The sequence below is a fragment of the Larimichthys crocea genome, chromosome XXIII, assembly GCF_000972845.2.
Source record: "Larimichthys crocea isolate SSNF chromosome XXIII, L_crocea_2.0, whole genome shotgun sequence".
In the NCBI taxonomy this organism is placed as follows: Eukaryota; Metazoa; Chordata; class Actinopteri; family Sciaenidae; genus Larimichthys; species Larimichthys crocea.
In genome coordinates this window covers 12467590-12910202 of record NC_040033.1, presented here as the reverse complement: position 1 = coordinate 12910202, position 442613 = coordinate 12467590, and the positions used below count along the sequence as shown (strand labels likewise).

General features: G+C 41.0%; 20 protein-coding genes, 2 long non-coding RNA genes and 1 other non-coding gene across 35 annotated transcripts; 9 read left to right on the top strand and 14 right to left on the bottom strand.

The window, feature by feature from the left end:
* Window positions 1–9914: 9914 nt before the first annotated feature.
* Window positions 9915–49261, bottom strand: mllt10 (MLLT10 histone lysine methyltransferase DOT1L cofactor). Of its 5 annotated transcripts, none has more exons than XM_027274051.1 (21): window positions 48823–49261; window positions 45646–45725; window positions 43122–43176; window positions 40717–40826; window positions 40505–40608; window positions 40036–40129; window positions 36866–36955; window positions 31754–31849; window positions 31099–31438; window positions 30087–30296; window positions 29061–29585; window positions 23597–23757; window positions 19586–19703; window positions 16892–16970; window positions 15445–15632; window positions 14155–14322; window positions 13744–13799; window positions 13265–13566; window positions 13002–13025; window positions 12689–12776; window positions 9915–12445 (listed from the first exon to the last, which is right to left on the bottom strand). In XM_027274051.1, exons 1-21 carry the CDS (start codon window positions 48983–48985, stop codon window positions 12161–12163), a joined length of 3336 nt encoding a protein of 1111 aa, XP_027129852.1. In that variant the 5' UTR covers window positions 48986–49261; the 3' UTR covers window positions 9915–12160. The 5 variants fall into 5 exon arrangements, with proteins under 5 accessions (XP_027129852.1, XP_019124027.2, XP_027129853.1 ...); XM_019268482.2 differs by having other exon boundaries at window positions 14173–14322; window positions 48823–48985; XM_027274052.1 differs by lacking the exon at window positions 13002–13025 and having other exon boundaries at window positions 48823–48985.
* An 8634-nt stretch (window positions 49262–57895) lies between these two features.
* Window positions 57896–62144, top strand: skida1 (SKI/DACH domain containing 1). Its single transcript, XM_010735163.3, has one exon. It carries the CDS (start codon window positions 58631–58633, stop codon window positions 61154–61156), a length of 2526 nt encoding a protein of 841 aa, XP_010733465.2. The 5' UTR covers window positions 57896–58630; the 3' UTR covers window positions 61157–62144.
* Window positions 62145–75999: 13855 nt separating this feature from the next.
* pkd1l1 (polycystin 1 like 1, transient receptor potential channel interacting) lies at window positions 76000–105456 on the top strand. Its single transcript, XM_027274418.1, has 55 exons — window positions 76000–76054; window positions 76293–76465; window positions 77968–78129; window positions 78228–78538; window positions 79331–79417; window positions 79886–81077; window positions 81499–81649; window positions 81860–82099; window positions 82587–82719; window positions 82814–83017; window positions 83105–83286; window positions 83401–83604; window positions 83776–83939; window positions 84021–84248; window positions 84348–84410; window positions 84605–84820; window positions 85478–85549; window positions 85619–85798; window positions 85898–85975; window positions 86198–86340; window positions 86847–86967; window positions 87069–87201; window positions 87468–87660; window positions 87750–87806; window positions 87914–88291; window positions 88387–88644; window positions 88722–88835; window positions 88912–89063; window positions 89159–89259; window positions 89963–90161; window positions 90285–90368; window positions 90507–90714; window positions 97949–98055; window positions 98182–98281; window positions 98367–98495; window positions 98599–98772; window positions 98860–99046; window positions 99133–99227; window positions 99307–99743; window positions 99920–100004; window positions 100108–100272; window positions 100356–100474; window positions 100549–100659; window positions 100761–100869; window positions 101068–101133; window positions 101708–101880; window positions 101993–102227; window positions 102390–102494; window positions 102714–102854; window positions 103181–103315; window positions 103409–103624; window positions 103721–103882; window positions 104147–104314; window positions 104402–104499; window positions 104589–105456. Exons 1-55 carry the CDS (start codon window positions 76029–76031, stop codon window positions 104941–104943), a joined length of 9879 nt encoding a protein of 3292 aa, XP_027130219.1. The 5' UTR covers window positions 76000–76028; the 3' UTR covers window positions 104944–105456.
* Window positions 90863–93290, bottom strand: LOC109140758 (heavy metal-binding protein HIP). The gene is made up of 7 exons (XM_019268444.2): window positions 92939–93290; window positions 92661–92723; window positions 92470–92532; window positions 92302–92343; window positions 92154–92216; window positions 91937–92065; window positions 90863–91274 (listed from the first exon to the last, which is right to left on the bottom strand). The coding sequence occupies exons 1-7, from the start codon at window positions 93237–93239 to the stop codon at window positions 90991–90993; spliced, it is 945 nt and encodes a 314-aa protein (XP_019123989.2). The 5' UTR covers window positions 93240–93290; the 3' UTR covers window positions 90863–90990.
* On the bottom strand, window positions 95182–97119 carry LOC109142085 (heavy metal-binding protein HIP). Its single transcript, XM_019274554.1, has 6 exons — window positions 96817–97119; window positions 96506–96568; window positions 96381–96422; window positions 96233–96295; window positions 95788–95916; window positions 95182–95480 (listed from the first exon to the last, which is right to left on the bottom strand). Exons 1-6 carry the CDS (start codon window positions 97094–97096, stop codon window positions 95197–95199), a joined length of 861 nt encoding a protein of 286 aa, XP_019130099.1. The 5' UTR covers window positions 97097–97119; the 3' UTR covers window positions 95182–95196.
* A 299-nt stretch (window positions 105457–105755) lies between the features above and the next one.
* pdia4 (protein disulfide isomerase family A, member 4) lies at window positions 105756–109685 on the top strand. The gene is made up of 10 exons (XM_019268488.2): window positions 105756–106039; window positions 106350–106521; window positions 106601–106806; window positions 106884–107022; window positions 107147–107352; window positions 107484–107642; window positions 107853–108004; window positions 108184–108340; window positions 108586–108819; window positions 109014–109685. Exons 1-10 carry the CDS (start codon window positions 105964–105966, stop codon window positions 109427–109429), a joined length of 1917 nt encoding a protein of 638 aa, XP_019124033.2. The 5' UTR covers window positions 105756–105963; the 3' UTR covers window positions 109430–109685.
* Window positions 109686–109752: 67 nt separating this feature from the next.
* Window positions 109753–118801, bottom strand: si:ch211-217a12.1 (alanine aminotransferase 2-like). Its single transcript, XM_010735165.3, has 12 exons — window positions 118686–118801; window positions 118408–118590; window positions 114447–114536; window positions 114201–114309; window positions 113928–114061; window positions 113167–113410; window positions 112987–113066; window positions 112444–112580; window positions 112142–112316; window positions 110738–110893; window positions 110533–110645; window positions 109753–110379 (listed from the first exon to the last, which is right to left on the bottom strand). The coding sequence occupies exons 2-12, from the start codon at window positions 118552–118554 to the stop codon at window positions 110289–110291; spliced, it is 1476 nt and encodes a 491-aa protein (XP_010733467.3). The 5' UTR covers window positions 118555–118590; window positions 118686–118801; the 3' UTR covers window positions 109753–110288.
* A 3676-nt stretch (window positions 118802–122477) lies between these two features.
* ppp1r16a (protein phosphatase 1, regulatory subunit 16A) lies at window positions 122478–136990 on the bottom strand. 3 transcript variants are annotated; one of them, XM_027274397.1, is made up of 12 exons: window positions 136857–136990; window positions 128395–128938; window positions 127812–128266; window positions 127290–127360; window positions 126334–126479; window positions 125871–125974; window positions 125526–125650; window positions 125159–125284; window positions 124998–125073; window positions 124646–124775; window positions 124378–124540; window positions 122478–124299 (listed from the first exon to the last, which is right to left on the bottom strand). In XM_027274397.1, exons 3-12 carry the CDS (start codon window positions 128056–128058, stop codon window positions 123781–123783), a joined length of 1707 nt encoding a protein of 568 aa, XP_027130198.1. In that variant the 5' UTR covers window positions 128059–128266; window positions 128395–128938; window positions 136857–136990; the 3' UTR covers window positions 122478–123780. The 3 variants fall into 3 exon arrangements, with proteins under 3 accessions (XP_027130198.1, XP_010733469.1, XP_027130199.1); XM_010735167.3 differs by having other exon boundaries at window positions 127812–128938; XM_027274398.1 differs by lacking the exon at window positions 136857–136990 and adding an exon at window positions 133920–134184 and having other exon boundaries at window positions 127812–128938.
* A 3036-nt stretch (window positions 136991–140026) lies between these two features.
* On the top strand, window positions 140027–145641 carry foxh1 (forkhead box H1). The gene is made up of 4 exons (XM_019274556.2): window positions 140027–140172; window positions 141917–142506; window positions 143159–143263; window positions 143571–145641. The coding sequence occupies exons 2-4, from the start codon at window positions 142036–142038 to the stop codon at window positions 144543–144545; spliced, it is 1551 nt and encodes a 516-aa protein (XP_019130101.2). The 5' UTR covers window positions 140027–140172; window positions 141917–142035; the 3' UTR covers window positions 144546–145641.
* Window positions 145642–147350: 1709 nt separating this feature from the next.
* Window positions 147351–160855, bottom strand: oplah (5-oxoprolinase, ATP-hydrolysing). The gene is made up of 28 exons (XM_019274549.2): window positions 160694–160855; window positions 158519–158717; window positions 158101–158292; window positions 157714–157828; window positions 157054–157177; window positions 156338–156533; window positions 156035–156200; window positions 155575–155713; window positions 154828–154895; window positions 154147–154322; window positions 153913–154038; window positions 153680–153792; window positions 153063–153233; window positions 152767–152904; window positions 152348–152486; window positions 152001–152113; window positions 151741–151892; window positions 151475–151635; window positions 151285–151386; window positions 151009–151183; window positions 150203–150387; window positions 149983–150129; window positions 149733–149867; window positions 149209–149358; window positions 148930–149087; window positions 148674–148834; window positions 148483–148580; window positions 147351–148095 (listed from the first exon to the last, which is right to left on the bottom strand). Exons 2-28 carry the CDS (start codon window positions 158687–158689, stop codon window positions 147943–147945), a joined length of 3924 nt encoding a protein of 1307 aa, XP_019130094.1. The 5' UTR covers window positions 158690–158717; window positions 160694–160855; the 3' UTR covers window positions 147351–147942.
* Window positions 160856–162076: 1221 nt separating this feature from the next.
* Window positions 162077–173419, bottom strand: shrprbck1r (sharpin and rbck1 related). Its single transcript, XM_010735172.3, has 14 exons — window positions 172681–173419; window positions 171805–171979; window positions 171023–171100; window positions 170706–170847; window positions 170467–170557; window positions 170018–170339; window positions 168551–168651; window positions 168259–168429; window positions 166084–166244; window positions 165752–165863; window positions 165043–165222; window positions 164707–164805; window positions 164324–164467; window positions 162077–164040 (listed from the first exon to the last, which is right to left on the bottom strand). The coding sequence occupies exons 1-14, from the start codon at window positions 172954–172956 to the stop codon at window positions 163960–163962; spliced, it is 2133 nt and encodes a 710-aa protein (XP_010733474.2). The 5' UTR covers window positions 172957–173419; the 3' UTR covers window positions 162077–163959.
* A 2293-nt stretch (window positions 173420–175712) lies between these two features.
* Window positions 175713–175785, bottom strand: trnar-ccg (transfer RNA arginine (anticodon CCG)). The gene has a single exon. It is a non-coding gene; the product is annotated as a tRNA-Arg (tRNA).
* A 2575-nt stretch (window positions 175786–178360) lies between these two features.
* prlh2 (prolactin releasing hormone 2) lies at window positions 178361–180244 on the top strand. Its single transcript, XM_010735173.3, has 3 exons — window positions 178361–178511; window positions 179013–179196; window positions 179839–180244. Exons 2-3 carry the CDS (start codon window positions 179034–179036, stop codon window positions 180042–180044), a joined length of 369 nt encoding a protein of 122 aa, XP_010733475.1. The 5' UTR covers window positions 178361–178511; window positions 179013–179033; the 3' UTR covers window positions 180045–180244.
* Window positions 180245–182068: 1824 nt separating this feature from the next.
* On the bottom strand, window positions 182069–290345 carry myripb (myosin VIIA and Rab interacting protein b). 4 transcript variants are annotated; one of them, XM_027274401.1, is made up of 17 exons: window positions 290190–290345; window positions 277894–278099; window positions 236097–236318; window positions 207460–207596; window positions 196658–196744; window positions 195181–195278; window positions 194875–194955; window positions 194069–194230; window positions 192049–192217; window positions 190853–191379; window positions 190224–190373; window positions 189165–189956; window positions 184850–185041; window positions 184585–184746; window positions 184324–184419; window positions 183940–184000; window positions 182069–183014 (listed from the first exon to the last, which is right to left on the bottom strand). In XM_027274401.1, the coding sequence occupies exons 2-17, from the start codon at window positions 278001–278003 to the stop codon at window positions 182971–182973; spliced, it is 3090 nt and encodes a 1029-aa protein (XP_027130202.1). In that variant the 5' UTR covers window positions 278004–278099; window positions 290190–290345; the 3' UTR covers window positions 182069–182970. The 4 variants fall into 4 exon arrangements, with proteins under 4 accessions (XP_027130202.1, XP_019130087.1, XP_019130088.1 ...); XM_019274542.2 differs by lacking the exon at window positions 290190–290345 and adding an exon at window positions 286709–287392; XM_019274543.2 differs by lacking the exon at window positions 290190–290345 and adding an exon at window positions 286709–287391 and having other exon boundaries at window positions 184850–185038.
* Window positions 290346–306186: 15841 nt separating this feature from the next.
* On the bottom strand, window positions 306187–309087 carry LOC113744528 (uncharacterized). The gene is made up of 2 exons (XR_003461609.1): window positions 308366–309087; window positions 306187–307461 (listed from the first exon to the last, which is right to left on the bottom strand). It is a non-coding gene; the product is annotated as an uncharacterized LOC113744528 (long non-coding RNA).
* Window positions 309088–312118: 3031 nt separating this feature from the next.
* LOC113744527 (uncharacterized) lies at window positions 312119–313784 on the top strand. Its single transcript, XR_003461608.1, has 2 exons — window positions 312119–312296; window positions 313620–313784. It is a non-coding gene; the product is annotated as an uncharacterized LOC113744527 (long non-coding RNA).
* Window positions 313785–319192: 5408 nt separating this feature from the next.
* On the top strand, window positions 319193–321675 carry ndufb4 (NADH:ubiquinone oxidoreductase subunit B4). The gene is made up of 3 exons (XM_010756478.3): window positions 319193–319421; window positions 320570–320713; window positions 321522–321675. The coding sequence occupies exons 1-3, from the start codon at window positions 319245–319247 to the stop codon at window positions 321582–321584; spliced, it is 384 nt and encodes a 127-aa protein (XP_010754780.1). The 5' UTR covers window positions 319193–319244; the 3' UTR covers window positions 321585–321675.
* A 520-nt stretch (window positions 321676–322195) lies between these two features.
* hgd (homogentisate 1,2-dioxygenase) lies at window positions 322196–330280 on the bottom strand. Of its 2 annotated transcripts, XM_019274544.2 has the most exons (15): window positions 330148–330280; window positions 328790–328861; window positions 328507–328595; window positions 328288–328393; window positions 327236–327295; window positions 327056–327147; window positions 326902–326936; window positions 326695–326774; window positions 326318–326417; window positions 325341–325465; window positions 323477–323581; window positions 323200–323326; window positions 322620–322801; window positions 322367–322517; window positions 322196–322324 (listed from the first exon to the last, which is right to left on the bottom strand). In XM_019274544.2, exons 1-14 carry the CDS (start codon window positions 330160–330162, stop codon window positions 322374–322376), a joined length of 1332 nt encoding a protein of 443 aa, XP_019130089.2. In that variant the 5' UTR covers window positions 330163–330280; the 3' UTR covers window positions 322196–322324; window positions 322367–322373. The 2 variants fall into 2 exon arrangements, with proteins under 2 accessions (XP_019130089.2, XP_010754782.3); XM_010756480.3 differs by having other exon boundaries at window positions 322196–322517.
* Window positions 330281–343144: 12864 nt separating this feature from the next.
* On the top strand, window positions 343145–349040 carry arxa (aristaless related homeobox a). Its single transcript, XM_019274546.2, has 5 exons — window positions 343145–343644; window positions 343910–344471; window positions 345894–345939; window positions 347639–347970; window positions 348526–349040. Exons 1-5 carry the CDS (start codon window positions 343455–343457, stop codon window positions 348785–348787), a joined length of 1392 nt encoding a protein of 463 aa, XP_019130091.1. The 5' UTR covers window positions 343145–343454; the 3' UTR covers window positions 348788–349040.
* A 5827-nt stretch (window positions 349041–354867) lies between these two features.
* Window positions 354868–406958, bottom strand: pola1 (polymerase (DNA directed), alpha 1). The gene is made up of 37 exons (XM_019274565.2): window positions 406780–406958; window positions 406227–406354; window positions 405669–405765; window positions 405514–405591; window positions 405302–405417; window positions 405114–405176; window positions 404729–404830; window positions 404440–404593; window positions 404189–404351; window positions 403931–404100; window positions 403721–403833; window positions 403397–403510; window positions 403229–403303; window positions 403000–403138; window positions 402707–402861; window positions 402509–402593; window positions 402324–402385; window positions 402011–402100; window positions 401774–401890; window positions 401513–401688; window positions 401237–401366; window positions 400757–400876; window positions 400594–400678; window positions 400390–400514; window positions 400091–400240; window positions 399732–399854; window positions 386493–386525; window positions 385761–385853; window positions 385468–385673; window positions 385217–385349; window positions 384717–384848; window positions 384443–384617; window positions 383606–383787; window positions 379918–380049; window positions 370416–370532; window positions 363493–363589; window positions 354868–355936 (listed from the first exon to the last, which is right to left on the bottom strand). Exons 1-37 carry the CDS (start codon window positions 406826–406828, stop codon window positions 355800–355802), a joined length of 4416 nt encoding a protein of 1471 aa, XP_019130110.2. The 5' UTR covers window positions 406829–406958; the 3' UTR covers window positions 354868–355799.
* A 1461-nt stretch (window positions 406959–408419) lies between these two features.
* On the top strand, window positions 408420–420848 carry pcyt1ba (phosphate cytidylyltransferase 1B, choline a). 2 transcript variants are annotated; one of them, XM_019274558.2, is made up of 9 exons: window positions 408420–408831; window positions 413098–413197; window positions 415649–415765; window positions 415877–416028; window positions 416233–416311; window positions 416396–416538; window positions 417204–417392; window positions 417541–418288; window positions 419166–420848. In XM_019274558.2, exons 1-8 carry the CDS (start codon window positions 408751–408753, stop codon window positions 417763–417765), a joined length of 1086 nt encoding a protein of 361 aa, XP_019130103.1. In that variant the 5' UTR covers window positions 408420–408750; the 3' UTR covers window positions 417766–418288; window positions 419166–420848. The 2 variants fall into 2 exon arrangements, with proteins under 2 accessions (XP_019130103.1, XP_019130104.1); XM_019274559.2 differs by lacking the exon at window positions 408420–408831 and adding an exon at window positions 410015–410199.
* Window positions 419429–427405, bottom strand: pdk3a (pyruvate dehydrogenase kinase, isozyme 3a). Of its 2 annotated transcripts, XM_019274557.2 has the most exons (12): window positions 426990–427405; window positions 425250–425391; window positions 425058–425129; window positions 423904–424088; window positions 423722–423811; window positions 423361–423438; window positions 423112–423188; window positions 422873–422974; window positions 422662–422769; window positions 422406–422519; window positions 422100–422220; window positions 419429–420040 (listed from the first exon to the last, which is right to left on the bottom strand). In XM_019274557.2, exons 1-12 carry the CDS (start codon window positions 427090–427092, stop codon window positions 420015–420017), a joined length of 1218 nt encoding a protein of 405 aa, XP_019130102.1. In that variant the 5' UTR covers window positions 427093–427405; the 3' UTR covers window positions 419429–420014. The 2 variants fall into 2 exon arrangements, with proteins under 2 accessions (XP_019130102.1, XP_010731868.1); XM_010733566.3 differs by having other exon boundaries at window positions 419429–422220.
* Window positions 427406–430688: 3283 nt separating this feature from the next.
* Window positions 430689–438750, bottom strand: slc51a (solute carrier family 51 member A). The gene is made up of 8 exons (XM_019274545.2): window positions 438496–438750; window positions 435306–435457; window positions 434229–434302; window positions 433800–433958; window positions 432525–432636; window positions 431629–431775; window positions 431286–431391; window positions 430689–431083 (listed from the first exon to the last, which is right to left on the bottom strand). Exons 1-8 carry the CDS (start codon window positions 438569–438571, stop codon window positions 430935–430937), a joined length of 975 nt encoding a protein of 324 aa, XP_019130090.1. The 5' UTR covers window positions 438572–438750; the 3' UTR covers window positions 430689–430934.
* Between the last annotated feature and the right edge of the window lie 3863 nt (window positions 438751–442613).

Sequence of the window (442613 nt, the reverse complement as noted above, 5' to 3'; positions counted from 1 at the left end):
AAGGTAAGTTGATTCCAATACAAATAGACAAATGTAACAGGTAGATTAGATATTATATATTATTATTACATGTTTCTCTCTGTCTCTCTCTCCTCTCTCCACACACACACACACACACACACACACACACACCACACACACACACACACACACCACACACACACTGTAATAGGTTTAGAGGTTTGTTTTTTTTCGCTGCACTCTTTCTCTCAAACATCACAGCACACATATCTTCATCATCCTCATCAAGTCATATTTTTATTTATTTCTTTGATCAACACCATATGTCCTTCACAGCCAGCAAACTCGGTTTGGAGTTTGTTTTTGTTTTTTATCTTCAAATATTTACTTGATAGTGCTTATATTGAAATACTTCATAACTACCTGGATTTTATTTCTCTGTATTATTTGATATATAACAGAATTGTCCTCTGGTTTATTCATCTGCTTGTGTCTAATGGTGTATTTTAGGATGTTTTAGTGTAAATGGTAATTGTAAAACAGTTTATATATCTAAACTGCAAGTACTCATGTGGTAAACAAAGTACTTTTATGCAGTTATGTGTCTGTATCTGTGTTCATGGTCCGAGGCAGGAAGTGTTGTATTGTACAATTGTTAGCCCTCAGAGATCATTTTTAATGTTTGCTAAATAAACAAAACTGATGTTTCTGGATTCCAAATTAAATAATGATGTGCTTTTGTTGTGTTAAATTTCTGTATTTTGCCGTTTGGTCACATTCAGGCGCTGCTTGTGTTGTTGTTGCATCCAGAAGCTCAAATGTGTCATTGAACTGACTGGAAGCAGAGCAAAAGAGGAAGGATGGTATATAGGTGTGTGTTGTGTGTGGTTGTGTGTGTGTGTGTGTGTTGTGTGTGTGTGTGTGTGTGTGTGGTGTGTGTCAGGGGGTGACAGAGGGGTGTCACTTAGCAGAAGATACAAGCTATCTGTGAATGAAGAGGGATGAGGCTGAATCCTGCTGCTTCCTTTGCCACCATATCCTACAGGAGAGAGACCTGTGGGGGGCACACACACACACACACACACACAACACACACACACACACACACACACACACACACACACACACACACACACACACACACACCACACTCTGGGAATCTCCTCACTTGTTCCCCTTACACCCTTGTACCCTTCCTCCTCCTCTTCCTCCTTCCCCGGCCCTAAACACCTCTGTTTGCCGGATCTGGTTCCACGGCACCGGATCAGGGCCCCTAGCAGCTGACTGCAGGTTCCTGGCTTGGATTAAGCCTCCTAATGGCAGCCACTCGTGATGATTTACACTGCATTACTGTACACACCAGCGGCTGCCTCCCCTGCTAATGGTTTATTACACCGGAGCCTCTCTCAGCTTTTGGCTCTTTGCTCTCTCTCTTTGAGGCTGGGGTCTAATTAAATAATTTAACTGAATACCAAACATAGGCCAAAAACCTGTGTAGGAAAACTTCATGGCACTGGTTAACTTGTTTTATGGTTTCGGTTTAGTTTCTAGACTGACGCTCTGAGTTTATCCAGTATGAGTAAGATATCTCTATCCATAAATATATATGAATATGGGAAAAATCAGTGTCCTATGACAAAAAATCTCCAAACCATCATGAGCCCTTCAGGATCACAGGGCTTACACAGCACTGCTCTCAGCTTCTGACAATGCTTTTTTTTCTTCTCAAATTCAAAATCACCAAAGCTGAAGATTTTTTTGTTTGTTTTTATTGGACGTGATGCATCCTGGATCCTGTATTTTGTGGACTGGTAAGAAACACTTTGAAGTGTGGCTTAATTATGGGTCATAGTGGAAGTATGTGGTGCCTTTTACACAGATGTACAGAAATGATTTTAAAAAAACAAACATATTTTTCTGTTCCTCTGGTTTTATTGAAGTCTAAGTGTGTTCTTTTAGGTCGTGTAAATAAAAGTCAAAATCTGTATTTGAGGAAAAACTAAACATGTTGTCATCATTCAACCTACTTGCAAACTTACGTTGTTTTTACCTAAATTGTGATTGTGATTTTGTGTGCGTACTATAAATTTCTACAGTCAAATCATTTCAAGCTGTGTCATTGGGTTTCATGGATGCAATCAAGACAAAAAAAATAAAATCCAATCAAATCAAGGTTTTCCTCTCTTGGTTTTCACCCTGCTTCGAGCTGTCTTGATTGCAGTTTTTGTTCTGCAGCTTTGTGTCCTGAAAAATTCCAAATGCTTCATTTTGAGGCAGGAGTATAAATACTACAATGCGGGGACAAAAGCTTAAAGAGTCTGCTCAGTTACATGCAGGTACCCATGTTGCTGCATTCCTCTGTGACAGCAGCTGAAGCCACAGATATCTGCCCAGCATTTGTCTAATCATCCAGGGCTTAACCCTCCTGCTGGCCTGCTATCTGCCTGGTGTGTGTGAGTGTGTCCTGAACACCAGGGCTTAGTAATGTTTTGACTTGTGATCAGGCACCTGGTCGGGCAGCACACAGGGGTCCTCTATCAGCTGGTAAACCCCCCTACCCCCAGGGAGGGTTTTCTGGGGGAGTGTGATCGATGATGGACACAGCAGCTCGCCCTGTGTGTGTGTGTGTGTGGTGTGTTTGTGTGGCAGGGTGGTGCTGATTACAGGGAGTGTAGGGGAGGCAGCAGCTCTGATGATGGAGCCTTATAAAGAGATGGTCCTCGGTGTGGTGAGTGGTGGTGGTGGAGGGGGGGTATGCTATTAACAGCCTGGCTGTGATTGACAGGGCTGATAGTGAGTGGAGGGGGTGGGTGTGGGGGGGCAGGTGAGGGATATTTGGTAGTGGGAGGGTTGTGTGAGCAAGTGCTGAGAAAAAGGGAAGAGAAAAGGGGGGGTTGTGTTTGGTGAGCAGTTAGATTGTGTGTGTGTGTGTGTGTGTGTGTGTGTGTGGTGTGTGTAGAGAGAGAGAAAGAGGGGGGCTTTAAACTCCTGAAGGGGGTGAGGCGGGGGGCGGTTGTATTTTTGGGGAGCAGGGGTGCAGGAGGAAAGTGAGCTTTTAATTACCAGGCAGAAGCAGATGTAGCGAAATGGTACCCCCACCTCTTCACACACACCACACACACACACTGGTTGTTTCTTGGCAGCTGGAAGCCACAGCTTCGGGGGTGTGTGTGAATTGGTTAGGACAGGAGCCTGAAGCACATTGTTTAAATTTAAAGATGTTCAGCTTCTATGGGCACTCGTTAGCTGGATGATTTTCATTTTCCTCCCCTTGTTACTGAATAAAAACATAGGCTGCTGCCATCTCCTCCATAATTTGCAAAAGTAATAGCCATGAAATATAAACCAGGTAAGCCATTTCACTTTCCCACATGTCATTTAATATTGTCAGTAAATTTGAAACAAAATAAATCTGATATTTCAATTTACAGCTTTTTTTTTTGCCGTCATGATCATTATTATAGTGATCAGTAAACAAAACAAAACACAGAAATGTATATATATAACTATTTATTTGAGTACTTATTTATTTGGTTGGATTGTTACTATGTATTATGAGGTATATTTTATTAGTGTATGTGTACCGTTCATTTTGTGTATTGATGTTAAATGTTTTTTTTTAGATTTTTTTTTAAGATGCCTTTTAAATGTCTGTCCAGATGAAAATGAGCTTTCTTAGTCCATTTTGATCATTTGCAACATCTTTTTCTGTTGATCAATGAGAACTGTCCCAAACAGGACTATAAAATAAACTGAAAAACTAAATTAATCAATTTAGAATGCAAGTATGCTAAAACGGCACATTTATGGATTTTAATCATACTCGGAGGGCATTATAGTGTGACTAATCAGTCCACGCAGACTGGTAAGTAATAAAACCCTTTTAAAATAAAAATGACATTTTCTAAAAAAAAGTTAAATGTTAGAGTGTGATTAAAAACCTTTGTGGTCAGTATGTTCAATATTAATATGTGCAATCACCTTACAATTGGTGGAAAATATTCACTGTGGGTTTGTACATTTTCGACACAAAACAAAAAGCTCCGTTTACTATTTATCCATATGTTTTTTATTTGGTTTTTTTGAAATACAATGTCAAATTTCCCCCCCATTATGTTCCATTGTAAAAACATTGATCCAAACAAATGTGGCCACAGATGAAACACGGTGCCCCCAAGTATAAAATGACTTCTCATCAAGAAAAATGGTGCAAAACTTAAAAAAGAAACACAATGTCCTGAACATATAAAAATAAATTAATACTTTGTGTGGTCCAGTCACTGTCAACCTTTTTGTCTGGTCCTAAAGATTCACACACACACAAACTGAGGCTTCATTGGCTTTCCTTCACACCAGCACGGCCAATCACATCACTTATGTACACCAACGGCCAATGAGAAAGGTCTATGTACACTTAACGAGGTTAAAAACTGTGCCACTCAACACCCCACTGACACACTTCCTCCCCCCTACAAACAGCATTACAGCCACCCCCCCCCTCCTCCCAGTCAGCCAACTATCAAGTAGCTTCTAGCTTTCAAACACAACACAGAATAGAAGTCATTAAAAGGGTTTACGCAAGACTCGACTGATGAGAAAAACAAAAAAACACAAACAAAAGACCAAACAAAACTTTACACAGTAGTACAAAATGATGTTAAATTGCAACACCAGCAGGCTTTTAAAATATATCATCTTATGCCCATTAACACAACAAAAACTCCCAATAAATAAAAAGCACAATACAAAGTTGGCTTTGATATTAGAGAATTGCAGCAGAATAACATTTCCTGGTTTCATTAAAGAGACGACCGTCCATTCCAAGTCTTTTTGTAATCTGTTGCCTTAGCACGCAGCTTAATTACCAAGTTACGTTGTGAACAACTGAGTTGAGTGGACAGGGACACAGGTAAAAAGGAAAAAGAAATCCCGCCTTCCCCCCTCCTTGGCCTCAGGCACTTGGGTTTGGACCCTGATTGGCCAGTCCTGACTGTTGTGGGTTTTTAAGCGGCCGCTGTTGTCGGCCTTTAGGTCCTGATAGCTGGTCCTGCTTGAGAGGTAGGTGCAGCAGGGGGCTCAATCAGGAAGATGAAATGTAATGACTTCCACTTGTTGACGACCAACTGCATAATTTCTCTTTGTGAGTTCTGTGCACTTGGATTAATGCATCCCTCTGAATAGTCAACTTCCTTTTTTCCTCCTCCTCCTCCTCGTTACATTTCACTTCCCTGAGTGAGCCCCCTGTATCTGGCCCAGAAAGAGACAGTCAAAAGCAAGGCTTCTGCGGTGACTGTACGAGGCTTGGCTCACTGACATTAATGGATCTACACAAACGGAGTGAAAGAGACACGGGGAGAGAGGCGACAGCGAGAACATGTGGGATATTTTCACAAGCCTCTCACCCAGTATTCCCCTCGGGACCGCTGCGAGACAGATGTCAAACATACATCTGCTACTGTAAGTCCGTGGTAGTTTTCTTTTTTTTTCCTATTTTTTTTTTATAAACATGTATTTCTGTTATTTTTCTCTTTACTGTTTGCAGTTTCTGTGTGTGTGCAAGCTTGTGTGCCGAGTGCACAACTCTAAAAGCTGGAAGCCCCTGAGAGAGTGAGACAGCAGAGAGACCAGACCGAAGATGGGGATGCGAGTGTTGGGGAAATGTGGAAAGAAGAGGGAAATGATGCAAAACAAAACACGTGACCATGACAAACGGGGGAAAAAAAAAGTGAAGAAAAACGCAGGAATGGTGAGATTAAGAGAAAATAGGTGAGACACCTAATTAAGGAAAAGCCGACCTGTTAGACAACTCACCTGCTGAGAAAGAGAACGGACACCACTGTGCTTAATTACGGACACTAACACACTAAGCCAATACCAGTGATATAAATGAAATCATCATCTCAACAGTAACAAAATAAGAACCTGAAGCAGCCCTAAAGCTAGAATGGTGTGTGTGTGTGTGTGTAAGACAGGCAGCACTGTGGGGCATCACCTTGGCAGAGGTATTAAATCTTTTTCATCCTCTCCACAGGCTGTAGGGAAGAACCAGGAGACAGATTTACTCACAAAGACACACACACACACACACACACACACACACACACACACACACACACACACACTGTAAAAGGTTTAGAGGTTTGTTTTTTTCGCTGCACTCTTTCTCTCAAACATCACAGCACACACATCTTCATCATCCTCATCAAGTCATATTTTTATTTCATTTCTTTGATCAACACCCATATGTCCTTCGCAGCCAGCAAACTCGGTTTGGAGTTTTTTTTATTTTTTTTTTATCTGCTAATATTTACTTGACTAGTGTCTTAACTACCTGGATTTTTATTTTCTCTGTAATTATTTGATATATAACAGTAATTGTCTCTCTGGTTTATTCATCTGCTTGTGTCTAATGGTGTATTTTAGGATGTTTTAGTGTAAATGGTAATTGTAAAACAGTTTTATATCTAAACTGCAAGTACTCATGTGGTAAACAAAGTACTTTTATGCAGTTATGTGTCTGTATCTGTATTCATGGTCTGAGGACAGGAAGTGTTGTATTGTACAGATTGTTAGCCCTCAGAGATACATTTTTAAATGTTAAGCTAAATAAACAAAACTGATGTTTCTGGAATCTCAAATTAAATAATGAATGGTGCTTTTGTTGTGTTAAATTTACTGTATTTTGCACAGTTTGGTCTACTATTCAGGCGCTGCTTGTGTTGTTGTTGCATCCAGAAGCTCTAAATGTGTCATTGAACTGACTGGGAAGCAGAGCAAAAGAGGGAAGGATGTGTATATAGGTGTGTGTGTGTGTGTGTGTGTGTGTGTGTGTGTGTCAGGGGGTGACAGAGGGGTGTCACTTAGCAGAAGAATACAAGCTATCTGTGAATGAAGAGGGATGAGGCTGAATCCTGCTGCTTCTCTTTGCCACCATTATCCTACAGGAGAGAGACCTGTGGGGGGCACACACACACACACACACACACACACACACACACACACTCTGGGAATCTCCTCAGCTGTTCCCCTTACACTCTCCTTGTACCCTTCCTCCTCCTCTTCCTCCTTCCCCGGCCCTAAACACCTCTGTTTGCCGGATCTGGTTCCACTCGGCACCGGATCAGGGCCCCTAGCAGCTGACTGCAGGTTTCTGGCTTGGATTAAGCCTCCTAATGGCAGCCACTCTGTGATGATTTACACTGCATTACTGTACACACCAGCGGCTGCCTCCCCCTGCTAATGGTTTATTACACCGGAGCCTCTCTCAGCTTTATTGCTCTTTGCTCTCTCTCTTTGAGGCTGAGGTCTAATTAAATAATTTAACTGAATTACCAAACATATGCCAAAACCTGTGTAGGAATTACTCATGGCACTTGGTTAACTTGTTTTATGGTTTCAGTTTAGTTTCTAGACTGACGCTCTGAGTTTATCCAGTATGAGTAAGATATCTCTATCCATAAATATGAATATGGGAAAAATCAGTGTCCTATGACAAAAAATCTCCAAATCATCATGAGCCCTTCAGGATCACAGGGCTTACACAGCACTGCTCTCAGCTCTGTGACAATGCTTTTTTTTCTTCTTCAAATTCAAAATCACCAAAGTTGAAGATTTTTTTGTTTTTTATTGGACAGCGATGTATCCTGGATCCTGTAGTTGTGTGGACTGGTAAGAAACACTTTGAAGTGTGGCTTTAATTATTGGGTCATAGTGGAAGTAGTGGTTGGTGCCTTTTACACAAATGTACAGAAATTATTTAAAAAAAAACAAACATATTTTTCTGTTCCTCTTGGTTTTATTGAAGTCTAAGTCTGTTCTTTTAGGTCGATGTAAAATAAAGTCAAAATCTGTATTTGAGGAAAAAACTAAACATTTGTATTCATTCATTCAACCTACTTGCATAACTTACGTTGTTTTACCTAAATTGTGATTGTGATTTGTGTGCGTACTATAAATTTCTACAGTCAAATCATTTCAAGCTGTGTCATTTGGGTTTCATGGATGCAATCAAGACAAAACAAATAAAATCCAGAATCAAATCAAGGTTTTCCTCTCTTTGGTTTCACTCTGCTTCGAGCTGTCTTGATTGCAGTTTTGTTCTGCAGCTTTGTTGTCTCTGAAAAATTCCAAATGCTTCATTTTGAGGCAGGAGTATAAATACTACAATGAGGGGACAAAAGCTTAAAGAGTCTGCTCAGTTACATGCAGGTACCCATGTTGCTGCATTCCTCTGTGACAGCAGCTCAGCTCGCTTCTGAAGCTACAGATATCTGCCCAGCATTTGTCTAATCATCCAGGGCTTAACCCTCCTGCTGGCCTGCTATCTGCCCTGTGTGTGTGTGAGTGTGTCCTGAACACCAGGGCTTAGTAATGTTTTGACTTTGTGATCAGGCACCTGGTCGGGCAGCACACAGGGGTCCTCTATCAGCTGGTAAACCCCCCCTACCCCCAGGGAGGGTTTCTGGGGGAGTGTGATCGATGATGGACACAGCAGCTCTGCCCTGTGTGTGTGTGTGTGTGTGTGTGTGTTTGTGTGGCAGGGTGGTGCTGCTATTACAGGGAGTGTAGGGGAGGCAGCAGCTCTGATGATGGAGCCTTATAAAAGAGATGGTCCTCGGTGGTGGTAGTGGTGGTGGAGGGGGGGTATGCTATTTAAACAGCCTGGCTGTGATTGACAGGGCTGATAGTGAGTGGAGGGGGTGGGTGGGGGGTGCACGGTGAGGGATATTTGGTAGTGGGAGGGGTGTGTGAGCAAGTGCTTGAGAAAAGGGAAGAGAAAAGGGGGGGTTGTGTTGGTGAATGCAGGTTAGATTGTGTGTGTGTGTGTGTGTGTAGAGAGAGAGAAAGAGGGGGGGCTTTAAACTCCTGAAGGGGGTGAGGCGGGGGGCGGTTGTATTTTTGGGGGAGCAGGGGTGCAGGAGGAAAGTGAGCTTTTAATTACCAGGGCAGAAGCAGATGTAGCAGAATGGTACCCCCACCTCTTCACACACACACACACACACACACTGGTTGTTTCTTGGCAGCTGGAAGTCATCAGCTTCGGGGGGTGTGTGTGCATATTTGTTAGGACAGGAGCCTTGAAGCACATTGTTTAAATTTAAAGATGTTCAGCTTCTATTGGCACTTCTTAGCTGGATGATTATTCATTTTCCTCCCCCTTGTTACTGAATAAATCACATCATGCTGCTGCCATCTCCTCCATAATTTGCAAAGTAATTAATGCCATGAAATATAAACCAGGTAAGCCATTTCACTTTCACCATGTCATTTAATATTGTCAGTAAATTTGAAACAAAATAAATCTGATATTTTACAATTTACAGCTTTTTTTTGCCGTCATGATTTTATATGTGATCAGTAAAACAAAACAAAAACAGAAATATGTATATATAGCTATTTATTTAGAGTACTTATTTATTTGGTCTGGATTGTTACTATGTATTATGAGGTATATTTTATTAGTGTATGTGTACCGATTCTATTTTGTGTATTGATTTTAAATGTTTTTTTTTTATATTTTATTTTTAAAGATGCCTTTTAAATGTCTGTCCAGATGAAAATGAGCTTTCTTAGGCTCATTTTGGATCATTTGCAACTATCTTTTCCTGTTGATCAATGAGAACTGTCCCAAACAGACTATTAAAATAAACATGAAAAACTAAAATGAATCAATTTAGAATGCAAGTATGCTAAAACGGCACATTTAATGGATTTTAATATACTGAGGGCATTAGTAGTGACTAATCCAGTCCACGCAGACTGGTGAGTAATAAAACCATTTTAAAATAAAAATGTACATTTTTCTAAAATAAAAGTTAAATGTTTAGAGTGTGATTAAAAACCTTTGTGTGTCAGTATGTTCAATATTAATATTGTGCAATGCACCTTTACAATTGGTGGAAAATATTCACTGTGGGTTTGTACATTTTCGACACAAAGACCAAAAGCTCCTGTTTACTTTATCCATAGTGTTTCTTTATTTTGGTGTTTTTGAAATACAATGTCAAATTTCCCCCCCAGTTATGTTCCACTTGTAAAAAATTGATCCAAACAAATGTGCGCACAGATGAAAACACGGTGCCCCCAAGTATAAAATGACTTCTCATCAAGAAAAATGGTGCAAAACTTAAAAAAGAAACACAATGTCCCTGAACATATAAAAATAAATTAATACTTTGTGTGTCCAGTCACTGTCAACCTTTTTGTCTGGTCCTAAAGATTCACACACACACAAACTGAGGCTTCATTGGCTTTCCTTCACACCAGCACGGCCAATCACAATCACTTATGTACACCAACGGCCAATGAGAAAGGTCTATGTACACTTAACGAGGTAAAAACTGTGCCACTCAACACCCCACTGACACACTTCCTCCCCCCTACAAACAGCTATATACAGCCACCCCCCCCTCCTCCCCAGTCAGCCAACTATCAAGTAGCTTCTAGCTTTCAAACACAACACAGAATAGAAGTCATTAAAAGGGTTTACAGCAAGACTCGACTGTATGAGAAAAACAAAACAAAACAAAACAAAAGACAAACAAAACTTTACACAGTAGTACAAAATGATGTTAAATTGCAACACCAGCAGGCTTTTAAAATATATCATCTTATGCCCATTAACACAAACAAACTCCCAATAAATAAAAAGCACAATACAAAGTTGGCTTTGATATTAGAGAATTGCAGCAGAATAACATTTCCTGGTTTTATTAAAGAGACGACGCGTCCATTACCAAGTCTTTTTGTAATCTGTTGCCTTAGCAACGCAGCTTAATTACCAGTAGCGTTGTGAACAACTGAGTTGAGTGACAGGGACACAGGTAAAAAGGAAAAAGAAATCCCGCCTCCCCCCCCCCTTGGCCTCAGGCACTTGGGTTTGGACCCTGATTGGCCAGTCCTGACTGTTGTGGGTTTTTAAGCGGCCGCTGCTGTTGGCCTTTTAGGTCCTGATAGGCTGGTCCTGCTTGAGAGGTAGGTGCAGCAGGGGGCTCAATCAGGAAGATGAAATGTAATGACTTCCACTTGTTGACGACCAACTGCATAATTTCTCTTTGTGAGTCTGTGCACTGTGGATTAATGCATCCCTCTGAATAGTCAACTTCCTTTTTTCCCTCCTCCTCCTCCTTGTTACATTTCACTTCCCTGAGTGAGCCCCCTGTATCTGGCCCAGAGAAGAGACAGTCAAAAGCAAGGCTTCTGCGGTGACTGTACGAGGCTTGGCTCACTGACATTAATGGATCTACACAAACGGAGTGAAAGAGACACGGGGAGAGAGGCGACAGCGAGAACATGTGGGATATTTTCACAAGCCTCTCACCCAGTATTCCCCTCGGGACCGCTGCGAGACAGATGTCAAACATACATCTGCTACTGTTAAGTCCTGTGGTAGTTTCTTTTTTTTCCTATTTTTTTTTTATAAACATGTATTTCTGTTATTTTTCTCTTTTACTGTTTGCAGTTTCTGTGTGTGTGCAAGCTTGTGTGCCGAGTGCACAACTCTAAAAGCTGAAGCCCCTGAGAGAGTGAGACAGCAGAGAGACCAGACCGAAGATGGGGATGCGAGTGTTGGGGAAATGTGGAAAGAAGAGAGGAAATGATGCAAAAAAAACAAACACGTGACACAATGACAAGACAGAGGGGGAAAAAAAGTGAAGAAGAAGCAGCAGAATGGTGAGATTAGAGAAGAAAATAGTGAGACACTAATTAAAGGAAAAGCCGACCTGTTAGACAACTCACCTGCTGAGAGAAGAGAACGGACACACTGTGCTTAATTACTGACACTAACACACTAAGCCAATACCAGTGATATTAAATGAAAATCATCATCTCAACAGTAACAAAATAAGAACCTGAAGCAGCCCTAAAGCTAGAATGAAAAAAAAAAACTGGATGGAAAAAAAAATTGTACAAATCAACACAAAATGTCGTGTTAAGACTAAAAATAAAAATAAACCTGGAAAAGTCAACTAGAGTGAGTTAGTGACTGCAAATGAATGCCATCACTCGCCACAGTGTGTGCTAATGTATTAGAAGAGACAACTGGTAAGAATAATCTACCAGGAGCACGGATTTCTCTGCTGCCAATGTTCTCCTCGCTGAACTACAAAGTTGACCAACAGGCAGATCTCCAGAAAACTCTGCATATTTATTTATTTAAAAAAAAAAAAATCAACAACAACAAAAAGAGCATCTGCCGTCATGTCTTCTCCTGCCCTGCGACGCCCACGGCCTTCTCAGCTAGCCGCGGCTTCTGTGCCCCCGAGGCGTGTGTGTCAGCATGTGCGTGCTGCAGCGCCAGGAAGGGGTTGGCGGTGATGGCGCCTTGGCCCTGGCTCTGGGCGCCGGGCAGCAGGTTGTTGATGGGCAGCTGAGCGGAGGAGAGAGGGATAGAGGGAATCTGGGCAGAGGAGGAGAGGGACTGCAGCTGCTGAAGGTCCTGCTGCTGCTGCATCAGTTGGTAGAGCAGCACCTGCTGGTGCTCCTGGGGGAGAGAAGAAGGGAGGGGAGGGGAGGAAGCAAAGATGGGGATGGGGGGAAAAGAGGAAAAAGAGGGATGAAGTGAAAATTACGGACAAGAAATGAAGGGAAAAGAGTTGGATGGGAAAGAGAACAACAATGAGTAGAGTTGATAAGCTTGGTGATTTAGGCGATTATTAATAGCTCAATGTCTTTGTGTGTGTTTAACTGTGTGATAGTGGTGTGCGTATGTGTGTGTGTGCCGTACCGCTGAAGGCTGTGAGGACAGCAGCTGCTGGAGCTGATGCTGCTGCAGGAGTCTTTGCTGCTCAGACAGCAGGCCGAAACGTGCAGCGCTGACGAGACAAAACACAACACGAGGTCAGACAAAACACAGTATACACTCTGTCCTCGCACAACTCATGCAACTCCTCTTAAATATCCTAATGAATGTCACGAGAAATATAGCTAAAAGGGGATGGGACTGCACATAACTACACAACACAAATTCACAGGCTTGAGACATATGGAGGAGACGAGGGCTACAGGTTGTTGTGATGCTGAACAGACCTTTGTCTCACCTGTTCTTACTAGCTGCTGAGCTGCTAGAATCCGAGACGCAAGCAAGAGAGGGAAAAAACAGGAGAGGATGCAATAAAGTTCTTATTCAAACACCACGACACAAGGCTTGATGATCCCTGGAGTCTCTTTATCCGCTGACAGTTAACTGATTTATTGTAGTCGGTGATATGACTCCACATGAAGCGGTTTTATGATGTATAACATGCCCATGAAACACCAGTTTTGAGGAGATACAAACAGATTTCGGAATGATCAGACGTACCTATTATTAACAGGTAATGTGACGCCCGTAGCTGCTCCTGTAGTGTGTGTGTGAGGGCTGGCGGTGCCGCCCGGCGTCTGGATCACCCCGTTCAGCGCCCCGACAATTCCCCCCATGCCCAGGGCGCTCCCTGCGCCCAGAGCTCCCATCAGCCCTGCCACACCGCCAAGCCCGGCTGGGGTGGTTCCCACGGCAGCGATGCCGTTCAGCTGAGGCTGGGGCGGGCTCTGGGAGACGGAGGGAGGGGTGGAGAGAGACGAGGTGGAGCCGCTACTGCTGTGGCCACCACATGACGCACTGTCCTGAGAGAAAGAGAAACATGTATTTCCTTCATTCTTCCGATGATACACTTAAAAACAAATATATAATACTGATGGTGTAAATGTAATAATGTGTAAAACCGTGACTTTTGATGACCATCTGATGCCTGTTTCACTAAACCATAGCTAGTTATTACTTTAATTTTTGTTTGTTCTTACCTGAGCTGCCATAGGTAAAGATGAATCAGTGGCTCCCAAATGAGCTCCTTTCACATCTGAAACACAAATTAATGCATTATTTTTATTATTAATTTCACTGATTATGCTGCTGATCTGTTCCAAGGTCCAAGGTCCAAGATGTCCTGTTTTGTTAGATATTGAATTTAAAATAAAATAAAACACAAAAAAGAAATACGTCATCACATCCGAAAAGCTGTAATGAGAAGATATTGTTTCAGCTTTAATATCTGTTTATATTTATAGTTTGTGAGCTTGTATGTAAGCAACACAAAGTGTGAATACATGTTCATTATCCTGCTTTTCCGTCACATTCTCACTTATTGGCAATAAAACACATTAAAGAATGAATAGAATGAATAATAAAATGATTACTTATGAGTTATTCAGTACATTTGTGTGTGTGTGTACCAGAGGAGGCCGTGCTGGGGGTGAAAGGCACTGATAGCTGAGCGCTGAGTAGCTGCAGTCTCTCTTTCTTCATGGTCAGAGTTTTAATCTGCTCCTCCAGCCTCCTGTTCTCCTCCTGCAGCTGGTGGAGGGACTTTAACATGCCCACCACTGAAAGAGATATGGGGACAAAACTGATTGATTGATCAGAGTATTTGAGTGAAGTGAGTACTTTCTGCTTCCTGATAAAAAACAAAACAATAAGACAATAAAAATAATCGCAGCATCAACACAAGCATTTCAAACTTAAACTTCAGGATACTCTGACTTTCTGAAAGGCCACTCCTTCCTCAAGGCAACACTCCATGCAACTCAGTGACTGATTAGACAGATATACTCCACGGGGAGGTCAGAGGTCAAGATCAGCTACAGAACAGTGACCCTGGTGACTGTGCCGACTCAGCATAGAGCTCAAGGACAACTGAGCCTCCGAGGAGGCGGAGGAGGAGGACGACGACACAGAAACTTAAACCTGACTTGTGCACATGAAGGATGACCTTTCTAACAACTGGGCCGCCTTCCCGTTTTCATTTTCACTTTATAGATCCCCGAAGGGATGTTCAGACAGGCAGATAACAGCCAGAGATGGACAGATGCTACAATAACAGATAAAGTGAGAAAGCGACTGAAGAGAGGGAGCGAGAGACCAAGTAAATGGCAACAGTTGGGAGGCAAGAGGGTGATGGATCAATTGATAGGAAGTGAGGAATTGAGCAAACACAGAAAAGGTGGAAATAATGATTAGCCATAGTGTGTAGGGGCGGGTATCAAACGCAATACTAATTAATAATGCTGGCAGAAATGTGTGACAAGTACAAGAAAGCTCGAACCAAATGTCTTGTATGATTTAGAATCTTGTGGTCTTGATCAGACTGTTCCTGATTTAAAAGCAAAATGTTGCTTATTCTAGACATTTTAAGGCAACCTGTACAGCCTCTTATATTTTGGTTCACTGACAACATTATAATACATTTAGAAAATACACTGATCAGACTTTGTCATGGATAGAAGTCTCTGACGTATCCCTGGTGTTTCTACAGCCTTCATCATTCAATGATCATCTGACTCATTTGAAAACAGGGACCAAAAAACCCCCCCAAAAAAACACGTAAGCAGGCAAGTGGTCAACTTTTGTGAGATATCAGAACATATGAGTCAGGTATTGATACTTGAATAAAAAACTATATGTCAGCGCCTTCAGGTGTGTTTTAATGTGTGTGTGTGTCCTCTCACCGTCTCCCTGTGCTCCCTGCTGCAGCAGGAAGCTCTGCCCCTCGTTCCACTGCCTCTCCAGGAGCTGCTCTATGCTGGTGGCCACCGGGGGCATCGTGTCCCCTCCGCCTCCCCCCGCCCCTAGCAACCCCGGCCCCGGCAACGACCCCGAGGAGTCATAGCGGATCTGCAAGCCACCAATGGGAGAGCTGAATGAAGGGAGAGAGAGACAGAGAGAGAGACAGAGAGAGAGAGAGACAGAGAGAGAGAGAGAGAGAGCATGGATAGAAGAGGAGAGATAGAGAGGTCAATGGGGAGATTAACGACCCAACATAAACGTCAGACAAACATAGACACTGCTGGCTATAAAACTACATCAATTTGTTGTTACAGTGGCCTCTAATGAAAAGGGGCCAGGCTTTCTGTCTGTGTGTGTGAGAGGGAGAAAAAGAGGACATGCAAGAGAGAGAGAGGGAGAGACAGAAAGAGGGAAGTGGACTGTCTTGATGCGATAAATCTTGGGTGTGTGTGGGTGTGTGTGTGTGTGCTGAGACAATCTGTTGAGTGCGAAAGACGGGAAATGAGAGACAGCAGGAGAGAGTGGAAAGGACAGAAAGTGAGCTGCTTAATGTGGGGGAAAAAACGGACATGAACGGCAACATTTTCCCACTTTTGAGTCAGACCGCAAACGTAAACACACTGATTTGGAGTGTCAAAGTCACAGCAATATCTAAAATATGCCTACCACATTGATATTAAGAGATTAAATTACTTACAAAATCCTCAAGGTGATTAAAATGATGTCAAATGTGCTACTACATTTTCTCTGTCACTGTGTAAATTAAATACCAGCCTGTCAAACACTGGACGTGAATTATTACAGGTGCAGTGTAAAAAAAAAAAAAAAAAAAAAACCTAAAATGCTAAAAAATTGTGACCAACCTCATCAAGTGAAATTATCCATCCCACAAAGAAGTAGAAACAAACAAAAATGCATTTGTATCATCAACATTCCCATCCTGAAAGCTCCATGCAAATGTTCCCAAATGAAGGAGATGCGGCAAAATCATCAGACTGTCTTCTTCCATGTGTGATTAAACCAAGGTGGGAGGGGGGGGAGAAAAAAAAATCTAACTGGAGTTGAAGGATGGTTACCACCTTCAAAAACACAAGTTATCGTTGGCTGAGCGAGAGCGAGAATTGCCTGTAGGGGTAAGAGCGAAAGGGAGAGTGTGTGCATGTGTGTGTGTGAGGCGTGAGAGAGAGGGGGAGAGAGAGAGAGAGAGAGAGAGAGAGAGAGAGAGAGAGAGAGAGAGAGAGAGAGGAGACGAGGGGCCAGCGGAGGGGAAAGCAGCGAGGGGGGATGGGTGAAGGAGGGGAGGGAGGTGGAGGGGGGAGGCAGTGAGGAATGTAAATGGGGAGGCATCTGTGTGTGTGTGTGTGTGTGTGTTAGAGAGTGTATACTCACCGTGGGGTGGTCTTGGGAGAAGCTCTTATGGAGAAGCCCTGAGCTCCGACGCCGCTGCTGCCGTCTACCACCTCCTGATCTACACACACAAAAAAGAAAGAAAGAAAGAAAAAAAAAAAAATCAATCGCACATCTAAGACCAAGTCCGCACTGAGCCAGCTAAAGTTGAAAACACTTCGTGTGAATACGTCCACAGCAGAATTTTCGGTCCATTTTCCACGAGATCTCTTGTCCACAAATGGCTAAATCTCTTCTTCGCTCTATTTTTGTGGGTGAACAACAAAACTGTGCATCACAGCCAACATCTGGCGAGGAGTGAGACCAACAGCCTGGTTATTCTGCCGAGTCTGTACTGGTTTCACCTCTGTTCTGTGGCCTCCTGCTCTCTGGGATCACCTATTCTGTGATTTCACACTGCCACACTCGTCATTTATCTTCATCACTTTTGTCTTGCTGGCAAATAAGAGCAGAAGAACATTTGATTGTGAGTTCAAATATAATCCGTCATACCTAATATTGTAATATAAGCTTGATAACTTTTACTAATTGTATGAAAATTCATTATAAACTTATAAACCTCTAACCACAAGTCACTATGTAGGATCTCATACTGCACCTTTTTTTGGCAAACAAAAGAAATATGTATTAATTCATGCAGGATTATGCAGTGACTGTTATTATTTTTTATACACATAGCAGCAGCAGAGTCTGTGGGACCCCAAACAAAGAGAAACTAAAGCCAGCGTCTACAAAACTTCACTGCCACTGAGCCGCAAAACTTGCATTTACAAATTTATCTGACGTGGTGTGGCCACATCGTAGTACTTGTAGGTCTGCAACCTACAAAACTTTGTCCGCCTTTGTATCTCTTTCACACGAGCCTTCATTCAAACTGTGTGTGTGTGTTTGTGTGTGTGTGTGTGTGTGTGTGTCTCTCTCTCTCTCTCTCTCTCTCTACCTTCTGTGAGAGTCTCTACCTCCTCCCTCTGGGCCCCTGGCCAGACGCTTCTTTTCATTTTCCTCAGTGAGAGTAATGAATCACACATGCACACACATGCATACGCACACTTTTGCATTTACACACACTCACACAAACTCCCCTCTACTTAAGACAGTCAATCCCAGCTTTTACCCCCACCAGGTCACCACTCTAGTCCCCCGCTCGCCTTCTTTTTCAAGTCCTTTTTGCTGTCGTAACCCTTTCCGTCCTGGCACCTCCCTCCAGACACTCAAAAGCAAAGAGACGCGGCTGCCAAAGTAAACAGGCTGCATGCATACAAACACGTGCACACCTTGCATGTTTGTGCTCACATGACCCTTACTAGTGCACAAACAGAGCTTCACGCTTGTGTAGCTGTACACGAGTGTGTGCATAACATTACGCTAGGGAAATATTGCAAGGAAATGTTCAGAAGGAGTATAACAATCGTTTCCATCACTGATTCATCTATTCGTCAATCGACTGACAATAAAATCTGCAGGTAGTCTTACAATCATTTCAAGCAAAAATGCCCAAAATTCTCTGTTTTGAGCTTCTTCCTGTTTTATAATCACCGAAAACTGAAGTACCTTTTGCTTTTGGACTGTTGTTTGGTTAATCAATTGTTTAGGGAAGTTTAGCAGATTAACTGATGATGATATTTACATTAAAGATAATCAAGAAACTAATATACAATGATATATAGAGCTGGAAGCTGGAATCAACAAATGTCTGACATAAATATAATATCAAATAAATACACTGCTTTTTCTGTTAATTCACACACACACACACACACACTGAACTTCTACTTAAATAATAAATATCAATATTTATCAAATATAAAATTATATATTTTTCGGAATAAGTTGCCATTATAGTGTAACAAATAGTTTCCAATGTGACAAAACTTTTTTTTTCTTCAGGAATTGCACAAAGCATGCTTGTGTCTACACACACAACCTGCCTAGTCTCTATCTGTGCACACACACACACACACACACAGACACACACACACACACACACACACACACACACACACACACACAGCCCTGTGGCCCCCTGTCATTCAGCCTGATTAGTGAGTTGACCTGCAGGTCAGTGTGGATCTGGCTCTGATGACTGCTGACCGGCAGCAGGAACTACCTACCTTCCTTCTCCTCCTCCTCCTCCTCCTCCCTGCTCTTAACTCTCTCCTCCTCTCTTGCTTCTCCGCTCTGGTCAACCAGATGTCTTCTATCAGGAAGTGGCTACTCTGATTACTAAAGCCACGTCTTACTCTTTCATCAGCTCTTCTGCTCTGGACAGCCAACAAACCACCTCTTTTCTGCTGCAGGAGCTCCCTGAGGGCGGCTACCGGCCCTCTCTGCTACCCATCGCTACCTCAACACAAGCCTCCTCTTTCTCTTACGCTGGCCACAGCTTAGCGGACAGTTCTATGTTTTACATGTAAATTATAAAGGTGAAAACTGGTGTGCTGTATATATTTGTGTGTGCGTGACAGAGAGAGAGAGGGGTGTCATGGTGTGTAACTAGAGCTGAGTGGGAGGAGCTTGAAAATATCACGAGTGCTGACCCTTGACCTCTCTGTGGGACAGAGGGGGCTGACTGTGACCCATCCATGATCTCCCTTTCTTTCTCTCTCGTGCACACGCGCAAACACAAACACACTTTTGTCACGTGCTCGCACACACACACTAGGTATGTTGCCGTACCTGCTGGCGAGGCCTCGGACTGGGCGATACGTGCCGCCATGGCTGAGTTGGGGTTCAGTCTGTTACCAAACATGTGGGAGGGAGCGAGGTTGAAGACGGACCCTGGCAGACCGCTCACCTGTAGACAAGACAGAAACAGATGAAAATGAGCCACAAAATGCCTGATGAGATTTTTTTTAGTTGGTATTTTTGCCTTTATTGGTTTGCTGATATCATAGAAAGAGACAGGAAACAAGGGGAGCAAGAGAGGACTATGAATGCAACAATACAACGAGTCCAGCCAGTGGAGTTTCATGGTATGCATCTTAACTCGGCTATCAGGGTTTTAAATTTTGAGAAAGTAACGTGTTCTTCTATGAAGAAATAAAACTCTGTATTTTAAAGAACAAAAACCTAAAAGTTACATTTTAATAAATTTCAACACTACGAGTCATGATGATTTTTTCACGAATTATTCATTCTGTCTAACTTTTTTCTTGATTTTTCAATTAACAGTCAATTGTATAAAATATCAAAAACAGTCAACATGTCTAATATAATTTCCCAGAGCCCAAAAGTCAAATTAATTGAATTTACAATGACACTGAACAACTAATTGATCAAAACTGTTGATTCACTTTCTGTTTTGTTTCTTCTTCTAAAAAAACAAACAAAAAAAAAAACAATAGAATTTTTATATTATATAATTTTTGTAGCAAAGCAATGTCATCAGTTGTATTTAAATCACGTTACATTGTACAGTGCCATCCAGCTACAGCCCACTTTGCATTGCATTTTTTTTTTGGAGGTCTGTACGTTATTATTACACATTTAATGAGTCAAATCTGAGAATCAATCCAATCGATCTGGTTTGAGAATTTAAATTCTCTGGTCTATTGATTCTGCTTCGTCACAAAGCATATGTGTATTATGTCACGCCTTTTCATGCCAAGCTGATTTCAATGGAGAGAAAAAAAAAATATATATATAAAATATATAATATGAACGCTTTACTATTTTCTTTTCATGCTCAAAAAACAAAAGATATATTATGGATCCACAGCTCATTATTCCGTTACACACACATACACACAGAGCTCAGAGTGCCTCGACACCCCGACAGTACGTTGACATGCTGACAAAGTGTTTCTGATGCATAGAGTTTAATCCAATTAAGGCATTTCCCAAATAAGGACCGTGGAGGGAAGGGTGGGGCGGGGTGGGGTTAGAAGGAGGCGAGCAAAAAAAAAAGAACAAAATGGCTGACTGTTTTGGTCGCTGAAGAGTAAAAGAAAAACCTGCGACCAACGCACGTGACTGCAGAAAACTTATTTAAGTCACTGGAAGATGCTCCTCTGCAGTTTGTTTGGAAGTTTCAGGAATGCTTTCATTTCTGGTTAAGCTGGAAAGCATGAAGAGATTTTCAAAGTTACTAAAGAGTTATTAATTGATTTTTTTTTGTTAATTGATTAGATGGATTGGTTTAAGAGCTTAAAGAGAGTTCTGTTCAGTACAAGAAAAAATGTTTTAGGTAAACGAGCAGAAAAAAAAAATAAAGCTGATGTGTGTTCATGCAAATCCTGCATTTCTATCCCATCCATTAATTGTAAAGTCATTCGTAGCCATGTACTGAAATTTAGGGTGCACCCTGGGGGAAAAAACTAGAAAGCCATAATCGTCTATTACAAATTCATGGAAGTCGTTTGTCTAAAATAATCAAATCTGGAAATACATCTTGGAAATTCCCACCACTATTAAATGTTAAATTCGAAGCAAGAACCTGTACCCTCTCGTCTATTTTTCCCCCACCTCACTGAAATGACTTTCTTTCCAGACCCCCCTCTCCCTTTCCTCCTCCTCCTCCTCCCCTCAGTGCATAATCCTGCCCCTTTCCCATCAACATTCATTTTTCATTTTCATTCATTTTTCATTCAAAGTCTCTCTCGCACTCTCTTTCTCTGTCCTGGGCTGATAGCCAATAACAGTAGGCCAGGAGTCTGCTAGTGGACTGAAAATAGCAAATGGTCTCTGTCATTCACTCACCGACACACACACACACACACACTAACACTCACACAGTGAGGGAAGCCTGTTGTTGGCGTCCTTCTATAGTTGCGTAATTTCGGCAGCCTCGATTCAGAGTGTGTGCGCACGTGCTTGTGTGTGTGTGTGTGTCCCAGAAGCCGAGAGCCGTGCAAACCAACACACAAGTTTTCTTTTTTTTTTTAACAATCTGGAACGTCTGAAGGAAATTAAGTAGAAAAAAAAACAAACAAAGAAAACATTTCTTTCTCTATTTAAGTCTTCCTCACTCTGGCTTCCCTCTTTCTCCCTTTTTCTGTCTGTCTTTCACACACGCAGAAACACACACACGTGGAAACACACACAACTACAGCCCAAACTCATCTATACATGCTGCAAACAGGCGTGATATCCTGTGCTTCCCTGGGCCTCTCGTCCTCTATAATGTGTGCTGAACAGAGAGGAGCGGGGCAAGATGAAGGCCAGGCCAGCGACTCCCCCCCCCCATATATACACACACACACACACACTGCCCTGATCGCTCCCTCCCTCCATCTATCCCTCCATCCCTACTGTGGTGCTTGTCAGATGTCATTACATCACAGGACAACGGAGGGAGAAAAAGAGAAATGGATGGGGACAGAGAGAAGGACGAGGTCGAGGGTGAGAGAAAGTGTGTGTGAGAAAAAGAGAAAGAGAGGTGGTAAGTGGACACGGGAGAAAAATGGAGTTGGGTGGACAGAGACAGAGCGTGGTCTTTGGGGAGGTTTGAAAAGACGGGCACTGGGGTCAGTGATTGAAGATGAGTTTTTTTCTTTTTCTTTTTGGGAAACAGTGATTACTGACCTGATCAAAATGAGAGTCAATGCGTTCACTTTTCAATACGTGTATTTAACCAATGGGACGCAGCAGAAACTTTGAAGAAAAGCACAAAAATAGCTGGATTATGTCCGTATAATAATCAATTTTGATCCGGATAAATGTGCTAAACTGTTGCTTCAACATTCAGGGTTTAAATGGGGATACATTTAAAATAATAAAAAATAAATAAAAAATAAAAACAGATGGTTAAAATATCCAAACATTTTAAATAATTCCAAGATAGGAGGGACTTTCTTAAAATATGCAGCCTGGAATCTGAATCCACTTTCTGTCCTAATGCATAGTGAATGACCGCTTTTCCCAGCTTTGCCCGGAGGTGTATTTTTTCTCCTTTTTCTCCACATTAAGAGATGGAAATCATAATAGTGCGTTTGAATAAAAATAACACATGCCGAGTTGCTTCTTCCAAAAAATTCATTATATTGGACCCTGAATTTCTACTTTTTTTTTCACAAAGGAAAATCATGATTTTTTTTTCAGTATGTCCCTGTGTGTAATCTTTCTGATTACATCCATACACATTCTAGTACATTTACTATAGTAAAAATGCATCAGTGAATATTATAATACAGACTTTGTTCACCGAGGTCAATAGTTATTGTATTATGCTGAAGAGTCACTCATGTTTCAATGGAATGTTCAGTGACGAATACATTTAAAAAAAATATAATAACAACTTATTTGCTCTGAATAAACCAGAAAGACCCTCCACAGGTGCACCAAATAGAATCCGCTATAGAATAACCGAGCTGAGAAAATACAAGCCACACAAGGTCAGGACACACACACATTTCACACATAATTAACATGCAGTGGATTAATAATAGTGCTGAGAGATTGGGTGCGGAAGACGTTTAATTAGCGTGCTTTGGTTTATTTGTCTTCCCACAGTTTATCTGCACTTCAGCTCTACGGATGCGAGAGATGTGGGGGAATTGACAGATGTAGAGGGTGCTGAATGAAGAGAGAGGTGGGTGTGTGTTGGTGAAAGAAAGAAAGTAAGAAAGAAAGAAAGAAAGAAAGAAAGAAAGAAAGAAAGAAGGGCGTTTAATGAGCGTGTATTTTCATGTATGTGAGAGCGACGAGGGCATCGAGAGTTTCTGGCACAGGTTGCGTGCTCGGACTCACGTGTGTGGCGGCTGTGCTGGTTAGCGGTGCGGTGGCAGTGAATGGAGAGGGGGGCGCTAGTGAAGGCGTGGGCTGCTGTTGCTGTGACAACTCAGAGTTGGCCCCACCCACAGCGACAGCTCCTGTCCCCGACGATGACCCATCTGCACCAGAGAAAACACCTGTAGAGAAATCAGAGATGTCAAACGTTAATATTGTTACAGTCCTCTAAAAAATAATACAAAAACGCTATTGACGATTTTAGAGGAATGCTGATGATTATTACAGTGTGGAAAGCACAAATACAAATAATAAAATAAATGTTGTTCTCTCTATGAGTTCTGATTAATACAACCTGTGCTTTTCCTACTAGGACAAGTCAAAAAGTCACTGACATTGCAGCAGCTTTTCTTAAGATTATTATGTTTGGTAAATGCATTACATTTGCTACTGCTTCATCTAATATCCTTGTCAAGTTTAAGACATTTTAACTGAATAATGTGTGTTTTTTTTGTCCTTTTCACAATGATGTAACAGAAAAGCAAATAGCCAAAGAACAGAAATAGACAAATCGCTATACTAGAGCATGAATCATTTACAGAGATGATGAAACATCTAAAATTGAGTTTTAAACAAGGTGCAGCTCTGCTGACTTTAACCAATTTAATGCATGATTAATAAAATCAACAAATGTAATGCATGATTAAGTATGCAGGCTTGTCTCAGTGGTTGGTTTCTCTATGATCGTAAAAAGAAAAACCCTCCATCAATAACAATAAAGTTCAAACGTACAGAAACACACTGAGCTGGTGACTCAAAGTGTCAAAAATGTGACAACAAATCATTCACGTTAAGCTTTTATAAACTGTAACGGGAGGAGGATTAATCAGCACGTTTTCTCTCTTTATATGCATCATCACTTTCTTTGCGTTAATTCAGACAAAACACATTTTATTCAGCTTAATAAAAATCCATTTTCACACATCCATATGCATCGCTCTGTTCTCTTATCTCTTTGCTCTCTCTCTCCCTCTCTCCATCTCTCCCTCCACCCTCCTCTCACACACCCCAGCGCTCGCCCACTAACCAGGGATAAGCCCTGCCCCTGCCCCCCTTTGACCCCAGCAGAGGAGGGGGAGGGAGGGTTGGAGGGCCCCTCAGCCCCACAAAAGCCTGAATGGCTCAGGGCAGCGCACATTCACTGGGGGAACAAGAGATCTTTGTGCCAGGAGGGGAGGGGTGGAGGGAGAGAGAGAGAGAGGGAGAGAGGGAGCGAGATAGGAAGACTACATGGGCCTACATACTATTTATAACGCTTTGTAATATGCACCAGAAAAATTGATACCCAAAGCAGGGCTGCCATGACTCAGGGGGCATGAGCTCCTGCAAGATTCTTAGCAGCTGGATTAGAGGCCAAACCAACAGTTTACCAGAGTTTAGCTCATGCCACTGATGCAAAGAGTCGCGCACACAAAGAGGTGGTGTACAAACAGCCAGCAAGAGAAGAGAAATACAGGTTCATTCAAATTCATATTGACTTTATGATGTAAGAATACATGCTATATTTGAAAATGTCTCAAAATGTAATGCTGTTCATGAATCAGTCTGTGTATGCTGTATTTTAACGCTCCACGCACAATGCTTGAATTAAAACCAAATATGATGTCACATTTTCATCTACACTGCTAAATTAGACAACCAAACTGAACAGCTGCTTTAGCTTTTAATAAGCACACAGGAAATGATAGTCGATGTTGAAATGTTAAGGCTATTGATAAACAGATGTTTACTTTTTAAAATTGTTTTATACTTCTGTCATTCATTTTTTCAAATAATGTCATTTTTAGATGATGATCCTCAGATCTTAATTAAAAAACAGGAGTATGCGCACTTTGCATTAATAAAACTAATTTCAAATTAATTTAAAAAAAAAGAAAAATGTATATACACACACACAGAGCAGAACATGTTACATTTCATAATTACTGACCTTTTATTGTATGTGTTTCCCACTGTGGTGAGAACATTTCTATATAATATGACAAAGACTTTTATTTACGCGGGCAGATTCATATTTGATTACTGACTGAATTCAAACTTCCACTAGGATAACAAAAAACACAAAGACCAAAAACGTTTCCACACTAACACACACACCTGAGCTTGTAAAACTTATACCCTATCTGTGAGATCAATAACATTAAGTCCCTGAAGCACAACTGCTTCCATCGTCCGACCTTCCTGCTCCTTCTCCCTTCCTGCTCAGTACGTCTGTAAGCTTCAAAAATATCCACCTTGATTAGTTCAAGCTGGTATTATCTCCATAGGAAATCTATGTTGTCTATTTAGGGAGGGTTAAGTCCAATCTGAAAACCAAGTCATGGTATCATGCAATGTTATTTAACAGCTGAATCTGTGCTCTGACTAAGAATTTGCTACAAATTCAGGGTAGACATTTACATGTAAGTAGCATGGTGATGCTGAAAACTGGTGTCCTGTTGCTGTTTGTTAAAAAAGAAAAAAAACACAGCACAGACAGTCATTTAACCATGGTTTAAAAATGGAATGTGGAGACAAACACCGAACACCATCATGGCAACAGAAAGACATTTGTTATTCTGAGAATTTTCCACCACCAAAGACAAACAGAAATGTATTCAAACATCACGGCCATGTGTAGAAGGAGCAGAGCCACATCGAGGGCAGTCAGTGTGTGTGTGTGTGTGTGTGTGTGTGCATGTATCACAAAACATATGTAGGTTTGCCATAAAGTGATAAAGCCACATCAGTTGCAAAAACAACAGTTTGGCCAGACACCAAAATTCAAGTTAGTTCAACGGTAGAGAAAAAAATAAATTCAGGATTTAAATGAAGGAGCAACTATAAATATATATATTTTTTTTTTTACCTCATTCGGCATAATTTACTGATGACGAACACACATTTTCTAATGTACATCGGAGAACTCCCTGTTTGATTTTTTTTTTTTAACGCATTGTGTGTTAGAGGTTTTCTGCATAATACACGTGCGTGTGTGTGTGTGTGTGTGTGTTGCTTTTCTTCAGCTTCAATTAAACAGTCCCTGAAAATATTAAGCTTGCTCAACCAGAAAATATTCTAATTCTAAATCTAAAAATTAAATTGCATTAAGAACAAAAAAAAAATTCAAAGTGACCAAAAATCTTATATATATTTATCTCCAAATAATTTCTTCTGATGCAGAATTATATTTTACTGACATTTCATCTAGACACTTTAATAAGGCAATTAATAAGGATGTAAGGGAGAGATCTTACCAACCAGCTTAATTTGGTATTTAAATGAAATCCTGTTCACTGAATGTTTCCCTGGTTTTCACAACTTCCCCTCACATGTTTTGCAGTGCGACCAAGCTGCTGATAATTATGTTTTCACTGGGATAAGGAAAAAGCTGCTGAACAAATCTAAAAACACAAAATAAAAACCTCACATAAAAAAAAAAAGAAAATCAACACATGAATCAACAGAAAAAAGCATCTTAAGTTGTCTGGTCTTTTTTCTCATTCTTATATATCTGCACACCCCCACCGGCTTGAATAAATTCATCCAAACATCTTTCCTCCCCCACCGTGCTCTACCAGCTCATCCGTCCCATCAGTGACCCCCCTGCCGTCAAACATTAACCTAGCCAAAATTTAACCCCCTGCCTCTCCCCACCCTCCAACACATATCTATCAGGCTAACTATCTATCCATCAGCATGCTGGAGTCAGTAGACAGGATGGGGGAAATAAACGCCAAGGTCCTCCCCATTACTGCCCTGCATTAACCCTCAGCTAAATATTTACAGTAGTAAGAAGAACACGACTCTCAGACACACACACACACACACACACACACACATATAATGCACAGCCATACATAACCACCGCTGTTTCATTTCCCGTATGTTCTTTCACCAGCTGTGGTCAGAAACGCTGCCACTGCTGCAGGGAAAAGCACAAGCACCAAAAACTGAGATGGACGTGGAATCACAAACAAAATTATCCTCGACCACCACTGCTGCAAAAAATTATATTCAGAAGGCAAACAGCAGTCCTCCGGTTTAACTCACCGTCTCATGCTCAAAGCTACAAAAATATATAATATTCTCTAAAAGCATGACTGAATATAAATTTTTATGGACAGGCACAACTTGTACTTTAGCTATTAACAATAGATCTGACGGTTTGGCATGATGCAATCATTTTCTTAAAATGACTGTATTTAATGTTGTTTTAATAAAATGTAACGCGTTTCCTCTCAGCAACATAAAAATCTGTCAAATTACAATTAAGCCTATTAAACTGTGATACTATTATAATGATAAATACATTCATGAGATGGCTACACTCTGAAATAATATCTGCCAGAAGTTTAATTTAATACCTAGATTTCAAAATGTGTACCCCAGATCGAGACCACACCAAGCAACAAATGTTTTAATCAGAGTCGGTGTATTGGTGCGCTGCTTTTTCATACTTCAAGAATGGCAAAAAAAAAAAAAAAAAAAAAAAGAGTAAATATTACTACTTATTCATTGTACTCCAATCCATTCAACATGGCAATAAGCAGTTTATTATTTCTCATCTATATTTATCAGTGATTTTAAAGGTTGTGATCAAACATATGATCAGTATCTTGATCATCTGTTTTCTCTGTTTGCATTTTGACTTGCAAACACACCCACACACACCCATCAGCTGTACAAAGCATCAACAGGTGAGACGAGGATTTATGATGCAGGTAAGAGAGCAGCTGAGAGGCAGGAGAGAGAAACAAAAGGGTGATAATTCTGGAAGAAAGGGGAGACGTGGGATGTGTGAGCTGTACTGAGCCATTTCCATCTGCAGAGGGAAACACTAAAGCATAAAGACAGTTGCCAAGCAACAGAACACGATGAGAAAACAAAAAAACATACAGACCACTTCCACGTGTGTGAGCAAATAACACATAGACCTGCGCCCTGACGTACACACATGGACACAAGGAAAGCGATCGCAGAGGTGCGTCAGATCCATTCTATTTGTAATTGGTGATGTTAATGCTTCGCTGCACAGAGGCACAAACATTTTCTGTTTAAATCATCAGCATTTAGTTAGCGAGTGGTAAGAAAAGTCAGGAGCTGGACGTGAAGAACAAAAAAAAAAAAAAAAAAACACTTCAACAATGCCACTTCCTTTTTATTCATTTTGATGGCACTATGGTGAGCACGATGGGACACACCTTCTTTGTCTAACGGGACCTTATCATTTGTTAAACCTTGAACTAAACCAGCCTGTTGCCTCATTTTTGCTGCATTAACAATTGAATAATTTCTGGCTATTTGCTACAGTGGAAATGTGACGGTAATTCCAGAAATCCGAGACAGGACCCGAGAGAGTACGTCTCATTGGGAAAACTGAGCGTTCAACAGCTCTCGTGATTGTGTAACATTGTTGTGTTTTAATTTGCTATGTCGTTCTCACCTGGTCCAGTGGTTGCGGAGCCGCTGTTGCTTTGCAGACTCCCATTCCTGAGGAGTGCCGGGGACTTCTGATTCCCACCGCTGACACCCAGAACGCCCAACCCCCTTTCTCCTCCTCCTCCTCCTACTCCTCCACCACCACCACCACCTCCTCCTCCTCCTCCTCCCCCCACTCCAACTCCTAATCCACTGCTGGAAACTAAGCCTGGCCGGCCTGAGAGCGTCGAGGATGAAGAGGAGGACGGGGAGGCGGTGGAGGAGGCGGTGTTGGCCGTGGAGGAGGTGGGGAGAGTCAGGGAGGGAGCTGGCTCTGAAGGCTTCACATCCGTAGTGAAGCAAGGTCCAAATCTGTTTCGCCAGTTGCCCTTCTTTTTCTTCTTCACCCCATCTTCCCCTCCTCCTGCCGCTGCCGCAATCCCCGGGCCAGAGCTGGTGGGTTGGGGCCGTTTGTAGCCAGCGGACCCACCGAGGCTTGTCGTCTCGCTAGTTGTGTGACTGTGGGAATTCTCATACAGCTTCCCGCCCACTGAAATGATAAGAAAGCAGGACTGAATATTTAAGCATAAAGCCTGCGGTCTCTTGGCATTATGTTGGCCTGAGATCCATCGAAGAATTTAGTTTAAGAGGAAAGCACATCCTGCGTAATCAGTTCTCTTGTAAATTAGGGCCGCGACTAATGACTTCTTTCATTATTAATGAATCACCTACTCAATTAATCTATGAGTCGTTTGGTCTATAAAATGTGAGACTTTGAAAAAGGCTGACAACAATTTTGCAGAACATATGCTGACCTACCTGAATATGCAAAACTAAAAAATATTCTGTTTATTATCATAGAGGACTAAGAAAGCAAGCAAATGTTTATGTCAAACTCCTCATTTCCAGTTTGTTAGTTTGTTTTTTTCCCTTATATTTCATCTGGCAACTGTGTCATTAGTGTAATACTGAGGTCAAACCCAAACAACAAGCACAGGACTGTGTAAAATATATTTTAATGAAACTAAAAATGACCGTTGTCATTTGGTACCTGCAGAGGCCGTCGTAGCGGACATCAGAGAACCAAACAGTGTCGTAGTTCCCTCGGATGCTCCGCCCTCCGAACTAGGCTTCACAAGGCAGCTGCTGAAAGATGGCGGAGAGGAGAATGTAGTTCCACCCCCAGTACGATCGGAGAAGCTTAGGAAGTCGGAGGAGGAAGGAGCAGAGGGCGGTTTGCTGGCACTGGTCAACAGGAGGCCTGGGGGGAAGAAGAAATACAGGTGGAAAACAGAGACAATGAGAGAAAGACAGAAGTGGAGATAGACAGGAAAGACAAGTGAGATGAGGAAACAAGAGTGTGACTTAGAATTAGAGCAGGAGAAAATATCATTACAGCTGGAAAAGTTTCCAAATGACTTTCCCTTCCATCATAATGGGAGCAGCAGAAACAAGATAACCAAAATAAGCATTTTATCTGCTCTCCCGCTCACTATCTGCCGTACAGTCAGGCCTCCCTCATCATGTAGTCCTCCCATGTAGCAGACGGACTGCCTTGAAGGTGCACAAATGAATGGATACACTGAAATACACTATTTCCCTGCTGGACACGCACAAACAAACACACACCTGACAAGGGCTTCAAGGTTGTGATAGTACAAAACACAGGAGCTCAGTGTGAGCACCGACTCCTTTCAGGGTCCTGACCTCCCCACGTTTCTTTTTTTTCTGTGCGCGTCTGTTGGTCTTTCCTCAGACAGGGCCCCCGAGTACAGGAGCCAGAGGCCAGCCGAGACCAAACACAGTTATCACGGCCACACACAAAAGTCTGGCAAAAACCCAGAAAATGACACAGCACGCGTAAAAACACACAAAGCACACTCTTATTTGGGTTTTTTAATAGCATTGCTGTAATTGCAATTGTACCGCACTTGCAATTTTTTGGTGGGTGGGCAGAGCAGGAGCAGATGATTTGTCATGGCGTTTCCATTTTTCTAACTGTGGGGTTAATTCCCAGTTGCGGGTAAATTTACATACAGAACCATTTGCAGCCATCAATTCACCTTGGTGGAAAGGCCCAGTGGAAGCAGAGGCAGATGTGGAGGAGGTTGCCATAGTGACCACGGCGGAGGGGAGGGGTTTCCCTGAGGAGGTGAGAGACTTGCGGCCGCCCCTCTGTCCCACCGCATGACTTCCGCCGCTGTTCTTCTTGTTCTTTACCTCGGAGGCGGCCTTCCCAGTGTCTGCAGCCAAGCCGTCTTTGGAACTTCCGCCGGAGTGAGTGGACGACACTTCTTGAAAGTTGGCGGTGGTGAAACGGGCGGTGCCGTCATCCAGACGCTTCTGGGACGGCGCCGGCAGTGAGGTGACACCTCCCCCTGAGCTGCTGCTGTTGTTGTAGGTCTGGAAGAGGAAGGTAATAAGGGGAGGATGTACAATGAAAAATTATGGTTGAACGGAAAGGGAGGACAGGAACCACGAGAAGCACCGGAACAGGGAGAGAAAATTATCAAAACAACGTCGGTAGAGAAAGGGAGGACCAAAAATGGGAGAGAAAGGTCAGTGGGAGATCAGGATGTGTAAGCGATACAGACAAAGAGCAACAAAGGTTAATCAAGGTAAACTAAAAAAGAAATCGGCCACTCCTGTTGTAATATTTAACTAGCCCAGTCACAGTTCACCAAAACAAAAGAGTGAGGAGTGGAACAGTGTCCTCACCTTGTCTGGGACCATGATGTTTGGAAGGACGAGGGAGGGCGACATGTCCATTGTCTTCTTGTGTTTCGGTTTATGCCTGTCCCGCTCCTTGTGTTTCTGAGCATGGAGAATAGGGAAAAAAAGCAGAAACAGATGGGTGAGGCTGCTCAAGACATGACACAGGAAGGAGAGAAATAAAGACAGACACAGAGAGAAAAACAGACCTCCTACAGCCATTATTATATAGGACACTCCATTTCAGGAAAATACTGAATATGGAGACATACTGGACCACCGCAAGTGCTCTGTGGAAGATTAAAGCCAACGAGATGCCAAAGAATAAAACAAACTAAAAGAGTTATTAGGATATAAGCACAGAAGAGGGAGAATATGTGTGGCTGACAGAAACAGAGAGCATTGCATTTCAAAGGCTCAGTCTGAGATGAAAGCTTGGAGATCCACAAACACAAAGAGAGCGACGGAAGAGAGATAAAAAAAAAAAAGAGGGGGGCAGGAGGCAACAGGAATTCAGCATGCTGCAGTTTAGGGCAGAGTGTGTGTAAGTGCCTCACGCCAAAGCGCACAAGATCTTATCGTTTCATCCAATCATATCCTGCTTCTTGGACGATCACAGCTCAATTTACACCCTTGCTATCGCACGCACTGCCACCCTCCTCTCGCACCCCTGATGTGGCGACTGGGTGCCAGCGCATTTACACCTCTCATGCACTCCCCGCACCCTGACACCTTCCTGTGCGCGCTTACTAGTAAGACAGGTGCACGTACGCTCGCACTCACTCACATGGATACACATCCACACATCGACGAACTCTCGGTGAAAATATGCAGCAATCCTGAGAGACGACATGGGACTCGACATGCTTGTAATGTTCAGTGTCATGACAACTCTGAAACACCAGAAACCGCCCCTTCCCCCCATCTTCTACCCCCAGGGTCTCGTTGAGGAGTGATTGCATGGAGGATGGTGACAGTTTAGCCAGACTTCCTCTATGACTGGCAGTTAACAGACATCATCAGCCAAATCAGGAGATAGCAGCTCCACTGTAACCTCTCCGCGTGTTCGCTTCCGTTAATGCTAACGATCTGGGGTCTGTTTGTGGGTGTATTTCTGGGTATAACTCAGAACTAAGACTGGCAATTGTCTTCAGTTACATCTAAGTATATATACATACACATATACATACATAAGTATATATACATAATTATATCTATCTATCTATCTATCTATCTATCTATCTATCTATCTATAGATATAGATATATATATGAAAGCAGCAAAGGTTTTCTCTCTTTGCCTGATCAATCAGTTACACAATTATCACGATTACTGTTGGTTAATTTTTTGTAGGGCTGTCCCCAAATCACGATGTTCAGTTTACAGCGTGTTGTTGCTGCATTTGCGCAGATGCAGATCAAAGGTGCCGGGATTCCAATGACAGAACGTGAGTCGACTCGGGGTCTTCTCGTCTGATGAATCATCGACTTTTAAAAAGGAGCAGCCTTAAGTTCGACTTATCAGCTAACTGTTTAGGACTGCTGTAGACAATAGTGCCTACCTTGCAAAATGGCTACACAAATCAGATAATGAAAGAGACACACAGGATAAGACTGAATTACTTTACTAAGTGAGAAGGGCAAACTTTAACATGATACTGGAGAAAAGGAGAGTGAGACAGAGACAGAGTAAAGTCTTTGGGATTCCCTTGTTGTTTTTCATTAACATTCCAGAGGAAGGTGTTGATGGACAGAGGCTGAGCTGAGAGGGTCGGATAACACACACACACACACACACACACACACACACACACACACACACACACACACACACACACACAACTGGGCGTGGGAAACAAAACACACACACAATGTAACCCTGACACACCCTTATCAATCAGGTCAATTGATTATACAGGCAGTGACAAAGCCTTTCAACGTGTCCTTTCCCCTCTTTCTCTGTTGCTGACCATTAGCAGCCTGATCATTTGACATGTCCGAGTGCTCTTTGAGACTGTGTGGGGTAAATGTAAGTGGTGGCAGAAGATGAGGGCCGCCTCTATTTATCTGCAAACTGTTTTTAGAGACAAATACTAACTTCTTTCATCTTTTGGTACACATAAATATCTTGATTTTTTCATTTGATCACTAAAACTAAATGTATTAAATTTAAATTATTTTCATTATTATTCCATCTGCAATTGGTTTATCTATTGATTCAGCCAAGTCCAAAAAGTATTATCGAACAAAACATTTGAGAGGCTCAAAGATGATAACATTTTTAGCCTAACTATAACTTTAAAAAACTGTTAATCATTTCATGACAAAATTATATGAAACTTATTTTTAAATGGCACAATGTTTCCTAATCTTCATAGACAAGAAATATAAACTATTGAAACCTAGATTTATTATCTAACAAATAAAAAAAAGGTATCAATGAGCCTGTTAATATAATATAAGATGCATTCTTAAATGCTTTACAAGTCAACAAACTGCCCTCAGGAGGAAGATGAGAGGGTGCAGACACAGAGGAGTGCGGAGAGGCGAGGGAAGACGGGGGTGGGGGGGTGAAAACGGAGGAACAGGAAGTAAGGGGGAAAATAATCCACCCTGGCCTGGCAGGAATTCCCCTGTGCTGTTTCCTGCAGGATTTCTGACCAGCCATTGTGTGTGTGTGTGTGTGTGTGTGTGTGTGTGTGCATTTCCTGCAGGCCTTTTCTAAGCGGCCAGTGTGGGGGATCTTTTAAACCCTGCTGTAGTTTGACTGCAGGGTCTAACATGAGGTGTGTATACATCTGAGCCTCCCGACCGCATAATAAATGCATGTGTGGAAACACACACACACCTCAGCCTACTGATCTCTGACCCTGGAATGGAGGGAGAGAGGGAGAGAGGGAGAGAGAGAGAGAGAGAGAGAGAGGTAGAGGGAGAGAGAGAGACAGAGACAGAGACAGAGAGAGAGAGAGAGAGAGAGAGAGACAGAGATGGGGGTACTCTAACTGATGCAAATAAGGTAGTATTAACAAAAGCCAGGGCAAACACACGCGCACACACACACACACACTCTGAAGCTGGCATTGTTTCACACTAGACAGATAAAATATCACGCAACATGCTAAATGTTCAATTTTGATTCCACTAAGTACTTTCTTAATGAACAATATGAAAAATCCATTATCTTCATTCATGCTTTAAAAAAACAAAACAATGAACTACAACTGAAAAAGGTGGAATTCAAAGGATCTTTTTGGCGCTGCATCATTAAAAAAATCTCTGCTGATCTGTCTGCATAAACACAGGTTTGAAAATAAACGCAACATCTCATTACAACGTGAGCATTTCATTCAGCGGCAGTGGGGTAATTATTTGTTACAGCATTCAGGTGACAAAGAAAAGCTTAATGGAGGAGCTGACTTCCTCTGATTTCAGAACGGTGGAGCTGACTGCACGGCTGAGAGACACTTTCAAAATGCATCCATTCATCCTGACTTCCTCAATCTTCATATTCAGAAATAAACACTACTTTCATTGTTTATTATCAGAACTGTTATTTTTAACCTCATAATAATAAACAAATAAAATCATTGAGCAGAAAACAGTCAGCTAATATGCCGGCAGTGTAGAATTATGACGTTTTCACAGTTGGTTTGTATTGTCCATTTAAAGCATCCCTCACAAATTTAAATGGTCTTACCAGTGCACTTTGAATGCACTGTGCTGATGCATTACGTAGGAAAGAATAAATATCAGGGACAGATACAGAGTATTTTTAGATCACTGAGCAAATGACTTGACTGATCACTTGATCATTTAATACAATCTTATTTTTGTCAGATAGATACTGTTGTGTTATGATTCATATTTATTAAACAACTGAGTCCTTTCCTTGTTTCTGACTTAGTTTGGACCCAGTGTCCATTCACCAAAATATTTCCACACAGACATATATGCCCGCCTCACAAGTCTGAGTCTGTTAGATACTTGTCCTTGCTTGTTCTATCTAATGAGCCTCCTTCGTTTGCTGCAATGCACTGTGCTTTGCTATAAGAGCTTAATAAAGCAGGCTTCACACAGCAACCTCAATATTTGGATTCTGTAAACTCGAGACTCAGAGAAAAGAGTGAGGATGGACACATTTTTAAAGTGCTGTCCAATGTTTGGTGGGGAGAAACAATGACAGTGAACAGAAAACTCTACACTCCCTCTCAACAGATCAATTGTAAATTCAGTACATTATAGTGGGTTCAATATGTCTACCTACCCAGTATACCACCTATACTTCATGGCTACTTTAACATGCTGCTTTACGGGAACTATAGGTTTAATTCGACTTCAACTGTCGCTGTCCTCTGTTCTGACAAGGACTCGGTGAACATGACAAAAAACAAAAAGTGGAACAGATGACTGGACATCTCCTGTAAATTCAGATTTTTGCAGCCTGTGATTACACGTTCTGCTAACAGCTATGACTGATTAAGTCACACTAATGTAGCATTCATTAGAGGCTGCAATCTCTTGTGTGTGTGCGTGTGTGTGTGTAAGTGAATGTGGGCTGCATTCATACTAGCATCAAATCTAAAAAGAACTTTTCTGACATTAAAAGGTCTTGTTTAGTAAAACTGAAGGACACGTTGCTGTGTTTTGAGCTCCCAACTACAAAGATAGTGCACTCAAAGCAATAACAATTAAAATATTAATTAAAATGCAGTGATGTTCAAGAGCTAAGATAGACATTTGTTGGTGATTTGGTTAACTGACAACATTTAATATATAATCAGCACAAAGAGAAACATGTCAAGAAGATTTTTGGAAACATGAGTTTTCAACAGTTTAAAAAAAAACACACACCTCCTTATCCCGTTTAATTGTTAATTTAAAACAAAAATGTCTTTTGAGAGTCTTACTAACATATTCACAGACTCCATTAATGCTCATTATAGAGTCATTATAACCCCATTATAGGAGTCACTGAAAATTATTGGCGATCAATGGTTTTACTGCGTATTTGCCTGTCTCTGCACAGTGTGAGCATGTAACAGTGCGGGCGTATGTTTCTGATGGAGTCACAGTCGTGGGTTGAAGGCATAGAGAGGGTAAGATCTGAGGGCTGTCTTACCTTCTTGTCCTCGTCTGGGGGTCTATCCATACACTGAGTGGAAGAGTCACTTAAGCTTTGAGACCTACTACCACGGCCCCTGCTCCTTCGCTAAAAAGGTAAAGAGGAACTCCAAGTTACTGGATGAAGTCCAAAGGAGAAAAAAAAGGCTAAAATGAGACTAAAAAAAAAAAGATATAAAAAATAAAGAAAACTTATACTAAAAAAAAAGGCTGACTGAACTCAAAGATAACTCAAAACTCAAAAACAGGCAAAAACATTGTCACGAGAATTGGTTAAAAGAGTAAGCTTACTGGTCACTATTAGAAAAAAAAATGCATGTTGGCAGCAGGAATTTAAAACAAAAATGCATTTTACCTCAGGATTGAGGGCATCAGTAAAAACCCACATCACCATAAGTTTTATTGTTGTTTTAAAGCTCCTTTGCCAAAACTAGAATCTAAGGAGGCATCATGGGACACTTATGAGGGGTCTTGGTTATCGATCTCAGCCCAAGCCAGCTTGCTCTTGCCCATAGTATCCGTTGCTATGGTGATAAACAACTACATCCTCAAATTACAGACATGTTACCTCCAGGCATAGATCAAGGCTCGTATTTATCCAGTCTCTATTCAAAAGTACACATCTATGACCAGAGACTCTTCTTCTCTCTCTCAGAGGCAACCTGGTGCACCACAATCCTCTTCTGGCCCTCACATGCAGCTCATTGTCTGAGTCACATGGCAATCTCTTCCCTTTAAAAGTCTAAATCTGGATAACACGTACTTGTGGTTCACTGGAGTTCAGAATTTATTGCTCGTACTGAACAACATTAAAAACTTCTTCCTAAACACTAGCTTATCGTTCAACCTTCGAGCCTAAAACAGGAAAATGTTGCTCCAAATTGCCAAATAAGAAGGAGAATTAACTTGTACAACTCAATCTTGCCTATTGTTTGCTTTTTCATGATAGATTTTCAGCTTTGTTGCACTTTCAGTTCAATGAATACAACTTCAAGATTAGCTGCTTTGGAAGATAATTGTAAAGGTAAAGCTGATGCATCAATGAATGCCTTTACACCCAAAAAATGCGGGGCAATTATTTATGCGCAGTCTTGATGACATATCAAGCCAAGGAGAAATTTCATTGTAGTCCAGACTAAACAAGGATAATCCAAGTTTGAAATTAGATTTGGCTACTGACTGAGTCCAGTCAAATATCATATGATGCTAACATGCCGTAAACATCCATGAAGTGGTATTTTATGAAACCCACTCTGCTAACAACATTGCTTTCTTCATCATTGATTCCCTCTCGTACATTCCTGTCATCCATACAATCCCAGCTTAATGACATTATGCCCCAGCATCCAAAGCCATTCATACACGATCAATATAACAGCACGAGTCTTTCCATCAGCGTTTGTTAACGTTATGAAATGTCATCTGTCTGTGTGTGTGTGTGTGTGTGTGTGTGTGTGTGTGTGTGTGTGTGAAGACACTACAAAGCCTGTCCTGTGTTTCTGTCCTACCACTGTTCCAGAAATCCTAATAACCAAGTCATGCTCCCGTTTTTCATATTTGCGTCCCTTCTAACACAAAGACTGTACATGCATGTGCACACTTTGCGATAGGTTAACTATTGGAGAGGTGGAACGACATCTGGAACACAACAGGACGTCTCTTCAGTGAATGTATGCGCTGAAAACACATTTCCTCTGCATATCCAGTTGTTGGATGTGTGTGTTGATAAGCCTATCCTTTTCATTCTCCCCCTTGTCTGATTGAATTCTGGTCGATAATGGCTGGCTATTCACCATCAGTCTTGCATTACTCTTGTTGCATAGACAGAGAAAAACAGTCAAAAGATGAAGTAAGACTGCAATCATGGACAAGAGTCCAGTCATCTGTCACTTAGGAAAGTGCTGATTGTATGTCAAAAATGTTTATGTTCTTTTAAATCATATTAATAAAATCTGCTTTTTATTCCTATACGGTACTATTTAGAAAAAGCTTCTCTAACAGCACTAAACTGGAACTGCCTATTTTTATAGGAACCATGTGTCCAATTTAAGCAAAGCAGCACAAAAGCTACTGCTACACCTGGGGACCAAATAACAACTGACAGGACACATCAGTGGAAAACCTACGAAATAAATCACTAAAATACATAAATAATTATTACGTTTTACTATCCTTGTTTGACCTTACAGTGAAAACCAGGCTAAAAAAAAAAGGAACTCATCCAACACCTGCAAACCCATCGATGGGCCACTGTTAGAGAGATTAGAGGGATCAAGAAGGGAAGAGTAGATGGAAAGGGGTAGTTTGAGGGTAAAGGACAGGTGGCAAGCAGTGGGGGGATGGATTCACTGGTCCAGTGAAAGAGGAAGGAAATATAGGGGGAGAAAGATAGATGGAGGCGAAGGGAGCATAGGCCAACAGAGACCGGAAGAGGGACAGGCATGAAAGAAAAACCAATAACGCAGGAAAGGATGAAAAAAAAGATGGGGAGGTGGAGGAGAGCAGTACTGAGGCACAGTACTGAGGCGAAGGGCAAGGATGAGAAGAGCTAAGGGAGGTAGAAACTGAAGAAGATGGGCGAAATGATGTTGGGTCATCTCTCAGTGGCAGCAGAGAAGTGCAAAGTCATTCAGAGGATGTATTTCACACCGTGCTACAGGTAAGCCAACATGTGTGTTTTATGTCTACATAGTCACCCGTGGTTGCAGTTAGTGGCACATAAAACACATAAAACCTGATCCAGATTGTTAAGAGACACGCAACTTACAAGACACACTCATGCATATACATACAATCATATGTAACAAACACTGTGGTTTCATATTTAAATGAAACTGAGATCAATGCTCACTTCTTGGGGAAAGATACTGTGTGAATGAGTCTTGTCATGTATGGTACACAAATGTTACTTTTATACTATCAAATCATACACAAGCTTCCTCTTTGGTACAGTGAATAATTGATCATCTTAAACTTAATACTAAATCAAAATACAAAAATAAATAATTAAATAAAAAAATATAAAATAATCTGTCCTCAGATGTGCAGAAATAAGTTTAGGCTACAAATATATATTTTTTTCCAGTTGAGGAGAATGACACACTGTCTACTGATGTGTGAAGTTTTGATTATTTTGAGTATCAAAAGCAAACATGAGGGGACACTTACCAATTTGCTGTGGTGGTATTTGCAATATCCACAGTACTTGACATTGTCTGCGTCCGATCCTTGCTCCTCACATAACAACCCCGCAAACTGGGCGCTGCGGCACGGTGTGGCGAGAAGGACATTAAAGGGATATGACAAAGAGAAAACTCTTCAACATTTATTCATTATACGTTGTAGTACTATTGCTGTATATGAACCAAACAGAGAAAGACCAGGCTATTCACAGAAAACTCATGTCGGCAGTCTGAAGTCATGTGAAAGAAATTATCCTCCATAAATTATATTTTCCGCTCTAACCAGCGTAATACATAAAATATCTTCATATCCAGGCTATCTCAGAGGTTTTACTATAACAATACTCAACAGTATATCAAATGTGCACATCGTTACTTGAGCTTGAGTGGAAAAACCGAAGAAACAATCTGCTTCTTTGTCTTTATGAGGTTAATGTGACGTGAATGGGTCTCACCATGTGACATGGAAGGCCTGCCTGCAGCCATGTTTGTTGCAGGTCATACAGGCTCCAGTGGCTGCTTTACTCTCTCTGCCCTGGTCCTCGCAAATATAACATGTCTGACACACACACACACACACACACACACACACACACACACACAGAGTTAATTACACTGCATGTGGGATTTTGTGACATATCTAAACGCACAGATTAAGTTTTATTACCTTGTTGTAGCGCTCATGTGGCACAGACTGGAGTACTATGGGCTCCATAGTCGAGACGTTGGCGAATTCTACCTCAGGTATGTAAAGGGCACAAACTACATGGGCCCAGCCTGCAAATACACGCAGAGAACAAATCAGCTTCCGCACACATAAGACAGCAAAAGGCAGTTTGTTACAAACTTTCAGAGGTTTCATGAAGATTTATAAAACATCTGCTTAGCACTTTAAGAGTAATAAAAAAAAAGTGTGCAGAATTTATGTTTTGATATCCACTGGTTTGATTTGTTGGCTGTGAGTTTTATCAATGTGGCAAAACTCCATCCGTCACAGAATTTTATCAGCTCTCGTCTGCACATTCTTCAAAGTTGTAACTCATTGGACAGACTCCACAAAATGTGACGCCTATGCATTGACTATACTACGCTTGTGTTTGGTCCGGTTTATTTGAGTTGGTGGGAACATTGTTGTTTCAACTCTGGCGCCTGGATCAAACAATCAAACAGAGGCAGCCAACGCCAGTCCCCCTTCTCACTTATCATGTCGCACTATGTGATTCATTATCTCCCCTGACTCTATCTGCACAGTGTCAATGTCCAGTACAGCTTTGATGAATGCTCATGTTCAAGTATTTCCTTCTGAGCTCTTTGTGACCATTAGCATTAGCAGAGATGAAATAAACCCTTCAGACTCTTTCCTCTTCAGCCCATGAAACTTTTAGTTTGCCGTCAACGTGAACCCAGAATGACTGGGTCTGGACTCGTAAATATTTTAATTTGCAAACTGGTAGTTAATCTATCCAAGTAGCCGTTTATTGAGCCCTAACACACACACAGCTGCCTGTCAGTGAAGACAAACTGGGGGCGGTGGAATGACAGTGGGGCATGGTGGAGTGGCAGCAGAATTGACGACGGGCTGAGGAGGAGCAGGAGGAGGTCAACGGGAGGTCAAATGGAGGTGGGAGTCTCCTGCCACACTGGAGGTGTCTGTTTTTCCCCATAGCGGAAACAAAAACAGGCTTAAACTTACAGTTGAACCCCTGACCTGCCTTTGACCTGGTTAGCGGGACAGGGGGAGGAGGGCAGAGGGCGGGACGGAGGGGAGGCGGCGGGTGTGAAATGGGGGCATGTTGTTGTTTTGAAGTCCCTCCAAGAATCTGGAAGAGGCCTATAAAACAGGACTATAAAAGTGGCACAGCCTTCCTCCTCAAACTAAGCATTCACACTTTTACTCCCTAAAAAGCCAACAAAGCATCCCTTGGCAAACATCTCTTACTGATGGTTGAGACAATGAGCTTCACTTTTGCCGATAACAAATTTGAAGCACGTTATGAGCTCAGGTGAACAAAAAAAAACAACCAATCTCGATAACGGCTTTATGAGCTTCTGTGGTAAACCACGGCAAAAATCTTGACATCAACACCAGGTACAAAAACAACATGTTGTACTCACTGCATCAGGTAATGAAGCGCATGTGCAGTGGAACCACATCAGTACAATTAAGAAACTTCAGCGCAGCCGTACCCAACTCTGATTTAAAATCTTTATACTGCTGCAAGATATGATCTAATACTTCATGTTTTCATCAAAGCCCCTTAAACATAAGGATGCAACAGAGTGTGTTTGAAACCTTCAGTGTGCAATTCTTTCAACTTTGTGTGGGTTACCATTTTTAAACTAAAAAAAAAAAAAAGAGGCCCTGACAAGCCGCGCCATCTCTTCTTTCTTCTCTGCCTGCTATATGTTAACATGCAGGATCAAAAACCCATTTCAGACTAATACCTTTGCTCTGCTTTATTACAGTCCCACCTGAAATAACAGCAACTACCACACAGATCAACAAGTGAAGAGGAACTGACAAGAGCAGAGAAACGGATGGTGGGGTAAAGAGATGGTGAGAGAAAAATGGGAGGAAAAAGAGAGGGAGAGAGGGGTCATGGGAAGGGTAAAATAAAAGAGAAAGTAGTAAAACGGTGTGTGTTAGTGTTGTCCTGATGCCTCCCTGCAGGCCTGGACACAATCCCACAGCTGTGCCTCTCTCTCTGACGGACTCAAACACACACACACACACACTCACATACACACAGAATATTTACAGTCTCCACCAAGCTGACCTCCCAATGAACCCAGAGAGGAGACTCCTTACAGGCCATGCACTATACCCATCCTGGCCCGCCCCCTCATAAACATACACACACACACTCACACACACTCATAAAACATGGACTGGCAAGGACGGTAGAGAGAGGCAGCACATACAACAAACACCAACATAACTCTCCCAGCACGCTCACACCCCTTAAACTTGCCGGTGACATGCAATTAATGACAAAATACACAAGAGGCTCCCCACAGATGTGTGTGTGTGTCTGTGTGTGTGTATACATATGTAGCTGAGAGGGATTCTACCTCCGTTGTCTGTCCTCTTGAGGGCTCCATCTTTGTGGGGACACAGCTCACATCTCTGCGCATAAAAAAGAAACAGCGGGTCAGAGAACATAATCTATTTAGGGTGAGGTAAACACACAGGTATGACAAATATGCCGGTGCGTGAGATAAACTGGCAAGTGGCCCTGACTGGGGCACAAGGCCAGAAGCTCTCCGAGCGAACGCTCACTATCTATCACCAAAGGTTGTTTTGCACGTGTGTGTGTGTGTGTGTCCTCGTGCAATTGTTGCTGCGGCTCTGATCCTGACAACTGCGCTCTTCCTCAAATCACAAATGAGGTAATGTTGATCATCTTAAAGCCTTAGGTTAAGATAAAGAGCACAGTGTGTGTGATCTGTGACAGGACAGAAAGACTCTCTCTTCCTTTATTGGTGTATAATATAGTTTCTATATGGACTCTATCTGACCTGAGCACTCGCTGACTATCTCATCATCTCTCTTCCATTTTCAGGAAGTTACTTTATTGCACCGATTTGTCATTTCCATGAATGAACTTTGTCCCAGTTATAGTAGCCTGATAACTTTGAACACTCAGTGTAATATTTTATGAATACATTCATATAATTACTATCTCCTTTTACATACACTTGCATGAGTATATTTTCATTATCTTTAAAGGAACGCCTCACCTATATTTTGTATTTGGCAGTTGTACAGGCTGAAATGCTGGACAAACGTTTGGCTGTTTAGCACTTTAACCATCAGCCTCCATGCAAAGACACACCCTGCTAAACAGTTTTGCATTTACATGTACTTCAATAACGTTGTATTGTCGATTTCTTCCTTAAATTTATTCTTAAATGCCATTTAAAAAGAAGAAATCAGGTTCAAAGGTTAGAGGGAAACCTTGTTATCCTGCTAAATTTCTGCTGGAGAAACTTTGCCCTGTGCACACACATGAATCTAGCAAGTATGGAGATCATTCCTAGCACCTGTATCAACAACTAAGTAAGTAAATCTTACCCTGACAAAATCTCGACAGGTCCTCAGAAGTTTGCCGAGGTCATATTAAGTTTAAACTCAACAAGCCATACCAGTTTGTGGCCTTTTTTTTTTTTTTGCACCAAGTTTTACAAAAAAGAACACGTAAAAAATATGGAAGCTCTTTAGCCCAATTCAGTTCAGCCCTGCGTGACATGATTCAGAGATCTGTGGGGAGCAGGTCAGTCCATAGGTCTTGCAGCAATCATTACAAATGTGGTGTTTTCCAGGCCCATGGTCCAGCCTGGCCAGCAACATTTTCATGTGCTCACGTAGACTAGATAGCATGATGTTTGCACGCCATATGGTGAGCAAACTAGCAACACTCAAACAGCATTTATGATAATCTTTTAAAATGTTTCAGTCTGGATTAAAAAACATTTGGTTAAATATGACGAGAACTGGTACAGACTGCAGGCTGACAGGGATGCTAAGGTCAAAGGAAAGCAGGAGATAGTACGTGGCACAAAAAATCCTGCTGGTGCATGTCAGTTGCTCCACGAAAAGTGGAAGTAGCAGGCGAGTCTGTGTAGTCCTCTAATATGATTTCTCTAGTTACAATGTCAAAGTGTGAAAGTTACAAAGCTTCTGCCGAACTGTATTGGAGATGAAACGATAAACATAGTGGGTTAAGCAACAAAAGCAAAGTTTTCAAGACACAATAATGGAAAAATGCTCTCTGATGGCGAAATATAGTACAATACAATTCCTTCTTAGGTTGCTTGCTTTCAAAAAGTGAAAGGACGGCCCCAGAGAGCAAACTTGGTGTTCTGTAACAGAAGCTTCCTGAACTGTTACACTGCGGTAAACCACATATGTCCAGTATGTCATACAGTAAGGCTGGGAAATATGCCAACATTCACTGTTTATTATCTACTGCTGTAATCGCATCATAATCTGTTATTATTTTATATCTTCAATAATAAACACAAGCAAAACAGAGCTACAAAGACACCAAAGTGGATGTGTGTTATTTTCACACATCAACAGCACATTTAGAGATTTAAGAGTTTCTTTTACCAAGCATTTTAAATTAAACTGCAAACCAATGTTAGTGTTTTCTGTTGCCATTAAAGCACAGCTGTGTAGGCTGCAAACAAATACTGGGAATTACAAGCTGTCTTGAACAACAATCCCTCTTCCTTGCTTTTTGTTTCCTCACATAACAACTGAAATATTCAGAATCGGCGGACAACTCACGCTCAGCAGCAAGTCAAAAGAATTATTTGACTAAAAATTAAGTGTTACTGCTTCCTTGAATGGTAATAACCGCTGCTGAAGAGGCCGACCAACAGCGGGAAATTTAACATGAATTGTGTTATTTTAACCGGTTTGTTCCAAGCCACACTGGTGATACAAGAACTCAACTGGCACTATTTTCTTACTGCATTTATAAATCATGGCGCTGGATTAGCATGAGGTCCACCATATTTTCCAGACAGTCCAGTTATTTCAGGAGTTCACGCATAAATGATGAATGGATAGTTGGTTCATGTAACTCACCACGCGGGCTGCTCTCTCCTGAGATTCACATTTTCTGCAGAACCAAGGACCAGTGGGCACCTGCACGATGCCATAGCAGGCTGAAGAGAGAAGGAGGGGGGGGCATGAAAGTGAGTCTTCACAACCACAGCAAAGGACTACATTCATTAACACAGGGATAATGAAACCACATCAAACCTGCCAAGTCTTTACAAATACGACACCATCTCCACGTCCAACTATTTATTTTTTTTTAACCCGTGCCAGAAGGCAAACTACACTGGTTTGAATGAAGAACTGAACAGTGTTTTGATCTGACAGGCTCCTGAACACACTGCCGTTGTTTTCATATCACGCTACTGACAGCTGACACAGTTTGCCAGATCGACAAAATATTTTAAGCCTCAGGGACCATGGCAGAACCACTGGTAATGCATTGTTAATGTCAACACACAGTCATCTGTAAAAATGGTTTGCTTTATGTTTATATTGCCACGCTTGTTGCACCACACATAAAAGGGGGTGCAAGCTTTACCTGACCTCCTCTGCACATTTATTTAAGGAACAGTTGTCAGCTGCAGAAATAGCTGCGCTTTAGGGTGGACATGACATAAAAACATTCATAATGACAGGCAGACTCAGTGCTATGTTGATGCTGCACGAACAGGGACACAAGGCCACGAGGAGTTGCTGTCGATGTCGCTTTACCTACAAAGTTCTATCACTTCTCAATATTTCAACACTGTGTAAGCAAACAATGTGATTTACAAGATGGATGTCAACTTCAAAAACACACTTAGTTCTTTCACTTTGAGTTATATGATGCTTACATGACTCAGACTTAAAGTTGCAGTACAGGTGGTGCTACCCTAAATGTGGCAGCACTGCCCTAAATAGCCTATTCTACCCTACCTCTACACATTTTCAGATTAGGTCTGATCAGACCGGAGTCTATAATCCAACAAAATAAACAGATATAATCCAGATTTCTGAGAACTAAACACACAAAGGTTAACGAGTTCAAATGAAGAAACTGGTGACCAACCTTAGAGACATCAAGTACCAGTAGGGTTAGGATGATCTAATCACTTGCAATTCTTATTTGTTGCCACACTAACCCATCCTACATAGAGGGTGGCAGCGCTTTGTTGTTATTTTCGGAGTTCTCCAAGATTCAGAAGAGCGCTCAAACACACAGGAGACATGTTTTTATTTATCACAAACAACAACTCAACAAACGTTTGAGATTGTGCTTGCATCTGTAACTCCCTCTCTACATTATACACCCAATATATTCATACCGTATATATCCATATGTAACATATGTACATACATATATAAATCGCTGTCTGCATGTTGTTTCTTCTTTAGTGAAACACTGTCTCGTTTCACTGTGCACTGTGTATATGGTTGTAAAGACAATAAACCCCACTTCACTTGACTTGACCTGACTTGTGTGGTACGTACATTCATGTAAGAAAAGTTACAAAGTTACAAGTATACTTGTCAATGCCATGATTTAGAATAAAAACATTGTTTGACTGTGTCACTTTTGGATACTTTTGTCCCACCGTACAACTTGTAATGGAAAACAGAAAAAATAAAACTGACATTTTATATTACATTGTTTCTTATGTGCACATAACATTACATAATATACTATTTAGCGTCTATCTTCCAAAATTACATTAGTGTATAGTGTGTATTATATTATAGGTACATACTTTGAAGTCCCAGTCTCACTGAAGCACTCATTTTTTCCTTTGATATAAATTATTAACAGGCTCTTTTTTTAGATGCATCACTACTATGGATCAAACTGATGTCAGTGATCTGACAATTAAAACATTCTCCATTCAATTGATGTCAGTTAATGGTTATTTAATTCAATTTCATCCAGCAAACATGCTCTGATTTAAAATTAAGCTGTCATAACTGTGGTTTTAGCGGTAGATCTGGACATGGTAACGCATGACAAGTACAGCTTGTCTGTTACCAATAATTCACTAGCAGAGGAAGATGTGGCTTTCAAGCCATGTGGCCCGGGCCCTTACATCAATATGCAGCTCTCTGCAAGGCATTATACATTAAGTAAAGTATACAATTTTCTCCATAACTAGACCACATTCGGGAAAGAGACTGGATGTTTAACAGCAGGTCCGTGTTTTGATGTGCGTTTTATCTGTGGTCTGAAAACATACCGCACCGCATCACAGCTTTCAATATTCACTAAAACTTTTATTACGCACAGATCTTTCTATAAAAGGAATATGGTATATGATGCTTTGAAGTAACAGTCCTGTCTAACTCTCTCTCTAGTTTCTGTATGAGCTTAATCTCAATTGCAATTTCTGCAGAGATAATATAACGCAACCTTAATATGACTTATTAAATACTAAAAGCTTTGGACCAATTGCGTCCCTGATAATAAAACACTAAGTAATCTCATAACTACTACTACCCAGGGTTTGTTTATGCTACTTTAAATCAGCAAAGAGAAACACTTGATGTAACTCTATTTATTAACAATCCAAGTTGTTACAAACAAACTCCTGTTTCGAGTACAAACACACCGAGGAGCATCTGCGTGGGTCTCTGGCATTTCAAATACTTTCCCACTGTCTCCTCCACTGTGTTGGCCAAATGGGACACATGGCCAGCTGTTAAGTTTGTAAACACTGGACGTCATCATCTGAGTCATCCCGGGTGAGCACCTAAACTGTCACTGTGCAAGAGGCTAACATTCAAGCAGCAAAGCATGACTGGTGCCAAATATTGGACTCAAAACACACAAATCAGTGTAATCAGAGTCCCCCTGCATGTCCTAACACCCCGGACTAGTGTCAGCGAGGCGCATCACGCATTTTAAAGTATCCCTCCTCCTCCTCCTCCTCTGTGACCTACTTGACAGCTTCTGACAGGGGATATAAAACATTAGCACGACTCGCTCGTTAGAAACGTGTCCATAAAGCAGCTTTTAGATTAAAACAGTGCGTACAAGCGTCTTTGCGCCCCTTTGCTTGCATGAGTTGAGCCTGACCTCAGCCTGGCCTTGGTGAGGACAGGCGGTAGGAGGTGGTGGAGCAGGAGGAGGAGGAGGAGGAGGAGGAGGAGGAGGCTCCATAACCTTGCAACAAGACAACGCTAACTAGCCTAACAGGCTAACAGGCTAGCCGAGCCGAGCTAGCCGCTGCTTACCTTGGTGCACGGCCACATTGCAGCCGTGCCCGTCGCAGTAGACCAGCGGGTTCTCCGCCCAGCCTCGCTCGTCGGAACAAACACAGCAACCTCCGATCATCTCCTTCATATTACACGTCGAGAACTCGTCGTCCGCCGCCAGACAACACTCGCCGGAGACCATCTACGAAGAAAGCGGACATGCGGAAGAAATACGACGCACACGATAACAAAACAAAAAAACCTCCGCCTGAAGACGCCCCCTCTTTCCCCCAGCTACGCCGCTTTAGGTCCCACTCGATCGAGATGTCATGTTTTTAAACGTGTTTACGTCCCTTTTTTCTCCGAGCTCGTATTTTTTTTTCCACCAAAACATCCACTTCACGGCGCGACGGTGAGGAGAAGAGGGGGTGAAGGGGGGGGTTAGTGCGTAGAGAACAGGAAATGCGTAATGACGCAAAGGCGCGTGTGTATGTATGTGTGTATGTGTGTGTGTGCGTGTGTGCCCTCCTGACAAGGAAGTACCAGACGTGATGTGATTGGATCCCCGAGAGCAGCGGTCCATTTTGGCTCCACATGGCCGAGGTTGGTTTGAAAGTTTTGTAAGCAACTTTACTCGAGTCACTGTCAACATGGAGGTAGGCAACGATGTGGCGTCCGTGCCGTGACAAAGACCTTCCCAAGGTCTGACTATAAGCTGCTGTATAAGCACAATGTGAGTGTTGAACCATGTGTGTGCACAGCAAAAGACTGTTGAGTTTGTAATGCATGGATGCACAGCTGCATTCAGAGGAATCTGAATGTTTGCTGGTCCAGATTAAAAAAAAAATCAGAGGCCTTACTTTTCTGTGTGAGGACCCATGTTTGATTATTTTGTTTACATAACAGAGTTGAAGCGATCAGTCTGTTCACCCATTAATCGACTCAACTATAATTTCACAACAAGTTTTGATAGTTGATTAATCATTTATTTTCTAGGCAAGATACAAACAAACTAGGCTTGTGTGAGGATTTGTCTCTTTGCTCTGCTTTATTTTCATCTCTGGAATTTGGACTAAACAAGCAACATCAAGTCCATCGACTTGGAAACTTCAGGGAACTTTTAATAGGAATTTTATTTTTTGATATTTTATTAAAATATTAAAATAAAACAAGGGCTTTCACTGCATTTAACTGATTTTATAGACTAAACAACTAATTGGCTTAATAAACAATAATGGAAATAATCATTAGTTGAACTCCTGGATAAATGTGTGTGTTCACATCTACAGAAAACCTTTTTTATGGTTTAGCTGCTTCAAGTTGGCTGTACACACATTTCTGGAAAGTTGCTGTTTTTTAATTTTCACTTTACTACTTCTCTATTGGCAGACTGTGCATATGTGTAATTATGCTATAGGGTTAATTAATTTTCAAGCTGTAGGTTAGAATATTTTCCATATGCCATTTATATTTGTACACATTCACACATGCATACCATTTTTTTAATTATTATTATTGTATCTTGCTAAACTTATTCAAAACAACAGCCTTTTACAGCTTTACTGTCAATGTCAACTACAGGTGTTGGTATATTTTATATTTATTTATTCTCTGTTTTTTCCCAACAAAATTATAGTCAATGTGTCATATATTTGAATCATGGTTTATATGTATACATACACCTCTCGAAAATCACCTGCTTGGGTTGAAATGTTTCATTTTCAAGTAATTTGTGCAGTAATTTTATGTTTTTCACACCATTTCAATATGATAATGAATAGAAAAGCTATAGGGTAGAGCCAGCAGACTTGAGACAGACATTTGAAAAGCATGTCATTGTAAAGATGAATACCTTTTTTATCTTTCAAAAAAATAGGAAATGGGCTTTGAGAAATCCTACATCAGGCTGCAGATCAGACCTGTCAATATACAGTTTTGTTTTGACAGCATCCCCATGCTGTTGCTAAGGATGCTTCAGAACACACACACACACACACACACACACACACACACACACACACGCTACTCCAAGCACTCAGCTGCTGCTTGCATCACCGATTCCTCTGAGCGAGCTCCCGCTCTTGGTTTCCAGAGAAACGTAATGACTTGCCAATAATGCGCAAGAGCACACGAGCGTCCTCCGTGTAATATGGTGAGCGAGAGGTCCCTGGGAGTGCCTGCCCATTGTTTGCTTTAATTTCAAATTGCTCAAATGCTCCAGTCGACACTGGGCACTGCACTAAAAGGGGGTGTGGGAGGGATGGGGAGCTGGGGAAAAAGGGGAAAAAAAAGTGAATTGTGTGTGGCAGGGGAAAACCTATTAGAGCTGGAGAGAACAAAGGGAGGCGAAGGAGGGGGCAGCGGTTGTGGAGGGGCCCGTATAGCTACTGAAACACTGAAAATGGCAAATGATTTTTACAACTTGCACTTGATTAAGTCAAAGTCTGCTCAAATCATGTATAATGTTCCTTAGGTTGTCAGAGAAGAGCTGCCTCTGAGACAGAAAATTGCAGCGACACTGTCTGCTTCCGACCACTGCTGGTGACCTCAAAGTACATACAGCACTCAGAGCTTTTATATAATTTCAGGTATTCTGTGATTATAACCAGGCAGTCCTTTTAGTATGTTACAGCTTTGTTGTTCACACTGTACGTCATCAGGTTGGTATTTGTTTGAGCATCTCTGAATGCAATGCAACAGAGTTTCTGCGACAGTCCTTGAATTTTAGCTGTCTTGTCTCAACGGTATTCTCTGGACACAGAAAAGATACATAGTATAATGATAAAGATATATTTAAAATTTAAAACACTAAAGGCACAAATTTTCCACAATGTAAATGTGTCTGGGGTTTCAAAATTGTGCCTATTTTACTTGCACAATATAGTCAAGGTGGGTAAGACACAGCAGAAATAAACATCCTTGAAAAACATTTGATTGCGGTATTTTCTGTGTCATTGATTTTGCAGCTTGCAAGCGTTCAAGAGACCTATATAAAAACAAGTTTTGGAAATAATAGAGCTTCATTGGCTTCCCTGCAGTATGCTCATTCACATCTCCTCTTGTTCTTGTCTCTTTTGGCCTACATTTAATTGTCTGCAGGGTGACTTCACAGCACTTGAGATTTAAAAAGTCAGAGGGCTGTCATGATAGGGGCCTCGGCGTGTTTGCATAGGCTGAGTGAAGTTTTGTGGTCTCACTGTGCAGAATAGGGAACGTGTAAAATGCGCAGGGAGGAAAGGCAACAGTGGGAAAAGCAGCCCCCACACCCACAGACTTGAATGTATGCTGCATCTGAAATGGCATTGTGTTGAGGCATTGTTTACACAAATGTTGGACATACTTAACTGCCTGCCAGTTAGTTCTGCCAGTTTATGTAATGGTTACTGCACTTTATAGATTGGCCACCTAACTCCATTTAACTTGCGTTTTCCTGACATTTACAAATTCTTAGAAAGACCCAGGAGCAAGGAATGTTTGTTAGAAAAATCACGAGTAATAAACTCTGAATTTTATCCTTAAACATTGCATCCCAAACATACGTGTGTGTGGGTGTGTGTGTCTGTGTGTGTGTGTGTGCATTGCAGGGGAACTCCGCAGAAAACTAAAGCAGTGTGAGAGGAATGTTTTCACAGACTGAGCTCATAAGCTTCAACAAATGACTACTGACAGCAAGTATAGGACCTTTATTCTGAAGCATTTGTGTTCTCAAACAGATGCCATGTGCTTGCTCTCAGATCAATTTATTAATGAGCAGTAGGTTTTTTTTAATGGGTGTCATGTCCAATCTTTGACCTGTAGACCTCGCTAAACAAAATAAACAGCCTAACACTGTTTACGTTGAGTTCGGGGAAATTGTGTGTTGTGGGGTGTATTTGATCAGCTTCTACACAATGTGGCCTAGCATATAAATTTAGCGCAACTGTTATTCTTTAAGCCTAGTTAAATAGAAACAATGAAAACAGTGTTTTGCAGACAAAGCGGTGAGCGAGCGGCACACACATGCACAAGTTCTTCATCCCTTCAGTCCATCGCTGTGTTGCATGATCACCGCTTAAACAGTAAGTTTTAGTTAAGATTATTCACCTGCAGCAATACCAGTAAGTGCATCATTAAATTTAATGAAGCCTGATATTAATTTAGGCAGTAATTATAGGCTATATACCAGACTTTATAGATACACAGTATAGTGGTATTTGCTCTATAGTATCAACATTTTTTTTATGGCAGTTTATGGTAAATGTAATATTTGTTGTATTGGCTGTAATGAACATCTCAATCATATCTATGTCATGATTTTTTTTTGTCCACATAAGATAATGTTTTGGGGTTATTTTGGAGGAACTTTAACTTTCTCTCAAATTACTACAGCAAACTAACCAATTATTTGTTTTCATAGTCCTCGGATATCAAATAAAAATCAAATAAATATCAGTTTCTCATCTGCTACTGAGTTCCTGATTCCTGATATGTAAAATAAGTTTCAAAGTGAAATGACCTGAATAGCAAAATTAACCCAAACGCTCCTGAGCCATAATGTTTATTTCCTGGCCACACCACATTCAGACCCATCAGTATTTATCCATGGTGTCCTCTCTCTGGTAGACGAGTAGCACGCAGGGGCCCAGGAAAAAATAGTCCCAACACGGCGGGGTGAAAGGTGAAGAGAGCCCTCCCCCCACCACTGTCCGCACACACTTCAGGCTCGGATTGCATGTAAAATCACATTCTCCCGGGGTGGTTGGGGGGTGGAGAGGAATTCATTGTTTTGGCATGGGGCAGTGGGTTTGTGTCATAAAAAGTCTATGCTCTTACAAGTGCCTGCGCCTCCTTGACCAAGTGTCTCCATAAAACTCAATGCAAAACAAATGACTTTGTGCTGCAGGAGCAACACGTTTAGTTTGATGAGTGTTACAAAAAAAAAAGAGAGAGAGAGATTTTTTTATGGCCAGTCAGCTTATAAAAATGTATGAAAATCACCAGATGAAGCAGTTCAAAGAACTGGTTTCCACATCGATTGTATGGCGTGTGTGTGTGTGTGTGTGTGTGCGTGTACTTTCTTCATATTTTGCAAGCCTGTTAAATTGAAGTCAGCTATGTCCATTTATATTTATGTTCCATAAATGGTGCATTCAAGTTTCAAACAATTTCACTCCTGTTGAAATGTGGGTTTTACTGCACGATACTATGGAGCACTGGTCATGTGCGTTCACTGGTCATGTGCGTATGTGCATGTGCATGTGTGTGTGTGTGTGCAGTGTCCTTACCGTAATCCGTCTATCTCCCCCATTAAGCCGGTCTTCCCCAGTGAAGTAGTGGAAAATAAAAGTAGGCTATAGGTAAAAACAGCAGTCTGGAGTCGCTACGAAGCGATCATCCACCATTTATACTTTAAATTAAAAATAGACGTTTTATGTATTTATGTTTCACTTTCAGATCATTCTCACCCTCTGTCATGAATGTTGTTCCTACAGATTAATTAAAGTCAGTTTTGGTGCTTCCTTTCCACTGCTGTAACTCCAGACAGTAGTCCAATCTGAGGCATTTCCCCTCTATCACCAGCACACAGCGGGCTGTTGTAAGAAGCCTCCACCGTGCTTGAGGTCTCTCTCTCGGCCACTCTGTCTCGTCTCCTCCCCTGCGGTCCCGGCCGACATTCAGGCACAGGAGAGGGTGGAATAAGTGCCCTGTGGCATCTGGTGCATCACAAATCTGCATAACAAAGAGTCAATGTGCTTAATTGGAAATACTCGAATATGTATATATATATTATTACAATATCATATTATTGTTTTAGATTGCCCTTAAATCAGACCTTAGGATACGCTGAGAGCTGTAATTCAAAAACAATTATCATGGAGTCAGCATGGGGCACTTACACGTCTACAGCAGCAATGTATGATGTTTTGGCAAATTCAAACAGATACGCAACTTTAAAAATAAAAATAAAAAATATTTATTTTTTTTAAGTAGGTTTTTAATTTGTTCCTTTTATAAAGTTTGCCATGTTCTGAGAATTGTTTAATATATTTGTAATATTTGTTTTGGATATTTAACAATTGTAACAAACTATTGCTGTCTGGTCTTTAGATCATCATTAAGTTCCTGTGTGTCACGCAAATTAACCGTGTGTGTGTGTGTGTGTGTGTGTGTGTGTGTGTGTGTGTGTTTGGGAGTGATTAGTTAGTTGTTGTAAATCGTCTACATTCACAGTGAGAATCCGTAGCTATACTGTCTGATAGGAGAAAGGGAATAAACGCGTGTTGTGTCAAACTAAAAGCACCGCTTCCTGAAAGTAACAGACCCAGTGGTCAGGACGTGAGATGAACCAAGTTTTGACTTGTCTGTTTCTCCCAGGCCCGGCACGGTGCACCGTGGCTCAGGGATCTGAGTTATTCCCCCGGGGATCCGGACCTCAACAAGCTGCCCCTCCTCTCACTTCACTCTGCTGCATCCGTGCAACCCCGCATGCTCCATGTATTAATGCTGTCATACAGAATCAGCACGTGAAAATCGAGTTTTGCTGTAAACACAGCGAGAACAGCTCAACGCGCAAAGTCATTGGTTGTGTTTAAAAGACGAGAATGCAGGTCAGATGACCCGTGGCTGCATGGGGGTTAAAGTGGAGTTAACTGATTGTCTTATACATACAGTAAATTCGCTGATCGGCCTAGTTGCACAGAGACGCACCAACACACGCACAGTGATCTCTCATGGTGTGTTTCAACTGCAAGCCCTGAGCCCAACCCCTCATGTCCACAAGCAACTTATGCGATGCATTACAGCCTTCTGCAGTTTATCGAGTATAAAATATAACCTACTTCATAAGCAGAAGGAGATTTTCACACTAGAGGCTGCTATAATTATAACTTTTAATTATCTCTATGATTCTGTGCCACAATACGCTGATGCGCTGTAATGTAAGCTCTAAAATTAGAAGCAAAAGACTTAACCCTATAAAAAAGAGGTATATAATATAGGGCCAAAACAATGCACAGCCCCTATGGACAGGCTGACATTTCAAGGTGCAATACTACAACCCTGATACGTGCGCAGCCACGTGTGTGTGTGGTGGCTACAGGTAGCCTACTGCATATAGTGTGTGGATATATAGCCTATATAAATATATATATCCCTGATGATTAATTAATTTTTCCATTAAATCAAATTCACACAGTTTTCCTTATCTGGCACGGTTTGCAAGATCTTGTCCACAACGTTAGAGATTATGATCCAACCATAGTCAGAGGTTTAACAAATAATTATAATAACAACACAAGCCAGCACGCTGTTTGATGTAACACCGAGGTAACATCGGTGCTATTCAGCATACAGTGAATGGTCTGTAAATAAGTAGATAGGCTTAACATTGTGGAGATGTAGAGCATGCCCAGTCTTGGTTTGGCCCCATCGCGGCACAGCGCTGCCCGTGAGGAAGGGGCCACAAGGGATTCACGTGTTTTATGGATAACAAAGACGGAACATAACGCAGGGAGCGTTGAAAAATATGGCTCAGGGGCGAAACACAATAGCGAGTCCAAACAACCTTCTGTAGGCCTACCGGTAATTCAAACAATTAGCCTTTATAATATACTACACAGTCACATTATTTGGACAGCGTAGTGGGTGGTGCTTCAGCCTCTGCTTTCTATGTAGCCTGTGCGCATCGGTGTGTATGTGTGCGTGTGCGTGCGCGTCTTTCAGATTGGGTGTCTTTCTTTGTAAGCGCCTGCGTGCGCACACGCTCTTGTGCGTGCTCTGCGGAAAGTAGCGATGTGTGTTTCTGTTCATATAGATGTTTACGGTGTGCACATCCGCGTAGGCACAATGTGAAAATGTGCACAAAGTATTACGCGTGACACCAGACGCACAAAGAATTCCAAGAAATTAAATATCGAGCCCAACAACGTGTTCAATAATCCCACAGCAGCATTTTATTCTCCCTATTATAAAAAGCTACTTGTTGATAGTGACGTGTTTAAAATATTATTAACATACATTTTAATTGTATTTATATTGTTGCAGTATATTAGATATATTCTATAATTGATGCTCGAAGATGTTCCGTGAAAATGTTTTTAACTGGAGCTCTTAATTGGATTATTTAAGTGGCTGCAGCTTTAACCTACATTGTCTGGAAAACCTTGTGGGAAAACCAACCCTGACTCTGCACTTTTAGTCTGTCCAATCACTGTTCACGTTGTTTTACCAGGGTGAAAAGTAGGCTACAATTTAACAGGGTTTAACCGGTTTAACACGAACTCCACTAAATTCACAGGAATAGAATTTTTAAAGTTTGACGGTGTGTATATGTTTTTATCTGGAGATGTCACAATTGCAGGCGCAAAACAAGGCTGAATAAAATCTGAACAGTTCTACACCATGCTTTGCAGCACGTGTCAAATTATTATACACACACACACACACACACACACACACACATATATATATATACACAGACACACAGACACACACACACGCCCCCCCCTCTCTGTCACACACACACACACACACACACACACACACACACACTGCAAAGGGAAAAGGTATAAAAAAACAAACAAACAAACAAAAAAACATTGGAAATGCCCATGGATTTATTAATGTATAGCCAGACAAATGGATATAGGCCTACGCAGTCCTGAGCAAATATTGTAGAATAAGTAGGTCAGTCTATAGTCAACCACGAGGAAAAAAATCATATGGAGGAAAAGCAAGAGCCAACAAAAGCAGATCAGTTGAGCCTTGGTCAGGGCAGCAGCCTAAACGTGGAAAAGCAGCTCTCCAAGTGTAAAAAGGCAAATGTCTTTGTGTAAAAGCTGCGCCGCGTTAACACACATCAGACCGTCTGAAATAGCCGGCGTGTGGAGTCATTTTACCAGCACACAATCGATTGCATATAGGAATACTAACCGCATGCGTTTTGATGTGGACCGAAAAGGGAACAGCACTATACATTCCAGTCTTATCATGACACTTTGCAGGCTCAGGCTACCTATTCTGCTTGTACCCGCACAGTGAACTGGGCTAAATTTTCCAGCAGCTTTTTTTATTCAGCTATTGAAATATGAACTTGTCATAACTGCATTATTTACTCAAAAAAAAAAAAAAAAAGCGAAGTCTGCGGGCACAATTGTAAACTATTGTAATGGGAGGGTGTGGGAGGGGGGTGGGGATGGAATATCCATTTTTATTGCATCACCTGTCAGCGGCGTCCAATGGGCGTCGACTCTCAGGGCATTAATTGATGAAGGTGTCTCCAGACTGGCGCACCTCCCCTCTCTGTCATTTTATTTGTGGCTCAACCAGCAGCCAGAATAGCAGCTGCATTTTAGCTCTTATTCTGTTTCTCTCTGTCTCGGACTCCCTCTCTCTCTCTCTTTCCTCCCTCCCCTCCACCCTCACAACTCCCTCTCCCTCTCTCTCTCTCTCTCTCTCTCCCCCTCTCTCTCTCTCTCTCTCTCTCTCTCTCTTCTCGCTATTTTATCCCTCTGGCTGAGGCAGTGGTGTACACCTACCCCTCGTCCTGCTGCCGTCCAGAGGGGAGTGGAGCCGGCAGAGGCAGGTAGCAGCAGCCCCGGCTTGGTGGACGCATCCGTCGCATTCCTCCACCATGCCGGACCCGGGCAAGAGGCGACGAGTGGATGCTGTCGGCTCATTCAACCCATTAGACACCGGCAGCTCCATTTAACTCCGCATGTCAAAGTTTGCATGACGCAGCAGTAGTGTGGATGGATTAAAGGTATGAGCAGGATGCCTTGTGCTGGCGACCCCATGCCATTTACTGGTAAATCCATAAGATACTCAGAGTGACTACATGGATTAATACATTGGAGCGAATACATAAAACATGGGAGACCTGGAGTGTGGCTTTGAGGAAATGCAAGGAGTGAGACTGGGATACCTGCTCATCAAAGGCAAGCAAATGTTTGCTTTGTCTCAGGTCTTCACCGACCTGCTGAAGAACATCCCTCGGACCACGGTGCACAAGCGCATGGATCACCTGAAGGTGAAGAAGCACCACTGCGACCTGGAGGAGCTGCGGAAGCTCAAAGCAATAAACTCTATAGCTTTCCATGCCGCTAAATGCACTCTCATATCGCGGGAGGACGTGGAGGCTCTGTATATCTCCTGCAAGACGGAGCGGGTGTTGAAGTCCAACAAAAGGAAAGCGAAAGCGGTGTGTTCCCCCGGGGATGAGGATGCGTCCCCGGGGCTCCTCAGTGCGGACGCAGAGCTGTGGAAGGAAAAAGTTTGGTTTAGTTTGCACGGTGTCCCGGAGACTCTCACACTTCATAATAAAACGGGCAGGAGACGAGAGCTGACTCCTTGCCTTACCGACTCCAAACTACCTCAATTTTACCACAAAACCCACGGACGGGAACACCGTTCGGTGACTAAGTCCAGTCACAAACACTTTAAAAACTATGAAACAGCTAAAATCACAGGGAACCGTGTTACTTTGAGCCAAAGGCACTCGTTTTTCCGGAGCGCGGTGAGCCGGCAGCCGCTGGTGCTTCAGTCCGCCATAGCTGCTCAGTCCAGGCTCTCGCGCTCAGCCGGCGACCTACTTCACAAAAGGAAGAGGAGGCGCGAGGGGGGCGGCGGCAGGGACAGCGCGAGGCACTCGTGGAGCAGGAGCAGACACGCGCACCACCACGTACCACCAGTGCTGCTAGTCCAACCCAAATCATCCAGCAGTCACGGGACGTCTTTTGGTGCTTTCCACCTCGGTCCGGATTTCTATCTTGACCCAAGACCTCACCATCATCACCACCACCAGCACCACCACCATCATCATCACCACCACCACGAGCCGACTTTCCCAGAGAGTTACAGCAGCGACACCGAGTCCAGCACCTACTCAGACCGAGCTTATCCGGATTCAGATTTTGGGTCCGGTTTCTCTACCACCAGCAACTCTGGCAGCTCGGAGGAGGAAGAGGAGGGCGAGGACGAAGATGACACGCAGTCAGAGAGTTCAGAGGTCAGCTCAGACGAGGAGGAGAGCTCCTCTCAGTCCGACTCAAGCTCCGTTTCTAGCCGTGTTTCGGTCCAGAGCATTCGGTTCAGACGGGCCCGGGTCGGTTCTCTCCCCAAAACTCTCAACACTAGTAAAGCACCTTTGGTCCTGCAGCCCACGTTTCACTACAACAACCAGCAAGAGAGACAACACAGGACACTGGGCCATGTTTCCTCTTCTCAGACAGCGGACAGCAGACAGGAGAAACGTCAAAAATGTGAATTTATATGCAGTGAGAGTAGAAAGGACCTGGGACCTGCACAGACACCAAAATTTAACTCTGTGGTGGAGAGCTTTTTCACTGAGTCCAAAAGGGAAAGGGCGTTTGAGGCTGATCCAAACAGGGCTGACCCTGTGGGCGAACCGGACCCTTATTCACCAGGACCCAACCGGAATAAGGCCTCTCACTCCTCACGCAGGACACCGGGTCATTCCACTAAGTGCGCAACGGGACTGAGCGCGCAGTGTGACTACGACGCGCTCCCCAAATGTGCCGACAGAAGGGAGGCTAAAGCCGCCAGCCTGAAACTGCCCACCCCACTGAAAAAAATAAAGACCGAGGCGGAGGAGTCCTCTGTGACCGCCGCTGCCCTCCACTCGGACAGCGGCAGGACAGCCAGGACGCCGCCCTTCAACCTCCACAATGTGAAAGTTAAAGTGGAGGAAAGCTGTGATGAATATGAATACCAGAGCCAGGCCACTGTACTCAAATGTAAAGGAGATAAGGCAGAGAGCAGCAATGGCCAATATCCCAGCGGAGCCATCAAACAAGGGGACTTTTTCAGCAGCGGGATTAAAGCCACAGAGAAGAGCCCTGATGGGGTCCCCAGGTCCCCCTGTGGTCCTCAGGAATGCTGGAGCACCCAGGACACCCCGTGTATTGACGAGGGGGAGCACAGGAACAAAAACTGCAGGGCTCCGGTGCTGGGGAATAAGAAACCACGAGTTTCCAGGTCTCAAACAAAACAAAACGTGCCCCGGGTCAACAAGGCTGCCTCTTCCTCCTCCTCCTCCTCCTCCACCTCTTCTTCTTCTTCTTCTTCGTCTTCTTCTTCTGCTTCTTCTCGTCCCGCGGGTTGCGAGGATGTATCCACGGAGGATTTACCGAGCAGACGCAAACGCAGCAACGCGATCACTGTAGCATCGCCTGCAAAAATGCCTTTCAGCCTGATGGCAAATTTCCCATCCCCGCCGTCGCTGGTTGTTGGCAGCGACGGGGATTTGTGCCCTGCTTACTCCCTGAACTCGCTGAGGGGCCCCGGGCCTCCCCCTCCGTCCCACCCCGTGTGGAAGTGGCAGCCAGGCGGCCAGATTCTCCCTCCCCCACCCGCTCAGAGAACTAGGAAATACTGAGCTGGGGTTTTTTTTAAAGCAAAAAAAAAAAGAAAGAAAGAAAGAAAGAAAGAAAGAAAGAAAGAAAGAAAGAAAGAAAACAAAAGCCCCTACATCGTGTCCTTCTCCGACATAATCGCTGCCCAAGTCTTAACGTGAGCTCACCAAATTGCTCGCAACTTTATCGCTGTTTGATATTAAATTTCCTTCCCCCACCTCTTTTTTTTCTGTGAATGGGTTCACATTCCGCTTTGTTTTGAAGTTTGATCGAGGAAAACCCGTAAGATCCCCCTTTATGGAGCCTCAGAAAACGCCCACAGGACTGTGAGACACCGCTCGTGGATTTATGCTTAAAAACTTGTTATAAATAAGCTATCAGTCCTAAGCAATAGGCCCGTGTTAAGTTCTCAATATTGTGTTTACTTGACTTTATTTTCTGATTAGTTTTCTCGCTTTTCTATGCTTGACCTGTTGGATTGTATGGTGCCAGGGTTTCAGTGGTTTGTGCTTTGTCTGAAAGAGGAAAGGGGTTAAAAAAAAAAAAAAAAAGCCCACAGCTACTCTTAATCTATCTGGCGCTGAGAGCAAGTCTGACTTTGTAAATCACAAAAAAAAAAAAAAAAAAAAGGGTTTCAGGGTTTCCCCATTCTGTGCCACTTGGTATATTTTATATATCAAAGCTGTGTTTTCTTTCTGTCATCCTGGCTGGCCACAATGGTCCATGTGTCCAAGCGTCCAATTTCAGAGAATTATTCAAAACTGGGTTTATTAATGTCTGCCTATACATACTCATGGTTAAGCCTTTTATTAGATTTGACAGGAATTTATTCCTGGTGGTTGTGGGTTTTTTCTTTTTTTTTCTTTCTGGACTCCTTGTGATCTAGTTTTTCAGTCTTGTTTTTATTCCTGCGGAGTATTTCCTGGTTTGCAAATGTGTGAGCGTGCACAGACGCAGGCCCCCAGACACAACACAGGCCTTATGTACAGACAATCAAAAAAAAAAAAAAGACTCAGACCTTCATAGCTTATAGTTATGTCCCACGACAGACTCATATTCACGTCCTCCTCTATAGTCCAACCCCCCCTCCTCCTGGTCCACTTGGACACCGATTTCTTCTGCGCACCACAATTGTGCCAGAGTGCGTTTGGATACGTTAAAAAAGAGATAATAACAACCAAGTCCAGGGGTGGGTATAGGTGGGATGTGAGTCAGGAGTCACAAACAAACAGCACCAAAACAGCGTGGAACACCTTCTAGCTGCACCCTGGCTGGAAACAATGCGACAAAGCACAGGATATGGGCTTAAATGCGTTGCACTTTGATACTGTTGGGGGTCTTGTTTCAGCTTTAGGGTTTTCTGGCTAGCCTGTGAAATGATGTCTGAGAGATGCTGATAGATAGAAGAAAAAAAAAACAGCTAAAGATGAGTTTAATTTGGATGTAGACACAAAGGCCAAACTGCATATATTGGACTGCTATTTGAATGTTTGGGATTCATCCATATGTGAGTGTCCTAACATGCCATTTTCTGTTCTCCATTAATTTAATAATATGCTAATTTCCGTGAAGCCACTGTTGTTCATTATTCTGTTTTTTTTTTTTAGTTGAAGTCTATTGTCTCGATCTGAGCTGGGGAAAAAACAACGCCATTATTTCCTGTTATTGGCTCTGAGACACCCAAAATACAATCAGTTTAAAAAATATATTGCTTAATTTCTCACCATCTTTAATGTAGCCTTTGAATATGGCCGCTCAGTGAATGTAGTCCCCCAGAACCTGTTTTATTTTGCCCCTATATTCAGCAGCAGCTCCTCCAAATGTACACACAGTTTTTAAAAAAAGCAGAAGTAAATCAAAGTGGTTGGAGTTGCACCTATGTAGGTGTTTTTAAAGTAAACGTGTAGATGTTTTTTAATGGCAGTGCAGGACGCGCTCTGCTAATTGGCAGGCTTTTCTGTCTGCGACAAAGAGAGGCCCAGCTTATGGCGAGCCAGATCACAACAAACCCAAAGCCCGTGAATGATGTCAGCCCCCTCACAAGCACACAGCAAAGGGTGCATTCATTCAGAGGATTGTAGAAACTATTTAATGGGTGATTGTAAAAAAAAAAAAGAAAAAAAAAAGTGAGTTTCACTCTGCCTAAATCACTCAGTGTGGATACATGTGGTAGATGTTTAACCATGTGATTATACCACCACTCTGTGCAGCCATGAAGCCCCCCCCCCCCCCAAAAAAAAAAAAAAAAGAAATCACCATGGGCCTTATTTCTGAGGCGACAATTCAAACTTGAACTTATATTCTCAGCCTGTAAACTGGCTATTTTTTGAAGCCATGACACAAGCTGGTATATGAGCAGGCTAGCAGTAAAACGGAGGGGGTGCACAGGGTTTGGGGTTTTTGAGTGGGGTTGGGGTGTGTGCATATGTGTGTGTGTGTGTGTGTGTGAGAGAGAGAGAGAGAGAGAGAGAGAGGGTGGGGTGGGGGAGTTGCTGTGTTGCAAGAGCGAAGCTTTCAACCTTTAATCCGCATGTCAAAAGCATAGGCTGCACGGCATAGGAAGAAGAGGAATAGCCTGCGCCCAAAGAAGTGCGGGTTTGCCCCCCTGACGCACCAGCCTATTCTCACGCAGTATTCACAATGCGCGGCTGAGGGACGGAGATGGTGGTAATGGCCTGTTGGGAGGGCCTTTCCACCGTTAAGACAAATAGCTCTCTGACAGTGACGCTATCAATGTAAACAATTGCATCGTGCAGCAGCTAGAAGCTGCGTGTACTCCACCTCCCCCCCTCCTCCTCCACACCCACACCCACACCCACCCACCCCTCTCCACCTCCCCCCTCCTCCTCCTCCCCCCCACTCCCCCCGGCCCTGCCCATTCACTCATTTACTTCGCTTTTTTGATACAATACTTGAGGTCAGGTTTTTGACATGGAATTTGAAGTCACTGTTGTTTTATATGAAACTGAATATTTATTTTTGTGAATTTTTCTGGGGTTTTTCTTGTATATTGATTTTTTTTTCTTCTTTGTTGTGAATATATAGTATATATATATCTATATATATATAGATGATTACATATATATATATATATAATATATATAAATAATCTCTAGGCACTACGCAACTCGATATGGAAACTTGAACGGTGGATTTCTGAAGCACTTTCCCTTTTTTCTTTTTTTTTTTTTTAATTATGAAGCATTCATTAAACGCGACTGAGTGTAATCGTCAGACTCTTTCTCTTTCTTTTCAGTTGGACCATCATGTGTTGTTTTGGAGGGGGGGTTAAACCGATTTAATGATGGAGAAATTGGCCTAGGATTTGCGTTAGGAGAGGGATATTAAAACAAAGACATGATGTGATTTTTATTTTATTTTTTTTGCGGTTTCCTTTTCCCTTTTTTTTATTATCTTTTATTTTGGGTACACAGCTGCTTTTCATCTTCGTCATATCTTGAATTAGTTTGTCATTTAATGTCTCTTGCCTTTCAATTTTCTCTGTAACACGAGTAATTTCATAAATGTTTAAAGGCGTTTAGGGAAAATTAGACATATCCAGTCTTTAATTAAATACCAGATAAGGTTTGTCCTGAGGCAAAGAGGTGTCAGATTTGAAAGGAAATAGACCCCAAACAGATCTACAGTAGTGCTTATCCACATTGTGAGCACTTTAAACTAACAATAGAACTAATGATGACTGATGGTAAATATTCCCTAAAGATGGCTACACACACACACACACACACACACTATCTTCAGTGTGGTTAAACTCTCATAGTAGTGAGGGAATCCCTTTCCCCGGTGTATTTAAAGAGTGTGTGACGGAAGAAGTGGTAGGCCTGCGGAGCCTGCAATAATAACAAGAGGCAAACCGCAGACATTTACGCATGCAGCATTTCCAACCACTGCACATGAGGTGGTGCAAGCCTACTCGGTTTAATACAAGAAGGGGAGAGAAACCTCAATAAGCATGGCCCAAACGACACTCCTGGACGTTTGAGCAACTTAGAAAGCAAACAATGCTGCAGCTTGCATGTGTTTGCAGGAAGCATGTGTGCCAACGTGTCCAATAAAAGCATCTATTAGGTATTAGTCCTGTAGCAACACTGAAACTAGCTAAACTCGCCCAAAGGTTATTCAGCTTTCACAATATTATGTTCAGCTCAGAGCCGTGCAACTTTTCTAAGAAGCTTTGACCAGACTGGCCCGTCGCTCAATCTGCCATGTTTGACGTGGTGCTTCCCTGATTAATGGGACTCTGCGGTGTATGGTCCAGGCCAAAGCCCCGAGGTTGATAAGGGGAGCCGGGAGTGGCAGCCTGTCTGGCCCCGGCACGGCTGCTGCTGCTGCTGCTGCTGGAACCTGGAGGGGCCCATACAGAGACAAGCCATTATACTGCTGCCGGCGTTTCAGGGTTAAATTCCAGTGCGGATTGGGAACCAGTAGACTGTAACTTCTATAGAATAACAATAGAAAGAATAAGAACAAAACGAGCCTTGAGCACAATTTGGTTTCAATAAAACTAATAATAAAAAGATTTTTTCTAAAGAGCTCAGCTTATTGCACTCAAAAATATATTTGACGCTGACTGCATGTTTGGAAAACGAAGTTGTGCGTAATGCTGACAGACACATGCCGCGTTAGGGTCAGCACTTTGCATTGATCTTTGAGACAATTAAATACAGGGAGACCGATGAAAGCTGTCAGGACGGTTTTTTTGTGTGTGTTGAATCTATCAGCTGTAAAGTATTTGCCCCTTTACGCAAGGTCACTCACAATATTTTGGTGCAAAATATCATAAACAAAACAAATCTGTTGACGTTTTGGAGCCACTTGGGGGGGAGTTTGTGAAATATTAGTGTGTGTGTGTGTGTGTTACAGCAGGGTTTTAACACAGTGTGAATGATAAAACACACTCAACTTGCATAACTGTTGCAGATTGCAAACACACTTTTAAATATTTATTTCTTTCTTGTTTTCCCGAGTGCGTAAGCTGCTGCTGCAGGACTATGTGCGCATCTGTGGATGAATGTGCGACCTAAAATTAAGATAATGCCGAAAGAAACGCTCTTATTTATGGAAATACAAGGGGACAGGTTGAAGCTGATTCATCAGAATAACTCAAATAAATTGTTAAAATAATTCTACAAGAGAAGAATGATTTCTGAGAAAGACTTTTCAGCTCTTCCTGGCACAATGCACCTCACACAGAGTCTGAATACACACTGCAGGACACACTGAACAGCGTGTGTAAGCGCTCAGATGATGGCCTGTAAAAACTCCAAAGAAACTATGAATTCAGTGGTCAGTCGCTGTATTTTTATAGCTACATATATTCTATTTAATTGCATAATTTCAAAATAAAAGCCTACTCCTTTCATGAAGTCAAAGACCACGTGGAGTTGACCGAGTTGAGTGTGACCCCCGTAAGATTTAACAGAGCAGAGCTTCTGTTTAAAGTGTAAAACAAACTTTCCACATGGAGAAAAGTCTGTGTGATCTCCATGCTCTGAGCTGAGGGCCATGTGCCTTTTCCTCTTTAACACCAAATTTATACAAGTTATTGGTCTGAGAAACAATTTGGATTAAAGGCACAATAAAAGCTCGTCTTTTCTCTCCCTGCTCCTGTATGTCTCTTTTCTCCGCAATAATATTTTGACCTTTTTGTGGAAACGAGCTCAAAGCACTTTCACGCTTCAACCGCTGTGAAGGTGCACCGACTTTAAAGAGACTTTAAATGGAGTTTGAGTTACATGAAAGGCCATCATTTAATGTGTACTGACACCAGATGTCGAGCGATTTATTGTATCCAAAGATTTTTTATTTTATTTACAACCTTAATTTCAAAACTCCATCCATTGTTACTCTGATTGTGACTTCCAATCAATCAATAAAAATCCGAGATCTCCATGAATTAAAATGAAGTAGTGCAAAGGTCAGGAGCTCATAGCTTTATAAAATGAATATACAAAGGATCTTTAATGAGGTCGTCTCCATCAAACAACCTCGAAGTTTATGCGTCTGGACTTTAAAATAACTCACATTCTCACATATGCGTAAACATTTCCACCTCATTTCACCGCAGCCTCCATCACCGCGATCGTGGCTCAACGTGACGGTGGGAACAGCGGGGAAACAGCGCTGCCTCTGCTGGGTTTTTACCCGGCATACCCCTGCACAGACACGGGATCAGAGAGAGGGATGGTGGCCCGTGCAGAGAGAGAGAGAAGATGGGAACAACACTGCTGCAGATTTTCCTTTTTATGGACACATCACATTCAAAAGTTAAAGTTTTTTTTGTTGTTTGTTTGTTGGACAGTTTCTCCCTGCGATTTAAACAAATAAAACTTTTTTTTCTTTTTTTTTTAACTTCAGCTGCACACAGGGTTAAACTGCAGCTTAAGCGTTTTCTGATATGGAAGTATTTTGCACAATTTGCTCCTGAAATGTACTTCATAAAACGTGTCTTAGTTGGACTCCTGGTGACACAACAAAATAGCTTTTATTTATTATTTTATTTATGAATACAAATAATATCAAAGCCAGTCATTAGTGAGTGTCTTAGTCGGCTCTCTGACTAAGATATCTTTTGCTCAAGTGACTCCTGCTCTCTGTTTTCCAGCTCTGCGTGCGTAAATTAAATTGAAATGCTCCCGAGTTAATAACTGACCCCCAAAGCGTTAAAAACACGCTCAGAAAAGACACAGGGAGCCCAAAGAGCTGATGCCTGGTGGATTTTCCTGGCCAGGGGGACTGCATGGGGGGAGGAAGGGGAAAACCAGCACCAGAGGGCTTCTGCTCAGTCATGGAGCTCAACTCCATTTGTAAAGGCTTTTCTGCGGACAGGAGAGAGCCAGATGTAGCCTGTTGAAAGGAAAAAACTTTTAACATACAATTCAATCAGTTATCAACAAGACCGGTTCAGTGACGTGTGTTGGGGCTTGTTTGGTCGGTGAGTGTGAGTCACAGGAAAGCTTTTATACCAAATGGCCCAAATGAAGTCTGTGCTCGTTATCCTGCCATGTATCAACATATCTAACTGGGCCGTATTCGTAAAAAACCTATTTGCCATCTGCCTTCTGTTTTCTGTTGTTCCTATATATTGTGTTGATGTAGCCAGTGGCTCCCATCAGAGGTTTATCTATAAATTATTCATCAGTTTAAAGTCCAGGATCATTTAAAGACCTTTACAAAAACTATTTACTCATTTCTTAGATTCAAAAGCAACCAGTACTGGTGAGATTGTGGATATAATTTTATTAGAATTAATAAAACATTTTGTTTATTGAGGGGCGGGAAATTACTTTTTAACAACACAGTCTCAGGTTTATGTGGTTTTCCATATCAGGATTTGTACTGTCAGTTAATGTGTCACAGAAAAATGTAGTTTTCAGCAGGAGACAGTAGAGATGAAGACATGCAGCCAAACTATAACCCTCTCTGTGCACATAAAATGACACTAAATTTAACCCCAAATCTTTAATTTATTTATTTATTTTATATCAAGTTGTTTTGTAGTAACACACATTTTGAATAAGCAAAGTTAAAGTTTGAAATTCCTGTGGTTCATTTCTGAAAAACTGTCTAATCCCATTACATGAATGATTGAACATGTGCCATGTGTGAGCATGTCTCAACAACCGTACGGAGCTTAATATTATTATATATAATAATATTAGATATAATAATTATTGTCATCATAGTTTTTATTACTTTCTTTATTAATAAATGTGTTGATATTATTACATTTCCAAAAATAAAAAAAATATATACATAAAAATCTAATCACTCTTTGTTTGGGAAATATGGATCAGAAGGACAATTCATTCATGAAGAAGTTTTTGTATTTATTAATACATTATTGGCATTTACACTGAACTCCTCCAGCACAACCACACACACACACACACATGCACACACACCTCACAGAGGCTTCTTTATTGCAAGCTCCTTGTTTGCATCAGAGACTCGTTATTTGCGTTTGAAGGTACATCTTTACACTGATTTTTAGATTATTAACACAAAAAAGTCTTCAAGCTTCCTCAATGTTATTTGCTCCAAAACAGTTCATCTCAGTGGTGATACTGCATGGCCACATTTTTTTTAGGTTGACCTAAAAGATTTTTGGAAAACTTTCCATCAAAAGGTGTTCCCATTAAAAAGAGTATAAAAAAAAGTGTTTGCAAAGATTTTAACTTGAGGAATAAATCCACATTTTACAGTCTGTTTCGATAAATTAGCTGTAAAACGTGTGCAGGACTGAAGATGAGATGACAGTTTAAACCTCCTGTGTGTTTCTCCTTTATATCAGCTGATTAAAATGTTCCACAGCCTGAAAAGTAATATCTGGACACTGGTTCTCTTTATCATGTTGAGAACATTACACACTATAGGGGGATTTTGAACACGGCCACAAGCGGTGGTGACCTTTGACCCCTCATACCAGGGAGTTAGGACAAGGAGCCCAGGCTTCATTGAGGATAAAAGCCACCAACACACACATACACACACAAACAGAGAACCTCCTCTAACTGCTGCAACCACACTGACACATCAAAAATGTATTTAATTTGTATTAACACGCTGGAAGGAAAAAATCCTCCTAACATGATTAAAAACACTGACAGAAAATGAGCTGGATTTCCATCAGTGGCCTGCGAGCATTCAGGCCACAGCTTGTTGATTATTGATTAGTATGTCAGTGCTGTGGCCCCCATGCTTAAGTCGACAGATATTCTCACCTACAGCCCTTCTTGTTCAGTTAGGGCTATATGTCAAACGTCAGACGGGTGAAAGAAGCAGCCTATTGCCTTGCTGCAGGGCACGCAGGCCAGAGACACGATGCCTCAAAACCAGATTTGAGCGGATCTTTTCTTCTCCTCTTCAAGTGAAGTTTCTTAAATTGGGTTGTTGAGAAATATAATAGGACACTTTTTCTTTTTTTTTTTTTTAGGGCTGTCTGGGCCTTTGCCAGATAAGGTTTCAGCCAACCTTTTTTTTTTTTTTTTTTTACCCACTTCTTTATATCGGGTATTCAGGATGTGGGACAAAGGGGAAAGCTGGGGATTCAAGACTCATTGTAGCTAATTCCTTATTTAGGCCTAATTTCACTGGCTAGTTAGAAGGTGTATTCAACTCAGAATGAAAAATTAGCCCTTTAAAAATCATTTCTATTAGTGTTCAATAAAGCATTAAAGGGCATATTAAATAATATGATATATGACTGTATCCTGTATAGTATTGCTCAAGTTAAAATCTTTATGATCTCACCTTCATTTCTTCCTTCATTTTGTGTGTTAATTTGTATCAAGACTTACAAAGTGATGCCTCAGTTGTGAGTTTATACTGTTGCATGAGCTTACAGTTTTTGTCTCACTCTTTCAGATACACAGCTAAGCCAACAGTGCCTTATTTTTTTATCCCTATGTGGAACCAACAGTGATATTTTTGACATAAATTGTGGGTGTTTTTTAATTTCCTAATGTTTCTTCAGACCATTGCTCTGTTTTTCTTGCTCCACGATAGTGATTTTAGTTATATAGTATCCCTATAAACCCCTGGTGACCCAGCTCTGATAAGATCTGCATGTAACAGTGAATCCTCGTTAATAATTTGGCCTGATTGAGGCTTGTTTGCGGTGTAATCCGAGCTCCTTCTCCTTCCCCTTTCCCGTGGGGGGTGAAACTGTGACAGAGCTTTTTTAAATAAGGATGTTTATCTCACATGTTTTGGCACAGTGGTGACTCCACAAGTGAATTTTAATATAAAGGTGCTTCTCATGCTTTAACAACATTTCAGGAACGAATAGATGATTATTAACTCGTGTCTTGTAATAGACCCATTAAACCATCAATGTATTGTTTTTATAGGTGATTACTGACCCCGTCTTCCAGCCTAATTAGCTCTTACTTAATTGACTTCAGGTGATTGCTATAGTCAATTATCAATATTTGTATTCTGCTTATTTTTTTCCATCTTTCTGCAGCCACATTCATCCTCCTTTGACCCTCTCTCAGATGTCCTCCCAGAAATGCAGTTTTTCCTTCTGCTTTATCATGACCCTCGAAATTTCTCCTGCGTCGTTGGGCCTCCTTTATGAATCCCTGGTCGAGCAGCTTGTAGATGAATGCGTGAATGCGTTGAAGGACCGGAGAATCAGAGAGTTTTAGGGAGCACGCAAAGCCTGTTGGTGCTGCAGACCAAAGTTTCCCCATCGAGCTCCGAACAGAACAAAAAGAAGAACCAGGTACTTTTTTTTAAAGGAGCATTTGTCCACCTCATGCAGCTGATTGGATAATTAATGTGTGACAAGCGAGTTGGGCCTCTTTAATTAATGAACAGATGGTGATGATTTCTTAATGTTAAGACACTGGACTGGAGTGATATTTTCTTTATGGATCCAAGTCATTTAAAGTTTACAGTTTCCTATTAAGGTGAGATGAAAGCTGTCTTACAGATGACACAAACTCAGCAAACAGCTGCTTGAAATAGAACTATAAATGTCTGTGTGAATAAATGAGAGTGAGCTGAAGCTGTTTTATTTCTGTGAGACAAACCTCATCCCACTCTCCTTTGGTCGAACACATTTTATTCTCCACATCATTTATTTTTTATTTTTTGTATATGTCGATTAATCTTGTTGTCTCCTTTCCTCTGGCTGCCATGACTGCCTAATCTGCTTATCTTGTTTCATTTGTGTTTTGACAACATGACGCAGCGTTTCTCTCTCTCTCTCTCTCTCTCTCTCTCTCTCTCTCTCTCTCTCTTCTTCCAAATACAAAATGTTTGTGTGCATCCATTTTCAAATCATCACAAAGCTGATGGATGAGCAGCTTGTAGAGCTTCACGCACATTGAATCCTCTGTCCACACCTGAAACCTTCTTTACCAAACATTCACAAATGATTTATTTAAAATGAAAAACGTTGCATGTTGCTTCAGAGTCAGTGTGGTTTGATCAGAAGGTTTCATGAGTCCTGCGTTTTTTTCTCTTTTTTTATGAAAACATATTAGGACATGATCAGCAGAAACATTCAAAATGAAAAAGTGTTGGAGCTGCTACACGGATCATTTGTTAATATTGTTGAGCAAGATGGTGTGTGGTGACATCAGAGCTAAATATCTTCCAGATTAATGATCTGAATTATAGTTCACTCAGCAGAAAGTCCTCTCATAAGGAAGCCAAAGAAGCAGGTAAAATATTCCCCCAGGAAATCCAAACAAAATTTGGTAGAAAAGAGAAAGTTGCAACAGCTAATCCAAACAAAATTTGGTAGAAAAGAGAAAGTTGCAACAGCTGTTGGATCCATTTTTAGGAGAGAATCATGAAGGTTTTTCCATAAAAAACCTTTCAGCTGCTTTACTTTACTCAGATGAGGAGAACTTCACTCTGTTTGTGATGCAGTGGATCCAGCCGCTGATCATCATGTGACCAATTTGGTTTTATTTTAACGTGTCCTCACTTTGAAGCGCAAATCTTCATGCGCACAAGTCAAGATGTCGACGAGCTTTTTCTTTTTCTTTTTTATTTCTTCTCATGTGGTTTAATGTCACCTGATAAAGGAGTTCAAATTATGCAAATAAAAAAAAGGTGTGTACACTGAATGAATCAATTGATTTCCCCTCCACTGAGACCCCGCTTTAATAGCAAACCCCTGGTGACAATATCTACTTTCAACATCTCTCCACTTCACAGTCTGCCGGAGTCAGCTGGACTGGTTTCTCCAGCGGACTCTGTGTCCTCGGTAGGGGCGCTTACATAACGCTTCGTCTGTTTATTACGACTCTCCGTTACGCAGCGCCATAACGCTCAGCAGCTCCCCTCTTTAAGATTTCGTTGACTTAATCATTTGTTAATTGCATCACCGCGTGCGCACATTGAACACACGGCGCGCGCTTAACGAATTAAGCAGGTTATTGGAGCTTAGCAGGCCCGGGGTGGGCTTTACGCACTGTCACGACAGCGGCTCTCCATGTTGATGTTTAGGGTTTGGTTGGAAAATGCTTCTCAAAGTGTGATCCGGGGACCTCCAGGGGTGCTTGAATTGGCTCCAAAGAGGGTCCCGCAGCAAATAAAGCGTTATGTATTTGCACCATAAATTAATTCACGCGGAATGATCCCAATTTTACGCGCGCGTGTGCGTCAAATAAAGGATTCAATCCTACAGCTGCTTTGTTTTCCCGCATGCTGATCAATCTATATTAAAATCAACAATAAAACAACCCCACTGTTGAGTTTCTCTGGAAATCAAATAAGATGTTCGTGTTTCCGTGGTCATATGGATGCCTCTGGGTGTTTTTTGTGACGTGAAGACGTCTGTGAGCCCCTGAGCGCAGAGACGAAACGAAATCGGCCAAATATGCGCGTATTCCTTATAAAAAATGAACAGAGAAAATGTGTTTGATTCCCCCCGCTGTGCCTCTCTCTGATACCGACAGCTTGAAGAGATGACGCGGTCTGACAGCGCCTTCTGCTGGCCACGCAGAGGGGTGAGAAATTTCTCTTAAAGGGGATGTCTTCTAACCGGAAGAGTTTTTTAAGGTGGATCGGTGGAGTTAGCTGCACAGCGAGCACCCTTTTTTTTTCCTCTAAAGGGCTCACAGGGCAAACTGGACTCAGGCGAAAACACTTTGACCGGTTCTGTTGTGTGTTTGAACTTTTCAAGCTCATCAGCTCCGAAGAGCTCTGCAAAAATAATCTGTGCGTCTTTAGAGGGAGTTCACGCTGGAGATTACAACCCCTACCTCTGATAAAAAAACGAGTTCAGCATCTCTGCTTCTGAGATCAATTTCACGAATTTGTAAGTTTGAATCAAGTTTTAAAAAAAGAAAAAAAGAAAAAAAGAATTCCTCCTTGAATTAAACCAATAAACAACCATCTGACAACCTCACACACTAATCCACTCTGCTGAAACTCAGCTGTAGGATGTGTCACCCCGTTGCCCTTTTACCTGTCAGAAAAAAAATATATTCCAAGACCCAGAATAAAACCAAACAGTCAGTCAGATTGACATGAGTTCACACTGCAGCTTTATAATGAAATAATGTATCGTTCAGGTCGGCTGGCAGCTTCTGTACAAGGCTGGTCCCTATACAAAAAATGTCTGCTTTGGCACTTTATTCCGTTTGACATAATAAATGAGAGATGTGATGTGTTTCTGGATGCTTTTGGAAACTCCACGTGATGTTTTTTAAAGCTAAAGAAAGACCGTCTGACCCTGGAGTGATCCGAACAGGCTGCTACAACAACAGAATCAAATCAATAATAGGGTTTGCTTCGTGGCTTCATGCAGATTTTAAGACCCACACACGTGGATGTAGAGAAATAATTCATTTCCTTCTTGTGAAACAGTCTGCAGGCCTTTTTTTTTAAAGCACATGGCACGTTGCCAGGTCCCTTTAGGCCGGTTTAGTCCATCTCAGCCTGATGACAGACTAATAGAAATATTTTATTCAGATCTTTAGATTCTAGATTATATTTTTCCACTGCAATCTTCTTGTTTTTCTTTCAAAGAACAGGCAACACTGGATTTTATACCTCTGCAGGTGGCTTTATTTTTTCCTAAAAAAACCTGCTCGTAAAAGCTCTCACCTTGTCAATAATTAGTATTCAGCTTTGTGTGACCTTTTGTAATTGTAATTTAAGCGAATTGGAAAGCATAACAGACAAGGCATTGTGTTCAAATTTGATATTAAGCTTTGAGGAGACGATACAATACAGGGAAATAAACCAAGAAAATGCAGGACAAGAGAAGATCAGTGCACTCTCACCGGCGTTAGAGGAAGTACACACACACTAAGGCCTTGAATGAAAGGCTCTCACACACTCCTTCATTTGCACACAGTGCCTGTGTGTTCTCACCTCCCACACATGCACCTCGTACTGTATGCACAGAGTCTGTGGCCACGCTGCACCTGCTCGTCACTGCTCCGTCGTTCCTCTCTCCGTTCTCATTGTGAAACCTCACCAAAACGCGCTCTGTCCGTCCACCTGAAGCGTTTGCGGCCTCATGAACATGTTTCGTGTTTTCGTCTTCACGCTCGTTTCACTGCATCCGTTTTCCCACCGCTTTTCTGTTGCAGTTTCTGCCCCACATCAGGATAATTCACCTTGGTTCACGGGGTGCGTCAAGGCCGGCAGTAGGCTTTACGCACCCAAAGGTGCCCGTGACCTTGACCCGGTAACCTGCTCTGTCCGCTGCCTGGATGAAGGGTAAGTGCAGGGAAAGCGTAAAAGAGCACGGTGCTCTTCAGCTTGCATATTTGTGTGAAATTAAGGAGAAAATCCACTTCATTATTTAAAATAAAAGTCCTGTTGGGACCAGAATGTTTCAACATGGTGGCACTAATATTAGAGTCAACTCCTATTAAGAATAAAAACATTGTAGTGATTCTGTCAATCTGAAATATTTGAGATAATATAAATAATTCCAAACATCATAGAAGTTTAAAAAAAATAATAATATAATTTGCATGGAGGTTCATTTTTTTCCTGCATTTTTTGTTCTTATGAGAAAAACCTGAAACAAACCCAAAATATAGCCAACATTTGGATTTAAAATTATAACTAAAAACCTCAAACATGAAAATAAAATGTGAGTTCTGGTCTCTGGGCTCAGTCAGAGATATTGCCTGAGATTATGTTAGAAGTATTTTTAAAATTCTTTTCAGTAACATGTAAGTCACAGTGCATTCAAGTCATCCTTTTTCTAAATCAGAAGTGGTTTGTATGAGGTTGTTTCAAGGAGCTCGAGGCAGTATTTTATTAACTTTCAGCATTTGTTGTTGAAGGTACCAGGTTGCAGCGTTGACTTCAGAGGCTTGTTACTGTGGCAACCAGCAACATGGTTTGGTGGCCAGTGAGTGTGTCAACACATCCTCAACTGGAGGGACAATGGATGTCAGAGGAGAAAGTAAAAGGTGAGACAGACTTTTTCTTTTTGTCGTGATCGTGTGTTTCAGTCATAGAAACAAACCTGTGTGTCACTGTCTCTCATTAATGCCAGCAAATGTGTGTAACTGATATGTGCATGTCCCAGTCCCTGAAGCGTGTTGTGTTTAACCTGTGCTGAATACTTTTACTGTGAATCTTTTCTTTTCTTTTCTTTTCTTTTCTTTTCTTTTCTTTTCTTTTCTTTTCTTTTCTTTTCTTTTCTAGTGTCCTTTCCTTGCCCGTTGGTGTTGGACAGGAAAGTGTGGCACTCTACAGGACTGAAGGACCATTTCTGCACAGTGTTCGTCTGTCTACCTCTCCAGACAGAGTGCATGCTGGGAAGACTTTTGTTGTGGAAGTTTCAGGAAACCTGGCTGGACGCCCTGGCCAGCCCTCAGGTCAGCTGCTGTTGTATTTTACACAGGTGTAGTTCTGATCTGTCAAAGTAAAGAGGTTTGTTTTGATTTAGATGGGGTTTTTTTTTCTCTTTTATGTGTAAGTCAAAATGATTTTTCTCTGCATTTGATTTCTGTGAATTATTTTTTCCTGCTGTATATTCCTCATGGGTTTACATCAGGGCTGTCCAAACTTCTTTTAAAGAGGGCCAGATTTGACATTGTGAAGATGTCCTAGGGCCAGTACTAACATTTTAAAAATGAAAAAAATGAGCAATAAGAGTTATATACAAATGCACTGTTCTCTAACAATTTTATTTTCATTGTCACAATTATCATTGTTTTAAAATGGCTGTGTCACCAAATCTAAGCCAATCATCTGTGAACAAATCTAAAAACCAGTTCTGCCTTTCTTTCACATCTGTACAGAAAATAAATTGTATGGCACACGTTAAACTTGCATGAAGTCAATACAAATCTTAACCTCATGTTCATTTTAAACATGACTTATTATGAGTAATACAAAGTCTGTTAACATTTAACATTAAAACGTGTCGCTCTTGATCTTCTCTTTCACAGGATCATTCACAAAGTAGTATTTTGTGTCACATAATACCAGAGGTTAACGTTTAGTGCTTTCAAATGCTTCGTTATGTCAACCAAAAAAGCCAAATCTGCCAGCCATACAGTATCTGACAATCCTAGCAGCCCATAAATGATAAATTACAAAAATGAAGCTTCTGGACGCATGAAATCTGTCCATGGGCCATGATTGGCCCCCGGGCCAGACTTTGGACATACCTGGTTTACATGAAGTACTTGGCTTGAATAAATGGTGCTATATAATTTCATAATAGTATTAATAAGAACATGAATTTATTATCATAAATAATATCAATAATTATGAAAATATTTACAGAGAGAGAGAGTCTATCTATGCGTAGGACTGCTCCAACTTTTAACTTTGAATTTAAGAAAGGCAACATTTATTTATTTAACCTGTTAAAGGTTCAATTATTATACAAAAAAAAAGTACTTTGGCAAAAACAGTCAAAAAGACCTTGTAAAAAATATTTTATTAAACACATATGCATAGAAAGTAGAAATAAGCAACCTAAAGTTGTGTGTTGCATTGAATCATTATTGTTTCCGAACAACTGCAGACACATTGTGTATTGTGGTTAAAATGACCACAAGACTTTATTTCTATGATAATTATTTTATTTTAAAATAATGTAAAATATATAATTATTCACACAAACAATGAAGTAACAGAATAACTGCTACATGTACAAGTATTTTATATTTTTTATCTATCCTGTGCTGTACACTGTTTCATTCACAATGTGCTTGTTATAGTAAGGTTTTATATGAAAGAATATATTTACACACAGAAAAAAATATATCAGGATATTTGATTATTGTTTACATAATTCAAATATTATTTATAACTTATGGTACTTTTACTGTTTTCTGTTTCAAATGAGTTTCTCTGTGATTTTTAGGGATTCTGGGTCTGGCAGTGCAGGACCTCTCTTACGTCACTGTTGAGATTCATGAAACGACCCATAAAGGTCAAAGATCACATCGCGTCAGCGTGTTGGATGACGGCTCCTTTGTTGTGTCATCTGCCTGGACTTTGGAAACTCCAGGAAAATATGAACTCAGTGAGTCAAGATGAGCAAAAAACCTTTAGTTACATGATAAATAATGAATTAAGTAAAAGTGAAAAATATTCTGTCTCTTTTTTCTTTTTTCCATTTAGACGTCAGTGTCTCCAACCCCCTCTCCACACTCTGCTCCATTCTCCACCTCTCCGTCTTGCAGCCCTCTCCACACAGCCTGGTGATCTCTGTGCTTCATGGCCCTCTGGGCGTCCCAGACTGCATCCCTTTCCTGCCAACAGACTCCAACAGTGTGACGGTGGAGGCAGCATATTTGGGCGACCCAGTCACATTGCAGGCAGACATGAGTGATAGTCTGCCAGTAGAGTTTTCTTGGTGGTTTAAAGGGAAAAACATGGAGTGTGTAAAGACAGTTTGCCTTTCCAACTCTCATTGTCTGAACAGTACTGTGGTAAGTAGTGGTTGGTTTCTGGATTTAAGGCTGGAGTCTTTTTAATTGAGCACAATGTTTTTTTAACAGTCCCAAAGATTTGTAGTCTAACCTAAATTAAGCAACTTCAACGATCACAGGATAGTTTTTTTTAGTTTGTTTATGTTTTAGCATTACTATCAATAATTCAGTCTGCCCATGTTTATAGTCTGGCCTGTTGAAAACTGCTTCATAACAAAGAATATCAAAAATGTTAGAACAATTTCAAATATTAAAAAAACAAAAATCAAATGGAGGCTTTTTCAGAATAACCAGGGCTGTTTGAAAATGAAGAAATGTATTTATCATCAATTATATATAATATGCGTTTTGTTAGAATTATGCATGTGTCATTACAAAACTATTCTAGTAATCTATCAGTGAAATTAGAAAACAGCAGCTGTGGTTTTACAACAGAATGGTAGGAGGAAGTAGCTCATTTTGGTTGTAAGAACCAGAGGTACTAATATGAGAAATTAGAGCGTTTAATCATGTAATGCACAAATCTTGTTTAAACAGTGGGTAAGAAGGCCAGTGTTCTATAGGGACTATAGGGAAAGCTGTTTCAGTGTTTATTTTAATTCAGCATTTTGTAAAGACACCAAAATCTCATCTAAGATAACTAAAGAATTCATTAAAAGTCTTTCTGCCTTGCAGCAAAAAAAAGTCATTGTGTTATATGAAAAATTGCAAAAAAAAAAAAAATTAAAATTAAAAATATTTAATTGCAAATCTTCTTCATTAACTCACTGTAATATTTTTTAACACCTTCAGACCTGGACCTTTGAAACAGAGGGAGTTCACATGGTGTCCTTGAATGCCTCGGGTGCCTATGGGTGGACACAGGAGACCATACATGTTGTGAGTACTTTGCTTTTATTCACTGAAAGCATTATTGTCATGTATTATTATTAATTAAAGGATAAGGCTGGTGATTTTTAAAAATTTGTCTTATAGTCAACAAATGCCATGAAAAGCCTAAAAGCTGTCTCTCCATCTTTTACGACTTCCACATGGCTCTCAGCACCAAGCCCACTAGCTCCTAATGAAGATGTGAATCCCTTTTTATTTTGTTAAAAAAAAAAAAGCTCAGTAAATTCCTAAAACAGCTGGGCACTGTAGTTTTTAGCAAATGTTACTCAAACAGGAATAAATGGAGCATTTGTTGGGGACTATTTTAAGCTGTGGATTAATACACGTTTGGTGAGTATTTACAACAGCAGTATCTATATGGTATTGACTCAAAATAAACTACAACGCCCATGTTCATTAAGAAAAACTGAAAACTATGTATAGACTTCTTCCTTTAAACTCATTTGCACTTTGTAGGTGGCTGTGCGTCCTGCTGTCTCTGACCTCAGAGTGAGCGTATCAGAACATCTGCTGACATCCGGCGAGGTTGTTTCTGTGTACGTTGAGCTGTTCACCACCATGAAGCACCTCCTCATCCTCAGCCTCACACTGAACTCTGAGCATGGCAGCACTGACATGAAGGCTAGTTTAAGCAACATCACTGAATGTAATTTCAGTAAGGACAATGGAAACATCAGCACGTCAAACACAGCTAATATTAATAAAGCTGGAGATCATTTAAGTGAAATGACTCACCGGGAGAGCAGCAATGTTCACAACTGTAACAACAGTAACCGTGGCAACATCAGCGATGATCACAATCTCCTTCAAAACCACAATAACAGCTGCTGTCACGATGGCACCCACTTATATCTTCGCTCTGATACCCAACTCCGCATCGGCAACTGCTCCAGCTGCCATTTGCACCTCCAACTTCGCTGCTGCCTCCCTACCACTGCAGGACAGTATCACCTCAGAGTGTCTGTTCTTTCCACTTCAGACCCTTCATCAGTGCTGCTCTCCACCGCCCTACCTCGAGCCTTGATGGTGTACAAGCATATACATGTCCTGAGGCCTTCTGGGAGTTGGAAATCAGCAGTTTCAACCCATACAGAATTCAGCCTGGAGGTTTTCAGCCCCGCCAGCAGGCTGGGGTTGAGAGTGATTTGGACTTTTAGTTTGGATGATGTTATTGTGATGAGCAGGACCACTGAAGAGTGGAACTTAAATGCGTCTCTTACAATAGCAGGCTGCTACAAAGTAACAGTCGAGGCCTTTAACCCAATCAGCAGGGCCTCGTTCTGCACGCAAATCCTCGTTCAAGATCCAGTTGGAGAGTTGGTGTTGAACGTTCCCAGTGTGATCACAACGCATCAAAAACACTCTGTTTTATTTAGCGTCACAGCGGGGTCAAACGTGACCGTGTCTCTGCTAGTGAATGCAACACTGCTGTTCAGAAACAGCAGCTACACTGCAGGAGGAGAAACAGCGATGGTTTTGCTTTTCAACCGCACAGGGGCAGTTGTGGTTGAGCTTCGAGCTGAGAATGGAGTGTCTTCTCAGAGCAAAAGCGTGAGGGTGTGTGTTGAGAGGAACAGGAAGCCACAAGTTAAAGTTAATCTAACGTGGCAACCACCTACCAGCCCTGTTCACAGCCTCGTGAACAATGGTGAGGAAGTATTTTTAACATTCATTCAGACGTATAAAACATTTGAACATTAAACAACATTTTAGAAAAGACGTGTGAATTATTGTTTTTTTTATCTTTAATCAGCATCTAAACATTTTGATCCTTGATTATTACATTTCTTAAATAGATATAATTCTTTCCAGTGCAGATTTAGATCAATGAAGATCTCATGAAAACTATAATTAGCAGGCAGCTTCAACATGATCAAGTCGATGAATGCTCCCACAATGTCTTTGATGGGGCATCATGGCAATATTTTCCATGTCCTTTCCTTCATTGTTTTCAGTTCCACTTTCTTGAAACAAATGGTTTATGTTTGCACTGTCATTTAAAAGCTGAATATAAATATAATGGCATTATAATATCTGTTTTTAATTCCAAACAATGTGGATTTGTGCAGAAAAGCAAGCTTATCCCACAAACACAGATATAACTTTTCTGGTTGTGGCTGAGGTACCCGACCCTGTGGAGTTCCTTTGGCACTTTGGAGACTCAGGATCAGTCAGAACCACCTCAAGGACCGTTACTAGAAGATACCACAAACCTGGCAGGTATGAGACACAGAAAAAAACAAAAACACCTAAAATGTTCAGACCTGGTCTCATTTTTGTATATATAAACATCATATAAACACGGGCCTGCTGTGTTTCAGAGCTTTAAAATCCTTAAATATATATATTTTTAAATCTCCTAATGTTCAGAATAAACGGAGATGCTACACTAAGTAGTCCCTTTCCCCTCTTCTCTTCTTCTCAATGTAGGTATGATGTATTTGTAGTCCTGTCGAGCGGCCGGACCTCCCTTACCTCTGATGTGTTCCCGCTGGTAGTCCAGAGAGCAGTGACGCTCAACCGGCTTCTTCACCAGGCGTCTGTCCTGCTGAACCAAACAGTGACGTTGAGTTGTCGTCTCAACGTGGGGACTGACGTCAGCTTCCTGTGGGACTTTGGAGACGGATCACACAGGCTGGGACAGAGCACAGAACAACACGTTTTCCACAGGTGAATTTCACTGTTAATAATTATTAAATTAACTCTATGGTAGCTCAGGTAAATTAAAATTTGATGTTTATAATAGAGCTAGACTAATCACAATTAGTCACAATTCCACAATAAAACTAATTTGAATGATCCTTGTTATGTGTTAACGTAAAAAGCATCACTATTGGCTAATATAATATTGTCAAATAGTTTTTTATATTGTAGATTCTCAAATATGAACACTGGTCAAAACTCCAGTATCAGTCAAGCTATAGTTTCTAACAGAAAGGGTCCTTCCTTTTTTTTATGTGACATCCTTAAATTTTCTCTCTTAAATCTTTAACAATCCTTCATAAGGGAGTAATATGTTTTATTTTAAATTAAATGTATCTTTTGTTGACATCCTAGTCTTTGTCTTTTCATTGTTCTTAAGTTACATGTTCATCTAAAAATCTGCTTTACTCTGATGTGTATTTTTACCTGTGTGTGTTTTTTTTCCTCTCTGCAGGACAGGAGAGTTCACAGTGACAGTAACTGTGTCTAACCTGGTCAGCTCTGCTACTCTAAGCAGTCACATCTTTGTGGTGGACCGGCCTTGTCAGCCTCCACCAGTCAAAAACATGGGGCCTCTCAAACTACAGGTATATTTTACCAGTAGGACTGTTCCCTCATCATGCATGTAGTATGGTAAAGTAAAGCTAAAAAGATAATTATATTTCCTCTCTTCTCTTCAAGGTGCGAAGATATGAGTCTATCCGTCTGGGGGTGACCTATGAGACTGAGGTTGATTGTGACATTTCAGGAGGTCTTCACTACACCTGGACCTTGTTTGACTCTGCAGGACGTGTCTTCCCTTTACCTCTCATAGACACACACAGACAGAGCCTCGTACTGCCCAGCCACCTCCTGCACTATGACACCTACTCTGCCATAGCCAGGGTAAGAAGCAGATGAAATGTCTTTTAAACTGGGATCTGGTACTTTCATGACTGTAGCTGGACTTCAGTAGCTGTCATTGCTCTGCAGGTTCAGGTCAATGGCAGTGTGGTGTACAGTAACTACAGTGTGAGAGTGCAGGTGATACCAAGCCCTCCTGTGGCCGTCATCCAGGGCGGCACCAACATCTTCATTAACAACAGGAACACCACGGTGGTAACCCTGGATGGACAGAGATCTTATGACCCTGACTCTCCCATGAGCCTACTCAGGTACAGAAACAACTACAATGGATATAAGGTGTATGCTTATTTAACTTTTGGAAAGATTTGACTCAAATGTGCATTCAAACTTAACTGAACTTGTTCCTGATTTTCTCTTTGCAGCTTCACTTGGACGTGTAAACCAGTCAGCTCCATCACAAGCTCCTGTTTCCACCAAGACGTTCCCACTTCATCACCTGTGCTCACATTTCCCGCCAGTTTCCTCAAACACAACTTTGACCAGTTCCAGTTCACGCTCACTATTCACAGCGGTGAGCGTTCAGCTTCATCAGAGATCTTCCTCACATTAACCTCAAATGTGAACAGGTAAGAGAAAAAACACTATTTGCCAGTCATGTGCATTTAAAAGCAGACTAAGGAAGCAAACAAAAGTCTGCAAATTAAATTGAAACTACAGTTGAAATCACCATTACAGAGTCTACTGTACCTTGATACGCCTTGTGACTTTCACTATGTATCTGAATGTCTCAAATCCAGGAAGGTGTCAGTTTACTGCCCTCGGTGCCAGGGAGACGAGGTGAATTGGGATCAGTCTTTCTCTGTCAGTGCCTTGTGTGAAGGCTGTGGTATTCCCCCAAAAGACATTCAGTACACCTGGAGCTTGTACTTGGTGAATGCGTCCTCCAAGCCTGTCATAGATGGTAAAATAATCCATACACTATGACATGTTCAGTCAGTTGTCTTTATTTCATTTGTCTTAATTCTCGTCTCTTCTGTTCTAGTCCCATTTTGTTACACAGTGGATCTCAGTGCTCCATCCAGCATCATGGAGGGTCCTGCCACTTCCCCTCAGACTCCTTTGACTTCCACCCTGCATGCACCTGCTACAGATGCTTCACAGTACACCTCTGCTCCCATCTTTCTGATTGAGAATGCTGCTGAAACCAGAGCCAAAAAACTACATTTGAATGAGATTGACAGCATAACATTATCAAAGTCAACTATGGCTGGTGTGTAATTAAGTTAGATGCAAACAGTAATCTAAATACTTCCCGAATGGCTGTCTCTGTAAAAACAGATCATACTGAAATAGTAATCTCCTCACACAGGTTTAACAGAACCTGAGCCCCTGCCTATGTCTTCTCAAGCCCATATAAGAACAGCAGGATCAGGTAAGCCTAGCTTTTACTGTTTTTAAAATAAACAGAAAATTCTGTAGGCCATGCTTAAAATGTTCGTCTTAAAAGCATTTAAGACATGGACATTAATAGGGGAAATCAACAAGAACTAATAATGTGTGAGGTCACAGTTACAGTAAAATGGATAGTTTATGAATTATTTAACAGCTAATCCTTTTTATGTCCAGGAGAGGAGCCCTTTTATCACCCACTGGGAGAGTTTGACCCTCCAGAGCTTTTGTACTCATCCACTGAATACCAGCCACTTGCCCTTGACAACAGTGGCGTCCTATTTTCAGACCAGAGTGACGTTATCAGTGAATTCCCAGTTGATTTGGACTCCTCTGCTGATTGGGAGTTTTCTTTTCCTGTCCTGGAGAGCGGTGACTTAGGAAGTCGACTAGGTGAGACAAAACTGAGGTGAAATTTGTGAAGCTGTGAGGTTGCTCTGGTCTGGCAGTCACAGGAAATCAAGGAATCATTTTATTTGGTATAATGAAAGATCCTGTACACCCCCAGAGGTCAATTATTTTGGCCAATTAGACCCTCTGCTCAACCTGAAGATATTTGGAGCTGTGCTAAGGTTAACTAACTATGTACCAATAAAATTGATAAAGGTGTAAATTGTCCCACCCTGACAGATGCAACAACAAGTATATAAATACAGTTAATAAAGCAGGTGTATCAGAGCCTTTTTACTAAAAACAGCTTTGACTCAGTGTGTCTAGAAACAATGCTGATAAAGCTAAAGTAAAATAGTAAAGATGCTAAACTTCTGTAGTGCTGAGAGGAGCTGCAGGTTCAGTGATAATTCTCACTACAAAGCACTTTCAGATTTCACAATTTATCTTTTTTTGTTGTTAATTTTAATAATTGATTATAGCAACATTTGTCAAAGTGGCTAATTTGTGACCTGTGACCATTTCAGAGCGAATTATTAGAATAGATAGAATAGATCTATCAACAAATAAATGTCTTTATCTGATTATCAAACAATTTGTACCTTCTTATATTTACACATGATCTGTTCACGGTGTAACTTAAAGCTGATCCTATAACAGATTCAGATTATGATGTTTCCTTGACGAGTGCAGAGGAAGGAGACCCAGGAATTTCAGCAGGAAGACCCACAGGTACAATACATGTCTGCGTTAGTAATCACTAGTGTGGGAGGTTGTGTGTTAACCCATGTATATTCCCAGGTGTGGACGGTGAGAGCTTCAATCCAGGAGATGATCCGCTGTTTGATTCAGCACTTCATGAAGACCAGGGGAGTAATCTGGTAGATTCCAGGCCATCCGTTGTGATCCAGCAGCCAGTCCTGCTCGATTTACCCCGAGATCAGGTGGAAAGAGGCCTTTTTGAGTCATACACTGACACAGGTACTTTATTCAGTGAACTCACCAACACTCATATTTCCTCTCCTTATCCACCCATCTCAGCATTAAGTCATTTTTCGCTCTCTCTTTCCATCTTTCCAGGAATTTTCTCCCCGTTGCTCAGCTTTAGACCCTTTAGTATGAGGTCTGGGAGCAGATACATGTTGGAAGTTACTGCCAGTAGGTTTCCCGACAATAACTCACAATTTATGCCAAAATGTGAAGTGTCATCAGCACCAAACCAATAAAGAATGAATTAAATGATTGACAAATAAACATGAACCTGAACTTTTGAATGCCCTAAACCAGGAACAAAAAGTCCTGAAGATGCAATGCAGTTTTCTGTTTTAGGACTACAACCAAGGGATGGAAGCTAATCTAATTGCTACTTGTTGTACTCAGAATCTCATGATGGTTTTCTGGGCCGTACTCAGCTGTTCTTAAAAACCAACCCTGCTCCAAAAGGCATGACATGCCAGGTACAACCAATGGGAGGAATGGAGTTACACACACACTTCAGCATCTTCTGCAGCTCGGGGAAAGAGGTATCTCCTGTCTCATTCAGTAAACACATGGATGCACAAAAAACTTATAGGAGTAAGCTCTTTTAATGTGTTTTGGTCTTAAAGAATACTCTCAATATCTAGATCATTTAAGGGAGCTTGAAAATGTTCCTAACTCAGAAAAATAAAATGTCAGTAGGTGGTTTTGATATTCAGACAGAGGAGTCCTATTGTCATTCATAGTACTGTAGGGAATGCTTAAAGCTGCAAGAAGACAGAACAGATATTTTTGTTAAAACTGTGAAAAAATGAAAACCTCTTTTTCTTCTTTATTATTTGAGTTTAATCGATCAGATCAGCTAGTTTTGAAATCCTACATCCTCATCTGGACTCTTTTCTTTACTACCTCATGCTTACTAATTACCTTTCCAGTTCACAGGGAAGTTTTAGGTTTTTATAAACAGCAAAACCTTCACCCATCACCTTGATTTCTTCATAGTTTATACTGAATGTTAAAACTGACATATTTATGTGTGTGTGTGCTGAAGGATTTAGTGTATGAGTATAGCATCACTGTAGGAGACAAACCTCGCAGGGTGCTCTATCAGGGGAGAGACTTCCAGTACTACTCCAGCCTTCCTTCTGGTGACCCAGATGATGACTATAAAGGTAAACACACACAGAGACACTGATTCATAACTTTTATACAACACAAGCATACATCACCATGACAACTTATCACATTAACTGAGTGATTCTTGTACCTCTAGTAACTATTCACACAGTGATCAGAAGCAGCACATATGGGACAGCCACTAAACCCTGTCCTGTTACCGTCCGAGTCCAACCAGGCTTCTTTAGAGACAACTCCTCTTCTTCCCGTCTTGATCCTGATCTGGAGCTGTAAGAATCACCATCTCATCACGTCCTCTTACATCAGGATTATGGTTGTTTATTTTCCAGGGTTTTGTTAGAGGTGATTTTGTGGATCAATGTGTAAATTACTTAAATGTATTGTATTTTCATAACTCAGTGCCACCTTCTAATAAGACATCCTGTACTCATATCTTGTAACTAATAACTTTTAAATTGCTATTTTACTTATAGGTGAACTCTTGTTCAACATGTCTGCAGTTGTACATACCTACTTTTTCTCTCTCTCTGTCCAGTTCAGTGTCAGGTCTGAGGAACCTGTCAGCTCTGGTGCAGCTTGGGAACATCGTGGAGGTCCGTAACTACATCAGTCTCATCTCCAGCATCCTGAACAGACTCAGCCTGGACACCGAGGCCAACACACAGGCACAGAGACGCACGCGCAATGTGCTCATTTGCACAGCGTGTGAGCTCAAGAGCAGAGAACAGGTACACGTACAGCATGCACCAGCACAGGTACACATCACACCCCTTTTCCACCTTTTACAGCAGTTCAATAACATGTCATTTGGTAGTAGGAATCCATGGAAGACACCATCTGCATTCTCAAAGATCTTTTGAAAGTTACAAGTCAGGTAGGTAGAGGCTTGTCTCCTTTCATGCACTTTCATTGACAAAGACACTAATAGATGCATGATGAAATGAGAAAAAATGTTTCTCATATTTGTTTGATCCTGTTTAGGTGTCATTAGCGAGTGCAAGACGAGTGACAATTCACGTTCAAGTCATCTCAGAGCATTTTCCAGAGTCCAGTGCTCCAGTCTTGTACAATCTGGACCAAAAGACACTCAACACCCTGGTCGCCCTGCTCTCATACAGCCTGCAAACTGCCGTCACTGGTAATAACCTGGCACTAGAAATGTCCAACAGTGTTGAGATTAAACAGGCATTAGAATCAGGCTCACATGAGGAAAACATCAGAAATGTTATAGCCCCTTCTAATGGCTCCATACCAGACTCATCCAGTGGTGTTTACATCAAAAGAAGAGGATCAATTTCAACAAAGCAGGCGGTGCAGCTTGTCGCTGATATTCTGCAGACTGCTTCAGACCTGATGCTGGTGAGCACGTTCTTCTGCATATCTACTCATGAGCTCATGTGTTACCTCCATTTATCACACTACTATTGATTAAATTTTTTTTTTTCTTTTTTCAGAAGTACATCTTGTTCCATGAGACTCAGGAGCACAGAGTCAGCACGGGTTTTATCACCTTGTACGCTGCATACCAAAACCACACCTCCACAGTCATCAGCGGTGGCTCAACCATCTTCTACATGCCACCCTCTCTGATCCGGATTCTGTTTGTTCATCACAGTAGAAAGACTGAGAGCAGACCACATCGACCATGTGCGCTCAGAATACTAACTGAGCTTACCCACAGCCCTTACACCTGGGCCCACTATCCTGGAGGGGTGAGACTGTCGTAATATGATGACACTTGGTAAACAAACGGAAGACATCACTCTCATTTTCCTCTTCTGATTTCCAGCTTAGTGGACCAGTGGTCGATCTGAGTCTGTACGAGTGCAGCACGAGGAGAAAGATCCCTGTTCGCTCTCTTATTCAGCCAATAAACATTGAGCTGCAACAACCACCAAGAAACGTACGTCGACTTTTCTTCTTGTCTCTTGTTATCACTACAGTAGAGCACAGTTTTGACCATGTCATCTATTCTGCAGAAGAGCCCTGTGCACGAGCACGTCCTCTGGCGCAGCCAGGTCAACTATCACAGCTTCAACATTACCCAGGAGCACTTGCAGCAGGCCATCCAGCTGAGTGTGGTCTTCTCGGCACCGCTCAACAAACCATTTCCCATCATGCTGCTTTTCAGGTAAACTTTTGGTGATTTAGGTTGTTTTTATCGCCACTAGCATCTGCTAGTTAGAGCAACACCATAACAGAACATTCTGACATTTTCTGTTGTAGGATGTTTAAGAGGCCGACTCCCAGCATGCACCATCTGCACAGGATTCATCACTGGGAGAGCAACACCACCCGCTTCACTCTGCCCTCATCCTACCTCAGTGGTAAGAAGTATCTTCTATCTGTTATCAGCTCTGTCCGTACTACCGGTCTTTCCATTTGGTAAATTACATGCATCTATTAAAGTTTCTATCAAGTTAATCAAACGCTACCTTGGCCGAAGCAGTTTTTATACACAATGTTACCAATCCAAATCTGACATGTAGAAATTGTGTTCTTATCATAAAAGTATCAGTCAGTAAATACTACTATTGATAAACAGTGCAGGTTATAGATTTATCATTGTTTATCAAACTGTAAAACTGAAGTAGAAAAAATACAGTGCCAAAGTCAGAACTGTCAGGTACATATTTGAATATCTGTCTTTATTAATTTAATGTGTATCTTCATAGTGACGTACGTAGTTATGTATGCAACATGAGCGATAGCCAAAGCTAGTTTGCAATGATACAAACACACAAAACCTAACAAGAGAATACATACAAAGCATGATGCAATAAACTCCCATTCGTTTATAACACGTTAATAATCAAAATGTAAAAATTTGCTGTGTTTTAGTGGAAGGAGAAACAATAAAATAGGAAAACAGTTATGATCATATCCGATAGATAACAAGTTTTATTCAACAAATGACCACTTTCTACATTATCGTGACAATTTAATCTGTGTAAGAAGTGTCTCAGAATATTTACATGTTTTGAAATTCCTCTAAAAAAACTGGATTGCTAAAACCACGCATATATCTAGCTGCAGGTGTTGGTCATCTGGCTCTGCTCAATGCTGATTTTGGAAAAGTACCCAGACACAAGCACCTGAGTGAACAGGTCAGCTACAGCTTCACAGTGGACAGTAGTTTATGTTTGTCCTGGGATGCCCACCAGGGGGCCTGGACACACTACGGCTGCAGGACACAGCAAGCAGACAAAACTACTGCAGCCAACTGCAGGTAAACCGGCGATTAAGTGGCTCAAGCACACACTCACACACACATGCAAGAAAGAACTGTACACAGTGATGATTCACATGAATTAATCTTTTCTTGTTTGACGATGTTTGCTGTTTGTCTTAGTTGTCACCAGTTGAGGCCTCTGACTGTGGTGCAGAGGCAGATCCCGAGCAGCCATGACACAACCGATCTGGACCCATTCCTAAGGTGACCTCAACCTCTTGAGACTTGGATGTATTTAACCAGAGAAAACCAAATCTTCCTGATACTTTAAACTGTAGTAGTTTGGATATTTTGAAAGAATACTTGGACAGGAATGAAAATTTTACAAATCTGTCCCCTCAGTGTGTCCAGTGATCTGACAGTGCTGGGTGTGCTGGTGCTGTGTGTGTGCCTGTACATCCCGGGGTTGGTGTTGTGTAAGAGAGCTGATGTCATCTCCGAGGCGAATCAGAGAGTCCACTACCTTCCTGACAACTCGCCACGTGACCCATATCTCTATGCCGTTACAATCTACACTGGTCCCTGCTCTGCAGCCTGTATGAGTGCAAAGGTAAGGTTATTTGTCTCCGTTCATAAAACAGTTATATTGCATGCCTCTGATGGGGGGTGCATGGATGGACTCATAGAATACTACAGAAGTAAATATGACATCCTTTTCATTCGGTTCTCTTCATTTATTATGACTAGAATGTAACCCTTTCTTAAATTGTGTAGAGTTTGTCTGATATTGTCAGTAGACCCAAAAATACACAAATACAACAGAGTTACAACAGAGAGAGAGAGCTGAAACATAATGAAATTGACTGTAGGTGTTTTGCAGCTGACTTTACAGAGCAAAAAGTAGAAACCCACTAAAAGTGCTACGATTATAGTCATCGTCATAAATACCGTAGGTTGAGCTGAGAACCAAATAGATCACATCTCCCTTGTCCAGTTTAAGAACAAATGAATTAGACACAGAGACTAACCCTACGTCATCATTTGAATCGAAACACCCAGTAATTCTCTTGTCGTTTTGATACAATTTAAGACCTATTGATTTTAACAAACGTGCATCCCACCCATGGAATATGAAATAGTAGACTCCTCCAAAGGGTGCTGTGAAGACACCTGCAACAAAGGGGAAATTAAGTGAGTTGTCACATCTGTCTTCGTACAACTTTGTAACTTAATTCAGATTCAAAATTGTTTCGTATTGCTTCTGTCAGACTATATGAGCGTGTTTAGGAATTACTGCCAAAAGCTCTTGGTTTGACTTTTTGTTGCCTTCCTAACTGCCTGTATGAAAGACCGACTAATCCTCTTAATGGAATACATTCAGTGAAAACACCAAACAAACCAAAACATTGTGAGAACTGTCAGAGCCTTCACAAAAGGGCCCATTATAATAATAAAAAAACAAGTTAAACTCTGGGGTCCTTATTAATTGCTGTATCAATTGTGTTTGCAATCATGGGTGATTGCTCGGACACCAGAGAGGGTTAATGGGGAAAGATGAGCATTACCAAGAATGTAGCTATACGTCAGTTTAATTACATTTCAATGACGCCAAACATAAACAGTCTGTATATTCTAACTGTATAATATGTGGTGGTTTGCATTATGTTTACACCTCCAGTCCTAGTTTACTAATAGGAAAAAAATTCAAAACGAAAAAAAAAGACCAACTAACAGAGGGACAATTATCAGAAATACACAGTAAAACAAGTCCATCAATTCATGACCAATATACTAATCCAAATTGAGTGTGTGTCAGTGAAAGAGGTGAGTACCTGTAGTTGGGCTGTAGGCCTGGCCGATATTGGTGAAGACTTTATAGAATTTAAGTGTGACGTCAGTGTTGAAGGGTCCCATTTGTCCTGCATCATTGAGACCGACTGAAAACGCCACCTTTGAAAAGTCTGTGTGGATGTGGAAGATTCACATAGAGGAAAATCACTGTTAACTTAATACAATATATTGACTTTTAATAGTGTTCATGTCGCTTACTTGCGTTCAATCTCTTGAGATCCTCCACCTCCTTTTCACTGGAGCTCATTCTGGCCTCTAAAGCTGTGAACACATTTAACATAGTCATAGTAAAATAGGATTATGATATCAGTTTGCACATTTTTCATTGCTAACTTTGTAATCCTACCAGTGTTCTTATTTTCACTTGCTGTTACTCTGCTCAGAAGGTCTGCAAAGAAGGGGAAAAACAATAGGTAGATTAGTTGATCAACAATTTGATGATTGTGTCATTAAATTTGTTTTTTATGGTTAACATTATATGTAATTTTACTTTTTAAAGATTTTTATAGTTTACCTGTGTTCTCTCTCTTGAGCTCCTCCACCTTGCTGTCACTGATGCTCAATCTGGCCTTCAAAACTGCAAAAACATTGAACATTTTCCGCCAAAATATTAATTTTGAACCTTTTATCTTAGTCTCACATTGTATATTTGTATTGCTAATATTCAGTATGATGCCAAATTGACATTTAGATTTTGTAGCTTACCCATATTCTCTCTCTTGAGCGTCTCCACTTCATTTTCACTAGAGCTCATTCTGGTCTTTATAACTGTAAACATAGTTTTATTTAAAAAAAATTAAATTAGGGTTTTCACCAAGAGGTTTTATGTATCTTATTCTGAATCATCTGGTTAGAATCTCAGTATGCACTTTAAACTTCAAAAATGTTTTTACTGGCAGTCTGGTCTGTGTGGCTGATTTTGAAGTGCTATTAATGAGCATTACATGAATCTGTGCAGCAGTTTGTTTTAGGACGTGTCTCACCTGTATTGTCCTGCTCCAGTTTCTCTATCTTGCTCTTGCTGTTCCTCAGCTCCACCTTTTGTTCAATGGCCATGTCTCTCAGCTCCTTCAGCTCGGCCCAGATGTCAGGGGTGATGTTGGTCTGGCTGCTGCTCTGATCAAGGCTTGTTTCGACACCCTGAATCTCAAACTGAACCTCTATGTTCTTGTTCTCTTCATCCGACTGAGTGATATCATTCTCTGTCTCCCCTCCACTCTCACCCTGAGCCCACGTCCAGTGCAGACAGAGCAGCAACACCAGAAACACTGCAGCACTCCTCATCCTGAAATATCACCTGTTTAGAAGACACCATGCAGTCTGACACGTCTCACTCAGCTCTCGTCTTTATATGCATGTAAAACAGGTCACTGAAGAGGTGCCTGAGAATTAAACAGATGTCTGATAACAAATCTAAACATCTTGAACCACTGAGCTGATTTTAAAGCAAAGAACATGCTTTTTTTTTAAACTGCTTAAAAGTAATAAAAATTTCAAAATAACTAAGAAGAATAAAATAGTATAACAAAATAGTAATATTGAACAATTATGAGGACTAAATTGTTTAAATTACATTACATAGAACATTTCTATCCATTTGAATTCCATTATTTTAATATAAATAAACTAACAAACTTAACGTGAAGCAAGTAATAAGATTTGCAGATTTGCATTCATTTTCACTGTTGGGTTTGGGCAAACAAATTGGCTTTATTAAGACTGAATACATAAACCTGGCTACTACTACACTACTGAGTAACGGAAACACATTGAGTTTATTAGTGCTATTACTACTAAACCTATAATGGAATTCAAACGGATGGAAATGGTTTATGAAATGTGCAGATGATATATTAATATTAATAATATAATATTTTATGTGGTCACCTAAGAAGATCCACACAGACAGAAAGTTATTTGATTTTATATCTGTTCATTTACTGAACAGAATAATGTTAAAACATTTTATAATTACCTATGTGTACATTACAGTTGGACTCAGAGAGGAAAAATCAGAAAATCATCAAAAGTGACACGATTACTGGGGTCATCCATAAGACCATAGTTTGGAGGGAGCTTCATATAGATCACATCCCCCTTTTCTAGCTGAAGAACTAATGCATTAGAAAAATAGACATAGGAAATGTCATCATTGTCGTCATTATTCATCATGATACTCTTGTAATTGTAATGGATTCTAACACCCATTCAAGATGAAGGACGGTTGTTAAACATGATGAATCTGAAGTAGTATGCTCCCCTGACTGGCGCTGTGAAGATACCTCTAGTATCACTGTAGCAAAGAAAAAGGGTATTTATTTTCATCTTCAATCACATCTTGTTACGGGTAAAAAAAATATATAACCTTTTTTTATCTGATTTGTGTGTCAGTGCAAAAGGTGAGTACCTGTAATTGGGCTGTTATCACATGTTTAGAAGACACCATGCAGTCTGACACCTCTCGTCTTTATATGCATGTTAAAGAGGTCACTGAAGAGGGCATAAGAATTAAACAGATGCCTGATAACAAAATTAAAAATAACTCCAAGCATCTTTGAATCACTGAACTGATTTTAAACCAAACAACAAACTATTAGAGTGATGTTTTTTTTAAATAACTGCTTAAAAGTAATGAAAATGTCAAAATAATAATAATAAAATAGTATAACAAAATAGTAATATTGAACAGTTATGAGGACTAAATTGTTTAAATGGAATTTCAGTCTAATTGTGCATGGTTTAGTTTCACAGACCCAGGTTAAAGGGCTAGAATTGGGACATGACAGGATTCTTCTGATGTGACGTCTGAATATCCTCAAATTAAAGCTGAGAAGCTGCACTTTGTCTCTGTATCATGTGTTCATTCAATTATTCCATTCAATCTGGAAACAAACAAAACTTGCTTTTTGTTTTGGGTTTACTGGTGTAACAGATTGCTTATTATAAGGCGAACGGATGAACGTATAACCTTACTATCATTTTTTTATTTCATATCTAGTGCATTGCACAACAAAACCAGCCGACCAAAAATGTTCACTGTCCACACAAACATACAGACCTGCAGAGTTGTACTCTGCAGTATAGCTTTTGAAATGTGCAGATGTTTATATATATATATTATGTGTTTATCAAACCAGACAAAAAGAACCACAGACAGAAAGTTATTTGATTTCATATGTTTTTTTTGTTTTTTTTTATAAAAATAGAATAACTATTAACTGTGGGTACATTACAGTTGTACTCAAAGAGGAAAAAGCAGAAAACCATCAAAACAGGTCAGATTATCAGAATAATCTGCAACACCGCTGTTTGAAGGGAGAACTGTATAGATCACATCCCCCTTTTCTAGCTGAAGAACCAATGCATTCGACAAAAAGACATTACCAGTGTCATCATTGTAAACTGAATTCCACATCATTCGCTTGCCATTGTGATAGACATTAATTCTCAACCAAGATAAAGCACGGTTGTCAAACACGGTAAATCTGAAGTAGTATGCTCCTCTCACTGGCGCTGTGAAGATACCTGCATCAGAGGAGAAAATCATTGAGGAGAAGTTTTTCTCAGTCACTGTAAATTGACCTCTCTCTGTTTAATGAGTGATTGTTTCTAGATGCTTTAGAAGGCCTTAATGTTTTTATAAGTAATCTGTAGGAGCTCTTGGCTTGGTTTGATGTCCTTCTTAGATCAATAATCCAAACTAGTATCACTGTAGCAAAACAAAAGGGTATTTGTTTCATACGTTTAACTCATAAAAGTTTACTACAATCTCATCTTTTCCTATGTAAAAATATGCTTTTATGCACATTTGTGTGTCAGGGAAGGTGAATACCTGTAATTGGGCTGTAGGCCTGGCCGATATTGGTGAAGATTTTAGTGAATTTAAGCGTGACGTCTGTGTTGAAAGGTCCAACGTGTCCTTCATTAGTAAGACCAACTGAAAACGCCACCTTTGGACGTTCTGTGTGAATGTGGAAGACACACATAGAAAACATACAGTCTATGCACAAATATAACTGAACATCATCATACATAGATAATAATATTCAGCCATACAGCACAGTGACATTGCAGTCATTTGGATGCTGATAAACAGCAGACTTTAAATTCCAGTAGAATCAGTCACAGCTGAATAACATAATTTCTCCCTAATTTAACAGTAGACATTAATATTAATGTCACTTTGCTGCACTAAATAAGCTCTTTAGTTTATCACTTCCATTGGCACTGCTAACATGATATGATATTTTGACTTTTATAATGTTCATGCAGCTTACCTGTGTTTTCTTTTTTGAGCTCCTCCACCTCCTTTTCACTGGAGCTCATTCTGGCCTCTAAAGCTGTGAACACATTTAACATAGTCATAGTAAAATAGGATTATGATATCAGTTTGCACATTTTTCATTGCTAACTTTGTAATCCTACCAGTGTTCTTATTTTCACTTGCTGTTACTCTGGTCAGAAGGTCTGCAAAGAAGGGAAAAACAATAGGTAGATTATTTAATTAATAACCACATGTAAAACATGTTAATTATGTTTTTGTAGCTTACGTGCATTCTCTCTCTTGAGCTCGTCCATCTCATTTTCACTAGAGCTCATTCTAGCCTCTAAAACTATGAACACAAAACACAAAGTTTTTGATTGTAAATGATTTTTTTTATGGAAACAGTCAAAAACATGAATTAATTTTACATAAAAGTAAACAGAATTAGCAAATATTTACCACTGGCCAAAGAGTCTGGCATGTGTGGTTGATTTTAAAACAATAAATTACTCTTAAATGTAATCAGTGCCCTTATTAACCATTGCATGAATCTGTGCAGCCCTGATATTATTCCGTTTGTTTTAGGACATCTCTCACATGTATTGTCCTGCTCCAGCTTCTCTATCTTGATCCTGTGTTCAATGGCCATGTCTCTCAGCTCCTTCAGCTCGGCCCAGATGTCAGGGGTGATGTTTCTCTGGTTGCTGCTCTGATCAAGGCTTGTTTCGACACCCTGAATCTCAAACTGAACCTCTATGTTCTTGTTCTCTTCATCCGACTGAGTGATATCGTTCTCTGTCTCCCCTCCACTCTCACCCTGAGCCCACGTCCAGTGCAGACAGAGCAGCAACACCAGAAACACTGAAGCACTCCTCATCCTGCGATATCACCTGTTTAGAAGACACCATGCAGTCTGACACGTCTCACTCAGCTCTCGTCTTTATATGCATGTAAAACAGGTCACTGAAGAGGTGCCTGAGAATTAAACAGATGTCTGATAACAAATCTAAACATAACCCCATGTATTGATTTTAAAGGCAAAGACTTTAAATTAAGTTGTTTTTTTTATGTTTAATACCACATTAAATTATATGATAACACTCTCTAGTAAATGTACACAATATTCACAAAATAAATTATGCGTTTATTCATATAGTACTTCATGAACTACCAGGAATGTACACGAATTAACAGTATTTCATGATATTCATGATATCTGGGTTATTAATGATGTCTGAGTGCAAAAAAAGTGACTATTCACAGCAGAGCATGCATATTATGTTTCTGTTCTTAACATTGATGAACAACTATGGTTAATGGTGGCAAAATTGTGAATTCACATGTATTTAATGTTTGTGCCAATGCATACATGATACATACAATCATTAGTCATGTAATCATGATTACAACAGAAGACACTCATAACTGTACCCTGTTATGAGTGTGCCCTGTCCCTTTCAATTGTTTGCCTATGAATATCATCAGTAATCATAATGATTGAAATATCCTAGTTGCATTAATTAATGTATTGTTCCTTTCATGATTACCCTGGTATCCTTACAAGAGTGTTACCAAATAATTTATAATCTATGCGTTCAACATAGCAGCATTCATGGTTCAACTGTTGATAAGTGGAATTTGTTTGTATTGGTGGTTTCCCACACTTGGATTGGAGCCAATTAAGTCCAGCACTAACGTGTCTAGGAAACCGTCTCTACATGTTTACCAGGTTTACATAGTGCTGAATGGTGAAAATGGAATCTCGCAGACAAGAGAACTACAAATGCCAGGATGCACTCTGTTCAGAAGGAACTCTCAAGACACCTTTATAATCAGGTAAAGTCCAGATATCTCCACATACAAGATGAAAATATAAGGGGTATTTCTTACTACAATACTTAGTAGATGTAAGTTTGGTTTTACTTATTCATAAACTCTTATTTCTCTGTTTTCTGTCAACAGTGCAGCAGACAGCCTGGGCCAACTGTGGGGGATCCACATCTGGCATGACAACTCTGGACCCTCTCCAAACTGGTACCTCAAACAAGTGGAGGTATCTGAGGTAAGGTCCCCTCTTTTGTGAGTGTGTACTTTCCTCTGTGCTCAGACGTCCAATCTGACCATCAAGATGGCTTGTTTGTCTAAAGGTGAACAGAGGGCATGTGAAGGGACGTGAGTGGCTCTTTGTCGGTCAGTGCTGGTTGGCTGTGACCAAAGGCGATGGACGGGTGGAGAGAACACTGCGAATCAGCACTCAAGGAATAGGTTTTGCTAAGGTGGACCTCTCACATACATACAAACACTCACAACAACAAAAAACATCTTTGTGTATGTTCTCCCATGTGACCCTGGATATCCACTCCACCTGTATGCTTACAGATGTTGTATCTCAAGCTATCTGACTACTTGGCCGACCGCCATCTCTGGATATCTGTGCACAGCTGCCCCTGCCCTCACTCATTCACACACACTCAAAGACTTAGCGTGAGCTTGCTGCTACTGCTCGGGTACGCATGTGTGAACGCAGTGATCATATCACACATGGAAGATCAGGTAGGTTAATGAACCTTCAAGGTTTGACATCCGGTGGGTGAGAGGGGCAAAACACATTACCCCATAACTCTGCTGTCTCGTTTACAGTTGCCGTTCGAGTTGGGGGTTATTGATGCATCAACTGTTTCCATGACAACTGGAGTATTAAGTGTGGTGGCAGTGTTGCCTGTAGCAGCAATTATATCCTTCCTGTTCCGACTGCGTGAGGTCAAGTTGACGGGGTCAGGAGTCCAACATGCAACAGGCGGGAAGACTGAAAAGGACTTTTTTGAAGGTGTACTTAAATAGAGTGAGACTGGACAATCCCCTCGCCTCCCTTTCTGTTTCTCCTTATTTCATCATTGTTTTATCTCCCCACAGATGCCCTTTCAGTAACTGACAGTACATCTGAGCCATATCTCTCTTGGAGCAGTCTCCAGCAGTGGGCACAGGAAGCCTGGAGGAGAAAATACCAGGTTACACCTTGAGCATCAGTCTTTTTCTGTCTTCTCATAGCATTTTCATCCTTATCTGACCCTTTTTCTTATGTTGCAGGACACAGAGTCGCTGCCAGCTTTCACTACAATTCTGGAAAATAAAAACACAGACAAAGAGCCTGTAATCCTAATAGATGCGGCCATAAGAGAGTCAGAGGCAGTCGAAGCGTTGCCGATCACTGAGGGCAACAATGTTAATCAAGCACCTCAAGGGAAAGAGTCTGACCTTTTAGGTGAAAGCATCACGTTTTATAGAACCCATAAAGCTCTTCTGTCTGATACGAGGGATGGCGATGAAGAACCTCAAGGGAAAAGGAAGGAAGGAGGCCATCAACAGAAAACATGGCCTGGTCACAGCAGTTGTCACCGTGTCATCGACAAGCTGAAAGGGAGCGGATTCAGACCAGTATCCCAGTGGAGTCACTATTTGGCCTGGACACTGTGTCTGTTGTTGTCCCTCCTCTTCCTTATACTCTCTGCAGTGCTGGGAACAAGGTAGTAGTATATGTGACGGTGTTATGATTGTGAGGATGCATGAACAATTAAGTGTGAAGCCAGTTGTTTACTTTATGTTTAATACTGACTTTTGGAAGCATGATTTATATCATGTGTTGTAACCATATATCCCAAAGTCAAAACTATGTATGTGTCTGTGTGTGTGTGTGTTTCAGGTTCAGCAGCAGCAAGGTTCTGCTGTGGATACACTCTTTTTTCTTCTCCCTGATCTCTTGCATCTTCCTCATCCAGCCAGCCGTGGTAAAACTAATATTAGACTTTTTTAAAAATTATATTCATAACCCTAAATTTGAATGACCTCTTTCCACTGTACATAAAAAAACATGTTCTTTTTCTTTCTCAGATAATCACAATGGCAGTGACCGTCTCTTTTTGGTACCGAAAAAGAGCGGACTTTCATAGTTTCTCCAGTATAAGAGAGTTTGAAGCTTCAAATCTGTGGAGCCACAATAGTGGTAATCAACCAGAAAAACAGATTCCTCCAGAAAGATGCACATACCTTGAAAAGGTAGACTCTTTACCATTTTAACTATTTTACTCTGTTTTTATCTGTTCTATTAAAATATTAACTCAATTGTCTCTGACTGACAGTTGCTTGGAGCTCGTCAACGTGCCCGGTACCTCCGTCTTGTGCGCCCGCCGTCCCCAGCAGAGCTGAGAAAAATTCGCAGGAAGGAAAGAAGAGAGACTCTTATCCATAACAGCCTTAGGTGTGTCTTTGTGCACCAGTTTGTATATGATTTTAAAGCTGCAGGAGGACTTACTTCTTTCTCTTGTCATCCAGGGATTTGTCTGTCTGTGGCTGCATGCTTTTCTTGATGCTGTGTATAAATTATGGCAGCTCATTCACTGACCATTACCACCTCAACAAAGCTGTCAGAAAACAGTTTATAAGGTAACATTTGCACACTCTCTCTCTTTGTCCATGTTGTTGTCTGTCTTGTCTTTGTTAAACACACTCCAGGCACTCCAAGATTATATTTTATCTTTTAACAGAGGCCATGATAATGCATTTATGTCCATACAAAAGCATGAGGACTGGTGGAAGTGGGCACAGACCAGTCTGCTTAATATACTGTACAAGAATGCATCAGCTACAACTGAGGTAAGCTACAAAAGCAGTTCACTCAATGAAGGTTTCAAAAATACAATAAAACAGATTGATCTATCCAATACCATTAAATGATAATATGATAAATTTACATATATGGACGTTTTTATGAGCTACTAAAATAAATGTCTTAGTGGATGTAGTGCATTTTCATCTGTTCCCATGATTCAGTAGTTTAATGTCATGCAACAGTCACACATCCTGATTGGAGAGCCAATCCTGTGGAAGACGGAGATGCCCGGCTCATTTAAGGACCAGGTAAGAAACAAAAGGAGACCATTTACATGCAGTATTCCAGTCAGGGTGCATCTTTTTATTTTTTTTGTCCACCAGCCTAATGAATGATGTTCATATTTTACCAGCCAGTTGCACATTTTTCCAGCATTTGGCCGTTGCCTGGTGCTAGTTTGGTGCCCTGATTCCAAATCATATTTAACTTAAACTTACTCATTTTATAACGAGCATGTATTGTCATAATTCTAATAACTGTGATAGTATAATTTAAGATGTTTATTTTACATGTTTGATTGTCAAAATTGAACTTGAAGATGAAACAACTACAAACTACTTTGCACTATTTTCAAGCGAATACATACAGTCACATGGAATTTTAAGTCAGTTGTATTGCTGTGTGTTGCACCAACTCAGCCTGTAGAGGGTGCTGTTTAACTATGTATTAGTGCACTGATAAATGTCAGTATCCATCAAGGTTGAGAATTTATTACATTAAGAGATGATTGAATTCTTGTTCTGTGAAGTTCCCATTGTGTTACAGTTACTAGTGTTTGATTTCTGATTTTATTCTGTCCCTGCACTGTGCACAACTCCTCAGGTCTCTAGTGTGACTCTTGTACCAGAATATCTTCGCTTGTTCTTGTCTCGGAGCAGAACATCCACTCACCCTCAGTCTGATGTTTTTGTTCCTATGGCAACGCCCCCAAGAACATGCGGTCACCTGGGCTGCTACTCAAGACCAAATGCTGCAGTTGGCTTCGGCCACACAAAGTGAGAAACACAAACATTTTTCTGAATTTGGTGTCTGCCAAAATGATTTCCTATAATATCAACTCTCATGTCTGTAACATCTTCACCATCACTCACTTCTGCTCTTCTGCAGGTCTGACGCTGCCTCCAAACTGAGGCTCCTGCATTCAGGTGGCTGGCTGGACAAACAGAGAGTGGCTGTTGAGGTCCACTTCACTTTGTTCAGCCCTGCACCCAACTTGTTCACCAGTGTGACCATGCTTGCTGAGCAGAGCCCCACCGGTGTCCTGCTGCCCTCTGCCAAAGTCCAGTCAGTTAGAGTGTATCACACTCCTGTTGTGTGGGACTATGTTGTTATGGCGTGTCAGGTAAAATGATATGTTACTTTTCGTGTGTAAAAACAACCAGCACATACCAATGAAGGAAAAACTAACTGTAGCTGAGCACACTGTACATATTTGGGTCAGATTTCTCGATCATTTTGATCAAAAAGCTGTAAAGTCCTCATGTTTTTTCCTCTTCCCCCCCAGCTCCTCTTCCTTCTCTTGTCTTTGATGCAACTCTGTAATCAAGTGTACACTCTAGGACAGCAAGGGCTGATGGGATACTGGACGACACCCTGCAACTGGCTGGAAGTGAGTCTACCTCCACCATGCACAAACACACACACACAGGCAAACATACACCAGTGCAAACAAAATCACATTGACCTAGCTGAAAGGGTAAAATAACCTGTTGCTCTTAAACTAACATACCTGTGAAGGTCAAAGCACACATCAGAGAATTAAATGCACCTGATTATGATTCACCGCTGTAGAAATATACCTCACTGTCTCTCTCTTTCTCTTTTGCAGGTCAGTTTGCTGACAGTAACCCTACTATACTACATTTATTACGTCTATCACTCTGTTATTATATTGGAGGTTGTGGAGCTGCTGCAGAGACACAATCACCGAGGACATGTTGATGTCAGCCTCTTGGCCACCTGGGAACAAGTGAGAGAAAAGAAAGAGGCAAATGAAGGCAGAAAAAGGAGAGACAGGAAAACGAATGTTTAATGTTGAGAGAACAGGCCTGTCCTGCCTTCATGTATTACAGTAGAAAATGAAAGAGTCTCACCTTTAAGAGATAATTGTGAGTCATTTATTGGCTTTTAATTTTTAATTAGAGTTTAATAAAATGTGACATTTGACATTACATTGTAGTTATAATGCTTTCTAAGAAGACATCTTTAATAATTACAGAAGGAAAGCCTGACTCTGAGGTTGAGAAGTTATTTAGAGATCAGGGCAACAGAGATTAATGCCTTTTATGTTTGCAGAATATTCGCACTCTCCGTGCTGTTACGCTCTACCTCCTCACCATGAAGTGTGTGACTGTGTTGAGGATGAACAGGACAATGGCCACCTCTGCTACACTCCTTACCCGCTCTCTGACCAGCCTTTTCTGGCCAACGGTAAACTGATTATTTTAAAGCAGTTTTCTAAGACCAATTTATATGAGTATTTCTAACTAAAAGGTCAGGAAAAAAACTGTATTTGTTTCCTAGGTTTCAGGTCTCATCCTGCTGGTGGCGCTGTCCTGCATGGGGAATGTCCTGTTTGTTCAAAGCTCCTGGGCCTTCAGCTCTCTATCCCGCTCCCTTCAGACCCTGCTCTGTCTCTACTGGAGTCCCAGGACTGCTGGAGGCCTCCACTTCTCCTGGCATGATTTTCTTTACCGTGGAGTTCTCTACCTGTCCTCCACTGTGGTGTGGACAGCAGTGGTACACAAATGTTCACTGAATGGATAAGAGACTTTTGTATGCATCTATTTGCACACCGTATTATCTCTGTCTAACAGCCATCTGTCTTCCTTGTAGGTGAAAGGTGTGGTCTCCTCGTTGGTCAGAAGTGTCAAAAGATCTCAAAACCAGAAGAATGTCTTTACTGCGGCAGAATTATTCGCCTACATCAGACGGAGGGTTTCTGAATTCACAGGGCGACGTAGACAAGCATTGATTGAAAATCACGTGGAAGGGAAGGTGAGGAAAACACAACAAACAAAACAACATAATGTCAAGTAAAAAAAAAGTGATAATACATATACATTAATACATTTTATAGACTAAAGTTGCTGTGTAGCATTTTAAATATGGTCAGGATTATTGATAGACTTGATAGGTCTTACTGTGGGTGTTTCTTCAAATTTAAACCACATTTCTTTTTGGAGTCTTACACATCACACTGCCTGATTATATCTGTAGAGTTGTGACTTAAGCCAACACCTTTGCCTTTTGGTGTTTCAGACATATTACTTTGAGGAGTTTGAAAGCTTAGTGGATGAACTATTGTTCAGACTAAACGCCCTCTCAAACAGCCTGCACCACACTCTGCCCCCAAAATCCCATCGTTATATGGAGGAGGACAGTCCTGTCATCTCACCCATACAGGAGCCCTTTAAGATGGACGCAGAGGTGAGTTAGCCTTATGTCAAATATATCCAGAAAAAAGACACACAATATATTATTTTAACATTGTATCCTCTGGTGACTCTGTTACAGGACTTTATAAGAACACAAATAACAGACGAGACAATGGTGAGTGATCGCACAGATGACAGTGGCTGTGGGGAAACTCTATCTGCATCACACCTGCTCAGGTAAAAACTTTGTCTAGCATCTACTTACAGTTACGTCATTCTTAAGCAACATAATTCCTAAATTTTTCTGCGTGACATTGCGTTACCAGGTCCAATCTTGAAGTAGAGATCCTGCCGTTCCTGCAGCAGAGAGGCCAAAGGGGAGTTAATCCCTCCTCAGAAGCTGTTGTGGCATCGGATAATTCACAACAACCTGAAACAAGAGCTGAAGAAAAGCCAAAAGACAGAGAGCCTCAGACTTATTTTAAAGCACAAAACTATCAGCCCCTCCCGGAGTCAGCATCACTCATCAGGGTTTGGACAGAAGATGTTCTGGAGAAGCAAGTTGACCAGTGGACTAAAACAAATGACAGTTGCTGGTTAAGTAAAAGTCAGGCGACGCATACAGAGGTGGTGGTGGAAGTTCTGGTGCACGAGGAGCCTGGGAGTGTAGAGACAGGTTAACAGTTTAAGGAGATGACAGTTGTGGAAACTAGATCTGCATCGTATGTGTCGTATGTACCCAGCATCTTCTTATATTACCTAGATCACATAAACATTTGACATAAAGTGTTTGGTCCTTCATAAAAAGGCTCAGTTACAAAAACTTTATAACTAGTTTTAATAGCTTTATGACTAATTTATAAATACTAATATAAGCCTTTGTAATTTGTAATACATTTTTGATTGCAAGGCTGTTGGTAAAAAGGTCAACAATAGGGGTGGTCGGTAGTGTAGTGGGTTAAGCGCCTGCCCCGTGTGTGGAGGCTACAGTCCTCACCGCAGCCGGCCCCGGTTCAAATCCTGCTTTGGACGGCCATTTACTGCGTGTCAACCCCCTCTCTCTCTGCTTCCTGTCTATCTTTACCTGTCTTATCATAAAAGGCCTAAAAAAGGTCATTTATAAGGCATATAGTTGTCAATAAATGTCTCTTAGTTAAGATTTTATGCATCATTTTACCTCAATGTGCTTGCAACCTGCCAATCAAAAAGGTATTTTAAATGTATTTTTATTCATGCATCAAAGTGGCATGCATCTGTTATGTAAAACATTCTTTATTTTCAATAAAAGTCATTGTGATGGCTGCTTTTTAAGGAAGACATTGCTTTTTATTTGATGGCAAATCACAGATTTACCATAGAGGGGGGGGGGCGAAGACAATAAATACAAGTAACCAATAGCAACCTCCAACGTATAATTCAGTGGCGAATCGTGATTGGACGACCCCCGATGTTGAGGACCAATCAGAACGTGGCAAGTCAGACAAATTCCAGTCGGAGGAGGCGGCGTGCGTGATTTCACGAGTGATTAGTTTGTATGAAGCCACAAGCCCAAAGGTGTCCACGGGGCCACACGTCAGTATTGATCCGGACAGCGAGTCTGTGCAGCGGACAGTGTTTTGATGACATTCATCAGTGTTAATTAGCCAGGTTATTATTAAGGAAGAGGAAGAAAAGAGGCCGCAACGTCTGTTTTGTTGGACAATGAGGAATATTGCTGTGCTGCTGATCGTGCTGCTCGGCGTTGCACATTTTGCAACTGTCGGCAGATGTGAGGATGGTAAGTGTGAGCAGTTTTCACAGCCTGGCTATGTTTACTAGCTGTTCGTCGTGTGTTTCCTGTCTGTTGTTGTCATGCAAACTAGCTGAGCTCACTGTGGATGTGTGCTAGTGCTGTTAGCACGACAGCTAACAGGACAGCTAATGTCAACAGGACGTGCAAATGTTCAGCAAACGTCCAAACTCACGTTGTCCTCTTTGTGTTGAACGTCACATTGTGACAGTAGCCTCAGTTACAAACAGGACATGTGTTGCTTTCATGGGAATACACTCACAGCTTGTGTCCTTTTTTTTTTCTTGTTTCCTGTCAGAGATCTTAGAGGAGGAGGAAGCTTCTGAGGAGGATAGTGATGAGGAGGAGGAGGATGAAGAAGATGACACTGAGGTGAAAGAAGAAAACGGTGTGCTGGTTCTCACCGACAGCAACTATGACACCTTCATTGAGGGCAAAGACACAGTCCTGGTTGAGTTTTATGCACCATGGTACGTCTGGTAGTCCTTACATTTTTGTTTTACTTTTCAAATCCCTGCAAACATTTCAATGTATCTGTTTTTTTTTTAGGTGTGGCCACTGCAAACAATTTGCCCCAGAGTATGAAAAAATCGCCCAGGCTCTTAAGGAGAACGACCCCCCTGTACCTGTGGCCAAAGTGGATGCAACAGTAGCCACCGAGTTGGCGAACAGGTTCGAAGTGTCGGGCTATCCCACCATTAAGATCCTGAAAAATGGGGAGCCTGTGGACTACGATGGAGACAGGACAGAGAAGGGTAGGTAGAGATTTAATTCATAGAAGTTGCCGATCTCTGTTGTGAAAAGAGTTGGCGGTAATATGGTTTTCTTGCAGCTATTGTGGCCCGGTTAAAAGAGGTGGCTCAGCCAGATTGGAAGCCCCCTCCTGAGGCGACGCTGGTGCTGACCAAGGACAACTTTGATGAGACCGTTAACAACGCAGACATCATCCTGGTGGAGTTCTACGCCCCATGGTCAGTCATTTCTAGACGGACACACTCACATCCATTTAGAGTGACAGTTGAGCTGTTAAAACAGGAGCTGTTAGAGCTAATTAAACATTCCTCATTATTCGCCTGTTATCTAACTGACCTTCAGGTGCGGACACTGCAAGAGATTGGCTCCAGAGTACGAGAAGGCAGCCAAGGAGTTGAGCAAGCGCTCTCCTGCCATTGCTCTGGCCAAGGTGGACGCCACTGTGGAGGGTGACATCGCGTCACGTTTTGGAGTCACGGGCTATCCCACCCTCAAGATCTTTAGGAAAGGCAAGGTGTTTGACTACAACGGACCCAGAGAGCAGTATGGTAAGTCACTTACTGTATAATATAACTGATACTCTGGACAGTCACACATGTTTTCCATATATGCTAAGTTATGGAGGCCTGTGTACAAATTTTATCTGTCCGTCACAGTTTCTCTTTCACTTTCCCGCCAGGCATTGTTGAGTACATGGGTGAGCAGTCAGGTCCACCTTCCAAGCAGGTCCAGGCAGTAAAGCAGGTCCAGGAGCACGTCAAGGATGGTGATGATGCTGTCATAGTCGGAGTGTTCTCCAGTGAACAGGACGCAGCCTATGAGATCTACATCGAAGCCTGTAAGTACCAAAGAGCTGGAGATCTGTGCAATAAACGAGTGATACTAAATGAGTAACTGCAGCTGTTGCCTGTGTGCGCTAGATAAAGGAAACCTGAGATGGGTAATCCATCACAGTATCAAAGGTCTAATCTGTGTGTGTGGTGAGAGCATAGACAGTCGACACTCTTGTTCTGCTTCAAGCTCTCATTGCTGTCTGTCGGCCTGGCAGGTAATTCACTGAGGGAAGACTTCACCTTCCGTCACAGCTTCAGCTCTGAAGTGTCCAAACTGCTCAAAGCTTCGCCGGGTCAGATTGTCATCCTTCACCCTGAAAAGTTCCGCTCCAAGTACGAGCCGGCCTCACACACGCTCACAATGAAGGTAGGAGTTGTTTCTTTTTTTTTGACTTGTAATTTGAATTGGTTTCACTGGGCATGAAACTCTGAATCAGACATGACTGTTTCTTTCAGTTCTAGTATCAGTGTAAAAATAGACTAGATTAGCAATAAAGGATGTTGCACAATCCATCTTTCATTTTAACATACGTGTATTTATCACAGGACTCCACGTCGGTGTCAGAAGTGCAGGAGTTCTTCAAAAAACATGTGATTCCTCTGGTGGGTCACAGGAAACCAAGCAACGACGCTAAGCGCTACACCAAAAGACCCCTGGTGGTTGTGTATTATGGAGTTGACTTCAGCTTTGACTACAGGAAAGGTGAGTTTCTCATATTTCTGTCAATGGGTTCAACCTGGTAGAAGTTGTCCTCAGTGTGAGTCTGCTTTTACTCATTCATTGTTATGTCATGCTGTCCTAATGCAGTTTATGGTGCCTGCTAGGAGAATGTAATCATAATGCAGATATAAAAATGGATCTATACGCCAGCAACTGCTCTGAACAACGAACACCACCTGTGGAAGATATATAATGCATTAACAAACCTCTAATCTTTTTTTTTCTAGCTACACAGTTCTGGAGGTCCAAGGTGCTCGAGGTGGCCAAGGACTACCCAGAGTACACGTTTGCCATCGCTGATGAGGAGGACTTTGCAGATGAGCTGAAGAGCCTGGGCCTGAGTGAGAGTGGAGAGGAAGTGAATGTAGCAATTCTGGCAGATGGAGGCAAAAAGTATGCCATGGAGCCAGAGGAGTTTGACTCTGAGGTGCTGTCAGACTTTGTAAAGGCTTTCAAAAAAGGTGAGCGACTTTTTTTCTTTTACTAAATTATGTGAGCACGTATGTTTTGTCTAATAAGTGAGGCACATGCACTTTCCTCAGTAACTTGTACTGTTTGTGTAGTTGTAGTTCAATATTCCACCATGTGATGGCAGCATATGTTGTAGACATATTGTAGCTCCTAAAATAACTGAATTTCTTTGCCCTGCCCTCAGGAAAACTCAAACCCATCGTCAAGTCACAACCAGTGCCAAAGAACAACAAAGGACCAGTTAAGGTCGTGGTAGGAAAGACCTTTGAAGACATTGTCATGGATACCCAGAAAGATGTCCTGATTGAGTTTTATGCTCCCTGGTGCGGCCACTGTAAGAAGATGGAGCCCGATTATTTGGCTCTGGGCAAGAAGTACAAGGGGGAGAAGAATCTGGTGATCGCCAAGATGGACGCCACAGCCAACGACGTGCCAAACGACAGCTACAAAGTGGAAGGCTTCCCCACAATATACTTTGCTCCGAGCAACAGCAAGCAGAGCCCCGTCAAAATGGAAGGTGGAGACAGAACAGTAGAAGGGCTCAGCAAGTTCTTGGAAAAGCACGCCACAAAGCTTTCACAGAAGAGAGACGAACTTTGAAAGATCTCTCTCGAGCGAAGAAGAACTTTTACTCGGGCAGAGTCTTTAGAGGACGCTGGGGAGGCCTCTGGGAACATATTGGAGTTAAACGGTGTTACTGAGTTGCTGTGACGATTACAATCATCGTTTTTAGTTTCTGTTCATTCCAAGAGATTCTGCTTTCTTTTGTTTCTAAAAGCATGTAAGCACTGTTGAAGATTTAAAGTCTTTTTAAATAAAACTCAAAATGATGGCGGCTTTGTGGGCCAGCACTTAACTGTGACTCTTTGTTACTCTAAGTTCAATAGAGGTCAAGCTGGAAAGTGTTAATACAAGAACTGGTGTTGCATACAAATTTTGTGCTTTTAATCACATTTAAGAACACTTTTTAAACATTAGTGATACAAATGGCTCTACAGCCAGTCAGCTTAAAGTAATCACCTAACATGTTATATTGAAACTTCCAACTATTTTGGCTGTTTAAGTCTTGGCAGGAGATCGATGCCCCTCTAGCAGCATCTGAAATAACTCTTTACAGAACACCATGTATACAATCAACTATCACATCTTTTTGAACAATACAAACCTTGCCCCATAATACTTTGGGAAAGTGCATCATGTTTTGCAAATTACATTTTCACGTGTTGTGCATACACGTGAGCAGGAACTGTCTAAACAAGGAAATGTTCAAGGTTCATTGTTACAAAACCCTGAAAACATTTTTAAAAATGTGAACTAGTGTAATTTCAGCCTTGAGGTGGCGACGTTAGGACCTGCTGCCTCCTTTGCACAAAAGGCACTTGAAGATACTGGCACACGGTGAGTTGGTTCTTGAGATGTAGTCGAAAGGTGGCAAGAAGGAGGAGAAGGGGGGGGCTCGTTATGAAAACTCTTGTGTGAACCGCAGGTGGAACGCTGAGATCTTCTGCAGAACAATCTTCAGCTTCTCGGTGGGAGGCAAGATGGTCATCCTGGACAGGTGACAGCAAGAAGGAGGACGTGTTATATAATATAATTGGGCTGATTTTAGCACAGAAAAGTTCAGATTTTCTCTTTCCATCATGAAGTTGAGGGAACAAACAAACCCAGGACATTACAGAGAGCAGCGAGGCTGCCATACTAACCTGAAGTGGAAGGTTCCTTCTCTCTGGCCAAAGCCACTACCTGGCACCAGACAGATACCCTCCTCCTCTAGCAGCCTCATGCAGTAGAGCATGTCTGGTGCTTGACCTTCAGCCTGAAAAGGGATACAAACACATTGGAATATATCCACATAGTAAAATCAGGGTAATACTCATCAGTAAGATAAAGTGTGTGTGTAGTGCAGACCTCTGCCTTGTCGATGGCCTTCTGAGGTAGAGTGATGCGTGGGAAGGTGTACATGGCCCCCTGTACAGGGTTACAGGTGATACCGGGTACCGTGTTGAAGATCTGCTCTGTTATTTTGGCCTTCTCCGCTAAAGCTGCTAACACTGCTGTCCGCTCCTGAAGTGAAAGCAAAAGTTAAAGCTGTCAGGGGTCAGCTGAAAGGTCACATGAATTTAAACCCTCACAAATACACACACACACACACAAAATCTGCATTCATGCACTCCACATTATCTTGTAAAGTCAAGATTTTCTACATTTCTCATTTGGCAGTTGCTTCCAGGTTCCAAGTTTCATAATATCTGTTATCATGTGATTGACATGTCGTCAGGTCAGTGCAATACAACAGGTGTGCAGCTGATTGAGGGATACTGGCTGCTTCAAGTGTAAACTGGTTGCCTTCTCCACAAATTGGGACTATAGGCTTTTTTTTGTAGACGCCTTTTAAACAGGACCAGCTCCGGTGTATCTGCATTTCTTAGTCCTTCTGCCTTCTTGTGGTCAATGCAGGCACGACAACATGCAGCCTACCACTCTGTCTGTAACACTGCTGACACTTTTTACATGCTCGTTCCAGTGTACACCACACCCTCTGATGGTGTAAAGGAGTAGTACATCTTTACCAGATACACAATTACTCGGGATAAGATTTCCTGTTTTGGGCTCACTGGGTTAAAGACCATTTTTACTTGGCTTCTCTTTGACTGATTGGTATGTGAGGTCAGGAGTGCTTGATTGAGATGACAGACTGTAATGAAATCTCTTGCAGTAGATGCCATCAAAACATGCAGCTGCACACTGCAACTACAAACATAACTACAGATCTTTTTGCAGCTGGAGACTCACATTAGTTATGGCCATCAACCTAATGGCTTCCATGGCTGCACAGTGCTTCCACTTAACTGTATGTCAGATGAACCCAGGCTTCAAACATCAAACAAACATGTATAATGCATGCAGTGTAGTCCTCTTTGCAAAGCTCAAACCTTACTTATTGATCAGTCTCTTCCAAACATATCACATTAACCTGATGTGTATAAACAGGAATAAAAAGAGGAACTTTATGTGCAAAGGTGTAGATTGTGAGCTGGACGCAGAGCTTCATGGCACGCTCTGTCTGTACTGGTTAACATGGACACTGAGAGTTAGAAAATTCAAATCGGATTATTCACAACTGACTGAGTGCCAAGTGAGGGAATTGTGTCTCTGAAATTACTATGGAACTTCAGCACACTCAATATACACTTGTGCAAAGACTGTATGGCGTGAGGTTTATGAGTGTTTACATAAGTAAATTCTGTGTTTACCCTCAGAGCATTACCAGGATGTTTGCTACCTGGTGTGCTTTGTGTTTTTTTCTCAGACCTTCATAAACGTGGCGTATGAGGGCTCGTCGGGCTGCGGGGGGTTGACCACCAGGTCCAGGAGGGCCTGTCCGGGGACGGGAGGGCACAGACGCACAGACACCAATTTGATGAGTTGGGCCTTCACCTCAGGGTCCATGTTTATGATCTCCATGTAGCCACCACGGAATCCACACCTGACAAAAACAAACAGAAGAAAGGTGTAAGTCAAACAAAGTATATAGGCGATGGGAGCGTAGTGCAAGGGTCATTTAAAACTAATTCATACAAAGGTACAGTCTGTGTGTTTATCTAGCTACTCACTCGCCCATGTAGCATTTGGAGGTGGAGTGGAAGGAGGCCATCTCCACTGTGTTGGAGTACTCTGGTCCCATCTCAAACAACACCTTCTTAAAGGAGTGAAACTCACAGCCCTCTGCATACACGTTATCCTGGTAGACCTAACATAAATACAAACAGCATAAATACACATAAATACACAAGGCATTACTATCACTTGAAAAATCTAAACACAAAACTCTGTACACAAAAGAATGAACTGAGATGTGCAGTATATCATCGACAGTGAGACTGAAAAAAGATCATTTAATGATGATCTGTATGATCATTTTAAAGGCTGTAGTTAACAGTGGCGCTGTATTGGATGGCATTATAATGAGAGGTGCTTCAAATGTTTCGCCACCCACTGTTTACTGTGGTTCGCATGTAAACACGGATGTGTTTATATCTGAAATAGTGATGTGAAAGAATGTGGTCAGAGTTTGACAAACTTGCTATGACAGTACTGGTTTTTGTCAGATAGAAAAAAAAAACTTCTGAAATGAGGCAATAACATCGGTGCATTACTTCATCAGCCATAAGGAAGAGATGCTCCTCTTTAGCAAATCGGATCACATCTTCAATGCACTGCCTGCTCTGGACCTGACCTATCACACAGGACAACAAGAGTTCATTGAGTTGTTGGTGCAAATAAACAGACAAAATGTACAAAATTCCAGGATCAGAAAGTACTATCACAAGACGTACCGGTGGGGTTTCCGGGGTTGATGATGCAAAGGACCCGGGGACTGCAGTGTTGCCTGGCTTCACTGAGGGATCTTTTAAGCTCTGCAACATCCAGACCCCAACACTTGTCCTCGTCCAGGTAGTAGTTGATCTGCACAGCGCCAAGGTCCGCCAGTGCGGCTGAGTACAGAGGGTACTGGGGGATGGAGATCATCACTCCTGTACGGTCACGACCCTCACCACACACCAGCAACTTCAGCATGGTCTGGGTTTAGAGAGGAGAAGGAGGGGGGAGAAAGGAGGTGGTGTAGAAAAGGATGAGAGGGTAGGAGTAATAGAAATTATTTTTACGTTTAGGTTTACAGTTTAGAGTTGTAGAATGGTTCTTTCAGTGTTAGAAAAGCATTTACAGTATTTAAAAAGGGAGGTAGATCAGATAGATCTACTTTACAACAGCAGAGCAAACAAACACACCTACATGTTGGGCCAACAATGTCACAGATTAACACTGCAGGCACCTGTGGATATCTAGCTTAAGTTATTCAGTAGCCTGTTCATTAGGTTGCATAAAACTGGAGAAATCTATATTGACAGGGACAAAGGTCTGTGCGTGGAGTAAAGTTACAGATGTGCAAAGTACATCTGAGTAAATAATTCACAGAAGTTGAATGAAGAACAGATTTATACCTTCATTATACCAAATGTGTGTCACCTGTGCTTGCCTACATGTCTGTCAGCACTTTTCCGGAAAATGACGTTTAAAAGAAAAAAAAACAACATACCACGATGGCATCACTGGCTCCAGTGGACAGGTAAATGTTGTCAGGGTTGGAGGAGATTCCACCATCTCTCTTCTCTATGTAGCGTGCCACATCCTGACGGATGCACTCGATGCCCTGGCTGGCACTGTAGGCCCCTTTGAACACATGAAAATGAACTTTGATTCAGTACAGTGTACAGACCGTCCAAATAAATTATTAATGAGTAGGCAAATGGAGGTGGATGCTAGAGATGATTGGCATGTGGTTGGTGGAGCGAAGGGGGAGTTGTCTGACCTATACTGTGGCCTCCGCAGGCCTCGAGAATACGTCGTGCCCTTTTCTTGGCGTCCTCTGGAAACTTTGTGTCTTCCAGTAGTTCAGGGTAAGAACACAGAGCCAGGACCTGAGAGTGGCGGACATAGAAACCACATCTCACATTAACAGTTTTAACTATATGAATGTAATGAGTCCAGTTTTTGGAACTATGAAGAGCAACAGAAACACAATTACATAAGGCAGGACTGTACAAAGTAGTCTTACCTGTCTGAGAAATGTGATTGGTTTCTGACCCATGGCGTGGGCGTCACCTATGTTAGCCTTGATTACTTCTGTGAAAGGTTTCTTGACTCCCTGGGGGGAAGATAAAGACGGGGATCTGTAAAAATCTTGCCAGTCGAGTATCTCTTGAGGAACAGGTGCAGAAAATAATGAGAAACTGGGGGGGGGAAGGTGGGGACTGGAGACATTCTGTTCTGACTTTCTTTCACGTGACGACACATGTTTGGACACGTAACAAGGAGTGAGACAAAGAGTTGAGATATGGCCAAATATACTTGAAAGCTCCCTTTTCTGATCCTTTTTTTTTGCTTGCGTCAGGGACACCAACTTTCATTAAAATGAACATGCAAATGCATAATGCATGAAGAACCATATACTCTCAAAGCAATGAAAAAAAAACCAAGCCATAATGAACTGAGAATATTTCTAAGGGTAAAAAGAGAGAAGATTCTGCATGCATGTTTCCTGCAGTCGGTCTACATTGCTAATCTGTGGTTACAAATCTCACACAATCTTCCAACACCTGTGTTTCTTAAAAGGTCAACACGATAAGGAACTCTTTGCGTTAGCAAGGCTTCAAACTAGATGATTAAGAAATACATCACGTGGCCCACTCATCCGTGTTGTTGTGACCACCTGATGGCTCAGCATGTAAATCAAACCAGAGACACTTGTATTCATCTCACACATGCGTCTTCTCTCATTAGGAGCCTTTTGTTTTTACAAAGACCCTGGCACTGGAGAGCCTGGAGCTTGTTAAGCAGGAAGCACTGTCCTGGGCAGGGATGACGCTTGCTGCTGGTGCTCACAAAGACACAAACCTCTCTGTTTCTGAGTGTTTCTGGTCGAGAATTGCTGGTTTAATCCAATCATATGACAAGCTTGAATCTTTCTCATTTTATCTTAACCAACCCACTATTTATCTTCATTGAAGCAGCAAAGCCTTCATGTTCATCTCTGTGGGTCCTAATTGGACCTGATTTGGTGCCTGTTAGTCTGTTTTCTTGTTGCAACATGCTGCACACGTAGCTGTTTTTTAGATGATGTAATGTGACAAAAGATGTCGTCTGTTCATCCTTACAGCAAGGCCTGGAAAGTAAAGGTTTAAATGTATATTGTGATAATAAAATAGTTTTTTTTGGTGGGGGAGGCTTTATGGTTTGTGCTTTTAAAAATCACTAAAGTAATAGTCATGATATTTCAACACATGCTGATGTCACACAAACATGAAAATGTCCAATAAAGTTCAAAGAAGAAAAATGATGTGTTACTACACAGCTCCACCTCTGGTTAGCTGCTTCTCTTACTGTAGAGTCCACAACTAAAGTGCCTGACTCATCCAAACACATCCAAATCTGTGAGGTATAGACACAGCAAAAAATACTACCCTTTTCAAGTAAAATCAAAGTTGCACAAACTCAATGCGTAAAACAGGCCTGGAGCCTTGCCTATTTCTGTTCATTTGTTTTATGAATCGCGTCTGACTCCCTTGGCTTTCACCGAATCTTATTCAAAATATTATTGGGAACTTGTTTCCAGCAGGTAAATGCGATGTAACCTCTTTGAGTTTGAGAATAGTGAGTACAAACAAGTCACGCCTTAACAGACTGAAAACTAATTCCATGGATTAACCAAACATTTCTCATTCTGAATGTGAGTGGATTGTGTAGTGGTAATACACTGTTGTTGCCTTTCATGTCATGGGACAACATAAAAAATCTAAACTAATAATTCAGTTGTCATGATCCAGCATCTTCTACATGATAAAACACCAGGCGAGTGGCTTCCAAGGGCACAGGGAAAACTTTCCGTTGGACTGAGTCAATATTATCATTTCTGTGTCCTTGCACTGAGGCCGACAAGGCTCTTTTGGGTTAGCGTTGAGTCACATATGAGCTTGTCCTAAATCTAAGTAACTGGATGCAGCACGTTTCCCTTTTTAGTGCTCAAGCAACAAAGAGGCTGCTGTTCTCTGGGATAGAGAGGAGCCAGTCAGCTCCCCTCGGCTCAGCTCTGCGCTCTCCTGCTCACTCAGCACCAGGCACTGATTACACAGGCTGGACCAGTGAACCAGGCCAAGAAGCCCTGTGGGGCTTAATAGAGCTTGGCCTGAATTTCATTTAACGTGATATATATACACAATCTGAATCATACCTCTTGTGTTAAGTCACGCGAGTAGCGATTAACTGAAGATCTAATTGATGCATGTGATTTTTGAGATGCTGAATGAAATGAGCGCGGGCGCTGTCATGCCAGATTGGTCTGGGTAAGAATTTATAAAAGTCATTACCACAACAGCGCATGTATACACAAAAACACGGACACGGACATGGACACACTTGCATAAAATCTGCTGAGCGGTCAGTAAAAGACTTCCAGTCACAGATCTGACAGGAAGCACTTCCACAGATGACTGAGTGTTTGCAGCGAACAGGACTGGAAGTCACGTTTCAGTTTGTTGTTTTCACTTGCAGTTTGACAGGTGAGCTTAAACCTTTTCAGCCCATGGCTCGTTTTCTCGGGAAAAACTTTGTCAATAAACAATTATAACAAGCAACTACTGTTGACCTTACACACTATTAGTATGTCCTGTATGTCTGAACTAATGTATGTGTCTAAATTTACCCCTTCTCCCTCTCTCTACTGGAGTCTGGATTTGACCTCAAGTATCTGTGGCATTGCAGAAAATGATTCTAGTTACTCCAACGTTGAGCGTTAAGATTGAGACAAAAAACACAAGTGGACTACCAAGAATTTGAGCACTTTGTAGCGAACCTCACTGCAGATAAAGGCCTCTGACGCTGATGGGCCTCACAGCTGCAGCTTCGTCCAATGAACTCTCCCCCTGTGGGGAGGAAGGGGGTACGCGAACCCAGGGAAACAAAAGAGGAGAGAAAGTACATGCTTGATCTTACGTAATAAGCCTCTAGGATGTATGCATTCTCCACTCTGGACATTGTAGTCACCCCAGGCTAGAAAAGGAGTGAAACGTACTCAAGCAGCAAAAGCTTCCCCCTTCAGCTCGCTACATGTCCCGTGAAGAAGACATAACTGCAGAGAGGGTTGCGTTACAGCTTTTAAGAGAGAGTCCGGCTCAACCTGCTTGCCTTGGAAAAAGAACAATGGATCAGTGATCAGCACAGACCATTGTAATATGAGTTGTTACGCACATCTGTGCAGAGGAAGAACATAACAGCTGTCATGCATGGACTTTTAAAAGCTTGACCTACTGTCTACGTCCGTCTGGTACTGGCCTCCACTCTCAGCCGGTCAGCAAAAAGTGTCCAAGGCAAGCATCTTTTTCATCTGGGCTACCTACTTCTCTCTTTCCCCTTCGTTTCAATCTGTCACCATATCCCGAGGAAACAGAGCAGGGAAATAACTTTTTTTTGTTGTTGCTTGTTTTGCTCAGTGTCCACAGGGGCTGGTGTGTGTAACTTTAGTCCAGCTGTTGCACCACACATTCACAATATGATTTCACAATTTTGGTATTTAGTGGCTGTTTTTAGCCACTAAATACCACAATACTAAAAGATGTCAAATCAAATCAATCATTTTATTTGTATAGCCCAAAGTCACAAAGTACATTTGTCTCGGAGGGCTTTACAATCTGTACAGGGAGTGACACCCTCTGTCCTTAGACCCTCGGTTCAAGTGAGAAAAAACTTGCCCACAAAAAAAACTTTTAACAGGGAAAAAAGGTGGAAGAAACCTCAGGAGGAGGGATCCCTCTCCCAGGACGAATCAACACAAACATACAGTACAATTACAATGACTGATAAAATGACAGTGTGATGTGAAGTGTCATGTGATTTCAACAAATTCCACTCTAACCCTAACAGCTATAACTCCCTTATGAGTGCCACATCAGCACTACTGTGTTATTATCTTAACTTTTTTTTTCCCCCCCCTCATGCATGAACACTTTTTTTTAGAGTTTTACCTCTTTTAGCTCCTTCTCTATCTGCACCGCTCGTTGGACTATGGGACCACGGACCGCGTAGTAGACCTGCTTCACATTCGGGTTCATGTTGTCCAAAGTCAGCACCTTGCCCCGGGACTGGAGCCCGTTCACTGCCTGCTGGGACATGTTTGTATGTTTGTCGTTTCCCGCCGATGTGAATACCTGAAAGATAAAAACATATATATATAAATGAGCACTGTTACTGTGCGTGTTAGTTGTTAGCGGGTCAGCAGGGATAACAGCCCAGCTGGACTTACCCTCTCCCTGCAGCTCCTCTGAGCTCAGACTGACAGTTGCCTCTCGCCGTTCATATTCCCAACCGACCACGTGGCCACGCCTTCGCTGCTCTCCCTCGCGGTTGGCTGGATTTCTTCACGAGCTGACGCCTTCACGTGCCGTCGGAAAAAAAACTTTGCACCTCAAGTTGCACCTTCACGTGCAGCAGTGATGTTAAAGTTTAAAGGTCCAGTGTGCAAGATTTTAAAATGATCCAGTAACAGAGTATGGAAGAAATTTAATGTAATAATTTTTTAAAAATCATTTTATCATTTCTTATTCGATTTTGTTGCATTTTATTGTTTTTACTGTTTTTATTTTGTTTGTTTTTTTACCTATTGTTCTCGTTTTTTATTATCTACTGTAAAGCACTTTGGTACACCGAAAGGACTGTTGTAAAGGGCTGTATAAATAAAGTACATTTACATTTAATATTCATAAGTATGTTTTTGTAGTTTATTTGTTTTATGGATCACCATAACTTCAGGTGGTGGCGGTTGTGGTTTCACTGTATTTTTTACCTGTGCACTTGGTGACAGGAGTTAGACAAAGAAGGTGACATATGATATTTTATTATGATCTTATCATCTTGTATTGTATCCAATGACAGTATAAAGAATGGACAGAGGCTGTGATGTCACCATAGGTTTCCGAAGCCCTGTTGTGAAGCCGAAAATATGCAGCGTACATCATACACCTGGTTGCTCGAATAAGTCATCTGTAACCTCACTTACATGTCCATCAAGCGGCCATGCTGTTAATTAAGCGCAACTTTAAGCCTTAATATCATCTGAACTGGTGAGTAAAAAAAAAAAATCACTGCCCTCACAGTTGTCATGAACGGGGAAATTAGCTATAGAGACAAAACTGTTTTTTGTACCAGGCTGTAAACATGTTTATTTCTGCTGTGAAGTTGGACATTTTAATATGGGGACTTATGGAGATTGACTCACTTCTGCAGCCTGTCTCAAGTGGCCACTTGAGGAACTACAGTTTTTTAGCACTTTAACACTGCCCATGGATGTGAATGTGAGTGTGAATGGCAGACTCTATGTGTTCTCCTACACAACTGAAAGAGGAGGGTGAAGCGAGGGGTATTCAGTTGGTTGCGATCTGCAACATCGCCGCTAAATGGCACTAAATCCTACGCACGGGTCCTTTAAGAGGCAATTTTTAAGGTCATTATGAAAGTGTTTTGCAGTGGTGGAAGAAGTATTTCATTAGCTAAAGTGAAAAGTACCAATGCAAAATTATTATTTTACAAAACATGGTTACAACTTAAAAATACAATTTACACATTCAGTGGACAACATTAGCAGTAATTCAAAGTTACAAGTTTATCAAAAAACACCAGAGATGGTCCAAGTGATACCAGCTTTGAAATGATCTGACACAATGCTTAATTCACTTCTAGCAATAAACATGGATTATTTTACCACTCAGGGGCAATGTAACAAGATATGAACACAACGGTTTACAGAGTTGAGTTATGGCTTGTTAGTTTCTAGTTAATCTCTATAATCAGATATCCACATATGAATGATCTTCAGATCATAACCGACGGGTTCTGAGGCTCGTTGCTCATTAACACATCCAGCAGACATGAAGCAACATGAGCATTTCTTGAAATTGTAGTTAGCTACACTCACTTTAGCTCTGTTTTGGTCTCCTCCAACATCCTGAGGGTTTGCTCAATACTTTACTGTGTTCAACAGCCAACTTTAACTAACGCAGCAAACTCAGCTAACTTTGCCTGCCAGCAAAAGTTGCAGAGTGGCATGAGTTCATCAAACCCAAATGTCGCAGGCTGTTAAACCAAAACACTGTGCTGAAAGATGCTAAAATGCTCATGTTCTGTGGGTTTAGGTAACAGGCAACATCTCTTACATTATACATTCCCATTTTGACTTGTCAGGCATTAATAACAACATTAAAGATGGCTCTGTTCTAGTCAACTGTCCCCTTAAGCAATGATAGTGTGGCAGTGAGCCAGCAGGCACAATTCCAGGACCCTGAACGTGAAAATATTGATGAGAACAACTTTTAATGAATGATGTTATCATCATAGTAATATGTTATCTGGGTCCAACGGCAACTTTTTACCCTGGGACAGGTTTGACATGTTGCTGTTGTAAGCAACTCTTTAATTTTAGAGCTAATCAAGGTGAACTTGTGTGGTAGTTTAATCTCCCACAACACTGCTTGGGTGTGATATGTTGCAAGAAATCGAGGCAAACGTGTTATTTTGCCACGGAGCCTTTAATCTGTCATGCGCCTTGCATTATGAACAATGAGATTTTTGAGACCCCGGAGTGTGAAGGTTAATGCAAATTCTCTTAATTTCCACTCCATTTTTAATATAATTGTTGACAAAAACAGACTTAAGTATAGACCACACCTGTTAGAATGCAAATCTTGTGGCTAAGTCTGTTTCCTCATAGTGTTTTCTGCAGAACTACACTTTGTGGTCAGGGTTAATGGTTACAGAGATGACTGGTTGGGGTTCAGGAAACAGGCCGAGAAACAGTTACGGCATGAAGGTGTGAGGCAGTCAGAGATCAGCAGTTGATCACAAGCCTTCTCTGTTTTTTCTAACCTGTTACATGGTTAAGATTACTTCCAGTCAGAACATATTGTGACGCAGAGTTGGTGTTAGATGACATTACACCAGCCTCTGCCCTTACAAGGATAGTGAATCGTGAATGCATCCAGGAGTTGTATTGCTCTAGAAAATCCAGAGTTAAGATTGGAGAGGGCAGGATAGAAGGGAAGAAGCTGAGTCTTGCTTTGACTGTCTCTTGTTTGGCAAAGAGAAAGACAGCCACATAATTAGCACAGTCTGTTAGTGTGTGAGAAGGACAGAGCGTGAGACAGAGGAAACCCCACCAGATGTATTGGACAGGGCTCAGGAAAGACATTTGATATCCCAAACTAAAACGGTTCATGTACAAGCATGTGATGCCCCAGTGACTTGTGTGTCATGTACTTCATATTTTGGCTGTAGCACACAACACAGTGTGTTCCATTTAGCCTACATCTAAATTTAAAAGACACATCAACATAAAATAATTTATATTACTCCTCTAACGACTAAAATATGTGGATTTGAAGATTTACGGGGTCGATCTTAGTAGCTTGGGAGCCTTGGATCAGAGTTAAAACAGGTCTAGACATAAACAGGTTCCATTTTTAAACACACCCATGCACAGCTGCTCCTAAGGCCACAGACATGTTAAAGACAGTGTTCAAATCTGTTGGTGCATGCATGTACGTGTTTGAGGGCACAGCTTAAATCCTGGTTAGTGCATCTCAAAGAAAACCCACTAAAACAAAGTTTTCAAAGATAAGGCTACATCTTCTAATGCTATAACACATTAAAACGAGGGCTCATACAGTAACGATTTTACAACTAGAGTGTACTGGAGTGTTTAATGTGTGTCATGTGCTGGCTGTGACATTTGAGATGTGCTGAAAGTGAGTGGCAGCATGATGATGTAACAGGAAGAGCAAATCCATTGGGGGTGTGTGTGTAAAATGTGCAAGTGCTCAATTACACCACAAGAGGGAGACATCCTTCATGAATAAAGGTCAGTATCTCGTTTCTTCTAACCATGAGGACCGAAATCTGGCAAACCTACTGTATAAAAAAAGCTCCCCAAAAATGCAAAGTGACCTGATTCATTCTCTTTAACCAATAGCCACAGATACAAAATGGCATAAAACCCAGGATCATGAAATAGGATTACATGCATTAAAAAGAAATACAAAAAATAATTTGTGAAAACATTGTTTTTATGTTTTGTTTTTTCTTAACAGGGCTCAGTAAAAATCACTAACAAAAACTGAAATGTAATACAGAAATTAGAGTGCATTGGACAGCACATCAGGTTGGAGTCATAGATCATTTAATCCCACTGCTCACCAAACTGACATGTGGGACTTTGTGCAAGCATTGCAAACCTATAATCAAATCTGCCACCTAAAGAAGGCACCAACCTTTGACAAATAATCATATGACAAGTTTACTTGGTTTGACAATAAAACTATATATCATCTCTTTGATAAATATCTTGCCTTCACACTTTCATCTTTAAAAAAAAGAGAAATGAAAAATGGTACAAGAATTGTACCATAAGCCATATTCAGTGTCAGAAAGAATAAATAATGTGATTTCATTCAGAGGGTAGAAAAATAGAAATACTGACAGACAAAATAGAAAATCTAGAAGTGATAAAGATGGGCTGAGTAAACTATGCGCTGATATAAATATAGATTAGCTCACATTCTTTGAGAGACAAACACTTAATTTACAAATTGCAACATTACAAATATTGAAATGTAGGCAGCGTCTGTGTGCTGGAAACATTACAAAAGAAAATTTTCAGTCCACGAAAAAAAAAAATATATAAATCAAGCAAGGAAACAGTCCTTGTTTACACCTTTGTGTAAATATGAATTCAGAATAGCTATACTGAAATGATCATGACCAAGCAATCTCCCAACCACAAAAAAAACTCTAATGTTAATCTATGCAAACGTTGATCACGTACCCTTCATAGCACTCAATCATAGCAACACAGCCTCGCTCTTCATTTTACAGAAATCATCTAGAGCTCTCAGTTTAATTTCATTCAGCTTCACACGGATACTTCAACCTTTACATGATTCTAAGGCTTTTTAATGAAATGTCAATCTACAGTAGTTGAGCAGTGTAAGAAGAGATGAGTAAAGTAATGAACAAAGACTGAGTTAAGTAAATATTTGCCTGTGATTGCAACACTGGAATCTGTAGCTCTCCTCTGAGTCACCAAATGGAAACCTGATGCGCAGCCTCTGCAGAGGGAACAGTAGGGAATGTTAGGACCTTTAGAGTAAAGTGTGTATCGTGTTGATCAGGAAAGGGTTAAATAGAAATGTGGTATAGATCAAACCCTCATTGGCATGTGGCCTTAATTTACATTCTTCAATGATTTCAATGTCTGTTTTAAAAGGTTTTTGCCACTTTGGAGTGTAACATGCCCAGCTTCTCTACTCTGTAGGCAGTATGTGTGTGTGTGTGTGTCTTTGTCAGGCTGTCTACATGAGTCCACAGCACGGCTCCTTGTTGTTAGACTGTTCCTCCTCGGGGGCTCGGAGTTTGAGTAGAGGAGGATCTCCGCTGGCTGGGGTGAAGTACACCTGGCTTGAGGAGGTGTTGGGGGTCATTTGGAGGTCTGGCTGTGTCTCAGTGGTTGTCGCAGCAACAGAAGGCTCCTCCTCTACTGGAGGGGGTAGGGGAGGTGCGGGTGCTGGGTACTTATTGAGCTTGGCAGCTGCTCGCTGGCGTTTCAGGTCAGCCAAGGTCTGGTGCGACTTCTCCAGAGTCATATTGTCTGCCCCCCCGCCTTCTGCAGACTCAGACCCTAACTCGGCTTCAGATGCGGGGCTGAGCTGATAGGAGGCACTGCGCTCCATTATACTTCCACCACTCCACAGCTCTCCAGGTACAGAGGAGGCCAGAGAAACAGAGGTCTCTCCGTTACCTAGGCTTGGCATAATTTTCCTGTCGGCAGCCTCCAGCTCCTCTAAACGTGACCTGGCTCCACCACCACTGACCTAAGTTAAAGAACATGTTTAACTGAATATGTGACAACGGTAGTAGTAATAACAAAACACAATGCTGAGATCACTCACCATCTTGGCATGCTGGTCCAGCTCATTGTTCGTTTGTCTGTCCTCGTCGTCGTCCTGTGTCTCAGGCTGTCGACCGCGCTCTTGCCACACCATGGCTTCTTTGTGGTGCTCCCGCCGGTACAAACTGGAGCGCTCGTTCACACTGACACGCCGTACCAGCTTACTGTATAGACAAACGAGAGAGAGTGTACATTAAAGCACTTAACAACTCCAACTCTTTTTCACCACCTCGAGCCCTCTTCATTCTGCCTCTAATGCCCCCTCTCACCCTCTACTGCCGGTACTCGAGGCTCGTCTTTGCAGCGTGCCCTTCTGCCGGTCCTGGCTCTTCATGATGGCATCGTGTTTGTGCTTCAGGTCCATCAGTTTGGCTCTGACCTCTTCATCCATGCACACATCTGAAAGGGCAGCAGCAAGTTTAGACACCAGAAGGTATGAAAAGAAAGATGCCAATAAGAAAGCTTTAATTAAGAGCATTTAATTAGTTCCTCTTCTAATAGAAGCCCTTATTACCCTTGACACAGGGAATCAGTGTTACATCATTAAAGGTAAAAGGTACGGTCGTTTAAAATTATTTTGAGACCTCATTTCTCAGGACTAAAAATAGTTTTTGGTTTTACCCAGAGGTGTCTCCTCCAGGACAGACTTTGTGTTTAAACTGGCTCCATGGGCAACCAACAGTTCCACCATCTGGATCTATTGAATAAACACAAACAATATTGACCAGTCATTTAAGAAAAGTGGAATGTGTGTGTGTTTTTTGTTTGTCTGGAGCACTTACTTGTCCCCAGCAGGAGGCGGCGTGTAGCGGCGTCCAGCCATCAGCGTCCTTCACCTCCAACTGAGCCCTGTGGTCGACCAACAGTTCCGCCACAGACATGTAGCCGTTAGCGGCCGCTATATGGAGCTGGAAGAGATGTTCAACATTGTTTGGTAAAGTGCTGACCCAGGGAGGAAATGGTTTTTAATGTAGTATAGTTTCCAAACTTTCCAAACGCAGAGTTACAGATACTCCTGTCCTGACCTTGCAGAGCTTCATGAATTTCTTGAGTTATTCAAACAGGACTACAAGCAAGTCCAGGTGCCCCAGATTTAACTTTTCTCAAAGAAAAATGGAACTGTGTCCTCAAAATCCTCCTCTGTCTCACCAGTGTTGCTCCATTATTGTCCTGAGCGTTTAAGTCTGCTTCCCTCTGGACCAGAGCCTGAACATCAGCCAGCATGGCCGCCTCTTTAGCCCCGCGACATTGATCTATACGGTCCTGAGTTATCCCTACACAAACACACAGGGACAGAAGCAATGACACCAGTTAGCACACAGTGACATTTTCCCTTCATGCACATTTTTCCCCTCTGTGACCTCTTAAACATTGCTTTGAGCTCTGAGAGAAAGACTAAATTACTTTCAAAGAAATACTATTAAAAGAAACTACAAGAATTTCTGGGAATGTTTCTGTTCAGCAACAGGTTTGATTTGACTTCTGCTTACTGACCCTGTTCAGCCATAACCATCTCCAGCAGCTCGAGGGTGGCCTCATCCTCGCAGAGGTCATAGGGCATGTTGCCATCTGCATTGACAGCCAGTAGGTCAGCCCCACTAGAAGCACACACACACATGCAAAGATAACTCGATTAGTGTACTGCACAGTGACACACCCTGATGTACACAACCACTCAAGAATATTCACACACTTGCAAAGTGTTTTAGAGTCAAGCTGCAGCCGTATTTGCATTGTTTATGTAAAGCAGATACTCTCAGGCTCTCAGTATACTTTGGTCTAGATAATAATAGCCAAGGACAAAGCAACATTCATCCTAAAACAGTTGAGACAAAACTCCACAATATATCAGCTTCTTATTTCTACATTTTGATTTTGATTTACTGTTATGTATAAGTCTGTAGCAGAGAAGATTCATAAATGTGGGGCTGGATCAGAGAAAAATTAGGAAACTCACGACTGAATGAGGAGCTGCACCAGTCCAGTGTGTCCACAGGTGGCAGCAGCATGCAGCGGCGTCCACAGCTCACTGTCACAAGCGTTCACACAGGCACCAGCATCCAGCAGGCACTGCACTATCTCCACAAAGTCATCGATGCAGCACTGAGGGGGCAGATGTGGACATAAATATACACACAAAACAGAATACCAACACCAAACAGGCATAGGAATGGAAGAGAAATGGATAAATATATACAGGATTATTATGGAAACTAATACATGGGCTCATGTAATAGAAAACATTTGAATGCAGGGCCCAGCCCTCTGCTATGCAAACACCAGGTTTTCCAAGAGGAAGACCAGAGTCGACTGCTTTTATAAAGAGTTCTCTGTGCTCACAAGTACCTCTCTCATGAATTTATAGTAGCATGTGTATGTGTTAATCTATGACCCATAGAGCAAAACAGGAAGGGAGAGAAAAGTACCCATTTGAATTGTAAAGATGTGTATGTAGCATATGATGCTTAATCTTATGATGGTTTCTTCTGAATCTGACTAGAACTGTAAGCCTTCGCTCCTCATAACACTCGCCCTCAAACTAAAAACAGAGGGAATGAATCAGTGTGTTCATGTAAACTGACTTAAGATAAGTTACGGTTCGGACAAAATAAAAGACAAACAGTACTTAGAGAGCTGAGAGCTGTGACCGCACACAGCATAAACACACACGCTGCACAAAAGGTGACCTGCTTCATTAAGGGCAGTCACAAAGCGTTGGTGTTAAACGGGGTAGGTAACCTCATCCCTTCTGTTAGAAGGATGCGCTTGTCTAAGCTGCCGAACACGTGGAAGTGGGGGGTTACCTGTGTATGTTAACTGGGGATTGACTCCCTGTCACCGTATCACTAGTTTGGCCGGTCTTTGTCACCGCATTGTTGACTCCCACAACGAGGTGTGTGTGTGTGTGTGTACCTGATGTAGGGCTGTCAGTCCATCCTCGTTGACCAGATCTGGGCTGACGCCACTGTTTAGCAGCTCCCTCACTAGGAGAAGCACGCATAGCATTAAGATTGACCACCCATGGCAGAATTTTCACATAAACAATATGTGAATATGTGAACACTTGGCACATATCTATCGGCCCTAAATAGATATGGTAAATGACACCCATGTGCATGCGTACGTCTTAAAAGTGAAAAGACTTGCCGCTATTATTAGCCTTGATCCTGCACCTGACAATAACGGCATTGAAAACAAAATGCCTTGACCGCTACAATAAACTGTGACGTATCAAGATAAATTATGTATCAATCACCTTTGAATCAGGTGTTTTCCAGCCACCGGATGATAGAAACTTAGGTCTCAGGAAAGGCCAATGGCAAGTCAATACGACACAAAAGAAGCTAAATAAAGAGGTCATCGTATCCCCTGACTTTTAGAGCCTGACAAGATGAGTTGTGTGTGACTTTTCTGTGTGTGTGTGTTTCTACCAACCCTCTTCCAGGTCATTGCGTGCAGCTGCATCGAGCAGCTTGATGGCGTCGGGGAATTTAATTTTGGTGGTGCGCGGCTTCTTCTTATCTGCTTTGGCCCTCGACCCTCGTGCGGAGTCCTTCTCCATCTGCGCCCATGACTTCAGCTGCTGAGCCCGACGTTTCTGGGCATGCTTCAGCCGATCGGTGGCACTCAGACGCCCGACTGTGGCCATCTCAGCCAGCAGCTCGCCGTGATCTGCTGCCATGCCAGTTCAACACAAGGAACTGTCACGGGGGGGCTTCTGCTTCTTTCTCTATTCCAGTCCGTTTCGATTTTCTCTTAGTCCACAGGGATTTAAAAATTTACCATGCACCTCCCTTGTACCACTTCAAGGCCCTTGTAAGGCCAAAGCGGCCTACGTTAGGGCCTGTGGTAGAGCTCAAAGAGATGCAGCAATTTGTCTGTAAAAATATCTTTTCACGAAGAAGAAAAACAAGCAGCAATAATGTCCAAAGATGACGAAACAAAGCAACTTATGTTGTACAATCAGGTGGCAGATATCTCCATGATTTCAGAAGTAAGCAAAATGTAGAATACTTACAATGTCTCTTTCCCATTGTTCAGATGATAACTCTTATCATGCCATGGAAGAAAGGCGTGTCCAAAACATAATCATCCAAGCTGTGGATTGTAAGCAACTGTCAGTCCTCCCATCCATATCAACTGCGGGTAACTTGGCCAATGATCCAAAGAGAGACACAGAGAGAAAAGATGCTACAAAGGCAAAGTCAAACTACTCCCCAGTTGCAAGCTACTAATCCAAAGTGGTGGTGAATGTGTCCAAGACCTGGATCCAGCAGAGGGGTGAGTCTTTGAGAATCCATAGTGAAAATTTGGTGGCAGTGAACAACAAATCCACAAGGTAGGAGGAACTGGGAGGTTTAAGCGATGACAAGAAAAAGGGGCATATGCAGGATTCACACAAGGCCGACTTTAGTTAATGCAGAGAGGATTCAAATATCCCTTGATGGTGGAGACTGGAGACTATTCCAAAGTCAACTTGTTGTTGTTGTTGGTGCACTTTTTGGGCTTTGGTCTTCAGCAGAAGAACGCTGGATAGGAAGGTTTCAATAACTCGTCTGCAACTGTAGGCGTGGAGAGAGAGAGGAGAGTAAAAAAAGGAGGGAGAGAAAATGTGAGTGCTGTGTTACAGTATAATGTACGCACACTACTCTCTTAATCCTGTTATCTTTAACCCCTGAGCTCCTTCCCCCTACTCCCTCCGCTCCCACTCCTCTCCCGAAGGAAACCTGAGACGGTGGGACGCTTTTCATTAATGATTGACACACTCTGCAGCCCGACGCACACACTGTGCTGTCATTGCACACACAGGCCAAGGCTGAGACAGGGGCGATGTAGAAAAGCGGTTAAATAGTTGTATGTGACATGTTTCAGTGCAAGTACTAAGCCTGGCAACCTCGGTCAACGAGATCGGTCTCATTACCTTTCGTTAACTTCCCAGGTGAGTTACGTGGCTCACACACACATACGCTCAGCTCTTTCCAGGCTACTCATTTATTATTTAGGCCTAGGCCAGTGAGCGCTGAGAGGAAGGTCAACTAGAGGCACTCAGTGAGATAGAGAGAGTGACTGACAAGACAGTCGTCCTGGGCCACAGAGCTACTGCAGCAAGCAGCCAGCTACCAGAAAAAGGTGGGAGGTGGGTGGACCACTGCGCTCTATGAACGCAGGGCGATTCTTAATAACCAGGCTGCAGTTACAGGTTTCCTCTTTGGTCTTTATCTCAACGCAGGTGACAGCAACAGGTTCAAAGCTTTAGAATTGCTGTCAAAAATACATTTAATGAGTTTTCCTCCCGAGATTCTTTCTTAAAAAAACATTTTGAACGGACATTTATGCTTAATTTTTAGCTTGTAAATTTGACATGAATTTAAAAAAAAAAAAATAATAATTGTGTTAACTTGTTATGGAAAAGAGCTAATTAAATTATTAGTTTATTGATTCATCTACCAGCTTCTATTAACTAGGATCCAAGTTCAACAAGATGGAATAACTTCAATGTTTGTCAGATTGATAATTGGACCAGTGGCAATACAAACAAGGTAGCAAGTCAGTAAAATGCCACATAAACCATTTACAAGTTGTAAACTAATGACTTTACTATGATCAATCATTTATTAATGCTTTATAGATAAGATATATTGGATTGCCTGGTTGTGAAAAAAGACCCCTGGCTGGTGTTTACTTTATCTGTTTGGTAGTAATGTTGAGTTAATAAATGTTTTGTGATTAGATACACATAAATAAATGTTAATAGGTTGTTAATAAATTGGATTTTAGTCTAGTTACTCTGCAGGTTTTACCAGAAGGCGAGTTACCAATTACAGTGTTTAACTATCTATCAAGTGTCCCACTTCAGGAGGATCAACACCAGCAGCAACATCCTGCAACCCCCAAACACCTTCTTCTTTCTATAACTAATAGCCTAAAGGGGTTTTTAAAAGGTAGTACTATAACATATGACACTCTACACACTCTAGTTTGTAGATATATAAATATCTACCAGTCCATTTCCGTGACGTCTCCTGACCAACTAAAATCTAAGTAGTTCTTGCTTTCAGGATAGGAAGTCATTTGTCATTTGTTCCTTCCTTCTATTTTTAGGATACCTAACCTCTCACCCTTTGTCACAAGCGACAATGTAAGGATTTCCTCAGACTGAGGTAAGAGCTTAGCTCTCGACCATAGGCTGGCAGGGCTACTACACGGATCACTCATTCAAACAATGCACACACGAACATGGACTTGCAATGCACATGACCAAGAATGTTGGGTTCATTTATAATACAACTTTCCTTCACCCTGTCTTCTTCTTATGGGAAAGGATCCACAGCATCCAAAGTCCATTTTTATGTTAAAAGGTCAACATGAAAGAGTTAGCAACCTAACTTGCTTTTCTAACCAGTTAACCGATGAAAAAGGGAACATGTTTTGAGGTATTTTAAGGGGCTTTAAAAAGGAGAAAAGTTTAGAGGAATATGGAAAATTCCTGCAGGAACTTAACAGCTGCATTAGTGGGATAATGCCACTAATACAGCTGCAAGATAAGTGGAACAGAGATCTCAATCTTAAAACTCATTTCTAAAGAATTCATTCTTGTAAGGCTGATTTGATTCATGTTTTGTTATTGCTCACATTGGCCTTTATGTGTAAAGTAAAAATGTGTTTGAATAGATGTCAAATGCATCGGTGAAAATTGTCTTCCAAATAGGCTGAGACATAAACAACAAAAACACAGACTGGCCTCATCTGCATGTTATACTCCAGCAATGCAATCCATCTGTAGCTCTGCGCTTTTTGTTGACTTGTGCAAATCAGAAGCTTCAATAAATATTTATATTTCTGCTTCTTCATTGTGAGTCCATTAAAACGTCACAACTTTGCTGAAATAGGCTTTAAGAAACAAGCAGTGTTAAATGTTCATTCAGCTCCAATCTGATGACAGGAATCTTAAGCATGGACCTTTAGTTTGATTGCACTGACATAGTGTGCCTTGATTTGGATATGTGACATTGATTGATCATGAATTATTACCTTGCATTGTGCAGAAATGGAAAACTTTCAGTTTGAACTCCAGTGTACTATAAGCGCCAATCTTAGATCATGTTATCATGACAATAAAACCAGTTTGATACGTTTCCACCCTCACCCAGAACACTGAGCCTTACCTGACTGCATGACCTGACAGTGCTGAGCCTCTTACACACTGTAAACTTAGCTGCGAGTGCAGGGTCACAACGTGTTGCATCGACATGCAGGCACCCAGCTAATCCACGGCTCTCTGTGAAAGTTATTATATAGCTTTTAAGGAAGTTAACAGCAATGTTACTACTTCTGTGTCATGTTGGACTTAGTATTTCTTTAAAACAAGAAAATGAGGAGAAGCTTTGGTCGTTTTTATTTACATGTAAACTCATTACTAGCTCATGTTGACAGTCACAGGACATTTTAAAGGACAGCAACAACCAACACAGACCTTTTCAATCTGTCAAATATAGTCTAATCCCTCTCAATTTTCACTTGACTGACAAAGAACTCACCAAGAACTCAGCTTCTGGAAATGTGGCTTGAAACAGTAAAAAAAAGAGCAAATATAATATCAAAGAGAAAATAATTAACTAACATAACTATTAGAAAACCTGCTTCAATCAGACAGCCCTTTCTGAAGGAAACTGAAACAGCCAGCAGCAACTTCAAAGCCACCAGACTAGTCTCCTTTGACAAAAATTGTTATTTGACCAGAATATTTCCACATTTAATTCTGTGAATTGAGGATTTATATCGACCAAACCAGAGTTGGTGATTATTGGAACAGCAGAAAGACTAAGTTAAGCTATCCTTAGTTCAGTAATAGAGAGAAACTTGAATTCAGAAGGTGTCAGATTGTAACAATAGAATAGAGAATATTTTTGTTTATTCATCGCACTAAAGCTAGCAAAGTCGTTCAGTTCACAGAATCGATTAAGTAATAAATGTTCAAGCATAACCACATCCCAATATCAGGAAAATTTACAAAAACATAAACGACAATATTCTGATTGTGGATTGAAATAGATTCCTAATTCTTTTCTGGCTTTCCATTGGCTTATTCATGGACCACAATATACAGGCTGAATTATCAAGCTGAGGTAGATTCAACTTGTTGATATGTCAGTACAATAGACAATAGATGATTGATGGGTCCATAAAATCTGATGGGCCTTTGGTCAGGGAAGTAGCAATAGTAATAAGGTTTACTCATTACACAACATAAAGGGATAAAAGCTGACACATATACACATGCAAGGTCACACATAGATTTTCACACTCTTAATACATTTACATGCACAAACAAACACACACACACACACACACACACACACACACACAGATTATCTGTCTTGGCAAAGTGAGCCAGACAACTCAAATCTTGACCAAAGCCAATCAGAGCAGGGTGTCGGGGGAATGGAGCTGAGGCAGAAGCTCAGACAGTATGTTTAGTCTCGCCACCAAAACACGAAAAACACATCTTGTCCTACGAAGAGGTCCAGATAAACACACTCGTTTGTTGTTTGGCAGTCAGGTTCATTCCATCCTACAATCCAGGCTTAGTAATATTATCTGAAAGTCACTGGAAGTACACCAGCTCTGTCTTCACACACTGTACACGTCTGAAACGGGACAACAAGACTATGAACACTTCATTACTTCCACATAGTTTCAGATATGACTGCCCAACAAGTACACGATCTTAATATGTATCCAAGTTTCAAACATTTCTAAATCCTTTTAGTTGTGTGTATAAAGAAGAAACATTTCACAATCTAAGCGTACGTGAGAAATTGTGCAAGACGAGTGAGTCGCGTTGATGCTCCATGGTCAGGATATGTTAAAGCTGGACTGAGGAAGTTCCACAGCACAGACTCGTGTATGTCCTGTTATTAAATGACCATTAAAGATGACTAGTCAGCTACTCAAACACATTCATTATGTAAATATATTAAAATGGAAGTCGGGGTTGATGCGGTCACATGAAGGCATGCTGTGGGTTTGTACGAGTGCACTCCTCTACAAACTGATACTTAACACAAGAGTTTGCATGTGTTCTTATTTTAAATTTTACCCTCTCCTTACCATAGCCTTTCAGTCCAGTATATTCTTAAGAGCCTGAGAGTAGCTTCCTGGACGGTGTAGTTGACGGCCATCATTTGGACACCAACTAAACAAATTAAAAGCCAGAGTGTGCTGAATAACTTCAAGATCCTCGTAGCAGGCGGTTTCTGGTTTGGACCTGCAGCTCAGTCAGTCTCAGCCTGCTGTCTGGTACTAATCAGCCTACTGGACCTCACTCACCAGCAACGAACTAGTAGCAAGAGTGAAAAATGAAGTGGAGCGATGCACTGCATTTCTGAACACGTTTAGCATGACTGACAACACAAAGTCATTTTAAAATGAGTCAGCTAGTTTCACTGACCTACCACATATCTATGAGTGCAAATACAAAGATAACAGACTTTGAGTGAAATGGAAAAAAAAAAGAACATTCTTTTTTTTCTGCAATCTTACCTCATTCATCTTGTCAACACACCAAATGAGACCTCACAGCCTGCTGTAGGTGGATGTTTCTTCATGCTCTGTCCCTTTTAACATAAGCTCCAGCACAAATGGGGAATTTGTTGGTGGCTAAAACTGTGTAAGAGCCTTGTGATTCTCTGAGTCAGGCAGAGCCCAGACAGACAGACAGACGGGGGAAAGACGAGGTGAGATCACCAATATTGTCCGAACCTCGGCACGGCAGCACGGCACACGGAAAACACGGAAACATGACTAAACATTTTGTGCACTTGGAAAATTTGTCCCTGCATCAATCGGACATTTGTACACCTCTGACTTTTTCCCACCTAATGACCTAACAGGAAGGGCTGTCTACAACATAAACTTTCATTTAACAGATGGAATGAATAGACCACTATGAATATTTACACACACACACACCCACATCAAGTGGGTGGTACCTAAGCGTACGAGCTTGTGATTGAATTGGCAAGAACACAACAGATAAATCTGTCTATGCTGGAAACAGACAAACAAATGGCGTGTGCTTCATCATGAAACGACATCGCTCAGCTGTTGCGTTGTGTTTGATGTGACCCGCAGGACCTTCCCGTTCATTGAAACAAACTATGCTGAGTCAAATGCAACTGGATGATTCAGGAACGATCCCTTCTGCTATCTGAACCGGTGCCAAGTTACCTAAACCGCCTGTCTGATATCCATAAAAGGTTGTTGTTTTCTGTTGATGTGCGACTTTAAATGAATTCGAAAAGGAATTGAAGTTGTTGGTGAGATAAAATGAGGCGTTTAAAGATGACACCTTGGGGGGAAACTGCAACGGGCAGAACAAACTATTCATAAATCGAGGAAATAATCTTTAGCCCCGAGTGAGAATGTCCTGCAAAAGAGAGCAGGAGTGGGCACATTGCAGTAAGTCCTGTCATGTGTCATGGTTTGCTCCACATAATCACTCAGCAATCTCAGTAATGCCACTCTGAGTAGCGAGAGTAGGAGAGAGAGAGAGAACAGGAGGCCATGGGAAAAACAGAAAGAGTTTGTGTGATGGAGGGCAATTTAGAAATATCAACCAGATTCGGAGATTTATAGCCAAACGGGCAAAAGAGTCGACAGGATATGAAATGAGAGGGCGAGAGGATGTGGAGGAAAGAATGTGAAGGCGATAGAAGAGAACATGAGGAGGAGGAGGAAGGATGGGGAGGAGACAGAAAGACTAGCCTACTTTAACTCCTCTGACTGCTCCTAAGCAGGACGTAGGGTCATATCATGCAGGCAGAGAAAATTGGGATAGAGGATTATCAAATGGCGCCTACAGTTTGAGATGATGTACATGACATATACGCCTACAGAACCTTTTAGATTTAAACATACACCCATGACGGTTGAAGAAACGCCTCCGTGAGGAAAGAGAGAAAAACGAGGGGGAGTTCATCCCAAAGAGAAGGAATGTAACAGCGAGCCAAACTTCAGCAAATACAGCTAGACCTTTAAAGAGCTGCTTGAGTCATTACACATGTTTGAATTAGCTTATCGTGAAGAAAACAATGTATTAGTTTGACAGGAAAACTTTTTATGATTACCTTATGTCCTTGTCTTTCTATGGTATGTAATAAAGTGCTTGTTCAGCGTAGATAACCTGCTGTTTCCATGACGACAGATGCTAAAACTGGACCTAAATTCAGTCATTGTGACCCCCCCCCTCTCTCCTTTTTATGATTTTGATAGCACGTAACACTGTGTGTCTGCTGACACGGTGCATATCAAGGAGCCTACAAACTTATCTTGGCCTATATATTGTGAAACCTGCCAGTATTCCACTATACATGCACAAGAAAATGATTTCGAAGACGTACTTTGACCCCGCGCGTGGCGGCAGCACGTGTGAGTAAGAGCAGCAAGGCTGGCTCTGACAAGAAGAGGTGACCTGTGAGCTCATGTTAATAAGTCAATAATGTAAAGTAAACTAAAATATATCCTCCAGTCATCATCGGGGAAAACAGACACAAAGACAAAAAATATTTGTTTTACCTAGAAACAAACACAACTTGTTTTTTTCGCCATCAGTTAACACGCAAATAATTTACTTGTACAATTTATTGATCATATATGGCAAACTATTAATCTTCTGTCAAAGCATTACTGATGAACTGAATTAACTATTTCCACTCTATAGAAGCACAGGAACATGAGGAGCTGTACAATCTAATGCAATCCAATTTTTTTTTTTACTTTTTATTGAGTGTGTGGAAATGTAGGTGTTTGTTTTATTCATCTTTACAGTTTATATGAACCACATTACAACATGAATCAAGGCTATGACACTGAACCTATCTGACACTGAACTATGAGCTGCAGCATGTGGCATAAAAGTGTCACAATAAGTAGATTTATGTCAGCTTACAGCAGGATTTTAAACCTCATGTCCTATCTCTGAGCTGCAATATATTCAGCCTAAAGGTCAACCTAAGTGTTGACTACCGTTTCTTCCTTTAACAGCTCGGTGCGGTCGCTGTGACCGGCTTTGAAAACACAAGTGTTTGCTCCTGTCCCCACACCGTGAGCAGCAGATCAGCTAACCCACAGACAGGATCAACAGGTGGCTAAGTCTGACAGGTAGCGGTTCATTTAAGCTTACCTGGCTTCATTCATCCACCCGGGTGTGGATAAAGTTGATAGCAGGGAGTTTATCCTGTGATATTAATGATAAAATAACACTAAACACACGCAGAACAAAGAGAAAGTCGTCTACCTTTGACGGGGCTAACGTTACCTTAGCCTCAGGTTAGCTTTCTTTCGTCGCGGTTTAAGTGAATTAAACGTTACGTCGCTTTTTAACTCGGTGGAGTTAAGCCGAGCAAAGTTGTTTAACACCGACGTAAAGTGATTAAAACAAACAAATAAAATGAAAGAAATAACGTGGCGACATCTTACCTGTTGAGTTAACAGCTCGTAGTGGTCTGCGGCTTGGCTGTGAAACTGAATCAGCCGCTGTCCCCAGCTCCTGCCGCAGACAGCCCTCAGGGGAAATGCTTCACCATAACAACCGGACCTGCGCCCTCTCCTCCCACCGCCATGCAGGCGCCACCAGGGGGCGACAAAGCCTGCGGAGGGCGGTGCAGGTCTCCACTCAGTCAACCACAGCTGCACATAAGATGGAATGAAATATAACAATAAATGTCATGTAATGGTCAAACATAGAGAGATAAAAGCATATACAGGTGGATTTCTTCACTCTCCTTAAACAGATTAGTGGTCAGTTAACAATAAGAATAGGAAAATACATCTATAATTGGGAATAAAAAGAAGATGATATACTTTATTAATCCCTTAATTTTTTCCACTCTATTTTATTTTGACATGCATTATTATTATTTTGATATGCATTTTAACCCAGACACACACATGCAGTACAAGGTACAAGGGCTCATAGACATGCAAATGTGGAGAGAGATGGTGGAGTGATGGGCAGCCCCCCTGAGAAACACCCAGCGAGTGGTTGTGGGGGATCGGTGCCTTGCTCAAGGGCACCTCGGCAGTGGTGGTGGACTGGCACCTCTCCAGCTACCAGTCCACCTTCCATATTTTTGGTCCATGTGGGACTTGAACCGCCACCCTCCGGTTCCCAAGCCAAGTCCCTATGGACTGAGCTACTGCCACCCTCTATACTGAGGTCATTATGTGGGGATTCAAAAACATGTTGAGATATGTACATTTCATATTTCATTGGAAATAGTCCGACTCTAAGGGGATCATAATTACTGACTACGTCAACTTTTGTTTTGAAATTTCAGCCCCAGGTCCCATTAGATCCCATGGTCTAGGTGGTCTTATATAATCATTTACATTTAGAGGGAGGAAAAATAAGTAAAAATCAAAGACATGTCTGAAAATAATAATATATCCAGAAGGTTAACATTTTCCCCACCTAATCAGGCAATATGAATAAATGTAAATATATATATAAAAAATTCAATCTTGATACTGTTCTGATACTGAGGAGTTTGTACCACAGTGTTTGAGCTGAAACATTATTGTTGAAGTTGCCGGACCTTAGGGGTATTGGTTCAGAATAGGGAGTTCAAATATCACAAATATATAACAGAGCCAAACCATGGAGGGCTTTAAATGTAATAAAACTGAATTCTAAAATAAACAGAGAGCGAATGTAATCCAGCCAGACTGCAGAGACATGTTCTCTGTGTCTAGGATTTATGTATCACTGAATCAAGTCAAGATGAAAGAAAATTAAGATGGGGATAAGTTGTTCAACTATGTTTTGTTGGGGTTGACTCTGTCAAGACCAAACAAGACTCTATATGTGCTGACTGAAGTTGAGATATGGATAAAAAACAACAGACATTTGCACTTTGGTGCAAGTGTGGTGCTTATATATCATATATATTCAGTAAAATAATAAAAAACATGGAGATGGAGATAGATTGTGAAAATCTGATCCATAAAAAATTGTCAAATATAATAAATAAAAGTATATGAATATAATAAATGTCCTGCAAACTGACTTATATCCTAATTTTACAGGTAAGTACACATAAGGAAAGAAAGCACACAGGCGTTACAAAAACAAGTAGGTGTGACATGCCATAGTGCAAAGCTGAATGTAAAGGGTGTGTTTGCGTGCATAAATATGTGTTTGTACAGCTCTGTCAGTGACACAGAGTGAACTTCTTTTCACAATAAACTGTTAGCGTGTGTTTGCCCTCTTGGTTATAATCTCAGCACAAGCCTGAACACATGCTCCCTTTAACATCCCCATAATTAAATATCAGTTTAACAAAGTCAACCGACCACACAGTTGGACGATGTTGATGCAGTTGGATTGTTTGACTGGTTTCTTAATCCAAAGGAAGCTTAGGGCAGCATCAGAATCAGCTGCTGATACCTAGAAACAGATAGACAGCGATGACCCCGTGATCTGCTGACCCCTGCAGTGCCCTGAACTGACCAACCAACACAGCAGTGACACTCTGCAGAGACGCAATGTGGAAACAACTCGGGAATTTGAGCTACTGTGACATTTCTTGTCCTCAGACTAAAACACAATTAAATGTTGCAATGTGATATCAAAGAAAAGAACAAAGAAACCCGATGAACCGTACGCTTTAAGAACTGAATGTTCTGATGTTCAGTGGAACAAAATTCTCATAAGCACACCACAAGTAAAACCTATAATAATGATGACAGCTCTGGTAAAAGGTCAGTTCACCCACTTTGCCTTTAGTGGTTTCAAGCTGTCTAGAATGATTTGAGCACATTTCTTTTTTTGGTTTTATTTGCCCAGATTTTTAGACTTATATGTTTTAGATGTCTGTCCATTCAACATTTAAAAAAATCAGTGTCCACAGTATGCTGAATCAAACAGACTTCACAGCTGGAACTTTTTTCTGCTGAAGAAATAGTCATAGCTATTAGTCATCAAGCTAATTCCCATCACAGATAAATTGGAAGTAAATTGATTGCGCTTTTCCCTGAAACCATAAAAAGGAATACCAAGTAAACCAAACACAACACTCTTGCAGTAATGAAGCCATGAGAGCACAAATAAAACCCTCTCACACATTCTCTATCTCTATCTCAGAAAGGATAAACTTCCTCCTCATCATCTCAGTTTCAGGATGCATCTCAGGGCAGCTTAGGAGGGATTTGTCCAGACACAATCAGCCTATGTGAACAGCCCTGTCCTGGATTCCATCCCATTTATACGATTTCCTATTCTTCTCATGCGTGACTCACTAATCCAAGCAAAACCTATTAATTGGCACTCCAGCAGACAGGAAGAGAAAGATTTGCAGTTTGTATTTAAATTGTCATGTTTTGCTCTGAGCACTTCTCTATGTGAATGCATGTAAATAGGGTCCAAACATTAACTACGATGGGTGATGAGTTTGCCTGTACATGTTCAATTTGCCAGCTCTCTAAATGACACAAAAAAATACAGTTTGAACAGAGAAGGCTCTCTACAGCGTGACTTGAAGTTGATTTCTGGACACCTGTCATGTTTATTCTAAGTGTGAATCGAGCCTCTCACTGAGTTTTGGGTGAAACCACTAGAGGGTGACAAACTTTCTGAACTATGAAACAGTGTGTGGCAACCAGAGAAGAAAACCATTGACGCAAATTGCAGCAGGTGAAGGAGGTTTGTTGCTCACCATGGTGGGAAAGCCATCTGACCTGGAAAATAAGTTCAAACATTTTGTATTTTGCTTCAAAAGTTACAAAAGCTGATGTGGTAAGTTTAAAACAAAAATCATACCAGGGTCTCTGTGCAAGAAAACTCAATCAAAGAGTCCTTTTCATTTATGCAATCATTTGATAAGCTGGCTCTACATTTGCTCTCTTAATTGTTAAATTATAGAGTGGTCAGATGCTGTTTGGTGCCATCAAGGGAAAAGTACACTTTAAATTAAAGGTGAATATATTTTGCAGGAAGGCCACACTTGATGTGAGAACCTAGGTTAATTGTCACTTGATTATGAATTAGGCAGCAAAGTTTCATCTGTTTGATATCAGTTAAAGATTCTCACAATGTGAAAATCGACTTGTTTTCTAATCTTTTGTCTTTCTGGTGACAAATCTCGGTGGCACAATCACTTGATTCAACAGAGTTACTTTTCATTATCTTATCAGATGTGATATATCCATTATTGGGATAAAAAAGCTGAATAAATGTCCATAAATAAAACTTTCAGGGTGTGTGGTGTGTAATACGATACAAAAGGGCACTGTAGGTTGTTGATTCTTGGGTTCAGTAAAGTAGTTTTTGTTTGAGAGATATCTTGAGGGTGTTACTATTCGGGAAAACATGATTGCTCCTGTTTAAGGTGCGAATGTCCTACCCAGCAACGACACTTAGCAGCTTGTAAGCGCCAGAAAACCCACAAATGGTGTTGAATAGCCCCTGTATTTCCTCACATGCTAAGCAGCTTCTTTGGGAAGGAACAGTCTCCAGCTTGTCAACGGGGTTCCTTCTAATCCAACTTGTTTTCACTGTCTTGCTGGGTAGAAAGAGTCTGCACATTAGCACTACGTTAACCTCAACAAAAGACGTGCATTCCCGAAACTTATTCTTTCCACAACGAATGACATCCTGCGTAGTTACAGAAAGACCCTACTGTGCGCAAAACAATTCTCTCGACTATTGCGCGCTCTGAGCGCCTCCAAATTATTTATTCTGTATCTTGCAATTACAATTTGTAAATTTTCCCACAAATACAATAGCCCCTTTGGGGGGTTTACATGTGCATGGCATGCTTTCCTTGGAATAAAGCTAACCTGCATCAATTATAGCAACCTGGTTACTCAGTGTTTATCTATCCATCTAAAGGGAATTCCAACAATTTAGACATATTGTTTAATATCCTGATGTTGCCTTTTTAAAACGAATATTTCCAAGATTGTTGCAATTGCCAACTTCTTAATGTTTCAACGTTTGTATATTAGCCATTCCTTTTGTATATTGCTCTCCAAAAACTGTTGATTGCACGAAAGCTTCAATCGAAATTACTTCTCTTCCTTGCACCTCACACCATCCCCCACGAGTTTTGCTTTTTCGCCTCTGCGCCCAAGTGTCACTCTCGACTCTTCATGATTTAATATAGACATATAAACATGTTCTATGTTTAAATTGATATATTAAAGTGAGGATGCTGTGCTTGTCTCTAGAGTTGTTGAAAACAAACAACATGTAAAGTGTACTGCCTTCTCCAAATACGCACTTAATAATTTTGGAACTTAGTGCGTAAATCTTTTAAGCACTGATTCCTGACCAAACTCTGAATCTCTAGTTTTAAGTGTTGATATTATCGTAAGGGTTATTTACAGGTTTACTGTCTTTCTATCGCCCCGCCTTGTACACAGACCCTCCCCAGTCCCCTGGGGTGATCAGTCATTCTGCACTCAGATAACGCGTCATTCTCCCCTCGATTACGCAGCGGGATTTACATGAAACTGTTAATTGTTTGCTCTTCAAATAGAGTCAGCCTGGAGCCAGCAGTCTGCCAGAAGTTAAGGACCGACTCTTTGACCTCCCTCCCCCCTCTCCGTTCTCCTGTCCGAACGTGCGGGCCGATCCCCCCACCCCTGGCTCATCAACATGACAAAGCACTGGCCGGAGCAGGGCCTCTTGGCACTACCCTCTCTGCCCCACCTTGGAGAACATCACGACCATCAACTTGACTTCCACAGTAATGCGCAGCAGAGTATTCCTCCCCGTGGTGTAGCGCGGAGCACTCCAGCCCAACATTGGCCTCACCACCCGGCTCAGATGGTTCCCCAACAGTCTTCGCGTTTGGAGAAGCCCGCAGCGCGCACGGAACACCTCACCAGTGCCACGACATTCATGGATAAATCCGTGCCACCGGGTGCATCATACCCGAATCCTCAAGAAGACCCATTTAAACAGGAAACTATTAACCCGGACTCATGGAACAGTGAACGAGAGAAGAGCACCGGCGGTGGGAAGAAAAAGAACTATCAGCGGTATCCAAAACCACCGTACTCGTACCTCGCTATGATTGCTATGGTCATCCAAAGGTCCCCAGAAAAGAAACTGACGTTATCTGAGGTGAGAATTAATCTCTATTGCTCTTGTGTTTGAGTGCACTGTGCGATGGTGAGGTAATTTGGATCAAGGAGGTACATGGTGTGTTTTACGCACGGCGCATCTTATGATGATCACTTTAGTTCCGCGGTACTTTATTGAGATAAAGAAATTGTGAAATACAAGAATCTATAATATATTTCCTCCAGGAAAGTAGGTTGAACAGTTAATATCAGTTTCAGTTAAATATATAGATAAAACACTGACAGATAATTTACAGTTCATGAAGTGACACAAAACAGCAGTCTCTGGGTGACACTTGAGTGACTATCACCCCTACCATTCTTGGTTTGCTTTGATAAGGTTGGACTGCAGTGAAACCAGACACTGATCTGTATCAGGAAAGTGATAATATACAGTTCATGGTGTAATCACATTTCAGTTACTGATGTTATACTATAAAAGTACTTCCCATCCTTCCTTTTAACTTCAACTTCTTCCTTTCAATTCATAAACATCTTCTAAGTTTGGATGGCATCCACATTAACTTTCATACACTAATATCACTGTGTATTTAAATAGCACTGGCCCACTTCATAACATACCCAAACTGAAATACAGAGAAGACGAGCATCAGGTTCACTCAGACGTGCTGACATTTTTGTTTTATTTCTAGATCCTCAAGGAGATCAGCACTCTCTTCCCATTCTTCAAAGGCAACTACAAGGGCTGGCGGGATTCTGTGCGACATAATCTCTCCTCTTATGACTGCTTTGTGAAGGTATGTATGTCCAAACTGTTAACATTTCCACAATTAGATCACTATTTAGTTTTCAGTAAATCAGTGGATTTGATGGAAAAGTTCAACCTAAATTTAGCATTGCACTGTCATGCTCTCCTGAGTTGGTTTGTTACATTCTTTGACCATTTAAGAAATGCGCTGAAGGCCTTGGACTGAATATTCAAATTGGTTTTAGGCTTTTATTCGTTGTTATTGTGATGGTTAACTGCAAAACTAGGTCAGTCCTGTCTGACTGGGTTGTCAAGCCAAGTGCTCATCTCATTGTCCACCCTCCTTCCACCTCAAGGTGCTAAAGGACCCAGGCAAGCCTCAGGGCAAAGGCAACTTCTGGGCAGTGGAGTTGAGTCGTGTTCCCCTGGAGCTCCTCAAAAGGCAGAACACGGCCGTGTCGCGCCAGGATGAAACAATCTTTGCCCAAGATTTGGCCCCCTACATCTTGCAGGGTCACAAGCCAGAATCGGAGCCACCACCTGCCCCTGTCACCCTCCTCCCTCCTATGCACTCCAGAAACCCCTCACCACCCCAGGAGGATTTGTTCCGACCCAAGCTCGACTCATCCTTCGCCATAGACTCTCTGCTGCACAGCCTGCGGCCACCTAGTGCATCTGGGGATGTGGATGTGTCTACCAGGGACTGCTGGGGCAAGGTGGAACGCCCTCGGTCTTCACCTCCTCCACGACCCCGCTATGCCTCTTCCGCTCGCAGTGCTTCTGCCAGCTCTGCCAGCCCAGCCTCCACCTCGTCCTCCTCCTCCGATGAAGAGTGGAAAGGGATGTCTCTGTCTGGGAAGCGTGTTCCTCCTGATGGTGAAGGTGGATCAGATGGTTATTATGAGGACTACAGACCGCCACTGCACAAGTCAGCCAGACGGGAGACTGTTGCACCTCCATGGGAGCTCCCTACCTCCTACGCCAAATACGCTCCCCCTAATGCTGTTGCCCCACCCAGCATGCGGTTCAACGGAAGTCCTCTAATGCCACTGCATGGTGGGCTTCCCTTTTACAGCTATAGTAGCTCCCCTGTGGCACCTGGTCACTTCTTAGGTCATGCCTATTGGCCTATCCTCCCCAGTGGACGAGTTTCTGTCCAAGCCCCTCCACTCATCATGGACCTGGACAACATGTTGCAATCTGTTCCTCCCAATAAAAGTGTATTTGATGTGTTAGTGCCAACCAGTCAGAACTCTCACACACATCATCAACCACCCAGTCAGTACACCCTGCAGAATGGGCCTCCGCTAAACAGGTACCCTCAGTACTGACTGACTCTGAAATACTGACTCCTTTTACTCATACTGAGCCTCAGAAATGCACAAATACTAAACCACTATGATCCATGGCAGGAGCATCAAGATCCACAAAGGAGATACATTTCTGCTGCAAATTCTTCTAAACTGAGTCAGCTCGTGGAAAGTTGAATGTTTAATTATGTAAAAGTGCTGCTGAACTACAGACAATGTAACTGATGCATTCATGTTTTTAGCAAGATAAGTCAGTGTTTTCTTTTTTATGGTTTCTTTATCTGTTTGTTTCTCCTGTGTGGAGTATTACATGTTTTCACTGAAGAAAATGTACCTCAAACAGCTATACAACTAAACAAGTACCTACCTCAGTCTTTCAATGAAATAGATCGACAGGCTCTTTGCACTGCCAGTCGTGTTTGCACTGTTTTTTTTTTTGTCTACCTATTGTGACTCCTGAATGTATTGTTGGATTTAATCTTTATTTTTATTTTTTTACAGTTTTAGTTCGTCTTTGTCTGTGTTCACAGGCCAATGTATACACACATTTGTGTTGTTTGTTCGGATGATGAAATATAGAGGACAAATCGCTTCCCATAATGTTTCTCCTTTCCCTCCTTCACTCTTAAATTTAAGTCTGGACTGTCTGCATTGGTCCTATGCAGCTACAATAGCATGTTAACCTGATAAATAGTGGTAGTTTACTGATGATTTCTGTGATGGCGTTTTGAGGATTTCACATTACAAAACCAATTTTTAGCTGAGAAAACAGACTACATTTGATGTGTTCTCGGGACACTAGAGACAATCAAACACTATACAACCACCAGTATATAACTCAGGTTTTTTATGATTTCCTGTGGACTTTGCACTGCCGGTTATTTGCACTATTTTGATGTCATGATCTTCTTCCAAAGCAAATTGCTTATAAATGTCTGCCCACCTTGACGCGTGAATGTTTTGTTAGTTCTTTTTTTTTTGCCATTTTCCTGTGGTCTCATTTAAAGGTTTGTACAGTACTGAGCTGAAGTGAAAGCAGCTCAGAAGTTTGAGTATCAAAAGAAGGTTATGGGAGTTCAACAGGTTATGTAATAAAATGCTGTTTATTTTAACTCTACTACTCAGTGTCATATATAGTAGTAAGTAAACAAACTGCATAACAAATATCATCTAACCATTTATATGTTCAGTTTTAGCATGTTTGTTCAGGTCAGACTTATTTAGTTCTTTACAGTCAGGCTGGCATTGTTCCCCTTGGCTAGAGGAGAGGTTGAAGGAGAAGGAGGGACAAGAATTGAATGAGAGATGTACAATATAATGTAAAAACACCTATATAGCCTAGTGTCTCGATCACTATCTTTGCACTGTATTCATTTGATTTCCTAAAATGTAAAGAGGCACTAGTACAATTAGCAATACAACAATATGCAAATACTCCTTTACAAGTAAATGTCTTCAAAATGTTAAATATATGTATAAGTAAATATATCAAAAGTAAAAGACCTAAATCTGCATATTTTACATTTTAATGATTAATATTAATGTATAGCGTTTTACCTGTTTAACATGGAGCTAATTATGACAACTTTATATTTTGTCCCGGTAAAAGTAGTGCAGTAAAGAGTACAATATTTAAATGGTGGAAACATTTGTAGTTAATTTGAGGTATGGCTTTAAAAAAATGACTATCTACAGAGGTCTTTAATAGAAAATGTAAATCTATTCACAGTGTGAATGCCAGTATATTTGCACATTTTTTCTTGCAGAAGTATGTATTTGCCTAGAGATGAATATTTGTACCATTATTTCCCTATTCCCCGAAGCCAGTGGGTGTTTTAGGTACAGCATTACTAATGACATGTTCTAATGTTACATACACAATATTGTGTGAAGTGTTGTCATTTTGTGTTTTCCAAAGATTTTAAATGAAGTAACTGGACATTTTATTTCATAATTAAGGGATTTCTCCTGATTCATCCTTTACACAGAATCTCAAAGATCCTGCAAACCTGAAGCAAGAGATTTCATGTTTCAGGCCACAGCAGGAGGTGAGTCAGTATGATAGATTGTTTTACCACAGGAATTGTGATCTATAAACAAGGAAACTATCTTTGATCCACAGGCCGTGGCCTCTGCATTGGAGTTTCCAGCACACACAAACTCACATTCAGAGCCAGCTGATTTACATCAACAGTTCGGCAGCCGTCAGCCTCCTGCTGCTTCCACTGCTGTGGCCACTATCTCTTTATCAGCTTGCCTACGCATGCCTGCACTCCCTCACCATCCGTCCTCCTCTTCTCGCTCATCATTCCTGACCCAAAGACGGGAGGAGGGGACACCACTTAAACAGGGGACATGTCCCCCCCTCCCCCAAACACACACACACACACTATTCTGGGTTGTATCTCAACACTCCCTCATGAATTTACATGTATGACTGGTGGTCACACCAGGCCTTAATGGGCTGTGTGTGTGTGTGTGTAAACCTGAGCCATGTGCAGAGAGTGTGTGTGTTTTGTGCTTTTGCAAACACATGGAAGCAGCATATCATATAACTTATTTGAAGAGCTCCTCCGCTTCATTTACTAACTGCTTTACATAATGACAAACCATCTCTGAATGAGCCAAAACAATGTTGAGAACAAGCCTTTAGCAGAGCGTTACGAGAAGAAGAAACATTACATTACTAATATGATATACGTTTCCCAGAACTATATCTAGATGTTCTCTAAACCGATTCCTCCTATCCTGTGCTCAGAAAACGATAAGTGAAACTGTTTTCATTTGAAAGACACGACTGATTGGTAAAAATGACAATCTCAGTTAGTAGAAATGGGGTTTATTTGTCTGTGCTGTTACAGGAGTAACCACATCGAGTCTCTGTGTTGTAAGATAAGTGTGTTCCAGTTAAAAACAGATTAGCAGCTGCTTCACATGGCTGTCTTTTTCTTTCACAGTTGACTGGAAATTATTTAAAAGTTGTTTGTTACGAAAATAGAAATTATGTCTTACCTAACGGCAAATCTGTTTTTATCAAAATGTGACTGCAAAAATTGCAAAGGGTTAACTCAGAGAAATGTTAAATTTAACTGTGCAATACATCTTATGTGCCTACCACACAAATCTGACTGATGTCTTAGCCTGAGCGATTAGTATTCAGTCACCTGGCCTGCTAATGTAAGCACAGCCTTACTGTTAGTGTTTCATAAACCATGATCATATGTGAGACTTCTATCAAGGCTTCAAATGTTTCCCCTCTCTAACTTCTTTCTTTATTTCTCATAGTATCATGATGAAAACTGCCCCACTCTGTCTCTCTCTCACTCTGCCTGACTTCCTGTAATTTCCCCACCTCTTTCCTTCTCCTCCTCTTCTGGCTTGCCTGTTAACTCCCTCCCTCTCCTTCTTATTTTTCTTTTCACACTCCCTCTTGTGCCATACGATATTCAAAGACGCTGCCTCGCTCTGGGAAAGTCTCATTCAAGCGCCTGCGCTTAGTTTGAGGTCTCCTGTTTGCATCCTCCTCACTTCCAAAGCCACCTCCTCCAGGGGTGTAGAGGCAGAACATGTCCTGTAGGGGGAGACACACAATGACAAATGGATTCAGATGGCAAATCATCAGTTTATACTGCACCACATTAGAAATATAAAGATATTTTCAGGCTAGTGCACAAACAAATTTTGTGTCTCAAGATGTGTCTCGTTTGTACAAGACATGAAACACTATTTAATAACTGCAAACATATTCGAGCACATCACGGTTTAATATCTGAAGTCAGAAGTCATCTTAAGACGCTTGCTTGCAGTTTTATTTGACAGAATAATTTTGATATAAATAAAATGACATTTGGTTATTAAAATACAATATTTTCATCATGCATAACTTAAATCAGCATATTATTATAATATTCAATACTTGATAGTATTTCTTTCACACACATGCATTATGCATTCTTACCCCAGGCTGAAGGCTGATGCTGGTTTTAGCTCCCAGGTTGAGGACTCGTCCGTCTGCTCTGTGAAGCAGGTTCAGCCCTGCTGCACCGTCCTCACCACCTAACCAGCAGAGAAGACAGAGTAAGAAATGTGTTATCATGTCAAAATCAAATATTATCTGAGCCTTATTTAGTGGGGCGAAAAGAAAATTACCCAGGAGACCATAGGGGCGGGTGGAACGCCTCTCAGTCAGCACAGAGAGAACCACCTTGCTCCTAAATAGAAGTTTTCGGATCACACCATCTCCGCCGGAGTATTTTCCTGCACCTCCTGAGCCGGGCCGCAGAGAAAACTGCTCTAAAATGACGGGATATCTAAACACCAGATGAACAGCAGCAACTTAATATCAAAAACATATAAAAAAAAAACAACAAATTTAGACTTTTTTTCTGACTAAAATATGTCCAACCTCTTCTCCAGGATCTCGGGGTCAGTGATACGGGTGTTGGTCATGTGACTGTGAACTCCACTACGCCCAGTCCAGCCTGGCCCTGCTCCTGCTCCCCCAGCAACTGTCTCATAGTAACCTACCCTCTCGCTGCCAAATGAAATGTTGTTCATGCAGCCCTGATGGACAGTGTAATGACAATAAATCAGAAAAACAAAGCAAACCACATACATGCACACTTTGACAAAAATACTGCTGCTGTTAAAACATTTTGTTATGTACAAATCCAGTTGTTCTCACCTGTGAAGCGCCGCACACCTCAAACGCCTTAAAAATGACATCAACAACCCTCTGGGATGTGAGTACATTTCCTCCAACCACAGCTGCATTTTGGGAAGGCTGAAGGATTGAGCCAGGAGGTATGATGACTTTAATTGGTGCAAGACAGCCCTGAATATGACAAAACGAGACCGCATAATAAGCATTTGAATGTATTTTTTGAGTGCAGGAATCCTCATGTAGAACATGTTATGAAACATGACTAATCTGTCATAGCAGAGGAAAAAATAGGGGAAGAAAGACAGATTTTTTCATGCAGGTGTTAAAAGCATCTGGTTCTGATTCTGACCATGGTTTCCAAAAGCAGCCTGACAGAGCATGCCTGCCAAAAAAACATGTACTCAAACCTTAAACTTTTGTTTTTTAGATATTTTTGGGTCTTTTCAGAGAGTGACAGGCAATCGAACCCTGGGCTGCTGCTGCCACTCTAGCAGGTGAGCTAACCGGTGCACCTTTCTTAATGTCCACCCAGGTCCCTACTCTACCTGATTAAGGGGAATGTCCTGTCCGACCATGCAGCGTAGGCAGTAGATGAGGGCAGAGAGGGTGATGGCGCGTGGAGCATTGCAGTTCCCCCAAACCTCTGTTCCCGTCCCTGTGAAGTCAAACACAGCGCTGCCCTGTCGGGATAAAGGTTTTCATATTTCATTACACTTTCACTGTTCTTCAAGAAATTTCACAGCTCTTCTTGTCAATGCAAGTTCCTTGCATTTACATCTTTCTCCCCGCCTTCACCTCGTTCTCATTAATCTGAACCCGCAGCCTGATTGGTGTCCCATCATCCATGAAGTCCTCCGACTCCACCTCCAGTGAGCCAGTCTGTTGCTGTCGACGACGTGCAAAGTCTCTCAGCATGTCCCTCACTGCCAGCTCTGCATTACTCTGAAACACGAACAGATAACCTGTAGTAGTGCAACACTTAATATTTCATTATTCATATTTCAGCCACAGTTACCTGAATGTATCCCATGTAGGCCTGGACCACAGCTAACCCGTAGCTGTCAATCAACTCCCCAACCAGCTGGCTGCCTCTCTGATTGGCTGCCACCTGAGCCCGCAAGTCTGACAGGTTGTCATGGAGATTACGAGTCCCAGAGCAGTCTGGGTACTGGGCCGGAGCCATCAGAGCTTCAGTTACAGCTGATATGGAGACAGAGGGAGGAGGCAAGAGATGAATCCAGCAGAGAATAAAAACAAAATAAAATTTTACACAGAGTCGAGATTACAGCTGACCATTTCCTAATGTGTACGGTATATTCTATAATATATTCTACAAAAAAATAAAAATCAACTTAGAGAGAATTAAACCTTACATAAGATAAGTGTCAGTCACTCACTTTTTCTTGTTAAAGTATTATTGTTGCACTTTAAACACAGTTGTGAGGACTGGCCATTTTAAAAACTGACATTGATGGTGTGTTCAAAGACATTCTGATATATGAGATGTCTGCTGCCAGTTTTTAATGTGAGAAATAACCAAATTCACATCTAAACTTGCCCCTTCTTACAAGTGCCTTACCACATAATTAACATAAACTACAAGTGACAACCCGTTCATAACGGTGTGTTACTTATCTCAAGTAAGTTGGTATGCTTTGGAAAATGGCAGGCAGTTAGGTATGTTCAGCTATGTGGTTACAATATGCAAAAAATACAATGTAAGCTTCTTTATCTGGACTTGTCAGCAGCTCTGTATTATCTCTGCTGCCTCCATTCATCATTCTCCCAGATTCATTCTTGGTTCACCTCCTCCTCTCTTACCCTCTTCCTGGAAGACGCCACCAGTGACCAGTTTAAAGGAAGTGAAGACGGCCCCCTCCTGCTGAAGGGAAGTGGAGTGGGGGGGCATAGAGCCCGGAGTGATGCCCCCAATGTCGGCATGGTGCCCCCTGCTGGCCACAAAGAACACTGGACTGCTCACCCCCTGCTTAAACACCTGGGGTAAAAAAAGAAAAAAGGGGGAAACAAGGCAAATGAGGTAGAGATGAGGAGAATGGGAGAGGTGTGTATTAAAAAGAAAAGACTGATGCCACTGACCGGAGTGATGACTGTGAGGTCTGGGAGGTGGCTGCCCCCGGCACATGGGTGGTTACTAAGAATCACATCACCTTCTTTCAGCTTGTTCCCCAGTGATCTGATCTGCACAGAAAAAAGAAACAACACCACTGATGTCAGAATAGGGTGTTAATTCTTGTTATTCTTGTTTCAGCAGGAACGTATTCTTCACCTGGTACTGGACGGTCTCTTGCATGGCCCCCAGGTGCACGGGGATGTGGGGTGCATTGGACACTAAACCACCATCTGGTCCAAACACAGCACAGGAGAAGTCGAGACGTTCCTTGATGTTGGTGGAGATGGAGGTTCTTTGGAGAACTCTACCCATCTGTTCTGTAGAGGTAGAGCACACAGAACAAGTTAATAATTTCTGCGCCTCCATCTACTAGTTTCTCCCTAACAACCTTCCACTCTGCCTTCTCTCCTCTGTAGGAGTACCTGCTATGCTCATGAAGCGGTGGGAGAAGATGGAGAGCTGCACAGTGTTGAGCTCTGTGCCCAGGACGCAGTGAGGGTCAGAGCCGACAGTCATACAAACATCGCCCCCTTCTGTCAGACGGGCCTCACAGCACGGCTCTACCAGGATGGTACTGATGGGAGGAAAGAACAGGAAAGAAATTATACATTTATACAAGCACAGATGTTCAAACAGGGTGAATACATATATATACATATTTGAAAATAAAAGATCTGCCTGCCTGTTTTTGTCAATGATGATGGCTGGTCCCTGGATGTTGTGATCATAAGGCAGCTCCTCCCATAGATACACACTGGTGTCCAGGTAACCTTCCTCAAAGTAACACTTGGTCATCTACAGAAAAGAACAGAGAGAAAATGAGCACGTGATAACTCTTCTCAGACCAAAACATTGTACTTTGTTATGTCTTTTTCAATATTTAAATTACAAATAGATGTATATATGTTTTATCTGTTACCTATAAAACATAATATTTGTGAAAGGAAGAGAATTATAGTATGAAAAATATGTATAGGCTTGAACCAGATGATTCTGTTACACAAGAGTTTACATGTAGTGTCTATGTACCGTGACTGGTTTGGCCTGTCCGTGTCCCATCTTTGTTTTATATACTGATTTGATACCAGATTTCCCACAACCCCTCACTCTTATGTCATCAACCATGATGGGTCTGTCTGGGATGGTGAATCCAAACTCCTTCAGATAACTAAAAGAAGGAGGAGATGTTACATAAGAGTTAGAGGAACATTAGAAACCATGAGAAATGTAAACAAATGTCAGCTCCAAAGTGTACTTAGCTTATCTTCTCTGGAAAAATGAAGCATTAACTTGATGGTGTATTTGCTTATACAATATGAACAGAGGGCACAGCGGAGTGAACAGTGCACTGATTTATTTACTCATGAGTAAATACAAATTGCAGCCAATAGCTTAACACATAAATAAACATACTAATTGTGGAGCAAATGGGTAAACAAAGAGCTAACCGCTTGGTGAAGGCACTGCGGAAGTCTCCAGCTAGACAGGACTGGGCGTTGCTGGGGTAACCGGAAGCAGTAACCATGAGAGCGCAGTCGGTGCCCTCGTAACGCAGGTGAAGGAAAACCTCGGTGGTAATCTGAGCACTGAGAAGGACAAGAGACATAAGGCTGCAGCATGCATCATTACCTATTAAAAATGCATGCATTTAGCGAGCATGAGTGGTTCTTTCAGCAGTGAAAAGGTGTGGAGTAACACACCTGAAGGTTAAGCCCAAACCATGTAGTGTTTTGTGTGAGCTGACCTGGCGAACCCGCGTGCACAGAGTGTATCGCGGCAGCGCTTTGAGAGCTGCTCCACCCTCCGATTCAACTCAGTGAAAGAGCCCTGCTCGTACTGTAGCGAACACGGCTCCTGCACCTCCTCCACCACGTCAGCTAGAGCCAAACCATACGCTGACAGCACGCCACTGTATCTGGAACACACAAACACAGTTGTGTTTTCATCACTTCAGAGCACATTACATTGATTTACTCTCATTTCCCTGGCTCTAACTACCACTTGCCTAACCTACCTAACCATACCTCAAGTCTGCTGTGAAATATAATGACTTGGACGTGAGTTCTGTCCCTGCAAGGCAGGAGGGTCCCCACAGTGTGACTGCGTGAACAGATTTATACTTCCACAACATAAATAATACATGTCTGTCCGCACACTCACACAAACACACACTGTACTTAGGATCACTTTTGGGGGAAATTACATATACATTAACTTTTACTAACCATAACCAAAACCACTAATTGCCTACCCGAAATCTTAACCTTAATTTAACCTAACCTAAACAGGGAACCCAGTTTTTATCCCCAATTGTACCCTATTAAATAGTCCCAACATGGAAACACAACCCATCCCCCTTACTTATGTATGAAGACAGTCTTCATCCCCAGGGCTCGGGCAATAGCACAGGCATGTTGGCCACCTGCACCCCCGAAACATGCCAACACATGTTGAGATGTATCATGGCCCTTGGCCTGTGAGGATATGAGGAGGTGGGGGAGGAGTGAGAGAGTGAAACATGATTTTAAACGTCTAACACATTTAACAACCAATCTTTTATCAAGTTGTAACTAATAACGCAAAGCCCAAAATACCTGTGTCAGAGCTCTGATTGGCCGGCACATGGCCTCATTTGCAACACGAATGAATCCCATAGCAACTTCCTCTACGCTCATCTCTGACGTGTTGTTGTGTGAGTGGTTGGCCCCATTTGAGCTAGCCTATGAATGAAAGCATGAATAAAATACTTTGGCTTATAATTGATACTTCCATAATTAAATAGTACAAAAATATGAAAGTCTGCTTAATATTTCAGTAAATATTAGTGCCTGTGATTGGTTAGATGACAAGAAGAGGTTGATCTCCTGGGTCAGATGATGAAAATGCTTCATGGTTTCTTCCAGTGACAGTGGTTCATTCTCCCCGGGCCCAAAGATCTTTGGGAAGAAGGAGGGGAGGAGGCGACCCAGGGCTAAGTTAGCATCGGTTACAGTCAGAGGGCCACCTAAAAAAAATCCCACAGGGAATCAACATTACGTGTCTCCATACTCATGCTGTTCTAAATACACATGCTTTTAAAGCTGCTTTTTCATAAAGACTGTTTCAGTCTCATATATTAACATATTTATGTAATTTTGTGGGAAACGTGAAAGCACTGGAGAGCTAACCACAACTCTCCTACAGGGAAAAGCAACAGTGAAATCAGAATCAAGTTTCCTTCCTTAAACACAAATCATAACTCCAACTGAGAGCTATGAGGCAAGCTTCAGTTCTGTCATCTGAAACTCCCCAACCTCCGTGCAGCTAAACCAGGTTATCAATCAAAAAGAAGGGGGGAAGGGAACACACAGATCCCAGCTGTGTGTGTGTGTCTGAATTTTTTTCTGACAGCACGGAGGGCGTATCAGCTGGATTTATGAGAATGATTTAAAGAGAGAGTGACACTAGTGAAGGTAGGGAAAGTGAAATAAAAATTAGTAATATTGGAGCGGGTACAAACAGTTGGTTACCTTTTCTATAACAGGCTGGTCCTGGATGTGCACCTGCAGACTCTGGCCCAACCACAAACATCCCTGATCTGAGAGGGAAGTAAAGAAAGTAAAGAGGCCATTTAAAGGCAAGAAAAGTAATTCAAACAACTGGATTCTGACAAGCAGAAATAGTATCATGCATGTCTGAGTACATAACCAGGTAGCTGTTATACACAGACTTATGTTAGTGAATTGAAAGGATTAAAATTATCACGTCAAACCTTAAACTTTAAAAACTTTACCCCTTCTGATGAATGTTATTTTTTTGCAATTGAAACTACAAGTGCCTCACTCAGTTAATCATCCATTGGAAAGATACAGACGCATAAATTATATAGTTACTGTTCAAAACTGCAGTTGGAAATATTTACCTTCTCAGAAGAACTTAAGTCATCTATGCAACAATTTCACTTTCAGACACTTTTAGATGATGTCTTTTTGTGTACCCAGAATTGACCACAAACCCTGTTAAAGGGTAACTTTGGTATAATGCTGGTATTTTTCAACTTGGATCTTATTTTCATATGTTTTGTGTCTAAGTGACTAATGGGGACAGATTCTTTTTAAACTGGTCCAATATATAAGATTAGTTTTATTTAGTTTCTGCTGAGTTTAAATGTTGAATGATGAGCTGCAAGGTAAAATGAGTTACCTTTTAATGTACCCTGGTGTGATAGTCAACACCTTATACATTACAAAAGACATACTGGCGACGGACAAACAGACCTGAAAAAGAGTCGTGATCCTCCGCCTGCAGCCACAGTGTTGATGTCCAGCTGAGGTGCTTGCAAGGTTACTCCGGCTGTGGTAGCCTCAAACACGTGCTCGTACTGGCCAGCATACCGACTAACATCAGTGGATGTTCCTGGAGAGAAGACAGAGTCAAGGACACAAGAAAAACTTATACTGAACGATTGGAGAGTTGGAGTTTCTCTGGAATAAACACAAAAAGAGATTTCTAATTTAACTTTTACTTTTACTATCTGTAATTAATCTCTGCACCTAATACCATTTTTAAAAATGTAAATGAAAGTCAGAAATAACAAAATCACTACGTAATAACCAACACAGACACTTAGATACAACTAGGAATTACAAAACAATACCAGGAAGTTCCTCACATAGTCTGTGCACTCAGCAATTGTTCAAGGCACTAACGGTATTCCTCGACATTCCCTCTACTCACCACCCATGTCAAAGCCAATCACAGGTTTTTTCTCCGTCTGGCTGTAAGAGGTGATGGCGTATCCCACCACACCCCCTGCTGGGCCAGATAAAACGGCCCGTGAACCACAGAACTGCTCCATGGGAGTCAGACCACCATCTGACTGCATGAACAGGACGTCCACATCCTGAGGACAAAAATAAGGGATGGAAGAGGTCATTTCAGTGACTAGATGAAACAGGGAACACCTGGAATGTGTGTGATCTGTACGGTGGAGTAGATTAAGCACTTGACTAAATAAATTGTGGTAGTTTGTGTCATCACCTTCAGGCCACCCTTGAACCCAGAGGTAAAGCCTTTTAAATACTGATGAATTTTGGGTGTGAGATAAGCATCAGCGCATACGGTGTAACCCCGAGGCACCGCCCGCACCATGGGCATGACCTCGCTGGACAAAGACACTTGAGTAAAGCCCAGTCGGCGTGCTAGGTCTCCCACAGCTTTCTCATGATCGGACCATCTGAAAGTGAGAGAGACACACAAGGAAAGGAATGAGGTGGGGCTGTAACGCAAAGTAAACATAAAGCTCTTACATAATTTCGCCACTGCTCTGTAGTATACTGCATCAGTTAAAAGCCTTGAAACCACCTACTTCCTAACGGAAAGGAGAATAAGCATGTGCTTTGTGACAAAAATCAACTGCTTTGATCAATTTCTTTATTTTACACTTGAGGTAAGAGGCCTGCAGACTGTTCCTGCAGACTGTGAATATGGGAAGACAAACCTGAACTTCCACCCAGTAAACCATATGGGTTACATATACAATGGAAACAGGTTATTGGATACCTCTGACATGTACAGGGTACATACTACTCCCACAAAGACCCAACAAGTAAGAAATTGCATAACGGAACCAAAAAAAAGACCATAAAAACTAGGTAAGTGAGCAGTAAGTCGTTGGCCTTGGAATGAAAGAAAGGACAAGAAGTCAGATTAGGATCTTGAGCAAATACACTACAAAAACAAGCTGTATTACTGACGTGTACGAGTGCAACAGCAGTACAGCCAGACTGGTGATCCCGCGAGACAGAACTCCTCTGAGGTCTTTTTCCACTCGTTTCAGATCCAGCTCCCTCCACACCTCCAGAGAATCGCCTGTACTGCCTGAGGGACATCAGCACAAACACAGAGATTATCAGGGCTACTTCCAATAATGCAAGGAATTCAGGCAATGCTCTCTTCCAGAGCAGTTGACCGCGTGTTTGTGCCAGTAGACTGAACTTAGAATAATAAAAAAAATACAGGTTGGCTTTCTGTATCCATTGATAAACTATGTGAAAGTGCAGTAAAAGAATGAAAGCTTTAGTGTTCCTGTAGACTGTTTTTGTATTTCAGGTAGCTTTAGTAAGTTGAAATAAAGATTTGAAAACACAAACAATTTTTAACAGTGTATACGCTTGTATAGAGACCAAACTATGAGGCTCTGTGAGACTTTAGCAAGTGTTTTGTCGTAAATTATTGTATGAATGTAAATTTTGACCCGATAAAGGTGCTAGGTGAAAAGTTATCACCAGAGTACATAATTATGTGTACAAAACTTCCCAAGTTGGGATATTTCAGTGGTGGACTGTCAACTACCAAACTACCAAATCTTGAAGCTTTACAACTCTGACAAAACAGAGATCAGTTGTGTTTCACACCTGTCACAATACGTTTGGGATCTTTTCTTGGTAGCTGGCAGCCATCTTGCCTGAGGACGACTCGCTCGTCCACCTCTATTACCTCTTCATACAGCACTTCGGGAACCGCCACCTCCTGTGAGAATGTCATTGAGCTGTATGTTAATGCAACTTAAAATGAGCAAAATACAATTAATTACAGAGTAATCTAGTGTTTATGACAGTTTCATAGATAAGTTACCACTTAAACCACTAATAGTACAACTGGTCAGGGGACAAACTCCAAGACCTGACCCTTGTTTCTCTTACACAAGATAATGGCTAAACCTATTGTTGCAAGGACACTATACACATTCCCAGGCTACTCATGGACTCCACATACATTATACCAAAACAAGTGTTACAAACCAAATCAAACAGCTTTGGCCTGGCCTGTGTGCCAATGTGCAACAAGTCCTTGAAGCCCTGCGTGACCAGGAGTGCAGTCCTTTCTCCCTCTCTTTCCAGAAGGGCGTTGGTTGCCACCGTTGTGCCCATTCTGATCCACCCGATCAGAGAGGTGTCTACAGGCTGGTCACGAGGAAAACCCTGCCCTGTTTCCTGCCAATAAATTCACACAAACATGTATTAATTATATGCTGTTGATACAGATGATGTAGTGATGTAATGAATTATACATGACATTAAATAATAGGACTATGTGCTGTCTAATGATCTGATGATCCACATTTTAGTCAATACACCTCTTATGCCATGTGCTCAAAAATCAACCTCATTATTTAAAAATTCACAAAAGCCAACACATCCATCCATCCAATCATGTTACCTCTTCCAGGACTCTGCGGATCCCCTCTGTTGGAGCATCTTTGTAGTTCTGGGGGTCCCTGGAAAGCAGTTTCAGGACTCTCTCTCGACCATCAGGCAGACGAGCAAAGACATCGGTGAAGGTGCCGCCCCGGTCGATGGCAAAGTCGAATTTCCCCTCAGTCTCAGCCATAGTGAAGAGACAAAAGAGCTACTCCTGACTAAATGCAGTCAAAGAAGGTAAGAGAAAGAGTGAGAGATTAGCTATATCCACCCTGTTACGCTGTACTGATAAGGGAACAGTCAAGATTCCTGTTCATTCACAAAATCAATAAGGTGACACAACTACTTTGAATCCTCCCTCGCTGTCTGCGTTTCTAATCAACCATTACCAAGCTTATGTAAGCCAGTCCTCCTCTCACTGTGTTTTACTCTCTACTGGGCTCCACATCTCCAGGTTTCAACAACACTCACACATTCCTCACTCATCACCAGTACATTTCCTACACTACTGCTGGACCTAAAACACAACACCTCAGCTTATCTTTGTGTAACTATTATCTCCCCTCAATGCTGCATCCTTTGAGACAGCTTGTGGCAATTTATGTAAGTTTCTGCAAGATGTATAAGACATGTCAGACTGTTGAGTTTAGCAGAAGCAGAGCAAGGATTTCTGGCACAACTTCCAAGCTGCATGGAGAAGGGAGAATGTCTGAAAAGGTCAAAAACTCCAGCGATACTTGTAGTATGATACCAACATCAATTTTGCATGGGAGACATTCACAGATTACCAATATGGTTGCTGATAGCTGGACTGAAAATAGGCCTTTTTGATTGGATTGGATTAGATTAGAGTATTTAAGTTAATATTTAAGTTTAAAGAACCGATGCGTAGGATTTAGTTGCATCTAGTGTAATTACTGCATTGCAATCTCCTCACCTCACCCTTGCCTTCGCCTTCCCACGTTAAAGGAGAAACAACTGTGGTTTCTCACTTGAAAGGAACTATCTAGAGTCAGTATTTAGTTTGCCCATTGTGGGCTACTGTAGAAACATGGTGTTTCAACACGGCAGACCCTATGGGAGAGCACTCATTCCCACTGTGGATATAAAAGGCTTATTTTAAAGTACCAAAAGCAAACAGAGTATTATTTTCAGGTGATTATACACAAATTAGGACATAGTTGTGCATATTATATTCCATGTCTGCCATATTCTAAAAATACAATTTTATACACTGGACCTTTAAATATTATTTAGCATGTGAAATAATTTAACAATTCCATTTCACATTTCACCTGCTTCATCTCCTGTGTTATATACAGGGGGAAATGTTTTTGATATGTCTGTGACAGGCCAATATATCAGCTTATCTTTGTCTAACTATTATCTCCCCTCACTGCCACATCCTTTGAGACAGTTTGTGGCAAGTTATGTAAGTTTCTGCAAGATGTACAAGACATGCCAAAGAAGACAGTGTAATATCAGGGTCTTTGAAAAAGAACCTTTTACTGGTAAACACTCACTCTATATATTGCAAGTTTTTACAAATGCAAATGCAGGATGTATCATGAATTCCTATTGCTGGCTATGTTTTAATCAAACTGGTTTTCAGGTTCAAACATCCATTTACATAATCAGCATTAACACAGATGAATAAACTTTTATGCAACTGAAATCCAGCTAACTTGGTGCACCAGTGAATGGAAGTAACTGTGGATTAACATTCCTTAAGTGTTGATTCAGTGAGTAAACTAAGCACAAAGTCATGGTCACTTGACCATTTGAGACACGCATCAGTTAAGCATTACTCAAGTATATGATTTGTACCCTTGTATTTTTTATTTTTACAAGTGTCACCGATGTAATTTCAGAGGACTAGTGCATTACAGTAAAATATGCAAATCTAAAGAGGAAGCACAGACAAACACAATAAAGTCAGATAAGACAAGCAATAAACTCGCAGCGGATCCTGCAGGATCTGTTTGGGTTCTTCCAGAGGCAATAAGCAGTGGCAGTGGGTGACAGCTGCATTGCCTCAATATAATCGAAATCACGTCTAAAACTAGACTTAAATGGGTCATGTTGTTGCGACAACCCATTCACAGTTAGTATGCAAAGGGGAGCATGCACTTGTCGAAGTCACAACCAAGGTAAAGAATAATCGGACGGTGACCGAGCTGACATCTTTACTCACCTGCTGCACCACAAGACGGTAATTCTTAATAATCTAGATAATCCAGTTACTATCAGATCCTCTTGCGTTCACCTCTCGACCGGCGTCGTTACGGCAGGGTGGAAGGAGTCGGAGCTTTGTCAACGTGCTGCTGCCTGAGGTTTAAACCCCGCCCCTCTGAGAGGAGCCAAGTGGGCTCACTATTGAAATGATTTTCCTGAAGGTGAGTGTAGCATGTTCAGTTTTCAAAATGCTTTTTCCTTATGTGTCTGTTGAAGCACTCATGCTCATTTGTTGTTTAATATCAGAGGAGAGCGTATTTTATGGCTGCAGTATCATGGATGGTCGACAGGTGTCGCTGCATGAAGCGGTGCAGAGGAGTCAAGTGTCATCTGAAAACGAGAGTCTGTGTATGAGATGTAAACATGTAACATTGTCAGTTTAAAATCATGTTTTCATATTTTACTGAACATATTATCATCAGATCTGTTTTTATTAACATTATTTAGGCCTCACACAATGACATCAAGTTTGTAAACGAGCAAATGTCTGCTGTTTTCAGCTCAGTAAGCTTAAAAATAAAAATATAATGCAAGGAAGAAGCTATTGACAAATATTTATCAGTAGAATGGAGATTCTCCAATTACCACCAAAATTAGAAATTACTGCATATGAAAAATCCTTCTAATCTTAGTCTGAATCACAGTCCCTTTGAATCAGCTAGTGTAATATTGTTTGGGCTGATACTTATGTTGATGTCATATCTTTGCAAAATACTTGTAATTAAGAAGAGGTTTTTGAGAACATGCAGCTGCACCTTATTGCAGTCCAGAAATAAGGTAAATATCTTTCATATACACCCATTTATGTTTGATAACATGAATTGTAGGCAACATTTCAATTCAGCTTACTTCCTCTCCTGTACATAATTTGATTAGCTTTATAGTGCCAATAAACTAAACTAAAAAAAACAAAACTGCCAGTACACTCTGTTTAATGGCTAGTCTATATAAGGTGTTATTGTTACGCAGTCAAATTTGAATCTCTGAATTATCGTCCATGTCTATAAAGAGACATAATATCTTTTAAACGTCACCACAAGTAATGTGATTAAATGATGATTCTAACCTGAAACACCTGAGAGAAAACTCAGTTATCTCATAACTCTGGCCCTGAGTAGCTTTTCTATCTTACCACCCCCATCTCCTATCTCCAACTTTGTCTTTTTAAAGAATAATATTTGATGACTTAATTAAGATAATGTTACCCTCAGGTTTTCAAAAAGAGCAGGTGGGGCATCTGTTATTTACAAAACCACTCATTGTCACTCAATGAAGACAAAATGGCATATTTGGCAGCTGTCAGATACTCTTAATTCAATAAAAAACACAGACAAACAAGTCAGAGAGTTTGAAGAGTATTTATTGATAATTAAGGCACAAAAGTATATCAGCAACACAGTGCTGATATTTTAACATGAGTAACAGTGAAGACTTATTCCTGGCTTGTCAGTGTGGGACAGTAGTGTAGTCTAGGGCATAGTTTGGTATTTGGAGTTAATCTTTACTTATTTTGTGTAACAGGGAGTGCAGTTTGTGAGGGTATTCACTCTTATCCTGGTCAAGGTCATACAAAATTTATTGGTGAATTATATGTATGTATTAGAATAACAAATTCATGCACAGATGAATTAGAAATTATTCAAAATATCGCCATGGATATAAAGCTTTCACATAGTTTTAAAAGCTGTCAAGCAACACCATATGAATTCCTTCACAGGGATTTGAGCTTATCCACAAAATGTGTTTACATGTGCCGTCTTACAGAAAGTATTGCAGTATTTTAGCATTTAACAGTTTACTATAAATCAATACACTCTGCTGTATATTGAGAATGTCATCATCACAATACTCAGCTGGTCAGCAGTACCTCAGTGACCTCTGTACCCACATCTGTCATAACAGAAACATGCAAGTGCTGAACTCATGCACACAGCCTGGTTCCACTCAAAGGTGGTTAAACAACAGATGAGACTCATAGGAACACATTCTCATTTCAAACCTCTTTGGTGACACAAGACACAAAAAATATAACCATATATAACTCTATACGCTTGTTTGATCTTTCTCTATGCAGAAAAATTGCATATCAAGGACACAAGGATTTTGTCACGTTTCCCAGAAAACATCATAAACACCCTGCTACAGTGTTGGTGCACAAGAATAAGGCCACTTCAGTTTAATGCAATGCATCCTGGTATGTAACTACCAAAACAGAAAACAACACACCTGTATTGCTAAAGTTGCAGTGCTGCAATCATTTATAAAAGCACCACATGCAATAAAAGTTAATACTCTTTCCCTGCATACTTATAACCTCCTCATTACAGTCAGATGATAGTTTCATTTATACTGAACACTGCTGCAGCCTATATGGGATCTATCTTACATCTAGTGCAAAGTGGCACACAACAGCATAGCAGGAGCCAATCAATGCAGTTGTCACTTTTACACCCCGCGCCCATGTTGCAGCAAATGTACTTATGCCCATCTGTACACTCATGGGCCTGTTGGTCTTAAACTGAGTTGTGTGTCAGGCGCATTGCAATCTCGAAACTATGTCAAGACAATAAGTCTACTCTGCTTGTTACACACACAGGGACGTGCAACAGTGCTCTTCATCCTCAGTGTAATGTTATAGCCATGTTCTGTTGAAAGTAAATGTAATTGTTGAATGTGAGTGAGAATATTAATTATGTAACATTCTAAAACCAGGAGACTTTGTTAAGTCAGCTGACTAAAGATGCGCACCAGTCCTGCAGTGTGCAGGGTGGAGGCTTTGGTTTTATGCCAACGTCATACCCGTAACTTTTAGTTGTTTTTTAGATTTGGTTTGGAGTTTTGTAACAATGCTTGCAACACTTTTTTTTTTACTTTGAGATACATTTTTTTCAAAGCATGAAAAACATTATTCAATGCATCATTGAGATTGTGTGCCATTTCACTAACCAAAATGCAGCTGGTAACATCCTATGCCATGCACTTTAGAACATGTGCTATAGGTTGTTTAAACAGAGGCCACAATTTATGTTATTCTGCTTGCTGAGAAAGAATTGAGAATGCCTGCATTTATAACAAGGAGAACGTGTTGCATGTAACATTCCTGCACAATCACTTTTAGCTTAAATATGCTTTTTTTTTTTTTTACCTCTTTGCATATTTTAGAGAACAGTCTATTTAAAGTTGAGTCTTTCATTCCCTTTGACAATCTGACCATTCTTAAGATTCTCAGTGGCAGTTTTGGCATTTAGGATGACATTTCTGACCGTTGACATTGCAGCGGCATCCTCCACTGGTGTCTCCAGGACCCTTGGAAAAGATCAGAATCAGGGTTATAAAATCTTTAAATTAGCTTTCAGATGATGTTTTGGCTGTAGACCATCATTCCCAGGATGATGGTTAGAGACAATAAACAGATTTGTGCTTAAAAAAGGGTGCGTTGCACCTTTTCTGTAAGGATATATGTTCCACAGATGTAGACCACCAACAGGATGTGGCTCATAAATCATAATTTACATATCCTGATGGCGTAGGAAGCTAATAATTACACAAGGAAAGAAATATATCATGAAAGAAAAGATGTATTCCTTACCCTAGGCCCCCAGCGAGGACCCCTGGTTACCCAGCAAATCTCAGTATGGCAAACTGTGCAGCGCAGCCAATCACATCCATCCCTCTTCTGCACAATGATGCCACACTGGGGACAGTGCATTGCTTCGCCTGACTGCACAAGAGTCTGTTTGTCAGACAGAAAATTGGTGTAAATCGGAGAACAAAACTTCAAGAGGGAAGAAGAAAGGATGTGAGATGAGAGGATGTGGTAGGTATCAGTTTCTATTTGATATATCAGCATGGAGAACTCAATACACTGGCTATATTCTTGAAAAGTTCTGCTAATATTGTACATTTAAAAGCAGTTCAAAAACACCAAGGTCACTCTTTGTCCTGCACACACAAGTATTTATTACAGCTCACCTTGAGCAGTTGCGTCGTCCTCCTGGCAGCAGAGTCATTTATAGCACGCGCCGCAAGATCATCCTGGTATTGTTTACAGTTCATTCCCTCATGGATAGACTGAGGGGAAATGAAAAAAGATACAGAGACAGAAAAAACAAAAAACAATTTTAATGTGTGTATTCAACCTTAAGAGAAAGTCTCTGATGCAGGAAGATGGAAACATTTATGTCGTTAAACATGTAGTGTCACTTGCTTCTTTCGAAGGACTTCAAAGGACAAGTCTCATGTATTTTTCACAAAGGTTCCTACAAACTATGGAAGTAAACAATGAAATACAGAGTATATATTGCATACCTTGCAAATCAGGCAGTTATGTTTCCTGCAGACGGGGCAGTGGAAGACATTGACTGTGTCCTCATACACGCACCAGCCCAGACAGTCTGGAGTAGCACAGTGGTAGCTGCCCTCACATCGAGACTCTGCCACTGACAAACCTCTTTGCAGCCAGCGCTCATACTCCTCTGCTGGTACCAACTGAGAAAGTGGATGAAATTATGAAGTAACAGTTAACACTAACAAAGTTATATGACCTGCAATGTAAACACATGCAGCTGGACACAACAGCAATAAAATACTATCAATTCTGAAGATTCTCTATTTTACTTTTTTACTAGATAAAATGCGGTGTATATATAGTTATCATATCAAGGCTCATGTTCTACTTTCTACCCCACTTGTTTTTTAAAAAGAGGCTACACTGTACATTGGATCACAGTTCATTGTTTGACATTTGGCAGCTGGAGAGGTTGGCTAACTGTTGCTTTGTGTCAGCTGAAGCAGCTGAAGGCTGTCATTAGGGAGAGAAGCCAAAGTCTGTGCTGAAAACAAGTAGCAAAATCAGCGGCACTGGCTTCTTGGCAGGCAGTGTGGAAAGGAACATACTGTACAGTGACCTTAATTTGCATATTCCGATGCTTTACGAAGATAATACTTCCTGCAAATACACCAGTTAGAAATGTAGTTTATGGTCAGAACAAATACTGCATTTGTTGGTGTAACTCACAGCTTTGATCTCCCTCTCCTGCAGGGAGCAGGTACAGGAATATGTGTCATCTCTGTAGGGACAGGACACCTCCGGCTCCTCACTCAGCATGATGACTGAACGTAAGCACTCTCTGGGCAGGTGTATACACAAACATGCAGATACTTACAGGTCTGAATCTTGAGAAACATCCAAGATATTTTAATCACTTATTCCTCAACTGTAGAAGCTGTGAACCCCTCTCTGAGCTTCATATCCGCTTCTTTCCTAAAACATTTTCTCTTTTTTATTTTCTATCTTTTATGATCCATCTTCAGTCTATTGTTTATTTTTAACCACCTCCTAGATCTTACCTGCAGAAGCAGTGGAGACACTCCCTCAGCAGGACCCCCTCTCCAGGTTGCAGGTCCACATAGCAGATCCTACAGTCCACAGGTTCTGGGTTAGGCAGCAGGTCCTGACTGTCCATCATCACCAACCGGGCAAAGTTCTCCCTGCGCTCCTCTTCCCTTGCCTGGCACAGGGGGTGGTGTTGTTGGTGGGGGGTTAAAGGAATATTTTCCTCAGTTTTTGTTATAGGGGACAATAAGATTGGTAATGTATAGAAAACACACAAACTGTATAAACATTTTATTTTTATCTGTATATACAATTAACAGTGCAAAATTAACAATCAGGCATTACATTCAATTTAGTGGCAACCTCTGCTCTTTAGGAGTTCATAAAAAAGAAAAAAGAACTTGCTGAAAGTTAACAGTGATAATCGATAATTGATAACCTTCTCACTGTAACTTGACCAGCATTTATTACCAGGGCCTTGTATCACAAAGTGTTTTCAGTTATCACAAAGCTGGCTCAGTGTTAACCAGGGCAGGTCACCACCCCACCAAAGCAGTTTAACTCCAAACCACTGTCCAGCAACTGATGAATAATAAAGAGCAATAGATATTCGTATTGATCAGTTGAATTGTTTTGTCGCTCAGGCTTTCCATGTGTCCCCTCTGGTTTTAAAGCGACACTAATTTACGGTGACGGTGTCAATGCTTTTACACTCCATCACTGCAACTCAGAATAACATGAAGTGACTTTGTGATAATTGGAAATAAAAATAAACCCTCTATTATCTTTTAGAAGAAATATAAACCACAAACATGTAAACATTTCCCTGTATTATCTACTTGTCTTCTCCTCTTTGCTTTGGCAGCAGAAAAACTTTTATAAGTGCATCACATATTCATGATACTTTGTTCATCATCAGACAAGCTGACACATTGGAAAGGATTTTACTTTGCTGAATGCCACGTTCTACTGTCACTACAGTTATCTCACAGTTATTACTGTTAATATTAGCCTTTTAAATTAGCACTTCATTCATGTTATGACTTGTAATCAACAACTTAGCTTCTTTCGCATTAACACGTTTGTTGCTAAAGAGGAAAAACCCAGAGTTACAGAACCAGCTGATAACCAACTTCGTGACACCGGTTATCCAGGACAGCTCAGTGAAGCCTGGTGACACCAAAAGAGCCATGCTACGATGAACTCACTTTGTTTAACAGGGCCCAGAGCCAGATATGTTCAGTATTATGTGTTTATGGGACCAAAAGAAATTCAGCTTTCAGACTTTTTTTGACTCTCAAACATCAATATTGGCCAGTATCAGGTCAGATTCTACTTTTTACCTGCTAAACCAGAAACTTGTACACCAGAACAGAGTTGCCACATTTTTATAAAATGTAAAATCAACTGTTCTCATACAGTTTCTCTATTGTAGGATCATATAAACATGCAAAACACTGGATTTGAGGATAGGTTAGGGGTTATGCCACCACCTGTACTGTTTATTTTGCCAGTACTAGGCTTAAGTAGGCTTAAGTAGGCTTAAGTGGTGTCAGTGCATCTCAAATAAAGTCTTTAACCTACATTCAACTTCAGGGTAACAGAACCATACGCTTTCAATTTTAGCATACAGACGTGCATGATAAACATTGTGCATGATAATTTATGTGATTTAAAAGTTGAGTGTCTGATGAGTCCAACGGAAATAGTGCTATAAATTCAAACTGTCTCTGAATAAAACATAAATAAACACGTGTATGTATATATTTATGTATGTATGCCTGCGTCTGTGTGTGTTCAGTAGTCCTGGTCCAGGTTATACAGGAGTGAGTTGTTTTGAGCCCCAGCACTCCTCAGCATCTCTCTTCTCCCTTTCTCCTTCAAAAAAACAGAGACAAAAGAGAAGAGAGTCAACCTGAGAGAGCCTGCAAATTTGATTTCAAATGTCAACTGAATTAATTTCATACTTCCATTATTTGTCTGTGTATTTTTGCCCAATTTTACAAAATATCAGTTGACTCAGGATTGTTGTTGATTCCTTCTATATAATTATCACCAAATGCTGTGCCAAAATAAGGTTTTACTCTGAGTATACAGAGATGTACATGCAGGTGTATGATTGTATACGTAATGCATGCTGCGAGTGCATCTTATGTCCGGTTGTACAGGTGTGAGTGTGTTAATCATACCTGCTGGTACTGTCTGATAGCCTCCTTCTCCTGTTGGATTCGTCGGAGTTCCAGTGCGTCAGGTCGGTAACCACCCGGGATGACGTAGTTCTCCGGGCGGTTTGTACTGCAAATCTCACAGCCTGGCCGTGTTGGTTTGTTTATGTAAGTGCAAGAAGGGCACGACCAACCCTAAGACAGAAGAAGTGTTTTTATTTTTGCTTTCAATCATTCATCTTTTAAGTATTATGTCTGTTATGTTTTACCACTAAAACACAAAAAAAAACAAAACATGACAGCTCCTGTCTATTACCTGGGTGGAGGCTGTGTTGGTGCTCAGTGCTTCATTAAGTTGGGGCATCTCTAGGTTGATGAGATCTTTGATCTCAGTGATGGTTCCCCTCTCTGACCCACCTGAAACATTTAAGGAGAAAACACAATATGTGTGCCCATTAAACTCGTATGTAAATGCCTTTGTGCTTCCATTTATGTAACCTATTTATGTAATACATGTATTATACGTGCAAACCCTCCCCATAAAAAAAAATCAATCACAAACAGATCTAAAAGAAATAATACTATACTGTCAAATGTGATACACCAGAATGTTACATCTATACAAGAGTTTATTACACCAATTTTAAATTGATCTATTTCATTACTATTCACTGTTATATTCCTGTGTGAACAGTCACAGCACTAAATGTACAGCCGGAAGCAACATCTAGCTGAGGTTATGATTTCTTTACAAAGAGTTTTGGTTGATTTAAATTAATTTTGAAACAGAACGCTGGTCTTATAAAGTCATGCTAGAATAAACATATGGATTGTAACAATACTATACATATTAGGGATGCACCGAAATGAAAATTTTCAGCTGAAACCGAAAAAAAATTTAATGGTTGGCCGAATACCGAAACCGAATATGAAATGCGGTAGTTAAATTTTTCTCTATTTTTTTTACTATTGCATAAATAGCCTAGAATACATTTGTAAAAGAAAGTAAATGTTTATTTAATATCCTTCAAATATTCCAGTAGAATTTCCAGTTAGTATAATTATTATTTCATTTATACTGTTAGAAAGCCCATGTTGTTTTAGTCACTGTTAATTTGTTCTTGAAAGAAATACTATTTAGTTTTATTATATTTCCGATGAATTTCCATTTTTCCCACGTTTTGGAACACATCATAGTCATTCCGACGGTCATGAACGCACCTCGCATGTGTGAAGAGCAGTGTATGATGTATTTCTTGCCTTTTTTTTTCTTATATCCTGCAGATGTATTTCTTACCTGTGTTTTTCCTATATCCTGCATCGTGGAATTTTCGGTGGCCGAATTTTGGCCCACCTTGTATTTTTCAGGGTAAAGGTCTCAATCTAACAGGGTTCTGGTGCTAAGATTATATCTTTTGGTATTGTTAACATATCTGAATTTCCCTACAAAGTATACTGTAATGCAATGCTTCTGTTTTGTCTTGTATAGTTCCTCTAAATAGGTTATGCAAAGGTTATACCAAACCTACTTCTACTTCTTTGTGCTTAATTTTAAAAACACCTTAAACTTTGACACTACAATCATGTCCACATCAATGAATCCCATAAAATTAGCTGTACAGCTGTTTTCAGTAGATCCTTAAAAGGAGTTAGAGTTCATGACTTAAAATATTATAGTACAGTAAACTTATAAATAAACTGGTGGGTCTAGTCTTTTCATTGGTGTTAATGGTGACAGGAAACAAATTACACTAGTAGGGTTAATGTTAATGCTCTCACTCACCAGTACTGCTGCTGGTATAGAGTTTTGGAGGTAGGGTGGTGTAAGGCCTCCGGTCTAGAGAAGAGGGGCCATTTGCAGAGGTAGCAGGGGGGGTAGCAGTAGGGAGGGACAGAGATGGAGAACTGAGAAGGAGGGCACTTTCCTGGTCATGCTGGAGGACTTGTTGGGTTAAGCGTGCATGACGGGCTGACAGGAGGTACAAGAAGGCTGTGTCACCGTCCTGATGAACCCCATACGAGGCCAGAGTGCGCTGGTCGGCGCACAGACACTGCCCAATCACCCAGCGCTGCACCCGTGGGTGAAAGCCATACTCTAGAAACATCTGAGGTGATAGAAAAACAAAGTAAGAAAGAAAAAGAGCCTTTTAAGGCAACTGATCTGTAATTCTGGGTTATAGAAATAAAAGTGACTGAAATGAAGAAGGCAAGAGAAGCATTCTTCAGACTAACCTGCTGTTTCAGTGCTGCAGTAGTCATGTGTGGGTAAACTTTCACAGTGACGCAACAGGATGAAGAAGAATCCTCAACTACAACAGCCAAGCTGTCAGATAAAATGATACACAAGCTATTAGCCGCATAGTTAGCACAAACTTTATATCGCAATCTAAAATATTAAATGATTGACCATCAATCATTTTCAACATTTAAAATGTTGAAATCATAGTTAATAATGATGATGAGGCACCCACCTGATTTCAGTGTCTTCGTAGTCTCTGGCAGAGGGCTGAATCTTGAGCGTTGCGTGTTGTCGGGCAAGTGTGGCAGCAAAGGCAGAAGCAGACTGCATGTCACCTGCTTCTATGGCTCGGGTCAGCTCGATGCAGGTTTCTTCTACAGACGGATACACACACGAACAAGGAAACAAAAAAAACAAGCACACACGCGTGAACATGGCAAGTGAGCGCAGATGATGCTGCCATACCTCTAATAAAATGAGTGAATGTGTTATCACAAAAAACAAACAAATAAGATTTCATATTGGCATGAAGATGTACAGTGTATGCACCTGTTTGTTGCAAGGCCGAGGTGTTGTGAGCATCAACACTGTCCAGGGGGCGCTGTGGACCGTTAACTTGAGGGGCGACTGCCAATGAGAAAAAAAAACAGAAACAGAATAGTTATTTAAATAAAGATGTAGAAAACAAACAGTGACCAACAAGAAGCATTCCACTTTTCCAAAATGTGGAAATCTTTAACTCTTTGTCTAAATTTAATAAGACACTTTTTTTTAGTAATATAGTAAATAACAAAGTGAATATTTCCTCCTGATCTACTGTGCGGTTGTCATCTAAATGTCACAGTGATGCACCATCTCTAATCTTAGCTCTTAATGCTGCTTCATATAAGCTTAAAGTCACAGAGGAGTTTGCAGTTTACGATGCAGGTTTGTGTAAATATCATCGTGATGTCAGCGGACACAAGAGCTGTTTTGTTCTCAGTTTTTAATAATTCCTCAGTAAGTAAGCACAGACCAATCTATTGAAGCAAAAATATGAAGCTTGGTTACAGTGGTTAAGATTTGACGGCAGCGATGTTAACAAGCATCAAGCTGGGTGATGAAAAGCCCTTTTGTTTAAATCAATAAAAAACAGTTTGATGCATCAAGCTGGAGTCCACAACAGAAAAAAAATGAATTCCACCAATTGAGAATAAACAACAGGGCTTTCCAATAACAATTGTACTGTAGTTTGTAAAAGAGCACCCTCTTGCAAAAGTATGAAATATCCCTTTTCACCACATTTTTCTGTGGTTGTATCTAAACAGTATTTGGAAAGAAAGGCGACTGACCTCTGTGGGCCTCTCTCAGTGAAGATAGCACCACCGTAGCCCACTCCTGGGCTTCCTGCTCACAGCGGAAGTTGAAACTGATGCGGTCATGTGGAGGCGCCGCTAAACTCAGCTCGTGGCACTTTGGTGACTTCACTTCATAGTTTACGGTGCCCAGATCAAACTCGGCGATGGTCTGGAGAAAGAGGAAGAGAGAACAAAATGAGAGGAGAAGAGGGCAGGAAGAAATGAGGACGTTATCTCATTCATGATTCATTCAAAGTTTCAGCAGAGAAAAACATTTAATGACCGACACAGCGGTGTGTTTTCATTAGTGTATAATCACTTGAAAATAAAAAAAGTTGTTTTTTTCGTTGTCTTAAAATGAGTCCACCATGTTGAACTATGATTTATTCTTTTCTTTTTTCTTTTTTTTTTTACAGTAGCCCAGAACAGACAAACCAAACACTGATCTACATATAGCCTTTTGCTTTTTATTTGAATGAATTTTTCCTACGTGAGAGTATTCATTTGGTTGCAATCGGCAACTTCACCGCTAGGTGTCACTAAAATCCTACACACTGGACCTTTAAAAACTGCCTATAAGAGGAGAGGAGATATTGAATACCTTTATTATTTCAGTCTACATTATGCTTAGATGTTGCATAATCCTAAATAAATGCGCTGCCACACTGACACACAGTGAACCTTGAGCCAGATGAAAAAACACAACAAAGCTGTCATGCATGTGATTTGTTCTCAGTATCTGATTGCACCTAAAAGGAAACTGGTTACAAAAATAAAGAACATAAAGTTTGTAAAACCACTGCTTCTGGAGGTCCCCACTCAAATTAAGTTTCATTTCATCACATTTCCACAGCAAGAAAACCAACTCACCACACTCCGGCCAGTCCCGCTGCTGTCCTGGAGCGACAGCCGGAATTCCCCGGATTTCCCCGGGTCCATGCTGAGCTGCAGGCGGAGTGACTCATCACCTGCTCCCGGAAGACACAGCGGCCGAATACCCGAATGACAAACGGACACTCGGACCGACATGAGGACGGTCTGGCAGCCGAGTTGTGACTGCGAGGCCGCATAGTGACTGGGGAGGGCGGCCGACTGGTCCGGTGTGTAGCCAGGGGTGTGAGTCCAACCGCCTGAACTCAGCGACATCCTGCCGACAGATTCATGTAGAAAACAAACACAAACACACACGGGGCGTCCAGGTTGTTCACCTCTCTTCCCACGTTGTCAGCTGCTCTTGAGTATCTATTTACTTGGCGGTGTTTTCTTACATTATATCCCGTCGCTGGTTATTTAGCGGCCACTCTCTTGACTACAGGAAGCAAGTGCGCAGAGTCTGTCAACTGTTTGGAGCCACTTCTCAAAGTGTAACATTAGCCCGAGCCCGAGAGGTTTCACTTCTCTCTTCTTCCTTTGTCGCTGTGGCGTCGTTTCAGGCAAAATTTTAGTGTTTCTTTTTGAGCAGTAAGCAGTCACAGTTTTCTTCGGTGTGCCCCGTATCTTTCTAACACCGAGGCTGTTGACAATAGTTTGATACTAGAGTAACGCCGAGTATGTTGTTTGTCCGTATCCTTTCATTTCGTAGTGCGCATGCGTCGCCGTGTGGGCTGACGTATGCTGTTGTAATATTCATGAGCATTAATAAATCATAATCGCACGACAGGGAGTGCTGTTGTACTGAATAACAGCACGGCTGGTGGTGGATATTGCTTTTAGACAACAGTTCTACATTTATTAGTTAACAGAAATATATGACAATGAATTATAATTAGTGTTATGGAATTTTCTATCCTTAGGTAACACGAGGTCACGTGTAGGCCTTGAGGTCCTCGGCAGTATTAATTGTTTGTCTTTGACTAGGTGCCACCATATCTCAACACTGTGGTGGCCAAGGTCGAAGAGACCTATTGCTGCCTTCCTAGACATAATAGATAGCTTGTTGTTGACGTTCCAATCTGCGTAAAACAGACATCTGTGTCTCCAGACTAGAATGTGTTGACAATAACACCTCAGAGGGTAAAGACATTCTCTTTGACTAATTCTGGGCGTATAGTATTTGGGGTGTGATCTTTTGGTTTAAAGTTTATCCACCATCACAAGTTTGTCAGAATGCGACACCGACTCAGGCACTTCTGATGAACTTTGAGAGTGTCTCTAATTCTCCTTGGCCAAGCGTCAATAAATAATACAGCATAAGACATCAGAGGCTCCTGAACACTTTCTTCCTTCCTGACCTCACCATTGACCTTTGACTTCAGCAATTTCTACACAACAATTAGTTTGTGTATTTATTTTATTTTGCTGTACTGTTGCCAAGCAATGCATAAACATTTCCTAGTTTAGTTACTTTGATAACGACCGAAAAACTCCACACAAAAAATACCACCATACACATGATGGACAGTGAATTAACAGTTTTTAAAGTCAGTGTTTAATTGTTTTTTGAGTTGTTGAGACAACAAAAATATAAAGTTTGGATGGAAATACAGTTTATCTTTATGGATTATATTGATTCAACATATGACTTCCTTTTGTTGTCCTCCTATAGTGGTGTGTATATACAGACACGCAAGAAATGGTTAAAATGTTATAATTATTAAAGGGAATGGTGTAACATTTTTTTATTTATTTTTATTCAAACTGCTAACTGTATGACAAGGTTGTGTGACGTCAATTGCTGTTAGATATTGTTTTGATTAATGGTTAATGGATGGTTAATGATTTGATAAATGGTTAATTACCAGCTATTCATATTCGGTTTCAAAAGTAGTATGCAGTACATGGTTTCCCCTAGCTTGGTTAGCCCCTCTGTTGGCTGACTTTTTCTTAATAATCTAATTTTAGTCAACGATGTTCCCGAGTGAGTGTTTCAAGGCTCTGGTTTCAAAAGTCATTTATTTTACATGTGTGTATACACATATTTTACCACACAGGGGCAGCAAAGCATCCCATATAAAAAGATCAGGCTCATATACAGTATCTTCTCTCCACCTTATTATAATAACTCTGCTGAAATATGCATTTTCAAAATTGCAAAGCATTTGACAAGTAGAAAAAAATGTGATGTATTAAGCAGCAGTTAAAAAAATCCTGCATCATTAAAATGCTTACATTTACAGTTCTGCAGTAAAACAGAATATATATATAATACAACACCTTGGATGGGTCGATTCTGCATATTGAGTACTTTTACTTTTAATACTAAAACTATATTATGCTGCTCAATTGTGAAGAAAAAATTTAAGGGCAAAACTTGTGACATACTTTCACATTGTGATGTTGCTACTTTTGTTTAAGTAGGAAAAGTCTTAGGTCCTCCCTCTCTTCTTTAAAAAAAATATTTCATGCCAATTGTATGACATTTTGCGACATTTATTTAAAAATAATCATTTTGACTCATAAGGCATATGTCAGTCTATGCTGTAGCCTACAAATTTAGGCTATTAAACAGTAGTACATCAAATATGGTAGAGTTTAATGCACATACAACAAGACTTGTGAAAACTATGATTTTTCACAAAGTCATCTGTAACACCAACCTAAAAGGCATATTAGGGTAATTCTTTCATTAATATAGTGTAGGCCTTTTTTTCAGCAGATAATCAGACTGGTCACAGTTGCCAAAGCCCAAGTGTCACTAATAATATTAACAACGGCTTCAATGTATTCAGGTGTCCCGTGGTTTCTGATGGCATGCACAATAGTTGCACCCTGCAAAATTGAGTTGGGCAATCATTGATTTCATTTTTTAAACCTGTGATATGTCAATCGCTGTACTGTGAAGAGGGTCTACTACATTGTGAATTCATTTGGGGGATAGAGCAATGTAGCTCCGTTTCACTCAGTATGGTGCTTGTAAATATGCTGAATTTGTATGAATAATCATAAGTTACATGAGACTCACTCGACCCAGGTGGGACTTGAACCCACAATCCCCAGCTCCGGAGGCTGATGCCTTATCCATTAGGCCACTGGGCCACAAATACAAATGATTTACCCTGGAATTTAATGGATCCATCCAAATTCAGAGGCACATTCCTGTTATATTAGTAAGGGTTCAGTGTTTAAGGACACTGGGATTGGGCCTAAATACACAGAGGTACATTTTTTTTGTCATTCTACAACACAGGTTTGCAAAATGAAATGCAAGCTGTAGTTCCCTTATGCTACTATTATCTTATCTCATTATTATCTCAAACTGACAGCACTCTTTCTTTGTTTAAAAATCTAGTATTAAAATCTGTATACCCTAAACAAAGCATTTTCTAAGTACAGTTGCAATCTACATGCCTTTTGTTCAGAATGACATCCTACAACAAGAGGAAATTCCTTCAATGACTTCCAATGACTTCCCAATTGAGGGTCAACCAAACATGGTCAATGAATGTCCCTTCCCACACACTCTGTAGGTCACGAATTACGAGGCAATTAACAAAATATACTGTAGCACGTAAGGGAATGATTTACACCACAAAGCTTAGCTGTTCATGTTGTTAATCATTCTGTAAGCAGGGTTTTCTCAATCAATACCACAATCTTCTGGGGCCTCATGTCCTACAGTATCAAGGAAATATTCTCTTTGAACTCTATAGTAGACTGTGAAGTCATGCCATTTTTTTTATGAATGAAATGTCTCAGTTGCTCTTTAATGCTGCATAGGCAGCATATTATAGCATATTATTCTTGCTTGTATTGTCGTGACCCCTTAACAATTTTATTCACAAAGAAGCAGGTCAGATCACTTCATGCTGTGGCTTGACCGGTGAGCCTCTATGCCTCCATTCACAGAAACACAGGCGAGATGAAGCCATTCAATCAGGTGCTGATTAGACCTCAATGCTATAGTTTGAAGAGGTGGAACCAGACAGTCAGATGCAGGACTGTGTTACAAAAGAACACTTCTTGAGCAGGGACATGACCTAAGCAGTGTATTTTTTAACCAAATGAGGAGATTTAGTGAGTTTAGAGCATATGAATTAAAAATTAAAAATAACCTTACAATAAGCTATATTATATGTCTGTAACTGTTTACATTTATTTGTCTCTAAATTTATTCAGCATCAACAAGGTCATATTTTAGCCCCAAATTAGGGATAAACAGAACCTTTTATGAATGAGTTTTCTGTGAATCTGTGAATGAGCATCTAAAAAGCAACAAATCCCACACTGTTTTCAAATAAGGGCTTCCTATTGTAAATAAAATTAGCTTCATTAGTTAAGGATTTGTCAGTGTTGTGGTGTGATTACACATCCTCAGGCAGTCATCTTCTCATTATTCCAGAGCTTGTGTCCGCATCGTACCATCTGATCTCAGTCCACGACAAGATTATGGCTTCTATAATATGAGGGGGAGAACTGAAGTGGTGCCCACGGGTCGAGCTGTGGCGATCCTTTTACGTCACATGCTGTGTAGAACAATATCAACATGATATTATTTTTGTTGTTTTTGTTAGATGATGATAAGTTTATTTCAGCTGGATCATGAAGATTCAACCACTTAAAATACATGTTGTAAGGACATTTACATGAGAAATCATATTTTATTATCTAAAACCACTGATGTTACCTTTAAGATGTTCAAAATGTACAATACATATTTACATTTATACGCTATGTATAATTATTCTATGGTGTTAAGAAGTTAAAGTCAGGTATAGCTGTTTTAATATAAATAAAACCGGAAACAGTGAAAAACTTCACTATACAATTTAGTATAAAAGTCAAAAAAAGCAGCACATTTTCACATTTATGTGTAAAAATGTTTAAATGACTGATTGATTATCAAAATTATTACTTTTATGTGGATTGACTAACTATTTTAGCTACATCTACGTCACCTGCAGAACTCATTTACTTGTTTTTTTCACACAATTAGTCATTAGGTTTCTCATCTGTCACATAACATCGTGACCTTTACAGAAACCTGTTTAGTCCCCAAGGCGACTTTACACCTGAATACATTTGAGTGCCTGAGGTTTTCCTCACCATAGTCTCTCACATGTGATTATGACATGTGATCACCTTTCAGCACATGCACAGGTGGCGCGTATTCACATGCACCTATAGGATATTTAAAGCTCTCACTCCTTCCTGGATCACTGATTTAAAATATCATCCAGAAGAGTCAGAGTGACGTTTGAAATCTTGGTGTTTGAAGGTAATTATGATTAAGAAAGTTCTAAAAGCTCCAGTGAAAAAACAGTCTGTTCTTTTTGCAATAGTTAATTTTGTCCTGCCTTGTCCCTTGTAATCAACCTGATTGATGAAAGGCTCATCAAAAAACGCCCACCACAGTTCCAGGTCACTGTCTGACAAGTCTCCTTGAGGTGTTGGGTCTCCCCATGTTCACTAATTTAAAGATGTCTACATGTCATTGGCTTCCCTGATGGACTGCTCTGCTACGTGACAGACATCAGGAAAAACTCCAAAACCAACCCTCCTCAAAGGGATGAATGGGGGTTTAAAGAGTGGGAGGAGGAGGGGAGGAGTGGACGAAGAGGAGGAGGAGGAGGAAGAGGAGGAAGAGGAGGGTGGGGGGGGGTGATACATCCTGTAGTCTGGGATCACTCTGTGTGACTGACGTTCTTGATTCATCATCCAACAACCGCATGAGCAGCATGGATATATAAGCTGGAGCACACCTGCTTCACAATAACGACTTGAGACCTCTGCCAACTGACCTCAGCCTGCTACCAAAGTTCAGGGTAAGTAGCTTCTGTTTGCATTATAAATTTTTTTACAGCCTGATAAATGCACTTTATAAAATGCAAAAGGGTGATGATAAGTTCTGTATTTAGGTTAGATTTATGATAGATACTCCTCAAACACCACTGTGCCACATCACTAGTAGGCTGAATAATTATAATATGACATAAATAAACTAGAATGACCTATGATATAACAATAGATTAAAGATTGTTATGAGACCATTCTAAAAGTTTACAATAGTCATAGTTTTTAAATCTTGAATTTTAAAATTGAATTAATCGTACTATTTCTTTATTCAGAACTACTTAATCCTATTTTAGGTTTTTGTTTGTTTTCTTTTTATCTATTATAAATAACTTCCTAGCATGTTCATGTTACAACGTTTTCAGTTTTTCTATAATAAATCAGATTTTCTTTACATCTGACACACTCTGCTTGCAAACTTTCTTTTACTATTTCAGTGCCTTTAAGCTGTGATATTTTACTGTCCTCTGTAGTGCCTTGAGTGACTCCACAGCATGCTGCCTGGGAGAGCGGCTGATGTCCCGCACTGCGTCCTGACGAGCCGCTGGCTGTCTGCAGCTCTGGCGCTGCTCCTCCTCCTCTCCTCCAGCTTCAGCAGAGCTCACAGCACCACGGTGGAGCATGACTTCCACATTGTTCACAATGTCGACAACAGAAGTAAGACTTGGTTTATTCTATTTTTTTTTATTAATTAATGATATTGATATGATTTAATATTTTTATAACCTGTAGAATTTGTTGAAGTAGTTTAGGGAGATTTCAGAGGCTAAAGGTTAAGAGGACAGACAGGTAAAACATTTCTTTTTTGCATATTATGTTCTATCTGTGGTCTTAATACTAAGACCTTCATCTTCTTTTCGTTTTATTTCTATTTCTACTACTAGAATAACACACAGTAAAGGAATCTCGTTTTTATTTGTATTTTGAATATCACAATGAATGAAAACTTACAATTAATACAACAGTATTGTTCTAGAAGTCAGCGTTACTACAATTCATCTGTATGTACATCATAATTATGTAAAAGACCAAACATCTGTGCAGAAATTTACCATCAACAGTCTGAAGACAATAATCTATATAAACACAAAGCACCTGAGAATTAATGTTTAAGTTGGAATCTAACAGGATGGACAAATCTTTAACGTTTTCTTTGAAAATTAGATTTTTGTATTTTGTCTTTTTTTTTTTCCAAGCTCTACAAAATGTTAAAAGCATCAAGAAATAATGAGTAATGCTGTTATTTTCTTCATAATAATTACTATCACTGCCACTGATGTACTCTGATGTGGTGTCCAGGTCCAGAGATAGATCCATTCTGGTACGTGGGACGTGGGGTGAGACCCATCGGCCGCTTCGGGAAGAGGCACAGCAGCATGGAGGCTCTGGGCAGCGGCGGTATTCAGCCTGTCGTCAGGATGTTGGCACTGCTTCTCGACAGCATCAGAAACAAAGAGAACCTGGGGAATGTGCTGGATGGAGAGGACAGGGATTGGTTACCATGACAGCGTGTCCTCTTCCCTTCATCCATAAACTCTTAGTGTCTTCATTTTTTATCATGACTGAGGTTGTATACCTTTTTGTTCTTAAATGTATTTCTCTCTGGTGTCTGTTATGAGGCCTTGGTTGATGAAATCACTCTCCAAATGTATCTGTACATAAAAATGCATTCTATATTGATTAATAAACCAGGATGTTGTGATTATATCTGTTCATCATCATTTCGCCTATAGCCTTTGTGAATTTGCGGGGGCACAAAAACATTTTCTTTCAAACAAGAAAACTTTCAGTTTGCAAATTTTATTAATTTCATAATACATTGTTTTTCTCAGGGTACTGTGGCACATAGAGAATCTGTATTTTTTGCTTGTTAATATTTTCCCCAACATGTCATATGGATTGCAACAAACGATTGCACATAAAAGGTGAATGGCCCGCCTGTGGAGCTGTGCACAGGGAACTTCATTGTAGTCATTCACATTGGATTTAAACAGGAACAAAAGTAGATTTTGTTTTTAGCTCTGTGCGAATCTCATCATTTCTGATTATCTGGGACACAGTATCAGCAGTAAATGAGACTTCCTGTCCTGAATCCAGCCCTACAAGTCATGACAATTATACACAGCCTCTTGCACACAACACTGAAAGATTGGTCAACTATGATTGGGCAATACACACATTATTCTATATCATATCCATCTTTTCACACATATACATATATTAACAAATTCTGTGATGATATAATTTTTTTTTTACATTAGAAAAATACAGGACACTGATGATTGGACCCTTGTGGCTGTGCTTTTCATGGGAAATTTTACATCAATTTCGATAAAACCAGAAACATGCTTTTATACATCGATACCTCTGGAGAACAAGTTTGACAAAAGTACAGGATCAATGTGCAAAAACCAGAGATGCGAAAGGCTGGGATGAAAAGGTCACTAATAGAAAGGGCAGAGCATTCGTACAGAAGATCATCACAACTTTTAGTTCAAGCTGTCCAACTCTGCTCAGTTGCTAACCTGTACTTGACCTAACAACCATATGCATGGCTAACTGAGATTCTAACTAATGTAAGTGGTCACAGAGTAAAGAAAAATAACCCAAATATGAAAGGCAGTATTCTCAAATCGAGTGTTTAAGGAGTACAAATACAGTATGAATTGTACTAGCCGCTCCAAAAATGCCTGTTGTCACCCGTGTTTTTTGTAACATTTACCATTGTCATTACTGGCAGAATATCAAATGGTAAATGCAGGCATACACTGCAAAGCACTTTGAGTCACTACACGTGAGAGAGTCTGATAGGACTGACTGAGGAGGGCTCCTTTGAGGAGAGAATAAAGCCTTCAATTTGCAATAGTACTTATTTCAGTGGTATTGCATAAAAGTGTTCAGTAAAGTACAAAAATAAATTGCTTGTAACAAAATCATGGTTTTATGGCATTTGTTATATATAGCCCATCAGACTTCATTATGTAAAAATCTTTACAAGATTTTCTGAATGCAACAGAAAAGTTCACACATGACCCAGCGAAGGGAAAATACCTTTTTCTTTTTTTTTTGTTCAAATTAAAGGCCACAATGTTACAAAAATAAATGAAGTAAATGACAAAGGAGGAAGAAAATGACTTTGGGTTGAAGAATACTGCATGAGGAAAGCATGCTGTCAGACCAAACCTGAATGTCATAACCTATGCAGACGTGTGTTGAGCCGAGTTTGTCGGACATTCAGACATTACTCAAACCTTACTTTGATTCACTTCAATGTAAAAGCACACGGCTTCCACATTAAGGCTGTAGTGAGTGTGTCTAGCAAGCAGTTTGATCATTTGCTTTTCTAAATTGGAGAGCACTTCCCTGTTGAATCAATCATCAACAGTTGGCATTTATTTAAGAGGACAGTTGGACATTTTCTTGCTGAGTTATATGAGAAAATGAATACCCCTCCAGCAGACAGATAGCTATCTTAGATGAGCTTAGCTTGAAGTAAAAGCTTAAAGTGAAAGGGGTTGTCTTTTTTTTCCAACAAACTACATATTTGCTGGACAGACATGAGAGTGGTATCAGTCTTCATATGTAACTCTTAGCAAAAGAGTCAATGTTTCCACATATATCAAACTATTGTTTAAACTAGTCTTCTGGATGCTGTTTACAAAGAATGGCAGATTTTTTCAAGTGTGCTTTGTGTGCCATCTAACAATTTTAGTGGCAGGAAGGAAGGACAAAAATGTTTTGGTCCTGATAATTTGCTAATTTTTAAACACTATTTTCTGGTTAGTGCATACAATTTTAAAATGGTTAAAATGTCAAAGGTGTTACAATCATTCCCCAAATGAGGATTACCATCTGATAGCAGTGCGTGTGAAAAAGACAATCATTCAAAAAAAAGCTTTGGAGGGGTGGTTAGATTCCTCATGACATTTGGTGAGGAAGGAGACGCGGTATAAAACACGGCTCAGCCTCTTTTTGGGACACTGAATCACAGAAAGTTTCACATGATTTTTCCACGTCTTCATCATACAGTAAATCACAATACTCTTGCAAACAGATAGAAAAATGAAATGGGAGTCATTTTTGTCTGTACAGATATTCTTTTTCAGTTGGGTCATGAGGAGTGTTTGCAGATTTTTAAGGCAGAGACACCGACTGTTGAGTCATCCTTGTTTGATGTTACCTGTGCGGTGATGGGAGGAAATGGAGGATAAAGTGGAAAGGGCCAGTCATGTCTTCTGTGAGGAGTTTGACTGACATGGTACCGTGCCTGGTTGAGGGCTGAGTGTTTCGTGGGTCACACAGGGCAGGTGTTGGCCCCTGCTTTGCCTGGAGCTGGCGGCGAACACTGGGTCAAGGCACTGGATGAGAGGGGCCCCCCGTCCCTGGAGCTCTGAAGCGGCCCTGAGGGACTCGTTGTGCTGCTGACTGTCACTATGGGCGAAACATTTTCACCTGCTGCTCTGGCTCCAACTTTTCTAAAATGTCAAAAAAAAACAAAAAAACACATTAAACAAAACAGCATTTTAAAATCTGCTGCAAAAGCTTAGGTTGTCCAGAAAAAAAGACACTACCAATAATATGTGATTCAGATGACAGCTGACCCAGTCATAGAACGGCTGATAAAAAAAGACACTCTAAGCAGGATTGAATGATATGATTACATGTTTTGGTCACTGATTTTGTGCCATTGTCCTGCCTGCTGTCTGTCTTTGGAGCTGTGCTGAAAAAGCCACCCTGAATCAAGGCTATTGTGTGAATGCTGGCGAAGAAAAAAAAAAGAAACAAAAAAACGAACATAAAGAAAGCCCCCAACGGAAAAAGGCCATTCACTGACATGAAAAGCGACAGACTTCTTGTTGGTTGATAAAACGAGCCTTATCCTCCTGTACTCCTGTGTTTCCATTTGGCTGCTTTACATCTAATGGAGCTTTTCAGTTACTTAGTCCCTTTCTAGCAGATGTATTCATTTTTACATCCATTCAGCAACCAATCTCTTCTTTTAGGACAAAGCGCAAAATGTGTGATGTTAACTAAAGGTGAATTAAAAGTATCTTCTCATCTCTGTCTCACTCCCCATCTCTAGCTGTCTTTGTTTCACACACACACAAACAGAGTACACACACGGTGTATACAAGATAGTATTAAGCAGTGTTTGTGGTTACGAGAGTATGACATATACTGTGCACCGAGTCAGCACAGGTTAGTACACTCACTTTACTTTTGCTTATACTATTGATGACTGATAAGTAGAGGGGTGTACAGGATTTTGAACATCACAACAGTAAATATATTCAACTCTCTATGACTTAAATATGTACAGTATTTACCTTTGGGAATTTAAAGATAATCAATTTTGTATTTATAGTGTCATAAATTGAGCATGAGAAACTAATTTGGTACCTTTCAGTGGAGGGGCTGGAAGCTTCCTCCTTTGATGGCGTGATGAGTCCAGGGTTTGAGGCTGTAATCAGAGTATTCATAAATTACCAAATCTTTCTGATTTGGAGCTGCTATATGTTCTCCTTTTCTTACTTTCAGTATCAGGTCAGTCACTTTAATTACTTAAGTAGTAGTAACACAATAGTTGTGTGCATATTCACAAAACCTCAGTGGGATTTCAGTGATAGATTGATAGCTTTTATTAGCAATGGTTCAGCCAAATACAGTCACAGACAAATGTTTCTTAACGTATCAGTACTTTATGATATAATATTAGCAAACACAACCAGACAAAGACAGTATACATACTGTATGGCTGTGTGGCAGTGTAGTACTTGAAGTTACCTTGGATTTTGGCTTGAACTTGGAGAAGCGATTACAGACAGCCACATTCAACCCAGCTGTTTTCAGAGCTGATATCCTGGCCTCAATGTTTGATACCTTAAAAGGGAGAAACAAACTTAATTAAAAAAAAAAAACAGTCTGATACAACATGTGAAACTCACAGTTCACATTTGGGTTCACATTGGTGAAAAGATTTGTGAGGCTGTTTGGCACAAACACAATTAGTGGAAGACCGCTGCAGAAAAAAAAGCTTTCCAGTACCTGCAGTTCAGACTGCTGAACCTGAGCTGCTGCAGTGGCCACCTGGTCCTCCAGGAAGGCCAGCTCTGTGTCTGTTGTGCCACTGCTAATATTGCGGGCACACTGCTCCAGGTCACCCAGTGCCCCCTCAAGCCCATACACAGCTCCAGCAGTCAGGTACACCTGTACAGAGGAGCGCACATTTAGTTTCCAGTATGATTAAATCACAACATGCGTTTCTTATTGGGTGGAAATCCACAAAGGGCCACCTTGCCCTTTAGCTTACGTTTTCCTCCATCTTGGTCAGCCTCTGGTCCAGCTTGCGGGTCTCAGAGCAGCTGGAGATTGGAGAAGCACTCATGGACTCAGACGGGGTGTAGCTCTCACCTCCTGCCTCACCGATCAGCTCCTCTGTAGCGTTCAAAACCTTCAACACCTCTGTGGTGATGCTGCAGAGAGAGGCCGCAGAGTACTTCTGCTTCATTGGAAGGCACACACGCAAACACATGCAAACACACACACACAGACATACACAGAGTACAGCAGTCAGTCACATCATAAAAGACTTAATGTGAACACTTTAAAGAGGATAAAAATAATATTGAACTTTCATAATTAAAAGTGAAATGGTCATAAAAGTTAAAATGTTCAGACTGAGAAACCTTCAAAGAGATGCTGGAGGCAAAAGACTTAATGCATGAAATCTGTAAACACCACATTAAGGACAAAGCAATGGCTTAATGTAGCATAATGAAGTAAAACGAAAAATATCTTTCATTCAAGAAGCAAGGGAATGTAACAAAATGTAATTATGCAACCAGAGTTTGGGACATTATAAAATCTTTAGATAAGCAAAACACATACTCTAACATGACACATAACACATAACCTAAAAGCTTTCTCCTATTTAGATGCCAGCTGCTCAATCAGAAGGTATAGAAGGTAAAGATGGAGCTGGAGGTGAGAAATGTAGAATGTGTAGAAGGAGACAAGACAAAGCGGGAGGAGTGACTGCTCTTTTATTCTTTTAGGCTTTGATCAGTTAAAAGATGTTGCAGTGAATAGAATATATCTCATTACTTTGCAGCCTGTTATGAGAAGTAGACTGCAGGATGGCAATTACAACATTTGGATGTGCAGCCAGAGAAGCAGGAATTCAATCCTTTCTTCACAGGGACTCCTTTTAAATTGAAGCTTATACCTGAGATTATATGTCCATTACAGGACATGTTGATGAGAAAATCTTTGGACTTTTCAGTTAATTCATTTTGGAATGAGTGGACAGACAAATGAAGGGAACATATTAGTCACTGTGTTTACTGCCAGTCAGTCTTGTTATTAACTTGTTTATCTGAGCATGTTTCCAAATTCAGACTGTCTGGGACAAATTATAAATTCTATCGTGGAGATGTCTAATAAGAAAAAAGCTGAAAGATGAAAACACAGAGCAAGAAAAGGAAACAGCAATGAAATAATTAAAAAAATAGTAATTCAATAATGAATTAGTCACTGGCTGGAGCTTTGATCAGTGGGATCGGAGGCATATTGACCCAGTCAGACAGACAGTGTGACAGTGTGAAAGGCAGAGCTTTAAGGGATGACACAAGAGTAAGGTGGGGATGAAGGAGATGAGGGACAATGGGTTGGCCGAGACAAGACACAACACTGAGTGAAAGATGAGAGGCAGAAAACCAAACCTTTTATCTTAAAAAAAAAAAAATCATCATTCAGTCATCTTTAAAAGAATGAGAAGCAGAGATGGATGGTCCGAGATATTGACTTGGGTTGGTTCGATGAAGAAATGGACGCTTGGTGAGAGTCTGATGTTCTCAACCACTCCAAAGAACCAGACCATCACCATAGAGATCAAACAGTCTGACACACATACACGTCACACTGCTATTGACACTTACAGATACACTTAGTATATATTATATATATATATATAATAATATATATTATATATATATATCTATATAAATGTTTGTTTCATATTAAGATAGAAATATAATGTAAGATAAAATATGAGTGGCTGGAATATAAGTGGAGTTTTGTGGTATAGTAATAAAATTAAAAGCATTGGCAGGTTTAGGAACGTTTGGGATAACCAGATAAATCAAATTTAAAACCACAGTTCTTTAAATATTCTAACATGACAATATTAAATATGAATACACAGCTGCCAAAGAGCCTACAGTCATGGACACGTTATGAGACAAGGGGCTCCTGGACACAGACATGTAAAAGGGCCCTAACCCCTCCTCTATAGGAGCAAGGCATAAAACCAACATATGACGACACTGGAACAATTCTTCTTTCTGTCTCTTTGTAGTTATTTTTTGTCTCTTTAGAGCTGAATCACGTCTCATTTTATATCTTGTTTCGCATCTCTTTGTTGTTGTCTTGTGTCTCTTTATAGTTGTTTTGTGTCTTTTTTGGTTGTTTTGTGTCTCTTTGTTGTTTTACTTTCAAACAAAAAATGTTAAAGTCACATAGACAACAGTGGCCTACATCTGTAAAGAAGTATACATGTCCATATTTGTATTGGGATTTCTTTCTTTGTTATTTTTATTGCCAAATTGCTTTTTCAGTGACTGATGTGCAAGAGATCTGAGTGCATTTGGCTACTGAAAGTTAACACCTAGTGAAGCAATTTTTAAACTAAGGGACAGACATTCATTCACTACGTACTATATAACAGATAGTCACTACAGTGAGCAGTACATTTATATTTTGGACATGAATGAATCATTGTCACTTTGCTTCTGGTGGTGTACAATGAAAGCCATTGCAAGCCACAAATATAGTCATCGTCACGTTTTCCCTTATTTATATCAAACTGAGTTGTCCTGGTGGGTTTCAAAGGAAGCTGTGAAAACCAACAGGAATAGATCACACTTGTACATGTGTCATACACGTTGTAAGAGACTAGCATTACTCACAGGAGCCCTTCTAATGAGTCTGACTAATGACCAGCATCGACCCACACGCCTCTGATGTAACACTAGTACATAAGGTGAGCTCATTAAGTGCATGACTGAGTATGTGTGTGCGAATTCTACATATATTTTACGTATCTATATGACTTTGTGTGGATTTTGACTTTTCTCTGTGGAAATATTACGACATTAATTTTATCCCAATTCTACATGCAGTTCATTAAAATGTAACCATTCATACTAGCGGGTATTCAGTATGTATTATGTACACATTTTCTCACAACACATGCTTTTTGTATTCACTCTAAAAGGAAGCACCAGTAAGCATCATTCAGTCTGTGACTTTGGAGAAGAAAAAGCAAAAAGCTTCTTTTATGTCCTTCATGCAGTGCATTGCTGGGCAACAGTGCACATCAAAAGCTCAGTCAAGATAAATCAAGCAGATTTATTTTGCACACTGACATCTTTGTATATCGTTAGTACATATAGTTGCACATCTCATGGGTTAGACTGACAGAAATGTAACAGGATACGATTTGTCTATTAATACGACGTGACCTTACACCAGACATGTGTGCATACGTTCCTGCTTGTTCCATACATTCTTGTCACTGTGTACTACATTTTCATTGTCACAGTTGGAACTTATAATTTACTTACAACCATCTACAGTAGGATGCTTATACACAATGCATTTCAGTATATATTTGTGTTTGTAATTTACAACAAAGGTGGACTTATTGTCTTCAGCCATACTTAAACATGTAGATGTAAAAAGTTAGCATAGAGGCAGCTTCTCCAGTCAAAAAAATGTAAATGGTTTGGTCCTGTAGCTGTGTCGCATTATGACCTTTTAAGACATTTGTTAATGAAAAAATTATATTTGCAGCTCTTCTGTGATGGATGTCTTCCAGTATGACTCTTGAAAACCAAAAAGCAAAGCAGGGTGTGTTAGGAGGAACATCAAGGTCTGCGGTTTTATTTTTGAGGGACTAACAGAAAAAAATGTTACCCTTGGGTAACAACATTTCTGCTACTACACACTACTTTCGCTGCACTACAAATGCCTGAAGCTTTATTGCCTATGACATTCAACTTAATCGCACTTAAATCCAGCCATCACATATTTTGTGACTGCGCATTTACATGAGACGTAAATGCATTACTGTACGTTTAGTCAGCACAAATGTGTTTGAATGCATGTTTTATCAGAGTTGTATGTCCTCAAGGGTGGCATCCTGCACAATGCATAAGCAGGATTCCTTTGCTTTCTAGCTGATATCTCACCTGATGTAAGAGTGAGGAGAGCAACTGAAGCCTCTGCTGTTGCTCCGAGTCATTGTATTCTTCCTGACGCACACATACACACACACACACACACACACACACACACACACACACACAGAAAGCAACATACAGACCAGCCAAAAAAGAAGAAGGGAAGCACGGAGAAAGAGGGAAAACCCAGGATGAGGGACGGATAAGGATGGCAGTGATTGACACATAATAATAAGAGAGGAAGGTGAGAGGATCAAGAGTTATTGAGAGAAAAAAAAAGATAAATGTAGGCAGACAGACAGACAGACAGTACATCCCTAGCAGGGCAGCTACAAAAGCAGAAAATGAATGGTGGAATCAAATCTACTGTACTAATCTTCTTACCTGGCTGCCTGATAGCGCCCCCTCCTGGGAAAATGGTGTAACAGCAGGTGAAGTTGCACTAGATCCACTTCTCCTTACTCCTCCTTTCTGCTCTGCTTCCTTCTCTGCATCTCTTTTATGTTGTCTCTTACTTTGTCTGTTGGGCTCTCTTTTATCGCTTCTCTTTTGCTCCTGGTCATCTACCTGCTCTTCCAAACTTGCCACTCCTTTCTCCAACCTCCTCTCCCTAACTCTTCCCTCCTCTCTCACCGGCAGACTCTTTATTAGTCTCTCACCTCTTCCCATCTCTTGTCCATTCACTTGTTCCACTGTTTCACTTGGTGTATCTCTTTCCTTACTGCTGGTCCTGTCCCTTAATCTGTCGCTTGCCCTCTGCCTTTCTCTTTCCGTGTCTTTCAACCTCGTCATCTCTCTCTGTCTGTCACTTTCTTTATCCGTCTGTTTGTCCACGGGCCGCTTTGTACACTCCTCTTCAGATGAGCTGCTGTCTTTGCTGTTGGCGCGGCTGACCAGCTGGCTGAGTCTGGATCGTAGCTCCTCTTCCAGAGGGTCTCCAGGCCCTGAGCTACTGGGCGAGTGCTGCTGAGACCCTAGAGCCAGAGTGTGGGGCTGTGGAGGGCTGGGGGCTGCTGAATTTGGGGCCACTGTGTCCAAGTCCCTTGGCTCGGGTGTCATGGCATCTAATTTGAAGGCGTCTGGTGCAGCTGTGGCCACTGGCATAGTGTCAGGTACTGGCTGTTCCTCACTTAAACCCCTCTTCAGCAGGGCATTGAGTAGAAAACCACTGTTCTCCTTGAATGAGGAGACAAGGACAGAAAGACATTTAATACAACTACATCAACTGACTGAGCAAAAGGACTACAGAATCACTGAAGAAGAAGGGAGCCTGAAATATATGAAACACAGATTTATACTTTGCTGCCTCCCAATGGAGAAACGATATTTTACAACCATTACATGTCTCACTGGTGTCATGGGATTTCAAGTCAGTTACTATTACGAATCAACTAGAAAACACAAGCTACTAATAGTAGTACATCTGCAGGTGTGATATTTTACCTGCACTAAAGGGTAGATGGACTGTGTGTGGCTCTGGCCTCCAGGCCTGCTCTGCTCTGTGGACGATTCTCTCTTGCTTTTCCTGCGTCGCCTTGATCTTCTGACCGGGTCACTCTGCCTCTCCTCAGCCTCGCTGCTGTCACCCATCACCTGGGAACAATGGTGGAAAATAAACAAAATGCAGGTTTGAGGTACTTGTTTTACAACATTTTTGTACTTTTTTCCCCCACATCTACACATTTGACAGTTATAGTTACAATTTTACATTTGAATTTTGATCCTTTTCTTGTCATGTTTCAGATGACGATCAGTTATTACCAGTTCCATCCCATAAAAACTTCTCAGATGATTTAATTTAGGTAAATGTTTGTTTCTTAAACAGGTCAAATTATCTATAATTTCATAAAAACAGCAGAGATTAGAGAGACAAGGCCAAAAAAAATCATTCACCATCTACTGACTGCTCATTTATTATATGATTCCTTGGAGGAGCCTGACCCCGGGCTGGGGACCATTGGACAAATGCTACTTACCCAGTGTTGCATTAGTATAAACAATTACATGGGCCAATTTCTGCAGAACAAACCTTATTTTGATATAGTGTATTTTTGCTTCTAAAGACAAATCACCTTGGGGTTAAAGTTCACATCTAGTGCCTCTGAGTGGAGTGGATACGGAGAGAGGTTCTGGTGAGGGTATTGGTGGTAGAGAGGCTGGTGATGAGGGTGCAGGTGTGTGTCAGACGGTCCTTTCTTCCTCAGCAGGTTGTGAGGCGATTTGCGAGGGCATGCAGACAGCACAGATGAGGCCTCTGAGTCTGAGTTGAGAGTCTCTGTGTTGGTGTACTGGCCAGAGGACGGTGATGTAATGGGAAGGTGCTGGGTGTACGTCCATTCTGGGTCGTGCTGCGAGTCCGTGTAGTAAGTCTCATCGGACAGTTTGCGGCGGAACTGTCGCAGCGCTGCACCCCATCCGCCTTCATCGTTCTCCTCAGAGTCGGATCCCATCTCGTCGTAAGCTGAGACGACGCCGGACTCTTTTTCCAACACGCTGAACACTAGGCTCTTCCTCTTGGTTAGCAGGCTGGGTCGAGACAGCTGTGAGCTGTGCAGGGCGATCCAGTTACCGTCTGGGCTCTGGAGCACTGAGGATGCACCTGGAAGAACATGAACAGACAGCTGGAAGTTTGGAAAAACAGACTCCTGTTTTCATTTATACTTTTCAGACTGTGTGACCTAAAATACTTTGCAAGATTGCAAGATTCTCACTTACAGTAAAAATATTATTATAATCATCGATCACAGTAGCAACAGCAGAAGCATGTATTTATCCATATTTTGACAGGTTTTTTTAAAAAGTGTTTGCCAGCATCTTTGGAAATGATTACTGTGGAATTCAAACAACCACAGCCAATATTAACCATCAATTAGACAAGTACACATTTTTATGACCTAGTCATAAAAGGGTAGAGTTTTGGGTGAAGTACTACTTGTATAAATTGTAAGAAAACAGTAAATATAACCCAATCATAATTTACATCATCTCAAAAAAAGCAATAAAGGAGTCAAACTATTTACGCGTTACAGTGCCAGAAGATCATTTATTTGAGCATAAATAAAAAATGGTTACATTTTCACAAATGTATCACCACTGATCAGTGCCGCAGTGCCATATTTTATCCTATTGTGCATTGCATCATAAAGGTATTAGTACAAAAATGCTTTAATCGATTCTATAGAAAATAACACAGGGATCAGAATCAGGAGGAATCAAAAGAAAACTGATTAGCATCATCTTTAAAGGAGTCTGTGAGTGTCATATTTACTGGAGTTGTCCAGGCGGTCGACACTCTTCCAGCTGGGTAGAGACGTGGCCTTGGCCTCTCTCTTCAGAGAAGAGTACTCTTGTAAGCCACTGCCCGCCCCGGCGGCCTCCTCCTCTGGACCCTTCTCTGGCGAGTCGTCACTGGTGAGGGAGAACGCTGAACGCGAGCGCTGCAAGCACACACATTAAAATGCACAAATGTGATTTGTAGCAACAAATGACTAAATTACATATGTGTGTGAAGAGTCCCAGAGGTGACTCTACAGTAACGGTCAGACATCATTGTCCTGCTCAAAGAAACTTCAGTGAAAAATGTTTGACAGGAAATTTAAAGTTGATTAATTCTGGGCCACGGTTCACTTGAGTCTGAGCAGGCCCTTGAGACAGACTTTCAGTCAAAGGAGCTCCAGACAGATTATTACTACTTGGACTGAAGCAGCAGCACAGTGGCCAGGAACAGTCACGTATAATATCCACATATAGTAATTACATAATAGAAAGGAGAGCACTTGGTCCATCTGCCTAGTCTGCTTCCTGTCTGGGCAAAAATCTGTGTGTAAGTGTAAGTCACATTTTCATCAGCAGGTGGAGCTAGAAAGCAACTAATAACGAGCCAGACATCAGTTCATCTATGTGTTTTCTTAGTGTGTGTGTGTTTGTGAGGGAAATCTCTGGACATATGATCATAAAACGTCATATTATATAATGAAATATCTAAAAAATTAAGACATTTTGCCAGTTCTCTTCTTGATTTAGGTTAACGATGAAGTTCTCTGGTTAGATTAGGTTTGGATAAGACAGGAATGTTGTCTTCTGTGCAGACAGTGTTTGTGGATGTAGCTTTAGAGGCTGCTCCAGGAAGAATAAAAGAGGGGGCATATAAACCTCATTCAGAAGCACAAACTCCCAAAGCACTGATGTAGATAAATATATGTTCAAGTAAAGCCTGAAGTGTCTACTAGGGCGCAGAAAAATTAGAGAAGAAACATAAATTCTTACAATGCGTGGGACGCACCATTAAGATTACTCTAAGGATCAGTGTTTGCGTGTGTCTTGGTGAGTGTGTTTGCAGAGAGCTGATAAACAGAGCTCTTCCCGTGGTGAGCTGAGCAGTTGAGGAGGATCCCTTCGAATTTCACAGGACTTTGATCTTCACTGAGTGAAACAGCGGGGAACAGAACGGTGAGGCCCGGGGAGTGCAGCTTTGATGCTTCGCTCACACGGGACGATGACAAATCTACTCGAGTCCCTGCTGACTAGTAGGGCGGATCACTGCCAGGTGTGCATTGCTGATTTGTGTGTGTGTTCCTATGTGTCTGTGTAACCTGTATGTTATCATCAGATTGTGTAGACTCTTAGACTTATGTATCAGTCAGTGTAATCCTAATTAATTAATTCTAATGCCTTGCTTTTGCCTACTTAAGGGGGCAATCAATGTAAAACCACTTCAATGATGTATTATCCAGACACCTATGGGTCTATTTTCCCTTTATCTCAGGGAAAATGGCCAAACTTTGTCTGCCAAGTCCAGACTATCCTCTAAATTAGTTACGATGTGTAAAGGTTAAGAGTGCAAAACTTCAAGTGAGTCAGATCCTTTCAATACAACAGCTGTAAGATCTGCAGAGGACATCAGTCAAAGAGAAGAGACCAAAATACAAATGCTAAATGGGACCACATCGTAACCAGTGCTACTGAAAAGTTCAAGTGATTTTCCGCCAAACACAACATTCCTGTGTTTTTTTAAATCTCACACAGAGACAACGGTTGGTCCACCCAGAGGAACACACACAGGGGATCATTATCCTTGTGTATGTGCTGTGAAATGAAGTGAGAAATGTACAGCTTGTGCACTGGAAAAACTAAAACCACCCTTTCTTTAAACACATGGTGCACAATAGGGGAGCAAATCCTTCTGGTCAAGACTCAGCAGTTTACATCCGCCAACAGGACAGTTTTGTTTTAACCTCGCCGGATATGGTTGGCATTTTTCTAGAGTTTGTGCAGAGGCACAGACTGACCCAGAGGGAGTAGGAGGTCTTGAGGGGGTCCTGTGGTCCTTGTGAGGATGCTTGAGGCTGAGACGGAGATGGGAGTTCACTGGTCTGGATCAGTGACTGAGTCTGAGGCCAGACAAAGTCATACTCTGTTTGCATCTCTGAACGCTTCCTCCTCTGTATGATCTAAAAAGGAGAGTTGTGAGGTATGAAAGCATATAAAGAGCACAGTATAATAATATAAAGTGTAATAATGAAAACACAATCATGCAGCAGCATTTTACGTTTATACTTAGACATGAATAATTTGTTATAATGAAACTTTAAAGCCAGTAATCCAGTTTCAGTTTGAATTTTCATGCAATATTATGCAGCAACATCCTCATAGTGGAGATAAAAAAATCAGTGTTTTAATTTCACCTCCAAATGCCAACACCAACAAATGTTAATTAAGACTGCAAAGCAATCAAACGACTGAAAACTTTGTCTCAACTCACTATATGTATGCAAAGCACTAGACAAGACTGAATCATGGAATGATGACTGAATCATAATTCCAACTAAAATATTATATTCAAAGACTTTCTGCCCTTTACTGTAATGGTGCCATAATCCCAATTTCAAAAGAGAAGAAGAACTTTAGTTTTCTGTGTTCCTGGATCATCTCTCACAATCTCACAATATAATAGTCAGTAAATAAAAGTGTGAAGACAGAGGTATGACCCTGCTTGATGTATTATTTTCATTTTCGTGTCTGCACTTACACATTAATGAGCTATTAAACATTTATAAACAAGCAAAAAGTAAAGACACATTCTCACTCAACCTACTTTTTGTACAATGGTTGTGGCAAGTTCCTCTATGAGCTCCTCTTTGTGGTCCCGCAGATATCGAGCCTCATTCTGCTTCTCCTGTGCACACACACACACACACACACACACACACACACACACACACACACACGGTATATACTGTTTAAAGCGACTGTGAATTACTGGCAGAGGGTCTGTGCAGACAAAAACCATGGCTGCATCCCGCTGATACTGAGACTGAGAGAGAGGCAAGAGCAGAGTAGAGTGAATGGAAAAGAGGGAGACAAAGAGGGAGAAAAGAAGAAGAACTGAAGGACGTCTCACCAAGCTGTCACTGAACTCCTCTGCCTTAGCGATGGCCTCCTCTATAGCCTCCTCAGCAACACGCAGGGCGACTGTGAGCGTCTCTGCCATACTGTGTCCTAATATAACACACAGAAACATTTCTGAGATATTACACTTGCGTAACAAAGACAACCCTTCATCCCCTCTCTTTAACGCCTACTCTAATGGAATGGGGATCACAACCCATTCAACATGTCACAAGATGAATCTGAAGGGTCACAAGATGATTGATATGATGACAGTATGTTTGTGGATTGCTTTCTAATCAGTTTCCAGCAGAACTCTGCTGATTGTACACATCAAAGTCTGCTTATAGGTCTTGGGGGGGTGCTGCAGTGAAAACACTTGTGAAAGAACGTGTATGAAGTCTTTTGTGGCTCCAGAGGGAGCTGCAAAGTGAAGCATCGCTTGGGGCTGAAGACTGAAGTTTCTCTGCTTGAGGCTTGAAGATACATTAGCTGCTACTAGCATAACACACCTGAATCTCCAACCAGACCATTGGCACTTGAGTTGCATTGTGGGAAATGTAGGCACTAGAATTTGGAATAAAAACGATTATATTGCTGCATCAGTCATGTTACATTAAATAAAAACTCCATCATAGATCGATAGAGAACTCTTTTAAGAGCTCACAAGCAGAAAATGTTGGGAACCATTGCTGTTGAATAAGTTAACAAGTAAACAGAAAGTTTTTAAATTTAAATTGATTCCCTGAATAATTATCCAAATAATTTGGGGCAACAAGTAAACAGACAACAGAGAAGAACAATTGCTCCCAACAGACCACAGAAATCCATTTCAACACTACAGTCAAATACTCTCTCTCTCTCACACACACACACACACACACACACACAAACACAAACACACACACCCGCGAGAGCTTTTGTTTGTGGGCTTCTCAAGAGCTGCCATTATCTAAATGGCATATCTTGATCATTACATAAACAACTCGTAATTACAGGCAAACAAATGAAATTAGTGTTATCATTAGGTTGTGGCTATTTGTCATATTTGAGCATGAAGGCGGGTGTGTACAGTAAATGGTCCAAGCATGTGTTGTCTGCTGTGTGTAGGAGGCTATAATTTTATTTGTGTGTGTATTTGTGCAAGACGGCATGTCAGAGATTTTGTGTGGATTTATGTTTGCGTGCATGGATCTGAATATTAATGTGTTTGCAGTTTAATGACGGAAAGATACACACACACACATACACTATACTAAATGGTCTGTATTTGTTAAGACAGCAGTTAACGAGCAATAAAAGTAAAAGCTCAACCTTTTAAGAAAATGGACAAAGGGAACAAATGGTGAAGAAAAAATCAATATGGCTAACACAGCAGGCAAGAAACAACTGTAGAGTGGAAAAGATAACGTTGATTATAATTATGGGTGAAATTAACCATCTACAAAAATTGGCAAAACGCTGCCTGTTGAAATCCCCACATCGCTCACCTTCACTCTGTTTGTAGAAGGCGGAGTCACTGCCACAGACACTGCCATCATTGTCGTTGCCGGTGCTTCCCTCGTGAACGCTGCTTTCTGAAGAGGGACAGAGAAAGACTTCAGATAAAAGCCTTCAAGCTGTCACAGCCTGTCACAGGAATGCAAATATTCTGCTCATATCATACCATATAATAATGTAGCCGCATATTTGTTCACATTAAAACTAGGTTAGACAGCGCACAATGCCACTAAACCTCTTTTTGTACTCCTGTCAACTGTATTCCCAACTCCATTTTGTCATTGTGTCACTTTTATTGTTCTGTTTCTTCTACTTTGCTCTTTCCCTATTGTGGATAAAAAGAAATAAAATGACAGTTGGAAGAAAAAGACTACTTATCTTTTAATTCGCCGCCCACTCATACAAATCACACACTGGCACTTATCACAGCGGTATTCTCAGTGCACATAAGCATCACCACGATGCGTTTTTGATATATGTTTTCTTTATATCTCATTCAGGCCAAGCCTCTTGTGAGTTAGTGCTAAATTTGTGTATCTTCTTCAAACAAACTCCAAAATCTAGAGTTACAGCAAAGGGACGTGCGTGTGACCCAGAATGGAAACTTTTGTGATTACATTGATTTCTTAGACGGGTCTACTTAAATAGCTGTGAAAGCCTAGAGAAGGTGTTGAGGTTACAACATCCCCCCGCCTTCAAAACCACATATTCCCTTAGTGGCCCATTAACTTGTGTTAGACATCCCTCCTGTGGTTCCCATCCCCTTTATTGTGGCTTTTTCATCAGTCCAGCTGTAAAAATGAGTATAAATGGACATGCAGCTTATTAAGAAGACAAACTGTCTGAAAGCACAGAGGAGGGATTGCCAGACTGGAATGAGGGAAGTAAGTCTTCTGACTGACCACAATCGAGGTACATTTCTATTCTCAAACACAAGACAAAACACAAGAGCACACTGGCTCCAGTTCCACCTCTGGTCCTCACTTAAGCTCATTTCCATCCACTAACCCGAGCCAAAACCAAACCAAACCTCCTATTCCAAACCAAGGCTTTGCTCCAAATCTTCTACCCCTTTGCTGCTGACAAAACAGAAGCACAACCAAACTCCATGACTCCCCATCCTTGTGTGTCCTCGCCTCCTAAATTAATCTAGTCAATAGTGTTCTGTTGCTGCTCCTGTAAGACGGGCTGCAGTTTCTGCCTGAATGCTTGCGGTGGTTTGGTGCGAGTCCGCCTTCAAGGAGCCAGAGCCTTTCACCAGTCTGTGCCATGGCTAACTGCAACACCGCCAGGAATACAGCACATCCATTACTCTTCTACGCCGCAATGTTGTCATTGAATGCCATTTGTATCACCGCAAGAGTACATCTTTACTAAAATACACACATTTTGCATAAAACAGCGCTAAAATTATTTCAGAACAGGTTTAATGAGCCCAACATATGAAAGTATGAAGCCTGGCAAACAAACACACATATATCAAAATAGAGAACATTTTCTTCTTTTTTCCCTTGACAGCAGCAGCAGCAGTCACACAGCCAGCTGTCAGATATGTTATACTATTTCAGCTTTACTGCAAGATGAACTGCTGTTTGTCAAAGCACTGCAACATTTTAGCGCAGAGCCTGAAAGCCAGCAATCACAAGCTCTTACGTTACTAGACTGTGACATGCAGTGACATGCTGTAACTCAGCCACAAAAGACAATGTTTGATGTTTCTCTACACATCTGACTACAGGCAACAGCTGCCTTTAACAGTAGCTTCACCTGAAATGTGCATAGCCCCACTTTGAGGAGTGTGTATTTGATTTTGTCCTGCCCCGTGTGTCTCCATTTGCAAGGCCCAGTCCTCCCAGTCACAGCACGATGTAACAAGTCCTCAAACCATTACGCGCTCCATCCGTCCTTCACTGCCAGAGTTGTCTCACTCTGACTGAAGCGGCGTACAACGGAGCTGTACTGTTCTCGCTTGGTTAGAGCTGAATTATAGTTTCTGGCAGTGTGGAAAGGGACAATAGGTGGGGGAAATTACCTGCAGCGGCTCAGGACAATGTAGACACAAAAGAACTGCTGTCAGAGAAAGTGAACCGTCTCGTGAGAATCACACACAGACAGGTGGGCAGCACACACGCTGGGAAACTGATACAGAAATATACAGACTAAGAAAGCTCCCGGGGATTGGGTATCATAATAATTCATCCCACGCCAACACCAGCTCAGCACTGTTTACATACCAGCATACACCTCTGTCACAACAACCTGTCAGCATAACTTTGCCATCTGTGAGATATCAGAAAGTGTTGTCACCACCTGTCAGTCACATGGATGCAGCCTGCAGCAAGCCGCCCTTCGAGTATGTGGAGCGTGTTTAACCTGGACAAGCAAGGAACTGTACTTGTGTGTGTTGCTGTCTACTGGAACTAGACATCATTTTGTTAGCGCCTTCATTAGTTTGTCAGATGGTCACAGGTTACTCACAGTATTGAAGCATTTGCACCTCACTTGAGTATTGTGGTTTTGGCCACCGGGCATTGTTTAGCTCTGTATTGCACTTCATCTACTCATGAGGGAAATATCTGGCTTTATAGCTGATAAATGCTCCACTATGTTCACTTTGTCTGATGTTTGGTGCTGGATAGGTAGTATTTAGCAGGTTTATCAGAGCTCTTTTTCGTTGAAAACAAATGCCTGCATCTGGAAATAACGTTGATGAGAGTGTCGAGAGGGAATGAAAACAGTAAAGTTGTCGGCCGTAAAACCAAAACAATGAGCTGAAAGATGCTATTAAGTTCTATAGAGCTGCAGTGAATGACAGAGTCAGGGTAATATTTCTCTGTGGGGTTTGTCCTCTAATGAAATGCTGTGATTTGATCCTCTGTTAATATAAAAATATAGCAGCTTCCATCACTGGTCAGATGTAATATTTCAGACTCCTGATTTAACATTAAACGACAAATCTGATGCTAATATGACAATAATCATTATACTATACTACATTATACTAGCATTGGTACAACAGAGTGATGCACTTGTCATTAGTTGGCCCTTAGTGGCACTGCCTTATCATTACAGAAGTGATGGATGGTCAGTGTGTGTGTGTGTTTGTGTGTTTCGGTCCACTACTTTCCTCCTCACGTCCAACTTCTGTATTTTCTCCCCATGACCATTGCCTTCACCTTTGTTCACTACTTGCCGTTTCCGCCACTCAAGGGAGTGGAGGAGGAAATCGCTCGATATCGCCATGGTAACCACACAGACGACAACGACGGCCTGCATCTGCAAGGATGTCTGCACACTGTAAGCACTGTGAGTGTGCTGGTGTGTGTTGTATGCCGGAAGAAAAAAAAAGCGGAGACTATATTAGATTGGGAGAAAATGGACAACATGTACATGTTTGTGTTGGGATTTCTTCTTCTTCTTTGCTATTATCACAACCCAGCTGCTTTGTTCTCAAACGACATAAACGACTCATGTCATTTAATTTAAACCAGTTATCAAAAATCTATTGAACCCTTGCAAACATGGGTTGGTCATTTCATGATAAGCTGTGTCTGAATTCACTTAATTTGTTTACTCACTACTTCCTATATAATGGATGGTTAGTTGTAGTATAAGATAAGGCCGATGTACTGTTTCATGCCAAAGAAATCAGAAAATCCTCTGTTGTTTTGGCCACCCAAAAAAGGGAAATTGCACGTTCCATGTGGAGATGAAGCTGAGTGAAACAAACACTGTCATAAAGAGAGAATATGGAGAGACAGAGGGAACAAAAAAAAGAAAGGAGAGTGTATAAATAAATGAGCCAGTAAAGCTCCACTTAGAGCTAACATTCCTGAAGTGCCAGCAGAAGCAGGAGGAGGAGGAAGGAGAGTCCAGACGGTTTCCTTTCAATTACAATGCAGCATCTGGCAGCACACACAGTCTCATAAACAACGTCCTCAGAACAACGGCTGATCTGACAGGATGTCTGCTTACATCACGACAGACAGGGAGGTGGAAAGTAAACAAATCCACACTGGGTTTATTTATTTGGGGGACAAGAGTTTACTACTTACCTTTTGTGGAGAGGGTGCCAATAAAATTTAAATCATTCATGTCAAGTGAAACATTTTAGGATAAAACTATTTTGAAATTATTAATATTATTTATCCTTAATACATTTCATTCATGTGGGGCTTGCAGTCTCAAGATGGGTGTGCAGAATTAATTGGCCCCAAGGTTAACAAGGCCTTTAAAGTTCAAATGATGGAGGTGGAATGCGAAATGAATGAGTCTCCAGTAATTAGCAGGAGCTTTTAGTTTTTAATTTTTACATTTTCATAATGCGACTGTACTGTCACCTGTGGGCCACTGTGCCTGACTTAATAGGAGTCTGATTGGGATAATCCTTCTAATGCATGAACCCGGGCAAGAACAATGCTGCAGAAAAAGACTTAGAAAAATGTTCACCACGCAGACAACAATAGAGGAAAATGTCAATCTCGCATAAACCACTGCATGAAACAAAATCATAAAACAACTATTTTGCAAAAAGTAAAAGATCAGTGTTAGGCTGGCTGATATGGCACCGTTGTTTCTGATTTTAAGCAGATTTTAAGACGTGTGGGATGTCAGCTATGGTATCATTTGTACATTGTAAAATGAATGGCTATTTCCAATTTCTAATGCATTCTGTATGTATTACCCAATGAAATCATGAAGAATGGACAGCGTATGCGTGATATCACCCACAGGTTTCTGAAGAGCTGTTTGAAGCTCAAAAACTGTGGTGCTAGCTGCAGCCATGTTGCTCTAAAAATCAGCAAAGATGTCTTGTGAAGGTAAGTGCCGTTATTATCTGTCAATTAAAGCTTTCACATTGTTAATTATACATAACTTTAAGCCTTAATATTATTTGAACAGGTGGTTTAAAAAAAGACTCAGTACAGTTGTCATGAACGGAGGGATATAGAAACCAAAACTGTTTCTTGTACCAGGCTGTAAACATATTTACTACTGTTGTGAAGTTGGACATTTGGGGCTTATGGAGATTGACTTATTCCATATCCAGCCCCAAGTAGCCAACTGCAGTTTTTGGCACTTTCACATTGGCTTGGCTTCACTTCACAGGCATGGAGATTGCCGCTTGGTATTACCTCATATAAGTCCCCAAAAGACACCATACCCTGTTGTTGCAAAAGTTTAGGCTTTTTTCAGCACTCTGCACACATTTGTTCATGAATACAGTCAAACTGACATGTGTACTTGGTTTTAAGTACAACACAAATAGAGTCAGTTGCATTCTTGACACCAGTGTGGTCCGAGCCCTGTAGTTGTTTGCTTTTTTCGAAAGCAGTGGCTCCGGGCTCCTGTTTAACATTCTGCCCTCCAATCCCTACAGACAGAGCACTGTACTCTGAGTCATCCAGCTTTCAGCTCAACGAACACAGACAATAGAAATGATCCGAAAAGTGGTGATACGGCTGTGAGTGTCTGAAGTACTTGAGCCATATTACAGCAGGTTTATCTTTTAAGGCGCTGTAGAAAGCTTTGAATGAGCACAAATCTCTTTTAAAGAGGACCAGGTGATTCTGGAGGTCCTTGTGTTTTGCTACAATCTTTTACTATTTTGGCAGAAGAGAACAGCAGTAGAACCGAGGTCACTGTTCACATTATCCTGGTACTATAACTCACTTGATTAGCCACGTCTAACCTATTGCACTGTAGTTCAGTGTTGAAGGTTGAGACAGTTTTTGTAAGTCACCCTGCCATTGGACAGAAATGGATCAGCAGCATAGCGCACAATGCCCACTCTGCTTGACAAGTGTAATACTCTTGTGAAATCCTCACTTCCTATTCTACTTTAGTGATTCAGTTATGAAACAATACTTGTCCTACTTATCGTGAAAGCATTTGTATTCATTCAGCTTTGAGCCCAACAGCGTAAAAAGGAAAAAGTCCCCGCAGCTAGAAAAATGTAAATGAATTGGAGCTTCATTATCTGAATCTGACCTTGGTCGGTCCACTCAAAGTGCAACCAAAGAATAAAGCATTTCAGCAACACAGATTTGAAGGCAATCGCATGGAGGGCAAACCTTAATTAACACTGAACAATCATCCCATTTTCAAGGTTGCAGCCTCTGTTGATATCTGTTTACTCTGTAACTTTTGGGTTTGATTTTCCAATGTAACGGCCTGTTAAAGCACTATACTGCTCTTTAGCAGCTCAAATGAAAGCCCGGGGAAAAACTCACATTCTGATCACCATGAAAATACAGTCAAATGATAACCAACAATTGTGAGTGAAATACCCATTTAAACCATGTAAATGGAACCTTTCAACTTTAGAAATTGACACAGAAACACACATGCACATGAAAAACCTGCACACAACACTAAAACACAAGTGAGCCAAAAGCACTTACAGTCAGAAAAAATGCACCGGTGATGTTTTTATACTTAGAAAAATATACTGAAATTGTATTTTGACAAAGTATTTTTGAAACCTGCCATGCCGTGTTATAAGTGAATCACTGCATTCTCTGATGCCATTCAGTGTGGTTGAATCTCAGTCTAATGGTCTTAACATCAGACATATAGTGCAGACACACAGATGTGCACACACACAAAGACATCATTTCTTCCTTTGTTATTGCTCTGAAAAGATGTCTGTACCATAGAAAGCTTCAAAACACTGCACTGCTTCTCCTCTCTCTCTCTCTCTCTCTCTGTTTTTCTCACCAGATAGAGAAAATAGCATGTTTGAAGGTGATAATATGTTTGAACATTTCTCGCGTCAACTTCATCTTATTGGATAGGTGGGAAGCCTCCCACAGACATATGGAGGGACGTGACAGCAAACACAAAGACGGTAGAAAAGTGGGACAACAGTAATCCCCTATTTGAAATGAATGAGATTTCAGTGTAAAAACAAATCCCTGCTTTTGATACTTCATAACAGACTCATCACGTTGCATTTCATGGCAAATTTGATCATAAAACCAGACTAGAGAGGTAGAGAGTGATGTATGAAAATTACTCTGATTGAGATATGTAACCCTGAGCTGTTACAAAAATTACAAGTATTAGGCAGTGTGCTTTTACTGATTCACCATGGTGGAAGCAAATGTAACACCTCTCTCTCTATTTCAGAGAATCGCATAGCCACGGCACAAAGCACAGGAATATAGTGCAAGAGATAAGAAATATGAACAAGAAGAGCTGCACCAGAAATGTCTGCTTGCCACTGCGCTCTGATTAACTGGTTCATTTCATATTCCACCTGGATACATGTAACCATATAAAGAAGAGATGGTCATTCAATAAGTTTACTTAAAACATCCATCTGGCATTACACAGATTGCTTCAGCCAGGGCCCTCATCAGTGTGTAGTTTTGGCACGCTCCTGAAATAAGCTTGCCAGTTTTTGAATACGCGCTCTCTTTAAATAAGTAGTTCACATTCATTCATTATTGTGTCACGAGTTAGATGAGGAGATCGAGAACACTCTCATGTCTGTACAGTAAATATGAAAATATAGCCAACAGAAGTTTAACAAGACTTAATCCTTTTAGCACCAAAGTGTAGAAACTACAACTTGTAGTTTTACAGGCGGGGTCATGCATCAGACTATTTCTTGGCTAGAGATATCCCCTTAGTAAAACTACAACATGTCGTTTTCACACTTTGGTTTACAGACACATGAGCTTGAACACTCTAAACACATGAGATGTAATGTGTTGATTAGTGAGCTTTAGATGTACTGGTAAGCAGATGTTATTATGTAGACACTGACAGTCTTCTCAGTTAAGACTTGCTGGCTGGAGCTTCATGTTTAGCACAGGAACATGAAAGTAGTATCAATCTTGTCATCTAACCCTTAGCATGAAGTGAAAGTATTTTAAGGCAACACTACATGTTGATTTTTTTCTCCACCTTTCTGTTATGCAGACGAGCTTAATCCGCTCAGACAACGTGTGCATGCTCTCCATGTGCTCATCTTAGTCGACGCTGAATCTGAACGGTTTCTTTTCTCTAACCTTTTTTTTTTTTACCACAACGCCACACAGTGTCTCCACCATTTTACTGTGACATTCAATAATTTCAGTTTGTTGACATGTAGCTATTCAGCATTCATGAATGTACGAGTAAACATGCTGTGCACATCTATTTGTTTGATTTCATGCTATACTGGCGTTAAAGCATTAATTACTCATTTAAATAGGTACTCGGGTGAGTGCTTGGCATCTGCCGATGCACTTAATGACGTACTTGGATCAGTTATGAGAAAAAGAAAAAGAGAAATTCAGCTGCTCAAGCAAAAAGTATTATAGATGGATGATTCCATTTAAGTCTTTCTTTCTACTCTGATATGTTATTTGTCATCATCTATATTTAAATGTCTCTAGGGTCCACAGACTACCATGCAGAGCAACACTCTCACTTTCTCCTACACACACACATATGTACACAGAGGATGCTGTGGTATTTGTTAGAGGTCACACAGGAGCATTACCCCCCTTGCGCCGGAGATGATGGACATGAAAGCACAAATCGCTCGCTCTCTTTTCTCTTCCTGTTGGGTTTGAAGGTCACACATTCTCTCTGGGGACATGACAGATGTAAAACAGTCGCATCTCTCTCGCAGACTGTCACGTTCAGCTGCCATTTCACACTCGTACAGAATTGATTTCACAAGCATTGGCCCCTTGGTGATGTATAAGAAAAAATGAAACATTCTTTACTAGCACACGTATAGAGGCAGCCCAGTTTATGAGAAAGTTTTACATTCCTGTGGCTGTTTTTCTATATGCATGGGTAGAGGAGACTCTAGTAGTAGAGTCTCCGGGCTACATAACAAGAGCTCATTTTCTTGGAGCAGAATAGATCAAGCGAGATGGTGTAACATCAGTTTTTTAATGAGCAACATCTTTATCTAACAGAATTTTTTTTTTCAATCTAGCGCTGAACTGAAATCTCATTATACTCTGTTCATTTGAAAGCAGTGATGCCTTGATATACATCACGATAATCTCTTACTGTTATTGACCTGTTAAAACACTTGACACATCTGATTATTTGCTACAAAAGAGGTTTTAAAAGGCATTATCTTTTGGATAAATTAAAACTGAATCATATTTTGTTTTTTCAGATTTTCACATTCCATCTTAATTCAATCAGATATAGACATAAAGGAGGGTGGGTGAAGGATTAAAGACAAGATATTTGCACGCTAACACACACAAATACCAGATCTTTTGCAGCCAACCTAAGATTCTCCTGTGCGAACCAATAACATTTGATCAAAGCTTTAATATCCAGATACACACAGGCAACAAACAAAGAGCCTACACATGCACACATATCACAGTATACATATAATGATAGCAAGTCAGCTAGTCAGTTAGTGGGAGCGGCGATGTGAGTATTTGAGAATTGGAAACGTTATAATCTGTTGGGCTCATGTGAGCTGGAAAACTAGCAGCCAAGTCACATAATCCTTCAATTTCCAACCCAGATGATGTAGGAGAGGAGAGGAGAGGAGAGGAGAGGAGAGGAGAGGAGAGGAGGACACGGAGGGAAGTAGGGAGTGGGGGTAGGAACGATTACAGTAGGTGGTGAAACGTGAAGAGAAAATCAGAAAAACTAGAGGCTTAGACAGAGAATCATCTTGTCCACTCATACACCACAGAAGAAGCTACAATAACAATAAAAATGATTATTGTCCTGGTGGAGCTTAGAGTGGACTCCATCACATTCGTAAAATGAAGTAAATTAACTGTAAAACGTCAGAATGTATTCATTACATTGCAGACTATGACAACAAATAATGCACTGAAACCTCTTGAATACTTAGCTCTCCATGCTATCCCAGCTCTTATTTTGAATCTTTTTCTCATATTCATAACATTTTCTGTAATGTCTGTGAAGTGTGAGCACTTTTCTTCAACGTCTCAGTGTTGTTATTGTGTCTGTGCGTGATGTTTTCATGTTTTTATGCTGCAAAAATACTTGTGGAACAATAAAAACTGAAAAGGAAGTGGGACAGCATGTTATTAGGCTAAATACTTGTAACCTTCCTTCTGACCAACATATTTTGAAAATCCCAATGAGACAAATCTAGCTATTTTATCCTTTAAGATAGTCGTGTTGGCTTTCACAATGGTTAGACATGCTGTCTGCAAAAAAGGAAAATGTAATAATTTTGCAGTAATAACACAAAAAAATGTAACTAACATTGCCAGCTAGTTATACTGCATCTGCATTCCTCTTCTGTGTGGGTAGTAACTTGGTGATGGTATACTGGTATTCATTTTTTTTTATTCACTCAGGCCAACCATATCACTCCAGCTGTAGTCACAAAGTATTCCTAAACATCCTCATCTCAACCCTTATCCAGTTCTGCCTTCTGACCTGATTTATCCCCTCTGTGCTCTCTTCATCCATTTAATCCCATGTACCAGGGTTTGAAATAATGCCTTGTAGTCAGCCACAGAGGCCGACCGATCATGTTACAGCCGGGTCAAAACAATGTTATCTGGAGCGGGGGGAGGATGGATAAAAAGCTGTCCTGGCTACAGTCCTGCACATGAACAATTCTCTCAGGATGGAAAGTGGCCTGAGACACCGCGGGGATTAACTGACAGAATGAGTCCTGCGGGTCAGCCCACCCACCCGTCTGTCACAATCACAAATGACACACCAACACTGCCTCGCAGTTCACATCATATCTACGGGGTGCAACAGCAACAAACATAACAAAGCATGCACAGCTGATTGAAAAAAAAAATAGGATGCAATAGGATGAAGTTACCTGGGAGATCAGAGAACGCGCCTCTCTCTATGATGTGCTTTCTGTACAGAGTCTTCAAAACCTTTGCGCTGCCGAACCTCTTGAAGCGACTCTTCACATTGTTATAATACCATTCAAGTGACTGTGTCCTTAAAATCCTGCAGACAAGGAATAAAGACAGGAGGGAGGAGGAAGGGAAGGAAAGAAAACACAATATTAAGTCAAAAAGAACAGATGGCAAAGAAGTTGGCAGGAATCAGATTTGATTATAATTACATCAGGATTATAACTTTGACTTTGAGCCAAGACTTCCATTAAAATCTGCTTGTTGAGTGTCCTTTAATTGATAAAGTGTAGATAATATGACATTATAGACTTTTTAAATGATTACTTATTAACGAATGAAGGTTTCTTTGTGATAAAATCCAATAAATAGACAGGACTGTGGTTTTGTGTACTTTTGATATTAAGATATGAAAAGCATTTGTTCAGCATTTGTAATATTATCCAGTATCCAGGCCATGTATAGTTGTGTGTATGTGTGCATGACTGCAGAGAATGCCCAGGTTTTCAGACGTGACGTCACATCATTTTCCAGGCTTTTTCCTCATTTTATACTGCTTGAACGCCAACCAATTACATAAGCAGTAATTCATAACACACAGGATTGTGAAAATCCCTCAGAAAAGTACTCCCTTTGCGCCAGTGTTGCGTTGGATTGCATGAAACTCTGCCAACGTTTAATCTTGCAGTCCCTCCTGCTCTTCTTTTTCCTATTTATGCCACTGTCACACACATAGGTGAGGGTAAACAAACACACAAAGACAGATTTACACCCACACACTAATCATTGCCATTTACCACGCATTCCCAACACATTTTTTTAATCATTGATAAAAGATGCTATACAAATAAACTTACCCCCATGTTTACATACATTCTAAGAGTGGTAGCAGAGCATGAATAGCATTACCTATGTGTGTCATTTGTCTTTGTAGGAATATTTTGTGCATAAATGAAGCCACATACAGAAGCCTATGGCTCCATTAATAACTTTATTAGTGTATTAGCAGAATGAGTGGATTTTGATAGTATAGGTGATTTTTTTTTGTGTAAGGTACTGACTTTTCTACACTTGATTCTGATGTTTTTTGTATATAACTACTGACAAAGATGTTTTAACCCACATGGATAATAATCAGGTGAATATGATGTCATTTATCTGGGTCACATGGGTACAAGTATTTGCCCAACAAAGATCATGTTTGGTTGAAACATCACCAATGTATGTCTTAGATAAAGCTGCTTATATTCTATATAATTTTTAGTCAACATACCACAAAAACACCAAAATCAGTAATGAAATGAGACTATTAGCAACTGTTGCCAAAGCCTGTGGATCTTTGCTGAGGATGAGGATATTGTAAAGTATTCGGACTAATGCACCATTCGTTTTGGTCATTTTATGGGAATTTTGATATTATTAAATGCAGCCAGTCGGATCCTTCAAAGGAACTATGATTTGAGTGCAGGTACCGCTTCATTTTTTTATTTTATTTCAGTGACCTTAAAACCCACCCGCCTATGTAACATTTTAAAACATTTTGTACACGTCCAGCAAAAGGTCAAATAAGTTTGCAGTTTCTAATATGAACACTCTACTCACTCCATCTCTCTCATTATGACAGAGCAGGGAGAAAGTGAGAGGGAACACACAGTACATGACAGAGTGTTTTATTGCGCGTGTGCATGTTGATGCTTCCGCTCAATGAAAAGACAGGCCGTTGAAGGAGAGGGTGAAAATAGCCATGCCAATAAAGGGATCCTGAGTGCCCCTGAGGCTGCATGGGCTGCCACATCCATCCTACACACACCCTTCCTTTTTAACCTCCCTCCACTCTTCCCTCCCTCCCTTTTTCTCTGTGGATTTATTATCCTCTGCCTCTATCAGCTGGGCTGCTCAATGGGCCTCAGCTCCTTAATTTCATGCCACAGGTCAACCTAGTCTCTCTAATGGTTGCTGCCGAGCTCCAGTGAAGTGGCCTGGCTCTTTTTTATCTCCCTCTGGGCTGGAGGAAGGAGGCACAGAAATGAATCTGGAGAGGCGGCACGGCATTTAGGTGGTGTCATACGAGACAGAAATACAAATATGTTCCACCTGTACTCTGAAATGTGCTGGGGCTACGGAGGGAGTGACCTTTGAACTGAAGAGGTATATTGCGGAGCAGTCATCTGAGTGGAATCTTAATTCATTTTCAAATAAAGCTGAATGCTTGCATGGTTGCACTCTCAAAATGCTAAAAAAAATAAATAAAAGATTGTCGTCTGAACCAAGCTTGATTTGAGAAGCAGGCATCACATTTCTAGCCAGTGACTGTGGGTTTTGCCTGCTGGTTTTTGATGGATTTCTTGAACTGGCTATATCCAGCTAAGGAAATATTAGGTCCATGAATGGTTAGAAAATGTGGTCTCTGACTGTGCTTCTAGCTGACTTGTTTGATGATGTAAATCTTTAAAAAAGGGCTCTTAACTTGATGGCTATATAGACTAAAAGTTACATGTCAGCACACTAAATAGTCCACGTAGAAGACCTGTAAACTTATATATTATATGTAACTTGTATTGCATTAAAAGGATAGTTAAAATGTAGCTGAATCTGCTCCTTGGTCTTGTGAGTAAAGCTGGGTTACATTATTACTGGAAATATTAGCAGTTTACATCAGAGACGCTTTGGAAAGGCTTTAAAAACCTTGATCAAGGTCAATGCTGAGTATTGCTCTTACTACAGCCAAAAGTACTCATTAACATGTGGCAAAAGCTTGACAGGTCTGCCCTGCCTACAAGTGCTAAGCAATTACACGGTCACTTTTTGTGAGTGGGGATTTACAAAAGTTTAACTAAAGAGCATATTTATAGTGATTACAGCATACGTACAATATGTTTTTTATTTGACATTTTTTATAGAATATTTTGACATGCATGCATACATGTTTTCAGTTGCTCAGTGGTGCAATGCGTTCATTCCCCTGCCTGTCATTCAAAGTGGCACAACAGATGATAAGTGAATGCAAACTTCAGCTCAGGCATCTGCTTCCTTCTACACCAGCTCTTACAAACTTGTTGAAATTAGCCAAGCTTTCCATTTCAGAGGAAAGAGAGAGAGAGAAAGGGATTTAGGACAGTGGGAGAAGCGTCTCAATGAATGAAGCATGACATTGCTTCCCTAGAGTGATCTGATATAAATAAGGGAGGGAGAAGGGAGGAGAGTGGAGTGGATAAGCAGAGGCTTTCAAGCAGAAGCTGCACTACTGTGTGAGCTTCTGCAAATACACATTTCATAATGAGCCTGGGAGATTCCCTGATGCTCGACTGCTGCATGAATAAGTAAGAGGGATTCCTGTGGATGGTCTCCTGACACTGGGCCTACCCTTCCTCTATCATAACTTCACCCATGCTCGGCTGTGTGGATTCTTGGAAACCGATGCCTCCCATCTCAGCTTCTCCTCATTTCTCCAGCCCTTTTGCCCTCTATACTTGAGAAGACTGATTTGCACATCTAAATGAGGTCTAAATAAAATATATAGAAGAATATGTAGAACTGCAATAAAAATGTAACTGGCTTTGCTGAGTTTCCACTTCCTCTGGCAAAGAGAACCATTACCATAATTGACTTTCTGAGCCTTCTAATGAATTGGTTCAGCTTCTGTTGAGGCTGCTGTAGGGATGGAAGCAAAGGAAGAAGAAAGAAGGGTGGGGGTCGACTTTAACAGAACATCAAATAGACTCTAGCCTCTTCTGAAGACTTGCTGAGTGACTGCTCTTGTTAGTAGAAGAAAATAAGATGAAAAATTAGATTGTTCTCAGCTCCAGGGTTAGATCAAAGCGCCCGATGTTTGGGAAGATAAAGCCCTCGAGCTGTGAGGTCTTAATGAGTGAAAAGCTGAGTTCTATTCTATCTAGTACAGTCTTGCTTTCTTTATATGATCTCTATGATTGTGTAAAATAATTAAACCTTTTCCGCACACATAAACAATCTATTTCAATGCGAGAACAATAAGTAATCTTGATGATCTGATCTTATGCCAACATTTATTATTAGACATGAAAAATATCAGCTGAAACAAAAAACAAATCTATGACATCTATCTCCATCATTTCTGATGTTAATTTACTTTACACAGCCCTAATTTTCTCTTACTCTATATTCATGGAGCTGCTAGCACTTAAAATACAATCAGAAAGAAACAAAAACAAAATTCATCTTTATGCAGATGACGTGTTACTGTTTCTACAGGACCCTCAGAATCCTTCACTCTACTACTCTACTCTAACTGGTCAAATATACATCTGCATCACTCATTCAACTGTTCAAAGGCAGAGAAATAAAGAAATACTAACCCTTACTTACCCTTGCCCTCCTTCTACAGGGAGGTCAAAGGTCAGAGCAGCAATGAAGACTTGGTGTCTTGTTCAATGACAGCAGGATGCAAGGTGTGGTGGGGAATAAAAAAAAACTTGTCGCTGACCCTTATCGCTATTCTACAAGAGTCACTGCTCTGTTACACAAACACGTAGACTGCAGCCCAAATATATCCTCAGCTGAAGACTAGCCCATTCAAAAACAAATATAGTACGCATCAGGGAAGGGACTAATATTGATTCATTTCAGTCATGAGGAATAAGAGAAAATCTAACACCAAACAAGAATTAATGGCTTTTCTTCCACATCTTCTGTGAGTGTGTATTTATACACACCAGAGCAGATTTGTGCAAAAGGAAGAAGTGGAAAATACATGCTGTAAATTACAGTTGCAGACCAAGAAAATGTGTGCTTTTAACACCAAGTACAGTGAAAATGTCATCAGAGAGATTTTCCCTGAGCTATGCCATCTCTGTTGCTACACTACACAACTAAAATTTGAGTCTATTAAAATGTATTCAGTCAGGCAAAACAAGCCGAAGGACAAAGGACAGGGTTGTGGGTCAACTGTTAAAAAGCTTGCAGTATGCAATATTCAGGGCACAGTCGTACTAACCTGTCGGAATGATTTAAAGTTTGGAGCAGGGAGGAAAACAACTCTCTCACAGCAGTGGTTCAGTACATAACCTTTCCACAAAGCAGCTGGAATGCTGATCACCTGCATGTGCCTCTGTGATTGACATTCAGATCAGCAAGAAGACGAATATTAAAAAGGAGCTCATCCTGCATATTAAGGTGGTTAGAGATGGATTTGTGTCCATGCACTCTATCATTTTATATCTCATATTTCTGTCTCCTTTTTTTTCTCTTTTGCATATGTGTATTTGTGTAGTATAGACTGATGCACATGTGCACACACCTCAGCTGGAAATATCCTCTGCGAAAAGCACACTATGTGCGTTCAAATACTGGAAAATGGCTGCAGGCTGCAACCAAAGCAACACATTACATGCTGCTAATTAATGAGATGTACAATGTATGAGGATATAAGCAGGATCTATCGAAAACACTGTTTCTATTTTATAGAGCCCACAAGGCTCTCCCATGCAGAGCAGAGAGTTGTTAAATGAACAGATCCCTATGACTGGAAACACATTAGCATGCAGCATGTGTTCCACAGCAGTTTAATTTTGCACACTTTTGATTGTGTCTCTGGGATGCTGCAGCATTTAACCTGGACAACCACTGCAGGATATTCTTCTACATTCACTCCACATACCCTCATCTTTAAAAAGTCTATATTTAGGCGTTTTACTCTGCCATCTCTTCCTCCTACCAGCTTTTTTTTCAAGACCTAAAGCTGTCAACCTTAGTCTTCCCCTCTATCGCTCTGTTTCTCTGTTCCTCTTCATCACCCACCTCTCTCACTTTAGACCTTCACCATCCAGGGTGAATGTGTCGGGAGCTGGTAGAGCCTGTGGCACAGTATGGAAGACTGGAAAAGAGTTATATTGGGACAAAGTGCTATCAGACAGAGCACTGATAGACGGACAAAAGTGAATCATATACAGCTCACACTGTGTGTGTTTCCTAAAGCAGTTGTCTTGATTCTCCAGGAATTAGACTGTCAAACCTACATTATTCACAACCAGTACTGATTCTAATGTAATGTAGAATTGCATAATGACCCTTAGATAGGTGTAAAAACAAACAGAATAATCAATTTTCTTCCATTAGAGAAATCTAATATTCAGAAAGATTCAGGAAATGTTACATAAAACTCACACTCAGAGTCTTCAATAGAAATTCTTCAATACTCTATATACTCTATGCTTTTTTAGGTATCAACCTAACATCTGACGCCTGATATACTATCACTATATCCTGATACAATAATAGATCACGCTTTGTCCACTGTAGATCAGAAGGTGAAAGCAATAAGAGTATTTAAACTGTACCTTTATCATTGTTGTGTAATGTGATAGTCTATTATCATCTTACTTCAGAGCTTTTAAAAGGAACCCCCACCTCATCTCAGATCATTATGTGAAGCATATTGTCCTCAAGTCTTTGAGAGTCAAATAACCAGAAGAAGAATGCTTTCAAGAGTTAATATCCTGTTTAATGCTTACTATCAGTTCATAATGACTTGTAACGTATGTAATTGTAATGTATGACAATAATGAATTTAAAATGACTTTAGGAGTCTGAACCTCAAAATATTCTAGTTAATTGTTTTTTGAGGAATTTGGAGTAGAATATAATTAAAATTTGTGGCGGTGACTTAAACAAAACTAGAGTATTCATACGGTAGTGTAATCCCGCATTTGAGACAATTAGGTTAGAGCATGTACCACTCCTGTAACAGCTGACAGATGTCACGTCATTTACTGCTGTTCAGCTGCACACGTGGGTCATTTTAGGATGGAGAACTGTTCAAAAAATCAGATACGCATTCACTCTGAAATACAGCATTCACCAAATGAAATGACACAGCTGCACAGAGGTTTTCACAGGTAGCAGTATAATTTACATATTTCTCTGTCTGTGGATGTACTATATAGAGCATATGTGAAAGTGAGATAATCTGCTCTCAGCCTCCTACTTCTGCACAACCAAAGCACCGCATGGGATTTTAAGGGGAGCATGCGGAGAGGCAGGGCTTTGCAGCAGCCCCAGCAATGTGGGAAATCTAGTGACAGAATAGACTGCGGTTACGCTTTCCACCACTCAAGTCTTTCTCCATCTGGCTATTCTGTGTGGATAATGAAAACTGCAGCTCCCTGCAGCCTTTATCTGAGCAATTATGTGGAGCCAAAAGCATGATATGATTAGGGGTTGAAAGAGGCAAATGTCTGTAAACAAAATGAATTTCTTAAACGTCTTGTGAGAGAACTACAAAGCTTGTGATGGCAATTAAATCTCAAAAGGTGGCTTGACAGGCTTTTTGTATTTTGTTTTGTTTTTTTTAGGTCACTGTCCGAGTGGGAGGGTTTTTATCCTCTTAATGTCATCAAACACCTCGGCTAGGAAATGAAAATCCACTGGAATAACTGGATTTTAGAGATTACTTTCTTTAAAAAGATTGTTTTAGTGTTAATGCCTATTGCACCACATACAGGGTGGTCAGGGTACTTAAAAGAAGCCAGTCTGTCCTGTAAGATTATCCTATAACTAGACAATCAGCCATCTTAACCGCCTATAAATAAATTAACAATGATGTATCCCGCAGAATGCTCTTTTGCAAGTCTCTGTAAGGCCAGCTTGATAATAATGTCAGCAGTATAGAGGAACACTGTATACGATGTATAAGCAGTCAGAGCAGAATAAGAGAAGGAGGCATTGGGTAAAGGTCATTAACAGATTCAAACCTCAGACATTTCAGTCACTTTGAGAAAAGGGCAAATAGGACAACGAGGGAATAGCATACTGAAGGTGCCAGAGCCCAATGTACTTCTGTGTCAGTCTTAACAGCCTGTTAGAGAGCAGAGAGAACCAACCTGACAACACCAAGCTACATACTCTGCTGTCACCTGTTAGAGACTGAGGAGAGGAGCAACAGAGGGGAAAGAGAGGGCAGATGAGAACAGGGTAAGGGATAGACAGACAAAGGCGGAAGAATGACACAATGAGCGAGTTAAGAAGAAAGGTCATTGCTGTGCTTGGCATTGTGGAGCCCCGGCATATGATGGCATTTGTTCCATGGGATCTATTTTTAGAAGTCTCTTTTCAAAGCCGTAGTCTATGTAATCCATGTGAATTGATCTTGAGTGGAAAACTGGTGAAGGCAGAGAGTCCGTCTTTAGCTGCAGTTGGTCTTTTAAGATTTGTTTGAGTGTGTGTGTACCTGATAAGCCAGAAAGCTGTGAAAGAAGGTTTCTTTCACAGAGGAACATAGTGTATGGGAAGCATTTCACAGAAGGTTACAGAACAGCTCCACACATCAAGGTCTGATACTTGGTGGCAGACTGGCAGGCTCATACTCATACTATGCGGCCGATTTGAATGGAAATGTAAAAGTTTGACTCCGCTTCGTGTTTTGCATGATGATAAACTGTAAAGTGCTTGCAGCCTGAGCAAAGCCCTCCAGATTAAAAAAGGTTTCAGGTTGTGTAGCGCACACGTCCTTAGCTTCAAAGACATTTCCCATTAATGCATCAGTGTCGTTTATAACTTAGCAGAGCTTTAATGTTCTATACACCAGAGAGGCATCGTACAGCTGAATAGAGATCAGATTAACATGAGTATTTGTGATGTTATTAAGTGCAGATTGTTGCATGTCAAAGACTAAAACGCTGCAGTGCTTTGTGTCTGAAATCCAAACACAAATGGGGAATCAAGACTCAGAGACACACATGGCTTTAAAACCCATATCCACAGATCTGATCACTAACACCAGCATGTCTCACAAAGACATTTCATGGATAGTATGAATGGCATTGCCCTTAGGAGACCTCTGTTGTTCTCTGATAAAGATTTGGACATTTAAACAGCCCCAACCAACCTCCTATTATGTTTAAGTGCATATTTTGTCTGTGAGCATGTGGTTGTGTCTGTAAGTATTTTCCTATTCTATTCTGTGACCTTAGGGCCACATCCTCCACTGTCTCGAGTGCATTTCATTGGAGGGAAGGCAGTCAAAAAAACAGGCCAATGAAGTCAACCATTTCATTGCACTCCCACCAATTAGGAAACCAATGAATGGTCTGTTTCCCAAACAAGCCTTTGACTGCCCTCATCCTGGGAGCATTTCCCATCAAGTTAGTCACACAACACCAACCAAAGAACAAATATCACCGCTGGAAGCAGACTCCTCTCACAACTCCTGTCTTTGTCCTCCTTCTTGTTCTCTCACTTCATGTCTGCTGTCTCTCCCTCTCTCCTCCTTCCTCCCCCTGTGACTTGGTATTTACATTGCAAATATTTTGTGTTTACAAATGCATAAGATTATTTTGAATAACTGGAGAACAGCTGAAAAGCAAACACAATTTTCTCCTCATGCACATGCACACAAGTATGTATTTGAATTCAGCAGGAAGTAAGTGAAGCACAAAGATAGATTGACAGATTGTTCTTACAAAAAAAGTCTAAGCCTTTAGGAACAGTGTGTGATTGTGCAGACGGATGGAAGTGCAGATTGCATGATGCTGTATTGATATCAACCATTGGCTCAAACACATTTAAAAGCCTAGTAAAAGTCTTGTTAGTACACTAGTATTAGTTTTATCCTATTTAATATGTGTGTTGTCAGCCGAAGAAAGACAATAATATGCATTTTTAATGGGCTGAGATCGCATAAGCTTGAAAAATTCTTCACTCGGTGAGCAGCATTCATTGGAATGAATGGGGCATCGTGTGGGAACGCTACAGCATATCAAGTTCCTGAAATTAATCCAAGAAAAAGACCAAGCAAACTTTAACCACTTATATGAAATGATTACCAGGACACAAACAGAAGAGAGAGGGAAACAACTTGGAGACGAGAGATAGTTGAGCTCAACTTAATGAGCAATTATGAGCAGAAGTGATGGTTGCTTCATTGTTCTTGGTTTTTTTTATGTGCCTACTTTGTGCTCAGTGTAATAAAATTCATAAATATAAGGAACTGTACAGTAAATAGTGGCTTTAAACACAGCTACAGATTAAAGTGTCACTAAAGAGAAAACACACTAGTTGCATCTCTAAAGCATTTTTAAACCTAATACAGTTCAAACACAACTTGAATGTTGGGGCAACAATTTGATCATTGGGTGTTGTGTGCAATACCACTCAACAGATTAACTTGTCACGTCTTTGGAGTGTGACAGGAAACTCAGACAAAATCCTCGCTGACACGACGGGGAACATGAAGCCTCCACATCGAATGTCCATGTGGAATACAGCCGAGGTTTAGGGGTCTTACCTGGATGTGAATTCTCTCCGCCACCTTCTGTTATTCTTCTTCCCCAAACTAGGAAAGTGGCAGATTCTATTCCAGACTGAGCTCATATTTTTTTTATCGTCAAAGACTTGGTGCTCTGGAACGAAGGCCGGACGAATGGCCTGTAAAACAGTGAGGGACTCCTCCTCCTTCTGCTCTTCCCTTAGATGGATAAGTTCTCTCTGGAGTGCATGAGTGACTGCTTCCTCAGCACTGAGCTTGGTGGTAAGCTTAAGTTTGGTTGAGGCCAATTGCTTCAGCCTTTTTTGTAAGTTTGCAGGTTTTCCAACTCTTGATGGAGGGCATTCTGCTCATCCTGCAACTCCTAGATCAGCTCCCGATCCACTGTTGTTGCTGCAAATGGTCTCTCAGCTTTTGTCTTAAGCTAGTGCTTGTTATTGAGCTGCTCAGCTTCTTTCAGCAGTGACTCTTCCTCCTTAGTCTCTGTCTTCAGCTTGGTCGAGAGCTCATCGACCTTTTCCTTTCGACAGGCTGCTTTCGGCATCCTGGAGCGGAGTCTTCAACACCTCTACCTTGATGTCTAGAGCCTTGTTTTCTGTCTCAAAGACCTCCAGCTGTTTGGCCCACCTGTTAAAGCCCCAGGCAGATTAACCTTCAAGGTGGTTCACTTATACTTTGTGCTACTCTCTGATCAACTTTTGTTGTTGCCATTAAAAAATAAAGACCTGCAGATGTCATAGCATGGAACTGTTGTCTTAATAATCACAGCTCTGAACCCAGTTCTGGTTCATTCAGCATGTTTACATTCAGTTTATAAGGAGCTGCATTTGCCAGATTGTGAGTCAGAGCGTGCATTTAGAATATATTACAGTTTGTGTACTTCCACCAACACACAACAGCAGGCATGCTGGCAACAGGAGAGATACTCAGCAACTTGGCCTCACACAGCAACAAAGTCACTGGTGGTGTGAGTTAATGGTAGTTGCAAGTCCCAAAATCTTACTCTTTCTCAGGACAAAAACAGCAGGTGGTTCATGGTTCAACAGTTCTCTGGATGAACCTTAAACTTATTGAAAGAAACAATACCTAACAAATATTCTGAAACTTTAAGAGATAATTCACAAAAAACAACAAAAAAAAACACATTTATTTATGGATAATCTACAAAACTCTTTTACAGTTTTGACACATTATCAACCTCGCAATTAGCTGGCATAGTTGATATTTATTGTTTGTTCATTCTGCTTCTGCCGATGGTTTTAAAGTTAAATAGAAAGCTTGATGCCTCACGACATCCTGAAAAAAAAAAGGTTGCCTTCTCTCGCCTAGTGTGACAAATTCTATGACGTGTTCCATGACGACCAATCGGAGGTGGAACTGTATTACAGAGGATATGTTTGTTTACATTTTTCTTGCCGACATCACGAAGAACTTGAAAGACGGTGATGACTGCTCAACCACATGTACAGTAGTCTGATGTCTCTCAGCCATGTCACGGCAAGAATTGTGTACTCTGAACCAGCCACTACTGATTTGACCCCTGGCACGGAGGGTTAAGGCAAAGCCACACTTGCATCAGCCTTTAATTGAAGCTCATGCAACATAAAAATTTAAGAATGTGGTTCCTGTTTGACCCAGCTGCTTCACATCACCATTTTCCCAACTTGTGAATTTGCACGGTGGGCCAAAAGAAACAGGGTTGTGTTGATGCATATTGGGTTAGGAAATGGAGGGGTAATTATTGTGGTGTGCCATCACTCTGTTTTGCAAATGACACTAGACTAGACTAGAGATTGCTGCACCACTCACAGAATGTTTACAATTTTTTATCGCTCTGCTCTTTAAAAAAAAAAAAAAAATTATTACCACGTCCATTTTGCGGTGCCAAGTGTGGGGCAGTTTCATTGGACCGAAGGCAAATGTGTCCGTACCCTGAGGTCTAGTATGACACACGCACTGGTACACAGCAAACAACACTCTCCCGACTCAGTCTGGCAGACAGGGCGTGGGAGACGGATGACGATGAATCATTGATGCTTGGCACACAGATCACAAACAAAAACACACAAGCACACCAGATGCACACACACACACACACACACACACACACACACACACATTTATCTCCTCTCTCTTACTCATCCGTCCTTTCCCGTTTAAAGCGTGGTGTTTTTCTCTGTGCCATCACTGATTTTGTGGTGACAGAGACAGATGGAGGGATTGAGAGGGGAATGGCTCTCCAGCAGGAGAGGAGAAATTTCCCTCTGCCTTGTACTTTGGTTTGAAATAACAATATTAGCCACTCTTGGACTTTATTTTGCATTCCTTAACCTCATATATATGTTATTATTATTATATTACCTGGCGAGAGTGATCATAGTGATAACAGCGAGTGTACTATAGTCTTGATTGTAACAAATACATGGAGTGTATCAAGTTTATTTAGGTAAATAACGGTGTGTTTCTAAAAGTCTGCTGTTGAATAGGCTCTGACAGTTAATACTAGTGTTAAAGTCTGAAACTGAAAATATCCACCCATCCATTTACCTTACCCTTATCAGGGTTGTGGGGGGGCAAGAGCCAATACCAGCTAATACTGTGCAAGAGGGTGTACCCTAGACACAAATCTAAGGTACACCCTAGACAAGAATCGCCAGGGCTGACACATACAGACCATAGTGACCGTCCAAACATATTCAGTCACCTGGTAGGTGTGAGGCGGTTTCTAGACGTGTTTCCATCAAAACAAGAATCAGAGTTTAAGTTGGTTTTCTTTGGGTGATGTTACCATTTATTGAAAGATTGCACATGAATACTGGTACAAACCCCAAACTAATCTAAAATGATCTACTTATACACCTGGTGCTCGTCTGTTATTAGTGACACAGACAAACAATCATTCCCTTTGACATTCACACCTATGAGCAATTTAGAGTCACCAGTTAACCGATTAAATCTCATGTCTTTAGACTGTGGGAGGAACCCGGCATACCCAGAGAGGACCCACAAACACATGGGAAGAACATGCAAACTCCAAACAGAAAGGAACCTTCTTGCTGTGAGGCGACAGTGCTAATCACTGCACCACCGTACCGCCCTATACCCGCAATATGTTTGATGAATATGATGGCGATCAGACTGCAGCTGTGTGAGCATGCACAGATGGCTACTGTGTATAATCAGGCTAGAGATCATGTAAGAGGACTGTATATTGGAAAAGGGTGATGGTGTGAAGTAGGGGTGAGGATAACAGATTGCATGTGGAGACGGATGCCATATATACGAAATACAGTGCCATTCATCATCCGATGGCCCCTTTGACAGTCATCTCTACCCTGCATGACTTACTAGTACCACCTTGGAAAGGTGGTACTCTCACTATAGTGTGATTTGACACATTTTGACCTTGAAACTATTTTAGCAGTTGAGTTGGTTTCTAATTTTTCAATCTATGGTGCGTTTTACCTAGTCTTTTAATTACTCGTATAGGCCTCATTAGGATAAAACATCCCTCAGCAGCATCAGAGGAGCCTAAAGCATAAACATCCCAAGGCAAAAAAAATAAAAAAATAGCACAAAAATGCTGGACAATGACAGCAGAGTACAAAAATCACATGTGGTTACATGTTAAGGGGGAGGGGAGGTATGAGTTCAGTGATTAAGCTCATATGGATGACCAGTCTACAACACGCTGCTGTTCCAGCTTCTGCATTGCTGCCGTTCTTATCCCAGCTGGGCTTTGATCATTCGTAAGAACCTTTGCCCCCTCTCTTTCATGTCAGTGTGCACACACAGGCGTACATCGTACTCCAGGCTAGGGCAGTGGACCACTGCATTATTCATACTAATGCCGTCACTCTGAGTAATTGAAGCCATGGAGGTGGGGGAGGTGGAGGGTGGGAAGCCGTAGACACCTACTCTCTCTCTCTCTGCCTCTCAGTAGAAATTGTTTTGATCGTTATCAATGACCTCCGAGTGTGATCGGCACAGACATCAAGGTGATCCTCTCCATCTGAGGGCAAAGTCAATACTGGAAGAGATTGAGGAAGCCAACGTATGGACAGACATGCAGCAGCACTGCCGGCTTCTGGTAATGTCACTTACTGAAAATATAAAGCTCAGCATTCCTGGCTTCATCTGTTAAACGTCATTCAGATATCGGTGACTACTGCATGAATGTTCATTATGGCTTTATTCAGACATAATTCAGCACCTAACGCACAAGAGGAAGCAGTGAAAGTGATACATGAAGGAAAAAGGAGTGTTTTCTGTTCTCTCGCAGGCCGCTGAACTGATGGATTTTAAAACGTATGTTACCGTGAAGCTTTGATTGATGACCATCGTCAGCGCGAGAGAAACTCTGCCCCATTCTCACTACATGCCTAATAGATTTTCTCATCAATTGTATCATTTATTATATAATTCTGCCGCCTGTTTCCTAATGTTCACAAGTGCACGGGGACAGAATAACAACAAGCAAAGATGCAGCCCATAACACAGTCAAGACTTAATTCTTGACTGTTTGTCTACACGCTGTATGTAAAGCATTTTGTTAAATATTCATACCTGACAAAATGTATTTGGCATTGATTGAACTTCAGTCAATCCAGTTAGTGTTTTGTTGTTTAATTTTTCTTTGTGAATGAGATAATTATCCAACATGTAAAACATTATATTATTATTACATTATAACATATTTAGGGTTAGGTTTATGTAACATATTTAGACCCACCTGAAGATATTAAGCTGTGTGTGCTGTGTTTTCTTATTTGTGCTCGTGTTTTATTATCTATTTATTTTTGTGAAGTCAGTTGTAGCTTTGCGTGTTAATGAGTTCTGTATAAATAAAGTAGTAACATCAATAAAATCATGTGTATCATGTGTATATAAGACAGATTCCTGTGTATTGATATTTGAAATTAAAGGTGCCTTGTGGAGTTTTCTATGGAACAGTTTTTTTGTTACTTAAATATGAATAAATAAATGTTTTATGAGGATGTGTCATGTTTGTTGACCTCAAGGATTCACACATTTTAGGAACACTGAATGTAAATAACACTTCACAAGAAAACTCCACGGGGGAATCTTTAAAAAAGTGGCAAAACAGAATGAACTACTGACCGTAAAATAGACGCTTTCTGTTTGCTTCATGTTTATTATGGAGTACAGCTGTGGTTGTTGTGGGACTGCTGCACCACTTAGTGACAGAAAACATCATGCAAATGTAGAAAATGTCAATCTAAATGCTGGGAAGTTAATTGCAAGGAAAGGCATGCTGAAGCGACAACCCACAGGGAGGAATGTAAATGTTGGGAGCCGTTAAATGAGTTACAAGAGGAAACCTGTGTTTAGATGTATGGGCCACAGCAACATACAGGATGCAATTATAGACAATGGTAAGACAAACTAATGAACTCCACTTGACCTGGAAATTAAACTGCTGCCCAAAAGCCGTCTCCTCTATATCATTGTACCATAAAAACAAAGTAAATATATGAAAGCGAAATTCTCTCCGTTTCTTGTGGCATGTGGAAGTGGTGAGGAAAGGGATTAGTGTGCATGACAGGCTTATGAAAATACGTGTTTAGCCTGCACTCAGCCTTAATTCTTCCTTCCTTGTTTGTCCTCTTGTGTCTGTCTTTGTGTTTGTTTCATTCTGTCTTGTTCTGTCTCAGATTCTTGCGCCTGTGGATGTTTGAATATGTTTTTTTGCAGCTGTTACTCTGTCCTGCATGTTGTGTTACATCCGTACTTGTCTGAGAGAGTGTGTGTGTCTAGCAGCGTGATTGTACAAAGCAGAGATTTATCTGTGTGTGTGTGTTTATCTGCCTGCAGGTATTTGAGGTAGTGATACCAGGTGGAAGCCATTACGTCAGTGCGTGTCCTCTGCAGGTAGGCAACCAATCCGATGTTAGAGGGAGGATATCAAACTCACTCACTCACTCCAGAAAAAGTGTTTACTGAACCCATTTTAACCGAGATGTGTACGATGTTGTAAGATGTCGAAGTAAACAGAAACAGAGCGCGGAGATGTGCGTCCTGCGGCTGTTTGGTGGCGTAAAACACAATCAAAGCTGAAGACGAGTGGAGAAGATGTACTGTGTCAGAGAGAGGAGAGCAGAGATACAGAACGAGAGAGCGACAGACGAGTGAGAGACAGGCACAGGAAGATGCTGTATATACAGACACCTTCATTCAAAATGCATGAACAACAATTCAGGCAACCACTACAGAAACTGCAAGGCTTCTACAGCTCACTTCAGCAGGTGAGAATAAATACACAAATGGCATTCACACACACAAATGAAGAGCTGGTTATCGTGCACATTAAAGCGCCCAGCCCACATGAACTTATAAGATACCGCAAACACCGTTGCATATAATATTGCTTAATATAGCTCAGCCAATAAAATCTGCTACACTGCATTGACAAGGTCCAGCAATATATTATATTAAGGTTGAAACAATTAATTTCCATCCTCAATAATCCTTCAATTTGGACTGATGTTTTTTTTTATTGTTCAGTTTATTAAATGTCAGAAATAATGAGAAACACCTATTATAAGATAGCATAGTCAAATGTCTTCAAATTGTTATTTTTTCTTCGGTTCACACTGTTATGAAATGGACAAAAGACGAAAGTACACTGTACACTGCAAATGGTAAAACGCATCTTTTTGGCTCTTTATGACCTCCCAAACGTTTTTAGAAAATGACCACAAGAACAGATAGAGTGTCAGCAGTAAGTTTGTGTATGTAGCTCTCATGCACGATGCACACACACACAGTGCCTGACTTTGTTTGTTTGTGTGTGTGTGTGTGTGTGTGTGTGTGTGTCTGTCTGTCTGTTAAATGGATACATGTGCATGTGTGTATGCTTTGATAATTCTCCCATTGGCATCCCTGATACAGTATGAACGGCTGCTTTGATCACATTTGAATCAAACAGCATCACCCAAGATCCTCTGCTGTTGCTCTGAACAAATAGCCCAAAAGATACAGAGGGAGAGAGGGCGGGAGGGGAAAAGACTCCTATTGTTTTCCAGTTGTTGTTGTTGTTGCTTTGGGCTACTTCACCCACTGTGGTATTTCAACTGCCAACAGCTTAATAACATTGAACTGTCCATATTTGTTATATGGTAAGACAGTCTTTTTTTAGCGAAGTAAATAAAGCAGAAATCTCTAACTTTTTGCATGTTATCGTCTTCTGCAGCAGAGACAGGTCCACAGCAAAGATGGCTGAAGAGGTGAAAGCCTGTCTGCTGTTTATTTGTTATTTTAAAACTGATGCAAGGCTTATGCCTGATTTGAATGCATGAAAAAGGCAACATGGTGTGAAATGCATTTCCTCCTGCTCAGTTTTGACTGTAGATATCATGACAAGCCAATCAGCACTTCTCAGTATGGAGGGTCTCCAATTATGCAAAATAGTGTCTGTATTATTTCTGTATTTACTCCACCAAGCAGATGGTTCTGTGAAGAATTTATGAGTGCTCTGATTAATTAAAGTTGACTAATTAACTGAAAAGATCGCCGCCATGTACGATAAATTGCCACAACAAATGCTAGAAAGCACATTTTTCTGATCAAATATAGCACGGTTAAAGAAAGAAAAATACGTTTCCAAGACATGACCACAGGGGCAAGCAGACGAGCATACAGGGAGCCAGCAAGCACCAACCTGCTACTCCCAGAAGCCCAGGAGGTACAGACTTAATAACATCAGATGATTTTAAACAAATGAGATCAAACAGCACTCCTCGCTCAGGTGGGAAATCATGACTAAACAAGGTGAGCAGAGTGCAGTCATCTCTGCAGCGAAGCACCGTCTAAGCCTCATTTAAAGTGCTGAAAAATGGTAGAGGAGGTGCAATGAGACAGAGGCCTGGAGCGATGCACAACCATCGATATGCAGCAGAGAGAGAGAGAGAGAGAAAGAGAGGGAGAGCAATAAGTGTGTACATGCACACCATCTGAAGTCCCGCCAGAACTCCAGCAGTACAGGGGAAGTGGGATACTGACATTAGCATATTCAGCTAATTGTTATTCATTTACACTGTCTCTATTTCCCAGAACATTAAGTCCACAAAGTCCATGTGTGTGTGTGTGTGATGTGTGTATTATATTTCCCAGCATGCCCTGTGAATATGCTTCAAAGACATCTGCTGCTGAACCAGCCAGCCTCCTGAGGTCTATTCAATGAAAGCGCTCACTATGACATACATTATCTAGTGATAAAATCTGATGTGTTTTCTTTAATATAAAACCAGTTCAAGTAAAAAATGTTAAATAAAACCATAAAACCTCCCACAGGCAAATTTATGGTAAGAGACACAAACTCAAATCAAAGTTTTGTTGTTAGTTATCAAATACTTAACTGATTAATCTCTCAACTACATAAAAACTTTGTTCAATTTTTTTAATCGTTGTCATGGGATGCATTAATTTAAAGACCATAAAATAATTTACAAAAATTATGTGACGTCAAGTACGATCACCCACGAGAAGTATATAACATAGAGGTACAAACCGCCAACTGTTTCACTGATTTTGATGAAACAGGATCTTATTTGATGGAGAAAATGTTTTCTTGGTGATTGCTGCCAGCTATAGCTACTGTTAGCTACTGTTAGCTCAGTTTGTTAGCTAGGCTGCCTAGACTGTGAGTTGAGGGCACTGGGGAAGTGCTGATGGGGAACAATGCCAGTGTCATGCCAGAACTGAAGCTGGGAAAGTGGGCCACATAACCTTGCTTAGCAACCACTATGAACGTAATGGGAGAGCAGAGAGACTGGAGGGTATATTGTCGGAGGCAGCTAAGAAGAAAAAAGAACAGACTGAATGAGCAAGAAGTCACAGGACAAGAGAAAATCATTAAGATAATCATCAACAAATACATGTGTACAGCTCTGATTTAGTGGAATCAACTAATTAAGCCTTAATGATGAGTTGAATGAATTTACAGCTCAGAGTTCATTCAAATCACCAAATTTTCTAAAGAAACATGATCAGCATAATATTTTAGCAGACTTCCCTGCATGTATTGTATGAGACTTAAATCTCCCTTCCTTTTGTTTGACACAATGGAAACCTTCTGTATATCTTAAGTATATATTAGGTTCAATTGTGTTTCTTCTGATATTTAAAAAAACATGATTAAGTTTTGTATCAATTTCAATCATTTTAATCATTTTCTATCCAATTTAATTTCAACATGCAACTGCAGTGAAGTTAAAGTGCAAATTTTATTCATGTGTTTGTGTCACACTAATGGGACAACAATTTTTGAACTTTGGCCAGTACTGAGGGGAAGCGCTGCAGCCTCCAGTTGCAAAATGGGCAACAATAGAATCCTTATGGGCAAACCATCAAAATACATCCATTAGAAGTGCAGAGTTTTACCACTGACCAGCTCGGATACAACTCTTCAGAGATTTTTTTTGTTATTTAACTTAATTGGCTATGTGTCTGCCAAGTCATGCTCAAGTAGATGTCTCATTCTGTCTCATTCATCTTGAGAGAGGTGAGGTTCTTGTTGCAGGAAGTCAACAGTGGAATCATGAATATTTTTCTGCAGTTTTCCATAATGTTGTCAGACTCTAATAATAACAATGTGAGCTGGTGTATGCAATTTCCCGCAAGGATTATGTTGTCTTGGCTTAATTGCACTGGTAAATGGTCTGGCACCATAGTGTAGAACATCTGTTGTTGTTATTATTGTGATAAGTACAATATAAATAAAACCAAATACTACGAGATTGGAAAAATATATCTACTCTTTTACTAATATCTCACGTCTATTAAAGAGGATTATTGGTTTACGGGGGAGGAATGTGCAATGTGTATGAAAACCCAGTCAATATCTCATTTCTTTTATGCTATACAGAGAGTTCAATGTGGCAAGAGATCAGACAGTGTGATCAGCTTGAGGGATGAAGGCACAAGAGAGTGAGAAAATAAGTGAAGGGTGAAGTTAAAAGAGGGGAAGAAAGATTACTATTCATCCGGCATCTTAGAGAGGCTTCTATCTATTTCAGGCCAAATTTAAATAGAAAATGGTGAAGCACAAAAAGCAATAATGATCTCAAAATTTAGTGAAAGACATCTAACTTAATTTTTAAATCAGAAAGCAGAGATCCACTTCATCTGCCAGACATGGAGCTCACATCCTCTCCTGCCATCCTACCAGGATATGAGATACAACTGGCAGCCCTGTGGGGCACCTCCCATGTTGGAGATGTTTTTGATAGATCGCATCTGCAGCAGCCAGACGCTTTAGTTCGGAGCCAATAGTGTGGGGAGGAGAGGATTCAGAGCGAATAGAGATCCAATACAGGCATTAACATTTCTATTTGAGTAAATCAGTGTGCAATGGTTACTGAGCTCCAGGGTCTTTCCTTTGTAAATGTTTGTAGTGGATTAAAAGTCATGACCTTAGATCTAATGATTGAAACATAACTGACTTATCTTCTTTACCAGCAGGAATTCATCAGCTGCAAATAAATCCCCTGAAGTCTCTATTATGTCTTATTGGAGAATATATTTGGCTTGATTTAAAGTTAAACTGAAATTTGTGAGGAAATATAAGGTATTTAATATATAATGATTCTGCAGGACACCATTTTTAGACATATTTGAAGTAACATTGTACATTGTATATGTATAACCCCAGAAATGACATTCGTCCCAAGCAGTACCCTCAAGCAAGCACAGAACTGCAGTTCCTCAAATGGCCAGTTGAGGCTGGCTACATGGCGTGTTAATCTCCATAAGCCCCCATATAAAAATGTTCAACTTCAAAGCAGAAATATGTTTACAAAAAATGGTTTTGGTCTCTGTAGCCAATTTCCCCATTCATGATAACTGCACTGACACTGAATTTCTATGTAACTCACCTGTTCAAAATTATATCACGGCCAAAAGTTATGTACAATTAATAGTGCCACTGCTTTGATTGACAGGTGGGTGCTGTCAGAGGTGGATTGCTTAGACAACAAGGCATCATTCAGCCCGCCTCAGCTCCACACACACTTACCCATTTTTAGATTAACCAGTTGGCGAGTAAGGACTAGTAAGGACTGCCAAGATGGCGACAGGTGGAGCCACCACACTCTGAGCACACTCACACCGGCTCTTGACGTAATATCTGTCATGTCCAAGTTTTATGCTGTCTCTGGTCCATCCTTTCAGAACATTCAACAAGAACCATGTTTGTACTGGAAAAGGCATAAGCTAGTTACGTAGCTTGCTGACATTAAGTCATTGCTATTTTTCTTTCATCGTTTTTCAACACTCACTGAGTCATTGGCAGCTCCTGCTTAGCTCAGTATGGTGTTCATCCCACGTCATAAAAAATACGGTCTGGCTCTCTCGAGTCCAGTTGTGGTGATGGCAAATGACCAAATGACATTTATCTCAGTACCCCAAACAGTTTGTTACTTCATTACACAGAGCAACAGCATCAGACCGCCGGCTGTTTAACGGCCAATTAATGTTATTAAGAAATATTTCCATCCAATTAAATTTCTTGTTTTGTTGTCAAAACAAACACAGAAGATATGATTTCTCAGTAAAAAATAATAATTATAGTTTGACTTATTTACTTATTGACTTAATTATTATTATTGACTTATTTTCTAGTAAGGCTCAAAGCTCAATGAAAATTCGACCCTTGAATGCAACACACCTAAACAAAGTGTTTTAGGTGTTACCATGCATCTTGCTCCACTCTGTAGCAAACCGATCGTGTCTCTAATCCCACTAACCCACAATAAAAACAACAACAAGGGCTTTAGCTTCTGTTCTGATCCACTAGCCAACTTACTGCATAAACCGATTTAGGAATCATGAGACCTCCAATCACCTGCACTGTGAGCCACAAATAACCGCGATCACGTGGAGCGCTCTGGTATGGCAGCCCCATTTCCTCAATCATGAAATGATGAGAATTACCCCAACAAACCTGCAGGTACACATCACAGCATCTACAGACTGTGCTGCAGCTTTACTATAAATGGGTTCACAACTGGACCTGGAGTGGTGCTCAGATCAGAGGTGTGACGGATTCAGTCTCACCCACTTACACAAACACACACACACACACACATGTGGAGGAGGCCTGGGCTCTGGAGGCTGACCAGTGAAGTCAGGGAAACATTAATGACTCAGCAATATATCCAAAATAACACACAACGGTACACAGATGACAGGAATGGACACACCCACAAGAGGAACATCCAAGGTTCCTAATGTGTGTGACTCTCTCTCTGTGCATGTGTGTTTACCTAGCAGTGATTTATCGCCTGCGATGTAAATTACAGAAAAAAATGCTTTCATGGGACGTAAGTGGTCGCACAATGGGTTACAATGTTACTGTGCAGGAATCAGTACACAGTACACAGTGCAGACACACACAGAAAAGTAGAGATCTCTGAGGGCTGAGAAACTTAGCAGTAATTACTTTAAAAGGAAACTCTTGCATAAATTGCATTAGAAACATTCAACGATTTATGATTTAGGCTATGTTCCAATTAATGAGACTGAGGTGAAGCTAAATCGGGATCACCAAGAGATCTAGAGACCAGACTAGAACCTAAATCACCAGGTGTATGTGTGTAAATGCAAAATTCTCCATGCATGTGGCTGCTGGCTTGCCCGACTGTGTGTATAAAGTGCAAATCACCATCAAGAGTTACGATCAACTGACGGCTCCTGCGTCAGCTGGATCAGTTGGACACAAGACAAGGCCATGATGGAGGGAGAGAAGAGGGGGAAGATGGAAAGAGAGAGGGTGATTAGTGGCTCTTCTTCCTGTGCATGCAGCCCATAAAGATGAGGGGTTTGCGAGTTGGTTCAGCTGCACACTACGTTCTTCAGACTGTTTCGACTGATTAAAAGCTTCCTGGTTATTAAGTATAGGCATGTTTAGATATTAGATTTAGACAATTTTATGAGCTGATTGGAATTAAATGATCCAATATGAATCATGAGCTGATTACATGCCTTTAACTAAGGTTGCCTCTTGGGATTTTAAAGTTCCACACTGCAAATTGATAGTGGTACGGTGTGACGAATAAGAGGATAGACTTTTTCTTTTTCATTTGCTGAGGCTTGCAGCCTGCTTTTATTGGAAAGACACACAAGAATAAATCCTACAATCCATTGTTCATCCAGGTGCTGAACAAACCAGACAAACAAGCGGCAACACACAAACAGACACAGACATGTAAATGCCTTATTAAAGCTGAGACGTCTGTGGCGGTGTATACACAATTCATCTGCAGCCCGATGCTGTAGGGCAGACCCTCCCTGTCTGAGACTAGTCTTTCTCACCCTCGCCGATAAAAATACCCCCACAAGGAGGACAGGAAAAGATCACTCTGTGACTCTCTGCCTCTCCCAGCCGCAGGTGCTTGTCTGGCAGTAGCAAGAGAGTTCATGGAGTTTATAGCAATGGTGTCCTTATAAACACACATGACTCTTATTGTTGCGGGATCATTTTGAGACGCCAAAATAAATATTCATGTCTACGCAAATATGCAAAAATGCACCTGAGGTGTCAACATAACAGAAAACAGGCGAAGGGTCAGAGAAGCACTGCAGTCCAAGTTCACTTCCTGCCTCTCAGTACTCTGTATTAACATGCAAATGTGGTAGAAACTCCAGAAAAACAGTACATAACTCACCCTGTTATAGCATGACAAAAACGGAGTTCAGAGTTATGGGATCCATTTTCCATTAAAAGCTGAAAGGATTCAATATTAAACTTGTTGTGGACAACAACAAAACAGCAGCACACAGCAACACGTAGAGTCATTCAAGCACTAAAACGTCTACAGCATTAATCAGTTTAATGAAGTCGAGGGTGAAAAGGGAGAAGAAATAGCTTCAATGTGTCAAAATGTCAGTTATTAAAATAATGGAAAGCCACAAAACTGTCTAAATATGTAATTCTGCAAAAAGATAAACATCTCTTAGCTGCAGATGCAGACTGTTAAATTGAAAGGATATTTTTATATCATGAAAAGGGCAGGATTAACATGATGTTAATCAGCACCTGGATTATCACTTCCTGCTTACCGCGCTGTGATTAACAGCTTGTCTGGTGACATATGAATCCTGATGATATGAAAAACCATCCATTCACTTCTTCTCAGAGGTGACAACAAACCTTCTGTATTCACAGAGAAAGTGACGAGAGCTGCTGTTGTAACTTTGAATGGATGTGAGATCCGTAAATATGTGTGTGTACACCCATGTTCAATAAATTATTACAATACTACTGTGCTTGTACGTGCTTGTTAACTGGAGTTCTCGGGCCCCCGAGCAAATCATCTTCTGCTTGGCCTTTAAAAGAAGGCAGCTCCATCACAAAGACCCAACCAAATAATTAAACGTGGACTGTGTGTTGTTTGTGTGTGTGTGTGTGTGTGTGTGTGTGTGTGTGTGTAGCTGCCTGTCAACTATGTGCTTACACCACCACGACAGCGCCAGAGCTCGCTCAAGATTCACATTTTAAAAATGTCAGAATGTTAATGTTGCACTATAGCTACAGTAGTGTGTGTGTGTGTGGATATAGAGGTGTGTGTACGCTACTCTATGGTACAATGATGTGCTTCCGTGCATGGAGAATTAAGTCGCCCTGATTAAAATATCTTAAAAGGAATTTAATGAAAAAAAAAAAAAGTCATTCAGTTGAATTAAAATGCACAGCAAGGTGTGTGTGTGCTCATGTGTGTTTAAGCCTCTCCTGTTTGTGAATGTGTGCGTGTGTTTGTACATATGCACAGTACGGTGTAGGTCTGCAGCAGATGCCATAATCTCCTCACTGTCATGCTTTAGGATGAGATTATGAAAGCCATGAAGTGGGAAGAACTGTTTGTCACTATAGTGTATTGCTTTTTTGTGTACGCACACACACACACACACACACACACACAAAGTATATATGTCGGTACATCATTCTATTGCCTATGGACCCTATAGAGTTGCACACAGTGCTCCATTTCTGCAGATTAAGCACACAGAGGTGCAGTAGCTCAAATGTAAATGTGGTTAATGGCGACTTCATCAGGTAGAGAGAGGGGGCACATGACAGAGAGAGGGAGTGTTCGAAAATAAAAGAGGACAGAAGCAGAAAATTAGACAGAAAGGAAAAGACAGGGAGAAGCAGGGGAATATGGGAGGAAGAGCTATTTAATAAAAAGAGTGAAAACAAAAGGAGAATTTAATGGCATACCTCCTCTCGGATAATTGGGACAAGCACATCCCTCCTCTGTCAGTCGCTCTCTTAATACCTTTTTCATGTTTCCGCCCTCCCCCCTCTTTCTCTCTCTGTTGACCTTCATCTCTCTTCGTCTCCTGCTCGCCCCTTTAACATTCTCCCCATTGCTTTGGGCGTGGAGCCAAAACAAGCAACAAATACTTTTTAGTTTCCACTAAAAATGTTTTGACTTCTCTCATTAAAACCACTAGTGTGTGGTTGGTATGCATGTGTGAAAGAGTGTATGTGTGTGTGTGTGTGTGTGTGTGTGTGTGTGTGTGTGTGTGTGTGTGTGTGTGTGTGTGTGCCACTTGTGCTCCGTGGGCTGAGGATGCTGTTAATTCTACCAGACTGCAACCGGTCATGCTTGTCCCACTCGCTCAGGAGGGAAAGCTGTGTTTGGTGCATGTGTATGAGAGTGTGCTTGTTTTAAAAGAGCGGGCAGGTGTTATGACGAAGCTGCTGATTCACTTTTTCTTTCTTGTACACCATCTGTCATCAACATGCATGCATCTCGTATCAATTCACAGAAAACTTCAAATCGAGCCATCAATGACTGTGTCCATCTCAACTCCAGCTGCTCATAAACGTAATGAAGCGACGTACTTTCAACATGTTTTCCAGCAGCCATGTGTCTGATTGGATGTACATTCATTCACTGCATTCTTACATGCATCAATGTGCGAGTGGGTGACTTCAGCTTCTGAGCGGGTCCGCATCTGTGACGATTCCAAATCTGCTTTCCTTAGACAGATCACGTTTGCGAGCACTGTGGCCGTGCCACTGTGAATGTTGATGGACAGCCGGCGCATATGGGTGAGACCATTTGGCGGGTCTGTTCACTTATGCAAATTTATTTTGCATTTAGATTCAAATGGTTCAAAAAGAGAGAAAAACCCACTGACCCATTCAGGAAGAGACAATACCGATTAGCTGATTTATTATGAATGGATATATATTTTAAAATTTGTAATTATTGACTTGAGTTGGACTGAAAAAATGGAAATAACATCTATATGGCAAGAAACAAAATGAAACATTACTAATCAGCTTTTCCTTTACACTGTAGTTATTTCTCAACAGAGTCCATTTATTTAGCATAAAATCAATTCCCTTTTTTAAAAATTTTCAATCATCCTCTTCAACAGTAGACTAATAGCTATTTCCAAAATAATGTTAAGGGCTCCTCTAGCCTCAAGCTCAACACTTGTGCAGGCTGTGAATCACTGTTCCGAATGACATGACTCCACCCGCAGAGAGAGTAATTCATGCTAAAACCAGATTTAAACCATTTTAATGCACTAATGAAAAGCGCTTTATTTATATGTAGCTGGTAGACGGCAATGTTGTGACATCAGGCCCATCTGTGACTCAGTCTGAACGTCTAATGAGAACATTACTGAGCCCCGGGCTGAGACGCACACAGAGAAAGATAGGATGGACAGTGTGAGGGTAGAGATGATCGATTCAAACCTTGCCATCTCTTTTGACTACCATCATCGCTTTCCCTCACCCTTCTCCTCCTCTTCCTCCTCCTCCTCCTCATCATCATCTACGCTGTCTCTCCAGCTCCCGCCTCTTCCCTCCTGTCTCATAGGACTCAGGACTCGGGGCAGCGGGTCTAACTCAATACACAGTGCAGCAAAAATCAATGAAAGACAAAAACAGATGGAGGTGGAGGATTGAGGGGAAAAAATAAGGCCAAGTGGAGGGGGGGGCGAACACATTTTCAGACAGCTTTATCGTGTTCTGCAAGCTTGGCAACCTCCACCTTAAAGCACACAAACAGGCAGAAAAACCAGAACGCACCAGAGACACACCTGCATCTCTGTCGTTTTGCTGTCTTTCTTGTGATATTGTGTGAAGTATCTACATCCACCTTTTTTAGGAAGACATCAGCACCAAAAGCAGAATCTCACATGGGAAAATAACATGACAATCTGTCACATACAGCCCGTGAAGAAGACACATTACCGTCACACATATACATGCCATGCATATCCTCTTATCTATATTACCCCAAGCTCACAACTGATTTTGCTCTGAATCCATCACAGTGACTGACTCACACCCTCCAGCATTATAGTATTTCCAACACCCCACCTTTGCTGCCCAGACAGATAGAGCTTAATATTCATCCAATGGTGAGTCGGGGCACTAGAATAACTCCCAAGGCTCTGGACAGACATGCATTCATAAACAGCCTTAACAAACACACACATACACACACAATTCTGTAACACACATGCAAATTCTAATACAACCAGCTTGTAGCGCTTTCCCCTGCCTCCTCTGCCCGTCAAATTGTTCTTGTTCCATAAATCAGAAATGTGTGTTCTCTTCTTCTTGTTTATAAAAACCTTGATTTTTTTCTCTTTTTTTAAATGGGCTGCCAGCAGAGATGCAATCAGGGGACTCAGAAGCAGAAGGAAATAAAAAAAAGACCAAGAAAACACAGATTTCCCATAGAAATTGGATGAGTAGCATGGCAGAAATGAAACATTTCTGACACATATGTGACTGTTCATCTTCTCTGCCTTGTTCTGTCTACATCTTTCTGTGTCTATGTCTTTTTCCAGCAGTGTGCACATAGTCTTTTCACCCCAACACACACATCACTTTGACTACATACCCCTTTTCATTACTGTCTCCTAATGATCTTCTCCCTCCTTTGGTGTACAACTACCATAAATGTTTCCAGGCAGGGGAACAAAAGATGAAAACAGTTCATTTGCATTAGAAATTAATATAGGAGTTGGAAATAAATCAAAGAAAATCCTAAAAACACCGATCCTTACAGCTCTGACTCCGTCAAATTACTGCGTTCCATGCCATTCATTTTTCATTTTTCACTTTTTCCCCCTCACATCTGTCTCCTTCAGTGCCCATATTCCCTCAACTACCCGCCCACCCCTCATAAATACAACCTATTAATTTTTTCTAAACCCCCACCCCCCCACACACACACACACACTTCAGAGTCCTCCAATTCACCAGTTCACATCTCCTCTCACGGCTCTCTCCATTCATTCTTCTGTCATTACTCCAATCTTTCCGCCGCCGGTGTGTATCTGAATGTGTGTGAAAACACTAACCTGCCCTTCTGGCATGCAGAGCAGAGCCAAGCTTTGTCCCTCTTGCTGTAGGTGCAGCAGGTCTTGCAGACGTTATACTGGCAGTCCAGGCACAGGCGCTTGGGGTTGAGCAGGAAGGTGAAGGGCGCACAGCAGCGGATACAGCAGTGCTCGTTGAAGCGGTGCTGCTTGGAGAGGATGGAGCATCTGCTGCCTTCCTCCGCCAGCTCCTGCTTCATCTCACTGAAAACCGAGAGAGAGAGAGAGAGAGAGAGAGAGAGAGAGAGAGAGAGAGAGGACAGAGGGGGGAGGGGGGAGAGAACGAGAGGGTGGTGAGTGTCTGATCGAGAGGTAGAACGTGAAAACAGAGGAGGAGGGCGATGCGGAATAATTGAGGATGCTATGGTAAATGTAAAATTAAAAGAGGGGGGTATGGCAGCGGGGGGGTCATGGTTTTTGGTGGAGACCCCACTCCCTCTTTCTCTCCCTCCCTCCCTCCCTCTGTATCTCTTACACTGATTCTGTGGAATTAACGTGATGGTTGACATTTCAATTTGGGAGGACCTGTCATGCCTTGTTTTCCCACATCAGTCAAAACACAGCTGAGGAGAGAACGGCATGCACATCCTCAAATGGAAAGAAGAAGAAAAAAAAGCATCTCTCTTCACTGAGGCATGGGCGGCACTATGAGGACGTGGATGATGGTAATAAACTGGCATGAATAGCACTAAGTTGAAGGTCCAACTTGCCTGAGAGAAAAGCAGCATCAATGAAAAGCCTCTACAGTCATACTCAAGAGCTGTTTGGGCATCAGTCCAAAACTTGCAGTTTAAAACTACAGCAATGACGGAGCAGTTAAGAGCAGCACAGACTCACTAATCTTAGCGCCTCAGAGAATTGTTAGACTAATGAACTATTAGGATTATAGACTGGTAGACTTGACCAAAGATTGTTTAAAAATCAAATAAAATCCATAGCTGACATTGACATTCTGAAATACATAAACTATTTTCTGTGAATTCATCCATATTTTATGGATTACAGTACATTTAAGTTATAAAGTAAGGTTTTGATATTCAATGACTGATTAAAAGAAGACAAACTAGATAATAGAAGTTTTTAATCAGTGTTTTAAGCAGCAAAGCAACTCTGCCTGCACTTGACTGTTAACATAAATTATGCACATGGGTTTTTCCTCTGTCGGATTTGTGCTGACTGAGCAAAGCACCACAGGCAGAGGCTCCAATAAATTATGTAATGGTTTGCATTTATATCATAAACCTTTGATCATCACTATATACAACGAGGAAGGGGAACTTGAGCAACACACAAATCCATGTTTACATTATCAGCCATCAGTTTTCGATCGGCATGAATGGGGGCTGAGATGCGGAGATCGAGCTGTTGCTGCTGGGAAGGTGTGAAAAGTGCATTGAGCTCAAATGGGCAGCGAGTAAATTATTTAGGCTGCTCTTCTATACACACAGCCGGGTTACAGCACACACTGCTCTCACCGATCCTACAGAGGTAGATGCCACGATTGTGCAAAACAGACACAAAGAATATCCTTTATAGTGAGGCAAGCCAACCCATATGTGTATTTTATGTCTTTTGCATGCATCACTGTGTTCAGGGACAGTAACAACCCCACACATGCAAAAAAAAAAAAAAATGACTTTACGCATCCCAATCTCAACTAAACCACCGTCATACATGGAAAATTAAATGTATAGCTAAACTGAGTGCTGAATGCAGCATATTGTGAATTTCCTGTGTGTGATATGTGTACTGTACTGTATGTGTGTCTGTGGAGCCAGAAGGGGCATTGCAATCTCCTGCTTCCCTAAGTTATTAACGCCGCTCCTCAAGCAGATCCTCTGTTGCCACACTGATTGCTTTTCACATGCATCATTAGATGAGCATATTAACAAGATGAACAAACCATTTCATACACAGTGTCATGTGAGAATGGGTGGGTGGTTGGGGAGCATTGGCAGTAGCATACCAACATACGCATGGGTTTATACCAAGATGATCAAAACAAGGTTTTATATTCTGCATGCACAAGGTCACAGTTGCTGGGAAATGTTGGCCCCCAATCAAATTTGAACAAACCATGCAACATGTCTGAGCTGTAGCATCGGGTGTACAAAACATATAAACACACCCAGAACAGAGCAAGTCTGCAGTGTACATTTATATCTCAATAACTCGTAGAGGCCTGGAAATCATTTCCTTCAGTTCTGATTAAGATCAGCTCCCATTTCTTTCCTCTCCGTGTCAGTGATACAGGTTTAATGAACAGCTCAGTTAAGATGGCTAGCTCCAACCATTTAATTAAATGAGTGGGCGAAATCTACACATATATCCAAGGACAACGGGGAAAGGTTGTCATGCCTGACGTCCCTTTGTACTACCTCACATCTCTGTTAATGAGACATGAAAACCTGTGCTCATCTAGCAGCCATGACTGTAGAGACATGTGGGTCATCCAGGTGCTGGTGAGCTACAATTATCTCATGAGCGATAACAGCACCTCTTTATTAGCTGTGCTTAAGTTCTATTTGGAGTTACAGAAATTTGTAACGTTAACAACCTCATTCAGACAGACAGATTTCAGATACGGATGCTGCTGAAACATTTGGAGGTCTCTGAATTAAGAGTGCAAAAATGCTACTAAATGCTAAGCCAAGGTACTAAAAGGTCCTTATAATAAGATTGTTGTCAATGGATTACGTTAATCCTGCAGTTTTAAGCAATGATGGAGTCCTTGAAATAAAAAAAATTAAAAAAAACATGATCACTGTGCAAACTCCATCCACTGATAAAGATCATGGGAATCAAATCCCAACAGATCAGAAACAGGTACTAAAAGGTAATACTGTTTATTCAACTAAGAAGACTTTTAAAGGACTGGCATAATGCCGACACAGACATTAGCACTTTGTTTATTCTCTGACTGTCATGCTCTATTTGTCTAGCTGGGAAATGTGTCAACACGCAAAAAAAAAAAATCAAGTACTAAAAGAAATACATACTTGTACAATATGTTTGTGAAATGAAAAGAGCTGTACAGTTTGTGCAGGAATCAGTAATTGCCAGGCAGTGTGCAAAGGTTCGCAGTTTGCAGAATATTTTGAATGTGAAAGACAATCAACAAAACTGTGTTACATGTTGCATGTTTACATGTTGATACTTTCGTATGCACATAAATATGTCGGAATTTGAATGATCAGTCTGTCAAAGAGCAATGAAAGTGCATCCAAAATCACTTTGTCTTTACATCCCACATCCTATTTGAGTGTTAGGATATATGCATTATATACAGAACTGCCTTCCAGAACTCACAATGGAAGGAAAAAAGTAATTTCTAGATGATGCGACTCGCACAGTTAATGATTGTGATTAGTCTCATTGTGATTAATTTATAATTAAGTGTCTGAAATCTCAATTTACTGCTCATGATTCAATAAACGACTGAGTGTCTATTATATAGGAAGTCATGAATAAGTGAACAAGGGAGTGATTTGGGACACGGACAGTTTAATTCTAAAGAGGAAAGAAGCAGCAGCAGCACACTCTCTCCATCTCCATCACACACACACACACACCTTTCACACTGCGCTTCATATTTCATTTCACACTGAAGTTAAAACTCATTGTCATTCACACATTCATCTTCAAGTCAAGGCAAAACCACAAATCTTTATTTATTCAACAAGGTCGATCGTTCAATTAAATGCAGCTTAATAATACTAATACATGCATTGTTTATCTGTGAATAAAGTTTGGTGATGGTTAACTTTGAGACTGGAACAAATATATATATCATCAATTAATCTGAATAGTTGCAGATGATTTTTTTGTTAATCAGCTAATGGACTACTTGTTTCAGCTGTAGTCATAGAAGCTACATTTAACCCACTTCAACACCTAATCAATACCAGTGCTCCTCTGGGTAGAACTGCTACACATGCAGCTCCAAAAGGTTTCAAAGAAAGAAATTAAACTTGTATTTTAAATCGAACTGTCCAGAATCAAGTATTGGGACATAAATGTCTGAGGTTTTGACAAAGAGAGAAAGTGAGGATGAGGAAAAATTGTTACTAACTGCTGATCAAATCCAATTTTCTCTCCTCTGTATCTGCTAGACAAAAGCAGCATTTTGAAACATGATAGAAGCTTTGAACATCAGATGTGCACATGTGCAGTACGGTCTGTTTAGTGTATGCCCCCCTCATAGAGTTAAACATGCTTATTGGACAATTAATCATCAAGCCTTGCATTAATGTCATAATGATGTATTGCTTTAGCTGTGGACAAATTAACAACAAAGTTTAGAAGCTGAAAATTTGCAAGAAACCAAATTCACAAACTATTGATTATGCAAATAAGTCACTGCAGCGTATGTGTGGAGGGTACAGTGGGTTTAATAGGGTAACAGAGCGCACACAGCTGAATACCAATTCATTTTGGGCTAGCAGATGGATTTAATGATATGCAGTGCATTTCTGACAGCCTGTCACTACTGCCAAATATTATTTGAACTGAAGACCCATTAACTCGTTTCGCTCTCATCTCTCACTTCCCATCAAAGTCTTCCCTGCTTCTACATTCTCGCTCTTTCTTTCGGCTCGCAATCTATTAACATAGTTATTTTGAGTTGCCTCATTTCTCCCGCTTCCTTCTTTCCATTTCTCTCTTTCAACTGACAAACAGACAGAGTTAGACTCAAGTTTGAAGTTGAATTAATGTCACGGCCAGATTTATAATCAAGATAGCAGTATTTCAAGGTCCAGAGGCAGCCTGGCCACAAAACAACGGCAGTTTTTTTAAATGATGTATCGCCCTCTCAGCAGCTGTTCTCCTGCTCCGTGTGGTGCTTAAAGGTTACACCTCTCAAATCTGATGCACTGCTGACCAACACACAATTGGAAAGCAAAGTGATGGATCAGCCGAGGTGCAAAGTAAACACTGCTGTGTTTAGAATATGTAATCATACAGACCAATTCAACCTTCTGGTTGCCTAACTATAAGCTAGAGGAATAACACCGATTTGATGTATGTGGTTCATGATTTGGTGATTTACTGTAAAATCAACACATTTCTGTTTCTGAGGCACAGGCTCTATCTCCGAAAAAATACGAGCATGAAGTAGGATGAGAATATTCATCACCGTGTAGACAAGGCTGTCACGACAGAAATCAATAGTTTTTTACTATGGTTAAAAAAAAAAAAGATAGATAGAGAAAAGAGTAACGATCATCAGAATCAATAATCATCATAACTGAAAACAAATCTTGAAATTAAACATTTAATTCTGAAGGCTGCATACCTTTAGGTTTTGTGATGCATTGAGTAACCTTAGAAAGTAGTGCTGTCCACCTCCATGCGTGAGCAATGGGAAGTAATTATTGAGGCGCTATTAAAATCTGAAATGACATAAATTGAGCCCTTGAGGGTGCTGTTAAAGTGTCTTGTAGCTGCACATTGATTTTTTAACATGACAGGGATATGTATTAATTTGAGCCATACACCACAATTAAGAAGACAAAAAGAGGAAATGGGATACAGTTTTGTTGAAGTCAGTGTTAGTGTAGCTGAGGAAAGGATCCTGAAGAAAACAAGTATGCCAAAGAATCAGTGCTTTGCTGCAACACCAGCATCTACTGTTCACCATTACACCGGTAGATCATACAACCCTGGAGCGGAGCGATGCTGGAGCACACCTGGGTGATTGGAATGTGTGTGTTTGTTGAGTTCAAGTGTGTTCTTGTGTGTTTTTATTGATCGGGTCGATGTGCATTTTCAAGTGTACAGTAGCTAAATGCACTTGGTAATTGTGAATTGATCGTGAGCTTTCCAAGTGCTTAAGGTGCTTTTAATTGAAAGTGGGCAATTTGAAGTGTGAAGATGTTGCTCTCTTTTCTTTTCTGTGTAGAGCCGCATGTGCATGCATGTGTGTCTGTATGTCAAGTATTCTCTCCTGCTGTTATTCGGCCTGAAGTGTCATATTAAAATACAGCGTTGTGTGTATGTGCCTGTGAATGTGTGTAATGTGTGCACATGCATTTCTATCTTTGTACACACTGTGTGCATTAGAGCTAGAAGAATTCTTATCTGCTCCGGGGGTGAAAAAACCCCCAGTAAGAACGAGAGCAAATTTTGACTCAACTGAAGTGCAAAATTTGCATTTGGACCCCGACTGGGGGAAGCAAAGTTACACTGTTCATCCAACTTGAATGCTAGCTCCAAGCGAGAGCAGAGAGAAGCACTGTAGACAAACTCAACTGTCTTTCTCCTCTGCAATGCAGTGGCAAACTGGCACGTGGGTCATAAATTTCAAGGTAGAGGGTTTCTGGCGTTCGGCTGTTGGGATTGTCGACAAGCTGTTGATTAAGGTGCAAGTGTAGGGAGGCTGGTGAGCTGAGATGAAATCATGGAGCTTGAAGATGGAGCGGGAACATTCATCTTATCTACAAGGATATATCTGGATGGATTTGTCACTTTAAAATGGCGACAAATGATTAAACATTTGTTTAAGGAAGAAAAAGTAACCCGGTGAACTCCCATTCAAGCTGCACAGTACAACTTATTTGACGGTACTCTCATCACTCTCATCCAGGAGAGGTTTGATAAATAGAAGTTGTGGCCAGCTCCAGGAAATGAGTGTATATATATCTCCAACGACAGAGGAGAGTTTTGAGCTGAGATTCACTGGCCAGTCTGTAAAATCAAGGGCTGAGTGACTTGAAATGATGGAGAGATATGAAGCCTGCAGCCTGTCATCTTCCTCCAAACTCTCCCATCAGCTCCTGCAGGTTATTCACTCTAAACACACGGGGGTACCATAATTAGAGCATCAGTGACTGCAAGTCATTAAAATTTATATATCAGCATTTTTTTTTTACTTTTATTAATAAAAATATGTGCGTATGAAATAAGAAATGTTGTTTAGCAGAGATATCTGACCAAAACAGAGTGTCACGACAACTTTAACATAACATCATGAGTATCCAAACATCAGCAAAGCAAAAAGTTTTGTCTGCAAAGACTACATTTACTTGAAACCTCAAAGGCAGTTTGTAATTTAGCAGCTGCTAAATTAATTACACTTTGCCCATGGTCTTTATACTTTTATGTTTTCCACTGTGACCAAAGGGAAAGAAAGTAAAAAATGTCCTGAGAGAGGAATTGGAATTTCCACTGAGTAAAGGAGAATAATAAGGAAACAGGCACAGAATAGCATTATACATTAAAAAGAGGATGAGCACATTTGCACAGGGTTAGCTAATAAACCAGAAAATATAGCACAAGGTGTAATGATGAGAACTGTTGCTGTCTAGAATAAACATCAGTGCTGCATTAACTCTAAATGTTACCGAGGTGTGGAAGAATTAGGGCTGAGCATACTAATGTAATACACTGCAATACTTTAACAAAGCAGAATTCTATTTTATTTCGTTTTCAAAAGTCAGGGTGTCACCAAAATGATTCAAATTCATCCTGAGGGATTTGCACTTTTTGGTTCCTCTCTTTTGAACTCTCTTGGCATTATTATTCATATATTTGGCTGTAATAAAAGAGCTGAAACCTTTTTGTATTTTTTGTGGAATGTGGCTAATGTATACAGCATACATTAATAATAATGTTCATTTTTCAGCTGTGCCTTGGTGTGGTTTACTCATCCACTGCATGAATAAAGAGGAAACACATACTTTCTTTTCTTCCTGTTTTTTGCTTCTCCCACTCTTCTCATTTTTAATATATATGGAAAAACCGGCACACCGGATGTTTTTTAATGCACAATATGTCTTCAGTTTCTTTTAGGTAGTGTGTGAGAAGGTGACCACAGCAGGGATGGCGTGATGCTCCCGCTGCTTCCTCTCTCTTTCACACACATAGAGATACACTCAGATCTCAGAGCAGGAATAAATCCCACAAGTATTCAGTTTCCTAAATGTCAGAACATCACTGTTCTTGCATCAGCAGTTACTAGTGCGATGTGTGTGTGTGTGTGTGTGTGTGTGGTATGATTATATATCCCTAGCTGTTCTGCCAGTCTGGAAACTGGATGTGCTTGTGTTTGCAAAAACTATACTGAATGTGTATAAGAGAACCGTGACATGAGACTAATACCGGAGGTTAGAGTTCCTCCCACAAAACCACTGAATGGAAAAACCCACCCCGCCTCCTGAACGCCCCCTGGTAAGCTTTTCCACAGGGACTCATTCTTGCAGCATCATCAAGCACACATAAGAACCTGCTCCATCCTTTCACATACATCAAATCAAGCCTGCAGGCTTTCCAGCCCGTTGAGCTAAGAGGCATGTTAGTCAACACTATGGGCACATGTGCAGGCACGTAAGCACGAACGGATGAACACAGACATATGAAAGACACATGGGGACGTAGACTGTTCGGTGAGTGATGGTGATGTGGATGCATGTAAGCGTGTAAATACCGTGATGCACGGCAGGAAACACAGAGAAAGACGATCTATAGGTCCGGCTGAGCTGACAAAACAACTACATTATTATTAAATCAATTCAGTTCACTTAATTAACATGATGTAGTGTAACCACAGCCTTCTATGTCACTCACAAGACTATATCAAACTAATTAACAACAATCCTCTCAGATCAGATCTGCAGCTACAATCGACTGCATTAGTACAATCTGGTTTTAATTTTAAAAGTTGGCATCCATGCTCCCCTTTGACTCTCACACTAAGTGCATACATAGAGTAAAAACGTTATTAAATGCATATGCAGATACTTGAAGTGTTAATATTGACATGGCCAGATGCATTTTTAATGTTGAGTTTGCTCACAGCTTTCTGGCAACGTCAAGAGTAATTATTAAAGGCGATATGCGGGAGGAGAATCAATTACACACAGCTTGCAGGCAGATTATCAGACTAACACTACTTTAAGATAATGTCATGCTCACTATTAACTCTTTCATGTCCTTTAAACCCCACTGGTTACACTTCCTCAAGCTTCATCAATTGTCTTATACACTTCCATGTTTTCTCTGTCATCCACCTGTCATGCACCTCTTTTTTTTGTGACTTTTTAATGCCTGTGCAACCATCAATCAAAACCTGTAAGTGCGTAAAATTGTATGTTATACACTTCGAATATGGCTAAGGTACTCACTGCTCTATATGGCAGCACTACTCAATTTCTTTATCCCTCCCCTTACCCCCATCTCCTCTCCTCTCCTCTCTGTGAACCTCATGCTAAAACGAAGCCTCTGGGCGATGTTGAGACTTCTCTTAACTCAACTCCGAACCAAATTTGGATGCCGACGATTATCCAACAGGCCAATAATGAAGCCTCACTTTGGGAAACAATCCAAGTCAAATGTGCGCTCCGCTGATAACGTTTTCCATTCAGCACTGCCGGCCCGTGTGGCAACTATGTGAGTGAGATAAAGAAGAGAGAAAATAACATACGTAGACTGCAAACTAAGCAAGGTGAGGAGATCATTTAGAAGTGAGGGAATTCATTCATTCATTTGGCATTCTGGTATTACTGTTTTGACCCTGCAGTTACTCATTAGTGACGGATTTAGTTCAAAGAGAGGAATAATCTGACCATCCCTTCTGTGCAATGGGCTTAATCGTTTTCCAGGAAATTGAAACTGGAGCCTTGCACAAGATTAGCATGTGTCAAGAGAGAAAATGGATAAACCAGGACTGCAAAGCTCAAATTCAGAATTCTGAAAGACAAGCTAAGGTCAGAATTTTCAAAAAAAAAAAAAAGGCCTACCTTTAGTGAGCGCGCAGGTATATTTTCTTGTGCATTAAATCTGAATTTTCCTACTGACTGTCAACCTCCTTTAATCCTCAATCCCCGGCACTCCCTTCATCAAACACACTACTGAAGCTTCATAATGCCACTTCTCCTTCCTTTCATCCCTTCATCCCATCTCTCCAGCCTCATCTCAGATTAGCAGCTGTAGCCCTTACAAGCCACAATAAGAGGCACAGATTGTTCTTTTTCCTCCGTTGAATAATCTCTACTCACACAGGAAAATACAATCCAACTTGCCAAAGAAAGGCGCTTAACCGAGAGATACCGAGCGAGGAAGGCAAAGTGAGGCAGGGCAGCAGTGGCTCCTGAATGGAAGAGTCAGTCTGTTGTTAGGCTGCCATGAGGGAACAATGGCAGTCTACAGTATGCCGCAAATACGGTACAGTATCTTTCATAGAGAGTGAGGCAGCAGTTACCTTTTAAATGTCAAAATTAGACTAATAGTCAAAATAATGTTTTTTTTAAATCCTCAATCTACATCAGCAGTTTGTGACCCTGTATCTCATTATTCAGTGCTAACATTAGCCACAGCTGTATGATATGCCGTGCATATTAGCTGTGGCGTAGGATTGCCGGGTGTTGCTGTATATTAAGAGGAGGCCTGGGACAGCCGCCAGGGAATGAGTGGCTATTTCTGTGGCAACAAAGACGCAGAGTTACAGAAGAGCATCGTTCACTGAATTCCCCTGTGATTAGAGAGTTGAGCTGGGAAAATAAAGAAGGGATGAACAAGGATAAGACAGACAGAGAGGAATAATTAGGGCTGAACCAAGCAGAAGAGAGGAAGGAGTTATTTTTAGGGAGACGCCAATTCAATTACAGGGGATAGGGGTTTTTTTTTTTGGCTGTGGCTCTGACATAATGGGGCCTCTAGTACTGACCGGGAGTCCACATCCCTTTTAGACTCTGAGGAAACCTGACTGGCAGCCACTACCTACCTGCTGTACCATAGTGTACGTGTATGTGTGTGGGGGTTGTTGAGATAACGCATAGTCTATGTGGATCCATGAAAGATTTGACACTTGTCACATTACACCACACACCCACACTGATGCACACACAGGGACACTAAATCAATTCGCTACACACTCTGGAAACAGCAGGAGAAGTGCACATCGACTCCACATACACAGATATAGAATAAAAATGCACACACACACAATAAAAACAGCTGCAATGTGACTGATGGTTGTGTGACTCCCACCACCGTGCATCATTTTCAGGTCCAGTGAGAGCAGCAATTGTCAGAGGTGATTTGAGGAAAGATGAGGCAGAATATGGTATTGAATGTGGAAGAAAAGCTATTGATTGCAGCCCAAGAAAGGAGAGTATTTGTAACCGCACAGCACTTTTGATCCGAGCACCAGAACGACCGCTAATGACAAAGAGCAGAGAGGCGGCACATTTTATCAGTGCTAAGTGCATTTTGCATGAGTGCCTCAATTCAGCAGTAAATACAGTGATGGTACACTCACAAATGATTTATAAAGACGACACAATGAAAGAAAATCAGAAAGGAAGATTTAAGAGAGAAATAAAGACAAAAAGGAACTAAGAAAATGCTAAAATAATAATAATGGCAGACATGTAGGTATGTTTGTTAACAGATCAGAGTCGATAACACACCAACAGGACTAATGCACTTCCCACGGCTGACAGACATGCATATTGGCTTTATGATAATACAGAGCAGGTGGCAAATCAATAGAGTCAACAAGACAGAGGGGCATGTCAGGCAATATGAACTTTCTGCAGGTCATTCACACCTTCAAAAAATAAAACAAAGCAGTCCATGGATCTGTTTCAGTGGCTCAGTTAAAGATGCACCAAGAGTACTTTCTGAACACACACAAAGAAGCTCATATTTCCAAAATATTAAACTAGAATAAAACTAGAATACACACCCAAACATAAAGTGACAGTCTTTGTTACATTGGTAACTAAACCAGATTCTCAGACTTTAAATGAGCCTGAACTGCGGAGGCATTATTTAATTAATTAACAAAGGAGTGCTTTTTAAAACTTGTATCTCCTCATTGCATAGTCATTATGCATTCCACTGAAATGGCTTTAACCTTGTAACGGAGATTTCTCGTATGGCTGTGAGCTGCAGTGAACTCTCTGATGTTCAAGCGTCCTTAAATAACCCAACAGAATCACAAAATACAATTACCTCTCTCTCTCAACACACACAAACACACAGACCCAAACACATAATACTCTATTTATGATATCTGGACAGCTTTCACCACAGGGAGTCCAGACCTCATTGTGGTCATGTTCTTTCAGGGCACACAGATTCATTTCTAGAGTGGTTATTATAACCTGAGGGCACTCTCGCTTATAAAAAAAAGGGTGTGTAATCTTGCAGTTACACAAAAATTTACACGGAGGCACTCGTGTTCAACCAAACCACGACATATGATCACGTGCATGCGAAATACGCTGCAGCAAACACTCACACCAGTCCAGCTTCTGGGATTTAGAGAAAGAGCTCGAGAGGGACTGCAAAGGGAAAAGGCATTATAGAGAGAAAATCACATAACTATGTCCTTCCCTCGGTCACCTTCGGTTTCTTATAGCAGTTGAGCTAGAGGGAAAGAGATTTATCACAGCTGGACAGGTGTATCTGGCAGAGGTTGAATGACCAGGACTACCTGGGTGATTACTGCTACATCAAATCTGACTTAAATTTGTTTTGCTCCAGCAATTATTGCATTTTTAACTCACTGCTTAACTCCTCAGGCGTAGCCACACCAGGAGGAGTTACAGCAAAAAAAAATATCTGCCCGCTGATATGCGGAGACAGACCCACATGCATTCATGCACATCACATAGTTTGGACACACAGCACACAATCTGCAGTTATGCAAGCCACATAGAATAACAATGATGCTGCATTCAGCCGGGGGCTCATCCATTACAGGATGGTCAGAGCAGTCAGAAAGCTGTTTCTCATGGCATTCAGCTGCAGAGGCAAACTGCTTCACTGAATAAACGCCTGTCAGCTTATAGCACGAGTCATCAGTGATGTGTAGTCAGTGGTTATAATCAAGCTGGAATGAGCATATTACATCAATCTATTTTGTATACCTGGTTTAGATTTGTAATAATATCCATCTCTCTTCTCATTCATTGCCAGTAATGAACTAAACATACTTGAAAAAATGAATGTCTTAATGTTTTCACACATATTGGATTGTTGGCCTTGACTGTGCTGGGTCTTGAACTTGACTACAGCTCTGATTCTAGGAAGTCCCTGACCAGTCATCTCTTCAATAACTCAATTTAACGCAGTAACAAACCCCAGAGACGGTGATGACAAGGACTGACACGGCCCTGACACACCATCCAGTCCCCCTCATTGGTAACCTGACATTGATTCATGGGTCACACTGTAACATATGGCCTTACGGGGCAGAAAGGCAGCTGCTTGTACATAGGAGTCCACCTGAATGTGCGTGTGTGTGTGTGCACTTTACAGCATGGTGGATGAGCTTTAGCAGCAGGTAAACTAAAAACACTGACATTACACAACTGTGCAACAAGCAAGGTGAAAAGAGCACATACAAATGCAAACATGGAACAGGGAGTAAAGTAGCAGTTATGGCGTGTTAGTCAGTCAAATAATCTGCAGCAAGTTTGAGAATGCAAAAAAACAACATTTGTAAAAGTAATAAACTGCAGAGTAATATCTTTACTATACGTGTGATATATTTTAATTGGTGTAATAACATCCCTTTAAAATTACTTTTATTATTACATTGGAGGTTAAAAGTCACCTTTTATGGAATAATAATTCCTGTTTAAAGCAGTAATTGGTTGCCATTACCTTATCTGACTTTTCAGTATATAATTACTGAAATTTTCACCATTGAAAGTAAAATATTGAAGACAATTTACATTCAGCAGCAGCAAGCAAATAACCCAACTACGCAGTCTACCTCTTCCCATAACGATTTCTAATTTCCCTGCACATTCTCACACTCCATTCACACCGATATGGCACGTTTCTCTTGAGCACTCTGTTGAGATCCAACACTGGCAGATCAGAGACTTGGCAGGCAGTCTGCTCTAGTCTGCATGCAAGGGCACGCTGCGTGTTTACTTCACCGTCAGCGAGTGTCAACTTTCACAACCCCAACTCTCAGCTAAACAGACAGCCTCGATGGCAGCCATTTATCTCCCCATCCGATTGCCGTCAGCTGTCTCCCACTGCCAAGGAATATGGGGCTGCCTCCGGAAAAAGGCCACTAACCACCAGGTGATTATCAACCCCAATGTAAATGAACGGTTTCTCTAAAAGAAGGGGGCAAGTTTATAAGGAGCCACGGCACTACAAACTACTGTTTAGATTGCAGGTTTTAGTTGTAACAGATGATGGGACAGCATAATAATGGCAGTGTTAATTCCTGAGAGAAAACATTTTAACATGCACATTAACATTTTGATAATGACTCTGTGAAAATGTCGAGTGTGGTGCTGAACCATGTGAGAATTCAGGAGAGGGCTGGTGAGAACTGTATATTTTTCTCTTATTGTCAGCAAAATTAAAACCAACAATGAGTCAGCCTGTCTGACTTTTACAATTTCCACGCCCTGACTGTGACTCTCAGCCCCCAAGGTCATTCATTTCTACTGAAGACACATCTTCACAAACAGTTCACAAATATACAATATACTTTTACTTTGAAAAAAAGTTGGGTAGTGGAGTTTTCTAGTTATTGAGACAAAAGTAAATTGTACATTTGTTGGGAACTATTTTCTGCTGCACATTTAGTGAGGTATTTACACCAACAGGATAGTAAATGGGATAAATTAAATATAAAATACAGCCCTCATGTTGATTGCAGTAAAGGGACAACACAAACCAGCTTTTAGTCTCTTTTAATTCATTATTAAGTCCAAAGATAAAGGGTCACTATATGGTTTAGACTTAAAGGGCTCAACAACCAGGCAGGCAATGATCTCCAGCAAAGAACCTCAGGCAAACCAGGTGTAAACACCTACATTAACATTAAATGTTAAGAACATATGTAAACTGATAGCTAACATTAGTAAGTTAAGCATCTATCAAGCTAAAGACAAGCTAAAGGTATTATTTTCAGTATAGTTTAAGAAACAAAGAAAAGCTCAAAGTTGAGCAAATCTTACAATAATTAGGTTGCCATAATAACGTTTGAGTTCTGCCCCCTAGTGGTCAGAAACTACCTACTGTTGCTTTAAACACAACACAGCTACACAAGAATGTGGCTGTGTGAAAACACAACAATCAAAGCTAAATGTCAGGTGACAATAGCAATAAGAGACAAAAAAAACAACATACATAGAAAGCAGAAAGCGACTTCAGTGTGTATTGATCCTTGCTTCTAATAATTCGACTGTGTCTGCAGATGACCTTTTAAAGTGGAAACAGAGGGTGGGTCACAATGAAAGCACTGAAAGCTCTGAGGAGGGAACCTTCAGAAGACAGTAACTAACAGTACTAAATGTGATGGATGTCATGATTGTTGTGTGTTGCAGCTTAATTATTCCCACATCCACGGAAAGATTCGGTGGTCTTTATCCCAGCATTTTAACTACAACAAATGTACCTTTAACAGGAGGCATACCAATAGTCACTGTGGTCAAGAAAACTTTCCCACAGCTCTATTTCCTGAGCAGACTGAGGAAGTTTGGCAAGAACGTCAGCACCCTCACAAACTTGTACAGGTGCACCATCGAGAGCTTGCTGACAGGCTGCATCACAGTCTGGCATGGGAACATCACTGGCAACAGACTCCAGGACATATTTCATCAACAAGAAAGCACACAGCATCTTCGAGGACCACGGCCACCCAGCTCCAAGACTGTTCTTCTAGTTACCGTCTGGCAGATGTTACAGTAGCATGGCTGCACGCAGCACCAGTCTGGAGAGCAGTTTTTAACACCAAGCCAATATATATACTGTATAAACACACATATATATGCATCAACCATGACTGCTGCTACTGTACCAGGACTGATACTTTGTGCAATACCCCTGTATACACTTGTCACTTTACTCCTACTCTCAGACCTCAGTTTTCATATATTTAAATAGTGAAGTATGTAAAAAATGTATTCACAGTGATAGTTCTACAATACTCACTTGTCACTTCTGCACACAATGCTATCTCATTTATACAGTGTATCGTACTTATACATTATTAGATAGCACTTATACGAATTTTATTTTATTTTGTTATATTTTATTTATATCACGCCAGTTATTACTTAAAATGCTATTGTATTTCCTTATTCTAGCTTTTTTTTTTTATCTAACAACACACTTCATTGTATTGTTGACCCTGTGTTCACCTACATATGACAAACAAAACTGAAATAAGTGACAGTCTAGATAGAGTGTTTTAATTACAAGTTGATTCTGCTGCCTCTACAACTCACAAACTTTAATCATTAAACTCAGCTGCCGCTTCGTCTCACTCAACATGTGACCTGGATGTGAACTTCTGAGTGGTTCCTAATTTATGGTGACAAATAAATTTCCATTAAAAACAGAGTAGAGTGAAAGCGTGTGTAAGAGTGTGGCTGCCTCACACTACCGACACGTGTGCACATACATGACAAACTGTTCCCTCGAGTGTCTTGTAGATGTTAATGAGGATTAACCTGGCTGGCATAGACACAGAGCGAGAGAATTATGGGCCTTCGCCTAGGGGAAGTTCAAAATGGAGTCAGATACAGTGTATAGATCAGGCTCTGATTTATCTTGCCAGGTATTGCCTCAAAAATGGACACTTCTCTTGAAGAATGACTGCAGATAATTCATGCTCTTATCAGCCATTTAAAACGCAGCCATTTAAAACGCAGCGTACTTAGGAAGAAAAATCAATGCACTATCTTTCCCGCATTCCTATCTTCCTGTAAAATGTGATATCCTACAAACAATTCATAGTTAAAGGAATAGACTGACATTTTTAGAAATAGGATTACTTGCTTTCTTGTCAGGTTTGACGTGAAAATCAATATGACTCTCTGCCCTTTGAGCATAAAGGCAGAGCCATGAGGTGATTAGCATAGTTTAGCAGAGGTAGCTGGTTAGTTTTCCTCTGTTCATGTTTTTTAAAAAAAATCTAATGTGATATTAATTTAGCTTTAGATGTGCTCTTGGGTGTATTTTCCCAGCATCTTAAAAGGACCACAGCCACCCAGCTCGCAGACTGTTCTCCTTGTTATCATCTAGCAGATGTTACAGGAGCATGGCTGCACACACCACCAGACTGAAGAATGTTTTTTGCCATCAGAATTCTTAACTCATAATCTAATAGGACTGCTGTCTCATATACGTAATGAGTTTTATAACTAGGTTCAGGAACAAAGACCACGCCTTGAATTCCCATTTCTGCAGCTAAAGTACTTAAGCACACCTTATCTGTTCGCTTCCTCATTGACAGTTTTCACTTCATCTTTTTTTCTCTCTCACCCTTTTCCCCTTTTCTCCCTTTCATTCAAACGCAGGAACCACTGGGGCTCTAATCGCATAGAGTGATGAAGAGACGACTCCCCCACTGAGAGTCAACTCCACCAGCTGACACCGGCCCATCTGCAAACTCCTCCATTCATCCACGACCCGGATTTATCCTCTCATCCCTTAGGCCTCCATCCCTCGACTCCCATCTACCTACCCTTTATCCCCTCATCCATCAACCCTTACCCTATCATCCCTCATCTGTCCTACAGTACATCATCTTGGTTAACCTTCATTCACAATATGCAAGAAATCTGTTTAAATCTATATCTGTCTTTGTTCATCAACTAACTCAGTCGCACTGGTCTGAACACACTGTATGGGGTGGGATGGGGTCTCATGTGTCCTTAAAAGTATCAGTGTGATGACAGGTGATGAGAGGGCAACACTGCAGCCTCGAGCCATAGAAACACTGCAACAGACAGAGGATGACAGACACAGATGACAGGGGACCATCTACAGTGAGGAAACAGTGAGAGACATGAGGGATGGAGTGAAAGTGAGTTGAAAGAAAGTAGACAGGGAGCGACTAGGAGAGTGATAGAGAGGGTAAACAAAGGAGGAGGAACAGTGGATTGGAGCAAACAAACAGGGATTTCCAGATGAAAGTGGGTAGATGGCAGAGACAAAAACGGATTATCAGTGTGTTTGTGTGTGTGTGCGACACACATGGATGACTCATAGCTGGACTCATGGTGACTGCTACCAGTCAGCACAGAGAAACAGCCCAATTTGAAGTTTTTAGGATTCACAAGTGCATTTCAAAAAAAAAAAAGTGATGTTTTGCTTTTAGGTACATTCACATACACTTTTAGACATATTGCCTTTGTCATAAACAAAACTGCGTACACCTGTTTGTGTATCAGCAGACATGTGTACACTTAGCTGGGATAACATGCAGAGATGAGCATCCATGCACTGCGGCTTAAAGCTGAACAAATCCTTATCTAGACATTAATCCCTATATTAAGACTTTAGGCTTAGCTGCTGCATAATGATACCTTGCATGTCGTTTATAATTTCAGGTTGACAAGAAGACAGAAATTTCAATTTCTATATGAGACAACTGCAAAATTTCATATCCAATATCTCCAGAGTATTATGTCCATTCTTTGAGATAATCATGGTTATAAATTTGGCGTATGTGACGTGGGGCGGGGAGTCTTCATTTGGACGGCTAATGCAATAATGAAAAGGCGGTTCACGCGTCACGTGTGTTGATGCGTTCATACGTGTCAGCCATGCCGATGAATCTTAATCCTAAATCTCCCGACAAATAAAAAACAAACCCAATGTCATTAGCAGGTGCCGCCGTCGTTGTGGCAACAGGAAATGAGTGACATGGTGGCACAAGTGAGAGTCGGCGATGAAGTGAGGGTAATTAAGGAGCACGCCCTTCAAACTACACACATATACACACACTGACAATTTTCTCCCTGCTTCTCTGTTCTTACCCAAACATATTTGGGTTTTTGCCTCATTTCCGATCTGCTCTCTCTCAATATTACTTTCAATCTGTTTTGTGTTTTGTGTGTATAGGCCGGAAACTCCACACAGTGGTGGGCTGTATTACTCTATGAATCACTGCTACATCCTGCTGCTACTGTAGCTACACTTGTGTCCCACACAGTTCGATTCACACACAGCTATGGGCCTAATAGCCCCTGTAACCCTCTCTATGGTGACCTCTCAGCCTTCACACCTCTACACCAAACTGTCAGATATAAATTTATGCCATCTTCTTACCAAACCAAAACAAACCACAAAATAAGACACAATTGGGAGATTATCATAGTTTGTCCCATTAACTCAGCCACAATAGCGGTTTAAGTGATATTTTAGGCTGACTGTGGAGCAGTTTGACAACCCAGTCGTGTAGATCTGCCACCTCAGTGTGATGTTGGCTTTCTCTAAAAGTTGGTTCAGTTCCAATTTCTTCGCCACTGCATTTTTCTTTGGCATCCCACCACTACAGCCTAAACCGATTTAATCTGAATCGACCCACTAGCCTTTTTTCGATTAACTGGGGATGAAGTTAAGGAACATTGACCTTTTGAGAATACACTTTCTTGCTGAGAGTGAGATGAGGATATCAGTGTTTTTCTCATTTCATTTCAGCTTTTGATACTGTCAACCACATGATTTTCCTGGATTGCTTCCCTCGTTGGATCGGTATCTCTGGGTGTGCCCTTGACTTGTTCTGTTCCCACATTTCAAACAGATATTTCACTGTTTACAGTTGCCACTGGTCCTCCACATTCACTAATATCTCATGTGGAGTTCAGCAGGGTTGAGTTTTAAGCCCATTTCTTTTCTGTCTTTAAATGTTGCCATTAGGATTATCTAAAATAATAACGTCTTTTTCTCACTGCTACACAGATGATACTCAGATCTACTTCCCCCTCAATTCCCCAAAAAAAGTGAATGTAACTTCGCTAGAAGACTGTCTCCAACATATGAAACACAGAATTTCCTTCAGTTAAATGAGGACAAGACAGAGATCCTGATCTAGAAAGAGACAATTATGCACAAATATCATCAAGACTAGACTACTGTAACTCTACCTAGGCACCTCTCAGGCTACTATTTCCTGCTTAAAACTAATTCAAAATGCTGGAGACCATGCAGTTACTAACAAAGTCCAAGAAATGAGACCATATCACTTCTATTTTTGCATCCTTAGAATGGCGCCTCAAGCGCTTCAGGATCAATTTCAAAATCCTTTTAATTGTCTATAAATCTCTCCATGGTCTCACGCTACAGACAGGATGTTTCTGTAGCGGCCCCTCGGCTCTGGAATAGCCTCCTGGAGTCTGATGTGCTTTTAAGGTGCTTTTAAGTTGCACTTTTATTCTCTGGCTTTTCATTTCTGTGTAATCTGTATTTAATTAATTAACCTACCATAGCATTAAGGACAGAAAATCGGGAAATAGCTAGCCAGACTAAATATGCATATTTTCCAAAAAGTATTCATGTAAACATTTATATAAAACTCTCATTCACACAGCATACTCAAAAGGGCATAATATGAATTATTTATGTAGGTGTTTACAAGGAACATATCGCACCTCCTTGACATTGTGACAAAGCAATAATAAAGCTGTAATATTATACTGTACAGTAGCTTACTATAGCCTTAGGCTGTAAAAAAGCTAACATAGCTATCAAAATGCAAGTCACTACAGATGGTAGGATATGTGGGGGAGCCAAGGGGCATGTGGTAAACAAAATTTGTGCCACTGCAGCTACCAACAAGTACAAAACAATAAAGTACCTGCAGTTAGCCCAAAGTGGGTCTATAAAATATGACGGTAATATAGGAATAAGATTTCAGAGGACAACACAGACTTCAACAAGTGCTAGGAGAGATAAGGAAGGAGAGAGGTGAAGAGGAAGGGCAGAGAGTCTGAACAAATGTTGTAGTGCCAAGAGTCTATTAGAGTGGAAGGACAATTTTATTATACGTTTTGTCGTTGCACATCACATTACGTCCTCCTACTTTTTGCACAAGCACAACAGTCAAGTCATCTATTCATATAAATATCAGTGTTTAATAGTCAATGCTGCAGTTATCATCGTGTCTTCAGCTGCATTGTGTTTGCTCTCTCATGTTTGAGAGTGTTTGTTATGCCCTTGACTGTTCAGTAAATCACTTGAATGTTCTGTAAACCACTTTTCTTATTAAAATTACTTCATAAATATATCCAACTTAGACTGGGGGTGAGGAGAGAGTGTCGAGCATGTTAGGATAATAAAGTGTCGCTAATATAAAACAGGGCCATAAATTACAATGCAGCCCGGAAATCTGAGCCACTACACCAAGATTACCTTTAGGTGGAGAATGCAACTTTTCTCAGTGTTACCTTGGGAACTGGCTCTATGAAATTATAACTTCAGTCTTCATGTCATGTAGGGACTAACCAGAAACAAGGCTATGATTCATAATTTATTAAATAATGACTCCACTATACAGACCCCTGGGCTCTCATACTCGAAATGAGGAAAACACACAGATTTCACATTGTACTGATTTTTTTATTTGATATTTATCTGTCCTTAAGTAATACCGTTTGTCTATTATTCCTATCTTTTAAAAATAGGTTTTATCCCGGCTTGGTTTTATAGTATCTTTTGAAAAGAAGCTCTACAAATAAGGAGCAGTAGAATTTCTGCACCAGTTTTTCACAGGTCTAAAAGCAAAATAAAGGTGGAAGATCATCTGCAAGCAATAAAAGTGTCACTGCTTCATGCACCCTTTTGATGACTAACTGCACTGATCAGCCTGCAGTTGATGTCTAAAATCCTGCTGAGTAGAGACAAAAAGGCAGTGTTTAACTTTTCCTTCTGACTTGGTCTTTCCTGGTTTCCAGAGTAAACTGACATTTTCAGATACCTTGTGTTCATCCAAAGCTGTGTTTGTACAAAATATTTTAAAAAGCTACTCTACTGTGAAAATGCTGATGTTGTGACTCGCCCTGAAAAGCCAATGCCTTATTGATTTAAATCAATTTCAGGCCTGAGGAGACTACAGAAAAGAAAAAAAAAGAATGTTTTTAGCTGTGAGAAACTAAACACACAGTGTAGGTTTGTCCACTTCTACCATCACTGATAGCAACTTTGCAATACCTGGAAAACAATATTATATAGAGATTTGCCTAATCCTCAAATGAAATGTTTACATTGAAGCAGTAATATTTGGTTACCACTTGGGGGCAGCAAAACAAGTTAGAAATTTTACATTGAATTTGCATCATTACATTTGTTGTGGTGAACATGTTAGCAAACAGTTGCCTTTTAACATATTCAGCAGACAAGAAGCAACATGTGTCGCCTGGGAAAATTTAAATCCAGCATTTACTCTGCTTTTAGCTCTGTTTTTGGTCCCCACCAACTCCTGAGGGACATATCTGGATCTTTAGCTACCAGATGCCACATTATGATATCTGTATGCTGTTTACCACTGAGAAGCTTTTTTTTCCAAAGCAGCTGCCTGCTTAGTTCGAAAATAAGATTGGAGCAATGAGAGTAAACCAAAAGGTTTTAAGTGACTATAAAACTAAAATAATGAGGATAAAGATACAGGAATGTTACATAGAGCTGAGCTAGTAACCAAATTCTAGCCAAAATCACAACATTTACGAGGCAAAAGATGCCTCCCACTTGCATCTGCTATTTATTTTCATGGATATCATTTTTGTTTTCAGTCATTAATCATAAATGGTGTTTCGTGTACATGGCGAGGCTTGCTGGAAGCACTACATTTCTCATAAAATAGCTAAATTTGCCATTAGTGATTCTCAACCACCCACAACGAGACGCTTAACAGACTATAGAGAAGAGATGCATCTGTGCATAAAGAAGGTCACTTAATTACTTTGTTTGCACATTCAAGTGCACATTCTGCAAGTCTGAGTTGCCCAGTTAATCAACAATTCACAGTTCCTAAATGCACCAGGGTGACAGGACAATGTTTGCTTCAACATTAATCTAAACTAAACACTAATGCTGCAGTTTGTCTAGGAATAACAATGCATAAAATAAACACGGAGAATTCTCTCAGTTGGGAGAAAATTAAACAGCTGTATAAGAGAAAATTAGGAACATTCATTGCTCTCATGTAATATTCATCAATGCGGCTGTGCTTAGAGGGAATAAAGGTTGTGTATTTATTCAGGGAGACATTGAAGAGAGAAAATAACAGGGGAGTTCAAATAAAATGTAGTTATTAATATGAACATGAGGCCTAGCATCTTTTTTTTTAATATTAGACAAGGGCAGGTATATGCTGGAAGGCTAATATTACTTATTGTCAACAGAAACCATCAAAGCACATTACTTATTGGAGTGTTTAGCCTGCAGGTCTGAAGAAATACACTTATTAAAGTAGTGCAGCAAAGTCATCTTCCATTTAAAAGGTAACACAGAAAAACACCAAGCTCCTTCAGAGGCATTAATGAAAATCATTTATCATCATATGGAATTGAGGTGAAGTACCACTCCTCCTTAAAAACAATACAAAAACTAGCAGGTACCAAAGGGATCACTGTTCTGGAGCAAACTCCTCCGGTGTGTTCATATTACTTCTGGCCCATAAACAAACACCAGTGAGACCTACATGGAGGGAGCAGATATGGTGCTGAACTAAGCCGCACTCCTGTACTGCTGCATTGCAGTGCAGTGACCCAGACCTCACATGTCACATCACCGCTAACAGCAGTACAGCCAATTTAACTCCACGCACCCACTGAGCACACTTCTAAATCAGTGTTTAATCACTAGAATGACAAGCTCAGCTAATTATTGCCCTCCTCCTCACCCACATCCTCCCGCTCTCCTCCCCTGTCAACTCTTTCTGTGGTGTGCTGCCTGCTCAAGTACTCAGGCGATGACTGGCTATTTCGAGCTACACTGTCGTCTGGAGCTATGTTATACAGCGTCTTCTTTTAGGTCTGCTAATTATTGCGATCGTCCAGCGACGCTCGGAGATACGACTCCCTGCTTATTTGTGCGATTCAAACAGGCTGTCTGCGCTGTGATAGCTTGCTGCAAGAGAAAAAACATGATCAAGTTTGACTGGATGTCTGCTTGAGTTTGTCTGTCTTTACACAGCAATGGGCTTGGAATGCGTTAGCTTTGTAAGAGCATTTCTGATTTGGTATTTCCAAAGTTCACAGACCCAAATTCAAATGATCAAAACCTGCACACAACCTCAAACTCTCTGAAGTTTATTTCATTTTAGGTATGCAACCCTGAAATTGTGTGTGCATGTGTGTGTTTGTGTGTGTATGCATGTGTCTGTCGTCAGGATGCCTCTGGACATGAAAGTAGGGAGGAATAATTTATTTTCACAGGGACAATATCCACCACTAGCTTCTTTGACTTCTTAGTCAAAATCCCCAATAATACACTTTGAAAGGCTAATGAGGCCAAGTTAAGCAAAGCAGAGCACTGGAGGACACTAAAATGTGCAATGACACCTGCCTCCAAAAGAGGGCAATAAAAGCAGCTAAGGACCTATTAAATACTATAGTTGATGGATTATACATGCTATAAACTATAAACGGTCCAGATGATAAACACCTCGAATGACTCTGGACTATTCATCTCAAGGACAAAAAAGCCAAAGAGAAAATAGACAAACTAAGATCTTTTCTCTCATTGCACTTAAAACAGACAACATTTGTTCTTATAATAGTAAATCTTTAGAGCGTTTCCTTTTTCTTTTTTTTTTAGCAACAAAGCAGGGCAGACATAGACTGCATTAGGCCTGTATATGGTAAAGAGAGGGGAAAAAGTCAGTTCTGAGGTTGTGGTTTAAAATGAGACTGGCAGAAGTGTTGTGTGTCACTCAGTCTGGTCTGAGGCCTGTGGTCAGCCAGTGGGACGAACAAAGTGCAGCCATGTGTAGACAGTCCAGCCATGAGTCCTGACAACATGGGCAACAGTGCTCCCTATGGGCCCAGCAGAGAAGGTCATTTTCCAAGACTGCACACAGATGAGAGGGTTTGGAGACAGGGAGTGCATTTTAATGGTGTGCAGGAATTTTACGTTCCTAGTCACTGTTCCTTAATCAAGGAAACTTTATGAAGGAGGGAAAAAAGTTGTACTGTTTGACATAAACTGACCTGCTTTGGTTGAGTAACACACTACAGTGCGGTCTGTAAGTTTTGGGACAGTAATATGCTTCTCATTGTTTTGGCTATTCTCCAGCATGCTGGATTTTAAAAGAAACACTGAGTTTGTAGTGCTGACTTTCAGCTTTAAGGGTGTTCAGGGGTGTTCACAACTATATCGGGTTAGGGTTAGGGAACAGCAGGACGTATATATAATAAAAGAGCTACCACTGCTTCACAGCTCATTGGATGTGGATGTAAACACCCCCAAAATAAATCTGGAAGTCAGCACTTTACACTCAGAGTCATTATTTCCTCTTGAATCCAGTGTCCTGGAGTTGAGAGACAAAACTAAATGGTCTGAATATTTCCAGCACTGTATACTATTACATGTTTTTTTTTTAAGATCACAAAAACACTTTCCAGAACATATTCTTTGCCATTTCATTTTCACAATCCAGCCTGCGGTCGTGCCTAGCAACCCCCTCGAAGAGCAGTGGCAAAGCTCCATTAACATATTTGGGTTAGCATCTCAAAACCTGGCAACCGAGCAGTGCAGCTGTGCAAAAACCCCTCAACACAGAGAACACATCCATAAAGGACAATCAGTTTCCAATAAAAAACAGGGAATCGCCAGGGTCAGTTTGACTCCTGTGCACCCTGAAAAAGAGTCGCACAATGAGAAACACAGGTGGTGCTGCTATATTAATAAACCATCACATTTTCACCGAATAATCTATGTCTTCTCCACTTTAGCTTAAAAAAAGTGGTTAATCCTGCTAAAAATACTTAGCAGGACGTAACCCAGGCTCACTTTATATTTAATTGCAATTAAAGATGAATGTTGGGTTTCCCTAAATGACCAAGAGATGTCTGGATATGTATTCCCCATGTCTCCAGATGTCTTCGACTACACCACTGCTTTCCTTCACTTGACCACAACTGTAATTGCAGATGTAGAGCTGGCAGGGATCCAGCGCTGAAATGAAATGTGTACCAGCAGATGAGAAATGCGTCTAAGGCTTAATCCACCTTTGTTATGATATACTGAGCCACCCCCCCCCCCCCCCCAAAAAATTAAATGTTTATGATGGCTGAACATTACAAGGCCCGTGATTAACTACAGAGGCGAGAGCAGGGATATTGGACTTGTTTCAAAAGAGGGTAGTAGGCCTGTAAAAAATGGAAAATACTGTGAGTCAGGGGAAGGTATTAGCAGGCCTGCCAAAACCACCATCATCAAAGAGAGAAATGGAAAGAGGGAGAAACAGGAAGAGAGATAGAGAAAGCTGCTCTTAGAGAGGCAGAAGAGAGAGAGAGAGAGAAAATACAGTGATCAGGTGACAAAACCAAAAGCGAGCAGCAGCGTACCCACAGCCATGCTTTTATGCAGAGTCATCACAAAAGAAACCCAGCTACACTCTGAGTTTTCTAATCAGCCGGCTTTGACTCAGCGTGTAACTGGAGACAAGTGTGACGCTCCATCGCAGCATGGCGATCTTTCTCCTGACAGGAGTAGATCTGAATTAGAGGACTTTGTTTCAGCAATGCATGGCTGCTTGTTATCGTGTTATTTCGATCTCAATGCCTTCAAAAGAAAAGAAAAAAAAAAGTGCGGTGTTGATGGAGAGGAAGACACATCGGGATGGGTTATGACAGCAGAGGAAGATAGCAGGTGCTTTATCTGGCTGCCATTCAGGACATTATAAAGTTGCATCCCCGAAAATACAATCTCAATCAATTATACTGCAGGAGGTGTGACTCACCTAGATGCAATCAATCACAAGCAAAATGCTGAGAGGTATGATAAAACGGCGGCATCTATATCTAATGCAGTATGCTTTAAGAAAAGGCCTTCCCGTCTGTGCACTTCATCATACAGCCAGAGATTAAAGCTGCGCTATACATCTTCATTTTGATGCTGGGCAGAAGATGAATCCACATATACACACATGCAAACACGCGCACACAGACACACACTAAGTATAAATTTAATCAGCAACTCTTCTTCTCGCATACAGCAGCTGCGGTAACAAACCAGCAGCAGCCTCAGCTAATGGAGCAAAGCTCACAGCATCTGCATCTCCCGTGTCTTATCAAGGACGCATGAAAAACATCCTCGAACAGTTTGTCTACCCTCCTCTCTCCTGTCCGTCCTCTCTCCACCTTCCCCTCTTTCCCTCCCTCTTATCCGTTCTGCCCCTCCTCCTGCCCGTCCTTGCGGTCGCCACATTCTCCTCAACAAATCGCATATCACAGACAGACTTCAGGTTTCAGCTGTGGCTTATCTCCTGTCGTACAGTGGCAGGTTTAGGCAGACAGGCCTGCTACAAGTGTATACATTATATTACATTTTTAAGCAAAGTTATAAATCTGAGCCTGAACACTGACAAAAGGATTTGACAGTGTGGAAAAGTTCTGGCTGGATTAGGCAGGTAGTACTCTCCTGAGATCTAAAAGCAGTGAATATGTTCTGAAGTGATCTCAATAACTGTACAGAAGCCCAGATAAAAGTTACTGAGTGGCTGATAGGGGCTAATAGATTTCTGTTTCCCACTAAAATAACACTCAACAATTCAGTATTGGAATTCTGCGGATGGGATATTAGTGTCACAGGTACAATGCATAGTGTGTATCACTGACATCCATTGAAAGCATTTCCTTCCTCATAAAACGATTGCTTGACAAATGTTTGAAACATTTTAAACATGCATTGTTAATATCCATGTTTACATGTCTTTGCTGCATTTCTTGTCAACACATGTGACTCATGCATTCATCATCAGCTAGCTATAAAACACAGTAGCTAATTTGTCAAGTACACCAGAGGTTTTCCAAACTTTTTCATGCCTATAGCATTAACTTATGGAAAATATGCAGTTCTTCAAATGGCCACTTGAACTTGGCTTCAAAATGAGTCAAACTCCATAAGGCCCCATATTAAAATGGCCAACTTCACAGCAGAAATACAAAACATATTTACAGCTTTGGTATCTATAGCAAATTTCCCCATTCATGACAACTGTACCATGGGAGATTTTTAATTTTTTTTTTTTTATAAAACTCCACGTTCAAATTATATTAAGTCTTAAAGTTATGCATAATTAGGAGGATGGAGCCTTTGACTGGCTTATGCTCCATGTCTTTGCACAGAAACCTGTGGGTGGCATCTAAAGACAGTCTATGAATTTGATTGGCAGGCGAATTACAAAGGGTTTGGCAAATAAGATGTCAATACGTTGCACGACTTCTAGGAAAAAAAATATGTCCCATTTTAAATTAAATGATACATTCTTGTTTAATTACATGAATCTGATTGACTTAATTATATATTTCTATCAGTGCTAAATAAAAATTGTTAATGTCACAGCAATAAATCTGGGCCAAAAGGTTAAAACATGCAATAAACTAAATTCCAACAATCCACCATCGGTAAACATTTGAAAAAGGAGGATCTGTGTCGAGTGTTTGCTCTTTTACCAGCAAAGCAACAGATTTATCAGAACATACGACTCCTGCAGTCATTAAACAGAGGAGGGCGAGCCAACCGCAGCTCCAGCTGTGACTCATAATTTCCAGAAACCAGTCACTCAACCAATGATGGTTCCCCTGGGAAACACTCACTATTTGAAAAACGACCACTGGTGGTCGAGTGGCACCCCCGATGAAACAATAGAGAGTGAGTTGTTTGATTTAATTCAAGTGGGGTGGAGTGCGCTCAGGAAGATTACAGGTATTCGAACAAACAGAAAGTTACTGCAATGATGGTTTAAACCATAAATCTGACTTTGCTCTTGAAATGCAAAGTTAATCTAATCCATGGTTTAAATACGTGTTCATTAATAAGACGTAGATTGACTGACAGGTGACTTAACTGATCACATTATGTCATAAACATCGGCGCCTGCTCCCTTCACCTCAGACCTCGTTATGGTTGTATGGCGGTGATGCAGATTCTTTGGACAACTTATACTGTCATTATTGGGTTGTTTTGATTACAAGTCATGGAAGACGTCCTCATGCACATCTGACGTTTATGTTGTTTAGTGTATGTTGTTGGTGAATCTCTGGTTTACTAAATGTCATTAAGTGCTCCAAGTATGCATCAAATTAATCTTTAAATCTAGATTTCTGCATATTTAGGATAATATTTCTTAAGGTTTTAAGGGATTTTTTACTTTGATTAGAGGGCAACATAGTGGTTAGTGAAGTTTCTAACAATAACACTTCACTTTAGACCTTTAATTTGGATAAACTGGAGGTAGCAATGATCTGGTATGTCCTTCTCTGTATTTATTCTGATTGTGGTCGAAGGTCATGAGAAGTGTAGAGAGAGTTATTTAGTTTTCACAGGGACTGTTTCAGCCGGGCTCCAAGAAAACCGGAGTTACCGTTCATTCCCACAAACATGAACAGACACACACATGTTCGAGAGAGTCGTTAAATACAGAGAGACTCATTAGGTTTCCCGAAATCTGTCAAAAATATCAAACATCTCAGTTTAAAGGGTGCAAGGAATTATGGTAAGAAGAGAGAAGACAGGCAGCTTATTCCTTAGTGCTTACAAGGATATGATGAAATTAATGGTTTCTATTACATTTGCTGTGAAAGAAGATCATTATTTTGTAGTCAATGTACAGTATATACAGTACAACATATCCATTTTAGCAGCATCATCACAGGAACAGATTTCTATGCACTTATGTCAAAGAAGTTTTTATAAAGTGCTTTACAGGATCAAACAAGAATAGTAAAACACACAGAGAGCTAAAAATAAGCACAAGCAAAAGAAATGAGGAATAACAAGATTCATAAAATTAAACTTTTCAGTAGAGAAAAGCCATAAAAACACACCACCACACCAGCATTAAAAGTGGCCTGTATTAAAATCTGTAGCTGTACATAAAAGCAGGACTAAGTCATAAAAGTGCTTTAAGAGGTGATTTAAGTAGAGTCCATAATCCTTATGAGTGTGAGAAAAGAGCAGAAAATAAAGTGGATTTGCTTTAATTGGGAGTGTTTTATGTAGCTCTTTAGTATTGGGTTTTGATGTAAGGGAGAGCTCACACACAGCAGAGCCATATGAGCAAATCAGCCACGTAGGACCATCACCTCCACCTGCCAATACAGAGGGGTGAAGTTACAATACAGACTCTGTACACAAACATGCAGTGCTGCCATGACAATATTGACTGAAGCAAACACATGACACACTTTCCTATTTTATGGGAGGTGTAAAAGAGAGAGTGCAGGAAAGAAACAAGAGTAAACAGGTGGGGAAAAGGTCAAAAATACAAAAGAGAAACAGAGAAAAGTGACAAAGTGTGTGTTGTTTTGAATGATAGCATATAGGAACAGTCCTGAGGGAGGTATTGATCAGGTTCTGCCTATTTCCTCAAAGAGAGAAAGAAGATCCGACCCTCAAAACACAGACAGAGACAAACACAGATCTAGCGGAGGAGAAAATGAGAATCAATGGTCGTCCAAAATAAACCAGAGGGGTATTTAATATGAGGCAAAACACTCCCCTGCCCCACTCTCGACTCCCATCTGTTGCTGCTCTATAGCCACCCATGCTAACCAGCCTCACAATGAGCTCCACAGTCAGTTTAGTAAGTCTCTCTGTTTTATGATAGTAATATCTTATTAGCTCCATCTCGTAAATTAGATCTCTTGAGATTTGAGGTCAAAAATGCAGCAGCAGAGGGAGATTCCCATCTAATTGGGTGGATGGGGCACGCAGGACTGTAGGGAACGCTCAGCACTAATTTAATTTGTATGTTTGTCCCAGTATGAGTGCGCAGTGGATGACGTATTACTAGTACACAACGGTTTTCCAGACGCTCCATGCTGCTCCGTCACTGATGATGTAAACAGATTACCTCTGCTGCCAGCAAGCCTCAGCTGATGTGCTGCTTAGTTTTCGAGAGCCTTCGCAGGGAATAAAGCATTTTCAAGCTAATTGGTCCATGAACTGAGGCATGCTAGTAAGCCCTGATAGTAAGGACACCCATTACATCTTAATCTTTTTAAATCTGCAGCACATTTACAAGCAAATATTTCAAAAGTAGAGCTAATTTGGCTGAGAAGGTCAAATAGTTTCCTAATTAGCATTCACAAAGTGGGAGCTGCAGATTTAAGAAATCATTTTGCTGCAACGGATGACTATTATTATTATTATTATGATCCTTTTAAAAAAAAGGTGGAATTAGTCATACAGGATAAAGATTGATTGTTGAGTCTCGTTCCCAGGACGACAAACACAGACACTTTGGGTTATGGTAAATGAAAAGCAAACAAAGTTCGTGCTTCCAGGTCATCAAATATTACTAACAACACTCATTTGTTTGGGAAGTGAGGACACTGACTGTTTAAGTTTTCAAAGCAAAATTCTTTCCTACTATCACTTGATATATGATTTCAGCTGTTCAACAGTTCAGGGACCGGCATGGTCAGATTTTGGGCTCCATAATCCACTACATAACATTTACATTTAGTCTTTTAGCAGACACTTTTATCCAAAGCGACTTACAAAAAAGGGATACAATCAAAGTACAGTGCGATTAGGTTAGTGCAGCAATAAGTACTGTAACTTTTTTGTTGATTGAAAACCAGGCGCACCACTGGATTCTGGATCATCTGGAGAAGTTTCACAGTGCAGGCTGGGAGGCCCGTCAGGAGGGCGTTACAGTAATCCAGTCGTGAGCTGACCACAGCCTGTATTAGTAGTTGGGTAGCATGTTGACAACACATGTTGTCGGAAGCTGCAGTCGGTCCACATATGAGCTTGAGAAGCGTCAGCAGTGTTTCTGGATGTTGTTGATTTCTGGCTTTTACTTTGCATGGCAGTCTTAATTTGCATTTGTAGATGCAGCACTGTTTTACTGTGTTTACCGATTTTCCAAAGTGCTTCTGAGCACATGTAGTAATGTTTGTTACACATCATGGTTGTTTTTAATGCAGTAACGCCTGAGGGGGTCAAAGGTCGCCGGCATTCAGTGTTGGTTTTCGGTCTTTGCCCCTTAAATGCAGAGTCTTCTCCAGATATTCTGAGTCTTTTAATAATATTATGGATTATACATGGTCAAATGGGTTATTGTGTTAGTGAAACGTTATTCTTAAACTGTGAAAAACCGCATCAGCAAACAATCCAACAAAGTGGTGAACCTCACTGCCATTCTTGCTTGAACAATTAATTTTTCACATTCAGTCATGATACCATCACCTGTTATCTTCTCTTTGTACTGTATTCAGTTGAATATAGGTCAAAAAGGATTTGCAATCTATTTTAAGTTTTGCACTCAAAACTCAAAACTTTTTTGGAATCTATATAAAGTCACATTTTGTCCTCTTCAGCATTATAATTCAGTGTCAGAGTGACATTGACAGAAAACACACCACAGAGAAAGAACAAGACAAGTGGAACAGAGACAGAACATTATCTGAATACAGAGAAGGTTTAAGAACACCACAGTCCACTGGTTTCACAGGAGCAAGAGGAGGATTCATTTTCTGTAATGAGCCAGATTACACCTTGTACAGGGCATACTGTCTGGCTCTGTGCTCGCCTCTCAGACACTCTGTAACCCCACAGAGGATCCTTCTCTCATTCTGGATTCCCACAAAGACGCTTCCTCTCTGACGCTGGGGGTAACCGATTGTGTCCAAGCACTTGAACCTCGCCTTTACTGCCTAACACCCCTGCAAACATCACAAACCCTTGTAATTAACATGGCTGGCGGAAGTTCAATCACTTCAATATCACACAGGAGATAAGGCCTATGGGATAAATCAGCAGCCTTTTGAGGGGTAAATGTCTCTTAGCTCGGACATAATGAAGATCGGACAGGGAAGAGAAAAGTGTGTCGATTATTCAGACAAAGGAAAGTCGCCCTGCTGTCTGGCCGTGCATCACGGACAGCAGCTCATCCAACACTGCCCTCCATCTGAACATGGCTACTGCTAATGAGGATCTACAAAGGTAGGAGGAGAGAGACAGACAGGGGAATTTAGCGGGATACGACCACTGAATGGAAAGTGGAGAGGAAGGAACAGATGCTGAGATAGAACAGATGAGAAAATCGCAAAGGGAAAGGCGGACGATAGATTCAGGAGACAGGGAGCGAGATAACACCATCTTCCTGTTGCAACCAACTATTTTCCTCTGAGTCAAAACAGCACTCGACATTTGGCCAGCAGCAGAAGTAATTGCGGCAGAAGTGGACAAATATAAAAGTAACAGCTCAGGTGATTGCTCTGAGTCTGTCTTAGTCTTTCCGCAGATAACTCCCAAGTCTATCTAGGTGGAAATGTATACGCATTTATCTGGAGGAAGGCAAGGCTGAGCACTGATTCATTTACCTCCATTTGACCCCCAGTGAGCAAAGGCTAAAATTCCACATAGAGACATTCATGCAAGCAAGGTTATTGAGGAGAAACCCATCTACCCAGTCAGCTGGAAAAGCGGCATATGAAAGCAACTGTGCTACAAGTAGCCGCTGTGGATTATTTTTCACTATCTCATCAGCTGATCCAGTGGGCTCAGCAGCTCCAGAGGACGGGCGGCACTGCGTAGCTGCTGATTTGTCACACTCTGGGGAAATCAGAATCTTCCTCCATCAGAAGCTGTAAACCACCGTCTGTTAAAGGACACTTTGCTCAGGAGAGTTTGCTAATGCAAAGGCACACACACAGACTGATGTCCTCAGAGATGGAGACTTTGCTACGCAGGAATTTCAAGCACCAAACTCGATTCCTCAAGGAAAACGGTATTGCTTGACAGATCATCCACATGAACGTGGAGGGAGGCAAGCCTGGTGTGACTGTTAACACACACACACCTCCCACAAACAAGAGTACTATCCTAATTAGTTAAGATTTCATTGGACTTATATAAATATATTAAGCAGCCTTGTTTGTGTTTAGATGTATTTGATTATGTTCGCTGTAAAGTGGAAAATTAATTTGCAACAGCATCCACAAACAATGCTACACTACTGAGATAAATATTTAATTAGGCATATTAGCCTCAGGCCTGAGAGTACTGTTTATACAGTATTAATAAGTATTACTACATTACATTAAATTAGAACATATATAACGTTTATAAAATATATTTAGACTTATACTTAAATAAAATATGTTTGCTGTAAAGACTGCATTATGTTAATACAAATAAGTGCTGCATCTCTGATAAATGGTTTCTGTGTGTGTGTGTGTGTGTGTGTGGGTGTGTGTGTGTGTGTTTGTGTGTGACAGACACAGACTGAACAAAGTATGCGTGACCATGCCCATTTATAATTGCTATGGTCAGAGGGGCTGTATTTCTGTCTGCTAATTAAGTTTAATTATATTAAATATCATCTACTAAGGGCCATATTAAAGACTAATTAGAAATCACAGAGTCTGTGGCTGCTGTACAGATCACCGCAACAGCCTTGAACACATGGTAGCAAATTAAAGCACAAGTAAGCTGATCAGAAGTCAGTAAGGAAACTCACTCTGCCTCCATGTGCTTTCAAACGCTCCTTACAGAACAGTGAGGTAAGTAGACCGTCAGTGTCATTACAATATTTTATTTAAAACATGATAAACATTTCTTATTAGAGGTCATGTACACTTTGACCTTTACAATACTTTGTCCTGTCTCATAGGATAGGATTAAAATACAGATTTCATAAAAGTTAGGCCAAACAAACTGTATGATCAGCTCAGATGAAGAGGGAAAGAAGTAAATACTATGCAGGTATACGCCCAGACACACACACACACACGCACACACACAGTGCTGACAAGATCTGTACGTACACACACAGCACTTCCACATCAGGAACAATTCACATCAACATGACTCAGACAAATAAAGATGGAGGGAAGTGAGGCGATTAGCCACATGGAGCTGTTGTATTATTAAGAGTCTTGTCTCTGTTTGTGCAGTTACACATTACATCTCTGCAGCTTTGGGTTATTTCATGTGAAAGAACGTCACATGTTAACATAGCACTCAACAATGGATTATTGCACAGAATAAACACCTTAGACACCAAGAAGAAAGGAATAATACGTCTGTTTTATACAATGGAGCTCATTCAACCATTCACAAAGCTATGCTGGATTAGTTACATGATTTCAGGATTTTCACAAGTCTGGGAAGCTGCATTAAAAAAAACACACACACACACACACACAAAAAAAACACACACACACACACACATCATCAAACCAAGACAAAAGCTAATGCATAAACCACAAGGAACGTGTAATAAATGTGGACACAAACTGAAATCTAAACCGACACTGTGAGAGAACATGACCTCAGGCATCAAAGTCGATGTCAGAAGGTTGATCTGTCCCCATTTAGCGCCGTTTTAATAGACGAGATGGCAGTGCAGCCCAAAGGGACTGTCCTGCAACGAAGGGCAATATCATCTGACTGCTCGTGCTCTGAAATGCAATTACACCAATTTATCGATCGTCATGAATACAGAGCTATTCGGGCCAAACAAAACCTGACTGGCTTTTATCTTTTGGCTCAAAGGCCTACATTTTTTGAGTTGGCCTCTTTCGATATGGATATCTTAGTGCGTATGTGTGCCAGGAGGATAAACACAGGAGGAAATAGAGGTTGTCCCCATCCCTGACCGAGTGACATCCTCTCCCACCTTCTTTCAAAAAGATCCTAACCTTGTCTGACTCCTGCTCCCACTACCTTCCTGCCTGACGCATTCACCCAAGCTAAAATAAAACACCAGCTGACATAAAGAAAAAGGGAAGAAAGAAGCTAAACCCTTTGGACGCACAAGACAAGTCACAATAAAACAGCTGCCGTTTGATTAAAGCTACAAACTCGAACATTAGCAAGAAGATACAAAGACGTCTGTGGTTACTGCTCCGCCTCACTTGTCTGAACAGAACACTTTACTGACTAATTAAAACTGCTGATGCAAAATATCACCCTCTGACAAGGGGCTGTATTCCTGAGCCAGGAATTACTCCACACAAAAGAAAGAGAGAGAGAGAGAAAGCCCACGATGGAGAGAGAATGACTCGGGAGTGCATCGTCCCACAACTTCACAAATAATTGAGACTTATTCACAGAGTATTGTTCAGCTTTCAAAATAATTTTTGCCCATATTCAACATTCACAAAGAAGCCAAAGTAATGCAGACCATTTCAATAGGAAGGATAAACTTGCCACAGCTGCAACTGAAATGAGTTTCAGAGTAAGCATTACAGGTACAGTAATTGGCCTATCCATACAAGGATTTGCCAGACACACGTGCAAAGTGGATTCTTCCTAACAATGACAGCAAATTACCTCTAAAGAGACAGCCATAGCTGGAGTTCCAGCCATCTTCTCACCACTCACACAGACGCAGTGGTGGATAGCTATTTCTATCTATAATCATTTCTCATTCTGACTCCCATGGGAGTGCTTGTGCTGTTTGTTAAGTCTGTGCTCCCCTGAGTTTCCTGCTGATCCATAATGAGCCTCTCCAGCTGGATGGCCACTGCGATGTTGGAGACCAGAGGTTGAGCTGCTCACCCTCTCTAATTGGCAGAGTCGCACTCCTGCTCTTTAGCAGCAGAGCAACCAGGGTGAATGGTGGAAGTTAGTGTATTTTCATGGCACTATTTCAAAAAACAAACCAAAAAAAAACGTCACATCATGGTTAAAGCCATTAGCAAAAACATATCAAAACAAAGAAAAGAGAACAGATCCATAAAGACAACACAGGCGAGACAGCCAACTGTAAAAACTAATGAACTAAAGGTAAAAAGGTTTTCCAGAGACAGCACAGAAACAGCATCCTATCGTTCCAAGCCAAGCTCACGGGACATCCACTAGACATTGGGTCGCAGAAATAAGATGCTTCAAGTGTAAATATGGCCTAAAAATGTCCTCAGGGGATTTACCATGTTATTTGTCTGACAGAAAATTACCATAATTCTAGAGGTACTTCTAAAGTCCACTGACAGTTATAGGTACTCTGTAAATTACTGCTTCGTAACCAAACAGATTTATGTTTACTGCCACCGTTTCTCATGGAAATGCATCGTGTGCATGTTTGAGGCCTAATAAACATGCTAAATGCATTTCCTTCCTCATAAAACGTGCAGCGCAGAATTGTGGTAGAAACCTAGAAATCGACATTGTTTATGTACATGTTGGCAGTCTTTTTCCTTCCTCTTGTTTGCGCATTGCTACATTTACTGCCACCAACCACATGCACAGGATACTAACACAACAGGAAAAATGTTCTCTTCACAGTGCTACTGCTGGTCAAAAACTTTGTAAGGTATCTTAATGGGGCCAACACTGGGAATGTGCTGCATGTGCCGCTGAAGCATTGTGAACCAGCAGCAAGGATCATTTTATTAAAGGCCCTGCATACCCACACACACACACAGAGCATTTTCACTGGCTGATGTGGGTGGCACTAATGTTTGTTCTTATTGTACCATTTTAAATTATAGGTTTAAGGTCCCTGCTGCAGTCTTTTGAATGCTTCTGTAACAGTGCCAATAATAGAACCCTCCGTTTTTATCTTCATTTAATTTAAGAAATAATAGAAGCCAGGCAGTAATTTATGTTCCGGACTCCTATTGATAGTGAAGTGCAGCAGCATGTCATCAGCATAGAAGTGATAATAAAATGTCAAACTAAGAGACCCAGGGGTAGCATTTATAATAAAGCAAAGAATACACTGTTATACTTCCACAACATTATAAATCTCATCACTAATGGCCCCAGATAAATCAGATATAGCTTTAGCAACCTCAGACACGCACCCTGCTGTGTACGTACCCCGTGATACTGTACTGTCTCCTTATTGTGAGGACAAATAAGACAAAATTTATACTTGGGAAATCAGATTCTGGAAAAGAACGGTTACTAAAAACACACTAAAAACACATTTAAATCTGTATTTTCTTGTTCTCGTGGAATGATATAAGGATCTTTCAGAGTCCATATTTTATTTTATTCCTTGTAAAAGCGTAAAATAATAAACAGGCAAGATAATAATAGAAAGTCCCCCATGCAGTGAAAAAAGCATGAACACGAGACATCGTAAACTAGCTGCAGTTACCCACATTAAAACTTTACTTAAAACAGTGTAGATTGCCCCTAAATAAAGACTTACTGTATCATTTTATTTACATATTTATTACACTTCAGTATTTATGAGAGAGAAGGTAATACTAGTTAAGTGTTTCAACATTTCGTATTATTCAGCACGGGGGAAAATTAAAATGGAACATTTAAAGTGCCAGCTGAGGCTTATAAACTATGCCATGAATCCTTCAACGGGGTAATTTACAACTGTGCAGCGCTGACTTCATTCAAAGAAGAAAAACAAATGTCAGCCATGCATGGAAGAGAAAACCCCACAGGAGAGAGAGCTATCCACTGAAACACTCAGCCACCATCTGCTGTAAGCAAGCTTTCATATTGTTATTCGCATACTGTAAACTGTGAAACATTTTCACATGAAAGGCAGGATTTTCTGTCTTCTACTGTAATCTGACCGGTTGCGGCAACACTGAGAGGTATAAAATGCTATTTTGATCTCTTTTAACTAGCTGCATTGTATGAAACAGAAGTACACAAAGGGCCAATGCACAGGCAACCTTCCTTTAATAAAATAAAGCAGAATAAAATGATGGAGGCAAAACATAATTTAGAAGACAGCCAAACACCAGGGAAGGTAACCAGGGACCGAGAATGACCATGGACGTGTCCTTGTTCTTAAAATGACAGTATTTAATAGTGAACAGAATGGAAAGAAGGGCTGCACCTGTATTTTCATCATTGATTATTCTGCCAACTCATTGTTAAACACAAACTTTGGTCTCTAAAATGTAAAAAAAAGAAAGAAAAATACCTGAATCCAAGGTTTTGTTTGACTAAGAAAACCTGCAACTATTCAGATTTGAGAAGCTGGAGCAGGTACATTTTTTGCTTAAAAAATGACTAAAACATGACTTAAAATTATTTAATTGGCAAAATTGTTGCCAAATAATTTCCTGTTAATTGATTAGCAACATAACATTTAATTAACTATATAATTTTTCACTTTTTACTACTTCACTTTGACAGCTGAGATAAAAAGATGCACTGTTCAAACTACAATGTTAATCAGCTCCTATTAAAATGCTCCTCGCACATTAATGCAGCGTATATAATACAGAACATACTGTTTAATAAGGGGTTTATTATAGGATACTTAATGAACAGTGTTTCTCAAACCTTTACTTCTCGTACCACCTCGTAAAATATTAGGAACTCCAAGAACCACCCTTACAACAGAGAGGGCGGCTGCATTCAGCCGACAGTTTATTCAGGAGGCAGCTTTTTCCTAACAAAAAGATGAAAAGGGATCATCTCTCATCTCTCCGCATTTCTATTCCTAAAATTTCATCACATTTTAGCTCGTAATGACTCATGGATGTACATGTACACTACATGCATAAAAGTGACTACAGTACATAGCAGGCTGATGGTGAATAAAAATATTACAGAAAATGGAATTATATGCCAGTGATCTCATGGTTATTGTAGTACATTATAAGATATTTTGAAAGTACAATATCTTTTTAAATTGATTTATTTCATTTAAAAAAAGTTTAATGAACCACTTGAGCGCGGTACAGGTACCATAATTTCAATCGCTTCAGGGAGGTACAATAATTTGAGTGAATATTTTGACAAGAATACTTGTGTACTTGTGCTCCAGTGCCACATTGGAGGCATAACATTTGACCTGATTACTTTTTTCCATCGCTGTGAGTAAATTACAGGGAGGTAGTGAAGAAACAAACAGTAAATCTGCATGGCAGATGTGTGACTGTGTAACACATCAGCAGTTGAGCTGAAACAAGCTAATTTGGTTAATAACTGCTTTGGTAACTTTGCTTTTAAAACATCTAACAAGTCAATAGGGCTAAAAACACAGAGGCTGATTGCTTTCATGCACAACTGTTGCCTCATAAATATCTACCTGCTACTACATCAACATTAATCCGCTCATATTTCTGTAGTAAACAGCAGCAATAAACAAACTGAGAGCAATAAATTCTTTTTGATCATTCATGACAGCTTGATGGGAGAACATTTTACAGCCGAGTAATTTGGGAATACATCTTTGCTTTGAAACGGATTCTGGGAAAATAATATGAGTTTCAAGCTGTGCAGGCCAACGGCTGCTTTCTGGTTTGTCAAGCAACTTTTGCTATGCTCCTCTGAGTGCAGCTAAGATGTTTAGTGCTTTAAGTAAAGCAGCATAATCACTTATGGCATCCACTCAAGAACACAAACACCACAAGGATCACCATTCAAATCTCAAGAAAGACATCAAATCCCCACCACAAAATAACTGATGCCGCGGCCTGGTAGGTAGTCAAAGGAGCATATTTGTGTTGAAGAAATGATAGGGTACAACCACACTTAAAACATATTTTGGATTTTGTTATGACATGGATACATTGGAGTTTTAATACTAAAACTTCCCCATGTAGTCAACAACACAAAAGCAGACACACTGATTTAACCACATATTTGATGGCCAAACCTCCATGGAAGCCTGTCACAACCAAACTGAATCCCGCTCTGACTGCAGGCTGTCACAGGGAGACAAGGACAGGAGGTGAGGAGGAAGAGGGCCAGCACTTGTCACATAAGTAAGAGGCTGTGACATCGGAGCAGAGCCTTGAGGCCCAGACCGACTGACCCCCACAGACCTGCCAGCCCGCAAGCAGAAAATACAAGACAAGCATCTTCCTCCTTACAGCTCCTGGCAATGCCTAGATAAACCATACTGAGAGAAATCCTGTAAAGAAAGAACTACAGCTGAAAACAAAGCATGAGCAGCTGCATGCTGCCATTTTTCGATCAGATGTCACATTGGATGATAATTATTGCTGGGCTTACTAACATGAATGACGTAGCAAGATAAACACTTATCTGGAGGGCTGTCTGTTGGCCAAATCAATCAATGGAAATTGATTAAATGACTCATCAGTAAGTAAAGCTGACGTAGTTTACCAAAATATGGATCACATTCACTGTGAAGTGTTTTCTGTTATTTTTGGAGCCTAAAATCTGCAACTGATCATTGGCTAAGCTTCAACCTCTGATTTACCAGATGATATTTGTCATCAGTTCATAGATTTTACACAAATGCAAACTTGTTATGTAATGTTATGGTTGCTGTCCTATGATTGGACAATTGCATTTGGGGGTGTTTTTTTGTGTGTTTTTTTAGCAAATAATCAATTATGCCAGTGCAACTCCGATAGCTTTTTTTCTTTATTAGAGATCCAGCGGTGACACCTAGTGGTGAAGTTGCAGGTTAAAACCAACTGAATACCACTCGCCATATCCTTCCCCTTCCAGACGTGTAGGAGAAGCTTTGATAGCTGCAAAAAAAAAAGCGAAAAGGCCCTATCTAAAGCCAGTGGTTGTCTATTTTAGGCTACTTTAGAAACATGGCAGCCCCTGTGGAAGAGGACCCATTCTCTAAGGCTAATTTTAAAGTACCAAAAACATAACGATTCTTATATTCTTGTGGATATACACTAATGAAAACATAGTATTATATTCTATTTCTGCCATATTCTGTCAAAAGACCTGCCAAATTGTTATACACTGGAGCTTTAAGTAATGCAATGGAAGATGACACAGGGGGATTTGAACCCTAGATATTTCCTATACGTGGTAAGTGTCAGCTATGCCAGCTGTCACCACTATATCTGGTCATTTCTGCTCACAGGCGGGAGTCGTCTCTCCTTATCAGCTCCTCTCAAATCACCCTGTGTCGCCTCAAATGTGTAAAAATACCAGAAAGGGTGCTGGCAGGGGAATCCTATCTCACCTCAGCCTCTCCTCCTCCTTCTTTCGCAGCTTCATGTCCCGCTGAACCACTTTCAAGACGTGCTCCGCCTCGTCGTCTGTCAGGCCCGACAGGTCAAGCTTCCGGCCCATTGTTCCTAGCCTTGCCACGCTGAGCTGCTGGTCCAGAAGGGGAGGATGAGGAGAGGCACGGGCAATGCTGCTCTGGCGGGCGAGGCTGGGACAACCCTGGAGGGAAAACAAAGTGAGGAGGAATTAAAAATGTGTTTGTGGAATCAATTCACTACCTCACAAAGCTGACGAAGAAAATGTGTGTGCAAAAGGCGGCTACTTTTGAAGAAAAAGAACATAATGTTGTTCCCCTTGTTTCACTTAAATTGATGTGCGTTATTGAATAGTTGCTTGTTTGATGTAATCATCAAATATAATCTACAATGGTGAATAAAAATAAAGATAACTGTTGGATGAGAAAGTTTTTCCAAACTTCTGACGCCACAGCATGCAGAGATTCACCATGTTGGTCCACTGAATAGGCACAATCTCACCATGCAAATAACACTGCAGCTTTTATGACTTGTGAACAAAACATAGTGGCGCCAGTTGCTTGTCTGCAGCGTGGACTCTGGACCAGAGTGTAGTGGCTGGAAAAAAATTATTTTTACTGTTTCAGGTCATCACTAATTTGATACTTAACTAGCCCTTGGAAGAAATAAAATGTAACCAAAATACTGGAGCTATTTATAATATTTTGCTTATTTTTATGCCATGAAACAGTAACCATCATCTTTAAAACACAATACAAATACATTCAGGGACAGACTTACTGAGGTTTTTGCGCCTGGTTGTGTATTAAACAGACGTACCACGCTGGAGTTCTTTCCTCGTTAAATATGCATTTAAGAGAGGATCACGCAAATACTAGCATGAAACATGTTAACAGAGACTTCCGCTGGATTTGCTGTGGTCAAACTATTTGTGTCAGTTTTGCGGAGAAAATTCTCCAACTCAGAAAAGGAGACATAAACACAGCGCAGATGGGATTTACGAGAGAAATGTGCAATAAATATACATATTGTGTATAAGTGAAACCTGACTATTAGAAACAAAGATCAAGGAATTTGACTATTATTAATGAACATTATATGTATATGTAACAAACACAAATTGTGGACAGGGAATTGTGGTTTGTGTTCATCAAATTTTGATTCAAAATTAACCAACAATTAACAAAATCACTACAGGCAGCAACCAAACTTTTCTTTGTTTTTAGACATTAAAGCGTCAGCAGCTCTCCAGATCACAGACTTGTCCTTTACATTATGTTTCTGTTATGCAATACAAGGTCATCTGAGTTCATAAAGTCATTAAAAATATAATAAATAGGTTGATACACACGGATAGGAAATGGATCAAAATGTACCACTATAAAATAGTTTGATTAGATATTTAGAGCTCTTTTGTAATGTTTTATCTGTTCTAATGCAGTAAGTGTAAACTGACTAGATCAGTTCAACGTCCAAAGAGTTATGACCGATGGCCCCACAATAACCTTAATTCTGTATGGGATCCAAGAGGCGCATATGGTAGCTTTCTCTTATGTTAACATTACACAATGTTTTGAGCCTTTTTTATGTAATTTATTTTCTCACTGTTTCTCATTTACAGTTTTCACTGTGTCTGCTGACAAGAGAGAAAGGGATAAGATAAAAAGACATCTGCATGATGTGTGGCCATTGTTTCATTGGACCAATGTAGTTACATGCACATTTCTATCTATTTTCCATCTGCGTGATGAGATCTCATCTTTTTAATACAACAAAAAGCAAATCAGGCAGGAAGCTGTGAAGAGTCTGCCGACTGTCAACAAAAACAAATGCTGTAATTACAGGATAACTGATGTCTTATTTCTGTACAGAATCATGTAACTGGGAGGTTTGTTTAGCATGTTTATCTTATCCAAACAAGATATTCTTACAAACAGCAGATTAGCAAAATCTTGTGAGGTATTGTGGATCTTTGGGCTGCACTGTAAATAAAATGTAGATAAAATGGATTCACATTTAAAGGTTAGAGACCTGTTTGTGAATGAGCTGATTTTAAAAGAGGCCTGACATCTGTTATTTGAGGGGTGAGACGGACATAAGCAAAGAAGGAAAGAAAAGATGATGGGAGAGCCAAGATCAAGGGCAGGCCCATAAAAATAAAAACAGGGGGATGACAAAGGATGAGATGCAGAGACAGATGGGGAGATGGACAGAAGGAGAAGGTCCATTAACTGCAGTGTCTAAACAAGATAGGAGAGTACTGCCAGTGTGGAGAGCAACGATGACTCAGAAGGCCAGACAATTATGTCCGTTCTATTATTGGGCCAATAGCTTCATCGACAGAGCGTCTCTCCTCTTGCTCAGCATATCACTCATTCCTCCAGTTCAGCTCAGGACCTGTCTCAAGACAGAAGGTTGCTGACCTTTCAAAAAAAGATAGTAATTTATGCTTATGTACAACAAGAAGTCATGTTTTATCTTCTGTTCTGATTGTACGCAATATGTGTTACAGGGAGATTCATTTATTCCAAAGTCACATTTGAATGTTATCAATCACCGCAGGATGCCCTGGAGCTTCTACACAATAAGATAAACTTTAGTTTATTTGTCTAAAATTGAAGCATGGCTGTGATTTCGATGAAAAACTTCAAGGAAAGCATTATTTTTCCATTTAGTTTCATCCTTACAAGATATCTCACTCAGATGCTTTTATGAGTCATTTGTATAAGCAGGAATTTATGAAACCACAAGGGCAAATGTAAACACACAAACTCAATCACACATAAAATGTGAGAAAGCACTTTTGTCACACTCTGAGCTACAGTGGAAAAAGCTGTAAAATCTCAGACGTCTATTATCACACAGTGTAAATACAGACTGCCACAATGGCATTCACAAACGCTCCTCATTCAACCAGTGTGATACAAGACCTTGTCCTCGACCTCGCTGGAAAGGATAGCCAGCCTGACAGAAATCACATTTTAGGCACAAAATTTCAAAATACACACTCACACATACTGACTGATCGTACATGTCACAGTCAATGGGCTATATTATTCATGTTGCTACACCCCTAATGGTTAATGTGCCATAAAGACACACATTCACTACAGAAAGATGTGCAATGTCCCCTGCACCATAAAGACATCTCCCATCCATCCACAATCTAACATTGCTGGTGAGATAGTTTGAGGGTTGCTGTTAGCAAAATATCCTCAATAATTCCTCACATTCTCCTTAGGAGAATAATCAGTAAAATCTAACTTGACTATAAACGAACTTGAAGGTACGGTGTGGTGAAAACACACAAGTAATTTTCTTAGATTCTGCAAAGTTTGAATTTGAGAGTACTCATTTGTGGGACCTAGGAGCAATTTAAAGTAATAGTAGGAACAAGATGTTACCAAAAATGTGGTTGATTTTTACATTTTAATTTGTAAGATATTCTCTCCAGATACTCTTTCTTCCTCCCACAGTCCAAAGACATGTTTGTTTGTCTCTATGGGTCAGCCATGCGATGAACTGCTGACCTGAACAGGGCGTACCCCGCCTCTCGCCCGGCTGGGATAGGCTCCAGCCCCATGCAACCCTGATAAGGATAAGCAGTTACATAAAATGGATGGACTTGTAGTATAAGCAAGAAGGTGCCTTCATTTAATGGTAAGGTAATAGATACCACACCAGTGACTAGCTAGCTCTTTCCACCTGTATCAAATGTGTATGATAAGCTAAGCTAAATACATTTACAAGACAAGTGTGAGAGTGGTATTGATCTTGTCATCTAACTCCAACAAAACAAAAAAGCATATATCCCCAAATATTGAGCTATTACTTGAAATAATTTTCATCATAGGCCATTTTACCCAAATTATTGTTTAGTCTGGTTAGTGATGAACACCATGTTAACACACACATATTACCTGAAGCCTTTAAAGAAACTATTGTCTTAATATAACTCAATATGACACCTAACAATCCAAATTGTACTAATTCCATTGTACCAATCTTACAATGACTAAGACATTTTGTGTATACCTGTATACCACAACTGTGACATTCATAGAAGTAATGGAGGCATTTATCATGGATCTTAAATTCTTCCCTCGGATTCTTTATTTCGGACTGGAATGCACAACAATATCTACCCCAGTTTTGGAGTTTAAACTCTGCAGAAATGCTGAGAAATTAAAAGTGGCTGACTACGTTTTCACAGCACCGCACTGCAAACTTTCATGTTTTGCAAAGAACATTCACAACTTCTCAGCTCTTTATACGTCTAAAATTAGCAGCTGGAAAATCAACAACACCAACTGCAGCTGGCTGATCTAATGTATTTGTCTTCAGTTCCTGCTAGTGACCTAATGTATAGAGGAGATTAATGCACCATTACTGTATGGCCATTATTGTATAGCCACAAGGGAAGGCAATTATTCAGGCCTTCTTTTTATAGTGAGTGGTGTCAAGGACAGGGATGGAGCATCATTTATGTCTCTGAGAGTGTCTGCCTCTGAAGCTTTAGTGACGCACATAGTTGAGGGTAGCAACTGTACACACAGCCAAACCATTTTCACTTGTGACAATTTTCAATGAGACAAACACAACATACACACAAATATGTGCACATTATGTCTTAAATCTACGGAGCAGTGTCACCACCCTGCAGCAACACAAACACACACTCAATAAAAGCAAAGATGAGTTATCGTTCTGTGCACAATGGGAAAGGGTGTAGGCTATTCCATCAGAAAAACCCTCCTTTAGTGACACTGATTCAAGACCGTCTCTGTGGTTCAATGCCCGACCAATTTTGTCAGACAGGTTGTCGGCTAAACTGAACACCATCTTGGTAAGCTGATGTTAAAGTGAGCTGTACACCTTTCAAGGGGTCTTTCTTAAGAACAGCTATTAGATTGTGAAGAACAAGATTCCCTAACAGCCCTAATCTGAGCCGCAGAAGCAGCAATCTTGTTTCCACTACAGAAGCGACACTATGGATCATTACTTCTCAGTACAATTTAACCATATGTGTGCCAGTGTTGTATTACTCAAGACTGATCTTGAGATGACATTAAGTCTTATCTCGGAATCAACAGCCTTGTCTTGGTCTCAGACAAAGAGGACCACAACTGGGAGAATATCACTTCATTGCTTCTCTGATTTATTTGTTAACATCATTACTGTGACTGGATGTAAAACTCACAGATTTAAATGCGACCAATAACTTGACTCAATAGACTGTGAAGCTCCGCATTTTTTACATGCAAAATGTGTGCTTGTCTGAGCACGTACAATTTATCCATTAGATGTTGAAAAACACATTTTCAACATTTTTAAGATTCTCGCTTTCTGCAATATCTACTTATGGCAAGAACAGCATATTTATGCTTCAGGAAAGATTGTGGCTGTGGTGAATACATATGGATAAGGTGTGGTAAATAAAGGTGTGGCAACAAAAAGTTTAGGGAGAGATGGGAGTTCCGTCTGTGATGGGAGGTGATCTCAGGTCTCTGGTCTGCATGAAAGTTAGAAGCACTACAGGCCAACCTCCACCCAAATCTCCATACTCTTACTTTTCCACGTCCCTACATATACAGGACAATATTTCCTGTACTAGAACTGAACATTAGCATTGTACTTAAAAAGATTATAGGAACTTCAGCTTGGTACCAATCAGCCACATGACAGGAAGTCTTGTAAAATGCTCTTTTGCAGCTTTTTATTTTATCAGGTGTAACCTTATGTGAATTCTTATGTGAATTAGCCTTGAAGAGTTCAAACACACAACCAACACTTGTTGCACAATATAAAAATAGATATTTGTTGACTACTGTCACATTTTGATTGACACTACAATAAAGTGAACCAGTGCCATGCTGTCAGCTTACAAGAGCAATACGTTCAGACTGACACACAGAGAGAGTATGGCTTTAGAGGGAAAATAGGTCATAGTCATGCATCTCTCAGGAACATGAACAGGAACCTGCCTTTTCCCATCTTCAATGAAAAGGTGTACACACTGATACTAAACCAAATACAAACACCACATCCTACACAGTGCGGCAAAGCACTTGGCTCTGCTGCCGTCTACCACCTCAGAGAGTCTGCAGAGGATGGGCGAGTTGAGGACAAGGCCCTGTTGGAGCACTAAAAGGGCAGGTGCAGCCAGGCGCTAAATGAACTGCTTGTTTTAGACACTCTCCATTGGATCAGCGTTTCGTCACAGCCAGAGGGAAGGAGATTGAGAACGACTTGACTGAATTGACTATTTGGACTGAGAGTGAATACAGTGAACTGACTTTGCAGATCTGCATTAACAGCTATTCATAGTGGGTAGTATGATTGTATGTGTGTGGTGCGTTTATGATTGGGAAATATGTGCTAGAGACTGTCCCACACTGTGCTGGAAAATATGCAAGAACATCTCGCTTTAACTTGCTTCAAACCCATGGCCTTTCTTCGTCTTGCTGGTCATTTGTCTTCCTATGACCACGTGACAGCAGAAACATAGGCGTTCAAGGTGTTTTTGCAGACCAGGATATGACCAGTATCTGTCAAAGTGACATCAAGAGAGGAGAGCAACAAGAATAGTGAATTACAGGACTGTAATTTAGCTTTTAGGCAAGGGCTTATATTGCATGTCAGCTTAAAATCTCTATTCCTCCTTCTGCTCCACCATTTGACTAGCTATAAAGTAAAAAGCACAGCACATAGTGTGAACTGGCCCTGTCAGCAGTTATGAATTTATGAGAACACCAATCAACCAAGAATTCATTCATACTTAACATCCTTAAGGGAAGAGCGGTGTAAGTGGTTACAAACGCCATAAGCATCTCCAAATGAGTTAGAGCGGTTGATGGAATTGCTTTAAAGAAATCTGCATAATATGCAGAACGATGGCCAATAGCAATATCAACATTGACATCAGTTTTTTATGAGGTAAAACCCTCCTCACCAGTTACAGTAGATAGGAGGAAAGGTACGGACAAAAAAAGTCTTGAAAAAGTCTGTTGCATCAACGATCAGTGATACTGTGGATGGGAACTTTCCTGACTTTAATACACACTAAAACACAGAGAGAGAGTTTAAAAGGTGATTAGGATTATGTCACAGAGTACTTGAAATGTAATATCCTTTGAAAATGGCAACTACATATCCAGGTGTTGGCACCAAGTGTCCCATGTGAATCCAAACACTGAATGTTTGTGAGTCAAGTTATCTTCCGTTTATCGTTTCTACTCCTGACATTTGGGCTTTTTTTCATGAAAGACATGTTTTGTTCATGTGAACATTATAGATCAGATCTTTGGTTATTAGTTATAGTAGTTATTTTATTTGTAACATCTGTGCTTTTCCTGCTATGCCAAGTCAAAATGTCACCTGTGAAAATGGTCTGTTATACTGCTGTTTTGTTTGATATTTTCCTAGTAATATGTATAACTACAAACCAGCAATGAAAAAGTGCCATGGCATTTCTTCAGAAAGTAACAATATCTTGAGACAGAAACAGAAACTGGAAGGCTTAAACTGTTTTACGTCTGCAGATCCTTCCAAGACTAACATATCTGCCAATATTTGTGGAAAACTGCATCCAACCACTTTTTTGGGACCGTGGATAAGTATACTGCCACCACCACCTTAAAAAAAAGCTTAGGTTATGCCAGAAAAATGACACACCAAATCAAGACTCTCACTTCCTGTAAACGCACACACGTCTAACAGGCGGATACATTCAAATCATCAACCAGTGGTTTAGTATGAGGAAGAGCCCTTGATCATTTGTCACTGTTTGACATCGACCTGTGGTGTCACATCCATCACTACCTGGCCAATTACCACTCTACAGTATGCAGAGCAAGGGAGGAGGCTGGCAAGGTGAGAATGCTGCAGCTGATCTGTGAACACACACGCACACACATACATGCGAACACATTTTGACCTGAAGTGTTAGAATCAAAACAGATGCTAATTGAATCTTCCTCTGAGTCAGTGTGCACGTGACAAAGTGATGAGAACGGCTGTGGCACAAACTCTAAGAATGGGTTGTAATCCTGTCTTCGCAATATCAATCTTTCTTTGAATGAATCGCTCAGACTAGCAGACTGATTCATCCAGTATGTGGGTGAATGTATTCCTGGTGTCTCCCTAAAAAAAGCTTCCAAAGATGACCTGGTATTATTGTCAACAGGTGGCAGAAATAAACCCATCTGCACACCCAAATAAAGGTTTCCAGCTTTCATTTGTTTAAATGCAAAACATGACTTTATTTTTATTTTAATAGTATCCCTATAGACAAAAAAAAGATGAGTCACGTTCTACACCTCATGCAGCTTAGTTTTCATTTCAGCACTCTGGAGATGAGGCAAATCCACCTGATTACATCCACCTCACATCCCCGCAAAAAAAATGCCGCACTTTCCTCATTTGAAACCCAGCAGCACCTATCCATGTCATTCATCCGGCCACATTGGCTGCCTGGCTGGCTGACTGACTGACTGTGATGTGAACATTTGTGCGAAATCCGTGTCAGCTTTAGCACCTATGTGTGTGTGTGTGCGCGTTGCCAGTGAATCGGGCAGCTTGCAGCAAACGACAGTTTAGAGGTGATCACAGATCTTTTCGCAGAAACGTGCATTATCATATTTAAAGGTATGCAAGCATGCAGCGAGCGTCTGACACACACACACACACACACACACATCCAAAGCAAGACACCTGCCACCGAGGCTCATGTTTCATGAATCCTCCTGCTAACATTCACCTATTTGCAGTGAGTTGATGTGGAGAATCACTTACACAGGATCAGTGGGTGCCCGATGACCGCCAGTTACAGTCTCTTTCACGTTATCCCAGATACTGACCACAGAAAAAAAAAAGACGCGGAGGGATGCGCCTCTGCAAGTGTAAACTTCCGCGACACCTGTCTGCCTCCTAGATACTTTTTTTTTTTTTTTTTTTTTTTGGCTTGCCTGCCCCTCGGTGAGTCGTCTTATTATTTCGCCCCCAAAGCAGCAGACGCAGGCACCGCTGAATGGGCGATCACGAGGTTTGTATTACACAGAGGGAGGAAGGAGAAGGAGGAGGAGGAGGAGGAGGGAGGTAGGCAGGGAGGGCGCACGGCGAGCGAGGTGAGGGATTGGCACCCAACCTTGAGTCTTCCTGTATTCATGGTGACACAGAGCGAGCGTCGGGATGGAGCTGTAAAAGCTTGCAGGTTGGTAATCAGAGATAGTTGAGTCTTTTTCTGTGCTTGGCTGATCTGATATCTCATCCCATTTTTTTTTTTTTTATTATGCTGGCACCTGGGCATCTTGCGCTCCAATTTGGCACTGCTGCTCCTGAAGGAGGAGGAGGAGGAGGAGGAGGAGGAGGCAGTGTGTTGGCTGGCTGCTCCATTCACAAAGCTAGTCACAGGGCAATTAACCTCAGAGAGAGATGAAAACATCCAACCCACGTACAATGAATTACATAAGCAAATAAGTATACTGTGCATACACACTAAACCCCTCATATTAATATTTGATATCTATCTATCTATCTATCTATCTATCTATCTATCTATCTATCTATCTGTCCTAACTGTATTTTGCAGGATCACTTAAGTGCCTCAAGTCTTCCTGAGTTGTGGTCTGGCAGAGTTTCAGAGCTGAGGACAAAACCTTCCTGTTTGTTCTCTTTATTAGTGCACAGCCTTCTGGGAAAAAAAAAAATGCTGACAGCACTGTAAAAATCTGGGTTGTGGTACTTGCTCAACAAGGCCATTTTTTAGCAAGATAAAAAGCAGACTTAACATTGTAATAATAATATGCTACTTTTTAGAGATTATAAATCAAGCTGGGCTGCTTTATTTAGACCCATTAAGGCTGCATTTTACAAGAGATACTGTCAGAGAAGCTGCTCGTATATATATTCTACACATTAAGGCCTTGTTTTCACCTACGAAAACACCTCCATGACTCACTATGGACTGTTGTGCTGGGAACCTGTGTGCTTCACACACAGTCACACCTTTGATCTACATGCAGTACGTACAGAACCAATCACAATGCTGCTGCTGCAGTATCTGTAATCTCAGGTGTTTGATTCAAATGTACACAGAAACAGCAAATAATCCAGCCCAGAGAGCACATAATTGGACATGGAGGTACATTCAAACACAGGCTGTGTAATTCATACACAGTATAGATTGACATATAGATCTTTCATCATCATTTGTACCTGTCTATAGTTCTCTCGCTTCCCTGTTAACCTTCATCATCTCCTCTTTAAATGCTACATGGCGAGGTCAAGATTCTTCTTTTATGCATTTCTAAACTCCAGTCACTTTCTAAACCGATTCTTCAAATCTTTAACTTGAGCAAATATGACTGCATAGCGGATGTTCAGTGGTGCATTTTAAAACAAGGGTGATTATCATGGTTCACCACTCATTGCTCGGAGATTTAAATAGCATAATGTCTGGCCACTTAAACCGAATGTTTTCTTGCCTTGTTGGCAAGATTTAGCTGGAGCAGGGGGAACAGTCAGATTGAAATACAGTCGCACGGGCTGCTGGTGTGACATGTCCATAAAAGCAAGGTAGAGGAGACATTATATATGTCAAAAGTGACAGTTTTACAATGCATCAGGTGAACTAGAGGCAGAAAAGAGCAGATGTCACCATGACAGGATGGAAAGAGGAGCAACTTTACTGGGTACGGCCACTCCCAGTACAATCCCAGTGTCTTAATCTAGGTCACTAAGTAGCTCTTGTGTACAGTGAGAGGGTCATTGTAAGGTTTTACGTCAGCAATCCTCTGGTCACAAGCACATTTCTGCAATCTTAAGGCAACTGCGGGTCACATTTAGGTTTGAGTAAAGCGTATTACAGGCTTCATGCTACAGATATACTGGTGTTCACGCATTACACTCACTTGCAGCATGACCTTGCATTTACATCTGAAAAAATAAGGTGATAAAAGCATGGTACATTTGTGGCTTATTCACTAAGCGTTTTTATATTTCTTAAAGGCTGCATACAGTAGGTATAGTTAACATTTCAGCCTGGGGGGGTGTAGCTTGTTACAAGAGACTATGTGCATTTGCACCCCTTTAATAATCCTGTCAAGCTTGCAGGTGGGAACAGAGGGAATATTTATGCAGTCGTCCTCAGTAGCAGCAAGCTATGTGAAAATGCAATCAGCAGGTCAGCGTGGCATGCTTTAACATGTACCAACAATGTGTGATAGATTTTGCGAGCAGGGGAGTCATCAAAGCCTGCCAGGGGAGTTATGATTGCTAAAGCGAATTATGTAGAGTAACTAAGGAGAGCAAAGCATGCTGGCCCTTCTATCCATGTCACATGCTGGTGTTACAGTGTTCTTGTGTGCGCACACGTGTTTATTGTCTGCTGTGACATTCAGTATTGTTGTATGTTTGGAGACAGATTATAGCTCCACGGTCTGAAAGTTGGCATTTGAGGTCGCTTTTCTCTGAGGGCTTCACTGCACACTATATGATCTCGTCCTTCAACCAAATGTCAGCCTTCAGAACCCCATATAAATGATCAATGAATCATAACTGTACGTTAGCAGCCAGGATAAGTTGATCCATGGATGTTATGTCTGGGAAACATGTAACAATTTGCTCTATTACTGTAACTTCATACAGGCAGACAACACCAATCACTCAAATGTGTGCCCACTGGATGAAGTAATGACACGGTAAAAGTAAACCTCAACCACCAGGGGGCCTCCGAAGTAAAACCTGCCACTCAGCTGCTCTATCAATTCATAATTAAACATACTAAAAGATGAAATCTACGATTTTGTTATAGTGACCAAAAACAACCCAACCTCTAAAATATGCCTGAAAGTTGGCATATGTTTTTTTGAAAAGTGAGAAGCTAACTGACATCCTGCAAACTATAATTGTGCTGTAAAAATAACATATTTTGGGGCTCCTGTCCAAAATGTGGTGATTTAGGGGATCAATACAGATATTTACTAAACAAATGGTTATTTATGATAGTGTCTGAATATTTTCATTTTCTCATACAGATTTCTTGCGTGATGTGTTGCAAAAAGTGGTGAACTTACAGGAGAAATAAGCATTTGCACTGATTCTGATATCAACATGTTAAATCAGTCAGAGACTTTCTTTTTATCCTACTGTACCAAAAAATGGATCAGACCTGTCAGTGTGACTCTGAATATGTTTAGAGATCATATACCTAGAATACAAACACAGTGATGTCTCAGTGTTGAGGGAAGTATCAGCACGTATCAGATGCACTTACCTAAGAGGACAGGCTTTTGCACCTGCTACACTCAGCATTCACTGGTCACTCTTCAGTGATCCATGATCTATATTGACCTACATAACCCTGCCTGGTAACAGTGTCTTATATCCTGCTCCTGTTGACTTTTCTTCTTCCTGTGATCCTCAAGGGGAAGCTTTTTTAGGCCGGACCACTTCCTCTGTGATAGTAGACGTGTGAGCTCTTTCACAAATTATTTGCCAACGTCCAACAGGATTGTCCACATTAGTAGAATAAATATGATGCTGTCATTCATGCCTTCTTTTACCTTACGCTAACATTGCATCCTTTGTGACTTTTGGTAATCTATTGTACAATTACATATTGTCTTTGGGTGATTCTTGCCCTTTGGGTGACTAAATTGGCAGATTTAGTTATTTTCACGGGCCACTTCATTCACATAATCCAGCCCAAAGTTCAAACATAATTTCACTTCCCTCTTGCTGCCCTAGAAGGCAACATGTGGAAAGTTACAGAATTCACCTTTAATTTAAGACTCAAGTAGATTCAAGAGCGTGACCTTTGAAACATCTTTTTACATTTAACCATGTGTGAATGTTTTACGGTGCATAAATATCTACTGTAATTTGAGAATATGTTCACATGCATGTGTTAAGACAAAAAACATAATTTCCAACAGCAGGGAAAGACTGACCTCTCTTGAGAAGAATTATGTATGATTACCTTGTAAGCTGCAAATGGCTATAAAACAGATGTTAACAGGCCCAATGAGCATTTTCCATGATTTCCCATACAGTGGAAAACAACTGGTAAAATATGTGATTTGTCATAGCTGCTATCAAAGTATTAAAAGCCTGAGTTACCACAGACCCCTGGATGAAGATGGAGTATTGATTTTGGATTAAAGCTCCTGCTTTTAGTCACACAATAACATGTGTTTTAAGTCCTTTGCTGTCTATCTACTGACGCCAAGATGAACAACATATCCCCTCCCTCCCTACTGTCAGATTGTTCAGCCCACAGTCACTCAGCTTATTCCATTTAAACATACATTTTCTTGTGTTTGTCAGCGACGAGGTGGAGGTGAAGCCTCTGCCTACTCAGCATGACTAATTGCCCATAAGTGGCCATTCCAGTGTTGGAAACAAAGCATCACAAATACCAAACAAACACAGTGAGTCACCCCATGCATTGTGCTGGCACAGTGTTTAGTAAGAGGAAGAAAAGGTATTTCCTTTCATAGAGAGCGAGGGGGAAAGAAGCTGGTTTCACATTTTATATTTTTTAACATTTGATGTACAGATTTGTTTTCTGTCTTTTTAAACCTTTGATAAATGTATTTTCAGAAATCTCCAGGATGGATAGGGCTTCAGCAGCGGAAGCGAGTCATGAAGCCATTTCCTCTGTTACTGCTAATAAACAGGAGCTGATTGTCCTCTGGGCTGAGTAATGAGTTAAAGCAGCAGTTGAGGAAAATCACAGTCATAACAGAAGACAACTCCTTTACCTCCTGGATACGCAACACACCGCTGAGGTTGTTAGTATTGGATGGAGCCAGTCTGCTCGGGAGGTGCAAAACATCTCCAGAGCAGATGTTCATTAACACTGATTTGCATTTGAGCACAAACAAGTGACGAAAATGCAATGAACATGGCAGGTCAGGTCATGGAAAGTGAAAAGGGTGGACAACAGAAGGTCAGATATTTCAAGGATTAAAATTTCTAATAGTATGGATGATATTACAACATAAAGCTATATACTTTAAGCTTTCCTTTTAGCCTCCAATAGCTTCTAACTAATTCTTTTCCCTTTCAGTGTTTAGAAACCACAACATATTGACTGTCTGGTCAGTCTCCTTCCAGACTAGATTAGTCACACAGCACAGAAGCCTGCTAACCCCCCTCCTTTCCTGTGTTTATTTCACAAATGTGGATGAATGAGAGTAAATTTGCCAGCCACTCCACTTCCCAGTTTGCTTGCCAATACTTCTCTCCAGCCAAGTTTAGCCGCAGCTGTTTACAAAAGAGGTGTTTTCGTTGCTAGCCACCCAGCTCTGTAAGATATTTGAGTAAAAGGTTTGAGATTTAGCAACACTTGTTAAATAAGAACTTCAGCCCAGACTATGATCATTTCAGCAGCCCATGACTGCACCTGCATATCTGTGCAAATATTTGGATGGAATAGCTCGAAATTATTTTATCTTCTAGTCCAAGGATACATAACCTCCATTTTTCACAAATGCTCAGTTAGCCCAGAGCATACTAGCACCGGTTTAATGATACCACAAACAACATTGCTGTGTAAATGAATGTGTATGTTGCTCCATATCTGGCAGGTGTTGATATATCAAAGTTATGTGTATTAAACAGCTTCTGCTGCCCCCAAGCTGCCAGAAAATAAATGTATAATGCTTATAAACCTTTTACAAAATAAGTTTAATAGCAGATAGTTGTCTTTATTTATACGTGAATGTTTCTACATAATATTTTTATATATGGATAATCAATATGAATGAATAATTCTGATATCACTATTGCTCTCCCACTCTGGGCAGTGAGTTGATTCGTCCCGGATTAACAAGGGCCTTAATATTTATAGATAATAATAAGTTTAGATTTAAGTTTTCAGTATGCAGACAAAAATATGACAAAAGGTCTGTTAGTGGGCTCTCCACAGTCATATGAGTTAATTCCACATCTTAATGGATCCGCTCTCTCCCAATAAAATAGACAAAGCTGTACTCTGCTTATGACATGTATGTAATAATGAATGTATGGCTGCAGCTGGAGAGAGCAGTACAGACACGTTAGACTGAGTCTGTCCACATCTTGTCTCACCCAAATACAGATATGGTCAGCTCTCTCTTCTCGTCAAAGGCTTCAACCCTCAGTGGCATTGTTTGAATCCAACTCCTTGCTGCCATGGTAACCAGAGCGGAGAGAGGATGAGATATAAATGAGAGATAGTGAGAGGGCATGACCCATACTACGACTGACACTCTCTATGATATCCTGTTTAGTATTCTGGCTGAATGTGCAGTGGTCTGTGTGCTATGATAATAACTTGACAAGTTGGGTTTAATTGGCACTTTATATCATTGTCTCCATAAAGAGACAGTACGATATCACTTATAGTATGATCATGTATGGTGCTGCTCATAGACTTGACTTGAACTTATCCATTAAGAGCTTCATAATCCAGGAGGTTCTTACACCAGTTAGATCATGGAAGTTGTTCTCCAATGAATTGTTGTGATTTACTTTTGTTCCTATTCAAATTTTCTTAAATTCCCATATGCTTTTCAAGCAGTGGTTCCCAGAGTGGAGTGAAGGGCAAAATGTGCAAGATTTATTTATATCAGTTGTTTTAAAGCATACCAAAACAGAAGAAATAAGAAGTTACCATTTAAGAGTTTACAGAAAGGATGAATGAAGATGACTGAACCTGAGATGACCAAAGATCATCTCGTTTAAGAATCATATTGGAGAGCTATCAAAATTGCAATGGTACCAAAAGACGTCCCATTAACATGACCTGAATGACAACCTGCATACAGGCAGTGCTGGGTCAAATACATCAGTGAAGGTTGCTGAGATACATCACTATTATTTGTTTAGTTAGTTTAACTCTTATAACTAAATCATTTTTTTTAGTTGAAAAGGCATCATGTGCATGCTTTTCATGTGTGCAGGGGTGGGTATGAGAAAAAAAAATCACTCTTAAGCGCTATTAAGCTATGTTTTTAAAAAGCTTGGGAATGACTGTCACAACAATTTCTTTACACTTATCCTGTGGTCCACAGAGGCTACATGAATTTGGCAGCCATTTTCTTCACCTAGAACAAGAGAAACACACTGATGATCAATATTGTGAAAATAGTGTGTCTGGATTATATCTCTATCAACAGATTTCGTAACTGGAAAGCAAACCATTTACATTTATATGTAATCACACTTGTCAAAACCTCGAAAAATGTTTATTCAAAGCCCTTCGAGAAACATCATTTCAGCAGTGTGCCCTTTTGTTATTACAGATTAATGTTTCAACATCAACATGTTCCTGGCCTGTGGGTTTTATGGAGTGAAATCACCACAATTTTAAAACCACCTAAGATATTTGTGTATACATGTCGACTCAGTTCACAGCCCCCAGCTCTGAAATGTGTTCACAGTGACTTGAGATTTAATGGATTATCTACAGACTGAATGTTTTCTCTTCCAGTGAGCTTTGATGTCTTAATTGATAAGTCATAGCGATCTGTAAAAGACTGCATTTTGAATATTTTATTTGTTTGGTGTGGGAAAATCAGGCCTGTGATTACAGAGTACCATTTTCACTGATATGGGTTGTATATTCAGTGTAGGGCATTAGGATACAGAGGTGAGATTAAAACACAAATACAATTGGTAACTGATGATATAAGATTCAATTTGAATCAAAATGACTTCTCTTCAATGCGAGTATGCTAATGTTCAAGCAGCCAAGGACACATAAATGGAAAGTGAAATGTAAGAGGCCAGACAATGACAAACACACAAATTGCAGCACAGCCGTACTGTTTTTCTTCAGCCTCGTCCTTGGCTTCCTCCACTGTTTCCACATGAGAGGATTGAAAGCTTCGCTGCTTTCACTCCTTTGCACCTTTCATGAAGCTGTTACCAAAGCAGCCACATAGAAAGAAGAAGAGGGCAATGTGCTGTAGAGGAGTATTGATTTGCACTCAGACCTATGAGCCTGTCCAGTTGTACAGAGCAGAAGGAGGAGGCATGAGTATCAGTTTCTTATTTCTCAGCTTGTTATCATCTACACACACTGTTCATGCCTCACTCTTCCTACACACGGGAGTTTTTTTCTTTATCTGTGACACACACATACAATATATGCATGCAATCACACAGAGACATAATTGAACTGTGTTTGGGTTTGCCAGGACAAATTTCACCTTGATTCACGAGGAAAATAATTGACTGTCATGCTATCTGGAAACATATTATGTGCCCTTCAGTGGCGAAGCAAATACACTTACATTGGCTATTATTTGTTTTAGTACTCATATACAAATGTGTGCTTGTATTTATACATACAAATACATATGTACAGATATAAAGGGTAGCTGAAGTTTTCCTTTACAGCAAGATTACTCAGTGACCCAACACAATCCCTTTATATGTGATGTGGGAGAGAATACTCGGCTTTCTCCAAATTAAAAATAGATTTTTAGTTTCTCTTTCTTGTTCAGAGAAAATTAAAAGCAAATTTGCCTGTGGTAGCACAAACTGCTGAGTTGGAACAGTTTTAACTTTATGAAAGTACTTCTGAAATGTACACAGATGAAAAAGCAGTGATAGCTGAGGGAAATAACAGAGACAACTAGAGTTCAGACCACAGACATTATAAAACATGGACATAGTATCCATGATGTCACTCATAGGTTTCTGAAGAGCCATTGTGAAGCTCTTTGTGGTGGCTCTGGTTATCTTCATCTCAAAGCCATGGAGGTTGCTGCTTGGTTCAGACAGAGGCTGAGCTAAACACACACGAGCACACTGGTGCCAGCTCAGGCAGCTCATAGCTAACATACTGTTTGTACATTGGCTGTTTAGGGTTCAGGTCACATTTGCAAGGCAGAAATTCACTTTGCTTTCTAAGCACAAAGTACAATGTGTAGGATTTAGTGGATTCTAAGTGGTTTCATTGCTGACCAGTGAAGGGAATAACAGTGCTATAAATAACGGCGTTACTTTTTTCAGTAACGAGTAATCTAATTGATTACTTTTCCCATCATTATAACACCGTTATCGTTACTGCCAAAAAAACGGCATGTTACTACGATTGTTTTTCATCAGACCAACTAGATCTCTAAGCCGAGTGGCAAAGATTTTTCTTGTTCCTCCCTCCTTGGTCAGGCACGAGACAATCGCATAAATGATGACAACCACTGGGACCACTAGTCCCATTATATCAATAGTTTTCATGAACTAGCCTACTTTCACCAGCCTAATTTCTGCCAAAGAAATAGCCCTTATGACAAATGGTTCACGGTGAGGTTTGTTGATTACACAGTAATAGGGGCAATGTTTCTGGAAACACATGATCCTGTTGAACTTTGTACATGCTTTCAGTCCGACAAACAAAATTCCATTCACCTCCATAGTATTGGGGGTGGAGTTATCTTCAGAGACAGATATCTCAAAACTGGGGCAAATAAAACCAAAATTATCTAAATAGATACCATTAGAGTTACATGAGAAAATGTCTCTCTGTAATTTGGGTGAACCAACCCTTTAACAAATGGGGCAGCCAGAGTCGATGTTTCAATTACATAATCCAAAACATCCATTACTTTATGAGTCATGTCTCGTAATCCAGATGTTGTTTCCGAAGTTACATTTCCTGTTTTCTCTCATTTCTCATCATACTGCGAAACAGCTTTGTTGCTTGCCCTCACACACAGACACAAACACATTTCTAGAAGTATTTATGTGTCACAAATTACCTGTCTTCTCATCTCTGGTCAGAGCACACAGTGTGCTGTGGGGAAAAAAAGGTGCTTTTTTCCCTTTTTGACAAGGTCAGCAGCTGCTAGCTGTAGAGCATCATCCTCGGGCACATTGACAGCTCAAAGCAGAGACGCTGATGAATGACTTCCCACAGGGAGGCAGGAGTGGCAAATACTGAGAGTGGTTTTGCATAGCAGTCTTTTACAGTTAACTCCCTGAAATGCATTAAAAACTTACTTGAAAGTGTAGAGTGGATAACAGGGATTTGGAGTATGAAATAACTCCCTTACTGTGATTACAGTCTTTTTACATGGCCACATTGTGGTTTGTGAGTGGTTAATGTAAACTTGTAACCTTGGTAACTTGATTTCGACATGACTTACAAGAAGTCATCTGATGTTTTGTTAAACTAAAGCTCACACTGTGATTCTCAGAAAGAAAATAAATTGTTTGGTCAGTGGCTGTCATGACATGTCCACTTGTAGACTTGAGTCCATTTTGGATTGGCTGCCAAATAAAGCAGTGTTTCGCTATTTTGAGGTTATTTTTTTACTCTCTACTCTCTACTTGTATCCTGACTAAACATCCCCTCCATCAATTCACATCATTAGCCCGCTGTCTAGCCAATGGTCTCGTTGAACCTCCAGGGAGAAGTTTGCAACAACGGTTGCTACACAGTGTCGAACATATCTCAGAAAAAAATCAGGGAGCCAGGAATGAAGATGAATAACCATTTTTCATTGTCCTTAGTCAAACTGTGAGTCACTGGGAAATCAGAGACATTACAGTCACTTTCACAATCTTGTTCAAGTTTGTTGAATAAAAAGCAACATCTTTTACTAATATGCTAGAGGACAGGAAAGTGGTATATGTGCTCGACTTGGACCGGAAATTAAACTTTAATTTCCACAATTTTCACAGCGGTGCATGTTTAAATCGCAGCCGGAGACAATTCCTCTGTGACCCAGAGCCTGAGGCTTGAAGACTTCATTCTCGTCTCTCTCACTCCTACTCACTCTTTCCATATTGTAATACACCTTCAGACAAGCTGCCTATTCATCTACAACTTTCCCCATCAAAAGATGCATTATTTACAGTATGCTCTGTTTCAAAGGCCATATAAACTCCCACAGAGGTATAAAAACCCACGTGCTTTACAGATAATCTAAAACATACTGTAGAATAAGAGAAAATTAACTCAAAACACAAGGTTTCTTTCTATTTTTCAATTTTTTCTTTCCCAACCGATCATAAGTAGTTTATCAATGTTAAAATACATTATTTTGGTGGTAGCCAGCCCCACCTTTTATGTGAATATAATACACTTTAATAGAAATCAGGGAATTTGGACACTTTTTTTTGGATACTGTCTCTTGAGAGAACTCCAGTCAGATGGCATCTGTATCATTTTTTGAACTTTGACTGAGGATAGTCTTCGTACCACACCCCTTATAAACCCTTCAGGTCAGACAATATTGTTTATATGTGGAGCTATGACTTGATAAAGATAAGAAATTCTTGTTAATCAAAATGCTAACAACGTTTGGGTTTAAATCTGAGAGTAGCACTCATTCATGTCACCTACACACCAGGTCAGGTCCAAAACATTTATTCCCTTTTCACTGTCGATACAGTGGTACAGTACCACAGTACTGAGTTGTAAACTTTAAGATGGATTGACAGTATGGATGTCTGCTGTATATTCCACTGTGAAGTCCATAGAGGAGTCATTACTGTAATTCTCAAAGACTTTCTCAAGTGTTTGGATCAGTGCAGAACCGTATAAACAGCAGAAGTTCAGAATTTCATCTCCACTGAGCCAGCAGACAAATTCACCGCATTTCTTCAAGACATTACAAGAACCAAACCACCAATTTTTCATTTGTTATGTACAGAGGTCTGACAACGCAAGTTTCCTCTCACCCTCCCTCTCTCTCACTCTCTTTCTCTCTCCACTCTCTCTTTGCGCTCCTATTTACGCACACAATTTGGCAGGAGCTCCAGTGCAGGCATAAGTGGAAAATGTCCTTCATAGTCTTTTTAGGGTAGGTTTAGTGGAGTAGGGGGGAGATTTTTTTTTTTTTTTTTTTTAAAGGGGAGGCCACCTCAAGATGTCTGACATGTTTCTGCAGGACCGCAGGCCACTGGCTGGCGCATAGCGCAGGCTTGTGGTGGGCTGTTTGTCTGCGTGAAGCTGGCATGGCCTCCCGTTCCCCTGCATCTGTTCCCCATTAGCAGGGCCGAGCGTATAAAGCAAGGAGCTGACAGGGGCTGGGAACACTCGAGTTCCTGCCTGGATCATGGGGTTTACTATCTGGCTGTGCGTGCTCTGCCTGCAGGCGAGCCTGCTGTCACACGCCCTGGACTGCTCAGGAGCAACACAAGGAGAGCTGTGTGTCAGCGCACAGACCGCAGACGAACAGGTAAGAGACGCACCTCTAATGGATGTGATAGTTAGGGAAGGACAGTGGTAACCAAGGTGTTCATTAGGTATCAGTCATCATATGTGCTGTTGTGACAATACAGGGGTAAGTGTAGCCTGTTTGAGTCTGTTTAAATGCTGTTTGCTGGACCAGACTACATAATAACTAACCCTCCTCTCCAATGAAAGTGAATAGAATCTGAATTATCAGCGTTTTCTCCAGCTACTGAACACTTTATGTAATGCAAGCTGGCAGTGAAAAGTCAGTTTAATATGCATTTTATAGTATAGTAAAGTAGAGAATAGTATGTTTAAAATATTGAAAATTACAGTGAACTTACAAAATAGATATTTATGTCAGTCTCTTTTGTAAAAGTCACATCCAAGTTGAGTTAAAACTAACTCATCACAGCATTTCCTCCATGTGATTGGCATAGATTTAATAAGTTGAATTCAAATTCACCTTATGAATTAGTGTGATTCATAAAAACAGTAGTAATATTTAAGTTTGTACTTTCAGTTCAGGTTGAAATGTTGGATTTAGTTTTTTTAGTTTTTGTCAGACACAGTGTGGTCGGTGTTTATACAGCATCTCAGGTCAGAGGAAGCCAGTAACTCTGCTGGAATGCAAGTTGACTCTGACTCCTTCGAAAGAGGCTGCTGTGACAATAATAGTGGTCAAGTATGTTTCAGGATGGCAGGAGACGTGTACAGTCTAGCCTTGACCTGTGGAGACGTATAATTTTTTTTTTCTTTTTTCTAACAGAAACAAAGTCTCATTGTGATGGTTTTTACAGCCATAATGCCACCGCACCAAAAATACACCCCTCTGTGGAACAAAATCTTTCAGCTCCCTTTTTCGGCTTTTCATGTGGCTAGCGGCTGTTATACTTTAAACTTGTGGTTAGCATTTTTCTGTGGACAGTCCTCGTGTTCTGTCCAAAGTAATCGCCCTCATCTGGACAACGGATTGGACAGCTGCAAGGGGGAGAGAGGAGGATTTTCACCCACACATTAAAGAGTTTTCATTGGGAATTCTGTTCCATCTGAGGGTGTTTGTGCCACATATGTGCTTTTCTGCAGCAGTTATTTGTATTATAATTACAGCATGCGCAATTTTAAGCTTCAAATGTGGTGAGAACTAACTAATGCCCGATGTGGCATCCTTTCAGAGGCTACATTTTGGTTTAATTTACTTGTGTTTTGCCTTTTCCCACCAAGGTCACTTGTGTTTAGAATGGAGTGGAATACATTTAATGAGTAATTTATGGGACTCGGCAGCACATAACAGGAAAGCCAGATGGATTATGGCAGGTTTTGAGGAAGACGGCATTTTGCTTAATATCCTACAAACACACTCACGCACACATAAGAAGTGCTGCCATGTTTGGTAAAGACCTAACTGTTTTGCAAAGGAATGACATCTGTTGTGAAATTTAGTTAGACAGTGCATGGTTTGTCTGGGTCAGTGGACTATTTTCTTATTTGAGGGACTCTTTTACTGACTGGTCACATATTCATAAAAAATAAAAAAACAGTGTACAGTGCACATAGTACTAACAGTACCATGCTTGGTCTGGCTTATACTTGGCAGTATAAGATTATTAATTTCTGCATTTTTTCTTCCTCTTTTCAGTCTGATGATCAGAAACAACAGAGGGCCCTTCCCTTAACTGAAGGACTGGTATGTGCCACCACTTACTCACTTGCTACCCTACTCAAGATTATTGCCTCAGTCTGAATACTTTAGTTTGTGTGAGAGAGGACTCTAGTTCAAAGCAGGTCTGGTTCATGGTGTAAGATAATGTGAAAGATATCATGACACTGGAAAGATTAACTGGAAACAAATCAAAGTGAAATTGATGATGATATGATGTAAATGTGATAAAGTCACATAAGCATTGAAATGACTGAGGGAAACAAACAAACACTAGCAACATTTGCTTCCCTGTATAGTTGAAATCATGTTTAACTATACACCTTTTGTGCCACAGCGAATTCTTGAATATTCGTCAAATCTCATTGCTCCTTAGAAGTGAAAACAATCATCAAAATGTAGGTCAACAGCAATCACTATAAGCACTTTAAACAGTGTCACAAGTGATTGCGAGGCAAATATTGTGTAGCTAATCTAGAGAAAAATAGGAAGTTATTATCCAGGACTGGAAACAGTCTTTTTTATTTCCATGTTTATATAACCATAGGAGGAAAAAGCACTGCTGGAGTCCAGACCCTGCTGTACCAATTTACCACAAAGTCCTAATTGGCAAACTGAACTCTGTTGTTTCTCAAAGTGACAGTCTATTTATCAGGGAAACAAGGGGATCAATAGCAGCGCCTTGTTTATGCGCAGATCAATGGAAAAAGCAGGAAATGGCGTATGGCCACTGACAATGATAATTTTGCTGGAGTTTGACTGCCAATAAAAAAATCCCTGTCCTCAGACTCAGTGTGAGGACAGGGACGGTACAGAGCAGGACAGGACATAAGAGAAAGAGACGTGCAGGAGTTGTTGTTTCACTCTGTGGTTGTGGATGTGGTTGTGACTCTCACCCTTGCAGGCTTTGCTCAGACGTAAGAGACAGTTGGAGCATCGGGGTTCCACCCACCTGAGCCACTCCAGCCTGCCCGGAGCCGTCTCAGTCAAAGGCTTTCCGAATACTCTCATCCAGGTAAACCACACTTGTTAGTCAGGCAGGAGTCATAGTGAGTAAAAGCCAAATGTGGGGGAGGTAGGGACTGGTTTACAGCGGTTTTAGTCATGCTGTATCATCTGTATGTGCTCAAATGCAGAAATGATCCTCAGAAATGTGTTTGCTAACTTAATAGAAAAAGTACCATTTCAGATCTATTGTCATATTATAATAAAATTCAGCTTAGTGGATTCAGATAGTAATATGTGTGTACAGTATGTATCCATTCTTATACTAATTCCTGTGTCTGTGGTTTCTTAGGCTGATAGGTCCAGACGACACTTGGCTCAAGCTGCGAATAAGAAAAAGAACAAGCGTAAATCCCGCGTTGGCTCCTTCTCCCTCCTTAGCAACGACAAGAAAGCCACCCCTCTACAGGTGAGTCTCCATGGCAACCCCTTAGTAGAGGAAACAGCTGGGTCCAGATGTGGACAGTTGTAAGGCCACCTTACTTGGTTTTATTGGATCAGTTTGGTCTACTCACTGGTATAATCTGTTCATCGAAGTGGCCTTTTGGTATCAGGCAATCATTCTGACAATGTCCTTTCAGTTTTGCAATGGAAAATGTTCATCATAAGCTCTTTCAGGATGCTGAAATACGTTGATGTGCTCACAGAAAATGTCAGTTGTTAAGAAACTACACTCTCCTGTATTCACTTGCAGGTGGTTAGGGCAAGGAGACAGGTGAAGACTGAGCCACCCAACAGGAGGAACTCAGGTCGTTCTGGGGCTTTCTCTGTCCTGGTGAGTTATTATATAGTGTTTATTCTTCTAAACACAAATGTACTACTTCTGGTGAATATTTACAATGGTGTGCTCTTTGCTCTCCAGGGAGATCCACAGAACGATGGACAGGAAGAGAGACCCAAAAGAAGCATACAGAAGATCAGTTCTGAGAAATAAAATCTTTCTTGTTTTGGCACAGTACAAATGATTCCACATTTATCCAGAAAAAAAAAAACAGAGACGACTGGTGTGTCATTTGGAAAGAGAACTCCTCTGTTTATTTGGTTTGAGTAATTTTGATGTGTGTCCACAATTGCTGTTTCATCTGTAAGATAGCTTACTTTTATCAGCAAGTCTGCACTTACAGATACTTTGTATACACTATATTAAGTTTCTAATATATTCCTGCATGTTATATAAAATCACGTCACAAAAGATCCCATATTAATATTCTAGTTTGCCATTTTGTAACCTATTTAATCACAGATTCCTTATGAAGATTGGGGGTATATTTTTGCAGAAATATTTCTTGTGTTGTTGTATCAGATTTCAATAAAAGTTTAGTGAAGACATATGATGTAAAAGTCTTTAAACGTTAAGCACTTTATGCTTCACTGGAGCTTTCCCTATAAAATTGGATAATAGTTTTACACTCTGAGCACGATAAAGAAATCGTGGAGTTTTTGACCAGCTCAGTCTTTCAGCCTCTCCCTCTCTTTCCCAGAAGAAAACAATTTCCCCACACAACTGCTTACAACTGATTCAGAAAATTGCATATCATGGGGGTGAAACGCCTCTAGGTCCCCAATTACAGAGGGCAAGTGTTACCGGTACTGTGCATGGTTGGCGAAAATGGCAGCATGATAAACCAACAGGAACCCCTTTTCTACGAAAGGCCTAAAGGGCAAGTAGCCGGCGTGTGTGAGAGAGAAAAAGATATTTAAATGTAGTCCAGACCATCTGTTTCAGGAGTCAAATTTTGTCTATTTAAATATCTGGTGTCATTTTTAATTCATTTGGCCAGAAATAAAAACACAGTATGGTCTGGACCAGATGATTTGCTTTTGAGTGTTTCTGCAGGACACTGACGTAAATGTGTGCACAGAATCTGATCTTTGCATCTGGTCCTATTTACAGCATATCAGATTAAACAAATCACCTGTGTCACAGCTCTGAGGAAAAACAGTGCTGTACAGTGATGAGTGCACGCTGGGTTAAAAATAAAAGCAGAGAAATTATAGCCTAAAATTGTACTCAGGCCCACCCAGAGTGATGCAGCCAGAAAATTCAGAGTATGAGGCAATCTGATGAGGAAAATGAGCCTTTGTAAATGTGTAAGGCAATCTAAGTGAATAGGATGACTCATCTACGCTCATTTACTGATCAAAGCCCTCAGTTCATGACGTAGGTATGCGGCACTCACAGCCTCATTATCATGGTTTTATAGACACAAACAGATAGAAAGCAAGGGGGAAAAAATAACACAACAAAATGTTATTTATAAACCTGACATTTTCCCCGAAGCGAATAATTGATGCTGAATATGCTTCAACAGCTCGCTCATGTGAGAATATTGAGTGCAGTGTAAGGTCCTGAGCTTCTGACACAGTCGTCAGATAACCTGGATTAGCTGGTTGTGAACTGTCTTGGTGTTGTCTTGGTGACAAACCACCACAGGATGCCATTGTGATTTCTCCGAAACAGCAATGCTCTGATAAAGACCGAGATCTTATTGTTTCCATTTAGAGGCAACAAGAGAGCCTCATCTCATCACACAGCCTCATCTCACTTTCCTATCCTCTCACACAAACACACAGCAGGGTATCACTGACTCTGAGTCTGACACAAACAGATCCATCCTAAAAAAAACAAAAAAAAAACATATTACTGTGCACAGACACGTTGTAAATAGAAATCAACCATAAAAACCCATTTCCTCCAGTGATGTAAATGTTAAATTAGAGTTCAGACTTCAATCTGAGTATGTGTCACCGTGTGTGGTCAAAACAAAGGGAATCCGTATAGCCTTTTTTTTCAGTCACTGTGGTTGTGTAATGGTGTGTGGCATTGTTTCCACTCTGGTTTGGGTTTGGTCATCTCCTTTAAGAACAAAGCTGATGATAATCACTACGAACAAAATCATTTGGAAGCCTTCAATCTATAGGATTGTGGTAGGAAATGGTGCAGGCAGAGTGATATGTCAGAATTTCCCATAAAAGCTCAGTCAGGTTTGTAGTTAGTGGCTTACGGTCAACATCCTTTTCAAGCAGTAGAAACCACGGCGTAAGTATTAGTTTCTGTTGACAGGAGTGCCTCATCCCAAACAACATGCAACGTGGGAAATGACAAACATGTTGTATGTTAGCAGTTGCTCGCAACTTTGTGTTTAAGGAAGGTGGTCTGTAGTGTTTTTACAACACTTAACACACACCAGGGTGCAAGGTGCCAGCTGTTCATCCAAAGAATTCATATCCATGATGCTGGGGTTCAGCATCACTTCAACTGGCTTTGGGGAGCCAGGAATCGAACACAGGTCCTCCAATTACTAGATGCCTCATGTACCTGAGCCACAGCTGGACTTGTATGCATCTCTTAAATCAACTGACCTGAAATGCTTTACAATACTCAATACACGCCATGCAAGGTGCAAGCCAAACATTCTTTGTCCATTTAGGAATTCAGTATTTCATGTTCAAGGACACGTCTAACTGATCTAGGGAGGCCGGGAATCGAACCGTCGTTCTCCTATTACTAGAGGCCTGCTGTACCTGAGCAACAGCCTCCCCCTGGTGTTTGAATGCAGAAACTGCGCGTAAGAGAGAGAGAGATGGCAGCAGGCATCTGGTAATTATGATCACAATGTTAAAATAAAGTATTTTTGGTGGAAGCCGACCACATTCAACTATGTACTGTTCACGCAGGAGGCAGAATTATTCCTAAAATGATTATTTATTGTCAGATATATTGCACAGCAGTACTTTCACTTTAAATTAATTTGAACTAATTTAAATTAATTTATTTTATTTTAAAAAAATGTCGATTGCTCCGCTTACCACTAGAGGGAGCTCGCATACCACCAGGGATTCGTGTACCACTGATTTATGAGATTTTGTTTTATTATGATGCAATCGTCCTTAATATAGTCACACACGCAAACACTCACGTATAATACAATAATGAAGGATATTTAGGGTGAATATTTTGCTAAAAATGAACGAGGTTTAAACTATTTAAGTAGTTTAATATTCAAACTGTTTACTGTAATTGTAATTTGTTATAATTCTGATTAAAACAAGCAGTGCATAATAATATCAGTTCAAAGTTATATTTTTAATTAATATTGTGATTATTGTAAAATCACAGAAAAATGACGTCAGGAAAGAGTTCTGTGTGGTGATTGGACAAAATGGGGGATGGCGAGACCGGACGACCAGAAAACATCTTCATAATATATAATTATATAATTCCAGTTTAGAAGGACGTTGTTCAGTCACGTAGATGCAAAACAAGCTGATGTTCTGATACATTTACAGAGTTAAATAAACTCATGTGGCACCCAAAATAAGGCTCATCCTTGAGGGTGTACCACAAACACATGATCTAAATCATGACTGGAAATAGTCTTGGTATCTGGAGCCTTACTACATCAGAACAATAAAACAATCGATTTCATATTCTAGATTATCATTTTTTATTGAAATAAAATGTTCATCACAACAATCATCATTGCAATCAAAGTATAGTGAAGTCTTCGACCCAAGGGCTTTAAGGGCAATCATAATACAATATTAATGTGAAAACTATGATTGGGGTAGATTAGAGCAGGTCTAGACCATACTTTTCATAATATTATCTATAGAGACCCAACAAATCCACCATGAGCAAGCACTTGGCGACAGTGGCGAGGAAAAACTACCTTTTAACAGGTAGAAACCTCGAGCAGAACCAAGCTCATTGGTGGACGGTCATCTGCCGCGACCGGTTGAGTTACAGAGAGAGGGAGAGACGGGGGCGAGGGTGTAGGGGTAAAGGAGAGAGAGAGAGAGAGAGAGAGAGACAGAGCGAGAGAGAGGGAGAGAGGGAGAGAGAGAGAGAGAGAGACATAGATGCATCACAGATGGACATCGCACAGGACCACAGCTGCAGCCACGATCCATGAGAACCTGCAAGACGACAAAGCACAACCCCCCCCCCCCCCCCACACATAACTTCTTCCCCCCTAAGAAGAAGAAGTTAATGTAGTATTATGTATTAATGAGACATGAATGTTTACAGATAAGTATAAGCTCTAACAAAATAGACAGTCTTCAACCTACTCTTCAAAACACTGATGCTGGTGATGGCCTCTATATAAATATACATTTTTTGAACTATGACTGGGAATAGTTTTGGTATCTGGAACCAGGTCAGATGATATTGTATACATGCAGTGATGTGACTTCATGAGGATTATTTTCTATACCCCCCTTGGGGACAATCGGAGAGTCATTTTTTTATCATCATCATACCTGCACATCAGATCAAGTATACAAATATATACACGCACACATACACATGTGTGTGTCTCTCTGATATATTTCCACAGTTAAATAAACTCAACTGGCACCCAAACTAAGGCTCATCCTTGAGGGTGTACCACAAACACACGACCGGACAACTTTACAAGCACCAAAAGACACTTCACAGTCCAACACCAGTCTGTGCTGTTTTACACACGTCAGGAAAATTATGGCCAATCAGAGACCAGTTTATAGTTAAACTTCCCAGCATGCCCTGTGCCTGCCGTCTATATAAATATACATTTTTTGAACCATGACTGGGAATAGTTTAGGTATGTGGAACCAGGTCAGATGATATTGTATACATGCAGTGATGTGACTCCATAAGGATTTTTTTCAATACCCCCCTCGGGGACAATCTGAGAGTCATTTTTTTTCTCATCATCATACCTGCACCAAGCTCCAGTAAACAGTCTTCCAGGTTCACAGTAACAACTTGTTAGCGTTGTAAATTGAAGCCCGTTTGATACATAAATATACCAGATAACACGCACACATAACAATGTGTGTGTCTCTTCTGGATATATTTCCACAGTTAAATAAACTCAACTGGCACCCAAACTAAGCTGCATCTTAGGGTGTACCACAAACACACGACCCGGACAGACCTTTACAAAGCACCCAAAGACACTTCACAGTCCAACACCAGTCTGTGCTGGTTTACACACGTCAGGGAAAATATGGCCAATCAGAGACCAGTTTATGAATTAAACTTCCCAAGCAATGCCCTGAGCCTGGCGTTCTATACAGATTTTTAGATCGCTGACCAAAGTTTCAGGTCAAAGCGCTGTAAACTATTACTATAACTTTGTTTCACCATACATACAGGAAAATGCCTTTGAAAAAAACAATTAACTTAGGCCCTAGAGTTTTCATTACCACAATGTTATATTAACCTAACGAAAACTAAGTAACACCTTGAACTGATTCACAAGCACATGAAATCGTGCCGAAATAACCACGTTACCAATGCCCTACAATGTTGCAATGACTTAATAGCTGCTAACACCAGATGTTCCTGTCATCTTATAATACAGGCTTCATACACATTTATCATATACCACCGCCCAATGTAAGGGTTTAGCCACAGGTTATCTAACATTAATCAGCATTGCTAATTACCAAATCATTTTATATGTTTTTGGTACTGGTTAATTACACCAGATATGTACACGCCGCTCTTTAACCAAAATTATATTTTTTGTGCTGAAATATGATTATTGTTATTGATTATTGTTGATAAAAAAAGGTATCAAGTGTTGTAACATGTCATAAGTTTCTATCCTCATCACACCTGCACATCAGATCAAGTCCAAAACATTTTTCCTATTTTCACAGTCAACAACTTTGTAGCTTGTAAATTTAGCCCTGATATTATACATAAATATACACATATATACACACACACATACACATATGTGTGTCTCTTCTGATATATTTCCACAGTTAAATAAACTCAACTGGCACCCAAACTAAGGCTCATCCTTTGGGGGGTACCACAAACACACGACCGGACAACTTTACAAGCACCAAAAGACACTTCACAGTCCAACACCAGTCTGTGCTGTTTTACACACGTCAGGAAAAATATGGCCAATCAGAGACCAGTTTATGATTAAACTTCCCAGCATGCCCTGAGCCTGGCTTCTATACAGATTTTTGAGATCACTGACCAAAGTTTCAGGTCAAAGCCTGTAACTATTACTATAACTTTGTTTCACTAGTACATCACAGGAAAATAAGAATGCTTAAAGAAATACTTAACTTAAACACCGAAAAATGAGCCCTTTTACATCTGCAGAGGGAGCTGGTCCTCTTCCATGGAGTCCGTAGCCACTAGAGTTTCTCCGCTTGGAAGAAGAAGGGAAGGAGTGGTGATTAGGTTGTGATCTGAAGCCTCACTACCTCACTCACTGTGAAATCAGTCTGCTGACTTCAGTCTTACTAAGTGGACCTATGAGGTCACAGTTCTAAGATCAGAATTTAGAATTCTCACATCAAAGCCGACTCCTCCCTTTTTCTCGTTTTGGTCACCATGGCCACAGTCGCCATGGTGTCTTGATCAAGAACAAGACACTCTGAACTTCATCTGAACAATATAACTAACAAAGTATGGCAAATCCAAAACCGGTTCAATATACCAATATCAGTGAAATTAGTAACAAGTGCATTCAAATTCCATATTTTCTCTTAAACTACAGCATTCATAATCAGGCCTTAGAGTTCTCATTACACATTATGTTATATTAACTCTAAGGAAAAACAAGTAACACACTGAACTGAATTCACAAGCACATGAAATATGTGGAAATAACACGTTACCCTGCCCTACAATGTTGCATGACTACTAGCTAGCTAACACCAGACTGTGCCGTCATATTATATATACAGTGCTTAACACATTTATATATATACCACCGCCCAATGTAAGGTTTATGCCACAGTTACTCTAAATTAACAGCATTGCTAATTACCAAAGTCATTTTATATGTTTTGGTAATGGTTAATACACCAGTATGTACAAGCTCTTTAACCAAAATTATATTTTTCGTGCTGAAATATGATTATTGTTATTGATTACTGTTGATAAAAAAAGGTATCAAGTGTCGTAACATGTCATAAGTTTCTATCCTCATCACACCTGCACATCAGATCAAGTCCAAAACATTTTTCCTATTTCACGGTCAACAACTTGTAGCTTGTAAATTTAGCCCTGATTTTATACATAAATATACACATATATACACGCACACATACACATATGTGTGTCTCTTCTGATATATTTCCACAGTTAAATAAACTCAACTGGCACCCAAACTAAGGCTCATCCTTGAGGGTGTACCACAAACACACGACCGGACAACTTTACAAGCACCAAAAGACACTTCACAGTCCAACACCAGTCTGTGCTGTTTTTACACAGTCAGGAAAATTATGGCCAATCAGAGACCAGTTTATGATTAAACTTCCCAGCATGCCCTGAGCCTGCGTCTATACAGATTTTTGAGATCGCTGACCAAAGTTTCAGGTCAAAGCCTGTAACTATTACTATAACTTTGTTTCACTAGTACATCACAGGAAAATAAGAATGCTTAAAGAAAAACTTAACTTAAACACCGTAAAATGAGCCCTTTTACATCTGCAGAGGGAGCTGGTCCTCTTCCATGGAGTCCGTAGCCACTAGAGTTTCTCCGCTTGGAAGAAGAAGGGAAGGAGTGGTGATTAGGTTGTGATCTGAAGCCTCACTACCTCACTCACTGTGAAATCAGTCTGCTGACTTCAGTCTTACTAAGTGGACCTATGAGGTCACAGTTCTAAGATCAGAATTTAGAATTCTCACATCAAAGCCAGACTTCTGTCCCTTTTTTCTAGTTTTGGTCACCATGGCCACAGTCGCCATGGTGTGTTGATCAAAGACAAGACACTCTGAACTTCATCTGAACAATATAACTAACAAAGTATGGCAAATCCAAACCGGTTCAATATACCATCAGGAAATTAGTAACAAGTGCATTCAAATTCCATATTTTCTCTTAAACTACAGCATCATAATATCAGGCCTTAGAGGTTCATTACAATTAGTTATATTAACTCTAAGGAAAACACACTAGAACTGAATTCACAAGCACATAAAATATGTGGAAATAACAGTTACCTGCCCTCCAATGTTGCTGACCTACTAGCTAGCTAACACCAGACTGTGCCTGTCATATTATATATACAGTGCTTAACACATTATATATATACCACCCCCCACATGTAAGGTTTATGCCACAGTTACTCTAAAATTAACAGCATTGCTAATTACCAAAGTCATTTTATATGTTTTGAGCCTGGGTCTATACAGATTTTTGAGATCGCTGACCACAGTTTACAGGTCAAAGTCTGTACATACTATCAACTTTGATTTCACTAGTACATCACAGGAAAATAAGAATGCTTAAAGAAAAACTCAACTTAAACACGTAAAATGAGCCCGTTTTACATGCTGCAGGGGAGCTGGTCCTCTTCCATGGAGTCCATAGCCACTAGAGTTTCTCCGCTTGGAGAAGACGAGAAGGAGTGGTGATTACGGTTGTGATCTGAAGCCCTACTACCTCACTCACTGTGAAATCAGTTGCTGACTTCAGGTCAGTCTTACTAAGTGGACCTATGATGTCACAGTTCTAAGATCAGAATTTAGAATTCTCACATCAAAGCCAGGCTCCTCCCTATTTTCTAGCTTTGGTCACCATGGCCACAGTCGCCATGGTGTGTTGATCAAAGACAAGACACTCTGAACTTTATCTGAACAATATAACTAACAAAGTATGGCAAATCCAAAACCGGTTCAATATACCAATATCAGTGAAATTAGTAACAAGTGCATTCAAATTCCATATTTTCTCTTAAACTACAGCATTCATAATATCAGGCCTTAGAGTTCTCATTACACAATTATGTTATATTAACTCTAAGGAAAACACACTGAACTGAATTCACAAGCACATGAAATATGTGGAAATAACACGTTACCCTGCCCTACAATGTTGCATGACCTACTAGCTAGCTAACACCAGACTGTGCCTGTCATATTATATATACAGTGCTTAACACATTTATATATATACCACCGCCCAATGTAAGGTTTATGCCACACTTACCCTAAATTAACAGCATTGCTAATTACCAAAGTCATTTTATATGTTTTGGTAATGGTTAATACACCAGTATGTACAAGGTCTTTAACCAAAATTATATTTTTCATGCTGAAATATGATTATTGTTGTTGATTACTGCTGATAAAAAAAGGTATCAAGTGTCGTAACATGTCATAAGTTTCTATACTCATCACACCTGCACATCAGATCAAGTCCAAAACATTTTTCCTATTTCACGGTCAACAACTTGGTAGCTTGTAAATTTAGCCCTGATTTTATACATAAATATACACATATATACACGCACACATACACATGTGTGTGTCTCTTCTGATATATTTCCACAGTTAAATAAACTCAACTGGCACCCAAACTAAGGCTCATCCTGAGGGGGTACCACAAACACACAACCGGACAACTTTACAAAGCACCAAAAGACACTTCACAGTCCAACACCAGTCTGTGCTGTTTTACACACGTCAGGAAAATTATGGCCAATCAGAGACCAGTTTATGATTAAACTTCCCAGCATGCCCTGAGCCTGGCGTCTATACAGATTTTTGAGATCGCTGACCAAAGTTTCAGGTCAAAGCCTGTAACTATTACTATAACTTTGTTTCACTAGTACATCACAGGAAAATAAGAATGCTTAAAGAAAAACTTAACTTAAACACCGTAAAATGAGCCCGTTTACATCTGCAGGGGGAGCTGGTCCTCTTCCATGGAGTCCGTAGCCACTAGAGTTTCTCCGCTTGGAAGAAGAAGAGAAGGAGTGGTGATTAGGTTGTGATCTGAAGCCTCACTACCTCACTCACTGTGAAATCAGTCTGCTGACTTCAGTCTTACTAAGTGGACCTATGAGGTCACAGTTCTAAGATCAGAATTTAGATTCTCACATCAAAGCCAGACTTCTGTCCCTTTTTTCTAGTTTTGGTCACCATGGCCACAGTCGCCATGGTGTGTTGATCAAAGACAAGACACTCTGAACTTCATCTGAACAATATAACTAACAAAGTATGGCAAATCCAAAACCGGTTCAATATACCAATATCAGTGAAATTAGTAACAAGTGCATTCAAATTACATATTTTCTCTTAAACTACAGCATTCATAATATCAGGCCTTAGAGTTCTCATTACACAATTATGTTACATTAACCTAAGGAAAACACACGGAACTGAATTCACAGCAACAGAAAATATGTGGAAATAACATGTTACCCGCGCCTACAATGTTGCATGACCTACTAGCTAGCTAACACCAGACTGTGCCTGTCATATTATATATACAGTGCTTAACACATTTATATATATACCACCGCCCAATGTAAGGTTTATGCCACAGTTACTCTAAATTAACAGCATTGCTAATACCAAAGTCATTTTAATGTTTTGGTAATGGTTAATACACCAGTATGTACAAGCTCTTTAACCAAAATTATATTTTTCGTGCTGAAATATGATAATTGTTGTTGATTACTGCTGATAAAAAAAGGTATCAAGTGTCGTAACATGTCATAAGTTTCTATCCTCATCACACCTGCACATCAGATCAAGTCCAAAACATTTTTCCTATTTCACGGTCAACAACTAGTAGCTGTAAATTTAGCCCTGATTTTATACATAAATATACACATATATACACACACCACATACACATATGTGTGTCTCTCGATATATTCCCACAGTTAAATAAACTAACTGGCACCCAAACCAAGGCTCATCCTTGAGGGGGTACCACAAACACACGACCGGACAACTTTACAAGCACCAAAAGACACTTCACAGTCCAACACCAGTCTGTGCTGTTTTACACACGTCAGGAAAATTATGGCCAATCAGAGACCAGTTTATGATTAAACTTCCCAGCATGCCCTGAGCCTGCCGTCTATACAGACCAAAGTTTCAGGTCAAAGCCTGTAACTATTACTATAACTTTGTTTCACTAGTACATCACAGGAAAATAAGAATGCTTAAAGAAAAACTTAACTTAAACACCGTAAAATGAGCCCTTTTACATCTGCAGAGGGAGCTGGTCCTCTTCCATGGAGTCCGTAGCCACTAGAGTTTCTCCGCTTGGAAGAAGAAGGGAAGGAGTGGTGATTAGGTTGTGATCTGAAGCCTCACTACCTCACTCACTGGAAATACGTCTGCTGACTTCAGTCTTACTAAGTGGACCTATGAGGTCACAGTTCTAAGATCAGAATTTAGAATTCTCACATCAAAGCCAGACTCCTCCCTATTTTCTAGCTTTGGTCACCATGGCAACAGTTGCCATGGTGTGTTGATAAAACACAGGAGACTCTGAACTTCATCTGAACAACATAACTAACAAAGTATGGCAAATCCAAATCTGTTCAATTCAGCTTAGTCTTTATAATATCTTATTTATGGTCTGCTAGAATTGTCAGATACTGTATGGCTGGCAGATCTGGCTTTTTTTTTTTTGGCTGACATAATGAAGCATTGAATTGTGCTAAACGTGAACCTCTAAGGACATAACTGCTGTTGTTGTTTGCACCGGGGATATGAGGGAAATGATATTTCAATTCTCTGTATGTCCTGTACATATGGCAGCATTGACAATAAATGTGACTTGACTTGAACCAACACACCGAACTGAATTCACATCACAACCACATGACATATGTGGAAATAACAGGTTACCCTGCCCTACAATATTGCAGCTTGATTAGGCCTGCATTTTACTCTTTAATGAGCCATTTAGTGTGTCTATAGAATCTAAGTGAGCTGGTGCAGATGGACATACATTTAACCGTATAAAAAAAACTAAACGTCATATATTTTACATTTGAACACAGGAAATGGCATCATTTAATTTTGTTTCATTCGCGCATAGAGATAATCCAAATGAGTACAACTGAAAATTCTGTCTTCTACAATTTGCTGGCTTATATTCTCTGTTAAGCTCCTGGTTTCCTTCAGCATTATCTTATTCAGCAAGTAACCTCTGCCACTCAACGTGCGCATCAACATGCATGAGGAATACTGAGTGGTGCCTGCTCCAGGGCGACTGGTTTGGCTTAGCCAGCTCAAGGAAGGTCTTGCCCCACATTATGTCATCGGTGGGGATTGCTGGTAGAATCCACATACCTCCAGCAGAGACCCTTGGTCAGTTCCTGAATCTCTGTAATCCTATTTCCCACAAAAGAGACTGAAGCCATGCAAGTACAGTTTGTTATGGAATTTTCTATCCATAGGTTACCCAAGGTCATATGTGGGCATGAGGTCCTTGGAAGTACTAGTTGTTTGGTAGGGTTTAAATTATCCACCAGCACGAGTTCGGCAGAATGTGAGACTGACTCAGGCACTTCTGATGTACTTTGAGAGTGTCTCTAATTCTCCTTGATCAAGCGACAATAAATAATACAGCATAAAACATCAGGCTCCTGAGCACTTTCTTCCTTCCTTCCGTCATTTCCATGGCAAGTTTGTTCTATCTAGACAGGTGCTCACATGCCAACAGCAACAGGCCGGATGTTCAGGAGCCCCCACATTCCTGACTGGCCTTAATTCACAGGCAAGAAATGCCAATATTGCCATAAAAATCTGAAAATGGACATAAAAGCTGAGCGCACACACACATGAGCATAGCTGAAAGAAAAATGCAGGATTTTGTCAATACCGTCTCTGGGCAATTCATCTATGTAGCTCTCCTTGAAGATGATGGATGCCTGCTGAGTCACTGCCATGGGCCAATCTTTGCCCTGCTCAGTACATTAAAGCAGAAAATATTGCTGAGTTTGACCTGTGACCCATTACTGAGGTCCACGGAAAAACTGATTTATTAAGAAGGGAATACTCTCAGACAGGGTGAATCAATTTCATAGACATAGATTAGAATAGGATGGCAGAGAGAATTGATTATGAATTGAGAAAGCAGCATTTCTTAAAAATATATCTTGAGGAATAAGGAGCCAACGCATCATACATATATGCAGCTGGTAACTTGGCTAAAGAAATCTCTAAATCAATCACAATTGAAAGGATTCAGAGTAAGAAATAAGGACAGAGGCAGAAACATAAAAGGTGAGCCAGGTTTGGTTTAACCTGAGCCAAGTGGGCTGAAACGTGAGCTCTCTCCCTTTTATTCTCCTTTCTCTTTGGTATGACAGGAAGGTTGTCACAGGCTGTGAAGTGGACAGTGCTGTCAGTGGACAGAGGAGCTGAGAGGGCAGCACAGGGATTTGGGAAAGCAGGAGAGGAATACTTCTTGTAAAGGTTGTGAGAGGCAGACATTTCTCCTCAGATCTGAGGAAGTAGAGAGGAAGGGGTGGGAAGGCTGGAGAATGTAATATGGCCGTGGGTGGTACAAAATGTTGGCTGGAATTAGCCTCCAGCCACCACCTCATTGACTTTGTAACCATTTGTGAAAATAAGGCTCTTAACTAGGCACAATTATGTACTAGACATGAAAACAAGGGTGGAAAGAAACATCACATTCTCCCGTTACATTCCTCAAGGGCAGCGGAGAAATGGAAGTAATGGACAAATTATGAATAAGTACCGAAGAGGAGCATAACACATTAGGTCATTGTCTTTAAGTCTACTTAAACCACTTGAGGGACCTTTGGGGAAGAAGTAATTTTGGCTTGTGGTTGGAAAAGAAACTTACTTCCAACTTCCAAGCCAGACTCGCATGTATAAGTCGTTTTAAAAAGACCAAAAAAGACTTCCAATTGCTGCGAGTGATTGAATCTTGCAAGGTAGCACAGATAGAAATCATCTTTTCATTCCTTATCTACCTCTTACTCTGTGACCGCCTCCACATCTATTTCATAGCCTTATCCCTCTATTATCTCGTCAAAAGCTTTGCACAGTAAGTGCATCAAAATAAACAGTTAGTATCATTGATGTACGATAAAGAACAAAATGACAAATGTTCTGTGGAAAGAAAAAAGTTGCCATTGTGCCAACAGAACAGAAACTTCCCAAAGTTCAGCTATTAATATTTCTTTTCAGGCTGAATTTCTCTACGAACATTATGGAGAGAGATAGGTTTGTTGCCTGGGGAATGTAGTCTCATGTTGAATGCTGAAGTCATAAATGGATGTTTCAAAACTACAGAGTGTGTGGTGCTTTAGAGGTCCTGAGAGGACAATAAATCATTTGGTCATGCGTACTGTAGCTACGCCTGGGACTCTCCGGATCAGAGAGCTCTCTTGGCATCTCTGTAGCACGTACTCCACAACTCCAGTATGAAGTGTGCAAAGAGAAAGAAAAAAAAACTAATGTGTGTGATAAGTTATATCAATATATTGCATCATCTGTTTGTAATGGCACTGTGATATCTGTGAACACGCTCTGTAGTAGTTCAGCCTTTTTTTTTCCATCACCCAGTGAAATAAAAAAGTACAACAACCAGATAAACAAAGTGTATCTGCAAGAATGTAGGAAAGCTCACATGCACTGTGGTAATAGTTGAGATTTTAATCATATCATATACAGGTGAACATTGTTCACCAAAAATATCATATTTGCATGGGAATTGTAGTTCATTTCAGCACACATAGCTTAATTTGAAAATAGAAAAAACTACTCCAAAACTACCCTCTTGGGTGTCCCTGTGGTAGATAACATGATCCAGTGACCTCTATAGTGGACCAATGTGGAGAAAACATAATGCAGTGCGCTCCCTTGGCACCCTTACAGTGAAGAAAATGCGAATAAGTGCCCTGTACTGTGGTCCACTGTGGATGAAAATATGATAAAGTGCCCTCTAGGGTGCCCTTTCAGTAGAGAAAACATGATGCAGCACCATACCCTTACACGCAAGAAAAGCGTTTGGAACAGTTTCAACACAAATGCTTTACAACTTTCTGCATGGTGAGCCCTGTAAGCAATCAGTGCCCCTCAGACAGTCTGCTTCTACCACTTATTTCCAATAATGGATTAGAACACTAGTCTCATTACCATTTAAACTCCATGCTGACACACGGCACTGTTGCTGTTGTTGAGTGCAATTATGAGCCGGAAGGAAAGTCATACTCCGCTGGTTTATCTGTGAGAGAGCAGAAAGTAAATTCCTCTTCCCTGCTGTCACAAACTCTTATTTTGTGGGTTAACTTAGATCTTGACAGTGAAAGTGGACATTCACTCTGTGGTAGTGTAGCCAAAGCTTGTTCGAGACTGCCCTCTTGTGTTTATGGTTTTACAATGCAACATGTTATCGCTTTAATAAAAGAGCAATGATAAATTGACAAATTATTGCTGTTTAATTTTGAGTGGAACCTTATTTGTAGATTTACCCTTTCTACATCCAAGAGTAATGTTCACACTGAAGACACTGAAAATATATAAAATGTCCATAGTTCTAGAAAAACTAGACTAACTAACAGAACAGTGTGTTCTTCTTCCCTTAAACTTTAATTCTATTTATATCATACACTTTAATTATATCTACCTCATGTCTTTTGTGTCTGTGTTGTGTTTGTGATAGGAACGAGATTTTCCCTTTGGCGATCAATAAAGTTATCTATCCATCTATCTGGGGTGTAAAATATTATCTTTACCCACACATACATGACAATGGTCAGTAAATCTAGTGCAGTATGAAGTACATTTCTGAACTGTGGTAGAATAACACTAGATCTTATGTGTTGGCACCTTTAAAGTGAGACTAAACAGCACACATGACACCAGGATAGTTTTTGTGAGACAAGATATTTATTTCAGCAAACTGGCTGCACCCTGATTTGACTTCTTTGGGTGTTTGCAGGTGTTTGGATCACTGGATGGGTTGTCCCTTTGACCCCGCTGAAGGAGGTGTTATACTGGCTTTGTCCCTCTCCAAAGTCACAAGCATGGTCTGCTTTAAAACTGCTTGGTACTTCTCATTCATCCGCTTCACCGCAGGTTCGTAGTTGTCGCACTGCACTTTAAGTTTTCTGATTTCCTCGATGAGTCTGTTTTTTTCTTGGACAACACGCTTATGCTGCAGCCGATGGAAGTCTCTGGCTTTCTGAACCTTTGCCAGTGTCTCACCTGCGGCTGAGGCTGCCAGTCTGTACTCGTCCCGATCCCGGTGCGCGTTTTTCAGCTCGTTTTCCAGACGCTTGTTTTCGGTGTACACGTCCGGTACAACACCGACCCGCTCTATATCCACCAGGCCTTTCTGCGCCATCTCGGTCCACTCAGTCTGAAAACACTCCAGGGTTTCAGTCATGTCCATTTGGGAGAGAAAGCTGCGTAAAAAGTCATCCACAGCCACGGGTTGGTGTGTGACGGGACCCGGTCTGGGAGCGGCAGCACGGGCGACCTCCGCCCGGTCCTGAATAGCTTTTACGGTCGCCTCCAAATCTTCCTCCCCCTCTGTCAAACTCCAGTCATCATCCAGAGACACTTCTTCATACTGAAAGTCATCGTCACTTTCAGTCTGAACGCTCTCGTTGTCGTGTTTTTTCTGAACTGCGCTCATGGTTTCATTTACGCTTCAAGTTTGACGTTGCCATAGCGACTGCTCGTCTGTCAACGCGAGACTTCACGAGTTCACGTCCTCCGTCGTCAAGCAGCCATGGCGGACTACCAAGAGGCGCCCTTGGCCACTCGGCCGAAAACGCTGGACCCTAATGAGTATTTCAACGTCTCGACGGACCAGCGACGTGTCGAGCAGTCCAGGGCAGCGCTGCGAGCGGAACTAAAGAGGCAGTATCAGACGCAGCTCAATAACCCGCACAGGAAAGAGCTCATTGTAAGTAAGCTGCCTGCTAGCCTAGCAATGTCACCCTTGAAAGCTCGGCTCAGGCTAACTGCTAACGTTAGCATGTGGAGTCAACACAAACAAACATTTGACGAGTCGCGTTTTTAATGTGCGTTTTTTTGGTTAACACGTGGGACTGGACGGCGTTCATGTTTAGGACGGAACATTATCTTGCTAAGTCAAGGTGGATGTTGGTCACAGGTGTTCAAAGAGCAGTGTTATTTACTTATTTTGAGCTCTGCTATTGTCCCTTTTTTAATAGTTAGTGGTGTGTCTTGTAAATGTGGTCAAACCATTGAACAAATGCAGCCCAAATGACATTGCTGCTTTTAGTAAAAGTCATAGCTACATAGCTCTCTGCAGCCACACTAAAAAGCCACCTGCAGCCACACTAAACCTTTTGTACAATATGTTTGTGTTGATTTGTCCTGTACACGTGACATCCATTGCACGTCTGTCCGTCCTGGGAGAGGGATCCCTCCTCTGTGGCTCTTCCTGAGGTTTCTTCCACATTTTTTCCCTGTTAAAGGGTTTTTGTGGGCAAGTTTTTCCTCACTCGAACCGAGGGTCTAAGGACAGAGGGTGTCACTCCCTGTACAGATTGTAAAGCCCTCTGAGGCAAATGTACTTTGTGACTTTGGGCTATACAAATAAAATCTGATTTGATTTGATTAAACCTGCAGCCACACTAAACCTGCAGCCACACTAAAAAGCCACCTGCAGCCACACTAAACCTGCAGCCACACTAAACCTGCAGCCACACTAAACCTGCAGCCACACTAAAGCTAAAGCTGCTCCAATCAGTGTTGACAGTCTGCAGCTGTGTGTGCTCGGTGATTGACATTCAATAAATTTTTTCTCTTCAACTCCTAAGTCATGCACATTTAGTATTTAGTTAAGGTGCTTGTTTTGTTTCTTAGTATTATAGTTCTACTACTGCTACTCGTCTCTATTCTGTGGCCTTTTTATACCTAATGAACATAAAGTCTTGGTTGTGAAGCTTTCTGTGACAAATTTACAATTTGACGACTTCTTTGAGTCAGTTTGCCTTAGTCAACAGAAATCATGACAACGTCCTCTAACTTTTGTACTCTCGTCTTGTAAACACTAAATGTAATAGCATACCTATGTCTTTACAGGAAGACCCTGCCCTGACGCGCTGGGTATATGCACGCGCCAACCCCTATACATACTTCAGGCCCACATTCAAGACATCTCTGTTGGGTGCGATGTTTGGAGTCGTGCCTCTCTTCGCCCTCTACTTCATCTTCAAGACAGACAGGGTATGAGACGAGATGCACACACACACAGAGCTCTCTTTGCTTGATTGTCACAGTGTTTAATTACATGACACGGCTCACTTGTAACTCTCTGAGCAAGCACGTTCAGTAACTACGCCATATTTTTTGCAGCTACTTTGACACATATTGATGTCTGTACTCAGACAGTTATTGATCGTTTAGAGAATCATTTAGTCCTAGTTTCAGCCCGCTCAACTTCTTTAGGCGATATAGAGCAAGGCAGTGGTGCTGGAGTTTGATTTCCTTTACTTATCTCACAGCACTAATATTAGTTTTATTTGGTACTGTAATACACTGATGATGCCGTTTAAAACAATATTTTTGCCTAAAATAATCCTAAAATGTGACTCTCGGTCATGACTGGCATCATAGATGTGTGAAATGTAGTTATAGCGTGGAACTCGTTATTCCTCTTGTACGTAGGTGCATAGTTGATCTGGTTTTCTTTCTTTTTCTGTCACAGTTCTATTCACATTAGAAATAAATGCTTCACTTGAAATGCTGCCTGCTTTCATTTTCCTCCTCATTGTCATGGAGATTCACCCTCTAAATCCTCGCCAGTAGAAATTCCAGCGAAAATTCGGTGCAATTGTCACACTGCTGGGCTATCATGTTTGTCTCCCCCTCTCTCTGCCAAGAGGCAAAAAAGCTGCTTGAAAATCACAAAACGCTCACTCATAAAAGATGCAGTTGGGGAAAATGTCCAGAAGGTGAAAAGGGTGAGGTTGATATGACTTTGTTGCCATGGAAACTGTATTAAACCATCATCTGTTTGTCGTCTGTTTTACAGGATAGGAAGGAGGCCCAGATTAAGGCTGGAACCCTCGAGCGCAAGTTCAGTTTGTCATCATGAGCTCCGATGTATAAAGACCTACTTTACGTTCAAGTGATGCCAGTGTGTGTAATTATTATTATCCAAATAAAAAGATATTGTCAAAAACATGTGAGGCATGTGGTTTTGATTGATGAGGCAACAGGATATTAACCAGGAGGCACACAACAAAAGTGAATTTACATTTTGAGTAATAACCTTGCTGTTATCTTCACCAATGATCGACATGCCCTTCAGCAAGTCACCATACAACACAAGACTACATAAACTACAGTTTTTGGCTGGCCAGCAGAAAAACTCGCCAGCTGCCATAAAGAAGACAGGAGTACAGAAGCTGTTAGTCAGATGTCATCACCAAGAAGTGATCTTGCTAAACAGCAAACACAAGTATAAAAGAATAATTACATCAGTGAAATGACTTACATCTTTTCTATGGGAATGTCCGATATTTGCTAACATTAGCTGTCATACTAGACCACTATCAGCAAAACCAGTGAGTATATCAAACTGAGAAAGGCATGAAATCATACTTGTGTTATATCTTCTTTAAAAACAAACTCAGGAAAGTGTCCATTTCACGTATTTAATCCCCAAACTGTAAAGCATATACTCAAAACATAAAATAAGATGAGTAAAAGAGATGAACAGAGTTTTAATTCTCATTGTGCATAAAATAGTTGACTTTATTCCTACTTTTTTTCCTCAGACCGTGTTCCACAAACATTTGATTAATGGTACATGGCTGCATTTAATCAAGTGAAATTGCAATTTTTATCTTTTCTTCATATATTTTGTTTATACTTAGTTTAATTAGTGTTTGCTGGGCTTCCAGTTGGGATCAAAGTGGCTGCGAATGGGTTCCCAGCACTTGTAGTAGCTCTTATCGAGTTTCTGGCACGTTTGCAGGCCCCACTTGGTCACTGCCATACTGAAGGATGACTCAAACATAAAAGCCTGAAGGAAGGAAAAGACATGTAACCAAGTTAGCCAGATATTCCAACTTTTTAGAACGTTGAATCCTTGGTGGCTGCAGTTGATCATGAAACTATTCATTACCATGGTTCCCTCAGCGACCCTCTCAGGTTTAAGCTCAGCAGTGCTGCTCTTCTCGAAGCATTCAGCGTCTGGGCCGTGTGGGGTCATCATGCTGTGGAGACTGGCTCCTCCTGGCTGGAAGCCTTCCTCTTTGGCTTCATAGTGGCCTTTGATCAGGCCCATGAATTCACTCATGCAGTTACCTAAAGCAACGAGCAGGAGGAGCTGTAACACAGCAATCTACTGGGTGCAGTTTGCTGTATGAAGAGCAAGTTATAATGCTAGGTTCCACTAGATGGCGTTATAAGCTCTGCGGTGAAAACAGACAAAAGGTGCTGTGGCGATGCCTCTGTTGAAAAAAGTCATACAGCTGGTGGACTGTTACCACCCACTATCTTGACACTGGTTGGGTAAATGGATGTGTTAGCTTCTGGCTGGCTTGTTTCATCCATGAAAGACTCAAATTTGCTTCAATACATTGAATTTAAATTCAAATATAACCACATCTTAACAACTCGGGGTGTGAAAATTCTTATTGTTCTGCTTTTCTTAGACTCCTCTGCAAAATACAAATGCATGTGTGTGTCCTTGTGTGTCTTACGGTGATAGTATGGTGGACGGAAGGTGTGGTCGGCCACACCCCACCGCGGGGGGAAGATGACAAAGTCAGCAATGGCCACACCTGGTCGTGTGGATTTGGCAGTCAGCACAGTAAATATAGATGGATCCTAGAGGAAGATCACACATAAAACAATACGTGATGTGTGGGGGTTAGAGGGTTTGGTTAGGGGTTATGGTTAGGTGGTTAGTCCCCCAATTGGGGGGCCCTGGGGCTTAAGAGGTTAAACAGGAGTGTGTCTGTGTTTCTAAACTCTCACCGCATGGTCGAAGGCCACACAGTTGATAACCATGAAGTTCTTCAGGTTGTATTTGTATGGTGTGTAGTTCCCGTGCCAAGCCACCACATTGAAAGGAGAGAAATCCTGTGTGCAGAGCACAAAACGAAACAAATAAGACGAGCCTACCCCAGCAGCAAACACAAAAGACTTTAAATTGAGTTTTTCACGGGGAAAAAGGAATAATGCATAATGTCTTTGTAATCTTAAATTCCCAGAGAGAGTACTTCTTGACATAAAGAGAGAAAAAAATGGTCATAATGAAAAGGGCTGATTGTAAAAGGTGTGCTTCTTTCATTCTTTCTCTTTCATTCCCCCCCCTGTTCTTTGTGAAGCGAGGCTCCAGGTATTATGGGGTAATTGGCTTCACAATCAAACTTTCCCAAACTTTGAGCATTTTGATGCTCGCTGCGGCGCAGTTATGGGAGGAGGGAGCAGCAGTAACAGTGGGTGCAGAGATATTTCTTTATCTTGATTGTTAAAACCACAGCAATTTTATATAGTTTCTCTGTTCTGATAATGTCACTGCGAAAAAGACATTCAACGGCAGCTCTAAAATCAATATAGTTCATTACAACTCAAGCTGCCTCCTGAGTGACCTGCGTGCTCCTTTACACACACATGCTCACACACACAAATGAACAGCTAGTGCACAAACCCCACAAACACATATGCATACACACAAACACGTGCTTAAGTAAATTCATACACATGATGCAACTAATAAACGCCATGAATAAAGCTTAACCACACACACATAATTTACAGTGTTTACCATACAAAAAAAAAGGGCCTTTGGGAAACCCAGCGCAGTTAATCGCTTGGACATTCGTCTGCGGTAACTCTACTACATTCGATTAAAATGAAGGGAAAATGGAGGAGAGCAGGCACTTGGACACACATGCAGACAAAACACAAACATATTGGCCCAGTCAAGCAAATAATAAGTTAATTTGAGCAATTTCAGCGCTCTGCGGGGGAACAAAACAGCAGGCCCAGACGGGAGCAGCAGCTTCTTCCCTGAGATGAGGCCCGCGTTCCCCCCACCTTATTTTCTTGCCCCTGTAGCCTCACCTCCAGGCTCTGGGAAGGATGGACACTAGCAAAACGGTGTCAGGTGCGAACATCAGCTTTCACCTTTGACATCCACCACATAACAGGAAGCGGATACTTAAATACAGCCAGCGCAAGAGAAGGAAAAATGTTTGTTTTGCTACCAAAAAAGACAGTATCTTGCCCTTGTGTACTTCCTTTGATGAATAATAACAGTGTGGTTTGACATGGTTTCCACGGTTACAACCCCCAACCCCCACCCTTGACAAACCTCTCCTCCCACCTCCTCCCTGTCTCGGTAAAAAACCTCCTGTCAGACATTATGTGTCGATCCAATTATGCACCCAACAGGACATTTCGGGAGGGGCAGGATCATTCCCGAGTGAAATATGGTGAAATTAATGTTTAACTTGGGAAAGGTTTTTCCTACAAAGCAACGCTTCACAGGTAGACTGTCTGTAACTCCAGAATGCCTTAACTAATTATGGGTGATTAAGACTCATAAGGGAGTTGAGGCAGAAACCTGCTGAATGAGAAACAGCCAACGCTTCGATATTAAATCATCAGGGATGGCAATTCAATCGGCAGGAGCAGCTAATGGATCATATGCTTCACTTGGACAGTTTCCTGTTAGCCATTGTTGCGGTTCAGTGGTGTTTACTGAAGCAAACACAAACCTAAATAGGGTAATAGGGCAAGTATGCCATATGTGTAGGCTCCTGTCTTATAGTATCTGTGTACATGTCAGTGTACTGACACACAAACTGAAAAGTCACCAAAAAAAAAATATCACCTGTTGGCAGGTGAACAGCTTTCCTTGGTACTTGTTGATGATGGTGTAACCTGTGGCCACTTGGCGATCCTCGTACCAAGCAACTGGACACAGAAAATCTCTTGGGTTGGCCAGACCGTTGGCTCCTGTGAAAATGAATATCTGTGTCAAATTTCATGGCAATCCATCCAATAATTTTTGAGATATTTCACCCAAAACCACAATTGGGTTCATCCACTGGGGAGCAGGAGCGCCTATGCAAAATGTTGTGACAATCTAATACATTAGCTTGAGATATTTCAATCTGGACCATAGACAGTATAAAGAATTGATGTTGTAGCTGTGAAGTCACCCACAGGTTTCTGAACAGCTGTTTTGAGGCTCAGAATATGGTGACTCTGGCTGTCGCCATGTTGGCAGTCCTGCCTGTACTGTTTCCCGGCTAATCTAAAGATCGACAAAAAAAAAACGAAAACACATGGATCGTGGTTGACCCTGAGGCAACCCGAATAAAGCCTGGATGCTCAAACAAGCCACGTGTATAGGCACCAACCTGTCAATCAAACCGGCCATGTTGTTAACTCTAAGCCTTAATACAACTTGAATGGATGAGGTAAATAGAAATTCACCCTCATTACAGTTGTCATGAACAGGGAAATTAGCTATAGAGACCAAAACCGTTCTTGTACCTGGCAGTAAGCATGTTTATTTCTGCTGTGAAGTTGGGCATTTTAACATGGAGGCTTATGGAGATTGACTCAATCTGTCGCCAGCCTCAAATGGCCGTGCTGGCTTCATTTCACAGCAACAGAGGTTGCTGCTTGAGCTGGACCAAAGTGATGGACAGAATAACCAATTGACATTGCCGCCTCTAAAGCTTTGCTGCGAGCATGGCTAGAATATAACTAAAGGATGTTGCAGGAAACAGACATAAAGAGGATGATATACTAACATACACTACATGTATGCACACTCACAAACATTGTACACACACACACCTATGGGTCCCAGGTCAGGCAGTTCAAAATTGGTTCCATACACCTCCAGTATGTAGCCTCTGGTTTCTCCAAACACATCCACACTGAAACGCATCCCTTGCTGGAAGACAGAAGAAGTGAAGGCTAATTTAGTCTTGTTTTGAATCACTGATGCTGAAAGGACTTAAAGGTTCATGAACTAACGTGTTTCATAAAACACACGTGCTGCAAATCCTGGTGGTCAGGCTTTCCATAGCTCAAACCTCTTTTTTATCTTTGCGGTCACTTTTGAAAAGTACCAAACTATGTCTTTCTAAATATGGTAAATGGGATGTGAGGGCAGACACAATGGTAGATTTTTGTGTGAAAAACGGGGAGATGAAAAACATAGACCTCACCTGGATGACACAGATCTCGTTCGGCTCAACCATCATTTTCCCAAACTCTGTGGTGATCAAGATCTCACCCTGCTGGGGGACTAGAGAGACAAACAGACAAAGAGAGGCAGAGAAAAGAAAATTTGAGGGAGAATAAGGGCTTGGGATTGAGCTATCATTGTTCTTGTGATAGATGACAGTGAAAATATCAACAGCCCTTTTCCTCACCAATCAGAAAGTCTCCGTCTGAGTTGTTGAAGCACCTGGAACAGGAAAAAACAGAGAGATCTTGGAAATGATCGTCAAAGTGTAACCAAAGATTTTGTCGCTGTTTGATATGTGAAAATGCATCTATTTGTTACGTGATGGGACACATACACACCTGTCAACCATGGAGGTGTTGCAGGCGTATATGTGGATACCGATGCCGCTGCGAGATTTGGCATCTCCAGCGCCACAGACAGTATGCAAACCCTGCAACGTACAGATATACAAAATCCCAATTAGTAAATTTATAATCCTTAATTCAAAATAATAGAGAAAACAAATGAGTTCAACTCACAGCCACAAAGTCCACTTTCTTCTCTGTAGATTTGGGGATGGTGAATGGCATCCATCGCAGCTATGAGAGAATTTAAAGGAATTAATTGGTGCAGAGGTAACTTGTTTTTTATGATCAGATCCTACATGAACACACAATTTTCTGCCTACCTTAGAACAGTTTTGGTTAACCAGTGTAAGAGATGTCGATACTCCTGATTCTCATTGCTTTTCTAACTGGTTTTAAATAGGCAGGGCTCAGTTCACTGTGCAACTAGGGTTTTAGATGCTTATTGCAACCTGTTCGCCTCACTTTCTCCTTTCAAACGTGTAGGAGAAACTATGGTGGCTGCAAAACATGTCACCAGTGTTAAGTTTGTTTCTTCTGGGTTACTATATAACATGGTGGACTCCACAGAAGAGGACACTGGACCGTTAAGCAACATTCCACTATGAATGCAACGATGGTTGTGGGTTTCTAAAGTAACTATCAATCAAATCTGATCAAACAAAAAGCTGGTCTGCAAAAAGCACTTTCACAGGCATGGATGCATGGTTTCCATGTGAGCATGTTCAAACGCCATTGGTGCATCCAGAGTGCATGCGTGTGCCTCATGAAAGAATTTTATGTAAAGCAGGATTTCATTCAACTAACAATGTTTTTATTAGTGTATAATCACCTGAAAAAAAGAATTGTTATGTCTACAGACCCTTCCATGTAATCCACCATGTTGAACCGTGTTTCTACAGTAAAAAGGAATGGACAAATCAAACACTCTAGATTGGTTGGGATTGTGTTTCTCGTGTGTTTCTCAGCCCCCATTAGTTTCTCCTTCATGCTGGGAATGGTAGGGTGCTTTTAGGACCGTTGCAAACAGCAACTACACCACTAGATGCCACTAAATCCTACACGCTGCTCCTTTAATACATAATAAATAAGGACGTCGATTTATTCAAACTCTAACTTTGATTCCTGCTTATTTAATTGTGATGATTTAATGTTAAGGAGAAATTCAAAAGTCTCAGTTATACTTGAAGTTGAACAAAATGAGCAGCAGCGATTCCTTTATATACCTGATTCGGGTCAGGTTCCACTTCGTTCCAGTTCTCTGTTAGATCTCCACAGGGCATCTGGGTAAAAGGCTTATGTTTGACAGAGGGCAAGATGCGGTACAACCAACTGGAGAAAGAAAAAAACCCTTATGACTTATGTCTCAGTTCCATTTGGTCTTATAGTGGTAAGTGAGCTGATTTAAATATCAGAAACAGATCCCTCTTGTGCGACACAAATACCTCCTCTTATTGGTTGTTCGCGGGCAGGTGAAGGCAGAGCCGGAGAGCTGTTCAGCATAGAGCCCATAAGGGCAAACCTGAGGATTGTTCTGTAGAGACATAACACATGATGTAAACACTGTGATGGAGCTGAACATAGAACAGTCACACCTCCTAACCCCCATGGAGTCACATCAAGTATTCAGGCAACTCACTTAAGCAAAACATTTAGCAAAATTAGTGAATAAATTATTGAATGAATGAATGCAAAAATGAGCCCAGTGTGCGTGTGTGTGTGTGTTACCTGTCCCTCAGGTAAAGATCCAGGGCAGCGTGGGTCTTCAGAGGAGAACTCGTTCCCAAAACCGCTCATGTACTGCAAGGGGAAAGACAGACATTGAACAGTCAAGGTAATACAAGTTTAAAAAAAACAAACAAAAAAAAACATGTAAACACCATGCAGCTTCATTGTAATGCAGGATAAATGTGTTCATGCTGGTTATAATTAAATTTGAAGGCTTGTCATTAAGGCCTGTCTTTTTGTTAATTGTTGTCATATTGATTCACATTAGATCTATGATAAAACAAACTGCAGTTATGCCAAATTTCCCCCCTTGCAGTCATCCATTATTTTTTTTTTTGTTATTGTGCTACAGAAACAGACTAATTGCACTAACATCCTCCACAGTACATTTTGGTCAATATTTAAATTAGTATAGGATTATTAGTCTACTATCTGTTTTCATTGGCAGTGATCACCAGAAACAATGTCCTCCCTAACACAAAAAAACACACATACTTGACACAATGTGAAGAAATCTTGCTGAGTCATTCTTAGTCTGCACTTTCACAGGGGTGGATGGTTTCCATGTGTGCGCGTTCATGCGCAATTAGTGCGTCCAAGTGCGTGCGTAAAAATATTTTTGAGGTTGCAGAAAGACTTTTATGTAATGCAGGATTTTTTTTTTCAACTTAGGTGTTTGTTTTGTGTCAGAAACAAATCGAAATCTTAAAGTTTAAAAGTTACAATCAGTTATAATCAGTGATTTAGTCATGCAAGTTCATTTTTATAATCATTTTAGGTGACAGCTTTTGCCAACAAGATGACGCACGTCACCTTGTCTCTAACGCCTTATCCTGAAGAGATTACACTCAGGTAGTGTCAGGAAAACGATAAATAAGGAACACCAGTTAAAGAAATATATCCACAGATAATCAATACTGGACTAAAAGGTTTGGAGCTGTGGATCTAACTTTGCAAAAATACATGAATGTAACATGTTTTTGACAAAATATATAATGAAATATAGATTTCCTAATTAAATGATATTATATCTTGTGAAGTTGCTGAGGCGTCTCTGACCACATCTGGGCAGCTGCTGAATGCAGCACTCTGATTGGTCAGAAGCAACACCGCCCTTCATTCAGCCGGCTCTCTTCTGTTATAGTTAATGATGGTTTGTTGCACAGTTTAACTTTCTTTCTGCGTATTTCTAGTGCGTGATGTAAACGATCTACTCCTGCTCTTTAATCTGTCTCTACGCGTCCATGTAAACTTTGACTCGGTTACACGGATCTGGAACTTTTGTGGACTTTAGACAGAAGTTTATAGCATCTAAACATTTCTGATAATAGCGTTAAATAAAGTAAACGCTGCCTTACCTTTAGTCCTGCCATTGTGCTGTCAGTTACTGTTCAAAGTATTTCAGTGGTTATAATTTAACTTGCAGCTATCCGGACTCTTAACGCATTCTCCTCGGCCAAAATCCACTGCAGAGCTGAGAGGAGAAAGGGGGTTGGATTTATACTCTTTCTCAATATGGGTTTAATTAGGCCTTGACAGGCTCTGTGACGCAACAGCGGGGTCTCACGTTAAAAGAAAAGAGACGGGTCAGATGGCCAAAATGTGCGCAAACAAGGTCCAGTGTCACTGCCAAGACAAACAAGTACCAAGACTGCGTTTAAAAGCTTTGAGTGCAGCACACAGGTAACAAATAGGGCCATTTTAATGCAGTTCATGAGGGGAGGGAAGGATACATGTCGGGTTATGTTTCTATGGTCACAGACAAGTGCAATTCTGACATGACCTTTTAGCCAAATACTGATAAGAGGAGGAAAACTATGGCTACGACATTATCATAAACTAATTATAGCTAGTTGAAACATTGTATTAACTATAACAAAGCAAAGACAAATAAGCAGCCTATAAATAAAAGTGTAACAGACAGCATTAATCTGTTATATTAATCGGTTTCATCGTGGTTGAATTGTAGTGACCTCATATGGGACTGCTTGTGCAAACAGTTTTGTCATGCACATCCTCACGTCCTGCAAAACAAACATTTGGCTGAGTTTTTATTCTGAAAACCAGCAATGGAAGAAGTATATAGATGCTTAATTTCAGCAAAAATATAGATGTAAGACAAGATGATTTTTATTTGATAGATTTCTTTTCTTAGTTTTAGTGAGGGAATTGTCATCGTTTAATTCATAATAACTATTTGTATTCTGTTGCTTCATTTAGAACAGGAACTTTATGGTACACCTTGCCTGTAATGTAAGTGATGGTTAATATTGGAGTGAGAGTGATATGAGGTAGGATCTGGTGTCAATGCAGAGGAAGCTGACCCCATGCTTTGGCTTTACCCACAGTCCTGGCAACTTGTCCTGGGTGTACCACACCTCTCACCCAATGCCTGCGACCCTGATAAGGATGAACAGTTACAGGAAGTGGATGAATATACCGTCGGATACTTTAATCTACAGCAGTGCAGTGTATTATATCAGTTCAAAGTCAGATTTTCTGCATTTTCCAGCTGATCCAAGAGGGTTTTTATATATTTTATTGAGCTTATAAAGTAGGAGAACTGTATCAGCTTTATATATTTTATTGAGCTTATAAAGTAGGAGAACTGTATCAGCCCATAAAAGAACAAAGTAAGAATCCTTCGGTTTATCAGAAATTGATGCATGGGTTTTTCACTGGACATGGCAGGTGTGAACAATTGTAATCTGAAAAGTAACGAGTAACTAAAGCTGTCAGACAAATGCAGTGTAGAAGTATGAAGTTGTATAAAATGGAAATTCTCAAGTAAAGCAACTTGTGCTTTACTTGAGAATTACCTCAAACAGTACTTGAGTAAATGCACTTAGTTACTTAGAAAGTGAAATGTTTATGCTGCAATAGAGGCAAACATGTCACCAGTCTGAATGCTGGAGCTACTAACCATCTCTACAGATTTAATCCTCCACTGGTTCATCAAGTTGCCCTTAATTTTGTCATGCTGAGTTATTGTTTTACTTAAAGTGAGTTATCATCCCCATACAGCTGCATAATTAATGGACTTCTCTTAAAACCCAGCATAAAACACAGGATAACCTCTGCATGCTGCAGCGAGCAATTCATTCTCAATATGAACAACAGCAAAAGGCCTCCAAAAGGCCTATACATTACTTGACGCAAAATTTATTCAGTTCATTTCTCGAAATAGATGGTCAAACGAGGGGTACCTAATGTCCCCCGTGCAGCATGTATCAAAAAGAATCAATTTCGCCTCTCTCATCCATGCCTCGCTTCCTCTCTTGTCTATTTCTTTTCTTTTTGGGAGGTGTTGGGGAAGGGTAAATGATGGCAATTCTCATAGCGAGGCGCAAATAAACTCGCCGCGGCAGAAGTAACTGTTCTCCGGCGAGGCGTGCAGTCAGGCCCGGGCCCCCCGCTGGCATCCAGTCAGGGTGCTGTGCCAAAGATGAGAAAGCCCAATGGCAGGAAAATATCACGTCCCAGTCTCCGGAAATTGATCTGCTCCTTGCATGGAGAAAGAAAATGAGCGATTTTAATTTCATCCCCAAGTCTGATGATAGAATTCTAGAGTATTTGGGTTCAATCCGGATGGTGTCTGTGTGTTTTAAGAGAGCCAGGAATAGCTGGAGACGGGAAAGAGGAGGCTGTTGTTGCCTACTGACAGTTATATCTATGCATGCGTAAGTGGGCCATAAATGCTTTGTTATTAGATGCCTGCTGAACTCAATGGCTTGATGGTAAATAGTACACTCACCTGGCACAGTCTATCCCCAAATGCATAAACAAGCAATATCTCTCTATTCCTCTCTCCTGCACACACACACTGTTATGAACCTATTCTGAGATATGATGACATGTTTAGCCTTTCGTAGCCTTACATGCAAGAGTGCAAACTTTCATATCGCATATCCAATGTATGTGCTACTTTTTAACCCCTTCATTCTTCTGTACTTCCTTAAAGGGTAAGCACCGTTGGGGCATCTGGCCATGGAGATTGATACGGATTTATTGGCCGAGGTTATCAGATATTTGCTTTCAAGACTTCTGCCACTATCCCGATACATTGGGCATGAAAGGTAATTTATTTAATCCAAAAAAATTTTAATGTGTTGGATGTGTTGAATAATCTGAGAAAACTCGGTTTTCCTTCTTGTCTTTGTGAGGATAAACCAACTCATTGCTTGCTTAGCCATTTTGTAAAGAAAGATGGACCTTCTCCTTTCTTCTCTAACACAGTTTTCTTTGTTTTCTTTATTTTAAAAAACAGTGTGTGGGATCTAGTTCCACCTAGTGGTAAGGTTAGAGATTGCAACCAACTGAACGCCTCTCATGTCAGTATTTGATGAACTTGGGAATTAAATCAAGCAGTGAAGAAACTATGGTGGCTGTCAAACTAGCTAAAAGTAGTAGCTAAAAACATATTTAAAACATGACATAATGTTTAAAACCTGTCAGAGTTTGGGTCCTCTGTGATGGCCATCTTGTGCAGAAAGCACACCACACCTCAACAGTAACCCTTTTAAGTGGTGTATGAGTAGGTGGGTTCTTAGATTTGATTAAAAATTGGACGTGTGAAGAAAATTCAGCTAATTAAGATAAATGCTGCATGTTGTACGTATAATTGGTTTGTTTTGAATGTGCAGTATTTTTGTTTATATGCTGAGGAGTCTAATGAGACCTTGTTGGTATGAGCAATTTATGATTACGGTTTACAAATTTATTGTTGACCTTGTCGACTCTCCATTCTAACCTGATTGGTAAGTTTGAATTAAAGAGATGGGCTTGAGAGATGGACAATATATGTGAAGGGAAGCATCCACTGGTTTTTGCTTCCTATGTGGAGAGCAGCACTATAACTTTCAGATGTGAAGAGCAAACAAAGGATTCTCTCAGTTTTTCTTTGTTTCATGTCTATTTTTCCTGCACAACTCTTGGCCGCATGCTGTACCATGCTACCCTGCACCTCACTGATTCTTTAAATACCCCCACACACCCACACAGGTGTTGTCAGTTATTCTGGGTGATTAGCCCTGTTTATTAAAGTAATATTGGACGAATCTGTGCTGAGATTTATGTGAAGTCACCAAACTCTGTGCATTATTAAGAATTATAAAGGTGTAATTTGTCCCGCCCAAATAGGTGGGAAATGTCAGTCAAATACAGTCTGTACATGCCTACACAGTCCTGAGGTCTCATCGGGTAAAATAATCACCTGTGTGGGATTACCACTGATGTGACGGGCCTTTCACATCAACAACAGTATTACATCTTATTAAGTAGATATTGAGGCTATTTTTTTATTTAACCAGGAGAGGTCTCTGTGATTAAAAATCTCTTTTTCAAGGGACTCCTGGCCAAGACAGGCAGCAGGACAAACTAAAAACAAGTTATAAATAAATAAATATAAAATATATAATAAATAAAACAAAACAGACAGTATTACTACATATGACAACACCAAAACACAAAAGTGCGGTATAAGCCATAAATTCAATATTATCAGTTTGAGAAACGACACCCTGATGATTCTGTTTCCAGGTCTTTCAATATGGATTTAAAAGCATTCGAAGAAATCTGATCATGTAGGTTTATAGCTTTAATACATTACAGTCTAAGGGTGTAGGGTATCAAATGCCCTCTTCCCAATTTCTGTACGAACAACATGTAAAAGTCTGATGATCACAACGAGTATTGTCCATCACACTTCTGAGAAATAGGAGTACATAGATAGCGTGGCAGAAACCTAAGAATCTTCTTTTATATGACATGATACCAGTGTGTGTGCCTGCAGGTTGCTAAACCAGGCCATCCTACTGCAGTGTAAGCTTACAGTGGTAAGTCAGGGCATTACAGTTAGTGATTAATCTAAAGGAAGCATGGTGAGCTGTGTCGATCATATACAATGCCCAAGCAGGGGCACGCATTTACAAAAGATCCCCATAATCCAATATCAGTAAAAATGTGGCAGCAACAAGTCTCTTTTTTCACATTAAAATAAAAACACAACCTGTTTCTGAAATAGAAAGTTAATTTAAGGCTCAGTTTTTTCATCAAACACTGAACATGTGGCTTAAAAGTCAGAGAATCATCAATCAGAATCCCTACATATTTATAGGAGTTAACCCTTTCAATAACTTTTCCTTCAAGTGTGACCACTAAAAGGATATTCTGTAGTCTACTCTTGGCATTAGAAAACAACATGAACTTTTTAAACATGAAGTTTTTAAAAGCACTTTGCAAGTGGTCAACGGCTTTAGCATGGGTTGATACACTGCAGTAAATAACCACATCATCGGCATACAAATGAAAATGAGCATCTTTCACGTCTTGACCCAAAATATTTATAAAAATAGTAAAAAGAAGTGGGCCAAGCACAGAGCCCTGTGGTACACCCTTGCAAACAGATAGAACATCAGAGCACCGACCATCAAATTTGACACATTGAGAACTATCCATAAGGTAGCTGGAGAACCAACCAACTTTAATATCCAATAATATCAAATATCAACTGTGTCAAAGGCCTTGGATAAATCAATAAAAAGAGATGCACAATGTTGTTTATTATCAAGTGCCAAGGAAATATAATTTATCATCTTCCATATGTGTCATTCATATGGTTCAGACTCCATTCTTGGAAATGATTGTTAAACCTTAAAGGAAATACTTCTACAGGACCCCGAGCAGTGACAATTTGTGATATTTACTACATGCGCACTAGTTATATATAGATCAAGTGTACTTTTTGATTAAATTAATCAGGCAGTAGCAAGTAGCAACAACTAATTAGTGTGTGCTTACACACTTTCCCGCTCTTGTTTCTCTACAGTAATGAGATTCTTTTCGTTCTCTCTTTGTTCTTTGAGCTGGCGGGGAAAAGCAGCTTTCAGATATACTCCTTTAGACACAAAGCGAAGTAAAAAAAAATCACTTAATACAATTTAGGTGTTGATAGACACAAAAAATGAAATTGAGTCTTTTCTTAGCCTGCTGATATCAGACACACATTTAACCATTCTGCAGAGTTGCTATATCTACATATAATTTGCTCAATATGCCAAGAAAAACTTTACTTTGTGAAGGACACAAGTCACAAGACACAGACATCTGAATTGTTGCCTTCTGGCCTCATCTTGTGTATCACTGGTGGGTAACTGCTGTATTTGGATGTCACATCTAACAAGAAATAGCTCTGATTCTTGTATTTTGTAATTACAGTCCTTTTACATACTATTGCAGCTTAATGTTAAATGACTCCTGACATGAGCCATCCAGTACCCCACACACACACACATCTGACAGCTCCATTTAACGCTGATTAGATTTGCAAGGACATGTAGTATACCCTCTCTGTCTCTCCCTGAGTAGGTTGAGTATCTCCTGAATCCTATCTATCGCAGTAATGTTATGCAAATGGTTTAATATGAAGATAAAAGACTGTTGCAGCGTGTGGCGCTCTCGTGGTTCACAGCCTCGTGTTTCCAGGACGATAGCTCTAACGAGGAGGGCACTATTTGGGAGTCATTAAATGATGGCCTTCCTGACATGCACCCGCTCACCACCACTGCCACCCGCCCCGCGTTGGCCATTAAAGCGGCTCACACCCACACCAAGACACACACTACAGACGCCTTTTAGCGCCAGCTCCCAGTTTCTTACACATCACAGTGTCACAGAATAGAAAATTACACTCTCCTCCCACAGAGAAAATTGCTTTGGAATTGCTTGGTTATAAAGATGTGCTTTAAAGAGAGGGGGGTGCATGCAATAAAAAAAGGACACACACAAACACAATTACTTAAGCACTCTAAGGACAATTCTTACAAGTTAATCAGAGGATTTACCAATTATTGATGTCAAAAGGATTTTGTTGTGTATCTGTTTGTGGCCTCTGTTTATGTCCGCATGTGTTTGTCTTTGCATTCAAGGTATTTAGTATTAATATTTCCTCCGTTGTGTTGTGTATGTGCTGAACATAATGTACACATGAATTGCAATGTTGCTTTCTACGCAGCCACAGATGAGCTATTAAATTAAGACATGGAAATAGCCACAAAACTGTTGGTCTGATGCAAGAAAAACATAAACTAATGCACCGCAGGAGAATGAGGACAACAAGGTGAACAGTGTGTCAGCGTCAAGAGACAAGAGAGGCGTGATGGTGATGAAAGGGAGAAAATACAAAGAGGAAAATAGTAGAGAAGACAGAAAGAAGGAGAGAAAGATACAAGATGGTGCAGCAAAGGAAAGTCAGAGTAGAAGGAGTGAGACGAGTGCATGAGTAACGCCCCTGATGCATGTTAAGACATGACTTGCAGTGATTTCCTATGGAACGAGGCAAAGTAACACCACAGGGATCGAAAACTAAACTTTTAAACTGCAATAAAATGATATTTACACCATGGAAGCATCTAAAAAAACAGCCCAAAAAAGGCTGAGTTGTAAATATAAGCACGATTCCATGTTTGTATTCACCTCTGTGACCTGTTACCCCCTGAGATGAGCTATGGTGGCATGCTGTAGTTAACATAAAATGCCCTGTGAGCAGGTAATGAGACATACTGAGCCACAAATGTCCAGCTATAGGATATTCTGTCACACTGTCTCTGGACCCGATTTGCCAACACACCAGACACCTCATCACAAATAGAATTAGCTCCCTGGACAGAACTAAAATGACAGTCGCTGTATGTTTTTCAGGAACCGTAATGGCATTGGGGTGCCAGTGGTGTTTTCCGTGTAGGAGAACCAAAGGACAGGAGTGTGTATCAGTCCAAACACTTAGCGTGGTGCCAGTTATACTATTCACCCCTCTCTCCGGAGTGTGTGTGGACAAGCAGTGAAGATGCCTCCTTCTAAATCTGTAGTTTAGAGCTTGGTAGTTTTGAGGGGTCATCGGAGATGTGAAGAGGAAAACTTGAGGTGAATGGACGAGTGTTCGACATCACAGAATGAGGAGGGTGTGTTTATATCCGTGTTTTCTTGTCTGAGTGTGTGTGTGACTGATGTTATATCAATCTGGGAATAATTGTGTGTGAGTTTCAATGTATATGTGCACACACACACACGCACACACAGACCAGCACTGTCCCCAGCACCATCATTAGGTCGTAGGCAGTCCCAGTGTTGGGGGGTGTAGCTCGGCTGCTCCTGCGGCCTCTCAGGCCAATTTAGTGGGAGAAAAGCTCTTCGATCCTGGCCTGCAAGTCTGAGGGTCCCCAGCGGGAGGCAGCGCAGCCCTGCAATCTATATTGGATTTATTCCTTTCCCATCTACAGGCCCCTCACACCCCACAGAGAGGAAGTCTCAACTGCACTCTCTCTGTCCCCCTAAGACAATATGTTATGGTACACACACGAGTACACATCATCGTGTAAACACACACAAGCACACACATGCACACTCACCTAGTCTATCTTCAAGGCACACTCCCACACAGCAAGGAAGTTATAGTGGCACACTTTCTGTCCCTGTGGGAGCTGCACCGGGGTCAAGATACTGAGATTTGAGAGACAGACAGAGAGAGAGAGACAGACAGAGAGAATGGTCCAACACAGTGAGTTATCTGTGAGGCTGACCATTGTTTCTCTCTCATGGAAAATATTTTTCAGATTCATAAAAGGCCAGGGTGTAAAGTGCATTTTTATCACATTAAGCAAGAAAAAAAAAGAATTTACATAAAACTCAGACAAGGTCAGGGAGAAACGAGCTTCTTAATTTAGTCTAATCAACTGTCATTTGCATCGCGCCATTTGCGCAAGGTATTGCTACTAACTGAATAAATGGACTTCTTCAGACTCAAGGGGGGGCACTCCGGTTTTGATAAGCTGGCAACATAACTGATTTGCATATATTACTTTGATTATCTCATTACTAGGATGATTCTTGCGGAATTCTTGACACTCGCGCAATCGAATTAAAATTAAGGCACGCAATCAATAAAAGGGCAACGCGCCTGTGAAAACACACGGCACCCCAGGTTTGTATGGTCAACTAGCGACGATGATGACGGTTCTGATGATGGTGATGAGGATGATGATGATGACCTCTTCAGATCACGAAGCTCCTGGACTCCGTAGTAGGTTTATACGAGAGTCTCGGGCTCTTGATTCCTGTGATCAAAGCAGTAATCAGTGGAGACAATGGGGGCCGTGAAATTGCCGCTCTCGTGCGGGTGACCTATCCACCTGCCATGAATCCAAGAGTGGCCCGCAGGCGGCTCATGTCCCCGCAATCGATAATAGAGCTCACATCTTTCCTCCGACTCAAGCCATCTGTGGAATGATGAAATCATGCGTAAAGACGCGCACGCCTCGGATAATATTGCAATGCAGTGCAGCCACAATAACATGGCACATTGTCGGGGACAGACGCGTCAGGGACCATCAATTCAGCTGAGTTCCAAGGTATGATCAGGTATCATCTGTCACAAGAACCTCCAAACCTGGTGTGATGAAGGATCCTAAATATCACATTTAGATTTTGGTTAGATTGCAGCTTTAGAAATCTGAATTTCTCTTAAACTCTCTCAAAACCTCTAATACCACATTATGACAAGTGGCTCATTTGTCACCATACACAGTTTGTCTTTGGATTTGGAGACTCCTTCCCCCCTTTCCTAATAGACTCACACTCAGTCTGCACACTAACCAAAGCAAAGGCACACGTCCACGTTTTAAATTCATGATGTAAATAATTATAGGCCTGGAAATTGATTTCCTTACGACCTTCTCCAGCAAACGAGGCATCCGAAATCCCTCCCCAAAGAAAGCTACTTCTGTTGAAGCATTAAGTCATTAATTATTTTCCTTACATAAGGACAAATTATCGAGTCAGTTGAACGAAATTAGAACCCTTTGTTTCTGATCAGACCGCATTACCGCTGGAAATTACGGATGATGGCTGCGTGCGCGCTCGCCTTTGTTGTTTCGATCATCGCCTGTCGCTCTGAACTCGCGCTAACAAAGTCATTAAATTGACTCCCTCTCGCTCTCATTATGCGGGCTGTTAATAACCGCTAATTAACTTTGCTTACGCGCGCCTTTAAAGACTCCCACCCCTCCCAACACACACTCTCTCCTTCTCCTTCTCCGTCTCCCTCCTTTTACCCCCCCTTCCTTTCCTGCTCGGCCTCTTCAAGCAGAGCAAGTGTCCAATTATGTCAGAGCGCGAGGATGGATGGAGGATGGAGGATGGAGGATGAGTCGTCGTCACCAAGGCCACAAGCCAGTTGGTGCGTGTTAGGGACGTGTTGCATATAGGGACAAACCTGCGGGATAACAGAGGGTCTGTGCGTAAATGTGTGCTCTACAAGTGGATGGGGGGAATATATTATATATATATATACACCCACAAATATATATATGTATGTGTCGTTTATTAAGAAGGACCATGCATACAGATGTGTCTGAGATCAGATAGGCCACGAAGCGTGATGCAGAAAGTGTTAGAGGGGTAGTAGGGAGTGGATAGAAGACTTGGATTGTGCCTTATGGATGCGAAACAGACTTTACATTATAAGAATTGGCTCTTACCTGCTAGAGCAGTTTTCTATTCCATCCAGAAGATGGCGCCAGTTGAATGACCTGCAAGGCAAAAGTACAATCTGCTGGTCCTAGATGATGATGGACTTCATCAGTATCACTGCCAAGGCCTTCACTGGAGATACCTGGACTGAAAGGGAGCAGAGAAAGCCTGCATCACTTAGGAGAAAGTTGTTAAACATGTAACATAGGATGCTTTTGATACACAAATCCTCCATATGACTTCTAAATAAATAAGCAAAGGTGCGTGACACCAGAAATCCACAGAGGTCTGTGGACACACAAAGTGGCACAGCAGCAGCAGCTTTATTCGAAACTGGTGTTTCCCTCTTGGATATCATCAAGTTAGGATGTTATGCAAATACAGGCGGAGGGAGGAGGAGGTGGGTGGTGAGGTGGTGCTGAACGGAAGGCGGCCTCACTCCGCCATCTCTTCACCTGCACGTCAAATAGACGGAAAATTGAAAATGTGAAAATTGCGCTCTGACTATTCCGTCCCCCTCTAATGTATGCGCGTAATTAGTGCATTTAAACAAAGCGCGGATGTCCTGCTGGCTGAAATGGCGGCTGACATCTCTTTTTCCACAGGGTTAATAACAGTGTGCGGATAAATGAATCAAATTGTGGCCCCCAAATTACAGAGCGACTCTAAATACCCGTCTGTATTACGCACGTCTGTTTGTGACCGCGCAGGAAAAGGCATAACATTTTATATTGTTATTACACTCATTACATTGATTTGCGTGCAAATAAACAAGCTCGGAAGTTTGTGACACCACAAAAAGTTGCGGATGGATTGAATGTGACACCTGACAGTGTGCATCTGTTTATAATACTATGAGAGTGCAGCGTGTTTTATGAATGCACGCCACAACACAATGACACAGAGGGAATGTGTGTCACCAAATGCGCAGAAACACGTTGTTTTGTGCTATTTCTGCAGATATATTATATAGCATCTGGCACATTTTTGTGAGGCTGTTCAATAAAAAATAATAGCTGAGGTAGTTGGGTTTACCTGCACTAAATCTAGTACTAAGCGGCCTGCACCATAACTAAACAGATCAATGCGCTCTTATTCCAGTTTCAATCACAAAAAGGTCATAAAGCTATCGCTTAAAAATAGATGAGGAGGTAAAAAAAAAAAAAAAACTTGTGCAATTTTCTGGACATATATTTTATTGTTATTTTTCGTTTGCTGCGATGCTCCAGCCCGGGCAGATACATAACTGAGGGGAGGAAGAGAGAGAGATGGAGAGAAGGAGGGAGAGTAAATTGCAGCTTGCTGAAGTTTTTTGGATTGAATTCTGAAAATGATCCTTTTAACAGTGATGGGCTCTGAGGCGAGGATAAGGGTCATGCCATTCACAGCGGGTTAAATAGACTTTCATTTAAAATTACATTCTCGATCCATCTCTCCATCTCTCCCCCTCTCCACAGCGGAGTCCCTGCGTGCTATCCCGGCTCCCCGTGAGGCAACTCATCACCGTCGCGCCACCCTCACTTTTGAAGTCAATCCACAACTCCAGCGGAGAGCAGGCAATTGGAGAGAGAGAGAGAGAGAGAGAGAGAGAGAGAGAGAGAAACATAGATAGATAGATAGATAGATAGATAGATAGATAGATAGATAGATAGATAGATAGATAGATAGATAGATAGAAATCCTATTTATCACAAGAAAAATTAAGTGCTGCATCCTGAGACAGTTTCAGCCTGAATTCTGATCCTTGTGTTGATATTTCTTTTTCTGTGTGACACAGTCTCTGACATGGCTTTCGCAGGTGCTTGTCTGAGGTTGAGCGCAAACTCCGCGCCAGATTTTTTTATGCATTGGCACAAGGATTCACACTGTTACTGTATGTGGAAGTGTGTCTCTGGAAAAGAAAACGAGTAAGGAGTTGAACATGAAGCTATGGTGATGGGTAGACATTTACACTACCTATAAATACATGAAGCTATGGTGATGGGTAGACATTTACACTACCTATAAATATTTAGAATAAAACACAGGCCTGCTCCATGTTTAATTACATTACACTGCATGTGTTCGTTTTGCCTTTTATTATAATAATCCAAATTATTACAATTATTTAATTATTATTAATCATTTTAAAGCCAATAAGATAAAATAAGTGTTCTCATATGATAGTATATATATATATTATATAAATATACTGGGCCTTAATGGAGGGAACTGAATAAGAATGTAACACTCTGTGGCACAAGTTAACATTTAAAACAGCTAATATTGTATTAATAATGTAATAATAATACAATAACGTTATATGCTGTTCTATTAACCTACATATGCAGGACATGTGGGCTATACGTGTGCAGAATTAAGCACATTTTGACTTGTTATAGCAGGTAAAGCACATGGTGTAATTTATGGTGGCTCTGTTTGATGTGATAGCAAGCTCAATATGAAGATCCTGATCCTTTTTTTATTATTATTTTATTAATTACACCTGTTTTTCCTCTTGTGACATATCAAAATAACTTTAAAAATGTTATTATGTTTGTACTCACTTAACGGTATAAAAAAACACCCGTGCTTAGTAAATCTGAGCCAAAAACATCATCAGTTAATTTCAGCAGAGTGCTGGCTCACTCACACAGTAAATATTTTTGCACCAAACCGGAACAAAAGCGCAAAAAAAACAAACTGCTTTTGCTTTTTTCCAAAATTAACCTGTTGAGTTCGTTCCACAGAGAGAAACTCGCTCCATGTCTGGTTTTGTTGCCTTTCCCCTCAAATTAACTTTAATCGTAAAATATATAAAGCAGCTCCGCGCTGGTCTCTCTCCCCCACATACACACACACGAGCCAATCAGGCGCGCAATAACAGAGCGAGCGAGCGAGGCGAGGCGAGCGAGTGCGCACGGAGCGGAGAAGGGAGCGCACTGCTGTCTGTCATTAGCCGAGAGGGTGACACGGAGGAGTGAAAGAGGAGAGGGAGAAAGAGAGAGAGAGAGAGGGGAGAGAGAGGGAGGAGGTTCAAACAGACACACCGGGCCTGAGAGGAGAGAAGAAGAGAGGACAAGAAGAAGAGAGTGAGAGAGTGAGAGAGAGAGAGTGGGAGACTGACAGGCGTTACCGAAACTAGACGAACTCAAGCGTCGACATGAGCGGTCAGTTTGAGGAAGATATCCACGACCGGGGCGAGAGGAAGAGCACTAAATCCCCGACGCTGCTCTCCTCTTACTGCATAGACAGCATTCTGGGCCGCCGGAGTCCCTGTAAGGTCCGGCTGATAGGGGCGCAAAGTTTGACGGGTCTGCCCAGCAGAGGGGAGCTCGACAAGACGGCTGACAGTAAGTTTTTATTGGAGCTGATATACTTTTTTTAAAATGGAGTTTTATGTGGTGGGTGAACGTGTAACAAATGAGCTGGTTTTTACGCTCAAAGTGTGTAGGCTGGTTAATGCGTCAAGAAGAGTTTTAACGGTGAATAACGTCGTTGAAAACTAAAAAAAACAAGTGTAACGTAACTCTTCACGTGTCTGTAAAAGTATTTATTTATTGCTGAGCTTATTCGATGCCATTTTGTTTGACATTTTCCACTTCGCCTTCCTCCCAGGGCAAACGAAAGACCCCCTTTCCCTCAGCGCTGACATGCACCTGCCACCCAAACTGCGCCGGCTGTACGGACCCGGGGGGAAGTACCTCCACGACCACCCAGAGACGCTGGATAGGGAACGGCTCCTCCTGGAGCAAGCAAGCGAGAGCCTCAAAATCAGCCAGGCGCCGCAGGTGAGCATCAGCCGCAGCAAATCCTACCGGGAGAATGCGTCGTTGAGCCGGGGAGAAGGCGACCAGAGCCCCGGGGAGGGTTCGGAGGACGGCAGTCTGGGACTGGTGGAGCTCGGCCCGTTGAAGTTCGAGGAGGACGCGGGGAAGGAGGAGAGCTGCGGGGACGCGGCCGCTCTGTCACCGAAGGACGAGGAGAGGGAGAGCTTGAACGCCGGGGATGGGGACGTGAGGGACGGGGAGGACAGCGTGTGTCTGTCGGCGGGCAGTGACTCGGAGGAAGGGATGCTGAAACGGAAGCAGAGAAGATACAGGACTACGTTCACCAGTTACCAGCTGGAGGAGCTGGAGAGGGCTTTCCAGAAAACACACTACCCCGACGTCTTCACCAGGTAAGAGCGATTTAAACTGCTGACATGTTTGTTCATTCAAGTCTAGAAAACTTGGCACAAAAATTATGTCTTTCTTAAAAATAAATAATAATAATAATAATAAAATTCTGCATTATGTGCGTTAGCAAATTAAAAAAAAGACCAAAACGAGGCCTACAGTTTTAATTTCCATTCATATAAAACGTTTATAATTAAACCAACTTCCAATAATTGTGTCTTGCAACAATTATATTATCACTAATATTTTTATATAACAGGTGCCATTTTTAAAAATAAAATCCAAAAAAGCCACAAAACGTGCTCCATGTTTATTTATTTATTATTATTATTTTTGAAAAAAATATCTCCATGAGTAAAGGTGATAATTAATTGCATTTATTTATAAATAAACACATCCCCAATTTTTCCAGAAACTGTTCCAGCTATTCCACACGTCTTAAACTGGACACTGGTGCGGATCACACCTCATAAAATACCCCAACACCAAACCCGTGCCTCGCATAAGTGAACACAATAGGGCCTGTGAGTGCTAACAATGGGGACGTTTTGTTACCTGTATCCGCTCCTCTTGATGACAGCGCTGTTATTGTCAGGAGGAATAATTAACGGCTGCAGCTCAGGTTACCTGCTGGACATGATACTGAACACAGAGTGCAAGAAAAAAAAAAAAAGTCAGGGCCTAACCTCAAGCCAAATGACAGGTGTACAACAAAGCAGGATTTATTTTTTATGAGGGTTTTTATGCAGGTCAAATGTGCCTAAAATATATAGAATTATGATTTTTATGTAACAGGGCTTAAACACAAAATACACTCACCTATATATAATAATAATAATAATAATAATAATAATAATAAATCATATTTTTCATTCTCTAATTGATACATGCACATTTATAGATGCTCACACCTCCAGGCACAAAAACCTACATTTTTTATGATTTTTCTTATCATTGAGATTATTTATATTTTCCAATCGATTTACTTTAAGGCGACTCGTGGGTCTAATTTACACTGCGAGCCCATCTTTGTAAGCTTGAAGGCAGCGTCAATTGCTTTGTGGCAAGCTAGTTTAGATGTCATTATTTCAACCATTATGTTGTTACAGTGACAGGCCTGTGCTAGGGGGAAATCTAACAATCACTAGGCCTATTTCTACCCATCCGTGACAGGGAAAATAGAATATGGCTATGGCGTCTTTCTGCAGCCCATGCCAGGGAGGAGAAGAGAAAAAAAAATCAAGCCTATTTTCGCCGTCTATTGTTGACAGTGAACAACAGGAGGGGACAAAACAGCAATTCCACGTCGCTTTCCAAACTGTGGCCTGTAACCTTGAATCTTTTCTCTCTGTCCCTCTTGCCTTCCTCTTTCTTCTTCTCTTCTCCTCTCTTTCTTTTTCTTTTTTCTAATATATTCTTTGCAGAGAAGAGCTCGCAATGCGTCTGGATCTCACCGAGGCCCGTGTTCAAGTAAGTGTCTCTCTTGTGTTTATCTTCTGAGAAAAAAAAAAAAAAGAAAGACTGTAGGCTTGTAAATCAAATAAGACTTAGAGGAGGAGGAGGGGAAGAGAGGAAAAAGAAGAGAGAGAAAAAAAAAGAAAAAAGAAAAAGCAGCGCCCCCCTCTTAATGTTTTATGTCCTTTATAAAATGTCTCCGATGCACGGTGCTGGATAATAACCGGTGATATGCGTCACTGATTGAGGATCAACGATTATGGGGCCAATTTGAGGCAGTAATTTATTACAGTAAAAAAAAAAAAATGTGTTAAATGGCCCCAGTGGCTGCGCGAGGAAGGTCTTTCCTGTTATTGAATGTTATTACACGAGGACTGGGGGGACGTTTTAGTGGCAATTAAGCCGACGATGGCGATTCATAAAAAGCTCACTTAGTGCAACGAGCAAACACTGTCTATATACCCGGGATGAGATGGTGTTTGAATTCCCATCAGAGGAGGAGGAGGAGGAGGAGGAGGAGGGGGTGTGAGTAAAAGGATGTGAGGGAAAGAGAGAGAGAGAGAGAGAGGGGAAGGGAGGGGGGAGGAAGAGGGGAGGGATAATGCTATTTGATTTCCCATTATGTGATTGCAATAGACCTGCATTGATCCGATGCTTTGCACTTGGGAGCGAATGAGAGACCATTAAAGGTGTTTGCTCCCCCCCCCCCCATCCCTCCCTCCCTCCATCCATCCATCTCTCTCCCTCCCTCCCTCCCTCCCCTCGGTCTCCTCTGCACTGAAAAAGCGTGGCTTGCATGTCGAAAGCCCGGGCTCATAACCAGAGAGACAGTTCAAACACACGGTGGAAGCTCCGGGGGAGGTTATGGCCGACGGTAAAACAACAGATGTCTCTTTAGGGGGGGCCGTAGGTGAACAAATCACTTAACGGGCGCCATCAGGAGGTGATAAAAACTCATAAATTCCCGAGGGGCTGTGTAATGCTAAACAGCCCTCTGGGAATAAATGTGTGTGTGTCTGTGTGTGTGTGTGTGTGTGTGTGTGCAGTCCCTGTCGCTCAAGCTCAGCTCGTTCAATCACTTTCCTCATGTTGACATTTTGCTCATTGTGCTTCTGCAAGTGCAAACTGGGCAACAGTGGATGCGTGGGAAAGTTAAATACTCTCTTGGATGGAAGTCACTTGTTCTACATCTTCTTAAGAATTTAATTTAAAGCGCATTAATTGTTATTGGAGCCAGTTCAGCGGTAATTTTCTGGATCTTTTGTTAACACCGCTCTTAATTATCTCTCCCCCCCTACCCACCACCCTGAAAGAGCCCGTCTACACGGACGGGGAGGGTTTAATTAGACAGAAAGTAGATTTAAGGCACCGTGAGCGGCAGGGTTTACCTTGCATGTAATTACCGTTGACTTTCCAGCCTATTGGCCACCACCTGAACTAGACAACTATTAGAGAACACTGACACAACATTCAATAGAGTCTGGTCCTGTTAATTACAATGAAACATTGTTGTGGTGTGAGTAGAACACAGGGAGTTGTAGTTTAAATTATTTATAGCCCAAGAGAGACCAAACAGTTATGTGTGTTACTGGTCTCAAACTGAGCACGAAAAAGCCTCTCTGTGCATTAATCAAAACATGTAACCTTTATTTTTAAAAAAGAAGAAGAAGAAAGAAATATCATATTAATGTGTCATCACCTGTCTGCCCATCAGGTGTGGTTTCAGAACCGCAGAGCCAAGTGGAGGAAGCGTGAGAAGGCCGGGGTGCAGGCTCACCCGTCTGGCCTTCCCTTCCCAGGACCCCTGGCGGCGGGCCACCCTCTCAGCCACTACCTGGAAGGAGGGCCCTTCCCTCATCACCCCCACCCGGCCCTGGAGTCCGCGTGGACAGCTGCCGCAGCTGCAGCCGCCGCCTTCCCCGGTTTGGCCCCACCACCTCACAACGGCTCTGCCCCACCTTTGGCCACCCCGCTCGGTTTGGGTACTTTCTTGGGCACGGCTGCCATGTTTCGTCACCCTGCCTTCATTGGACCCACTTTTGGCAGGTAAAGCCATGCATTATTACACCAGGACACAGCATTCAGTGCACCTGTGGGAATCCTCATTCATCCCTGTATTTTACAGTAAATGACTACAATTTTGCAGTCAAGCACATGTATGGAAAAATGCACAGCAGAGCTTATAATCAGCTCCCAACGCATCAAGCAACTGATGGTGACAGTAATCCTCAGTCGCGCCGCTGTACTGTTTATCTCAGTGTCTGATTATAAATATGTTACACTGTTAACCATTCACAGTGGTGTGTAATCACTCTGTCAAATGCCTTAATAAATGAACCAAACATGTGATCCTGCAAAGACAAGCTGTGAGGAGGGGGTGACACTGCACACTCCATATGCCACAATTAGCTTCTCATTTGCTCCTGTCCTCTCTATTATACAGCACTGTTAACCTCACACTATCCATGTTGTCTGTTATATTAGGGAAGTCAACATGCAATAGATGATATTAATCTATTTAGGAGATGACAAACTGGAGAAGCTGGAGAGAAGATGAATACTTCTGGATGTAACAGCAAAGTTTCACCTGTCTTCCTTCAGGCTCTTCTCCAGTATGGGTCCACTGACCAGTGCTTCCACCGCTGCAGCTCTCCTCCGTCAGCCCGCCCCTCCTGTAGAGAATCCTTCCCACGCGGGACCCGTCCTCCCAGATCCGTCCTCTTCTTCCTCCACCTCCTCTTCCTCGGCAGACCGCAGGGCCTCCAGTATCGCCGCGCTACGCCTCAAGGCCAAGGAACACTCGGCTCAGCTCACCCAGCTTAACATCCTGCCCACCGGAGCCACAGGGAAGGAGGTGTGCTGAACACTCAACACCAGCTCTAGGCCTCCACCACTACCACCACCACCACCCCCCACCCCGGTCCCGGGCTTACACCCTATTCCATGACTCCCCCATTCCCTGTCCCCCCTTTTAAACAAACAAAAAAAACCCATTCATACCTCTGGAGGCTGATGTCCTGATGTCCCCTTGTTCAACCATCCCTGTTACCTCATGTTTCCCCAACAAAATAGCACGACCAAATTCAAAAGAGCACTGGCTAAAAAAAAAAAAAAAAGTTAAAAAAAAAAAAGTGTGTGTGTGTCTGGCAATTAAGGCTACTGTAATGTTGTTTTACACTCCACACACACACAGACCTGAATGACAGTCCTTTAACTTCAGTAATGTAATTTTTCACCTAACCAAGCAAAGCTTAAAATATACTTTTTTCCCCTAAGATTTCTTAATTTATCTTTATACTTCGACAATAAATTAAACTTAAAATCAGGCTCGATATCATTCACATAGATCAGATATGTAGAGTTTAAGTCCTCATAACACAAAGTGCCACATGCGTAGTAAACTAAATAAACCAGTGGAGGAATGTAACAAAGTACATTTACTCAAGTATAAATTTGAGGTACCTGAGGTATTTCCATTTGATTATTACACTTTATACTTTTTAAAGGAAATATCTAGTACATTAATTAGTAATTATTCATATTTTACATATAAAGCATTAGCTTATAAAATATGAAGTACTGTTCTGTTATAAATTAATTAAACTACCCAACACTATGTTAAAACAGCTGCAGTAACATGAGAGCATCACTTACAATAATTCAGTAATACAATATTTAGTAGTGTCACTCACAGGGGCCTTTTTTTTAAAATGATAGTTTAACATAAATAATATTTTGAAATTTTACTACTACTATTTTATTTTAATAAAAGGATCTGTCATCACACACACACACACACACACACACACACACACACACACACACACACACACACACACACAGAAAAGCTGAAGAACTGCAGGGGAACCCAGACTTTAGATTCCTTTTGGATTCCTGTGCTACTTCAAATGTGGACAACTCAAGTGCTCGACATTAAACACCGCTTAATCTGTATGCATTGATGTGGGCTGAGCCAGTCTACGTCTTTAATAAAGCGAGTTGGAGGAGGAATGCCCCCCACCACCCCCGCCCAGAACCAAAGGAAAACTGTCCATAGACCTTCCATAGCCTTTCTCTACAAGCCTGACTCCTCTCCACTTGCTCGCCTGTCCACCAGTCTCACTCAGCAAAAAAAAACAAAAAAAAAAACACCACCTCTCTTTCTTTTTCTAAAGCTCCGAATCAAACCCGGAGTTATCTGAGGTCATTTTCAGCCAGATTTCTGTAAATTTGACACCACCTCTCCTCGCTCTCCACCCATCCTCTTTATCACAGCAGCGGCATTTCCGCTGAGTCTGACTTCAGGACATGCGAGCAAAGCTGAGGTCTGGGGATGTGTCTCTAAAGACCTGACTGTGTGAAAGAAAAAAAAAAATGTACATACTGTGTAAAAAAGGGACAAAAAGAAAAAAAAAGTACCAGAAAAAAAAAAGGATGATTTTCAAAACAAGGTCGTGTATATTTCAGGAGACCGTGTTTTGATCATTTGCACTCGGTGTATTGTTTAATGAATGTCGCCCTGTGTAGAATTTCACCTGTGTTTATGAATTATTATTATTAGGTTTTTAGATAATTATTTATGTCAACACTTTTCCCCAAAGGAACTGAGTGAAGGAACGTTTGTTTTTTTTGTTTTTGTTTTTTTTCTTTTCTTATTAAGTGATTGTAAGTTTCCTGGTTTAATAATGCTAATTTGAATAAATTACATTGGTAAAATGAGTTATCTTTTATTATTTCAAATTCCTTTAGGACTGACATAGGCCTAAAAAAATAAATACCAGGAAAAATAAACAATGTGAAATAGAATATTATAGAACTATTAATAAAAGGTGTTATGAAGAAAACGTGTTTTCTGTCTTAAATTGGAGATTTATTTATTTTATTTTGTTATTTAGCATAACTAATTTGTATATTTACCACTAAATAGCCCACTTGGATTTGTGTGGAACAGCTCATCTGGTGTTTAAAGGATAAAAAAAAAAAAAACGGATTTGATGAGGCGCACAGCTCCACCTGAAGATCTATTTTTACGCGTAATCCAGCGCGCTGCGTGCGTCTATCCTCTTCAGTGGAGTTGACAAAATACTGACCATATATTCATGAGCTTAATCCCCCCCAACATGTGAGACGCGCGACAAAAGGCGAGGGGTTTTCAATTAGATCACCCACTTTATCTGGGGGGGCCCCCGTCACAAAACTTCCTTTAAAACCCTGTAAAGGCGCTAAATTGGTCTTAACATCTGTAATGCCGTGTCGATGGAAGCGAGTCCCCTTTGTCATTAATGAAGTAACAAACCACTTCATCAAACGGCTTTCACACACACACACCTCGCAGAGTTAATTCCCCTAGATCCCCCCCCTCTCCATCCATCCATCCAACACCCACCCCTCTCTCTCCATTGGATCCCACTAGTAATGCAGGACTATTACAGCAATCAATGGTTATTCTCCTCCGTTTGACCCATCTATGGTGCCCGACCAAATCGCGTGAAATTACCCTGCGGATTAATGTAGTCCCCCCTTCTCCCTCTTCTCTTTTTTTTATTTTTATTGTCTGTATCTGTGGAAGAAAACCCTCTTAGTCCCTTCCAGAGGTCTTGTTTTACAGGTCCTGCAGGTCTTTACACCTGTTAATCACTCAATTTAGTCCAAATAAGCAGGAATTAGATCCGATAAGAGAGATTTCTGTGCGTAAATGTACCCAAAACACAATCACCCAAAGTCGTCTATCTGCTTCCTTGGAGCATAATGCAAGAAAACCCAATTTTCTCCTGTGTGTCAAAACCATCATCCACAAGCTCTATGTTTTTTTTTAAATTCCTATTCTTCTGCTAAAGCTCACTGAAGCGTGTGTGTTTTTTTTCCCTGTATGGCCCTATAGAGTTTTGATGAGATTGTCCGGGGGGGTTTTAATCTTATTGTGAATATAACTAATGAATGGCAAACCAATTTGTCCCTAATATCTGGGGAATGCCGGGAGGCGGATGACCTGCTGGGATCGAGGCTTAAACTTTCTTTTGCAGCGCAAAAAGGCGAGAAAATTGAAATGCTGTCACAGTGCAATAGCTCTGGATTTATAAAGTCACACTTGTTGGATGTGTGCTCTTTCATTCAAGACACAGGGCCTGTATTTGGGATTAGACCCATGAGGTTTCTTGTTGCATGAATGATCATGATGAATGTTGATATATATATATATAAAAAGAGGTGGTGAATACAGCTCAATCATGCGGTGTTTTTTTTTTTTTTTTGCAAATTGGCTGCAAAAAAAAAAAATCTACATGATTTGGTAGATTGTGTCAATCCACTGGGCCTTAATGCTCCTGTATTCTCGCAGGTTAAATCCAGGTGTCCAAGAAAAAATGTCCTCCCACTGACTTGTCGTGCCCATTTTCATCACCGCCATTTCCCCCAGCTGCTGGACTTGATTTGGCCCCGTGATTTTGGATTCTCCCGGGGCCTCGTTGCTCCCACCACGTCCCTTTCCCTGAGAGAATAGGCCCAATCACTCCACAGCCTCAGCCGGATCAGTCCTCACTCAGTCCCCGGGAGAGGAGCTCTAAAAGGCGCTTTGATGAACAGCCTATTCTGCCCCCCCACCCCACACACACACACCACCACCACCTCCATCACCATCACCACCTCCCCATCCCCTCTCCTCCTCCACCTCCCACCCCAGGCGGAGAAACGGCCCCGATGAAAAGACCTGAATAGCAGGGCCATGGCACTCCGGCTCCCCTCTCGGATCGCCCCTTAATTCCCCCGTCTCTCTTGCTCTCATCCAATTAGCTCAGTGTATTAAGCGGTTTATCGTCTCATAACCGCCCTTTCAGCTCCAACAAGGGGGACACTTTGCAATAGGACCGGCTCTCCTTTTGACACCCTCTCTGGTGCTTGTATGTTCCACCGCGCTATGAATAACAGGGACAGAATAGGGGACTAATTCCCTCATCAAAGCCTACCTTGTCCATCGCTGGTCAAAACGACAAGCAATAAAGCTTAACACGACAATACAAAGAGACTTGTTCGACCTTATTAGCTTAGCAGGGTCGAATTAATGCAGAGGGACTCAATTTGACTGGTTTTTAGTCCAAACTGGGGGGGAGACAAAATGAGGCTCCCTCTCTCTCACTCTTACTTGAAAAACCTGCAGCAACCTTGCAAGGCAGTGGGAATATAGCAGGCCTGTGCATGTGAGCTTCAGTTGATTAAATCCAGTAGAAAACAAGCAAAGCGACTGTGGGAGAAGTAGTCAGATCTGATGTGATTTAATAAATATGTAAAGTTATGAGCTTGAAATGCACCAAGACACTTTTTTTTCCCTCCTCCCTCTCTCTTTCTCTCTCACACACACACACAGCATGTTCTATCCATTGCATAGTGAATCATGGTTTAAGTGTTCAGCCCACTTAAGGTTGCCTTCACAAGTCACAGTGGTTTGAAGTGATTTGTGAGGCGTGCAGTGTTTATGGAAATGCACACAGGAGGATGGAGTTAAAAAAAAAAAAAAAAAAAAGTCGACTGTATTAAACACAAAAGGAGAATTCTTGGGAGGAAAATGGTGAAAACACTTGATGTGGTGAGTTAGACTGAACTTTCACTGCAGCCGAGGTAATGCATACTGTATTTACAGAGCGTGGACTGTATCGGTGCAATGACACGTTTCGTTCAATTTTGGAATCAATGTATTAAAAAAAACCAAGTCGATATGATGTGCCGATTTCCCACAGAATGCAGCACATCACGACACTGCAATATAAAATATGTTACATGGTTTTAGCCTTATTGGCAACTCCCATAAGAACTCATTGAAAACTCTCTTTGACTTCATTTCTGCTGAATAATCGACTTCTGTTGATTTCCAAACTCACAGATCTTTGTACTCAAAAGGTGATTTTCCGTATTAGACTTTTTGTCAACAAACACCATGAAAAGATCTCAACACTCCTCTGCATGTCTGTGTCCCCAAACCCATTCACACCATCTGAACCTGCAAGTCTCTTCGAAGTAGTTTAGAAAAGATGTGTTCTTCAGACATCGTCCCAAAGGTTTCACATTGAATTCAACATGCTATCATATCCATCCTTCACGGACAGAGGATAGACTCCCCAGAGAGGTCTCTACAGACATCTCAAGGTACATTTTCATGCAGATCTTAGTGTTTAATATGACATTATCTCTTCATTATGAAGGATTTCTTATATTTATGTCTTTTATTATGTTTCCCTTTTTGTTTCTCTGTTTAGTTATTTATTTTCTGTTGGGTTTTTTTATGTGTGGAGAATATTTGGAAAAAATAAATCACAAATATGTAATTTTATTTGTAAAATAAGACTAGGTGATTTTGTTTAATAGTTGGATGATGTAGTTTTTAGGAAATGTTACTCAAACTGGTAATAATGGAGCAATGCTTGCTTGGTGGGAACTGTTGGCTCTAAATATTATAAAGACCTATCCTATATTGAAAGTGTCACAAGATAACTTTTGATTTATATGAGAAAAATTGAAATTTTAAATCTGTTTTCAGCTGCAGGATGATGTATGTTGGATCAAATTAGGAACTTGTCACCCGGTTCAACAGTGTGGCTCATTGATGCGTTTTTAATTTAAGTCTTTGGACAATAATGGAGGCCTATGACACAGAGGGATAAAGTCAGGCTTTGTCTACACAGGCAGAACTTCATCAACTCATTGTTGGTTTTTGTGTTTTTGTGGGATTTGTTGAGTTTAAGAAAAATTCAGAAAATCCTCAGACCTAGTATTTAAATATGGTTTTATTTACCCAACAGACATGAAATGTGTGTTTTTGTCACTTTTACCCATTTTGTTTTCTAATAAACTTCCAAGGCATGTTTGTTGTGTCATATCGTGCAGTGGTGACAGGAAACAGGATATCCGTCCACCCATTTCTGTCACCCTCCCACACTGCAAATAAAACAAGACTAACATCGGATCCATTTATTTTTTTATTGAGGTTTTAGTATCAAAAAAAGGTTATTAACAATATGAAAATAACCCAATATGAATTATTCTGGTCATTACAAACAAAACAAACAAAAAAATCATTACAAAAACCCACCTGAGCAACACAACTCGGATACATAGAAAATTACAGGCATTAAAACACTCTGCAGAGGAGGGAGGGTAGAAGAAGATGAAGAAGAGTGAAAGGGATGAAATGACAGTTAAACAGAGGCGGTGGAGGAGATCAGCTGTTCGATACGGAGACAAAAGAGCGACGGAGCAGCAGAACGTGTGGCCTCCCTCACCCACGTCACTCCCTGCATCCTCCTTACTTCTTTCTTTCATCCTCCTGATCTCACTCACACACACACTCTCTCTCACACACACAGAGGGGACCACACACTCGGGATGAATGGTGGTAATCAGAACAAGTGTCCGATCGCTGCAGGCATCCAGTGGTCTTAGTGGCCGGGGTCACTATCATTGGCTAATTAGCGGCTTTTGGAGTATACTGGCTGCACTGAGGATAAGTCATTTTTCTCCCCTCACACACACACACACACATCTGGGCACACACATACACACACATACACATACAATAGACTGTAATTTAGGTATGATTGCTACTCCCCCTTTACCATACAGAGTCAGGGTGATAGGGTCAAGTCACAAGTGTCTATGTGAAGAAACCAGAGAAGGGAAAAGGTGTGATTGGGTTTTTAAGTCATATAACAAGCCCATTAGGTTCAGGGAGATGATATGGGGTTTTAGGAGGTCGAAGCCTAAACTGACCAATCCTGCTATATTCAGAAACCAGTAACAGAGAAACCAGATGCAGGTGAACGTGCACATTTGACTGAGATGTTGGAGCTTCTCTGCGGCGGCGTCTTTACAGTCGTGTGTGTGTTGTTTTACTTGATGGAGGAGAAGGCCTGGAAGAGTTTAGCCAGGTTAATCTCCGAGTAGCCGCTGGTAGCCAACGCTTTGTCTGGCACTTCCTTCAGCCTCCGATACACTTTTTCTTCTCTGTTCCAAGTCTTTGTACGACCTGGAGTTGAAGGAAGGAAAGAAAAGAAGTGTTAGTGTTGCTAGAGCTCAACGGAAGATCAGCCAGTTCCTCAGCTGCATCAAAGTCAATACTATAGGCGTCTGCGATGTGTGCATATCAAACTGGTGAATGATTCGCTAAAGATGACTCTCACCTCTATCCATCCCTATGATTAGGTTCTGCAGAGTTCTGCTGGAAGAGGAGCGGCTTTGCCGGCTTTGTCTCGTTGCTAATAAACACGGAGAGCGTTTAACTGAAGAGCTAACAGATCCAATGTTATCCTGCCAGTAATACTATCACTTTGAGGGCCGGGAGGGGCATCGCAGAATTGGACTGAGGGGGGTCGATGGCAGCGTGTGCACACACACAGGATCATAAGATCGATAGAAAAGCCCAATGAGAGCATGAAGTCAATATCTTGTTCCTTTTATCCCTTCAGGTGGGCCGTAATAAGACCAGAGAGAAGACAGAGAGCTGCTCTCCTGGGCAGGGTGGCCACCAAAACCAAATCTTTACAATATTATACCAAGCATCAAGTGTAGATGAAGTATCATGAAACCAAGTAATAACACGCTATCAAACCAAAGAGTGTGGCGAGCTGCATCACGAATAATGGTGCGATGACTGGAGCTTGTGGTGAAGAAGCAGGGACGTGGAAACGAGAGAAGTTTTGTCTGCAACTGATCCGATTTGACAAGATTCTTCTAGTTTCTTTCATTGTACATGAATTAAGTTTTTCTTCCGTCAACAGCTCCATGAGCATATACATAAAAAAAACATGGCCAATCAAATTGCTGATCAACGGGCTCTTCTTTTGTAAACGATAGTCAAATTTAAAATGTCAATAGATCAAACATACGAATCGAAAAAAATAAGAAACCCAATGCGTAAAAATCATACAAACGTCTAAATATTTATCCCCAGTTATGTTCAAATATCTGTTAACAGTAATGTTTGTCTCTCTGAATGTTGCTGATGAAGGACAGAATATTTCAACTGAAGTGAGTTAAAGTGATCGTGATAGTGTGCTGAAGGTTTGCTTCCTTGAGAGAATGAATACTATCGTTCTTCTGATTATGGCTGCAACTGGAGTCGCAACAATTAGTCGATCGACAGAACTCTAATCGGCAACTGTTCTGACGATCGATCAATCATTTGAGTCTTTTTTATTTTAAGTTAAAATGAAAATCACTAGTTGTTGCTTCTTAAAATGAGAAGCTGGAACTGAAACTGAAGGGTTCGATGAATAAATAATTGACTGTCAAAATCGGTGCAGATTAATTCTTTTTCCATCGAGGGATTCGATTAATAAACAGTCATTATGGCTTTTAATGAAAGTGTTTTACTATGAGCAAACAAATTAAAAACTTAGTGACACACACACACAGTCACGGTCCATATGGTCAGTTGTCATGTCCTCGCCTATCTCCTGTCTCGTCCTTCCTGCCTGCTGCATTAGTGGCTGCTGGATAAATACCAGTCCACTGACTGCCCAAGGGAACAAAGGTTAGATACACAGAGATATACAGTGAGGCGCTCACACACAAGCACACACACGGTAGTTAAACACTTAAAAAGCGCACTAACTCACAGTCATGGCGACTAAAAAACATCTATGTGACAAACAGTAATCTCACACACACACACACACACAGAAGATGGTGTGGTTGACTTAAACGGCAGCGGCAACGTTTACCAGATAATCCTCATGTTAGCAAGGACAGGGACGGAGGGAGAAAAGGGGAGAGGAGAGGCAGAGAGAGACAAACTAGTCTATTTATCTGGGGAATAGAAGGAGGGTGATGATGCATGATCAAGCGAAAGCAATCATGTCATCATTTCTGAAAGGTAGGAGAAAATAATTCTCCCCCCTCCTCCTCCTCCTCCTGTTCTCTTTCCTCCCCCTTCCTCACTCCTTCCCCAGTTTCCACCTCAATCACTGTGTGGCGAACAGATAAAAGAATGATTTGAGAGTCACCGAGAGGAAAAGAAAGAGGGAGAGACCTTGCTGCAAGTCGGGAGCACAGTGGGGAGTGTAGTTCAAATAAATAGCCTCCCTTAAAGAGCGAGTGTGGAGGCAGAAAGAGAAGAAGAGCGGGGAGATGGCGCTGCTGGGAAGGCCCGGAGGAGCGAAATAACATGAGCGATGGATAGAAATCATACTGTACACACACATGCGTAGCTTTAGATGCTTAAAAACTTTGCCTAATTGATCGCATTAGACATCGCCTCTCTTCCTTACACACACATCCGCGCGGACTACCAACACACACGCGCTCACTGTGAGTGTATCAGGGGTTATCTTTGCTCTAACTAGGTGTTGTCACACACTCGCGCATACTCTGGCGGTGCTGGGCACGAGTAGATCGGGGCTCTGCACGCTCTAACTAGGTGTAAATACAATAACAAGCCTGTAATTAAGTGAGCATGATGAAGTTAATGGAGATCGGCCATTCCGTCGGCCGCCTCCATGAATATTCTATTAGGCTGGTGGCGACGGGCAGCTGGAATAGCAGTTAATTTAATCACCACTCGGAGCACAGGGAAACTTCTTTGTGTGAGTGTAATTGCACAGAATGAATAATTGATTTGACAATCGCACCCGCGGATTTTGCCACCCCGCTTTGTATCGCCGGAGAAAGGGAGGGGAGCGTGGAGGATGAAGAAAGAGAGAGCGCGAGAGAGAGAGAGAGAGAGAGAGAGGGGAAGAAAATGGAAAGAGGATGAGATGGACAGGGAGAGAGGAGGAAAAGAGGAGAAGAAGACAGAGCGGGAGAGGGAAAAGGAGTGGGAGGGTAGAAGAGGCGCAAACGCAGAGTGCTGAGAGGTGGCACGGAAGCTGTCGGTAAATGGATCATTAGAAAAGCGCAGCTCAAGGACAATTTATATTTTATCAATGCGGCAAAATTACATTATTGCTCACACACGCAATCATACTGCCCACACTCAAGACTGAGACCCAGAGGGGAGGGGTGATGGAGGGAAGAGAAAGGCAACAGTTAGACACAGAGAGAGAGAGAGAGAGAGAGAGAGAGAGAGAGAGAGAGAGAGAGAGAGAGGGAGGGAGATTAAAAAAAAGGGAGAGCAGGGGAGATGGAGAGAAGCAAAGTGACATGAAATGATTTGATAGTCATTGATACGGGATGTTCCCGGCCTAGGAACGGACAGCATGTTTCTTTTCCATAGAGTGTGCGCCTCTATGTGTGTATAATCTATTAGAGATCTCCTGCAGAGGACGAAATTACCTCCATGTTTTACTCAGTCGCAGCAATCAGGCACAAAAAATGCAATGTACATGTAGATAAGGCAGACACTGCTTTGCAAAGGTGCACACAGGCGCGCTTGCAGCACTGCGGCGTGCATACACACATTCAAGCTGATCAAATTACATTCAGCTTTGACTCAGAGCTCTTTTGTGTAAAGCTATTTTACTTTAATGTGCTTTATTGTGCGAGTTCAGTACACAAGTAAATATACACATTCAGACTTTTCTGAATGGCTGGACGAGCCACAAATACCCAGGTATCATCTAAACAATGCGGCTGAAGACATAATGTACTACTATAATACTCTATACTGTTACTGGCAAATTCTATAAAAATCAATAAGCAGCCAGCGTCTGTCGTCTTTGAGACTTCCTCTACCTGTTTGTGTTCCTCAGGGCATTTTCAAACCTAAGCAGTCCAGCTGAAGAGGACATATGGTGTGAGTAATTCAGGCAGGTCTGAAGCCAACGGGCCAAAATAAACATCACGAGACCCTTTACAGGAAGTAGTCGTGGTCCAAGTCAAAGACAAATCCTGGATGGGTCTCTTTGTGGTGTAGGAACGTTGATATGACCTCGATCTGACTCAGCTCCATTCTTTCCTACTCCAGATGCAATTCTTTTAAGACAAGACAAATCATCCATATATGGGCACTGCAGATTTTAGCTGACATTAGTCAAAAAAGGATCTTTATAAAGGTTGACAGTTGGTAGTAATATAACTGACCATCTGAGTTGGCTTTGGTGGCATGTAGAATCCAAAAGCTATCTCCTAAAAATTATTTAGCTTCGTATTTGTTTTTTTTTAAAACATTCACCTACATACAGATGTAGATACCTGTTTGGAAAGATGAGCCAAATTGTATCAAGTTGCTAATCGGTCTGCAGAGGAAATCTCAGCCTGGATATCCGCTTTTTTTTTAAAGTTATTTTTAGAAACATTAGTCGTTGCACCCAGAGGCTAAATAGTCTTCAGACGATAGTCAATAGGTTCTGAGACTGAACAAGAGGAAATGATGCGTTTGTTGGGGACTATTTGCAGGTGTGGATTAATACACACTCGGTGAGTTAGAAAGTATTTAAAGCAGCAGGATGGTTTTTGTAAGATTAACTCAAAATAAACTACAGTGTCCAGGTTTATCGTGATTAATGAACATGTCAGCTGGCGCAACAGTGCAGCTCAGTGTGTTTTTAGAAGTTTAGACAATGGTATGTCTTTATTTCTGTATCACAAATCCAATACCACGACCACTGATGGCCAGAATTAACTGCTTATGATCATAAATGGTGGACAAAGTCAGCATAAAGTCTAACCAGCTACTTACATTCACTAAACAGCACCAGGACCACCGGAAAGACACAAAGGTGTAATGATCTACATACAAACATTGCTCATAAATCTCTATAGGTATGCAAGCACACACTCCCACAGGGACAACACTCACAACAGAGAGGAGTAGGGTGTATAGGATTGTATGTCTCTGCCCTGTAATCTGAGCAGTGTGGCCCCTGGGTGTGTAATGCAGTAATATGTGGTATTACTGCCCCAGGACAGAGGGATAACACCATAAACCTATATTTTATAGCAGCATGAGTATGTGTATACATGTATCCTCCTTCATTTCAGGGAAGCAGTGGTGTGAGTGTGTGATCATTTGGTGGAGTCGCTGTTGCTTGACGAGATTAACTGAGTCTGTCAGATTATGAATATTTAGGCAACAGAGTCCGAAATCGGCAATAAATAAACCCTTCTGAATTATTAAATTAATAAACATTTTGTTCAGTTACGGTTGGCTTTGGGAGCTATGATGGATTTAACTGTAACTTTAGATGTGCTACACCACTTTGCAATCACTCTGCAAACAATCACCAATATAACTGAGTCTGCTGTTAAAGAATAATTTGCTTTGCAAAACGTTGAAATGCAGCTTGCATCGGTCCGGTATTGCTAAACATTTTCACTGTGATATCAAGTCAGTGGGCTTCTTGTTGTGAATGTTAAATCTGCAGAGTGCTGGGCGGTGCTGAACACTGGTTGCAGAACAGTACAGGGTGTTTCAGCCGGGATGCAGTCGCATATTCTGTGTTAGAAAACAGATTTTGGGGACGACGTGGGGGAGAGTGGCGGTAACCATCAAGCAGGGAGGGGGATGATTTGATGGACTGGCAACTCAGAGAAACAGGAGAGTGAGTAGCTACTTGAACAAGTAAACACGATGGTGTCTGGACACGGAGTGGTGGTTAAAAACCGCACTGCTGGTGGATGACCCAATACCCCAGAGTGTCCTCTAATCTGTGACTTTTTTTTTTGCTTGTAGCTTAAACAAGTAAAATATTATTACACTACACTATTAATGAGCTTTGGCAATTGATACGTGGAAGAAGTCAAAAAGTGCGTATTAAAAAAAGGTGTAGATGTCAACCTGAGGGTGGGGAACCTCAACAGGTTCCAAGATATGTCAGAGGATCACAAACTGCGTAACAGGATAGCACAAGCAGCACAAAATTATGTTGATACTCCTCTTTAATCTTTGCTGTCTGTATGGAATGGTTGGATAGTTTGACTTCCTTAAGTCTGATGAAGTTTGGGAAGGCTTTTTTTCCACTCTTATGCACTGGGGAGCCAAAATCACCCATTGGGAGAGATTATGTAACCTGAAACAACGTGTCACAAATAGATATAACTTCATATTTAAGTGTGTCAAACCCAAAATGTTGGCCAACAGTGGTTTACGGTATAGTTTACAAAGTGTGTCTGATTTTGAAATAGTAAGCAGACAGACAAAAACATGTGACGCTGGTGTCATTCAACAAAATGTTTGTGTCCGTCACAGGACAAGATGTCAAAACGCTCTACGACTGTGCATCATGTGTTTTACTTTCTACATGTATCTACAGTAAACTGTGAGCACACGTTTATAATGCTTTGCCATCAAGTATTGAATGTACTGTATTGTATTGCGAGGCTGAAACTCGGGAAGAGAAAGCCCGGTGCGGATCAAAAACACTGCAAAGCACGGGAACATAAAGAAAGGAGGAGAGGTGAGAATTGATTGGCAATGATTTCTTGCATCTGGGCAAAGACAGAAAGAAAAGAAAGCAAAAATGGAGGCTATAATCATGTTAGTACTCTTTCCCTCTCCCCCCTCCTCTACACTGGCCCAATCCCTCTATTTCAGCTCCCTCCATCTTCTGAGTGGTCATCTGTTGATTACACGTTATATTTACCTCTGCTGTCTCACTCTTTCGCTGCCTCGCTCGGGTCCTGGCTGGCACACACACTCGCAGCATTCAGGCATACATACATAAATAACATACATACATAAATATTTAATCAAATAAATAAATCACTCGGCCCAGCGGCCCTTTCTAATCAAGTGACATCAATCAGGGAGAACTATGGGTAAAGAGGCCCTGTGGCTGACGCCTACTGAGCGCGCCCAGAGCGCTGGAGTAGCATCTATTTGAGTCCAAGGGGGGAAATATACGCTCCATGTCCCATTATAGGAGAAGGGCTATCCTTTCGTCAGCGCGCCCATTACTCCCCCTATCATTTCCCCAAATCTAAAACCTGTTTTCAATCAACACAGCCAAACGAGTGCCTGTCCAAGAGTGGGAAAGGGGGAGAGAGGGAGAGAGAGAGAGAGAGGGAGAGAGAGAAAGGAGAGAGAGAGAGCAAAGGAGAGAAAGCGGTAGAGATGGACAGTGAGGGTAGGGGTAGAGGGAGAGCGATCGAGGACTCTTTCCTTCTTTCTTCCAGTGATTGGAGCGTTTTGCATTCTGTATGTGTGTGTGATTGAATCCGTCTCCTAAATTAGGGCTGTCGACTCGAGGAGCTGAATGTCCTTAACCCCCCTCCCCATATCCAATGCCCATCCTCCGCTACTTGTGTGCGTGCATGTGTGCGCGCGCGCATGTGTGTCACACATCATTGGTGAATACTGTAAGTGTAGCCTGGGTAAAGGGTTTACGTTGAGCCATTGATTGCTAATGCTATGTTGTATGTGTGTTTGGGAGGAAGCATTGTTAGGACATCAAAATTCAAACTTCAACAGCCGTTCTAGTAAGTTGATTTCTGTTCCAAAAGGCGGTACTGTTGAATAATAAAAACAGTCAAAAGAAAAGGAAAAAAAAAAACATTTTAATTTTAAAAAAAAGCTGACCCGTTTTCACAACCACCGCTGCACAAAACTTTAAAAATGAGTCTTGTGAGCAACCGAAAAACACTTTTGAAAGTTAGGTACACGATCGTAACAAGCACCATAGAGTATGTGTGTGTGCATAGTCTTACTTCTCTCTTCAGGCGGTAGTACTTTGGCGACTGCATACTCCCAATCAAAGATGAACCTGTAGAAGCAGAGCTGGTTGTATAGGGCCTTCTCGGAGTACTGTAGAGCAAACACACAGACCAACGCTGATTAAAACGCTGATGTGTCGACAAAAACACAAAAAGGGAACAAGATCTAAAGTACAATCTGATGAATGTTGTGGCAAAAATGTTGCTTTGTTGGTAAGGTAACACAAGGATAGCTGTAGTGGAGTTTGTAGCCCACTTTGGCCGGACATCATTGGTACCAATCCGGATCCGTAAGTATCCGATTGGTTATAAAATGGCTGAAAACGCCATGATGGCGGTATCAGTATTGGTATCAGGGCATATATATCTCTTGTTTTCTGTCAGCCTGCTAGTGTTGCAAGCGCGGCTTTCCATAATGACAGCTGGCTCTAGACTGCGAGCGTTTTCCTGCATATAAGGGTAGAAATTAGAGTGTTTGAATGTGAAACAATTATGTTATTACCCTGGTGACTGAGTCTGTTCTGACACCCGGGTTGGCATCGTTCAGTCACACCAGACGTGAGCTTTTAGAGTTTGGATCAGGTAGCTCGTGAAACATTTAAAAAAGCTACAGCTGTTCAGTATATCACACCTTTAATCGACATGTAGGTACATGTGAGCGTCGGATCAGACTGTGGAGATACCCGATAATGAAGGATTTGAATTGAGGCCAATGCTTTCAGATTGTAACACTACTATAGACAATCTATAAATCTTCTAATATGTATCATCACAGCCTACACATTACTAGCCTAAAAAAAGTCAAACCTTTGCAGATTTCAGCTTGACAAAGGTAAAAAACTGCTTCCTTTCTTATCTTATTCGATAGAACACTAAGATCTTTGGGTTTTAGCCCATTAGCTGGATGTCTCACATTTTATAAGGGAAACACTGAATTTGTAGATTACTCAGTAATGAAAATAATCTCTAACTCAGGTCTAAACGCATGAACACTCACAAATGTGGAATAATCATAGTAATAGTGATAATTTTTCTGTTTTTCCCATTCCGCTGATGTGTGAACGCATTACTCTCTTCTCTCTATTCAAACTCCCTTTGACCTCAACACATACGGTATGTCACCACCTGCATGAGACACTTAACTCAACAACAAAGCCACTCATCCATTTTATTTCCTGTCTATATAAATGAGTTATTAATCCCCTTTATTTTAGTCTAATGAGACAGGAGAGTCGAGATCATGACACGGCACAAAAAAGCTGCCCAAAACAGACGAATAAATCCTGTTTGCCAGTTTGAGAAACAGGTAGAGTGAGCGTGACTCTACAAATGTGCTCCCCGCTCATTCGAGTCTACCTCCCTGAAAACATCTCCCTTCCTCTGTGTGACACAGTAAAGCAAGAAAACTAATTTGCTTGCTTTGTTAATCTCCACTGCAATTAACTGGAGCCACACAACAGCCTGCCAGAGGGAAAGACAGAGAGAGGGAGAGAGAGAGAGAGAGAGCGAGAGAGAGACGTAGAGGATGAGCAAGACGAGAGGTGGGAGGGAAAGAGAGAAGGGAAAAAAGAGCGAAAGAGAAAGGGTACAGATACAGAAAAAAGTGAGAGATGGAGAGAATCTGAGACAGTGAGGAAGAGAGAGAGAGAAAGAAAAGAGGGGATCAGGCCTGAAATACCCTCCCTCATAATAGTTTGTTGTGATAAGCCATTGTGAGAGAGGCATGCGAACAGCCGAGGCTGTCAATTTGATTAGCCATTATACTGCATGTTTAATTGCAGTTATTGGCTCGTCATTTCCCTGCTACGCTGGAGAGGGCACACTAAGCCCCGACCCCACACTGCCATCAGGTGTGCGCCGAGTGCTTTATTATTACCACAAGGAAGAATCCCTTGACAATTCCTGTGTGTCAGTGTCTGTGTGTGCGAGAGTGAGTGACTGAAGTGTGTTTGTGTGTGCCTATTATACCTGCCAATCGGCAAGGTGCGTAATTGTAATTTCAGTTTTTACTGCTGTGGCATAATCAAGTGGCAAGAGTATCTAATGCAACTAAATGCAAACTATGTGATGTGTGTGTGTGTGTGTGTGTGTGTGTGTGCGTGTGTGCGTGTGTGTGTGTGTGTGTGTGTGTGCGTATATGTGTTTAATGGCTTTCTATGGCTTGCCCACATGGCACGCACAGCTGTTGACCGTTGATGCACTGCCTAGTCAACAACCAAACCATGCACATCCCATAATGGAGCCTCGGTTACGGTTGCCAAGGTTGAACAAGCTCGGACGGCACAAACACGGCACACCACTTCTTCCTCTTGAAAATAAAACACACACACACGGACGGACACACACACACACACTCAAACAATATAATGCTGATTGTGGGCGGGCCAGTCGCTACATACTGATTGACTGACAGGTGTCAGAAAGGCGTGGCTAAAATGTTACAGGGTGGTTATTGAATTTAGGGCCCCTCAACCCCACCTCACTCTCTCTCTCTCTAACACACACACACACACACACACACACACACACACACACACGCACACACACGCACACACACACACACACTGCAACACACACACGCCTACCTCGTCATTCAGCTCGGCGCTTTGTTCCTGCACTGACACCATTTCAATTTGCTCCACAAATCTGCAGCATTTTCAGCCTGACTGCCTAAGGAGCAAACCAGCTGTGAAATTGCCTCTCTCCCGGGAGCGTAGGACCCCCCAGCCCCCACCTCGTACCCCTTGCTCCTTTGCCTCCCTCTTCCCCCGATTGACTCCCCCCCCAGCCACCCAACCACCCCCCCCCCCAAAGACACACACACATCCCGCCACATGTACACATGCACAAACACTGTTCAGTTAAAAGGAAGAGGGGAAAAGTGTCTGTGTGTAAGAGAGAGAAGAAAGAGAGGAGGCAGGATGTATAGAATAAAGGAAGAAAGTGAGAAATAAGAAAAAGACGCTAAATCATACAAATTGATCCAAATCACAGAGCAACAGTCAGAAAATGGCTCGCACAACAAAACGAGCACTCAAGACTTCCCCTGAGACTTAAAAACACCTGTCTCTATCTTTTAGGGGACACACACATTCACACACACAAAGACACATCTGACCTCCAGAGAACTTTTGTGCACTATACTGCCGCTCAAGTACACCAGTGAAGCAGTTAATGAAAAGGTAGTCAGTCAGACAATGTGTGTGTGTGAGGAAAAGACAGCGCAAAAACAAAAACAGAGTTTATAGTGGATGGAAAGCGTGCAGGCTGCTGTGAAACTACAGCCATTCGATGCCACGACACGCGTATGGCTTTGGAAGAAAATATCGCAGCTGCTGTGACACACAACAAGGCCTCGGCGGCGTCACACACTTTTCTCACGTACTCGACAAAACGTGCTGTTGTAAATACTGGGGAGCGCTACACTATCTGAGCCTTCACACAACCGCAGCTGCAGAAAGAGAGAGGGAGTGAGAAAGGGAGGGAGACGGAGAGAAACAAACATACATTTTCCCTCAGCTGTGAGGCCACAAGGCTTTAAAACTCTTGAGCTTTTTAGATGCGATGAGCGTTATTGCCGGTTGTGGTAGTCACGCCGATCAGCTTCACAAGACACCATAATGAGTCAATATATGTAAATCTTTACTAGGCAAACACGGCGGGAAACAAAGGCATTTAACTGGTGCTCTCGCCCGCAAGCCTCCAACGATTCAGCACCGGTAATTTCTCCCCATTGAAAGGCATAATTGCCTGCTATTTGAAGATATTCATGCTCAATTTTTGAAATTAATTTCAATTGGAGGGAAATGTAGAAATGTCAGCTCCAGTGAAAGGGATTTGATTTCAATTATCCTCGCTCAAAGGACTGTGATTTCCAAATACACTTAAGCAAAATTATGACAAGAATTTTTGTTCGGCAAAATTCAGTGTTTAAAGAGCGATTAGGCGATAATGGGGCAGCTTTGAGCCGGCAGTGAATGCAGCCGTCTCCCTCTGAAAGGCACTCAATTATCTCTGATTGCTCCCGCTATAATGTATCAAATAGAGATACCTGCTATTGCCGTAATTTGTGTGAAAATTAACATGCTGCAATTTCCACTAGAGGGAAAAAGGGAGCTCTAATGGGCGCCTGAGCGTACATCAATAAAACGAGGGGAGAAAAAGAGGGAGACAGAAAGGGAGGGTGAGGAGGAGGAGGAGAGAAAGAGCAAGCCGAGGGAAGAGAGAGAATGAGTGTAAGAGCTAAGGAGGGAGAGAAACTGAAAAGAAAGGAGCCGGGGAAGAAAGCATTGAATAAAAAGGGGAGAAGAAAGGGAAAGTCAGGACAGAGATTTGAGACACTGTGAGAAAAAAATAGCCCATTTGAGTTAAGCGCTGTGGACGGAGGGAGAGATGAAGAGCAAGGGAGAGGGAGAGAGAGAAAGAAATTTAATTTACTGAAAATATTACAAATTGCACCTGTGCATAACTCCCCCAAATTACCAACCAATCAAGGCAGAGTGCCTATTACTCTCCCATTACATGGAGATCAGATCACGCTCTGAATCTGTGTCCAGAGAGGGAGGGAGAAAAAAGGAAGAGGCAGAGTGAGAGAGACGGATGGAGGGAGGAGAAGAGAGGAGAGGCAGCACCCACAGCGATGGTAAATGTACCATGATGCAAGCGATAAAAAAGGAGTGCGGAGTCACAAACAAGACGCTTTTTTTTTACAAAAGCTTTGGCACAAACAAGTGTTGTTGGGTTTTTTTTTTCCACACAAAGAAGAAACTCTGATTGTCTTTCTGGCTGGTGCTTATATTAGCTTGATAATCCGTGATGATACTGGCAGATAAAAAAGCATAAAGGGAACATAGCCAGAGTGATGAGTCTGGCCGGATGCACAGAAAACTGACGGAGCATCCAACAACCCCAAAAAACTTTGATTTAAAAAAAAAAAAAAACAGGAGTGGGGGCTGGTGTTCATCTTCTTCTCTGGTTGTTTGAGCTCTGCCGATCTACCAACAGCTCAAACAGCCATGAATGGCCTCTTGAGTACTTTGCATAATTGGCAGCAATTTAATATGTAAGCTGCTGGGCTATTAATCTCTGTGCACTGGCTTGATTCAGATAACAGTGAATGCTGAAAAGTCAGCGTTAGCGCTGATATAAAATCATGTTATACCAAGTCTTTGAGTGTAAAATCTCTCTTGTCTGAGGAGAGGTCAGATATGAGAGTCAGGAACATTTATTATGGTTTAAATGTCTCTCAGATGCAGCTCTTTTTGTACCTGAAGGGTCTATGTCAGTGTGAATATTAAAGACTAGTTATAAATCAATAGAACATTTCAAAACAAGTGTCAATTAATTTAAAAATCATGGGTTAGATTGTAAGTTAAATTTGTGATTTTGAGTTTAACGGCTTAAACATTTAAGCAAATTATTATGTTTAGACCAACGTACAGCTGGTATAATATAAGAAAAGACACAATACAACACTGGGGTCCATTAATAGCTTTAGTAAGCCCTCCATCAGTGCAGCAAGTAAGAAAATCAGTTGGCCTTCAAGAGCCTTTTCGTCCAGACTCCCTACATGACTGATTTTAAAGCTTGTTCTGTGCTTAAATGTCACACAAGATGAATTTACAACACCTTCACTGGATAAACATGTTCTATTTTTTGCAAACTACTTGTTATGCAATGATTTTGTTTAACTGCAACAAGGCAGTGCTGCCTACATTGTGTGCCACGTGTTTGTTTATTCAAGACCAAAGCGGCATATTGACGAGGACAGAGATCCTTCAGACAGATGGAGGCCTCCATCACAGTCCTGCTAAAACACAGGGTATAATGTAGTCAAAGGTTTATAGAAGGACAATCAAATTTGAATGAATTAAATAATACTTTAATGCATTTAATTAATCAGATCAGCAGAGATGCTCTGTGTGTTCACTGAAGCGCCTTCCATCAGTTTAGCTTTCTTCTAAAGGGTCCTGCAGTGTAAATATCAGAAGACTAATGAGTGCAATCTGAAGAGAACATGCATCAGATTTTGCCTTTTTCATATAATTTTTTCAACCAGTTTCAGTTCCTCACCTTGTAAACTTTGCTGATTAAGTTTGCCGTCTTCCTTCAATGCACATAAAAGTTAGTATGAGTACGCTACGAGAGAGCGCAGAGATCAAACGGTGTGATTGAGGAGCAGGTAAAATGAACAGAGGCTACAGGGTTGTTTTTGTTTTTTTAGCGTAGAGAAGGGGTGCATGAGTGAGCACAGAGAGTTAAATGTTTTATTCAGCCTGCAGTTTAAAGTGCCATGGCCCTCAGGCACGCCAATGGCCGCCTAAGTGGCTACAGTGACAGCAGAAATTGGCCTTCTGGTTTACAACCTGTCGCCACAGAGTCAGACACAGCAAAGCAGCCGGGGGGAGCAGATAGGAGAAGGCAAGATTTAAAAAAAAACTGACAAGAGAGAGTTAAGGCGAGGGTTGAGACAGGACTGGTAAGAATGGGAATGAAAAAAAAGATTGAACCATCAACTCAAACTGAGTGTTTCTTTTAAATCCATTGGTCAAGCTAACAAAGCGTTCATAAGTCGGCTAGAAGGACAGATGTTTTTAATGGTTTAACTACCAACCAGCTCTGAGTGACTTACAAACACATGAAGGCAGGCATCACTCACACACACACACACACACAAAAAGGGAGATTACTTTTATCCCTGTGTGTGTACATTTACAATATGTAATGTGATGCTAATGAGTAAAGATGTACAGCACATATGAGAGGGGGAGACTTCAGCTCCATAGCACCATCACCTGGACAAAATGTACACAATTCAACATCTCAACCAGAGGCCAGAGAGAGAGAGAGTGTGTGTGTGTGTGTGTGTGTGTGTGTGTGTGTGTGTGTGTGAATTCGGATATTTGTGGTTGTGTTACCTCAGGTCTGAGAGTCGCCCTGGTGCAGGCAGGGCAGATGGGTCCGTGGCGGGAGAAGGCAATAGGCAAACGTCTGGTCCTGTTCTGGCAGGCCTGGTCCTCACACACCAACCAGCCCTGAGAGAGATCAAACACTTTAGTTACAACAACTGTGACGCTTCTAAACGTTCGTAGAGCTGTAACAGATAATGAGTCGATTAATGAGACATATCTACAGAGAATTAAGTAGCAACTAATTTGCTAACTAAGGATTTGCTGCTTTTATATCTTTGCACCAAATATTTGAGGGTTTGGGATTTAGATAGAATCACTTATAAATCAAAGAATTGAACAGATATATCCTTAATGAAAACAATAAGATGACAGCTGTGTAAACTTCAGGTCATTTACTGTATCAAACTTCTGGTCATAGTTTCATCTTCAGAGCAGCCAAAACCTTTGCAGAACCCAGACTAAACACTGGAAAACTAAATATCAAGCAATAAAGTAAAAATAAAGTTTTAAGGTACTTTGCTAAACTGATTTTTCATTCCATGATTTTCAGAGCTTTTATCAAACTCCCCAAATTCCTATTACTCCGATACTCCTTTGAAATTACTTTAAATTCTAACTTTTCATCCCAGAAAACTTACTTCCTTTTATCAATAATATAGATCATTTCATCATCATCGCCTCAAGAATAACATAATTGTTTATAACACACTACTCATTTGGCGAGACGTGAGGAAATACCAGAATATTCCTCCTGTTTTCTCTTTCCGATCTCCCCTGGCTCTGAATCCAGATTTACCAGCTCAGATTAGGAGTACTGGTCTGATGGAGTGGGCATCTAAGGGCTTATCTAACTTTATGGACCTGTTGGACTCCGACTCTGTTAAACCATTTGAGCAAATCAGGGCTGATTTTAATATTTCTCACAAAGACTTTTATAAGTATCTCCAAATTCGTCACTTTATAGGGTCCCTTCTGAGGACAGGCAAGATTCGCATGGGACTGTCAGAATTGGAAAACACAATAATTTTGGCTGAGTCTCCCAAAAAACTGATAAAGATTTATGTTTCACTACTTTATTTTGAATCTTCAGGTTATGACTCCGTTATGGGAGCGCGACCTAGAGGTGACGTTTAATCCTCTAGACTGGGAAAAGATATGTAGTGGGGTTTTCCCTAAATGTACCTCAATCTCCATACATGGAGAACCTATTACACACCTGTTCGCCTCCAGAGAATGTTCCCTGACATCTCTAACCTTTGTTATAAATGTAAAATACGTACATTTATTCACTTGTTTTGGTCATGCGACTGTATCCAGACTTTCTGGAAAGGGGTACACTCTGTAATTCAGGAGGTCGCTGGTAAACAATTTTTGCTGACTTCTTCTTTCTGTCTCCTCAGTCATACCCCAGACAATTTCTTTGATGCGGACACTAAATCTTTGTTGATAATTCTTTTATTTCTGGCTAAAAAAATGTATTTTGCTGAGGCGGTCAACTCCCCAGGTCCCTACAGTCGACATGCTCAGATTCCTATTGAGAAGTTGACTCATGACCTTAACCACAAATCAGTCATCAATCACAAGTTTTGGAGGATCTGGGAACCGGTGCATTCCTTCTTACAGAAACCATAACTCAATGTTTTTTCGGGAAGGGGAGGCCTGACTGCCTTTTTATTTTATTTTATTTCATTCTATTTATTTCATACACACTATTCACTTGCCTGTCTCCTGTCATCTTGCTGATTTAGTATGTGTATGTAAAGATATATATTACTCACTGCTCACTGTTAGTTTGGGGTGGGACTTTTTTAGTTTTGTATGTTTTGTTGTCTGTTTTGTTTTTCTAATGTTTGTACTCACAAAACTGGAATAAAAAAAAACAATAAAAAGAGTATTTAAAAAAATAAATTCAAATTTTTCTATGCCAAAAGAGAAATATCTGAAAACACACACATGTTGGAGGTGTGTTTCTATCAGACAGATGATCACACTGTAGAAGGGCTCGCATCAGGAGGAAAAAAAAGCATTCATAGCCGCCTTTACTACCTTACGTGATTACTTTATTTACAAAATGTGTCGGTGTTGCCATTTATTTTGTTGATAAAGATGTTCTTTAAAATTGACAAGAAAAAAAAAACAAACAACTTTTGTTGCCTCGAGACACTTTAGAAAACGGTTCCTGGTAATGAGGAAAATCTTGCTGAAAATTGTCGCTCCCATTTAGCCGCTTTTAATTCTGCACAACAGAAGTGACGAGAAAAGTAATCGGAGGGGTTGAAAGACAAAAAAAACAACAAGAGACGACAAAGGCAAAGAAAGAGGCACAAGAACAGAGGTTTACATTTACCCTGCTCTCGTCTCTCTTTATATTTGAATGTATCTTCAGCTGCTGTGCGTCGGGGTCCTGCTCTGTGAGTACTTGTCAGACAGGCAGAGCAGTGGACAGCCAAAATGGCAGTAGTTAGGACCCCCTGGGTTGAGGTAGTGACCCTGGGCAGGTGCTGTGGTCTAACCCTCTCAATCTCCCCGTATTCTTCCAGACCCCTCCACCCCCTCTACTTCTTATGCCCTGTCATTACTAAGAGGGGGGGGGGTTAAAGAAGAGGGGGTTAATGCCCAACTAATGACAGAGCATAAGACCCACCACCATCAACGCCTTTGCTTCTTTCCTGCGTCTATCCATCCTTCCTTCCGTCCTTCCATTCACTCAAAATAAACCCCCTCAAAACCACTGCACCTGTCTTTCTATCCACATCCCCCTCACACAGACAGGCAGCCACTGTTTCTCTGATTGATTTTTATGTTTGGCTTTGTCTAGCCTCTTGTTCAGTTTTGAGCAGCAGCAGCAGCTACAAAGGAAATGGTAAAGATTATTTTCTTTCTTTACAGCCTTACAGTACATAAACCATTTTCTACGGTGCAGAAACCTTCAATAATCCTTAATGGGAAGCACTGACGAGAACAAACTGGTTAGAAAGACGGGTTACCTGAATGTGTTTCCACTGAACTTTAAAGTGCAAAACAAAACGAACACACAAATGTAATTAGTGAAGTTGTTGAAGCCGACATGCGGCGCACAAACAGTGCCGATAAAAAAGGTCAAAAATAAAACCGTCATTAAAATGTTTCTATGACAAAAACACAATCCCGTCTGAACTTCTACATGTTTTCTAACTTTGAATCACTTCGCATGTAATTAAGCTTTGACACTGATCAATGGAAATTCTACTCTCTATAAATGCAGAAAAATTAAAGTACGTTATAAAACAAAACTATTGATTGCACATGTATTTACCCAGTTACACCAATTATGTCTGTGCAGATGGGTTTGCACCACCTTAACACGCAAGGATGCTGCAATTTCTCCTCCATTGTTCTCCGCAAAAACTGCTCAAACTTTGCTGATGCACATGGGGACGAGAGTGGTCTGGACTCAAACTCGACTCCTTGAGAATATTTTAAGCCATTAAATTGTAGATTTGGCTGCATGTTTAGGGTAAATGCTACTTTTCATTTGCAGACTTTGACAGGTTCTTCTCCAGGATCTGTATTTATTTTTGTTGCATTCATGTTAACCCAACCTGTGATGTAGTTTCTCCAAGATACTGATTAACAGAAGATGGACCTTCTCAAATCTCTCGTCACATCTCGATCACATACACATCTCCAGCTAATGTTTTATGTGACTTCTGAAAAACGAATCAGCTACATGTGTTAAAATGAAGTTTAACCTATTATTTTGAAATATGATTTATTCCCAGACGGACCTATATCTCAACCTACACATTAACTTAGACTTGTACCCATAACAGTAAGGCCAAACAAGCAACGCTGACATGCAGCAGAAATCACATTCACAAACTATCGTTCGCTTTCTGTAGGTGAGGGAAACACTTCCAGACCCTTCAACATGCCTGAGGACAATAACATTCATTTGTTAAATCAGCACGTTAGTCCTCTTTGCAATAACATTCATTTGTTAAATCAGCACGTTAGTCCTCTTTGCTTTTGTCTTTCTGACATAATCTGACACAATCCAGATCTCTGACTGCCCGATGTGGTAACAGCAGTCCTGATAAAACAATAAATCTCGACTATTCTTGTATTGTCCAACACCAGGAAATGATGAAACCAACACATTTCCAATAATTTCATAATGAGGAACTACAGAGGCGGTGAAACAAACAAAAAATATGGAAGGCTCTCTCTAGAGTCGTGTTTAGTTTGTCTGTTTTGGGCTACTGTAGAAACAAGGCCATGCAACATGTTGGACCTGTGGCGTCTGTAGATATAAAATGTTTGTTCTAATGTAACAAAAACATAGCTATTCTTATTTTCAGGTGATTATACACCAATAAAAACATAGTTATAGATATTATATTCCATTTCTGACATGTTCTGTACATAGAGCCTCTTAAATCTAACACACTGGACCTTTAAGAACAACCTGCACATCACACTGTAAATGTTTTCTTTCCATATTATGCAACTAAACCAAAAATGTAAGACCGACACGCACACAAACATACACACAGCTGCACACACACAGACAGCCAATCTCCTCTAAATGAAAACCAAACACACACGTTCGCACAAACACACACACATATGTCCCAAATCAATTAGAAAGTCCCAGAGTTCACAGCTTTACCCACAAACCCCAGCACCAAGGGCTAATTATCTAAACACCTCTGCTGCTCCTAAACAAAGAGCAGAGCATCATGGGAAATGAGACCGCTTCAGCATCTCTGATAAAGACATATCCAGGACAATGGTTCATTGAGGTGGGAGATAAGGAGTATCAGAGTGTGTTATTCAACAGGCGGGCCGCTTGATCTCCGTCTTTTTTTGTTTTATTTCTTATGACACAAGCCTCGGCACACACTGCCGTTCCCATGACATACACACACAGAGTATTCATTGTGAGCACAAACATATTAATCGTTTCCCATTCACATGCATTAAAATGAATTAAGACACGCATCAAGGACTCGAGACATGGCAACTGAGACTGGCTGAAAAGAGAACAAGCTGCCCCACAATGCCCTTGTGCCATGACCTGAAGCCCATCCGCAAAACCACACACACGCGCTCGGAAAAATAAAAATAAATTGAGTTTAAGTGCAACAGACCTGTGCGAGTCGCACAGAAAGAAATAAAAACAAGGAGCACATGAGGAGGGAGGCAGGGGGGAAAGAAAAAAAAAATCTAATTGAGGCATTTCTGCGGAGCGGGGGTGGGGGGTGGGGGTGTACAGTCGGACGTGAGAGAATAAAGGCTCATAATTGCATAATTATAGCAGTGGATACCTGACACACTGAATGCAGACGTCAAATGAGTTCCACATAATTTAACCAAACAGAGGCAAGACCAGGCCACGACAGGGCCCACCACGAAATATACCCTCTCTCCCTGCTTCCTCATCTTTGTCTGTTCGCTTATTTTAAACACTCATCTCTTCTTTAAACCTCTTATTCTTACAGTATGGAGTCTGTCATTTGCACACCCTCTTTATTACTGTACACGTCTGCTGAAGCTGCAGGGATACATACAGTGACCTTTTTTTAAATTCTTCTGCTGTCTTGAACTGACCCTTGAACTTCTACTTAGTACGGCTGTTTGGTACCGAAACATTAAGTCGATGAAGTAATTTGTCGACTCGATCTGGAGACAAAAGAATCAATGTGAAGACGTCAACTTTGACTACACAGTATCAGTATATTTCACAATTTATGACATTATGGTGACTAAAGAGTTCATTGATTGATTGATAACCAACAGATTAATTAAATATTACAATTAGTTTCATCTCTAGTCTGAAGTGTAACTGCACCATGTACAGTTTTCTTAGTGGTAATGTTCATTTTCTATAGTAAAGTGTCTCCTACAAGGTGATTCATCATCAGTTGCAGCCCTGGTCTGGAACTTTGTTTTTACATCTTTTCTGAGGCATTGTTAATTTGGGCCGCTACTAATTGTATTAATTATAAATGTAAATTTGATCTATTAAGTGTCAGACAAGCCCAAGGAGACGTCTCCAAATTATCTGTTTTGTGTGACTGAAAATGTCCACTTCACTTTCATACAAGACTTATAATTATATGTCCATGTATCATGTTTTTTTTTAACATAGCAGTGAGTGAAATTTTGGTATTTTTAACTTGAAAAATTACTAATTTACCGGTAGTGGCCAATTAAAGTTGCGTTAATCAACTAATCTAGTAACTGACTAATCGTTTGAGTCCCATTGTTATTGTTAACTCAGTGGAGAAGCCTTTTTGACACGACGCCTGTACCAGAGGAATCCACCTGCCCTGGACACACACACACACACACACACCAGAAAAAGCTCTAACTGTTTTTGAGCTTCAGCAGTCAACACTTCCAGCTTTAAAGTGAATAGATCTAAAATCGGTCTACTTCACACACACACTCACTGTGACACACACACACACTGAATAGAGCTCAAACCCTTCCACTTTGTACCTCCTCCGCTTAATCAAAGCTTCTCTATTCAACAATTTGACCTTTTGTTCAAAACAGGATTATCACCTTCTCTGGTCTTCATTCACCCTTTCTCTCTCTCCCTCCCCCTTTCTTCTCTTGCCCCTCAGCCCGTTTCCAGGGGCGACCCGCATGACGAGGGTAATTGCAATAATTTGTTAAATGCCATGGCAACGGTGGTTAGATGGGAGGGGTTAGGGGGAAAATAAAAAAAAAAGGAAAAAGAAGAATTGGATAGTTCAGGAAACAAGCGAATCTTGTTTTTGGCAAAGACAGCGGGATGAGCGGAGGAAAGGATGACAACAGTGTGTGTGTGTGTGTGTGTGTGTGTGTGTGTGTGTGAGAAAGAGGAGTGAACAAGTGTTTGCCCATTCTCAGGGTGCTGGTTTATTGATAATGGTAGGGATGAGGGTGGGGGGGACAGGAGGTAATTTCGCTAATGATTAATGTCTCTGTGGTCCTAGCTTAGGATACTAACACACATGTATATTGGTGTACACACACACCACACGCAGACACACACACACGCACGCAGACACACACAGAGGTGCAGAGCTTTCACTCGATCTGGCCAGACAAACAGCTCTATTTGAACGCTCCCTCGGCCTGAAAGGAATCCTTAATTACACAATATTACCCCTCTTCATTGCCCCGCTGTGTGTGCTGTGTCCACTGCTGTTCAGCCTCCAGCGGTGTGTGTGTGTGTATATGCTGGTGTGTGTGTGTTGCTGTGTGAGGTGTAAGTATTCAGTGGTAGCAGCTGTTTCACACATCGTGACAAAGGGGTTGAGGGGGCTCACTCCCCACACATTCACCAAACTAATTGATTTCTGTTCAGCACTGTGGGAGAGTAACCCCCCCCCCCCAAACACACACACACACACACACTTTTAGGCCCGATTCAGACCAAATCCAATGCTGTGGAGAAAACGCTGGCTTTCCCGTTGATCTGAACAGGGGTATTGTGTTTTGGCTGCAGCAGTGTGGGCTGTCATAAAAAAAAAGCGGCAGAGAAGCTGAGCCAGTTTCAAATTTTACTGAAACACAATTCAAGACGCTGCCGTGTCCAATCCGATGATCAGACTGGTCAAACTCCTCCACAGTCAGCCTGAAATATCACTGAAATTGGGCAGCCGTCCAGGTGGAGTTCACGGACTAAACTATGATCCAGTTGTGTCCTGGCTAGGGTTTGTTTCACGTACCTAGCTTCGACATCTGTGTCTGGCTTGCAGTCTCGGCTGCAAAATAGTGACACGAAGAAGTTTCCTTTTGGTTTGTGTCTGCTTATTTGGACAAACTGACAGAGGGGGCAGAGATCGAGTGACACAGACAGTGAATGACAGGGGAAGCACTTGCATTCCACTCGTTCAAGACTAATGTGTTAGAGGCTACCAGGAGACAGAGAAGAGGCCTCTACAAAGACAACACAGGCATCCACTTCACCTCACTCTCGGGCTGCTTATCAGGCTCGGAGTACAGTGACAACTTGCACCTAAACAATGTTTTATTTCACTGTAACCACTTAGCCCAAAAGGAATCTACCAGTCACTGGATACAAGTGTGCAAACGTTACAGCAACCTAAACCGCATGGCAACTTTTAAAAGAAACCAAAGTAAAACAAAACCATCAGCAACTACATTCTACAAAGGTTTTTCAAGAATTTGTTTAACAATATAGTAAATACGTGCAAAGAGTTCGTACATTTTGTGCATGAAAGAACCTGAGCGGTCCCAAAATATTGCCAAAAAGTTTTTACATTCAGCTGAGTGTGAAAAGTTGGGTGTCTTGATAAAAGCAAATTGCGAGCAACCAATTAAACGTCCGCTGAAGAGACAAAAAAACATCACATTTGTGTGGAGTAGATTAAAACACAAAACCTACAGGAATGTAATATTTCAAATTGTGTTGCCTGCATTGTTTGGTGCTCATGACATCAATTAATTAAAAATATAATTAATGCTCTCTTCACACAGAAAATGTCACGTATTTATGTAGAGTCAGTATTGATTAGGCCTTTCTGAGATAGATCAGTGTCCAAGACGCAACACCACCTCGGTTAAACAACGCCCTGATAATGAACTTCATGTTGAGACAAACTTGTGATTTGGGATTACCCAATAACAAGATTAAGAGTCTACAGTCATGCTAGCAGCTCTATGAGGCTGGAGGCATGCTCAAGCCAGCATGTACTTTTATGTAACTGCAAAAATGATTTACCCTTTAAAGCTTATAATCCCACATCCTAAGTGTTCTTTGAAGCCCCGTATTATTAGATAAATCTGCTCGATCTTTAAAGTCAAACACGTTTGATTTGTTGTATTTTTAGGACCCAGTCTCCACAAATGTATCATTTAAATTTCACCTTAACATCTGAAAAAGAACTGAATATTAAACTTGGTATTCAAAGTAGGAACGGCCATTTAAGTATTTTTGTGGATCGTGCTCAGTCAAATCTTTCTGCTGTTCTTATGCTTTTACAAGCATAATGTGCACTTTGGTTGAAAATGTCAGCGACGTGCCCTGCTGAGGTTTCCTTCGTCTCTTGGCCAACATCTTTTTGACGGCTTCTCTTACCATTACTGCATCAGCCGCATCGCACGGCGTGTTAAACACAGCGCAACACTATTATATACACTCTTGGAGGTCAATTTTTTTTTTTTTTTACACATTTTGAGTGTTTCATTACATGCAACTCAGTTTCTGTCCACTTGAGCTTGTATTTTGTCAGCTGAAGCAATAATTTAAATTCTTTAGCAAAGTGTTGGCATGCAACACAACCACAGTAGTTAAATAGTGCGTAAAGCTTAACATTTGTGCACCAAAGATTGACATTTAGTTTATATTTCTGGTAAAATGAAGCATGTGTAAAAAAGACAAAGTAAAGTAGAGGAGAGAAGAACAGCTGGCCAGCTGTGCCAGTTACCATGGTGCAGCCCCAGAGGTGGTAAAGAAGTACATGTATGTGTGTGTGTGTGTAAAGCAGAGTTTTATTGGAATACTCACAGAGTAGTACTTCTTGATGTGGCGACGGATGTCGAGCAGCAGTTTGTTGCTGATGTTTACAGCGTGGTCGATGGGCCGGCTTCCGCAGGGGATGTGACAGCATCGCATCAAGCTGGGCTCCAACTTTAATCCCTGAAAAAGATACAACAGATTTATTAGCACACAATCCTCATCAGCTGCAGCTATACCCAAAAATATGAAACGCTGCAGATTGTATCATCTGTATTCTTAAGAGTATAAATCAGAACTGTTGTGTAACTTTCCTGAAACAATCCGACATTAGGACCCAGTCACCCTGTAAACAGTCAGCTGTGAGGAGGTGAGAAGGCAGCCAGGGTTTAAACTTCTCCATAAAGCTTTCTTTTTCAGTTATTGATGTCGAGGTTAACGCCTCATCCTTTGTGTTTATGTACACGGGCTGTACTTTGTTTCACTTTTATTTTTACTTTTCTTACAGCTTCTGTTCAGCCAAGCAGTGAGTCATATAAAATGGTCTATACAGAACATGAATGAGACTTTCACTTCCTGAACGAGGGGAGCCACTTAACTCTATTCTATTAACATTGATAGAAAATAAATAAATAAAAAAAACACAGCAGGCGGCTCTTTAAGGTAAGTTGAAAGCACAATATTGTCTTCAGCAAAGGCAGAAAAAACGACTGAGGTGAATCCCATATTTTGCTAATAAAATATTATTTACATATATTTCACATGATGGAGTCTGTTGTTTTGGGTCTGCAGGTACACTGGCTGTTAGGGGGGAAACATTTACTTGAGTTGCAGTGGAAAAACTACTGTCTCTTGCATAAATATATGTACAGACACATCCCATGTGCATTTTTAACCCTGTAATCAGGACAGTAGTTGCGCTACATAGCAGCTTACCTTTAAAGCTCAAGAAAGAACATGTCACAAGTGTGGAAGGTGGAAGGGCTTAAAGCACCCCTCGGTCGGTTATTGTAGCCTTTAGAGAGCAGGTCAGCGTGACCTCAGTACCCCTGAACTGTCCACTTGACAGCCTGGTACAATTACACTAAATATAACACTTTTAAACACTCGCTCCTTTAAACCTGAACTCCATTTAACTGTCACATTGACAGCAGCAAAAAAAAAAAAAAAAAAAAAAAAGGTTTATGCAGGGAAGTCAATGACACACACAAGTATGCATGTGACACCCACCCACCCAGCCACACACAGGTTTTTTGTTTGCCTACATTGCCTCTTTTTGGAGAGGGAAAAAAAAAAACCCACGGCTCTCTACCGGTTTTTAGTCAATCAACTTTTACTTGACTCCACAAATATGCAGCTACACACATTAACCCTCTCCATCTCAGTCTGTCCTCGTCTTCATGTTTTTTTCCTCCGTCTTTCCGCATCAGCTCTGGATGAAAGCAACCTCTCCTCTTCACTCTCCCCATGATCTCTCCTCCCCTCCTACTCTTTTTTTTTTATCTTGCTTGTTTCATTCCAAACTTCATTTTGAAAACTCCCAAACCAAGTTGTATATATATGGAAAATAAAACATGGCCTTAACTTGCCAGTTATTTTATGACTGAGCAAGTAAATGAAAATATGAGAGAGTAGTCTCCGTCTTGTGAGACCTATTACTCCTCCAACTGTCGTCTCAACCACCTCGTGTCTGCACTTCAAACAAAGCTCTAAAACAATTTAAAAAAAACATTTACAATGTCAACTATCGACCCTGACTGTTTTCATTCATGTCTTAGTCTGATAATGTGCAGCTTTCACAGCCTGTTGATTTAACTGCCCGATGTGGGATACCCAAAGCTCTGTTAAAACCGAACTCAGGGAAATCCCTGAAGCTCCATCCAGCTTTTCTTTCCCCTGCACACTTAATCTTTTCATCCCCTCCCCTCTTTCAGCCGCTACCCCCATCAAACAACTTTCCTCCTCTGTCTGTCCTCCATCATCCATCACCGCCTCCTCCTACCATCTTCTGGCTCTGTGTCAGTGGTGGAGTCAAGGCCCATCTGTCCTCCCCTCTCACTGAGCTGTTAGACCATGTTCACCACCCTAATTAACTTCCTGTCTTATCAGTTTCGCTGTGTGTGCGTGCATACCGGCCTCTGACGCATGCTGGAAAATTAACACCAGTAATTAGATGAATCCTGGTTAGTTTAGTCCAAAGAAATTAACATTTAAATAAACATTTGCTATTGTTAAAGTGTCAAACTGTGAAGCAACAGATTCGCTTCAGCCGAATCTACCACAGCTTTTCTAGCACAGTTTCCTGTGTGAGTGTGTGTTCCTCTAAAAACATACCAAGTGTGTAATGATATCAACCTTTTATGGAGCCTGCGTATGATACTCCTTTTTTTTTTTTTCTAATTTAATGCAAGTTCTCTCAGCCAGCGAAGGACAGAGGGTTGTCAGTTTTATTGGTGTCTTTCAGACAAGTAAAAGCTGCGTGCCCTGCTCCTCATTAGAGGCTGATAACGCACACACATGCACGACCTTGGCCTGACAAATGGTAGGAGATCAGTGTGTATGTGTGTGTGTGTCCGTAGAGCAGCAGGGGTTAAGGAAAGGCTTTTCAAGTTGTGGAGTCCAAACTATGCCAATGAAAACAGAGTCCGTATTGGAGCCAGGCAGCTGTCTAAAAATACAGACAGAGACACAATATGGAGGATGACTAAAGCATGAATCCTTCACAGGAAGTTTGACAGAAATGCCTTCGCAAACACCGTCCAACTCTTTATGTGCATCTCTACCGCGAGACCAGTGAAATCTTCTCTGTTTCATTCGGGTCTTTCTTAGTTTCTCTGTGTGGTTAAATCATCTGTGACTCCACAACTTATTCTTCTGAGTGGTCTGGGTTTAACATACAGTCACGCTGCCAGTGTATTAGGCACACAGAGCTAAAACTAATACAGCCCTGCAATAGTTCCTCCCTTCTTAAAGCTGTAACAAAGTTTTTTTGTTGAACCACAGAGGTGTTGATTCATCAGAGGGTATGCTTAATAACTCTGTGTTGGATTGGATCTCTTTCATTTATCTAAAGAACCCTCAGATCCCGACTCTTGGACAGAAAATCATCCGAAGCCGTTTTGGCAACATTTCCTCTGGGATGATGTAAACTCGGGTGTTAGATTGCACATATTTTTCATTCCTCTTGGAGAAAAAGTGACTAAAAATGTAGATCTCTTTCCAACCGCAAATACGCCCAAGAACTAGTCTGGGTTTTTAGACAAATTAATGACTATGATGACTGAATCTTTTGAAGAATGACAATGAATAAGCTGTAAGTGTGAAATTAATATTGCATTGACATATTTTGGCCAAAGCAACGTTGGAGATTTTTCCATGAGTAATCCACGACATATTTTATAAATCTTGCAGCTGCCTGCTTTGTGTGAATAAGTCATTCGAGCAACATTTTAGGTTGGATACACAACAAAGATCGTGTAATTGAAACGGCGTCATTAGAAAACTGATCGACGTACCAGCTGACAAACTGAACTGTAATGGTCGGATATATTGAGAACAGATATGGACAGCAGACACAGGCACGGTTCTGCTAATACTGCAATGGATGTGTTGACTTCTAGAAGATAATTCTGAAATGTTACACTTTTTCCACGGCCGTAGGAATCCTCTAAAAAAAACAAAAAAACCACAGCAGACGATTATCAGCAGATGATAGCTGACAGCGTGTACGTCTACTCACAGCTCCCTCAAAGACGCTGTCGTAGACGTTGTCGGTGCCACATTGTGGGCAGGTGAAGGTGAACCTCTCGCAGTCTTTGTAGCGCTCTTCGTCTGTCAGCTGGACTGGAGCTCCCAGCGTGCCGTCAGCCTCTTCCTCTCTCTGGTACTGTTGCTGAGCCCGGAACTGACCCGGGTCCAGACCTGGAATGTACAAAAAACAATTCTAGTTTACGCCACAAATCAACTTTTTTTTGTTATTTTGACATGAATTTACAATAATTAAGACATTTTCTTGCATGCAGACAGGGCAGAGCAGGACAAATACTTTGGGAATGTCCATCCATACAACTTAATTTTATGAGGATTAGACAACAATGAAACATCTATTTTGTACTTTTATTAGGCTCTTGTGAAATTAGGTATGACATCTTTTCTAAGTTTGGCTGCCTCAGCTGTCAACAGACTATAAAACAGGAATTAGGACTAATGCTAACACATTCATAAAGAGGGATTAGTACTATCACTCAAAGTAAGCTGTGCACCACAAATACCTTATGGCCGGTGTTTATTTATAAAATCGTACATCTTTAAACTGCAAATGAGAATTCTGATAAGGCATTTTAATCCCAAGTGTCATGCAAGTCAACAACATCAATTAAAAACCTTTCACTCATTTAATTTTAATTGCATGCTGCTTCTTTTTTTTTTTTTTAACCAATTTCTGTAATTTGCCATTTTTCTAAGAAAAAAAGGTAACCTGAAATTCCTTTAACACCAGAGTGCTGTTGGGCCACCCACGCTTAAAAAAAAAAAAAAACAGGCCTCTACATTCTACTACAACATGTCATTAACGTACCCAGCCATGTGGCTATGAGCACGCCATCGATGCCCTCGATGGGGTCACAGATACGGGACACCACGGGGTGGATCTGCTGGGCGAGGTAGTACTGAGTGTCCAGAGTGAGACCCTCCTGCTTCTGGAGCTGCTCTAGGGCATAGGCTCTCTGACTGGCTGCCAGCGTGGAGCCGTCCTAGAAGAAGAGATTAAAATCGTTACGAAATCGCTACAAAACCATGATTGGATGTTGAAATGTAATTATAAAACCAGCGAAGCAGTTTCTCACGCTCACCTTGCAGATGATGTAAGAGACTGTATCTCCAGCTTTGACCCGGTGACCACCTTGGGAGTTGATCCACAAAGCCACATGGACGTGAGGGAGGCTCTTCTTATCTGGATAGTCTTGAGGATCTTTAGTCAGAGCCTGAAGGAAAGAGATAATTAGCAACGATGAACAGATACAATAAACAAAGCTGATTCAAACATTAATCTGGCCACAGATAGTAACAGTAAGTAACAGTTTAAATCAAGTAGAAAATTCATCTTCTAACCTAGCAGACCATTAAAAGAAGACGTGAAAATGTTTGTTTCATGTCCAATTAACATTTAAAGAAAATATGCACCTAGGTGATCTGATGATGATCTTTACTGATCTGAGCGAGGGGCTAAAATATACATTTTCCAGGACAACACAGATTATTTCCAGGATATTTGTTTCCATGGCTGTAAAACTAATCTCTGAACTGCCAGGTTTTCCAGAATGTGTTTACACACACACAGCCATGTCCTTACCTTGTGTATCTCATACTGGCTGAGAGGTATTTCTCCAGCTGCTACTTTCTCTCCCACCTCCACCAGGTGTTTCTGGATGTTCTCAACAATGACGTCACGATTCTGGTCTGACAAGATTTGTCCGATCACATAGCTGCAAAAGTTTGGGACAGCAGAGAGGAGAGGAGTGCTTCACATGTATGACAAAACCCTTGAAATCCCTGATATTTATTCCAATGTAAGGTTGTTAACATGCTGTTTCTTTAACATACTTGCCACATTCCTTGGCCAGGTCACACCAATCTCTGCGGACGATGTCCAAGCCTTTGAGTTCCTGCTTGACACTGTATCGTCCTTCGCCGTGGTTCTCCACCACCAAGGCAGCGTACTTCTTCTTCTTCAGCAGTAAAAGTGACTTGAACACACCGTCGATGTCAATCTCCAGCAGTTTGTAGAGCTTGTTTACTTCTGCCTTCACCTGGGAATAAATAACACGCATATGCAGTAAGTGAAAATGTCAAATATCTTGAAGAAGAGAAACGTATATAACTTCTCTACTTCACACCTTATTGCCAAGTTTGAAGACTTCCTCCAGAGACCTGCTGTTAGTGTTGATCATGATGGAGTCTGTGTCGCCGTAGATGACTTCCAAATTCATCTGAGTCACATGAGAGAAACAAAGAATAGATGTAAGAGCAATTATTAGCTTCAAATGAAAGCAAATGTACCGAAGACTACATGCACTTTTAACTCAAAGGTAAATTAGCCCACGGTTTATCTGGAAAGCTACAGTATATATTCCAGTATTATTATTATTAATATTGTTTCCACCATTGGAGTCATAGTGTTATAACATATTTATAACTATTTTACACATAGAATTGCATCTCTTGAATCTTTATATAATAACAATAATGCATTGCTATTTCTGTCATAGGCTTCAATATCAATGATCTTTTCCTTTTCTATATAATATTTCATCACTGCATATTTTACAGACGTACTGTATACACTCAGTTTGTTAATTTTCTATTTATTGCATTAAAGTTTTCAAATGTTTTGCTTTCTCCATACCCTCGAACATGTTCATTTCCTCAGCATCAATGAAGTCTTATCTCAAATACTTTTGTTTGAACTTGTCATATTCATTCATTGATGGGATGTGATTATAATTACGTTCACCATTATTGAGGTAACTGTGAGCCAATCCTGATACAGACTTGGGTGCAGATTTTAGACCTTCCCTGACTGGATTTGTATCATAATCAGGACAACCAAAAGCTCATTACAGTCTCACCTTCTGAACCATGTCTTTGGTGTGCATCAGAATCTGAAGGGGAGAGCAGAGACAACAGCATGAGTGAGCATTTTAGCACGGTAAACAAACATATCCGTCAGCAACAAACAATGATTAAACATTAAGTTTCTATGTTATTTATTCTGTGTGTGTGTGTGTGTGTGTGTGTGTGTGTGTGTGTGTGTGTGTGTGTGTGTGTGTGTGTGTGTGTGTGTGTGTGTGTATGGACACGGGAGCGGAGCAGGTGACTTGCTTTTAAATGGGGGATAATTGGCTAAGAGGGCAATTATGAGAGCGTGCTGTGACAGGCATCTTTTCAACCCACACACATCCCAGCCGGGCACCACACATACACTCAGACGCACACACACACACACACACACACACACACCTTAATGACTCGTAATGGCCTTTATCACCCGCCGAGTGAGTGACGGACAAATAAGAGAATTCTGTTAACGCACGTTGTCCACTCTGTGTGTGTGAAAGAGAGGGGGGAAGTGATCTGAGCAGCAGAGGGATCCCAACAGGTGGGGGTCCAGAGGAAGGGAGGGCATGGCGGGTGCTCCGGGCGGCTAATCTGGGGGGGTCGGAGGGACGGAACGCAGTGTGACCTGTCACCAGCAATCTGCTCCTCAATCAACCACGGCCGCATATATACACACCGCGACTCACACTGTGCTCCGTGTGGGGACAAGGACGTGGCTATTTCAGAGTGTGAGGAAGGGGCGGGGTCGGGCTGCGGCAGAACGAGGCTGGCAGCGGTGGTGGGGGGGGGCGTGTTCCACTCCCTGAAACCAGAGTGGGACTTAAGCATGCTTTATGGGCTGCTACATACCATTGTACGGCGGGGGGAGTTTCAGTCATTCAGAGAACAGCCTCCTCGATTAGGGACTGCAGTCAAGGTCAAGGTCTCACCACAAACACACACACGCACGCGCACACACACACACAAATCTTGGCCTAAGCGCATACAAACTAAATTGTGCTGCTAAGCTTTCATGCAGACAAAATGATTAGCCCGTCTCCTGCTAGTTTTTGATTGAGTGTACAAGTAAATACATCTTCAGAGCAAAACTGACTGTTCTGCCATAATTTGACGACAAATTTAATGACTTCTGAGATTTCTCCAATACCTCCAAATGTGCAATTTTTGTGGCACAAAAGCCCTCAAGTCACAAATGAAAATGTTTTTTTTTAGTTAAAAAGTGAATCACAGCTTAATTTAGTGAGAGTCAAGCTGATTATTTAACATCCAATTTAAAAACATTTCTGCCACAACTAAAAGTGACTGGAGTCCAAACTAAAGCAGCATACAAACACGGCACCGCACTTTAGTCTGGGCCTGACTGTGCAGAGAGCCTGCAGGCGTATAACTGAATTCAAGGGAGGGTTTTCCTTCTTGTAGGGGATGTGAAGAATTAATTTTCCCAGAGATTTTAGGTAAAGGGTCATCAGACGTATAATGACATTGGTGCCAGCTGCTGTCATTTACACTCATACTTAGAGTACTGCATGTCTGTTAAACTCCACACATGCACACACGGGTTATTCTAAGATACTTTAACTACAGTTGGTTCAGACCGAGCGATCTGATTGGATGAGAATCGCTGTATTGATAATGATATACAGCACAACACAGCTTTGCACCGCAACGAAATAAATAATATTTGACTTTGTCAGAAGAAGATGAAGGGAAGGAAAGAAGCCCGAACACTTCAGTGCAAACCTCCAGGTGTGCTCATATGAAATCAGCCAACCAAACAGAGAAGAGGAAAAATAAAACTAATACCATGAGGCAAACAACACGCACTAAGTTCTCATTCTCAGCCATTTTATTTGCATTTAGCAAACAAATCTTCCATCATAGTATCTGTCGAAATTGCACTTGCATATCATTATACTGGGATATTTCTGGAAATTCAACTCCACTGAGAAATCCTTCATGAATAAATAACCAAATAAGAAATTATATGTGTAGCCAAACCAGCAATTGAACATCTGCCAACTCATGGTACCTCATCATATTGATCCAAAAATCCTGTAAATGAGATTATTGCATTGGCTGCCTTGCAGTGGTCTTAATGTAGGTGAGAGTAAGCCGCACAACATCATCCAGAAAGAAGCTGCAATGTGGCAAATTTAAATACTTTGTAATGTAAACACTGCTTGGAGTGTTTGCCTCACAATTGCTACAATAAAAATATTTTTAAAAAATGAACGCTTCTTTGAGAGCTTTCCAGATTTGTGTTCCTTCAAAGTGTTCCTTCAAATTCACATATGTCAAAGCCGACTTCCTGTGTTGTTTTACTGCCTTGAACACCTGCTAACACAGATGGTAGAGGGAGATTTCTTAATGTTGACAATCCTACATGTGTCATGGTGTGCTGTATATCACCACATCAACAAATCTAATCATTAAAATCCAGCGTTTGTTATAAGCTGTGGAAAGAAACGCTGGACGAGGCGAGAGACGGGAGCGGAGTCTGTACTGATCAGAGAATGACACAGAAAGAAAAGGGCAGGGGATGTGGGAAAGACACAGCAACAGCAAAGTGAGGCGAGGAGGTCGGGGTGGGGGTCGGGGTAAGGGGTGAGCAAGGTGAGAACGTGTTGATGTAATTGATGTGTGGACTAATTTAGACAGGTTTTCCATATGCTGTCACTTCCAGCAGGACAGACTGTTGCGTGGAATGAACCGTGTGAAAGACAAGTCGTTTGACCATGATGCGATGTGTGCAACCGACGTGTTTGTGTGTGTGTGTGTGTGAGTGCTCATCTTTAAACACATACCAACACACACATTCTGCATGGACAAATGCAAACACACAGCCTCAGGGGGTAAAAAAGAGTGTGTATGTCTTCCCTCTGATGACTACGCTCGTCAGCACCGTGCATGCCGCTCATACTGAGGCAAACAACTGAAAAAGCTCGACGTGGACTCGCGTTACATGCTGATATCACAATATTTTCAGTCATACAACGGAGTCTTAGACATCATCAAGATCACTGAAAAGGGCAATTAATGAAGAGCTGCAACAAATAAGTGATTAGTTTATCAACAGAAAACCAATCTGCTGACATTTTGGTTATCCATTTTTAACTTTTTAACAATCAAAAGTGGTTCCAAATAGTCAAACAGTCTTGTTTTCGGACTTGTCTAAGATAAAAAACTGAATATCTTTGATATAATAAACATGAAACATTGAAAACATCACCATGGGCTTTGAGGACGATTGTTTCAGTAAATTTTAAGTTGTCAAGACTTTATATTTCTTTATTTCTGTTAGGTATGGTTAGAAAAGTCCTATTTTAATTAATTAAAAGCGCAGTGTGTAAGATTTAGGAGTGTTTATTGGCAGGAACTGAATCAGTGTGTAAGATTTAGGAGTGTTTATTGGCAGGAACTGAATATAATATGCATTAGTATGTTTTCATTAGTGTAAATAAGTGACTGTTGTGTTGTTAAAATCAGCCCTTTAGATCTACAGTGAGAGCGGGTCCTCTTCCATGGAGTCCACCATGTTGAACCGCCATTTTTCTACAGTAGCACAGAACGGACAAACCAAACACTGATCTAGATACGGCCTTTTGCTTTTTATGCGAGTTTCCTACATGTTTGGAAGGAGAGGGTGAGACGTAGAAGAGCGATCATTTGGTTGCAATCTGCAACTTCGACGCTAGGTGTCACTAAATCCTACACACTGGCCCTTTAATATGTACAACAAGATCAGTGTCGTTTATTAAATCTCTTACAATTTCTTTTTCTCACAGTGTAAAACATCACTCAGTTTTCTGACTCCTGCCTCTTTTACTTCTTCACTCGTTGGTGTTAATACAGTGTAATTAGAGTGAACGCTAAATGAGCAGCTCAGCTGACAAACGCTCCAGCAGAGTGAAGGATCGGGGACAGAAGATTTCGGCGGTTGAAAAGATTGAATTTGTTTCTACAGTCGTAATCCCTATCCCACGTCATCCTTTCCTTTCAGGTCATAAAACACTGTGAGGGCTCAGGTGTCAGACATTGATGCCTGCAGGTTTATGTTCACACCAACTTATTCAGGTGTAGGTAAAGAAGCATTACAAGTAAACATTTTTTACTCAAGCGTATTTTCTGAGCGAGTCATCTACTTATTACTTTGCTACATTTGAATTTATACCTTTGTGACTGGTCTAAATGTGGGGATTTAACGGGAAGCGAGTGTAAGGAGCACCTCTACTGCAGACCCCAAGTTGGCAGCTGCCTGAAGAAAAATAAGCACCAGCTGTTTTTTGACCATGATGCAATGATAATTGAGCAAAACCCAGAAAAAGAGGCAGCTTCCAGCCACAATCCCTGGCCACACTTCTTATAACAAATCAAAATTTGATCTCCACAAGCACACTGACGTAAGTTTCACATACTGAAAGGTGAAAATGTAGTCAGCCAGCTAACGTTACACATGAAAAATTTAAATAGCTAACGTTAATCTGGCACACAACCTAAAAAGATATTATTAAAAGTTAAAAAAGAGATTAGACTGTACCCATCACTGGATTTATCACAAATAAATCAAGAGCAGGAAGCATAGAGTCACATGATCAGACATCCTGCACCATGCCACAAGATAGATTTCATGGTAGTTTGAATTCATGCTAAAAACCACATATATAGGATCATAAAATCCTGTGGTTAGTCTGCTTCCACATCATAAAGAACCACACAAGAGCCTGCTCTGTTTCACACCAGCTGAAATAAAACAAACCAAGTATTAAAACAGGTTTCACAGTGTGAAAGCGTCATTAGAATCGAAATGTTGAAAACGTTCTAAATTATAGGACAGTAACACTTTTCTGTCCAATTGCAGTCCCACTAAACCTCAAAGTCATTTTAGATAAATCTGCCACTCGCAGCGGATGCTGCAGCTTTTTTCAGACCCGCCAGCTTTGGACAGTCCTACATGCGAGTGCTTGGACAGTTCTTGTGACCCCTACAGTATCTCAGCGCTGACTTCCACAGCTTACAGGTGACATTTTCTCTTTGTGCTCCCAATTTTTTAAAAACATAATGTACCCAACTATCTAGCTGGAGACTTGAGGGTGCAGACTTCAGGGCACCTGACCTTGCCAATGTTGCTACAAGATGTAGTTGGGTTAAGTGGTGCTACCGTAGTGTGTAACACTCAAAGCTGCCATGAAGTGACCAGCAAGAGCACTGGTTCACAATGGACAAAAAACAACAAGTCTTGTCCAGCTTACTAGTGCAGCAGAAAAAAAAACAATTGTAGAGCAGATATTAAATTGGAAAAAGTGAAATGGACTGGAGGTTTTTACATTCAACATCAGAACATTTACACTTTTAACATTGTCTTTGCATGTGCACCTGTGTGTCTGCACATGAGCTGTCCCCATTAGCTGCACGTTATTGCACCCTGTCATGCTAATTGATGACTGGTTCGGTCTTGTTGTGATATCCGCCTGTTCCCAGCTGCTGCTCAGCTATTTGTTGGCCTTATCTATTAGGAATTTATCTGTCTCGTTATCATGTCGCTCTCATGTATTCTTCATTTCAATCCACCTGCCTCCTCATCAAAATATCCTTTGTCTTTTGCCAGGCTGTCATTTTAAATAAGAATATGGGTTGTGATGGCCTCCATTGCTTGACTGACAAATGGTTTGTAAATTGTATTATCTTTATTGCTTCCTTTTAGACAGAGTGATTAGTAGACAAATAAGCAAGAAGCCTGCTCATCTAATAGGGCATCCCAGTCCCACCTTCAATCTCCCATTCTGAACCCCTCGACACACACATATATACCTTACACCCCTGCACTGATCAGCAAATCAGAGGCAGCATGTTAAACCTCAGTGTGGCAGAGGAAGAAAAGAAAAAGAGCCTGGGGCACCACTGACGATTGTTTTGAAAAGCACTCAGCTGAAAAGCATTTTGGGATGACAGTCGGCCGACTGAAATAGCACCTGTGGAGGAACGCGCCTCTGACGCGCAACGCGTACACAAGGCGCACGAGTATGCGTGCACACACACACACACGCACAAACACCAGACACAGAAAAGATTTATAGTTTCTCTTCTGCTAGCGTGAGCTCTGATCTGCACACACCTCCACACACACGGAGAATGAAAATCTTTCTTTCACTAAAATGTTTTCACTTGCATGCAAGAATGCATGAGCACCACACAGACACACACACACAGACACACAGACACAGACACAGACACAGACACACACACACACACACACACACACACACACACACACACACACACACACCTGTCCTGGCAGATGCCATAGCTGTGTTCTCATGTCTGCTGCTGGGAGGGTCAATCTGTTGTAAAGCTGCGTCTGATTTAATACAACCGGCCGAGATCACAAACACCGGCGTTCGTCGAAAATAACAATCCTCCTGCTGTCTGGTCAATTAAAATACGGTTCTTTAATAGCTGGAAAGCACACGTCCTGATGTGTCACTTCATGCTTGGCACAGTCAGAGCGGTTCACCAATGAATTCTTAAAATGTTGTCAGGCAAATGACTAATGTGTGTAGATTGTCAAAGATGAGCTTATTAAAATGTGATATTAGCAGGACAGAAGGAAAATATAGCGCCCGTTTGTAATGAGGCATCGCTTCAGTCAGCTCTAATATTTAGAAATATATTTTTAAACTGGGCTTTAAAGCGTCTCTAATAAATATTTCTATGATGAAAATTTGAAAGGGTTCGCTCATTGTGATAAACCTACAGAGCAGCAATCAAATGCATCAGGGGGAAAAAAGCTCTTAAAAAAACAGGATCAAACGACAGACTTGAGCAGACTTTTGTGCATATAAAGGAGGATCAAGAGCCAAATGATAAAGCCTGATTTCCCTCAGGAGTCGGTAGAGACCAAAAAAAACAAAAAACAAAAAAAAAAAAAACACAGAGCTAAAGAGAAGAAATCTCTGATTTACAATCATCAATTGGCCAGAAACATAACTCTCAATGAATGAATGAATGTTTCTCTGTCACTGCTGGATTTGTGAATGAGCAACTGTTTGCTAGTCCACCATGTCAACCTTGAGGACGATGATATGTCCGTGTTGTGTTTACAGCTCGTTTCCAATTAAAATGCATTTTTATTGCAGTTTAAACATAAGTTACAACTTTTTTTTTTTACTTTACTTGCTCAGTAAAAGTACATTTCCAATTTGGAAAACAAAATTTTGATAATATCTTTTGGGCATTACTATAGCTAAAATATTTCAACTGGGAAGACGTGGACTCTGAGCCAACAGAATATAACCGGTAATGCGTTTAATTTTGACAAGAAGAGAGAGATATTGTTGTACAGTCCGTACACTCTGTTAAAACTGTCAAATAGGATCAGCGCTGACTAGACTTACAATTATTAAGACAAGAAAAACATTGAAGTTCTGTGTAAATATGAGTTTCAAATACTTTAAAATATATCATATCATGAAGCAATTTATATACTTTATCTCTAGGCTCTGTGTCTGGACTTTTTTTCTTAGCAATTAATCAAGTTTTTTTTTTTGGTTGTTTTTTTTTTTCTAAACTAGCAGCTCCTCTCACACGAGAGGCTACTGACAACAACTAGGGCAAGAAATTTTAAGGTTTTAATAGACCTGAACATATGTATCACCTACTTGCCCAGTCAGCTAAAACCATGTGCTAATTATCCTCTCATTTACAGCTCTATCGGTAGCCCCGATAAAGACACCATATGCCAGATCAATCCGTAATAAATTATAATCCCTGCCATTAGCCCGGTCTCACATGGCCTCATTAGTAGGTGTTACTAAAGTCTGAAACCTTGTCCCGTCCACTGTCAGCCCTCATAGACAAGCTAATGCAGCCAAAATAGCAGCGCTGCTCCCTTGTGACTATTTGTTAAGTCCACTCCTATCAGGAGTAAAGCCAGCTCTTTAAGAGGACTACGGGACCATGGAAACATGCAGCCCTCATTTCCCCAGACATGCACACATGCATGTGCTGACACACACACACTCGCACACAAGCGTAGGCCGGCTTATGTATTCTTATCTCTAATTCGGGGAAATGTAAAAACGACCCCGGTGATTCTGAGATGGCAGCGGCTACTGAGACTCTGAATGAAAGAAATGAGGGCGACGATATTTACTCGTACATCATCGCAGGCCAGACAGAAACACACGCTGGCACACAAAGATGAGACATGATAGGCCGGTTTAGGTATTCCTGTGTCTAATTCAGGGAAATGATTTGTGATTCTTGAGACAAGAGGAATGATGCAGAACCTGAATGAGGGACACCAGGGGCAACAATATTTACTTAGACTTCATTACGAGCGCACACACCCACGCACACCAGCGCACACAAAGGTTTAACCTAAACCAGACTTTGACCTCTCCACACCGTCGGCTCTGTTACTCAAGCCCTCTTCTATCCTTCACTCCGCATGCCATCCAATAATGTCAACTACGAGCTCCTGTCAGGCTGTTTTTAAACACAAGGACAGAGACTCAATTACAGCAGAATGGCTCTCAGGAGCATTCCTCCATCCTGAGACACACACACACACACACACACACACACACACACACACACCTGCTAATGGTTGTCAGATTTGCTGGCAAAAGGGTCAAAGGTGAAACCAATCTGCGTTCCACAACAATCAGCAGCTTCCACCGGCCTCTGTTGTTAACATCACTCGATTAGGAGGTTGTATACGCTCAAACGCACACGTACAGTTTGTGTTAAGAGAGGAAGGTGAGAAGGTTTACGTGCTTTGGTCATAAAAGTGGCAAAACTAAGAAACGTGGCTCCTCGTTAATTCAGGTTTAAAGAAAGAACGATGACTCCAGGCAAAGCAGCTTTCGTGCTGCCCTCGGCTGTTGACAGACACTTCTTTTTGCTACGCCGGGTAACTTTTCCACCACCAAGGGAAATTAAGACCAACGTTGAGCCAAAAGCTGTGCAGCTTCAAGAGTGTTTTGCACAAAATCCTGCTTTCTTCAGAGTTTAATTTTCTGTTGTTTTTTTTTAGTTGACGTCAGAAATCAACCAGCCAGTGGTCAATAAAAGTCTTCCTGGCATGACAAATGCATTTATCAGCCTATTATAACCACATGCGTGTAAGTTGTGTCCGAGTTTCGTATATCTGTTTCTCTGCACCCAACTGTTCTCTGGCGAACATACAAAAGAACCCAAAATAACACCGAGGGGTTGAGGGGGACATCAATCTGTGGCTGTGTAATCCTAAACCTTCACCTTCCTCTTAATACCCATCATCCCCCCTTTAATACCCACACATACCAGGACAGAGTAGGGCCACAACAAATGGTCCCCCCGACAAAGGGCAGAGTTCGGCCAGTAGCACTTGTGTGCACACACGCATTGACACATGTACATCAACACATACATGCAAGACGCAGATGGATGCGAGACATGCTCAAGGAACCCACACAAGAGTGAGGAGGGGAGCTAAGTGGGGGCTTTCCCCTCTTGACTTGGCAAGTCTGATCAGAAGAGGCACCGCCCAGGGTCTGTCAACCCCCGTCCCCCCCCTGAACTGAACCCTCCCCTCCGGGCTGAGAAACCACTGTGGCCCCCGGCCTGACCCTTCCTGCCGCAAAGGGGGGGTTTAGGCCTCAATTTAAAACGAGAGTGAGAGAAAGATGAGAGCTAAGCCAATCAATAAATACACAGAACACATGCACATTCACTTGTCCAAACGGATAAAGGGAGCACGCTGAGGGGGCGGAGGGTGGATTTACACGCCGGACAGAGTAGTGGTCGGTGTATGTGTTACAATTACAAAAATAAAAAGCCTCCTAAATCATGATATAGAAGTAGAGTGCAAATGTGACGATTAAAATGGGGCAGGGGTGAAAACGGCAATACCCACAAATACACTAGAAACCCTGCTATAAATGCCAGCTGGCCCTTTCTGGCTCACTGCAGTCGGAAACTACCAAGAACTACTTGGCTTACGGTTATTTCACTTTAGGGCTCCGTAACAATTCAATAAAACTGCTTCATTTTGTTTGAACTGCTGCCTGAACCAGAGTGGGACGGCCAATATACTGGGAACTCAGCCTGAGGTTTCACAGAAGCTGGCTATACTTTGACACAATCCAGCTACCAAGAGGGGAAAAAAAAAAAAAGAGACAGGCAGGGGCTGATGGTAGATAATGAATATTTCACATTCACTAATGAATCCCTGTGATGTAAAAACTGTTTTAAATGCAGTTTTAAACAGCAGTGGGTCGCTGAATTAGTCAGAAACAGTTTTATTTAACAGAATATCAAAGTCCAGATGTAGATTTCAAAGTAATAAATGACCCTCGACAACATTATTTACAGTATTATATTCATAGTGGGACTCCCTGGTTGTGTTGATGCCATGCTCTCCCCCAAACACACAACCTGCAGTATAAATAGACGTGTCTTGGATCATGGATACAAAGTAAACAAAACACTAAGATTGAGCAAAAGGGAGGGGGGTCTCCTGCTACCTCAGCGAGTTGAGGTCCACGATGTGTGCTCAGCACATTGTGGGTTCAGCTCGGACCGATGACCTTTTTTAATGCACGTCTCCCCAGTCTGCCATATCACTCCACACTGTATGCAATGTACTAACGCAGTAAAGTCCTAATTAAATACAATCCAATTTGTTTACAGCCCCTTCAGCACGCTGGGTAACTTCAGAGGCCTGGGAAAATGCTGGAGGCAAAGTAGATTATCAGCAGGTATTAAAGAGTGGCTTTAAATGATTTGAAGCCATTTAAGTGTAAATAAAGCAGAAGCAGAATATATGGCAGCACAATAATTATTATTTCTGGACAGAAACTGGTATAGAAAAAGGAAACTGGTGACTGATTGGATTGTGCAAATTGCAGCAGCATGTTTGCGCAATGCAAACTCATTTTGATAAATATCACATTTAAAATATTCTGCACATCGTGAACCTTTGCACAAACTGTATGTATGTATGTATGTATGTAAAAACTTATTTGGAATTCAGATTCTGATTATGGTCCACATTAAAAACACAACTTAAAAACTCTGTATTCACTTTCAATGTCAGCATTTTAAGATTTTAGTTTTTAAATAAGTAAACGTGGTTTGCGTGAATCTCAGGTCTTCAAATCTTGACACTTGATTTGTTCCCAATGCTCTGAATAAAATCCTTTTTTCTTTCTTTTTTTTTTATGTCCACAGTGTTCACTTCTGGTTCAACCACTGAGAGCTCACCACTGCTGAGACACATACACGAGGCTGCGCGCTGGAAAAGTTACAATTATATTTAGAATCACGTCACTATCTCTATCGTTCTGTCTTATTTGGCTCCACGATACTAACTAGCTTGCTGTTTACATATCACCTCATCAGCCAACATCATGAAGCAACCAGCACTCGGCCTACGCCACAGGCAGTCGGCCAACCCCAGCTTAGCTCCAGTTCAAGTTAGTATGTTTGCCTCTTCTTGGCGAATAGAAAGCAATCTTTAGTTACACCTTTACTTTGTAGTGTCACATCATGTATTGTTCCCTAAAATCAACACCATTTCCTCTTAATACTTAAGTTTGCATCATACAGTTAGCTGGTGTAGTAATCTGGCAAGACATCAGTTATGACATATCCACTACATTAAACATACATACATACTTACATATGGCACCTTTAATATCATAAGTAAGTGCCAATATATCCCCGTCAGCATATGTTTCAACTACTGAAATAGGAAGGCTGTGCAGGATAAACAACTGTGGATCCAAATAGAAAATGTTTGTCGTTATTACCTCCTAGATTTTCCTCAATGACAACAATCTGCTTACTTGTGCACCCTACAGCTCTGTGCTAAAATACTTTTGGTTACTTTTGTGTGTGTCAGTGAAAAAACAGCGGGGGATACTGAGATAAACAATTTGAACCCTAACTGCTACAAAACATTTGGATTATGCTACAAGAGCTGTTTGGAGAAAGATATTTTGTTGAAGTTTTAAAAAGATTACTCAAACAAGTCAAACCATGTGTTTTTACTTGCATAGGACGATAAATCTCTTGAATCTCGGGTAGACTTTCTTCTATTATTATCAAATAATTAAATATTCAGCTTAAACACACAAAGTGCAGCAATGTCAGACGGTGTGTGAAATGTAGCCGGCTTCTTGGCATGAACACGGGACGGCTTCCTGTATAAAATGAGGTAAAATGTAATCAACCCATCCACTTCTGGCTGCTGACAAAGATACATGCAGCGAGGCTGGAGGGAAACTCCCACCTGTCCCAGCGAATCAAATGTGCACCTTTTACAATGTAGCTCTGTCAGCCGAACAACGAACGTGACTGGAGGCACAAACGGACTGACAAAATAACACGCAGACACACACACGCACACACTGAGTTACTGCCCTGCCCTCTATTAGGGAGCACAATGAGTGTGTAAGGGGATCTTAATGAAGGACTCCCCTGAGGCAAAGCTTGACGCCTCTGCTGAGGATGTGTACTGTTAGAGCTCATTAAATGAACATGAGTACTAACACCGACATGGTGGGAGAGAGTGTGTGTGTGGTGTTCGGTTACGATACCAGATTTAGCCGTTTATGTCATGCAGTACGCACGCCTCTTTGCACCAATTTTAATCGAGCGTGTACGCCCATGTTGTTGCGTTTGTGTGTGTTTAAAAGAACACAATGAGACTCTACGCGGGGAGAGCGTGAGCTTTGTGCGCGCTCCTGTGACGTTTTGTTACTGGAACATACTTACATGGAGCTATTGATATCACAGACACTACGACAGGTCTCTTATTCTGACAAAACCAACTTGAAGGAATAATTATATTTAGAACAGGGAAGGGCGCGAGACAAGGAGGGAGAGTTTTTGTGGGTGAGAAATGTGAGACGGGAGAAAACCAAACAAGAAACAGAAGATAAGGGGAAAAAAGTCAGAAAGAAAATGGAACAGTGGAAGGAGTGGTGCACGATGACGCGTGGAAAATGATGAGGCAGTGCCCTCTTGTGGATGCAAAAAAAAAGAAAAGTGAACTCCTTTTGTACGTTTGTTGTACTCAGAAGACCAGCAGCTAAATCACAGAGGGACTGCAGGCCATCCTCAATATTTAAGTGTTTTGTGTCTTTGAAAGCACCATCTGCATGCTGAGAATCTCTTAGCTGTTTATTTGAATCCGTATTAGTGCAACTTTTAAAACTTTTAAAAGTCTACACGTTGTTCATGTACACTTTGTTGCATCGACTCACCTCTCGACCCTTGTGTGTGACCAGGGCGGCGAGTGGCTTGGCGTAGAAGCGGCTGTAGCTGAATCCCAGGCAGCCGTACATACTGTTAGCAGTCAGCTTCAGAGCCTTCTGACGGATGTCGTACTGATGGACGCAAGAGAGACTCAAATTAGGCCAGACAGGCCTGAACACTCATAGGTTATGATACTGACAAGTTAGAAGTTATTATAGTGAGTGTAATTATTTGCAATTCGGAAATTCAAGAATAACTTGAAGTGACGTGCAGTGTGTGTGTAGAATCGGTGTGTTTCAGTGTGAATGTCTAAGTATGAGTCAACTTTGTGAGTGTGAGTGTGTGTGGTGTGTGTGTGTGTGTGTACCTGCAGGTAGAGGTCCGGGTTGATGTCTTGGCTTTTCATCAGCTGTTTGACTTGTTTACGCCGCTCGACCAGTTTCCGGATTTCTTTGGGCAGGATTCCCATGTCCAGGTCTGGATCTGGAATCTCAGGAATCTCCTCTAACTCTTCCTCCTGATACCATGGAAACAAAAGTTGTAAGTAAACTCTTCTCCGATGACCAGGATTGTTAAAGCTCTTTACATCTCTGTGGACATTGGAGTGAATCTATAAATCATGTTTGGTGGTAAGAAGAGTGTAAGAATATAAAACAGTGGACACACCTCGTTCTTCTTCTGTGTGTTTTGAGCTTCTCTCTGCACAGTGGTGAAGCAGATGTTGAACTCTTGGATGATTGAGGGATACAGGCTGTTGAAGTCGAGCAGCAGCACAAACTTGTCATAGAAACCTAAAAAGAGAGAGAGGGGGGAGGTTATAGAAATATAAACAAACAAAACAAATACAGACTTTTAAACTAAAACACTTACCAACTTTAGGATCCAGCACCAGACCTCCAGCATACGCTGCCTTCTTCTTCCGCTTGCCTTTTCCTGCATCTTCCTCTCCTTCAGCCTGACACACACACACACATTTGTTACGTGACTGTGCATTAGGGAAAAAAAAGCTCTGCGTGATTGCGCTTGGCTTTACCATTTCCATCAGGGCCTTTTTGAAGGAAGGTTTGTCTGGGACGATGTAGTTTTTGTCGTGGAAGGCATGAAGCAACAGGAACTCATTCCTCTCAGAGCGACCGCCCATCAGAGTACGAGACTGCAGAGGTGAAGCAAGAAGATGTAGGGGGTTGAAGCAGAAGGCAAAAAGTTGTAAATCAGAGGAAGTCTATAATGTCACAGCATTTTACTTTGTTGTTCACCCTGAAACATACAGTACTTGATCTCTTGAATAAAGACTTCTAAGATTTAAGGCTTCAAGCCTTTTCATTTCATTCACAAGAGAAACAAACTTTGCTTTTGTCTGCAGGCTGTTTTGTTTCTGGCCGTAATTTTTAATATTTTAACTGTACAAGTGTAAAAAAAAGCTGCTGCCCGGAATTGAAAAAACATTTTTGTTTCTTTTTTCAGCAAGTTTAAAATATTTTTCTTAAATAACATTGTTTAAAAAAAATGTTACCATGACATTTCCAGCGATGTTGGTGATCTGCAGGGCCAGCGGCAGCACGTTGAGCTCACACATCATCTGGAGGATCAGCTTGGCGTCCGTCCACGTCAGCTCCAACAGGTAGAGCAGGTGAGGAGAGTCACTAACACACAAACACATTTTAGGATGCAGAAAAACACTGTTGGCAAAACATTTACACAGTTTAAAATATTTTTAAAAATAGTTCAAAGGAGTTACAGATAAACTTTTTATTGATTTAATGAACTGGCTCTTTCGGGACATACAAACCTGTACAGATTCTTGATGTTTTCCTGTGAGACTGTGGCTCTCTCCACCTTCAGCACCTGAGTGGCCAGTTCAGTCAGATGGTAACTTTTACAGCGAATCAGCTCTTTGGCCGAGATCTCCACATCGCACACCAGACGGCCACAGGTCGCACTCTTTTCTGCAAAGGAACCACGGCCCTGCAAGGACAGCAACATTTAGTGATGTACAGTATGGTATCGAAACAAAAGACACTTAAACTGCTGAGATATTTCTTCTTCTTACCCCTAGTTTTGGCATATTGGCTCTCCTGAGGCGTCCTATCTTGGACCAGTGGGGAACTTTACACACATTGATCCTCTGCAGAATCACTTCCAGATCAAAACCAAAGATGTCATGACCCTATAGGAAAAATAATAAGCGCACTAATTTTCCCCTGATGAAACGTTGTACCTTCATCTGGGTGCTTAAGATTAATCTGTAATGAATTGCATAGAATCACTCTCAGCATCTTCTACTCACCACCAACACATCAGGGTCGATTTTGTGCATCTTGGCCAGGAAGAAGCCGAGCAGAGTCCGCTCCGTAGCAGCTATCTCCACTTTGCCATTCTAGCAGAGGACGGGAGTCACATATTGAAGAGAATAGTCAGAATAGTATCATAGCATGCTAATCCTAACAAAATTAACTTTTATTTTTATAAACAATACCAAACTGCTTTTCTTTAAAGAACTGTAGAAACAGATTTATTATTTTTAAGCGTGATTGTTTTCAACATATCAACACAGTGTTTGCTCTTTCTCCGCCAACAAGCTGAACTCCGTCTGCACTCACCTTCTTCTTCACAGCGTCTTTGAAGTCGTAGGGGAAGATGCAGTCAGACGGTTTACTGACCACTGCAAAGACAAAAGGAAAAGAACAACGTTTCCTAAATGGCTGCTTCTTTAATCATCATATACATTTCCTTTCTATATTACATTACAACAAAACCTTCAACGATATGAGTAGAAATAACGTACCACAAAAATGGCTCTGGTACGGAGGTTGAGGTGGAGCTTTGTCCATATGGAACTCATAGTGAATGAGTGCTGCCAGGGACACAATCTGCAGAGGAACAGTTATTATTATCATCATCGTCATCATGTCAACCTGCTCTGTATGTACAGATAAATAACAGCATCATCGTCCAATATATTTTCTGCTGGCAGTGCTCTGACCTCGTTGTGGTGTGTCTTGGGGTTCTGGATAGTCTTGAGACTGATGGACATGACAGTGATGGGTGGAGGTGACAGGTCTTTGACCACAGTGACCAGGTCACACCTCAGGGCCAGAGCCTCCACCTTACACCAGCTGACCGGCTGGCTGATGAGCTCTGATGCAGACACAAAGGGGAATTTTCAAAGGAGAAACTTTGCAGCATTTCTTTAATAAAATGATTTGTTCTACTAAATATCATAATCCCTCAAATATAAAATCAAGTTTAACTGAGAATGCAATGTGTTTTCCTTACGTGGTGTCTTGATGTCCAGCCAGCAAGGCCCCTTAATCTTCCTGCTGAGGAGGAAGTGCTCCAGGCTGGAAGTGTTGGTCCCAAAAATGTGGGAAAATGTCACCCCCTTGAGGTCTGAAGGCAGTGATGGGAATTCAGCCTGCAAAAAAACAAAACAATGTCACCACACAGACCAACAGGTTATCAACAGCGATAGTTCTGGACCACCTCACTCTGCGTGTCTACTCACAGAATATCTGACTTCCAGGTACTCGCACTGATTGGGAACGTCAGGAATTTCAAACGCATAGTTCTTCTCCACTTTCTGCAGAGAGAAACACGGAAAACAAGCGACTGTTAGAAACGTGTCAAACTCACGTTCATGCTATGTGGTTACAGAATCGAGGTTAGCGCCGACCTTGGACTTGAACTTCATGATCTTGAACTTCTCGGAGAGCTCGTTAAACTCCTGGTAGACGTCCATCATTCCTACAGGAGTGTCCGACACCTCCCCGGTCTTGGTGTTCACTTTCTGTTCATGAAAACAACCAAACAGTTGAAAGAAATCCTATAAACGTAAGGTTTTCCTTTCTCACGTGTTCATAATACTGCTGAGAGTAGCCATGCCTGTAACATAGTAAACTAAGGGAAGAAAAACTGGCTGTTTCTTAAAATAATGACATCTTAAATATTACCTATCACAACGATGCTGGCAGTTAATGTGACACAGCAGGACACTTACATATTCACGAGGCAGGAAGTACATGGTCCGCTCGATGTTCTTGACGGTGACACAGCAGCTGACGTGAGACTTTGCGGACTCAATCCACACTTTTCCAAACAAGTACACCACACCTAGACCACAGATTAGTTCAAATATCAGGATCTTCGTATTACGAACTTAAATGACAGTATCCACGATGTACACACTCCAGGTGTGAATATGCTTTACCTGGTTGGCTGTAGGGTTCTTCAAAGGCATCCAACCAATAGAAGCGGAAAACCTGCTCCCCGTCTTCTCCCTCCACCAGTGGGAGTTGGCTGGAGTCGACCTGTATCTCTGCTGGAGCCTCGCTGCTTCCACCCTCCTCTTGTCCCCAGGAGGATCCGATCCTGTTGGACCTGGGAAAAAGGACAGACAGCATTTTAAGATTGATTTTAGTTGTATTTCCTACTAAATAGAAGCAAACTAAGCAGATCAAAGACTTACAGTAAGACAGGGTCCTGGGGCTCTGCTTTGGGCTCCGCTTTAACTGCCACCTTTGCTGTTGCTTTAGGTTCAACATCATCCTTCACTACAGGCTTCTCCTCCTCGAGCCCGACCTCCATCGGCTCATCAAAGTCCACTCCATCAAACGCCAGGGCGTCATTTCCTGAGAAACACAATGTCATTACAGGTAAGGTGCTTGAGGAAAGAAGCGAAGGGACAAAGGGTAGCACGGATGTGTCCGTCTTTCTTACCCTCCTCTTCATCCAGCTCCTCCTCTTTGACCTTCTGCTTCTCCACAGGAAGGGGAGCTGTGGAGGGAGGTGGACGGGCTGATGGCCTGGGGGTCGAGTCAGCAGGAGGTGGCCTGATGACTTTGGCCTTTAACCCTGTGGCTGAGGGCGACTCCTGGTGATACAGAAGTGACATGCAACATCTCATTAATGACTTCAAAATGTATAACCTAGCCAGTGATGGTTCACAAATACATCCAACCATGTTTGAAAAAAGTCTCAAGACTATGACAGAAGGTTATGAGGATACCTTTGGCATCTGAGGTTTGATGGAAAAGGGGTTCATGGGTGACCCAAGAGACTTCTTTTTCTTCAGAGTGACCACAGGTGGAGGAGTCAGAACATTCGGTTTCTGGGAAAACCGAGGGAGAGAGATTTTAAAATATCACAAATGAGATGTGGATAATAAAGAGGTGGGGAAGTTGGCTATAAAGAAAAAAATAAGAAGTCACAATATCAGTCTGCTGCATGTAGCACATGCATACATCCATGGTTAGCTGTGAGCTAAAATGTGATCGAGATAGTAAACAGAGGTGAATGTCTGTCATAATGGTTCTACTTTGGACAGCCTATTTTGAGGCGGTATGTGGTGTAAAAAGTTTAAGGAACACTGGTGTAGATGATATGGTACCAACCTCAGAGTGCAGGTCCTGTAAGATATCTCCTAACAGGTCATCTTTGGACAGGTCCACGTCTTTCTGCAAGAGACAAAGTTATGCTTCTGGTCAAAACAAGAGCAAAAAAAGTGAAGAGAAGATCTGCTCAGGAGACACTTAGGGACATTTGTAATGGAAGCAAATCAATGACGGCAGCAGAAACATACCTCAGCAGGTCTTTTCACATTACTGTTCATGAAGAGACTCTTGATGGTGTTGGGCTTGGCCACGACAGATTTCTTCACATTTTTCTTGGAGTCCGCTCCTTTAGCTCCGGCTTTACCTGCAAAATATGTCCACAAAAACAAATTAATTCTTTCAGCCACATTCAAAACACAGATTAATCGTTGCGTAATGTAAAAGCTGCAGGAATGTTTACCTTTGTTGTTTTCGACTACATCGTCGTCCAAATCATCGTCGAAGATTTCTCTCCCGTCCTCCACGTATCCTGTTCCATCTGAGAGAAGAGAAACTTTCACATCAGACCTCCGTCGCACACATTTCACACTGTGGATACAGGAGACTGAGACTCACCGTCATCGATGATCCAGTCGTCCTCTTGTCTGTCTCGTACCATCTTTGAGTACTGCTGCTCGTCCACCTCCTCGTACACACTTGTTAGCTCCTCCACCTGGAAAACATGAACGCCAGTTAATGATATCTATAAATATCAGACTCACTGAAGAATAGACCTTATTGCTTTTCTATCATCAATTCAAAAATAGTGTAAAATGTGCCCAGGATGCCTGATGAATGATTTTTTAAAAAGTGTTGCCAATTAACTAATCCATTGATCATATTTACTCTGAAACAGAACTGATGGAAGACATATCTCATATGTGGAAACATTTTAACCTTTTTGAAAAACAATAATCTAATGTTTAATTCTCTTAAATTTGACCCGTGGAGCTTCTTTATCTGCACAATAAATGTCTTACTGCTTTGCAAATCCAAAGACCAAGTAAGTACAAACTTTGATGGACCATAACAAGTAAGGAAACATTAAGCTGTCACACACTGAACTGAATATAAAGATTACACACACACACACACACACACACACACACACACACAGACACTTCAGTTTCTCACCTCATATTTGATCTTCTCCCCCCTCTTGGCTTTCTTAAGCTGCTCCAGAGCAGACTTCCTCCCCACCTTCTCCCTCTTCTCCCGTCTGGAGCGAGACTTTGCCAGACCGCAGGCATCACCTCCATCGTCTGAGGAGGAGGAGGAGGACACATGGACATGACGACCCAGCAGCAGCAGCGGCAGCGGGTATGAACATGACATGATTTGTAAATGTTTATGTCACATCTGCGGATACATTTAAAGAGCGCATGCGTACTTGAACGCTCTTAACTTGAGCTTGTTGGACGCCTGTTACTAGTTTGTGGCGTTTTGTTGTGGTTAGTTAACTACAGAAGAGTAGCTGGCTGCAGTTAGCTCACGTTACGTTACGTTATCTCTTAACAACACCAGACTCTCACTTGTTAACTCGGCTGTATAACTTGTTTTAATAACAGTATTAATCGTCTACGCGTGCCCTTTGTTGAATGACAGCATACGACAGCTAACGCGTTAGCATCCCCTGCGCGAGGACCTCTAAACTCAGCTAGCGCGCGCCTCGGTACCAAACACTCACCTCCGTCCGGACCGTCCATGTCTTTGTCTGGGTTTGATACCGGAGCCATAACTTCCACCTTGTTTTTGCCTTTTGAACGTTTGCTCGCTGACAGCTGCTCAGCGCGAGGCAGGTCAACACAACAACAGTCCGCGCCAAATCGTCTTCCCGGGGAAAGTCATATGCAGGAAGTGACATCACGGCGCCGTCAGCCAATTAAAACAAACGAAGCGTCGTGTCCGCTCCTGTCCGCACGGCGGCAGTGTTGTCCAATTTAACGGCGACGTGCACCCACAAACAAAAAGTGCGGGATTATTATATCATCATAGGAATGTTAACTTACTCTGTAGATTCATATTTAGCTGCAAATACATAATACAATAAGAAATAATAGGATGAATCAAGTCATTTTTTTTTGTTTTTGCATCTACTTAAGACATATACATATAGATGTATTCTAAAAATATACATACTCTACCAAAAAGCAACGGCAAAAATCATATTAATTCATTAAATGATACAGTTCTTGTTTTGTGGGTATTCAAAATAATGTTTTAGGTAGTCCAAGAATGATTGAATGCAATTTTATTTTTTTTACCATTGTAAATTTTATTAGATATTTTAACCACTGGCTAAGAAAGGCTCTATTCTTGTTGCTGTATTGAGAACACAGGATACAGTTGTATGTTTGGTATGCAAAACACTCAATGAAGATAAGGATGGCAGTAGCTCAGTCCAGGGACTTGGCTTGGGAACAGATTCAACCAGTTCAAGTCCAGCATGGACCACAGTATGGCGAGTGGACTGGTACCTGGAGAGGTGCCAGTTCAACTCCTGGGCACTGCAGAGGTGCCCTTGAGCACCTTATTTGTGTGTGTGTGTGGTTGTATTTATATGTGAAACTTGAGCAAATTCCTTCTTCTTCTTCACCGACTGGCCACTTCATTAGGTACACTTGTACAATCCAGTGTGATCCAACAACTCTGCCATGAATTATACTTTTACAAAGCTTATAATGTTTCAGTTTTTGTTGACAGTCAGAGAGGTATTAATTTAACTATTATGTTTACTATCAGGGTTGTAGTTTGCAGTAATGTTAAACTGGACTGCATTATAATAAAATGTGTTTATAATATTTTGTCCACTCCATGACCTTTCTGAATAATGACACATTTTGTAGGAGTTCTGCAGGATTTGTGCTGGACAATGAAACTGTTTTGTAAAGCAGGTACTTTTTCCACTTATATAATATTATCTGGACAAGCAGGCTACTGTCTAAGGGTTCCATAGTGAGCTTGTGATGTCTGTATTTTCCAGGAAATAACATTACAGCTCTGAAATATGGATTGTCAAGTGACAGTTTCACCCTCTTTTTGTTTAAAAAAAAACATGCATGCCTGTGTATCCCAATGAAGCTCGTTTCTATGGCGACCAGGCAGTACTTTGGAGGGCACAATGGGTTCCTGTCCCAGATTGGGGCCACAGAGACACTACAGTGTATCCAACAATGAAAACACAAAGCGTGGTTTGTCCTTCATCCCCCCAGAGCCTATTTAGGCTTTTGCACCGCACATCACTGTGATAACTCATTTGTTACCCTGCTCCTATAGGCAGTATAGTCTGTCTTTGGCCACACCATCATATTGTGTACAGTATTATCTTATCAACGTTTCATGTCATTTTAAATTTAGGCAAGATTGCACAAGTGAGGTCCTCCCCAGCAGTACAATAGAGAGAGGGTTCATTGACTGGTAACCATGTGGTCTACTGTAAGGTCGAAATGCTAAGTGGACCGTGGCCCACAGTTGTCGCAGCTCATCAGTGGTGAGCAGCTGATCAGACTGGACAGACGGACTGTGGTCGCTCTGCTGCACTCACCCGCGCTATGCTGAAGCAAAGACTAAACTCCTGCCTCAGACTAAAGCAGCAAAGCAGAAAGAAAAGCGAGTGGTAGACACAGCTTTTTTTTTACTGTTTTGGATTTTGGACACCATGGTCAAACAGCGACGCATCAGAGCGCGCTCCTGTTGCGCAGGTGTTGCGCCTCTGTGTTGCAGAAGAGGAGCAGTAAAGGTAAGCATGCATCTCATCTTTACAGTTTTACTACATTTGACATATTTGTTCTATGTGTGTTTTAATAATCCAGCAGGGGAGAGTTTGCCAAGTGAGCTTCAGTAGAGAGAAAGCCGTTTCTGTAGCTTGAAGCAGTGCTAACACCCAATTTTAAGTTGTGTGCCAAAATAAGCAGATCAGACTACTCACAGATGGGTTTGACTGCCAAAACAACAGCTATATATCTTCAACTACTCTGATACTTAAACTAATATTATTAACACTGAAACTTCCTCCAGTAATAATAATATTTCCATATCAGACTGTCAAGACAAAATAATTTACATTCATAGGCTCTCTCAAATCACTTCAACTGTAAACTAATGCAGTGATACTTAGTACCATCTCACTGATGGTGCTATGGACCACTCCACCAATCCTCACCGCTCCTACTGCTGGACTGATGTAGCTCTTCTCTGATTGGTCCTTTTTCTTGGAGCTCTCTCCTCTTTTCCGTCGCTATGGCGAGAGCTCAGCTGCTTAAACGGAGATCGTTTATTTAAAACCACGACTCACTCACAGCAGAGGAGGAAGAAATATGTGGTGCTTTTTCACAACATTTGAATGAATGTACTTACACATATGTCTGCAGATAAAAAACAATTTATTCCCTTGTTTTATTTTTATTCTTATTTGTCTTATTCTTATATCAGCAAAGGTGCTTTATGCTGTTGTGTCCAGATTCATTTCCAAAATGATCATTAACTACATCTCCCTTCATCAGTCAAGTCTGGCAGAATAATCCTGTACAGATCAATAATATTTATTTTCCGCATGTGGCTCATTTCTCCACTGTTTTCCCTGCAGTTGTGTACACATACATGAATAATGACTTACCTCTACAACTATAATTTAGACACACATTAACACCATCCTACAGATGTCTCTTGTTGCTGCACGTCCATCAATGAACATCTGTAACACCGATGCCAGATGTGCCTGCTTTGCCTCCAGTGCTAAGACGCCAAGAGAAAGTAGCAAAAAGCATAAACAAGCCGAACATACATGCAACAACATAACATTAAAGGAAGAGTTAACCCCCCTGGAAATACCTTCAGAGTGATACCTCCTCACTGCCTTCTCCTCTTTGCAGCAAAGGGATCAGAGTGGATGAGGAGGAGGAGGAGGAGGAGGAGAGGGGAGGACAGGCAGGGAGGCAGAGCAGAGAGTGGGCGGGGGGAACAGAGGAAGGAGAAAGAGACTGAGTGGTGAGGAGAGAGGCATCGTCTCACTGATGCTGAGTCACATAACAGGGGGACCACAGCCACATCCCATGAGTCTTTGGGAATCATGGAGGAGCTTGAACACACCTGCCCTCATCCTCGGACGGTAGGGCGTTTTGAGCATATTGTGTGTTTTCTTGTGTGATTTGTGTGCAGATTGTGTGTGTGTGTGTGTGTGTGTGTGATAGGGAGATGGGAGGAAGACAAAGGGTCCTGCTTCCTCCTCTGTTACGAAACACATCCCCTATAGCATGAGGCTGTGGCTCAGAATGCTGAGTGGACATGTTTGAATGAAGGAGGGGGTTCACACAGTGGACAGCATAGCATGAATGTCCTGCTGAGGGGACACTGCGGCACTAAAGACAGAGAGCCTCCTGTCTCTCTTTCTCTTTGGTGTAATTCCTCATCCTGGCATTCATGTTTGTCTCCTCCAAACGGTCCATCTTTGCCTCTTTCTTTCGGCCTTTGCTGCTGTTGTTTTCTCTCGTGCCCTCTCCCGTCCCCGTGTTTCTCTTTTTTCGCCTTTAATCCGTCTTATGCCAGATGTTCTTTGCCTGTGCCAGAGACAGCTTTACTGACCGTTCGTCCTGATAGGCCAGGTCAGTTAGTTGAAGCTTTACCATCTGCTCTGTACTAAATGTTTGTAAGCCACCCCCCTGCTCTCTCCAAGGAATCATGGGTGATGAGGATGCTTCCTCAATGTCTCTGCTGCTTTCTGACCTTTCTAAGGAAAACAGACCAGACAGTTGTGTTCAAAGCCAGTTTAAGAAACATGCAAAGGATGTGCAAGTAGATGAGATATTAAAAATGAATGCCTTCTTTCTATTCTTCTGTAGCTGGAGCTCTTTACTTGCATGCCTTTGTATAAACTCTTACTTTCGACAGTTGCATAACAATTAAAATCCACTTATCCTCATTAAATAGCTAAATCACTGCCCACATCTCTAATTTCGCAGAGATTCGCATAATGAGGTGAAATGGCTATTCATTAATACAGCTGACCACAGGGCATGTTGTGAGATAAGCATCTTTTATATTTAGCAATGCTTTGTGTGTTTTTTCAGTGCAGATAGGTAGAAGTGCAACCTCACAGCTCGCCTCATGTATAAATCAAAATAAAGATCCGGCAGGTTGAGCTACTAGTAAATAAAGCTAAAGGATTAATGTAAGTTTAGGTTATTTTATAGTGACTCATTCTTTTCATTGTTTGGAGTAAAACACATCCCATAAAAATATTAGTTATACGTTTTAACATTTTTTTTTCTTATGACATTATTAAAAGCTAATATTTCAAGTATTATAGTATTCAAGTCACAATTCTTCACTTTGCTACAAACTGAGCGTGCACGTTGTTATTACACCAAACAAGGAAAGATTTCATGTTTTATATGTCTTGTGGGCTCCATGTGAACACATATATATTCATATTGTTGGTCAGAAAATAATTTATAGTTAGACAAATGCACCGTACATAGTGACTTATGTTTGGGATCCCTGTGAAGACCTCTTATAAACACAGCACAGATACAGACAAATGAAAATTCATCATAATTAACTCTGTTTTACAGCTTGAGTTTGTGCTTTTATGCCATCAGTTTAGAATCATGTTTATAAGCAATTCTTATGAAATTAGGGAAAGCGATTAATTATCATGTTGATATAAAAATGCAAAGTTTGGGTTTTTTTAGCTTTTAAAGATGCCCAACAGTCTCTAGGATCCCAAACAGAACATGCTGCACAGCACCTTCTAGATGTTTATGTTTGGATATTAGAGGCCTATTCATACTTAATGATAAGTTACCTGTTCATAGCAAATGCTGTTGTCTATCATGCAGAGATGGATGACACAAGAACTGTCCTAAATGTGAAGAATTAATCCCTTTTAAAGGCATTGACAGTGATATTTGTGTAATATCCAGATTCATGAGAATAATATTTATTGATGATGACACAGTTTTTTTTCTACTGTGAGCGCCACACATTTAATTCTCCTCCTCAAATATCGCAAACCTTTGCAAATAAAACCATCAGGAATGCTAGATACTACTTGAGGGAGCTGTAAAGTAGACAATGTTTGAAACCGAGATTTAGAAAGGTCTCTTTCGTCAGCTTTATTTTCTTAAATTCACCCGTTAATTCTCACTCTCAAAAGCTGCACTGCTGTACTTCTCTGCTCTGCCCCTATCGGTGTCTGTGAAGCATGATGTCATGCCAGGCCCTGGTTTTGTTGTTTACTGTTCCTGGAGGATATGTTGACGTCAGTTGTCGGTCTTGTCCACAGAGACTGAATCTGTTTCCATTTTTTCACCGTCCTCTCACACTCCTACAGCTTTTTGCTCTGTGCCAATTCTATTTTATTGGTGTGAATGAAATTCGGTGAATAATCCCTGCAGTCAACAGATGGCACACAAAGACAAATTTTCAGGCGGGCTCACACTGCAACACTTTAACCTTGATGCAGCTCCGCTTTATGTGTCCTTTTCTTGCTTTCCCTCTTCCTGTCTTTGTTTCCATGCCTCACGGTCTTCTATTCTTTCTTCATCATCTGCTTCATTTACATTTTTATATCTGAGAATGCTTATTGTTTTCTCCCTGTCCTGCTTCTCTTTGAATTTTAGATAACTCCCGAGAGGCCATCCACAGCAAATCAATAGCTCTGACCTTGTTTTCTGCCACATGTTAACACACGCACGCACACACACACACACACACACACACACACACACACACACATAAAGTAATCAATAACACTGAGTGCAGCTCTGTCTCTCAATCTACTGGTCCCAATATGGAGCAGGCGTCGGCTGTGGTCAATAACTTAATGGAGGTTACTGTAACTGGAGTATGGAAAGGGAGACTTATTGTGTGCCACTGAAGGAATGAGTGAATGTGCTTCAGGGTGTGAAGGTGTTTTAGATGTCGTAACAACCCGATACAAGTCTCCTTTGTTCATTCATGTTCCAAAATAAGATATCTGTTCTCTTTCTCCTCCCCTGTGTATCAGACTTTGACAGAGCCTGCCATCTTTGCCAGAGAGACCAGTTGTGATTGCCGCGCCCCTCATGAAAAACTCACCATCGCTCAGGCCCGCAGAGGCACCCCAGGTACAGTCGACATCTTCCTACCTGGTCTCTGACTGACTCCAGCTTCTCCCAGCTGATGTTTGTTTTGACCGTATCCCTCAACTTCCCTCCTCCAATTACATTTGACATTTATACTACTACTATTACTGCTCTACAACTACAGCTAGTGCAACTACTTCTACTACTACTACGGTTTCTACTACTACTATTGTTGCTACAGTATCACTACGACTTCAACCATACTAGGCCTTCAAGTACTACAGTACTACTGATGCTACTGCTACTCTTTCTACTTATACAATATACTACTGCTAGTGAAGCTGCAACTTCTCTACTACGCCTGGAGCTACTACTACTACTACAATTACTACTGTCATAGATAGATCGATTGATCTTGAGAGAAATTCAAGCATCCAGTAGCAACATGAGATACAGTAATTCTACGTTAAAATGAACCCATAAGATAAATCTGAAATTGGAATAAACCTGTGCAAAGAAATTAAACCTTTGCAGAGAATTCAAACCTGTGCTAAGATGTTTTACAAATAGAAAACTATACAAATAGAAATGTTCTTTTATAGAAATAAGAAATAATAAAAATAAAGATAAAACTTCACACAGTTGAATGAGACTGTAGACAATGAATGAAGTCACAGCACTGAGCATAGGTGGAGCAAATTGAGTCAAAAATGTCAGTGACACAATGTCCAGGAATCAGTGTAACAAAGAACGAGATTATCAATTTGCCTATTGTCCTTTGTTTCCTCCCTGCCGTGACTGAGAGGTGTTTTACAGTCGTATGACCAGGGGGACGAAAGAGTTCACTACTGCTATTACTATTGTCATTCTTTCACTAATGTTATTTTACTACTGATGCCAATGCTATTACTACTACTGCACTATACTGCACTGCAAGTACTGCTAGCGCAGCTGCTTCTAATGCTGACATTACCTCTGCAGCCAGTAGTTGCTACTACTACTGCTACTTACAGTGCAGCTAAAAACTACTTCTGCTACTACTAGTACTGATACTATTACTGCTGATGCTACACTAGTGCTACTACTGCAGTTACTATAAGATTCAGGTGCTACGACTATTCAGACTCTACTCCCCACCCACCAGTGATACTACGAATACTAGTGCAGTAGAATTACCTTTCTAAGAATTGACATGTTATGTAACAGGGTACACCAACAGTACCATATTTGGATTGATTTAGTTTGTACAGAGCAAAAAAGACCAGATTAGCAATGGGTCAAGTAGGCAGCCACAGCTCCAGACTATCTAAGTCAACTGATTTGTGTTAATTTATCTGAAATACTTTGGTAATATTTACCACTAAAGCTCCATAAATGACACGGTGTCAAGATGAGGCATTCTTTAGTACATAATCTTGCCTGGTGCTTGTTGTGTGCCTCCATTATTTTAGTTCAGAGTGTTTATATGGCATATCCTAAATGAATGTGTTCAATTCAAAAGAGCCACACACATCATTTTGTGGCCAGGAAGTATGAAAGACAAACCGTACTTTTTTTTTGCAAAGTCAGTAGGAGGAAGAAGGAACTAGGTATTGGTAACAGCTCATACTTGCAGTGGGGTTGTCCAGCAGGTCAATCCAGCCATGCCAATGATGAAAGGGAAACTCAGATTTCACACAATAAAGTCTGTGTACAGGTCTTGTAGAGTTCTGCATATGTGAAAACTTGTGTAAACCCTTTTTATGGTTTCAGGGGAAATCTTGAGACAGCATAGGCTGGGCCTGAAGATTACAAGTTTGAAAGAGAGATGACTTCAGGCATGACACATTCAAATCTTCCATAGAGATATTTATGCAAATTTCCAAACAGACTTTCAGCAGTTAAGTTGCTTGTGGGCAATGTAGGCGCCAGGTTTGACAAGGTTTGGAATGGATGAGTAAAAAAAATATTTCTGGTTTTGCTGCATCAATTTTGAGACTTTATTTTGAACCAGTGCTAAATCAGTGGAACTTTTCTTTTAAAAGTATCTTGGAAAACATGTAATGTTTTTAATTCATTTATTTTTCACAAATCAATACAAACTAGAAGAAGAAGATAGAAGATATACTTTATGGGGAAATTCTTTTTACATTCTATTTTATATGTTACATGCATTTTAACCCAGACACACACATGCAGTACAAGGGCTCATAGACATGCAGTTGGAGAGAGATGGTGGAGTGATGGGCGGCCCCCCTGAAAAGTGCCCAGCGAGCAGTTGGGGGGGTCGGTGCTTTGCTCAAGGGCACCTCGGCAATGCCCAGGAGGTGAACTGGCACCCCTCCAGCTACCAGTCCACCTTCCATATGCTCAGTCCATTGGGACTTCTCTACAGACATATGTAAAATAAAATCTTAGTACAGTTATGTTGCTTTTCAGGCACAACCATTCTCACTCTGGCAGCACTGCAGTAAGTTTGGATTAATCTGTTGTTGTATTGCTGTGTGTTTTCAGTGGACCGGCCGGTCAGAGTCTACGCAGATGGCATCTTTGACCTTTTCCACTCTGGACATGCTCGTGCTCTCATGCAGGCCAAGAACCTCTTCCCCAACACCTACCTCATAGTAGGAGGTAGGACTGACCCACTGAGACAATTTCCACTGCTCAAAATAACCCATGCAGATTTGTCTGGTGATGATTTATTTGCTTTTGTGGGGTTTCCCTCCCGTGTGCTTGGAACAGTGTGCAGTGATGAGCTGACCCATAAGTACAAGGGATTCACAGTCATGACGGAGATTGAACGTTATGAAGCCCTGAGACACTGCCGCTATGTCGACGAGATTTTAAGAGACGCGCCGTGGACTCTTACACCTGAGTTCCTAGAGAAACACAAGGTACATGTGTAGTTAGAATATCTGAGTGTTAAACTTTGCATTTTGTTTTCAGTTAGTTATTTGATTTTAATTAAACTTGACTTATGTATATTTTGAAAAAGCTCAAGCCTATTGTATATTCACAAGTTATTTTTGTTACCTCATGTCTCTCTGCCACTGCAGCCTTTTCTGCCATACAGTGTGTGACCTTTGATTGTTCCTCAGATCGATTTTGTGGCTCATGATGATATCCCATACTCCTCAGCAGGAAGTGAGGACGTTTATAAACACATTAAGGAGGCAGGTAAGTGTGCAAAAGAGGATTAGATCACGTTGTTTGTGTGTCCTCTTTAGAAATTACCTGTGTGTATAAATGTGTGTGTACCAGGGATGTTTGTGCCCACACAACGGACAGAGGGAATCTCAACATCTGACTTGATTACTAGAATCGTCAGAGACTACGATGTCTACGCCCGACGCAACCTCCAACGTGGCTACACGGCCAAGGAGCTTAACGTCAGCTACATCAATGTAAGAGCATGAAATCTTACCATGACGGTTTAATGCTGACTGCTACAGACTGAGAATATTTGAATTCAGTTAAATCTACACTCACATTATTACAATATGGTTTTATAAAAGAAATCTAGCTAAAGTAAGAATATTTCTCAGTACAATAACTTTTCCTAAAACATTACCCTTGGACACTAAATTGGAAAAAAAAAAAATCTTAAATTGTATTAAGTGTAAACTAGAGCTTTTATCACTATTGTACTACTCAAGATAGATCGAGACCGGTCTTAAGACCTCTTTTTTAAAGGTTGGAAATCAAGTGGATTTTTACTCTGATATTAGTCATTGTTTCTATATATAGATTATATATATATATTTATATATAATATATATATTTTTTTTTTTTTTTTTTTAAATTAATATTAGTTTTATTGATTGGTTGCTTAAGTCAAAGACTGTATCACAGTTAGTTGGTGTGTGGCTTAATTTGCCAGGTTGCCAAGATGGTTCCCTTTTTAATTGGGTATCATCAATCATTTATTGGAATTGGTTGCACTCCTTTACAAACTGTAATGATTCAGAGTACAAAGACTAATTTCTGATGGAGGCTTCTGGTTTGTCGGTTATGTGTTCATTTGTGACGCTCGCGTAACGGCTTTTCCTCAACATTGACTTCCCTTCAGGAGAAGAAGTACCGACTGCAGAACCAAGTGGACCGAATGAAGGAGAAGGTCCGTACGGTTGAGGAGAAGAGCAAACACTTTGTTTACCGCGTGGAGGAGAAGAGTCACGACCTCATTCAGAAGTGGGAAGAGAAATCCAGAGAGTTTATCGGCAACTTTTTAGAACTTTTCGGACCTGATGGGACATGGGTAAGTAACTTTCATCATCACCATCATCTGTGGATTGTACACGTTGTATATTATCAGAGAGTTATTGTTTGATAATTTAATAAAATGGCATTGAGCTTCTTTCTGATGTGTCTTTGTGCATGTACTTATGTTCACTCTCTTTCTACAGAAACAGGTGTTTCAGGAGCGCAGTGGACGAATGCTGTCCTACGCTCTGTCCCCCAGAGAGTCGCCCTGCAACAGTCCTCCCCGCGAACTGTCCCCCCTGCGCTCTCCCTCACCTCCGTCTCCCCCCGCCCGCTGGCACAATGCTCGGCCATCGCCCCCAACTTCCCCAAAAGGGGCATCTGCCTCTATAAGCAGCATGAGTGAAGGTGATGAAGATGAGAAGTAGATGGACTGTGGAGCAAACATGCACACACTCACACCTACACACACTCACACACACTTCACAGTACAGTACACAGTACACTGCCTGAGAACTGCTCACACCCACAAACACACATACTGGTACAAACACTGGCTGGATACTGAAACAATTCTCCTCAAGGAAGTTGCTAATATGCAAGGCAGACGGTGATCATGGGAAATGAAGTGCTGTGCTGCAGAGCTAAGAACCCATCGCTTGGTCTCTGTTGTCTGGACAACCGTGCAGACAGAAAGGAAGAAGAGGACGAGGATTTCTGTACACAGTGTCACATATCTTAAAGACGGTCCAGAAGGCTTTGCGGCATCTTTCAGAGGATTTGCTTTGGATTGTCCAGTGCTGATAGAGACTGTCCAACAGCCTGCTCATTGTATCACCTCATTGTTTTTTGTCCTGTTCTGTTTAGTTTGGCGTTTTGTCTTAAAGATGCCAAGATTTCTTGTAACTACTGTGACCACCAGATGTGAATCGGCACAAAGTTACAGAAAAGGTGTGTGACGTTTAGTGAATCGACAGGAACTGGATTCATTCATTACTGTGTAATTTAGTGCTTGTTGAATTGAGAGTTAGAAAAAGAGGTAAAGTGTTGGACAACCTCTTGGCACTCAAACACAAAGTCGGTGCAAGTTTGCACCATTTGAGCATAATTGGCCAGGACTGTAAAATTTAGTAATTCACTTGCTCCCATGCAACAGTTATGACCTCTTAACCGCAAAGAGAGATTAAAAACTAAACCCTAAGAAATAAAAACTGCATCCAGTATGTTCCAAAAATGTTTAATTGACATTTAACATCAACTCAGTTGTGCCGCTATGTTTGGAATCACATATATAATCCTAGTTTTGAAATGAAAAGTTCTATCTTCTCTAAAATGAGCTGTTAAAAAGATTCTTGGACTGCACCTAATCTATAAAATGCCTGTTAGATAGTCCCAAAAACCTCAACAGTGACGAGACAGCCTTCATTTATTAGCTTCTTGAATGTAACCTGAGTCTTTAAGAGCCACACCTACAGTAGAGAGTAAATGTAATCACTCTGATTTCTAATCATTCACTAGGCCACACAAATATCACATCTCACAATGATCGATTACTAGAAATTTGTGGAGAAAGCCATTTTCTTTTTCATGTATTATCCATCAACGTTTAGCCGATGTTCTCGCAATGGAATATGATGTCAGCTGTTAATCAAACCTGTCAAACTTGGAGATAAAAGCCTTTCTCTAGGACTCTGATGATACTTGAAATATACAATAATCAAAACCCTTCAGATGAACTGTCAGGTCCTCAAAAACTAGAATATTACCTAATATTTTATTTGCTATCACTGAAAATGTATGTAATAACTTTTTTTTTTTTTTTGCTCAGGTCTGCTCACTCATGCCAGGCCGGCGCAGCACCTCTCTTCCACCCCAATGATACAATAAATACCCTAATGCAATGTAGAGACCTTAATGTCCTGTCCGCACTACATGTTAATCTGCACTATATGTACAAACTTTGGGAATGTGTCTTTTTTTATTTTTTAAATTTTAATGTTCAAACGGCTTGATATGTAAATAAATCAAAAACTTATAACTGAACGTGAATCAACGCGCACTTCACCTCCTTCAAATCATGGACGGATCGCACACAACAGCAATTTTCTTTATTGTCATTTTTCGACAATGTAGGTTGACCTCATGCTGGATCACATCATTAGACTGCTCCATCACCTTTTTGGTATAGGTCCATGTTGCATTATTTGCATATCTTTGCATGACCACCTCCACAGTGAGGAGTTCATGCATACAAATACATTTGTCTAATCTGGAGGTACATCAGGATGGAAAACACAGTGATCACTCCACACATTATTATTAGTCATATACACAATAATCTCTAAAATACCATACAGAAACAGTGAAGGTTGACAAACTACTGAAGATGAAAGATCCTCAGGCCTCGAAATCACACAAGTGGAATTGAAACCGTTGTTCAGTCTTGGCTTTTAAACGTGATCACGACTGGTTTGCAGGGAGACCACACATCGAGGGCGGTGAACTGAGGCCTTTAAACGAAGAGGACTGCTGTCTCTGTCTCTGTCTTTACAGCAGATTCACTGTCACTGAGCGTCACTCTGTGAGACTGGCAGGTTTACGAAGGCATTGGCAGTGATGAAATCTTACAGTGAGGCTGAAAAGGATGAGGAAGCTTTCCCCTCCCTGAATTCTTCATCTATACTCTTTTCACATCAGATGGAGCTGAAGGAGATGAGAAAAGGAAGTCACTTCATATCACTGAGATCATCTGGTCCAAACAAACAGTACCAGGTTTGGGTCACGTTTCAGGAAGGTTTGGTCAGTAGTTCCAGAAATGATGTCGCTATTATGACGGTTTTAAGAGTGCAAGTGGTGACCTGGCATCTCCCAGATCACAAATGATCTCATAAGGAAATTCTTGACAGCTGTCTGAAATGATTATATGAAAGTTATTTGAAGTAAAAAATATGCATGTCAGGTTAGTAAAGTGCACCAAAAAAGTTCCTAATATGATTCATGTGACAAACATCAGATTGGTTTGAAGCAATATTTCAGTACCCAGTAATTAGTGGCTCCTTTGACCACATGTTTCCCCTGCAGATTTATTCCAAAACGCTGCTTTCCTATTCTTTAAATAAAGAAATGAAGTGGACTGTCCACACACGTAAAAATAATCACAGAAAAATTATTAAATCATCAAAAAGCAGTCTTGTTCAAAATTTCAAACATGGGAAGTAGAAGAAAAACAGTGCAATCGCCTAAAAAAGTAGTTCTTTAACTGTGTCTTTGTTCCTGACAAAAAAATAAATTAAGACCTGTCAGCTAGAAGTCCCTTTTTAGCTGCATTCTATTTTTATTCAATGTCCATGTCATGAGCACATTTTAAAAACACTTGAGCTCAAACTCGTTCAGAAAACTGTAAGGGTTAGTAATAGTACAAGTGAGACAGAAGTCTGATTGGATGAAGCGTTGTTAGAGCGAACGATCCAAGCTGTGAGCGTGTTTTCGTATCCACCGCGGCAGGATGAGGGGCAGAAAGCAAAATGTGATAATGTGTTCCCACTTGGGTGGTCCTTGTTAGATGCAACAGGTCCGTACCTCTCTGCGAGGGTTCGTACATTACATCATGCTGGTGTGGCTGAAGCTACATAACAAAGCTGGCATGGTGGCCATTTAATAAGCGTCCTACAGACGCTCCTTTGGTCCTTTAGTAGGTGTTAAATCAGAGTGCAGAGCTGGCTTGCAAGCAGAAATGTCAGATGAGGGTAAGTATTGCTTGTAGGTGGGTGTTTAGTCGATTTCTTTGAGTGAAGTAGTAAAATATATTTCTAATATATTTTATTATATAATAATTATTATATCTCGAACACTGTTTCATTATAAATTAACTTTGAGTTCCAGTAGAGCCTTTAAGACAGATTTTTTCAAAAGATGAGGCTTCAAAAAAAACAAGTTCTTTAAATATAAGGTGTACTCTTCCGATAATCTTTTAGAAAGTAGTTGTAATTTTGTCTCATCTAAACGCAATCCTCTCTTTCATTTCCTCAGGCTTAAACGGAGTCCAAAACAAGTCTTTATTATGCCGATGACACACTGGCCTAATTGTGCGTTCAATCAAAAGTGTCTCCCAAAGGATGGAAATGAAACCTCCTCCTCCTCCTTTTCTTCCCATTTGCACCGAAACTCAAACCCCCCTCACTCTGCTTGTGTTCGAGAGGCAGAAAACAGAATACAAGCTTTGACTGATGGCGAGAAAGACACTCAATCAGCAGTGCACGGCTTATTCAGCCACAGGAAGCAGTGGTCCTAGTCAGCACGTACGAGTCAGGACAAACTGTGCATGAGACAGAGGGAGGGTTAACAGCGATGCAGTGAACTCAGCTTAAATTAATGTCCAGATAAAGGAGAAAATAAAGTCGGCATTAGTAAAGATTCACAAGATTTACCTCACTCAGTGACAGAGGGGGAGCTATAATTTGGAAGAGGTTCATTTTAAACTCCAATCCTGGGAAAGCCAGTGGTAATGCCACAACAATGAAAGCTACGCTGATGAATGTCATTGCCATTGGGTACACATATAAGTCAAGGTCGTCCATCTTTTCCAGATCTTTAATCACTGGAATGTAAAGGCAAGTCTGATCCTATAAACCAAGCGGTTACCCAAGGGCAACATTTCATCGAACATGCTCGAGGGCAGGGTGCAGGTATTTGAGCTCCCAGCAGAGGGCTGGGTTTTAGAGGGCCGGGCAGAGTTATCTGTTGGCTTTGTAATTGGACTTGCTGGCATCGCGTGGCTCTTTGCTGGGGTTGCTCCAGTCGTCGGCCTCTGGGCTGGTCTTGTAATGCCGCCACGCTGACTTGTTGAAGACAGGCAGGCGTTCGAAGGACTCACTGGACAGGGCCTTTTTAAATGGACAAACACAAACACAAGAGCCAATAAGAATAATTAATAATTAGGCTCCAGTGCCGTGGTTAACAAACAGATGTAATTAAAAAAAGAGCGAATGAGTCAGATAATTCCCTTTAAATTCGGACTTAGCTGAGTTTGATGGTGCGACATGCTCCACATTCGACTATCTCACTTTACCTTCAGATAGATGACTGCGTCCGTGCCCACGCCCTCCATGGAGTAGAGTTTCAGATCCCCCTGGAAGTATCGGGCATAGAGCCTAGAAATCGGCAAACCGTAGCCAAAACCAGCCTGGATGGGGGGAGGGAAAGAGGCAAAATTTAATTTCCCAGATGTCACGCCGTACATAAAAAAAAAAAGGTTTGAAATGGTCACGAGGATCAATACTGATTTAATTTTGTGTGTACGTGTGTGTGTGTGTGTGTGTGTTTACCAGTGGGACGGCTCCTGGCTCCAGACTGGGTGTAGGGGCAGTGGAGTACATGTAGTTAAACAAACGGTCTATCTTTCTCAAAGGAACTCCTCCTCCTCTGTCACTGATCTGGAGACAGATTGTAGGAGAGATGAAAGCGAGGCAGACACAGAGACAAAAAGTAAAAAAAGTATTTATCTAATGATTTGGTGTGTGTGTGTGTCTGATTTACCTTTATGGACAGATCCTCTTTACCAAGAGTGACCTTTGCCTTGACTGGTGGTAATCCCTCTGGACTGTTCTCATGCAGCTCCACTGTGGCTCTCATTGAGTTCTACAAACACCCACAGAGTTAATTAACTCAGCTCAGCACAAGTCCTTATAGAATTATCGTCACGCTACAATTTAATTACATTTAAAGAGCACCGGACAAGTCATGTTACTAACACTGATCCTACACAGACTGCTCACCTTAAAGAGTTCAAACAGCATGTGGAACAGATGAGAGGGCACATACACCGCCTGGATGGGCTTTTTAGGGGCCTTCACTGGAAAACAAGAATGCGAACAGTTATTCTGAAGTTAATGAGATGGTGAACGTTGTAATCACGGGACTAAATCTGGACTCTAAACTGCACCCACATGCTCTAAACTAAAGGCTTGTTTCATTTATAGGGAGAAAAAAGCAAAAGCATAAAAAAAAAAAAGAACAAAACTTACTGTTGAACTCTTCAATCTTCAGCTCGGGAGAAGCCAAGTAGTACTTCTCACACAACATCTTGGCGGTGTCATAGGCATCTGATAGAAGGCCAAACAACATGAGTCAGAACAGCGCATTGTTTGTATGTGGATTCTTTTTTACAAGGCACTAATGTGGCTTCTGTTTCTGGCTGGGTCACTGAGAGTGCAGCTTTGGATCCACACGGCTGAAATGCTCTAAAAAACTATCATTATGTAAACATGCCTTTTAGTACAGATGAACACCGGTTTGTTTGAGTTGAGTCCCTGCCGGGAGCTGCTGCTGTGATATAACTCTCGGTTTCCTGTGAGAACTTTGCAAATAGGCCTTTCTTAAACTCACCGCTGACGACTTCAGCCACGCTGCAGGTGGGATCAATACTGCCTATGTGTTTCGGATGGGCAGGGTTGGTGTCGTTACCAAACAGGAGAGCTGCACAGAAACACGTGCAAATAAAAAGTGAATTAGCCACAGAGAGAGAGGACAGACAGCATGTTTGTGATCCAAATATGCCACAGACTCACTGTGCTGGTTGATGAGCATGCGGAAAGAGATACGGTTGGTGTAGAAGCGGTCAAGGAAATACTGGATATTGCTGCTGATAAAAGGGTCAAAGCCGAACTTCTCCTTGTACTCGATGACTCCCTGAGCCATGGTGGGAACTACATCATTGTGACGGTTACGGATCTCAATCAAGAGCTCCAGGAAACTGAAATAAACAAAAGAAATCCATTTATTAAACACACAGATCAATGATTAATATACGGTTTTGGATGGTCAGGGAGGCTGTTCCTTTGTAAATCTTGGTCTTAGTCCCGGCTTTGTTTTTACTATTGAAGGTCACGATGCATAACAAGCTTAATATCACTGTTCTTTCATTTCCAGTCAACTGAACAATACTTGGAAATGTGCTCTCAAAACAGCTTAATCCACATTCCTATCTGAGTTTATCACGTGGGCATTGTTATAGTATAAATATGCACCGTTACCTGCACAGTCACTGATATCTATGTGCTGTATATGAAGGGGCTTAGCTGCAGTGGAAGAGAGCCTCCAGATAAAGACGTGAATCCGGCATACAACCAGACACAGCTGTACTAACTGTACATCAGCAGGCTATCTACTGTACCAATAAAAAAAAAAATTTTTTAAGATTTTTTTTTTTGGCCTTTTATGCCTTTTATGATAAGACAGCAGAAGATAGACAGGAAGCAGGGGGCAGAGAGAGGGGGAGTGACACGCAGTAAATGGCCGTCTGATGCAGGATTCGAACCGGGGCCAGCTGCAGCGAGGACTGTAGCCTCCACACACGGGGCGGCCGCTTAACCCACTACGCAACCGACTGCCCCGTATGAATACATTTTCATGTGCTATTTGCAGGTTAATACCTTACATCAAATATATTTACCCCAAACCATCATCAAAACTTACTTCACTTTATGTAGTCCAGGGGCTCAGATGTGTGGCTTCAATAGTCTTGTGCTCAAGACTGTACTAAAAAATATATTACCCAACTATATTTAAGCTCCCTGTTAAGGGCCAATTTTGTAAATTCCTGGTTTATTCCAGTTGATTCCCAGAAATCCCATGGAAAGTAATCCCGTAATTTGGCAACTCCAGCTGTACATGTATTGTACCTGCTTTTTATGAATCATTAATTGAGGCGATATTCACTCACTCGTTCAGAGCGTGAGGATCCTCCGGCTTTCTGTTCTCGTAGTCCAGCAGCTCCACAAAGCTTTGCATGTACCTAATAAAGCAAACCGAGGTCAAAAGGTGGCTTTTACACAAACGTCTTGACAATACAGGTGCCATAAACCTTATCGCCAAACAAGCCGTATAAAGTTTATTTCTTGAGGAAGTGCCTCACCATTTCTGCACCAGTCTGACGGAGGGCTGACTGAGCAGGTTATCGGGTAGCAAGTTCACCTCCCTCATGGTGTTCGCCAATCGTACCGGCAGTTCCTTACGCAGGAACATGTAGGATGTTTTTTCACACGCATTCTCCCTGCCTGAAAGAAAAATGCTGTTTGCTGAAGTTGCACCACTGAAAGTGACTGATATAGTTAGATATATAGCACGTATTTAATTAGAATTTTAATAGTCATGGTGACTCATAGATTGAAAAATTCACCTTTGACACACAAGGTAACTGTTTCAGTTACGAAAAAAGAAACAGTTATCTGTCAACATTCCTGAAATGTTCTCATCAAGTTTCAAAGATTTCTCTCTTTTCATGAAATGTGACTTTAGAAGTGAAGCTCTGTATCAAACTGGCCAAGCGGTAAACATAGCTGCCATAGCTAAACTTCACTCAAGTCAGTTTCAATTTTCAACCTTTAATTTGATACTTTCAACTTTGCTTACTGGCTGGAACGGTATTTACTGTCTGCCAACATTAGTTTGAACCATACTAGGAAATCATAAATATTATTACCCAGCAGCGAGGAGGGGGTTCATGGAAAGGTTAGGGGATGATTTAGGTTTTAGATCCAAACAGGAAAAACTGAATTACTGTGGTGTAATGTTATACATGTTCCTTGAAACTGACTGTGTGGACGATGACTTTGCATTTTTACACCCTTAACTCGACCAGAATGTAATTTACGTGGCGTGAAAATAGCCCGGCCTCTCTTAAAGCATGTGCATGTGAGGACTCACTTAAAAGCATATGTACCCTATTAATCTCTCAGCAGAGGAAACCACTGAAACTTGCTGGGGAGAAAAAAATGCTTTCAGGTTTTTCCAGCCATTAAAAAGGGAACAATGGTAAAGTTATAGCAACTCATACAATCCAAAAAGGAAATGTCCCATCATCTCTGCTCAAAGGGAAAGGCTTCCCCCGATTCAGCAGTATAAAAAAAAAAAAGATGGCTCATTGAAAATAAAACTGTGGTATGAAACCTCCAAATACTGACTCAGCCTTCGACACACCTACCCTGCAGCAACAGACTATCCCGGGATGAAAAGAAAACCAAAATCACTAATGTGACTTCTGTGTTTCTCAGTGTAAACAAGTGCTGCACGCTTCCTTTTCCTCACATGAGATCCACAGCTGTGAGGACAAATTACTTTCACAGAGATGACTTTGTGTTTAATCAGAGGGATGGATTAAGAAAAGCTTGGAGAGCGGCCACACCAACACCGTCATCTTGTGTTTCAAGTCTCGTGTCAGAGTCTAGCACACAGTTATTGAGTCTGCATTTAGAGACAAGAAGAGACAAAGACAAAGATCAGTAATAATAAACTACAGTGAGTCAAGCCTGGAAACCTTGCTGAGTAATTAAAACACTGATCCATCCTGCATACGTGCTGTTACTCCTGTCTCTCACCTGTGCACACAATAAACAAACCTGCAAACAGAGAGCTGTCATGCAGAGCAGCCACCATGCACGGTGCTGTTTGTGTTGTTCTGCTCGGGTTAAATTCAAACTGATCATAACAAGGTCTGATATTTCATGGCAGCTTGTGTAAGACTTTAAACTATAAATAACAACCCGGAGCGTCCCCCCTGTGACTCTGCAGATCTACAGAAAACAGTGAAATGAATAAACACAAGGCCCCTGGTTGTCTTCCTCATCAGCAGGTCCGCTCCTTTAAGATGACTTACCAAAATCCAGAAACTGCTTAATGGAGAGAGGGGACGGAGAAAACCTGGAGTAATACTCGATCTTTGGGTTGGCGTTTTTCAGCAGAGACGTTAACATCCTCATTTTGGAAAAAAAAAAAAAAAGTTTTAATAACGGTGAACGTGAGATTCAGTCAAAACGCGACCATTTCATCATCATCATCATCATCATGCCCGGTATCGTTGACAGCTACACCGACAGTCGTGCTCTCTCATCGGCCACATTTCCTCCAGGCCGCGGGCCTCCGGTGGACACGAAGCGGGCAGATAAATAAATGTCCGTAAGGTTACATGATAGGCTACAAACAATATGTTGTCAGGAGAGCTTCCTGGCTCTACATTGTTCAGACATCAGAGCTGCAACACACTGGCAAAGCCAGCCGGGGGGAAACGGCTTCCGCTTACATTTCTTTTTCAAAATAAAAGTAAAGACTCCTAAACCTAAGGCCACAAACGCAGTAAATAGATTTTTTTTTTAACAAGGCACCATTTGTAATGGCTTTATTAACATGAATAAATATTTAAATATATTTAAATATAAAATTGTTTTATTTATATTATATATGAATATGAATATGAATTATATAATCCATGTTAAGAATAACATTTTGATTTCCATGTTTTGAAATTTGTTGTTATCTTGCTGGTTTTAACCTCCTAACATTTTCAATGCATATATCCCCACATCATCCATGCTAGAAAACAGTAAAGCAATTTGTCGCCATATTAACATATAATAGTTGTAAAAAGTTGAATAAAAAACAAAAAAACAAACATACATGCATCACAAAAATATGATTAAACAAAACAAACAATGAACTTTCTGTTTCCATAAGCCACAATAAAAACGTAAATAGTAGTAGTAATGTAAAAAAAAAACTTTATGGAAGATTCTTTACATTTAGCAAAACTTCAATCTGCGTCAGAGACATTGTGAAACTACAGGAGTAGGAGCAACAGTTGATGGAGCAACAGTTGCTTCCTGAAAAAAAAAGAAAAAGATTTCATCATTTTTAGTTCATCATTAAATCACCACCCAAACAGAGCGTTTGACCTCTGATCTTCTGTAAAAGAGCTGTAAAGCATCTGGACAAAAGTTAATGTATTAACAATATACTAACATTTACAACTGCAGACTTGAATTATAAGAAAGATGGGCATTTTAAAGGATATTTTAAATTTAAACCACCATGAAACTTTTAACTCATAATATAAAAAGACTACTGTCTGCTTAATATGTACCATCAACCATGACTGCTGCTATAGTGCCAGAAATGATTCTTTGTGTAATACTTAGTACAATGTGACTTTACTCTTACTCTCAATCTTCAATCTTTATATATTTACATACTGTAGTATATCATGTTTAAACAGTCCATTCATATCCCTCTAAGACCTGTGCTTGACACAACCTTTTCTCACCCAACACATTTCATTGTACTGCTAACCCTGTAAGTTACTACAAAACTCTGACACTGCTCGTCTGTTGACGAGGACCAGAAAGAGAGCACATAATATTCCTATTTTAAAGTCTCTGCATTGGCTACCTGTGCACTTCAGATTTTAAGATTCTTTTACTGGTTTATAAATCTTATAATGGTCTTAGTCCCAGACTATTTATCAGATGTGCTTTTATGAGCCCTCTAGGATCATCAGGTCTTCAGGGAATGGCCTTTCAATGACACCAAAGTCAGAACGAAAACCCACGGTGAGGCATCACTTCCTTACTGTGGCCCACGTCTGTGAAACAGCCTCTCTGAAGACACAAGGGCAGGAGAGAATGTTCATATTTTTAATATAGTCTATATATTTTAATCTGTTACATTATTTTTTTTTTTTACTTTTGTTTATTTATTGGTCAGTTGTTTGTCTATTTATATATCTTAAACCCTTTATTTTTGGCTTCTATATATTTTATTATGCTTTAGTTTTATTCTATTTCTTTTTTTTCACTCAGATTTTATTAATTTTCGGTATATAACAACATTAAAGAAGACATTACAGGGTCAGTGGGGTACATGTTCATAATAATTCTTAAATGTCTCTGACATCAGTCCAAGTTTTCGGTGGTGTCTCTGCTTTGAGATTTATGGTCTGTCCATTTTTTGCATTTCTTATCAAATTTGTTTGCTGGAGTTACTTTTATTCTATTTCATCCAACTATTTATATATTTTTATTTATTATGATTTATTACTGATTGTCTGATTGATGGAACTAAACCTGAAGACGTGAACTATTTAGGTTCAAACTTGAGGTATGTAATGATGTAATGAATTTCTGATTACTTCTTCCAGCCCTGCTCATTTCTAAAGCAATTACTCGGCATAAACCTAAATATAAACACATAAATAAAAGACATACATATTATTTTGAAAGTCCAGGCTGCATTAACTCGGAAGTGGGGACGGGTTGTTCTTAAATGACTGTCTGTTATCCAAACCTGCCAGTTTAAACTACACACATAAAACATCTTTACAGCTATAAAAATAAACAAAAAACAAAACAACGTTTAAAAAACATTAACTAAACGTTAAATCTGCGGACTTCCGTTATATTTTAGACTATTTTAACCGTACATCCGCAAGTCTCCACTCAACCGCACTTGGCCCAGGTTTGTGAAAGCTCTCCGGTGATTGGACGAAAACAAAGAAGTGAGAAACAGAAGCAACCCAATTGGACAGAGGCGTGTCAGTCAAGACAACATCCTTTATGTTACCTTGTTGCTGTACGGCCACTTATCTGTAACACAGCACACAGGCATGAGGATACACGTGTAAAAAGATGTGATATGTATTTATGAGCTACAGTGTGTCTCAAAGGACAAGAAGATAATGAGTAACTGATATCTGAAGCTTAATGTGCCACACAGGTTAGGTGTCTTACCTGCTTTTGGTTTCTACTGCCACCTAGTGGCAAAGATTAAAAGTGTGACAGTGCAGCTGAACATAACTGTAACAAAAAGAGAGAGTCAGACAGTGTTTAAAATGTATCTGAGCATGTTTATAATGCTTACATTGTGCTTGTAGTGACAGAAGAAGGACCAGTGATTGTGACACAGGATGTAAATACAGTTTATCATCATTATGTATGCAGTGATGCTTCACAGAAAGGCAGCGGATATAAATAAGTGGTGTCATTATACAAATTCATAAAGGAAAGTGATTTGGTACTTCAGTGTCAGAGTCTTAAAGAAGTTTTTCAGTCAGTCCATAACAGGGCAACAATACATGGGTCGCATGTGGCTGGAGCCTATCCCAGCAAATTAATGATAAAACAGTGTTTATTTGGGTTTGAACTGAGCAGACTAAGTACAACCAAACCAAACAGCTCCAAATTGAGCTGTGCTTTAATCTTTTCTTTTTTATTGGCCAGTCTGAGATATGGCTTTTTCTTTGCCACTCTGTCTAGAAGGCCAGCATCCCTGAGTTGCCTCTTCACTGTTGATGTTGACACTGGTGTTGGTGCAGGTACTGTTTAACAAAGCTGCCAGTTAGGGACCTGTGAGGTGTCTCAGACTAGAGGCTCTAATGTCCTACTCCTCTTTCTGATCCTGATTAGAGCCAGTTTGTGCTGCTCTGTGACATGAATAGTACACAGCATCATACGAGATCTTCAGTTTCTTGGCATGGAATAGCCTTCATTTCTCAGAACAAGAATAGACTGACACGTTTCAGAAGTTATTATTTTGGATCAATTTGAAGTTACTTTTATGGACAAAAAAAAAAGGTTTTTCTTTTGAAAACATGGAATTTTCTAAGTGACCCCAAACTTTTGAACGGAAATGTATATATATAGAAGATATAATTCATATTTATTCATATTTAATTATACAATCTTTTAATCAGACACATGCAGAAAGTACAAATGAAACACTCGCTCACACAGACACACACACACACACACACAGTTCAACACATTAAGAGTTCTCATGAAGACACGTCTATTGCAGCCATCTTGGTGTTTTCGTTGTCGTCGTATTCTTCTTCGGGCAACGGGTCATACTGTCTCCGATACAGCAGACGTGTTACCAGTGTGATGATGAACATCTCCAGGATCAAAAGCTGCTGACTCATCACTGCGGAAACAGGGAGGTGCACACAAGTGAACAGGTGAAAAAAAAACCCCAAAAACAATCAGCTGTTAAAGGAGCTGCCGGTAAAAGAAATAAAATCAAAAGGAAACATTGGATTGCCAAGGAGTCGTTCCCGGTGTTGAGACTGAAATATGAATGAACAGATGGATTGACTCATGTTTATATCAGTAATATGTTGACTTACTGTATCCTCTGGCTGCGGAGGAGAAGGGGGGAGCGCAGGCGATGGTTCCTTTTAAAGCCAATATGTTGATGATCGCTGTTTGCAGCTGACTCAGGATCAGCACCAGCTACACACACGCACACGCACACGCACACACACACATACACACACACACACACACACACACACACACACACACACACACTGTTTAACCTGGCAAACACCTGACACGTTATTAGAAATGTGTGTTTACCTAAAGCTGGCCATATAGAGCTGAGCGGTGGTGGTTACTGTCCATCATATGGTGTGTAAACAGCTTTTTGTGTGCATAAAGGTATCTGGAACATGTGTCTTGTGATCTTACCTGGTACATGGCATACTTGGGGATGATCTTTAGTGACCGCAGGGCAATCCTCAGGTGCATGAACATGATCGCTACAGGCCACAGGGCTATGATCGTCAAGATGCCCACAAACGGGTTGATCCATATTGCAGCTCCAGTAATGTTTAACTGAAATGTTGTCACACACACACACACACACACACACACACACACACACACACACACACACACACACACACACAGAGTAGAAGTTATACAACACTTTTTTGCTCTGTGCATTTACATTCTCATATAAATATGAAGTTGCTGTTGAATGCAAACAGTTAAACTATAATCGAGTGAGAAAGAACAAATGGTTATTAATGTTCTGCCAGAAATCTGTTAACTACTGGGACACGCTGCAACATGAAGCTCTAAATACCAGCGTCAGCATGCCAACATGCCCTCACTGACAATGCCAACATGCTGATGTTCAACAGCTGTAACATTAACTGCATCACGCTCATCAGTGAAGTTTAACACATTTGTTAATCAGCATTATACCAAAGAACAGCTAAAGCTGCCGTATTCAACCATTAAAAGTAGTGGACAACATTTCCAAAGAGAGAAAAAGAAACTTGTCTGCACCAATTTTCATGGCAATTTATCCAGTAGTTAATTTATTTCATATCAAAGCGATGGAGCAACCAACAGACAGACAGCTAGCAAAAGCAGCTTTTTGTCATCATGAGTCATAGATAAGTTGCATATAGGAAGGCAAAGAGAACAACTGTGCTCATGACTTTCTAAAGCAGACATTCTGGGAAATGAAGTGTTATGCAGTAACACCCAAATCCATTTCATCACTCACCTTACGGTAAAGAAAAACAACAGGATAGAAAAACAACTAGTACAGACATACATAATTGACTACTCACGTCAGACAGGTCGAACGTCCCATTGGTATAGAGGACAATGGAAAGGATGGTGAAGACAATCTTCAGAAGAGCAAACTGGAAGGAACCAAGTTTGAGCAGGAAGAGAGAACGCCTGGAGTTGAAACAGAGGAAACCATTTAACAGAAGCCACTGATTTCTGTTTTTACATAAAAACAATTAAAAGTCCATTGGGAATGGTCCATTGCTCAGTTGCCCATAACCTAACCTGGATTATTACCACAGGATGTTTCAGACAATTGAGAGTGACCTTGGATTGAACTTGATTGACTTTAGGAATGTCTGTATTTTATGTTCTTGTATGTGCAACAACAATGTACATGATTCCTCTGAGGGGCATTATACCTTTCTTTCTGATAAACAGAAGTGTTTTCCAGGAGGGCACAGATAATCCTAAAACTAAGTTGTTGAAAGGAAACTGGGCTTTGCATTGAAGAAAAAAAGGCTGAGCAAGTCTTGGCTTGGTTATCATCATCATCATCACTGCTGTGTGGGTTTGTTTATGGCCTTTTATTCAATAGAGACAGCTGAAGAGTAACAGATTTACGGAAGAGAGAGATGGGGAATGACATGCGGGAAAGAGCCTCAGGTCGGATTCGAACCCGGGGCTTCTTTGCACATGGGGCGGCTGCTGTGTGGTTTTAATGAAAGGATTTTTTTGTGTATTCACCCAAAGCAAATACATTTTAAGTGGCACGTAGAAAAATGGACCTCTGCTGGTTATTGCATGACAACGGCAGGCAGATAATGTTGGTGAGAATTTTAATAAATCATATTAATATGTTTAAACTGGATGCATCAAATCAGCCAACTGTGACACAGTTCAAAATGCAGCAAGTCTGTACTGATCCAGAAATGAGCATGACTGGACTGCCTGTCTACAGTGTGCTAACACTAACACTCTTCCGCCTTAAAAGAGTTGAACGGCCAGGAGTGTGTTCAACCTGCATTCAGAGAACAGAAGCATCTGAGCTTATGCAATCTTCAAACATGCCAAAAGCTGTTTGAATAGTGCAGATTTAGGACACGTCGACCGCTCGAACATCACATGGTTGTAACCAGAAGCTGGTGAGGATTAATAATCTGATAAAGATGCCAAACATAATGGGATCAGATTACTAAATCCACACACACTGCCAGTTGTAAACACATCTGCTAATTGTTTCCCAGGAGCTGTTCACACCCAAGATGTTGGGATGGGGGGGAAAAAAACTTGTAATGATTATGCTGACCACAGATAAAATATGGAGTGTTTACCGTGTGATGGCAACATATGGGAGGCAGAGGCAGCAGCAGCAACACGGCCCAGTGCTGATCTTCAGTTTATGTCTCCCTGCTCGCTTCAGGAAGCCCTCGTCGCCTCCCACCTCCTCCAGCATCAGGATCAGGAACTTGAACACCACGACGGCAAAGTAGCTTAAGAGAGATAAGAAGAGAAATGAGGGGTAATTGGATGTAAGAAATGAGGGAAGGCGATCAAAGGATGCAGGAAGAATGGGTGAGGTATGTGGAGTTTAGATTGGAAAAAAAAGCAGAAGTAGAGAAAATGAGCCCTATGAGGCCCCTGCACATTACACAACAGTATGACTGTTTTCCATAGAAGTTATGAAGTTCAAGTTTCTCTTAACACAACATACAGCACAGCGAGTGATGAAAGTTGAGTAAAAGAGAAGTAGAGAGACCCACCAGGCAGAGGTCATATCGGTAAACATGGTGGCCCTGGGGATCCACATCCCGAGACAGGACATGGTGCTAATCACCTGAAAAGGAGAGGAGACAGAGATATGATAAAGATACAGCGTATTTCACCAGCACATGTGTGTCTTTATCATTTTGCTTACTATCCAGTGCCGGCCCGTTGGTATAGGCAGTATAGGCAAATGCTAAGGGCGCCACAAATAAAAAATAAAAAAACTTTTCTTCTACCAAAACTCGTTGGTACTATTATTTGTTGATATGACAAAATAAGCCCATGTTAATTTAACTGAATAGCAAAACCTATTAAATAATAATAACAACAACAATACTTTCCTAAGCCCCCCTTCCTCCTGGAGGCACCTAACAGCTGTTATGGAAAATAATGTAGGTGACTACTCCCACCTTACTCTGAGGGTCATTTGTAAAGATTAGATCTGTTCAACAGGTGTTATACATCTGTCTACATTTTTATTGACATGTGGTTATCTAATGTTTGCTCTCCTTGTAATTGTCAGCCAAATGTTGTTCATTTTCCACACCTTCATATATTAGAGCTGTAAGGCTGGTTGTTTGTTGTGTTACAGTTCATATTGTGTGTTTATAGTGTTAAACTTTACATCAGTGTTAAAGTGCACCATCATTAATGTTAACACTTAGCATTCCCATATGTTATACTACAGTTTACTACTTATTTTGAATAAATCTAGACTGAATCTACTTTGCATATCAGAAATAATTGCATAGTATAGTATTTCGTTTTTATTTTATTCTTGGTATCATGTTTTTTTATGATTAGACTGTATCACCCAGTGGTTTCACACACTCCTCTTCTCTCTTCAGATGTGCTGTTGAGATATCTAATCTCCCACAGTCACCAGTTATCTCCACTTCAGCAATATCAAGCGATCCTCCTGTCGCCTCCACCTCTTGTTTACAGCTTTTATTTTGTGGGCAGTTAAATCTTATACTCTGCGTAGGCTATTTATATTAATCTATATAAAATCTTGCCTAGGGCGCCAAATTGGTTAGGGCCGGGACTGTTACTATCCATAGTGTTTTTCTTACCGGCGCCGCCCCATTTACCCAGATGATTACACTCTTCTTATTGGCGGGCACTTTCCGATAGATGTAGATACACTCCTCTATGTAGACCAGCATGGACACTGTCGCCATGAAGGTGAGTACGGAGTACAGGATGATGCCAAAAACATCCAACTCTGGAGAGAGAAAAGGAAAATGACAACAAATTAGTATTTTTTATTTACTTTTAAGATTTTATTGTTGCAGTTTTTAGGTCTTTTATTTGGCTATTATTGTACACCCATTTCCTGTAAACACTTATCCTTAACGAGGTAGCGGAGGCCTGGAGCCTATCCAAGCTGGCAGTGGGCAAGAGGCTGGATACACCCTGGACAAGCTGCCCGGTTATCACAGGGCTGACACAGACAGGCAAACAACCATTCACACCTAAATTTAGAGTCACCAATACACCTATTAAGTTAATGTCTTTGGACTGTGGGAGAAAGTCAGAGAGAACCCCCGTAGACACTGTGAGATCGTGCAAACCCCCAAAACCACCGTAACGCCCCATTTTATCAATGTATGGCCAAATTTGATTTATTTTTGCAAAATAATTGTTTTTATTTCTGTTTTTATTTTTTCTCTGTGAAGTACTTTGGTCCATTTGACAAAGTCCTTAAATTTGAGCTTCAATGCTGGACCTACAGGACATTCTCCAAAAGCTGATCTGATCTTGGATTGTACACAGTTATCTTGTATGTTTTTATAGCCTTTATCTAAGCCTTGAAATGTTTATTTATGCAAGCTGAATAAATCACTTCCAGAAAATAACAAGTGAAACGGACTCTGTGAGGCTGTGGAAAGCGTTGTGGTGCGATCATTGAAAAAAAAAATATGACATTGCTATCATGTTAATGATCGGCAGGAATAACATTCATCCTATTCTCTATCTTGGTTTAGCATGTTAGCATTGTAACACGTTAAGACTAAAAATCACCAAATGTCAACCTCATGGTCATGCTAGATGAAATGTCAAGGGATCACCAAAGTCATTAGTCTTCCACATCTTGGAACCGTGAACTTCTCTCCCAAGTTCAGCACCAATCCATCCAAAAGCTGTCAAGTTATTTCACTAAAGGCCTGGTGGTGGCGGCACTAAAGGTAGTCAGCTGGATTCATGCTTCTGGGCTCATGAATGTCTGTACGATATTTCAGATAGACCATACAGCCATGCCGCTAACATGGCTATAAATATATATATTTATAGTCTGGAGAAAAGCAAGTATCATGTTAAAATGTGGTTTACATTTTCAATCATTTAAAAGGATCTGTGTGTAGGACTTAGTGTTATTTAATGGTGTAGTTGCTGATTGCAACCGGCTCCACTCACCCTCCTGTTCCAAGTGTGAGGGAGAAACTATGGTGCCTATGAAACGTGCGGAAAACACAAAATACCCTGTCTAGACTTAATGTTTAGTTCCATTATGGGCTACTGTAGAAACATAGCGGTGCAACATGATGGACGTTAAAAAGGACTGCAGGCTCATTCTAAGGCAACAAAATCATAACAATTCTTATTTTTAGGTTATAATACAGTAATGAAAAACAAAGTTAGGCATATTATATTTAATTTCTTTGTAAATAGAGCCCCCTAAATCTGACACACTAGACCTTTACAGTAACGATAACCAAATATAATTGCCACTAACTTTAACAAAAATTGGAGAGCCATATTTTGAAGGTTAAAAAGAAATGCACTGCAGTAATCAAAGTTTAATGGCTTATTTGTGTCTTAATTTGTGTCCAAAAACTCCAAAAACAGATAGAAAACAGCAGGGCATGTAATGAAATGCAGACCGTTTCCATAGACATGCATGTTTACAAAATGACACAAGTTAATAGACAGAGCCTCTAACTGTGTTATGTAATATATCATATAAGCCAGAGTTCTGTGTTTATTTCAGACTTGACAACAACAAACAGAACATCAATGGACGGAGGATGGTTTATGCGCAATGCCAGTTGGCAGGCTGGCATTTGCGGGAACAGCTTTGTAGATGGGCATCACCAGACGCGTGTGGTCACACTTGAATTGCTCAAACAGATGTTTCAGACAAAGACAAAAATAGCTGATTACAAAGAAGAAAGGAAGTAAATGAAACAAAAGTAAAACGTTTGTTATCGTATTCTGGTAAGTAATTACCTATTCGTCATCATTTATTCTCTGGTATTCAGTCATTAGTGGTAATCAGTAGTACACAAAACACACAATACGTACAACACATTCCAGTTTTTGTGATTTCTCTCGACAGGTATTGTTCAGTGATTTTTTTTTTTGTCATATGAAATTCCTCGTTTGAACTTTTGAATTTCTTCTAAACTCCATTAACATAAAATGTTTTATTGTTTTCCTTCACCTACTTAAACTATCTCAGTCCTTCTGCATGATTTCAGTTTCAGTTTTACTCGCATCCTATCAGCCACACATGTCCTGTAAAATGGAAACTGAATGATCTTTTTTTTTTTACTGACAAATCTAGTACTATTATATATATATATATGCAAAATATCCCTGAAAGTTTTTTTAAAAAAAATATTGACCAAGTTAGCGGTCAGTACATTAGACAGCTGAAAAAACTATGACACTATTACTAAATGACCTAAATTCAACATACATACATGTACAAAGGTTTAAAAACATGAATTACTGCACTTCCATACAAACACATTTATTATGATTTATACATGGATTTAGAGTTACTTTAGGATTTGAGTCATAAAAATATTGCTGAGCTCTGTTTAAGTGGATTTTCTCTCCACATTGCTGCAGATGTCACCGCTGAAATAAATAATCCAACATGAGCTAGACCTAAATAAGAATTTATAATAATAACACCAACACCCCAGTGAAATGGATTAGTGGATTAAGCCTTATAATTTGTTGAAACCTGCCACTGAGAACAGAGCCCTGCTTCAACAAGTGCCATTCATTTGCCTGTTTACTAATCAAATGTTTACAGCATCTTCGAGAGCTTGACAGGGATCCAATGCAAAAAAAAAAAAACTTTTATGATCACTTCAACCCGAGAGAGGAGGAAGGAGCATGAGGATCATTTGATGCTGTTGCACCATGTGGATGAGCTCTGGAGATCTGGTGCATCCCTCTATAAAGAACCACCATCATGTTGGACACATTTTACGGGCTGATCTGTGGTGTCAAAGCCGGCGTACTCACCGAGGATGATGTCGATGGCGAGAGGGGGTTTGTCCGTGCAGCTCGGATCAATACTTCGGTTGGATCCATTATTCATGTTGACTGCCGTTCTTGGATTTTCACAACAAACTTCCAGTTATCTCCCAGAAACCTGCTTACACCCGCTCGGTGCGTCAAAGTCGACACTCTCCTCTCCAAAGGGCGCTCCAAAACTTTCCACGGAGGGATATCGGGCTCCTGAGTAACCCCACGAAAAACTTTATTGCAATCGCTGGACCCGCCTCTCTGCTTTGTCATAGGACAGCGAGTAGCTGCCAAGTTACCACATCCTAATTGACGTAAAAAGAGGTAATTGGCGAATTGTGGTTTGTGGGCACAAAAAAGGGAGAGAGAAGGCACGGACTTGGCACACTTCTTAAACTGTGATTGCACTGGTTTGTTGCAGGACATTACAATAATAAGATTTGTACAAGAAATATCCATCTATCATATTTATAATTAAATGAAATCTTAAACCTGATTTTTCATTTTCAGTTTGTTGTGTTATGGTAATAACCTGTGGTGTTGCAGGGTGGGATTATTTTATGGGTATAAGATCCATTGAAAAAATACATTTTTATATCTTGTGAAACTTGACTTTTCTTAAGGCGGATACAATATTTCTGGTCTGACTGAGCCTGGTTAGAGAGTTGTGCAAGTAACAAGATAACATAACAACATAGCATAACTTATTCTTAATTTACTCTGAATATTTTCTAGGTTGCTGGAAAAAAACACCAGTAACATTGACAAAACAGGCTTTGGATGATGGTGGGGGGAAAGTTTACAGTTGTGGTATGTGTGTGTGTGTGTGTGTGTGGTATGGGAGGAGGCTTTTCTTAAGAAGCCCCCAGGAAAACACAGGCACTCACATCACATGCCCACCGGTTCCCATAGCAACATGTTCAGGGGTATCGTCATGTGAGGCATTTGCTGCAAATCTTTGTTGCACTCCGGGCTGTAATTTGTGTTGTTTTCCACAGCACTGAGATCAGCCTGCGTGGAGCAAAAAAATCAATGAATTCATTCATTGTGGAGGAATAATACTTAGTGCACATGTGCCAACATAAATCTTATCTCATCAGATATCTTCTGCATCCCAGTTGGTACATCTTGGAGACTTTTATCTGCAATTTTAATTACGCCTTTAGTTCAGTTGACCTCATATCTAGATGCTGCTGTTTATCGTGTCTGTTCAAGTTTCCCCAAACTGTTCAGAGAGCAAATTCTTTATCCTTGAGCTGCATGTGCAGACACATTTAGGGAAAAAAAACAAAACAAGTGAAATCATCCATCCACTATCTGTAATTACTTATTGCATTCATGGTTACAGTGGAGCTGGAGCCTATCCCATCTGACTTTGGGCGAGAAGCAGGGTACACTCTGGACAGTTTATTGGAGAACAGAACAAACAACCATTCACACCTGTTGACCTGTTAAGTGCATGTCTGTGTCAGGACTGTGTGAGGAACACTGAGACAAATTCCTTGTAAGAGAAAACTGACTTGCCAGTGAATCAGATTCTGAGAACGGATGTTAAGAAGAGAGTGACGAGTCTTTAATACAAATGCAGGATATGACCCAGTCTTGTCTCACCTTGTATGTCGACTGAATCATTTTGATTCAATTTTGAATCATTTGAGCAACGTCATTTGCTTTAACTTCTATGCGTACTAAGGCACACCTTGACTTACATCTCTATTCCAGATTCTGTAGAGAGGATTTGTCACGACTAGCCTGTGTTCATGAGCTTGGCAGACGTGTTGCAAGAGTCAGAATGATTCAGTTTAATGTGTGGTATATTTTTTTTATAAGCATTTCATAGTAGTTCATTGATCTCGATGGCCTCTCTCTGGGTGAAGAATAAATATTCTATAGTATTTATGACCTTTCTTGGGAAAATGGCAGGAGATTTTTGCTGAATTTTTTACCTTTCTCTCTCTGAGTGATCATGACCATTCCTGTGGGTATAAAAGCTAGCCCGGGGGAAGGCAATTCGGACAATTCGGCAAATAGAAATTTGGAAGGGATCTGATCAGGGGATGCATCCCAAACTCACTTGTTTCTGTGAATAAAGTCCTAATTATTAATGCCATTAAAGGATTTTCCCTTTAATGGCTAAACCATCTAAAAGGTCTTTAAACTGAAACTACAGCTGCTTTGACCTTGTGGACGTTAGTCTTGTTTGGTTTTTGACAACTCACTGTTTACGCTGACATAGAGGTCATTAACATGGGAGCTTGTGCATGAATGCACACCTTCACAGAGAAACCTTATAAATACAAAAGCCATTAAAAAGTAATTTCTGACTTGTTTTTTTTCTTTCATTATATATTCTTAAATTGATATTACAGGGAATATTTGTTTAATAATCATATAAATTAATAAACTTTTTTTCTTTAAGTTCAGTGTTTACTCTGTAAGGCTGAAATTCTGGGAATATATTTCACAAACACATACAGTAATTCACTTACATCATTGTACTTCTTTACTATTTTTTTTTAATTTGCATGACTGCCAAGTTATGTTGTTGGCTAATGTGCTGTACAAATCTGCAGAACAGATGTGATCTACCCTGGCGTCTGTTCTGTGCCTAATTAAGATTTATATACGGTAGAATCAGGTGTTTTTTCCCCCCAGAAAAACTAAAGTGAAGCATGAGGGATTTGGGAGAATAAGCAGTCAGCAACCATTTTAACAGCAGAAGTCAAGGGCCTGGGTGTCAGACAGATAGCAGAGGTTGTGGTTTATCTGATGTTCCTGTATCTTCAAATACTCAAGTACATGAAGTAATTTGCCTGACGCTCCACTTATGGACTAAAAACAAAGCATTCATTGTCATTGATATTTCATTTTTACAGTTTTTCTCAATTGCTTATACTAAAACCCATTGGCTGAACAAAGTTCTCAGTTGCCTGAACTCATTTAGCTAATTCTTCACCCCTCAAATGCCTAGCATGCTGTAGACCTGTTTCAGTAGGCTTGAGGTGAAGTTGGTGCCTTGGTTGGTGCTTTGATCTTCTTTAGTTGAAAGGCTTCAGGGTATCTTTGTGATGTAGTCAGAAACTACCAGTATGTATCTATGGACTGCACTACTTCTTTCGAGGGGGCCTACAATGTCCATGGCAATATGGGAAAAGGGTGTCTCAATAATGGGCATGTTACTTTAACAATTCAAGTGGTTGTAGTGTTGATCGGTCATCGGCAGGATGGTCTGGAGCCTGCAGTCTGGGATTGCTTTGGTTTCCTACTTGGAGAAAGCACACCAATACTTTATTATTTATTTGAGTAAAACGCTTGCAAGTGAAGTACCAACTGTGTTTTTTTTCTCTTCCATATAGAGAGCGTAAGAATAGCACACAGTCTGCATTCTGCATTTGAACACTGACTTCAGGAATTTAGTGCTTGCAGATGTTTCTTCCTTGAAACACAGTGTAAGTTCAGCATTTGTCTTGAAGCCAGATTGCCAAAAAACACATCTGCTCAGCACTTGTTACGTAATAACTCATTGCAAAACAAGGGGAACCCTTAAGTAAGTTATTAAAGTTACCTTTCATTAGCTGGAGCTGAGGCGTATTGATTGATGCCTGGGTCCCCCCAATTGGCCGATAGAGGAACTGTTTTTGACACTTCCCTTTCGCTTGTTGACCTTGTGTGTCTCCAGAGCAACCCAGTGCAAAGTTTGATAAACTGCCTTTAAGTGATATCACTTGAAGATGACTTGAAGTTTGAAACTGAAACTATTTGAGGTGTGTAATCACTGTGAACAAACATCTGTCAGAGCCCATTGGTGATTCAGCTTTATATTTGCTTTCGTGTGTCAATATCTGTTTAGTCTGTTTATAGAGTAGCCAAAATGTTCCTTTCTCATCATTCTTGCATATCAAGTTGCTAATCAGACTACAGAGGAACTGCAGGAACTTGGCTCAGATATCCGCTAGATACACTGGAAGTCATGAAACATTGACAGTTCAAATCAACATCAGACAGCCGACGGTCTTAGAAAGTCAGCCCCTATGGGCTGAAATATGTGCCACCAGAAACTGAATTTGAATCATTTATATTTGAATTGCTTAACTTGATAACTAACTTAATAATTT

Coding starts and splice junctions, on each gene's coding strand:
- mllt10 (XM_027274051.1), bottom strand. CDS start 48,985: ATGGTCTCCGGCGAGTGTTGTCTGGCGGCGGACGACGAGTTCTCGACG. Junction 31,850..36,865: donor CCCCAGACGAGGACAAGAAG/GTAAGACAGCCC, acceptor CTCCATGCTCAG/AAACACAAGGAGCGGGACAG. Junction 14,323..15,444: donor GCAGGGAGCACAGGGAGACG/GTGAGAGGACAC, acceptor TATCTCTTTCAG/TGGTGGGCATGTTAAAGTCC.
- skida1 (XM_010735163.3), top strand. CDS start 58,631: ATGGGAGACCTGGAGTGTGGCTTTGAGGAAATGCAAGGAGTGAGACTG.
- pkd1l1 (XM_027274418.1), top strand. CDS start 76,029: ATGGATGTCAGAGGAGAAAGTAAAAG. Junction 86,341..86,846: donor TCTGCAGCTCGGGGAAAGAG/GTATCTCCTGTC, acceptor TGTGTGCTGAAG/GATTTAGTGTATGAGTATAG. Junction 87,202..87,467: donor CTTGATCCTGATCTGGAGCT/GTAAGAATCACC, acceptor CTCTCTGTCCAG/TTCAGTGTCAGGTCTGAGGA.
- LOC109140758 (XM_019268444.2), bottom strand. CDS start 93,239: ATGAGGAGTGCTGCAGTGTTTCTGGTGTTGCTGCTCTGTCTGCACTGG. Junction 92,533..92,660: donor GCTCAAGAGAGAGAATATGG/GTAAGCTACAAA, acceptor ATGTTTTTGCAG/TTTTGAAGGCCAGATTGAGC. Junction 92,217..92,301: donor AAGTGAAAATAAGAACACTG/GTAGGATTACAA, acceptor ATGTGTTCACAG/CTTTAGAGGCCAGAATGAGC.
- LOC109142085 (XM_019274554.1), bottom strand. CDS start 97,096: ATGAGGAGTGCTTCAGTGTTTCTGGTGTTGCTGCTCTGTCTGCACTGG. Junction 95,917..96,232: donor GCTCAAAAAAGAAAACACAG/GTAAGCTGCATG, acceptor ACATTCACACAG/AACGTCCAAAGGTGGCGTTT. Junction 95,481..95,787: donor GGCCTACAGCCCAATTACAG/GTATTCACCTTC, acceptor CCTCTGATGCAG/GTATCTTCACAGCGCCAGTG.
- pdia4 (XM_019268488.2), top strand. CDS start 105,964: ATGAGGAATATTGCTGTGCTGCTGATCGTGCTGCTCGGCGTTGCACAT. Junction 106,522..106,600: donor GTTGAGTTTTATGCACCATG/GTACGTCTGGTA, acceptor TTTTTTTTTTAG/GTGTGGCCACTGCAAACAAT. Junction 108,820..109,013: donor TGTAAAGGCTTTCAAAAAAG/GTGAGCGACTTT, acceptor CCCTGCCCTCAG/GAAAACTCAAACCCATCGTC.
- si:ch211-217a12.1 (XM_010735165.3), bottom strand. CDS start 118,554: ATGTCCCAGCAGGCAGTGAACGGGCTCCAGTCCCGGGGCAAGGTGCTG. Junction 114,310..114,446: donor CAATCACATTTCTCAGACAG/GTAAGACTACTT, acceptor CGCCACTCTCAG/GTCCTGGCTCTGTGTTCTTA. Junction 113,411..113,927: donor GAGCCAGTGATGCCATCGTG/GTATGTTGTTTT, acceptor CTCTAAACCCAG/ACCATGCTGAAGTTGCTGGT.
- ppp1r16a (XM_010735167.3), bottom strand. CDS start 128,058: ATGGCAGCAGATCACGGCGAGCTGCTGGCTGAGATGGCCACAGTCGGG. Junction 125,975..126,333: donor GTGCAGCTCCTCATTCAGTC/GTGAGTTTCCTA, acceptor GTGTGCTTCTAG/TGGGGCTGACCTACTGGCTG. Junction 125,651..125,870: donor GATGGTTATGGCTGAACAGG/GTCAGTAAGCAG, acceptor GTGTTTGTGTAG/GGATAACTCAGGACCGTATA.
- foxh1 (XM_019274556.2), top strand. CDS start 142,036: ATGACAAAGCACTGGCCGGAGCAGGGCCTCTTGGCACTACCCTCTCTG. Junction 142,507..143,158: donor AGAAACTGACGTTATCTGAG/GTGAGAATTAAT, acceptor TTTTATTTCTAG/ATCCTCAAGGAGATCAGCAC. Junction 143,264..143,570: donor CTTATGACTGCTTTGTGAAG/GTATGTATGTCC, acceptor TTCCACCTCAAG/GTGCTAAAGGACCCAGGCAA.
- oplah (XM_019274549.2), bottom strand. CDS start 158,689: ATGGCTGAGACTGAGGGGAAATTCGACTTTGCCATCGACCGGGGCGGC. Junction 151,893..152,000: donor ATCATCATTGACAAAAACAG/GCAGGCAGATCT, acceptor TCCTCCCATCAG/TACCATCCTGGTAGAGCCGT. Junction 148,835..148,929: donor CCCGAGATCCTGGAGAAGAG/GTTGGACATATT, acceptor TCTGGTGTTTAG/ATATCCCGTCATTTTAGAGC.
- shrprbck1r (XM_010735172.3), bottom strand. CDS start 172,956: ATGTCGCTGAGTTCAGGCGGTTGGACTCACACCCCTGGCTACACACCG. Junction 171,980..172,680: donor GCGGGACTGGCCGGAGTGTG/GTGAGTTGGTTT, acceptor CTCTTTCTCCAG/ACCATCGCCGAGTTTGATCT. Junction 165,864..166,083: donor TGTCTCCACTGCTTCTGCAG/GTAAGATCTAGG, acceptor ACACCTGCCCAG/AGAGTGCTTACGTTCAGTCA.
- prlh2 (XM_010735173.3), top strand. CDS start 179,034: ATGCTGCCTGGGAGAGCGGCTGATGTCCCGCACTGCGTCCTGACGAGC. Junction 179,197..179,838: donor TCACAATGTCGACAACAGAA/GTAAGACTTGGT, acceptor TGTGGTGTCCAG/GTCCAGAGATAGATCCATTC.
- myripb (XM_027274401.1), bottom strand. CDS start 278,003: ATGGGCCGGAAGCTTGACCTGTCGGGCCTGACAGACGACGAGGCGGAG. Junction 184,420..184,584: donor TTCAGCAGTCTGAACTGCAG/GTACTGGAAAGC, acceptor CTCCCTTTTAAG/GTATCAAACATTGAGGCCAG. Junction 183,015..183,939: donor TCCAGCCCCTCCACTGAAAG/GTACCAAATTAG, acceptor TTGACATTTTAG/AAAAGTTGGAGCCAGAGCAG.
- ndufb4 (XM_010756478.3), top strand. CDS start 319,245: ATGGCGGACTACCAAGAGGCGCCCTTGGCCACTCGGCCGAAAACGCTG. Junction 319,422..320,569: donor CGCACAGGAAAGAGCTCATT/GTAAGTAAGCTG, acceptor ATGTCTTTACAG/GAAGACCCTGCCCTGACGCG. Junction 320,714..321,521: donor TCATCTTCAAGACAGACAGG/GTATGAGACGAG, acceptor TCTGTTTTACAG/GATAGGAAGGAGGCCCAGAT.
- hgd (XM_010756480.3), bottom strand. Junction 326,937..327,055: donor AACACCTCCATGGTTGACAG/GTGTGTATGTGT, acceptor TTCCTGTTCCAG/GTGCTTCAACAACTCAGACG. Junction 326,418..326,694: donor ACGAGATCTGTGTCATCCAG/GTGAGGTCTATG, acceptor TCTGTCTTCCAG/CAAGGGATGCGTTTCAGTGT.
- arxa (XM_019274546.2), top strand. CDS start 343,455: ATGAGCGGTCAGTTTGAGGAAGATATCCACGACCGGGGCGAGAGGAAG. Junction 344,472..345,893: donor TACCCCGACGTCTTCACCAG/GTAAGAGCGATT, acceptor TATTCTTTGCAG/AGAAGAGCTCGCAATGCGTC. Junction 345,940..347,638: donor TCACCGAGGCCCGTGTTCAA/GTAAGTGTCTCT, acceptor TCTGCCCATCAG/GTGTGGTTTCAGAACCGCAG.
- pola1 (XM_019274565.2), bottom strand. CDS start 406,828: ATGGCTCCGGTATCAAACCCAGACAAAGACATGGACGGTCCGGACGGA. Junction 403,511..403,720: donor ACTTCCTGCCTCGTGAATAT/GTAAGTGTCCTG, acceptor TTTCATGAACAG/AAAGTGAACACCAAGACCGG. Junction 402,101..402,323: donor AAGACGCTGTGAAGAAGAAG/GTGAGTGCAGAC, acceptor GTCCTCTGCTAG/AATGGCAAAGTGGAGATAGC.
- pcyt1ba (XM_019274558.2), top strand. CDS start 408,751: ATGGTCAAACAGCGACGCATCAGAGCGCGCTCCTGTTGCGCAGGTGTT. Junction 408,832..413,097: donor GCAGAAGAGGAGCAGTAAAG/GTAAGCATGCAT, acceptor CCTGTGTATCAG/ACTTTGACAGAGCCTGCCAT. Junction 417,393..417,540: donor TCGGACCTGATGGGACATGG/GTAAGTAACTTT, acceptor CTCTTTCTACAG/AAACAGGTGTTTCAGGAGCG.
- pdk3a (XM_010733566.3), bottom strand. CDS start 427,092: ATGAGGATGTTAACGTCTCTGCTGAAAAACGCCAACCCAAAGATCGAG. Junction 423,439..423,721: donor CGTGGCTGAAGTCGTCAGCG/GTGAGTTTAAGA, acceptor GCCTTCTATCAG/ATGCCTATGACACCGCCAAG. Junction 423,189..423,360: donor GAAGATTGAAGAGTTCAACA/GTAAGTTTTGTT, acceptor CTTGTTTTCCAG/TGAAGGCCCCTAAAAAGCCC.
- slc51a (XM_019274545.2), bottom strand. CDS start 438,571: ATGAATAATGGATCCAACCGAAGTATTGATCCGAGCTGCACGGACAAA. Junction 435,458..438,495: donor CGCCATCGACATCATCCTCG/GTGAGTACGCCG, acceptor TTCTCTCTCCAG/AGTTGGATGTTTTTGGCATC. Junction 433,959..434,228: donor ACCGATATGACCTCTGCCTG/GTGGGTCTCTCT, acceptor ATCTCTCTTAAG/CTACTTTGCCGTCGTGGTGT.